The sequence below is a fragment of the Mauremys reevesii genome, linkage group 5 (assembly GCF_016161935.1).
Source record: "Mauremys reevesii isolate NIE-2019 linkage group 5, ASM1616193v1, whole genome shotgun sequence".
Taxonomy (NCBI): Eukaryota; Metazoa; Chordata; order Testudines; family Geoemydidae; genus Mauremys; species Mauremys reevesii.
In genome coordinates this window covers 134697026-135273741 of record NC_052627.1, presented here as the reverse complement: position 1 = coordinate 135273741, position 576716 = coordinate 134697026, and the positions used below count along the sequence as shown (strand labels likewise).

Below are 576716 nucleotides of genomic sequence, written 5' to 3'. Positions count from 1 at the left end.
ATCATCAATTGTTGCATTTAGGATCTATTTTAAGTTATGTCAAGGGTACCTAGAGAATATGGTGAGGTGCCTCTTTCAGCATCATTTTAAATCTGAATTAAATAATTACACAGATCATCATTCCTGGGTGAGTTCCCTGGCTTGTGCTATGCAGGAGGTCAGACAATCATAAGGGTCCCATCTGGTCTTGAAAGTTTATGCACTAGATCTCTTCAACCTCCAAACTATTAGAAGAGACTGGAGGAAAAGTAAAACACACCTTGACACAATGAAAACTAGAAGCAAAAATCTTTTAGGTTCCCTCTAGTCATCTCTGAGCCTGGTCAAATACACGGGTAACCTCAAGTGTTTCCTTATCATCCTTGAATAGGGTAGGAGTATCCAGGCAGACACATTTTGCTGCTTCGTACAGAGCTTATAATGTCCTGACAGTATATCATGCTCTTTCTTCTCTCCTTTGGCAGGTACATACTCACAGCACATCCTCAGTGCTTCTGGCAGCATTGGGATAAAAGGACTTCACCCATGAAACTTGGAAACATCTCCTGGTGATATACCTGCTCTCTCCAATTTACTCCTCAAAGACTGAGAAGGATGAAGGTGACTCAAGACATGGTAAAGGGTTTGTGGTCAATGATTGGCATATTCTGTCTTCCCCCCATCTCTCTGCACAGATCTCCCTCCCTCCCTCCAGGTGACTCCACCAAAACAAACTTCCAGCTGATGACCAATGCAAGACAAAGCACCTGTTTATAACTACATCTCATAGACGATAAGGCCAGAAGGGACCATCATGATCATCCAGTCTGATCCCCTGCACATCGCAGACCACAGAAATTACCCTTGCACATATCTGCAATTCTGCATGGCTATGTAAGTGCTGTTAGTATTTTTGCTATACCTGAAAGACTGTATCAATGGTGATACCAATCCACTCACTTATAGTATAAAATTAGCAAGGAAAATCACCTACTAAGTTACGCAGTCCACTTCCGTGCCCCACAGGCCAGCCCGGGATTGTTCCCTACAGTACATTCTCCAGTTCTCTGTCCAGTTCAATGTGAAATTATTCAAGCAATGGAGCTTCAACTCTTCCCAGAGGTGAATTTCTCTCCTTCCTTAATTTGCAGATTTTAAGGCCAGAAGGTAAACCATTATGATCACTTCATCTGACTTCCTGCATAACACACACCTGAGAATTTTACTCAGTGCTTCCCGCATCGAGCCCATAACTTCTGAATTAGAATGATTTAAAGACTTCAAGTGATGAAGAACCCATTATCTCCCCCATGTAAGTTGTTCTGACGGTTAATTAACCACACTGTTAAAAAATTGCACTTTATTCCTAGCCTAGAATTATCTGGCTTCAGCTTCCAGCCAATGTCTCCCTTTATGTCTTCGTCTGCTAAATTAAAGAGCTCACTATTATCAAAAATCTTCTCCCCGCGTAGGTACCTTGTAGTGGTCCGTCCATCTCAGGCTCAGCGGGAGGCCATTCTGATCACCGTCTGACTCCTTGAGTGGGGCAGCGCAATAAGCACTCTTTAGCCTAAGCTAAGGCAGACAGCAAACACAGTCTAGGGGCTTACAACCTTCTGTCTGGGGCAAGCCACAAACAAGGCACAGACCTTCTGGCCAAGGGTGAGCAGGCTGCCACTCCAGGTTTGAGGTTGGCAGCAGTAGGATAGGGGGACCCGGGCTCAACCTACTCCCTCGGGTTCCAGCACAGAGCCCTAACAGTGGCAGGAAATCCCGCCACTGAGTCAGTGGTGATCCTGCTGAAACACACCGACTCATATGGTGACAGTACAACCTGACTTGTGTCTGGTTCCCCTGGGCTACTTCCTACCCCAGTCCATTGGTGTGGCTCTGTAGCCTGCGGGTTCTCTGTCTCCTTTGGGTAAGTGGTGGATGGCAGTCCCTGCAGCTGTCCTCCACTCTCGGCCTCCTCTGGGGGCAGGGCGTCGCACAGCTCAGGCTCTGGTCTGGAGTTCTGCAGTGATCTAGAGACGTCTGCCTCCTTCGCTGGCTCTGGGCCAGCTGAGCTGAAGGGCCTGTCTCTTATGTCCCTCCCCTTGGTTTCCAGCATGGGGGGCAGAGCTGGCTTGGCTCTACCCTCACGGGGTGAGCCACTCCGCCTCACTACATACCTCCAGACTGTGATCGAGCCTTCTCTTGGATAAGCTAAATAGATTGAATTTGTTAAGTCTCTCATGAAAGGCAGGTTCTCCAGACCTCAAATTTGAATCTTGTAGGGCTTCCAGGAACCCTTTCCAATCCAACAGATCCTTGGGAACTGACTCTCTACTGCCTCGCACCATGTGTTCCAGTCAAGTCAGTGTAAAACATCAGCAGACTATTCATGATGAGGGTTATTGTTTGTGGCAGCACCTGTGATGTGTGAGGTTTGCACTGGCTTGGCTCACCTTTAGTTAACCCAGTGCAACTCGTAATATAAACAAGGCCTAACGATAGACAAAGCCCCCAGGAAAGGGGAACAGCAAACAGGGATTTTTTATACCAGTCAATTCAATCCATGAGGGGGGAGCACAGTTAAGAGGGACTTCTCAATATGGGCAGCAGGGGGCCCCGGGGTTGGGCTCACAGAGGTGGACCATGCACAGCGTAGAGCCGTGAGGATGAATGCAAAGAGGCAAATGTGCAAGGAGCTGACAACGAGACCGGCTTCTTGTTCGACTCAGTCACACCACTGGCAGTGCTTTGCGCCCAACTTTGCAGCAGTGTAAACGATGACACCTGCTGCAGGGCTGGGGAGAAGCAGGCCCTTTATCTGCTTCTTCAAAAGCACTGCAGATTTGTCAGGCCAGGTTCCCCCTTTCGCCAGTCTGAACTGATGTGGCTTTATCCAGTCAACCCCCCCACCACCACCACCACCACTTTCCTCACAGACAGCAGCACATCTCCTCCCCATCCCTGGCACAGCTCTGCCTCAGGAGTCATAGCACCAGATCCTGAGCTGGGATCCCCTTTTCTGCAATGGGGCTGGAATGCAGCCGGTTCTCTCCATCAGGGGATTCTCTCAGCATCCAGGAGTCCAAAGCTGGCACAAAGCCAGGCTGGCCAATTCCTGCATCCCTCCCACAGGAATCATGTCTAGTGTGACAGGCAGGGGCAGAATCAGGCCAAGTGACCCTTTCCAATGTCATGATTCTTTCTTTTTGCCACTTACTGCAGAACTGCCCTGGTCCCGGACCTCTGTCAATCTGTCCCCGGAGGGGTTCACGTCTGCTTTTCTTCAGCCTTTCTAAGCAAGAGATCATACTGGACTAACAAATCAGACTTACTGATACGGCACTTTCCCTGTCTCATGTGCTGCATTCTTCCGCTCTCAGAAAGTGTGTCTACCTCTTGCTTATCCCTGATGACCCACAACCAAAGCAAACAGCAGCAACACCGGCTTCTTCTGGATCCTCTGTGACAGCGCTTAGGGTACAGCTACACAGCAACTAAACACCTGTGGCTGGCCTCGGGCAGCTGACTCAGGCTCATGGGGCTGTCAAATTGCTGTTAGACATTCGGGCTTGGGCTGGAGTCCAAACTCTGAGACCCTGTGATGGGGGAGGGTCCCACAGCCCAGGCTCCAGCCCCTGCCTGAACCCAAACATCCACACAGCATTTTTTAGCCCCACAGCCTGAGCCGCATGAGCCTGAGTCAGCTGATCCAGGCCAGTTGCAGCCATGCTGTGAGTCTTTTATTCCAGTGTAAATGTACCCTTCGAGGCTTTATGGCCTAGTGATCTGACATTCACCTACTTTTCCTTATGTACTCTGGGGTGGAGGGAAACGTGTTCACATTTAGCTTGATCTCTCCCTTTCATTCTCCACCTTCCCCAAAAAACATTTCAGAAATGTGTCAGAATCAGAACTTTTTGACTTCATTGAAAGTAAACATTTCGATTAAACCAGAACAACACTTTTTCAAAAAAAATTATTTGTGGGAAAATTTGAATTTTTATTTTGATTAGGAATGAAAACAAATTTTGAAACTGCAAAATTTCCCACCAGATGGGAATTCCAATTTCCTCACAGTTCTGCCTTTAAATCATGTATGTGTGAGAAGACTGATCTGGGCAGCTCACTCCAGGATTGCTTTGTATGACCCATCTAGCAGCCTGATTACCTGCCTATAGAGATGAGAAGGTTACAACCTGAAGGCTGAAGGACTTGGAAATGCAGTTTTCTCTGGTGGTCACAAATTCCACAGCTGGTCCCTTCAAGCTTGAATACTGGGATCTCTGAGAGGCATTATTTTAGATAGCGCAGTGCTATCTCATTTAGGGCTCTGACAGAGCAAGACCCTTAAATCCTGCTCTGGATTGAGCTGTTAGCCAACAAAGAACCCAGAGTGCTCTTCTACTCTTCTCCCACCGCTTATGTTTCCTTGCAGTATGAGTCTCATCTTCTCGAGACATATTGTCCAGCCACTCGTTCTTCTCCCCTGGACAAACAGCACTGCCCAACTGCCATGTCCCCTTCTCCCTGGCACTTTGCACACACTTCTCCTGCAAGTGGCTGGCAGCCCCAATCCCACTGATGAATCCAGATCCTGTTTCCCCTTCTCCCTTTAATTAACAGCGGCCCCTAACACCAGCAGCTTGCCTGGCTCCTCCTCCTCATTTGCAACTGGTTGTACAAGCCTCCAGACTCCTCTTTGGAATGAAAGGCTTGGAAACCTGCAGAAGCAGCTGGAAACTGTTATGTTCACAGCATACACCCAGGGAGTTAAAACCAAACCATAAATGCTCTTCCTGAAACACTGCAAGGTAACACAACTTTACTTCTAAAAATCCAGAAATCTAACACACAATAACCCAATGCAGTGAGAGAGATAGCCCACTAGTCGCTTAGGCAGACCAGGCACAATGGGTCTTAATCTGAAGCAAGGGAAATTTCAGTTAGATATTAGGTACAATCTTTCTAGCTACAAGGGGATTTAAGCTCTGGAACAGGCTTCCAGGGGAAGTTGTGGAATCCCATAACTGGAGGTTTTTAAGGACAGGCTGGACAAACACTTGCCAGGGATGGTCTAGGTTTACTTGGCCTTGCCTCGGTTCAGGGGGTTGGACTCGATGACCTCTCGATGTCCCTTCCAGCCCCAAAGCTCTATGATTTGTGGATAGTTTAGACACAACAAATCCTGCACCTTGGCAGGGGGTTAGACTAGATGACCCTTGAAGTCTCTTCTAACCCTGTGGTTCTATGATTCTAACTCACCCCACCTTGCTCCAGAGCAGTTCTTATGCAGAGGACACAGATCGCATGCTTCCCTCAGAGCCCCTTTGCCTGCAAGGAGGACCAGGAACCCCTTAAAATGTAAAGTTATAGCTGTAATTTTGACACCGTTTTCCATACACCACAGAAACAAGGAGGAACAGCCAGCCTCACATGACCCAGCAGCCCTTAGTAGAACACAGACGAGTGTTCCGTGGGCCGCGAGCGGACTGTGGACCACAGTTTGGGAACCCCCCCGACCTCACAGGCAGTCTGCTGTATTTGGAACCCTCTTTATTCTGTGGGTGGCCATCTGGGTCAGACAGAGGTAGAATCCCTGTTGCAGCCAAGCAGCCTCAAGGTGACAAAAGCATGTCTGGTTGAAGTCAGAAGCACTGCTGAGAGGGATGAGGCCAGCCTCCTAGCCAGACAAAGCTGAGAAAAGACTTTTCTGACTGGGTACTGCTGCTGCACATCCGTGAGCAGGACCCGAAGGTTTCAAACCACCTTGGCAGTTGGAGGGCAGCTGGGCTTAACAGTTTCTGCGAATCCCTCTAAATGCTGCCCCTGTCCCACAAGCATCATAGAATCATAGAATATCAGGGTTGGGTTCTTGTTCTGTCATCTGCCCTAGGGTAACCAGACAGCAAATGTGAAAAATCGGGACGGGGGTGGGGGTTAATAGGAGCCTACTGTGGCAAATTCAGGCCAATTAACTACCTGGAGAGGGGTAACAATTAGCCAGGAAGGCTTAGCCAGCAAAATAAGGTTCAGCTGGGGCAGGGGTTGGAAAGAAACTAATCAGGTTCAGCTGGCCCCAGTTGCTAGAGACCTTTTTAAACCCTCCCTGACAAGGAAGCCAGGGGGGAAGGAGGACGAGAGAAGCAGGGCAGCTGCCAGCAAGGAGGGACAGCTGAACTCTGAGACTCGCTGCAGGACGGAGGGCATTCTCCCCAGGGGAGGAAAAGAAACTAGAACTAGGAGGCTGGCTGAGAAGGAATCAGCCCGGCCTTGGGAGATTGAGAAGGGTTTTTTTTCCCTTGTGCCTAGCCTGTGCCTCTGAAGCTAGGACGGACTGAGCTAACAAGCAGAGGGGCAGGTATTTTGCCACACGTGGTGTCAGGAGTGGGATCGCCCAGTGAGTGAGGCTCCATGGCAAGCCGTAACTGGGCAGGGTGAAGACCGCAAAAAAAAAAAAAAAAAAAAAAAATTTTTCTTCTTCTAAAATGGAGGATGTGCTGAAGGCACTGATGCAGGCCACTGCGGCCCAACAAGAGGCCACCCGAGTGCAGGTGGCTGCCCAGCGGGAGTCCGTACGGGTGCAACAGGAGACCAACCAGCTGTTGATGAGCCAGGCAGCCCAAGATCGAGCAAACCTGACCGAGGTAGTGAATCAGTTGAAGGCCCTGACCACGATGACGCAGGGGGCCCAGGGGACCCGACCGCTACGGGCAAGCAACTACTTGCAGAAGATGATACCAGAGGACGATGTAGAGGCATATCTCCTCGCGTTCGAGAGGACGGCCGGGCGGGAGGCCTGGCCACAGGACCAGTGGGCCGGTCTGCTGGCTCCATTTCTATGCGGGGAGGCCCAGAAAGCCTACTTTGACATGCCCGCGGAAGCAGCCATGGATTACTCTCGGCTGAAGGCGGAGATCCTGGCGAGGGCAGGCCTGACGCCTGCCATAAGGGCCCAGCGCTTCCACGAGTGGAAGTACCGGGAGGACAAACCCCCGAGGTCCCAGTTATTCGATCTGATACACCTTGCTCGGAAGTGGCTCCGCCCCGAGGCCCATGGTCCGGAGAAGGTATTAGAACTACTGGTATTGGACAGATACATGAGAGGGTTGCCGCCGGACATACGGGGGTGGGTCTGCCAAAACGACCCCTCCTCTTATGATGATCTGGTTGCTCTCGTGGAGAGACACTTGGCAGCCCAAGAACTATCTCAGACCTCCGGGGGAGGGAGGCGCCAATATCAGAGGCCAGCCTCACGCCGAGGCCCCGTTCGCCCTAGCCGGGCCGGAAAATGGAGGGGAGGCAGGAGGTGAAGGAACCACCGGCAGGCCCGGAAAGACTGGAGGACTGGGGAAGAAGGGCTCCGGGAATGCGTCCCGGCAGCCCGAAAAATAGGGGGCTGCCCAAGGGGGGATACCGATGTTATGCCTGTGGTGAACTAGGGCACATTGCTGCCCAATGCCCTAACCTTGGGGAGCCTATGCAGTGCGAACTAGGGGGAATAGGGGACCGTGTGGGCTAATCAGTCTGGTCGGGGACACGATGGTCCCTCATAGATACATTCGGCCCGTTAAGCTGAACGGGATAGGGACCACCGCATTAATAGACTCAGGCAGTGCAATTACGCTGGTCTCTGGGAAGCTGGTCAAGCCGGGCCAACTATCCCAGGCCCCGCGCTCGGGAATATCCTGTGTACATGGGGATGTCGGCTACTACCCGACCGTCCCTGTACGCATTGAGGTGCTCGGAAACCCCACCGAGGTGACGGTAGGAGTCGTTCCGAAACTCCCTTACCCTGTCCTTATCGGACGGGACTTCCCGGGATTTGATGGCCTACTCCCCGGGAAAGAGGAGGAAGGGTGGGAGAACCCTGGGGGCCCAGGGGCGGCCCAGATGGGGGACCCTCTCCCCGCTTTCCACGAGTTTGGCCAGGACGTGTTCTCCCCACCGGGGAAGCCCAGGAAACCTCGGAGGGAACGGAGGGCCGACAAAAGGAGGGGGACGAGGATCCTGACCCGGTACCTGACGCCTACATTGGTGGGGGAAAGAAGGGGCGCAGCTGACAGCGGGGCCAGGCCCGCCGACTCCAGCCCATTTGTTGGGCCGGGTTCCCCGAAGGCTATCTCTGAGGGAGAGGGGGAGGAGGACCCTCCCGAAATGGGGCCCATAGGGGCCGCACGTGGGACTTTTGGTCAGGATCAGGCCAATGATCCCCTATACCATAACATTTTTAAAGAAGTAGTCGAGGTGAACGGGGTCCCGGTGGAGGGAAGAGCTAAGGGACCAGGACCGTATTACATGATTAAAAAGGATTTGCTGTATAGAGTAGTCCGGGTCCAAGAGCGAGTCATCGAACAACTCTTGGTCCCCCGGAAGCATCAAAGGGCGGTAATGGACCTCGCCCACAGTCATCTGTTCGGGGCCCATCTAGGGATGGATAAGACCCTCGACCGTGTTCTACAGAGGTTTTTGGCCTGGCATTTATGCAGCCGTCGGCAGTATTGTTCCTCCTGTCCGAGTGCCAACTACATGGGCCCCGACCATGCTTGCGGGCCCCTGGTCCCTCTACCAATCATTGAGATCCCGTTCGAGCGTATAGCTATGGACATAGTGGGGCCACTAGAAAAGTCAGCCCGGGGCCATCGGTACATCCTAGTAGTATTGGATTATGCCACCCGATACCCCGAGGCCATCCCCCTGCGGAATACCTTGTCCAAGTCCATAGCCAAAGAATTAGTCCAGATATTCTCCAGAGTAGGGATACCTAGGGAGATCCTGACAGACCAAGGGACCCCTTTGTTTCCAAGCTGATGAAGGACTTGTGCGACCTGCTCCACATACGGACCCTCCGAACGCCGGTCTACCACCCCAGACCGATGGCCTCGTGAGCGCTTTAACAAGACGTTGAAAAACATGTTGCGGAAGGTGATCAGCTGCGATGGAAAAGACTGGGACACCATGCTACCATACGTGATGTTTGCCGTCCGGGAAGTACCTCAGGCCTCCACGGATTCTCCCCCTTCGAGCTGTTATATGGTCGGCACCCCAGGGGCATACTGGACCTGGCTAAAGAAGACTGGGAAGAGCAGCCAAACCCGGGGAGAAACATTGTGGAACATGTGCTACAAATGAGAGACCGGATCGCCAGGGTCACCCCCCTAGTACGCGAACACATGGAGAAGGCCCAAGGGGCACAACAGACCTACTACAACCGTCAAGCAAAGGCCCGGAAGTTCCAGGTGGGGGACCGGGTGATGGTGCTCCTACCCACGGCAGAGAGCAAGCTCCTGGCCAGATGGCAGGGACCCTATGAGGTAATTGAGGCGGTAGGGGAAGTTAACTACAAGGTCCGACAGCCAGGTCGCCGGAAGCTGGAGCAGATCTATCACATAAATCTGCTGAAACCCTGGCAGGATAGAGAAACCCTGGTAACGGGGTTGGGGGCGCCACCCCCTAAAGACGATCGGCCCAACCAGGTGGGAATATCCCGGGAGCTGACCCCAGAACAACGATCCGAGGCGGTCAGCCTGGTCGAACGCAACCAAGACGTGTTCTCGGAGAAGCCCGGTCGAACTACGGAAGTTCACCATCACATCTTCACAGAGCCCGGGGTGAAGGTGCACGTCAAGCCATACCGGATCCCGGAGGCCAAAAGAGAGGAAATTCGGAAAGAGGTCAGGAAGATGCTGGCCCTAGGGGTTATTGAAGAGTCTCATAGCCAGTGGTCCAGTCCCGTGGTTCTGGTGCCAAAGCCAGACGGCAGTATGAGATTCTGCAACGACTTCCGCAGGCTGAACGAGGTATCCCGGTTTGACGCCTACCCCTTACCCAGGATCGACGAACTGATCGACAGATTAGGAAAGGCCCGGTTCATGTCTACCCTGGACCTTACCAAGGGCTATTGGCAGATCCCCCTGGCGAAGACCGACAAGGAGAAGACGGCCTTTGCAACCCCGGAAGGACTATATCAATACACCGTTCTTCCCTTTGGATTACATGGGGCCCCCGCTACCTTCCAGCGGCTGATGGATAAGCTGTTACGGACCCATAGGGAGTACGCTGCTGCCTATCTTGATGATGTCATCATATATAGCCCCGACTGGGAGACGCATCTCGGAAAGGTAGAGGCAGTATTAGATACCCTGAGAAGGGCCGGGCTGACCGCGAACCCCTCCAAGTGTTCGATCGGGTTAGCTGAAGCCAAATACCTGGGGTATGTAGTGGGGCGGGGCGTGGTGAGGCCCCAGCTCAACAAGCTAGACGCCATATTGAAGTGGCCCCGGCCACTGCGGAAGAAGCAGGTCCGAGCGTTCCTGGGACTCGTGGGGTACTATAGGCGGTTCATTCCCCACTTCGCCACCAGGGCATGCCCCGTAACGGCCCTGACCAGGGCTCGGGCCCGGACATAGTGAAATGGTCTGCTGCGCCGGCCGCTTTGTGGATCTACGAACGGCCCTCTGCACGGACCCTGTCCTAGTAGCCCCAGACTGGGGCAGGAGTTCGCCCCTACAGACGGACGCCTCGGAAGTAGGCCTGGGGGCAGTGCTTTCCCAAATGGTCGGAGATGACGAACACCCCGTCCTCTACCTCAGTAGAAAGCTCCTGCCTAGAGAACGGAAGTACGCCATCGTGGAGAAGGAATGTCTGGCGGTAAAGTGGGCCGTAGAAAGCCTCCGCTATTATTTACTGGGACGGAGATTTGCCCTAGTCACGGACCATGCCCCGTTGCAATGGATGCACCAGAACAAGGACAAGAACGCGCGGGTGACGAGATGGTTCCTGTCGCTTCAGCCCTTCCACTTCACGGTTCGGCACCGGTCCGGGTCTCAACATGGCAATGCGGATGGCCTGTCAAGGGTACATTGTTTTCCGACCCAAGTGGCCCAACCCCGTAGTGTTGAGCAGGGGGGGGGATATGTGGCAAATTAAGGCCAATTAACTACCTGGAGAGGGGTAACAATTAGCCAGGAAGGCTTAGCCAGCAAAATAAGGTTCAGCTGGGGCAGGGGTTGGAAAGAAACTAATCAGGTTCAGCTGGCCCCAGTTGCTAGAGACCTTTTTAAACCCTCCCTGACAAGGAAGCCAGGGGGGAAGGAGGACGAGAGAAGCAGGGCAGCTGCCAGCAAGGAGGGACAGCTGAACTCTGAGACTCGCTGCAGGACGGAGGGCATTCTCCCAGGAGGAAAAGAAACTAGAACTAGGAGGCTGGCTGAGAAGGAATCAGCCCGGCCTTGGGAGATTGAGAAGGGTTTTTTTTCCCTTGTGCCTAGCCTGTGCCTCTGAAGCTAGGACGGACTGAGCTAACAAGCAGAGGGGCAGGTATTTTGCCACACTACATAAAAAAAAGACCCAAAAATCAGGACTGTCCCTATAAAATTGGGACATCTGGTCACCCTAGCCACCACTGAGAACAGCCGAGCTCCATACTCTTTGGAACCCCCCTTCGGGTAGTTGAAGGCTGCTATCAAATCCACCCTCACTCTTTTCTTTTGCAGGCTAAATAACCCCAATTCCCTCAGCCTCTCCTCGTAAGTTTGTGCCCCAGCCCCCTAATCATTTTTGTTGCCCTCTGCTGGACTCTCTCCAATTTGTCCACATCCCTTCTGTAGTGGGGGCAGGGCTGTCCCCAACTATATGCAAAGTATGCAGATGCGTAGGGCACCAGGAAATTTGGGGCACCACATTTCCTGGTGCCCTGTGCAGCTGCGTGCTGCTCCACCCCAGCCCCTTCCTCACTCCCCTGAGGACTGCAGCAGGGCCGGGCCTGCACTCACTGGCGGCAGGAAGTGCAGCAACCTGGCCCCAGCCGCACCGCCGGTGAGTGCTGGGAGGCAGTTCACTCCCCAAGCCAGCCCCGCCCTGCCTGGAGCCAGCTCCCCTCCACGGAGGCCTGTCCCCCCCATGGGAGGGGGGCTGCATAGGGCCCCAGAATAGCTAGGGATGACCCTGAGTGGGGGGCCCAAAACTGGACACAATATTCCAGGTGTGGCCTTACCAGTGCCGAATATCTTGTGTCTTATCTGATCTGAGATAAAGGCAAATCTCTCTGTCACATCCCTATTCCTTTCAGACCCTGGTTAGCACAGAGGATAGCACAGCCCATGCTAGACCAGCATACTGGGGCCTATGCAAAGCAATGCACATTGGAAAACATAATCCCAATTATCCATATACAATGATGGGACTAAATGAGCTGTTATCACTTAAGAAAGAGATCTTGGAGTCTTTGTGATAGTTCTCTGAAAACATCCACTCAATGTGCAGCGGCAGTCAAAAAAAAGCGAACAGAATGTTGGGAATCATTAAGACAGGGAGAGATAATAGGACAGAAAATGTTATATTGCCTCTATATAAATCCATGATACGCCCACATCTTGAATACTGTGTGCAGATGTGGTCGCCCCATCTCAAAAAAGATATATTGGAATTGGAAAAGGTTCAGAAAAGGGCAACAGAAATTATTAGGGGTATAGAACGGCTTCCGTATGAGAAGAGATTAATAAGATTGGGACTTTTCAGCTTGGAAAAGAGATGACTAAGGGGGGATATGATTGAGGTCTATACAATCATGACTGGTATGGAGAAAGTAGATAAGGAAGTGTTGTTGACTCCTTCTCATAACACAAGAACTAGGGGTCACCAAAGGAAATTAATAGGCAGCAGGTTTAAAACAAACAAAGGGAAGTATTACTTCACATAACAGGAGTCAACCTGTGGAACTCCTTGCCAGAGGCTGTTGTGAAGGCCAAAACTATAACAGAGTTCAAAAAAGAACTAGATAAGTTCATGGAGGATAGGTCCATCAATGGCTATTAGCCAAAATGGACAGGGATGGTGTCCCTAGCCTCTGTTTGCCAGAAGCTGGGAATAGACGACATGGAATGGATCACTTGATGATTCCCTGTTCTGTTCATTCCCTCTGGGGCACCAGGCACTGGCCACTGTCAGAAGACAGGATACAGGGCTAGATGGACCTTTGGTCTGACCCAGTGTGGCAGCTCTTATGTGGCAGTGGAGAGGGCACTACTAGCTCACCCTTAGAGCTGGCCATTCGACAGCAACGTAGGCACAGCCACGGGGGAGGAGTTTTCACAGCTGCTGATGTCCTTCCACCTGCAGGGCAAGAGGGCCATTCCCATCACTATGACCCATTCCACCCTCGGCTGCTCTGCCCAGCCTGTCAACACGAGGCTCCATGTTCATTTCAAAGGGGAAACACCATACAGCTGTCAGATGCGAAGGGCTTCTGGTCTCTATTGGCTAGGCTGATTTCTAAGCAGCAGTCGAGAGGGGGAAGGCTTGATAGCCCATCACCAGTCCCCACCCCTTAACCCCATTGTATACTGTCGGGGTTGACATAAGTGGGAATGCAAACAACCATAGGACACAAACACTTCCCACCTACGTCTACACCACACAAACCACCGCTGGCACTATTTACACACAGCACACACAGTGGGGCCGGGGCCAGGTCCAGTTTCTTGGCCATTTGAGTTGAACTGGGAGGTTTTGCTCCTCCCTTTCATTTCTTTTCCCCCTCGGCAGCGCTGACAAGTTTTTCACCCTGAATTCATTCTGCGGGGGCAAGAGGATGAGGCTGTTAGATGTGGTATCAATAGGTAGGTGGTAGAAAGCCCTTTATTGCCAAGGAACACCACCACTAAGAGCGTGGAACATGTCTTCATGAGCAATTATAGTTTAAAAAAAAAACACTCATTAAAGATGAGAAACATAAAAAAATCATTGGCCTTTTCCTTCCCCCCCACCCTCTCTAGGCCGGGATTAGAAACAGATTGAAGTAGCCTGAGAAAACAGATTCATGTGTCCTAATTCTCCCATTAAACAGTAGGTGGTATGTCTTGCCATGTGTTTGATATCATCAGGGTTTGTTTCCCCATCCCCACCCCCTCTCTTTTGCTGTGTGACTCCCCCCACCCCATATGAACAGAATTCCCCAGTGAACCTTATGCCTGTACTGTACGTGCTTTCTTCCTCCCTCAGGTTTGAAATGGTAGAAAGCTGCCATTAGCGATCTTAGGGTAGCTTTTAGAAGCCCCCAGCTGGAATCAGGGCCGCCCTTGTGCAACGTGCTGTGTACATACTCAGTAAGAGACGGCAGCATTAACCATCCTTGTTCTGCTAGAAAGAGTTGTTGGCTAGTACAGACTATCTGCAAGCATCTTTTATAGCAGGGGGGTGTCCCATGCCTAGCATACTTTAACCGTACAATTTATTTATAATTATAGGCAGTTAAAAGTTTTTGAAGAGAGAGAGAGAGTGTGTGTAAAAATTGCCTTTTCTCAAAATTGTAAGTGTTCATGAAAAATCTTTGGGGGTTTTTCCATTTTTTTCCAGTGTTCCACACAAACTGGAAAATGAAAATTTTAGGGGGGGGTTCAGTGGAAAAAGAAATAAATTGGTCCAAAAGGGTGGAGGTCTGAGGGGGGGCAATAGGAAAATTAAAACAAACAAACAAAATGTTAATCCAAACATTGTCTAAAATGAACATTTTTATAGATGTTTTTTGCAAAACTGTTTGAACACAAATCGTTCCTTTCCAAAACCTACAGAATGAAAATCACCTTAACGTTTTCTAATTTATTTGGTTTTGTTTTTTTACAAAAACTGTTTTCCATTTTTGACCAACTCTATTCACAATAAGAACAGGAGTACTGTGGCACCTTACCATTCTATGCATCCGAAGAAGTGAGCTGTAGCTCACGAAAGCTCATACTGAAATAAATTTGTTAGCCTCTAAGGTGCCACAGTACTCCTGTTCTTTTTGCGGATACAGACTAACACAGCTGCTATTCTGAAATCTATTCACAATATTTTCCATTCATCCCAAAGAACTTTACAACCTACATACAGCCAGTCCTGCCTTCACCCATCCCTCCCTTGTGTTAATCACAGAATCATAGATTAGGCTTGGAAGAGACCTCAGGAGGTATCTAGTCCAATCCCCAGCTCAAAGCAGGACCAACATCAACTAAATAATCCCAGCCAGGGCTTTGTCAAGCCAGGCATCAAAAACCTCTACAAATGGAGAATCCACCACCTCCCTAGGTAACCCATTCCAGGGCTTCACCACCCTTCTAGTGAAATAGGGTTTCCTAATATCCAACCTAGACCTCCTCCACTGCAACTTGAGACCATTGCTCCTTGTTCTGTCATCTGCCACCACTGAGAACAGCCGAGCTCCATTCTCTTTGGAACCCTCCTTCAGGTAGCTGGAGGCTGCTATCAAATCCTCCCTCACTCTTCTCTTCTGCAGACTAAATAAGCCCAGTTCCCTCAGCCTCATCTCATAAGTCATGTATCCCAACCCCCTAATCATTTTCATTGCCCTCCACTGGACTCTCTCCAATTTGTCCACATCCCTTCTGTAGAGGGGGACCAAAACTGGACACAGTACTCCAGATGTGGCCTCACCAGTGCCAAATAGAGGGGAATAATCACTTCTCTTGATCTGCTGGCAGTGCTCCTACTAATACAACCTAATATGCCGTTGGCCTTCTTGGCAACAAGGGCACACTGCTGACTCACATCCAGCTTCTTGTTCACTATAATCCCCAAGTCCTTTTCTGTAGAACTGCTACTTAGCCAGTCGGTTTCCAGCCCATAGCAGTGCATGGGATTCTTCAATCCTAAGTGCAGGACTCTGCACTTGTCCTTGTTGAACCTCATCAGATTTCTTTTGGCCCAATCCTCCAATTTGTCTAGGTCACTCTGGACCCTATCCCTACCCTCCAGCGTATCTACCCGTCCCCCCAGCTTAGTGCAGTCCTGAGGGTGAGTCGGATCTTTCGAGTCGAGGAGTCGCTGATCTGCGCTGGATAGTGACGACCGGACTCGAAGCGGTCGACTCGTCGTACTCCACCACTCCAAACGGCGGTGCGGGAGTGGTGGGGTCGGGGAGCAGCGGAGTTGACCGCGCTGAGCGGGTGAATAGTTGAATAGTTACTAGGGTTCAGCTACGCTATTCATGTAGCTGAATTTGCGTACCCTAATTCGAACCCCCTTTTTAGTGTAGACCAGGCCTTAGTATCATCTGCGAACTTGCTGAGGGTGCAATTCATCCCACCATCCAGATCATTAATAAAGATGTTGAGCAAAACCAGCCCCAGGACTGACCCGTGGCACTCCGCTTGATACTTGCTGCCAACTAGGCACCAAGCCGTTGATCACTAGTCCACAGAGGGTGAGATTTTAAGATTTTAACTCCCCCCACCCCCCCAGGGCAGGCTTGCAGAAGAGCAAAGGGACGTAAGATGTATCACAGGTAGCACTGCAAGGAGGACAGCAGGATCCAAGAGCCTCCACAGGTGGGCAGGTAGTGGGTCTGGTTCCCACAATGCACCAGCCTGCACCACTGAGCTCCCTCAGAGGGAAAAGCAGTGTGTGCCAGATATAGGTCTGATGCCAAATACTTCCCTACTGGAGCAAGGCAGAAACCAGGCACCAGATTGCGAGTCAGCATCACCGCCTAGTTTCTGGTCTACCCCTTGCACAGTTCAGCGACATGCTTCCCTTTGCTCAGGGCTTGTGGGAAAGCCAATTGAACCCCTAGACTGTAGGCTCCTTGGGGCAGCAACCTGCGTTCTCATGTTAATTTATTCATGCAATGAAATGCAGTCACCTCTGGGGTGGAGGGCAGCAGCCAAGCAGGCTTCATGCATTATACCACGTACATGAGTTCACAGGAGGGGAAGTTTTGACCAAAGATATTCGGGTTAACACCCTTCTTTTCTGAAAAACTTCAAGGGAGCCACAAACAGCGGATAAAACCTCAGGCTTACATTTTTTTAAATGGCTAGTGATTTTCTGTGCCCAACTTGAGATGCTTTAGAAAGGGGGCCCGATTCTCAGTAATAGCCAAGCACCCAGCCTCTGAAAATCAGGCCTCTTTAAGGAGTCTGAAGCCGGGCTCCAAAAATCACTAACCTTTTATTAAATTTAGGACACACGTCAGTCTTTAATGTCTCATCTGAAAGATCCCCACAGAGGATGAAGGTCCAGGGGACTGCCCGTGTGATAATTAGACCACTGGGCAATCAAGCCCCTTCCCTGGCATCCAAACAGCTCCCCACGCTCCGTCACGCTGCATTTTAGCTGTGTGCTGGCCGTGACAGCATAGAGCATGTCCACAGCTATGTAATGTTTTGCAAAGCCAACCTGGCATGAGGGGAAGCGGAATCCCCATGGAGCTCATTTAAGCATGACAGAGTCCATCTCTTTAAATCTGATTTGGGAAAGTGGAGTCAAATGAACGGCTCCTCTTCCTGTTCTGGCCAAGCCTGTGGTTTTCCGAGGCACGGGGAGGAGGGGACACATACCTTCGGAATTGTCTTTATGGATGGGAATTCATCGGGATTTATTTTCTCAAGGCTCATGCTTGTCACAAGGCCTTTTAAAGTCATAAGGCTGAGGAGGGTAGGGAGAGAGAGAGTATTTTTGGTGTTATTTTTGTTAACATAAGAAATGTTGAGTTAGTCATTCCTATCTCGTAAGCGAATGATTATAAAGCCACTTGGATGTTCTCATTCGCTGATGTCTGGAACAAGTGTGGTACCGAGGACAGCCTTGACCCATGTCTGTGTGTCCTTGTAGAGCCTGCAGCTCTCTGGAGAACCTGGGTGGTTTTTATAGCATGCCTGCTTCCTGTCCTTTATTCTATGCATGGATCTGATCAGCCACCGCCATCTCTTGGCCCACTTCACCACTGCTCTGCCAGCGTGAAGAGGATGAGACGTCCCCGCTCGTTCTTCCCTGAGGGCAGTGTTTTACACTCGCTCTGCACAGCTGTAAATGGCTGCACAAGGGGCAAAGCAAGGGAGAATCAGGCCCATAAGCCTGCCGTCCAGCCACCCGTGAACATTCAGCTGTCTACATGCCACATTATGGGAGAGAATTTGCCTGCTCTCCAGTGGTATAACAGCACAGAGAGCTGTCTAATAGCTATGTCTCTGGAAAGCATGGCAACATGTTATGGCGTATTGAGGGCTGTGTTGAAATAGCTACCAGTTTAAGAATAGAGTTCCTAGTTCTGATTGCAGGCTCCAGAGTGTGATCTGGGCCCAGCAGCGTTCAGGCTGGAAAGAGCCAGCTTAAAGCAAGATGGGATGCATTGTGCCGCTGTTTTAGGGAGCAGCCTGTTTTCTCGCTCTCTGGTTTTGGGTTCCTGTATGACAATGTTCTGAATTCTAAGAAATAAAGTAGTATTACACTACAGCATTCCAGCAAATGTATTTATGCTTTTATTTAACTTTTCTGTGTGTACGCCGAGAACAAATGTCATTCAGGGTCAAATCCTGCAGCCCTTACTCATGCGAAACTCTCATTGACTTCAATGGGAATTCTAACCAAAAAAGGATCTCCTACTACAAGGTCACAAATAACGTAATGTGATTTCATACCATTCCTTCCACTATAGTGTGACATGGAGCAAAATATAGTACCCCTTGATAGGATGTTACCAATAACATTTGTGGGTAGTATTGTGCTTCCTGAAAGAATAGCATTGTATAATCATAAATATCAAAATAACCACCAATGGTGTTGGAAGGCATATTAACCCTTGAGCGCCAGGTCATAAATCAACATCTAACTATTAGGGGTCAGGAGAAAACCTTTCCTGGGGCAGACTATCCCATAACTGCCTATTACAGGATTTTCTTCTTTGAAGTATCAGGGCCTGTCCACTGTGCGACAGGCTACTAGGCTATATGGGCCAGTATGGCAATTCCCATGCTTCCAATGTTACCACCAATGTCACAGCTCCACATAGTATCACAGCCCCTAGTGTGATGTGAATCGTAATGTGTACTATGAGCCCAATCCTGCACCCACTGAAGATCCTTTCCCACAGAGCTTGAACCAAAGCCCATTGAAGTAAATGGAATAATTCCCATGGACTTAAAAGGGGTTTGGAATAGGACCGTAATGTCTCTGAGTAATACGGTTATTCCTCCTTGTAAGTTGCCCTCTCTATTACAGAGCAACATGGTAGCACCCCTCCTAACAGAGGGCCCAATTCTGCAACCCTTACTGACGTTGCATAGGACATGCTTCTGCAAGCAATCTCGCTTACTTCACCGGAGTGAGCACTCCACCGTGTGAGAGAGGGGTGCAGAATAGGGCCCCGAATGTTACTCTATGGTTATTTGCTTTTGCTCGACATTTTATTTTGGGGGTTTAATTTTTACAGTGTTGTCACAACCCCAAAAAATCAACAGTTCTGAGCCAGTCCCATATCTCCCCTGCTGCCATCGTGAGACTGGCTTAAACGATCGGGAGGGGGGGGTTAAAAAACATTGGGAGTGGAAGGTACTTGGCTTTCTGGGTTTTGAACCTTTAGGGTTCACATTTGCAAGCTTTTCTCCACAACCATGAGGGCGAGAAAAAGTGAAAGCCGAGAGTCTCACAAAACCCCATGACTCCAGCAGGTGGGTGCTTGAAGGAAAACACCAGTATTGTGAGACTCGTGATACATTCAGGAGAGTTGGTGACACCGGTTTTTATCTTTTTTGATCCCTGACTACTTCACAACAGGGCCCCCAGCATTTCTGGGAGCCACCGCAGCTCATGGTGAGGTTATTTTAATTTAGGAAACAGACACTTAAGCTGCTCCCACCATAACATACAAATGGCTAGACTGAGACTCTAGATCTTTGCCCTGAATAAGGAGCAACGGAGTCGCTGTGGCACTCTAGGAACAGCCCTGCAGGTGACTCAGAGAGATACAGTTTCCTCAGTTGTTCCCCTAATTCCTGACGGGGGAATAACTTACTGAAGCACTTCATAGGGTGCAACATTCTTCCCACCTTGTCCCAGCTCAGCTGCGCTGACCAAACCTGAGCCCAACCCTCACCGATCTCCTCTCACCAAGGCATGCTCCTCCCCCCCCACACACATACCCCTCCACCACACACAGAGAGGTGATCTGGGTGGGCTGCATGACAGCAAAGGAAAGTATGACTGTAGTAAGTAAGTAAGACTGTGACTGGCTTGCCAATTACAGAACCAGTTTCTCCTCCCTTGGTTTTCACACCTCAGCTGCTGGAACAGGGCCTCATCCTCCCTGATTGATCTAACCTCGTTATCTCTAGCTTGCTTCTTGCTTGCTTATATATACACCTGCCCCTGGAAATTTCCACTGCTTGCATCCGAAGAAGTGGGTATTCACCCATGAAAGCTCATGCTGCAAAACGTCTGTTAGTCTATAAGGTGCCACAGGATTCTTTGCTGCTTCAGCAAAGGAAAGGCAACTGCCAATGGCATTGCACTTCATTACCCTACCCAACAATATAAGGGACCGTTACAGTCTGGCCTGGAAGAGAGTAGGAGAGGCTACCAAGCTGTGAAGCCCGCAGCTTCCAACTGAGCTTTGACATTGCATCCCAAGGGAGAATGACTCCTACAAGTCAGCTCCTGGTTGGATGCTGCCCAGTGAGTTAACTCACAGTATCCTGACCCCTAACAGGCCACTCAGCACGCTGAGCTACATCTACTATTCACAGCACTGGAGGAGTACAGTTGCCAAAGAGTCTGCAAGGGGTTCAGGGAAGTCCTGCTTCAGTATGTGGTCTGCATGTGGATTAAGGCTCCGGGGTCTGGGCAGGACCCCCCTCTGTCTTGCCACCACGTCATGCTGTCCCAGGCCACTGATGAAATGGACTGCCTGTGTTCCAAGCCAGCCTTTGGTACCAAGTTCTCTATCATCGTGTCTGTAACGGTGGTGAGACTCACCACTGCGGCGCCTCCTGCTGTCGCCCTGGGAATTATCTCTTTCACAGCCTTGGAGCGCTCTCTGCAGGCCCCTGTCTTGCCCTGCCAGGCCCCCGTGTCCCTCCCGGACCCCGGTGCCCCTTTCCACTGGGGTTCTGCCCCTTGCAGTACCCCCGCAGTCTTGGTGGGTCTCCCCTCCCCAGGGAACCCCCATCCCCACTTCACCTCAGTCTTGGCTACTGCCAGTCCCCATCTAGCCCACGCTCACTGGGGCAGACTGCAGTGTATGCCACTCATCACTGGCAAGGAGGCTTTGGGTCTGCTGCCTCTGCCTACCCATGGGCTGCCCTTTGCAACCCCAGTACCTTTTGGCCTTGCACTAGGCCGGTAGCCTGGGGGGTTTCCAGGGCAGAGCTCCCCAGCTCCTCTTGCCTTCCTCCAGCCCTGCTCCACCTTAGGTACCCAGGTACACTCCCCGGCAGCCAGGCCCTTCTCCCTTTAAAAACAGGGAGAATGTCTCAGTGTGCCTGGCTCACAGCCCTTTTATAAGGGCCAGCTGTGTTCTGTCTGGGGCATGGCTCCAGCTGAGGCTGCTTCCCCAATCACAGCCCTCTCCTGGGCTGTTCTAAGCCCTTTAAGGCAAGAGCGGGGTGAGCACCCTGCTACAATGTCCCAGAATCCATCTCCCTGCTAGCATGTGGCAGCAACAGTGTAATCAGAAGCAAAGCACTCAGAGGGCAGAGTACAGGAAGGCTCCTCTGCAGATGGTCCATACATGTTAGCACTTCTCCAGGAACAGAAGGGCTGTCCGTATCCCTGTGTCTCTCACCCATATTGATCAGAGATGAGAAAACCTCAAGGGTCGAATAATCCAATGTCTGGGTGTTTATTTCACCCCTTTGTGTCTGTGAAACTAGGATTTAGGTCTCCCAGCTGTCACCTCTCTGCTGATACTCCCAGTCTTTCCTGCTTCCAGATGAGCCAAAAACACCATCAGGATAAACCTCTCTCATGGCATGCTGGGTTCCCGAGCCTGCTGGGCCCAAGGGAGCAGAAGTAGTGTGAAAATGGAAAATAATGAACAATGTTAAGCCAATTATTTCCTATCTCAGAAATGCTTCAGCTCAGGTTTGGTTTGAGTTTCAGGAGTGAGGGCTAACAGGGAGGTTTTCTTTCAGCCAGCCTGGCTCACTCATCCCGTGTGTGGTGCAGGGGAGAGGGTATGAATAGGAGGAATAGGATGGAGCTAAGAAAGGGAAAATTTAGGGTTTCATAAATTCAGTGATCTTAAGGCCAGAAGAAACTATTAGGATCATTGATTCCACAGCCTTGGGAGGTTGGGTCCCTTCTAACCCCATGATTCTGATCCCCCGGCATAACACAGGCCGCAGAATGTCACCAAGTGATTCCTGCATCAAGCCCCTAACTTTTGGATGAGCTAGAGTATGTCTTTCAGAATGTCTCCAGAACATAATTTAAAAACTTCAAGTTATGGAGGCTCTACCATATCCCCATGCTAACCTGTTTGACAGTGAGAGCTTCATGGGGAAAACAGGCTCCAGAGGAAGACCCATCTCTTAGGAGCTTTAGTAAATGTACCATCCACTGGGAACGTTGGCCAGGAGGTAGATTGGGTGACCTAATAAATCTTTTCCATCTCTTTTCAATGCGCTTATATGTGGCCATCCAAATACCTTTGGAGTCAATGGGACTTCCCATTGATTTGGGTAGGCTTTGGATCAAGTCAACTGATCCCTAATTCTATCGTCCCATCCCCGCCCGGCCCGAAGCCCACTGTTACTCTCAACGCCTGCACCAGTCTGCAGAAGCTTCGTACGGGTCCAGTTGGCTCCTGAAGGCCAAGTCCCTTCTTTAATAGTCCAAAACCACAGGATGCCGACTAATTGCTTCTTGAATGACCCCAGTGTTACAGGCTCAACCACCGTGGCTGGGAGGCCATTCTGTGAATTATGGTGCCTCATGCTTCCTGACATCTGGTTCCAATTTACTCTCGCTTCAGTTTCCATGGAAGCTCAAGTGACCTCTTACCTGTGCTAAGGTATAAATAATACATAGGGTAAATGTTACCCACAGCACTCTGATCAGGGCTGCTGCTTCAACTAAAGCCTTCTCTTGGGGGTCGCTATCACAAGAACCCCTGCTCAGCCTCTTTGCCGATTCAGGTTAGACCATTAGCCACCATGACCAACTCTTTCTAAGGACCCCCATTCTCTCCCTCCACTCTGCTGCCCCCCCTACATAGATAGATTAGGTTCTTTTATGGCACCAATCCCCATAGGATCTGAGTGCTGCACAGTCATTAATGTATTGCTCCTCACAACCTCCCTGTGAGGTAGGGCAGTGCTTTTATCCCCATTGTACAGATGGGGAACTGAAGCACAGAAAGACTAAGGCTGATTTCAATGGGAGGTAGGCACCTCAGTACATTTGAGGATCTGGATTTGCCCAAGAACAAAGAGGAAGTCTGTGTCAGAGCAGGGAATTGAACCCAGGTTTCTGGCTAGCACCCAAACCACTCAGCCATCCTTTTTCTATCCACTCTTTTTGCTGCCATCTTGGTGGCTCTGGTTGGCTGCTTCCCTCAGATCACTGATTCCACATCCCTTTCCGAACCATGACCCCTCACCCACCTGTTGTTTCCTAACCACTGTCAGTGGCCAATTCCCCTCACTGGTGGTTTTTCTTATGGTGCCTCCGGCCTGCCACCTTCAGAATCACCAGGGCTACCTCCTGCAGCACCGCACCGTGCTGAGGTTTTGCTTTAATACCGACTCAGGAACGGGCACCCTCCGTTCAGTCGTCACTTGTGAAACAGGCTTCTCAGGTGTCCACACAAATAACCAATCCTGGGCTCAAAGTCCTTAAGAGCCCTAACAAAATACAGAATGCAAACTTAGCCAATCACCATTGCTTTGCAAGGACAGGCAAAGAGCAAGACTGCTTTCTCATTAGAAAGGGGAGTCTAGTCTAGTGGTTAAGGGGTGGAATCACTACTAAGGGCTTCTGGGCTCCCTTTGTACTAATACGTTGACTTGCAATATAGTATTCAGCCACTAAATATCTCTGTGTGTTGTACAAAGTTCCAGGCAGGGTGTGTGGTCCCTGGTAAACATCAAAGACATGGCTGGAGCTGGAATTGCTCCTGGAAAGATGGTTTGCAATGTTGTTGTAGCCATGTTGATCGCACGATATTAGAGAGACAAGGTGGGTGAGGTAATATCTTCTATTGGACCAACTTCTGTTGGTCACAGAGACAAACGTTCAAGCTTACCCAGAGCCAAAGAACTCAAAGGCATGTGACTCAAACGCTTGTTGCTTTTACCAACAGAAGTTAGTCCAGTAAAAGATATTACCTCACCTGCCTTGTCCCTGGAAAGACTGTCTATTGTTCTGTGCTGCCGTTTTCCTTTCTCAAACGCCTCCTGTGTATGGACAATGGCTCCAGCACACCATTCATGGCTCTGCCATTGACCACTGTGACACCTTGGATAAACTATGTCATCTGATTCAATTTCCCCCCTCTATAAAATAGTGGTAGTAATCATACCCACTTCCCTCCTGGAGGAAATCTGAATCTTGACTAGATAATGCTAGCAGATTGCTTTGAGATGCTCACATTAAAGGCACTATGGAAATGCAAGGAGTTAACATTGTTATTCCTTTCAATAAGTAGATGCAAAATATACATTCTTGGAGAGTTCCCACGCACTTCCCCTTCTATTCTGGATTTCTTTAATATGTTCACAGCCCAATCCATTCTGACATTTTTTGGGGGGAAGAGTCTGGAACCCATCAAATCATATGGTTTCTGGGACCAGTACTGACAAATGCCTTCATAACACAGCTTCGGGTTTCTGGGGCATTATTACTTGAGGTCAAAGACATGGACACAAGTGACTAAATTCACATCTGGAACTGGATCTGATTTAGGATCCAGTGGTCCAGTTTGATCCCCTTACCCCTATGGATCCAGCTGCCTGAGTTTGGTCCGGGCAAGAATGAACATTCGCCTACTCTGCAGAAAGCAGCAAGGGTCGAGAGCCTGAGCTGGCATGCACCAGCATACTGGCACAGAAGTTAGTGGAGAAATGTGGCACCCGCCATCACTGGAGTAAACAGGTTTACATGGGCCGAGGATCTGGCCAAGGAGAGATTGAGAAAGAGAGAGACACCAACATGATCAATTACAGAGAAGAAGCCCAGTCCGCCCACCACCACCAGCGTCCAAAACCAACACTTTCTGTTGCCTGCAATATAGAAAGAAAACAATAACAATTAAACAGAGATGGGGGTTTTGTATGAGAATTCTCCAATTCAGGGCTCTGCACGATGCACCATGCTAGCACTATGTGCATACATATATAGAGATATATGCCTGAAGCCTATATATATAGGCCCCTCCAGGAAAGCCAGCCAAGCACCACTCAGTATTTGTTTGCTTGCAAGCCTCCTTGGACTGGCTCACATTTCTCTGTCCTACGCACTCCCCTGACAGGGGCTGCAGCCAAAATCATCTGTGGCGCTGCCCAGCTCCACGGCTGGCACGTAGTAGCCAGGAGGTGGGGGGAGCGCCCTTTGGCACAGATGGCGCGGTCCATGCTCGGAAAGCGCGGGAGAGGAGTGTTTGCTGGTGATTGTCGCTGACAGTTGGGGCCTTTCGGGCATTTTGGGGCCAGGCAGTCCTTGGTTTAAAAATATTTAGCACCAGGCAGCTGCACGTTCTCCAGGAATGAAAGCGGCGAGCGAGGCCAATGGAGTTTATTGCCTGCTTCAGAGCCGGTTGCTGCAGCCCTGCTTCTGCGACGCGTCTTCTCTCAGCAGCGAGGCCACATCCAGCCTGCAGGGGGCAGCATGAGAGCATGACCAACTAGTGCTCTGATTCCAAAGCGTCTCCACCTCCCCCGGGCCCATGCAGACGTGCAGAGCTGCACTGGGCAGTGCAAAAGACCAGGCAGGCCCAAGCACACAGAGGTGCACGTGCGTACAGATAGGAAATACACACACAAATTCACAGACACCCACCCACAAGGACACTATCCTCCTGTGCAATGGCTCACTCCCTGACAAGGATATGCGGGCCCACATCCGGCTCTCCACAGGTGAAAGCTACAGAGCCAGGCAGTCCAGCTAAGAGACTCGCATCCTCTGTGGACCAGGCAGGGCTGGCCTTAGGGAAAATGGCACCCTGGGTGAACTTGTATTTTGGTACCCCTGGCCCCCATGGGTGCAGCCTGCCCCATTGCCCCTGGCTCCCGTGATTGCCCCTTATTGCCCCCATGGGCTCCCCACTCCCCCTTCACCTCTGACTCCTGCACTCCCCTCCTGTGCCCCAATCCCTGTCCCCTCCTGCACCCCAACCCCTGCACAGTGGTCCCTTTGCCCCAACCCCTACATTCCCCCCTGCATCCCTCTCTGCACCCCCAACTCCTGCACTGTGTCCCCTTCACCCCTAACCCCTGCACCCCCCCTCCAGTGCCCACATGGGGAAACTAACCTGATAGGGTTGCCAACCCTCCCAGTTTCGCCAGGTGCCTCCCGGAATAAGGCTCTATCTCCCGGAGGCTACTGAAGCCAAACGGGGAGATTTTAGGCCGCTAAAAGTCCGGCAGCGCAGCAGGGCTAAGGCAGACTCCCTGCTTGCCCAGGCCCCATGCTGCTCCCAGAAGCAGCCAGCACGATTATACAGTTGACAACCCTATGACCTGGATGCACGAAGCAGCTGGCATTGTTGGTCGCTCCCACCCTCGAACCCTGCTCCTCCATGCACCCCTAGGGGAACGCTGGAGGTGGGGGAGCGAGGAGCGACATCTGGGCTCCCTGCATCCAGGTCACGTTCCCCACCTGGGCAGTGCTGTGAGGCGAGTATCAGGAACGGCTGCTCTCCTGCCCTCCCCTTACGCAGCCCAGGTGGGGAACATGACCTGGATGCAGGGAGCCTGATGTCGCTCCTCGCCCCCCCCACACACACACACAGCCCCATAGGGTTGTGCGGAAGAACACTGTGGGAGCGAACCGTATCTGTGTGTCACCACTCACCTTCCCCACCCTTCCCCCCGTTCCTCTGCCAGGAGGGATCAGAGAGAAATCTGGGCAACCCCCATGTGGCATTCCCCAGGGAACAATTTCTAACACTACACTAGCAGCACGCACCTCTGCACTGCAGCACGGCACCCCCTTGACTACCGGATGCCCTGGGCAACCACCCAGGTGGCCCACCCCAAGGCCGGCCCCGGAACCAGGCAGAGAAGAGAGTCACATACTACACATCAACCAGAGGGTGACATGAGCCACTGTCCATCACACACACACTGAGACAGCCCCAAAGTTCAAAGGCTTCCTGCAGCAACACACTCTCCCCACTGCACCCCACTTGGAGTCCAGGGCGGGTGCAGATTTCTCAGCCTCCTTCCAATCTCCAGCAGCAGTATGGACTCTGACGGGGGAGGGGTCCCCTCTGACTTCCCAATCCATCAGAACACTTAGGCATGTTGCCTTGAAGTCCATGGGGGTTGTGCGATCAATTTCAGTGGGAGCAGGACTAGACCCCATGGGAATACTCATGTGCTTAAAGTTAAGCATGTGCTTAAGTGCCGCCCTGGATCAGGGCCCTAGACTTTTGGGCAGGCAAGGGAGGTAATTTGTCCCAGCCATGTTGAGCACAGTGCCCCCTGCCCCTGCCTCAAGCAAGAAGGAAGGAGGGTAGCTGGAAAAAATTAAACCTAATCTAGAACAGAAGACTTCAAATTAAAGATTTATAACAATCATAATGCTCCCCGCCATCCCCGCCCCCAACAGCTGGGAGTTTGGCTGATTATAAATATCAATCGGCCCACACTTTGATCTACGACTAGTAGGAAGGGTTAGTGGTTTCAGCACCATCTTCCTGAAGCCAAAATGACTGCAGCTGGGTGGCAAAACAAGGTTAAGCAGGTGGCAGGTGCATGAAGACAGCGTGCACCGAGTGCGCTCCACATCTTCTGTTCACAGGAGGCAGGAAGTGATGGAGGGAGAGCAGGGAACTACCTCTGGGCAAAGTGGTTGCCCCCGGAGGTTAAAGTCACAGCCAAATCCTTCCCATTGACTGCTATGGGAATACTGCCCTTAGGCCTGGTCTACACTGGGGGGGGGGTTCGAACTAAGGTACGCAAGTTCAGCTACGCGAATAGCGTAGCTGAACTCGAAGTACCTTAGTTCGAAGTACTTACCCATCCTCACGGCGCGGGATCGAAGTCCGCGGCTCCCCCGTCGACTCCGCCACCGCCGTTCGCGGTGGTGGAGTTCCGGAGTCGACGGGAGCGCGTTCGGAGTTCGATATATCGCGTCTAGATGAGACGCGATATATCGAACTCCGAGAAGTCGATCGCTACCCGCCAACCCGGGCGGGTAGTATGGATGTACCCTTAGAGCAGGTGTTTCTCCACAGATCCTGGCTCTTTGGGGCTTTAAAGCAGATCTTCTTCCTTTCCGTTTTATTGTGGCATCGACTGGACCATCACTGGAGTTTCTCTCTCATCTGGGTGTCAGAGGTGCCCACACACAGGACAAGTGCTTGGGAAGGACCCAGTGTCGCTGCAGATGAGCTGGGAGCGATCCTGGGTCTCAGCCTGTCAGGGCATGTGTGTTCAGCTGCAGGTGGGTAAACACAGCATGCATGCCTGACCACAAGCACAGGGGACCGCCAAGGAGCCTGAACCAATCTCCTGTGCTGTGCATGGACCATGAACGCTGAACTAATAAACGGCTTCCATAGGAAACCAGCCACAGCCCATCTGCCTTTGTAACGTTAAGACGGGGCACAGATTTCAACCCACGCCAGATATGGGTCCCACCATCATATAGCAATGAAAGATCCCAGCTGGCATAGCTGTGTCAATCCATTGGGAACACCCTATGTGCAATTTATTAACAAGCTTTCAACATTTCAAGAGCTATAGAATACTAAGTAAGCTGAGAAAGCAGGCCCAAGTCACCTCAAATTGAGCATGCAAAATTAGTGGATGCTTTTGACTTTACTCTCTCTCTGCCTCTCTTCCCCATATGTAAAAGAGGCATAATACCCCCTCCCCTCACAGGTAAGTTGTGAAGATAAGTTAGTGTTTGTGAAGCACTCGGATATGCCAGAGATAAGCACCATAAAAAAAGCCCATTCAAAGGACTGCCCATCATGGCTACTGTGGGAAAAACTAGGATATGATCATGTAATTAAGCACAGCGGGGCTGAATGACGGTTGCACATGCAACCTTAATTCTTGCTGTTCCCAACTTTTCAATGCTTGACTTTGCAATCTTAATACTGTCCTTTGTCTGTAGTCGTGTGTGTATCATTTCTTAGAATTTTAAAAAGCAAACTAAAAAAAGCTCAAATTCCATCATGTGGCATCGTATTGACAGGGTTGGAACATTTGGCTTCACCGCACAGACCTCTCTGCACTTGAGTGAATGGAGTAACTGACAATAGGGGTAGATTATCATTCTCTGTGTGGACCGGCACTGGAGGAGATGGGACACTTTGCCAGAGGGTTTCACAGATATCGGCTGAGAGCAGAGGAATGGTGAGACTCAGGGATCTTTGGTTCTGTTCCAGGCTCTGGAGGAGAGTGTGCTGTGGTAAACACAGGTTATTCTGCCCATTTTCCCCCAGCATGATCCTGTCTACCCTGTCCCTTCAACCTGGCACTGTCTCTTCCCCACCCCTGGCTCCTTATTTCAATCCCAATCTCCTCCCCTAGCCAGTACCAGCTCCACTCCTTAGGCTTCTCATCCCAGTCTCCTTGTCCAGCCATTCTTAGTTTGCACACTCCAGCTCCTTGTACCCAATGTCCTTAGTCAGCCAGTCTCAGTCCCAGTCCCCCCTCGTTACTCCCCTGGCTCCACATCTGATCTGTCTCTCTCCCTCACAGTGGCCTCCAATTGTGCCCCCCTCATTCACTTTCCCCATCGCCACTGGTTCCCAGTCCCAATCTCCCTCCCCAGGCTCCTCATCCAATCTCCTTGTTCTCCAACCCTGGGCTTCTCATCCCAGTCGCTTTCCCCAACCAGTCCCTGCTCTCCTGTCATAGTCCAGCTCCTCATCATATCTGTCTCCCCTCCCTGCTCACCTGCTTCCTCCTGCCCCCTGTCCTGACTCCCAGCCTCCTTGTTTAATCACTACATAATTCAGCTTTTCACCTGGGCAAGCAGGGACTCTCACAAGCAGCGAGAGCAAGAGTCTCTTGCATGGACCCCTACGTTCATATTTCGTGATGGAAGCTCCAAAGATACTTCATATAGGGCGAGGTGGCACCACTGGGCCCTAGTCATTTACTTCCGAAGACCTGGGTTCAAACTGTAACTGGCTCATAAATGCGAAAGGGGGCAGGGTGGAGGGAGGGGGGGAACAGTGCCTGCTCTTACATGCCATGGAGGTCTGAGGATGAGCCACCTCCTCTGGGATCATGAGAGAAAGACAAAGCCAGGAGAAGACAAAGTAGAAGGAACACCCATAACTTACAGCTGGAAGGGAGGGAGTTGCAGTTTGTGGCAGAATCAGCTCATATGGGCTGCAGCTGGTTGTCTCTCCCAAATTTAAAGGACCAGATGCCAGTGGCATATGCCTGGAAAGGCTCCTATGAAAGGATAAATAGGGGAGTGGTCAGAAAACAAGTCACTCTTCAGGAAAAGGTGTAAGGCACTGTTGTGACTGAGCCATGATGCCCTCTAAGGATTAATGATAGAGCCCATAGGGAAGTGACTCATATTACTACTCTCTCCTCTCCTTTTGCACAAGGGACAGCAGTTAGTGTCTTGGGAGCTGAAGGAAGAGGTTTGAGTCCCAGCTCCCTTGTAAATATGATGCATAAAGCCATTGTATCAGCTGGGTTTATTACTAGGGGGCTGAATTCTCTCTTTTTTCGGGGAGGGTCAGCCTGAGATCTCCAGAATCGGAGATTAGCGTGCTATGTATATGAACTAATCAGGGCTCTCTTTCGTTTCACCATAACATCAAGTGGAGACTTCCTGTTAGTGATACTGCAGTAGCGCCCTACAGGCCCCATATGAAATCAGGGCTCTGTTGGGCTGGGTGCTCTACACAGTGAGAGACAGATACTGCCCCATAGAGCTCACAATCTCAATAGACAAGACAGACAAATAAAGGGTGAGAGGGGAAACTGAGGCAGGGAGCAGTGACACAACTTGCCCGTGATCACAGAGCTAGGAGCAGAACCCAGGTTTCCCATGTCCTAGTTGCCTCTCAATACTGTACAGTAAATAACCAGGGCCTAGTTGCTTCCTCCTCTTGATGTTTACCCTCTGCCACATGACTGGGGAAAGGAGCCTCCACCATTTCAGAGTCCAGGTTCACAATACCAGATGCTTCTTGAGCTACTCAAATCTCTTGAATCTGCAAAAGGTCCTGAAAGTCTCTCAGGATCTGCCTTTCCCATGGCATTTCAGCCGTCTGGCTTCTGGCTGGGAGTGCAGGGGCAGGCACAAGAAAGAAAAACCAAGTGTCTTTGACCCTGGAAAGAGGTGCGTGGTTTGGGTGGAGCTCTGAGTCAGGGTTCACAGAGCGGTGCGAAGGGATACGCTATTGAAGCCAGCCTACTCATCCTAAGTGAAGCAGGATTGCAGCAGACCAAGCCTGTAAGGACAAGCCTACCACTAGTGTCTAAACCTGCAGACAATTCCATCCTGGAGCTTTGAGACACTGGCTGGCACCTAGCTGAGATGAAGCGAAAAAGTTGCCAGCTGTTCATGGTCAGTACAAGAAGCCTGGGGGAGAAGCAAACCTAGGATGTGCCAAGCAGCCCAAGACAGCAGGAATGAATGTGAGCCATCAAGGTTAAGGATCAGCACAGAGATTTCAGGGGATGGCCTGAATAATTCTCCTTGTCCCTTTTATGCCATTGTATAACTTTAGTCTAAAGGTTTAACAAAGTATATCAAAACACATTAATATTAGCACTGGAGCTGAATCCCAAACCCAGATCTGGATTCCCAGTTGGCAGCTTTGACCTGCCCCTACCACAGGACAAACTCAAACATCATGAATGTTAGGAAGCATTGGATTAAGCTCTGGTTTCAAACCCCCTCAAGGGTGGGAGTGCTCAGATCTGGGAAAGAGCAGGGTTGGTTCTGTCTATTAAAGAAATATAGGGCCCAATTTTGGTCTCACTTACACTGTTGTTAATCAGGAGTAACTCCACTTTAGACAAAGGAGTTATACATTTCTAAACATGATGGGCCTGATTCTGCACTTACACTGGTATAAATCGAGAGCAACTACAGTGAAATTAATGGAGTTACACGGGCGGGAAGAAGGAACTGAGGAGCGGACGGGCCGGCTGGGGTATATAACAGGCGCCATAGCGGCGCCACTCCAGGGGGCGCCAGCCGGCCCGCCGGAGTTGCTAGGGTAAAAATGTTCCGGAGAGCCGTGCACGCGCGGCGCGCACACCTACATGGAATGCATAGGAGCAATCACTCGAAGAAGAATCTGCACTTACACTGGTATAAATCGAGAGCAACTACAGTGAAATTAATGGAGTTACACTAATGAAAGTGAGAGGACAATCAGTCTCTGTGTGATTAGATGGCAAGTCTCAGATGTACAACTGGATCTCTTGTGTGTGGATAGTTAGCCTGAATTCGTGAGGTTTCCAGCCTTTCTCCTTCAATTTCAGTGCTTCCTGACTTCATTCAGGCCATAGGTACTGGTACAATGAGAACAGGCTCTCTCACAGTATTTTGGCATTTCCACTTTTGATACCAGTGCCAGCGGTAAATACTATAGGCTGGACTCTGCTCTCACTTACACAGGTATAAATTGGGAGTAACTCTACTGAATGTAGTGGAGTTACACCCCAGTGACAGTTCCTGCTGCCCACCAATGTGATACAGCTGTATCTGGGCTAGAAGGTACCAGCTGTTTGGCACCTCACAGCGAGGGTGACCAGATGTCCCAATAAAATCGGGACTGTCCCGATATTTAACCCTTTGTCCTGATCAATGTACGATCGGGATGCCATTTGTCCCAATATTCGGGTAAGGAGGCGAGTGGGAGGGAGGCGCTGACCCCATGGGTGCTCCGGGGCTGGAGCACCCACAGGGAAAAATTGCAGCCAAGCTCCCCCCTCCTCACCTCCTTCTCCCCCCGTCCCCCCAGCGCTTCCTGACGCCTAACAGCTGTTTGGTGGCACTTAGTGCTTTCCAGGAAGGAAGGGGGAAGAGCGGATACGCGGCACACTCAGGGGAGGAGGCGGAGAAGACGCTGGGCAGGGACTTGGGGGAAGGGGGTGGAATGGGGGCAGAGTGAGGGGGTGGAAGAGCCGGGGGGTGGGTGAGCACCTACCCGGCCTAGGGGAAGTTGGTGAGGGGGCAGGGGGGTGAAGAGGCAAGCGAGTGGGGAGGTGAGGGGTTGGTGGGGGACTGAGGAAGGACTCAGTAAGCCAGCAGCAAGCCAGGGGATGAGGAAGGGTGCAGCGGGGGCGGGGGCAAGCGGGAGGGGGCGGGACCTGGGGCAGAGCAGGGGCGGAGCCAAGGAGGCGTGGGGGTAGACTGTGGGCGGGGCTGATGGCACCCCAGTGTGTCCTGATATTGTAGTGTGGTGATCTGGTCACCCTACTCACAGCAACACTATCATAGTTTAGGACAAGGCACATAAAACGAAAGGAAAGAACCAGAGAAGAGATTTTCACCTTTAAGACTTCCAGTAGTGAGTATATGAAATAATACCATGCTGATAGTGGTTAGACCAGAGGACTTGGGGCCAGGACTCGTGGGTTCTATCCCAGGCTCTGACACTCACTTGCTGTGTGACCATGGGCAAGTCCCTGAACCCCTCTCTAACTTGCTCTCCATCTGTAAATGGGGAAGTGTGTGTTCGGGGGGGCTTGAGTCACTACTGTCTATAAATCACTTTGAGATACTCAAGTTAAAAATCCTCTTTTTGTTATTATTCCTGTCAATGCCACCCCCATAAGCGAGGGCATTTGCCTTTGATCCCTGGGTTACCCAAGGAAGCTGAGCCTTCCATAGCTACTTGTTGTGAGGTAGCTACCGATGTGGTGCTCGATGATGATAACAGTCGGCTGCATGCGTGTTCCCGCTGTGTGCTGCCCCAGCACTGCGCAGACAGCTGACACAGCAGACCCCAAGGGAACCCCCAAAGACCACAGACTTTAGTAAGGTATGAAGGAGCCAGGTTTATTGTCAAATTAAGCACAGTAATAGTTTCCCGTAGACTCTACAAGACATACTACGAATTTGTGCCCCCTGGCAATGGACCGGCTCAGTCAGTGGCGGGACTTTCCACTGCCCCCTAGACCAGACAAAGATGCGCACTCTGTTATACAGTTACAGGACAGATTACTCATCCCTACTGACGTATTGAGGTACAGCCCCTTGGCTATTAGGGTGCTGTCTCCCCCTTTGATCATGTTGTTTCAGACAAACAGACCTATCCATCATGCTGTCCTTTTGACCCTGTCTTTAAGAGGCACCTGCCTGTTCCTTGTTATGTCTATGGAGTTACTTTGTATCGGGCTGTCCAGGTACCATCTTGGCACAAGTTGCTCTTATTAGCACTTACATGTGAATGCACCCGCTTCTAACAACCCTCTTCTCGCCAACCTCTGTGAGTGAGGCCTGCCTCTGGCTCACAGCCCAGTTTTTGCTTAGCAATGCCTGGAAGTACTTTGGTTCAGGCTTCAGGCCTCAGACTGGGCCTCTGACACAAGATTTATGTTTCAGGGCCTTATCTTACTACACTACTGATCTACACAAAGAAAGAAAGAACCCAAATGGCCTCTTCTTTCCAAGTGTGTGGCTCAGCCAGCTAGGGAATATCTCCTGACTAAGACGGCATCGCCAGGAGAGTAAATAATCCACAGACTGCAAACTAAGAAAGTGCCTCGAGTCTTGAAGTCACTCTGGAGGGTTGGACTGGTGCTTTTCTTCCTCCCCTGTCTGAACTGGGCAGCCAGATTTTGACTCACATTTCAGGGTCATTGAGACAAAGTACCACATCCACTTTGTTTAGCTGTCTGAACCAGGGATCTGACTATGTCTAATACTCCACTGCCCTTCTCTTTTAATAGACAAAATAGTATGGAATAAAATGGCCATTTGAACGCTCAGCCCCCAAACTCCCCCTTCTAGGAGGCAGCAATATTAGACACTAAGATCCACCTAGCACAATGGGGTTCTGAACATGATTAAGACCTCCAAATGCTACTGTAATATAAATATTAATGAATAATTATATTATACAGAGTTGTAAGGATTCTCAGGTTTTGATTCAGCCCCTTATAAATATAGGGCCATTTGCAAAATCCAAATCTGGCTGTTTAGATTGGGTCCATCTCCATTTTACAATCAAAGGGCCAAATTCTGCTCTCAGACCAATGTAAATCCAGAGTAATTCAATAAATGTCAGTGGCATCATTCCAGATTTATATGGGGGTAGCTGAGTGCAAGGTTTAGCCCAAATAAATCTGTGTAGTAAAGCTATTCTATTATAATCCATCTTCCTGGTCACTGGGCCCAATCTTCACCTGATATAAAAATCAGGATAGCCTTACCAACATACATGGAACAGTACTGATTTACGCCGGCTGAGGATCCAGCCCTTATATTTATATCTCGCTGAATATGGCTTTGATACAAGGTGTTCTTAACACGAAGTGGGTTCCATTCACGTTTTTTGGCACAAAGGGGCACAAGGTTAACCCCTGCCCTTGCACTGACTGGGCCCAAATGAGAATTCACTCCTGCAGTGCTTATACCATCAACTTCCATGGGATTTCCACTAGGGGAGGGCAGCTTTGCTTTCCAGATAGGCCTCCAACAGAACCTGGCCAACGTAGGCTCCCCTGGCACATATAATCAATCAGTCAATACACCCCTCAGCCACAGTGGCCATATCCCCTTCCCAGGCAATGCCATCTTATTTTATGGATCACCTTTTCCTCCACGCACACAGCCTTTCCCTCAAATATCAGTCTGGCTGTTCCATTCCTCAGGTATGTTGGAACTGACATACTGGCTCAGACCTGTAGGGTCTCAGGCCCAAATCCTCAAAGGTATTTAGGCACCTAACCAAATATCTTTGACAATATGGGCCCCAGATACTACAGGGATGAGCACAGAATAAAAACCTATTCAGAACAGAATAGAATTGCCCATCTCATCCAGTAACCTGTCTCTGACAGTGGCCAGCATCAGCTGCTTCAGAGGAAGGTGCAAGAACCCCACAGAGACATGAAGGTTTCATCCTAATCCCTATCAGAGATTAATTTAAAGACTAAAGAGTGAGATTTTATATTCCTTCAAAAACTTTTCAGCATTAACCATTATAACTCTGGATAGTCTTGTTATCCATAGAAACATACAATCCAACTTTAAATCTTACTAAATTCTTGGCCTCAATCACACCTTGTGGCAATGAGTTCCACAGTCAAATTACAAGTCGAGTGAAAAAGTGTTTCTTTCTGTCTGTTTTGTATTTGCCACCTTCCAGTGTCCCTGCATGTCCCCATGTACTTGTGCTATGGTGGAAGGATTGGAGCATGGAAAATCCCCAGCAGGAGCACAGGGACAGCAAAGGTGTCAGAGGCACATTTTAAAATGCCAGACTCCATTTTTACTAGTGTAACTCCACAGTAGAGTCACACTAACGTAAAAATGGAGTTACAGGATGATGGCTCTAACCCTTTGAATGTGGAAACCCCATTTTTAGAAAATTTTGTACATGGCGACCCCTCAGGTCAGAAGATTTTGTTTACATTCTTGTAACCTATTTAAAAGTTGTCTGTGGGCTCCTCTTAACTCACATAGGTTGAAATTCACCCTCCTGCACAGGGAAAGACTACGTGCAAGGCCTATGCATGGCATAAATTCCTCTTAAATCCTTAAATTAGGTCTTAAGTGGCACGTAGACTCATACTAGCCCTCTGTAACCAAGACCAGAACAGAACATGTCTCTTAAAAAGAGGAAATTAAGAACATTTTAGTATCTGGAAATCCAGGAATTGTATCCTGGGACAGGGATGCTTTGCATTCTCCTGCTGACTTTCTCAAAAGGGGTTAGGGGACTAGACTGGAAACCTGCACTGGATTCCTGTGCGTTGGTCTTTCAATGTATTCTTTTATGGGAAACGATTATGGTAATTAAAATGCAAATTGTAAGTAGGTCAATATAAATAAAAAACCTGTTTACACAGGGATAATTGACCTGCTTTGGAAAGGGTTCAAACCCACTCTTTTCCCCTGCAAATTTTATTAGTTCAAAAGTAGAAACAGAGCCGAGTAGGCCTCATGCACTTTAACTGCATTTGTGGCGGAAACTCAAATTTCAACCAAGCAATTTGGAACTTTGCATGCTAGCAGGGGTAGGGACTTGAATCCGTTTCACACAATGCAAAAAAGTGCTTGATCCTGAGCTGTTGTAACAGTTCCACTGGTAACAACAGTTATATAACATTTTGCCTTTTCCAATGGCTGCAGAATCAGTCCCTAATTAATACCGTGGGAGACAGAGAACTAATATTACACCACAGTACAAAAGGGGAAACTGAGGCACTGAGCTGTTTGGCAGCATGTGGGTGCGTGGGGAACCTGGATGGAGCGAGGGAGGAGGGCGTACCTAGGAAACTGGTGCACAGGGAAAGAGGAAGCTAGGTTTATCTTCAAAACAAGACCCACTTGCAACCTTCCATTGCCAAAGGCCTTGCACATCCATCCCTAAAAGCAACTATTTTTAAAGCTCTATTCAGACCCTGGAGTTTCCTGGTAATCTTTTGCTTTATAATGTACTGGCTGGTGTATACGTACCCATCCCCTTCTGGGTGCCCCACTGCTCCCTGCTGGATGGAATCAGACCCTCTCTCTCTCTCTCTCTCTCTCTCTCTCTGTGTGTGTGTGTGTGTGTGTGTGTGTGTGTGTGTGTGTGTGTGTGTGTGTGTGTGTGTGTGTGTGTGTGTGTGTGTGTGTGTGTGTGTGTGTGTGAACTTGCCCTACTGCCTCCTGCTGGATGGAATTAGACCTGCGCGCGCTCTGTGTGTGCGTGTGAGAGAGAGAGAGAGAAAACTTGCCCTACTGCCCCCTGCTGGATGGAATTAGACCTAGCTAAGTGCTTGTGATTATATTGTTTTTCAGTTGTTGGAGCTTACAAAGAGGATATAAACTCAACTTTCAGTGACCGCTAACGAGAATCCCTTTTATTTCAAGCGGTATGGGAATCTGGAGCAAAAGACTGCCTATTCTATTCTAGTCCACATTCAGCAATATGTAGCTTAAAGCCATAAGCATGGCAACTCCATAGCCACACGGTTACAAACTCATGACACAAAGACGTGATGCAACACAATCAAAAACTACATACAATGTCAGTGGGTCCCCTGCACAGGATGAGAGTCTGTTCTAGCCCCAGCTACAGAAGCTGGCTCTTCAGCTTAAGCACTAGAGCAGAGGTTCTCAAACTTTTTTTTCATAGACCATTTGAAAAATCGCTGAGGGTCTCGGTGGACCACTTCATGATCTTTCCAAATGTTGTTTGTACGATTAGCTAACTATTGTAAAGTGCTTTGGATAAAAGCGCTATATAAAAAAAATAACTATTAATTTTTTTGTTCTACAAATAAAAGAACACAACTCATATTTTAATAACAGTAGTCTCACCTTTCTATTGTGATGGGCTGGGAGGGGGGGGGGGTCTCTCCAGGGCTGGTGCAAGGATATTTTGCAGCCTAGGCAAAACTTCCACCTTGCGCCGCCCTCCGCACATCAATTCATTGAGGAGCAAAACCCGAGCCTTTATAGACCCCAGGGTCCAGCCTGCCCAGGGGCTGCTCCCCAGACCAGGTTCCTCCCTCCCTGCCCCCTGAACTCCCCTGGAGGGTGCACAGCCCCCCCACGAGCCCTCCTCACCCCACCTCAGCGGCCCCCACCCCGAGTCCACTTACTGGCTTTGCCAGGCTTCGGCCGCTGCAGCAGCTCAGCAGGGAGGAGCCGCCTTCTGGAGGCACCAGAGAGCCAGAGTGTCTCGCTTGCGGCGGCGGCGAGCCCCAGCCATGGAGGAGCCGGCGCGGTGCAGGGGGGCAGCAGCCCTGCAAAGGTGGCGGCGCCGCTAGCGGGGAGCAGCCGCGCCCCCACCCCCAGGGCTCCTGCAGGCTGCAGCAGATGCATGCAGGCAGCGGCCCCCATGCGCCCCCCTCGCCTAGGGTTACCATATTTCAACAATCAAAAAAGAGGACGGGGGGAGAGCCCTGCCCCCATCCACTCCCTCCCACTTCCCACCCCAACTGCCCCCCTCAGATCCCCCAACTCCCCCGTTCCTTGTCCCTAACTGCCCCCCAGAAGCCCACCCCGTACCTAAGCCTCCCTGTTCCTTGTCCCCTGACTGCCCGCTCCTGAGACCCCCCCGACCCTAACTGCCCCCCTAAGACCCTACCCCCTATCTGTCCTCTGACTGCCCCTTATCCGCCCCCAGACAGACCCCCGGGACTCCCATGCCCCATCCAACCACTCCCCGCCCCCTGACAGGACCCCCAGAACTCCCGACCCATCCAACCCACCCTGCTCCCTGTCCCCTTACTGCTCCAATCCCTCTCCAAACGCCCGCCCCTGACAGGCCCCCCCCAGAACTCCTGACCCATCCAACCCCCCCATTCTCCCTGACTGCCCCCCGGGACTCCCCTTACCATGCCCATGCCAGTCAGACACTGGCTCCACGTGGAGGCAAAACACGCTGCCCACTGCCACGCGCACAGCCCCTCCCCCGCAGAGTGCTAAGGCAGCGGGAGGGGGGAGCTCCGAGAGGGGCAGCGGCGGCGACATGCCTGGGAGCCGCAGAGCCTGAGCATGGCAAGAGGGGAACCGGGGGGGGGGGCGCACGGGGGCCACCGCCGGCATGCATCTGCTGCAGCCTGCAGGAGTCCAGGGGGGGGGGGTGCCGGGACGCAGCCTGGGCAGGAGAGGCAGGGGGCGCAGTTGCTCCCCGCTAGTGGCGCCGCTGCCTTTGCAGCGCTGCTGCCTCCCTGCACCGCACCAGCTCCCCCATGGCTGGGCCTCGCCGCCTACGCAAGCCAATACTCTGGCTCTCCGGTGCCTCCACTTTTTGGCGCCCCCAACCACTTGGCACCCTAGGCGACCGCCTAGTTCGCCTAGTGGTTGCACCGGCCCTGGGTCTCTCTCTCTCCGCAGCAGCCCCTGAGCTGGGGCTGGGAAGGGGGGGGGTCTCTCCCTCTCTCCCACAATGCAGCAGCCCCCAAGCTGGGGCTGGGAAGGTGAGGAGGGGTCTCTCCCCCACCACAGCAGCCACAGAGCTGAGGCTGGAAAGGAGGGCTGTCTCTCCGTGGCAGCCACAGCCCTGGAGCTGGAGAAAGTCACTCTTCTCTGGCCGCCGTAGCCCTGCACATCCCAAATTCCCTCCTCCCCAGCTTTTCACCCCACTGCCCCCTCCCACCTAGCCCCTATTCTCCCAAGGCCACCACCTCACCTTACATGTGCATCTTCTCCAGGGTCCAGGCACCTAATTCGTGGAGGCCTGCACGGCTCAACTAATTAGGTGGGTGGCCCCCTTCATTGTCTCGTATGGCCGCCCAGGCGTGCACCTTAGAGGGAACTATCAGCGGACCACCTGAATGGAGCTTGCGGACCACTGGTGGTCCACAGCCCACAGTTTGAGAACATCTGTGCTAGAGAATGACAGACGCTCTCAACACCAGAGTTCCCACCTTAATCCCTGGTATTGTCCAAGATGCTGGTTATCTCACAAGTGGCAACTTTAATGGTCATCACAGATTTTATCTTAAATGTTCATCTTAAATTTTGTCTTTCATGCAACCATCCACAATCCACAAAATCAGATCCTTTAATAATTCAAGAGTACCTGAACAGCATTTCTGTTTATCTCCAATTGCTCTATCTAGCCCATCGCCATCGTGTATAAGCACATAAAAATAGTAATCTTTTCCTACTGAGCACAATAATTCCATGCATGCGTAATTAGACAAATATTGTTAGAGGAAAAGCTATGTATGAACGTAGACTAAACATCATTCTTATGCCAGATCATAAAACTGTGTTCATTACGTTGAAAGAGGAACTGCTGATGCCATATCCATCCAACATATTTCAGAACAAATATACTAAATTATCCAGATTTATAAGGCTGAAAGGGCATAAAAGTCTGATCCAGCTTCCAATAAAGGCAGAAGAAAGACTACCATTGTCTTTACAGGAAGCTGGATCAGGCCCTGAAACAGTAACAAACCCAGCGGCACAGTTAAGGTTGTTTGGATGCTGGTCTTTGAGAATGGTCAGCGTGAGTGAACTGAACATTCAGGTTGGTGTCAGAATTGTTTATATAATCTTAGCTTGTAGAGGTCATATTCCTTAATGTTTGTGAGATTCTTTATGGATATGTTCAATGATATCTTACTTGAATTTCACGTTAATTTGTTAATTATGTATAATTTGAGTGATGTCTGTGTGAGCTCAGCGCTCTGTAAACATACCTGCCCCAAGAACTTTGCAGTCTTATTCACACAGACCATGCACGCTGCTATCAGTCATCCTCATGACCGAACACAGTACCTCTTTGCACTGCAGACTTTTTACTGAAAAACCAGTGTCCTAATCACATTTGATCCCAGGCAGAAATGGCAATCAATTCCATTTTTAAATACATTTAGTCTTGGTGAAAGGTACAGGATTAACACTCCTGGTGACTGAAGTTCCCCGTTTATCCACAAAACAGGGTTTGGAGGTTAGTATTAAAACAGGTATTTATCTCCCACTGAAGATAAGAAATAGAAATCCGTTCTGACAGATATAAAGAGTAGTCTTTATCGAGGCTGCTTGACAAAGGCGTGCATACCCTGTAGTACTCTAGCTCTCACAATGATTAATACAGACTTTGCTGCCTAGTGTCACCACATAGGGTCTCTCTATCCCTTGGACTGGATTAAGCAATAATGGCAAGGACGGCTCAATATGAAGCCTGGGTCCAGAGCTAAACCTCCCCGGAGTCCAGGGTTGTCCTGATCAGAGAGTTCTGCTTTGAATCAATCTCTACGTTGATCATATTATGAATGAAGCTTCAGAGAACTTCCCTCTCCTTCCTGTTCTGTTTTTACTCCATAGTGTCTCCCAGCAGTTCTGCACAAGGATCATTTCTGTTGGTTACATCAAAATCCACTGCTGTGGAAATCACTCCCAACAGCTCAAAATGTGCTAATTTGTGAATGGATGGTGGCAGAAAGTTCAAAATAAGCACTGGATATAGAACCAGAAAGGTGGGGTAAATCAAACAGAGTATCTTAAGCTTACTCAGAAAAGTGACTAAAAATGGGGCCCCATTCAACATAGCAAAGAGAAATTTAGAAATATTTTTCTAATGCTGTAATTGTGGAATAGTCTCCCCAGGGAAGTGGTGGAAGTTTTGTCGCTTGGGTCGTTTAAAATAGAACTGGACATAGCGTCAGAGAGTTGCTGCAGGGAACTATCCTGTGTTTGGCCAAGTAGAGGAGGGGTTGAAACAGACGAGATATGATTTCATAGGTCTCTTCCTCCTCTAATAGCTTCAACTCTATATCTGTGCTCAATCTGCCTTCCAGTCATTACAGTTAACCCCGCAGAGCCACCACATCTATGGGAGGATCTGGTCTTGCGCATCTTTAACAGACTCAGTAGCTAAGTTCTGATTGCAAAATTTTTATTACTGAAGCCATCAGTTGCATCTAGGTACTTCAGTCAAGGGTACATTAGATATACTTTAGCTCAGAAAAGATCAGATCACAGCTTAAGTAAACTCTTCAGGGTAGGGACCACCCATCTCTTTGCTCTATGCTGGTATACTGTGTAGTAGAATGGGGCTGGGGCCTCTACATTCTACTACAACACAAATAAAGAATTGCAATTTTCACATCTTTGGTACAGTTTGCAGGGCTGGCAGTTAGAAAAATCATCCTTTGAATTTGATAAATTTGGTAATCTTGCTGAGAAATCATTGAGAGGAAATAAGAATGGAACCTCACTAGGACATTATTTTTTTTAAATCATTATTCAGATATAATTACAATTTGAAAATACTAAAATACATATAAATTGCTTTTAAAAAGAAAGAAAACAAACCCCTTCTACCACAATCCTTTTCATATCCATTCAAAAGTTTATTGATTTTAGGCTGTCATAGAAAACCTGCAAGGCAGAGCTTTTCAATAAGCATGAAAGATGCCATAAATGAGAATCTGACCTGTCAGATGATGACAGGTCAGGTCATAGATGAACATTTTCATTTCTGTCTAGAATCAATAGAAAATCTTTATATTTTGGGGAGGGGAGGGAAAGACCTTCAAAGAAATCAAAATGTTAAGCAAAAATCAATTTGCCACTCAATTGTTATTCAACATTTTTTTCTGTCGTGTTTGGCAATTCTCAGAACTGGGCACTGGACATTTATAGTTATATTAGACATTTACATTTCTTAAAATTGGGATTGGATATTTATATGGCTATCAAGAATATTCAGAGGCATAATTAATTATAACAGAATTGTAGACGAGATACCAGTTCTCATGCTTCCGGGCATAAGCCAATTTCTAAGTATTAGAGACCAGGATGAGATCTAATGTGAAGGGCAGATTATCCCACATCTGCACCTCCTCTGAAGCATCTAGCACTGGCCATTGTCAGAGACAGAATACAGGACTACCATGACCTCAGATGTGCTACAGTCTGGTATTTCCTATGTTCCTAAAAATTGCAAATCTGTACCCACTGAAGTCAATGGAAACAAGAAGATAAAAATGGCCAGAACAATGCTCCATCTAGCCTAGCCCAGTATCCTGTCTTCCTACAGTGGCCAGTGCCAGATACTTCAACAGGAATGACTAGAACAGGGCAATTATCAAGTGATCCATCTCGTTCCCCCCACCCCAGCACCTAGCAGTCAGAGGCTTAGCAACCCCAAAAGCATGGGGTTGCATCCCTTACCATCTTGGCTGAATCTGATAGGCACCCGTGTATCAACTGTCACCTAGGTTCTCAGCAGGGACCCAGTCCAGGACCTGGAGAGCTAACACACAAGTGACTACACATCTTGACTAACTCCTGTAGCTGCCAGCTGTAACAGACTCCTAAACCCTGTGGACCAGAAATGGAGAAGGAAGTGTAACAGATTGAAAGATGCATTACACAAGATGAATAGGCCCTCAACACCTCCTAGGATCATGCAGGGGGATGTCTGAGTGCAAACAAAAACAACCCGAAACTCTTGTTCTAAGATTTATTTTAAAAATAATTCACGAAAATTTTATAGTTCAGTAAAACTTTAAACGTTGGACGCAACTGCTCTGCCACTGTCCCTTTAAATTTGCCCAGTGCAACCACCCCTTGTTAGGAATACTGTGAATACGACCAAAGCCTAAAGCCTACTCTTGACTTGTAAATTAAAGCCATACCTCAGCCAGAACAAGGGGAAGCAAACCTGCTCCTGCAGCCCGTTTCATTTCACAAGCAAGGTCTCTCTAGGGGCCGTGTTCAGAAAATACCCCTTCTACATGCACGCACACACACGAAACCTTTAAAAGGAAACTTTCCAGGAGTTCAGCTAAAGTTAAAACAAAGTGAGTAACGTGAAACTCAGTGCTGGAGCAGAATGGAAAGTACACTTAGTATGAATGACCTGCCCTGCCATATGGAACCCCCCATGAGACCAACCTATAAAGCTCTGTGCTTCTGTTGGAGCGAGGTTAGCCACATCATCTCTCTCTAGGGGTGGTGCAGCTTTTCAATAAAGTCATAAATAAAAAATAAATAAAATGAAGGGGGGAAAAGAAATCCCAGGGAGAAAAGGCCAAAAGGAAATGACCTTCCCCTCTATTAAGTAGGTGACAGATGGGTATTATAAACGCATCATGGGTTGGAAGGGAAAAAGTGCAAGGAGGTGACACACTGGCCCTTTCAACATGGGTAGAGTCTGGGAGTTGGATCTAGCTATGAGTGAGCAAAAGCCTGGGATGGTTTTCTTGGCGACAGACGTAATGGACGCATCGAGTTCATCTCTGGCAGGATGCTTCCATAATAGGCGCCCTTTGCTTAGAAAGGAAGTGGGGACTCAAAGCACCAAATAGGAGGAAATGGAACCTTGGATTATCTGGCGAACTTAAGGGGCACAGTCTTGGGACACATGGTCATATTTTCCAGTGAACCATAAAGGGCTCCATTAATTCCTCAGGAGTTCTCTTTCCCTTGAACGAGACTGTGGCAAAGGGTTTGCAAAGCAGCCCGTTCTCCAGAGCTCCCTTTATAGGCAGAGGCCAGGTTGAAATCCTTTCTGGGGAAGCAAATTACTTTAATAATAGTTTGTGTGTGTGTGTGTGTGTGTGTGTCTCACACACACATTTTCTACTGCATCCAACACCAGTCTCTAGGTGTCAGTAATACTTACCAGTAGCCTTTCCATAGCCCCTTCCACCTGGGCTTCGCTAGCACTAAACTCAGCTCCCCACAACTTTGTGAGGCAGTCTACAGAAGGGCTAAGGCTAACAGTTTTTAAAGCTTGGGTTGGCTCCAATGCAGCCATTCAGACTCAAGTGGGAGCTGGTCATGCAGGGGACATTTAGGGCTGCTAGTTTATCATGCCCATATTGTCTGAGCCTGCAGTGCCTTGAGATGGGGCTGGCGTGAGGCAGGTGCACCCAAACAGAACTGTCAGGAGCTCAAAGAGTTACTCTGGGCCTTCAAAGGCTTGTGATGTCAGCGATGTGACTGAGCAAGGAGCAGCAGCAGCCTGCTATCAGGGCACCCTTGGAGCAGACAATACGCAGAGCCCGACGCTGGCCTCACAGATGTAACTGAGGGCTTATAGGGCTAGAGTAGAAGAGGAACAGGAGAACCAGGATAAGGGCAGGGAAGCAGGAGGTGGAAATCAGCAGATGGAAGCACCACATATGCTGGGGTTTCGAGTGGAGGAGTCCCAGCAGGTTGGAAGATGCAGGGGCAGTACTGGGTTTACAATGGCGCCAGTGGTGCTACGGCGCTGGGCCCATGCTCAGAAGGGGCCCTGGCCAGCTCCACTTGCACTGCACCCCGAGACCCCGCTGGCTCCCCCACCACCACCACTTGTTCCTTTCAGCCTGCCCGCTGGCCAGGCAAGGGCTCCTCTCCACCCCCTGGCCCTACCCATCAGCTTCTCTCTGCCTCCTGGCCTCCAGCTCCGGGCAGCCTCTGCTTCTCCTCCACCTGTGAGGCCCTGCCTGTCTCCCCAGATCTGAGATGCCTGGGACTGGTGTAGAAGCTTGACCAGTCTTGGCCACTTGGGGGGGACACAGTGTGGGGGGCTTGGCTGGGCCCCTCCAGGCAAGTGGGTCCTAAGGGAGCCCGGCTGGGACAGGCTCTGGCCTGGCTGATCGCACCACTCCTGAGGGACTGGAGTGATTCCCTGCCCTGGGACCAGCCCTTGCTGCGCTGCCGGCTCAGCCTAGCAGACATAGTCGCCTCCCAGCAGGGTTGGTGAGTGTGGCTGGGAGGCAGGGTGTGGGGGAGTGGGTCTCTGGAGGGCCTTGTGGGGGATGCTGGGCTGGGAGGGAGAGGAGAAGTTCTGTGTGTGTTGGGGCACTAGGGAGTGGGGGTGATGGGTGGTTGTGGTGGGGCTGTAGGCGGGGGGGCACTGGGCAGTGATAGTGTTGTGCAGGGTGCTGTGCATTTCTGGTAAGGTCTACAGGGGGTGGTGCTGCCATAACAAGTCTGGGGGAGCTCTGGCCATAGGGAGTCGGGGGAGTGTTATGGTGTTGGGGAGGGGGGGCTGTGTGACATGGCATGGACCCACCCGAGGGGAAGGGGCACACTGGAAGTACAGGACAGAGCGAGCCATTGTGTGTCTGGCAACTGCCAGTTTGTAAATAGTGCCCTGACACTGGACTGGGCGGAGCAGCACTAACCCCCCTGCACACACCATGGGGGCCCACAAATATGTTTGGCACCAGGCCCACAAAAGGTTAATCTGGCCCAGGGGGCGGGGACTAAGGTAACAGGGAGTAGGGGTTGGGATGTGGCTAAAAGCAGAGGGGCAGCAGCCCTGATCCCTGTGATTTAGGAAACCAGCCCCCCCTCCCCTCACAACTCCCCTCCGGCCCCGGGGGAAGGGGCAGCAGCAGCACCCCTCCCCCCCAGACCCTCCCCCCTCCGACCCCTGGGGGAGGGGCAGCAGCACCCCTCCCCTCACAACTCCCCTCCGACCCTGGGGGGGCAGCAGCAGCAGCAGCACCCCTCCCCCCACCCCTCCAACCCCTGGGGGGCAGCCGCTTCCCCCCCCACGACCCCGGGGGGGGGGGCCAGCAGCTTCCCCCCCGACCCCTGAGGGGGCGCTGAACGGCGCCCCCCGCCATCCCACCCGTTGGATGCCCTGTGAGGCAGCAGCCTCCGACCCTCGCCCGGCACCCCCCGCCCTTACCCGGAGCGGGGCTCGGGAGGAGCCCGCCCGTCCCTCGACTCGCGCTTAGGGGGCGCTCTAGGCAGCAGCTCCATGGTTCCCGGAGGACCCTCCGCTGCCGGGGCTCCAATCACAGAGCGCAGCCTTCGCCCACGGCCATAGAGACGCGGGGCTCTCGGCGGCACAGAGCGGCGCCACGGGGCCAGGCACGCTGGCCGTATCTCTGTGGCCGCGGGGCGGGGGGGGTGGAGACCCGGGCCCCGCGCGCTCTGTGCACGTTGGGGGCGGGGCAGGCAGCCGCGGGGGGAGTCGCGGGGGCGGGAGGGGGCTGCCAGAGAGGGTGGGGCAGGCACTTGGGGAGATCCCAGAGAGGGAAGGGCAGGGAGTGGGGAGACCGGGGAAGGGGCAGGAAAAGGGGCAGAGACAGACAGCTGGGGGAAGGGCAGGAGGAGGGGGCAGGGGCAGATATCTGGGGACTCCTGGAGGGAAGGGGCAGGAAAAGGGGGCAGAGAAAGACAGCTGGGGGGAAGGGCAGGAGGAGGGGGCAGGGGCAGATATCTGGGGGACTCCAGGAGGGAAGGGGCAAGAAAAGGGGCAGAGACAGACAGCTGAGGGGACTCTGAGGGGAAAGGAGCAGGCAGATATCTGGGGGACCCCAGGAAGAGAGGGCAGAGAAAGACAGCTGGGGGAAGGGCAGGAGGAGGGGGCAGGGGCAGATATCTGGGGGGGACTCCAGGAGGGAAGGGGCAGGAAAAGGGGGCAGAGAAAGACAGCTGAGGGGGACTCTGAGGGGAAAGGAGCAGGCAGCTGGGGGGGACCCCAGGGAAGAGAGGGGCAGAGAAAGACAGCTGGGGGGAAGGGCAGGAGGAGGGGGCAGACACCTGGGGGGGACTGTGCATTTTTGGCAGGGTCTGCAGAGCAGGAAGAGGGGGGCAGAGACAGACAGCTGGGGGGCACTCTGAGGGGAAAGGGGCAGACAGCTGGGAGGGACACCAGGGGAAAAGGGCAGGAAGAGGGAGGCATATGGCTCGGGGGAGACCCAGAGAAGAAGGGGCAGGAAGAGTATGACAGAGACAGACAGCTGGGGGGCAGAGGCAGACAGCTGGGACGGGACACTCGGGGGGAAGGTTCAGGAAGAGAGGGCAGCTGGGCGTGGGGGAGTCCGTCTTACATTTGCAGGATGTGGGAGAGGCAAGTACCGGGGTATGTTCTAAAATTTCTGGTCATTGTGAAACAAGTTGAGGCCAGTTTCGGTGGGGAGGGGAGCGCCCCTGTCATAAGTAAATAATACACATTTCAGTACATAAAATGCAAGGTAATAAATGTAGGAACAAAGACTGTAGTCCATACTTACAGGATGGGATATTCTATCCTGGGAAGTAGTGACTGAAAAGAACTTGGGGATCATGGTGGATAATCTCCTGAATGTGAGGTCCCAGTGTGTTGGAGTGGCCTAAAAGGCTAATGAGATCCTTGGATGTATAAATGCGAATCATGAGTTGAAGTGAAGAGGTTATGTTTTTTCTGTGTCAGTCACTGGCATGACCACTGCTGGAATCCTGCGTCCAGTTCTGGTGTCCACAGTTCAAGAACGATGTTGATAAATTGGAAAGGGTTCAGAGAAGAGCCACAAGAACGATTAAAGGACTAGAAAAACCTGCTTTCTAGTGACAGACTCACACTGAATCTATTTAGTTTAACAAAGAGAAAATTAAGGGGTGACTAGATCACAGTTCATAAGTACCTACATGGGGTACAAAAATTTTATAATAGAGGACTCTTCAATCTAGCGGAGAAAAGTATAGCATGATTCAATGGTTGGTAGATGAAGCAAAACAAATTAACTGAAAAAATGGTGCAAATTTTTAAGAGTAATTAATAATTGGAAGAATTTATAAAAGGTTGTGGTGGATCCCCATCACTGACAATTTTTAAAATCAAGATTGGATGTTTTTCCAAAAGATCTGCTCTATTTCAAACAGGAATTAATTCAGGGAAGTTCTGTGCCCTGTGTTACGTAGAGCAGACTAGGTTATCATAGCGTCCCCTTCCGGCTATGAAAATCCAGCAGAGATGCCAAAGAATGGGTCAGTGGAGACTGAATTGTGTTTTCCTCCCTAGTGGCAGTCCCTCTGGGTAACGGATTGAGACTTAGCGTATATCTACACTTAAAACTCTACAGCAGCATAGCTGCACCTGCACCGTGGTAGTGTACACTCCTACTACAGCAACAGGAGAATCGTAAATCCACCTTCCCGAGAAACGGTAGCTAGGGCGAGAGAGTTCTGTCAACCTAGCACTGTCTACACAGGAATTTAGATTGGCTTAACTATGTCGCTCAGTGTGGATTTTTCACACCCCTGAGTGACGTAGATGGGTCAATCTAATTTTCTAATGTAGACCAGCCCTTATTGGTGGGAGGAGGTGTGTGGAAGAGTTTGCATTAAAGCTTTGTCCTTGTGTGGGTGCTCCAGTGAGGCTCAGTACTAGTACAAGGGGCTAATCACATGGATCTGCTGGTAACAGAGAATGCTTCACAGCGTGGTAATGTAGGAATTGAATTGCCAGACTAGATCGGGCCCATAGGCATCTAGTTCAATATCCAACAGTGGCCAGTACCAGATGTATTACAGATACAAGAAACCCCCTAGAAGGCAGTTTTGAGACAACCAAAATCCTAAATATTGGGAGTAGGATTAAGTCCCCAAATGACTACCGGTTATTTTCTATAACTTCCTAAAGAGGTATCTAGCAGAACTGCAATAAACAGAGAATGTCTGGAGATTCAACTCTTTTATTATGGAAGTCTATAAAATAGCCACATTGATTATTTTTTAAGATCACAAAATACACAACATCCATTTTAATATGTGACACATAATATTATATACACATTAAAAACCACATGACTGAAACACATGTTCACACGGCACCAAATTCATAACCAAAAAATCCCCACAAGTGCTTTTTCTTAAGATTAAAAACAACTGCAATAAAAACATATTAATATTTTTTTCCAGACAAAGTTTACAATAAAGAGAAAAAATTCATATCTTACTAAATAACAAATATTTAACAGCAAAACTTTTATACTAAATATCTATTTTGAATTATAACAAAAATAGTACTTATAATAGTTTATAAAGACAGACCAAAAAAATTTGTGTATAAAATAATATTATAGCGAATTGGACTGTGCTAGGAAAAAAAAATTCTGAGATTCAAAGTGCTTTATTCTGCAAACCCACTGCAGCAACTTTTTTTTTAGTCAAGTTATATTAGTTAGGAATGGTAAATCAAAAGCATGATCTATTTATGTCTAGATAAAATACACACACACACACACACATATAATAGATAGATGTATGCATCTTACATTATCTCTCTCCGGTCATTTATTCATTCAAAAGCGTGTTTGGTTTTTATTTTGTAATGAAATTTTAAAAAATGAAAACCTTTCACTGATCTCCTGAGACTCCAATGCCCTTCTAAAAGTATCTCAGAAAACACTTTGCTAATGATTATTTGACGGGGTTTGATCTGAAGTCAATGGAAAAACTTTAATGGACTTCTGTGGGGCCTTTTATCCCTTCCTACCCTGCTCTTCTCATTACCTGTGGCCTCTCACTTCTCTCCTTCCCTTGTCCTCTGTGTTCCCACCAAATAATGTTTTCAAAAAGATCGTGGGGTTGCAAGTGGCTTTTACAGACATCCTGAAAACAGTATTTATCAAGGCCTGAAAACTGGGTATGACATATAAAAAAAGAGTGGTTCTCTAGCTTTTTTATCCTATGGACCATCTCCACTCTCAACGCCCTCTTCTCCATGATTCTCAAAATTTTTCAGTGGATCACCAGGAAATATGTGGAGACCCACAGACTGACACATTTCTAGCCGGGACAGGAAATGGCAGAAAGTTCACAAGAAAGCCTGATCTTGTGAAGTTTCCATCGAAAGTTAGAGCCGGAGAGTGTGAAGACCCAAACTTGGTTTGCAAAGTTTCTGAGTGTGGGACATGAGCCTGAGCCACACAGGTGTGGAGGATTTAGGTCTGTGTTTTGGTTCAAACAGCCATAAAGATTACGGGCTAGCTGCCAGATCAGAATCTGGATCTGAACTTCAGAGTTCAGAGGCTACAGCGTCTCGGTTCAGGCCAATCCCTGTTAAAATAAAAACCTGCTATGAAATGGCCACAGAGAAATTATAGAGCAGCAAGCCTCAGAAACGACCACATTAACGCTGAGTCTCCCAAGTCACATGCACTCATGGAAGCAGAGCTCATATGTGTGTGTGTTTGTCAGTCTATGCGCTTCTATATGATTTTTGGCAGCATAGTTTAAAGTGATGATTAAATCTTTAGTGTCTCCCCTTCCAGGGAACCGCCAAAGTCTTTATTGATTCTGGACGGATGAACAGCTGGCTAGAGCAGCCTTCAGCATCTTTCACTCAGCACTGCCTTAGAGCCTTCCACTGACTCATCCCAGTTTTCAAAAGCCACACCTGCAAACCCTGCACAGGCCTGGTGGGAAGCTCCCACCCCTCCTTCCTTCAGATTTCAGCTCCTCTGAGTTATCCTGACAAAAAACGAGCCGCCCACCCACCACAGTTTCATTGGCACTCAGGTCGAGGGAGTTCTCAGCTCTGGCTCTTGTGTTTCTCCTTCTCTGCCCGATGAACTGTATGAGGTGCCCCTGTTACAGCAAATATATCCGAGAGAGAGGGTGAGCACACTGAAAGGTCTGTATAAAGTCAGTGCTTGCAGCTCAGATGAACAGCACGCCTGTCTTGGACAATTGCGAGAGAGATTTCTCTTCCCTGAGACTGCCAGTCATTGACCATGGCCGCTACAAAGTGGAAGCGGTACATGTGGTTTGCCTGGTGTCAGCTGCCAAACCTGTGCCCTGCCACTAGTAAAGCAAAAAGAGATGTTGCTCCTGACTCAGGGCAGAAGTGGTGAGTGCCCACCATGCCAGCTGAAGCAGGAATTGGGCACCTCTGAAAAAAAAAAATCAGACTGGTAACTTTTTAAATTTCGAGATGGCCCTGAACCAAAACGCCAGATCCAAACATGTCTGAATGCTGAGAATCCAAATACTACAATACAGGCCTTGCTTTCTTTCAGAAAGGAACACCCCCATTTCGAATGTGACTGGGCAGTATACGAAGTTCCCAGTGTCTCTAAAAAGCCGTTGAATTGATGGCAGTTCACATGCCCTGATAAGCACTCCCAGGACAGCTTCTCACTTCAGCTGGATGCCGCAGAGGGAAGGGTTAGCTCAGAGGGAGCCTTCCACTCATCTCCAATACTCTTTAATGCAAGCACCTCAGTGGTCAGGGGACAGTGGCAGCTGTGGGTGTGACGACCAGTTAATTTTTGGAGGCTTAGTTCTGCAGCGGTTCCATGAACAAAACAACTGCATGCTCCGAGCCACGTTACTTAGCAGCACCCCAGTACAGTTTATGAAGTACATGTGGTTCAGAGTTCAGTGCACACACCGAGGGGCCTGAGAGATCCGGAGAGAAGGCAAAAACAACACAGCTCACTGCAAAACTTGGGGTTTGGGAGGGATCAGACAGGGTGGGGGTAGGGGGAATGGACAGTTACACACATGCCAGGTAGCAGCAGCAGGCAACTTCAAAAACGTACACGTCAGAGACCCCAGTTCTACTCTCTGAACTGAGATCAGCTCACGCTGAAGCGGGTGAGAGATTCCCAGCAGAGGGCAGAATTTGGCCATTACTTTGTCCCACAGTACAGATCAAATGGCTTGTTTGTGAACAAAGCATAGGCAGAATAGAACACCCTGTCCAGCTGACCCTTTAGTGGCCCAGTGGTCCTTGTAGCAACACCAGTAGCCATGCCAGAAGCCAAACTGGTGCCAGGTTCAGTTTCCGTGCCATTACCCAGAATGCACTTCCCAGCATTTGTGGGCAGGGGCCGCAGTCATCTGAACACAGAGTTCTTTTCCCCACATGCTGTGAGAGACAAATCAGAATTGGAAAGTGTTTAGAAGGGTTTAGGGATTGGGAGTGGGGGGGATTTGTTCTTCGTTCTCTCCAAAGAAAGCAAAACAAAACAAACACTGTTATCACCAACTAATTTAACACTGTTCAACAAGATCAAAGGCCACCAGAGGTAGCAGCCTGCCATCAGATCTCGCCAACACCTCCTGGCCTGGTTTCAAGGAGACGAGTGGGGCAGTCAGACCTCTGATCGCTAGCTAATTTCAAAAGCTTTTCCCGCAGCAGGCATCCTCTGCCCTCCTCCTTGCAGCAGAAAGGTTTATATATATATAATATTTATATACTGTGTATGGTCAGGCAGTCCCAGCTCTACTAGTGTTTGAAATTCTTCTTAAAACAAAACAAAAAAACCAAACCAGCCAATCTCCTTGTACTTTCCCCACAGAAATAACAATCGTTTTGGCAGCTTTGCTGTGGGAGAAAGTCTCGACCAGGAGGTTCTGCAAGGTTAGTGTTGTGGAGAAGCTTCTTTTCCTGTTTTCTCCTTTCGTTCTGTCCCTTTTCCCACCCACCCCTATTGGCCCTCCCCCGGTGAAGGAAAAGTCAGCTTACACTGTTGCCCCCAGCATGGCTTCTGTCTCCGTCAGGATCTCGTTCTGATTGGAATCCAGTCCGAAGAATTTGACCTTGAGTCCATCGACAGGGTGGACCACAGGGACCAGCGTGATTCTAGGGAAAGTCCTGGTGGCTAGCTCGAACCGGCTCGTGCTGGCCAGCTCAATGGCTAGCGCCTTGAGGAAAAGCTTGGCCAGGTGCTTGCCGAGACAGGTCCGTACGCCCCCGCCAAAGGGGAGGTAGTGGAACCTGCCGTCTTTGTCTTCGGTACGGTCTTGCCCGAAGCGGTCAGGATCAAAGACGTCCACGTCCTTGAACACCGGGGCGGTGTCGTGTGTGTCCCGGATGCTGTACATGACGCTCCAGCCTTTGGGGATCTGAAAGCCCTACAGAGAGGGAGACGGGGGAGAGAAAAACAAGAATGCGTCAACGGTAACGTAGCCATCCACAGAACGAGACCATGCGAGCTGGGCGAAGCCGCTGCACGGCTGAGCTGAGATGCTGCTGATACTGGGGACTCTGTTTGAGATCCCCAATCATGAATAGAATATACTGACGGCTTATCGTGGAATCACCCTGCCTTGGGATTACAGTAGGACTGTGGGGTTCTCTTTCTGACCTGCTGGGGAATCAATTATCTATTTGTATTGTGGGTACAATCCCCATTATGGGCCAAGACACAGTTGTGCTCAGCACTATGTAAACACAGAACAAAGACACTTAAGAGGACTTCGGTCACTGTGAAAGTCCTTCTGTCTGAAATATTTTTACCTACTAGCGTTACATGTGGTATCCAAGATATCCAGAATTTAATGACAGAACAACTTTATTTTTCCCAGTGTGTTTTCAGTCCGTGTGATCTAGTATGTAGGATGCTGGACTGAAAGTCAAGAAACCTGGGTTCTCTTCCCAGTACTGCAGTTCTCCTGCTGGGTGACCCAGGCAAATCATTTCTTTCTCTGTGCTTCTGTTTCTTCTCTCTTCCTTTATCAGACTTATCTATTTAGACTGCAAGCTCTTTGGGGCAGGAACTCACTGGGTGTCTGTACAGCACCTGGTGTAATGGGGCACTGACCTCGCTGGGACCTGGAGGCACTATCGTAATACAAGCAAATACTAATTTGTACATTAGTGAATGTGAATAGTCAGTTCTGAGGAGTTCTTGGTGGAGTCCAGCTAGGCTCCAATCCAGCAGACACTTCGCCGCCAGTGCAACCTTTTCTCGTGCGTGCAAGTGGTTGCAGGATTAGAATCTCTGCTTCCCTTGGTGTTTGCGTGGGTCTTTCCCAAGAACAGGAGAGTGAATTTGCAAAAGAAAAAAAAGAAGTGTGCCTATAAAAGCACAAGGAACGGCAGAGGGCGGCTGAGGCAACTGTAGAACATAAAATTACTTCTAACTCATTTTTGAAAACTAGCTAGATTTAAATCACTGCCATTCCTTTATCATTGTCCCTCTTTTATTAAATCTGGAGTAACTCCATAAGCTTTAGATTTAACTGGTGAAACAGACATCACCGTCTACCCCACCATATGGCAAAGGGGAAAACTTTTCTCCCATCTCTGCTGTTATCCCTCACATTATTCAGAGCTCCCCAAACCAGTGTCCAGATAAGCTGTATAGTAGTCCACAGCATCACCTATTCACATACACACGTAGTTTCACACACCCATAATGTGTGAGTGAGTGCGTGGGTGTGCTGAGAATGCACTGATGAGGGGAAAAAAGGGTGATTTATCATCCCCTGTTTACTTGAAAAGGTTTCAACCTCAAATCACGCCGTTAGCAGGGTTTACTGTGACTGACAAGTCTCAAGATTTTCTTTTGCTAGCACAAAATTCCATCCATTATGATGAGTAATATCCCTATCATCCAAAAATTTGTAACTGCCCTTTGCCCCTTTCCCCCGTCACACCCCAATCTCTGGCTTCAGAGATCGCCACATGTTTCTCTTTCAGAATATCAAACTTTTCTCCCCCTTGGTTGCCTGAAAGTTCTGGTGCCAAATGATGGGCTAGATTCTGATCTCAGTTCCACCAATGTAAATCCAGAGTAATTGCACTGATCTGCCAGCGGTATGACTTTAATTTGTCCTCTTTGTGGGCCAGATCCTGCCTAAATTGCTAAGTGGCTTGCAAGTCACACCCAAGAGTTGTGCTATTGTGTGCAACCCCTGTAATATCGTGGTGCACAAGTCAGCCCAGGAACGTGCGTGAACGTGTAGACTGGGGTAGGTAACCTATGATCTCAACCCACAACTGACTTTTTTTAAGCTTCCCCAACAGGCAGATTATTCTACAATTGACTATTACAAGGCACCTTTCCTTGACACGTCCGGTACAGGTAGCCTTCTACATGCAAGATTCCCCAGCGACTCTGATGGGAGCTGTACCCAGCACAGCTCATGTGCCTTGCAGAGCATGCTGGGACACCCTCTCATTTAGATTGGATATGACAATGGGAAGAACTAGCTTGGAAGGAGATTTATGGAATCAGTAGAGTAGTTTCTAGGTCCCTTTGTTTGGAAGTTTGAGCGAAATCTGTTCAACCATTTTTGAGTTATGCCTCAACATTCAGACATGTTCACTGATAAGCACGCAAATTGTCAGGTGGATAGTTCTACATCCCTACAGGCCTGGTTGCAAAATAAATACAACATATATATATATATATATATATATATATATATATCAGTTTCCAGCTTTCAGAAGTTTTGTATGTGGTAGAACCTTTCACTTACATTTAAGTTTGTAAGACAGATTATACCTCCTACATATATATATATATATATAGTAATTGATTGTAGCACATGGTACATTGATCAATGGACTGTTCGGATGTTCTTGCAGAGTAAGGGCATTCTACCTGGATGACTCAGCAGCCTCTGTGGGTTAATGTTGCGGATCCACTAGACTGCAACTTCAGCAGCGCAAGAGTGAGATCTGGTCTGATTTCATGAGCTAAGCAGGTCTGAGCCAGAACTGTCATTGGATAAGACACCTCTGAGGGGAAAAAGCCAGGGTGATACAAGCATAGGCGAGTCAGCAGAAAGTGGTCCTTTAATAACAAGAATTTCCGCTATAACCTGGCAGTTCATCAGTTGGAAACGACAGAGGAGGAGAAAGATCTGGGTGTATTAGTCGATCACAGGATGACTATGACTCACCAAGGTGATGAAACACTAAACAAAAAAACCCCCACAGATGTGATCCTAGGATACATCAGGCAAGGTATTTATGCCACTGAACAAGGCACTGGTAAGACACCATCTGAAATATGGTGCACAGTTCTGGTCACCCATCTTCAAGAAAGAGGAATTTGAAGTGGAAGAGGTGCACAGAAGGGCTACTAGGACGATCAGGGGACTGGAGAGCCTGTCTTCCAAGACGAGACTAAAAGAGCTGGGCTTATTTGGGCTGAGAGGGGATCTGATTGCTCTCTCTAAGGACATCAGCAGGGTAAACACCCAGGAGGGTGACGAGCTATTTAAAATAAAGGACGAGGGTGGCACAAGAGCAAAGGAGCATAAACTGGCCAGGAGTAAACTGAGGCTGGAAATGCGAAGAAGGTTTCTAACTATCAGAGGAGGGAGGTTCTGGAACAGCCTTGGAATAAGAACAGGGGCAAGGGGCAAACAACCAAACTTGGTTTGAAGATGGAGCTTGAGAAGTTTAGGAACGGGATGATATGACGGGGTGACCTGCGATGGCAGCGACTGGACTCAGTGATCCAGGAGGTCCCTTCCAGTCTTACGTTCGTTCTGAGTCTGCACTCAGCCCATGCCCCTGTGTAGTGCTGTGCCATTGGAGGGGCGGTCTTGCATTTCTGCTGAAATGTAAACCCAGGCCCTAGTGCTTATGCTCACGTCAAGATCCAGCCAAGCTCCAGTGTCAGAACACTTGGGAGAAATATCCTATTCCCTAACACCCCTTCCCCCGTACTTTAAAATGGATCTGGCACATCTTGCCCCCTTGTCCTACACTTGTGTAACACTGGCCTGCACGGTTATAAAACCTGCCAGGTTCCACCCCAGAGGTGGCTGTATTCCAGTGGGAAGGTGCAGAGATTCCTGCCTGTGTCTCTATAAAATACTCTGAAGCCCCTTTTCGGGGGAGAAGGTGCACGAGACACGTCAAAGCTCCTGGGCTGTTGTACTCACGTCCAGCTCGAAGGTCTGCAGCACCGTCCTGTACCCGCCGGAGATGGGGGTGAAGAGACGTAGCACCTCCTTGATCACGCAGTCCAGGTAGTGGAGACTGCTGATGGTGTCCAGCCGGAGGGAGCCCTCGCAGATGCAGCCGTTGTGCAGGATGCCCCTGCTGCGGAGCTCTTCGCGAAGCTTCTCCAGGACCCCGGGGTGCTTCAGGAGCTGCATGATCAGAGAGGTGCTGGCACTGGCCGTGGTGGCATAGGCAGCAAAGATCAGCTCCAAGGTGCCATCCTGAAGGCCAAAAGGAACCCTGGATTATACACTTGCAAGGTCACAGCCTCAGGTACCCGGCCCCATGCATCACGCTGCTGCAGTACGTGCTTCATATGGGGCACATGCTAAAATGGGTTCATGTCCCAGCCGTCCACTAGCAGAAGCTAGAACCTGGCACAGCTGGAAGGAGTTTGGTTTAGCCTCAGCCTGGTACCCAAAGAGATTTTATTTGCAACATACAATTTGGCACAACAGGAAAGCTTTCCTCAGGGCTGCTGCACGTCAACGGGGTAACCCACGGGAGGTGGCGCAGAGCAGAACTGCGGGGCGTTGGCAGCGCTGTCAGGAGAACTGGTTGGAGGAAGCTCCCGCAGTACTTAGCTTGTACGCCCTTAAGGGCAGGGATCTTCTCTCCAGGGCGCGTGTACGGAGCCTAGCACAGTGGGGCCCAGATCCCTGAGGGGGACCTCAGGGGTTTACCAATAAACCGCAACAAAACTAGCTCTCACTGTGCCTGGCTCAGTCTCCCGCTTCCGTGAACGTTACAATTCATCCTCCCCAGAGGAAGGCCACACAATGGAAAAAAAACCCACCGTCATCAAGACAAGAGGCGGCTGAGGGCCACTGGGAGCTTGTACAGAGCCGCGAGCTGGGGGCAGCAGAGCCTGGATCCCCAGCCCAAGCCGTTAGCGTGGCAGCCAAGCTGAGAGGACGAGGCAGCCAGCAGCAGCCTGGGGCGGATCATTTCTTCCTTCCCCGTCACACGACGTAATGGGCTTGGCTGCGTTTCCAATCCCCCGGTCGAGCAACGTCCCAGCTCCTCCTGCAAGCTGCCACCCCAGCTCGCAAAAGGACCTTCCCCACCCCTCCTGCCAAGACAGGACGACTCGGGAACAGCACGTTCACCAGTCGCTCAGTCCAAGGCTCCTGCTCAAGTCACTTAAGCTTTCAGGGATTCTTTCCCAGCCGCTGACTAAGCCGGAGGGAGACATTCCCTCTCTGCTTTGGAAGGGGACTCGGGCCCAGCCCGGCCTTCTCCCTGATGGAACTTTGCAAAGTCCAGTTTGGAAAAGAAAAACAACAGCTCCTGTCGGGGCTGACGCTGGCTTCCTCCTCCCCCAGCTGCGAGAGAACACAGGCAGCCCCTCCCTGCACAGAGAGCAGTGCAGCTTCAGGGGGGTTTCCTTGGCACTTACCAGCATATGAACACCCCCTTATCTATCTGCCCCCGGAGAAAAAGGAACAAACAACATCCCTCAGGCATGCCTGTCACGCACACAGGGTGCCTGATGCTCATCTCCCTTACGCCAGGGTCAGCCCATTGACTTCACTGGAGCGATTCCTGATTTACACCCATCTACACCATGAATAAGCTCTACACCACGTCTGACCTGCGCCGTGCCACCCCCTGGAGAGCAGCCTGGGTCTCCTAGGCCTGTCTCCTGAGACTGCTAACAAGGGCCTGGGATGGGTTTGCACTGGTGCCCATGGTTTCAAAGCCTCTGCCCCCTTGCGAAGAATTCCAGTCTGTACGCAGCCTTTCCGTGCCAGCTGCAGCCGGACGGTGGGCTGATGGCTCTGGAGGTTTTCAAACAACCACCACCCCTAAAGCACTCCTGTCCAGCATTGTCTTACTTAGGGTTCTTCTTTCTCATGTGGTCTTTAACTCCCTCCCCCACAGATTTAGCATGCACTCAGGGAAAAGGACAGACTTCATGCCAAAGGGAGCAGAGGGTACCCCACTGCCTGGCCAAAAATATCCCCGTTCAGTTCGTTTACGTGTCACGGGAAGCAGAAAGGACCCCCAAGATTCTCCACTGGCATTTCTTTCCTCTCCCTCTCCGCATGGCCCGCCCTGCAATTTATAGCTACTTACTGGTTTTGAGCCAATGTTCAATCCAATAGAAATAAATAGCCACACTGCAGGGCGTTCCTGGGGGTTACCAATGGGCTAGAAGGAGCTGATAGCCTATGATGTAGCTTACGGACCCTGGGCAGCCATTAACTGAGTGTAGGGGGAGGCTAGTGGTCCAAGCACAGGCCTAGGCACCAAGAATGCCCAAGTTCTAATCTTGGGCCAGACACAGACTCTCTTCCCTCTCAGTGCCTCAGTTTCCTCGCCTGTACAATTGAGGATAATAACCCTGATCAGCCTCACAGTGGCACTGTGAGGAGGAATTAATGTTTGATAAATGCTGGAAAAGAAAGCGTGCCACTCTGTAATAATAATATTCCCCAGAAATGATCTTCCCCAAAGCCTGGCCAGGATCTGCACATAAATGTGGCTCTTAGGGAAAAGAATGGTCTGCTGGCACTGGGTTTGATCCACACAGAGTCCAGGCAGGTGCTGTGCAAGTGCTTGCAGATAGCTTTGCTAATACAGCCCTGCTATGCCAGCCCCTGGGGTTCTCACCCCAGCTCTGCCACGGCCCCTCAACCCGGCCCTTCAGCACCCTTCATTAATCCAGCCCTGAGCCTCCACACAGCTCCGCTGCTGCCTTTCCTTCCCTGCCATTCTGCCCCTCGGTGATCCCAGCTGGTGCTGTTCTTGAGCAGAAGCTACCCGCCAATCACATGGAGTGGGTGGGATGGGCACAGCCGTGGGAGACTGGGGAGAGCGAAGGAGGAAACCGACCCAAACCAATGGTGACTTAAGGGAGGAATTGACCCAAGGGGATGCACAAGACCCTGCTCTTACCTTCAGCTCCTGCATGGTCAGCTCTTTGCCATGCTCCTTGCCGCTTTCTATCAGGATGTCTAGGGCATCGGAATAGTCCTTGCCCTGCGTGTTCTGCAGCTTCTCCCGAATGGCTTTCTCCAGCCCCTTCTGCAAAGTCTCCCGTGCTCGGATCCCCTGCAAAACAGCAAGTCGTCAGTCCATGAAATAGCCACTCAGCAGCCAGGGCATCACAATGGTTCCTCGGCTCTGGGGCTCCCCGAGGAGTCGGCGTGAACGCTAAATGAGTGTTTAATTGGCTCACAATTAATCAGTCACCAGAGGGAGAAATATAGATGGCCAGTGGGACAGAAAACCTTTACTGACAAGAATCTGGGAACGGCTGCGCTACTCACCACGGATGGAAGCTGTGTGGGTCATTCCAAACTCATGGGCAGCGGCAGCGCTGGAGACTGGACTATTGGCAGCTGGCCCAGTGGGCTAAAACCAATGCAAACCCAAATGGCTTATCGTGCCCACGTTAGCCAGGCTAACCTGGTCCGAGAACCACTGCCAGGTATGTCCCTGTTCCATGCTAGAACTGAGCTGTAAATCCCGCTGGGGATCTACTGCCAGTGTGGCTTCTGGGAGACTTCTAAAGGCCAACGGTGCGTCGGGACATAGCAAGAGGCGTATATTGGAACCGTTTGTGCTGTTCCACCAGTGACCTATGCGCTAATTCAAGCAGGAATGAATTCATGGAAACCCTATAGCCTGTGCTATGCAAGAGGTCAGAGTAGGTCTATGACTTGTATCCACACTGTTCCTATCTAGGGGCAGGATCTGTTGAAAGAAGGCCTGTATTTGGCATTGGGGTACCCTGTTGCAGACAAGAACTGGGCACGTATGTACCCAGTTCAAACCACTTGTATGCATGGAAACAAACTGCTTTACAAGCATGCTGGAAGGAACAAACAGCTCTTAGAACAATACAATTCTCTATTGCAGACAAGGTTCTGCCAATCAAATCCTTATCCTACCCCCACAAACCAGCCTGAGCTTTGACTGCGCCACATGACACACAAGCTAGCTATTTGGGGAATGCTAGAGAGTCTTAAAAAAATACTGGGACTGTTTCTTTTAACCTCACCTATAAGTGCCTTAGTTATCATGATTCCAATGAAATGTCAGACTTCAATGCCGCAACATCACTAGATAGAGAAAACCTGCCACTTTTGCAGGGCTGGATCTTGCATTTGGGGAGGTGCGGGGAGGAAACATTTCTGAGGAAGGTTAATTTTTTTTTTTTTTTTTTTTAAAGACAACTGTTGGAAGTTGCTTGGGGGGTTGAAATCCTAGAAAAATCAGTCCTGGGCAAAAGTCTCTTTGACGTGAGTGGCAAACTCCAGATTTACCCCAGTGCAGATGAAGGCCCCAAATATGCAAGACACCACAAAAGTCTAATTGGCACCACCGTATGAACGTCGTGTTTTAAAGTGAGAGCCACAACAATTATCCCCAATTTTTGCCCCCCTTCTCTCCCCACTCCTTGTCCCACAAATCTTTAGGAAACTTTACCTCAAAGGAATGTATCCAATTCCTCTGAAGGAGTTCTCTTCCCAAGAACCCAATCGAATTCCCAAACTAGCTCTCTCACTAAAAGAGTCTCAGCTTTGCACTGACACTGTGCTCTTATCTAGTGTTTTGTCTGCAGAGCATCTGAAAAGTGTTTTAAAAGGCAGGTTGACATCTGTATCCCCAACTTTAGGGCAGGTCAGAAAATGAGAAATATTGCAACGAATTTCGAGAGAAATGAAGAATTTTCATTTCTTTCTAATTTTTTGGGGCTTTAGTTTATGAAAACTGATTTTTTTCCCCTTAGTATTTCATTCAAAGACTGGGAAGAAGCTAGAAATTAGGAAAAGGCCGTTCTATCCCCGTTTAATCCCTTTTCCACAGAGGAAAAGGTGGGGCAGAGCGAGGTCAAAGGACATGCACTCGGACAACCAGAAAGCCACCACCTTCTCCTCCTTTATATTGAGCTGTACAGCTCCTAGCACAAGGGAACCTTGATTGGCATTCCTAGGTGCTAGCATAATGTATAGATTAACAAGGAAAGCCAAGCACTGGATCTCAGGCCCCTGTCCACTGGACCTCACTGCCTTCTCCTTCAAGGCCAGAAATTTCTGGTTCCTTCCCACCTCCATCATCTAAGTGTGGCCCTCATCACTGCAGTATCTGAGCACCTCCCAATCATTAATAGATTTTATTCTTGACATCTCTGTGTGACAGGGGGCTGAGGCACACAGAGATGGGGAGCTGAGACACACAGAGATGGGGAACTGAGGCACAGTGACTTGCGTAAGGTCACACAGGAAGCCTGTGGCAGAGTCAGGAATTCAACTCAGGTCTCCTGAGTACCAGTTCAGTGCCAGATCCACTAGATCATCCTTCCAAGCTACGCTCAGTGTCGCTAGCTCAATGTCATGTCCATACGTGGTACTAGAGGACCATCTTACCCTCCTGTAGCCACTGAAGGGCAGATCCACGGGCAGCGAGAAGACGTTTTCCACAAACTGCTGGTAGACCTCGAAGAGACGGGTGAGCTCCTCATCAGAGATGCAGAAGCCCAGCAGGACCCGGATGGCCATGCGGAAGGTGAGCTTCTGCGCCTCGTAATAGACGTTGATAGGCTCTGGGGTGCTGCTCCACATCCGGAGCGTGTCCTGGATCACCAGCTGGATCTTCGGGAGGTAACTCTCCAGGGCTTCATGGCTGAAGATTTTGGAGAATACCTGCAATACAAACCATACATAGATAGAGATGAACCCAAGGTCTTCCAGCCTTCCCTAATAGCCCAGTATTGCTTGCATTAAATGGTGTCTAAGGGCACCAGTGGAGAGCAAGGAGCCCATTATGCTAGTTGCTGTGCAGACAAGCAGGAATACAAGATCCCTGCCCCAGAATGCTCACAGTCTAAATAAGCAAGACGGCAAAGGGTGGGAGGGAAAATGACTTCCCCATGGTCACTGAGTAGATCAGTGGCAGAGCCAGGAAGACAACCCAGTCCAGTGTCCAATTCCAGAGCTTGCCAAAGACCCTCCAACAATAAACCCTCACATGGGCAATCCTACAACCACCAACTAGTATGTCAAGCCCCAGCGCTTAGCAGTGACCCTACAATAACAAAGCAGCATGTGAGCAACCCTACAATAACAAACCAGTGAGAGAAAGAAAGAGAGAGAGAGAGAGGAAAGTCTATGTCAACAGACAGCATTCTTCTAAACTCTGCGATTGAGTCAGCTCTGGAGTGAACAGACCCAGCTCCCCCTTCTGCTACAGGGCCTGTATTATTGTGCGAGGACCCCAGCAATGCAAGGAATGTTCTCTGCTCTCTCCCTGCATCCCTTCCCCTCTGCTATAATCCCAGTTGGCTAACTCCACAGCACACGCTTTCATTCTGACCCCCCCCGCCCTGTAGCCCAGAGTGCATGGGTGGAAAAGCGCTGTTTGTTTACTTTTTATTAACTCTCACCCACGCTGCCACGCTCCGGGCCTCCAGGAACCGAGAAAACAAAATCAAATCAAGCCCCCATAGAGGGAAGCGCGCGCCAAGGTAAAGGTCAGACGAGACGGCGCAACCTCCTCCAGCTCCTGCCGAGGAGATGAGAGGGCTTGCCGGGAGGGAGGGGCGGGTCCCCATTTTATCAAATTAAAAAAAAGAAAACCCCCAGCCAAAGCCCCTCCAAGAACGTAACCTTTCAAGCTGTAAATGTGAGAATTTCCCCCGCAGTCAGCACTGGAAGGGAAAGGTAACATTTTCCTGGCCGTGACCCTGCATTGCTAATGCTCGGCGTCGCTCGCTGGAGTTTGTTTGGTGAAATAACACCCCTGGCCCTTTAAAGCCTGGCCCTGGAGACTCAACAATCGCTGGTTCATAAAGTGCTCCAGTCCCTACACGTACTGACCTTCACGCGGCGCGCTGGGCGACAGGAGGGGCTTTTCCCTAGGAGCAAAGAAAGAAATGAAGGAAGAGCCCCCGGGGCCGGCAGGCTTTGTGGCTGTTAATAAAAAAAATTCTCCAGCCAAGAGCCGGCGGGGGAGGAGGAAAAGCAGAAGGGGGGATGAGAAAGAGCCAAAAAGGGCAAGAGAAATGGATCGATCTTGTCCTGCTTTCTGGAGCGTGGAGCCTGCCTGGCCCATGGCACTTTGGCTTAGTCTATTTTTAAGCCCTGGAAAGAGACGTGTGTGGGTGGGTAAGAGACATTTCTAAAAACCATAGCTAGTAAACCTGACAACACTGCAGCCTCGCCAAGCCCCGTCGCCAAGCTCCCCCTCCCCCACCCCCGAGATCCCCAAATGTCCGGGCTGCACCGAACGAAGACGAGGCCTCCCCCTGTTCATGCTCCTCCAAGATCCACCTGGGCCAGGGCAAGCAGGGAGGAGAAAGAAATAAACAAGCGTAGGCCGGTTCCAGTAGCTGGGAAAGAGACATTTCCCTGGTGGCCGTGACCGGGACATCGGGCTTTGATACGGCGCCAGGTGCAGAAATGTTGGCGGCTCTTAGTGATTGTTGGCACCCAGAGCCCAGGCGCTACTGCGCGGTGGAAACCTCTGCCATCATAACGCAGAAAGGGAAAGAGGGGTGTATTTCTGCCGTCCCCGCCTGGTACCGCAGACAAATTGCTAGAGCTGCCTAAGGAACCCCCAGGGAGAAGAACCAGTGACAAGAGTGGCCAGGCAGATGCCAAAGGTTCAACCCCCAGGCTCCTTCTCTTGAAAGAAGCTCAAGCGATCTTGGCTCTTCGTGATGTTGTGTTGAGGGAGAGGAGATTTGATAAAGCAGGATATGGCCCAGCAGCACAGGCCTGGCCATCAGGAACTCCTGAACCCAAATCTCCAGCTGTTTCATACAAGCAACTCCCCTAGAATCAGGCCCTGGGAGTTCTGGTCCTGGTTCTGACACTGATGCTTTACGAGAGCTTGGACAAAACATTTAACCTTCCCCGTGCCTCAGTTTCCCCCATCTGAGACACGGGACTGATGATACGGCATTGAATGAGCTGGGGTTCAGGCTCCAGACTGGGACTCCAGACACGTGGGTTCAAGTCCCTACTCCACCACAGACTTCTTGTGTGACTTTGGGAAAGTCACTTCATCTCTCTGTGCCTCCGTTCCCCATCTATGAAATGGGGATAATGACACTTCCTTCCTACCACCTTTTTCTCCTGTTTTGCCTATTTAGATTTTAACCTCTTCAAAGCCGGGACCGTCTCTTACCCTGTGCAGCCCCCAGCACAATGGAACCCTGATCTCAGCTGGGGCCTCTAGTTGCTACTGGTGTGCAAGCAATAAACCACAACAGTGTGTGTGTGTGACTGCACACTACTGCCCTTTCCTGGGTGGAATCAGGACTGCTGAGCTGTGTGCCATAGTCCCCTTACTGTGCCTGTGGATGAATGATTCTCCTGCAGGGAGCATGTGCTTTGGATCAGGAGCCCCCAGTTCTACCCCGGGAGCCATCACGAAGCTGCAAGTGATCGTGGTTGTGCAGCACGGTGGGAGGGTTAATGTCCCTTTGAAGGCGAAGATGCCGTCCAGAGCGCTCAGCACTACTGCGGAAGACGGCTATTTGTATAGCTGCCTCCGTCCTACAGTACTTTTCAAACCCTGGCCCCTCAAGGGATCCCTTCTATTTCACCCCCACCGGCAGGCTGGCTAGTGACGCAGAGCGACACCGCTGGGAGTCCTTCCCATGTTCCATTGGTCCGTGGCCAGTGTACCGTAAGATAGGGTGCAGCACAAAACCAAACTGCTCCCCCCGGCAGACTCACTGGTACCTTCGTTAGCCACCCTGGCAACCAGACCAATGGATTAGAGAGACAACTCCCTGCACACCTACAGGGCAGGTTTGAGGCACATTGGTGGGGTAATGGATGAGGGAAGCTACCCCGACCACTGTCCATGCCATACCTGTTCTCTTGCATACACAATACCCCACCCCCACCACCACCAACAGCTACGGTCCTGGCAACTCACTAAGCAGCCAATATGCAAGGCGTTCTCTCCAGTGCCCCAGTGATGTCTGTCTGTATAAGAAGTAAGCTAGGTAGAACTGGATGCCTGGTGCAGGGGAGGGCACCCCCAGACCTGAAAGCACACTGGGCAATAGGGGAGGTGTGAATGCAGGAACATAGGGACGGCCAGACTGGCTCAGCCCCAAGGTCCATCTAGCCTAGTATCCCGTCTCTGTCAGTGGCCAGCGCCAGCTGCTTTAGAGGAAGGTAACCTGGCGAGAGGCAGCTGTGGGATCCTCTGCTCCCAGAGCACAGCCCCAAGTGCCTGGAGAAGAGGGACTGATGTCGTCATTGAGCCCCGAGAGTTGTGCAAATTCCTGGGGCTCTAAAAGCGATTTGTGCCAGAAAATGCAAAAAAAAAAAAACCCACACAAAAATACACCCCGCCCCCGCACGAACACCCCGACACCCATCAGCTGCCAAAGAGATGGGGCGGGTTAGTCTAGAGATCCCTTCCCAACTCTGAGGAGAAGGTAGGTGGCTACTCTGACACTCAGAGAGTTGCTCCATTGTCAGAACTGGAAGCCCACCTCTCCCGCCTACCGCTCTCTTCTTACGTACGTCGCCTCTTTGTCTCCCAGCAGCCAGAGCCAGGATAGACCCACTGAGTCTTGTCTAGCCCGTCTTGCTGCCAACGAGGGTTTGTTCCCTGTTGTACAAGATGGCCCGTACCCAGCACCTCCTAGCTCCAAGGAAGTTTGGCTGGCTGGCCCAGCCGCTCCCTAACTCAGAGTATATCAGGATTCACTTGCACTGAGATTTATCATGGGCTTGCCTCCAATGTGTTTAGACTCAGTATTTACGCCTACACCTCAAACAGCTCCCGCTTAGCCCTCTGTAACCACCCTGGCTCCTTAAAATACTTCATCTCCGTCCCCCCTCAAGCCTCTTCTCTCAAAACTAAATAATCCCACTTGCCAACGTGTTCTTCTGTACATCCCCCTCCCTGGCCTGGCCTGGCCTGGCCCCCCTTCCAGCTCACCAAGAACTCTCCAATGCAACGGAGCAGCTTCCCAGTTGCAAGGGGGATTCAGTCCCAACAGGTCTCTCCTTCGCAAAGGCTTCCCTCCCTGCTTCTAGGCTAAAATCCCTGCGCCCTCTAGTGAACATTTGTCGAATAGCTCTGGTCTTCTAGGCCCGGGAGTCAGGGAGGAAGGGAAGGTTAAAGCACAGACGGGAAAAGGAGGCAAAGGAGCCTCCTTTTTCTCAGATGAATTAACAGCAAAAGCTTCCTGCCAGCAAGAGCTTATTAGGCTGCAGGATGGTCATCCAAGGAAAGGGGAGAAACCCCCTTTGCAGAGTCATGTAAAGCTAGAGTAGACAGGCCCCCGAGGCATGGTCTTAGGGAACAGCCCTGCACTGCCAGGGGAAACCGGACGGGCTGACCTGATCTATAACGATCTATGGCTGATAGGAGAGGGGCCTAATTCCAAACTCACCCAGGCCCTGCCCGATTCTCCACTTAGGGTGACCAGACAGCAAGTGTGAGAAATCGGGACAGGGCGTGGGGGCCAATAGGCGCCTATATAAGACAAAGCCCTGAATATCAGCACACTATCCCCACCTGGAATCCACACCTTAGTCTGGAGGTACGTATGTCACTGGGTTTTAGACCCAGATTTATTCCCCTACCTTGTGCTACACAGGTCTGCTGTGATCCTTGTGGCTTGTTAGTCAAGAGCTGACTCTGGAGTCAGAAGGGATAGAAAAATGCGTACTCCTCAAAGAAATTACTTACCCCCCACACACACATGCACCCTTTCGCCCATGGATCAGAAAGAGAGCCCACCATCCAGAATGCGGATTAACCGACCCTGTCTGGAAACTTCCGATTATGCCTCTTCTTGCAACAAAAACAGGATATTTAAGGATTTACAGTTATCCTAAGGCAGAAAATTCTTGCCCAGTGTCTCAGCTCCCTGGATCCACAGAGCGTTCCAGCTACGCGTGACAATGAGAGGTGCCTCTTCCCTGTCTGATGTGAACCTCACAGACCTATTGCATTTCAGCTGTTCCCTGAGGCACACCAGAGAGGAGAAGCAGCATCCCTTTATACTCGTATACAGCATCCCTTTGGCTCGTACCCACAGTATTTTCATGGACAGTTATCTTGTTTGAAAGAGGTTTGGTTTAGGGGGAGTTTAATGCATGCACAGTTTCTTTTCAGGCCCTGAGAACAAAACCCTCCATTTATCCCGTGACAGTACAGCTTTCATCACACTGCCCACTCCAATGTGCCTCGACCCTGGCCTCTCGGAATGGGTGAGGAGCACAGTCTCCATGGCCCGTTCAGTTCCTGACTTCAGCTATTGCTGATGCCAATGGAGAGTTTGACAACGCAGATGCCTGTCCAGCAGGATCCGGACTGAGATCCATGAGATTGATTTCACATCGGCCACCTGGCAGTCACTGTGTGGGACTCGAACCAGCGACTGAGTGGCAATAGGCTTCCTGATTTCACCACCACTAGGCCCAGAGTTGCTCTCTTCCTGCTGCTCAGCCCCAAAGAGGAGTGAACAAAGACGGTTAATGAAAAGCCCAATAGGAAGAGGACTGGCCTCTGGAACATGGCTGTCCCATGAGTGGTGACTCAGTGCTCCCTAGACATGACCTGAGTCCATCAAACTCGCCCCTGCAATGTTTGGAGCGGGATGCCAGCTAGGACAGGTTCGTATTCCCTGCCTCCCCTGAGTTGTTGGTCCAGCCCTAGAAAATGAATAAGCTAATAACACGCTAACACAACACTCTCTGTTGAGCTCCAAAGGTTACTTTGGCTGCAGTGGTTGTCTCTCAGCGACTTTAATTATCCACCACTGCTCTCAGCATGAGCCCAGGAAACACCAAACAGTTTCTAAACCTTGACACAAGAGGTTTATTCACCTCAGTCAAGGGCCAGACAAGTATTTGCTCCAACCCTGCCTTCCCAATTGTAGCCACATTATAGTGGATGTCCTCCTTCCTCCAAAGCATCTGTTCTTGGCCACAGCTAGAGGCAGGATACCCACTGTGATGGCTCAATGGCCTTGCAAATCTTATGTACCAACATGTTTGGATCTGGCTGCCTGGTTCACGAGCAGGAGGGTTTATGGAATGGAAGGGAAAACAAAGTAAGATGCTGCCAGGCGCTGAGCAGTCACAGACAAGGCCACGAAGCCAAAGGTGTTCAAAAGAAAAATACTTTTTCAGCTGCTATTTTTACACTTGGTAATGTATGTAAATGGGCTTCTTCATTTCACTCGCGCACAGACAGAGCAAAGATCCGAGGCTGATCACTGCCTTTCCCACACTCTAAAAGCCATCTGTGCTGTGCCAGAGATAAAGAGCCTCCGGCCGGAATATCAGTGAACAAGACCGATGCCACGTGCCACATGCAGAAATTGACTAGTAGCTTTTTAGAGTGGCCCTTCCCATCCCCCATTCCCATCTTCCTCAGTGGCATATTGTCATCAATTGGCAAATACATTGTTGGAGGGATTTACGGCCTCTTGAGAGAGCACTGGTAAGGTGGAAGCTAAGAATCTGAACTACATGGAGTTTGCTCATCAAAGCCCAGCATTCTCTAAACTGTGGGGCTGTGCACAACCTGCCTATGGGGTGTGTAATGCAGAAATTTCTCCCGGTGGAGGATGAGAGAGCAGTGAATCCGGTTGCCGTAGAGACCCCAAGTGACAGGTCAAAGCCAAAGAGGTTGCTGTCGGACTCAAAGGACCATTATTGGAAACACGAGTTGGCTGGAAAAATTTTGAGAGAACAGTTTTCCATCGGAAAGTGCAGCGTCATCGGAATGGAAATGGAATGTGTTAGTTGTCATTAAATTTTTGGAGGGAAAAGTTTTAAATGCATCACTCCAACTTTTCCTTATTTCATTTCAATTTGTCTCCATTTATTTTGTTTCCGCTTTGATATTCTATTAAAATTAAAATGTTAATACTATACTAGAGCTATATATTACAAATATATATAAATATTTATATTGTAATATAATGTTTCAACACAACTGCCACAAAACAGTTCAATGTTAATGAAACAAAACGTTTCGGTAGTTTCAAATTGAATTTTTTTCAGAATTTTCATTTTGCGGGAAATTTCGGGGAAGGGGGTGTTCCAATTCAGTATGAAAACAAATGAATAGACATTTCCAATTTCTGATCAGCTGTCCTGAAAACCCACTGCTTCCTTGGTTCTGAAGACTAAAGACTTCCTCCAAAGCCCATTCAAACCAATGGGAGTCTTTCCACTATTTCAGCAAACTGTCGATCAGGCCCTAATAACAGGTAGGTTTTTTTCCAAGCATTCATCAGAAATGGGGACTGGCTGCCTTACGGGGACCAGGATACAAAGCCTTAAACCTACATGGCAGCAGCGACCAAACGCTATTACCCATCCAAAGGGTGTTGATTAGACGCAATGAGGGGAGCTCTCTCATCTCTGTCCAATCCCGGTCTGTCATGTTTTACATCCCAACTTCCCCCTAATCCTCCCCTCTGGCTCAGTGACCATGGGAGACTGAAGTCTCCTGCAAAGCACATTACCGAACCAGCATGTAGCGAGAAGTGCCCCTAACCCTGCCAGTGCTGTGCAAGTGTAGCAAGAGCACCAAGAAATCAAAGCCTTTCCCTACGTCCGATAAGTCACAGTATTACCAGGGCCCTAACCTTGCTCAGCAACATGGGTTCTATTTTAATCCCCTCTTGAACCTTCAACATATATCCTTGGTGGAGTCAGTGACCCGCACTGGTATGGGCCGCTGGGCGATACAGCTGCAGGGACACCTGTGGCCGGAAAAGCTAAATTAGCTCACACACTGATCCCTAGTCGAGAGCTGCTGCTCAGCTAACAAGGAGCCCGGGGCCCCCGGCCTAGACGGATCGTTTGATTTTTTTTCCCATGGTGAGTTTCCGAGACTCCAGGCTAGGCCTGGAGTGGCAGAGAATCCCACTAAGTGTATTTGGGAAGGATAATAGCCAGCGTCCCTCTGTCCATTGCCCTTGTAGTAGGTTAGGAGAATCCAACCCTGGGAAAATAGCTGTTGTGTGATGCAATCTGGCCCGTTCTAAAGGCAGAATAAATGTGCTCTTATGAGTACCAGGCAGGGATGGGTTAGCAGGATTCAAAGATGAGGGTGACTCCATCAGAGAGGGGGACATCATCCCAGCCCTGCCTTCAGCTTTGTTATCTGAATCTTCAAGTGGGAGGGGAAAGTTCCCAAGAGCTACATCCAACACATCCCTGGCCATTACCATATTTATCCCAGTACAATAGGGTGACCAGACAGCAAATATGAAAAACCGGGACAGGAGGTGAGGGGGGTAATAGGAGCCTATATAAGAAAAGGACCCAAAAATTGGGACTATCCCTATAAAATCGAGACAACTGATCACCCTACAGTACAAGGGTGCTTAAACACTCTTCAATTTCCATCAATAATTAAGGTTCCCTTGTTTTCAGTGGGATTCCCTTGGCACTTTGCACAGGTGTAAAGAACAGTGCAAGGTGCAAGGCAGCAGAGAATAATGCAACTAGAAATAACCACATGAAATTAAGAGCAGGAAAATGGAAGCAGAATCACAAGAAAAGCTGCCTAGACAGCAAGATTCTTTAGACTGGAAGAGCACTCAGATACCAGAGCAATGAGTGGGATAATACCACCTGAATAGAATCGGGAGTTGAGACACTTAGAAGTGGAGGATGGATTAGATCACTTAAAGTTGCTACCCAATCTCTGTGATTTGTACATGGCGTTCTGTATTCCCTGCCCTGCTCTGTTGCATCACTGCCATGTTGCACCCCAGAGATGATTGTGTTTCCAGGGTAGGCAAAGAGCATTTGGGGTAAAGCACTACCTTAAATTTCTAGATGTCTCAGAGGACATCTGGCATCTTTGGATGATAGTAATAATAATACCCAGCTCTTGTATAGCGCTTTTCGTTAGCAGACGTCAAAACGCTTTACAAAGGAGATCAGTATCCTTATTCCCATTTTACAGATGGGGAAATGGAGGAACAGAGAAGGGAAGTCACTTGCCCAAGCTGGTTAAACAGGGCTCTAGTGGAAGGTGGAGGAAGGCAAGGTGGCCTGCTTAGAAAAGCCTGTGCTCCCCAGGATATCTGTATGATTGCTGGTGTATGACCAAAGGGATTGCACTGTAAAGCATCCTTAAAGCTTGCAAGGCATTTCAGGATGAAGGTGTTATGAAAATGCAAAATATTATAGGAGGCAGCAGATCCACACTGGTGTTTTTTGATAAAGCCATTGGAGTTACCCTGGATTTTCTCTGAGAGTAAGAAACGGTCTAAACTCAGGGAGCCAGCCTCAGTGACAATCTCTCAGTCAGGACATGACCCTGCACCCTTTGAACTCAACGGGAGTCTTTCCACTGACTCCAATGGGCTTTGCATCAGGCCCTTTGCATGTGAACTAAAACTCATTGGGCCAGATCCCCTAATGGTGCAAGTGGCGTAGCGCCACTGATGTGCCAGCTGAAAAGTCCATGGAGCCCTGCTGATTCACGCCAGCTGAGGATCTGGCCCCATTGGCTCAGGACGCAGGAGATGGTTTCCTTTCCGCCATATGATTTATACTCCATGGCAACACGGGCGAAAAGGTTCAATGGAAACGTAAAATATTTTAAGAACTTGGATCAGGGCTTTCATGATGTGAAAAGGTACCTTCCCGCCCCCCTCCCTTTGCCCCTGCCCACAGCAGCTGGTTTGTATTTGGTTGTAAATTTATGGCCCCTTTTGTGTTCTTAATCCTCTCGCAAACTATATTAAAGCCTCAGACCTTTCTACTTGGTGCTAATAAGCTCAACACTTGTATGCCTCCGAGGCAGAACATTAACTGCGGTGTGTTAATGAATGCTGTAGTTTCAGACACTGGAGCAGTGAAACAAAGCAGGTCACTTGGCTTATGCCACAGTTTGCTTCCTCCAGAACTCCCAGGGTCTGGGACTTGGGGGGAGGGGGAGGGGTTTGAGCCAGCTGTGTCTGTTTTTAGGACTGCCATGCTGGAACAGACCAAGAGTCTATCTAAACTAGGATCCTGTTATCAATACTGAATGTTTCAGAAGAAGGTGTTACTCTTCACCCCATACACACACCATAATGCAACTATCTGTACAATGCTACCCCAGGCAAGAAAAAATTCCTTCCTGACCCCAGTTGGATGACCTGTCTATGCCCTGAAGCATAAGAGCTGAGAGCCTTCGCAATTTTTTTTTTTTTGCTAGCTAAGTTTGGCTGCAGAAACTATTATTATTCATAGAAGCGTGTGATTCATGTTACTTACATTTCCTTATTGGTCATTCACATCTTACAAAGCACAAACCCATTTCCCCTAAACCCCACCACACAGCAGATTTTTCTCCTCATCTCTTACAGGTAAATATGGATTTCAGGTCATATCCTCCCAGGACACAAATCCTTTGCCAACCCTAAAATACATAGGGCCAGATTCTACTTTAGCATATGTGGGTATAAATCCAGAGCAACTGCATTCACTTCAGTGGAGTTGTCCGGGTGTAAATGAGAATAGAATTCAGTCCATAACATTTAACTATTTCAATATATAATAGTGCCCTCTCTGCATGGGACAAAGCATTCAGTTCTGAGTGGTTAGGAACCGCCAATACATTAAGGGGAATTGAGTGAAATGTAACAAAAATGAGCAAGGGGCTGATTTATTAGAAGCCTCGAAACAGAGTGAATGTGAGCAGCGAGGATGACCAAGACTGGGGTATGACATCAGTCTGACAAGTACTTCAGAGACTGAATTGGGGTAACACCAAAGAGGGAGAAGAATTGTTTAGGGGGATCTAAGAAGGGATAGCGCCAGGGGTAAGACTGAGCAAAGGAAAAAGAATAGGCTAAATATCCGGCAGATGTCTTAAAAGTGTGGCACAGTTCAATGGCAGGAACTCCTATCCACTGAGGAGCTGATTTTAAAAAGCGATCAGCACCCGGGATTTCAGTGAGCGAGACAGGTGCTCAACCACTATATAAAATCAGGTCCTTAGACAAATGTATTGTACTGCAGGGCACCATCCTGCACTGGCAGAGGGATGCAAGAGCGGAACCCAGAGCAGCGTGTCTTTGCCTACTATGCAGACAGCGTGTGATTTCGGGAAAGGGGCGTCTCATGCTTGGACTGTCAGCAGTTTAGAGCAGGGGCTGTTCTTTTGTTCTGGGTTTGTCCAGTGCCTAGCACAATGGGGCCTTGGTCCATCACTGCGGCTCTGAGAAGCTACCATAATACAAATAATAAACAACAACATTACAACAGCATCGCCTCGCTGGGTAAACTAGCGCCTGTATTTGTGACAGCTGGAGTGTTTTCTGTGCCCGATCACACACCCTAGCAGGAGGGAGCCTCGGCTGCAGTAGCTATTTTCATTCTCACGCGCTTGATTTGGTTTGAAGTGGCAGGCTGTATATTTACAAGCTCCCTCCATGTAGGTGCATGGGGTTGGTGCTAGTTTGCTGCATAAGCCCAAAGCTTGAAATGTTTTTTTTCAAAGCCAGTTAACGCTCTTCTCTGACTTCAGTGTAAACCCTGTGATCCAACAGCAGTAACAACTGCTAGGTACATATTGACCTGGGGCTTCCAGTGCTTGCAAACGTTCTTATCCCTCGGTTTCATCTTGGGCCAAGGATGAAGCCACCTTTGATGATATCAGCCATAAAGAGAGATGATTGCTTAAGTGTGCAGTCCTAGCAAGGAGACTGCATGCAGCTCCTTTCTCACCTTTCCACCCCAGCCCCTGAGCTGTTTGGTTCTGGAGCAAAGCGGTTCTTTAGCCCCAGATGCACACTCCAATAAAGACTGACGAGTTAATTTCCCAAAGGCGAGCTTTCTCCAGTTTATATTCACTTGGACAACCTCATGCGGAGGAGTTTTAATAAATGGGGGAGGGGAAAGCCGTGAACTGCCATAGCTACAGACTTTTTAATACAGCATAATAGGAATACTTTGTTCTTCTTTAGCACCTTTCATTCCAGGATCTCAAAGCACTCTACAAATGTTAAGAGATTAAATCCTCAAGCACAGAGAAGTCAAGTGATTTGTCCAAGATCACAGGCTGTGGAGAGAACCTAGATCTCTTGATCCAAGAGTCCATGGCAAAGCTAGGGAATAGAAGTACCTAATCGTCCTAGCTCCCAGATCCTGGTTCTAATCCCTACTCCACAGTAGCTCTGCTTCACCTCAAACATTCTCATTGCATGAGACATTTTGACCTGGAATGGACAAAGTGCTGGAGATGAATACTGCAGAGAACAATCATCCTTCATTTCACTCTCCACTGGGGATAGACTAGATGATGTAACACATCATCTTCTCCGGATAAGGCACCAGAGAAACCCTGCCACATAGCCTAGGCTATTAAAGTTGTCCTAAGTATATGGCTTCCACTTCCTCACATGCCCTGAAGCACATTCTTGCTAACACTCCCTTAAACACCAATAAGAGGATGAGAAGAGTTAGAAATTATTAATAATAATAATAATTGCAAAACAAATAGCAGCTTCGGCTCGAGACTGCTTTATCCGAAAGAAGCCTGAGACTACCATCTGTGGCAGGGCACCTGGCCTGATAGGACCTTGGGCTGGTCATCATCTCCTCTACACCAGCCAGAGTACAGAGATACAGCCAAGAACAAAATGATCTTTGTTTTCTTCGTATTTGAAACATGTTTGTCTGATCTCTAAGGGAGTAACTTACTTAGAACTGCCTCCCATCCAGGGCAAGGACATGCTTGTGTGCATGGAAAAGAATGGTTCAAGTGACTGCCAGGTAAATAGTTGTACTTGGGCACACACCTAAGGGCGTGAAACACACCAGATGCTGACAATCAAGAAAACAATCATTGAGAGGAAAGCTGACCAGGGAAGGCAAAGGAACCAGACTAAGCTTTTTCAAAGGAAACTGATCCAGCAAGCTTAATCTATTGGTACAACAGTAGATGTTGCTGAAAGAGAAAACTTAACAGTCACCACAGAAAAATACCTCATTAAAAATGCTTATCATCTAATAATGTCTCTCATTCTCCCTTCCCATCCCCCAGGCTCCTAATCCTTGAAGGTAGTTTGTGTTTATTTATGATGTCAGCCAGAATTCAAATGGAAGGTAGGCGTAGACTAGCTGAGGAACAGTGTATAGGGTTCGGATGACATCAAAATCTTATTTGATTTCAGCTCCGCTCAAGTCAAAATGTTGTGAGCATATTTGGTGTCATGAGGTCTGGCCACATCCTAATTGGAAAATAGGCCCCCAAGTTTTGGATCACACATGGAACCAAACCATGTGGGCTGGGGTTTTCAGATTGGGGAATTTGGATCTTAACATGCCGTCCCTTCCCACACTCACAAAACTTGGCCTGCATCTAGGGGATGTTGTTCCCCCTCGGTAAAAATAAAGTAACTGGTTTAATGTGTTGAGAGAGAGTAAAGGTGTAGGATGGAAAACTCCCCTTATGAAATGCTTATCATTCAAGTTCTGATGTCAGCACCTTGGTGTTCAGTTGAGGTACAAATCATTAGTAAACCTGAAGGGCTCTATAGGCAGGTGTGAAGACCTTTTAAGTGTATTCCCTTTCCATTACCTCATTCCCATAACCTACTCTCTTCCCCCCAACTCCTCTATTTTTTTCCTGAGATCTAAACTTCATGGTTTTATTAAAGCTTCCACCTACTAAGATTTCAACCAAAGGTCCTCAGCTCCCCCTTGTTTGCAATAAAGAAACATCTTTCCTTCCCAGAGGGAAACGAAAAAATATTTACATGGACCTTCGAGTAATTGTTTAACTCTGCCCCCTTCCTCAATAGGAAACTTGAGGGAGCTGAAATTGCAGGGTTCAGCACAGCTCAGTTTCCTTCCTGCAGCCGTCCCAAAGTTGGCATCGCTTTTTTCAGCATTGTATAACCAGGCCTCCTCTCCCTCAAGCATCCCAAGCTACGCCCCCATCATAGAGGGAGCAGGGTCATCTCTTTTGTGTGCAGTATCACACCCAGATCCTGATACTACAATGGGGTGCATTGCTATATACTTATATATACACAACAAATCAAATTTGCAAACTGGAATCTGATACAATGAATTCTATTCAATTCTTTGTAGGTTCTTATACTGTGCTCATCACCGGAGTGTCCAAGCACCTTCCAATAGTGCATTAAGAGATGAGATTAAAATCTCTCATCTTCTTCCCAGGGAGGTAAATGTGCATGGTAGAGTGTTTTGTTTTGGTAGGGTGTCCCCCTGCCCCAACACACACACACAGCCTGCTTTCTGTTTATGTTAGAGAAGGCAAGGTCAATGAACCATTATGGGTCTTCAGTATACAACAGTATCCCATACCTGGGTCCATTCAGCATGCAACAGTATTGTGAGATAATGGTTATAGTCTTATATATTTTGTGTCTCTTATTCTACTGTCCAAATGAAAGAAAGCTCAGAAAAAGCCTATTTTCTGGTGAGAATCAAAGGGTACATGGGGGAACCAATTGCCCCTCTGTAATCTATGAAATCCACAATACAAATCTGCACCACCTTGACGTCAGGCCACCATCTCATGCTAATGCAGTGCATTACGGGCCCGAATGCCAGTGTTTGTCTGCTAATGCCCAGATCTTGCCATGAGCTCTGTGTGGGTGCCTGGGTGCAGAAATTCTGCCTGCAAGGAACACATTGCCAGATTGGTGCCTGGGACTGTAAACTCTAGGGAGGAGCAAATGCTGCGATCCTGGTCTCTGTTACGCCAGAGTAATTCTCCTGAAGGCAATGGTTCCCTACAGTGTATATTCTAATCATTGCCCTTTCCTCTGTGCTTAGATCAGATGTATTATTATGAGGGAGCTGTTAGCATGCTGGGCAACGCACAGGTGGCAGAGGGACAGGTTCTGCTCTCGGATTACCCTGGGGGTTAGGTCTGTGAATCAGAATCTGAAGTCAGTCCTACAGCATCTGATTTCAACCCTTCCTGAGATCAGAATCTAGCCCTAGGAGGTCACCTGCGTTCAGTGCAATGCCCAGCATGCTGATGAAGCTCTATAAGCAGGAGACTGCTTGAAACACACTGTAAGGAACCACTGCATGCATCCGAAGAAGTGGGCTGTAGCTCAGGCTTATGCTACAATACATTTGTTAGCCTCTATGGTGCCACAAGGACTCCTATTATTTTTATAAGGAACCAGTGGCTGCTGGCTGGAGACTCCCTTCTCTGACTCCTGGCTTCAGGGCGGGGAGGCACCGTTCTGCGCCTTTGAAATAACAACGCCATCGATCACTTAATGAGGCTGCCTCTCCCCTTTCATTCACGGGGACAGGGACAGCCTCCCGCGCCCACCACGCCACAGCCCTGGCGTTGCCCTTTTAAGAGGGGAGCTGATGGACAGAACTCGATCGGTTTTCAGGTTACTGCGGTTCAAGTCACACGTGCCACCGGCTGCAGTGGGAGGAGGTGCCGCCCTCTGTCCTCCCCAGTCTCCCCCCGCCCCCGCCAGACCCATAATAAATCCATGGATAAATCCAGAAGCGCTGACGAGCCCGAATTTCCTCCCCATCCCGCGCTCCGCCTCAGAAAGAAGCTGGCGCTGCCGACGCCCCTCCCTGGGCTGAGCTCGACCCGCAGCAGCGCCCTCTTAGCAGTCGAGCTTGGAGCGGGCCCCCCTCCCCCCCGTGTGCTGAGCCCCTCGGTGATCGCCCTCCTCCCGGCGAGGCTGCAGAGCTGCGGGGGAGCCCGGACCAGCCGGCTACCCGCCCCGTCCCCCCACCCCCACTCCCACTCCCACCCGAGCCCGCTCGCGTCTCTCCATCGCCCTTTTAAATTCCTCAAAGGACTCGCGGGGCGGCCGGCAGCGTTCGGCATTTCGAACGCTCGCCCTGCCGCGTTCCATTATCCGAACGCCGGCGACTCTGCTGGGGGCGCCCACGTGCTGGGAGCGGAGCGGCCCGCCCGGCGGGGACCCAGGGTCACAAGTTTGCTGCCTCGCCCAGGAGCCGGGGGTGGGCAGTGCCCGTGCTCCCCTCTCCCCCTGCTGTGGCGGAGCAGGGACCCAACTACCGGGGCGAGGGGGGGGGGCTCTGGGACAGGGGCCCACTCGCCTGGTTGGAGCACCCCGGGGCTTGAGAGTGGGGGAGGCATTAAGCTCGCTGCTCCCTCCAGCCGGGCACCCTAGTCTTCCCACCCCCAGCTGCTCCCTGTAGGTGTGGGGGCGGGGGGGCTCCTTACCTTTCTCTTGTGCCTGTGGATGTCCCCGATGGAGTTGGCCACCGTGTTGGGTCCTAGGAGCATCCTGGTGCTCCGGGGCCACTCCGTGCTCACCAGGTGGTGCTCTCCCATCAGGATCTTCCGCACGTTCTCGGCGCCGGTCACCCGGATCAAGGGGCGTCCCAGCAAGTGAGTCTTAAAGACGTTGCCATATTTCTCCCTCCTGGAGGATTGGAAGCAGGATCCCTAGGACAGACAGACACACACTGAGCCTGGGGACAGACCATCACTTATGGGCCCCGAACAGGCACCGACCTTGATGCCTAAGCACAGGCACCTTCACTGAGATCTCTGCGACTTTTACTTAAAGCCGGGGAGGGGGTCAGCATGTTAGTACATGGGGTGGGGGCAGGGTTCCTCTCTTTTCTCACCGCGTCCCCCCACTTCCCTCAGGCTAGCCCGGCTCCCGCTTGAGGTGGCAGACGGGGGATGCCCTAAAAGGCGCTCCGTGGGATTTCCCAGCGCTGGGATGAGGAGGGGGTCGTGCAGTGCCCTGGCTTTTCCAATATTCGGGCCCAGCCAGGAAAATGTATCCCTGGCGAAACCTCCCTCCCTGTTTAAAGATCCCGGAAAATATTGTGGAGGGGAAAATAGATGAGCCTGCAGTGACACCCACCCCCGTGACCTTTGATTCACCCCCAGTGGGAGGGTGAAGGCTCCTTTAACCCCAATCAAAGAAACTTGTTCCAAGACCATCCATGTACTTTGCAGCCCCTCAAGAACCATGGCCACTAGCCAGTGGCTAATAACAGAAGCCACTGATCCCACAAGCTCTCCCTCGGATTTATGATGAAACGCATTGAAAAGCAGTTTAAAAGAAGAAAAAAAATATGCTACTGTCGTTGCACCGCATAACAAGGAGGAATGCAAACTGGCTGCTGTGCAGGGAGAGACACATAACCAGACAGACGCCAAGCAGGTCTTGGGCGCGGTCTGGAGAGAAATTTGGGGAAAGAAGGTGGACTTGGGGGGAGGGGGCTCCCTTTTCTGGGGCGCCAGACCGGACCGAGGTCCTCGATGTGTGCGAAAGGTCAGCGAGGAGAGACGGCGTCGTTTAGCGGGAGGCAATGGGTCAGCGATGCGGGAAAGTGATGATTTGACAGAGGCTTGGCCGTGGGATGGGTTGAGTAATGTGAAACCAATAGGGCGTGTGATTCTAGCCCAGCAAGACTCAGGGGCAGTTTGGCTGGATTGGGTAATGACTGCCGTTAAGGTACATGTAACCAATGCTAGGGAAATGATCTGGAGCTACAGGCTCTTGGGAAATACCTTGGCTGCTGGGGGGGAAGGAAGTGTGGCCGGGGGGGGGGGGGCGCTAAAGACCGAGACAGCCTGGTGGAATGAACGAATCTATCTAAAGACGGTTTTGCATAGCTGCGTGAAATCAAGTATCCTTAAAACTCATCAGGTTGGACTATCAGGGGTGTTGCCAGTTCCCATCAAGCTTGGAGGAAGAGGTGTTTGTCACCTTGATACACTCAAGTTCCCTGGATCATCAGGCTATTTGGGAGAACTCTCCTGTGGTCCACACCCCGTCACTGAGTGAAGTGCTGGACCCTGGGCGATAGGGAGGCATTGTTCTCTCTGCCTGGCGCCCCAATGAAGTTAGGGGGTCCCCTCCTATTACTAATCTTATCCACTACCTCCCGACAAGAAACGTACTGAGGTCTTGGCGTCGAGTTCCTACCCCCTTGCCATGAACGCACAAACTTTACTTAAAGTACCGTGATGGCGAATAGCACGAACACTGGTTGTAAGTTGCTCGGACCCCAACACAGGTAGATCTGTTTCATGCTATTCTTCTCTGTCTGCGAGGGTGAATTAATGACCAAGTCTTCCAAAGAGGGCGGATTTAATGGACCACGGATTGATCCCATAAAGAACAATTCATTCAGGAAACCAAAACAACTGAACTGCCTCCTTTTAGTTTCATAACAGACCAAAGCTTTAAAACTTTTCATGAAACCTGAATGACTTTTAAAGGGTGTAATTGTCTTGGGCTAAGTCAGTCTGCAGATTCTGGGGTTTTAATAACTTTTCCACATGCGCGGAGGTTCTTTTGTCATAGAAAAGGGGCACAGGGAGCCCCCCCCCCGGAAAAAAAACCCCAGAAAGCTTGTGAGAAACTTTCTATCAAGTTTGCAAAAGGAGCTTCCCCTTTAAATACAATCGCTTGGAAGCAAAAGTTCCAATCTGCGCTTAACCATTGTAGCTACACAAACTGAAGTGATGTGGGGGGGGGGGGTGTTTATTTTTAAACAAAGGGCGGTTGTGAATTTTCGATGTTTCAGGTGACCCTGTTTCTTGATCTGCGTAAATATAATTAAAGTGCTTTTTGTGGCATTAATAAAGAGTTATTTGTACAGCATTTCCACTGCAGCACAAAGGGCACCTTTATGTGGTAGGAGTTTCGAGTGGAGTCCAATTTATACAACATTTTGTATTTTTAGCCCTGGACTCTGTTTGGATGGAGCCTGTGGAAAGGGAGAACCCTTTTCTGGTCCCCCTGTAAAAATCTGATAAATTTCTTTAAAAAATAAAGCACTATTGAGAGCGTGCAGTTAACTCTTTAGCTGCTGCCAGGAGGTTGGAGCGCTCCTCTTTTTTACAAGCCGGCTGGCGTGGAAAGAGAGGCTCTCTGGCTGGGTGTTTTGTTTTGATTCTGTAACTTGTTATGGCTAGAAATGTTGGGGTCCGAGGGGGAGGGAAAGGTGCTACCGGCATGCACACACACCAGCCCGATGTTAGCATCGAGCTGTGCGAGGGAAGGAATCCGCTCAGAAACCAAGACCGTGTAAACCGGTGTAGCCGCCTCTTCCCAAACCAACCAATGAAATCTGACCTTTGCTCGTTAGAGCATCCTTAAAATAATACATTTGCTAATTCCAGGCGGGTTCCCTCCTAAACCAGGCGAAATCTATTTAACCGGAGCGGTGAATGAAAGCGACAGATTTGTGCATCGAACAGCCTGGATATTGAATGTAGATGGTCTGGACACTTCAAAGCGCCCGTTATTGACAACAGATTGTACTGTGTTTTCACGGGGTATTGGGGATTGTTCCTTAATAACCAGCCACGCTTCAGCAGCACCGCTAAAAGTTAGTTCTCGGACCAGCACACACCGTCATCCAGTGGTGACTTTACCCAGGTCCTTCGGTCTGGGGGTGATCAAATTCCACAAAACGCTGTTCAGCCTTTAACAAGGCTAATCCCGGGTTAATCTAACGATTACCTACAAATGCTTCCCACTCCAGTGGATCTGAGTTACACTGTTTATACATCTAATCTAATCTATGGCAACAACTGCAAATCAGAATCACTTCCCTTCTATCGCTCCTGAATCGACAGTCACCGATTTTTAAACAAGCAACCCGGCTGCCAGGGGTCGGGATTCGCTCCAGTGTGTACTCTGACTTTCAGAAATGAGCTGATTTTACCTGGCTGACTAATGTAACTCTGTCCTAGCCTTAAAGGGGCAATGCACCCACTTGGGTCATTTCCACTCCCAGGCCGGCTAAGAGGTACACAGCGGGGCAGAACCATGGTGACCCCAGTCCCTGGCGATGATGGGACCCACAAAATTACAGTAGTGAAAACAGGCATCTTTCTGAAGTCTTAAAAGTTTACAGTTCACCCAGCCATCTGCTTGGGCAAAGGGGATAATTTGTAAAGGAGACTCACTGTTTTTTTAGTGTCCAATAAAAACAATTTCAGCGGTCCAGATTTTTTGCCTCCTCGAGCAGTATATGGTCCCGATTCTTAAATGCACGCTGCTATTGAAATGAATGCAATTCCTGTATGAGACCTGCCTCAGAGCGACCTGCCCAGACAACACTCAGAGGCTCAGAGCAATCCGCTTGCCATGGACATAAAATGTTGCAAATCGACAGGCTTCCATTCAGCTCCTCACTCTGCTTTGAAAATGACCCCCCCACACACACACACACCCCTTCACAGAATAAAAGTGCCTCTGAAATCTTCCCCGTGCTCCTGCGAGAATGCATGATGCAATCCCACTGGAGCAAACCAACTGTCCCAGACCACCTTAAATGAAGGAAGGGGAATCCTTACCTGTAGCAGCCAGTGGAACGTTTCTCCGATTAAGGGGAATCCCATAGACCCTTTAGGGATCGGTAACTTGCAGCTTTTGTCCCGAGTGGCTGCCCAGCGCAGCTGCCACAGCTGTTGGGACACTGCCAAGAGCAGAGTCAATGATACCAGGCATGCAGCAAGGGTAGCCAGCGCAGAAACCAGATCAAAACTTTCGAAAAGCATATTTGGAAGGAGAAGGAGGAGGGAGGGGGGGGAACAACCCAAATCCTCTGAAATGCACCGCACACAGGCACAAAAAGGCAAATAAAAAGTCACCCACTGTAGCGCTTCAGAGAAGGTGAGCTCAGAGCAGGGAAGGGGGAGGAGATCAGAATTTGTGGGGTGGGGTAGGGAGGTGTCTGGTTCTCTTCCCCCCACCACCAGCAGCAAAATAAGATTCCCCTCGCTGAAAACTTTTAAAGTAAACTTTTACAGAGCACACAGCCAAAAAGAAAAAAAAAACAACCCACAAACTCTGTGTGTGCAATCAAATTTTTAAAAAAAGGAAGAAGAAAAAAACCCTATGCAAATACTATAGGTCTCTTTGCTGCCAATGCAAGCCAGAAAAATATAGCATCTATCTATATCGTGAAATAATTCAGCAAAGATCTGGAGAGATGGAGCAGGAATTAAATATATAAAGAGAGAGAGAGAGAGAGAGAGTTATATAGCTATATATAGGCTGGTTATTGTAAGCCCTAGACTTTTCTCCACTGGATTGCTGTAAAGAGGGAGGTTTGGTTGTTAAATCCTCTCTCAATGTGAGTTTGAGTAAAAAAGAAAGTCAATGTGTGTGTTTATATAGAGGCAGGGAGGCTGAGTAATGGGCAAGCAGCCAGCTGCTGGCTGCTCCCCCCCCCCCTTCACTTCAGAGGACTTTTTGGAGGCGGGGTGAACGTCTAGGCAGACCGGGCGCTGGAGCGTGCGAGGTTTGGCTTCAGTCCCAGAAAAGAGACAGCCAGGGAGGGTTGTAGAAGGATCAAACTGAGTTTTTCATTTTCCTGTCTGCTGGAATCCACACCTACAACAAGGAGATAAACAAACAAACGCTCAGCCATGTGGGGGCATCTTTCCCAGCCCTGGGCTTTTGCAGCAGCTTTCACCTGGAAAGGGGCGGGGGGGGGGTGACTGGGGCATCACCCCTGTTTGCAGCCACTTGTGTTTCTCGCTTCACTGATTTTATTTTGGAATGAGATTTTTCTTTCCCCGGTGTCTCATTGACACACACCCTGCCGCAGCAGGAGGCGATCCCAGGAGCGCTACAACTGATTTACACCGGTGTCTCTGGAGATCAGCCCCCCCCCCCCAAAGACTTTAAAATTACCCGACAAAATAATCTCAGGCTCCGATCCGACTTTCTTATTCCGCCTTAGCAGCCCGTGCGCTTTCCCTGGGGCTGGAGGCAAGGTGTGTTTGAAGAGACACCAGTGCATCTTATAGAGAACGGAAGTTTTGCCATCCCAGTTCGAGGGAGGCTGGCAAACTTTCTCTCTCTCCTTTGATTCCTCCTGAGTCTAATAGTTATTGCTATCGAGAGTCTCTCCCGGCCCCACCCCTCACCACACCCAGGGAAAGGTAGTGTCAGGGCTGGGTAGTGACAGGCAGATTGGCAAAGAATGTGCGGCAGATTACAGGAAAAACAACAGTCCATTGACTCTGCCCCCGTCCCCCAGCGGGTTTGAATCCGGTGGCTAGTGGGACACAGAAAGAGGCGGGTGTCGCTCTCTGTCTCAGATTGTCCGGGTGGTTTTGTTTTCTGTGAGCCAAGGGGGGAGTGTGTCAGCGCCTGAAGGGCTGACCCGTTTTCTGCCCTCCATGCACGTCTAGCCCGGAGCACTGGCTGCGAGAGGCGCTCCCCCCTCTCCTCCTCCTCCTCCTCCTCCCTCCCTAGTTCTGCGCTCTGCAGAGCTGAAGCGAAGTCTCTCGGCTCCCACAGCCTGGAGCATCGCGGTTCACTCTCTGCCCTGTAACCCCACCTGGTGGACAGTTTGGATAGTGCACCGCTTCGAACAGCAGGTGAAGGCAGAACAAGAAAAGCGCATCTTTGCGTGCTGCATTCGAAAGGGGTTTCGTTTGAATGCGAAAGGACATAGGAAACCAGGCGATCTCCCCCCACCCTCTTTCCCTCCTGTCCACTTTTCATTTCTATCTGTTCCTGGTGCCTATTCAGCCACTGCTAAAGTATCTCTCGTTTTAAAAAAATGTATCATAATCTGTGCAAACAGCTGGAGATTTGTATCCTCAGGTTCTAAAGGATCAGATGCCTCTACAGTAGGTTGTTGGAGGTAACATTAGACTGTCCCGCAATCTAACCTATCAGTTCTTTGCAGGACCTACTGTCCACATTTAGGGGTCAGAACTAGAACCAGAACCCTGTCTCCCAGTGAAGTTCGCCTCACCCTCGCTGGACACTGTAGGATAGAGGCTGCTCTTTCAACAACTACCCTCTCAGAAGCTCTTTGGGCCAGGATGCGTCTTTACTGCCCCCTCCCCCCAAAAGAGGAAGGGGTTGGCGCTTGCAGAAATGAGACCGAGGCCATCCCAGATTGAATTTCCTGCTAAATAATTCTCTCCTCCAGCTGCTGGGGAGCCTTTCTGCCGTCAAAGGGGTGCTGGGAACTGCTAAACGGCTCTCAGCAAGGCAGGTTCCCAGAGCAGCAGCAGCCCATGCCCTCCTGGAGGGCTGCTTCCTAAGCAGCAAGTTCCCAGGCCTCTTTACCTTCAGCAGGAAACAATGCTGGAGAGTCTGCTCTAAGGCGCAGTCCTGGGGTGGGAGGGACTGGATGTCCTAGTGGTTGTTGAGCTGTCTCTAATGTCCATCTGCCTTTCTGTGCAAGTTCCTTGGTCAAACAGTGGCTCAGCAGGGAGTGGAGTGATCTCCAGGGCCTATGACTAGGGTCAATGGGGACCTGGTGCTCCCTTTTTCACACAGGCACTCATGTCTCCCCTGCATTCCCACCCCTTTGGAGAACAACATAGAGAGACCAGTAGGAGCACCGGGCATCCACTGAACTCAGTCTTGTGCGGTGGTTCTGCTTCTCTGGGCCCAGCCTTTCCCCACCTTCCTTCCAGTGCAGTTGCTGCAGCAGCATCTTCCAGATAAGCCAGCTAGTGCATCCCCCAACATGTGGAGAGATCCATTCCACCCCCCCAAGACCTTTACTACACAGGGCTACTGGGGGGCACTATGGCCAGGAGGGCTACCAGTTAAAGCAGAGAACCGGTGACTTGCTTCTAGCCTTGATTCCATCATTCAGCTGCTGAGTGACCCTGGGCAAGTAACGCAAACACTGTGCCTCAGTTTCCCCAAACATGGCAATAATAATACCTGCCTTTCAGAGGTGCCTTGTGTCCCTCCCACTTTCCAAGCAAAAGCAGGAGGGGCAGGGAGGGTGGAAAGGTGCGAGCAGCTGCTTCCTGGCTTCCTTGTGAACAGAATGCTGGGCATCATTAAGAAAGGGATAGATAATAAGACAGAAAATATCATATTGCCTCTATATAAATCCATGGTAACGCCCACACCTGGAATACTGCATGCAGATGTGGTCGCCCCATCTCAAAAAAAGATATATTAGACTTCAAAAAGGTTCAGAAAAGGGCAACAAAAATGATTAGGGGTGTGGAATGGCTTCCGTATGAGGAGAGATTAATAGGACTGGGACTTTTCAGCTTGGAAAAGAGACGACTAAGTGGGGGGATATGATAGAGGTCTATAAAATCATGTCTGGTGTGGAGAAAGTAAATAAGGAAGTGTTATTTGCTCCTTCTCATAATACAAGAACTAGGGGTCACCGAGTGAAATTAATAGGCAGCAGGTTTAAAACAAACAGAAGGAAGTATTTCTTCACACAACGCACAGTCAACCTGTGGAACTCCTTGCCAGAGGATGTTGTGAAGGCCAAGACTATAACCGGGTTCAAAAAAGAACTAGATAAATTCCTGGAGGACAGGTCCATCAATGGCTATTAGCCAAGCTGGGCAGGGATGGTGTCCCTAGCCTCTGTTTGCCAGAGACTGGGAATGAGCAACAGGGGATGGATCACTTGATAATTACCTGTCCTGTTCATTCCCTCTGGGGCACCTGGCATTGGCCACTGTTGGAAGACAGGATACTGGGCTAGATGGACCTTTGCTCTGACCCAGTATGGCTGTTCTTATGTTCTTGGTACGTGGTTGAAGTCCCTCCCTCCAGCACAGTGGGCCGAGATGCCTCTCTCCACGGTGTGCTCTCCTCAGGCCCTGATGGATTTCCAGTAGGAAATCACTGTGTGAGTCAATGCATCTGCCAAGCAACTTTCATTCTCCCTTCCCATCTTCAATGCCTTCGAGGGAGGGAGGGTGGGCAGAGGCAGTGCCACCGGGAGCAAAGGGGAGACCTGGAGCATCCACCTCGCCACACAGCTGCCCTCGGGATCTGTGGGGTGGAGGGAATGACGTCTGGTACTCAGAGCTCAGGACTAGGAGTCACAACTCCTCGGTTCTATTGTCCAACAGTCCCACCCTTGGCTTGCTGTGTAACCTTGACCACGCTCTGTGACTCAGTTTCCCTGTCCCCAAGCTGGCCTTCTGCCCAGGGGAGAATTTCACCCATAGTGACCTGAGTTATCTAGGCTACATACAACCACCTCCAACTCCACAGGCTCAACACTCCTCCCACGGGTCGAGGCTACTGAAGGTGGTTTTTCTACAGTACAGAACTTGAAGCAATGCACACAGTAAGACTGTCGCTCTCGGGGGCAGGGGCTGCCTGTTTGTTCTGCATTTGTATGAGTCGACTGAGACCTTTGCCCATGACTACAGCTAGGAGGCACTACTGCAACACATGTAATAAAACAACAGTGGGAAGAAAGGCCAGTAGCAGCCAACTCTCTGGCCCGGGGGATGGCTTCTCTATTCTAAGGCTCAGGTTTGAAAGTCCTAGACACCTTGGCTTCAAATCCTCATGGGGAAGTTCTCTGGCCTGCATCATTCAGGAGGTCAGACTAGATGATCACAATGGTTTCTTTCTGGCCTTGGAATCTATGAAAGGATCAAGTTAGTCCATCACCCCTTCTTATGTACGTAATTCGAATACCTTGCAATTTACTGTGTTTGGGTCTTTGGGATGAAGCCTGAGGTTGTCTCTGCTTAGGGTGAGGCATTAAGAATCCCATACGAGCTTGTCCCAGTGTTTTTCGCCAGCATTTTCCCTCCCCCTTCCTGCTTTGGTGGAACAGGCTGGCAAGTGGCCACACTTTGCCCCAGAGGTGGCTGCATTTCAGTGGTGTAGGAAGCATTTTGGGATCCTTCAGGATGGGAAGGAAGTAGGACTGCAGACAACTATAAAATATTGGGGGGTGGGGTATGTCTGGTGGTAAATAGCTTAAATGCCTGGTGGACAAGATCTTGTTACATCCCCTGTCTTCCACCCTGGACAAAGTGCCTCAATACTGAATCTCAACCAGTTCAGAATTCATGCCCCCACCCCTCCTTTCCATGGCCCATGGGCCTGACCACATCTCCCCACCCATTCCCCCACCACCCTGTCCTGTTCCCTGTCTCCCTGCATATTCCCCATTACCAGCACCCAGCCTCCCCTCCTGTTCATCATCACATAGGAACCGACAGCACTTGTTTCCCTGGCAAAGCAACATTAGGAAAGTATTTAATGTCAATGTAATTGGCTTTTAATACAATTTAGCAGTTGGGAGCACGGGGAATCCAGCACCAGGTGATCATCTGGCTTTCCTGAGCCCCTGGCAAATGCTCCACTGAGCACAGCGTTAGAACCGCTGGAGTAGTACTTAAAGTTTCAATCTATCAGCCTCGGTCAGTTAGCAAGTAAGGGGAAGTGAGGCATCCCCAGAGCAGCTGCGATGGCTATTTTAGTTACACCTGTCCTGGCTCAGACTGCAGGGAAATGGGGACAAGGCCTTGACGCAGACCCCACGCACCACCCCCATAAAAAGAAAAAAATAATTAAACTCCCTTAGCACCTGATTGTTAATATTTCTAAGTCTCCTGAAGCCGCCATGTCAATTTCATGCGTGCTGCGTTTAGAGGATTCACATGCAGCCGTGTTTGCACCTGTCATCATTCATGAATTCGGGAGCAGTGCCACATTGACATTACAGACTTCCTGTCAGATGATGGGCCTTTCCCCCAAACCCAGGGAAAATATACAGGCAAGACAGGCTAGCCCCCACCAGTAGTGTCTTGTAATTAGAGCTGGGGGGGTTTCTACCCTGCAAAAAATTTCAAGTTTTTGATTCCCCCCCCCCCATTCTGAATTGGGGGACACAACTTTTTTTTTTTCACAAACCAAAATTCTAACAAATTTGCTTGGCGTAAATAACAATATTTTGTTACTGTTAGTTCAAAAGATTTTGTTTCCATTTCAACCTTTTTTATGTAAAAATAAAATACATTACATTAATTAAACACAAAATGAAACAAAGTTAATTCGAAGCAGAAAACTCAAACTTTTCAGTCCCTGAATGTTGAAAGCCAATGTTTCAACATTTTTTTTATATTTTCCCATTTATTTGAAACAAAATTTTGATGAAATCAAAGGGATTTCACGAAAAAAGAAGTCAGTTTCATTGAAACAGCATTTTCCAATGCAAAACTGTTGCAATGGAAATTTGTTAACATGCGCTACTTGTAATGCCAATCTCCACTGACCAGGCAGATTTCAGGCAAAGCGCTTTAACAAGCTTTCCTTAAATAAGCCTTACAAACCCACTGGGTGGTGAACCAATATCCTCCTCCCCATTAAAACTTACATGAAAATTTTTTGTTGGTTTTTTTTGGCAAAATTTTGGTGAAAAAATTAGTCAGAATGTCCCAATTTGGAATTTTTTGGTCAGAACTAGAGCTGGTCAAACAACAGATGAACGTTTCTGTCAAAAATCCCAACCTGTTTTTTTCACCAAAATTACAAATTTCAGGCATTTTTTGACCAGTTCTAATCCCTGCTTTATGGAGGAGGAACTGACCACAGGACAGGCAAGTGTCCTGCTCTGGATCATGCAGCAAGTCACTGGAAGAGCCAGAAATTTAGAACCCAAAAATTCATAGAATCATAGACTATCAGGGTTGGAAGGGACCTCAGGTGGTCATGTAGTCCACCCCCCTGCTCAAAGCAGGACTAATCCCCAGACAGATTTTTTCCCCAGATCCCTAAATGACCCCCTCAAGGATTGAACTCACAACCGTGGGTTTTGCAGGCCAATACTCAAACCACTGAGTACTGATTCCTAGGGCCCTGCTCTAACCAGTAGACCCCACTCTCTGCCACTTCCTGGGAATTCTTTTTGTGGTTGTGTGAAACCAAAACACCTTTCCTAAGATGACACAGAAACAGGGTGCTGGAGTGAAATAGCCAACCAGAAACAGCTCTGCATTTCGGTTTGGTAGTAACAGTGCATGCGACTAACTCCCAGTGCAATCGTACACTGGTGGCTCTAACGGACACTGACAGTGAATTATTAAATATTTGCATTACAGCAGCACCTAATCCATTTGAGACCAGGGCTCTCTTAGGCTAGGTACTGTATGTACAGCCCTTACAGCTTGCACTCTAAAAAGACTGAACAGGCAAAGATGGGAAACTGAGGCACAAGGAGGGGGAGGCAACTTGCCCATGGTCACCAGGCAGATCAGTGTCAGGAATAGAACCCAGGTCTCCTGAGTGCTAGGCCAGTGCACTACCCACTGCTTGCTTATCTCTAGCTTGCTTCTTGCTTGCTTATATATACCTGCCCCAGGAAATTTCCACCACTTGCATCCGAAGAAGTGGGTATTCATCCACGAAAGCTCATGCTGCAAAACGTCTGTTAGTCTATAAGGTGCCACAGGATTCTTTGCTGCTTTTACCCACTGCTGCCTCTCACCCACTCCCTATTTTTGCCTCTTCAAATGCTGGCCTTGATGTGGAAAGTAATGCCACCTATAGGCCATGCAGCAGAATGGCTCCACATGGAAGCAGGCAGCTGGGCTCTGCCTGGGAATGGAGAAAGCCCGTGCTGAAATATAAATGTTGACTCTTAAGCCCCACGGACAGGAAGGAAAGTGACAGGGGCACGGCTGGAGCCGTTCGTCGTCATTCATTCTCTGCACGGATGTGCCTTAACCCCACCACGACTGTGTGCTGCGTCTCGCCCCCCTGCGGCTCAGTGACCATGCGAGGGGCTGGATTGTGCTTTTGACTTCCATGGCGGTGCGTAGGGGCGTAAGGGGAGGTGCCCACAGGGCTCACTGAAAAGGCAGGGCATGACTGCAGCCTTGCCTTCTTCCCAACAGCAACACACCCACACCAGGGGAGAGCTATGGAGCGCTCAGGGTGTCAGATGTCTGCCTCAAAATAATCCCTGTCCAGAAAAAGCAATTCCCCCTGCCTGACAATTAGAGCATCCCTGCGTTTCCTTCCCTCGTCCAGAGGGGCAGGCCTGTCCCCTGCTGGTATTACCCTGCCAACTGTTCCTCCTTCTGGGGCCACCTGGGTATTAGAAGCTCTCAAGCAGAAGCACTATCCCTGTTGCCCATCCACCCCCCTCCACACACGCCCTTTGTATCTGTCTGCCCAAAGCCCATCCCAATCTGCAGCTCCTGGAGCAACCCCCCACCGCAGTGGTGACCTGGCTGCTGAGTTAATCATTCCCGGGCTCCATTCCCTCCAGCCAGAAAGTTTGAGGTTAATGCACAGGACCACACCGGGCTTCCCACCTATTGGAAAATCCTTCAGGCTGGGAGGTGACTCTGATGTTCCCCTAAGGGAATCCCCAACTGATTGTTCCACCAGGAGGAGGGGTGTCACTCCCTGAGAAGGGGATTTGGAGCCAGCACCTGTAGATGTCGGGGATATATTGGAAGCCAGCCCCCACTGCTTCCCTGCCGATCACCCCACTGCCCTGACAGCACAGCTCCATTGCTGTTAGCATGGCTGTGCTGAACTCTATTGTCCAGCCATATTCACTGGTGCCTGGGTTAAGGGCAAAGTGCTTCTCTCACCTTGCCCGACACATGGAGCCTCAACCCCCCAAAAAATCTGGGAATGGGGGTGGGTAGGAGCTGTGGTGGGGAAAGGGTGCCCCTTCCACACAGATAAAGTGAGAAGCACTCATAGATCCCTGGGGGACGATGCTGTCCCGTGTAACACACCTTACCACCTGGCTTGCTTTTGGATTAATCTTAAGGATTATAGGAAATGCTATGGCAGCTCGGACTAAGGGTCCATCTAGCTGAGTATCCTGTCTCTGACAACTACCAGTGCCAGATATTTCAGAGGAAGATGCAAAAAACCCTCGCGTATTGAGCAACTGTGGAATAACCTGCCCACAGAGAAAGTTTCTTCCTGACCCCTGTCAGTTAGTGATTGCCCTGAAGCATGGGAGTGTATATCCCCTTCCAAGCTTTTTATTTAAAAAAATTCTGTTAAATGTAACTGGATGTTCTCATTGTAGCTGCACAAATGTCCAGTTCTTTTTTGAATCCTGCTAAGCTCTCAGCTTGGAGAGAATGGCAGAGCCCCACAGGTTAATTATGCATTATGTAAAAATCAATCTCTCTCTATACATATATATTTCTTAATTTTTAATTTGCTGCAGCCTTTCATTTCATGCGTGCCCCCTCATTCCTGTATCATGTGAGGGTAAACAGGACAGAGCACCTGATTTACTTTTCTCAACACATCGCTCCCCTATATACATTTTGTGTTCCCTCTTTTAACTACACAAACTCTCCTGCTACACTTTTACATGCCTGGCTATGAACATTAGGCAGGCAAAACTGAATCCACTCCATGCTAAGAGATATATTTTTTCACACGTGCCATGAAACAGTCTTGAAGGGCACTTAGACATTTCTAGGTCCTGTTTACTTTTGAAATGTAGCATTTGCTTCTGAAATTATTTTGTATTTTATCAAGCATTTGTTGCCTTCTGGCTCTTGACATCTTTTTAACATACTGATCTGTTTCTATTAATATTTTAGCCACCATAGTAAAAAATAATAATAATAAAAATAAATAAATAAGGACCGCTATGGATTGGAAACGCACAACTGCTATTTTTGATTCTGGTATGACCATTACAAAAGCCGTCGTATACGTCATATCTAACTACACACAAAAGCATAACGTTTGTATTTGATCTAAAGTCAGTTTTCAGCAAAAATCTGAAACCTTTGGACATATATTCCCCTCTGCTCTACTTTGTTCAAAATGGATTTCATTTTGCTTCTCTTTTTTATTTAGATTATTTGTTTTATTTGTTCTAGGCTTTAGTTTTCTTTCCTTTAACCAGAAGGGTTTTATATTTTTTATCGCATATTTCACATGGGTGGATCTCAAAGCACATTAGACACCTAACTGTCTGTGTAAAATTACAACAAATAAATGTGGATACTTTAATGGAAACCCCACATCCAGCGCAGCCAGACAAACAGAATCTATTAAAGATCTGATTTAATTTAAATAAAATCTCCAATTTCTCTGTAATTTAAGCATCATCCTTGCTGAGTTATTAATTGAAAAAACATGACCCTGCAATTTAATTTCCAGCTGGCTTTCTGGTCACTTTCTTTTTTTTTTAAACCAAAACAATTCTAAAGTGGATGGGCTAGATTCTCAGCTAGTGTACATTGCTGTAACTCCGCTGACTTCAGTGAAGTTACTCCAGCTGGAGATGTTCCTTATAGATCCATTTTCGCCAGCTGGGGATCTGGCCCAGCATTATTAACAATCAGACAACTTACAACCTGCAATGAAATTTACAAGTTGCTGGGTAGCTCAGCCTAATATGAAAAACTTTGACTGAAGCAATTCAGAACAAGAGAAGGATAAGAATGTTTAGAGAGCAACTGGCTCAAATTCCGCAGATCTGGAAACATCAGTCATCTGATGCCAGCCCCAGCTAGCAATATTTTCTACATTCTATAGGCTGGGATCTCAAATAGGTAAAACATTTCACAGTTCAAACAAACAAACAAAAATTTGTAACTTACCAAATACTTAGAGTCCAACTCGACTTGAACAATTTACTGCTCCCCCAACCCCCCTGACCCAAATCTACCTCCTACAGATTGTTCCCCCCTTGAAAGAAGCCAAGAGCATTTTATAGAATAAAAGCTGGTGTGGTATCCGCCCACAGCATGATGTCTGAAAATGAGTATTCATAAGCATTTAAGAGCTGTGGCAAGGTAGGGCCCACCCCCCCCCACACACACACACACCCACCCTGCCGCCCCTCACATGAGTGTGCACATTTCAGATCGCAGATTAAACTTTTTTTTTTTTTTGCTTGTTGTTCTTTTTCTCTCCCCTCCAACCCCCCCCATGAAAACATTTTTTTAAATGTTCAATTGAGATTCTCAAATATCCTCCCCCTCCCCCGCCACACCCCTTCTCCCTGCAGTAACAGTTTTTGAAAAGACTCGGAAACCAGTATGTTTCTGCAAAGAGTTTATCAAATTACATTTGGTGACAAAGAGCTAAAGTGCATTTTCTTGAAGGCTTGACAATTGGGGATCCATCAAGGAAATGAAAAGAATGACAGAAAACCAAGGGCTTTTGTCAAATGTCGAAACAGCCGCGTGAAAGGCAAGGATTTGGGGCCTTTTGGGTGGGTTCGCTTGATTTTTGTTTTGGTGGCATTTGGTTTTATTTCGTTTTAATGTCTCTCCTGCTAGTTAAAGTTCTAACCCCAGGGAAGAAGGCAACTTCGGGGGGCTTAAAATTCATGAGCTCTTCTTGTTTTTAACAAGATGTCAGTGTTCAAAAGGCTGGGGCAGGGGTGTGGGGGGGGAAAAGCCCTTTAGAAATGTGAAGCTTCAGAGATAATGACTGATCGCTTTAAGATTGCATGGGAACAGGTGATATTTTCCCCCTCCTTTCCTTCCTTCCTTTTCTCCCCATCAGTCTTTTGTTTAATAGGATACTAACAAGAGAAAGGAGCAAGATCATTTTGATATTCTTCTTTTTGTGTGTGTGTGTTCTCTTGAGAAGAATGCAGCATGGTAGAATTCCAACCTTTTTTAGAAACCGTGGCGAAAGAGCTACAAAAACCACCCCAAAAAAGGGCAAGGTGTCTCACTTCTTTTCTTACTACGGCGGAACCTGCCCCGAGTGACCAGCTACAATCGGTGGCTTTGCAGAATTAGGCTTTAAACTGAGCTTGAAGAAAATTGTATTGGGGGCCTTGCATTGGGAACAGGGTGACTAATGGAGACTCAGCTGACTGATTCTCATTTCCACTAAGGCCCCTTTACGTAAATGTGTAAGATATGTTATAATATCATTTACATTCACAATAAGGCCTCTTTACACTGCCAAAGAGGTATAAAGGGACCTTAGTGTGTAAACGGGAACCAGATCCTCAGATCCTACTCCCTTTACAGACTTCTGCAAAGCAGGATCCAGGTACTTAGTACAGATTTCATCAATACTTCCCTGGTGCAAATAGAGCATAAGGTTAGAGGGCTAGGGGCACTGGAGATATATATTCAATGAGTCTGCACACTAACAATCTATATATTTGCTCCCATTGCTGCTGCTAGCACCAGAGAAGGATTCCCCTCAAAGGCACAGAGGGACGCCGCCTGTTATGTACACTTTCCGTCCACAGATCTACTTGCTAACGTTCCTCGCTTGAATGGCATTTATCCTCTGCTGCTTCCCTATAGAAACATCCTATGTAAGAAGGAGATCAGCTTGGGACCTGCTCCCTATACAGGACGGCTTCCGAGTCCAGACACTTTTGCACCACTGTTCCTTTCTTGGTTAGTTAGGAACAGTTTGTACGTCTCGTTTCTGTGCGGGAGATGCTGAACACACAAATAGCTCAAGCTTCTTGCTGCTGCAGATGAATAGGGAAAGAATAGTCTCTTGAAATCTTTAACTGAAAGACCAGACATAACTACATATTCTTAATAATCTCAGGTATACAGAGGCTTTAAATACATTTTCCTGGCTTTGAGATTCTGATGGGGGAATTTCCCACCTCCCCCTCAGATTTTGATTCCTTTTGTTCATTTTTCAGAGTTTTCCTCCTTTCTTTTCCATTTTTTATCTTTCCTTTTTGTTTCTCTCTTTTAAAATGTCCCTTTGGAAATTGTCTGGATGCCTTTAAGCCTCCCCCATAAAAAAAAAAGGTATGAATTCTTCCTTTCCTGACACCCTTCACTTTTATTCCACTGCCACAGAAATCTCTCTCGCAAATATCAGCCCCCTTTGCAAACCATCTGGCTTTTCTGCTGCCTAGATCTTCTGCACACAGCAGATAATTACTCGAAAGACGGGGCTGCCTTAGAATTTGTGCATCAGTGTAAGAATGCAACCCCTGTTATTCTGCATGCTAATAATGTTGTAAAAATTTGTAAAATTAAAAAGGCATAAGGAGAAATATCTTATTCTGCTCTGGAGGGAAAATAAATGAGACTGAATTCCCCCGTTCATCTCAAATGAAAATACCAACATAATCCAAGGCAAGAATTGCAGGTAAGGCAAGTAGTACATATATTTTAAAGGGATCATAGCTTGAAGATGTTGCTGCGGAAATTTAAATATTATATTATATCCACACACACCCCAGATCCTTTAATATAAAGCATTGCTGATGGGACAGCTTCAAGGAGATGCAGTCGCGAGGGAACCTGAAGAATTTAAACTTTGCTCGGAAAGTACCCTTTTTAAAGCCAAGTTTGCCTGGGTGCAAATGCTGAGTGCATTTGGCTGTTAGTTCATTTGTGGCTAGGATGTGCTATCCATCCCGGTGTTACCTCACATCGTTTTCCTAGTTTTCACCACTTTGCCCAGCTCTTCGAATCTCCTACTCCCCTCATTACAAGCCTGGAGAGAAGGTTAAAAGCATGACTAGAAAGGGAGCGTTGAAGAGCACTGGCTTTTGCGTTTCAGCCGAAGGGACAGCACGTAATTTTATATTAGCGACAAACAAAGGGCTGCAGACGCCATGCTTTTTAACCCACCAAAAGGGCCTTTTCCTCTGCCCTAAATCATGCCTTGTTTACTTATTAAATTCCTGTCACAAACAAAGGGAAGCTCAATGTGGGATTCATTGTCTCCTTCAATGCTGAAAGGAGGCACTCAAGATGTGTCGGATTCCTCGTGAGCTCCAGGATTGGAACGGGGTCGTTTGCAGCGGGGGTGGGGGCGGATGGTGTGGGCAGGAAACCCCGGTAGATCTCCTCTTGAGAAGCCACTGACCATGCAGCTCAGGCGGCTGCGTTCCCAAAGGCCCCCAACAAAATTTGCTCTTCATTAGTGCTTTTTATGAGCTAGGGACAAGAATCAGCTCCAATCCAGCTTGGATAGTTCAGTAAGAACCAGAGAAAGTGAGATGGGGGCGGAGGGACGACTTCATTACAGGCAGGGAACTTGCCTTCCTCAATCCCATTTCTTCTTCATTTCATCTTTGGCTGGGATCCTGCAGTGGGCAGACCCCTGCTTCCTGCACGGTGCTGCACTTTGAATTCACGAAGACCCTGCTTTCTCCGGCATCAGAGCCCGATGCTGCTAGAACGTCACTTCCGAGCACTGAGCTCATCGCTGCGAGTGGTCCCCATTGACTTCAGCAAGGCCTACACACCAGAGCAAGCCCTGCATTCACTGATCAGCCTTCCGCCCCCAGCCCGTATTCCACACCTGCATAACTTTAAGCATGTGAGTAGTCCTGTGAGACTTAAGCAAGGGTCTGAAGTTAAGCACGTGCTGAAGTGCTTTGCTGAGTATGGCTGTGGACCAGGAATCAAAGGCCTACGTGACGGCAGGGTCAGGCCCCAAATCAGGACCCTTTGGACTGAAGCCTATGGGGCGAGCAGTGTAGGTGGAGCAGAATCAGCCCCCAGGAGAGGTTAGCCCTTCGCAAATGGCTTGTTTTACACAATGACCTTGTCGCAAGGTTAATACCGCTTCTGCGTTCCACACAGAGCGCCAGATCCGGGGCTAGTGTCTAACATGCGTAACGCACCCGCCACTCACAGCACTGAAAGCCACTGATGAGTCAGAAGGGGGAAGAGGTACAATGTGCCGACCCATAAAGGCAAACCAGCAGGCAGCCAGACCCCTCCCCATCTCAGTCACCTACAAAAAACAAGACTGGGGGCTCGCTGATGGGCTCTGCTGGACAAAGCTGAGAAAGGCAAAGACGGAGCACAGCCCCCTCACCAAGCCTGCCCTGCTGTACTAACCTGGGGACCTGAGAGCAGGAGAGTCACAGCTGATCGCAGGGTCAGAGTAAAGGAGAGAGCGGGAGGTGGCTTGGTCCAGAGATACGTTGAGCGGCTTCAGCTCCCTTCGACCTCGGCCCCTCCCAAAATCCGGCCCGTCATTGGAAGAACTGGTTGAAATTCTTTGAAGGAAATAAACAATAAACAGGCTTTTGTCAAAAATGGATCTTTTTGTGAGAAATTTGTGGGGTTTTAAAAACTTTTTCCATTTTTTTGACAAAACCAGAAAATGATATTTTTTAAAATTTTCTTTTCCCCATTTTCAATGCCAAAATTGAATAGTGGTGGGCGGGCGGGCGTGTGAGAGAGAGAGAGAGAGAGAAATTTTTTTAAAAACAATATTGTTGATAAAAAACTGAATAAACTCAAAATTGTTCCCTGTTCAGGGCTGGTGGAATGAAAATTATTTCAAATTTTGTGGATATATTTTTGGGGCAATTCTTCATGATGTTTCAGCCGGAGCTAATCCTTAGTCTCACCCAACCCGGATTTCTCTACTAAGTGTTTATGTTTTAGTGAGTAAAAAAGAGATGGAACAACCCCACTAAACCTGCAGCAGAAGCTCATGTGACACTCACTTACTAGTTAGTTTAACAGACACTAATTATTTCTTCATTTTACCTATTTCTGTGTTTCTGTCCCACATCCTTATTGTTGGTGAGTTATGGAAGTAGGGTGACCAGATAGCAAATGTGAAAAATCGGGACAGCGGGTGGGGATAAATGGATACATTTTCACACCAAAATATTGGCAACTCTCTATCCATGCTGCATGACCAGATTATTATATTCAGTAATATGTCACCCAAGGATCTAAAAGCACTTTACAAACACGAGCCAAATACGGTTCCACATTCAGTACTTCTCTCTCTCTCTCACACGGATGGGTGTGTTTGATTGATAATTGTCCTGCTATCTGTTAACTTCCCTGCCTCCCACCAGGAGGGGTGTGAGGCCTGAATGAATTAATGGTTGCAAAGTGCTTTGAGATCCTTAGATGCAAAGGGCTACAGCAAAGCAAGGCGTTAGGAGTCAGGTTTGAAGAGCAGCATGGATAGGGAGTCTCCCATATTTTGGTATGAAAATGTACCCATTTATCCTTTCAGTCTACGCGGTGCCCTTATCCCTTAGACCCAGACAGGTGAACAATTATATTTAAGAGCACAAGACACCCACATCAAATACTGGCCAATGCCGCAGCTGCCAAAATCCATTCACATTCATTAAGACGAAAACCACATTCATCTCTCTGACCCTAGAATCTGCTTTCCTTCCTCCCAACCCCATCCTCATTTAACTTGCCCGCCTGTTTGAAAGGTGGCTTTCCCCCGCTGAAGCTCAAAGGATGGTCCTTGGCCCACCTAGCTATCAAATGGCAGATACATTAATGAGCTCTGAAAGAGGACGCATCCCAAAGGTCATCGACAGACAATGGGATTTTTAGTAAGCGCCATGGCTGGTGGTGGTTGCAGCATTGTGCACTTCAGTCACTGGGATGTCAGGGCAGCTGCACAGGGAGCAAATGCCTGGAACGGACACGATTTACACTGGGGCAGTGTGATTTACACAGGGGTTTGCACCAGTGCTGGTGGCTAAGACCCCATCCCAGGTGACTTAAACAGCCAAGTAAGGGCTGTAGAGCGAAAAGGCGTCACGGTGAAAAGGAAGGCGAGGGCTTAATGGCCAAGGTTTTTTCCTTGGCTCCACCCTGTAGCAATTCGTTGCTCCCCACTGCAAGCGCAGCAAGACTAGGGAGAGGCGAATGTTGCAGCCAGGAGAATGCTGGAGCCAGGAGGAGATTTTTGGCTCTGTGAGAGGAAATCTTCAGCAATGTTATTTCTATTGAGGTGGTGCCCAAGGACCCCAAACAGGGCCCCACTGTGCTCGGTGCTGTACAAACAAGTGCCCTAAATGGCCGGAGTCTCAAGAAGAGATGGCTACGTCTGCTCATGGCAGAGTGGTCCGGGGGTCAGGACTCTTGGCTGGGACTTGGGAAATGGGAGTTGAATTCCTGACTCCACCACAGCCTGTCTGTGACCCCTTGGGTGCATCTCAGTTCCTCCTCTGTAACATGGGATAATAGCACTGCCTTGCCCGACAGCACTCTTGTGAAGATAGATCCATTCAAGACTGTGAGGTGCTCTGATGCTACGGTAAGAGAGGGCTAAGATATATTATGTGTGAGAGCATCACTCGGAAGTGGAGTTAAACTCCCAGTTTGTGAGAGGAGTCTTTTTCGGTTCTCATTCCCCCCTGAAGGTTCTTGTTAAGTGTTGCCTTTGGTCTCCCATCTTTAAAGAAAATGAGAAAATAAAGACAACTGTCCCCCTTCGCCCACCCGCGGGAGCAGAGCTGGATTTAATTTCTTTTCCTTTTGTCGTTCGAGTTCAAAATTTCACTTTAATGGCTCTGCCTCCCCCATCCTGTCCTTTGCTTCTCTGGGACAGGAAAATTCCCTGTGTGCTTTTTATTTTTCCCTCCTTTGTTCTCCCATCATCCCATTTATGTGATTTATTGAATTATTTTTCTCCTTGTTCCTTTGGGGTTTTTTGGTTTGGTTTTTTTTGGCCTGTCCCCACTCCATTGTGTTTTTGTTTTGTTTTTTGGTTTGGTCATTAACAACATCCCATTTTTGCATGGGAGAGGTTTCAAGAACATTTCTTTTTGCGTTGAGCACCAGGCTGAGTCAGACAGATCCTGCTCAGATTCAAATCCACTCCTGTGCTCGGTATTAAGCACAATCCCACATGGTGCGTGGGGTCCGGGGAACTGGCCAGATTAGAAGTAAATGAGGCACACTCCTGGTTGGTGTAAATCTGTACATCTTGTGTAAATTGGCCTGGCTCCATTGCAGACAACCAGCTGGAAATCTGTCCCATATTATCTTAGCAACCCGGACTGCTTTACAACAGGGTTCTGTGCAGGCCGGTGGATCTGCCTCCATGAAGCCTGGAATGGGTTGAAATTTTTCAGAGGAAAAGGGTTGGGGTATTTTGGGTTAAAAAAAAAAAGGCGCCTTTTCTGAAAATAAAAAAAAAGTTGATTTTTTTCAAAAATTTTCATGACTTTTTGGTCCACCCCATTCGCGAAAGGGTCGTTGAAATGTCTCAGGTATCAACATTCAAGAATGGTTTCAAATTCATTTAAAAAGCAAAACAAAACAAAAAATAAAAACCGGATTGGTTTCAAAGCCAGAGAAACGACGTCAAACATTTCCCAAAAGCTGGTAAGCGCGTCTTGGGCCCAGCTCTAATGGATCCGACTGCAGGAACCGCGGCTCCACTAGCTGGGAGCAGGAGATGCAGTGTGGAAGTGTCCCTCTGCGGGAGGGGAGAAAATGGTGTTTGTGCAGTGCCTGGCATGGGGCCTGCTACACTTTCAGCTGTATGCTGTTCAGGGACGGGGCTAGCAGGGCAAGAGAGAATGTGGCAGGAAATGGCCCCAGGTACACCAAAAAGATAAGCCCCCCCTCACTCCAAACTCGAGGTTCCTGTAAATTTTCTAGGCCCTGAATGGGAGCGAGTAGCTGAATCCCGCTGAGTAGCAGCAGCCTGTTGGAAGCTAGCTGGGTATCTGCCTGGTGCTGCGGTGAGAGCCCTGCTATAAGAAGCAGGTAAGAAGGGCCGCTGACCAAGCTCTCATTCATATGGTAAAACACTCAGGGCTGCCCTGTTGAAGCCAGAGCCCAGCTGAAAAGTGGAGAGTGGGAGGGGACAAGAGTGTGTTTTCAGATTGGTTTTTGATACACAGCCTAGAATAAGGCACAGAGGAGCTTCTTTTAAGAGTGATGGCACTAAAATAGCCCTCTCCATTACACAGACACTAATAGAGGCTCAGTGTATTATTCCTATCAAAGTGCAATTTGCATTTACAAAGGACTCCTGGGAAATGATGGATGGGGAAGGAATGGAGAAAGCCTTGTAAAACTGAACGCGCTCGCCTGAGAGTAAATTTCAAGTACAAGGCGTTTTTTCTTACACCTTCCCCTCGGCAGAAACTCGTGACGTCTGCTTAAATGAACATTCAGCTTCTAGCCTTTCACCCCACAGCCCATCAATAAAAGACAGACGATCCAAGGAGAAGGATCCTCATTTATCTTCATTAGAACTCTGGCCAGCTCCTCTGATCACAACGTCAGAGTAGCCAGGGATAGAACTGCTACTGTTCAACTCGCTGGCTTTCGTACCCACACATACACTGAACTGTGTTTGCAAATATTTACGGGTGGGGAACCTGCTTTTCACATCACAACCACCTGCCCTAAACAGAGGGAGAAAGATAAATTCATCAGCCAAGGAGTCTTCTTGGATTGCAGTCTCCAGGAATTAAAAAAAAAAAGAAAGAAAGAAAAAGCAAACAAAGGTTTATGAGTATGAAACCTCCATCCATCATATCTTCTTGATCTAAAGCCAGATTGCGAGGCGAGGCACCTTATTAACAACACCCATGTGAGGGAACATAAAACCCGCACATGGGCAAGGCAGTAAATTGCATATACAGGAGTTGGGGTGTGGGGAGTTGAGATGTTTTATTGCAGTGGTTCTCAACCTTTCCAGACAACTGTACCCCCCTTCAGGAGTCTGATTTGTCTTACGTACCTCAAGTTTCACCTCACCTAAAAACGACTTGCTTACAAAATCAGACATAAAAATACAAAAGTGTCCCAGCACACTAGTACTGAAAAACCGGCTGACTTTCTCATTTTTACCATACAATTCTAAAATAAATCAACTGGAATATAAATCTTGTACTTGCATTTCAGTGTATCGTACATAGAGCAGTATAAATAAGTCATTGTCTCGATGAAATTTTAGTTTGTTCTGACTTCGTGAGCACTTTTTATGTAGCCTGTTGCAAAACTAGGCAAATATCTAGATGAGCTGATGTACCCCTTGGAAGAGTTCTACGTACCCCTGGTTGAGAACCACTGTTTTACTGGAACTCTCTCTGTGCCTAACTCACAGGATTAAGGGATTAGCCGCAGGTTGAAGGAAAGATTTGGCAACACTTTATTTGCCATCCTTACCCTTTTCATTAATCGTTATATCGCATCAATAATTGATGCTCTCTAGTTCCAACAGGAATTATTTCAGGGGCGTTCTCTAGCCTGTGCTATGCAGGATGCCAGACTGGATGATCGCAATGGACCCTTCTGGCCTTGGAAGCTCTGAACATAGGACTTGCTAGAATGAAGTAGGTCCATGATCCACCTAGGCTAGAATCCTGTCTCCCACAGCTGTGGAGGGACCTACAAGAAACACCACATGCAGGAAGCAGCTGTGGGATAATCTGCGTCCACATTAGGTCTCCTCCTAACCACCGCTAGTTTAAGACTGATTTAAACCCTGAAGCTTAAGGTTTAATATCTCTTCCAAAAAGTGTCAGCATTTACTAAATCAACTCTGGACATTCTAGATACCCGTATAAATATTCGACCCCTCTTTGAATCTTTTGGAAGTCTGAAAAGTCTTCTGAATGTTTTTGGCCTCAGTGACATCCTGTGACAGTGAGTTCCACAGTCTAATGAGGCCCTGTGTGACCATGGATTTCCTTGAATGGGTGGTGAATTTTGCCACCTTTCAATTTCACTGACTGTCCCCTTGTTCTCATATGCTGTGTTGTTGTAACTGGGTTGGTCCCAGGATATGAGAGAGACAAGGTGGGTGAGGTAATATCTTTTATTGGACCAACTTCTGTTTGTGAAAGCTTGTCTCTTTCACCTACAGAGGTTAGTGCAATAAAAGATATTACCTCACCCGCTTTGCCTCCCTTGTTCTTATGCTATGAGACAGGGACAACAGTGGTTTCTGATCTACCTTCTCTAGACCATTCACAGGGCCGGCTCCAGGCACCAGCTCAGCAAGCAGGTGCTTGGGGCGGCCAAGGGGAAGGGGCAGCACATCAGGCTCTTCAGCGGCAATTCGGTGGCGGGTCCCTTGGTCCCTCTCGGAGCGAAGGACCCGCCGCTGAGTTGCCTCCATAGAATGAAGCAGTGGTAGAGCTGCCGCTGAATTGCCACCGATCGCGATCACGGCTTTTTTTTTTTTTTTTCCTGCCACTTGGGGCGGCAAAAACCCTGGAGCCGGCCCTGACCATTCATCATTTTATTTGCTTCTATCAGGTCTCCTTAATTCATCTCCCTTCCAAGGTAACACTCCCACTCTTTCCAATCTCTTTCCTATCAGAGTTTTTCCAGACCCTTGATCATTCTTGTCACCCTTCGCTGAACCCGCTCTAGTTCTGCAATCTCTTTTCTAGGATGGGGTAACCAGTTCTGCACACTGTATCAAGACAATGCCACCCCATTAATTTATATAATGACATCCCAAGTATTCTCCATATTATTCACCATCCCATTTGCACAGCCACTACCTGACGGTGGAACTTTCGTACGGGAGCAAATTTTAACAGATCAGCATTACAGCAATTAAATCATAGGGGCAGAACCTGAACGGCTGTAAATGAACATCACTCCATTGACTTCAATAAAGCGATGATGGTTTACAGCTCACTGAGAATCTAGCCCATACCAAATGTGAGAAATTGAGGTTCACCGCCTTACCTGTGCTGGACTAGTGAAAGATCATTCCTAAAATATATTCTCCAAGGCTCTGTCCTCAGTGATTAGGTTCCCGTGACATCCCTGGGAAAGGAACATTCCGCAGCAAAGCTCACTCTGGGAAAAAAATCTTCCCTCATGTATTTCCCTTGTAATAGCATCCTGTTGCCTCAAGCATCATATCCTGGGCACCTAAAAGACACACCCCTAAACCAGTGGTTTGCAAGCGTTTTAGTTACAATTTTTGGTTGTGCCCTAGACAAAACCAGACACTTGCAAAAGTAAGCCTGACACCCTACTCATAAACCTAATGGAAACCCTGACATAACTTTATTTAAATTAGATACACCCTGGTGTGCACGGGGGTGGGGGAGGGTCGATCTGAGTTACACAACTTCAGCTACGAGAATAGCGTAGCTGAAGTTGACGTACTTAGATCGACTTACTGCAGTGTCTTCACTACGGTGAGTCAACGGCTGCCGCTCCCCCGTCGACTCCGCCTGCGCCTCTCATGGCGGTGGAGTACAGGAGTCGACGGGAGAGTGCTCAGGGATCGATTTATCGCATCGAGATTAGACACGATAAATTGATCCCTGCTGGATCGATTGCTACCTGCTGATCCGGCGGGTAGTATAGACATATCCCCAGATACTTACCCAGGGCACCAGCAAGGCTTCCTCAGCAGTGGGCTGCTTCTACCTTGCCGCCAGGCTGCACCCCGAGGGCAGGGCCAATACCTGCTCCTCTTCCCTCGGGTTTTCAGGGTGGGGGAAGACACGTGTGAAGGTCTCTGGGGGCGGGGCGCAGAGGATGTTAACACTGACCCACAGGCTGGGTGGCCCGTTGCGGTGAGTCAGGGGGTGGAAGTGATGCTCCCTCTCTGTCCCCCCCACTAGGCTGTGCTGCCTGGCATCGCTGCCCCCGAATGTTCCTCCACGCCCGCCTTGGGGGAGGCACGCCCCCCCCCCAGTTTGAAACCCTCCACCCTAAACGGGAGGGAGCACAAAGCGTTCATTCAACTGAGGAGCCAAAGCGAACGTCATCGCTCACCCAACACTAATGAAATGGATGACGAAAAGGGAGGGGGCCTAGCAGAGACGGAGGGTCCTGCAGCTAAGATGCAGGCGCCACCTAGGACTCAGGAGCTCTGTGTTCCTGTCCCAGTTTTACCACTTACTTTCTGTGTGAGAATCTCTTTGTACCCTGTGTGTAAAATGGGCAGAATAATCCTTCCGGTCTCCCACTCATTGTCTAGTTGATTTAGACTATAAACTCTTCAAGGGAGGGGCTCTCTCACCCTGTGTACATACAGTGCCTAGCAACCTGAGGCCTAAATCTCCTGGCATGGTTGTCACACAAATGAGAACTACCTGGCTAAGCAGCAGTTCTGCAGGAAAGGACCTGGGGATTACAGCGGACAAGAAGTTGGATATGAGTTAGCCTTCTTGGCAACAAGGGCACACTGCTAATGGCATATTGGGCTGCATTAATAGGAGCATTTCCAGCAGATCAAGGGAAGTGATTATTCCCCTCTATTTGGCACTAGTGAGGCCACATCTGGAGTATTGCGTCCAGTTTTTGTCCCCCCACCACAGAAGGGATGTGGACAAATTGGAGAGTCCAGCAGAGGGCAACGAAAATGATCAGGGGGCTGTGGCACATGACTTATGAGGAGAGGCTGAGAGAACTGGGCTTGTTTAGTCTGCAGAAGAGAAGAGTGAGGGGGGATTTGATAGCAGCCTTCAACTACCTGAAGGGGGGTTCTAAAGAGGTTGGAGCTCGGTTATTCTCAGTGGTGGCAGATGACAGAACAAGGAGCAATGGTCTCAAGTTGCAGTGAGGGAGGTCTAGGTTGGATATTAGGAAACCCTATTTCACTAGGAGGGTGGTGAAGCACTGGAATGGGTTCCCTAGGGAGGTGGTGGAATCTCCTTCCTTAGAGGTTTTTAAGGTCAGGCTTGACAAAGCCCTGGCTGGGATGATTTAGTTGGGGATTGGCCCTGCTTTGAGCAGGGGGATTGGACTAGATACCTCCTGAGGTCCCTTCCAACCCTGAGATTCTATGATTCTATACCTGGCCGTGCACACCCTGAAGAGGAACAGGGCTTATTTCAGAAGGTCTGAGGAGGGGGAATTATTTCCACTCATGCCCATACCCAGGCTTGGGCGTAAGGCTCTGAATCAACTCCCCCACCCTCTGCCCCCTCTCTCGTGCTCAGCATGAGGTAATAGGAGTTGTCTATCCCTGACGTCTAGGAGGCCATTACTTTGTCACGTCTCTCCTGGCTGCTGATCAGATGTATGTCTGAACAAGGGTTTTCTTTGCAGACAGCACGCAAAACATTGCTCAAGTCTGTCTGACCAAAGGTGACCTTTAGGACCGACTTGCTGGACTTGCCACTGAATCCAAGAATATACCGATCTGCACACAACGTACAACCTCATCATTCTTTTCTGTAGCCACTTGGTAACACTGTCTCCTTTTGCTTTTACTAAATACAGTGGGGGTCATCTAGTTCTGTATCCCAGCTGTGGCATTAACTAGAACCTGAATGCTTCAAGAGTGGGAGGTGAAGGGGAAAAGTCCATAATGCACCTGGCAAGTTGTACAATGTTGTACGTAGGGAGACACAGGGGTGAGCTGGAGCCGGTTTGCACGAACCCGTTGTTAAATTTAGAAGCGGTTTTAGAACCGCTTGTTAACTGGCTTCCCTGCGAGGGAAGCTTTGATAGGCTCTGCCTGGGAAGCCTGTAATTCCTCCTCCCGGCCGCCGGGGGGCGCTGCGCTGCGCTGCGAGAGCCATGAGAGCTGCCTCCTGGCCCTGTTGCTGCTTCTGCTCCTCGGCCCTCTGGCCCTGGGACTCCTGCTGCTGCCTGGTGGGTCCCTGGCTGCTTCCTGCTGCTCGGGCTGCTCCCAGCCCCTCCCCGTGTGAGTATCTGCGCCCCTCCCCCGCTCCCCCCCGCCTTCCCTGCCCCCTGCCACAGCCACCCCCAGCCCCGCCCCCTGCCCCACCCCCTACCCCCAGCCAGCCCCTGCCCCCAGCCAGCCCCCAGCCACCCCCTGCCCCAGCCCCTGCCCCCAGCCAGCCCCTGCCCCAGCCCCTGCCCACAGCCGCCCCCAGCCACCCCCTGCCCCAGCCCCTGCCCCCAGCCGCCCCCTGCCCCACCCCTGCCCACAGCTACCCGCAGCCAGCCCCTGCCCACAGCCAGCCTCTGCCCACAGCCGCCCCTGCCCCACCCCTGCCCACAGCTACCCGCAGCCAGCCCCTGCCCACAGCCAGCCTCTGCCCACAGCCGCCCCTGCCCCACCCCTGCCCCCAGCCAGCCCCTGCCCGCAGCCAGCCCCTGCCCGCCCCTGCCCGCCCCTGCCCCAGCCAGCCCCTGCCTACAGCCAGCCCCTGCCCACAGCCGCCCGCAGCCAGCCTCTGCCCACAGCCGCCCCTGCCCCACCCCTGCCCACAGCTACCTGCAGCCAGCCCCTGCCTACAGCCGCCCTCTGCCCCCCCCCCGGCCCACAGCCACCCACAGCCAGCCCCTGCCCCCAGCCCGCCACAGTCAGCCCCTGCCCGCCCCTGCCCCCAGCCAGCCCCTGCCCCCAGCCAGCCCCTGCCTACAGCCAGCCCCTGCCCACAGCCGCCCGCAGCCAGCCCCTGCCCACAGCCGCCCTCTGCCCGCAGCCAGCCCCTGCCCCCAGCCAGCCCCTGCCCACAGCCAGCCGCAGCCAGCCCCTGCCCACAGCCACCCCCTGCCTGCAGCCCCTGCCACAGCCACCCCCTGCCTGCAGCCAGCCTCTGCCCACAGCCGCCCGTAGCCACCCCCTGCCCACAGCCACCCGCAGCCCGCCCATCTGCATCACCTGCCCACAGCCAGCCCGTGTCACTCCCTGCCTCCAGCTAGCCCTGCCCCACGCCCCTATCTGCAGCCAGCCCCACATCCACTGGTGCCCTGCAATTCCCAGGGCAGTAACCCTGCACACCTGCTTTAATGAGGGGGGGGCAGGGAGCAGCTGGGACCCACACATGTGCACACCCTAGAGTGACCAGACAGCAAGTGTGAAAAATCAGGACGGGGGTGAGGGGTAATAGGAGCCTATATAAGAAAAAGACCCAAAAATTGAGACTGTCCCTGATCACCACCCACACATGTGAAACGGAGCTCATTTCTAGTTCAGCCCCATCTTTTTAAAAAAGAACTTTAGGTAGGGTTAAAATACATCTGTATTTTCCTGGACATGTCAGGCTTTTCGGTTCTTAATCACCTCCTGGGAAAATATGGACGTATGGTAACCCTATTGGTACAAAAAATACATGCTGTCGCACATCCCTTAAATCAGAACTTTTTATAGGGAACCCGTTGTTAAATCAGAACTTTTTATAGGGAACCCGTTGTTAAGATTTTGGCAGCTCATCACTGGGGAGACATTCCTTTCTGACATGATCAGTTTATGCTCTGAAGCACGAGATTAGTAAATGCTTTACCCTGCTTTTAGCATACTATTTTTCACAAAACTATCATCCAGCCTTTTAAAAATCCAACTACAATTCACAAGTCTCTGACTTCCAGGGTTATTGTGAATTCCACAGGCCCATGACACACTGGATGAAGAAGTATCTATTTAGTTTATTGCTGAGAAAGTTGAGAGGACTAGATCGTACACAGGGCGAAGGTATCAGAAGTTAAAGGGCTCTTGAGTTTAATGTAAGATCCTCTGGCTGGATGTGGAAGCTGGACAAATTCAAAGGATAAATAAATCAAATTTTTAACCAGAAGGATAATTCGCCATTGGAACCAACATACCAGGGAAGGTGGTGGTTTCTCCCTCACTTGGAATCTAAGTCAAGACTGGGTGTTTTTCTAAAATATACACTCTAGGTCACGCCGAAGTGATGGGCTTAATGAAGGAAGTGTTGAGTGAACTGTATGGCTTGTGTTACGCAGGTCAAATTAGGTCATCAGAGATGCCAAGGCCAGAAGGGACTAGTCTGACTCCCTGAATAACACTGGCCATTGAGCGACTCCAAAATAATTCCTAGCGCGGAGCTTTGAGCATCTCATTATGGTCCCTTCTGGCTTTCAGATCTGTGGCCTTCCTTGTATTGGTTCTAAATTTGCCTGGCGCCAAAAGGACAGCGTACAGGTGCAAAATCATGGGTCAGAGTCAGTGTATGCCCAGGCGGGGTCAGTCCCACTCACTGCCACAGGGTGTAGACTGTGCACGCCAGGACTCAGCTCTGGTTTGCATGTTAACATTTTTTTTTTTAAGTCCTTAGCTGCCTTTTACTAATGACACCCTAAATGATTTAAACTGGAAGAATTACAAAAATCCTTCAGGAGATGGAGTGGCATGGAAGGAGGGGGGGCAGAAGGGAGTGGGAGAGGGCAAGGCTGAAGGGGACGGGATCAGGGGTACAAAAGCAGGCACCAGAATGAGATCAGGAGAGCAGGATTCAGTCTGAACCGCACAGAGGAGATCAGGCGCCAGAGTTAAATCAAACCACGGAGCTAGCTGATCAAAGAGTCGTGATGATTTAAAGCAGGTGTCACGCTGTCTGGAGGGGCTCACGACTGCGAGCGCCTACCTCAGGGCAGACTGTCAGCAAACAGGGCAGACACCCCAGACTGCTCGTATGTTCTAAAAGATTTCACCAAGCCAGTGACAAATGCGAATTCCTGGATCACTGTACCAGTCTTACCAGGGAGTCACAGACAGTCCCTTTGCACTCTCCAGACTATCTTGCCACCCAGACAAACTGCACTCAGTGATAAAATGGTCACTTCACACCAAAAAATCACATCACATTTAGGCTGCTTCCAGTCCCAAGAGACCAGTCACTTACCCCGGATCAACTGGTACTCCAGATCTTACACCAAAGACAACGCTGGCAGCCAATTGCAAGGTACAGCGACTAAAGGTTTATTGGCTAAGGAAAGGAAATGAGGTTTATTGAGAGGTTAAAGCAGGTAAATAATATATGCATGAGGAGTCACAGTTTGTAATTCCAAATGGTGGCAGTGATGCAATAAACTGCCAGTTTCTCAAAAGTCTTTTCAGGGTACCTGAACTGTCTCTGTGGACCTCTGCTTTGCTGCTGATACACTTCCCTGTCAGAGTCCAAAAGGTCCAGAGACCAGATCTTCTCTTGAATCCATACTTACAGCTTCTTCTCACAGAAAACTTATGGAGGAACCAACCAGGGGTCGTTCTCCTCTTGACCTGCTGCTCACAAACAAGGAAGAATTGGTAGGGGAAGTAGAAGTGGGTGGCAACCTGGGCAGCAGTGACCATGAGATGGTCGAGTTCAGGATCCTGACAAGAGGAAGAAAGGAGAGTAGCAAAATACGGACCCTGGCCTTCAGGAAAGCAGATTTTGACTCCCTCAGGGATCTGATGGGCAGGATCCCCTGGGAGGCTAATATGGAGGGGAGAAGGAGTCCAGGGGAGCTGGCTGTATTTTAAAGAAGCCTTATTGAGGATGCAGGAACAAACCATCCTGATGTGCAGAAAGAATAGCAAACATGGCAGGTGACCAGCTTGGCTTCACAGTGAAATCTTCGGTGAGCTTAAACACAAAAAGGAAGCTTATAAGAAGTGGAAACTTGGACAGATGACTAGGGACGAGTATAAAAATATTGCTCGAGCATGCAGGGGTATAATCAGGAAGTACAAAACACAACTGGAGTTGCAGCTAGCAAGGGATTTGAAGGGTAACAAGAAGGGTTTCTACAGGTATGTTGGCAACAAGAAAAAGGTCAGAGAAAGTGTGGGACCCTTACTGAGTGGGGGAGGCAACCTAGTGACAGATGATGTGAAAAAAGCTGAAGTACTCAATGCTTTTTTTGCCTCGGTCTTCACAGACCAGGTCAGCTCCCACACTGCTGTCCTGGGCAACACAATATGAGGAGGAAGTGAGCAGCCCTCAGTGGTGAAAGAACAGGTTAAGGACTATTTAGAAAAGCTGGACGTGCGCAAGTCCATGGGTCCAGATCTAATGCACCTGAGGGTGCTGAGGGAATTGGCTGATGCCAGTGGTCATTAGCTTTGAAAACTCGTGGCGATCGGGGGCGGTCCTGATTTGAAAAAGGCAAATATAGTGCCCATCTTTAAAAAAGGGAAGAAGGAGAACCCAGGGAACTACAGACCGGTCAGCCTCACCTCAGTCCCTGGAAAAGATTTAGATAAGTTCATGGAGGATAGATCCATCAATGGCTATTACCCAAGATAGTCAGGGATGCAACCCCATGCTCTGGGTGTCCATAGCCTCTGCCTGCCAGACGCTCAGAGTGAATGACAGGGATTGTCTGTTCTGTTCATTCACTCTGAAGCACTTGGCACTGGCCCCTATCAGAAGACAGGATACTGGGCCAGTTGGACCATTGGTCTGACCCAGTCTGCCCATTCTTAGAGTCTTATGTTCTTATGACTGTGTGTCTAGTACGATAGGGCTCAGAGTTTGGTTGACGTGCGTATTAACTGCAATGTTTCTCTTTCCTTCCACAACATTTCAGAGAGGAAAATAGTTGTGCTGACCAACGAAGTGAATTTCCTCAACTTAGCTGCTGTTTTACACAGATACACCAGCGATGCTTCTCCTGTGTGAAATTTCCTTATGAGGGTTGGGAAAGGGAAGGTGGAAGATGGTAAAACACATTTAATCCGGGGACGACCAATCTAGATGTGTCAGATAAAGTACAGCAAGGTATATACTTTAGTAAGTGGCTGATACCAGTCAGCTCTGTGTTCTTGGGAAACCAGGATGCAGTATCCAACCTGACTCATGAAAGACACCCCCACACACATCCCCCCCCAGCCTCTGCTTAAACCAAAACCCATCAGATGAAAAAACTTGCAGAGAGCAGTGAAGGGTGTTGGGAGACACACCTAGACCCCTCCTGACAAGGGTGACAAGATTAAGACATCTCCATTAGCATACAGAATGAAGACCAGAGACAACTCTCCTAGCTTCATCTGCATGAGAGATGGGACAGGGAGACATCTCAATCTGCATACAGAATGGAGAACAGAGAAACTGCACTGAACTCTGGGACCAGAAAAGCAGGGAAGCACTGCATCATAGGAATCTCTGCTCCAGATCTAATGAACCTACGCCTGCCCACACCCAGCTCAGCAGTTATCAGACCAATTCTAGTAAGGAATCCTTGATTGATATCCAAAATACTGAAGCAGCCTAGTTGCATTGTGAGCTCCCTGGAAGAAAGCGTCACCCATGGCCAAGAGTGATCAGCTCCTATTGTCTAGCCTAAAGAAAACCCTTGAGTCACCAGTTTACCCATAAACAAATCTAGTGTTCTGCTTTGGACCATTGTATTTTCTCTACAAAAAATCCCTACTCACCCTCCAGTCAGTGTTCTGATGCTCAGATCCAAACTATGCATCAGTTCCACTGGGACTCCATATTCTCCTGACTGATCATGATGAGGACTCTGTCTGTCTCCTGCCCTCAGGACCCTGAACTACCACCATCACCTGGGAACCCCGACCAGTTCAAGCTTCAGGGAGCAGTGAGATCCCCTTCTTTCTCTCTCTCTCTTTGTTTTCCTTTCTACCTTAGGTATTAACCTTTAATAATGTAGGTTCTGTTGGTTTAGCCTCCTTGTGTAGTTATCACTATTATTCAATAAATATTTTGTATGGTTAAGTTGGTTGCATCTCTGTCTCTTGCTGAACTTTACTTTTTTGTGTTTTTAGCTTCCCCCATTCTCTCTGCAGCAACACTTCTTTTACCTAAGCTAAAGATCCCTGCAGCACCCAAAATACTGTGGGGTTTGCTCATCAAGTAGGTTACTGCCAGTACAATTGTGATGTGAGAGTGGGGATAGGGCTGTGCTGAATCTGGGATGCATAAGGGTAACAGCTTGAAAGTGCTGCTTGACCCAGTCCATGGAGCCCAAGGGCATATAAGGAGAGTCAGCTTGAAAGTGCTGCTTCCTCCAGCCCAGTGAGTCCAGAGACATATAAGGGGTCAGCTTGGCAGTGCTGACTGACCCGGTCCGCTCAGACTTGCTCTGTTAATGTATGTGTGGGGGTGGGGATGTTCATCCGGTTCCGGGGCTGGAAGAACCCAGCCCTGGGGAACCCAGGTCCTGCAGGATAGCTCCATTGGGAGGGGACAGAAGGGAGAAGTAGATCGTGACACAAGCAGTACATTGATAGAATTACAGAACCCCCACTCCCCCCCCAGACGAGTAACCCAAATAAATGAGCATCCCCCAAAGTAAAGGGCAAATCTGGTAACATGGCTCAGGTACCATATGATGGGGTCACAGTGGTGACTACAGGGTTACAGCAATAAGACAGTTTCAATTTTAAACTTGATTAAAAACTTGATTTTAAACTTGATTTTTCACATCTCCTCCTCCTCACCCAACCAACTCTACTTTCCACATAAGGCAGGCGGGAGGGGAGAGGGTCTCCCAAGATGAGGAGGATTGTATGTAATGGAGGGGGACATTGCAGATGGGGAATCAGTCATTTTAGGGTGATGTATGATTGGTTTTCTCCTATTGCATGAGTGCACCAGGAGTGTCCAATTTAAGAGGGGGAAGGGAAGGGACTTTCCCAAGGTTACAAAGCAGGTCAGGGAGGAAGAGATGCTACTGTGTATATCTAGCTATGCATTATACAGGGATTGCTACCTGCCAACAGGCTGGAATGGACTGCTCCTGTCAGGAATTATTATCTCCCAGTTGCATTGCCAGCTATTAGAGCTACGGCCGTAGGCAGTAAGTTACAATGCAGAAGTCAATCATTCCTCCCAGTGGAGTTCATTGTTATGTACCCAGTAACTGTGGGCTTCGATCATCAAGTCATAGAGACTTGAGAGGTAGGTACATAAACTATGAGCTTTGTTGACTGTGTCTGCACTGCAGGAGCCTTCACATTGTCCTCACTAAAGCCCTGGTTCAAGAAAAGCATCCTTCATGCAGGAAAGCACTTAAGGCTTCTAAATCAGGGCCCTTTGGCCTGCTCCAAACCCAGCTGAAGTTAATGGAAAGGCTCCCATTGACTGCAGAGGGCTTTGGACAAGGCCCCAATAATCTCAAAGTCCTACCCCAGTATGCACGGGGCTCAACGTTAAAAACTGTTATGGACTTTCTAGAGACCAGTGACCTCTTTGGCTGTTCCAAAGCCTTAGTCAGGAACCTGAAAGAGATGTCCCCAAAGATATTATCTCTCTCCTTGTACCTGGATAGACCAGCAAAGTCATAGCTTTGCCTGCCTGCTATGAAGATCATTACTACTCATGACATCCGGGTAATCTTAGGTCGAATACAAGATATTATTTCAAAATTCCCTTTGCAATGCCACACATACCCTAGACCTTTTGACGTCAATAGTCTAGTAAGTGACGTCCAACAGTTGATTCAAAATAATCAGTTACCGACATCAGAGTGGCAAGAGATTATTTTATTAGGTTTCCTTTGAATTGCAATCGCTATCATGAGACTGAGAAATAGCAGGGTGTGTATTATTGTGAATGACGGGAGGGCATAGCACACCTTGCCGTCTGATGGCCCTGAGCCAGGCGGACCCACCCACATCACCATGGAACTCCTTTCTTAGGAACTCTTGCTTAAGTGGATTTCTACCCTCATTAGAAAGGTCACCTGTAATAACAATTGTTTCCTGCTCTAACATAAGGGGGGTGGGCACACTTCTGTAATTAGCATGCTTGTCTCCAGGGTCTGCTGCACAGGGCCTCCCGGGTGGGGGCAAGTGGGGCAATTTGCCCCAGGCCCTGGGCCCCACAGGGGCCCCCACAAGAATATAGAATTCTATAGTATTGCAACTTTTTTTTTAATGGAAGGGGCCCCCAAAATTGCTTTGCCCCAGGCCCCCTCAATCCTCTGGGCAGCCTTGCTGCTGTACCAATGGAGGATGCTGTAACTAGGCTTGTCCATGCATGGAAAAATTCTTGTGCAGAAAACTGAAAGCCAAACATTCTTCTCCAGGACAACTGAAAGGAAAGCTGGCTTTATGGTTAAAGGCACTAGGCGAAAGTTCAGGAGACCAGACTCCATGCGTGACCTCAGGCAAGTTGTACAATTTCTTTGTGCCTCAGGGCACCAGCAGTAACATGGGGATAGCGTGGGGTGTCGTGAGGACTCCTCTGCCTGTAAATGCGTAAAGCACTTTGAGAGAAATGAAATGTACTCAGTGCAACTGCTCTTTACCTGGAAAGGAAGACAGACAATAAAATATCCTGATTGGGGGCAAACTCTCAGGGGAATTACACAGCAGGGTCCTCTTGGGTTCTATAACCATTCACTCTAGAGTCCAGCATGGATCTGTTTCCTTACATTTTGAGGGTTTTGTCCAGGCTCCTACCACTCAGACAATAGGACTTCCACAACTTTCCTTGAGAAACTATTCCTCAGTCAACTGGATCTCGCTGTTGTCTCCAGAGATCTCAGATTCTCCCTTCATTAGTGAGGGACGGGGGTGTAATAAAGTAACATGATGAAAGGGAAAGTTAAGCTAAATATAGGAACACATTTAGGAATTACCAGATTAGACCGGCAGTCCATCTAACCCACTGTCCTGTTTCCAATGGTGGCCAGTACTAACTGCTTCAGAGGAAGGTGCAAGATATTCTGCAGATCTGGGATTATTGGCCCCCAGGGAAAGTTTCTTTCTGACCCCAATAGTTAAAGGTTGCCTTAGGCCCTGAAGCAGGCCCTAACCGTGACACCTTCTGAGCTGTGGAAAAATCTCCCTAGGGAAATGGGACACTGAAAGCTGGAATGGCTGAAACATTCGTAAATATTATATCTTGTTGGAGCAGACTCAGAAAGTAATTAAAAAACAGTGACAACAATGATAATAAATAAATAAAAAGATTTAGGGTGTCTGTTCAAAAGCCTCTGGCAGTCCGGATTTGGCCTGCAGTCCGCCTATTGACTATCCCTTAGATAAACCTATAGGGGTTTTCCTATCTTGAATGGTCATGATGTCACCAAACACAAAAAGCAGGTCCCTGCCAGGAACTGTTTCAGGCAGTCACATGGCCCCTAACATAGTCTTCTGCCTTCTCGGGAGTTTAAGAAGAGGTGACTAAAGAATCCAAGCTAGAGCAGTTAGACTAGATCCCACCCCTATGGAGCTTTCACCAGCCAATCAGAACCTTCCTTTTACAACCTATTTGCATGCAGCTGATTTTTAAACCAATGGTGTGGTGACCCAGGGGAACGAAGGTGCCAACCCAAAGCAATAAGCAGTTTCCCACCGATAGCCTCATGAAAGTCCCTCCACAGCAATGATCTAAACGTTGCTACTGGCTGCAGGGTTCTGGCGCAGTTCTGTAGAGCACCCTACCTTAAGAGTTTAAGGCCAGACGGGACCAGCAAATCATCTAGCCTGACCTCCTGTCTATCACAGGCCACCAACACCACCTTCACATTAAACCCAACCACCAAAACGAGACCCAAGTGTTACAGGCCGCAGGAGATGAGGCTGTTCCGTGCCACGGACAGAGAATAGGAGGGATTAAGGGGCACCAATGCCCGAGATCCTCCGCAATAGCGGGGAAATGATTGTTTTTATCCGATGAAGTGCTCGGAGATGGGATCCGTGTAAGTTGGATGGATGGAGAGATTAGACAGATGAGCCCTCAACCCATCCAAACTAGGTAGATGGGAGGTTCAGTGCATTTCCTATCCAGCCTCCGACCAGCCAACACTGACGTCTGTCCTGTATTATCTATAATCCTCAAGTGCCTAGAAGCCCCAATCATGGACCAGGGCTCTATTATGCTTGACGCTGCACAAACAGAACAAAAAAAGATAGATTGTAAGTTCTTTGAGGCAGGGACTAAGAACCAGACAAGAGACAACAGATGGAGACAGAGACACAAGCAAACAATGGGACAACACTGGGCAGTGGTCTCTGCACGCCAGCAGCTGAACCAGGACTTTGGTAGGCTTCTCGGCAAAGGAGGAGGAGGAATTTGAGGAGGAATTTGAAGGACAATGAATTGGCTCTGTGAACAGTTACAGGGACTTCACCCCACACGTGAGGGGCAGCGGAGGAGAAAGATGAAGGTGTTGACTTGAAACTGTAACAAGTGGGAAATGGAGGTTGGCAGCCTGGGCCGATGGGAGGTGGGAGCAGACAGCTCGATAGCGAATGAGAGTTGACAGGTAGGGTGGGGATAGGCCCAGAAGTTCCTTGAACATGAAGACAAGCAGCTTGTGTTTGATGGGATAGAGAACGGGGAGCCAGTGGAGGGATGCAAACAGAGGGGTGAGCTGGTCAAAGCAACAGGCCTTTACAGCAGCCTTCCAGATGGATCTGAGCGGGTCAAGAGAGCATTTGTCAAGGCCCAGAGAGAAGGATGTTGCAGTGATGGAGATGAAAGCTGATGAGAGCCTGGGTGAGAGTTTTAGCTGCGTGGATGGCTAGGAAAGGCTGGGCCTAAGAGACATCATGCAAAAAGAATTGGCAAGATGCTCCAAAGACACCCTAGGCTCGGCTAGTCAAGGGGTTTGTGGAGCAGAGTGAATGTGCATTGGCAAAGCTGCATGTGAGGCCACTGAACTGGAAAGAGGGGGCTCCTTGGGAGAGCTGAATATGGTCCTTTCACTGCACTAAGCCAAAGGCTTTGCACCTTACCACTGAAGTGCTTTGCCAGAGCTGCAGGTGGTAGCAGCAGGAAGAGATTGCATAGCATCTGCTGCACTATACCTGGCGCAAGCCAGCATTGATAGGCTGAGCTCAGGACAGGGACCATACTGAAATAGAAGGGGAGCCCTTCTCCCATTTTCACGCTTCCTCTTCCTTGGAGACACTGGCTGCATCAACTTAGTGGGCTGGTTTAGTAACAGCTTTGTCCAGAGAAAAAAGGAAACACCTTCGCCCATCACCACAATGCAGCCACCTCTGGAGTGGATTGTGGCAGCTGTTTGACAGCAGCACTGCACAGCAGGTAGAGGCGGCGCTGCGGAGTGAGATCAAGCAGGCCACAATGCTCCATCCAGGATCATCAACAGTGGGCGGCAAAGGGAGGGTGCATGCATGCATCTATGTGCGAACCATCCAAGGGCAGGGGAACCTCTCCAGCGTGAGGGCTAACGAATACAAATGAGCACTCCGTGCCCCGCAGCGGGGGACATTAACACTTCGCACGTCTCGGCGGACGTTGAGCGATCGTTTCCTGCGTCGCTGCATACATGGGATTTAATAACCATGCCCCGGCGCCCCCCCTGTCCCACGCTGACCAGCGTGGAGATGAATGGGCACCAAGATGACACGGTCCCATGACAATTTTTCATCCATAGCGTTGCTCAACCTTCCGTGAGCAAATGAAATTTCCCCAGTGCTGGGCCCCACCGTACCTGGAGTAGCTGCAACTGGGTCAGGGAGGGACACCAGTGATTGATGTCGTCTCCTGGCTAATCAGATTCTCAGCAAGGCAGATATTGATGGGCCCTTGCACTTGATGAACGGCTCTCATGAACCTTCATTCAATTACTCCCCCACTTAAGGCAACGAGCAGGGCCGCTAAAGCACTTCCTAAAAGTCACAGCACGTCGCAAAGAGGGAGGGGATGTGGCCAAGGGGAAGGTGCACCAGCCCTGCCTGGGGAGGGGAACATGCATCTAGGGTGTCATGTTCTAGCAAGCTGATGAGAAAGTGACCAGGGGAATGAGGAGGAGGAGGAAACGGGAAACTCTGCAGAACAGAAGCTGGCTTGAGCACGTCTCCCTCTCTTTAGAAGCTAATAGGCCAAACACACACAAAGTGTATTGACATTCTGAAGCCTGCTCTACATCTAAAACTTAGATCGACCAAGCTACATTGCTCGGGGCTGTGGAAATTTCACACCCTGAGCACCATAGGTAGGCGGACCTACCCCCCGGTGTAGACACAGCTAGGTTCATGGAAGGTTGCTTCTGTCAACCTAGCTACTGCCGCTCAGAGGTGAGTGACCTGCAATGACTACAATCACTGCTGTCGGAAATGTCTACACTACAGCGCTGAAGCTGGGCTGCTGTAGCAGCTGTCATGTAGACACAGCCTTACTCGGTGAATCCTTGGGGAACACTGTCTTGGGTTCTCACCTTGGTCTGCTTGGGGCCTGCCTACCTAGAGGGAGTCCCACCAGTGCAGTGCCACCAGCACAAACCCCTCATGTAGACGCACCGTGCTGGCGCAAGACAGATGGGTCATCAGCTCTAGGGATCGAGTGGGGGATCCCTAGGTCTAGTCACATTAACTCTTTAGTGCCTGAGCTCAAAGGCCCAGCTTTGTTCTCTCAAAGGCTGTGGAGACTCATTAACTTCTATGTCAGGGGGTGAGGAACCTAAGGCCCATGGGCCGGATCCATCCCCCCTGCTTAATTTCATCCGGCCCACGGGGCTGGAGCAGCGAGTGCTGGCTCACCCCGCTGCGGGGGGAACTGCATAGGCGTGGGAATTAGGGGTGCTGCAGCACCTCCACGTTTTACGTAGGGTCCTGGCTGCTGGCCCCGTGCCTGGGGTCCCAGCTGCCGGCCCTGTGTCTGCCCCCAGCTGTGATCCCAACATTGGGCCCCTTACCCCTGTCCGGGTCCCCCCTCCCAGAGATACAGCCCTGCTCCTGGCCACAGCTCTGGGGGTGGGAGTGGGGGTGGACAGAGGTAAGGGGGCTGGCTTTCAGCACCCCCACTATTAAAAATGTTCCAGCACCACTGGGGGGGGAAGCCCTGAGCCTCTGCACCCTCCCCCCGCATCCGACGAAGTGGGTATTCACCCACGAAAGCTCATGCTCCAATACGTCTGTTAGTCTATAAGGTGCCACAGGACTCCTTGCTGCTTTTACAGATCCAGACTAACACGGCTCCCCCTCTGATACCCTCCCCCCACACCGGCGGGTGAGTGGCCCATGACTGATTTTTTTCTGAGGGTCAATGGCCTCTGACAGAAAAAAGATTCCTCACCCCGGCTCTATGTGGTCCAGCCACTACAGAAAGTGAGACACCCTGTGTCGGTGAAGGTTCCATGCCCGCGTTGCTTACCAGAAGAAATCTCCCTGGTACAACGTTTGTATTGGTGCAAATTTCCCTAGTGTAGACTGGAGCCCCCCGGATAGCCAGTCGGAGATGGGCAGCAAGGAACCCTTACTGCAATGTCTCATTCAAAACACTGCACACTCCAGCAGGACCCGCCCAAATAGCTAAACTCCTTTCATAGCCAGCAGAAAGCAACGGCTTTCCCGGTTGGTTCACACCAAAATCAAACAGATTTATAGGAGAAAACAAAGGGTGATTTTTAAGGACCCGGGGACCTTTTCCCTTCTTCCAAGTGAAGCATTTTTTCCTTAGACCTTGGCTAGGAATAGACCTTGAGGCGGATAATGTGAATAAGTGGCCCGGTTCATCGCTGCGCCCAGTGCAGCCACTTACAGCAGTGCAAAGTGTCAGAGCGGTAGGATTTCTGCACTCATTTCTGCACTGGGACCAATGACGACACAGGGCAGGACCAATGATTAATTAAGCCCGTGGGGCTTAGGGGCTTTTCAGATCAACTTTCTTTTCTGTCCTTGTTTGGTTTTGCCTATGAAAAATGCTACAGTAGCTCCAAGCCAAGCCAGTTCCCAGCTTAGGGGAAGGTAGCTCTAACTAAAAAAAGCAAAACTCCTGGACCACATTCTGTTGGGACAATTCCTCCGACAAGCTAAGAGATAGCAGAGGCATCATTATGTCACGGTTCCGAAGAGGATGGAGCTCAGCTGTTCTCAGTGGTGGCAGATGACAGAACAAGGAGCAATGGTCTCAAGTTGCAGTGGGGGAGGTCTAGGTTGGATATTAGGAAACACTATTTCACTAGGAGGGTGGTGAAGCACTGGAATGGGTTCCCTAGGGAGGAGGTGGAATCTCCATCCTTAGAGGTTTTTAAGGCCCAGCTTGACAAAGCCCTGGCTGGGATGATTTAGTTGGGATTGGTCCTGCTTTGAGCAGGGGGTTGGACTAGATGATCTCCTGAGGTCTCTTCCAAGCCTAATCTTCTATGATTCTATTCAGATGAAAGGTGGGCCGCAGTCATTTCATCCCATTCCCTGGAGAAACCCTGTCGAGTTCAGAATTACCACCACCACCACCGCAAGGCTTGAACTCCTAGGTGAGAGGGTGCCGGAGGCAGAACAAAGACCAGCGTGGATCACAAGTGACCCACCACCCCTCTGAGTAGGTAAATATGATCTTCCTTTCACAGATGGGGAGAGATGGAGGCACAGAAATAAATGGAGCTGCCCGTGGTCACAGAACTAGAGATAGAGCCCAGGAACCCTGGTGTTCTACGTTGGAACCCTGAAACATGTCTACATACTTACATGGCACTTATCACCATGGTTTCTGAGCACCTCAGTCATTGATGGATTCAATCCTCAGAGCTGCCTGTGAGGGAGGGGCAGGGTTATTGTCCTTCTTTTACAGCTGGGGGAACCAAGGAACAGGGCAGATAAAGTGTCTTGCCCCAGGGAATCTGCGCTGAGCTGGGAACCGAACTAGGTCTCAAGTCCCAGGGCATCCTTCCTCCTTGGGATAATTTCCACCCACAGGTGGGGAGGTCAGTCCTCCGGTATGTCCATGCTACTGCAGCACAACACGACAGCAGCCCAGCGGCCTGCTAAAAACAGTCTGGAAGGAACGTGGGCACTGCAGTAAATTCAGGATCCGCTGCAGGCTAGCAGCTCTGGAGGGGCTGTGAGGGGTGCATGTTGCTTTGAAAGGCACCCCCAGGATGGGTGCCGAAGAAGGAGAAGGCGCAGCCCCTCTCTGGCTGCCTTCTTCCCCTTACAACAAAAGGGACGGTTCCAGATATAGAAAGAGAGCAACCTGCTGGGAAGGAGCCAGGGGAGATTACGAGGCAGACTGCACTATCCGGAGCAGACGGAGCATCTGGAGAGACACGGCCTACAGGCAAGTTTGGACCCACCGCAAGGTAGTGGGAGGACTTAGCCACAAAACAACACGGGATCGAGCTTTGGCACCCGCTCAAATAAAGGCCAGGACTGGCTCCTCGACCACAGACTTCCCTGACATGAGAGCTAGGTCTCCCCAGGGGCCCAGGCTGGGTGAGGCCCCTCTCAGACTCCTGTGGGGCCAGCTGGACAGAGTCCCCAAAAGGAATTCCTCTCAGCAGGGACGGCTCTCCCCTCATATATAAATGGTGCATGAGTGGGTGCATAGAACCCCCCACCCCCCCATATTATAATGTAAATAGCATGGATTACATAGCTACAAACTTAACACATCTGGGCCTTTTCAACCTCAGCTTCTGCACCTGTAAAGTAGCACTGTACCACATAACCACTTCTGGGACCGGGGCAAAGGGATGGGCTGGGGCAGTCGCAGGAATTAATCCAGGAACTTGCTTTGAGATCCTCAGCTGGAAGCACTCCACACCTTCCCCAGTTCCACTCCATGCCGAATTCCAGACCTCTGCCCGGCAGCCCATGGGGCAGTGCGGTGTCCGGCTGGCACAGTAACTGGCTGTGAAATGTGGCTGTCCCTGGCAGGGGACCAGCTGTTGCTGTAGCGTGAAGAAGAATTGAGTGGTTGGGTCTAAAAATCCAACAGGCCAGAGCATCCGATTAGCGGGAGCATCTGCAAACCCCACTGAAGCCAACGGGGGGCAGTTCTCAGAATCGGGTCCCTTCTTCTGTGACTTTGGGGACAAACTGGGTGAGCAGGGAGTTGATTCTCCCCTACCAAGTTACGCACAGTCCTGAACCGGGGCCTTGGAGCATGAGCTCTTCAAGCCAGGGAACGCCATTCCCATGTGCAGGTTTCAGAGTAGCAGCCGTGTTAGTCTGTAGCAGCAAAAAGAATGAGGAGTCCTTGTGGCACCTTAGAGACTAACACATTTATTTGGGCATAAGCTTTCAGTGGAAAATACAGTAGGAAGATATATACTGTGACAAAGTTCCTCCTCTATCTTGGTGGGTCCTGCACTTATTGGCAGATTTGTTTGCCTCAGAGATTCACCATGTGGGTTAGGGAACGGCCCAGAGACCTTCCTCTCTGGTAAAATCCATAGTCCAGGTCAATTCCTCCTGTGTCTGATCAGGAGTTGGGAGGTTTTGGGGGGAACCCGGGTCCGCCCTCTACTCCGGGTTCCAGCCCAGGGCCCTGGGGACTGCAGCTGTCTAGAGTGCCTCCTGGTACAGCTGCATGACAGCTGCATGACAGCTACACCTCCCTGGGCTACTTCCCCACGGCCTCCTCCAAACACCTTCTTTATCCTCACCACAGGGCCTTCCTCCTGGTGTCTGATAACGCTTGTACTCCTCAGTCCTCCAGCAATACGCCTCCCCACTCTCAGCTCCTAGTGCCTCCTGCTCCCAGCTCCTCGCATGCACGCTACAAACTGAAGTGAGGTCCTTTTTAAACTCAGCCTGTCCTAATTGATTCTAGCAGTTTCTTCTCAATTGGCTCCAGGTGTCCTAATTAGCCTGCCTGCCTTAATTAGTTCCAGCAAGTTCCTGATGGTTCTGGAGCTGCCCGTTACCTTACCCAGGCAAAAGGGATCTACTTAATCTGGGATTAATATATCTGCCTTCTAACACTCTCCTGTATCCATCTGGCCTGACCCTGTCACAATACACACAGAGAACATGAAAAAATGATTGTTGCCATACCAACGCTAATGAGACTAATTGATTAAGATGGGCTAATTGATTAAGGTGCATGTATCACACCTGGCCCAATGGGGCTCCAGCTTGGTTGAAACCCCTTAGTGTTATTGATAATAAACAATACGATGGCCCATAGGACAGATGCTACACAAGCCTTCCCTTGCTGTTCTCATGCACGTCTCATTAGGGAAGCTAAAGCATTTCCTCCCAGCCAGTCCTTTTAAGCCTCAGGAATACACACGCGCAGGCAGGAGTCACTCCCCATTAGCTCACTGGGCTTGGGAGTCTGTCTGCTTCTCCGGGGACATAACAGACCGCGCGGCCACTTTAACCCATCCCCACCGCCTTAGGTCATGCAAACCCTTCCAGCCCCCGGAGCAGAAAGTGACAAGAACGATAAATCCAAGCCAGCTGTCAGGCGTCAGCGCCCTGCTTGCTGTCGCCAGCCCAGGGCCACGGAGACATGCAGTAGCTGTTCTCCCATTTCCATGGGAAAAGCTGACAAGCAGCCCTTCCGTTTGTTTTGAGTGTGCATGTGTCAGGCCAGACGCTGTCACTCCACTGCAGGTACCGTTCTGAGAGCTGATTGCCAGGAAAATTAGCCTCAGAACATGCTTGTAAGTCCCTAGGTTGTAACTGAAGGGATATTTATTTGCTTAAAGAAACATGAGGCAGATTATTTCCTACTGGGTGAAAGGAAGCTTCATTAGGGAAGTTTAGCAGATTGAGTGGGCATTTTATCCTACTAGATACGAATATGATGACCTTGTATTACTCATTCAGTGCCATGGATGTGCCTGGTGATTTGTGGACAAATAAAATTGACAGGTCTATAGATTTGTATAGGCCCCTCCCATTCAAGGATAAAATATATGGAGCTATACCTATCTCCTAGAACTGGAAAGGACCCTGAAAGGTCATTGAGTCCAGCCCCCTGCCTTCACTAGCAGGACCAAGTACTGATTTTGCCCCAGATCCCTAAGTGGCCCCCTCAAGGATTGAACTCACAACCCTAGGTTTAACAGGCCAATGCTCAAACCACTGAGCTATCCCTCCCCCCAAACTGGCCAGCCTCTCAAAGCAGTTTATAAACTAATTGTGTATTAAGCCATGCAACATTTGTGGCAAAGGAGGAAAGACTCTTAATGGGGCGGGGGAGGGGGTGTTGAACTGAAGGTTAAACAACATGTTCAACATGGTCACACAGCAAGCGATCAGCATTTTTTTTTTAACCAAAACTAAATTTTTCCATGCAAATGTTTTTGTTTTGGTCGAAACACTAAACCTGTTTTGATCAGAATTCAAAATGATCTTGAAAAAATGGAGAATTGGTCAGAAATCAACAAAATGAAATTCAGTGAAAACAAGTGCACAGTCCTACACCAGGAAAGAAAAAAATCAAATGCGCAACTACAAAATGAGGAATAACTAGCTTGCTGCAAAGGAGCTGGGGGCCACAGAGGATCACAAACTGAATATAAGCCAACAACGTGATGCAGTTGCGAGAAAGGATAATATCATTCTGGGGTGCATTAGTAGAAGTGTCATATGTAAGACCTGGGAGGTAATTGTCCTGGTCTCCTTGGCACTGGTGACGCCTCAGCTGGAGTTTCTGGGTGCCACACATCAGGAAAGATGTGGACAAATTGGAGAAAGTCCAGAGAAGAGCAACAAAAATGAGAAAACGTTAGAAAACCTGACCTAGGAGGAAAGGTAAAAAACTGGGCATGGTTATCTTGAAAAAAAAAAAAAGATTGTGGGGGTGGGGTGGGGTGGGGAACACACCTGTCTTCCTCCAACAATCTTCAGATATGTTAAGGGCTTCTTATCAAGAGGATGGTGATCATTTGTTCTCCATGTCCACTGAAGGTCAAGAAGCAATGGGCTTAATCTGCAGCAAAGGAGATCCAGGTTGCATATTAGGAAAAACTTTATAACTCTTGGGGGAGTTAAACTCTGGAACAGGCTTCCACGGGAGGTCGTGGGATGCCCATCATTGGACCTCCAATGATGAACAGGTTGAACAAACACTGGCCAGGGATGGTCAAGATTTACTTGTCCTGCGTCAATGCATGGAGCGGGACTAGGTGACCTCTCCAAGTCCCTTCCAATCCTACATTTCTATGATTCTAATGCAAATGTAACCTATGCTGGCAGCATGGTGCTTTGTTCCCCTCTAGTGACTGAACCATGGCAAAGAGCCATTATGGTTCTCCTACTGCGTCCAAGCTAAAGGCACCTGGTCCTTAAACTCAAGCAGTCAAGAGGCTCATGTTTTGCAGAACACAGAGTCCACTCCTCCAAAGCTGCGAGCACATGGCACTGTCAGCAACAGACCCAGCACACCGAGGGGGCTGCCCATAGTTAGGCTGGTTTCCTTAGGTCTGACTTTTCCCTGGAAGTGGTGAATCTCCAACCATTCAGGTATCATGAGCAAATGCAACAGCCACCTTTGTGGCTGATGCAGGGATTGAACTGGGTACCTTCAGAGCTAAAAGTGCCTTAGCTGGGGCCGTAACAATGCATATCCCCTCTGGATCATGCAACACACACTCACCAGTGGGTTTGACAAATGCAGCGTTTGGACTGTATCCCAGCTGATTCTCACATGGCCGTGTAGACTCTGGACTTTAAGTTGATACTCCATTTACATTGAAAATCAGTCTCTTGCATCAGGTTTAAGCCTCAAATCCCAGCACACCCTTAGAGTGTTTTTTTTTGTTTTGTTTTTTTAAAAACACCATGACCAACAATTTGTGTAACTAACAAAGCTGGGCCAATTTTTCACTATGCTTGAATGTTCTAGCTCCATCCCCCCACCCGTCATCTACTTGTACCTTTTAGACTATAAACCTTCCAGGGGAGCAGATGGCTCTGTGTATGTAGGGGGCCCTGCACAATGGGGTCTCAATGCCACCACAATACAAATATTTACTATTAGTTGCACTTTTTTTCTACTTATTTCTCTTACTGGTAACAGGTGGGTTGAGGGCGATGCAAGGAGGAGACGCGTATTTTAAAAAATATTCATTGCTTTAGATCATTTCAGATGGTGGTTTTGTGAGTCCGTTAAACTTGCTTAATTTAATCAAGTGCGAGAAGCCAGTTTTGATCCATCATTGACACTTATCTTTGTGATCTCCGGGAGCAGACACATTTTTGGCGTTGACTGATACTTCAGACTCTAAGTAAGTGGATCCGTTTTTTCTTTTCCAGTAAGATACAGTTCTTTACGTCCTTCAGCCATCCAGGCGGGAGAGGGATTCTTACAAAGTAGCAAAGGGTAGGTCAGGAGAAATTCCCAACTGTAAAAGCTTCATCAGTTGGGTCACACAGAATGGACTGGACAAAGCCCTGGAGAATAGATGGTGGGATGGATGGTAGGAGGGATTTTCATGAGCACTCAGCATTGGCCTAACATTGCTCCCATTGAAATGAGTAGTAAAACTCCCACCAATTTCAGTCTCTTTTAGGTAGGTAGGGAGGGAGGGAGGGGTGTGTGTGTGTGTGTCCCTTGTCTTTCTATCAACCTATGCAAGGTACCGATACATCCTCTTAGCTTCACACAGACCACTCATAGATCAGACACTCATAGGCCTGGAAGGGACCTCGAAAGGTCATCTAGTCCAGTTCCCTGCACTCAAGGCAGGACTAAGTATTATCCATTACTCAGAGACCTTCCCTTTTGTAGATACTATCGGGCAGTTTGTTTATATTGTTTCACTCTATCTGCTTTACGTGCCAGTGCAGGCACATTGTAAATACTGTTATCCAGCTTTACTAACCCTGGTCTCTTAAAGGGTGGGGTAAGGGCGGAGTCTCCTCCCAGGGAATTCCCTTTGGTTAGGCCCTACTAGTCTCTATCTCCTGCATCTCCTCCCCTGCATGTCCTTCCTGTGCTCTTTTATCCACCCTCCTTCTTAATGGGCTAATTAGCTACCCAGCCCCAATCTGATCTGGTGATCAGGAACTCCTCTCCTTACTCATGCTATTCCCCAGGGCCCTCGCTGGTTAAACAGTGACCCAAGGGCTGGGCCAATTGCTGATTCCCAGCACTCTGTCACTGGCCCCCCATTACCACAAGCTCTGAGCCCCTCATAGTCTTTAGTGTAATTACACTCATCACCCCCAGGTGAGGCAGGCAGGACCATTACCCCCGTGTACAGAGGGGGAAACCGAGGCTCAGGGAGACTAAGTGACATCCCCAAGGTCACAACAGGGAGTCTGGGGCGGAGCAGGGAATTGAGCCTGGGGCCAGAGGGGACCACTGTGCTCATATAGTCCGGCACCCTGTATAACACAGGCCAGAGAACTTCCCCACAATAATTCCTGGTTGAATTAGAGCATAGAATTTAGAAAGACATCCTATCTAGCTTTAAAAATTCCCAGTGATGGAGAATCCACCAGAAACCTTGGCAAATTGTTCCGATGGTTAATAATCCTGTTAAAATTTGCACCTTATTTCTAGTCTGAATTTGCCTAGCTTCCACTTCCAGCCACCGGACTCTGTAATATCTTTGCTAGAATGAAGAGCCCCTCTATTGTCAAATTTCTGTTCACCAGGTAGATACGTATAGACTAAGATCAAGTCACACCGTAATCTTCTCTGTTAAACTACACAGACTGAGCTCCTTGAGCCTCTCTCTGTAATGCTTGTTTTCCAGTCCTTTAACCATTCTCATGGCTCTTCTCCGCTCTCTCCCCAATTTGAAGCATGGACACCAGAACTGGACACAGTGTTCCAGTCGTGCTTGCACCATTGCCAAACACAGAAGTAATATAACCTCTCTACTCTTACTTGAGATTCCCATGCGTGGATCACATTAGCTCATTTGGCCACAGCGTCTCACTGGGAGCTCACATTGAGCTTTTACCCATCATGAGCCGCAAGTCTTTTTCCGAGTCACCGCTTCCCAGGACAGCGTCCCCATCCTGTCAGTAGGGCCTACATTCTTTGCTTCTAGCTGGTTTACATTCGGCCATATTGAAACACGTATTGTTTGCCTGCACCCAGCCTACTCTGTAGTAGTGACCTGTCCTCTTCATTGTTTACCACTCCCCCAATCTTTGATCATCTGCAAACTTTATCTGTGATGATTTTATATTTTCTACCAGGTCATTAATAAAAACGTTAAATAGCGTAGGGCCAAGAAACTGATACTTGCAGCACCCCCCACTGGAAACACCTGTTTGATGATTTCCCATTTTCATTCTGAGACTTATCAGTTAGCCAGTTTTTAATCTATTTAATACGTGCCAGGTGGACTTTATGCTGTTTAGTTTCTTAATCAAATGCCTTACAGAAATTGAGTATATTACACATACAGTGACAGAACTGGAATACATTTGTGGAATCTTATCTCTTGCTGCAATAAGGCCAGACAAAGATACTAATATAATCACGTTGAAAAGATGATAATACAATGAAGCAAACTGTGCAACACAAAATATCAGCACTGCTCTAACGAGAGGGTAAAACCTCCCCTACAAGGTTAATGCAATTCCCCTTCCCTTGATGAACTGGCTCCCATTATGTCAGCTCTGGCTTCAAAAGCTTATTTCAGGTTCGGTATTGTTCTTCCCATCTGCGATCACAGATTTAGTCACAGACGAGCAGGGCTCAAAACGCAGAGTCCTTGAAGGCAGCCACTTACTTCACCTGAAGAGTTGGATCCAATCATCCTTGTTTAAGGCAGAAAGATAATTAAAAGAACCATTGAATTATTGGTGATTCAAAATCAGGTTTCAACTGACAGTGAAGGAGGGAGCTGGGAGTGGGGTAAAGTAACTCCTTAAAGGGCCATTGCCCCTCGGGACCAGCATTGTGAAACAGCCCATGAAACAATAGGAAGACTAAGCAGTGGAGTGGTTGTTAGATAAAACCTTCATGTGAAGTTTTGAAGGCAGGATTTGCTAATCACCTCCAGTTTAGCAAGAATGTGGCTGGGTGACCAGATGCAACTCCTGTCCCATACCCATGCTCGCTGCTCTCTCACCTTATGTTTCGAATAGCTGCACATCTGAAATGAGCTGGCAGTACAGGATAACTGGGCTTGGTCTGAAATGCGCATTCCAAAGGGGACCGTGTTAACGGGGAGGCTGGGAGGAGAAGTAAAAAATCACTGGGATACAAATGTGGTCAGGTTAGAACCCAGGAGCTGATTTTACACACCCAACAGCATCCCAGCGAGGTGAGTGAGTCACCAAGTGTAGGTCTCACCCCAAAACAGAAACTTTGGAACTGAACCAGAGCAGGGCCTAAGCCCGTATCCTGCCTCTGACAGTGGCCAGTACTAGCTGCTCCGGAGGAAAAACCTCTTGCAATAGACAATTTTGGGATAAGCTGTCTGCAGGGAAAGCTTCCTTCCAGACCCCAGTGGAGATTCTGTCTGGAAGCAGCAAAGAACCCTGTGGCACCTTATAGACTAACAGACGTTTTGGAGCATGAGCTTTCGTGTCTGGAAGCAGGATGGTTTATATCCCTTCCAAAGCTCTTGATTGTTTTCGAAGCGTTACTATAACACCACTGGCTAGACTTGCTATCCATAGAAATGTCTAATCCCGCGTATGAATCCTGATGGGGGCTTTTGGGGGAGGGGTCGGGTTTGGTGGGACAGGTGGAGCCTGGACGTAGATCTGAACATCTGCCAAGCACAGTAGGGCTCAGGCTGGGTGCTTCAGCTTCTCACTGGGCTAGAGCCGGGAAAACAGCCTTGAGGTTAAAAGTACTTGCAAAATATTTTTGAACGATCAGGTCTGTGACCATTTGTGCTTCTTTATGACGGATAAAGACAACCTGAAAGGGGATTCCACCCCCTTCCTTCCTCCTCCCCCCCCCGACAAAAAAAAAGTTCTTCTCTCCTGCTGGCTTTTAACCATAAGAAATATCAGGTCTGGTCTTCCCTGGAGTTCCTGATGGTCCCTGGAGAGAGCTCCATGATGGGCTCTCACACCTTAAAAGAAGGGGTGAAGGTGTCACATTTTTAACAGAGACACCTGCTCTCTCAGATGTTAATTAGGCATTGGAGAGAAATAAATATCTGACCAAATCCTTCCCCTCTTAAGTGCTCAGCTTTCAGCCTCTTGGGATGTCATAATCTCACCAGTTCTTCAGTCTCCATAGAGTCTTCCAGGGTAGACAAAACCTGAATGTCTAAATAAGTAGTTTTTTTAACACACAGAAAACCCATTTATTAGGACATCTTTATCTATCAGAAGCACCAAACGGAAGGGCACTAGCCCCTTTCTCCCGCTTTGCAGGTCTCCTTTAAAGCCCAGTACGGGAGTCAGGAGACCGTAGTTTTATTCCTGGCTCTGTCACAGATTCCCTGTGTGACCTGGCCCTGTGTGACCAGTTAGTCCCTGTGTGACTCTGTGCCTCAGTTCCCCTTCTGTGCCAGGGAGATAACAGCACCTGCCTTGATCGCAGTGGGGCTGAGACGCTGAATCCACTCATACTTGTGAACTGCTTTAAGAACCTGGGCTGGAAGGCACTAGAGAAAAGTCAAACTTTATGTTAAAATTCCACTTGTTAGGCAAAATTTAAAGAGCTCAGGGAGGGAGGAGAAGCTGTGAGTGGGGATAGTATTAGAATAAAGAAAGGTGCAGTGCTAGGTTCAGAAGAGACTATGCACTAAAGTGCATTTGCAGCTGGTACCTGGCCTGCATAACGTCTCATTGGAAGCCCTGTGATGAGAATCCAAGGAAGAGGTCAGAAATCCTAGACAGGGGCGGAGATCCCTTTTTCCATCTCAGCAGAGGAGAGTTCTGGTCTCATATCGGATGGCCCCGAATTACCATCATAACAGCTGCACATCAGATGACAACATCCTGGACTCAGAGCAGAGGTTTTTAGCCAGCCGGGCACAAAGAGGAGGGTAACCCGAACCTAGCAACTAAAGCAAGAGATAAAAGGGCAGATAGGGGAGGCACAAATGCACACAAGTTCCTTGATTCTCTGCTTTCCTCCTCCGCATTAGGCCTCAGGGTCTTTGTTCCACCTGTGAGATTCCCTCCAGTGAATAATACCCATTAGAAATAAATGGGCGATAATGGGATGAGGTGGGGAACAATGCCAGGATTGCTCGAGGAAATCAAACAAAACCCAGAGATTTTAAAGGATCTCCAATACTGGAACTCACCCTCCCCCCACATCCCATTATAGTCTATTAGACACCAACCCAGCAAGGCAGTTAAACACATGCTTAAATGTAAATGTGCTGAAATCCCATTGACTTGAAAGGGACTTCTGCCCGTTCAGAGATAAACACACACTTCAATAATCTGCTGAATAGCACAGGTGCGGGAACTAGGGACTCGCAGGGGGGAGGGGGAGTGCTGAAGCACCCCCTGACTTCAAGTGGTTTTCATTTACAGTTCGGTTCAATGGCTCTCAGCACCCCCACTATCCACATTGTTCCAGCACCTCTGCTGAATAGTGGTGGTTTGTGGACTCTCAGGACATGGAGCAAGGCCCCTTGTCTATCAGGCCCTGGAGAGGAATTTAGGCTGACCAGCTGATGGAGGTTATTTGTTGGACAGCGTGTACATTTCGTCAGTCCAGGGGTAGGTCAGTGCATTCCAAAATATTCACCTGTGGTTTGTACATTGCAGGGGGTTTTAAGAGTCCTAGAGCTGCTGGGATGAGGATCAAACAAAACTAAATCTGAAGACAGAAAAAAATCTCAGAAATTAGGAGGAGAAAATACAGAGCTGGCTCCTGCGGTGAAGAGTGACTGCATAAAGACAGCTGGCCACTTCTTCCTCATCAGACCCTTGGCATGCCTTTGGAGTCACACCTGCTAACTGCAGTGACAAAAAAGGTTTGGGCTTCCTCTCACCCTGTTGACCTTGCAAAGCCCGAAGGATGTTGTTGAGGGTAAGAACTGAGCAAGATTCAAAGACGGATTGGACATTTATACGGCTAACAAGCACATCCAGAGTTCTAATAGTGAATGCTGAGGAGTATGGGAGGGAGACAAAACTTTGTCTATCAGGGCTTAAACCAATCTCTCACTATCAGAGCCCAGGACGAGACATTCATTAGGGCAGATTTCCCCACAAGAGCTACTGCAGGGTTCTTATGCAGCTGGTGCTGGACACTGTCAGCTCCTGCAAACACGTCTCCCTGGCCTCAACTCAGTCTTGTCTAGGGGGAGTTTGAACTCAGAACTGTGTCTTCTGAACAGCAGCCGTAGTTAGTTATTTGGACAGCCAGGAAACAGAGGATAATGAGCAGGCCTGTAATTGCATTTCACCAGCATCCAGGTGATACTGCAAGTCTGATCTCCTTACCGTCTCTCCCAGCAGCCTCCATACACAGTGAAGAGGAGAGACAGAACGGAAGCCATCCCCTAGGTCAAAGTGAGCAATCGCCCATCATCCTGCTTCCAGTCCACCAGCTTTGGCCCCCTCCGTGAAGCACTCTGGATGAAATTCACTCACAATTCATGCAGTCAATTGCTTTGTGATCAAAGTTAACGGACACACAGAATTTCAGCACGTTTAACCGGATTTATATGATGTATTATTTAATAGAAGTTACAATAGGATAAATGTACAGTTGAAATCAACATGCTAATTTCTAATGCATTTTAATCTGTAAACCATGCAGTCCATTTTTAATCAGTAGCTCCGCTAGTGAGTTTTAAGGAAAAAACATGTTCCCTTTAAAGTTAAACCTAATTTACTAAGTATTCCCCTTATTGTGCAACGACTTGTGCAAAAAAAGCTGTTTTCACCACATTAGGTTATAAAATAAACCTCCCCTCCCATCCCCTGCCCATAAAGGCAACACGAGCAGCCAATGGACACTGAGGGGTGCATGGGGGGGGGGGGGAGATATAAAATCAGAGGGACAAGCAAAACTAGAAAGCAATTCAGTGCAGATGTAAATCCTGATTAAGTAGAAGCACTACCTCACTAAGCGCAGAATGGTCTAGACAGAACGGTCTGCAGGGATGTCTCTTTACATTCAGAGCCGTTGGAGGGCAGGCGTAGAGTCACATTGGTATGAATCCCAGTTATGCCAAGGTCCCTTTACACCACACTGGCAGCTTAAAGGGGCCTTATTGTAAACGAGAATCAGGCCCGTGTGTCTAACGAGGGCAAAGGCGGGACCCAGGGGACACCTGGAACAGATGCATCGTCTCAGCTCCTGGTGATTAAACTCAACTGGAACCAGGGTTTAACCCATGACTAGCTAACAGCATGCTGACCACAACCTCTGTCAACCACAGTCACAATCAGCGTCGGGTCAGCTAACTCGACTCTTCGCACCCATGTTATAACCGAACATTTTGTGGTTAGGACCAGGCCTTGGATGGGAGGGATCAGGTAAAAAAAACCAAGCAGCAACAGCAAGTGTCTTCTGCCGTTTAAACCTATGGAACAGGTGTGAGGCGTAGTCTCTGTTGATCCCTTAGTTTAGTGTTCCTTGGGTGAGCACTTCACCCCCTATAGACACAAATGCAGACATCCGCAGAATCATCCCACTTTAAAAAACAAAACCCATGAAAACGGCTCAGAGTTTGCAACATGGAGGGTCTTTTCCACCTTGAATTAGATGGTTTCCCTTTGCCTCCCAAGATTTGGGATAAAACGCAATTTACACCCCATCGCTGGAGGGTGAGCGAGGGCGTTTTGGTATCCCAAGGGCATGTAGAAACTGGTCCTGAAAGGGAGGGGGAGTAAATGAAGCCTTGGAACATGTTCTTCTTTGATGAGGTGTTTGCCTAACAGAACTGGCCCAGCCCATGGGTGGGATAAATGGAAAGTGGTTGTTTCTCCAGTGCATAGTCTCCTTGCAAGTGCTAGTACTGGAACCAACTAGAAAAAGCCGGGCAGTGACTTAAGGGGAATTCCGAAGCTAGGAAAGAAACGATCTAGAGATACAGTAATGGCAAAGTGAAGATACATGTGGCAGAATTGGTCGCTGCTTGAGAAAAGGAGTTGCCCCTCCACCCCTTTAATCAGCAGAGTTTTGGGAGCTGAAAATAACTCCCATTGCCAATTCCCCATTGCTTGCCCATTTTCCCCTCATTTAAGTCTGGTGCTGAGATAAATGATGTTACACTCAGAACGGCTTTGCCTTGGGGCTGGAAATTAAATTCTGATTTGTTGACGACAACTCATTCCAAGTGAACCATCGGAAAGGGAACAGAGAAGTCTTTGAAGGCCAAGATTATTGATCCAAGCTAGCAGACTTTGGATGGGGTACCATGCCCTCCCACCCACACATTCATCCATACATGGAATCTTTGGCAGTACTTGTAATGCCTCCATTTAAGCATCAGCTTTGAATGTGACTCAGTGTCCCACAAACAGTTTTGGAACTGGACAAAAATGTCCCATCTATCAGATCTGACATTTGTTAACGCAGTCATTTTTGTATGTGCGCAGACAGCCTAGCTTTTAGCAAACACCGAACAATGCAACGGAGAACAGGACTGGGGTCAGATTTAAAACAAAGTGCAAAACTGCTAAGAGCTTTTGTGACTTGAACTCCAGCACTAGAGAACCCCAGCCACCCGCCCGCCTCCCTACACACTGGTACAATGTGTCTGTAAGTTAGTGCATTACATACAAAACCTATTCCCAATGCATAGGCTGTCAGAAGCGTGTCACCTAAGTTTACAAAGAAGATGCCTGGGTACGTCTCAGGGAGCGGAACTGTCTTCAACTAGTGCTTAGACATCTTTGCAGGGGGGAAAAATAACCCCGTCTTCTCTAGCATGACTTAAAAAACCGAAGGGCTGTTCATATATGTACATGGGTACATTAATAGCAGCACTGTTTGATTTGGGAGGCACGGGTCTATCGTTAGAGTGGTGGGTTCTGCTCCTGCCCCCGTCTTGTGCATTTATAATAATCTTTCCCTCGTAGGCTCTACCATTCGTATCAGAGGATACAAATCATTTGTAAGCGAGTTAGAGGGGATTTTAAATGTCTTCCAAAGCTTTTTAAGCAATCTGTTTAAAAGATTAATTTTATTTTGAAGGGACGGGACTGCATCTCTTGGAACAAAAAGTTAATTAGGAACAGAGCACCAAAATTCAATTTTTCATCCCCGTGAAGTGACTTGTGGTTAGGAGTTTGACCTCCCGAAATCAGAGACTCTCTGAATCTCCAACTTGGCGGGGGCTGCTTTCCCAGCAGAAACTCTTCAACGCCAGAGCCAGTTCACATGATCCTGGTCCAGGCGTTTTGCATGGCCTGTCCAAGCAGCATTCATTTCCTAGCTTTTTAAACTCTGTGCAGGCCACTGTACTCCTCTTTAAATTAAGCTTGGTGGAGACAGGACAGAGGCCAGCTTCAGGTCACGGAAGGTTCGGTGCTGGCTGGGGTCACGGCTGAAAGGTTTGGCTCAGGGATTCTGTTTACTTTGTTTTTTATATTAATTAGGCACCAAGTGGAATCTTTCAGTGGAAAATGGAGCCTACACCTTGGAATAACTCTGAATTTTAAAGCCTGAAGCATGAGTTTAACAGCTGGCGGCTTTTCTCTGCTAACACCTACTCCAGCATGGTAACCCCTCCCCTAGCTATCAGCCTGAGCTACACATTTGGGGGCGTTTCCCACTCTCCCGTTCCCCCCCTCCCACCCCGCTTCCCATCATTTAACAAGGAGTGGAGAAAAAATAATCACCACCAGCAAAACCTACACCCTGCCCCGCAGCAAAGTCAGTGGCTGACAAACACGACTAAAAATTGTGTTTGACAATCTCTCCTCCTCCTCCTAATAAAAAACTGGAAATGCCAGAGCGCTTTATTTGTCATGCTTGCTGATGCTCATTTATACTGTTGCCAGCAGCTGCAGCAGCATGATTCCAAAGGATTTTAAAGTGCTCGTTACTATTTATGGCCCTTAAGTGCCTTGTGGACTCAAATCTCTCCTATTTTTTTCAGCACGGGGCTGCCATGGGTTTTTGATGTTTTTTTTTTTTTTTTAAAATCTCTATATTTATTTGAATGTGGGAAGTTTCTCTTGCATCTGATGCATGCTTGCGTCTCAGTCATGTCCCCCCCTCCTGCGTCCAAGTAGAATCCCTCTTCACAGCCCTGCAGAATGTGACAGCAGCACAGAAGGGGAAAACCTGCCTTTTCCATTTGTGGGAGGAGTAAATCACATCTTTGTCCCCTTGTGTTTGATACTGATGGGACAGAGCTTTGCAAGAGTACTGGGAACCGTGACTGGCGATGTGTCTGGTGACACTTCCTGGGTTTGCTAAGAAACCAGGCCTTCTGGCCCTTACACTAGATTTTCAAAGCAGATCTGCTTTTTCCCTTTTTCAGTAGCTAAGAGGAGTTTTCACTGTAGGTCGTCTTGTCCCAGAAGCTTGTGAATTCTCCTCTTGCATTGAGCAGCACCCTGAAACCAGAGATGCTGCAGACTCTCCCCTGGATACAGCACTGTCCATCTAGCTGCTGCAACCAATGACTCACAAGACTTTGCAGGCGGGGTGGGTTCAGGACACTCAGACTCTCAACTGTTTTCATCAAGTCAGGTGAACCCAGGGGCTTGAGGAGTCTGCATACAACATCTTCCTGGGTTTGCCAGCTCCACCTTCACAATCTCGTTGGGCACAGTACAAATTTCTAGGTCGAAATATAAAGGAACAGGGCAGAGCATGGAACTCCTTGCTGACAGTTAGGAGCACGACCATATGTAGCATTTTAGAGCTAGCATAGGGTCTGAAGGGGGAACCAGTCCAGTTCACATCTGTGCCCCCCATGTTGAGGAAAGCGGTTGCTCGCAGAGCAGTTCTTTGGCTTGCAGATCCCTCCAGCTTGCTGCTGCAGGTCCCTTTCCACCCATGCCAATTTCCAATTCACCCATGTCACTTTCACCATCCTTCAAAATCTGTGCTTTGGAGGCATTTTTAAGCTATATTCAAAAAGAAAACACAAGGGAAATGCCAATATACAGCCCTCCCAAGTATAAAAAAGACCCCGCATACTTATCCCATCACTTGGATGTAGCCAGTAGCAGAAGTTCGCTGCTTACAAATGTGGCTATTGACATTCAGGCCAAGTAACACGTACCGTTATAAAAAACGCATGGCTGAGGAACATTGGAAAAAATTGTCATTAGGAAAGACAAATAAAAAATAACCTCCTGGTCCACCCTGTGCTTAAATATGTGTTGGACAGTGGCACCAGCACTGGAGCCAGAAAATGCAGAATCAGCACGAGTGGTCGAAAGGAAGAGGGACTGAACGCAGCCTGGAGAGCCAGCCGTCACCTGGCACATTACAGACAATTTGCATTGTGCATCGTATTTAAACAAGTTCCATCACCTGCATGCTATGAAGACTTGATGGAGAAAGAGGTGAACACTAAATCTCTCTCTGAAGGCTAGAAAAAGTGCATTGGCTTTTTCAAAAAATAATTGTGGTGAGAATAAAAACAACCGAACTAATTTAAACCGATGTAAAAAAACCAAACAAACCCTGTACTAAGTTTATGGTAGGTGTTGAAGCAGCGGTACTGATGTGGCTATGTATACGTTAAAGATCTTAATGGTTCCCTGTAATGTTATTAGTTTTAGGCAAATCTGGAGCTTGGCATGCCTACTCCTACAGAAAAGGGACTCTCTATCACTAGAATATTTTTGTATCGGGATTTGATATTAAAGAGGGACCCACTAGATGTGTCCCCCCCCCAGAGTAGTTACAGTCTAGTAGGTAAATACAAGGTAAGGGCAAAAGTCTCCTCTATCAGGCAGAGTGGATTTCTCTGCCCGCATACATTCTGTACATAAGCACTCCCGTTGGCTTCAATGGGAGTCTTATGCAGAGGAGGAGGGAGGAATATGGAACAGATACTTGCTACAGACAAGAGAGGAGAATTTTGCCCTTAGGCACTTTTTACCAAGTGGCTATTTGAGCTTGAATATTCAGCGGAGTGCTCTTGGAGTCCCATGTGACTCAGGAGTGCCCAGGAGTCTGTTCAGATCTCCACCCGTTATGCTAGTAACAGCAGTACCCTGCGTACTGCAAAAGTCTGTTTGCTCAGTGCTCCCCACAACCTAACTAGAGTCACTGGGATGTCCCTCCAAACATTCGGGAAGGGGGAAGACAGGAGACAGTGTCGAACACAGTTGCAGAGAAAGGCAAAATTGTGGCATGATGTCCTCACGCTGTTTGCAGAGCGTTGGCTTTCTTCCCTGCAACGTTAGCATCACAGGACTATGCTGAATCACAACGAAGCGACAGCCCAGTGCAAACTTGGCACCACAAGGTCAGGCCATTGGAGCAGTATTATTCTGTGGCTCTCTCCAATCCCATTTGATGACGATGTAGCTCTCAAGCTCTTTCAGGTAGTGTCTTTGCAAAAGACAACAGCAGCTCTTAAAGAGTTATTCCAGATTACAGCATCCAGGTCCAGTTACAGACCTGATGGATCTGTTTAGTGTCCTTCTCCTGCCAGGAGTCTGCAGACTAAGGATGAAGTTAGCATGCACATCAACAAAACAAAGTGAATGGTTTTGCATTTGTTTGCCCTCCCTTCCTAAATACACCCAAAACACTCATCTGCAATACGAGTTCACAAGCCGCACTCTTTCCATTTGCAAAGGCATAGCCGAGCTACGGGAGTGGAGGAAAAGCATCGGAAACCACAATGCTCCCTACATTTTTTTTTCTGCACTTGAATAACTTAACAAAAGAAAAGTCAAATGGATTCTCTGAATTTGGTTGCAAAATATCATCGGGGCATGAACTTTTATCTCAAGTTTCAGCCTTTACGGTCAAGTTATAAACCCCTGAAAATAGGAGCTTATAGTGGGAAACCATGACCCCACCCTGCACTGCAGCAGTACAAACAATGCCGCAATATCACCATTTGATTATTCGCCTAGCAACATTTTTTCATAAGAGTCGGTTCCATGAATACTATACATGTGAATAAAAAAATACATATATTCTCTTTAAACAGGAATCCCAAATCCAGGCGCATGGAGGCTGCAGTGCAGAGATTAGCACTGTCCTGAAATCCCAAAATCCCATCCCAAGCAGCTGACTACCCTCACAAATGATGGCTGTTGATCAGACTTCGGAGCTGTTTAGCCACAGTGTCTATCAGCTTCTGCTTGTCCCTCTCATTCTTCCGGAACTGCGCAAAGACATTGTTCTTACGGCTGGTGTCTTTCATCCTGTGCAGAGTGGAAACAATCAGTCAGGTTACTTCATCTCATACATCGCTGCTAGGTACCCTACCTAAGAAAAACCTCCTACAGAACAGCAAGCCTGCATTTCCCTAGGCCAGGGGTCAGCAACCTTTCAGCAGTGGCAAAAGGTCCCGTGACACCTTATAGACTAACATGGGCGCCAACTTATATGGGCTCCTGGGGCTTCAGCCCCAGGAATATTCACAGTCAGGGGCTCTGCTCCAGCAATATTTGGAGCTAGGTTTCTCCCCTGCTCTGGGCTGCCGGCAGCCGCCGGGAGCCCAGAGCCTTTTAAATCCCAGCCGTGGCTGAGATTTAAAGGGCTCTGGGCTCCCCGCCGCAGCGGGCAGCCCAGAGCCCTCTGACTCCCGGCCGTGGCTGAGATTTAAAGGGCTCTGGGCTCCCCGTGGTTGCAGGCAGCCCAGAGCCCTCTGACTCCCGGCCGCGGCTGGGATTTAAAGGGCTCTGGGCTCCCCGCGGCTGCAGGCAGCGCAGAGCCCTCTGATTCCCGGCCGCGGCTGGGATTTAAAAGGCTCTGGGCTCCCCGCGGTTGCAGGCAGCCCAGAGCCCTCTGACTCCCGGCCGTGGCTGGGATTTAAAAGGCTCTGGGCTCCCCGCCGCAGCGGGCAGCCCAGAGCCCTCTGATTCCCGGCTGCGGCTGGGATTTAAAGGGCTCTGGGCTCCCCGCGGTTGCAGGCAGCCCAGAGCCCTCTGATTCCCGGCCGCGGCTGGGATTTAAAAGGCTCTAGGCTCCTCGCGGTTGCAGGCAGCCCAGAGCCCTCTGACTCCCGGCCGCGGCTGAGATTTAAAGGGCTCTGGTCTCCCCGCCGCAGCGGGCAGCCCAGAGCCCTTTGAATCCCAGCCCCTGGCCGCTGATTGCCCCCTCCCCAGACCCCTGCCCCAACTGCCACCCAGGACCCCCACTCCCTATCTAAGCACAACTGGTCCTTGTCCCCCGATGACCCCATCCCGAGACCCCGGCCCCAACTGCCCCTTGGGACCTCAGCCCCTATCTAAGCCTCCCTTCTCCTTGGCCCCAACTGCCCCCTCCTGAGACCCCACCCAACTTCCCCAGGACCCTCCTAACCTGTCCCCTGATAAACCTCCTGGACTCCCATGCCTATCCAATTGCTGCCTGTCCCCTGACTGCCCCTCCGAACCTCTGCCCCATCCAATCCCCCCTGCTCCTTGTCCCTTGACTGCCCCCGGAACCCGTACCTCTTCTCCAACCCCAAACTGCTTACTGTGCCACTCAGACCAGCGTGTCTGGCTCCGTGCAGCTCCAGACAGTTGCTGCCATGCTCCCCATGGAGCCCACAGCCCTCTCCCACCCCAGCACCTGCCTTCCAGATTTGAACACCTCAAAATTCAGGAGTGCTCAAGCTTGGTTTGGGCAGCTTTACTTCATTTCTCCCAAATCAGTTTCCCCTGCAAGGTGCCAACTGAAGGTGTTGGAGAACAGAGAGATCGGGTGGCCTGCTAATGCCTGGAAAGAGACAAAGGCCGGAGGAGGGAGTGTCAGTGCCTGTGCGGACTTCTGGGAAGTGCACGGTGTGGAAGGGGATGCTGTGATGCTTTGGAACAACTCCATACAAAGCCAGTCAGGACTCTGGGAGCCTCCTCTCGGAGCATACTGTCTCCAGGGCAAGAAGCTTACACCTTCCTGGGTCTGACCTCAGAGCATTCAGCATGCCCTTCCACATCATGCACTTTCCACAGTGAGTCTGCCCAGGCTGGTCCTGGGGCAACCAGAGGTCCCTGCACCCCAACTCCTCAGTCAGATGTGACTCTCAGCCAGACAGTAAAACAGAAGGTTTATTAGATGACGGGAACACAGTTTAAACAGAGCTTGTTGGTACAGAAAACAGAACCCCTCTGTCAGGTCCATCTTGGTGGGTGGGGAGCCCAGAACCAAGTTCTGGGTCTCTCCCCATTTCCCCAGCCAGCTCCAAACTGACACTCCCTCCTCTGGCCTCTGTGTCTCTTCCGGACAAGGAGGCCACCTGATCTCTTTGTCCCCAACACCTTCAGTTGGCATCTTGCAGGGAAAACTGAGGCACCCGCACAGTATTCAGAGAAAATATTAAGAACATTCCCACTTCATCACAACAGGTGCAACAAAATATAATACTGTATATTGAAGTAGGCAAGTGCTGCTTCTGACTTTCCACTTTTAATTGACCCTTGTAATCTTGTGGCACTGACGCGTTGTAGCTTCATTTTATATCGGCTTACAGGGCGGGAGTGGGGGGGCCACCACCATTTTGGGCCCCACCAAAAATTATACAAACCTGCCGCCTATGTAGACTAACAGACGTATTGGAGCATGAGCTTTCGTGGGTGAATACCCACTTCGTCGGATGCATGCACCCATGAAAGCTCATGCTCCAATACATCTGTTAGTCTATAAGATGCCAGAGGACTCTTTGCTGCTTTTACAGATCCAGACTAACACGGCTACCCCTCTGATACTTTCAGCAGTGGTGTGCCAAGTCTTCATTTATTTACTCTGATCTAAGGTTTTGTGTGCCAGTAATACATTTTAACGATTTTAAAAGGTCTCTTTCTATAAGGTTAAAATATATAACTAAACTATTATTGTATGTAAAGTAAATAAGGTTTTTTAAATGTTTAAGAAGCTTCATTTAAAATTAAATTAAAATGCAGAGCCCCCCGGACCGGTGGCCAGGACCCGGGCAGTGTGAGTGCCACTGAAAATCAGCTCGTGTGCCGCCTTTGGCACGTATGCCATAGGTTACCTACCCTTGCCCTAGGCTTTCAAGGACAGCTGTGTTCATACAGTAGTTTAATATCTGACACATCCACAGTAAGGTGACATTCTTGTACTGCCAGAGAGATAGTAGATGATCTAGAAGGTCTTTCCCATCTCTGGCTTCTACGCTCTGGGTGCAAACAAGGACGTACAAAGCCAGCGCCCAATACCATGCTCAGGCATTCCACTGCACAAAAACGTCTACAGATTTGTTCTCTAAACTGTGCAGTCACAAAAAAGAGCCCATCTCACGGCAGTATGTTAATCTATGTGGTACCTTAATGCCAAACCACTGTCTAGGTTCATGTTCATCTAGTTCCCCTTCCCTTTCTTAGATCTATTTTGCTGTGTCCATGTAAACTCTTATTACGTGATAAATGGCAATACTGCAATGCAACTGCACAAGAGTCAGGAAATTCAGAAATCTGGAATTAAGTGTATGACGTTAACTTTTACAACTTAAAATATACATCACATGTGGCTGAGTTGCACAGCATCTGTGAGCCCACCAAGCTCCTGACTTGTGAGTTTAAAAGATTATGCAATTTTACACACTGGTGGAGTTTCTGTATTGGCTTCCCTGATTTAGGGATATGTTCTTGATGCCTGCATTTTTATTAAAAGTCTAAATATGAAAACAAATCACTTTTATTTGTCTCAGCATCTTCCCTGAGATGCTGGGATCTCCAACTGCGCCAAAGAGAGGGAGAGAGAATAATTGTGGGTCAGAAAGTGAAACAGATGCAGCTACATTTCTTCCAACATGCGGAGGTCCAGATTCATGCATGCTTGTATAGGCACACGTAGGGGGCACTGTGCCTGGCCACGTGGCTATTGGCAGAGCGTATAACATTGGAGGCCAGTGATAGCTAAAGTAGGCAAGCAAGGTTGACAAAAAGTGTCACAACAGCCGCTGGAGATGGCAATGTACTGGATTCAAAGCCGGTAAGGGTACTCTGTGTGTCGAGCTGGAGGTGGAATTTCCAGTGTGAGGAGACATACCTACGCTAGTTCAGACTGAGCTAGTGCGCTAAAAATAGAAGTGTAGCCGCTGCGCGTACAATCCCATCTAAGATTCTAGGTACATATGCAGGGGACTAGACATCTTAACTAACATCCAGCCTGCCGGCCTCAAAAAGCCACCACTGTTTTCTGATAACACCATTGTTTGTAACTTTTTTTCTGTTGTTTTTTAATCAGGCCTGTCAGAGGTAATTATCCTCGGGGAAGGCGCACACATTTTCACACCTGGATATCTAAAATTAGGCAAAAAAGTAATCTGCTTTTCAGAGGTGCTAAGCTCCTATTTAGTTGTCTAAACATGGATTGAGGTGTCTAGTTTTGAGCACCCAAATGGAGAAACAGTGATATTAGTCCCTGGAAAATTTGCAGTTTTCCAAATTAGAGGTTTTTGAGTTATCCAATCAGAAAACAAACCTCTTGAAACACCTCTGACAGATAAAAAAAATCCACTACATTCCATTGCTCCAATCTCACAAAAAGAGTGGAATCTGAAACATTCAAAACACCACAAACCTTGGAACTATTAACAACAACCTTTATCCCAAAGGATAATTATTTGCTAAAGTTATAAATGCCTGAAGACAGGGGCTTACAGTGGGAGTGCTTTTTAACTATATAGCTTGTGACGATTTTACTTAGCAAAACACATGCTTTAGTGCACATCTTAAAAGAAAGCGTGTAATTGCCGGAAGCACCATGACATTAATCAGGGAGTGTGTACACGATGGGAGATGTTGTTAGTGTTGCTAAGTGCTACAGGAGACAATATTTTTAATGCTACAGATTTCATGTTTTGAAGTGTTATTTAAAATAATAATTAGCACTTATATTTTCACCATGCTTCTTCAAAGTGTCCAAGGGGGCTCAGAGTGATTGCAGACAGACAACTTGCATGGCTCCAACTGCGGGATCAGGGCCACAATGAGTAAAATGGATAAAACGCTGATTGAGGCAAAGACAGATAAGCTCGAGCTCTTACATTTGGGGCTGGATCCAAACTTTCTGAAAAGCTGGATGTTACCAGATGGGATTATTTCCCCAAAGATTTCGGTAAACTACAGAAACTGAAGGTGTGTGAAAGCCTTGTATAATCCATGCCCGGGACTGAACAGAGTAACGACAGTGCATTGTTCCAAAGTATGGCAGAATGTAGCCCTCTGGAAGAATATTACTTGAGTTTACTAGCTGACACGGAGTATAAAGAGGTATGCCATAGAAAGAAAACATGCACTTTTGGAGATGGTTGAATTTTTATATTTGATTACTGTTTGATATGATACTACAGGTTTTAATCTTGCCATCAGTACTGGGCCGACAGACCTGTGAGCCTGCGCAGATTCTGACTGATGTCAACTGTAGGATTGGAGTCTTAGATGTCTGGTGTATAATGTAATTAACTCTGATTCCAGCAGCTGTGTAATATTATACTGGGACCTTTGGATGACGTGCATCTATTGCTGATGCAATATGATGCTATTTTGCTTTGCCATGGCAATCGTTACCTAGAAAAGTGACAAAGCAGCATTGTAATGATTTTTTTTAAACATCTGTGCATTCCTTTGGCAGTTTTATCTGTATTCAAAACATTGTGGGCAGTAAAGCTTATTTAAACTGGGCGCCTGTACTACCACTTGTATGTGGCTGGATTTCTTTCCTCTGGACATAGATTTGAATCCATAAATTGAAGCACATGGGCTTGTGTAAACTACGTGATTCATATTAACCCATGCATACAAAGTAATTTCACCTCTATCTGGCTAGAAAAATCTAATCATCTTTTTTTTAAACCTTTCCATAAATTCTAAGGGCCACATTTTGTATTTTAAATGTGTATTCTAGGCTCCCAATCATGCCTGAGGGTTCACACCAGCACTGAGGGCAGAGTTTGGTCATAACTATGCGTTTTCACTCAATCTCATGTGGTTAGGCATCAGTGTTCTGGAGAAATTGCTGAATTCATGGGCCAAGTCCATTTCAACATTAGGCTGCAGAAAATTCCATAGAGAATTTTGGTTGAGCGTTGTACTCTATCATGCAAAAAAGCAAACAGTGCTTCAGGAATTGTAAGCTCTTTGGAATAAGGACTGTTCCTTTCATGATGTGTCTGCTCAGTGCCTAGTACAATGGGGGTTATAGGTACCATCATAATAGAGTTAACAACCAAAACAAAGGGAAGTTAAACTTTGTCCCCATCAGATTGAGTCAACTTTTGTTGAAATGAATCCATAAAAAAGCCACCCGGTAAAAGCTCCTCTTTTAGTCGTATTTAGTGCATTTGAGACGATAATGTTACAGGGGGGAACAGTTTCAAAGAGAGCTTGCATTGAGATCGTTTAGTGCTCCATTTAAATCAAACAATAAAGGATTCATTGCAAGGTGAACGTAAAAGCCCAAACGAGCAGCATACTTACACTCGCGATATCCTACGAAAGAGGTGAGATTAGGAAAAGAAATAATCATGAAAATAAGTTAAAAAGTTAACCAGCAGATCAGACTGTCCTGTTGGCAAAGCTAGTTACGTACAGGTCTGGCCGGAATTCTGGTCTCGATGTCTGGGGGAGGAGAGGAAACGTAGACGCGTGAAGTCAATGACTGGAGTTCAGGATGGAACTCCTCATGGGTCACTGAGACAACACATGCTTTGGAAGCCATTGGGACAGCGGTGCGAGATGAAGTCAGTGCTACGTTATACACAGAGTCCACAAGGTGCCTACAGTGATGGGAGTGTAAATGAGGCTGCGGAACCAAGCACCTGAATGTCAGCATGAACCTTCCAATCACGTAGCTGAGGTATGTGCCAAGCCATTTGATGCACTGAGGTGTGCCTGGCAAACCAACTGGACACGTGACACTCACTTTGACTAGATCAAAAAGAGGCAAGTCCCGTGACACTGGCAGGTGGAATTATTTGTTGTGGCTTTTTGAAATAAATACTCGATATGGAAGACTGATGTTCAAATGCTGCACGGGTGATATGGAGACATGGGTGAGGTGTGTGCCAAGCGTAAGAAGCTCTCCTCCCTCCCATGGGTATCCAGCTAGGCAGACTAATTCCCGACTGACCAGGGAGTGGATTCCTCACTTTCCATCGACTTCAGTCACTTAATTTACACGCACCTTGCAGCTCCCACTTGTCTAGCACTTTTCCTGGGGTAAACTGCATCCTGCTAAAGCACTGCTGTTGCCACAGTGTGAACCAAGCCTTTTATGCAGACGGTTATTACCATGCCATGAATAACACTCAGCATCTATGTACAGTGCTTTACATGTCCAAAGGACTTGACAAATTTTAATTAACCCCCGTTTTACAGATAAACGGCCACAGTATAATTCTGTGCGGAATTAGCTACTCCCACCCATATGATGTCAGGATGCATATTTTTAGAGGCTTGCTGGTGAGCAGTTGAAGGGCCGTGCGAAGCAAGATGCAGAAATAATACAGCCTTCGAACACGCTGGGGGTATTACGAAAATAACACTAAGGCATCGAAGGTGAATGTGAAACCTAACGTTAGTAACCAGCAATTTTCAACACTTAGGCTGGGATTTTTAAAGGTACCTAAGGGCAGTGGGGTGCCAGCATTACTGGCTCTAGCCACTTGACCAGATGTGCTACCTACAACTGATGAACAAGGGAAGCAAAAGGTGCTTTCTCTTCATGCTGCCCTAGATCTTTGGAAGTATCGTGCTAAAGACAAACCTCAAGGCATAGCCACTTGGGAGCTCTGTCCTGCTCCCATAACTGAGCTCTTCGGATCCCTAGTATGAAACTGTCTAGTCTTCTGTAGCAGGGTGCTGGTGCAAAGGCACCTAATTAGCCCTGCTCCGCCAGCCCCAATCAGGGGAAATAGATTGGGGCTGGGGAGAAGCCTGGTGCCTGGCCCTTAGAACTGGCTGCACCTGCGGGCCTGAGGGTTCAAGGGCTATAAAGGCTGGTTGGCCAGAAGAGGGGGGAATGGCCAGGGGAAGGTCAGTCTCCAGGCTGAGGGCAGACTCTGTTTAGGAGAGGAGATTATCAGGCCTGTAAGCTCTGTACATAACACTGGTAGTGGGAGAACGTTGTGTAAATAAAGCCCTGGGTGCTGCAGAAGGAGAAGCCTCTCTGAGCTTTATTGGGGCAACCAGTGGGCCCCAGGAAGAGGGGCGGGCAGAGGACTTGTCACATCTTCCCTCCACGGTCATTGCAGTAGACTACTTTTGGTGGCCACATCAGACACACACGTATACAGGGGAAGCTACTTATAGTGAACTATGAGGAAACTCTGCTCAGAGTAAAGCAGAATGTGCGTCCCAATTTAAAAATATATCGGTATAAAATAGAAATTGCTTCAAGGCATGGTGATACGTAGAATGCAGCTCCAGTTAGTGTGAAATAGAGGGACTGGCTACCACAGGGACTCTTCCACTGTACACACCAGATTGACCCTTTGGACGTAGGCATGAGCTACCAAGCAATTTTCCGCTTACCTGAGACCAGCACAGAGTAGGCAGTGTGAATAATGAAATGCATTGCTGGAAACACCCTTGCTTGTTAAAGCAAGTACAGCAGTTGAAACCATCAAAAGAATGTCTTGAGGCATACTCACTTTTCCAGCAGGATAAGGGCTGTCGTTGGGTTCACACGAAGATATTTGCATGTGGGTTGCCCGTAGTCAGCCAAATACGTTGACCAGTCCCACTGGATGAACAGATCTAGAAGCTGCAACAAACAAACAAAACCGCCATGTGATGAATACATTTTTTTTTTTAAAGATCAGAGGGTCCACCTAAAAGCTACCAAAGGCTCAGGCTAGCAGGATCGCCTGGAGAAGAATTTAAAAATACTTTGCAAACGAGTTAATTTAGCTTCACAGCACCCCTAGCAAGTTTGGTAAACACTCCCTCCATTTTACAGAGGGGAAACTGAGGCACGCAACGGTTAACTGACTTGCTCAGACTCACAAAGCAAGCCAGTGCCAGAGCCAGGAATAGAAACCTGGTGTCCTGTTACCATAATCACAAGACCATCCATATACAGATGTTACAGTCATATTAAGTTCCTCCCTTCTTCAACTACATTACCTGATACTTCATTTGAACTGTGCCAAGGAAGATATTTCCAGCCACACACATTACAGAGTAGAGCTAGGTGAATAACTGGTTTTTCAGTTCATCCAGGAAACCGAAAAATCAGGGAAAATATTTGGTTCTGAAATGTTTGGAATTTGTCCGCAAATTGGTAGGGCCAGCAAATAGGGTGACCAGGCAGCAAGTGTGAAAAATCAGGACAGAGGGTGGGGGGGTAATAGAAGACTATATAAAAAAAGCCCCCAAAATTGGGACTGTCCCTATAAAATCGGGACATCTGGTCACCCTACCAGCAAACCACTGTGTGCGTGTGTGTGTCCGTCCGTCTGTCACAACCTTCAGCCCAGTGATTAGGGCACTCACCTGCAATGTGAGTCTCAGGTTTGAACCCTCACTCTGGATCAGGCACTTAAACTCAGCTCTCCCCATTCCCAGGTGAGTGTGCTAACCCACAAGGTTATCGTGCGGTGCATTGCTCTCTCTCGCGCGCTCAGTGGGTCAGAGAAAGAGAGAGAATGGCTCTGTAGCCTTAACATAAGACCGGCCATACTGGGTCAGACCAAAGGTCCGTCCAGACACTCATCGGCGGGGTAGGAAGAAGATATGGGTTCAAATCTTTGCTCTCGGATTCAAAGGAGGAATTTGAATCCACATCTCCTACTGCCCAGCTGAGTGGCTTAATCACCAGGCTGTAGAGAGACAAGGTGGGGGAAGAAGTACCTCGGCCTTGTGGCTGACGGGTGAAAACATTTTCTACTGGACTTCTGTTGGCGAAAGAAACAGCTCTCAAGCTCACACAGAGCTGCTCTTCACGCTAGAGAGTCATTTTCGCTCTCCTCTCTCTTTGGCCCAGTGAACATTTAAGTATTTATACAAAGTGGAACAGCGTCAATAGGAAAACTGAATCCCCTGGGTTTCCCACGTCCCAGGCAAGCGCCCAATCAATGGACTGAAAGTTATCCGGGGGACAGATGGGCATGCACACAGCCAGGTTGCTGACCCTCAAAAAAATAACCACTCACCCCAGCAGAAACCATTGGGTCAAGTTTGCAAATCGTTTCAGTTCCATCAAACCTGCATTTTTCAGCGAAAAAACAATTTGTCCAAAAAACAACGCTCAGCTCTATTACCGAGTACTGGAAGCATTCCAAGAGCTTTGCAAAGGTCTCCACTACTGTGGAGTGGCGGGGAGGTAGGAGCCCAAACGTTCAGACATTATTCAAGCATAATGTGTCTGCAAACCTGGACTGGTTTGCGCAGGTGCTTTCCAGCCATTCCGTTTCTGGGTGGAATGTCCTGGCAGTTCCGACTGGAGGCCGGAAGGGAAGACAGATGGTTTCACAGATGTGTGAAAATCTTGGTTCTGAAGCACTGGACAAAGGTGCGGGGTGGTACATTCTTATTTAAACCATTTCACAAAGCCATAAAATCAACAGATGCATGTGCCATGCACACACTCTCACTGAGCCAGGTGTTCCCTCTAAACCCTGATGGCTGCCCACTGTCAACAAAGACCCTGCTAACCTTGATCCTGGGTGAGGAAATAATCATGCTAATGGAATAGTTTTCTCAGGAGCCTCTTTCAAACCTGGGATTCAAAGGAACACATTCAAACTCTCCTCCCTGAACTCCAAAGACCAGTGACTAATCAAAGACATCTGGGATCTTTCACCCTCCCACCTCGGAGACGTATGCTGCATTGTTCAAATATTTGACATTCAAGTTCACCTACTTGACATTCAGTTCCACATCTTTCGTGGACCTAATTTGATCATCTTTTGCAGTCATACTTGACAACACTGTTTATCCTCTATGAATGTCAAGGCTTTTGGATGGCGTCTGGCTCCCGCCTCAGACACAGAGATGCTTAAGCTTCTCTTCTCCATGCTGCACTTTTAAACTTTGAGATCTTGGCTGCAGTGAGGGTGTTAATTAAGCGGAACTATGATCAGACGTGCCTTTTACACCCCAACTTCAATCAAAATGACAATCAGAATGACAGTGCATCCAACAATACGCTTATGCACATTGCAAGGCCACATAACACAAGCCGGCTGGAGAAACGGCAACAAGCATTTTTTCCAAATGAATTTGGTATAATGAATTTAAAATATAGAAGAAAAATTCATTTTTGGATAAGCAGCTGCATTTCAGTGATCCTTCATGACCGACATTTCATGCCACACTTTGGGATCCTGAGAGACAAAAGCCTGTGTGCTGTATATGTATAAAGGATTTTATTAAATTAACTGCCCTGATGAATGGAACTGTATGTCGGGGGAAACCATGTTCCAGCAGGGGAAATTTACTCAAGATTTTTAAGACCAACCCCTACTTTCCCTTGTGTTGTCTTATTTCACAGGACACTGGATTATCCTACTGAAGTGATTCTCAATCTTTTTTCATGTTAGGACCCTCTTTTCCATACGGGGAGCTTTCCTTTCATTTAGCGGAGAACCAGAAAGGACTTTTTCACAATATGGAAAGAGCAGAGTGCTCACGACCCCCAGGTTGAGAACCCTTCTCCTAGAGAAAGGCATTATCGTTATCCTACTTATATGAAAGTTAAGGTGCTGGCTAAATAGGAAAATTATGATGCATAATTTCTCCTTCCTCTTTTTACCTTTTAGCCTCACTTTTTTTTTTTGAGGAGAGATTGCAAACATCACACCCACTCGCCTTCCCCTGGTCTCAACACCCTTATAGCCACTGCAGATCCCACGAGAAGAACAGCCCAGCTATTTTATCTAGCAGTTAACGTCCTGAAGTAAATTGGGACCATAGAGTGCCCATTGTGCCTGCGTCTCCATGGTTTTCCTCCGGGCTCTAGTGCTGTTTAACAACACAGCCCACCACACAAAAAAAGGGATTTGGCTCCATGAGGACCTCAAGGTACAAAACAAAAATGTGCAACAAGATTCTTTTTTACTATGTAGGTCACAGCAAAGAAAACAGACTGTGGGGAACAATCCCGCGCTGGCGGGGGGAGGGATGGATTAGACGGGACCTTATAGGTCTTTTCCATCTCTCAGTTCTATACACCATTGTACAGTGGGTCAGCTCCAGCTCATTGTGTTAACGGCAAACTGAAGTTCAACATCAACTGCAGGAGTTTTTCCAAACAGAAACATTCAAAAGCCTTAAAAAGACAAATGCTTAAATATGATTTCATGTTCTCGTTTCACACATTTGCAGAATAATGGGGTCAGAACCTTCTCTTCAGATTTGTTGAGTCTGCCAGGAAATCATATATATACTGGACCATAATATCTACTGACAGCTCAGGATTCAGCGACACAGGAATGCACTACATTGCCAGGGAGCACAGTGACACAAAACAGCACAGCCCTGCTTCCCTACAAATTGGTGTCTCCGGACCCTCCACCCGGCCAGGCAGTGACATGCATGGAGTTGAACTAAAATCCCAAAGCGGAGGGAGAGAAATACAGAGAGGCACAGACGAGGCTTTCAAAAGAGATTTGAAGAAAGCTGGAGAGCGATGAGGCGGAAGGATGCAGGGAGCTCTTCCAAATGGCATGTTCTGCAGTGGAGGCAGCGCTCATGCAAGAGGGTGTGAATGGAAAGAGATCGACACCCAGGCTACGTCTACACTACCCGCCGTATCGGCGGGTAGCGATCGATCGATATATCGCGTCTCATCTAGACGCGATATATCGATCCCCGAACGCGCTTCTATCGATTCCGGAACTCCACCGCCGCGAACGGCGGTGGCGGCGTCGACATGGAGAGCCCCGGACATCGATCCCGCGCCGTGAGGACGGGTAAGTTATCGATATAAGATACTTCGACTTCAGCTACGTTATTCACGTAGCTGAAGTTGCGTATCTTATATCGATTTTTCCCCTTAGTGTAGACCAGCCCACAGATCTTGACCTTGGTGACGCTGGTGTAAATCCAAAGTAACTCCACTGAAGTCACCAGAAGAGAACAGTACCTGGCCCGAGGTGCGTATGGTATGTTACAGCAAGCGCATGGATAGGTGTTAAAATCAAGGGGGATATTTTTCATCTAGATGTTGTAATGCTGGGCAGACAGTGGAGCTGTCTGAAGGTGGAGGTGATATGAGCATAAGCAGCAGTAGTATTCAGCACACACTGGGCTTGGGAGAGCTTGCGCTTGGCTAGACACTCAGAAAAGGGAGTTTCATAGGCACAGTGTGTTCTTTTAAACAGCACATTGGTTAGGAGACTCATTTTTAAATGCAGGGGAAGCAAGGAGGGGGAAAGGAGTTGAACGGAAGTTGAAAAGGCGGAGTTGGGCTTCCAAGACATGGCTGGTTGAAGCTGGAGCCTCCTGAAGGGAACGTATTTAGTCTGGAAAGGAACACGTCTGGAACACGTAGTTAGTCTTCATCCTTTTCCAAGATGAAGTGCGGTATCTGCTTTCCCAGTGTCTTCCCGTGCCTGGGACCTGGATGAGGGCTGGTTGGCTAAGGCCCAGTCCTGGCAAGACAGAGGTGATGATGGCTAGCTGGGGGAAATGTCTTGAGGAGACAAGCGGGATACCTGCCCCTTGCTTTTTGTTAAGGTGTATGTGGATGGGTGCCATTCCAGAGTGCCCCCTGCTGGCCTGGGATGGCCCTGCAGGTACTTCCTCGGTTCCCTCTTGCGTTCTTTGCAATAACTGACTCTAAGACCGGAATCCTTATAATAAGATTCCCCCTTGTGGGATCTTATTCATTCAGTTACTGACTACAGACCCATTGCCCCCTCCCTGCCCCGCTCAGGAGTCCAGCAGCCCTCCTTCTTGGGGGGTCTGTGTGATAATCCAAGCAAAATCCTACTCCCTGCCACACAGCTCCTTCCTGGGGCCTGGCAGCTTTCAGCCCTTCCCAGGCTCTGTTCAGTCTCTCCTCCCATAGCCTCTCCTGGGCTCCACTCCCTGCTCTCCAGTGAGCAGCAACACTCAGGGCTCACTTCCTTCTCTGGCATCTTTCCTGCTCTCCCCTCCAACCCAGGCCTCGTTCTTATTTACCCCAGAGGTCTTACTGGGTCACATGACCCACTTTCTCCAGTGGGGGAGGCAAGTTAACCTCTGAGACCATCTCCTCTTAAAGGGCCAGCCACCTGGTGACAGCGAACAAGCCAAGGGTGCTATTTTCACCTAAGCCTGGTGAAGAGTTTCCTTTTCGAGGGCTGGACCTTGCTTCATCCGTGGGCATTTCTGCAGTGCTCTCTGCATGTGGCTGCAAAAGTGAAGACTGTTCTCATCTTCAGTTGCTAGCTGCTTACTTGGTGGCATGTCTTGCAGGGGGTGTATGACATGGCAGGTAATTTGCACTAGCCACTACTTCAACTCAGAATGTAATTCAAGGTGCTGGCGTGGATTAGATCCTCCCGTTTGAGTCCTGGATACCTTACACCCCCTCCCCCCCGCCCCACACACCATATTGAGATCATCCCAGGCACTCATGCTAACAGCTGCCAGATTCAAACAGTGAGCATTTTCAGGGGAAGGTACCTTCCTCCCACTGGGGTGAGAGGGTTTGAATTTGTTGACCTTCCAGACACTTTGCAAGGCCGATCTGCTTATGGCTTTTGCTTGAAGATTTAGCAGAGTGAATTCGGATGATATAGCAGGGAGAGGAGTTTCGTTTTTTTAGTCCAATCTGTTGTGTAATTTAGACATCTCCAGTTCCATGTATTGCTTAGGGACCACGACCAGCGGATTTTAAAAGAATAAAATAAATAAATACCATCCTATATGCATGAAAATGCCATTCCTAGGTCTGGGTCTTCCCTCAGCGATCGAGACTGCCAAGAGCCAAAATGCGACAGTGACGGATAGTCTGTGTATTTTACAGCTGTTTACCCACGTCCATCTCATGAGATCGGCAGGCCTGGGGGTACATGGGCTGGGCGGGCTTACACCTCTGGACTCTGGCTTCTTTATATGGCACAGTTTGAAGGCATCTGCAGTGTTTGTACAGTGGCACAGCTCTGCTGTAAAGTGGAGTGTTTTGTATTCCTTAGCAGATGAGAGAGGGAGGGAGGCCCTGAAGTAGGAAGTCTTACAGCTACGGGCGAGCTGTCTCGAGACGATTTATCTGTCACATAAATGTAGTTTTATTGGTTTTACTGTTTAAACTTTTCACCTCTGCAGCTAAATCTGAAAGTTAAAGGGGTGGGGGAGAAGAAAGGTTTGTGCACAGACATTCATGCAGCCCCGCTGCTCGCAGAGTTCAGTATGTGCCTTCTGGGGGAAATTCCAAAATAAAATATGCAAATACCATTAATTCTTTAAACCAAAGAGTCTACTTTTCAAGTCCATAAATCAAACTCGACAGCACACACACTGGGGAGAAAAAAAAAAAGGGAAAAGAAAGAGGAGTATTTCCCATTATGCTACTAAACTGCACTACCTGCACTCAGAGCACAGCAGACATCTCCCGGGCTACGTGCAAGATGATCAGTGACTGCTAACCTGAGGCACATCAGCAATAGCACACCATGGACATAAAGAAGTACACACGCTCTCTCTCTCTCTGGAGAATTGCTATACTTGGAAGGGGAGAGCAATTTAAATCCTCCTTGAAAGTTAGGGCCTGAAAAAGGATCAGGTCCTTTTTATACCCATAGGCAGCACAGCTGCAGCGGGAACTTGCTCATTCTGTCTCGCTAGTGACTCTGACCTGCATGGATTCCACCCAACTCATACCAGCCTCGGGGCACTGTACAACCTCTCCAGCCACACTAAAGAGGATGAAACTGGTTCTGATGGCCCAGAGAGAAGTAGCCACATTGGAAAGAGAATAGAAAAATGGGCCAAAGGGGCTGGGGATTTGGGATGTGGCGGAAAACCATGAGGTCTAAGGTGAAAACTGATCTGCACTGAAAGGCCCTGCACCATCTACAGAGAGTCTCCACGGGATGTGCCCAGGGACGGCGTTCCAGAGATGGGATCCCTGAGCCACAAAGGCCCTTCCTCCACTGGATGAAACTGAAAGTGAGAGATATACCTCACCTCTGGGTTTGCTGCATGGCAGAATGGGCAATGAAATATAAATAAACAAACAGAAATCAGCCAGTGAATTTCAGCCACCCAAATCACACTCAGACTCCTCCCTCAGATTCCAGTTTCCCTGGGACTTTTTGGAAATATATTTCTTGTCTGAACTGGCACAGTTTTGACAAACAGCACCCAAAGACAACGCTACCTTGGATCCACAACAAGGCTTTTGACTTTCCATAGCCTTCCGCCTAAGAATCTTATAGTGCTCTGTGAATGTGAGCAAATTCATGTTCACCCCCCACCCCCATCCTGAGAGGGACGTATTCCTATTCCCATTTTACAGATGGGGAAACAAAGGGGCACAAGTGAAAGGCCTGCTCCCCTTGACTAGCAGGCAAAACTCCATTAATTTTAACCTGAGTAGGAGCAGGCCCTAAGTGAGATGCATATGGTCACACAGGAAATCTGCATCAGGGACAGATTTCTTGACTCCTGACCACCATTCCCCTTCTAAGGAGAGAGTTATGCAGTAGGGCTGTGCATTTGTGTTCTGTAAAACCAGATTACATGTAATTATCTCAGTACTTGCCCATTGCCATAGCACAGAGGTGCCAAAACCTGGCGGCCGCCTCATGGATTTTTCAATTACAGGATGGTAGAAAAAAATACCCCTGAAGACGACATCTCACTTTCTTTCAGCTCCACAAGAGTCATCCTGAGCCTCTTAAAAGATTAAAAACAAACATACAAAACTACAAATAAACTAATGCTAGAAACACGCACAGCCCCACCGTGCAAAGATTATTTCTTTTTGGACTAAGCAGCAAGACCAGTGAGACGACTGGAAAAGAAGCTCCTTTGCCAACACAGATGCAAAGTTTAAATGTGTCAACCACTCATTGGGAGAGGAAATGGATAATAAAGCAGGAAATAAACTTCCCCTTCAATAAAGTCCAAATTAGGGAAAATTCTAGTTTTCACACTCCTACTGCCCTTCCAGTCATTGTACAGTAGGAGATACAGGCTTAATCTCTATTAAGAGTTTGTTGATTTTCCATAATGCTCAGGAATCGTGTATCATAGTGAAGCCAGTCTGCGAGGTGTCCCCAGAAACATTATTCCCTGACAAGCGTCTCTCAGGGGCGCACTAACCACTATTCAAACAAACATACACACAATTAGCAAAAAATAGGCTGCAAAGGTAAAGATGAATAAAGTCTGTTAACTGGCAAATCCTTTAACCTGTTTAAACAAATTTAAACACAATGATCCTGGATTTCTTCCACCAAGTTGAACTAAAGTAATTATAGTTAACTCGATGCATCTTCAAGCAAGAGACAGTGAGGTACCTGGAAGAGGGGAGAGGGATAGCTCAGTGGTTTGAGCACTGGCCTGCTAAACCCAGGGTTGTGAGTTCAATCCTTGAGGGGGCCACTTAGTGATCTGGGGCAAAAATCTGTCTGGGGGTTGGTCCTGCTTTGAGCAGCAGGTTGGACTAGATAATCTCCTGAGGTCCTTTCCAACCCTGAGATTCTATGACAGAGTCAGACCTGGATCTAGGCAGTGCCAACAACAGGTCCCTGCAATCTTGCCTCATAAGGAGGTTTTATTGGGTGGTGGATTCAGTAAGTGAATGGACAAGCAAGAAGGAACAGCTGTGCTAGAAGGGTATGTTAGCCAAGGCTTTCCTGAATAGCATCAAGGTCTTCCACTTACGTGGCATGCCAGGGCTCAGATCAGCTTAACACCCTCCCACTATCATCTGGTGCACAAGTCTAACACTAATGCTTTGGCTCTTAAACCTAAAATAGGGTCATTTTCCCAGCCCTGCCCTTGGTCTTCAAGATAGAGGCTAGTAAACAGAAGTCTTCTCTCTACACTAGGGATCTACATGTGCAGTTTGAAATTGGACCCAGCTCTAAAAAGCTGCAGCATCTCTTCTTCCCCAACCCTTTCCAGTCGGGTAACCCACCACACATGCCTTTGGCCATGGGCTGTCAGGTGTCTCCACTTTATTCTGTCTGCTCCCATCAAGGAGGATGAGCAGCCTTTTGCTTGCTGCCTTCTGTGTACCAGTAGTTTTTTTGGCTTCATGCTGCCCAAAGACCTTCTTAAGTTAGGCTATTTAACACTGAGCTTTTCTTAAAATTTCCCACCCTTGCTATCCACTGCGCAGCTCCACTGGTGACAGCAACAGTGCGGACTCCAGTATAAATGAAGAACTTACCTTCTTACCACCGTGCCATCGAACCCCGCCCAAAGCAAGGTCAGGACACTTTCAAATGGCGCCTTAGAGCGACCACGTAAGGCAGGGGTGGGCAAACTTTTTGCCCTGAGAGCCACATTGGGGTTGCAAACCTGTATGGAGGGCTGGGTAGGGAAGGCTGTGCCTCCCCAAACAGCCTGGCCCCTGCCCCCTGCACGACTCCTCCCATTTCCCACCCCGACTGCCCCCCTCAGAACTCCCGACCCATCCTTGCTCCTTGTCCCCTAACCGCCCCCTCCTGGGGCCCCCGGCTAACTATCCCTGGGACCCCACCCCCTATCCAACCTCCCTGCTCCCAGTCCCCTGACTGCTCTGACCCCTATTCACACCCCCGCCCCTTGACAGGCCCCCCCAGGACCCCACACCTATCCAACCACCTCTGTTCCCCGTTCCCTGACCCCTATCCACACCCCCACTCCCTGACAGGCTCCCTGGGACTCCCACTCTTATCCAACCCGTCCCGTCCTCCATCTGCCCCACAGAACCTCAGCCCCATCCAACCACCCCCTGCTCCCTGCCTGCCCCTTGGGACTCCCCATCCTTTATCCACGCCCCCCGGCCTCCCTCCCCAGCTGCTCAGAGCAGCATGTCTGGGAGCTGCGCCGCTCGGCCGGAGCCAGCCACGCTGCTCAGCAGGAGCGTGCAACCCTGCCGCCAGAGCGCTGCCCATGCGGCGGCGTGCATGCGGGGGAGGGGCCAGGAGCTCAAGGGCCGGGCAGGACGGTCCCGCGGCCTGGATGTGGCCTGCAGGCCGTAGTTTGCCCACCTCTGACGTAAGGCCTTGTCTACATTAAAAAGAAACATCCTTGCTTGCCAATAGATGATAGCAACAAATACAGCTGCATCAGTGCTGACCATGGTTTTTGTCCTTGTCTACGCTTGCAGCTAAACTATGTGCCTCATCGGTTCCAGCTCCACCCGTTGTCAGCAACATAGAATTCTGTAATGTAGAAAAGCCCTAAGAGTCCAAGATCAGCAGCAAATTCAAATAATTGATTTTGGTGACGTTTCAATTATTCCTACTGGGAAAATAATATTTAGAGATAAAGAAAAACTCCTTTATTGCAGGAGTGACTGAGAGTTTGGACAAAGTTAGCACTAAGAAGAAAAGGCGCCAGGAATTTGGAGTTCGTTCATTTACTTGTGAAAAAGAAAAGAGTGAAATTCTGGTTTCATTGAAGGCAAAGAGAGTTTTATCACTGACTTCAGTCCGGCTAGGATTCCACCCAAACTCTTTTATGAACCCTATTACCACAGTATCTAAGTGTCTCAAAATCTTCAGTGCATTTAACTTCACAACCCCCTGCGAGGTAAGGAAGTTCTATTATCCCCATTTTACAAATGGAAAATCCAGGCACAGAGAGAAAGTAAATTGTACCTATGCTAGAAAGTCAGGATGCTAATTTAATACTCTGAATTTTCCTGTCTTCTTTTAAGTTCTTTAAATGAAACAATTCTTGGAAGCAACAAGAGAAAAATCTGGAAGGGTTACACGGAAGGGCCAGAATTTAATGGAGCAAAATTTGAGACTGACCACACCCTATTCTGTCCAGTCTGGATTATTTTTGGACTCATTATTGCCTGTTTATAAGATTCTGTATTTCTTAAATTGGGTTTCCAGTGGAAGGACTCCAGAAACATTTTCGTCTGCACATTGTATATAAAGGTTTTCTGTTTTTCCATCTGTAAATGTTCATAACTTATTGGGATGAATATCCCTGAATTTCCATTTACTTTGAAGTTATAGTGAAATTACAGTGTGAGATCTTTTGTTTTCTTCAGAGGTTTATTACAAGATTCTTGTTAAAATCTTAGACATGCTGCTATTTATATGGTTTATTGTGTGCTTTTGGTTGTAAATCTCCTCTGTTTTTCTGAGAAGGTAACATTTGGTTTCTTGGTTAATAAATATTAATTTATTAATTTCTGGAGTCTTTAAAGCGCGTCTGTGGATAAGAAATGGCATTCCAGTAGCCTGTGTGACTAAACTGAAGAACTGGAGGTGAGAACTATAACTCTGGTCAGAATTCAAAAAGTCTGACGGCAGAGCAATATGAGCTCACGGGCAGGAATTAATGTGTCAGATTCTGGTGATAATCTTGAAGATTTTTGGCAATTCCCTTAGGGATGGATCCTATCCCCCTTGAAGTCCATAGCAAAGCTCTCAGCGACTTCAATGGACAGGATCAAGGCCTCAGTCACTAAGTAACCGGACTGGTGCCTGCAGGGAACGGTAAAGCAAATTCGAGGGAAATCTCAAGGTTCCAGAGCCATTATCAAGCGACATCTAGCGCTGGTTGAAAAAGGATGAAAATTTTTCATGAGAAACTTATTGAAAATTGGAATTTCGAAGTTAAAAAAAATCCGAGTTAGCGCTAGTGACAACTGATTGGCTAGGGACTATTCGGAAAGGGCAATTAACAAGAGTTCACAGCGCTGGATTTATTAGTCAATTTGCATTCTGAGAAATGGTCACGCCCATCAAATTCTTTATGTGGCACCATCTTTCCAGGTAAAGAAGAAGGCAAAGTTCCTGCCCTTAGGATTCTACAATCTAAATAAAACCAATAGACAATATGGGGAGTGGACAACAGAAAAGGAGATAAGAAATACTGCTCTTGGGGGAATGCTATTGAATAATATGTTGCACTTCTACAGCACCTTCTATCCAAGGGTCACTCTGTGCTTTGTAAACGTTAAATGTAGCTTCCAAACACCCCTGCAGAGTAGATAAATATTATCTCTATTTTACACATGAGAGAACTGAGTCGCACTAGAGTTTAGTGGCAGAATTGGGAAGATAATCCAGTGCTCCTGACTCCCAGTGCTACTGTAATCCCAACAAACTCCCCCACCACCGTGTTCAGATATTGCGTTGCGCTTCAAATTCTGCTTGCTTTTCTCTCCCAATACAATTATGGTGAGAGAGGAAGTGTGTTGTGCCACAGTGCAGCTTAGCAGCGAAAGTGCCAGAAAAAAGGAGGGATTTGCCAGGAAGGGAGAGGCGGGGAAACACCAAGGAAAACATCTTTAGGAGTTAGACTGTCAGGGCTGGAAGGGACCTCAGGAGGTCATCTAGTCCAACCCCCTGCTCAACGCAGGAGCGACCCCCAACTAAATCCCCAAATGGCCCCCTCAAGGGTTGAACTCTCAACCCTGGGTTTAGCAGGCCAATGCTCAAACCACTGAGCTATCCTGCGTTATTTTTCCTTCTCATTCTTTAGGAGCCAAGGAGTTCTTAAAGTCTGTCACTGGCTTCTGCAGACTGGCACATGCAGTTATCAGCCAGCCCTGAACTCTGCATGAGAGTTCTCCATCTCAGCTGCTGGCTGCCTTTCCAGACCAATTTCTATAGAAACAGAGTTCACATCAGGGAAAAAATGGTAAGGATTGGAAATACTGACAGCTCTTAAAACCAAAAACTCTCCTGTACCTTGTTTGCATCACCCGATCCCCATTTTTACAACAGACCTGAGAAGGGCACCAGCAGCTGGCAAGGCGAGAGCTCACCCTTGAATGTTTCTGCTGCCAACTAGAGCCCTTTAATTTGGAAGAAGAAGAAAAAGTTTAAAATTCATTTTTTTAAAGTAAATTACAAAAAAAAAAAAAAGCCCTTATATACCAAAGAGATTTTCAGAAGGGCAATAGAATGGTCAGAGGACAGGAAATGGGATCTGCAGTCTTTGACCTCTGGTGCAGGTCAGTAGTGACCAAAATTTAACAGAACAAATACTACTCTTTAGCACTTATATAGTGTCTCCATCTAAGCATCCCCCAGGTGGGTTACAAGCAATGAAAGCCCCACAGCAAATCCTCTGATGTAGGTTTTACTATTCCCGCAGTACAGGTTGGGAAAGTGAGACACACAGAGGATACATGATTTGCCCATAGCCACACATCAAGTCATTGGCAGAGTTCAGAACCGAAGTACTGATTCCAGTTCCCATGTTCTCTCTATAGCCATACAAAGCTACTCTCTGGTCTTGTTTGTTTATTTGCACTTGGAAATGGTCCTTTTTTGTAAAAAACAAAACAAAACAAAAAAACACTTTTACAAATACAGGCAGAGATGACCTGTACCTGCTGATAGCGGGGAAGGGGGAAAAGAGTGAGGGCAGCAGTTTAAGCAGATGTTACTAACATGCTCACTCAGTGTGACCATGCTCAGTACAAACCAAGCAGCAAATCTGGGTGGCATGTAACCCTGCATAGAATATTAGAGTTGGAAGAGTCCATCTAGTCCAATCCCCTGCTCAAAGCAGGACCAACACCAACTAAATCATCCCAGCCAGAGTTTTGTCAAGCCGGGCATTATAAACCTCTAAGGATGGAGATTCCATCACCTCCCTAGGTAACCCATTTCAGTGCTTCACCACCCTCCTAGTGAAGTAGGGTTTCCTAATATCCGACCTAGACCTCCCCCACTGCAACTTGAGACCACTACTCCTTGTTCTGTCATCTGCCACCTCTGAGAACAGCCGAGCTCCATCCTCTTTGGAACCCACCCTTCAGGTAGTTGAAGGCTGCTATCAAATCCCCCCTCACTCTTCTCTTCTGCAGACTAAATAACTCCAGTTCCCTCAGCCTCTCCTCATAAGTCATGTGCCTCAGCCCCCTAATCATTTTTGTTGCCCTCCGCTGAACTCTCTCCAATTTGTCCACATCCCTTCTGTAGTGGGGGGGACCAAAACTGGACACAATACTCCAGGTGTGGCCTCACCAGTGCTGAATAGAGGGGGATAATCACTTCCCTCGATCTGCTGGCAATGCTCCTACTAATACAGCCCAATATGCCATTAGTCTTCTTGGCAACAAGGGCACACTGCTGACTCATATCCAGCTTCTTATCCACTGAAATTGCCCTGCATGCCAACTCCCACATGTCACTTCAATATAGGCAACTTTTCTGAGCAAAAATAGGCTCCTTATGCGAGCTAGAGACCACTTACTGCACAACCACTTACATGTACATTTATCTACACGCTCACACAATTTATTTACTAACAACATTCCAGATGACTCGAAATGCAGAAGCTCTCTCGCCTTCATTCTACTAGTCAAGTTATGTTGCTCACAAAGCAGCAATCCTACAACAATCTAGCGCGTGACACCCAGCCCTCACAGGTAACCCTAAAATAACAGAAAGGGGAAAAATAGCTTTAAGTATCCAGTTTCTAGTGGAGGATATGCTGGATCAACCCACAGTGCCTGGATACTCGTAGCAAGCATGTTTTTGGTTTAGAGGCTGATAAAAACGATTTTACCATGTTGTAACATTTCAGCAGTAAATCTAAGATACAGGCCTATATAGCAGTCAAGTTTTGTATACACATTTTTGGAGATGGGCTGAGCTTCTTGGAAGACTTTAATGTCCCCCATTAAAATTTCAACATCTACTGGACAAGTGCAGCCATGATGTAGTGCCTAGATACTTAGGCAAATGGGATTCCGGAATGCCTAAGGGACAAATCCCAGCACCCTTATTCACATGGCATAATATTGTAGTATGGTGAATGGTCCCATTGGTTTAAATGGGATTATTCAATGAGGAAGGCACTACTCGAGGTAAGGGCGAGGTAATTGGACCATCCAGCAGGTATGATCCTCCGTTCCCATGCTTGGGAAACTCATGACTTGATGACAGACTTGAATAAAACCCAAAAGATGCTGCTTATCAATTTTCTATCCAGGAGCACTCTAACTGGTGGGTGACAGCAACTGCAGGATTCCACACTGTGCTTTCAGTTCATCATGCCACAATTATTTTTCTTGTTGTTAGAACTATGCCAAGTTCATTGCAAGTAGCATTTTTCTTTTGTTTACATATTAAAGGGAAAAAATAGGTAACCTCTCGCTAACCCCAGCCCGTCTGTGAGAAGCTGCTGCTGCCTTCACCTCTGAATGAACTTTCGGATTATTTTAGACAAGATTCACCTTGCATTGAACTTGTACACTGCTTTGAAGCACACAGGCACGTAGCATTGATTAAACATTACAGTGCAACGTGGCTATAAATTTAAGGAGCATTTATTGGTGCATTTCTGGTTCATTCTTGGAGAGAGAGAAATTGACCAACGTGAAGTGGTTTCACAAAGGGGAAATTTGTGGAATCAGTCCTTTCATGGTCATAGACTGTAGAATAAACCAGTAGAGGTGCAAAGAAAAGGTGCAGCACATTACAAGGCTAAAACCTTTGCAAAGCCAGATGCTGGGCCTCTCCACTCCCTTCATGACACTCTGCCTATGCAAAGAGCTGAGTAAGCTGGCTACTTGTCGCGGGGAACACAGAGCCATTTTAGGGGTTTCCTACACACCACCGCTAGCAGCCCTCAACACAGGGAGTGTGTCATGGGTGTGGCTGAAAATGCTGCTGCCCAGTTTGCTCTCAAGGGCCATCACGCCAGCCCATTTCGTCACCACTAAACCCACAGGAAGATCATATCCTATGTGACTAGAAGAGAAGTTCTAAGCTAACCAAGCCAAGTAGAATCACCCAACAGCCCCAACACAGCTATGGAAACATTTTGATTGGAACACTGTATTTTAAAAAATATCAGGCGAGGTGGCTTAGGGAAAAACAGCCAACTGGTGCCAACCCCACGACTGATGGCACAGGAAAATGAAACAGAGTGACATTCTAAAAGCAGCTATGACCATTGAGAAGTCCCTGGCACAACGTTTCTGCTCCCTAGCTAGGGTTTAGCTTGTCCTCACTCACATATGCACCCAGCCCAGCCGTGGCCTTTCACTGCATTTCCTGACCTAAACTCTGATCACCCCGATAAAACGGCTGAATCTGAACATGAGGCCTGTGTGGACAAGAGGGTTACCGATTAAAGCAAGTCCTGTCTGGAAATAAAAATACAGCGAGAGGAACAGAAATATCTTTTGTCCAGAGAGATTACTTTGACAAACAGATGAATAATGAAATGTACAAAAGCCAACACAAGGAGGATTTATGTGGTTTTACACTGTGAAGACTGAGGAGGGGAGACAGAAACAATGCCACAGAAAAAAAACAGGCTTTGCAATAGCTATGGCAATTGGTATTGTAGCCAGGAAAGTACTGAGAAAGGGTGTGCATGATAATTGATAACCCAGAAGGAAGTCCTTTTCATACCATGTCCAACTAAACTCTGGATGGCCTTCTATGTACAATGCTTCACTGTACACCAATTTTTAGATATATATGGGGGGGTGGGAGAGAGAGAGGCAGCTTCCTTTTATTCTTACGGCTGACACACAACTAAAAGACAGCAAAAACACTGCAAGCCTAGCATGCATTCTGCCAAAAAGAGTCATTCAGCAAAGGTCATTTCACAGTTAAACAGGATAGCATCTGGGCAGTGAAATAGATATGTCTGGAATCTCTGTGCAAGTTCAAGTGCCTGAAATACCTTTTTATTTCTTAACATACACCCAGAGCTAAAGTATCTGCTGCCTTGTGGGGTAACTTCCTCTTTCTTGTGCTGTTAGTTTTTGTTGATTAAGAAGAATTACATCTATTGTTCTCTAACTAGCCTTGCCTTGGGGTCCAGTTTGATTTCATTCTCATTTCTCCCTATGTAACTAATCTGATGCTTATTTCCTTTAATTATATTTTTTTAAACATTAAGTGTACCACAGCATCCCTGCTGGCAGTCAGGATCAAACCTGGGACCTCGAGATCTCTATTTCTGAGCTAAAAGACTCAGGTCTGTTAGCTCAAAAGCTGTAAGAGACCCATGAACCTCTCTCTGGGCCAGTCACAAGTGCGGGACAATGAGATCTAGTGGTTTAGAGAAGGAAACTGTGGGAGGCAGAACTCCTGGGTTCTATCTCCCGCTCTGTTGCTGATTTGCTGAGTGACCTTCAACAAGTGACCTTCCTGTGATAAATTCCCCGTCTGTAAAACTGGGATGCTACTGCCGACAAGGAAGTGATTTGGGATCCTAAAAAGAAAAGACGCTGTGTGTATCACTAGCTTCACTTGATTGAAGTCTCCCGTGCCCCAGTGCATTATAATGGAGATTTAGTGGCGTGAACCTACTGCTTGTTGGGGGTGGAAGTTTTTTGTCGGCAGGAAAGCTCTCTCCAGGTGCTGGAGAAGCTACCCTGTGTGCCTTTAGTAGCATGGCTGCACGGCACAGCTGTGTGGCTAAAAGGTAGCCTAAGTCAATAAGACACAAAACTCTAGCAATACAGAGGTTACAAGAGAAGTTAAGTATCATGCTGAATCAGGGCCGAAGCGCGTGTTTTACTTTAAGCACAGGAATGACAAGTCTTTACATTACAATTGGTTGTCTTTCTAAAAGATATGCTCTAGCTCAAACAGATGTTATGGACATGATGCAGGAGTCACTTGGTGAACTTCTATGGCCTGTGTTATGCAGGAGATCAGTCTAGATGGTCATAATGCCCCCTTCTGGCTTTAAAATGTATGACTCTGTGGGCCCTGGACTGGGAGCCCTGAAGGAAGGCAAGGCAGGAAACAGTGCCTGCCTTCTCCTGGGGGTGAATTTTGCTGAGGTGCAGTGAGACTTGCTCATGCTGGAAGGTGAAATTTGAATACTAGCCTCAATGCTCATTTTTCTGCTTCCTTACAATTGTCTTCATGCCTTCTTCCTTGCTGTCCTTTACACACATGCCACCTTCCTTGACGTGACTGAGGAGACCACTAACCTAGGGTATGCCTCCACTGCAGTCGGTGGTGTAATTGGAGACATACCTGGGCTAGCTTTAATCTAGCTAGTTTGGGTACCAATAGCAGTGAAGCCACAACATGGACCTCAGCGCAGTCTAGCCACTCGAGTAATTATCCAGGGTCTCAGGCGGCCTTGTACAGCCCATGCTGAAGCCCGTGCTACTGTCACACCTCCAACTTCAGTGTAGACGTATCTTTGACTTCAAATTGCTCTCAAGACCCGCTTCTGCTGTGCTGATGACAAGACGTGAGTCAGTTCATATCTAGCAGGATGAGGGGCACCTGGGAAGTGCGGATGTCCATTTATAAAGATGTATATATTTTCATTGTTATGCTTTAACCTTCTCTTGAACCGCTGGTGTACTGCTTGCCTTAGAGAGTGAGCTCTCTAGGGCATGGCCTGTGTCCTCAAATGGGCATGGACGGTGCCTTGCACACTGTAGGTGCTAAGGGAATACAAGTAACAACTGAACCTCCTTGTGTCAGCAGCGGAGAATTTGGTGCAGAGTTTCACTGTATCCCTGTTTATTATAACCAGGATGTGTTCTCCTGGATGAGGAGGATTTAGGTCCAGGCCATATCATCAATGACCCCTCTATGCATCCACCAGTATTTACATATACTAAGCTTCTTGATCATAGAATCTCAGGGTTGGAAGGGACCTCAGGAAGTCATCTAGTCCAACCCCCTGCTCAAAGCAGGACCAAACCCAACTAAATCATCCCAGCCAGGGCTTTGTCAAGCCTGACCTTAAAAACCTCTAAGGAAGGAGATTGCACCACCTCCCTAGGTAACCCATTCCAGTTCTTCATCACCCTACTAGTGAAAAAGTTTTTCCTAATGTCCAACCTAAACCTCCCCCTCTGCAACTTGAGACCATTACTCCTTGTTCTGTCATCTTCTACCACTGAGAACAGTCTAGATCCATCCTCTTTGGAACCCCCTTTCAGGTAGTTGAAAGCAGCTATCAAATCCCCCCTCATTCTTCTCTTCTGCAGACTAAACAATCCCAGTTCCCTCAGCCTCTCCTCATAAGTCATGTGCTCCAGCCCCCTAATCATTTTTGTTGCCCTCCGCTGGACTCTCTCCAATTTATCCACATCCTTCTTGTAGTGTGGGGCCCAAAACTGGACACAGTACTCCAAATGAGGCCTTACCAGTGCTGAATAGAGGGGAATGATCACATCCCTCGATCTGCTGGAAATGCCCCAACTTATACAACCCAAAATGCTATTAGCCTTCTTGGCAACAAGGGCACACTGTTGACTCATATTCAGCTTTTCGTCCACCATAACCCCTAGGTCCTTTTCTGCAGAACTGCTGCCCAGCCATTCGGTCCCTAGTCTGTAGCAGTGCATGGGATTCTTCCGTCCTAAGTGCAGGACTCTGCACTTGTCCTTGTTGAACCTCATCATATTTCTTTTGGCCCAATCCTCTAATTTGTCTAGGTCCCTCTGTATCCTATCCCTACCCTCCAGCGTATCAACCACTCCTCCCAGTTTAGTGTCATCTGCAAACTTGCTAAGGGTGCAGTCCACACCATCCTCCAGATCGTTAATGAAGATATTGAACAAAACCGGCCCCAGCACCGACCCTTGGGGCACTCCACTTGATACCGGCTGCCAACTAGACATGGAACCATTGATCACTACCCATTGAGCCCGACCATCTAGCCAGTTTTCTATCCACCTTACCGTCCATTCATCCAGCCCAGACTTCTTTAACTTGCTGGCAAGAATACTGTGGGAGACTGTATCAAAAGCTTTGCTAAAGTCCAGAAATAGCACATCCACTGCTTTCCCCTCATCCACAGAGCCGGTTATCTCATCATAGAAGGCAATTAGGTTCCTCGCCTTAACGTGCCAGGGGAAAGGGAAAATCCAAAGGCGTCCTCCCTCTGCATGGCTGCTGAGAGAGTCAACCAACTGTTCAGTGAAGAAGGAACAGCAATCAGCTGCAGGGATTCTCATGGAGGAATCCCCCAGTCAAGCACTTGTCAGTACATGTCAAAGCAAGCAACAGAGGATGGGGAAAAAAGAAAGAACATGTAGCCAAGAAAAAGACAGCAATAGGTCTTGACTGACACGTGAATCCTCGCAGTGAAAGGGGTGTGAATACCGGGAAGGGTGAGCAAAGGAGCTGCTCTTGTGATAGGCTGTTAATAGCAAGTGGCGTTTATCTATGCCAGGCATTATTGTTCTTTGTGAGTTACTGATTAAGAAGAAGGGAAGACTGGCCTGGCGGCCCATGCAGTGACTCAAGAGTCAAGAGATCCGGATGCTCTTCCTAGCTCCGTTACTCACTCACTGCGTGATTTTGGGTAAGCAATAACTAGAGCGGGGCCACATTACCAAAAATTCAAAAGAACGTTTCCCCCCCCGCAAAAATTTAATAAATTTGTAGAAAGAAGTCACCATTTTTCAGCCAGAGTCACAACTTCTGTGCCTCAGTTTCCCCACCTGTAATATGAGGATAATATTTACCAAGGTGTTAGCTTCTGCCAGCCTGCACAGAGAATGCAGATGTCATTTGTCTACACATGAAAATTAATCCAGAATAAGGTAGAGTGTGAATTTAAAGATGATTAACTATTCCTAATCAACTCCACATGGGAAAGCTCTTATTCTTGAACAGAGTGCTATCTAGTGGGTTAAATGATTCTGGAATAATTCTCCACACAGGCCAGCCCTTAGTTTTGCTGACACACCATTCCAGGCTGATTCTCTGAACTTCACCCCCAGAGTATAAATTGGTCTGAGGGTATGTCTACACTGCAAGCGGAAGCAAGCTAAAAATAGCAGTGTGGATGTTGTAGCACTAGCTTCGGCGTGGGCTCACCAGCCAGGCTCAGATCCAGGGGGTCAGGCAGGCTTGGACCCTAGCAACTAGCCCCAGCCATCACCCAGTCCTCATCATCCACACCACTGTTTTTAGTGCACTAGCTGGAGCTGAACTAGCACAAGTCTGTCTCCATGGGCCGGGAGCCACACTCCCAGCTGCAGTGTAGACACCCCTGGAGTGTGTCTATTGGAGGCAAAGAGAGGGAAGAGGAGGGAGGTGTGTGAGATGTGATGAGAGATGGGTGAGGACGCTGCCTGTTCACACTTACCTATCTCAAAGAGCCCTTGTCAGGCCTAATTAATGCTTTGAAAGCACTTTGAGTTCCATGGATGAAAGGTGCTAGTGAGCGGCAAAGTGGCATTCTTCTGTTTAACTACCTTATCTGTAAAGCTCATTGGGTGTGTGAAATAACTTTAAGATTAGGGTGGTTTATTACCACTATTTTTATAAGGCTGTGGGATACAAATTTCCAGAGCTAAAAATATCATTTGGAAAACAGCAAGCGCCATTTAGAACCATTCTAAAGACAAGTTCATGAGCAAAATGGATATTTAAAACAGCTGTGAAGACAAGACTGCAAAGAAGCATTTGGCTAAAAGCAAACGTGGAAATAAAGTAACTTTGCAGAATAGGGAGAGAAGGTTAAAAATCAGGGAATTTGGTAACAGGCCCTTTTTAAAAGAAAATGCTTCAGTTTTTAAGCTTTCCAGAGACTAATAAATTATAAAAAAAATGTAAACTCCTCTACTGGGTCCAGATTAACACCCATCACTTCAAGTTTTACTTTCCAGCCCACCGTAAAAGCTCTAGTGTATTTTTCACTTCATTTATGCAGTCTACTATTGGTCTCAAATTTTTTTGCCTTTATAAAACTAAAATATTTCATGTTCGGATGTAATGAATTCTGGGCAATCATCAAATGAAGAGGATCTCTATTTAAAAGCCCTTGATGGAAGTAACTAAGAAATCAAGCAGTTAAATGGGTGCGACTGGATTTCCCCATGGGAATGTTCTCCCATTCCCTTTGGAATCTGCAGGGCAAATCAATGCGAGCAGGGTAATGCCACTATGCATGGAAAGATGAGAGGCTAAACATGAAGAACATCTTCGCTTCTTTCTAGCCTGGCTAGCAATAGCTGAGATTTGCATGGGGCATTATGCACAGAGATCTTACAAAGCCCCTATTTCATGCTATGTTTGTGGTAGGAGAAACAGCCATATCTCATTATCTCCATCGCTTCAAAACACTGCCACTCACTCAGCTCAGTTTCTCTTACCCCTACCCAAACTTGGTTTGAATTTGATGCTGGATTAGCAGCTTTGGAGGCTGGAATTCTCTAGTTATCCACAGAACAGGTATAGCATAAGCGGCAGAAGGGTATTCTTCTTCCACAATGCCACGTCTCAACCCTGACCCTGGCAACCATCTCTAAGGGAGTTCAGTCCGTATGGCCATTCAGTCCTTGGCCTCCCTGCTCAGACTGCCAGCAAGGGGCCAATTAGTGCTTATTGTGGTGGTTTTGTGATGTGGACACTGGTCCAATAGGATCTCAACAGAGGGACTATCAAATTGTTGTGTCAGTTACTGGAACAGCCGTCAGCTGTGCACTGGGCTGGATTAAAACCACTCCCTGGCGAAAGGCTCTGCGTCTCCCAGTACCCTTTTCCTGAGCCAATATGCTAAAGCAAAAACGTTTTTAAAGGCTATGCAATATCAGCAAAATGAGCATTGTACAACACACCTTCAAAGTAATTTAAAAGCAACATTTCACCTTACATTGAAACTTCTCCTTCCACCAAAACAGCGGTGACAGCCTTTCTAATGGCTCAGTTATTAGCAACGTACTGGGCGCAATCTGGTCCTGGGGAGCCTAGCAGCACTGTGAGGGCTGCAGTCTCTGCCACTCCTTGGCACTCTGTGCAGCTGGCTACAAAGCAGCACTGGGATGACTTTCAACCGTCCAAGCTGTAGCTTCAGGGCTTTGATGCAGTTGTTGCAGACTCCAGTGTGGGAGTGAGCATCAAATATGACAACTCTCAAATGAGAGCTCAGACCTTAAGCGCTTCCTTTTATAGGAAGCTAAGAGATCCCTTTGCAAACAGCCTAGACGGAGATGTTGGGCAAGAAAAACACTGTATATTGAGAAGCACAGGCCTCTTTGCTGAAAACGGTTTTTAATAATAGTTGCTTATTTCAAAGATAGTCTAGCAACACAGGATTTTCTATGCCCGGCCATCCCATTTAGTTTGGTATCTTGCCTGCAGTGACTGCCACTAAGTGATGCTCTGGAAGCTTGTAAAGTCACGTGGTAGAGAATGGCCAGGTAGATCGGAAAGTTTGAAAAACTGAAAAATTTGAAAATTATTGATTGCGTTCACAAGCCAAGTTTATTTCTCAATCTTTTTTTTTAAAAGAAAAAGATATTTCAAGAAAATATTGAGCTTATTTAAATCACACCCCATGTTGGCATGCACAAGCCCTTTATGGCCGGGTTAAATAAACTGGCCTCTAATGTACGGAGGAAGGAGAGCCTTCCCACCTGGGAAGATTGTAGACCACTTGGTTTTGGCATCCTGAAAATACCCAAAGTAACTGGCAGGGCAACTCAAAATGAAGCAAGCCAAAAACCTTGCCAAACGTGCTTTATCATAACTTAAAACAACTTCGCTCCCGGGACCAGCATCAGGGTGCAGGGGATGCGGAGGGGGGATTACAGGTAAAGTAGTGCAAGCTATGGTAAAGCATTTAATCCTGATATTGTATCTACTTAGCTTGTTGCTGCAATAGGCAGCAGCGTGTCACCCTTGGCACTAATAACAGGATTTATGACTATTTGTTGCGGATTAAAAAAAATTACAGCAGGAATTTGAAAACAAAGCGAGAACCTTTTCCTTATGTCATGTCACACTAACCTCTGGATGGCCTCATATTTATTGTCATATCCTTGGAATGGCATAAACAAAGTCCGATTTCAGATGCCAAGAACAGGATCAGGCTGGCCAAGGAGTGGGAGGGGATCCTATGTGCGAATGGTCGTAATTCCAGAAGAAACCACCTTCCCAATGACATGTATTGTCTAAAACTTATCTCCATCTCAGTTTATAGTGTGCACACAAAGTTACCTGCACAGTAGAAAGCAATTTACAGTGAAAGAGGTGACAAACAGGGATGCCCATAAACTTTCATGTCAGGAAGGAATCGTGACACCTGTCCAGTTTCCCTTTGAAATAAGCCTGGCTCAGAAGGGAGTGGATGCACGCTGCAATGACAATGCAATGTGCTATTGTAAAATATCCAGTGTAAATGGTTTTTAAATGACAAGCTGCTCAGATCACATGCCCGTGGCTACTCAAATTCCGAGGAAAGAAAAGACTGGGGAGTGGGAGGGGGCAAGGAGCATGTTGATAATTTGGAGATGGTTTAGAGAAGATTCACAAGAAGGATCAAAGGATTAGAAAACCTGTTTTACAGAGATAGACTCAAGGAGCTCAACCTATTTAGCTTAACAAAGAGAAGGTTAAGGGATGACTTGATCACAGTCTACAAGTACCAGAAGGGGAACAAATATTTGATAATGGGCTCTTCAATCTAGCAGAGAAAGACACAGGAAATCGAAGCGAGACAAATTTAGACTGGAGATAAGGTGTCAATTTTTAACAGCGAGGGTGATTAATCATTGGGACAATTTACCATGGGTTGTGGTGGATTCTCCATCACTCGCAATCTTGAAATCAAGATTGGATGTTATTCTGAAAGTTAGGCTCTCAGAATTATTTTGGGGAAGTTCTCTGGCCTGTGTGATACCGGAGGGCAAACTAGGTGATCGCAATGGTCCCTTCTGGCGTTAGAACCATAAATCTATGAAAGACTAAAACTTCTCATGATAGCTCTGTAGCCTAGGAGTAAGTGCTCTGCACTATCCTATGGATGACCCATGTTTGATTATTAGCAAACCTCAGGCTGGTACGTGACTGGCAATGGTCTGAAAGTGTGTTGCTCATCAGCGATCACTCCAGGGGATTAAGGAGCACTACAAGGCACCAGCCTCACTAAGGACGGGTGTCAGGCATGTTTAGAAAAGCTACCTCTCCACCCCAGATTTAGTTTTTGTAAAACTTAATAGTCTCAAACTATGCAAACTATTTCTTTTTAAAATGCTTTGGTAGATGAATCACACAAAATACAAGTTTTCAAAATCAGTTTGGGCTGAGTATAAGCAGAAATTTTTGAGGAAGGATCATTTTAGAAGTTTCCAGGGTACAGAAAAGGAGACATGGACTCCAACTGACCCTGAAATCTAAACCATTTCCTATTTGTGGAAGTGCTGTTCAGAATCAACCCCCTGGATCTGAACCTACTCCCTATTCTTCTGGCTCTGATACTAAACTGCCAGGGCCTCTTATCCAGTTTTAGTTCTGATGCAGCTTAATATGAAGACCGTTTTCAGCTGACCCCTTGAGAATTTAGCCAGTGAACAAGACTGTGGTGCCATCGAACCTGAACGAAACTCAGCTCAGCTTCAAATTCCAAGAATAAACCTCAATCCTGATTTGAATCTGAGCATCAACTCTTGGGTCAGCCTCTGCTAAAACAGATGCTTAGAATCAAGGGGACTCTCCAGCCATATGGTGCTACAATTCAATACGGCATTGCATAATTTCCTTCTATTCAGTGCATTTATTTTTCTCGAGGTTCCTTAGACGTCAGGCTTTGCACATAGGTACCTATACACATTTCCTCCAACTTTCTGCTGCCTCATTCACTTATTTCCGTAGCATTATCCTGCATAGGCCCAGACAACCAAGCTGGGCCACAGCTGTTTGCTTTCTGCTTCCTACAGTTGAGTGGAAGTGTTTGGGGAAGACTACAAACAAAACTATGTCACTCTATTTACACCAAGTTGTTTACTTTCTTCTTTTATTGTTTGGTATGAACATAAAGCAGAACCCCAAATGATCAGGCAATGGATATTCTGAATCAGGGGACTTCTTGCAAATTTCCTTTTGTTGTTGTTGTTATAAACCTTTTGGGGTTGTGAACTCTTTAAACAAAACAGCTGAGGTAATTGTTAGTAAAAAAAAAAAAGAGACGAACGTAAAAGTCACAGTTGAAGCTGCATGGCCTTTGGAGAGAGGGAAACCAAGAGCGGCACAATGAAATCTCTTCTAAGAGCACGACTACTGAAATACCTGATTAATCATAAGAAATCAAGGCACTTGCAAGCAGGGAACAACTAACTACATGTATCCAGCTTGCGTCCATCAAACCCTTCTTTCCCACCTTCTTTTCAGTTTAATCACATGGAAAATGTATTTAATCACATGGAAAATGCGAATGTCTAATGACGATATTCTGTGCTTATACAATGAACAGATCTGAACTGGGACACCAGACCCCAGTGCTCTCAAACTGTGGGGAAGTTTGACTCCAGATCCAAACATTCAACTCTCATATGCCAATGATGTCGACCCCCCTTCTACTTTGCCAGTGAGGCCAGCCTTCATCACCCACTTGTTACATTTTCAAAACACACACTTTTGTGCTTTCTCCCAAGCTGCTCCTCAGACATAAGAGGTGCTACCCATAAACATAGAATCACAGGGTTAGAAGCAGGGGTGGCTCTATGTATTTTGCCGCCCCAAGCACGGCAGTCAGGCGGCTTTTGGTGGCACATCTGCGGGCGGTCCGCTGGTAACGTGGATTCAGCGGCACGCCTGCGGGAGGTCCGCCAGTCCCGCGCCTTTGGTGTACCCACCACTGAATTGCCGCTGAAACCGCGGGACCAGCACAACTCCCGCAGAAACGCTGCTGAAAACCACCTGCCTGCCGCCCTCACAGCAACCGGCAGGCTGCCCCCCACGGCTTGCCACCCCAGGCACGCACTTGGTATGCTGTTGCCTGAAGCCGCCCCTGGTTAGAAGGGACTGCAAGAGTCATCCCGTCTAACCGCCTGCCAAGATGCAGGCTTTGTTGTGTCTAACCCATCCCAGACAGAGGGCTCCAGCCTCCTTTTGAAAACCTCCAGTGAAGAAGCTTCCCCAACCTTCAGAGGCAGTCGGTTCCATTGTCCTACTGTTTCTCTGCAACAAACTTGGCAGCGGCGCACAGTGCTTTTGGTATACAAATCTGTAAATAATTTAAACTCAGTCTGTCTGAACATGACTGAGGCTCCGAGGCACTTCCTCAATACAAATAAATAAATACTAATAATAATCATCTCTCTTTATGGCTCAAACCCATTTCTAGGAAAAGGGCAAACAGGAACTGTCCTAGGTCACACCTAGTCAATCAGGGCTGGTATACACTAAAGCTGTACGTTGACCTAAGTTACGCTACTTCAGTTACATAAATTACAATTACATAAGTGATGTCAATGCAACTTAGGTCGATTTACAGCAGTGTCTACACTGCGCTGTGTTGACGGGGGGTGCTCTCCTGCTGACTTACCTTCCACCTCTCGGGGAGGTGGAATACACGAGTCGATGGGAGAGCGCTCTGCCATCGACTTAGCTTGTCTTCATCAGACCCACTAAATCAACAGCACTGCATTGATTGCAGCAGTGCCAATTTAGCCAGAAGTATAGACAAGCCATAAGAGAACTAAGAATAGAAACTGGAATCCTGAAGTCCAGCTCCCCTGCTCAAATCATAAGATTCAAGTTCTTATGGCCCAAAACCGAAAGCCTCTGATTGCCTAGTAAAGTAATTAAAGTAATTACAGACTTTCCAACCTAGCAGCGCAGCCAATCAGAGAAACAGAAACCCAAACAGACAACACATCTCCACAAACTGAAACAGATGAAGAGTTTTAACCTCATTCAGGAAGAGCCCCCCGAGGCACAATATGGGAGAAGCACATTCTAACAATGCAAGAACTTTGGCAAAAACTGAGCTGCCCTCGCATTCTCTTGAGATTATACTCTGGGACGATCATTCCAACCCTGGCAGTCTCAGGGCAATGACAAGAGGCGGGGCAGCAGACGGTTCTTCAGACAGGCTGCGTTTAAATTATTTACAGATTTGTATACCAAAAGTTAGACATTGAAGCACCGTGCACTGCTGCCAAGTTTGTTGCAGAGAAACATATTGCCAACGTATAGATCAGTGTCTCCATTCCGGGTGAGACGTTAGAGGGAATCAAAAGAAATTCCTTAAAAAAGTGACTGAGAAAATTCATCCCTTCTTCTATCTAGATGTGAAGAACTGAGCTATCCTCAGCTTGACCTATATTGTCCTAGTGAGAAAAAGACAGAGCTGTAGAGAGCTGAATGACTTTACTGAGATTTGAAGCAGCAGCTCAAACTGGGGTGATGGATCTACCTATCTGTGTTGGGGTTCTGTCCTGCCACCCTTCACTCTAGTATCTGAGTACCTTCCACATGAAACAAATTAGCAGTGGTGAAGCTCCCAGTGGACTTCATGAAGTCTTTGGCTCTTCTCCAGGGTATAGAAAGCTCTGGTTGGGGCAGGATTTGTTGTTTTGCGATGGGGGAAGTGAGAGAGAGGCAGCTGATGCTCTGAATATTGTTCTGCTTACAGTGGGAAAAACCTAATCAAAGAAGAAGATTTTGCAGCATTTCCTAAAGCTGCTCAGATGATGTGGATATACACTCCCTAGAAGGATATCCAAATTAAGGATCAAAATTCCAGCCTCAGATGGAGATTTTAATAATTCCTATGACTCCCTTTGCTTCCTGATAGGAGGAAAACTCAGACACGGCAGTATAACTTAATGCAATGGTTCTCAAACTTCAGTAACCCAAGGACACCCATTTTGATTTAAAAATTTTCCACGGACCCCCAAGTCCCCCGCTCGGCCCCAGGCCCTGCCCCAACTCCACCCCTTCCCCCAAGCTCCCAGCCCTGCCCCACCTCCTCCTGTCCCTGCTCCTCCTCTTCCCACACTCTCCCCTGAGCACCTCTGTCCCTCCTCCTCCCCCCAGCGCCTCCTGCATGCCTGTGCCCCGGCGTGCAGGAGCCACTGGGAGGGAGGGAGGGGGAGGAGTTGATCAGAGGCCCCCCCAGACCCGCTGGAGTATCTTCATGGACCCCCAGGAGGCTGCGGATCCCAGTTTGAGAAACGCTGGCCTAGTGGATTGACCACTGGACTGGAACTCAGGAGACCTGGGTTTTATTGCTGGCTCTGCCACTGCCCTGCTGGGTGACCTTGGACAGGTCACATCATCTCCCCATGCCTCTGTTTCCCCATCTGTAAAATGGGGATAAGGATATTAACCTCCTTAATAAAGGACTTTGAGATCTAAAGTGGTAAGGGCTAGGTATTATTTTACCCAACACTGAAATTGAGTCCACTATTTGGTGGAACTCTTAAGCTATTTAACACTAGACATTAACAGCTGAGGAGAGAAAGAAAGTGAAGAATAGCTGCAGGGGGAATTTAGATACCGTGACTATGGGCAGAGTGTCATTTCTCAATAAGTCATTCATACAGGGCACAGCTAAACCAAAAGAAAAGGATGCCTGAGAGACAGTAAAAGAAAATATTTGAAATCAACTAACCAACAAAAAAAAATAAAATAAATGGAAAAACCAAAAGGACATTGACAGATGACAACATGGTTGAGCCTCCCACTCCAACCTGCTGCTACAGTTACAGACTCGGGCAGACAGATTTTCCTCTACCCATCCTATTATGTAATCTCTTGATCCATGTGGGATAGAATTACTCGCAAACCCCCAGAAGCAATTGTAGGCAAGATTTCATTTCAAATTGCCAGCGATACTACAATTTCCACTCAGCAGGATTGCTCTCACCCTTTGGTGAACTCGCTTAGTATTTTTGGAGACCCAGTCCAGAGTCTGCAGCCACTTTGTTCCCAGGCACCTTCGGTGCATCACATGTGAACAGCATGAACAAGCAAGGGATGACTGATTCCTACCTTAAACTAGTTCTAACAAAGTTTACCAGGAGCAACAGCTAAGATACAGCTGGGTGAGAGAGGTAAAACAAGTGACACATCATCTCCTTTCCTCCTTGGAATGCACTTTTCATTGCATCCACCAACCTTCTATTTAGACTGTAAGCTCTGTAGAACAGGGACCTTGCATGCTGCTGGTGCTATTTGCATAACAATAACGATGACCTATTTACCCTCTAATTAGGCTTGGAAGGATTGGATTTTTTCTGGTAAATGTTAGTAAACGCTGATTTCACTGAACATGCAAAAAGCAATGAAAAAATATTTCCATCCATGGTAATCAAAATGTACAGACTGGCAAAGAAAGAGAGATGCTGCTTGAGACCTTATGAGAGTTTGATTTAAGGATATTGACTTTGTATATTTTGACATTTGTGTTTTAGTGGTTATAAAGCTCTAACTTTTAATCTCACCGTCTACTATCATAAAATAATTATTGTCTGACCCTGGCAGTGTGGTGAAAATGTAAATAGATCAAAATCTAAACGAATGTTTAAAAGCCATAATTTTGCTCAGCTGTAAAATTCAAATGGATACAAATAAACCCCCCACTAAAAATAACCCCTGTCATTGCTATTGTCTGTCAAAATTATAAAAAAATAAAAATTGATTTCTGCCAGGGCTACTCATAATACAAGAAAGAGCAAAACCTAACTTAAAGAGGTCACACACCTTAAACGTGTAAGAAGAAAATGCTTTTTTATTCAGTCTCCAGTTAGCCTGTGGGATTACTGAATTTCAGAAGATTAACAAGGGACTAGGCATTTATAAGAAAAAGCAGTAGTATTTATAGAGATACAGTAGCTAAGACTGAAATCATACAGGTTATTAAATCTGTATGCATCAGGGCCTAATCTAATGCCTAAAACAGAAGCGAAAAGCAGCCACCATAGGTATGTCTACACAGAAAGTTCATCACCCATGGCTGGCCTGCATCAGATGACTCAAGCTTGTGGGGGTGGGGCTGCCCTTTCACAGGGGCTCAGACTCCAGCCTGAGCCTGAATGTCTACCCCACAATTTTACAGCCCCGCAGCCCGAGTCAGCTGACGCGCGCCAGCCACACGTGTTTTATTGCAGCGAGACATGCTCTACGTGTTATAGGAAAAACAATGCTTTTAGTCGCCCTGGGAATTAAAGGCATTAGATATTCTATATATAACAGACAGGACATGTCTCACTATATATTTTAAAATGTCTCCCTATACATCAGTTCATTCTGAAAGCCCTTCTAGGAGTTGATCACCAACTGGGGTCAGGAAGAAACACCAACTCAAGAGATGGAAAAGACCCATTAGATTATGCAGTACCATCATCCTCTCAGTGCAGGATAGGTCTCTATTGTAAAATTACCAGTGTTCGCTCTAATACAGTTTGAAATGCCAAATGATGAGGCTTCTACTAACTTCCCTACGGAGATAATTCCACAGACGAGTGGATCCCATTGCTAGGTTTAGTATTGCACAGTTAGGTAAGCTACAGGGATTGTGCTCCTGCCTCTGAAGCATCTGGCATTGGCCACTGTCAGAGACAGAATATCCAGCTGCGTGGACCACTGGCGTCTGTCACTATGGCAATTCCTACTCTGTGTCAGAAGACAAATGCTGTAGCTCTAAATGATCTGATTCCTGATGCCATATGTGTTAAAGATAAATTGCAAATTTTAATTAATTATGGTAACAAGCTGCTACAACTGCCCCAACAGAGTGGAGACCTGGTGCTGTCTGTTCTCTAAATTATTCATTCTGCTTTAGTCACTGACGATCAATAAACTGCAGCTAAAAGTGACAGCTCTCAGTTGAACATATTTATCTGTCTGCAGTCTAGCTCTAGATTCTGAAGCAAGCTGTTCAGGCTGTCAATGCCGCACTTGGGAACGGAGAGCGCTGGGGGAAGAATCAAGGCAGGGTTGCCACAATTATAAAGGAGCAATGGGTAACTGTGACGTAGTGACAATAATAATACTTTGCACTTTGACTGTAGCTTTCATTTGAGGATCTCAAAGTGTTGCACAGTTAATTAAGCCTCAAAACGCCCTGTGAGGTAAAGATGGGGAAACTGAGGCACATATTAACCGACTGGTTTTTCAGAGACACTAAGCACCTGCAGCTCCTATTGAAATATCAAACCATCAATGACTTGCCCAAAGTCATACATTGAACTGGTGGCACCCAAAAAGACCAATTTTATTTGATATAGGATCTTTCACACAAACATATCAAAAAAGGCTTCACAGTACAGAGTAAAATAAGAAGTAATAGCAGAGGGTGAGAGAAATTAAGAGGTGTAGACAAGAGAGATTTTCAGCTAAGACTTGAAAAGGCATGGAGAGGTGGAAATACAGAGGATGTTCCAGAAGATAGGTGCTGCAGAGGAGAAGACTCACATGACCAGAGTAAGGGATACCCAAAGTGTGAAGGGACTAGACAGGTGCAAATTAGAGAGAGGCAAATCCATGGAGGATTTTGAAGTTTTTCCAAACTTATCACACACTGAGTGCTGAAACAGAAAGCACTCTGATGAACTTGGAACTGCTGACAGAGTCCCCCAGTCATGAAACACAGAGACTCTGAGTAAGTTCAGTGGAGGTGAATTTATTGTAATAATGAACATTAATTAGCAGATTTTGGAGCAGAAAAGGGATCAATGCTCCCGGCCAATTTTTTGTAGCTGGAGAGGAATTAGATATTTGGAAAATGCAATGGAAAAAAAAAAGATCAAATCCCCCCATTCATTTTAAGCCTGTCTACTAAAATCATTTAACTCTGGGAAAGTGTGCAAACCCTGAGTTATGAGCATAATTTAAAAATGATAAAGATCTGACCCATCCTTTGTGGTTTATAGATTATGAAACAATCTAGTCTCCCCCGGCTTGCATTCCATGTGAATGTTCATCGCAGAGAGGGTAAAAGAAAGGGTTAGCGTCTCCAATTACTCCCCCCTCCCCCCTTAATTTCTCTCTTTTAGGCATCGGTGTATAGTTTACAATTTAATTTTCTGCCTTTGTAATCTGTAGCCCTTGTGTATAAAACGTCTAATGAAAAGGGCCTTTTTAAAATTAACGTGGTATTTGGGGAAAAAACATGTGGTTCTATTTCATTATTGAGCTCCATTTATAAAAGAATAAAACGCTCAGACTCAGGGTGATCAGGTTCAGCTAGCAGGAAGCCGGAACATTTGAAGAATACAGCTACGTTAATGTCAACACCCACATGCTACCAAGCAGGCTTGGGGTACACGAGCCTATTCTTGCTGAAGTAACGGCCAAGCTCCTTTATTAGGCAGGGTTTGGCACAGGGAATTCTGGTGTGTGCATCAGACTTTGGCTTTCCCTTCTGAATGCCTCAAGTAGAGGGACTTTTCTGTTCTCCTCCTGGCTCTCTGTGGTGTGCAATGATGTGCCCAGATTTTAGTTTTTAAACAGGGCAAGTGAAACAGCCTGACATCAACCCCAGGCAAAATAATGGAAAAGCTGATACAGGATTCAAATGAGAAAGAATTAAAGGATAGGAAGATAATTTATTCCAGTCAATATGTTTTTTTGTGAAAAAAGACCTTGTCAAACAAATCTGACTTAATTCTTTATTGAGATTACAAGTTTGGCTGATGAAGATAACTGCGTAAATGTCATATACTTAGACTTTTGTAAGGCATTTGACTTAGTACATTCTGATTAAAATTTAGCGCTATACTGTATCCATAGAGCACACATTCAATGGATTTAGAAGGGGCTGACAGACCTCAAAAAGTAGTTGTCTATGGGGAATCATCATCAAATGGGAGAGGTGGGCTCTAAATGGGGTTCTCACATGGTTCGGTTCTAGGCCTGGAATTATTCAATATTTACATCAATGATCTGGAAATAAATATAAAATCACGACTGATAAAATCTGCGTGTGACACAAAGATTGGCAAAGTGGCAAATGAGGAGGAGGACAGGACACACAAAGCAACCTCAATTGCTCGGTAAACTAAGCCCATTCACAGAAAATGTGTCTTAATACAGCCAAATGCAAAGTTATACGCTTAGGAGCCATACACAGAATGGGGGACTGTATAATGGAAAGCAGTGACCGAAAAGGTTTTAGATCTCAAGCAAGTCAACACTGGCTCCCCAGTGCGATGCTGTGGGGAAAAGGGCTAATGTGAACCTTGGACAGATAAACAGGGGATTAATGAGTAGGAGCAGAACACTCTATCCATTTCAGTTGTCCATATTTTAAAAAGGATGTTGAGAAATTGGAGAGGGTGCAGGAAAAGAACCACAAAAATTATCTGAGGAATAGAGAAAATGCCTCACAGTGATAGATTTAAGCAGCTCGGTCTGTTTAGCATATCAAAACGAAGATTGAGAGGTGACCTGATTACAATGTATCTTCAAGGGAAGAAAATAGAAGGCACTGAAGGGCTCTAACCTAGCAGACACATGCAGAACAAGAACCAATGGCTGGAAGCAGAAGCCAAATTCAAATTAGAAACAAGGCACACATTTTAAACATTGAGTGTGATAAGCCAAGGGAACAGACTACCAAGTGAAGTGGAGGTTTCTCCATCAATTGATATCTTCAAATCAAGACCTGATGCCTTGCTAGAAGATATGCTTCAGTCAAACACAAATTATTGGTCTCAATACAGGGGTAACTAGGTTACATTTAATGGCCTTGAAGAGATCAGACTAGATGATCAAATGATTCCTTCAGGCCTTAAAACTTTTTGAATTTATGTTAGAGTACAGGACAGATTGAGCAAAGCAAAATCTGTCTCCCTGCCCGCCTTCTAAGTCTTCCAGTTTTGTATTCAGGAAGTTGTTACCCCATCTGCTGAAGTGGAATTCTAATCTTAACAGCCACCTATCACCACAGAAGGCTCTCAGATGCTCTGTGAATCCAACAACTCCCCTCTATACTATTCTCTGAACAGCCATTGCTTTAGATCCAGTATAGACTTCTCCTTTCTTCACTAGCCCTTGCCACAGGAAGGACACTCATGTTCATCTGCATTGCTCCCTTTTGCAGATCCCACCTTGAGTTCTCTTCCCAGGTCCCTGAAGTTACCCTTGATTTTAGTTACTCGATGGGTGTCATTTGTTCCCACATGGATTTCAATTAGAGGGAATTCCCCAGAACTCAGGAATCCTTCACCTTTATCATTTCATCCTAACACCTGGGAGGGTGCAAACTATTCTGTTTTCCTTATTCATGTCGCAGGTCCATGGCATTAACTGTAACACAGACTTCCAAGAACGCGACACTTGTTTGTTTAAAAACTGAACATATGTTTCAATGCATTTCACCGTAATACAGCCACCACTAAGCAAAGTCTTTTTAGCTTTGCAGACATTGTATGGATGCAAATGTTTTTCCCTATCTCAGAATTGTTTTGATACGCTCAGTCACTGGTGACAAACAGTGAACAGCGTTACTCCACAGCCAGAGTGGTTGAATCTTTTGTGACTGCTAAGTTCCTTGGAAGGATAAATCAACTCTCTTGCCCCATTCCTGACCTAAGCAGTCTCTACAGAGTTCCAAGTGACACTGTCAACTGCAACAAAAATCTCTGCTATCTGAATTTTGATTTACCTGTTGCTAGAAACTGCTTTGGAGAATGAAGCTTAGGTTTAAGAATTCTCTGTTTTTTCAGAATGTTCACTTTACACATTTGACAGCGCTGGTATAGTTTCACCGTTTTCCCTGGCGTGTCAGTTTGCCCTATTTGTGTGGCTCTTTCACACAGCCATGGGAGAGGGAGGGGAGAAGAACATCTAAACAAACAGGAAAGTGTGATGGTAAAACCACAAACACTGGCAATGGGCATGACTTGAAATTAATTTTAACTCATTTCTTAAGACTTTAGGCCAGGGGTAGGCAACCTATGGCATGGGTGCCGAAGGCGGCACGCAAGCTGGTTTTCAGTGGCACTCACACTGCCTGGGTCCTGACCACTGGTCCGGGGGGCTCTGCATTTAATTTAATTTTAAATGAAGCTTCTTAAACATTTTTAAAACCTTATTTACTTTACATACAACAATAGTTTAGTTATATAGTATAAACTTATAGAAAGAGACCTTCTAAAAATGTTAAAATGTATTACTGGCACACGAAACCTTAAATTAGAGTGAATGAATGAAGACTCGGCACACCACTGCTGAAAGGTTGCCAACCCCTGCTCTAGGCACACTGTCTATGTCTGGAAAATACCCAACACAAATCTTAATAATAATAACCATTTTTTCCTAATTGACTTTATTACAAGTCACTGGTGTCCCTTTAAGCAGGCAATTTCATTACTGACACTCTACAATGTAATTATATCACATTTATTACACAGATGAATAAGGAATCTTGTTATACCAAATAAATAATAACTATATTAAACAAATTATTTTATAGTATCTAGAGATGGAAAACTCCCCTTAGGTTTTCTCATCCAATTTCTTTCACCAGTGCAGGATTTTTTTTTACTATTGTGCACCTAGTAGTATTTTGTCCAGCCTAATTCTACATGTGTTAAGTGATGAGATTACCCTATCTGTTAATAAAATCTCAGTCAGAAAATTCCAGTCTAAATTGCCCATGTCCTAATCTTATCCCATTACTCTGAGTTACTCCCCTCAGCCCCTTTCATTATACTAAATAATTCCTTTTCCTTGGTGTGTTTACTCCCTTCCAGTACCTCTGGTCAGGCTGTGGGGACAGCAGACAGGTGCTGAAGAGCACTCAGGTTGGACAGATAAATCAGCTAGGGATGTCAGTGACATGAAAGGCAACTCTATGTCCCACAAAGGGTAGGGAAGAAACCACAGCTGAAATGGAGGAGGGGCAGGTTGAGGCCACATAAGTAATTTCTGAAAAGTAACAGGATGTTACATAGAAATGGACTCTGCCAAAAATGAAGACTATAAATATGTACAAGTATCGAAGTGATAAATGTAAAGGGGAAAAACAGGTGAACAAGAATGTCTAGCAATGGTATAGGGACCCTGACCTAACAAGCATAACTGAGGATATAACTTGGCTATAAACTATACTGGTTAGGAGAAGGAGGTAAAGCAATTGCAGTATACCTGCAGTAACAGGAAACTTGGAAACTTCCCACAGTATTCTTGCCATCAAGTTAAAGAAGTATGGGCTGGATGATTGGACTATAAGGTGGATAGAAAGCTGGCTAGATCGTCGGGCTCAACGGGTAGTGATCAACGGCTCCATGTCTAGCTGGCAGCCCGTTTCAAGTGGAGTGCCCCAAGGGTCGGTCCTGGGGCCGGTTTTGTTCAATATCTTCATAAACGATCTGGAGGATGGCGTGAACTGCACTCTCAGCAAGTTTGCAGATGTCACTAAACTTGGAGGAGCGGTAGATACCCTGGAGGGTAGGGATAGGCTACAGAGGGACCTAGACAAATTAGAGGACTGGGCCAAAAGAAACTTGATGAGGTTCAACAAGGACAAGTGCAGAGTCCTGCACTTAGGACGGAAAAATCCCATTCACTGTTACAAACTAAGGAACGAATGGCTAGGAAGCAGTTCTGCAGAAAAAGACCTAAGGGTTATAGTGGACGAGAAGCTGGATATGAGTCAGCAGTGTGCCCTTGTTGCCAAGAAGGCTAACGGCATTTTGGGCTGTATAAGTAGGGGCATTGCCAGCAGATCGAGGGACGTGATCATTCCCCTCTATTCGACATTGGTGAGGCCTCATCTGGAGTACTGTGTCCAGTTTTGGGCCCCACACTACAAGAAGGATGTGGAAAAATTTGGAAAGAGTCCAGCGGAGGGCAACAAAAATGATTAGAAGGCTGGAGCACATGACTTATGAGGAGAGGCTGAGGGAACTGGGATTGTTTAGACTGCAGAAGAGAAGAATGAGGGGGGATTTGATAGCTGCTTTCAACTACCTGAAAAGGGGTTCCAAAGAGGATGGATCTAGACTGTTCTCAGTGGTACCTGATGACAGAACAAGGAGTAATGGTCTCAAATTGCAGTGGGGGAGGTTTACGTTGAATATTAGGAAAAACTTTTTCACTCAGTGGTGAAGCACTGGAATGGGTTACCTAGGGAGGTGGTGCAATCTCCTTCCTTAGAGGTTTTTAAGGTCAGGCTTGACAAAGCCCTGGCTGGGATGATTTAGTTGGGAATTGGTCCTGCTTTGAGCAGGGGGTTGGACTAGATGACCTCCTGAGGTCCCTTCCAACCTTGATATTCTATGATTCTATGAAATGGCAGAGATGCTTTATGACTTTTTTGTTTTGGTCTTCACTGAGAAGTCTGAAGGAATGCCTAACATAGTGAATGCTAATGGGAAGGGGGCAGGTTTAGAAGATAAAATAAAAAAAAGAACAAGTTAAAAATCACTTAGAAAAGTTAGATGCCTGCAAGTCACCAGGGCCTGATGAAATGCATCCTAGAATACTCAAGAAGCTAATAGAGAAGGTATCTAAACCTCTAGCTATTATTTTTGGAAAATCATGGGAGACAGGAGAGATTCCAGAAGACTGGAAAAAGGCAAATATAGAGCCCATATATAAAAAGGGAAATAAAAACAACCCAGGAAACTACAGACCAGTTAGTTTAACTTCTGTGCCAGGGAAGATATTGGAGCAAGTAATTAAGGAAATCATCTGCAAACACTTGGAAGGTGGTAAGGTGATAGGGAATAGCCAGCATGGATTTGTAAAGAACAAATCATGTCAAACCAATCTGATAGCTTTCTTTGATAGGATAACAAGTCTTGTGGATAAAGGAGAAGCGGTGGATGTGCTATACCTAGACTTTAGTAAGGCTTTTGATACGGTCTTGCATAATATTCTTGTCAATAAACTAGGCAAATACAATTTAGATGGGGCTACTATAAGGTGGGTGCATAACTGGCTGGATAACCGTACTCAGAGAGTAGTTATTAATGGTTCTCAATCCTGCTGGAAAGGTATAACAAGTGGGGTTCTGCAGGGGTCTGTTTTGAGACCGGCTCTGTTCAATATCTTCATCAACGACTTAGATATTGGCATAGAAAGTACGCTTATTAAGTTTGCAGATGATACCAAACTGGGAGGGATTGCAACTGCTTTGGAGGACAGGGTCATAATTCAAAATGATCTGGACAAATTGGAGAAATGGCCTGAGGTAAACAGGATGAAGTTTAACAAAGACAAATGCAAAGTGCTCCACTTAGGAAGGAACAATCAGTTTCACACATACAGAATGGGAAGAGACTGTCTAGGAAGGAGTATGGCAGAAAGGGATCTAGGGGTTATAGTGGACCACAAACTAAATGTGAGTCAAAAGTGCGATGCTGTTGCAAAAAAAAGCAAACATGATTCTGGGAATGCATTAACAGGTGTGTTGTGAGCAAGACATGAGAAGTCATTCTTCCGCTCTACTCTGCGCTGGTTAGGCCTCAACTGGAGTATTATGTCCAGTTCTGGGCACCACATTTCAAGAAAGATGTGGAGAAATTGGAGAGGGTCCAGAGAAGAACAACAAGAATGATTAAAGGTCTAGAGAACATGACCTACGAAGGAAGGCTGAAAGAATTGGGTTTGTTTAGTTTGGAAAAGAGAAGACTGAGAGGGGACATGATAGCAGTTTTCAGGTATCTAAAATGCATGTCATAAGGAGGAGGGAGAAAACTTGTTCACCTTAGCCTCTAAGGATAGAACAAGAAGCAATGGGCTTAAACTGCAGCAAGGGAGGTTTATGTTGGACATTAGGAAAAAGTTCCTAACTGTCAGGGTGGTTAAACACTGGAATAAATTGCCTTGGGAGGTTGTGGAATCTCCATCTCTGGAGATATTTAAGAGTAGGTTAGATAAATGTCTATCCGGGATGGTCTAGACAGTATTTGGTCCTGCCATGAGGGCAGGGGAGTGGACTTGATGACCTCTCGAGGTCCCTTCCAGTCCTAGAATCTATGAATCTATGAAAGTAAAATGTAAGCTCTTTGGAGGAGGGACCATGATATTGTGAACAACTGCAGAAATCTTATATACAGTCAAATTTGCTGTTGCATACAAAAAAAAAAAAAAACCAAAAAACCATGCAATATCTAGATTAACTCCTCTGGTTTGTTATCTCTAGAATGTTCTATCAATAAACATGAAAAAAGAAAAATCTAAGACATGTGTAAGGACCAAAATATTGAGTATGAAATCATGGCAAAATCTGTTTGAGGGAGGCCATTAAATGAGATTAGTTTTTATAAACACACACACATAATAATGTTTTGAAATGCTTTGTTAGACTCTACATAAATAAAATGCTTAAATTCATTTACATGATGAGGGGAATCATTAAGTAAAGCTGCATCCACGTGTCTTGGGACATGTCACAGTGCTCTCCCTGTGCTTGAGCCTGGAACAAGTTGAAATTCATATTAAATCACCCGTAAAAATGAGGAGCTGAACCACTGACTTGGCAGTTGTCACAAGAAAGTCTTGTGAGGTTCTAACCAAGCAGCACTGCTTTGCATTCATGTTCTTCTGGAAATCATGCATGTGTGTGTGTGGGGGGGGTGAAGGCAGGCAGGTTTCTGCTCCTTACTCATAAGCAGCAATAATAATAATAATAAGGGTGGCCTTTTATTTACTTGTTTTATTGATCTGTGTCACATCATCATATCCCCTAGGCATCCAACAATACCCTTACTTGATGTGAAAAGCCCTGGATTGCTCCTCAGCAGTTTGGATTCTCCAGTTTGATAATCTTCAGAGAGATTCATCTGTAGAAATTCCATAATCTTATGTAATCAAAAAGATTTGAGATTACATTATCCATAACACTAGTCGCGTGCTTCAAAGCATGTGCTGAACTCAGGTCAGCTCCCTCACATTGACGAGCATGACATATTCCCATTTGCTAAATGCCCAAAGTTCAACACTGGGAGAATAAGCACACAAGAATAAAAAGGGTAACCTTCCCCCCAAACCCACACTTCTGGGGAACTCCATGATGTTAAGAAGACTGAGGGTATGCCTATACTATCCGCCAGATCGATGGGTAGTGTTTGATGTATTGGGGATCGATTTATCACGTCTCGTCTGGACGCGATAAATCAATCCCCGAATCGACACCCGTACTCCACCTCGGCAGGAGGAGTAAGTGGAGTCGTTGGGGGAGCCACGGCAGTCGACTTGCCACCATGAAGACAGCCAGGTAAGTGGAACTAAGATACTTTGACTTCAGGTACGTGAATAGCGTAGCTGAAGTTGCATATCTTAGTTCAAACCCCCGCCCCGCTAGTGTAGCCCAGGCCTGAGAAGCAAAGCTTACAAGAAATACAACCATGGAGCAAAGGATTCCTGTCTAAATTATGAATGCAAACAGCGATAGTTACAAATGATGGTCTCTATAAACAAACATTTTGCTGGCTATATTATTTTTCCTCCCCAAATGGCAAGGATTTGAAAGCTGTTCAGAGGTTTTGAAAGTAAGTTCTTCAGAGCACGGATATTTCTTTTACTTCTCGGTAAAGTGCCATGCACATTTCTGGCACTGTAGACGTAAGTGGCCTCAGTGCAGGAAGGAGGGACTTGTGGTTAAGACACATGACTGGGACTCAAGCATTTTTAAAAAAACAAAATCTGATGTAAAATCTGAACTTCTGACCACCTCATGCCTTTATAATGAAGGACCCAGAGTGATTCAATAACCTGCGGGTCCTGAATTTTCTATGTGGCTGCCAGGTTTTGAATGGATTACATGGTTTTCACTCACCATACCTTCTTTTTCCTGAAAGGCTCAGTCATAAAACGTACATTCGCATAAGAAACGCAAGCTAGACCATTAAAATTAGATAACTCTGAATAAACTGCTGCTGAAACACTACCTAGCTGAATGAAAACCTAAGATCAATTTTAGTGGTGATAACTGTCATTTAATCGATAACATGTGCAGCCTATTATTCTGACGTTTGACATAAGCTCTCAAGTGGTGTGTTAACAAGGCCTAACACGGGGACCTTGTATTACACAGGTTTGTCTGCTACGGGGAATACTTATAAGATACAATCTGTTAAGACTGTAAAGTTAGGATGACATTTTTGATGATCAATGAAACGGGGAAGTGTTTCATTTAGAGCATTTTCTACTAACAGCAATAAGAAGGTCTGATTGATAAATTACACTGCACCATCTTATTTCTGGGGATTGTTTTTGCCTTTGCTGTGTAATAGCACAACAGAGTCTTTAGGATGTTCTTAGCTATGTTATTTATTTAGTACATACTAAGACACCAGTAGAGACTGTTCTGCCAGCATAATGTCGCCAACTTGCCTAAGAGGCAGTTCCCCTACCCCCCAGAAATATTCAAAGGAGCAGCAGCACTTAACTTAAACAAAAAGACAAACTAAATGGATAAAGAAATGAGAACAGGAGCTGCATTAATTCTATAAAGAGCAGTGTGCTTTCTAAAGGGAATTCATATAAGGAGAATTTGCTTATGCACATCTAAGGGCAGCAAGAGTTCACTTCTTTTCTGGGGGATTAGAAGTGCTGTGGCAGCTCCGAGGGGGTTGAGCAGAGAGCCTTATCACAGAGAAGGATTGGGAAGATTAGAGCAACTGGGAGAGGATCAAGTGAATAGTAACACCACACAAAAAAAAACCCCATGCCTACTGATGGCAACAAGCTGTCTCATGCATAATTTAAAAAAACTGGCATTGCTTTTTAATATGTGATTATTTGAATACAGGGAAGTTTGCAGCAGACCTGTGGAATAGAGGCAGCCAAAATGGATTTTTAAAACATTGTCATTAATTCTTTTAATAGTGCCCCGCAGCCTTATCTACAGTAAGGCACATGCTCAGAACCTTTTTAACCTCCTAGCACATTTGAATTGCACTTTGAGTCCACACACAATTTTTTTCCCAAATGCCTTACCAGCTGTGCCATGCAGACTAGGATTTTTCACAGGTGTTAGTTCAGTTAGAACTATTTCAGGCTGACCATTTCAGTGCCAGTGTGGATGAATGGCCACCAGCTGAAATGGTTTGACCAGTCTCCCACTATTATCCTGGTGGTTTTAGGAAATCCCCCAGAACGCACTCCTTCTGAGAGCTGAGCCAGGAACAGTGGGAAAGATACCCAGCCGGCATTACAACTGACACCATTTAAATCAGCACTAGTTAAACCTCAGGGCAATCCTGGGCAATGGCCCTTAAACTGGTTCAGCCAGGCAGGGGCGGACTCATTGAACCACTTGTGCTTAAACTAGTTCAGTTACAATCAGTTCAATTCTCTAGTGTAGACCAGGCCAAAACATGCTAGTTGCCTCACAATGCAAACAGAGGATAATCTGATCAATTAATTCCTTGCATAATGTGATATCATGAAGAGAAACAGAAGAGTAGGAAGGGGACCGGGGAGGAAGGACAGGGACTACGACAAGAAGATTATGCGGTTACTCAGCAAAGGCTAGTGCACAGCCTGGTGTAACGCTTTTTTTTTTTTTTTAAAGGCATAAACAAATATAAATCAACACCTGGCAAATGTTTTGCAGGTGTCCTGGTACAAATGGGAGGAGGAGAGATTGGTGGCTTTATGGGCCCGTATAACATGCAAGAAATCATGGAAACACTCCATACCAAAGCGGGAAGTAGGGCTGCCATCACTGGCAAAGGGTAGGGGCAATGTATGTGGTAAAAGAGAGAAACTAAAGAGGGACGGATTTATGCAGGGCCTTGAAGGCAAAGACACGTTTAAATCTGATGCGGTGTAGAAGGTGGAAGCTAGTCGATGGATTCTTGAGGTGGGGTGGGATGACATGGTCAGATCAAACAGACCAGTAAGATGGTCCTGGTGGCTATACTTTGTGTGGATTACAGGGGAGGCATTTGCATGTCATGGAGGCCACAGAGGAGGTCAATCTTGTTTCCTCTGCACAGCCTGTCATCGACAAGCTGAAGAAAATAAAAGTGCTATTATGAGATTGTACCTACAAACTGGGCAATCTGTGTCTCTGATCCTAGATCAGACTGATCTCCTTGACAGAAAGGATTGCATCTCCTCTAGTCTGGCACAACATCTAGCACACAGTAAGCACTCTATAAAAAATATTTGTGTGTTTACTTGCATCTATTCCCAGAGGAAGCCTTCTCCTATAGAAAATATTCATCATTACATTGTAACAATAACTGTATTTATCAGAGACCTATTCCAAATTTGAAAAAACATCTTGTAATACAGTTTCATCCAAGGATTTTAATGACATACCTCAAGAGCCAAACCTCAGCAGTTTATCATTAAAACTCTAAAATTAAATTTATAGGATTTGAATTACACCACTGAATGTTTCTTTACTTTTATAGAATATTTTCTAATATAAAAGTTATGCCATTTCAGTGGGAATCTTTTTTGAACATTCCATATTCCAAGCAAATGTTCCCATTCTGGAAAGCACTATGATTGTCCAGCTCATATTCCCACTAATGTAACATTAAGCACTCAATATTTTCTACATGCTGCGCAAACCACAGACGGGCGAGAGTTATTGTACGCTACATAGGATAAATGTTTTTTTAGAAGGGTTATTAAATCCACCTGCTTCAGGGCATGAACCAACCTCTAAGAATAGGGGGTTAAATTCCATAGCTGTGCATTATGGAGCTTCTTACAATTACTTCTAAAGCAGCTGACTGATCAATGTCAGATATTGGACACTGGATTAGATGGACCACCGATCTGTTCCAAGATGCCAATTCCTATACGCCTCTGAGATGTAAAATTCAGATCCAAATTTCTAACTATCCCCATCTCCCCTTAAACTCTCTTTCTCTCAGCACTTTGGTTTGGGGCCATATCCAGTACAAACATTAGCACCTTATTTTGGTTAATTTAGTGTATGAGATGCCCAACTTTACACACCCACAACCTGATTTTCAGGAGGTAACGAGCACCTCATCTGCACGTTCGTCTCTGGAAATCAGGCCCTGTGTGCCTAACGCTGGGCACCCACAAATGAGCAGCCACTTTTGAAAATTTAGGCCTACAAAACTTGCCCAAGGTCATACTAAATCAACAGCGGAAGCTTGGCCTGAGGCAGAACAAATGACCCTGTTCTCTCCTGCAGTAGCACACACACGTGGCAAATACATTGGTATAAACTGAATTTTAAAACTACACCTGCAACGCTCAGCACACAGTGACCTACATTTGGTCTCAACAGCCAAACTCAGTAGCAAGGCAAAGGGCGGGGGAGGAAGCTGAAAGTTACTGGCAGGTTTCCCTCCCGACTTGGTTTACTGCCAAGGTCATTTAAGGGTCAGGCAGAGTTCTTGGTTTGGCCTTTTGTGTTTTCTTTTCTCCCTCCCTTATGTACACACTGATATGGTTTACAACCAAACCTCAACAGCGTTATCACATGGGGTTTTATCATCCTGGAGTTCACGGAAAGCAGGAAAAGAGGTCAGGTGCAGGTCAGGGTGTGGTGTAGCCCCACTTGTGTTATCAGCAGCTGAAGAAAGTGAATCCACCTGGCTTGTTTCTGGCTGTTAAGTGCAGCAAGGTCAGCCAGCATGCGAGAGGGTCACTCAGAGTTCACTTTTATCTAGGCCCCAGCTATCTACAGGATTTTAGTTCATCAACTTTTCCAACTTGCAAAGACCAATTTCCTGCTCCGGTTTTCCCTCCCTGTAATCTAAACAGACAAGCCTAGAGTTCAGCCCCAGTTCCAGCCTTTAGCATTATTTACCCCGTTACAATGGTCACTCCCCCTTCTGCCTTAAATAGTACTTGTAATAGAGAGCCATTGAGAAAAACTTAAATTAGTCCAAAGAATCTCTTTAAAGTAATCTGTACTGTGCGAGGCATGCCTTGAAAGACAATATTATTATTCAAAATCACATAATATGGCACTATAAACTTGTGCTTTTCTAACTTTGGACAGTTCAAACAAATCCCAGTTGAGAAGCCATTTTATTGTATTATTATTACAGCAGCAAAAGACCTATTCGCACTGCAGGGTCTGGAATGCCAGAGTCTATAACAGGCGGAGAACCGGGCCCTAAACTGCTGAAGGTTAATCTATTTAGTGTCTGTCTTTTGTATATCTAACTCCTGTTGGTCAGTGGTGACAAGTCTCACAAAGAACAATGCCAGCGGGAATAATAGCCCGCCCGTCTCTCTGCTGAAGACTAAAAGTCTGTTGCCGTTGACAATCAGCCCTGCTTAAGCTAGATAAAGTACTGAACATGCTTTGGAATGAGCAACAGCAGAACTGCCCAAGAAGCCATCACCCTACGTTGGGCTAAGAATGGTTGATTTGCCCATGTATATTAACACAAACAGAAGGAGTTGTACTGAAATAAATTCTTCCCACTAGCCAGAGCTCAGACCACATGGAATTAGCATGTTTCTATATATTGACATTATGGAAGTTCAGGCCCGAGGCTTAGGGGTGCTGAGCACACACATTGGCTTTAACTAGAATTGTGTCAGTCCCCTAATCAAACACTGGTTGACCAAATGTGAAGATGCAGTAATGAAAGCAGAAGGTACAAAACACTTGATGTGGTGTGCCTATGCCATGTCACATGCTATTTCTGCAAGGAACTGTTCTCTTGTCTTCTTGAGGGAATAGTTAGGGACACTTGTCAACAGGAGAAGAAGGTTAATACACAGACTGGGTGAGTGAGGGATTTTTTTGTGGGTGGGACAAGACAGAGTAGGGGGAAACTTCCCCAATCCCAGAAAGCAAAAGGCTATTTCACAAAGTGTTTGGCCATGAAACGTACCGTAAGCCTCTGGACTTAATAGAAAATGTATTAATGAGATCACACTGATCCTACTAACTGGATAATTCCGGCCAGTTAAACCCATCAAAGGCAGTCACTTTATTTATTAATCCCCCCAAAGCAGAAGATTCAGCCAGCCTGTCAAAAGACCAGAGTGAAAAGTCAGTTTGTTTAGTCTAATTAGGAGCGGGCCAAGCCGAAACAGAAGAGAAACGAAACAGATCGTTGTGCTGTTTAATGTGCTGCTCCCAAAGTCACCACATAACACTGCATTTGGGAGGCTGGCGGGACTGTCCAGTACTTACCAATAGGTCACGCTAACTACAAGCTTCAAGCTGTGATAGTTAGGGGAGCGTGGCACATAGTCTTCCCCAAATGGTAGCCATTATTTAGTTTTGTGCAATCTGCAAGGTGAAGGCTATCTCAAGTTCAAAACATTTCACATGCGTCAGCCAGTTAAAAGTTCCATGGTCAAACCCAATTATTCCACCACTTTGATGACCCTGCACATTCAGCTTTTTGCCATTACAACACAAAGTTTCTCCTACTGGGATTTCACCTGCCTGGTTTTGTACCATTCAATAAAGTAAGTTCAACCAGTGTGTCAACAGGCCATGTGGAGTTCAGGCAACACCTTGCTGCGCTCAGCTAGTAATTACAACTTCTTCCAAAACACACAGATGAAATGCTATTTTCAGCTCTCAGCAACCTTACGAGGCCAGGGTAACACATTTTACCTCCTCCCACTTCTACTTCAGGAATCAATTCACTTTAAGTGGTCAAGTGGAGTAATTTTCCCTGCAGCTTTAACAAATTGTTATGCCTCATGCTGCAGCGGAGAGCAAAGACTCATTTGTATTTTCTGATTAACGCTGCTTAATTAATCCCATTCCCTAGCACCAAAAAATAATCTGCTTTTAAAGAGCTGTAATCTTCTTTCTAAAAGTAAAATTGGCCCTGGATTTAACCATGATTTTCACCTGTTTGGGGTCTTGCAGTGTTCAATAAAGGCAAGTTCAGCCAGCGTACCAAGGGACTATGCAGAGGTCAGGCTAACACCTGAGCCATCAGCAGGTTAATTATAATTTCATTTACACACACACACACACACACACACACACACTTGCTTGTTTCAACTCTAAATGACCTCACCTGCTTAATTTTTTTTTTTTTTTTGTCTATGTGGAGTAAATTTCTGTCACCAAAGCTGGAAGGCCAAGCAGAGTTCATGGTAACAATTCACATTTTTTAACAGGTTTCCCAGAACTAAATCCTAACCTTAAACACCAAACATTCCTTAGAATATACAGGAGCTTTAAGAGACGAAAAATATAAATCCATACCACCTTCCCCTAGCATTGAAAATAATAGTGCATCTATACAATGCCTCTTGGGCTGATTTCTACAGTTGTAAATCAGTCAGCTTGGAGCACCTCATCTGTTGGATATTTATCTCTTGCTTTATTGCAAGAACAATACACCTGATGTATGCTGCTTTTTGAAATCATTATAATGGTGGTTCTTGGCATCATAATTACACCTGTACTTTCTATAGGGCAAAGCAATGTGTGAATCTTAAATTTCATTCTGGCATTCTACTTTCACAAGGATTTACTTCTGTTGTGGTGCTGAATACTGCCAATATGATATGTCACCTTCCTTTGTTGTTGTCCTTGGGAGTCTGCATTCAGCATCCAAGGTTCCTCTGTATAAAGGTTTTGGAGGAAGGACGATAGAAATGAGCATTCAAATACCACCTGATTTGGTTCTGACAGAAAGTAGTTAAGAAGGTTAGGACTATAACAGGGTTTAAAAGAGAGCTGGATAAATTCATGGAGGTTAAGTCCATTAATGGCTATTAGCCAGGATGGGTAAGGAATGGTGTCCCTAGCCTCTGTTTGTCAGAGGGTGGAGGTGGATGGCAGGAGAGAGATCGCTTGATCATTACATGTTAGGTTCACTCCCTCTAGGGCACCTGGCATTGGCCACTGTCAGTAGACAGGATACTGGGCTGGATGGACCTTTGGTCTGACCCAGTACGGCCATTCTTATGTACATCTATTGGCCATTTAATGGCTCATATGAAATAAGCTGGGGTCTCAGGCCAGTTCCTCGCAGACAGGAATGCAAAAACCTCCTGTATAATTTCCATCATGCTCGGAGTTTTAGAGCAAAGGGATCATGGAAACGGAACTACCTTCTCACTCTGGCCCTGATCCAAATCTCTCAAGTCAATGGTGAGGCTCCCGCTGACTGCAATGGGGTTTGGATCAGGCATTTTTGAGGGGCTCCCTTCATAGCACGGTGGTGACTGTCTAGAGTTAAACTTGCATGGTCACTGTTCATGCTATACTTGTTCTTTATACAGAGGATTTTGGTCTCTAGGACAGTCAATAAAGACATGAAAATGACTTAAAAACACAATTTAAGCCAAAATATTGTCCTCTGCAAACAGAGATACAGTCATGATCTTGCTATCTGTAAATTCAAGTGACTAAGACTTATTTATATAAGAAATTATTAATCAGTAGTTACACAAAGACTTGTATTAAAAATGTCGGCTCAAAGATCTTCTCACAAGCAGCAGTGAATGAACATGTGAAAAATTCCTACTTCCTCATTCCCACATTGTGCCAACTTTCTTCCATTTCTGTCCAATCACCTTTGACAATTTGACATTACAGATTCCACAGTATTTATTTATTTCCTCTTCAGAGAATTCTTCTGAGTGGAGATGGAGGATGGTGCGGTGACCCTTTTAACTTTCAAACAGCAACCGCAGGATCATGCCTGTGGCTCGTCAGTACGCTGCCAAGTCACATAACGTTTTTGGGTTATGTAATACTATGAGGTGATTCTCGCAATATTCTTCTAAATGGGAGAACTAACAGGCATGAAAAATGAATGCACAATTGCTGTCTTGTATAAAGGAGTTTGATCTAATGATTAGAATAGGGGATTGGGAATCAGGCCTTCTGGGTATCATTCTTGGCTCTGCCACCGGTTCATTATGTGATCTAGAGCAATTCACTTACATTTTCTGTGCATCAGCCTACCCCTCTGCAAAATGGGTAGGCTAATACAGTACTTATTTATCTGAAAAGAGTTTTGTGATGCTTAATATTTGTACAGCATTACAGAAAGTACAAGGGATTATTACTATTGTAATCTATGGTGGTAAGCATATAACAAGCCAAGCTTTTAAACAGGCTAAATAGCTGTTACACAACCAAGTTATAAATCTTCCAAAATGAATTAAAAATATTCAATATATAACTCTCTAGGCCAAAAAGCAAATTGCCTGTACTAAATTACACAGAATCAACTCCATCAAGGAATTCCAATGTCATCTCAAACTATGAGAACACCAGAATAACCCTACTGAATAATTTCCATGCAAGACAGGCAGGACATCCATTATTCCCTATATTGTACATGTGCACTGCCAGCATCATAATTTAACAATTTGCAGGATTCATTACTCTTTTGAATTACCAAGGCATTTTACAAATATATAGACTGTAATGTCATTGAAAATTGGTAAATAATGTACTTTCTACAAAGCTCAAAAATAGTAGCTCAAAATATACTGTCATCCACTGTAGTGTTAAACTGTCTCCCAGTGTTTTCTGTGGGTTTCAGCGTGGGGTGGTAGGTGACAAGGGGTGTGCAATTGGGGTGTGGGGGGGTTATTCTGTATTGAAGCAGGTTCTCTTGGGATAGCTGGATGGCCCATTCCATGATGCAATCTACTTCTCTGGTGGAGTGTCTTGTTTGGCGAACAAGATTTTAAGTGTGTTAGGTGTGTATCCCAGACTTTTTCCTCAGCACATATTCTGTGATATCTGAGTCCCTGGGCTATAGATTTGTTCTCGCCCACAATTATTTCACAAGTCAGTACTGCTGATTTGTGAAATATTTCATTATTTCACAAGTCAGCAGCACTGCTATGGGTACCTGCGTGGCCCTACAGTATGCCAACATTTTTATGGCTGACTTGGAACAACAACTTCCTCAGCTCTCGTCCCCTAGCGCCCCTCCTCTACCTGCGCTACATTGAGGACATCATCATCTGGACCCATGGGAAGGAGGCCTTGAGGAATTCCACCATGATTTCAACAATTTCCATCCCACCATCAACCTCAGCCTGGACCAGTCCACACAAGAGCTCCACTTCCTGGACACTGCAGTGCTAATAAGTGATGGTCACATAACCACCACCCTATAATGGAAAACTACTGACTGCTATACTCACCTACATGCCTCCAGATTTCATCCAGACCACATCACACGATTCATTGTCTACAGCCAAGCTCTAGGATACAACTGCATTTGCTCCAACCCCTCAAAGAGAGACAAACTCCTACAAGATCTCTATCAAGCATTCTTAAAACTACAATACCCACCCGCTGAAGTGAAAAAACAGATTGACTGAGCCAGAAGAATACCCAGATGTCACCTACTCCAGGACAGGCCCAACAAAGAAAGTAACAGAACGTCACTAGCCGTCACTTTCAGCCCCCAACTAAAACCTCTCCAGCGCATCATCAAGGATCTACAACCTATCCTGAAGGACGATCCCTCACTCTCACAGATCTTGGGACACAGGGAAGTCCTCGGTTACAGACACCCCCCCAACCTGAAGCAAATACTCTCCAGCAACCAAACACGACACAACAAAAACACTAACCCAGGAACCTATCCTTGCAACAAAGCCCATTGCCAACTCTGTCCACACATCTATTCAAGGGACACTATCATAGGACCTAATCGCATCAGCCGCATCATCAGAGGCTCGTTCACCTGCACATCTACCAATGTGATATATGCCATCATGTGCCAGCAATGCCTCTCTGCAATGTACATTGGCCAAACTGGACAGTCTCTACGCAAAAGAATAAATGGACACAAATCAGATGTCAAGAATTATAACATTCAAAAACCAGTCGGAGAACACTTCAACCTCCCTCGTCAATCAATTCCAGACTTAAAAGTCTCAATTCTCCAACAAAAAAACTTCAAAAAACAGACTCCAACGAGAAACTGAAGAATTGGAATTAATTTGCAAATTGGACACCATTAAATTAGGCTTGAATAAAGATTGGGAGTGGATGGGTCATTGCACAAAGTAAAAACTATTTCCCCATGCTAATTTTTCCCCTACTATTACCCATGCCTTCTTGTCAACGGTTGGAAATGGGCCATCCTGATTATCACCTCAAAAGTTTTTTTCTCTTGCTGATAATAGCCCACCTTCATTGATTAGTCTCGTTATAGTAGGTATGGCAACACTCATTTTTTCATGTTCTCTGTATATATATCTTCCTACTGTATTTTCCACGGCATGCACCCGATGAAGTGGGTTTTAGCCCATGAAAGCTTATGCCCAAATAAATTTGTTAGTCTCTAAGGTGCCACAAGTACTCTTAGTTCTTTTTGCTGATACAGACTAACACAGCTACCACTCTGAGATTTTTTGGTGTGTCTGAGGTGGCTACTGGTGGGGTATCAAACAGTTATAACCCATACTTGATGGGGACACATCCGGAAAGAAATCTTTCCTGAACTCCCTCTTCTGGCCTTCAAACAATACTCCCATCCTCATCAACAGAAGCAAGCTCTCCACAGCCCAGGACCCACCAACTCAAAGTGGCATCAGACCCTGCCAGAACAGATGCAAAACTTGCAGACATATCTCCACCACCACGATGATCAGTACCCCCCACAACATACCTTTCAAGATCCACAGGTCCTACAAATGCCTATTGCATGTGGTGTATCTCATCCAGTGCATCCAATGCCCCAACAAAAACTATGTGGGTGAAACCAGACAATCACTAGGCTCTCAAACCAACTCACACAGAAAAATGATAAAAGCCACTCTGTTACCCATGGGCCAATACTCTTCACAAAGTGATCACTCCATATCTGACCTCTCAGTCCCCTTCCTTATAGTAAAACTGCACAGTACCTTCAAAAGACAAGCCTGAAAACTTAAATTCATAACTCTGCTAGACACTAAAAATCATGGTTTTAACAGACACACTTTTTTTGGCTCACTATAACAATTTGTAACCTACTAACTATCCTTTGTCTTACCACTGCAAAGGTGTCAATTGCAGTCACTTTCAGAGGTCTCCTGGAATGTGTCAACCCCTTATGCTTAACAAACTGTCCTACAGAGTAGCTATGACACCCCCATTATCTTTTCCAGATCTGAAGAATACCTCTGTGAAGCTTGCAAGCTTATCTCTTTAACCAATAGAAGTTGATCCAATAAAAGATATTACCTCACTCACTTTGTCTTGCCCATATGTTCTTATTGGAACATCTCTATGGAAGGAATAAGTGCTGTTCCTGGATAAACTTTTTTTTTTTAATTGTTGTAAATGTAAAAACAATTTACAATACAGAAATTTACTTTTTCAAAAAATGATGCAGGCGAAAAAAACAAACCTCCCATCTGATTCAGATACTACTCTGTAAATGCTTTTCTCTCTCTTCCTCATAAACACACACTTCAGTTCTTTACTTGCAAATGCAATTAGATACAGAGTGAAGCAGAAAAACAGACTTCTAAGGCCTGGAGCCATGAACCCCTTTCATCTGTTTTAACCTGAAATCTCTGCAACGCCTCAATTTAAAACTGATACTAGTTTTTGTGAGGCACTTTGAGAGACTGACAATTATGTATGATATATAATTGTGAAGCACCAGTAAAAAAGTACCATATGAGGCAAAATACAGACAGTCTCTGCCCCAGTGTCTTTACAGTCTAGAAAACAATCATGGAAAGTGAAGATGTCCTGGAAGGCCCAAGGGAAGACAGTAAATATGATAAATATATATGTAATCGGATAACTGAGAATGTATGGCATTGCAGAAAAGTTTAAATGGAAAGTTAAGTGTCAGAGGGGTAGCCGTGTTAGTCTGGATCTGTAAAATCTGGAAAGTTATTCAGTTAAGTACATACCTGTCATTCACAGATTTTAACGTCAGAAGGATTGTTAGATCATTTAATCTGACATCCTGTATAATACAGGCCATAAAATGCCATTCAGTTATTCCTGTACTGAGCCCACTAACTCGTGTTTGACTAAAGCGTATCTTTCAGAAACACGTCCAGTTTGGACTTGAAGACTTCAAGAAATGGAGCATCTACCAATACTAACAGCCACAATTATAGAAGTGTTTTTCATTCATAAATCTCAAAGGACTTTACACGTTATCCCCATTCTATAGCTGTGGAAACTGAAGCAAATATATATGAACAATGTTAGACTCATATGTATGTTTATTCGTATATACATTCTTAATTATTTTTAAACACAACACTTCCTCAGTTCTGTGAACGTCACGAGGAACAACGAATACTGCTTCAAGAAACAGAGAGATAACTAAGGCTCCAAGTCTGCAATAGAGTCTGCCTATTAAGCCAACTGGACTCCATGCAGGTGCAAGATCTGGCTGTCCATGCAGATCTGACTGCAGAACCAGGGTCTCAGCTTTTACTATAACACAACTCTGCACCTTTGCAACACTTCTTGTCTAAGGCTCTCCAAACTCACCTAGATAGCACTTCTTGCTTGTCAATCTGATTTTGGCTCCTAAATACCTATATCTCTTTGGAAAATGAGCCATAGGTTCCTAAATCAGTTATGAGTTGCAATTCTGAGCACAGCAATGCCTACATACCTTTAAAACCTGGGTCTAAGCCTTAAAATCTTTGTCATTGACAGGGGATGGATCACTTGATGATTGTCTGTTCTGTTCATTCCCTCTGAAGCACCTGGCATTGACCACTATCGGAAGACAGGTTACTGGGTTAGATGGACCATTGGTCTGACCCTGTATGGCCATTCTTATGTCATAGCTAATTAAGTATTTTATTCATTTTACAGATGGGCAAACGGACAGAGATTTTGTCTACCACTCTTGCTAGCAACAGCAGAAACTGTTGTATACGCTGGCTGCTGGTGTTAACACGAGTGGCTTGCCCGCCCCTGAACTAAATCACTGACTGAGCTAATATGAAGTTATTTAAAGTTATTTTTATCCCTTTCAATACCTTTGCATTATCTTGAACTAGAAACAAACAGATGATGTGATATGACTAGATTCTAAACCATTATTAGCAATCATTCTAAGCACGACCTCAAATAGTCAGGTCTCGAAATGCACTACATCATGCAAGTTTTACTAGTTCCTGTTCATCTCCATCTTTCATTATCTTACTTTTTCACTGACAGACTCATGGTTTCCAAATCACACCTACACACAAGTAAGATAATAGCTGGGTTATGTGCTATGTCCAGCGATGTCTGAGCCGACATCTTAAATCAATGAAGTATCATTTATCAAAATTAGATGATTCATTGCAAAGCTCTTCAACTGAAGCTATCTAATGATGATGCCAGGAACCCATGAAACAACAGTTCAGGTTGTGGAAAGCCTTAATGAAATCTGCTGAATAACTGAGCAATTCACAATCTGAGTAAAAGGGTGTTATGTTGAGTTTTTTTAAACTCGAAAATATAGTTCATTCAGAAGTGTACCAGAAAGAACCAAGCCTTCTAGTGAGTGTGAAAAACACTGGATCACACTCCACAGCTATACCCCGACGATTTAAATTTACAAACAGCTCAATGCTGTTGATGGTACGTTTACTGTATTAATTATAACAACGCCAACAGACTTACTAGTTAATACGTTTTAGAAACATCACATACTATTTCTTCCATGCTTGTGTTATCCCCTTCTTGGCTTTTCTCTGTCTTCTCTCTCATTTCTTTTGTCACATAGATCATGATTATCTTCTGTGCTGTTTTCAGTCAGTTCCCTCTTTTCCTACATGGTACGTTTTCTCTCTCTTCCCCTCTATTTTATGTCACTTTCATTCTCCCCGCCAAAAATTTGCCTCAATTCTTTAATGCTTGTTTTCTAATTTCAACCGCTCCCTGTTTCTCCAGACTATTTGCTCCCATCTGCTCCCTTCACCACTCAGTCCTCCCCCATCTTGCTAGCAAACAGCCGCCACTTCAGCTGCTCTGCTTCCTAACTCCTAAGGAAAGAGTAGCTCTGTTTGGGCCACTGGGCTCCCGGCTCGTTCCTGTTTTCATTGAAGGGGGCCAAAGGACACCCAGCCGGCTCTACCGCTCCACCTGTACACTCCCCCTGCCAGTATTATTTTCTAACCCATTCTTTATACATTCTAACTTTTTCTTTGCTTTCTGAGCATTCCCACATAATGATCAGAGGACTGTTTTGTACTGTCAAAAATGGTGCCCAGATCTTTTTCCTGAGTTGTCATGACCGCTATCACCATCTCACAACATTTTACAGATAGGGAAACGGAGGCACAAGCAAGGTTGCCTGACTCTTCTCAGGACACAGAGAATGTCAGTGGAACACCCTGGATTAGAAGCCTGCAGGGTCTGCCACCCCGTGTAGTGCTCAGACCACTAGATCATATCACTGAACGGTGGAAACCATCTTGGCGGAGATTTTACTTCTGAAAGCTGAAAACAATGTAACAATATTACCGGATGGTGGAAACCACAACTCAGAAACAATGGCAACAGGTGCTATGTGAAAACTGAAGACAAACACACTCTTCAGTTTCACTTTATGTACTACTCTAAAGGGATCTCCAGCAAACTGCTTGTTGCACAGGAATAAAACTAAAAGCCAACCCTGTGTGTTCCTGGCAATGGGTTACTGTCCACAGGCAGTACTTAGGAGATATTCCTCTGTGTATAGTGCTCCTACTCTAACTTACTGTTGCCATCCACAAATTGCACCAAGCTCACTGAATTACATGTGAGGCACAGCAATTCTGCTGTGAAGGTGGAGAAAGCGTGACTATTTTTAGCCAAGTATTTATTTGGATTATTTCAGTGGCTGTTTTAAAGGCCTTGAAAATGCCAGAATTTCTATCACCTTCCCAGGCAGGTGCGCACCTCGTCTTCCCTTTAAGGCATTCTAACAGATTAGCACTGGGGATAACCTGTGGAATATTTGGTTTCCACTCACATCAGATAAGTAACTGAACGGGTCCTGTTCAGAGTTTTGGCATTGGGAGCGAAGACGACTGTAGCTTGGCATCAATCCTAACAGTCGGAGATACCTTCAAGGCAGAATTTCTTGTTTTGAAATGGGGACTCTTTGGCCTTTTCCTTTCCTTTGTCTGAATGTGTCATTTGGCAGGGCCGTGGTTTTCTGATCATATTAGTCTTACTCCAAAATGACAACATGAAAAACATGCTTCCGAGTATCGCCTTCGGCTTTACATCTTTACTAACCAATGACTGTGAATGAGGATAGAACGCTTTGCTTTTACACTGCACAGGCCACCGGAGGATCTCAAAGAGCTTAAGTCAGTCCTGCAAAAGTCTACTTGGCCACTTGTCTGGAGCGCGTAATTCTTTTTATCAGGAGGGTAAAGCAGTGTTCATTATAGCACCAACGTGGGTATGGGAAGGGTAGGTAAACAGTTTGTGTATGGCTGGTAAATAGGACAGTTTTGCAATGCTGGATTAATTAAAGCTCATGACCACCTTGCAAGATGGGTAAACAGCCAGAGAAAAGGTTAAATGACGTTCCCAATGGAACACTGCCAGTCAGTGGTTAAGTCCAAACAGGCTATGCTATTAACACTATTCTGGAAGTGGGAATGGGGGCTTGATATTCCTACCTGAAAAAGTTTAAAACCTCAGATCTATTTTATATTATATGACAGTTCTTGCAGACAAAGGGACTGTCAATGCAGTGTTGGCACAGCCTCTCCACCCCAATAAACGGAGATGAGGGGAAAGCGGTGCAATTTGACCCTTCCCCAGCCCACTCCTACCACAACACTGGGGTATAGAGATGCAGTGACAGAAGTCGTTATTAATATTTGTATATTTTTCACAAAACTCTTGATTTCAAAGCGCTTTGAGTTCCTGGAATGAAAGGATTTCTAGAAGAGTATCTGTAAAATAGTAAGACCATTTAGTTTTCCTTGCTTGGCTGCAGAACAGAGGATGATATTTGGTGTGATACAGAATGACTCGCATTCCTGGATGTTATATGACGTGAGCTCTCTCTGTTCAAATGGCCAGTCATTTTCGAAAGTGTATTAGGGAAGTCTGTGGCTCTTATTCTAAGAAACTCATGCTACAGCGAACCAGTCCACTGAAAGTGGGCTGAATGTTGTAATATCTGAAATGTTTGGTCCTTGGGTGAAGATGGCTACCATCTTGTCTTACAGAATTGTGGTACTTTGTGGCTAGGGTGAATATTCCTCTGACTGGGAGAAGGATGATTAAGATAATTTTTCTGATTGCCAGGAACAGCAAGTGGCTAATATCAGGAAACTAGGATTGAAAACAAAAATAATCAAGAATGACCTGACCAGCAGGGAAATACGATGACATACTGACTGGAGAATTTTCTTCCTTCTCTTAGTACCTGCCCCAAAAATAACAATGGAATACAAAGTCTGTTGATGGCATGGAGAAGGAATGCAGCTGAAACTCAATTGCTGCGATTGGTGCATTAGACATGCAGAGATAAAATGTGCTAAAAAATAACATTTAACTGTCTTGCTCTAGAAAGCTGATGCAAAACTTCTTGCTGTGAATTAGTCAGATAACTGTGACAGAATTCTGCTGATTTAACAGGCACTTGGAAAACTAAATTTCTGAGGAAGTTTCCATCCTATAAACACTGAGTTCCATCAAGAAATAGAATTCCTCTGCTTGCTGTTATAACTTATTTCTCGTTTTCATGCCAACTTGCATAACCAAGGAAGAGTGGTCCTGCAGTTCAAGCAGGGAGCAGAGAAGTCAAGATGCCTGGGTTCTGTTTCTAATTTAATCACTGACTCGGTTGAGTGAGAAAATCACAACCTTTCTGTGCCTCAGTTTACCATCTGTACCACAGAGTCAGTGATGCAGTACCTCTCTCAATGAGAGAGAGGGTGTTGCAAGACTTAACTAATGAAAGTGTTTTGAAATCTTCCGTTAAAGGTGCTAATAATGTTTGTTATCATTCGAACACAAGTAAAATAGGGGTCACAAAGAAGTAGGTGAGAGACATTGTTGAAAACGAGCATTTAAACTTTTGACTCCTGAAATTTGATTTGGTCACTCAGATGGATAAAAACTGTCTGCGCCTTGGAACCCAGAGACTGGAACTTGACAGCCACAGCACATGTGATGACTGGGGATCCAGAATGGCGCCAAGCAGAGGCTGTGAGAAAGCAGACCAGATGTCTGCTCTGACACTGTCACCCATCCAAGAGAGGCTCTGCTGAGTGGCGTGGAAGGCAGCCAGGTGAAGAAACAAAGGATGCCTGCTTGTTTTTTTGTTATTTAATATGTGGGCTTAGCATTCACCCTCTATTTGTTCCTTTTCTCTTCACTGATAGCTACCTCATGTCCCTCCCATCTCCCTTAATAGGGACACACACTGTGCTCCGCAATACACACAACAAGAGTTTGGAAATTAAGTTCCTCAGCCATTAATGCAATGCACCATCATTGCATCAGTGTGGGACTGAATTCCTTACGAGGACATCCTATTCCAAAATACAATGGCCCTTAAATTCGCCAGATGAGAGCATGTTAAGGGGTTGATCTTTTGAAACTCTCCCGTTCCCCTCATAATTTATTGATGAAAGGATTCCTCACTGGTTAGGTAATATCCCTCCAGATGAAAGCCTGGCTAAGTTTCTCTTCTTTCTACCATCTTCAGTAACATACACCTCCTCTCTAATAGCCCCCTGATGAAAAATTCACTACTCCATAGGCTGCAATGCCAGTAATGCTGCCAGGGGATTATATTACTTTTTACCTGTTCAGATTAATCAGGTTACAGCTCAAACCTACCAACAAAGCATGGCCTCACGCCTCAACTCCAGGACCTCAACCCACTCTGAACATACAACTTCTGCAAACGCAGCACAGTTATGGGGATGCCTAGAACAAAGCCTGAGCCACAGCACCCTGGGATGAGTACAAGGCAAAGCTTCAGGTTAAAGGGACACCTTTGTTTTCCCCGCATTGACACAATGCACAAATCATATTTGCGCGTTGAAATCGAGCCTTTTTTTTTTTAACAAAACAGGATAGATTTGGCGAATGCTTGGAGCAGAGGAGTGGAAGTTAGGACTGTAGAGTTCTAGTCCTTGCTCTGCCCTGAACAAGACACAGCTGTCTAGTTGGTAAAATCGGAATATTACTTATCTCTTCACCAGCCAGGAGGAGGCGTTTATATTTGCAATGTTGTATGAGAATCTTGCATGGTACAGACGTGTTATTAATTAGTTAGTACATTTCATACCCATCCAGCCAGAGTTTATTCACCGCTGAGTGAAATTTGCCTTCTGCAGGGAACCCCAGTCCTATGACACCACCTGAGTCCTAAAACCATGTCTGAAGTGATGCATAGGACTTGTGCCATCCCTCTGAATGGGGGTAAATTTTAGCCCTCTTTGAAGAAACTGCATTTGAGAGAGTACTTTTTAATAACAGTTAAAGAGAACATTCAACATGCATCTCATTACTCAGTTTCAGTTTTGACTATGTGGCGTGCAACAAATCTGTCTGCAACATGATACATTTTCTTAAGAAGTATTTAAAAAAAAGACTGAAAATATACATTGTCTATTAATATTAACTGAAGGAACCAGTGTAGCCACTCTACTTAAGAATGCAAGTAACGTGGACTGATGGTGCAGAATGTGTGCCATACACCCAATGATGCCATTTATCCTAAAAGTGTACTCGAGGTTACAAAGTATGTTAATCCTGAATTTGGAACCTGTAGTCCATCTGATTACATGAGTTAAATGATTCACCTGCATTAGTTTTCATATTTTGCTAGCTCTGTCAGCTGTTTTCTGTCCTTGTTGATGTTGTGATTGGTAGCCCCGATGCTTTGCTCTTCGTTTTCCCTAACCAAGTGACCAATGCAGGTTAAATTTTCTAAATCCTGATCTGTGGAAACGCTGATAACTCCTGGAGCCAAATTTATCCCTGATGTAACTCCACTGTAAAGCCCATTGTAAAGTCAAAAAGAATATTAACTATCAAAAGGAACCTTTGTGGACTGCATAATCAGCTAACTGGGAGAAGATCTGAAGGCAAAATTCCAAAGGCTGAGATCTTGACACCTCTGCAAATTGCCTTTGTTGTGAAGAAGGTGCTGAAATGCTCCATAATTCATACTCCAGACCAACCAAGGAAAAGATGACAGACAAGACAGACTTGCTGAATATGACTGCAGGGATTCTGAAACGATTATTAGTAAACCAATGTTTCTCAACTTTTTCAGTTTGGTGTCCCCTTTACTCAAAGCCCAAAATTTTCATGACACTCTTACATTTACTGTAAAAGTAAGAGTAAAAAAATATCAATGATAAGCCTATATAATTTGTGCCTGTATGTTTCTGTTTCAAGCAGTTGACAGAGAACACTTGACCTTGATGGGTAAGAGTATAACAGGTAGCAGGAGAGTGAGACAGTCTTCACTTTAGATTGTAATACAATATTTAATGCCTGATGACTCCCTGAATGCCCTTCCATGATCACCAGGGGATTGTGACCCACCAGGTTAGAAACTCTGGAACAAACCACACATTTATTCCTTTTACATTATTATTAGCATTGCATTCCATTGCATAAAGTTTTGCATTTCATCCAAGAACCACAAAGCACTTTCCAAATTTGAATTAAGTCTCACCCTCTTGTAAGGTCGGGTAAGCCCATTTTACAGCTGGGAAAAATAAGGAACAGAGAGGTTAAGTGAGTTGACCAAGGATATCGTGATTCTGTGGCAGACCAGAACACTCCTGACTTCCAGAGCCTTCCTTGATAATTGTTGAATTTTCTGTCACCCCAACATACACATCAGTGGCATGCTTCAAAAGTAGGTTCAAGAAGTTCATCTTCCTCCATGGTGTCTTACACTGTTCATATGTGCTTTATGGGTTTGTGCTGCTGGAGGTCTCCAGGCTGTTTCTGCTGTCGCAGTTAATCAGGTATGTTGTCTACTTATTGTAAATCACATATTTAGTTAATTTCTGTTAAAATGCCCAGAGGTGATTAATAATAACGATCAGGATTCCCCGCAGAAGGCGACATTCTCAGAAAAATAAAGTGCTACAGAAATGTGAGGAATGCTGCATATGGACCAAGTGGTGAAGAAGTAATGACTTAAATGAAGGAATCACATCTGGCTTAGTTTAGCCTAAAGCCATAACCAAACCACAGTCTCCTCAACAGTACTGGCACTGCTTTTGTGAAAAATCACACAATTATGAGACGACAGTTCAGAGTCCTGGCGGCAAGGAGTGAATATCACTTGATTAGGTGTCAAGCAAAACCTTCCTTACTGAAACAAATCTGATGATGATAACTCTGATCCCGGAGGAATGTGGTCATATCATGTAACTGGATGGCTTAAGTAGGGACGCATTTATTTAATGTGCCCCTGGAGAAACAGGCTAAGATGCACTGGCAGAGCGCCACAGTGAATCTACAGCATGCCTATAGTCTGGTGATGGAAGGGATCATGCTCTGTACCCCACCGTTCTCAACAAGTATGGCAAAGCATTCTCACAGCCACTATCCCTTTAGAGTTAGCAATAAGTAGCATGCGGAATCTGCAACTATTGGGCCCGATGCAGAGATGAGCTGAGTGCCCACAACTCCCATCGGCTTCAGTTCATTCACTCACACATGGTTGAATCAGCGCTTGATTCTATGGCACTGAAGCCAATGGAAGCTACAGGTACCCAGGTCCAGCATTGGAATAAAGATGATAAACACCATCCAATTTTTATTTAAAGAACAAAAGCAGTGACTTGAAAGATCAGACCGAGTCAGCTGAGGGATACATGTTAATGACGCTATTCAAGACACTTGGCAGCAATGTCTTTTATGCTTCACTGACACCTCTTCCAAGAGAAACTGCTTTCTGTTACCACCAGCCTTGCTTTGTAGGGATGCTGTTCATCATTGCACAGGGGCAACACGCAAGACAAAACAGTATTTAATCTGTTCTTGACAAATTTTATGTGAATAAAATAACTACAAAATAGACCAAATATGGTATTAAAGGCTACAGTCAATATAAGTATATTTCTTAAATTGGAGAAAATCTGCCTCACTGCTGGAATTATAAAACGATGAAAAAGAAATAGGTGGGGTGGAAATTTAACTTCAAAATAATTGCACAAAACTTATCTTTCATTCATTTATGAACATATGAATGGCCTTACTGGGTCAGACCAATGGTCCATCTAGTCCAGTATCATGTCTCTGGCAATGGCCAGTACCAAAGCTTCAGGGGGAGTGTATAAAACAGGGCAGTTTGTGTGATCTACCGCTGTCTTCCCCTCCAGTCTTCTGGCAGTCAGTGGTTTAGGGTCACCCCGAGCATGGGGTTGCGTCCCTGGCCATCTTGGCTAATAGCCATTGATGGACCTATTCTCTGTGAACTGCGCTAGTTCTTTTTTGAACGCTGTTCAAAATGAAATTTCAAAGATCATTCATTCCCCCGGAACAGAGCCCAGTTAAGTTGCCTGTTACTTTAAAAAAAAAAACCACACTAATGTGAGGTTTCTTATTTCATTTTAAAACCAGTACGTGAGGAAAACTCAACATTTACTTTATTTTTTAATACTAAATTCCACATGGGAATTTTGAAGGCACTGAGCTCCCTCAACTCTTCATGAAGTCAAGTCCTTGTTAGTAATTTTGATTCATTCTCACAGGTGTTCAGCTCATCACCAGGTTGGACCATGAGCAGCAAATACTGCCCCATCCTTTCTAAGCACAGGGCCTCCGCTTGGAGTGGAGCTGGGGTGGTCCTGCTGCAAAAGGATGACGGCAAGATTTGGAGAATCAACCAGGGCTCCCTGTGCACTGGAACATATCCAACGGGTTACGGGTATGCTAGGCACTGATCCGGTTCCCAGTGATGTGAATGAGAACCCTTCTACGGACTTCAGGTGAGCCTTGGGATGAGGCTGTAGACGGGAAGGGGCAGTAAATCTGGCACTACACAGATCCACTATCTGCCCTTCCCCACCAAACCTCTTTGTATAGGGGAAAGCAAGCAGTCCAGTGGGTACTCCAAGCCCAGGCATTAAGTAGTGGCAGCAGGGTAGCTCTCCAATTCATGTCCTGGCTGCATGGCCTGTGCTTGGGGAAGGATTTAGGCCTCTGTTTGTGAAAAGGGGTTGCCAGATTAACAGCGCTATCTGTAAAGGGTGACGGGTCAGCTCACTCTACAGATCCTTTCAGCTGGCCACCCTGATGAGATTCTCAACAAAAGGGCCAAGTAGCAGCCATTGCAATGATGGCTTTTATGCAGGGCTTAATTTGTTCTGGGGCTGAGCCGGCACCTCTCGGCTTGGCAGTTCATAGTCCCGGCACTTCTGGGCTTGCCGCATCAGTTCTTTCATGTGTGTAAGAGATTCAAACCACTCTCACATCACTCAGCTGCCAGAGGAATATCCCTGGAGTGCTGCGCTGCTGCTTGCGGGTGACGTTTGAGCCCCGCTGCCCTGGCATCTCTTGCTTGAGCCTCGCACCACTTTCATCACAAATTAGGCACTGCTTTTATGGTGAGGACCATGACCTCTAGAACTAGGCTCTGACTACTAAGCAGGACACTGGACAAGCATCAGATGGTAATTCTCAATCTCTACTGACTGAAGCCAGATTTGGAACGCAGTGCTAGAGCTGGGTTGCCAGAGCTGGTGGACATGCCAAAGAGCTGAATGCAGCCTCGTCCTTTGTAGCATAATGTTCTTTTATTAAAAAATAATAATCTCACTTGTACAAAGTAAATAGCCTATTACCCTTTGTAGTCTGCAACATTTGTACATGGAGCCTTTGTGGGTTTTGCAAACAGTGAGCGTCAGTTCTGTTCGGTGTTATAACCAGTTTATGTGCTGCTGTGTGCGGCTGACTCAGTTACAAAACCGGCCACAAATCTTTTCAATAACTCCCACAAAGTAGTTTTCAAACATACAGTGGAAAACATACAAAAACAGTTCACATGAAGATGGTGGAATTAACAAAATCAGTGCTGAATTTCAATGCTCACTTCACTTACTGTCACACCCCATCATCCATATGATGTCTGACCCATCATCTGTATGTTTTCTATTTAAACTGTAAACTCTCCCAGGCAGCGATCGCATCGCGTATTTTTTAGCTCTGTGAAGCACCTAGCAAACTTTCGGTGCAAGGATAGTTGTTGACAGTATTCAACTACCACCACCAATTAATCACACCTTAATCAAACCAGGAAGGTAAATCAGAAATATAGTTTAAAAAGAGTCGATGGACATCCTATTAAAGGTCACAGTGAAGAGAATTTCCTCACTTCTAATATAGGGAGGAAGGGTGTTCTTTTCATAAATAGTTAACTCTTCCTTAACACTAATCATCCATAGAGTTCAAAGCTTTTTACCAAAGAGGGAGTGTATCATTATTCCCATTTTATAGATAGGGAAACAAAGGTGCAGAGAAATAAAGTAGCTTGCTCAAGATCACACGGCAAGTGGTGGCTGAGCTAGGAACAGAATTCAGGTCTTCTGACTCTGTCCACTCCGCTAGTCCATGCTGACTGAAAAAAGAACAAAGAACTGGGAAACCTGGATTCTATCCCCAGCCTGTCAAAGATTCTGGGCCAACATTTTACTCATGAGAATAATCCCAGTTACAGAAATCTCTGTATCTGTAAAATGGAAACACTGCTACTTATCTACCTCACAGGGCTGCCAGGAGGTTGCATTACTATTTGTAAAGCATTCAGAGATTCTCAGACAGAAGATGCTACAGAAGAGAGACAATATCAATGGTCATGGTTTTAATAGGACAATTGTCCAAACGCTGCTTTATTTAAAGACAATCCCATGCCCTGAGTGGCGTAGGGAGGTTCATTCTGTAACAGACGTGGGCAAACTACAACCCGCGGGACTGTCCTGCCAGGCCCCCCTGAGCTCCCGGCCAGGGAGCCTAGTCCCCGGCCCCTCCCCTGCTGTCTCCCCTTCCCCAAAGCCACGCCACTGCGTGGGCCATGCTCTGGTCTGCGGCTCCTGCTGGGCAGCATGGGGAGTGCAGCTGGCTCTGGCCAGGTTTCGCAGCTGCGAGCTCCTGCTGCTGGTGGGGGGATTGGGTAAGGGGGTGTGGGGTCCTGGGAGGCAGTCAAGGAGGAGGGGCAGTTGGATGGGGCGGAGGCTCTGGGGGGGGCGATCAGGGGATGGGGAACAGGGAGGGTTAGGAGTGGGAGTCCCGGGGGCCTGTCAGGGGGCGGGGATGTGGATAAGGGTCGGGAGGGTAGTCAGGGAGCAGGGGGGTTGGATGGGTTGGAGGTTCTGAGGGGGGCAGTCAGAGGGTGGGAACTGGGAGGGGACTGATAGGGGGTGGGGGCCAGGCTGTTTGGGGAGGCACATTCTTCCCTACCCGGCCCTCCATGCAGTTGTGCAACCCCGATGTAGCCCTCGGGCCAAAAAGTTTACCCACCTCTGTTCTATGCCCACCCCTGTTCTGTAACAAGGAAATACCTCACCCAATTGATAAACTTGACGGTCACTGCTAGATATGGTCAATTTTTTTGTCTAAACCTTTTTTTTTTTTTTTTACATCAAATGAAGACTTTGATTAAACACATTTTCTTGTGAAAGCTTCTCTGTCTCTCTCTAAAAGGTTTATGGAAAGTAAAATACATTTTTTGACTAACTCGACTCACTTCCTTTCAAATTAAAAGTTCAGTTTTGTAATCGCCAATACTGCACATCTGGTACCTATATGCTAAATGCTCTGTAAACTTGATAATACTTTCTAAATAAATAGTTATTTGAAAAAAAGTTGCTTTTCACTGTCTTAGAACAACTCAAACAACTCAAAGCGAAATTTGTTCCCTTACTCTTATTAACTGTATTTCAGTAGTCCTTCGAGTCCCCCATCAGGGATCACTAATGGGGAACAGAGTGCCTGTGAGGAATTCAGAATTGCTGCAGGGAAGGAAATGCAGAACGAAGAACAGGGGAGTCACAAAGCCAGGGACGTGGGAGAGAGGAGGATGGGGAAAGAAGAGAAACAATGAGAGAAACACTGGTGGTCCTAAAAGGGGGTAGATTTTCCCACCGAGTGAGGCTGAATATAGCCAATAAGGTACCCAACCAAACAAATAATGATCACAACCGAAAGTTTAGTTTCTATATAAAGGCCAGATTCTGCCCATGACCTTTGCGTAAACCTCAGACTGGCTTCTTCTGAATCACACCTAACTGGTCTATCTTTAAAGAAAGCAATCTAATAATAGAGGCCATAACGTCCACCACCACCAATCTCACTCCTGATTACTACCTATGCAGATTTCCTCACGACACTGAAAGAATACACACCACAGTCCTACATTTATGCATAGTTCACAGACTATAGTTAGAATTGGAATTTGGCCCTCTCCACCCAATGAGTTTGACATCCCTGTTGCAGGGTTTCTTTTGAGTGCTCCACTGCTGGAGGAGATTTTTGTTTTGATTAGATTAAGAGAACATTTAATTACTTATGTAAGAGAAAAAAAACACCAAATTATGTAAACACTGCAAAGAGATACAGTGTTTAAGGGGGAAAAAAAAAAGCCTTCCAACCTTGGCCATGTGTTGACACATTCTTGGGAATGTAGATTTGGTTGTGTAAATACTTTGCATAAATCCCTCAAAGTAACATTTATTGGGACATCAGCAGCCCCAACAGCTTTAATTCAAAACTTGCATTTTGCATTAACTGAAATGCATGAGTTTTGAATCTGGAACCTGAGCTCTTCCGTCGGGATGCCAAATTGGATGACCCGCTTTGACGTTTAGTTCTTTAACAGAACTCCACGTTCTCTCTGCTACTCACTGTTCCCACAGCACCTGCTGCTCGTTGAAGAACTAACCTAAATACTGGGTCCAAAGTGGAAGGAAGCAGAATTGCACAAATAAAGGACTGAAAACAACAACCACCACCACCACCCCAACACATTTCTCTCTCATGTTGACCAAGCCTGCACAGTGCAGTGGATTATGGGCCAGGAGCAAATGCAATGAAATCTCAGGGAAGGAAAACATTATTTTAATCAAAATTATTCCCTTAAATTTTACAACTGCTGGGCTTGCTATCTGTATTCTTGCTGCACAGAAGAATGATTGAGAGATTTAGCTCTCAGGCTTAAGTGAACCTAATTCTGAATCAGTGACTATCCAGAACATGCAAAATGGGTCAGTAGGTACCAACGCACTGCATCTGTAAAATATGATGCCCTTTAATAACTATAATAAGTTACTGATTGACTTGCACTTTTATCAAGCAAATCATGCAAGAATTTCTAAGCATTTTACAAAGGGAGGTAAGTATCTTCCTTTTGCACCTGGTGACACTGAGGCACAGGCTGGTTGCATTTCTGATGCCGAATTGCTAAGTGAATAGTTGGCAACGCCTGTATACTGAAATCCTGACACCGAGGCTCCTGCTCTAACTGCTAAACCATACTGCCTCTTTAAGAAGCCAGTCTCCTGTTTGTGAACTGAGAGTTACCTGGGGGAGTAGCAAGCAAAACATTACAGAGCGTTGCAGGAAGAGCAACTTGAGAACTATACTCCACTAGCTGATGAGAAGGAGCCATGTAAGGGACTCATTAAAAACGGTTTATCCCTCTCCTTTATGTACTAAAAAAATGGGAACTGGGGAGAAGGGCGAGTTTCAGCTAAAATATAAAGTAATATTTTGCATTTACCATATATAGCATTTTTTCACTACAGAGAATCCCCAAGTGCTTTGCAAGCTGTACCCATCCAGCAACAGAGAAATGCAGCCACCTCTGGGGTCGGGAAGATGAAAAACCCAGTATGCTGCACGTCAGTAGGGATGGAAATTTTGAAAGAGGAAAGAAAGTCAAACCCTGCTCTTCCATGAAGTGCTGTGGGTGGCTGATGCTTGGCTCTTATAAGCACTTTTCCTTTGAAGACCATAAGATGCTTCACAAAGGAGGGTAGAGTGCCATATCCACACAGAACAAATGGGACCTGAATTGTCAAGGTCTCTCCTGAAGGCCTCAGTGCAGTAAACTACACTGCATCATCATCAACCGCAGAAAAGTGAAGAGCTGCCAGGATCTGAGCCTGTGGCTCCAAGGAGACTGCTGATGCCAAACCTGATGTTTATTCCCTTAAACCAGCCCCTCCGGAATAGATTTTTAAACACAGACTTTTAAAAACTCAAACAAAGTAGTTTCTGAAAATAGCAGATTTCACTAGTCTGGGCTATTTTTTAATTCAACACTTTGGAGCAGAATATCCCTCCTCCCCCTATCCGCCTGAGACCTATCATGCTCACCTTGGCCAGCATTCCACACAGTCTAAGTCAGGAACTTGGTCTGGTGTACAAAGTGCCGTGAATGTCTGACAGGCACAGGCAGGACAGATCAGCCGTATCAGTGGCATGGATATAGCAGTAATGCTTCTGGATCAATTCATCAAAAAGCAACGGAACAGTAAGTGTCCTCAGGAGCCTCTGTAGTCACAGTCTATGCTACCGAGCTTGGACTACTTCATTCCAGTTCATTTTGCCTTTTCCTACGCAAACTGCTTCAAGTACTTCAAATGCGGAGCTATCAACCGAAAAAGGTTACTACTATTACCTGATTTCTCCTTATCAAAGGAAAAACTTTCCTGTGAATCTTGTCACATAGATTCAATAGAAACGTACAGAACATGGTCTCATGTCAAAGATCTCATACATAGGACCTTTGGTTTTGTGTATTATCTGAACAATGGCATTTGTAGCAGCACTAGGTCCCTTAAACATGGTCCTGAAGCAATGCTTTAGCACTAACGCAGAGGCAGAAGAGTGCCAACTACTGGAAGACCAATTCTGTGCATTTCAATCTTCTTTGGTAGTCTCCCATCCCCATGACTGACCAGCAGGACTCAATTGCCCTGAAGAGGACACAGCACACAGTGGCATGACAGGGAAAGCATTTGTACAACGCAGCAGTGCTGAAGTTCAGTTCCATAGAGTACCACTACAATACAGTACATTATAGTGTACCATACTCCTTCCAACACTTCCCATCCCCAGCCTGTGAAGTGATTTCTAAACTACTGCCATTTTTTTTTTTTTTTGGTCATGCCTAAGGAACTGCTGAATCTACTCGACACCTCCAAGCCATGACAGATGGCTCCACATGCTGCTGCTAATGCGCTGGAAACAGCCAAAGGATGCAGTTCTCTGCCTCGGCGTTGTGCATAAGCAATGTGCGAGCTTTAATGAAGTGGTTTACATTTCAATGGTTTTGTGCCTTTTTCTACTATTTATATCACAAGTGTGGTCAGATGAGTGAGGGAATAAAAAAGGGGAATGTTATTTCCACAGTCCATTACATCACCCTCTCCTCCTGGAACAACAAAATACATAAACAAACTCTTGATATTAAACTAAAACATTTCTGCCGTAAACACGGAGGACATAAGGTACGTGAAACACATGCGTCCCATGAGGAATACCGAACGGCACATGACAAATTTCCCGTCTCACAAAAAGATATTAGGGGATTCTCTGCTCACTGGGTATGCAGACTACAGCTTGTGCCTCTCCAGAGCTCCCTTTCTGGCTAGCAGGTATTAGCTTTTCAACATAAAGTGTCATTAAATATCATATTGAAAGGGGCAGCAAATGTTTTCAATATCTTCAAATCAAAACCTTACCATATACAAAAGCATATGAGGAAAACCACAACATTGTCAGAAACCAATCACTAGTGATGCATTCTTTAGGCATATTCCCATTCTTTAACCCAATAGGTGAACATTATGAGTGACTGCAAACAGAACGAAGAAGTGGTGTTTTACCCATGAAGGCTTATTTATGCCCAAATAAATCTGTTAGTCTTTAAGGTGCCACCAGACTCCTTGTTGTTTCTGTGGATACAGACTAACATGGCTACCCCCTGATACTTGCAAACAGAATAGGAATTGTTATGTAACCTGCAGTGGTTGATGTTCCTGCTATAATTAGCATTTGTATAAAACTCAGCAGTGCAGGTGTTCAAGGCAGTGAACATGTCTCATTCTAAGGACCAAATACTGCACCCATTACTACCTCTGAAATCAATGGGACTTAAGTTAAGCGGGCAGAATTTTGCTACAGGTTTGGAAATTACATGTACATTTATTATGCTTTCCAAGTTTGGGGCCTAAGTCATTTTTAATTGAATTGAACTTTAATAATAGTAATAATACCTCTAACACTGGAGAGAAGACAGTCAAGCAAATTATGTGCTCTCAGTCTGACCTTAAAGAAATCCCCCAACCTAAAAATATAAAAAAAACTTTTCCACGATATAAACCCACCCTCAATAAAAGTGCCAAACTTGTGTCAAACTAACCTCAAACATGACGCAAATTTCAATCTGCTATTTTCCTCTGACATCCCAGAATGTGACTCTCAAGGACAGAACTGGATGTTTGATTAGCTCCTAGTCCTACAGAAGCAATTGTTTTCAAAGAGTTTTGAAAAATAATTTTGTATGGGGTGTGCATTCCAGGAAGAAATCCCATTTACAAAAGGTCTTTTTTCTTTTTCTCTCTCTGCCTCATATTTTAAACATTAAGAACAGAACAGAAACAGATTTCATACAAGTTTGTTCACAGGTACTGGATAAAGATGTGTTAGTTTTTACGGTACATGGTAATCAAAACAACAGCGTCACGCTACTTTTTTTGTTGGAACTTTCCGAGTCCATCAGCATGTTTACATCCGAATAAGTCAATTCATGCACAATGAGAATCTGTTTTAATTAGCGGATCTTTACTCTGGGTACAAATTCTATTTCAGTTTACACGACACGTAACTGGTCTATCTGTCCATGTTCTCTTAAACTTTAAACAAAGCAATGACGTCTACTATAATTCTCATTCCTGATTACCACATCATTTCTACATCAGGCATGGTATCTCAGCAACCAAATTAAGCTATTAAACTCTGGAACATTTAACGTGATTAGATTTCAGAAACGTTTACTCTTCCATTTGGATAGATGTGATTTCTGTGGACAGGAAATGGTAGTGTGCCAAATAACGCTCAGCTTGATATACACCCATTGTTCTTTCCCTTATTGGCTGACTGACACCATATAATGGAAAAGCTGAAGGAGGTTTTGCCGGAAACATACTCCACCAGCGCATCTTGGGGAATCTTCGGCTCCATCGAGTGTCCAAAATGAGCTAGAATAAAACTAAACTCAAACACATACTTTCACCCTAGAAACCAATTCTAAGAATTTCATTCACCCCATCAGGAGTTGCCAGACTGGATTAGACCTGAGGTCCATCTAGTGCAATATCCTGTAACCCTCCCACATAATATGGGATATTCTGCATAAGATCTCTGCCTGATCTCTAACAGAATCCGGGTTTAGACCCTGAATCATGAGGTTTCATATCCTTTCCAAATGTACATCATATAGCAGAAACCTTGTGACCTTTGTGTCCAATTCAAACCAACTAACACAGCTCAAACATAAGACTACGAAATTATCACAGAAGACTGATCATAAATGTTAAGAAAAACTAAAGATTATTTGTTAAAAGCATTCAGCAAATGGTCAATTAATTCAAGAAAGTGAAGGTCTGTTCACAGATAGCTAAATTAATTAAATTATTCACAACTAATTATTTGTTCAGTTGTATTGAGAACAGGGCTTCTACATGACACACATAATGTAACCATCTCTTTTCCAACAGATTATTCATTCATTACATGTCAGTCCAAAAATATCTGCCATGTCATCTGAGATCTAGTGTAGGCGAGAAGGCAAAAAGGAATTCTATACTAGAATTGGTCTAAATTTCTTGAAATTTTCATGGCCATTTTTCACTGAAGTTTCAAATTTCAGCAGAATCATAAATAAAACTTCTTGAAATTTGTTCAGGTTGTTCACCCAGGAGACTGGCTGTATATACCATGGATCTGTGGGGCCCTCGCTACGCTCCCCCCACGGCTCTTCCACCGGAGGGCCTCTGGAGTGTAAGCCCTGCAATCTTCTGGGAGAGTGAAAAGGCCTGTTCTTGTGGATCCCCTCCAAGATGCCGCTAACCCGAAGGCTGGATTTGGCCTCTCCAAAGCTACAGAATTAATAAAGTGTAATACAACCTGACTGCAAAAAACCAACAAAGTTTAACAGTGCCTTCTACTGGATCGAATCAAAACTGCAAGTCAGAGAGAGAGAGAGAGAGAGAGACCTATATTGCTGACAGTATTTCCCCTTTAGTCCATATGGTAGAGGGTTTGTAATTTTGGAATGGGAAGACTTAAGTTTTGTCTCCGCTGTCACCATGAAGTTCTTAATAGTCACAGCGTGCAACATCATGACAACCGTGTTTTCCTACGTGGCCACAGCTCTGTTTCAATATTAAGGATAAAAAGGGGCCCAGTTTGTCACTTAATTCTGGTATTTGAGATCACGCAATGAATGGTGCAAGCATCTATGACCCAGAGTTAAAATCAATTCAGTTCTAGTTATCCTGGAGCAGGACTTTCCAATTAAGGGAAAGTTTATTTTTTCAGTGGTTTCTTTGTAATGATATAAAAGGATGATGCAGCTCCCTGAAGCAGTCTTTAATGGATCAATTCAAGCAACAGTCTCTCTCTGCAATTAACGTGCCTCTCCTCCGTCCAACTAATGTGCTTGTTTACACTATCTGGCAAAGTGCAGATCAAGTGTCCATTTCATCACCGGGCTTCTTTTGCCTAAGCCAAGACTAACAGACTATGGTGGTAACTTAAACACTGAAAAACATGCACAATATCGATCCAAGAGACTTGAAGCCAGTTAACTGCTACACTAAAATATATCCTCGAAGGGTTGTGCCTTCAGTGGGGACTGATAGAAGGAAAGAACTGAATGAATGGGAAGATCGCTAGAGAGATTAATATGTATGACACATGACTTGAATAAGGTTGCATTTTACTTGGCTTATTACATGTAGCCATGAGTTAAATTTGTTAGAAAGGGCAGAAGGGATTACGTGGGAGAAGAATGTGAAACATACGCCACAAAATGATCATGGTTCTCTAAAGCAAATACTTATCTGGTATATCAGGACTGCTTCCAAATGATGCAGATGTGGTGCCTAGAAATGCTTAATAGCATCCAGTAATAACATGCACTAAATGAACAGATTACAGTTAGAGAAAACAAACCATGTATGAAGCTATTATAAGAACATAAGAACGTCCGTACTGGGTCAGACCAAAAGTCCATCTAGCCCAGTATCCTGTCTACCGACAGTAGCCAATGCCAGGTGCTCCAGAGGGAGGGAACCTAACAGGCAATGATCAAGTGATCTCTCTCCTGCCATCCATCTCCATCCTCTGACGAACAGAGGCTAGGGACACCATTCCTTACTCATCCTGGCTAATAGCCATTTATGGACTTAACCACCATGAATTTATCCAGTTCCCTTTTAAACGCTGTTATAGTCCTAGCCTTCACAACCTCCTCAGGTAAGGAGTTCCACAAGTTGACTGTGCGCTGCGTGAAGAAGAACTTCCTTTTATTTGTTTTAAACCTACTGCCTATTAAATTTCATTTGGTGACCCATAGTTCTTGTATTATGAGACTAAGTAAATAACTTTTCCTTATCCACTTTCTCCACATCACTCATGATTTTATAGACCTCTATCATATCCCCCCTTAGTCTCCTCTTTTCCAAGCTGAAGAGTCCTGGCCTCTTTAATCTTTCCTCATATGGGACCCTCTCCAAACCCCTAATCATTTTAGTTGCCCTTTTCTGAACCTTTTCTAGTGCCAGTATATCTTTTTTGAGGTGAGGAGAACACATCTGTACACAGTATTCGAGATGTGGGTGTACCATGGATTTATATAAAGGCAATAATATATTTTCAGTCTTATTCTCAATCCCCTTTTTAATGATTCCTACCATCCTGTTTGCTTTTTTGACGGCCTCTGCACACTGCATGGACGTCTTCAGAGAACTATTCACGATGACTCCAAGATCTTTTTCCTGACTTCTTTACCTAACTTCCATGAGATTTACCTGTCCGAAAGAGGAAAGGGTCTGGGACATTGTGTAAATTGTGCACTAGTTCACCATTGCCCCTGAAGGAGGCGTCTAATTCTTTGAAAAGTGACTCTGTAAAAGTGGTGTCACAGAGGATCAGTGGCACCTCTGCCCCCTTGTGGTTTCTCTGACAGCACCCCTGGAAGTATTAGACCTCTTGCTCTTACCTGTCTTGGGGCGGAAACTGGCAACACTTCCACTCTCAAGACTTGAACCTGGGTACATTACCCCTTGAATACCAACTGCTTAATGCAATGCAGGCTCATCTCAGTCTGGGCACATGCTCAATCCTCCCTTTGGGAACCTGTGACTGGGGATACTAACAGCCTTCTTCAAACAGAGTTTCTTTATTTAGCAGTTGGAACAAAGTATCAGAGCAAAAAGGATTTTAAAACAACACACAGCTACATGCATAGTTAGCTTGTAGTGAATGGTTAGGTTAGAGAAGACTAAGTTGGCAAGCTAGCCTCTTCAGACCCAGAGCAGAACCAACTCATTCTCTTAGAACATAAAAGGTCTCCCGTGACCCACCGTGGTCACAACAGACAGCATGTCCTGCTGCTCTCGCTCACCTCCCTTGTCTGTGAGAATCAGTGTTAAGTAGAAGACAGGCCCTCCAAGTCCAGAAGAAATCTATTACCGTACTGCTGACTTTTTTCTTTTCTTTTGCTGGTTACAGAGCCCAGGAGTGAAGTCTCCTAGTAACTCAGACTAGTTTCACCAGGTCAGCCAGAGCATCCAGTGGGACCTATCCAAGATTCTTGGGCCACAAAGCCACTGTGATAAGCTAGCTTGACCTCCTGTATAACACAAGCCAGAGACCTTCCCCAAAATAATTCCTACAGTAGAAATTTTAGAGAAACGCCAGATCCTGACTGAAAAATTTTCATTGATGGAGAATCTACCACAACCCTTCGTAAATTGTTCCAAATGGTTAATTAGTCTCATCATTAAAAATCTATGCCTTCTTTTTAGTTTGAATTTGCCTAGCTTCAACTTCTAGCCATTGGAATGTGTTATACTTCTCTGTGCCAGACTGAAGAGCCCATTATCAAATACATTTTCCCTATGTAGGCACTTGTAGATGGTGATCAAGACACCCCTTCACCTTCCGTTTGTTAAGCTAAATAAATTGAGCTTCCTGAGTCTATCATTATAAGGTGGATTATTTTATGATTCTTTCATCATTCTCATGGCTCTTCTCTGAACCCACTCCAATTTATTCACATCCTTCCTGAACTGTGGGCACACAACTGCACACAGTATTCCAGTAAAATAACCTCTCCACTCCTAATCGAGATCCCCCTGTATATGCGTCCCAGGATTGCATTAGCTCTTTTGGCCACAGAACGACACCGGGAGCTCATGTTCAGATGATTATCCTCCATGATCCCCAAATCTTTTTCACAGTCACCAATTCCCAGGAGAATGTCCCCCATCCTGTAAGTAAGGCCTACGTTCTTTGCTCCTAGATGTACATATTTACACTTAGCTACATCAACACACACATTGTTTGCTTGTGCCCAGTTTACCAAGTGATCTAAATCATTCTGTATCAGTGACCAATGCTCTTCGTTATTTACCACTTCCCCAATTTTGTGTCATCTGCAAACTTTATTAGTCATGATTCTAGGTATTCTTCCAGGTCATTGATAAAAATGGTAAATATCACAGGGCCAAGAATTGACCCCTAAAACAAACAAACCCCAAGTTAGTTTGACAGGATCTATTTTCCACAAACCCATGTTGATTTGACTTAATGACATCACCCTTGTTTAGTTCTTTGTTAACTGTATCATCTGCTTCATTATCTTGTCAGGCAGAAAGGTCTGTAATCAGCGGGGTCATCCCATTAACTCTCTTTAAAAACTGGCACTACATTAGCTTTCTTCTAGACTTCTGGAATTTTCCCAGTGCTCCAAGATTTACTGAAAAGCAACATTAACAGTCCATCAAGCTCCTCGGCCAGCTCTTTTCAAACTCTGGGATGCAAAAAGGATGCCCTGGCCATGGCTGCTCTGCTGTTTGCACGGTTAGACCAACTTGATCACAGCGTACTGTAATCACTGGCCTAATGGCCATCTCCATTGGCTGCAGGTGGGGGTACTAAAAACTGTCTGATTATATGGGGATCTCTCATCCCCCTTTGTTAGTCTAACATACTATCTTAGAAGTCAAGCACGCAAATTATTTATCAAAATATGCAACTAATGCAGAAACACATGCTACTATTTTGTCAAAAATGGCATCAAAAATGGGTTTCCAACATTTACTGTATTTCAATATTTCTGGATCAAACTTGTTATGTTTCCAAGTCAATCTGGGATATTTCTGATGTTTCACCAGTTTGTGTCCCATAACCCACATGTGGAGGTTATGCTTCGCCCTCAACTACTCTCTCTTCATGGGGGGTGCACAGGTGTAGCTGAGGATTTGGAACTGAGTTAACACCAGCAACTAGAAACTCAGTAATTCTCTTAATATATGAGCTAGAATAGATTCCACCTCACTCTCTCATTATTCCTGTTGGCACCCCAGAGCCATCACCTCAAAAACTTACTGTCACTAAAGCAAGTAGATACGGCTCTAAAAAGAAGCTGCCATTTTACATGTATTGTTTTAGAGCAGTACCACACTTTTCACAGCTAAACAACTGATGTTGAGTAAAGGCATGAATTTCCCAACTGTAATGAAACCAACTTCTAAACAAAATAATACAAATGGTGAGAGAATTGCTTATCTGACCTATTAAATAACTAACTCATCCAGATTTCTAACAGCTACATTTATTCCTTTATTGGTTAAAAAACTATGATTAACTGAAGTTTTGTGAGATGCAAACCAGATATATCAAAATGCAAATTATTATAAAGAATGTATACTATTATTGAATGGGAGGTGGGGAAAAGGGCAACCATAGGGTAGGACAACGTTACAGAAATTAAAATACATTTTGCTGTAAAGTTTGCTGTTGTATAGTGCCACCTTGCTGTCAATTCGTCAATAGAGGGCTGACATCAATAAAGTGGAATGTCTGTCTTTCTAAAAAGGTATGCTGTAGCACAACCACAAGTTATTGTGTTTGATGCAGGAATCACTGGAGGGAAATTATATGGCCTGTGTTGTCCATGAGTTGTCAGAGTAGAAGATCACAAAGGTACACGCTCCTCTTAAAATCTGAGAGCACTTTAGTTAGGATAAGAAGATATCTACTGCAGATCTGATTTTTAATGCTTCATAACATTCATCTGCATCACTTTGTATTGCATGCTTCCTGGCAATGTAATATTAGAATAACAGAATCATAGAATCATATAATATCAGGTTGGAAGGGAACTCAGGACGTCACCTAGTCCAACCCCCTGCTCAAAGCAGGACCAATCCCCAACTAAATTGTTCCAGCCAGGGCTTTGTCAAGCCTGACCTTAAAAACCTCTAAGGAAGGAGATTCCACCACCTCCCTAGGTAACCCATTCTAGTGCTTCACCACCCTCCTAATGAAAAAGGTTTTCCTAATATCCAACCTAAACCTCTCCCACTGCAACTTGAGACCATTACTCCTTGTTCTGTCATCTTCTACCACTGAGAACAGTCTAGATCCATCCTCTTTGGAACCCCCTTTCAGGTAGTTGAAAGCAGCTATCAAATCCCCCCTCATTCTTCTCTTCTGCAGACTAAATAATCCCAGTTTCCTCAGGCTCTCCTCATAAATTATGTGCTCCAGCCCCCTAATCATTTTTGGTGCTCTCTGCTGGACTCTTTCAAATTTTTCCACATCCTTCTTGTAGTGTGGGGCCCAAAACTGAACACAGTACTCCAGAAGAGGCCTCACCAATGCTGAATAGAGGGGAATGATCACGTCCCTTGATCGGTTAGCAATGCCCCTACTTATACAGTCCAAAATGCCATTAGCCTTCTTGACAACAAGGGCACACTCTTGACTCATATCCAGCTTCTCATCCACTGTAACCCCTAGGTCCTTTTCTGCGGAACTGCTGCCTAGCCATTTGGTGCCTAGTCTGTAGAAGTGCATGAGATTCTTCTGTCCTAAGTGCAAGACTCTGCACTTGCCCTTGTTGAACCTCATCAGATTTCTTTTGGCCCAATCTTCTAATTTGTCTAGGTCTCTCTGTATCCTATCCCTACCCTCCAGTGTATCTACCACTCCTCCCAGTTTAGTGTCATCTGCAAGCTTGCTGAGAGTTCAATCCATGCCATCCTCCTGATCATTAATGAAGATGTTGAATAAAACCGGCCCCAGGTCTGAGCCTTGGGGCACTCCGCCAGATACCAGCTGTCAACTAGACATGGAGCCATTGATGAACCCGATGATCTAGCCAGCTTTCTGTACACCTTATAGTCCATTACATTAGCTTAAACACAATCCTGAAATCTCAGTCCTTGATTTGTTTGGCAAATATACCGTCTTTCCTTTGGCGTCCTCTCATGCCACTCCCATCTTGTTGTCACTTTCCCAAAATCTTTCACTGGCTTTCTGTCTTGAACACATCAAATTTAAGCTCCTCCTCCTCACCTTTGCCCCTATTTCACATAGCCCCTCCATTTCAAACAGTCTGTCACTTCTTGTCCACCAAGGATGCTCTCTCCCTAAATCTCATCTCTTCCATAAATGAATCTTCCACTTGTCTCCTCACCAACAGTCTCTCCACACTTTGTCCTGAACAGGCATCCTGCATTTTGTCTTGTCCATGTTAGTCTGTAAGCGCTTTAGGGCAGGAATCAAATCTTATTCTACAACTTGTAAAGTGCCATGCACCATTATGACACTATCGAAATGGTTAATGATAAGGATACTCTTTAGATCAAGTGCTATACAGTGAAGAGTCAGGAAAACTGAAGTGTTTTTCTTGAACAATTTTCTTCAAAATTCTTAAGAGACCATGATAGTTGCATGGCTGGGACAAATGACCCATCGTTAAGTCAGTAGCTTTCATGGAAAAACAGGAAAAGGACTGCAGCGATCTGGAGCACATACTCCTCACACAATCCTTAATATTGTTAGATTTTGTACCATCGTTTTGTGTATTTCAGCTTTTTACCTATTCATAACATAACTAAAATGAGAAATGATCTGAAAGACTATAGATTCCTTGCCTGGCAGAACTCTGATAGCCCTTTCCCAACAAAAAGCAGAATGACAACACATCAAACCATGATCACTCTGAAAAGGAGAAGGTTCTTTGAAAAAAAAATAATTGGGGGTATCACCACCATACTGCCTCTTTGGGGATAAAGGATTGTGCTACAGAACTGACTTAATTACCCAGTGGGTCCCAAATAATCGAAGCTAAAACATTCCTAAAATACACCTCGGCTGAATTCTCACTTTCGCAAGCAGCAAAATGAGCAGATTTTTGTAAATCTACAACATGAAGGGAAGCTATCAAGAAAGGCAGCTCACTGAAGGTTCCTTTATGGACGCCAACTCCATTCAGCATGCATAGCTTTCCTAGCCAGCTGAAGAGTGACAGCTTCCAAGCATGCAGAGATTATTGGAGTGTATTCAGTTTCACAGGCAGGGATCTTGAGGTTAAGGGCATCCACCTCTGGCCTTCTTCATCCCCCATCAATCCTGCCTCAATCAACAGGTTAAAGGTGAAAGTGGGCCTTATCACTCAACTGGTGTCCGTTTCCCTGATCAGATGACTGCCTCACAATCTCCTGCAATTAGAGGGCATCTGCTGTCAGGGTGGGGAGGAGAGGTTTGTTGCTACCAACAAGCTGGCTAACACCATCTAGCTACGACTGTTTATAATCACTCTCCATTACATGGCAGATATTTCAAAGTGACAGTTGTAGGGAACTGATGACACATCCAAAGGGGCTTATTATCCCTAAGGATGACAATGAGAGTTGAGCGAGCTCAGCAAAAAGCAGGATCAAGACCCCAAATTTTAACAAATAACTAAAATGTGCTCCCAGTCTAGATGCAACTTTTCCGATTCACCGAGGTTTTGGGTGGAAATGGAGTTTTATCTGATTGAATATATTGTTTGTTCCACCACTGAAGGAAAAACAGACTAGCAAAGACATCCACATAAAATGAGTGCTCATACATTTCCTTGCACAGTTGTTACGATTCAACCTCTCACGGCGTTGGGGGCGAAATTACATGATTCTCACAATAAGCTTCCAGTCTACTCCTTACTTAGATAGGACCATAACGTTACTTCGTAGATTCTCTGACCCTGGAGAGTTTACAGCGGAAGGGTCCAATCTTTTTGACAATTAATATCGAACCCCCTGCTACACTGACTCCCAACAATATCCACAGGAGTACACTATAATGAAAGAAACCCGGGCAGAATTTTTCTAGACTAACTGAAGCACTACCAGTATATGTTTGCACTCCCGATTTTTTGTTTGAAGGCTCTGGGGAGTATCTAGGCTGGCTAAATCCCCAGCATGCCAATACATCCTTTCTGGATCAAGGGTGATGGGTTTTGATGGAGTCTGAGCAGCTGAATGAACTAGGGGTTTGTGTGAGCTTAATATAATTGAACTGCAAAAAGCCATGTTTAAAGTACCATTAAGACTAGCTTAAACCCACCAAAGCAAGGAAATTCAGAGTTAAGGCTCTAAATCCGCTCTGAACTCATGCTTTTGTGCCTTTTATTTTTTTTTTTTTTAAACTTCTTGCAGAGCAGTGTTAGCTGAAGACCATGTCAGCCTGGATATCAGCACAAACTCTGATTCATCTTTCCTTTGTGAATCAGACATTTAGCATTAGGTAATTTATTGACTTTGAAGAAAGGTGCCTTTTTCAAAATACTTTTATTTTTTACTGCCCCCAAAACACATTCTGAGCCTAACAAGCCAGCAAAACATTAGCCTGGATTCTGGAATCTGCTGCTAGCTCTTTTAGAATGGTTTAGTTGCTCCACAGAGAATTCCTCCATCATGTTTTCAGGAGCTGCAGGGTTGAGAGAGTCATCCTATGCGACACCCACCCGGACTATGGCTAGCTCCAAGGGTGGGAAGGGGCATATTCAGAATCAGAAGGAGTGTATGTGGTTGGAGTGCTCTGCTCCGGACAAATGGAGTAACCCATTAGGGGGCCATTCAAAGCCACCAGGAATATGGGCAGCCCTTGGCAGTCCAGACCCACAATCCAGGAGGAAAAAGGTGACTCAAAGCCACCTTGCCTCTTCCTATACTCATCAAAATGATCTCTCTTGAGAAGTGCAGTTCAGATTCAGTGTGATAGTTCCTTCCAAGAAGGGTGCACTGTCTTGATTTGACGTGGCACTACCATAAGGAGTCAGAAAAATAAGAAGGGGATGGGGGCAGGAGGACTAGGTGACAATAAAAAGATTTTGATGACAGGACGACGTGGCCATCTTGAGGATTTTTTTTCCCATTATTTGTTGTCACCTTTCTGCTCCTTCACTTCTCCCAGGTTATTGGTGGAAATGAGTTTTTAGGGACACTTCAGTGTCACAGCCAATAGATTTGAAGAGGGCATTCTAAGCGCAAGGAATGGCATGGAACTTAGGCCTAGCACCCCCGTGTGACTGTGTCAGACAGAGCAGCTTCATGGTTAGAGCACAGGAAGTCGCCATTAGAACACTCCGGGTTCCACTCCTGGCCCTCCCACAGACCTGTTGCATCTTCTCTGACATAAAGCTCTTGGTAATTCAGTTTGCTCACAGATGAAATGAGTGTTATACTTACTTGCCTGTCTCAGAGGGGTGTTGAGAGGTTTGCCCTAGTGTTCCTAAAGCACTTGGAGATCCTCACTTGGAGAGCATTATCAAAACCCAAGGTATAACTACTCACAAATCTCCCACAGGACTAAGCTTATTAATGCAAGGGTCATCAATGAAACAGTTGTTTAAATGGGGCATAATGAACCCATGACTTTGCATATGACGTATTGCTTTCCAACAAGGCATTATGGTAAATATTTTCAAAAACAGGCAACTAAATTTAAATATGGATTTAGAAGGCTAACTTTAGGCACCGGTTTTTGAACATATTGACCTATAAAAGTTAATTTTATGCCTCTCTAGGCTAAGCTAAAAGACCCAGCTCTGTTAGCTCAAAGAGTGGTCCAGCGAGTTACACTGCATTAGCGAAGGATGCACAAGTAGCGACCAAAATCTATGAAATGAGGGGACTGAGTGGGGATACAACGCAGAGGGAGAATTAGGAGTACTGTAATTGGGATGAAATGAAGGAAAGGAAAATGTATGCCGAATATCAGGAAAGATATCCAGACGGTACAAAGCTATAGTACATTCGCCTCCCAGGGAAGAGGTGGAAGCCTCATTGCTTGGGGGGATTAAACACTAAATAGGAAAGAAAACACATCTAGGCATATGGCAGTAGGGCAACACTTTACAAGCTGTAGCTCATTGACATCAACAATCCAGGAAGCCCATCTCCTGCTGCATCAGCAGACTGGAACTTTTAGGCTACTTCTACCCTGCACCTGAGAGTGCACTCCCCAGAGTGGGTAGACAGACAGGCGCTAGCTCTGCTCCAGCTAACACACTAAAATGAGCAAGTGGCTTGGGAGGTGATTAGGCTAGCCACCTGCGTGAATACCGTGGAAGTCGGTGGACTTGTAGTTGGGAGGGTCGGCTGACCCGGGGCCTGTGCCACTGCAGCCACATTTCTCACGCTAGCTTGATCAGATCTAGCACTTGACTGTCTACCCTTACTAGGAAGCAGGCTCCCAGCTGCTCCAGGCCTACCCGTAGCACGCCAGGCTGAGAGAGATGGGGAATATTGCATGAGGAGCTGGTCTCTCCCTGACAAAGCGGTCTACAGAAGGATTTAGTTAGAGAGCTACTGCAATAAGGAATACTCCTGCCCTGGCTGGGAGCTGAACTGGATGGAACCCAATGGGACATTTTGTCATGTCTACCTTCTAGGATTCCGAGATTAACGCCGTGATTAGCCACGTTTTGCAAGGTCTTCTCTTTCAACTGAAAAATGGGCTTCAAATATGCAAGTGCGTGTGTGGACCAAAGACATGTCAGAGGGTTTGCCACTATCTTAGCTTCCGCTTCAGGGAAATATTCAGTTTAACTGACTTAATCTTTCTCTCATGGTTTGCACATTGCAGTGTGTATTTCATCAAAGCATGAAACAAGCCATTTTTGACATCTTTTAACAAGTATTTCTACATATTGCTGCACACTCAGTGGGACGGGCAGTCCCCGTCCAGGTGTGGCCCAGGACTAAATCTAAGCACTCAGTGTCAGGCTCATGCAATTGCCTGTTTTCAACCTGCCTCTAGTTTATGAAACAAGCCCTACGCAGAGAATAGAAACACATTTTCTTGGACAAAATGGGAGAATCTGTGCTTACTGTCAAGCTGTCATGACCCGTTCTGGGGGCATGCTTTCATGCTGCTGGGTGGCGAGCGTAGCCTTGAACGCAATAACTTCCTAGCATGAAACTGACAAGAGCGACACGAAGCAGACTGCAAGGACGGTGCAGACAGCATCGCAGTACGAAAGGTGTCCGTTGGCATGGGGCTAAACACGCAAATCTTTCATTTCAGCCAACTTTTACCACCAAGTTCTGATTAAAAGATGAGCTGGAGATCCACATTAAAGAAATAAATGTATTTCACCAAATAACCTTCCAATTAACTTTACCATGTCTATGAATGACCAATGAATTGTTTTTTAAAAAATACGGCTTTTCACTTTTTATTTCATGCTACTCATAAAACAAGGAAGGCTACCTATGATTATACAGGTAACGTGGGAAGCTAGGGAATATGGCGGGAGAGGGCGAGGAAAGTGTATATCTGAGCAGGGGCGGCTCTAGCCATTTCGTCGCCCCAAGCACGGCGGCACGCCGCAGGGGGCGCTCTGCCGGTCGCTGGTCCTGCAGCTCCGGTGGACCTCCCGCAGGCGTGCCTGCAGATGCTCCACCGAAGCCGCGGGACCAGCAGACCCTCCGCAGGCACGCCTGCGGGAGGTCCACCGGAGCTGCCTGCCGCCCTTCTGGCGACCGGCAGAGCGCCCCCCGCGGCATGCTGCCTCAAGCACGCACTTGGCGTGCTGGTGCCTGGAGCCGCCCCTGTATTTGAGGGAAACATCCTTTGATTGTCATTCAACGTAAACCCACAACCACAACTGGCTTTGGGACACAGTAAAATGTTTGCTGTTTGACAAGTGGTAAGCAAAACAGCTGTTATAAACTCAAAGACAGCAGTTGTCTAAGTCTTACCCCACTGAAGTGGTTTGAAGAGGTGACTTTCAAATTTAGCTCTGTCAAGTTCCTACCGTTTCACATGATAGAACAGTGACAGAGCAAAAGTGTCTGTGGAACACCCCAAACACACATTTATAGAAAAACAAGGGTTCAGGTTTTTTCAAATTGCCTGTGGTGAGAAAGTCAGCACGGCTCCATGTATGTGCAGGGGGTGCAGAAAATTCCTTGCAGGATTAGTGAAAATCTGTGCAGACAGGGAATTTATATTTATGTAAAATGTCATGCACTGCCCTGTATGAACAAATGATATCTGTACTTCCCAGAGGTTTTAGAATGACACAGAATGGTCAATTACCATGTGCTACCTGAGCAATACCCTACTTGTATCAAGACAGTATCACTCCGACACTCAAAGATACGGCGTTGCCTGTCCTGAACTGCAGATTCCACTAGGCAGGCTAGGTGAGTCAGGTCTTTACTGTACCCCAGCACAGATTACATCTTCGGCAAGTTACCAAAAATGCTGAAGACCAGTTAGTGGAAGAGAAAGAACAGAATACACTTAGTAGCAGGAAACTTACAAACAAATACAATTAGAGAAAACTTGTGTAGAGGAGAGTATTTGACAGAGGAGCAGAAATACTAGAAAGGAAACAACAAGCGGACCATCGTATAGCTGTATCCTGGCTCATGTTGAATTCACTTGGGTGCATACTGCCCTTATAAATCATATTAACACTACATGTACACTGGCCTACCAGTTAATACACTGCTTCATGTAAGTTAAACATCTGAGAAGCATTTTTACGGCATGTAATTCTTTAGAAAAAAACCACAGCGTTCCTCTTCAAAATCCCTGCATTCACCGGCGTCTCTTTGGAGAAGAACCAACACCCCTATATTACCTAAAACACAAGGTCATGTGTGCTTTACTGACAACTCCGCATGTGGTGTTGAAACACTTATGTATGCAAAAGCATGAGATTCGGAAATGACAACTCATTTCTTTCCTGTGAGGCATTTAAGACAATATTGCAAATGAACCATACATGTAACCGAATGGACAGGTTTGATATGGAAACAAACCATGCAGAACTGAATTTCCAAATGTAAGTGGGTGTGTGGAGACTCATTATTATCATCATCAAACTTTAATGTAGCTTTGCAGAAGTGTCATTGGATGACAGATTACAATGCACATCAATTGGATTCGGAGAGGGTTCGCAATCTATTACGGGTTAAAAGCTGTTCCGGCATGAATCAGAGTCACAGTGGTGAGGAGATCATCGATACAAGGGATTATGCAGATTAAAGAAATACCCTGTGCATCTGAAAGTTTTCAGAATGCAAACTATGTCAACCCTGAAAACAAGAGGCACTGCATCATTATGGCAGGAGAGACAAAGCAGGGGGGGTTTAACAGACAAAAAAGATTGTTTTAATAGGAGAGAAACATCAGTCATCGAGTCTTACTTCATTCAGACTTTCTATCCAACCCCATCCATCTTCAGTGCCAAGAGATGACAGGGCCCTGCTCCCTTCTTCCCCCCGCCTGGTATATCAATAATGCCCATTTCTACCATAACAAATGACTCGCTAGAATGGCCCTTTTCCCTAAACTGGCTTGCCAAGCTCTAGGGATGCCTTAGTACCTGCTATGGTCAACATGGCTATAATGGGATCCCTTGTGAGGTAGGCATCAATGGGCGGAGCCTTTTGTACCCATCTTCATAAACAGCCACTTTGTCATTCATGGCTGGGGAATGTCTGCAAAAGAGGGAGCTGGGGGGGGGGGGGGGAAAGACACACACACACACACACACCCTACACAACCCAGAATGCAAATTCCTTCGCCCTCCTGAAACGCTTCTCCGGGCATTATCTGCGAACAAAAGTGCTCCATGCAGGCGGTCTCTGCATCACTGCTCTCTCTGTTAGCAACACCTGCTTAGTGTCAGCACAGAGAGTTTCAGAGTTATCTTTTTGCCATGTCTGCAGAAGCCAACCAGAGCACAATGGGCCCAGTGCTTGGGGTCACTTATGTCTTTCTCCCTTTCCCCTACACCACCAACTCGTTCACCTCGGCCACTCCTAGGACCCTGGATAGCTAAATAAGTTGGCGGTCTTGAGTACTGGGGAGAAAGGGAGAGAATATAGGTCTCTGGCCTGAATCACCAATGCCGCTTCCCCTCCCCTCCCTTTTCCTTAAGACCTGATGGTCTTCAGTCACACATCTTAAAAGAAAAACAAAAAACAAAAACACAAAGACTTACTTGTCTCAAGTCGATGAAGGCCAACTGCAGTGTGTCCCCTTGGAACCCAGGCACTGGCCCGGATCTGGCAAACTCTGTGGGAAAGAAAAGAGGATAAAAAGCGCCTTTAACTAACCATGGACAGGGAGATTGGCAGACGGATGACAGGGAAGACAAGAGAGACTGGGGGAGAGGAGGACTGCACTTCTAAGGAGTCATGTCTCCCTCCCTTCAGCTTCTTTGTTTGCCCTTCAAAATTTGTGTCATCAAAACACCATTAATTCCACCGTCCTGACAGCAAGGAAACTGTACTAATTCGACCTGAAATTTATTCCCATGAGCCGCACTGGGCTTCAGAGTATTTGTTTTGTGAATGAACAAACAACTTGCAAAGAAGAAAGGGGAGGTGGGGGTGGAAAACTTTTTCCTCTCAACACAATAAAATCTTCAGCTGTGAAACTCTTTTCAGTTCCGAAAGCTATTTATATTTTAGGGCACTGAAGGTATTTTCTAATTTCACGCCTGTCACAGGGTTCCATAAGCATTCATCAAAAAAATATGCCCAGCAGCACCATTAATTATTCTGTAGCAGATTATCTGCATTTTCTGGTATGAAACATTATTGCCCGTATACAAGCACCCAAAACGGGAAGAACTGCCCCCACTGTGTGGCCTATTCCTTTATTTTGGAAGTGGACTTTTGACATCTGAATAACGTTGGTTTATATAGCAAAGAACACTTCCAAAGTCACGTCTGCCCCTTTCTGGTGTAATCCGGCCCCAATTCTACACTCTGGTGGTTTATTTTTCTTCTAATGTATTGGTTAAACTTAGTCTAAAACTAATACGGGGGACCATACATTATGATTTCAGGTTAGAGGATCATTTCACAGCTCTTGGTTGACAATTCTCACAAAGAGGCTGATAACCGTATTTCTCCTTGCTGAGCACTTGCGTTGAAGGCCTGTTTCAGGCCATCTGATCTTGCCCAAGTTTACTAAACCAACCATTAGAACGACTCTTCATACAAAACCAGGACCTCACTTAGATACAAGGATCATGGCTGAATCTCCAACTTCACTTTACTCCCTCATGTCTAAGTGCACGTGGTTTGTGAAGTCACCTAGGAATATCATACGCCAATGGTATGTCCTATGCTTTTGCCTGGCTGAATGTTGTTGCTTTTGTGGAATTACAGTATCTCAACCTGGGACAGTTTGCAGGAGACACTGTTTACTTTGTGCCACGGCTGTACAGAAGAAGAAAAAATGCTCCAAGCTACAGTTTTTAAATAAAATGATCCCAACACCCATGATTTAGCACCTATTTCAGCACAGTTATTCATCATGTCAGGACTTTTTAAGGTAGGGGAGCAGCCCTCAGCCTAGCATGAAGCCTGCACAGAGCAAGAAGGGTGTAAAGGAGGCTAAAACCAAGGTTTTACTTCCTATCTTCATGCCCAGGGATAATATATGGTTACTCACAAAGCCCTAAATGGTGCCACCTCACTCCATATATTCCCTTCACTGGAGGCCTGCTTCCATTATTTTTCTCACTTTGAAGTAATACCAAGAAGGAAAAATACATTTAAGAACCACATTTTTACAGCCCTGATCCTGCAGCCCAGTCACTTGAGCAGTCCCATTGGCTTTAATGAGCCACACAGAATTTGTCCTATTTCCAAATTCTCATGCAATTAAGATCATTTGTCCCCCCTCCACCGCAATCTTTTCGTTCAACTGTCGGAGGAGGCACAACCTGCAATTTGGAGATTGGCTGCCAGGTCCTTTTTAAAGTGACAATTTTCAAATGTCCGTAGTTTTACTTTTTAATATTTTAAAATACCAAAACAGTCTAAACTGGCATTCTGACTAACCTCTCAACCAGGCATTTCCAAAGGGACTCTCACTGTAGTACAATAAAGGAATAGAATATTTGGAAAATTGCAGCAAGGTGGTTTTTGTTACAGAACTCAGAGGCAGTCAGATTAATAAACAGGTTTTCAAAACCAAAATTCCACACCTGTGCTACTAACAGAAACTTAATTTAACAAAGAATTAAAAAAAAAATCTAATTTAAATTTCACCATTCAAGATGTTTGGCAAAGAAAGGTCCATCTCTGATGGTCCCTAAATATGGGCACAAGGCCTAAATTTAGGCCTGTATGTTTGACAAGTTTGGTTTTGATTTGCATTTGCACATCATGGAGATTGTACAGCTAAACTAGGCTGCTCAGTTTCGAGTCAATTCTCCAGGTATAGCACACTGGGCTGCAATGTCCGGGCTGCAAACAGTCCAGGGGAAAGTTGAAATTTAAAGTGACAAACTATTTTCATCGAATTAGTTTTAAATTTCATTAAACCATTTATATTCATTTTACTGTGCATTTTGTATAAACTTATTTAACAGACTCAATTTCACCCATGTGCTCACGGGACAGTCCACGCCCTAAGAGGGACTTCGGTAATTTAGAGGTCTCATGCCGGTGCTCTGCAAGAGGCAATTTTCTGTCACATGCCCATCCCTAAAGCATCTGGGCACGTTCACATAATACAAAAACCCAATATTAAGCCTTTAACTTTGAGCATATACTATCTGAACACCACACACATTTTAAATGCAGGAAAAAGCCTTCTGGCTTCCCAAGAATGCACGAAAAATATTATCACTGAGATGGTGTATTTAAGGGGCCTGTCTATAGGTTTACTGCACTGGGGCACTGTGTTGTAACAAAGGAGTGTTTTGAGAGGGCCAGGAGTAGATTCTTGCTTCTATGGATGTGGCCAAATCCTGTTATATCTATAGCCGAGTGAACATTGGGAGAAATATCAGAAATAATTATTTTTTTTTTTGAAAAAAGCCAGTTTGTAAATTCAAGTGTCTAACAGCTGCTAGAAACTAATTTAGAATTCTAAACTCAACTGTAAGATTCCCAATTTGTGCAAATTCGGCTTTCAAATATTCATGACAATTTGTTTGCAAAAGATCTGCTGATGATATTCTTGAATGTCTCCAGATAAGCAATATATTCCCAAATCTTGTGATCTGTTTAGGGACAATTCAAGGTAAAATCCATCCCATTCATTACATGTGTCTAGTTATTAGCTCTGCTCTAGTTATGTTGAGGAACCATGTTACAACCCTGTCTGTAGTGGGGTGTCGCACACTTTAATAAACAGCTGTAATAAAGTATGGTCCATCCTGTGCAGGGAAGAGTAACCCATGTTACAGCACCTCTGTATTAAACATACACTAACTCAGCAAATTCTGTAGTGCAGAGTGGCTCAAACGGTAACTCCTCAAAAAACTGGTGGAGGCATGTACTGCATGAATAATACATCCAAGGAGTGAAACAGGCGATGAGATCATTATTATATTACATGTATTACAGTACAAATGAGATCACAGATCTTGCTTATACGATGCAATGTGCACACTGACTTCAAGGGATTGGAACAGGAATGAATGGGGTGTTTCACCACATTATTATTACAAAGTACTGCAGCACTCTCTGTACTCATAGTTCACGTTTTACATACCAATGCCACAAACTTATCTGGGGAAAGGAAATGGACAAAGTCCTTTTAAAAAGGAACAGAGCTTTCAAGGAGAGACACAGCCAGTTCTTGGTTTTAATCTCCTCAATCAGGTTTCAGTACAGTTTTCTCAGAACGACCCAGCACAGTGGTGGCCTCGGCACTGTCAGATTCGTTTATTGTACTTTCTTCACTACCAAGGCGAGCGGCGAGATAGAGCAAGCCACCTACCACACGGCCCCTTGAGCAGAAAATCACAAGAGAATAGAGCAGATCTGTATGCGGCTGTTTGTACAAAGCATTTAGCCAGGCTAAAGGTTTGAGCGGCTTGTGTTCAGGCCAAAGAAGTAATGTCTTTGCAAGGGCTACAGCTAGGGCCAGCCAGGGCAGGTTACAGAGGGACTCCAGCCTCTTTTCCAAAAGGCTTCTCCAATGAAAGAATCAAGGAACTGCTAAGCAATGAACAAAGAATAAAGAGTTCAAACACACAAGGAAAAAAGGCACCCATTGTAAATTAATGATACAGAATTTCGGAATCTCTTTTCATTTACTGTACACAGCTATACATGCAAGTATACAAGTACAGAGAGATTCTAATACATTGTGTGTAGTTAGGAGTAAACACAGCTGGCTTCTTTATTCCCAAATTCACTAATTTAGGGACAAGGTTTTTGCATGATACGTGTCCCATCTTCAGAATGATGGTGTGGACAGGTGGTACAAAGATTTTGTTAGCACTCATTTACTGTAATCTGCATAATTTGCACATGGTTTCACTACTTGTGAATAATGCAGTTATCCCAAACTCGTGCCAATTAAACGTTTATTCCAAACCATCAAGTTCTGGTTTTTACACACACACACACACTCTCTCTCTGCCTCTTTTGTCACTGTAGTAGCTGAATTTTATATACACACACTATCTATATACACACACATTTTTTCTGATATTATATCATGTGTATTATGTATTTTACACACACACACACGCAAAATCCTACCTTCCCACTTGCCCATGCTCTGCAATATTTTTGCCCCATGTCAAGATGATAATTATAGAAGCACATTTTCTGCATGGGCTCGTAAATGCTCAGAAGAGTTTTGCAAAGCTGACACATATACTTTATTACTCTTCTATACACAGACATTGTTGGTAGGACTAGTGGAGGAGGTGGGTTTGCAGCAGACCTTTGGAGAGAGAGAGAGGGGGGCTTGGACTATAACAGCTGAGAGTCTGTTGCAGGCAAAGGGGTGGCATCAAGGTAGGTTTTGAACTGTGGCTGCCTGAGGCCTCCCCCCCACACCCTATTATGGGATTATGAAACTTCATACAGAGAAGATTTAATCCTAGATGCTACAATGAGTCTGGACCAAATAATGGTAGAAGGGGACAAGGGTTTTTAAATCAATTTGATATTATGAAAGTCACTGAACAGTAAGGAAACAGAAAGAGCAGGAAAAAGACTCGGTAGGGAGGAGTTGGAAGAAACAAATTAGGGAAATCTTGGGTGGCAGGAGAGAAACAAGCTCCTCCTATCTATCTGGGGAAAGAGCAGGAGGGGAGGGCTAGCTTGGTAGGTGTTAACAATATGTGAGAGGACATTAGGATAATCGGCACATCTGGAAATGAGGGACGAATAAAAATTAGACATTGCAGCCCGGACGGCAACCCTGTAAAGTATCTAATGAGAGCCCCAGACTTCACAGTGCTCCAGAGCTGGGATGTATAACAGCGATTGAGTCTGAGAGTTGTAACAGTGGTGGAGCATAGCTGAACAGCAGAAAGGGTGGAACTTGAGATATAGGAAAGAGAACACGGGAGTGAAGGGCAAACGGAGAGAACTAAGATGCAGGTGTGCTCAAATGTATGTATACAGAGGTGGGTGACAGTGAGATTTTGAACAGAATTGGGAAGAGGAGTTGAGTGAAGAGAGCAAATACACAGCCATAAGTTCATAGAATCATAGAACTTAAGATCAGAAGGGACCATTATGATCATCTAGTCTGACCTCCCGCAAGATGCAGGCCACAAAAGCTGACCCACCCACTCCTGAAATAATTCTCTCCCTTGACTCAGCTGTTGAAGTCCCCAAATCCTGATTTAAAGACTTCAAGTAGCAGATAATCCTCCAGCAAGTGACCCCTGCCCCATGCTGCGGAGGAAGGCGAAAAACCTCCAGGGCCACTGCCAATCTACCCTGGAGGAAAATTCCTTCCCGACCCCAAATATGGCGATCAGCTGAACCCCGAGCATGCGGGCAAGACTCTCCAGCCAGACACTCAGGAAAAAGACTTTCAATATCCCAACATTGACCCTCGGTACTAATTACCAGTGGTCGCACGTTATTGACCTATTGACTAAATCACGTTATCCTATCAAATCACGTTATCCTATCCTCCATAAACTTATCAAGCTTAATCTTAAAGCCAGAGAGGTCCTTCGCCCCCACTGTTTCCCTCGGTAGGCTGTTCCAGAATTTCACTCCCCTGATGGTTAGAAACCTTCGTCTAATTTCAAGCCTAAACTTCCCGACTGCCAATTTATATCCATTTGTTCTCGTGTCCACATTAGTACTGAGCTGAAATAATTCCTCTCTCTCCCTGGTATTGATCCCTCTGATATATTTAAAGAGAGCAATCATATCTCCTCTCAACCTTCTTTTGGTTAAGGAAAACAAACCGAGCTCCTCAAGTCTCCTTTCATAGGACAGGCTTTCCATTCCTCGGATCATTCTAGTGGCCCTTCTTTGTACCCGTTCCAGTTTGAATTCATCCTTCTTAAACATGGGAGACCAAAACTGCACACAGTACTCCAAATGAGGTCTCACCAACGCCTTGTATAACGGGACTAGCACCTCCTTATCTCTACTAGAAATACCTCGCCTAATGCATCCCAAGACCGCATTAGCTTTTTTAACGGCCACATCACATTGCCAACTCATAGTCATCCTGCGATCAACCAGGACTCCGAGGTCCTTCTCCTCTTCTGTTACTTCCAACTGGTGCGTCCCCAGCTTATAACTAAACTTCCTGTTAGTCATCCCTAAATGCATGACCTTAGACTTCTCACTATTGAATTTCATCTTATTACTAATACTCCAGTTTACAAGGTCATCCAATCTCCCTGGAGGATATCCTGATCCTTCTCCGAATTGGCAATACCTCCCAACTTCGTGTCATCCGTAAAATTTATCAGCCCACTCCTACTTTTGGTTCCAAGGTCAGTGATAAATAGATTGAATAAGATCGGACCCAAAACCGAACCTTGAGGAACTCCACTGGTAACCTCCTCCAACCCGACAGATCACCCTTTCAATACGACCGCTGCAGTCTCCCCTTTAACCAGTTCCTTATCCACCTCTGGATTTTCATTTCGATCCCCATCTTTTCCAATTTAACCAGTAATTCTTCATGCGGTACCGTATCAAACGCCTTACTGAAATCAAGATATATTAGATCCACCGCATTTCCCTTGTCTAAAAAATCTGTTACTTTCTCAAAGAAGGAGATCAGGTTGGTTTGGCACGATCTACCTTTCGTAAAACCATGTTGTAATTTGTCCCAATTGCCATTGACCTCAAGGTCCATAACTACTCTCTCCTTTAATATTTTTTCCATGACTTTACATACTACAGATGTTAAACTAACAGGCCTGTAGTTACCGGGTCACTTATTTCCCCTTCTTGAAAATAGGAACTATATTAGCTAATCTCCAGTCAAACGGTACAACCCCCGAGTTTAGAGATTCGTTAAAAATTATCGCTAACGGGCTTGCAATTTCACTCGCCAATTCCTTTAATATTCTAGGATGAAGATTATCTGGGCCGCCCGATTTACTACCGTTAAGCTGTTCAAGTTTGGCTTCTACCTCGGATACTGTAATTTCCAACCCCGCACCTTCATTCCCATCAGTCACTCTGCCACTATTCCTAAGCCCTTCATTAGCCTCATTAAAGACCGAGGCAAAATATTTGTTTAGATACTGTGCCATGCCTAGATTATCCTTAATCTCCACTCCGTTTACAGTTTTAAGCGGTCCCACTTCTTCTTTCTTGGTTTTCTTCCTATTTATATGGCTAAAAAACCTTTTACTATTGGTTTTAATTCCCTTCGCAAGGTCCATCTCTACCCGACTTTTGGCCTTTCTCACAGCATCCCTACACCCTCTGACCTCAATAAGGTAGGTTTCTTTGCTGATCCCTCCCATCTTCCACTCCTTGTACGCTTTCTGTTTTTTCTTAATCACCCCTCTGAGACGCTTGCTCATCCAGCTTGGTCTAAAACTGCTACCTAAGGACCGTTTTCCCTTTCTCGGGATACAGGCCTCTGACAGCTCCTGCAACTTCAACCTGAAATAATCCCAGGCGTCTTCCGCCTTTAGATCCCTAAATATGTTAGTCCAATCCACTTCCCTAACTAGTCGCCTTAATTTAGTAAAGTTAGCCTTTTTGAAATCGTAAACCTTAGTCTCAGATGCAATTTTGTTTATCCTTCCATTTATTTTGAACCGCATTAGCTCATGATCACTTGAGCCAAGGTTGTCCCCTACAACCATTTCCTCAACAAGGTCCTCACTACTCACCAAAACCAAATCTAAAATGGCATCCCCCCTCGTTGGTTCAGCTACTACTTGATGAAGGAATTCATCAGCTATCACGTCTAGGAAAAGCTGAGCCCTATTATTATTACTAGCATTTGTTCCCCAATCTATATCCGGGAAGTTAAAGTCTCCCCTGATCATACAGTTCCTATTAGTATTTACCTCCTTAAAATCATTAAAGAGTTCTCTATCCATATCCAGGCTAGATCCCGGTGGTCTATAGCACACCCCAATCACTATCCCAGGGGAGGCTCTAGTAGTTTTCTTCCCTAATGTGAGCATTGCCCAAACAGACTCCGTATTATCCATTCCATTACTAGTTATTTCATTACAGTTTACCTCATTATTGACATACAATGCTACTCCCCCAAGGGAGTTCCATCAAGGGAAACGCCAGACTGAGTAAGAAGACTAAAGGACTTGGGGATGGATAGGAATTTGAAGGACAGATGGTGACAGGGCTCATCTGCATACAGAACGAAGACCCCAGGGAGGATAGGAAAAGGAGATCAAGATGTATGAAGGAACAGTTTCCACCAGCAAGAAAGTTGCGTGCTATGGAGTTATTCTCAGCTTCCATAGTGCTGAAAAGGTCTATGGCTTTCTCTACAAGATCCTGGGCAAGGAATGGATTTCCACTGGTGAGCAGTGTCAAGCATAGGATGAACATGTATATTGTATCTATTTATGTACAAAGGGCTAATTCAGCAGGAGATGCATATTGTGGATGGCTCAACATGAATAAGAATCAGATTGGGATACTTCCAGAAAGGGATGGGGGCAAAAATTTACACAGAAAAAAGGAACACACGCATAATCGATACACATTTTGGACACCTACATACACGATATGCCTTAGTGTGTACCATACACTTACACACATTCATCAAAAAAATCGAGATGTGCATGTAACCTAAAATAATCATGTGCACTAACTTTCCTCTCTCTCTAATCCCACCGCATTGTTACTAGCACTCGCTGCCCTCTTATGTGTGTGAGACAAACATCTCCCACTTTGGGTGCAGTAGAATACATTTATTAGTGATGATGATGATGATGATTAGGGTTAGGGTGGAAAGAACTCTTAGGGGGTCAAGTTAAGGTGAATGAGTTTGGAGGAGAAAAGTTCACTGGAGAGGAGTCTTGAAGGAGCAGTAAAGAGGAGGATGAGGAGCACTGCAGGTGGTGTGGAGGTCTGCAATGCGTTTCGAGAGAATAAATAACAAATCAAGCAAAGCTTCATATCTTTTGGTTGCCTGAGATTCTGCAGGAAGGTGCTGGGATACGAGGATGTATGCGCAAAGAAAAAGAACAGGGATTAACTACATGGCCTAAATACAGTGGATTAGAACATATAAAACAAAGCACAGTTTAGTTGCTAGAAGCTAAAAGCAGGAATCAGCTGGAGGTAAATGCCACACACAGCAAAACTGGTTGATAGAGAGCATCCTCGGTAGAATCCAGTGTTAGCAAAGGAATTGGTGACAGGTAAGAACACAGAGGTCCAGAAGTGCTGAAGACAGTTATTTGGGCCATGCTGAAAAATGGAGTGATATTGGGAACGAATAAAGTTTCTTGCCACACAGGGGAGGCTCCTGTTTCAGCTAGTTCATAGAAAGTCAAATATCAGAGGGGTAGCCATGTTAATCTATAAGGTGCCACTTTTACAGATCCAGACTAACAAACGTATTGGAGCATGAGCTTTCGTGGGTGAATGCATCCAACAAAGTGGGTATTCCTCCACGAAAGCTCATGCTCCAATACGTTTGTTAGTCTATAAGGTGCCACGGAACTCTTTGCTGCTTTCACAGAAAGTGTGCTCCCGCCAAATGGCTAATAGGACACCATTAGAGTACAGTTTTTCCTCATCAGGTCCCTAAACACAGCCATGCTGCTGAAAAGTACCAAGCATCCCATTCATTTCAATGGATGTCAAAGAAACCTGCATAGTCACCTCCATTTTTTGTGGTCATCATTGTATGTGTGTTTATCTGTACCGGTGAACCGATAGACATTTCACACAAGACGCACTGTTGTATTAATTTTGATGGACTATATGGGTCCAAAGTGTCAGAGGTGTTAACATGACCATGCCGCTGTCCAATATTTAACAGTGTTAAACAAGGTTCTCGGTTTGGTATACAGAGACCTCAGCCTGCTTAGCAACCAGGGCAAACACGCCATTAAAAATCTTTTAAACCATTTGTTAAAGATATGGAAAAAGAAGTAAAACATCTAAAAAAGCACAAAGAATCCTGTGGCACCTTATTTCAGAAAAGAAGAGCAAAGCATCTGAAGAAAAGCTCATGCTGCAGAACGTCTGTTAGTCTATAAGAAGTAAAACTAGTTCAAGTAAAGTATTAAATAAGGCTTTTCTTTTAACCACAAGACTTATTCCCTTTTCCTTTAGCTGTAGAGGGATTTTATAAGGAAAACCCATTTGTTGGACAGTCCCTTAGATGGTATTAACTGCCCTTTTTGGGAGAAAGAGAAGTGAGTTGAGATGGGCTGTAGATATTGTTAAAGTCTAATCCCGTTTCCTAGAACACAAGTCAAGACAAACACGCACAAAAGGGGAGAACAGCAAAGACAGAAAACACAACTTCTGTCTTTGGTGTTGACTTTCACTTCCACCCTCAGTGCTGGAAAAACACAGTCCCACAGTACATGGTTTTATCAGCCATTCCGAGACCTGGCAAACTTGTCCCAGCATCAGGCTGTGTGGGGCATTGCTTTTAGCTGGCTCTTGTGTCACCTGCTCACACCAGTGTTGCAGAAGATACAGCATTGGCCAGCTAGGCCAGACTCTTATTAGACAGCAAGAAAAAGGAGATGGATAGGAAAGAGAAGAAATAAGGAGAAGAAGGAAAAGGACACATTGTGGGGGGGAGGAGGAAGGGGAGAAATTCTCACATCTCAGGTGGTGTTTGGGATTCAGCTGGAGCCAGTGGAGGAGGTGATGTCATCTGGATTGCTCTCTTGGCCTGGTCTGGTCAGGATGTCTCTCAGGATCAGGATGTCAAAGGCCCAGTGGTGTCAGAGTGGATGCCAGGGTCCCATGGTGGGGCTAGCAGCCATGAAGGTGAACCTCATTCCTTTCCCTTCTTTCAGTCAGTAATTTTTGTGCTTGTTCTCCAGTTCCCCCAAAAAGTCTCCCCAAAAGGAAGTGATGGGCTGAATAGCTCATCCTTTCATTATTTTGTCCACCAGTTAGGCCTAATTTCAGTTAATTGATTTTCAGTCCCACATTTTTCTTATTGATCTTAACACAGTCCTTGAGTTATATCAGGAGGCCATTTTATTCACAATAATTCAGTCCGTCTCCCTCTCACACCTTTTCCTATCAACATTTATATGTGATTGGAACATTTATCCACTTCCTCACAATTAGGGTAAACTTGTAGGCACAATTATAACACTACCACCTCCTTTCTCATTTCCCTCCTTCCCCACTACTAACACGTTTGAGCATCCAATGAGAAGTTAAATTATATGGCACACTTGTAATTCCTCAAAGGATGGCTAACTATTAATGAGTGTCGTCTGTTTGCACATGCAGGAATTACAGGCAGTTTTAGTTCATCGTAGAATCCTCTCAGTTGCTCTAAGTGACAATGAAATCACTCTCATCCCTAATGTTGGTACATCTGTTGGTGTTAACACAAATACTGGTCTCTCATTCTCCTCCAAAAGACTGACATTTGCCCCAAGGATAAAGATTAAAAGATGGATGCAGCGACAAATGGAGCCCTGAGTATAGTTTTGGTGCTTCTGAATTCAGGATCTGACTCTGGCGTAAAAGATCTGGCTGGTGAGAAAGCAGTATTAGAAGGCGCATTGATAGGGCTAGCACAGGGGTAGGCAAACATTTTGGCCTGAGGGCCACACCAAAGTTCCGAAACTATGTAGGGCTGGTGTAGTGTATGAAATTGCTCCCCGTAGGAATGTGTTACTTACAGGGTACTACTTACGGCAGCCAGTCCTGGTGCTCCGCAAGTAGCACATTCCTATGGGGAGCAATTTAATACACGACACCTGGTGGCTCTCGCAGCCCCACCGCCCAGAGCTCTGGCGGCACGGCAAACTCAGGCTGCGGTGGAGTGGCTGGGGGCTAGCCTCCCCGGCTGGGAGCTCAAGGGCCGGGCAGGACGGTCCTGCGGCTAGATGTGGCCCGTGGGTCATAGTTTGCCCACCTCTGGGCTAGTGACTCCTAAAACCAAGGATTACTCAGCCAAAAGGAAACTCTAATTATGGAGTCAAGTATCAGAGGGGTAGCTGTGTTAGTCTGGATCTGTAAAAAGCAACAAAGAGTCCTGTGGCACCTTATAGACTAACAGATGTATAAGCTTTCGTGGGTGAATACCCACTTTGTCAGATGTCTCTTTCCTTCTTGATATTTTAGAGTAGTGGTTCTCAACCCTTCCAGATGACTGTACCCCTTTCAGGAGTCTGATTTATCTTGTGTACCTCAAGTTTCACCTCATTTAAAAACTACTTGCTTACAAAATCAGACATAAAAGTACAAAAGTATCACGGCTTGCTATTTCTGAAAAATCGCTTATTTTCTTATTTTGTCTGTAGGAAATTTTAGTTTGTACTGACTTCGCCAGAGCTTTTTATGTAGCCTGTTGTAAAACTAGGCAAATATCTAGATGAGTGATGTACCCCCCTCGAAGACCTCTGTATACCCCCAGGGGTACGTGTACCTGTATAACACAGGCCATAGAACTCCCCCCCCCAGCAACATTCCTAGAATATATCCTGTAGAAAAACATCCAATCTTGATTTAAAAATCATCAGTGATGCGCCATCACAACCCTTTGTAAATTGTTGCAATGGTTAATTACCCTCACTGCTAAAAATATATGCCTTATTTCCAGTCTCAATTTGTCTAGCTTCAACTTCCAGATATTGGATTGTGTTAATCATAGAATCATGGAAGATTAGGATTGGAAGAGACCTCAGGAGGTCATCCAGTCCTACCCCCTGCTTAAAGAAGGACCAACACCAACTTTCTTAGCTAGACTGAAGAGCCCATTATTGAATATTTTTCCCCATATAGATACTTTTAGACTGTAAACAAGTCACCCTTTAACCTCTTTGTTAAACTAAATAGATTGAGCTCTGAGTCTGTCACTATAAGACATGTTTTCTAAACCTTTAATCGTTCTCATGGGTCTTCTCTGAACCCTCTCCAACTTATCAACCTCTTTCTTGAATTGTGGGCACCAGAACTGGACACAGGATTCCAGAAATGGTTACAGATGTGAAGTGGGCATGTTTTTTGGGAAAATATGACACCTAGCTGCAATTCTCAGGGAACTGAATGGTGTGTGCCATTCTTTAATGCTTTCTCTTTTGAATGAGCTATGATTAGGATATTGTTTAAGATGTGTAAAGATCATCTGTAGGGATATTAATACTTTGTAAAATACTTGAGTACTATGTGAGACCAAAATGCAAAGCCTTATTCTGTAGTTGGAGATCCTTACAAGAGGAGAAAGGTAAGAAATTATGATGGGAAGGCCGAACAGCGGCATAGCAAGTAGGCTTCTGGAACTTTGGCCAAAGTTTCAATAACCCATTTCACAATTTCCATATTGAACTTGAATTTCCTCAATGACTTTCAAACCCAACACTGTTTGTTGAATTTCCCTTTTAACAGCCAAATTATCAAGGTAGTGAGAATTTCAGAGAATGACCCTCCATCCCCCAAGTTATCAAATTGAACCAAACTGAATCAAATTCAATAAAAACATCCATTCCTCTAATGCTCTGGACAAAGAAGAGCCCGGAATTCCATTTACTTCTTCAAGAGGCAGAACAAATCTGACAGATGTTTCAAGGGGGTGGGCCTGAGCCTTCAGATGCTGACAGGTCTGAGCTGCATCCCCAACAACAGAGAACAACAACTCACTGCTGGATTGCCAGACATTTTAAAGTACAAGAAAGTAAAAGTTTTCAGATGAAATTGGAAGTCTTGTGACAGGAAGGCTGGTATCTGTCAATAAGTAATAGGTAATGTTGGGCATATGTATAGGAAGAACTGAGTTATGGATGTCTAAAAGTTACTTTTCCAAACCCAGACAAAGACATGGAATGGAAAGAGCGGATGATAAGCTCTCTGCTGAATTAAGATGTTTAATATTTGGAAGGGGTGAATTAGCAGCTCTAATGATCATTTTTTCCCCTGAAGGGGAGGTTGAAAAGGTTTACAAACACCAATTGTGTGGTTCTGTATTTCAAAGGACTACTTGGGGAAAAACTGGGACACAGATGGAGGACTGCCTGGAATGAACTCTGGAAGCCCTTTAACAGCAAAGGATTTGACATAGGCTTAGGAGCTTTAAAAGGCAGGAACCAGGAAAGATCTTTGGGACACAGAAGGGAAAGGTGGTGTCAGGAGCGGTCAGAAGTGAATGATTGATAGAGATGTACGGTTTTCTTTTAGTTTTACTGTAATTAAGCTGAGAATACCTTATTATATGGTTTAACTTATGAGACATTCACATGTAGGGATGTTATGCAGATTGTTTCTCTTTGTTTTACTATCATGATCTTGCTGTTTTTAAGAAAACTACTTTTGTACGGGTAATTTCACGCAGACAGCCCATAACCACTCAAGGTCTCAGGAAAAGGCACGTGAGAACTGGTATCCTCTCCTAGTGTGTTGCACAGGGCCATGAGCAGATAAACACAAAGGAAAGCCCAGTAACCAAGGAGAAGATGCAAGTACGGAGGGGTACATGTGACACGTTGAGAAGAAGTCAATGAGGTGTAAGCTATAGAGGGTGGCTGTGACTGATGGCAGGAGCGGTAGAGAAAATAAGAAGAGATGAAGGCATGGATGAGGATTTGAACAGAGGTGAAATTAAGGTAGTGGTACATATGTGCAACACTGCAGAGGTAGATTTACAAATGTAGGAGATGGAAGGGGAGGAGAAGAGCTCATACGAGTAAATAGAAAGGCTAAATCGGTGAAGGAGCTAGAAAATGGTTCCAGGACAGATGGAATGAGGAGTGTACAAGGTTAAGAATCAAATGAGGGTTGCACATAGTGGAGACAAGAGGTCTTGGGTGAGGAAGGAAATGAAACTGCTAAAGAGAAGCCCATCTATCTTTAACAGTCTGCAAAGCTTCCAAGATTTGCTTGAGCAAGGTCTGAAAGGGTTTGTATTTTGACTTGCAATTTTTACATATACCAATACACCACTGAACCATTTCATTATCATTGTAGCATTTTTTAATCCTTTAAGAAAGGTCCCATGAGGAAAATGCAAGTGGAAGAAGGTGGCATTGCCTCTACTGACCAGGGATTCTACTTGTGTTCCCTTTGTGACTCCACACACACCAGTAATTTCACACTAGTGCTGAAGAAAGCAAAATTATTTCAGTGACATGTGAAGCCAAAGGTATGGTTCCTCAATGGTTGAGGTTGGGAGGGAAGGGACTTGCTCCTGTTTTGTCTTCGTAGCATAACATTCGCTGAGAATGTTATTCTCTCTCTCATAACATAACTTGTTATGTATTGTCATAATCCAAATTGTAAGCGCTCTGGGGCTCTGTTTTCTTTACTACATGTTGGGGCCTCAACCAGCACAACCTTGGTGAGGGCTGTTAGCCACTACTTTAACAAAGATTAAATTCCAGCCCCCTTTTCTGGAGTTAAACAATCAGAACGACCTCACCAAAATGCTGTAGGATCTATCATATGCAGAGAGGATGGGATCAGTTAAGGGGGGATTTGTCTGTAGAGATGTTTGGGTCAAATCTTTATATCACTTTCTTGATGTTGGAAGCAAAGAGCTTCCCCCAGCAAAACACAGGGTTTATTAAATTCTCCATGATCGTGTTCTTTGCCAGGAAGGAAGATGTGAGTATAGCACACAGCAACTAGAACACCAACTCTTAAGAGCAAGGAATTTGTCTTCATTTGTTCTGCGAAATGCTCTGCTCATAAGAATGTAAGAGCTGGGTCACACCATGGAACATCTTGCCCAATATCCTGTCTCTGACAGTGGCCCATACCAGAGCTTCAGGGGGAGCATACAGAACAGGGCATTAGAAGTGATTTGTCCCTTTCTTTTACTCCCAGCTTCTGGTAGTCAGAGGTTTAGGGGCACCCCAAGCACGGGGTTGCATCCCTGACCATCTTGGCTAATAGCCATTGATGGACCTATCCTCTGTGAACTTATCCAGTTCTCAACTTATTTATACTTTGGACCTATCACGCTATCCCATGGAAATGAGTTCCACAAGTTAGTTGTGTGAAAAAGTACTTTCCTCATGTTTGTATTAAACCTGATGCCTATTAATTTCATCACAGGACCCTGGTTTTGTATTGTGTGAAAGGGTAAATAATTCCACTGTCTTATTTTCTATCACTTTCCTAACAGTTCCTAACATACTGTTAGCCTTTTTGACTGCTGCTGTGCACGGAGCAGACATTTTCAGAGAACTACTGATGGTGACTTCAAGATCTCTTTCTTGGATGTAACAGCTAACTTATAACCCATCATTGGATATGTATAGTTGGGGTTATTTTTCCAGTGTGAATTACTTTGTGCTTATCAACACTGAAGTTCATCTGCCATTTTGCTACGCAGACATCCAGTTTTATGAGACCCCTCTGTAACTCTTCACAATCTGCTCTGGACTTACTATCTTGAATAATTTTGTATCATCTGCAAACTTTGCCACTTCACTGTTCATCCCTCTTCCAGATCATTAATGCCTATCACCTACACATAAGAATGGCCCTACTAAGGGTCCACATAGCCCAATATCCTGACTTCTGACAATGGCCAGTGCCAGGTGCCCCAGCGGGAATGAACAGAACAGGTCATCATCAAGTGATCCATCCCCTGTCACCCATTCCCAGTTGCCAGTAAACAGAGGCTAGGGACACCACTAATAGTAATATGATACATCGAAGATTAAAAGAACATCAGGCAACTGTTAGCTTTGCATGTTACTAACCTTGGCAGTCTGCACATGAGCGAGGGGAGAGGGCACATAATATTTTGGGCGAAGGCTGTAGTGCTAAATGAATAACAAGGTTTCCACATGAGAAAATCAATGGAGCCAGCGAATATAGTGAAGAACGAGGTGATGAACAGTTGCACTGGGATCAATATAGGCACATTCTGGCATGCTTACTTATTGGGCTGCAGGGTTCTTCAAGCTGGCTGGTACATCTGTGTTTCTTATTGACTATACCCAGGAGTGGTTTGAATGAAAAATTGGAGTTTAATGAAATTTAAAATATAATTTTACTGCCCTTTTAATTTCTCATAAATCAGCAGTTAAAGGACTTTAGAGATTATGGAATTGTTTATTTTATGATCTAAGTATTGTAAAAAACAATCTGGTTTAACAAGCACCGGACTGTGTTACACTGGTGAAAAACACTTTTGTAAGAAAAACAACAGCCTTCTTTTCTCTTTTTGTCGCAATGTCCAAATTTGGGTCATTTGTGGTTCCAACTACCTCAGATATGCAAGGTTTGGAAAAATATCAAAAAGCAGGGGGTCCTAAAACATAAAAAAGAATAGTGTGCATAGAAGTAGGTTAAAAGCCACATATCAAACTCATTGTAAAATTATAGGTTATAAGAACGTCCTTGAAGACAGCACATAGAGCCCTTTGCAAAAACAACAAAAAAATGACTTTTCTATAACAGTGGGCATTTCCTCTTCTATTTGTGGGTCCACAGCTTTTTTGTTTGTTTGTTTTTGCTTATAAAAAAAAAGAGAGGGGGAAAAAAAACCCCAGACTGGAACTGGACCCCTGGGTTTAATTCTGACTACTACAGCACTTGTCTGTGTCCTTGAGCAACTCATTTAACTTCTCGGTGGCTCAATTTACAATATGTAGATAAGAACAGTCATACTGGGTCAGACCAAAAGTCCATCTAGCCCAGTGTCCTGTCTTCTGACAGTGGCCAATGCCAGGTGCCCCTGAGGGAATGAACAGAACAGGGAATCATCAAGTGATCCATCCCCTGTCGCCCATTCCCAGCTTCTGGAAAACAGAGGTTAGGGACACCATCCCTGCCCATCCTGGCTAATAGCCATTGATGGACCTATCCTCCACGAACTTATCTAGTTCTTTTTTGAACCCTGTTATAGTCTTGGCCTTCACAACATCCTCTGGCAAAGAGTTCCACAGGTTGACTGTGTGTTGTGAAGAAATACTTTCTTTTGTTTGTTTTAAATCTGCTGCCTATTAATTTCATTTGGTGACCCTAGTTCCTGTGGTATGAGAAGGAGTAAAGTACTTCCTTGTACTATTTGTGAAGGCTTTTTATGTCTTCATATAAAAGGTGCTAACAATGCAATGTAGTAGTAGTATCATTACTAGTAATAATTGGAAAACATTTCAAAGTGACTGGTGACCTTCTGCAAACTGCAGACATGTCACCTATACCTGCAGACATGTCACTGGTAAAGCTGAACAAAGAACTTCAAACTCTTCAGCAATTAGTACATCTTGGGAAACAGCTTTGCAACTGGGGGAAAAAAAATCAATGTACCTTTATGTGTAGGTCTGGTTCCTTATAAAATTTTCTTCAGTGCTTTGTCCAACCTAATTTTAGAAGTCTGAAGCAATGTGGTTCCCATCACTTCCTTTGAGGGACAATTCACAGGATGACAGATCTCATGATTCACGGGTTTCGCTCCAATCGCTAGCCTAACGTCAATTAGAACCTTGCAGCTCAATTCCTGCTTACCTTGCTCACACCAGAAATTCTGCTGACATATATTGGACTACTCACATGAGTAAGGTGGCAGGATTTGGCCTTTCATGTTTACTAAAATGTATTTAAAGCCCTGAGAATGCTTCCTCTGCCACGGTTTTTAAATAAATAAAAGGTATATTCAGTGCTTTGAACATTCAAAGCACTATCCAAAGAACGCTAAGTACGTTGCTTCTCAGGAGGAATTTGTAGTACAGACTGGGAATCCCACGATGATCATGTCTGGGTTTGCTGGTGCAGTGCTTGGCCCTAGACACCTGCCTGATTATTGGTTCTAGGTAGGTGGGTGATATCTTTTACTGGACTAACTTCTGTTGGAGGAAGGGTCCAGTTTTTGAACTACACAGAGCTCTTCTCCAGGTCCGGGGAAAGACCTGAAGAACTCCTCCCTCTTCTTCTTCCTTCTCCAGACCTGAAGATTTTTTTCAGTACAGTACCTAATCATTATGCGATGACACACACACACTAGGCATTTTTTAAAAATGTGACCATGGACGAAAACTCAAGATCCCATACCACTGAATCCAAAGGGAGCGATGTGTGCTTTGCATATCTGTAAAACCAGCCTTTAATTAAATACCGAGGGTAAGTAATACTTCAGGTGTGGAGGGACAGGAACAAGGCAAACTGCATCACTATTGGAGATGATAAAGCTGAGCTTTGCACCTAAACTGACAAGTAGACAGAATTCTCGCAAACAAATTTATTTTCTTAGTACATTGGCTATCCAGTGGATTGATTTTTGTTTGTTTTTTAGCGTTGCATTAAAATCGTGACAGGCTGCTCCTCAGAGGAGGATTCAAATTATTCACGCTGTCAGCAAAAGCACCAGACAAACAAACAGGAGAGAGGGCTTTTGGTCTTCGAAAAGGAAGAATGACCTACGTCTGCGTTTACCATTCTCAGTGGCAAACAGCAGGGTTGACAGTGATGAATAGGAAGGTCAGGGCAACAGCATCTGTCTCAATTTTCCTGACTGAGATGGCATCTCAGGCCTTGGTTGGGCGGAGCAGGTCGCCTGCCCCTGCTGCTCAGGTTGGCGGCACCTGCTATTGAATGTCTGAGTGCTCCTGATTTTGTCTCGCAGAACAATTGCCTCCAGATCTCGTGGAATTTAAGGAATCGTGCTTTTAAAACCTATATTAAATGTCATCCATTTTCCTTAGTGTTTGGGGGTTTTAAAAGGGAAAAAAAAGCTGCCGCTTAGTGACCCATGTTAACAAATGGGAAGAAAATTCGACAGGGTTACGAAGTCCATTTTCAGCCAAGCAAAAGGAAGCTAAACTATTATTAATGACAGACGCTTCCCATTATTTTCAGCAGCGTAGATTGGCCCTCCACGAACCCAGATGTTGATAATTTGGGACTGAAGACAACTTTTTCAGGGCCATAACCGTTACTAGATTTTTACATGTGGAACTGTTGCAAAATTCAGATACGGTTCACACTGCTTGGGGCCAGATCCTTCCTCAAAGCGGATTCAAGTAAGAATGTTGAGAATTAGGAAAACGTTAAGGATCAGGCCCTCAGACAGAAGAAACTTAACTGGGTAACCAGCCAGGGAACTTATTTAACCTTGATAGTGAATGTCAATGGTTGCTGATTAATTGAAACAGTCTTAGCAACATTTGTGTTTAACGGGAACATTTGGACAGTATCAAATGGTACTCACTTAAAGAGAAGTGACATTTCAAGTTCTGATTTCTTTATATAAGGGTGTTACCAAATAAAGATTATAATAAACAAGCATGAAATGCAATCAACATTTTCTCAGGACCTGGTACTACTCGCACTGAAGTCAATGGCAGTTTTGCCACTGAGTTTAACGCGAGCAACATTGGACTGACAGAATGTCCCAATTCAGAGGGCTCTGCTGTAATGGGATTGTGCCACAGAACTTTTCCAAGACACGTTCCCAATCCTAACATCAACCTTCTGGCTTTCAGGGTCGCAAGAGAGCCACAGGGGTGGGTATTTTGAATTTTCACTTGTGGCATTTTCAAACCCAAGTTGTGTTTTTTGTTTCTGAAGTTAATTTCAAAAAACCAACAACTATTTATCAGCCCATGCAGAGGAAATTTACATTTGCATCAAGCAGTGTATCTGCTGCAGAGGTGGATCATTTGATATTTTCACAAATGCCCAGGGATGTAATGACAGATACATTACATGGCATGGAGCTGAAAGTTGGCATATAAATGATCACTCTCAGGCAGTAATTTTCTCCTAAAAAACCCTAGTGGCTTTGTTAAAACATCTTTCCGCTGCAGTTGCAGAAAATCTGGGATGAGGTTTCAGGTCTTGTGTTTGGATCCTCTGACTGAACAATTGCTTGATTTTATAATACGAAATTTCACAGAAAATTAGTCTGTACTGCGAAATGGTGACTTTGTATATTCGTAAATAATTTGAAAATATCCTTATAATTTAACTTGGAAAAAATGTCAATGGAGCATGTGCACAGTATTTTACCTCTGCTATGAAGGAAACAAAATGGTTCCATCGGTTCTGCACTGCATTTTACTAACCCCTGTGTACACCAAGATAAGGAATTACTTGGAGAAGGCTTTGGGCCTAATGCAATGTTTACACCCACTTTTTAGCCAGGCAAACTGAACTGGTCTTTACAGGAAGTTTTCCTGAGTAAGAGTTCAGTAAGGACATCAGGATTCAGTCTATGATGTATATAGATTCACACGCATTCACGTGACACCTGGACATTCACATTGTGTCTGTTTCACTGACACTGCACTGCATGCCAAGAAACCCTAAGCTTGATATAGTGGCAAATTCTGCTCTCTGTGTAAATCCTCAACCTTAAATTAATCTGCACAGGCGTCACTGAAGTCAATAGGGTTGCACAGGGCATAATCTGGTCTGGAAAAAGCCCATTACTGTAGGGATGATGCATGAGAAGGAAAGAACAGAGATGGAGCATCACAGCCCAAGTTGAATTTGTGGGGCTGGCAGTTAGAGAAATCTTACTTTGCTAACTGAACAAACTATACACTGAAATCAGTGGGACACAGTGATTACTTAATCCTGCAATGTCATTTTCACCAAGTCACTTTTTTAGGGTAGAGGTGCATTTTAAGTCAAAGATCTAAGGCTTTTTACAGGGTATGTGCAGAATTATGCTGCGTACCATCAATATAGTCTAGGTCTACTCCTATCTAGTCTCCTCACTGCGAAATCAAATCATTACAGAGAATAATTAGGCAAAGCATCATAATCGCTTAATGAGGAGAATGATTAAACTATTATCCATGCCTGCAAATCCTTGGTGTGTGCTTTACATCACCTACTGCTATACCACCCAGTACATTTTTTAAAATGTTCACAACTTATTCTGAATGCAAATGTCATGGATTCAAACAGTCTAGGAAGAAGAAAGACCTATCAGGTAACCAGCCCATCTCCTTGCCAATGCAGGATTAGTCCCTTCAGCATCATGTCTAGTGTTTTGCCTAGTCTTGTTTTAAACACTCCAAGCAATTGGCCTTCCACAGCTTGTCCACCTAAGGAGTGGGTGGATCGGCTTATGTGGCCTGCATCTTGCAGGAGGTCAGACTAGATGATCATAATGGTCCCTTCTGATCTTGAATTCTATGATTCTATGATTCAGAGAATTTTTTGCCCTGCCAGGTGAATGCCATTGAATAACAGTGAGATACTGTTATTCAAAGGACAAATAGGAAATTAAATGCAAATTGTTAGCCAAATATCTACCTATTAGGCATAGCACACACCACATTATTATTGTAGTACATACAGCATACGGGCAGTTATGTTCACAGAAGATATTACTCCTTTCCCACAATGTTGTTCACTTCCATTCATGTAAAAAGTAATACCCATGTAACCCTTTGCACAGCTGAAGTCAGCAGTGGCACGGACAGATACAAAACCCTGTGAAAGGCAAGATGCCTGAATGGTGTGTCCTAGTACAGGTTGGGATGTACCTCTGTGGCCTAACTGGTACTTGGAAGGCAGTATTTAAAAACAGAGATAAGGAAGAAACTGGGTGGATACAAGAAAACAAAACAAAAAGCTGGTTGGTGGTTTAAGTCTTGGGTGCAGAGTTCTATCTAAACCTCCAAACAACCCTACTATAGATATAGCAAATTTAAAGGCATATTTTTTGAAGCACACTTTCTGTTTCAGGCGAACTGAACACCGTGAGAATTGCTTCCCAGAAGGAATGGTAAAGTAGGAACTCGCTCCGTTCTGTACTGTACCGCTTTGTCTTTGATGATAACATTTGGCATTTCAGTTATTTGTTCTCTTACACATTCTTAACGACAAACCAGAAGTGTAGTCAAGCAACTGGCTATACTCTAGACAACAAAATAGAAAGGGACACTGTGGAAAATGAAGACTGTAAAGGTCAGGCCAAGAAGCGTGTTTGTAAAGTGGGGAACCCCAGTACGGAAGTTGCCTCAATAGTATATTTTCAGTCGATGCCTATCATCACCCTGATCACATTTTACATCCCCTCTCCTCTCCATTTTTAAATGTATGCTCCTACGAGGCAGGGACGGTGTCTTCCTCTGGGGCTGGAAAGTGCTACTGCAAAACAAAGAGTTGCTTCCTTTCAGTAGACCTTCAAGATCAACCCAAGAACCACCACTGTCCTAGCAGCAAGCCCCAGTGCCCAATGACTAAACACGGTACAACAGGATAAATGGAATGATTTTGTGCCTTACGTTCACACTCCTCTACATCCAGGTTGAACTGCTGTAAGGCCCCCAATGTAAGCTGCCTCACTTCAGCTTCTAGCAGCAGCTGCATCAGTGAAGTGGATAAGTGTTTGCATGCAGACATACATGCAGTCTGAGCCACCTTACCCTGGAAAATAAAAGGGAAATCATTAAGGAAATGATGCATAGGATCCAAATGGGACCAACCTGTTTAATCAAAAAGTACTGTACATTCCACCCACCTTAAAGAGTCCCCTCTGGTACTTGGCATTGATATGGTTCCCAGACATATGAAACCTTATTGTAATGATCCTCATTAAAAGAATTCCTTTTTGATAACTTTAAAGAAGCTACAGCAGGGCTAGATCCTGCATGATAGAAAAAGCCGCCTAAGAGCAGCTCAGAGCCCTCAATGCTGAAGACCATTGTGTTTAGTGCATTCAGCGCCTCTTTATATCAGTCATGGATCAGCGTTCATGTCGCACTCCCCATCGGTACTCAGCCTGGGCCCAGGCAGCTAACGATCCAACCAGCGGACCAAATTCGATGAGGAATCCTGGTCACGTGCCATCTAAGGCATGCTGCGCATACGCTAAGAAGAATACCTAAGCAATGCCCAACAGCTAATGGGTACAAGTTACAACATAAGCTTATTTTGCACATCATCTTTCTTGAAAACTGCATGCTTTAGAGAATTTACTTAGTTCCTAGGCCAAAAACAATAGCACTAACTGTATTCATAAGTACTGCAAACTCAAATCAACAAATGAACCAGTATCTGAAGATATGCAGAGTGGGATTTTTAAAAATGTTTAGTAATGGCCTAACTCCGCTCACATTAAAATCAACGGGAGTTTTACTATTGACTTCAGTGGGAGAGGAGCTAGGCCTAGTGCCCAGATAACACATGGAATCTATATTATGCTGCGGCTCTGGCACCATTCTCAGGCACCAGTTTGGATGAGAAGCATAGCGGAGGTAAGCCCGTGGCCCGCTGCAGGGTGCGCACACTCCTACTGTCTATAGCTGTAAATGCAAAGTCCATACTAAAGACTGGCTCTAGCAAGCTTAGTGCTCTTCAACCTTCTTCTGATGCTATCTAGGTTCCTTGCAGACACAAACAAGGCGCGAGCTGAAGGAAATGTCATCGAAGGAACAAGGTAATTGAAATAGCTGTGGTTATCCTGATAGAATCACTCCCCGGGGGGGAATCCGAGGCAGTTGGCTGCACCTCCTGTCTTGTCCCACACTAGGGAATGTAATTATCAACATTCTGCTCCCCTTAAACCATGTCTAATTCACCAGTGATTAATTAACTGGTGATGCCTACAGGGAGGAAAAGTAACTCAGCCATTATTACGTGAGGGCAGCAGAGACTGCTGCTGTGCACTAAAGCAAAGCCAAGTGCTCGTTGCAGATATTTTAAAACCTGTGCGGACAGTAACTTCTTTAGCTCCAGCATGAAAAACATAAATGACAGCAAGTACAAGTGGCCAAGACCGCGCCGATAAAGATCCAATCCTGCCTCTACTCACAGGCATTAGGATTTTCTCACATTAGTTAGGAATCATTCCTCTTGCACGTGTACACAATTTAAACTAAAAAACATAAAATGTGACCCATTTCCTGGGCTTTCAGTTTAGCCACAACTCCCCCCCAGTTTCAGGGCTCTCTGCATGGGGAAATTTACTGGTCTAATTATATCAGTAGAGATGTGCCAGTGTAAGTCCCCATGGGGATGCTCTCTTTCGGGATTCAGAATGCCTTTTTTGGTTCCACTTAAACCATTTCCTGAGAGACAAACTAAACTGAAAAGGGAACTCTAGATCATGAAAGAGAGATGTCCACACAGGGAGATATACTGCCATAGCTTTACTGGTATCACTGCTTAAAGCACAGTATAATTATATTGGTATAGCTATCCCAGTAAACTTTCTTGTGTAGAAAAGCCCTAAACCTCGAGTCCCGTTTCTTGGTGGAATGAAGGAGGATTCAATAAGAAACAGGATCAGAGTTTTAGGGCTTTTACACACATGGAAATTTACAAGTAAAATTGCTTATAGCACAGTATAAATACACTGGTACCTCGACGTATATAAACTTCCTCATGTAGAAAAGCCCTAAAACTCTGATCTTGTTTCTTATTTAATCCTCTTTCACGCCACCAGCTACGCCACATATACTGTCCACCGCGTTACCTTCAGCTCCCTTGTGCCTGTGCCAACATTTGTAAAATAGGAATGACGCTTATCTTTTGTAGAAAGGCAATTTGAAAATTATGGATGAAAAACCCTCTATGAAAGCTAAGTACGATTATTTGTGCAACAGGATTCAGGGACGGTCACACTGACTGTTCTGTTGCACTTCTTTTTACTGCTCAGTTTAATAGTTTGTAAAAGTTGTAGGTAATTTTTTACCAACTACTTAAACCTCTTGAGATTTGTTAGTATATTATTAAAAACTTAAATTGCTATTAGCTTCAGCTGCTACAGGAACTAAAGAGAAAATTCTTATTAAATCTTTAACTATTATTTCCAACACGTACTTTCTTTAGGCCTTGCCAATTAAAATTCATTCTTGAAGAACAGTTGAGATCTCAACACAGGAAAGATAGTGCCAGGTACAACTGCCTGGAAAGGTCAGATAGGTGATACTGGCAGTAAAATCGTATGCTGTGGTGCTGTAGCAGTGCTGCTCCCAGGATTTTAGAGACCAGGTGGGTGAGGTAACATCTTTTATTGGACCAACTTCTGCTGGTCAGAGATATAAGTTTTCAAGCTCTTCTTCGGGTCTGGGAAACGTACTCACGGGGTCACAGCTAAATATAAACTGGAACAGATTGCTAGCCTACGTAACAGAGTCCTGTGGCATCTTTAAGACTAACAGATGTATTGGAGCATAAGCTTTCATGGGTGAAAGCTCATGCTCCAATACATCTGTTAGTCTTAAAGGTGCCACAGGACTCTCTCTTGCTTTTTAAAGATCCAGACTAACAGGGCTACCTCTCTGATGCTTAGCCTAAGTAGTTAACACATATTTTAAGGGACCATTCAAGGTGAAGTGGCCAGTTAACACCCCCCTGCAGTGAGTAATCTGGGCAAAGCCAAGCACAAAGTACTAAAATGCCTGCATACTAATGTAAGGAGCCAGGGGAACAAAAGGGAGGAACTAGAACTATTGGTGGTGCAGGAAGTAAACCAGATATTATGGGGATAAGGGAAACATGGTAGAATAATAGTCATGACTGGAATACATGACTGGAATAGTCATGACAGGCATTGAAGGGTAAGGAAAGACAGAAAAAAACGTAAACGTCGTGGAGCAGCACTATATATTCAAGATGAGGTAGACAGTAAAGAAATTAGAAGTGATTAAATGGATGAAATGGAATCTGTGGTCAAAATCACTGAGGAAAAAAGGTAACAGAGGCTGCACTGGGATAGTGCTTGGGGTGTCCTACAGACTCCCAGGATTCAATTTCGATATGGACTGAGACCTCTTAAATATTTTTAATGAAATAAATGCTACTGGGAATTGTGTGGTTATGGGAGACTTTAATTTCCTAGATATAGATTGGAGGACAAGTGCTACTAATAATGGTAGGGCCCAGATATTCCTGGATGTGACAGCTGAAAGATTTCTTCACCAAATAGTCACCAGATTAACACCAACAGTCACCAGATCAATGGCAGAGATGATGTCATTTTAGATCCATTATTGGTAAGTAGCGAGGACAGCAACAGCAAGGATTTGTAATGAACCTATAAACTCAGAGGTTGTACCCTGTAACGGGAGAATTGAAACTATAGTACCTATACTTAAGAAAAAAAGTGATCCAGGAAACTACAGGACTGTAAATTTTACCTCAATTGTATGCAAAATCTGAGAACAAATTTTGAAATGGAGAGTAATTACAGGCATAGAGGTAACCAATAATTGGGATAAAATACAATATGGTTTTGCAAAAGGTTGATCGTGCCAGACCAACCTGATTTCTCTCTCTGAGAAGATATCTAATTTTCTAGACAAAGGAAATGCAGTAGATCTAATCTATCTGGATTTCAATAAAGCATCTGATATAGTTCCACATGGGAAATGAGTTAAAATTGGAGAAGAGAAGGATTGATATGAGAATTCAAAAGGAACTGGGTAAAGGGGAGATTACATTGGGTCATGCTGAAAGGTGAATTGTAAGGCTGGAGGGAGGTTACTAGTGGACCATAAGAACAGCCACACTAGGTCAGACCAATAGTCCATTTTTCCCAGTATCTGGTTTTCAGGCAGTGGCCAATGCCAGGTGCTTCAGAGGAAATGAACAAAACAGGGCAAATATTGAGTGACCCATCCCCGGCTGTCCACTCCTAGCTGTTGATAGTTAGAGGATAGGGACACCCAGAGCATGAGGTTGTATCCCTGATCATCTTGCATTGATGGACCTACTCTCCACAAAAGTTCCTCAAAGGTCAGTCTTCGGACCAATCTTATTTACCATTTTCATTAAACGACCGGGACACAAAAAATGGGAATGTGCTAATAAAATGTGAAGAAGACACAAAGTTGGGGGTATTGCCAATACAGAGGAGGACTGGAATATACAAGATCTGGATGACCATGAAAACAGGATGAAATTTAATAGTGCAAAGGACAAGGTCATGGCACTTAGGGACTACCAACAAGAATTTTTGCTCTAAACTGGGGACTCATCAATTGGAAGTGATAGATTAGGAGAAAGACTTCGGGTGTATTGGTCAATCACAGGATGGCTATGAGCCATCAACATGATGTGGTCACAAAAGAGGCTAATGAAATCCTAGTAAGCCTCAGGCAACATCTTATCAGTAGAGATCGGGAAGTGTTAGTACCATTATACAAGGCACTGGTGAGACTTCATCTGGAATCCTGTGTGCAGTTCTGGTCTCCCAGAAAGATGAATCCAAACTGGAACAGATGCAGAGAAGGGCTACTAGGATGATCAGGAATGGAGAACCTACCTCATGAGAGGAGATTTAGGAGCTCAGCTTATTTAGCCTAACAAAACAAAGTCTGAGTGAAGATACGATTGCACTCCACAAATACATCAGAGGGATAAACACCAGGAAGAGAAGAGAAAGGAATTATGTAAGTTCATGGCCAATGCTGGCACAAGAACAAATAGACTTAAACTGGCTATCAATAAGTTTAGGCTTGAAATTAGATGAAGGTTTCTAAACGTCAGAGGCATGAAGTTCTGGAACAACCTTTCAAGGGGATGAGTAGAGGGCAAAACACCTAATTCGTTTCATGACTGAGTGATACATTTATGGAGGGGATGGTATGAGGAGGTTGCCTGCAGTGGCATATGCCCCATCCACAAGTGCCATTAGCAAATATCTCCAATGGTCTGAGATGGGACGCTGGATGCAGATAATTCTTTCCGAGGTGTCTGGCTGGTGGGTCTAACTGATTGCTCTATTTGGGGTTGAGAAGTAATTTTCCTCTGGGTCAGATAGGCAGAGACCCTGGGGTTTTGTTCATCTTTCTCTGCAGGGCAGAACATGTGTCACTTGCCGGTTTGAACTAGAGTAAATAGAGGATTCTCTAACTTGAAGTTTTAAAATCAAGATTTGGGGACTTCAGTAACTCAGTCAGAGCTATGAGTCTGGTTTTCTAAACCTTTTATCATTTTTGTCGGTCTCCGCTGGACTCTCTCCAATTTGTACACAACTTTGATGTGTGGCACTCAGAACTGGACACAGCACTCCAACTGAGGCCTCACCAGTGCTGAGTAGAGCAGGACAATTACCTCCCATGTTACCATACCCTAAATATTAGCCTTTTTTGTAACAGTATCACATTGTTGACTCATTACATTTGCAACCCCTCCAGCTTGGTGGCATCCACAAATGTTATAAGCCAGGGGTCGGCAACCTTTCAGAAGTGCTGTGCCGAGTCTTCATTTATTCAAACTAATTTAAGGTTTCGCATGCCAGTAATACATTTTAACATTTTTAGGTCTCTTTCTATAAGTCTATAATATTTAACTAAACTATTCTTGTTTGTAAAGTAAATAAGGTTTTAAAAAAGTTTAAGAAGCTTCATTTAAAATTAAAATGCAGAGCCCCCCGGACCAGTGGCCAGGACCCTAGCAGTGTGAGTGCCACTGAAAATTAGCTCGCATGCCGCCTTCGACACATGTGCCATAGGTTGCCTACCCCTGTTATAAGCATACACTCCACTCCTTTATCTAAGTCATCAATGAAAATATTGATGAATAATCTTGGACCCAGGACAGACACCTGCAGAACCTCACTTGATACATTCCCCCCATGCCAGTCTGACAGCAAAGCATTGATAACTACTCTTTTAGTATGGTCTTTCGATCAGTTTTGCACTCATTTTATGGTAATTTCATCTAGACTACTATTTCCTAGTTTGCTTATGAGAATGCCATCTGGGACTGTGTCAAAAGCCTTACTAAAATCAAGACATATCACATCTATCCAACTACAGCTTTTGCACTTATCCATCAGGCCAGTAACACTGTCAAAGAAGGAAACTAGAATGGTTTAGCAAGAAATGTCCTTGACAAATCCATGTTGGCTGTTACTTATTATTCATCTTCTAGGTGCTTACAGACTGATGGTTTAATAATTTGTTCAATTAATTGTTTAATAATTTGACAAGATTTGAATAAGCCATCTTGTTCAGAGTGGCATTGTTTTTAATTTTTTTCAGTGTAAATAATAATCAGAGCTAAAACATTAAAATATTGAATACTATAATTTACAATACTGTTCTCCTCTTGAAAAATGGCTATCACGTATGTAAAATTGGCATCTTCCTCAACCAACAGATAGGCTCTTCATGGGCATTTTCAGGCATAGCTGCTCATACTTTCCTTAACAAAAAAACCCAACCACAAAATTCTTCTAGTCAACACAGCTGTGAGACTGAGCTTGACTCTTCTCAGTCTAATGCATTAGCCAAATCATGACTGGTGTACATCTCTACAACCCCACTGATGTCAATGGAGTTGCAGTGGTGTAACTGACAACATAATTTAGCCTGCAGAATCCCAAAAGATGAAAACAGACATGATGTGGGAGCAAGATAGAATCACAGACTCATAGGGTTGAAAGGGACCACAAGGGTCATCTAGTCTAACCTCCTGCCAAAATGCAGGATTTGTTGTGTCTAAACCATCCAAGACACATGCTATCCAGCCTCTTTTTGAAAACCTCCAATGAAGGAGCTTCCACAATCCCTCATGGCAGTCTGCTCCATTCTCCTACAGTTCTTACAGTTAAGGAAGTTTTTCCTGAGATTTAATCTAAATCTGCAATGAATCATAGAATCATAGAATATCAGGATTGGAAGGGACCTCAGGAGGTATCTAGTCCAACCCCCTGCTCAAAGCAGGCCCAATCCCCAACTAAATCACCCCAGCCAGGGCTTTGTCAAGCCTGGCCTTAAAAACCCATTGCTTCTTGTCCTACCATCTGTGGCAAGAGAACAATTTTTCTCCATCTTTTTCAAGTATTTGAAGACCGTTATGTCCCCCACCTTAATCTCCTCTTTCCCAAACGAAGCATACCCAGTTACTTCAGCCTTTGTTCTCAGGTTCTCCAGCTACTCTTCAACTCCCATGATATGAAAGGGGTTTGTTCTTTCAATAGGAAAACCAGGGATCTGTTTGTCAGAGTTTGAATTCCATCTGCTTCTGAAGAATTATGATGGAAATTATGAAGGAAAATAATGGTAAGGAAATGGTCTGATAGTTCATTTTTTCTTCAGCCTCTCACAGAAATTTAGGGAGGGGCTGAACAACCAAGCTTTCCTTACGGAATATGGTCAAGGACATGCAGGATATTGGGACCTGGATCCCATTCATCTGGCTGAAATACCAGCTAACAGGAAAGCTACCACTAGAATAGAGAAAATACTATAAGCAACCCACCTGAGGCTTTTAGAAAAGGGAGCACTGAAAGCCTTCCTTGAGGCTTTACTAAGATCCTAAGGCTGAGAAGGACATTGCACCAGAAGATAGATGTGGATAGGGTGTTTTGATGGGCAAACAGATTTCCCCACCCACTAGAGGGCAATGCTAACCGCTAAGCAGACTTCCAAGGATGCCAGCTTCTACAGACCAAAGCAACAAGGTGGGGCAAGTAAGTTTCCTTTCCCTGAACATTTATCATACCCCATAGTCACAATCTAATGCATTTTTTCTTGACGTGCTTTCTTTAATAATCTAACCAGTTTTGCTTGCCTGGTTTGTTCTCAGGTTCCAGCTATTTTTCGGCTCCCAGCAGCAAAACTTCCACTTAATTTTAATTGGAGCAGAGTTGGTTTTTAGAGGTTTTTTGTATCAATTGAAGATTCACTGCCACTCTACATTTCAAACCTTCTCTGGCTAAGAAAAGCTAGACGAAGCTCTCTTTAGAGCCTGTCAAGTCACTCCTTTGGTCACAGGAGTCCTAGAGAAGTGATATGGGGTGACTTCAGTCCCATTGCTGCCCCACAGTATTCTGTTCAGATTCTTCTACAGTCTTTATCACCACGGTAGTCGAGTGCCTGCCAGAAATGTCCTATACAACTTGACTAATATCTGTTACATAGCTTTTTTCTTCTCCCTTCCTCTCGCTATAAGAAAACTGTGTGGATATTTAAAAAATATATACATACATATACACACATACACACACACACACACCCTGTGCTATTAACAAAAGGCTGATCAAAGAAGTGCACCTTGCACTTGGAGTGAACAGTGGTGAGGTTGGTGGTGGTTCTCGATCCTGAGGTCCTTCATTCCAGAGAGTTGGACCAACACCTAAGAAAGCTGTCATTGCACAGAAAAGCTTAACCTTTGTGGTAGTCAGTTCCACTCTGCATGAGGAGTCGAGCTGACTATTGTCCTCATCCTAGAGCTTCAGGTGACTTTTTAAGCTGTCCTTGGGCCAGAACATGCCTGAAGATAAGACCTAATGCCTTGAGTTTGGCAGTATATCTCTGAGATGCTAGCGTAGAGTGGATGATAGCTCTAATATACTTGCACAGGCCTGTGTTGCTGAGGAACTATGCTGCCATGTTCTGAAGTAGCTGGAATTCCCCAAAGGCTGATGGTTTCATGCTCAGGCAGATAACATTGCTGTCGTATAGCTGAGAAATGAAAAAGGCACGTATTACTGTGTATGATGGAGTATTTTAGCAAATCTCAGTATGATTGAGAAGCCGCCAAAGAAACAAAATCTGATCTTGTGAGGTCAATGCGTAGACCTAATTAATGTTTTAAATACCGTTATCTATGTATACAAACTATTTTACAACTATGAGGTTTGTTAATCCATAGAAACTAATATTTTGCTCTCATACTAGCTTGTGCTTAAATTGCAGAACTCACAGATTAAGCAGGTTCAAGATGTTAAAGGAAATGGTATTAGCAATTCAACAGGTAGCACTCGACCTTGTGATTCAGAATTGAACAAATGCCTCAGCACAGTAATGAGTTCTGTGCTGCTGGAGGGGCACATTTCAAATATTTCAATTTATGGTCATTAAAGACCTTGTGACACTTTTTTTTCCTACCTGGATACCTCCATCAATTTCAGCTGCATGCAACATTTTGCTTCGTTTCCTGCCCTAAACTGGTTTGTAGTACTGCTATATAGTGTTCAAACGCTGCTGTATTTGACTCTACAGGTGGCTGAAGTTCTTCTATATAAAAGTTCTCCAAATTTGTGTAGTTTTTAGATACAATTTTAGATGACTGGACAATGAAATCATCTAAGCATTATCATCATCAATCAACGGTTAACAAATGCAGGAGCAAGAACATGAAATACACACGTTTTAATAAAACAAGGGACATACTTACAGAACAGCTAGTTTTTATGGCAGCTTTCCAAAATTCTATTCACCTTCCCAAATGGGGAGAGAATTTGGGTTTTTCTGATGGTTGAGCAAAATATCATGAGTTATTTTCCTCACTGTAGTCAGGACAGGCAAGTAGATTTTAATGCCTGTGCTAGTAAGTTTTCCTGACTGTTTTAGAATAATCTGTTTTTAAAATTAATCAGTATAATCTTAATATATCTTGCAAGCGACAACCATTGGTTGGGTTTCATTAATCTTCTGCAGGGGGATTTTCCTTCTGGTAAGATGTTGGTCTATCCGTTATGGAGGAAATATGCTATATATATGTCTCCTATTGTTTATTGCTGTTCCCAATGCCCATGAACATTCATTACTCACCTCAAAACAAACAGCTTTATTAAAATTAACATGAAACACGGGAACTGTTATGTCAGGTACTGCCAAAGCCTTTTACATTTTATCATGTATTTGTATCATTTTGACACAGTCGGTGATTTAAAGATGACTTGTGCCAATTTCTCATTTCCAAACATAGTGGTAATCGCAAAACTATTTCAGTGCTATTTTTCTTCATTATTGAGAACAGTCACTTGGGTTTTATTATGCACTGGCAACTCAGCTCTATTTGTTCACAATTTCATTCTAGCTTTAATTGACAGATATAAACAAAGCTGTCAGAAAGGACAGACAGCGGTAAGTTGTACATTGGGGCCAACTTTTTGAAACATGAGATCATTTAAAAAATGTAATGTGCTCTCTCGCTCTGTTTTACAAGGAAATCAGGTGTTAAGAGCATTATTCTTTAATGAGAAATACAAATAATAATACTTTGTACCTGTCAGGCCAGATCCAACTGCCATTGAAGTCAGCAGGGCAAGACTGAGCCCTTATAGAACTTTCCACATGTAAGTCTCAAAGTTCTTTACAGAGGAGGGGAAGAGCGGTCATCTACATTTTACACATGGTGTAACTGAAGAACACAGAAGCTGAGAAACTTGCCTAAAGCTACATAGTGAGAGTTGCAGGCAGAGCTGGGAACAGAACCTAGGTGTCCTGAATCCCAGAACCATTTAAAGTCCATTAGATGACAAGTGCTCTTCTGTTCTGGATGCTACAAAAGATAACCTTCGAATGTTTGAAAGCCATTTTTGAAGTTTTCTTTCTCTATGTAGACTGAAGGTGGTGATCTGAACTGCCCTAGGACATTCATCAGGTATTTTGCCATGAAGCTCATCTTGTCAGCTATACCATAGCCATACCACCATCTTCTGTTTTCTTATCACCTGCGGTTCTTTAGGAGGCACAGTGGTGGCAGTTCAGTATGTGGTGCTCTTCTTTGTGAGTTGGCATTGAATCCATGCTCCAAGTGTCACGAGAGGCCTGGACCCGAAATGACCTGCAGCCATCTTCTGTATGGACTTAGCATAACCCGCAGACATTTTATACGTTCAGCCACCATACGTTGGAAATAAAAACTATAGTCGGGAAAATTCAGCCTTGGTTTAGGTAGACAGACAATACCAGTTGAAGCATTACTAACAGGGAGAGATGCAGTAAAGTCACAGATTTGTGAGACTGGAAGAGAATATGGACAAGCTAACCTTAAGTTTCTGCAAGTTTCTTACTCGATGTCTGAGTTTCTTGTTAAAAGTTGCTTTTGCTGATAAGTAGAAACTACGAGGTTTTGCTGTTGCTAGAGAAATTGTTTTAGTCCATTAGGGGTTATGATTGGTTAGATTTATTGCATAGTCATGTTTTAAGTATAGGGGTTCTCAACACATTTTTTGGTGGCCTCAGAGTGCAGCCACTAACTCTTGCTGGTGGCCACTCTGACATTTTTTCCTAAAATACTTAATTAACTTTAGGAAAAACAAATAAATATGCACATATACATGTCCAAATCATTGAAATTTATTTATGTAAGGTTTTTTTTGAAGACTCAGTAATAAAAATAATGTGCAGTTGTCTCTATTTACTGGATCAAAACAGAACAGAAACACAAAGAAGGTGCTTTGCATGTTTTGCTTTTTTGGTTGATTTTTTTTAAAGACTTACTAGCTAGTAAGTCTGCTACTGTGAAAAGTGGTATTTGTTACTATTACTTTTTACAGCAGACTTACTCAGCCCCAGCAAGCTGGGTGACAAATTAAGCCCTGGATAGGGAGGTGGGGAGACCAGGGGCGATGTGAGGGCTGGAGGCAGCAGCAGGGCTTGGAGTGATGGGGGCAGGGGTGAGCCCAGAGCTGGAGCCTGGGGTTCTGCTGCATGGCTGGGGACCAGAGGAGGCAGCAGGGGCCAGGGGTGACATGCAGGGGGTGAGTCTGGGACTGGATCCCTGGGGCCAGAGCCCGAAGCCCTGTGGCTGCGGGCCAGAAACTGCCACCGTCTGGCCAGAGCCTGCCACCCACTATGCCAGGGCTTCAGCACTGCCCCAGGGAAGACAGGGAACTCACGCTGGTCGCCTGCTTCTACAGTGTTTGTGGCTCCAGAAGGGGACATGCACCAGCTGATGGCCCTGGGGGACGGGCCACTACCCCTCCCCCAATCACTACCCAGGAGGCTGTGGCCACACAGAAGATTAGGGTTAGAAGGGACCTCAGAAGGTCATCTAGTCCAACCCTCTGCTCAAAGCAGGACCAATATCCATGCTGACATGAAAAGCCCCTGGTGGCTGCATTTGAGAAACACTGGATGAAGGACTCATTTTAACTATATAATGAGGGTCAAAAGAGAAGCTTGTTGGAACCGAACGCCAGGAGACAGCTCATGACCAAAAGCTGCCAGAACGCTTATACCCTGCATGACCATACCATGCAGCAGCCGGAGCCCCAGGCAAAATCCAATCCTGACTGGCCATCAGGAGATGGCCACCTGCTTTATTGGGAGTGGCGAGCATTAGATGCTTGGAGTGTGTATTCTGTTGATTAATTGATAATAAACATACATTAAGGATATTTACTGTGTAAAGGCTCTTCAACTGGGAAAAGGTCCCATTAACCTGTCGAGGGTCACTGCACCCAGAAGGGGAGGAAAGGACTCTAAACTTGTGTGGATAACACAAGCTGGCATTAAGGGGCACTTGTGGTGCTGCTATCTTTCACTTAAGATGTAAAATAGAAAATCTTGGCCACTCCTGGACGAAGATCCTACCACACTTTTCACAAGAGTGCTGCCCTGACGTGAAATCTTAGTAACGTAAATTCCAATTCCAGCAACTGGACACACTATGGACAAAATCAAGGGAATAAAACTAGCAAATACTATGAAAGTGTAAGGAAACCCAGAAATCCCCTTTAGAGAATTCTTGGCTGTCTTTTGAATGGTATTGGCTCGGAATACCCACTCCATATGAGCCTAAAAACCATACAAGCAAACTGAACTGAGAAGGAGCATGAATGGCTTCTAGGTATTTAGGACAATTGCTGCCAACATGCCCTACCATGTTGTACATGTTCTTTTGGCCAGCAGGGCTTACATAATGAAGAGTGGGTGACATGATGTTGCTCTGAGACAAAAGAGCAAAATCTTGTGCTCAGGTGTCTAGTCAATAAGCGGAGTGCAACGAATTAAGGAGGGAAAGGTAATTTTATTATTACAGCTTGATAGCACAACAGTTTCGTTACTGAACCTTCCAACAAAGATTTTTTTGCTGCCCCAAGAAATTTTCTAGTACCATTTCATTTCACAGACACTAACTGAAATCTGAAGAAGAAATAAATTCAATAGTCACTTCCAGCAAATGCTCCCTGGCCACTCATTTTTCATGCAGGGGATGCTTGGGGCCAAACACACTGCGGGGGTCAGTGGGCACAACCTCCCTAGCCGAGAATAAGGCCTTTGGTTTCCACAGCCCTGACATATAAAGATTTATCATTTAAATAAGATTAAATTCCAGATGTAAAAGAGAGCTCACAGTCTTAAAAGGATTTGAAAACATATACAAAGTCAGGTAATTTAGATCCAACATTTTTTGGCTTTGTAAAAATGTAACTATAAATATTTTCTAAATAAAAAAATCAATTAGCCCAGTTATAAACAACCTGAGCTTTAGTGGCTGTTGGACAAAAGATTCCATCTCTCCTCCTCCTCCCCTTTACCCTGGGGAGGATGCAACTATTGAGCTATAGGGATATAGGAATGACCACACTGGATCAGAGCAGCACCCAGTTTTCTCCAGTGTCCTGTCTCTGACAGTGCCCAGTATCAGCATCAGAGGAAGGTGCAAGAAAACCTTGCAGTTACGGGATAATCTGACCAGAATTAGAAGTTTTTTTCCTAACCCCAATTTAATTAGACACTGATGAATTATGCCCTGAAGTATGGAGGTTAATATCCCTTCCAAAATACTTGGGTTTTTTAAAATCTGATTATAAAGCTAAAAATTTATCTTAGCCACATATATGCCCAAAGTAAATGATACAGGATGCTCATGCTTGTGTTTGGAATGCATTCAGTTTAACGTTGTTGGGCATTAGCTGCACTAAATGTGTCTTTACCCTAGAAACTTCTGATGCTGTTTTTCTGCCTCTATGACACCACTTAACACAGGTAGTTCCTTTCACAGATTTTCTAGGGGCTCAGAGTAATGCACAAATAGTATATTTAGCCCGGGGGGAGCAAAGTCTCCCTTGTTCCTCTCTCAAGGCTCCCAGCCAGGCATGGGATCAGCAGGCATATGCCATATACTCAATAGCATGTTTCAATTTCTAGAGGGGAAACCGTTACATTGACTGCCATGTTCTTCACCAGTCCTCCGATGAGCACTCTGCTAGCCTTCAGTAACTGCACATGCTGCATTAACGATGACAGCGTCCGTGCAATGGTGTAAGTGCTTTGGAAGAGTATAGGACACTTCAAATGGGATGCCTCTGGTCAGGCAGAATAGCTACAAACATCTCTGCCTCTAGCTAACTCACCAGTGGTGCTGCTAGATTTCAGAGGAAGCCACAATACGCCTCCATATCCAGAAGGGCAGGGCAGACCAAAGTTTAATTTTTGCATGTAGGCATCCCAGTAGGTGAACTCACAGGCATCTTCCCTGGCGGCCAGGCAGTTGCATGGGTTTAAACAACGGCAGGCTCTCATCCCCATTATCCTCTCCAGGGCAGTTGTCCAATCAGCTTCAGTGTTGGCATATAGGAAATGCTTTCACAACGGAGCCCTTCCAAGCTCGCCAACACTTCCAGGCCAAGAACAATCTTTTTTTAAGTGACGAGAGGGGCGTGCAGGCGGGGGAGATTAAGTATAACCAAGGACATGAGCTCTTTGAATGAAGGATACAGAAAAACTTTGTCTAGATCAAAGTTACCAATAAGTTATTCAATGACTTGACAGAAAGCTGAGGGGACTAATATATTAATAAAGTCTTCCAGGAAACCCTCTGTTGTATCAATTGTTTATTCAAACCTTTACAAACTTCATAAAAAATTAACTGAATTTGGGACAGGGAACCAGAGCCATAGGCGAAAGTTTACAAAATACAATCCTTGAGACGCCTGAATGTCTGCCGGCTTGCCCCTTTTGATTTCAGAGCTCGGCATTACTCAGTTACTAAGTGGTTAGTACTCTAAATAAAGCGCTGGTCCTCCTCCCAAATACATCAGTGGAGTGGGGTTCATGGGTATTGGGTTTTAAACTCCAGTAATTCTGGAGTTTTACTCTTATTTTACAATGAATCGCTCAGTTCATGTCCTTCAGTGCACTCTATTTCAATGCATGTTTCATAACCATTGTTTCACCTCTGTGGTCTAGATCTACATGACATCTTTGCAAGAGGAAACTCTTGCCCTTTACAGATCTCCCTCCTATCCATGGATGTCACACCCAGTATGGCCAACTGGAAGTCTGCCCGTGGATCAGGTGCAAGAACAGAATTCCTCCAGCAGCTGCGCACCACAGAGCCTTCCAATGGGGTTAACGTGAGACCAGGCAAACCTTCAAGAGTGAAGTTCACAGGCTACCTCCTACATAGCCCGCAAATCCCTGCTGAGTCAATCATGTTTCAGGAAATCAGGCATGAAATCATCTAATTTCATTTGTATTTTATCCTTGGGCGGTAGATTAAACCCTTAAGAACCCAAGGGGCAGAATAACCACCATGGGGAAGGTCAGCACGGTAACTGCAGAACGTTGGTATTATTCACGGTAGCATATTTGTTTGAAAATAGCAAATATGTTAACAATTAGAGAAGGGGAAAGCTGAAAGGCTGCCTTGTTAATTAAGGAACTTGCTATCAAAGGACTCATTAAAAGCTACTGAAACTGAATGGCTGTTAAAATAAATACCCATTAATCTTAACATGCAATCAAGGAGCATGCTGCCACTACCTACATCACTGCAGGGGAAGGGAAGGGGTTCCTCTGATGCACACCTAACTCTGTTAACAAGCATAAAAAATTCTGTGTCAATCATGTAACCTAAAGGCAACACGCCATGGATTTGAAATGCGAGGGAAGAGAGTTCCATAGGTTGTGTTAAGACTTCTACAATCACAGAGGTTCAAAACTAAGTGTTCCTGACCGGCTAGTAATTTAGCCAAGAAAAGGGGTCGTATAAAATGCTTGTTTATTTTCAGAGTAAAGACTTGGAAGATTTCTCAGAACTGAAAGGCAGCCCAGTAACCAAATGTGCAACAATGAAGACGGAGACAAGGACTTGAAGTGACCTCAGACTTGCCAGTTCGGTCGCTGCCCAACACCCGAATTTCATTAATTTGTAACAAAATGTTAGGGGTGGGACACGATTAAAGTGGGGTTTGGTTATATATGTCTATACATTAGAGTGCCTTTACTTCCTTAAAGGGGCAAGGGAGTGTTTGTTGTACCAGACAGCAGAAGGAGGGTGGATGCCAGGATAAGCAGCCTGAATTTGCACATAGGTGAGTGCTGCGTGACTGCACCTGGGACACAGCTGAGTCTACAGCAGGCTGGCTGCAGGGCACCAATGCAACACCGAGTCTTGTCTGTCTAGTATAACAGAGTCTACCACAGCACCAGTCCCTGCCTGGCAGAGAGCAGCACTGCCTGAAGTAAGTGTTCAAAACCCGTGTGGTTTGTTTTCAATCTGAAATGCAAACAAAACTCTTTCCCAATGTACGCATCACTCTGCCCCCATCCAACCACCATGGCTACATCACAAGCAACATTGTGTTCTCAGCAGCACAGGAAACTCACCGGGAAATATCCTGAGCTGTTAATGGTTGATGCAGTGCTTCCTGTTTGCTAGCAGGAAAGAGCTGCTTCTTACCTGACTCTGCAATCTGCCTCTTCCCCTGCCACAACAATCACTTCTATTATTCATGAATTTTATGAATATAGGACCAAGTATATCTAGACCATTCCTGACAGGGGTTTGTCTAACATGTTCCTAGAAACCTCTAATGACAGGAATTCTCCAACCTCCCTAGGTAACCTCTTCCAGTGCTTAATTATCCTTATAGTTAGAAAGTTTTTCCATAATATCGAGCCGAAATCTTCCTTGCTGCCAACTAAGCCCATTGCATCTCATCCTACCTTGGGTGGACATGGAGAACAACTGATCACCAACTTTTTTATAACACCTTTTACATATTTGAAGATTTAAGTCCCCCCCTCACCCCCGCCTTTTCTTCTCTAGACTAAACATGTCCAGTTCTTTTAACCTTTCCTCATAGGTCACCTTTTCCCAACCTCTTACCTATTTTGTTGCTCTCCTCTATATTCTCTCCAAGTTGTCCACTTCTTTCCTAAAGTGTGGTGCCCAGAATACAACACAGTACTCCGACTGAGACCTCAGAAGTGCTGAGTCGTGCAGGAAAATTATTTCCCACGTCTTACATACGACACTCCTGTCATTCTGGGATGTATTAACATTTGCCGCTTTCTGCAACAGCATCAGGCTGCTAGCTCATATTCAATTTGTGATTCACTATAACTCTGAGATCCTCTTCGCCACCACTACTGCCTAGCCAGTTATTTCCCATGTTGTATGTGTGTATTTGTATAAAGTGCTCTGGGAATTTTAATAATGAATTTCCTGATTTTTGCACAGCTAAATTCTAGATCTTAACACAGTGATACTCAGACTGCGGTTCTTGAGTCACAAGTGGCTCTTTAATAGGACTCCTGTGGCTCTTTGCAGCATGTGATATTATAACACTGTGTGATTTAACTATTAACCAATCAGGATGCTTTTACTATGTTATTAACCAATTCAGTTATCAACTTGCACTACGTTATTAACTCATTTGCTGTGAAAGTAAAAAAAAACACACTAAATATTTCCCCCGTCATTCACACTGCTGTGGCTCTTCTGGGTAATGTTGATCACTACCTTGGCTCCTGAACCAAGGAGGTCTGAGTATCACTATCCTAACATAACATTGACTGAATATTTTGTGTTAAATTTCCATTTTTTGCTTTAAGAGTGAGTGATCACATGGAGAAATAAAGGCAGTTTAAAAAAAAGCGGGCGGGGGAAGGGGAAGCGGGGGACCAAAAGAAAGAGAGAAGCTGGTGCATTTATGTCCCTGGACTAGACAGTCAGATACAAATCTGAAGGTGGTAGCCACTGACTGCAAAGTCTAATCAAACTTTGTAAATGTTGGGACTCCAAGAATCAGAGTGAAATGCACCTGTGGAATGCTCCGCAGCAGTGGTATTTGCCAGGGTGACAGACAGCAGCAGAAAGGCTGCCACAGCAGCTGAATTCATTCCAACGCAATCTGTTAAAGGGATGAGTATGTGGGTATGTCTACACTACCAGATTAGTTCGATTTAACTTAATTCGAATTTGTGGAATCGACCTCACAAAGTCGAATGTGTGTGTCCACACTAAGGACACTAATTCGACTTTGTGAGTCCACACTAACGGGGCAAGCGTCGACATTGGAAGCGGTGCACTGTGGGAAGCTATCCCACAGTTCCCACAGTCCCCGCTGCCCATTTGAATTCTGGGATTTCCCCACAATGCATGCTGGGGGGAAAAATGTGTCGAGGGTGGTCTTGGGTAACTGTCATCATTCAACGTGCTTTCGGACGTCTCAAGGGGAGATGGAGGAGCTTACTGACTCGCTCGGATCTCAGCGAAACCAATATCCCCATTGTTATTGCAGCTTGCTGTGTGCTCCACAATCTCTGTGAGAGCAAGGGGGAGACCTTTATGGCGGGATGGGAGGTTGAGGCAAATCGCCTGGCTGCTGATTACGCTCAGCCAGACAGCCGTGCAATTAGAAGAGCCCAGCGGGAAGCGCTGTGCATCCGGGAGGCTTTGAAAGCTAGGTTCCTCAGGGAGCAGGGTAACCTGTGACTGTTCAGTTTCTTTACAGAGAAGCTGAACCTGCCCCTGCTTCAGTTACTGTTGACTTTCTTCTGTGGTTACATATCCCGTTCACCACGTTTCCCCCCTTCCAACACACGTTTAAAAATAAAGTTAATGGAACATTGTTAATTAACAACGTTTTCTTTATTAATGAATTCGCGTTAAAGGGTTGAAACAGGGACGCAGACTGTGGTGGGTAGGGTGTGCAGTGATGTTAACACCGCTTCTACACTCGAGGAATGACAGGCTCCTGCTCCTAGAGCGGTCTGCAGTGCCGGACTGGTTGTTTCAACGGAGCCTGCCATCCCTCCTTTTCGGGACTCTGTGTGCGGGGGCTACGTGACCTTGTGGCGGGGGAGGATGGTTACAGATTCCCCTGCTGCGTGGCTCTGTGGTCCGGGACAAGGACCGCTGCATAAGTTCTGTAACCGCCCTCCCATGCCACAAAGTCACGTACCCCCCCACCCACACAGAACATGGAAAACACCTCCCAGACCGACCAGGGTGCCTACTGACTGCACTGTGTGTGTGACCTGCTGTTGATCCTGCCTCTGTGTCTGTACCCTGGTAAAGGTGACTGTCCTATGCAATTAACAACCCCCTCCCCCCCCTTCACAGACAGTCTTCTGTAGAAAAACTTGACGGAAATAGTAATTAACAGCAAACTACTTTTAATAATCAACTAGACAGTTAGGGGATGAAACTGGGATTGGGGCTTCGGTGAGCCAGGAAGGGAAGGACTTCTCAACATTTAGGGAATGAGAGCCTTCTTGTATTTGTGCACTCTGCAGGGGTGCAGTGACAGTTTTCACGGCCCCTGTCGCCCCTCCTTCTTGTTACTTTGGGTGAGGGGGGTTTGGGACTTTATGGTGGGGGAGGGCGGTTGCAGATACAGTGCAGGGGGGCTCTGTTCTCCTGCCTGCGGTCCTGCAGAACATCCACAAGGCGCCGGAGCGTGTCAAATTTTCCCTGGGCATTTCCTGTGTGGCTGGTCAGAACATCCAAGCTCGGACTGCTGTCCAGAGCGTAAACAGAGTGGTGCACTGTGGGATAGCTCCCGGAGCTACTAAGATCCATTTCCGTCCACACATAGCCTAATTCGACATAGCCATGTCGAATTTAGCGCTACTCCCCTCGTCGGGGAGGAGTACAGAATTCGAACTAAAGAGCCCTCTAGGTTGAACTAATTAGCTTCCTGGTGTGGACGGGTGCACGGTTAAGTCGAATTAACACTGCTAAATTCGACATAAACTCCTAGTGTAGACCAGGCCTGTGTGTCTAATTCTGATGGGGTGGAAGACAAAAGCTAACTCCTCTGATCTTTAAAGGTGGCTCTGGAAGGGCCTAGCAGGTCTCATGACTAAGTGCTGGAGCTCCTAATGACAGTTTCAAATTTTCCATGTTCTGTCAAATGAAATCTATCCTGGGACATTCCACCAGATTTAAAGTTTAATTGAACAAGTTCTATAACAGAACGTTGTAAGATCCATTGTTCTTCAGCCTCAACTGTGAGGGGAAAGAAGGTCTAAGTAAGCCAGGAGAAAGATGGGACTGTTTTGCCAGACTGGTCCATCACAACTAGTTTTTCTTTGCCTATAAACATGAAGAGAGCTCAAGGTATCATCTGTTACTTTGCTCCTCACTGGTGCTAAAAGTTGCATGGCACAGATTGTTCTGAACATGCAGTTTTCTAATCCTTATAAACTGGCAATTGTTAAACCACATTTTTAATAGGTCAATAGCAGCTGTGCTAAAAGATGGCTAAGGGCAAGGACAACTGAATTCAATGGGAGCTTTGTCATTAACTCAATAGGTGCAGAACAAGGCCCTAAGTTCAAAGAAAGTTTGAATTTTTAATTCTTCCCATGTGCAAAGTCTTTGGGGAAGGAATTTCCCCATGAAAGAAACAACCAAGTCCTTTGCTTAGGTATGCCATGGTTGTGTCAACCTTATGGCTTGTGAAAAGAAACTCCTTTGGTTCCAGGACCCTGCAGAATTTCAGGACCTGATGACTAAGTCTCTTTCCCTTCTCAGGGGTTTTGCTCTATTCTCTAAAAGCTTGTTTGAAGGCAGAATGAATGTGGATGACACATTCTGTTTTGTTTGTGGATGGGTGATATTTGCCATTGGATTTAGCCCACTCACCCTTTTTTAATAGTTGGATTTCAGTGATGGCCACAACGTTCCTCCAAATGATTTCAAACCTACCTAGAAAAATAGAACCAAGCCTGCTTCTCTGGCTCAGATTTATTGGGATCCCTTTTTGGGAGTGGAGAGGCAAAAGGGATCTTGAGCCTCCATGCCCCTCGTCATCCTACATCTAACTGGAAAGGAAGTGGCAGGGAGACCGCCTCCTGGGAAGGACGACAGACAGGATGCCACTCCTTGCCAAGTAGCAAAGGGGTAGCCGTGTTAGTCTATAAGGTGCCACAGAACTCTGACACTCCTTGCAAAGTTACTTGATTTCTCACCTAAAAACCTGGATAAGACTCTGGACCTTTTCCCTTTAGAGAGAGAGAGGGGGACAATTTTTGGACTTAGCCCTGAAGAGTCGTTGATGGCTAAGGACAGTCTGGTTTGCTAACTCCCAAGACCTGGAAAGGACAGTAGATGCCCTGGTGGAGGTATCTCCAGAGGAGTTTTAGCTAGTCTGAGAAGAAGCAAAGAACAACAACAACAAAAACCCCTGTGCATGCTCTCAGTCTCTTCTCCTGAGGATCGGGGGTCTGCAGGCAGAGAGTAGTTGTGGCAGAGCACCCTTTAGGTGTTCCTGAGAAAAGGTCTCCTTGCAGATGGAGGAAGATTCGCTTCTTGACTATGACTTGCTTTCTTCACTCTACTGTGCCAAGGTGGGGAAGCAAGAAGGCAACGGAGAGATGGAACGGCGCTCTGTTCTGGCAATAAAGCCTCACACACTTTTATCCGCTAAAGGACAGTAGAGTTGCAAAAGGGGTGATGGGGAAATTTTGCTCCTTGCTACCTCAAAACCAGCTTTAAAATTTTAAGTAATGTGTAAATAATGACAACATTGAAAAGGGCTTTCTGGACAATTAGCAATTGGTATGTTACGACAGGTGTGCTCAATCTCTGCTCTCTTTATGTCACTGGAGGCAGAGAACCTGGTGCAAGCCCCAAAGGGGAACGGTTGAGCCCCTGGGTCCAATGGACAAATATGAGCTGCGTTTGCAGGAAGAGAGGTTCAGCCCAAAAGGCTCAGATTAGGGGAACAGGTTAGGACAAAGAAAAGTGGTTACAATCTTCACGTTAGTCTTCTCTGAAGAAGGGCTTCCTGTCCCTCTCTGCTCCATCCCAATACTCCTCTACATTTCCGATAGCAGCTTGAAAATTATTTTTTTAAAATCCCTCAGTTATTCTTGACTCACTGAAGATTGCAGGAACAGTGAGGGGACAAGGATCAAGATACCTCCTTCAAGTCGCCTCTGCCTCCGATACCCAGGGTTAGGCTCCAAGAACCCACCTCTCTCGGTCTGGAAGATAGGTCTGTGACCGTGAGTTTACTCATCTCAGTGCTGAATGAACTGGTCACACCATGGCACAGCAGAGTGATGCACCGATCAGGGAGCTTAACAGAAGACAACTATTAAAACTAAACATATCTAAACCTGCAGGACCAGATGACTTGCACCCAAGAATATTAAGAGAATTGGCTAAGGAGCTTCCTGAACCATTACTGAGAATTTTAAATAAACCTTGGAACACGAGGGAAGTTTCAGAGGAAAGGCAAAAAACTAATGTGCCAATATTTAAAAAGGTTAAAAGGGATGACCTGGACAGGGAGCCTGATGCTGACCCCCAGGCAAAATCATGGAAAAGTCAATATGGGAAGTGAGCAGCAAAGAATTAATTGGCATAATTAATGCCAATCAATGTGGTTTTGTGAAGAAGAGTTCATGAACCTGATATTTTTAGTGAGATTATAAATTTTGTTGCTAAAAGGTAACTGTGTGATATATCATCCTTTGACTTCTGTAAGGCATATGCCTTAATCCTGCAGGATATTCTGATAAAAAATTAGCACTACATAAAAATCAATGTAGACTATATTACATATATTTAAAAGTGGCTAATCATTAGATCTTAATGAGTAATTGTAAATATGGCATCATTAGCCAGTGAGGATGTTTCCAGATAAATGTTAGAGTGATCGGTTCTTTGCCCAGTGCTATTCCATATCTTTATCAATGATTCGGAAGAAAAACTGAAATCATTACTAGTAAAATTTGCACGTGATCCAAAGATTAGTGGAGTCGGTTGTACAGACTGATATGGATCACTTGGTAAGATGGCCTCATGTGAGCCACGTGTGTGTTAATACAGTCAAATGCATGGTCATACATCTAGGAACAGAAAACAGAGATCACATTTACAAGATGGGAGACATGGAAAGGACTTTGTTGACAAATTGGAAATGGTAGAGAAAAGAGCTACAAGAATGACATGAGGACTGGAAAACATGCCCTATAGTGCACTCTTCCTCTTAGCAAATACTGATTTCCCCACTCCCTCTATGCACTCCCTCCTCCGGTGCTTTTGTCTACTACTCTATATAGATTCATAGATGCTAAGGTCAGAAGGGACCATTGTAAGGATGAAGCAATGACTAGAGCACAAGGCTTGGAGTTCTTGGTTCTAGTCTAGGTTTTGCTACACATAACAGGCAAGCTCCTTAATCGGTTTGCTTCACTTTTGCCATCTGTGTATTGAAGAGTATCACAGATATTAAGATCCTAATGTATCAAAAGTTAGGACTCATTCTTTGAAATGCATTTTTTCCCCCACAGACTATCCCAAACAGACAAAAGTGGAGAATTAAGCTTTCTATTTATCTATCAATCAATTCCAGTGTAAGCTTTCTCCCACTAACCTGGCAATAAATCTCAGATGTAATCTCAGGTCTGAAACATATGCAATTCCTCCCCACCCCCATTATAAGTGGGGGCAACCTATCTGGAGACCTACCCAGTATGATGTGGGCTTAAACTAAAAAATGTCTTTAGCAGAAATGACTTTCAATCATTATCAACTTAGGCTCAGTAAAAACCAGTGACCTACAGGCAAACAAACACCTATAAAAGTAAACTACTTGACTATGGTCTCTAATTCCATCTAAAAAACATTAGAGGGATGATTTTTTAAAACAAACATCAGGCATGTAAATTGTGCACCTAATGTGTGTATATCTTCCTACTGTATTTTCCATTGCATGCATCCGATGAAGTGGGTTTTAGCCCATGAAAGCTTATGCCCAAATAAATAAGGTGCCACAAGTACTCCTCGTTCTTTTGACTATATCTTGGGAGCGATAAAACTAGGGACTTTAGTTTCATTGTTTCAGTAGATGAGGATGGATTTAAAATTTAAGATACGGAGCCCATTTTCTCAGGTAAGTGTTGTTCTCCTGACTATAAGACATGGGACCTGGAAGCATTTACATCACAACTGGCACTGACTGACACTCTCAATGCAAGTCTCAGCAGAGATGCTAAGGACTCAGCAAGCCATGGCAATGGAACTCCCTTCTCACCTTCTCAAGTGGTGCCTCCAGAACAGGGTTGACACACGCTGCCATGGCAGCATGAAGGAAACTCGCATTGCCTATTCTCCATGCTGTCAACTGGACTGTGGAGAAATAAGGGATTTCTATCTCATGAGCTGTCAATGACACTTTTCCACAGCACTAAATTCTTACACAAACAAAACTTAAGGAAGGAAGGTTTTGAGGATAAGGCTCCTGTCTCAGACTCAGGAGACAGGAATTCTATTCCTGGCTCCACCACAGACTCACTACATAGCCTCTATGTGCATCATCTTGCTCACTCGTATTACAGAGGGGACACTTACCCTGCCCCACTAAGGAGACTAAATTCATTCATGTCTGTCAAGTGCTTTGAGATTTTTGGATGAAGGTGCCAGGGAATTATTGGAGAAACACGAAGGTCCAACCGTTGGGGTCTCCAGTCACCTATGACTGAAAAGCATTTCAAATAAAAAAGACTGCATTTAATGAGTCTGTTTACATATGGAAAGTCTGAGGCCATCAACAATTCTTCTCAATCCCATTTACACTATGGAAAATATTTAGGAGAGTGAAGTCTTCCACTGTTCAACTAGACTCCCTCTTGTTTTCTAACTGGGTGAGACTTTCCAAATGGTTTGAAACAAATCAGACCCATACAAACATTACAAGGCCAGAAGGGACCATTGTGATCTAGTCCAACTCCTGTATCACAAAGGCCAGAGAACTTAGGCAAATTAATTCCTAGAGCAGATCTTTCAGAAAAACATCCAATCTTGATTTAAACATTGTCAGCGATGGAAAATCTACCACGACCCGTGGTAAATTGTTCCAATGGTTAATTACTCTCACTGTGAAAAATGTACATCTTATTTCCAGACTGAATTTGTTTTGCTCTATTGTCCAATCATTGGATCATGTTATACCTTTTTCAACCAGATAGAAGAGTCCTCTATTATCAATTTTTTGTTCCCCATGTAGGTACTTATGAACTCTAATCAAATCTTCCCTTTACCTTTTCTTTCTTAAGCTAAACAGATTGAACTCCTGAGTTTACCACTATTAGGAAAGTTTTCTAATCCTTTAATCATTCTCGTGGTTCTTCTCTGAACCCTTTCCAATTTATCCACATCCTTCTTCAACTGTGGAAACCAGAACTGGACACAGGATTCCAGCAGTGGTCACACCAATGCCGAATACAGAGGTAAAATAATCTCTCTACTCCTACTTGAGATTCCCCTGTTTATACATTCAAGGACTGCATTTGCCCTTCTGGCCACAGTGTTGCACTGGGAGCACTTGTTCAGCTGATTATCCAGCATGGCCCCCAAATCTTTTTCTGAGTCACTGCTTCCCAGGAGACAATTCTCCACTCTGTAAGTATGACCTAAATTCTTTGTTCCTAGATGTTGACATTTGCATTTAGATAGAAACACCCCCACTGCCCAATCATCATCAGTGAGCACCATTCCAAAACTAGAACCAGAAAAATAGATGACATTTTCATGATGCTCTTTTGTGACTTTTATTTTGTTCTGTATTTGCTTTGGGAGTAGTATTCTTTCCATTCGAAAAAGGCAGATTTTCCATTAAATACGAAGCAGCTGCCATATTGGAAATAAAATTGATGAAGTGGATTTTTTTCCCTAATGTATACTCAGAGAGCTCAAAACCATGTTTATTTTTTAAAAAGTAACCTTTATTACCTTAACTGGCAGACATTTTGCCCCAACAAACCAGCAGGAATATATTATAAAAAAACCGCAACAACTTTACGAAATGATCTTAAACTAAGTATTATGTGAAAGATTGACAGTACTCGATAATGGCGTTCTGTGTCCACCCACACAGCAGCTACTTTACGTGAAGTGGCACAAGCTTTGCCACACATTACCCCTGTCAATGTGACTAGTTCAGTCTCCATGTGTATTTAGACTTCTGACTATTTGCTGCGAATATTAGAAAGTGGGCAACATGGTTTTGTGATGAACACGTGTCTATTAGGAATGGGACTGAGACCTGACTTACGTCACTGATGGAGGCCAGACTCAAACTAGTGACTAGCACAGTATCCCATTTCCAATCCTGTGAGCCATCAACTCCCACTTGACAGAATTTCCTTTCTGAGCAGGGTTAGGACAGCTGGTTATAAAGGATCAGTGAACAATACGACCGGCACATAACATTTAGACTCATGTTACATTTTTATAAGAAACAAGTATGTCAATTCAAACACAGTTTAAAACATGTAAAAGTTACACTGGTAAGTGTGGAGGCGAAGGTATTTGGCTTGGAATTTAGCTTGATTCACTCCACTTATTACCACTCGCAAAATAAAATGGCAAAGGTCCTTCTGAGTTTGAGAATCAAGCTAAAACCATGTAAGCACCTTGCTTGCCCTCTATTGTATCTAATCTGGACTGTAAGGTCTCTTAAGAATAGACTTTTAAATTAAAAAAGCTAAGCACACTTACAGTGCTCCATAAATAATAATTAATCAGTCATTTCTATAGTGCTGACTATTACAGTATTTGATCACACAGATTGTTGTTGAAAAGAAGAAATTAAAATAGCACAAACTAATAACTCTTAGTGCAATTTCTGCGACAATACTGTGAAAAGGGATTCCAGAAACACCAACGAGAAATCTATTACATTTGAAGATCATGCTCCTTCCTCTAAGGCAGATTGGGCTGCTCCTGTGGTTACATGTAGCAAGATAGCTACGGCTTTTGAAGCAGATGTGGTGTTAATCAGCATTCCTTTTCACATGCACAAGGGCAGTCTTATGAGATTTAATGTGGCCAGTGCATGAAATAAGAGAAAAGCGTATAATTGCAAAGTCTATTGTTTCACTTAAATTTGAGCCTAAAGGGAAAACACTTCAACTCCCATTGAGGCTTTTGGAAGCTGTGCACTGGAAATCTGGTGCAGGAAACAACAAGCATGTTTGACTCCCTTACCTCTGGAGATCGGTTTTCTATTGCTAATTTCGATGTTTCATATGCCTGGTTTTTCTATTGCAAAACTTTAAGTATAACACAGTAATTTTTAAAAACCAAGTCTGTGAAGTGAACCCAAAGCCAAACATAGCCAGTGTAACTAAACAAGTGACAGCTAGGTGAATATGAACATGCTCGTTTAAAGGATTTATGGCACAGGGTATTTTGGCTTCAATTACTGTTCAAAGTACTGAGCGCACACAAGAAACCATGTAATTATAAGATAACTCTTTTTACCCAGCCTCTAGTTAACCAGCATTCCCCAGGTTAACCAAAGGTCAGTCTTGTCCCTGGATAACAACATACACCAAACATTACTGCCTTTCTTATACTCATTCTTCTAAAGGTTTTGGATTTCAAAACCCCTTTATAAGGACAGTAAAGTACCGGTAACACATGCACATCAAAGCAAAACAGGTGAAGCAGCCCAGCAGGGCACAACCATGTAAGTGATCCTGTTCCAGTCCACAATCTCCATCTCCCACGTCTGGTGGGCTTCAGGGGCAGTATGTCCAAACTCATGGGAGGTTTAGTCCTGCACCCATTCAACCCAATGACCGTTTTCGCATTGACTGGAACAGGAAAAGAATCAAGCCGGGGGAGGGAGACACACAGAAAAGAGTAGCCTGAAGACTGCATGGATGGTATTTCAGAAACTTTGCATTGTCTCACCTTCACTACAATATAGCCATGTTTGTCTTTGTGTCCCAGCCAAGTTACATAGAACCTCTAATTTTCATCTTTTTTTCTGTCCACACAAACATGCTCTAGCCATGTTATGGAAACCATGGCGTAAACCTAGCTGGTACCTAGATTAAAACATGGTTTCTCTCTGTCTATCGAGACGGACAAGAGGAAACCTTGTTATCTGGGACGACTATTGTCCACAGACACCTTTAAACCCGGTTTCAGGATTTCTGAAATGCTGTAACATTGCGCTATCAGATTTTATTTTAAAATAAATAATTTAAAAAATGCACACTGGGATTAGTGATCTGCTCGATCTATTAGTTCAAACTACCTACAGAACAAAAAATTAGAGGGTTACAGGGGAAAAAAAAATCGGTGACAGTTAAAAACAAATCAACTAAAAACAGTTTAGTAAAGCCCCACCATATGAAGGCATTCCTTCACTCCTCACACTTTGCAGGGGACTTACAAAGCTTATTTTTCACCGATTTAGCTTAATGACACTAATGCGCCCCTCTCCACAGGAAGCTGACTCCATAGCGGTCTAAGCACTGGATTACATTTAAAGAAAAAAATACATCTGGTTTCTGAATAGTGGAAGTCCTGAAAAGCCAGAAGCTGGACTTCTTGTCCCTTTAAGCGCACTGAGGATAACCCCAGGCTGGATCAAAAACAAGACAATAACCAGCACTGCTTCTTTAAATCTCATAGGAAGGGAGAGAGTCCTGTCATCACAGAGGTACCCCTCTGCTGCAGAGGCAGAGTATGCAGTGGCCATAGCACTCAGAGTCCCTGCTGATGCAAAGGATGAAGGACTGGGATCAGGAATTGAGCCATCGCTTTGATGGAATCTAGTCTCAAACTGCTTTAACAAACCACTTTCTTTTCAGAAGCTGGCCTTGATTTGAAACCTACGCACTGACTTAGGAACCCCCAGGTGTCTGAAGGCTGAAAGCACTCGAGACATAGCTATGCTCAGTTTCCAGGAAAGAGGGTATGTGCACCCAACTGCATCATGAAATGTCAATACAGGCAGCTTTAATAAAGAGCATGGGTTAAATGCAGAAGCTTACAGTTGGGGTAAATACTACAGCTTAATGTGCACTATCTTACACCAGAGAACCCGAGTAGGGCAGAATTGTGTCTACAGTAATGAGGTGCACTTGTTAACACGTGCCTTGGCTTGCAAACGTTGGAACAGAAAAAAACAAGGCAGCTAGAATGTATTTTGTTTGTGATCTATCCATGAAAATGTCTTAGTTTTTCTACTGAACATGAAAACAAGCATAAATGACAACAATTAGAGGCATCCATTGAACCAGAATGCAGGTCCTGGAGGTCTGCTTTGCTTTCTTTGTGCTAACTGCCCTAATCCAAAAAAGTGTGATCGTAACATCAAGAGCCTACACTACTCACTGAGAAAATATTCCAGAATTATAACCAGAGGGGAAGGTTTAGTAGTCTACAGCATCAGGTTGGGAATATCTAGACTCTGTGGAACCATAGGTTCAAAACCCAGCAGGGTCAACTCTGCCGGTCAGCTGTATAAGGTAAATATATACTGAGAAACATGCAGATTACAGTGTATGTGGGAGAGGATTTTTCAAATAAGATATTAAAAACAAAGGCCAAGTCTGCTAAGTGGCGATTAAAGACCCCATGGTACTTTTCGTCACAGGAATTTGCCCCAGTTTCTTTGGCTAAATGACCCCTCTCCCCATTATTGAGAAGGGGTAGCAGGCAATAAGTGTACCCCAGAGGTGACTGCATTTCAACAGCACTATGTATATATATATATAGAGAGAGAGAGATAAGTTTATGGAGGGGATGGCATGATGGGATAGCCTAATTTTGGCAATTAATTCATCTTTGACTATTAGCGGTAAATATGCCCAATGGCCTGTGATGGGATCTTAGATGGGTTGGGATCTGAGTTACTACAGATAATTATTTCCTGGGTGTCTGGCTGGTGAGTCTTGCCTACATGCTCAGGGTTTAGCTGATCGCCATATTTGGGGTCGGGAAGGAATTTTCCTCCAGGGCAGATTGGCAGAGGCCCTGGGGGTTTTTCACCTTCCTCTGCAGGGTGGGGCACAGGTCACTTGCTGGAAGATTCTCTGCACCTTGAAGTCTTTAAACCACAATTTGAGGACTTTGATAGCTCAGACACAGGTTAGGGGGTTGATACAGGAGTGGGTGGGTGAGATTCTGTGGCCTGCGTTGTGCAGGAGGTCAGACTAGACGATTATAACAGTCCCTTCTGACCTTTACATCTATGAGTCTATGATATTATTTACAATGTACTGGAACAAAAGGCAGCATTTAAATGTAGATCTTCATTAGTTCAGCAATTTGAAACGTGTTCATCTTTCGTAAGGTTGCTTCAACCCTGCCACTTGGTGCCAATATACTGCACTGCCTCAGCCTGTCATACTGGGATATCGGCCCAGGACAAAAAGCTTGGTCCTTGCTCTCTGAGCAGTGCTAGTGGGCTTTGGAGGAAGTCCTAGGTAGTCCTCCATGGCTAGAAGGCTGCTGCGGCCTTTGAAGCAGGTAAGGGATCCTGGCAGATTGGGTTTATGTGATAGCTCACTGCAGAGTATTCTTTCTGAAAGATGAAAGGGGGGAGGGATAGCTCAGTGGTTTGAGCGTTGGCCTGCTAAACTCAGGGTTGTGAGCTCAATCCTTGAGGGGGCCACTTAGGGATCTGGAGCAAAAATTGGTCCTGCTAGTGAAGGCAGGGGGCTGGACTCCATGACCTTTCAAGGTCCCTTCCAGTTCTAGGAGATTGGTATATCTCCAGTTATTACCTTATTATGCTGTGTCAATGCTATACTTACTGAACCGAGAGCGCCTTGTAGGTCAGGAAACCTGTTTCTTCACTGTGCTCCTACACGCTCTATTTATTCACTTTCTGTTGATAAATGGAGGAAAATGCGTACATTCTGGCAGCAGCGAAAGGGTTAAACTTCTACTCTGAAACACTAAGATTTAGGTTGCTTTTCTAGTTATCTTCACCCCTCCCAGAATACAGACCTTTTCTGGTTCAAATAACCCTCTAATATTTGAACTGCGAGCAGAACATACTGAATGCAAACAACACACAGTCATACTCACCGACATTGTAGAATGGACATCTACATCCCCCTACAGAGGACAACACAGGGAGTTTAAATCAAATGCATAAGAGAGCAAAGTAACAGCGTGAATGATAGTGAGGTGGGAGCAGTTCAGGAGTACCGTGATCATCTCCTACAACAAAGCTTACTCTTTAAACAAGACTCTCACTAAAGCGGTCACTTCAAGAACTTGACAGCATATTAAAGAACTGCACACACATTTAAATTGACACCCTTATCTCAGTATCTCACTATTATCTCAGTAATAAGCTATAACATAATGAAGTTTTTAGTGCTCATATTCTGTTTTCATGCCAGATATTTTCCACCGGGACAACATAAGATGAGCATCTTTCTTGACCAAAGCAGTCAAGGCTATGCTTACAATAAAACTCAGATTTGTCCTGTATTTACTTCCATGCACTGTTTTCCTTCTTTCAATATGTTATGCGGGAAATGTTTCATCTACTAAAGCAACATAGGAAACCATTTTCTTTACAAGAAAAATGTACCTCTCTTTTAAAGTTCTCTCTACAAAACATGTGAACTGCCAGGATCACTGAGTTTATTTGCAACAGCAAAGAGATGTCGATACAGCTAATGGGGCACTGGACAAAGCCTCCCAAGCAAAGAATCCAGAGAGTTTACACAGTTACAGCTGAAATCTGTGTTCACCATCTGGCAAAAATAAACACACAGGAAAAGACTCCCTGTGCAAAGAGTTCATGCTGAATTGCTTGAGACTGGAAAGGTTACAGTTGTACGATTGCTGAAAGATTACTTCCCTTTCCCAGGTCACTGTCACCTCTTGGCCTCAGCCGATTACCTTCCAAAGGAGGTTATCAAGATACAAGACTAACAGAGGATTAAAGGAAACTTAAAATAAAAACAAAACACACCCCTTTCCCCAACTCCCCTCCCCGCCCCCCAGCAAAAAAACATCCTTGCTTTGTTAACCTGACAGCTCATTGTAGGTGTTGACACAACTCTCCATCTTTGAAAGGCTTAAAGTCAACAAATCAGTGTGTTTGGAGTAGCCTTGTCAATGCGATTTACATTAGCTTGTCTAACAAGAAATAAAAACAACCATCAGCCATCTTGGACAAAAGGCTTTTTCATTCATTCTTTTTAAAGTGTTTTGCACAAAATATTAATCTATTTAAACTGTGGCCCTGGGCTCTCTAAAGAGCAGGGAAGCCACCTTTTTCTTTTAGCAAAGCATTTTATTTAAACTTTTACAGAAGGCGAGTACACTACCTTACCAACAGTGAGGCAGGCAGCATATCGTAAGTAACTTGCACTTGCTAATTCAGAAAGGAAAGGCCTCAGGGCCAAATGTTAGCTGTGCTTTTATTTCCAATAACGTATTATTTGTTTTGAGCTGTTTAGTGCACTTAGCAGACCATTTTTAAATTGTGGCTCTAAACCACCATGAAAGTTCTGTGCTGTGGTGTTATGTGCCAGAGTCTCGATGGCTTAACCATGAACTCTTCACCCTGCAACATGTGCTAGAGACATGCTCGTGGGTCCTGGCTCCAATTTGCAGCCCTGCATTTGCCATCTTCCCTAACTAGCAGAATGTTAGGAAGAAATGCAAATATGTCCTTCCCTAAGCAGCTCTGTCCGTGCTAGCCATCAATACACTAATCGATACTACAGAAATCTACATCTAAAGCCAAAATGCTGTCAAGGATGAGAGCAAAAAACCAGAATCCAGGGAATTCAGAATTTAAGGAAATTGCCATTTTCCTGAGAAATACCTGCTACTGTTTCGCTCTCACCCAATCATGAGAGATGATGACTCAGTAGAAACTACAATAGACACTTCCCTCCCATCATCCCCTGTGAAGTCCAAGCTGACACTGTAGAGTTGAAACTGCAAAATACAACTGCCATTTGAATGTATGAGAACAAAGGAGACTTTCAAAGTTCTTTTTAAATTCTACTAACTTGTAATACTTTGGTTCAATATTAAAATTTCACCTTACAACTATCGTGAAAGTTTAGGGTCTCTTGTGGATTCAAATCAGAATTGCATGACCAAAGCCCAGCTCTCAGACCAAAATTTACCCTGCGTACTGTTCAGAGTTACCATTTAAATTTTTTCAGCAGAAATGTTGACTTGAGGTACCCGGGTTCTGCAAGTAAATCTGATCTGCTGGATGCTTAGAGCCCTGACTCTGCAGGGACTTCTATACACAGGAACAGTCCCATTTAAGACAACGGAACTACTCACATGCATGCTGTTAAGCAAGTAAATAGGTCTTTGCAGGACCAGGGCTTTGTCTCGAGGTTATACTTCAGGTCTGGTCCTTTTTGTGTAACTTTTGTGTCGCCTTGGCAAAATTCTGTATGCCCAGGGTGAGTTTCTTTGATCAGCAAGCAAAACATTACAGACTTTTATTTAGGATCATCATGATGAAAGGCAGGCAAGTTGCTTTTGAGTGTGGGCTGGTAAATTTTCATGGCAATTTTCAAGGCGACTTTAATGCTTACCATTTAACCTGTCGCTTGCTATTAGTCATTTCCAGAGACTGATGTTGATTTTTCTTCTAGTGAATTTGAAAAGTTAAAAAAAATTAGTGGAGAATATTTGTGATGTTTTTAATCGTGTGAAGTCAGTAACTGTGAAAGGTGCTTGATTGACAACTCTGGGAAACAAAGGAACCACAGAAAAGGAGCAAGATGGCCAGGGAAAGGGGGCTCTTCCCTCAACATGTCTCAACCCTGTTTTGCAGGGCCATCTCTAGCAGTAAGAGGATAGTTCACTCTCCATGGACCACTCAATCTTTTACCTCTCTTATTAAACCGCTAACAGCGTGCAGCCATGGTGGTAATTCGGGGGGACAAAATTGAGACTGCAAACTCTCTTCACACAATGCACCAACACTCATCCCATGCAGGGCCGGCTCCAGGCACCCGCGCAGCAAGCAGGTGCTTGGGGTGGCCAACGGAAAGAGGCAGCACGCCCAGCTCTTTGGCGGCGGGTCCCTCCGTCTCTCTCGGAGGGAAGGACCTGCCGCCGAATTGCCACCGAAGAATGAAGCAGTGGTGGTAGAGCTGCCGCCGAAGCGCCGCCAATCGCGGCTTTTTTTTTTTTTTTTAATGCCGCTTAAGGCGGCAAAAATGCTGGAGCTGGCCCTGATCCCGTGGTAGTAATACTCGGTCATTAATGACTTGGACTGGATTCAAAGCAACAAGCTAGAGGTGAAAGGCTCTATTATTCCTTTACAAATACTCTCATATATACCTACCATTCATCTTTTTTATTTAGTTGCTTTCTCTTTCATCCATATTCTTCTACAAAGTACATACTGCTTTTGTGTTGCTTCTACATACTGCTTTTATATTGTTAGACTTGGGATTTCTTTCGTGCATAACGGTTGACGTTTTATTTGAAAACAATAAAAAATACACTTAGAAACAAAGCAAAATTATGGGATCAATCAAGAAAACCCAACAAGAATGGGACAGAAAAGAGACCAAGGCTAACAATGGAGTCAATATACTTTAAAGATTTAAAAAAAAAAAAACAAACCAGGATGTATACAATGTCACAATTCTCCCTGTCTTTAACATTGGCTACAAGTCACAGAGGAACCCTCGAGCAATTTAGAATGAGTGCACATTCACACTGTTCTTGTAAAGAACATAGCTTTGAAATATTAAAAATTCCACACCCACCTCCCCCTACAAACTATTTAAGCCAGATCTGCAGCATTACAAATCACACTTTTAGATCTGATTAACTATCTCCCATACTTCCTTAAGGCAGTTGTGAGGATTCGTTTTTGTATGATGCTTTGAGGATAAGGTGCTATATATGTGCTGGCTCAATGCTGTTAGCTTGTTGCCTGGCATCATCACTATTAGGAAAGGCAGCGTCACTTTTTAAGCAGTTGGGTAGTTTTACATCTCTTAGATTGATAGAGAGGCTGCTTCTACCCTCCTCAATCTTTTTTTGGAGTAAGCAGATGCCCTCCCTATTCCCAAAACAATTTTGATTAATTTGAAAAGGAAACAATGTTTTAAGAAAGATAAATCACCATAGGTCTATCTCATAAATCACTGCGGGCACGTCTTTCCTTCTTCACAGCCCCACGTTAGCCATGCTTAATGCTTCGGTGAAAAGATACCTTGTCAATCAGGTCTACAGCAAGACAACACAGAAGCTGAAGATGAACAAAGAGGGAGTTTCTCCCCTTATTGGAGGGGGCGTGTGTGAAAGGGTTGAAGGGGAAGGAATATGTTGCAATGATTTTGTGGGCACTTAAGTATTTAATTTCCCAAATTCCTACAAAAACATGCCTCTTCTTTCACCCCAGGAGCTCATGTATTAAAAACACCAATAAAGCATCCAGAATAAACTGAGAATGTATGAGTTCTGCTTACTTTTTACTGTACCATCTCTACCTAGCAAAAACTTACTATTGCTACCAGCTAACTAAATTACTCCACTAGTTCAAGCAGTAGAGGTGTGCGCTATGGAGCTGAAGGTCCAGATTCAAAACCTGATGACAACCCATGGTAGAGGTCACTGTACTTATAGGAGACATCTAGTAGTTAAAGAAACCAAATGGGAGCCAGCAATCCCCAAATTCTAAGCCTGGTTTGACACAAGTCCCTGTCTGGCCACGGACACGCCACTTCCCTATCTGCGCTGCAATATGGGATGGAAACATAGGTGACCCAAAAGGAAGAGATGGGTGAAAACTCTCCAGTCTCTCTCCACCACAGCCCAAACTCTCCCTCCAAAGTTAGTTGTGATGCTTAAACTTCCCACCTCATTCACAGTGGTGTCTTCAAATCTGATTAACTGGAACAAATCCTTCTCACCATGCCGCTGGCTGTTTCTCCATCCCTAGGAATCAGAACTAATTCCTTCCCAGCTGTCAAATCTTCTAGACACCACAACAAGGACCCTTATGGGAGCCAAGATGCCGTAGGCACAGGATTTCAAAAAGGTACCACTAAGGCTTTGGCTTTAATATTGGCTAAATGACACTGACGAGTGGTCTAAAACCTTTGTAGTAGATCAGTCAGAGGGATGAACAAGCAGGATGAAGTTAAGACAGAGAGAACTACAAATGCTTGAGTCAGCCTTTTTAGTCTATATCACAGCTGATGAAATTTAACAAACTATGTGCCCAGATGCCACTGAGTTGGGCAGCTACCAGAGTGAATAAGTAGTAAAATGAAAGAGTGAAAAGAAGGAGATGGAGAAATTGAAATGAGGGTTAAAGATAAAGGTAAGGGAGGAAGTAGGGATAGGAAGAAGCAGTCTAGTGCTATTAGGCGATATGCAACAAAAAAAGCTAAATATAAGTTCTATCAACAATTGTATAATAAGGATAGAAGGAGATTAGCGAATCTCCTGTAATAGAAATAGGTTTTTCAATGGTTTCGACGTTTCAAAGTTCTACTGATGGAAAATATTAACAGGGACAAATCCATAGGACCCAAAATAAATTTTAACAAGAAAGGAGTTCTTTGCGGATAAGTGAAAATGCCTGATTATTAAGTTTACTTTATTATATAGGATATTATACTCTAGCAGGTCAATAACAGAATTCAATGGATAACGGGATGATGTCTCTAGAAATAAGTAAATGTAGGTGTACTGTAAACAGAGAAAAAGCTACTCTCTTCTATTTGATGCAGAGCTGTATTTTGAAGAGGGGGCATTATAAGCACATTGTTATAAAATATGAAAGGCAAAATATATTCTCAAACATGGTACCTTTTTTTAAATAGTCACTTAACACTGATTAAAATAAAACTATAACCCAGTTACTTAAAATCAAATTTAAACTGAGTACCTCGTTAATTATATCCCTTACCGTATTTTTTAAATCAACAGCTCTGTATGTTTCTCTCAGTCTTTAAGGAGCGGGTTTGAGATCTCCCTGAGGGATCCTGACTTCTGATAACACTTGAAATGCCTTATTTGAAAAATCAGTTCTGTTCATGACAACAGCACAATGTATCATTTACACTACACTTCCGAGGTAAAGTTCTACAGTAGCATCAGAACCCCCAGGCACTCCCAGTTTTCAAAGAAAGAGACCACTGTCACTTACAGGTAGGTGTGTGAACACAGCAAAGGTGCTGCGCAGGAAAGCAATGAGATCTACCAGGTAATCGCTGGCTTTGCTGCCCGGGTCAGCGGCCATCCAGTCATAATCTGCCAGCTGCAAAAACTGGTCTATCTTCTGGTTCAGATGAGTGTAAATCTCTTCCTCTGCAGCATGGCGGGCATCCTGGGAAACAAGAGAAGACTCCTTAAAATGGGATGGGAATGAAATTGGCCCACTTAGTGTACAGCGCATGCAGTACTATGCCCCGGTTCAATTCACTCTACATTAGTAAGGTAACAAGATGTGGTGTCACAGTCATGGTTTGTTCCTCATTGGCTTCCCTTTCTAGTCCTACATGCTGTGTAGGAGATCTTCCTTTTTTCTGCCAGTCTAGCTGATAATGCTTTTGCATTCTCCCATTAGTGGCTCTGTTCCCTTTTCTAACTGGGTAACAATGCTATTTACTTGCAAGTCAAAGCAGGAATGTGGGCTTGATTTCAGTCTCTTACGTTCACAGAAAAATAGTAATTTCTGAATGCACCACATAGTCCTTCCAGTTATTACCTGCACCTAGCAAGAGGTTTCCATCCACAAGGAAATATTATTCTGGAATAGCCATGTAGAGAAATGCATTAGCAGAACCTATGCTCAGTACTTATACCTAGGTTATTTATATTGAACGTTGGTCTGGATGAGAACTGGTTAAAAGTTAAGCTCTGGGACAGGCTTCCAAGGGAGGTTGTGGAACCCCCATCATTGGAGGTTTCTAAGAACAGGTTGGATAAACACCTAATAGAGGGGGCTGGACTCGATGACTTCCCAGGGTCCCTTTCGGTCTGACATTTCTATGATTTCTATTATGGTTATAGTCTTCTTATAGCTTAAAAATTACAACTGTGAAAACGTATGGCAAAGAGAACTGTGAAGCAAATAACTGCTCTCAAGAATAAATGCAGAAAGCTGTGATCTAAGAGAATGTTGGCTTGAAATTTGGTGGACATGGTCAAATTAGCTCAGCTGCGTCCATGGCTGATGTACTGTAGGAAAGCCAAACCCAGCAGTGTCCTCCAGACTGCTGCTGCTGCTTTACCATATAAATGAAAAAAAACGGCAGTGATGTTTTTCCAGCATCCTGCATGTTGTCTTCCCTGTACTACTACCCTATTGATACTAGTTCATCATTTCACAGAGAAAGCCCAGGCCTGGGTAGCTTTGCTCTTTGGGGAAAAGTCACTTATCTGTAATTTGTGTTCTCAAAAGCTAACCCATCCATATATTTTTGGTGCGGTAGTATACGTCCCACTATTTGCTTGTATGAGGGACTATTCGCTAGGGACACTAGGGGCTGATAAAATGCCTCAGTAGTGGCAAACACTTGTTGATGATTTAGTTTGGCAGCTTTAGAATGCTACGGCAAAAAGGCATTTGTGTCGGTCACATGCACAAACTAGGAAAAACTCTACCCTACCTTTTGGAACGTTACATATGTGACTAATCTGGAAGTGACTCATTTGTTATTGTTTTTCTTGCTGCTTTGTTACTGTAGGGTTGATGATAAACACTAAATTGCTGATGACGGGTTTTTTTGTTTTTAAAGAAAGCCGTATTAAAATAATTTGAAAAACGACACACTGAAAGGATTGCACAGACTTTATAAAATGATTAAGAAGATTAGTGTGGACGTTTCCAAACACATTTCACAGCACAAGATTATTTGTGGAGCATGCACAACTCACAAATGGTGTATCTACAGTCAGACATAATGCACAAAACACTCCTAGGTTACTATGATTTTCTCACCTTGAAGGTGGTAGTGCCATAGAGTTTGGTAGTATGGACAGTCTCTGGGAGTACGTTGGTGATATTGGTTATGAATTCTTCTAGGAACTTGCAGGATTTCTCCAAATGAGTCGTATTTATAATAATCTGCACAAGCTGTGAAGGCAAGGAGATGTGTCAGGTGTGGTTGTGTTTTTAAAGTAAGGGGTATGTCGGATTAATGGATGTCAAACCAGGGTGATCTGTTAGCATGCCGACACTGCACAAACATACTGTACACCCCACGAAAGGCTACAAAAATATTGTCCTGTTTTAACATATGAAATTTAAATAACAGCTCACACTTGAGAAAGTAATTTCCCATGACTTTTGCTAATACCACAAAAGACGATAAATAATTTTATAAACTCATTGTTCATTTTAGTACCGTTCAAATACTATTAAAATACAAAGGGTTACAGAAGATAACATATTTCTGGTCTGACATGGTATCTGTTAATAAACCCTAAATACCCTATATTCTTGAGCGACAGCTCACAAAAATCACACAGTGGCATTTAGAAATGAAGCCGGAGATGGTTTGGTGATAACTATGAACTGATAAAATGCCTTAGCAAAAGACCAGCTGAAGTTCATGCAGCTCAAGCATTGCAAGTTTAGGGCAAAATGACCTTGCTTTTGCCTCTGATTCATTCACAGATAATTATTTAACTTTGAAAATAACTTATTTAGTTCCTCATTCACATTCACTGCTCAAGCAGGAGCCCGGTCTTCTTGCAAATTGCCTCACATATTTCAGATGCGATATAAGCAATAATGGAAAGGTTCCAAGAACTTGCCATTTAACCCCGATATCACACTAAAATATCTTCTGGGCCATTTGTGCTATTTTGCTGGAACATTAGAATTCTAAAGTGACATATTAGAGACAAAAGGAAGTGGATTTAGGACACCTGGAGAGAGTGCGCGCACTTTACTAAAGTTAGAACATTGACCTGTAAGTATTCAAGATCATTTGCTTTCAAGCGCTAACAATTCAGAAATAGGCAAAGTCATATTTGATAGGGTGCTACTCCCTCTCTCCCTTTGCCCACACAATACTTCTTAATTAGGTTATAATTGATTTTTACAATTCAAATCACACAAACCTTCACACCAAGTTTCAGTAATACCAACTAGGCTGAATAGATGTGCAAAAATGAGCAATTCCAATTCCTCTTGTTTATTACCCAGGCGTCTCGCATTGGTGTATAGGCAGGTAAATAACTTCTCATCACACCCCTTGATGACAACTAATTTTACTCTCATCAACTTGATTTTATTCTAAGTGAGTTCACGTTTGTTCCCCCTTTTTATCTTCCCATTTTGTTGTTAGTTTAACACCTTCTTGATTAGTCTAGCCAGCCTGTGCCCTAGAAGATTGATTCCCCTTTTACAGGGATGGAAGAGGGCATCCAAACTGTAGAACTCATTCTCCCCACAGAAAAGTGGACCAACGTTCCACAAAATCAGACCCCCTCTAATTTTACACCACTTATCTAGCCAGCAGTTCACATCCAGAATCTTCTGCCTTGTGTCTTCCTTTGTTCATGGGACAGGAAGGATCTCAGAGAAGAGCTCTTGGACAGTCTTCTCCTTCCGCATCCTTCTGAGTTCTTGGACGTCATCTACTATCTGTGAGGTATCTTGCCATGTAGCGTCATTAGTGCCGATATTCACCATCGTCTTCAGAAGCTTACCCAATTTTAGTCACATCCCAGGTCTTGGCTCCGGGAAGACAGTACACCATCCCATTGTCCAGCTGGGTCTTGCAGAAAACATTCTTTTCATTCTTAGTACAGAATCCCAAACAAGGATTGTCTGTCTTCACTGGACGGTTGGAGATATTTGTGGGCAAGTTTGATTGTCTTGTGGGTTGGGCTGAGCAGCCATACTCAGGTACATCTCATTTGCTTTCCATTCCATTCAGCCAGCTGGATCTTCAGAGATATTCTGTACAGATTCCACACGGAGGACCTGCTAATGATTGGATTCTTCTAGCTATGCAGAATTCCTCCTAGTCCTTTTCCCTCTGGTAATCACAATCTGCGCCCATCCTCATCTGCTTCCAGACATGCAGAATGCTCCCTGTGTCTCTTGCCTCGAGTGCTTATGAAGTGGCAAGCTTACTCTCCAGTTTCCACACACACTGGGTCCTTGATAGTCAATTCCTTTCTTCCGTGAATCTGTAGGGGTGAGGCTTTTCAAATCTGGTTGTCCAAATTAAACAAATGATAGCTCTTTTCTCCCCCTCTTGTAATCCCTTGTGTTCCTTCTATGCATTTGCTTAATCCTGCTCTTTACTGCTAATGGCTGCCCCATGGTCCTTTGGTCTCTTGGTGGGAGATCAAAGCACATATGGTTTTAATCGATGCTGCACAAATCAACAAGGTGGGGGGGGTTCACTGTCTCCAATGCAGTCTGGTTAGTATTGCATCCGACGAAGTGGGCATTCACCCACGAAAGCTCATGCTGCAAAACATCTGTTAGTCTATAAGGTGCCACAGGATTCTTTGCAGTATTTATATGGTATATCAAAGTGATGAGACATCTCAATTTACCAGGCTCAGTCCCACAGGCCTCCACCATGTTCCTACAAAAACCACTTCTATAAACTGACCTGGTACTTACCGTACATTAACTGTGGTCCTTTGAGATATTTGGTCAGTGTGGATCCCTCTTATGGTGCACATGCACTCCAGGCATGCAAGATCAGAATCTTTTGAGCAGCACTGTCCACTGGGGCTGTGATTGTGTCCTGCATGTCCTCGTGCCCCCTCACCCAAGGGCATGTAAGTAGAGTGGCCCTGATTCATTGCTAATTCAAAATCCCAGAGAGCTGGATAATGAAGGCGATGGGATGGAGAGTGGCTGTGGAATCCACATGGGTGAAACGCCTTGGAGATCTACAGTTACCATTATGTAAATGACCTTTCCTTTTTGAGTCTTCGTCTATGTGGATCTTACTTGTGACAACTAGTTAGCTGTTCCTAGATTAAAAGGACACAGGTCTGAGGAGTCTTACTGCAGCTAACTAAATAAGGATTGCAGAACTGCTCTCCTGAATTTAGCATCTGATCTAGTTGCTAAATCCAGGGCGCAATGCTTGGTAAAGGTGTGGACTAAGTTGTATGTGAGCCCTGCAGAACTCTGATACAGAACATTTATTAGGCACATAGAGGAGATTGTATGGCCTCTAGCTGAGTGGACCCTGATGCTGCCTGAGGAGAGGGGCATATCTGTTAGTTGGTAATGAATTGTGATGCACCGAGTGATCCACTTGGTTAATATCTGGGAAGAGATGGCTTGACCTTTCACAGCCTTTTCCAATGCCACAAATAAATGGGATAATTTCCTGAATGGCATGGTCCTGTCTAACTGATAAAGAAGGGCTCTGGAAACATCTGAAGTATGGAGCTTGATTTTTCGCAGGTGTGAATGTGGTTTGGGGAAAGAAAACAGTGAAGCTGGTGGTTTGCTTTAAATGAAAATCAGACACCATTTTGGTAAGAAAGTTCTGATGACGTCTCCGCACACCTTATCTCTAAGGAAAAGAGTGGAAGGGGTATCTGCTACTGATGTTTCCTCTGCAGTATGGGGCACCGTTCATTTGAAGGTTTAAACTAGGGTAAATGGTGAAATCTCTGCAAATTGAAGTCTTTAAACCATGATCTGAGGACTTCAGTAACTCAGCCAGAGGTTATGGGACTATTACAGGGGTGGGTGGGTGGGTGAGGCTCTGTGGGCTGCAACATGCAGGAGGCCAGACTAGATGATCATGATGGTCCCTTCTGGCCTGAAAGTCTATAAGGCTATGGCTACACTTAAACTTCAAAGCGCTGCCGCGGCAGCGCTGGCCGCGGCAGCGCTTTGAAGCGCTAAGTGTAGTCAAAGCGCCAGCGCTGGGAGAAAACTCTCCCAGCGCTGTCCGTACTCCAGCTCCCTGTGGGGAATAACGGACAGCGCTGGGAGCGCGGCTCCCAGCGCTGGGGCTTTGATTACACTGGCGCTTTGTAGCGCCGCAATTTGCAGCGCTGCAGAGGGTGTGTTTTCACACCCTGCTGCAGCGCTGCAAATTTGTAAGTGTAGCCAAGCCCTAAGATGTTTAAATCTTGCTATCTCTTCTGGCTGAGGGGACAGCCATCACAAAAGTGGTTCTGAGAATGAAATGGTGTAAGGAGTACTTGGATAAGAGTTCACTGGGGAGTTCCAGGAGGCCCATAAGAACTACATTAAAGTCCCAGGAAGAAGTGGACTCTCAAACCAGCAGAACTGTATCCACATGGACCCTGACAGAATTAATGGGGAGGTCCGATAGCTTAAGAAGATGTAGTCCAAAATCCTGGGAATAGGAATTAAAAGGATGAGACCATGTCATGAAGCTCAGATGGAAAAACCTTTCCACTTTGAACTGTAGATTGATCTGGTTTCAAAAGGGCTTCCTGCTCTACATTAGAATTTTCTTGGACCTCTACAGAGCAATCCCTGTCTGTAGTGCTCAGTCACCAAACCTCCAACCCATCGGATGTAAAAATGTTGGGTTTGGATGGATAATTTGTCCTTGATTCTGAGAGTGTACATCTAGGAGATCGGTGAGAGATCTCAATAGCTATGTGGACATATGCAGTAGGTCTGTGAACCAATACTATCTGGACCAATAAGGGGCTCTGAGTACTACTGTGACCACATCCTACCTGATTTTCCTTATGATCCTGGGTATCAAGGAAATGGGAGCAAAGGCACAGAGAAGATTGAGACTAAGGGGTTCAGAAGGCATCCTGGAAGAAGCCTGCACTGGTGCCTGCTCTGGAACAGAATAGTGGACGTTTGTTCTTGGTGGTGGTGAACAGATAAATTCTGGGGGAGCCCCATCTGTGGAATACAGGTTTGAGCATGGAGTCTTTCAGTGACTGAGTCCTCATGAATGGTTGAGATGAATGGCTGAGTACTGCCTGCTCTGGAAATCCACCAAATTGTTGTTTGCTCCTAGTAGGTGAAGAGCCATGTAAGTTTTCCCATGAAGATAGCTTGATTGGTTGACAGAAGGAATGGAAAGGGCACCCCCTTACCTGTTAATATAAAACATTGTGGAGGGGTTGTCTGTCAGGATCTGCACCACTATGGTTCATTTCAGAAGCAGTAGAAACGCTCCACAGGCTAGTTCAAATCACCCAGAATTCCAGATGGGACTCTGAGCCATTCATCTCAACCGGGGAGGTGGGGGGAGGAGACTTTCTAGAACCATATGCTTTGAATCTAGGTGTTTTAGCTGGGTCCCCCAATCTGCTATAGAGACATCTGTAATCAGGGTCACTGTGGGAGACCACCATTTTGGGGCCTTGTCCAACAGTCCAGAAAAGCTTGTGGAGTAGTCCGTACCACGAGATAAGTGGGCTTATGATGTTTAGTTGATTGCAAAACAGACCTCAGGCAGCTCCTGAGAAGGCAGAGGCAAAGTCTGGCAAAAGTGCAGGATGCCATGTGACCTAATAGTTTGATGTTTGCACTGTAGGTCTCTGTGGAAGCTCGAAAGCTTGTCTCTTTCACCAACACAAGTTGGCCCAATAAAAGATATTACCTCATTCACCTTGTCTCTCAGAGATTCTTGCTGCTGTTGTAGGGTTTCCCCCGAGGTAGGACATTAGGGATGTGATGATCTGAAACCTGTCTAGATGGAGATATGCCTCCAGCTTGGAATCAAGAAGAGCCCCTATACATTCTATGGACAGAAGTAAGGGATGACCCAAATAGCCCGAGATAACTTGCTTTAATATGGAAATATAACCCCTTCTGACTGCACACCCCTAGTTGTCACCTACCACCCCACACTGGAACCCATATGGGGTATCATTAAACAATTACAACCCACTCTCGACTGGGAAATAAATCTTTTCTGGATCTCTTCTTCTGGCCTTCAAACAACCCCTCAACTTCTCCAAGTTCACCATCAGAAGCAAGCTCCCCAAAGACCAGGATACGCCAATTCAAAGCAGCACCAGACCCTGCCAGAACAGATGCAAAACCTGCAGACATATCACCACTGCTTCAATGATCAACAGTCCCCCTACAACTCACCTTTCAAGATCCACAGATTCCACACATTCCTATCACAACACACGGTGTACCTCAACCAGTGCACAAAATGCCTACAACTCACCTTTCAAGATCCACAGATTCCACACATTCCTATCACAACACACGGTGTACCTCAACCAGTGCACAAAATGCCCTATCACCTGTGGTTGAACACTTTTCACAAGGCAAACACTCTATATCTGACCTCATCAGTCCTCATCCTCCAAGGAAACCTGCACAACACCTTCAAAAGACAAGCCTGGGAGTTTAAATTTATAACTTTGCTAGACACTAAACATCAGGGCCTGAACAGAGACACTGGATTTATGGCTTATTATAACAATCAATAACCCACTAAATTCCCCCCAAGCTGCCTTTTCCCCCTCTTTACTTCCTTTCCCCCCCATAACTGGAGGGGTGTTAATGGGCCACTTCACCTTGAATGGCCCCTAGAAATGTGTTAACTACTTATGCTAAACAATCTGCTCCACCTTATATTTAGCTGTGACACTGAGTAGGTTTCACAGATCTGAAGAAGAGCTCTGTGTAAGCTCGAAAGCTTGTCTATCTCACAAACAGAAGTTGGTCCATTCTCACTCAGTCCTAAAAATGGAATATGCTGAGGAGTGTGGACAGGGCACTGGATACACCCTATGGGGATTTCTCTCTCAGAAGCCAGTTGTCCAAGAATGGGTACATGGGTATGCCTTGCTGTCTCAGACAGACTTCCACTACTGCCACCAAACATTTTGTGAACACTCTTGGGACTGCAGAAAGGCTGAAAGGTATTGGTGGCGGTTGTGTCCCATTGTAAACTGGAGATATTTTCTGTGGACTGGATGAATTGCTATATGAAAATAAGCAACCTGATGGTCAAGAGACACAAACCAATGCTGAATTCCTAGAGAGGGGACAATGGAAGCTAGCTAGTATCACTATTCTGACAGTCTGCGCATGAATTTGCTCAGTTGCCTTAGGTCCAGGACACGATGCATCCCTGCTTTTTTTGGGGGGGCGGGAATATGAAAGTAGAAAGAATAGAAACTCTCCCCTCTGCGCTCCTGAGGTACTGCTTCTATTACTCCTAGTTGAAATAAGTAAGATGGGTCTCTGAAGAGCAAAAGGGAATGGGATGGGTGAGGGGACAAGAACAAGAAGCAATGGTCTCAAGCTGCAGTGTGAGAGGTCTAGGTTGGATATTAGGAAACACTATTTCACTAGGAGGGTGGTGAAGCACTGGAATGGGTTACCTAGGGAGGTGGTGGAATCTCCTTCCTTAGAGGTTTTTAAGGTCAGGCTTGACAAAGCCCTGGCTGGGACGATTTAGTTGGGGTTGGTCCTGCTTTGAGCAGGGGGTTGGACTAGATGACCTCCTGAGGTCTCTTCCAACCCTAATCTTCTATGATTCTAGAGGCAAGGGCTGGAATTATATAGAGTTGACTTTCGTAACAAATGCCCATTGGTCTGAAGTAATTCAAGCCCATCCTGAGGAAAACGATAAAGGCAACAATGAAAAACAGAGTAAGGAAGGTCCTCAGGTGGCACCGGTACATGGCTCTCTCCAGGAATGTCAAACACGCTGTCTGGAAGATGATGCAGTGGTGGGTCTTAATAGGCGAGGAGGTGGCTGTCTTATGGAAAGAACTAGAGATTTACTCTTAAAATGGGACTTGGCTCCTAAGTGACCTGGGAGCTTTTTGGAAATTTTACTCAATCTGTGTGTCCCTCAGACACATTTTGAGAAACAGTGTAAAGGCTCTGAGATCCCCAGATGAAAAATGCAATGCACTATATCATTTTATAAACACCGGCCAATATTTGTCCTACATAAGAATAAGCGTCAGGGTGAAGAACAGAGAAATAGTTTTGAGACAGAGCTAATGTCTTTTCCTCCTTTATCCTGACCAGGATGGGGCGGGGGAAGTTACCCATTTAGACCAGAGTAGAAAAAAGGGGAAAACTGTCCCTTGATAAGTGGTATGGAGCAGGAGGGTGACGCCAGCCTTAATATGAAAAGAGCGCCAAAGCAAAACACCGTAGGCAGGCAGCTCCTGCCAAATTAGACCTTTATTTTAAATTGGAGTCATTAAGTCTGAACTGTCGTGACCTGTAGGCATTTCCTGTGGAATCCCACTTCAGCTTCCAGAGAAGCAGTGCCAAGGCAGCTGAACAAACCCTCCACCACAGCACTCTCTCAACCCCATTATTTTCTTCTCCTGGCATCACCTTTCCTATGGAACACACACCATATGTCAAGCTCTTCTCTAAGCGGGGGGTAAGCAGCCTGGAGGGACTCCTGTGGTAAGTTAACCAGTCAGCTATTAAGCGCTGTTCACAAAGTCACACGAATCAAATTGCTGTTTAAAAATATACTCGCAACAGCGGATGATTTTTTCCGATGCATAAGGTAGGGCATAGCTCTACATTCCTCATTCCCCAGGACACCCTGGGGGGTAGGAGAGGAGGAATATGCCCCCAAAGATCAGAGACACTCCCCTGTGCTGGAGGGCAAGGGTGAATCCCAGTTGTAAAACTGAGCGCACATACAGGGATAAACCAGTTCTGATGTGATGAAATTCCCCTAGATGCATCCCCATCTTGGATGTATAATTGTTCCCAAAACACAAGAAAGGTTTTCACAGCAAAGTCAGCTGCGGATTTCTTAGAGTAAATGAGTGTTAGTCAGGTCTCATGTCACAATTCAAGTACAGTTACGTCAATTAAATACAGCTATATTTTATTTAATATTCCTTGGATAGCGGAACCCAGAGGCCTCACTAGGATTCATTAGCCTAGGCACAGTCCAAAGACTTGTACGTGTCTCAATTAGTTTATCATCTACTCACATTAAACTGATTTAAAATTTGGACCCACATTTATAGAAATGTCAGACACTAATCACGTGTACACAAGCATAAAGTCGCTGGCTCACAAACATTTTGTAACTGCCATAAACCTCAGCTTTCCTACAGTTTGGGAAGTTCTTTCTAAGCATCTGGAAAGAAACATGCTCTAAGGGCAGAGACTGCCTTTTATACTCCATGTTTGTATGGCATTTAGCGCAATGCTGCCCAATTCACTCACTGGAGTTCTGACTTGCGGCTGTAATACAAATAATAGTCATTTGTTTTACCTTATTTACATTTTTCATTCCTATAACAAGGAATACAATAGCCAGCATATAAATGTGTTCTAGAATTATAAATATTCAAGGGATACAAGCCATCAAATGATAGACAATGACAACTGAGAAAGCAGCAGAGAAATTCCTCTCTGAGCATAAAGCACTTACTAATTATTACAGCAATGCTAAGCAGCTCCCCATTGTTCCTAAAGAACCTAACATTACGATAATGGTCCCGTTGCTATGTTTTAAAGACACGCCCTAGAAAGGTGAAATGGAACCACAAACATTAGATGATGGGACACATTCTACTGCCATGACTAGCTGTTCTCAGGGGACTGAACTCTTTACCTCTGTCAGCCCTGTGTTTCTCCTCTTAATAACAGTCTGCAAACAGTTGCTCAGCATTCGAGTCAGCAGCAAGTTGGTTGATTTTCGAATCATGTCGTCGACCTCCGTGGAGCTGAAAAACAAAGTTCAAAAATTAATTTGCAGAATGCTTTGAAGCAGGGGGAAAATCCAAGGCCCCCAGCGCCACAGCATCCGAGCACCTCACAATCTTTACCCTCACAACACCCCCTGTGAGGTAGAGAAGTGCTGTTATCACCATTGTACAGGTGAGGCAGACACAGATTAAGAGACTTGTCCAGTGTCACATCGGGAGTCTGTGAAAGAGTGGGGAATTTAACTCAAGTCTCCTGAATCCCAGGCTAGCACTCTCTTGCCTAGACTGACCATCCTCACACTTCAGCACCTAATTGGCAAGGGTGCTGATTACCCCCAGTGGATACTTAGCACTCCCTGGTACCCATGCCCACCCCTTCAATAGTGCCGTGTGTGTGTGTGTGTGTGTGTGTGTGTATATATATATTTATATTATAGGTATGTTCTGTGAAGCTTCTTAATATCTGGATAAGTATTAATATAAATAAAAACAGATTTTTTTCCCAATGCTTTCTGCTGTCCTTGTTTTTCATGCAATCATGTCATACAATGACAACATGCCACCACAGTGCATTTCCACAGGTGCTTAGGAGAATGTCCCTAGAACTGGTTCTCCTCCTGTTGGGGTCAATGATTCCTTTCCACGCCCAAGTAAAGCAGGGTAGAGTAAACCTACCGAGAAAGCTGCAGGTGAAAGGGAGACCGTGGCTAAGCAGAAATGCTTCCCCCTGCCCAAGACTGCGATCTGAGGAGAAGCTGTGGAGAGTTAACATTGCTGGAGGCAATATTACCTACCCTTTGTGTACTATGTAGAGCCAGGAAGCACAGCAGGTGACAGCAATTGACAGAACAGTTGCTGATTGTGCCATGGTGGGAAAAGGAGGAGTCCAGGAGAGTTGGGAGCTAGAGTCCCTCCACCCAGCTACTCACCCTGAACAGAGCTTGTTGCTGGGATCCCCAACAATCCCCACCCTCCACTGTCTTCTTGAGCCCTGACAGTCCCATAGACAGAGGGGGCAATGAGGGAATATGTGCTGCCTCCATTGCTCCAACAGAGCTGCAGAAATCTTTCCATTTCTTTAACCCACTCATTAGAGAGACATCCAGCCTCCATGCTGCAGCAGCCTTTCAATCAGGGGCGGCTCTAGGAATTTGGCCGCCCCAAGCAGGGTGGCACGCCGCAGGGGGCGCGCTGCCAGTCCCGCGGCTCCGGGGGACCTCTTGCAGACGCGCCTGCGGAGGGTGCGCTGGGAGGGCGGCAGGCGGCTCCGGTGGACCTTCCGCAGTCATGACTGCGGAAGGTCCACCGGAGCCGCCTGCCGCCCTGCCGGCAAAATGCTGCCCCAAGCACGCGCTTGGCGCGCTGGGGTCTGGAGCTGGCCCTGCTTTCAATATCTGCTCTTTTATTTGCAGTGCATGCAGTTCTCCATTATTCCCAATATCTGCATTTTACCTAACCTTGCACCAAAGCAATCAATGCCAGGTCTGTGCTGGACAGAAGTATGTTTGTTTCTAAAATGACGGACTTTGTAATGGGTCAAGAAACAGAGCGATAGGGCCCAGTTTTCAAAGCTGGCCATGTACAAACCCCACACACAGAGTTGGGTGTGCCTAAACTTACATGTACTAATATCTGATATGCTTGTGCAAGTCAGGTCTATCACACACACACACTTACACTTTATTTGCAAGCATAACAGGGTATATATGTAATGCACTGGCAAAGTGCATGGTGCACCCACCTGCAGTGGCTGGCCTCTAGAAGAGAACAGGCTATTACTGCTAACTGGCTGTTCTCTATCCTTTAGTTCAAGTGATAGAGGTCTTTGGTGCTGTAGGTCCCCTGTTCAAACCTTGCTGATTATCTATGATGGGATTGATTGGAAGGGTCTTTATACACATACACACAATGCTTACCTTGAAAAATCTGGCCCATATATTTTTCCTGAACTAGACCCACTTATAATTAATGCAACCCCATTGTAACTCATAACATTGACGAAGCCCATTCACTTTAATGGTGTCAGAATGCTTTGGGCTTTATTTTTAAATGGGTGTTTTCAGTATACTAGAGGGATATGAAGGCCATTAAAAATATCCCCACTTTGCAGGTCACTTGAACTGCTGCTGGGAAGCTTCCCCCTCCTCCCCCCAAAGAAGTCCTGTTCTCCCTCCCTCCCACCACACTCCAGTTAAGTGTAATCTTTTCTTTTTGAAGTAGGTTTTGGAAAGTGACTGAAATGTTGGCTCCTTTGATCTATCATCGGCATCACATTAGGCCTGAAACAACATGGCCTTTATCTCGGAGAGCAGGAAGACAGGCAGCTGCTGGTGAAGAAAATCTCAAACTGGAAGGTTCAGAAACATTAATAACTTTAGGGCTCCTGGTAAACCAACCCTGTGACCTTTGGCTCCTTACCCTGTTTAACCTGACAAATGGAGAGATTACAAAGGAGAAAATGACATGGTAAACAAAAGAAAGCCTTCAAGTTATCTCTGTCCACTTGTGCGCTAGGTAGCCTTGCTCTGTACTCTGCTATCCAGCATGTCAGCTCACTGAAACCTGTGCTGGCAGCAGAAGCTAATGGGGCCAGCAGGCCTCTTCCCATCCCAGAACTCCCAATCCAAGTGATGTAATTTTTGTGCACAGCTGCTCTTATTTCAGTGAGATAAAGGAGACTCTGTTCTTATTTATCTTCCCCAAGGAAGAAAGAAAGCTAGCGTAAGTACCTATGCTCACAGTAGCCACTCTCCAATACCTGTACCCACCAACAAGCTGCCTTGTCACTGCAGGTTGATCTCCTCTGCACCAGTAACCATTGCATCTCTTCTGGTTAATGCCGATTAGGATCTGCTCTTTTGGGCACTGATCCTGCCAGGTGCTACGCACCTTTATCTGCTACTGACTTCTACAGGAGCACAGAACAGTCAGTACCTTACAGGATTTGACTCTTGATGACAGTTGCTAAGTTCCATTTTAAACTAAACACTACTAGCTGAAGCCTCACCACGTGTCCCTGCCTGGTGCACTCCCTCTGATTCCTCAACTCCTTCTAGCCTTATTTGATTTGTATTATGTTGTACTTTGGGTTTGTTAGAGACGGAACAGAACCAAAACCCTAGGGACATTTGGGTCCAGACACCAACTTCTTGCTTCAGGTCCATCTCTATCTCTGATTCTCTGTAGTGTGGTTGAATCCACTGTCACGGACGTACATTTTATTTATAAAGTGCTCCCCATCTCCTCCCATCGAAAGCTACTTGTGGTTCTGTACACCACACAATATAAAGATTAAGCAATCGTCATATGAGCCACCTCAGGGAAAATTCACAACTGGTAAAAGCAAAGAGGTTAAATAAAGCCACTGCACTACACAATATAAAGCTAACTGTTGGTACAGAGGATCACCAGCTTTCTTTATCATGATGTCCCATGTTAATAAGAACGGCCATACTGGGTCAGAGCAAAGGTCCATCCAGCCCAGTGTCCTGTCTTCTGACAGTGGCCAGTGCCAGGTGCCCCAGGAGGAATGGATAGAACAGGTCATCATCAAGTGATCCATCTCTTGTCACCCATTCCCAGCTTCTGGCAAACAGAGGCTAGGGACACCATCCCTGCCCATCTCGTTACCACAGCACAGCTGATCATCAGTGTCAGAACAGACCGGGAGGGACCCTACGCGTGGAGAAGGGCTTGCAGAGATTGGGGAGAGAGAGGTGAAAAGCCACACTGATAAGAGAGTAGCACATACAGCCTGAAGGTGACACAAAACCATCTCATTTGGATCACTGAAGTTAGGTCGCTTCTTGTTGGTTCCAGCGTTCATTTCTCCTATTTTTTAATCACTGAATGGAAGCTGAGGGTAGTGGTGGGTGGCAAGCTGGTAGAAATGAAATTTTAGAGAAGGCTTCTTGCCCGTGAGCTCCCATTAGAGTCACATGGCTGAATCCCTGCAAACAAGGGGCCATGTTATGACTCGACAAATGGACACTGGAAATAAGGCACAATTTTTTTTTAACAGTGAAGGTAATTAATCAATGGAACAATTTACCAAGGGCTCTGGTGCATTCTCCAGCACTGGCAATTTTTAAATCAAAACTGGATGTTTTTTATAAAGATATGCTCTGTTCAAAAAATATTTTGGGGAAGTTCTCTGGCCTGTTATGCAGGAGGTCAGACTAGAGGATCACAAGGGTCCCTTCTGGCCTTGGGATCTTTGAATCTATGATCCTGGCAGCACATTCACAATGCTTTGGCACGGATGATACTTTCTGCAAGAGGGTTGTTGCACCACTTTCCTCAAGCTAGCTGGAATAGGACAAAATGCTTTGAAAATTGATGGTTTAGTATCATCACTAACTTCACCCTTAAAGCCAGCAATGACATTTCAACAAAAGCCTTTAGTACATAAACAGGTAATTCTCAATACTAATGCTTAGCACTTACATGGTGCTTTACATCTTCAAAGCATTTCAAAACTAGCCGCTCTTTCTTTTTCAGTCCCCTAATATTATGCTGTCTGGCTCCAGTTCCTCCTTTGATGCATGAATACATCAATTTGTGACACAAATAAGGTAAGTGATGGGTTGTTAGTATGGAATATGGTACCATTTCCAAACTCTCTCTAATGGTCATTTAGATAGCTGGCAACATTGCCTGTTCAAATACTTCAGTTTTCGTTATATTTTGGATAAGGCTGCTGGAAGACCTTTGGGTTTTGAGCCCCACAGAAATAATAGTCGATTATTAGTAATAACACTATTCAAATATTCCACATGCTATACAAGATCCATTTACATGACTCCCTTGTGGGTAAACTCCAGATTCAAGTTGGGTTTCTATTCTATTCAGGCTCTTACACTGCACCTACCATAGTGGTATCTCAGAGTGGCTCAGTTGCAGAACAGCATCTGGAGGCATCAAAATGAAGGACTTTACACACACACACACACCGACCGTTCATTTTTAGGGTGGGTAAGTGCTAAGTGACCCTGGCTAATAGGGACATTCAGCATATTTTCCTTTTATTTCTGAGCCATTGCAGTGTTGGTGAAAGCTGCTGTGCTGATAACCCTGGAGGCCTCTGTTTATCCCCAGAGCAAGTAAATCCAGGCACAGACAGTAAGCAGAAAGGCGGCAGTACAGGATTTTCCATACTGCCCCACCAACAGGGTTCCCTCCTGACCAGCAATGCCCAGCCCTACTTATCTAGGAATGAGACAATTGTTCGAATCACCGGGAATGGAAAATTTGCCCTCTTTTTCTTTATATCTAAACTCCTCAGGGCAAGGTCTCTGTATTTGTAATATTTATATACTGGTGTTTTAGGGTTTTTTTTTTAAGTTTGGTCTCAGCTGAGTTCCAGCTACAGAACATCTTAGGTTTTTATATTAGTGCCCACCATGGTGGTATCTGTGCTCTTTTTCTCCCTTTTCCTACAGTACCATGTGTTCACGTATTAAAAATGTACATGGAAACAGACTTATAGACTGAAATAATATGATGGACTCCTCAGCTAGATGCAATGGTATAAAATGGATTATTTCTCGTATTGTTCTCCATATAGGTCAGATCCTACAAGCACTTCAGCACATGAGTAACACTGATTTCAGTGGGGTTACACACATGAGTAAAGTTACACCGCTGCGTAAGAATGGGATTTTCAAAAGAGACTAGGGGCTTGTTGTCACTACTGTGCTAAATTGGCACTGCTGATGCAGCAATGCTGATTTAGCATGCCTGGTGAAGACGCATTCAATCGATGGGAGAGCGTTCTCCCGTTGACGTGACGTAATTATTGCACCTCAATGAGAGGTGGGAGCTATGTCAATGGGAGAGCGTCTCCTGCCGACACAGTGCAGTGTAGACACGGGTTTAAGTCGATGTAAGTTATGTTGCTCAGTGAGATGGTTTTTTCACACCCCTGAGTGACATAACTTACATCGATTTAGGCGGTAGTGTAGACAAGCCCTACATGATGTAGAAGCTCAAGCCCCATGACAGCAATGTGATTTGAGCTCCTAAATCACTTGGGTACTTTAAAAATTGCCCCTACGTGTCTGCAGAGATTGGGCCCTATGTCTGTACAATCAAAGTCCTGTTAGATAACAAGTTGACACATTTAAAGGTTTCCACCTGTCTGAAAAATTCTGTTAGTTCCAAAGATAAGGAACATCTTTAAAATGAGAAATTCCAATAGAACTGGTGACATCTTTTGAACCAGTGGAAGTGTTTAAGACAACTTACTAGAGAAGAATCTCTAAAATATGCCTCAGGCTTATCCCAATGAAGAAATATTTTAAAACAAAGTTTTAAATTGAAATAATAAAGCAAAACAAAAAGTGTGCATGTGTGCACACCCATGAAAGCTGTTAAAAAGAAGACAGGTCTTTAAATATTTTAAACATCTTTCATAATCACCTCATTATAAAGGAGAATATTTCTGTCCAACAAATACAAGGAGCTGGCTTAGAATAATAATTAAAAATATATGACATGTTTTCTGCTGCAGGGTTTATTCTTCAGGAAAAGACTATAGAGTACTTAAGAGAACTGTCTATGTTAATGATAGCTGATGTCCCATATCCCATAACAGTAGCCATGACCTTCATGCCTGCTGTGATTGACAGCCTGACCCCAATCACTCCAGGGTGCAAAGTAAATGACAACCAAGGAAGAAAAAGAAAAAGAAAGAAAGAAAACTTGCTGCTGGCTTTGCAGCCAAACTTCCTAATAAAAACTCATTCAAACTGTCAGAGTGAAATGAAGAAAGTGTCAACAGGGGTTTTCAGAGAAATATTCAGAATGTTTGGATGGAAAAACACACCAGCTCCACTCCTTTCCCCTTGCCCAAAAGCACCCCTCAAAAAAAAAAAATGAAATCTCCTAAGCTGAAAGGAATTTTAATAACTTGTCCATGGGGAGCCCCTGAGGTGGTACCCAGGAGACCACTTTTCTTCCATTCTCTGACAAACCTAATCATCTCAGTAATGGTTAAGAGCACAAAGCGCTTAGCTGCACTCCTCCGAGGCAAGCACCACTGGAGGAGTTAAATGAATCCGATAGCTCTGTGAAACGGGACCATTTTGCAACAAGAGCAGAGGGCAAACTAGCTTCAGAAGCCTAAATATTTAATGGCAACCCACGGGTTAGCACCTGTCAGGCCCACCAATAACAGCATTCTGCCATGAGATGATTAAACTCTGGGACTGACAGTGAGAAGGCAGCCACTAGATCTCAGCTTCCATAGCAGGACACAGAGAGACTGGGGATTTCTCCAGGAACTGAAGCCCAGACCCAACAAGACAGCTATTCCATCCCTACAGAGCATTCTCCAGACTCTGGAAAAGCTTAGCCTGCAGGCATCCCCAATAGCACTGTTGTAAAAGATTGGGCCATTGGTGTGATATCCAGCCTCCAGCAGTGCCCAGTACTTGAAGCGGCAAAGGATCAGGAACATCCACATACCGCACAACACCTAGCTACCTGTGCATTGTACACAGGCAGTAGGGAAGAAGGAACCCTTTCTTGCCCTTCCAGTGAGAATTCACCATTTATTTATGCACCTTCTGCAAGTTAAATATATTACTGTGAGTAAGCATGGCCCAACTTATAATTACTAGGTTGTATAATTGTTCTCCAGGCTTCCACAGACACAAAAACATTTGTGTAAATAGCATCAGGGCACCTGGGCAGGGAGGAAGGATAGTAAACAAAGAAATTTTGTAGGATATTTAAAAAATAGATTCAAATTTCATTTGTTTATTTATAAAATCCCATGGAAAAAAACTGACACACAACTTGTTTGGGAGAAGTCAAGCCTTCCAAAACCACAGAGCTCACGGAAAACATGTCCTGAAGGCATCTGAGTATTCAGCTCAGAGTGCATGTGATCCAGTAGTTAGATCAGAGAACTATGGGGGGGAACTCCTGAGTTTTATTCCTGGCTCTGGAACTTGTGACCCTAGGCAAGTTTCTTGATCATTCTGGGCTTAGTTTAGAATTGGCATAAATACTACTTACCTTCCTCACTGGGGTGCTGTGAGGCTTGAATGGGAAACTTCTCCTATTTGATCTTTTTTTTTTTCATTCACTAAGAACTTTCTGCAAATCTAGACTCTTGGGTATAGCTCCTCCCTCCAGAAGGTGGAGAATTTTGAATATTTTTGGTGATGTCAGACACTATGTATAAGGTGCTTGTTGGCTCACCAAAGCCAGGTGAAATGCTGAAAGTTCTTCTCTAAGAGAGCTTCATGTAATTCCTATGAGTTAACTCCAGTTACCAGCTAGAGAAGTTTCTCCGTTAGCTCACGTGATAGAGACCCAAGCTTTTAGCTTTGGAGTCCTGGACTCAGACTCCATGATGGCTGTCTATAAAAGCACTGCCCTACTGAACAGGCTGAGTAGCTAGGTGCCTGGAGAGTGATACCTAATGTTTCCGAGGCACGCTTTAGAGCAGACTCTCTTTGCTGAGTGGATCTATTGGCAGGTACCTTTTCCAAACTGGAAACGGGAGGGGAGGAGAGGCTGCTGGATGTACAACTTAATGAAGGGAAGAGGAACGGCTGAGCATGGACATATACTTGTACTAAGGGGAGGGCATTAAGTGACGCTGATGGGCGGGAAAGGGGGTGGAGGACTTGCTGCTATTCTCGAATTGTGCACCCGTGCTGCTGGACCAAGATGGTGACACACATTTCTGGTCTCGATGGCACAGAGCTTGTCGCCATAAGCTTCTTTGGAGATCATGGAGGGTGAGTGGTGGAAACAAAAAGAAGGGAAACGAGTTGTTGGAGGAGGAAGCTAGTTGGTGAACTCCGTAGGTATGGGAGGGTGTCCCCTGGAGGAGGGTAAGCGAGAGCCTTGGGAAGGCAGAGTTTTCAGGAGGTAGGTCCTTGTGTTGTGACATGACCTTGGGCCCAAGAACACTGGGTGGACGCAGAGGGGTGGTACCTAGCTTATCCTTGAGTTCCTGGAGCAGGGGAAGAGACCTGTTGGAGGCCACATACTGCCTACACTGCCTACCACTGTAGTAATCTCGGAAGGTGGATCCCTTAACAGTTAGCACTTGACAAGAGCTGTTCCAGAACCTTCTCTGGAAGTGTTCCAGGGAGCCCTATGTGAGACTGCCATGCTGTGCCCACACTATGAAGTCCCACCAGCCATTGGTCTGGTGGGCTAAAGACCATCATTACCATTGTCAGGGATGGCTGGGCTCAGCTGTGCTGTATGAACTCTTCAGAGGAATCACAGAGGGAACAGACCCTAGAGTCCTCTGACTTTTTATGCAGCTGGCAACATACTGTGCGCTCCACCAACTGGAAACAGCCACAGCTGTTCTTCAAGAGCTGGCAAGCCCGTTATATGCATGGGATATTACACGACTAAAAAGGAGTGCACCATCTCTGTCCTCTGGCAAGAAGGAACTACCCCCAAATATTAGTACTGGCATGGAGGATTAAGGAGAAAATGAATGTTTATAAAGTGTTTTGACATCCTGCAGTGAAAGGAGCTATATACATTGCAAAGTTATCATATTTACATGAACAATCATCAGTATCTCATACTGTACCTCAGGTGAAGATCTTCTGAGAACTTTAGACAGGCATAGATGAATTCTTTAATCTGATTGTAAACCTTAGGCACAAACTCAGAAAAGGGGAACTTCTTTGGAAACGGTTGCTGTAAAATGCAGGAAAGAATTAAAATAAGGACAAAAGCAGAAATTTAACAGGGAAAAGCACCACTCCCAGCAAAAGCTAGAGTGTGGTAGCTGCTTTCCAGTTCCATGCTTTCAAATTAATTCTAATATTCAGCCAGGTTATGCAATGAAACAACAAGCCAGCGTTTACTGTATGTTATACAACGGTTTCAGCCAAGTGAAGAACCAGATAATCACTCACAAATGGCACTGTACTGGGCCTGGAGAGAAATCTGCAGCTAGAAGGGAATAGTCAGAGGAACACCCCACCCATACCCATTACCAGTTCCCTTATTCATAAAAAGAAAATACTGGAAGACTCCTCAATGTTGATTTACCACCGCGCATGGCACAAACAGTTTGTTCTCTGTCACCTCTTACTGTTTCTGCCTAAGGCAGGCACTGGCTTACAACAGCACTAGCAGGGAGGAAGCAGAGATCATGTCCTTCAAATCAGCCTCTTACTAGCTTGGATTCAACCATAGCCTAGACAGGGCCCAAGGGTCCAGAGCACAATGGTGAAGAAACTAGATGCCAAACAGATGGGGAATGGGAAGGGGGGTAATTAATGCCCAAACACCTAACTCGGATTGAACTCCTTCCCCCCGCAACCCCGTTTGTAATTACACTCACCAGGCCGGGAGCATACATTTGCCTGAGGCTGAGCACAAGCCAAGCATAGTTTAAAGGGACACTGACACTGTTCAGGTCAAATCTGGCCCTACTTTTAGAGTTTTGTGAAGCCCAAGCTTTTACAAAACCGAAGGTATCGTTATATTTTAAAATTCTGCAGTAATTAAAATAAACCAAGTCAATAGAAACACTTCCATAAAATCAAAATGAAGTTCCAATGGAAACAGACTGTAAAATAAAAAAAAATTCCCATGTATTGCAAGCATTGCAGAACTGTGCTGATCCAAAAGTGAAACTGACTAGATACTGACAAGTCTGCTGTCTTCCTCTAAACCCAGACAATGTAAACCATGAAAAATACACATGATTTTTTAAAAATTATTTCCATTTTAATAATCTTTAGTGTTGGTAGGAACTAGTTTCTTAATGGTATCCCAACAGGGTCCCTTTGAGAGGCTTCCTTACCTTTTCCAGCTCTGGATCCTGGAATGGGAACTGTCCTATTATCTTCTTATAAAGTTCTTCATTAGCTACGGGTATAGGACTGTAATTATCTGAATCAAGTATATTTCTGTAAAATAAGAGAACAGCTACAGTAACCCTTCTTGTGCAGAGAAATAGTGTTACCACCAGGAGCACATCTGTCCAGAAGCCGAGCAGAACAGCCAATATCAAAGGTTACCGGCATTCACAAAGGCCTAGCAGAATGAGTTACAGCAGTACAGAGCATTTCAAGGTGAGAAATAGGGGACATGTGGCTCTAACCTAAAATGGCTAGGAGTGCTGCTCTTACCCAGGTGTTGCCTCTAACCCCAATCCTTTCCCTACACAAAGACCTCTGATCCGAATTAGTAGTGCTTTCAGTCTGGGTCATCTGCGGTTTTCACTTGGGTGAGTAACCTGCCTACTTTACAATGAGGACGCAGGCTAAATCACTCGAGCGCTGATGATCCTCCAACGCCTTCCCACAATTCCCCCTACGAGCCAGGAAGGACAGATACCTTTTCCCAGAATTCACTGATAAAAAGGCCATAGTGCAGCTCAGCTCACTGCAGCACAAAGAACCAGGGGATGTGCCTCCAGAAGCCCTGACATCACAGAGGTGAGTGCAGCACTAGTGAAGACACAGCAGCTCGGGTCTGGCTTTGAAGTGTGGCCAGCTCACACCCAGCTTAGACTACCCCAATGTTCAGGCCTGAGTGCCGATCACCCAAGTTAACTCTGCAATGAAGACATACCTTGTATTTTAGGTGGTCAAAGAAGTAGCACAAGTGAATGTATCACATGGATATCACTTGTGATGAGCGCTCTGAGGCTGACGAGTCATTTGAGATAATTACTTGCAAGGCCCAACCAAACCACAAGCAAGGATCTAACCAGGTGACCATCAGGCAGGTATATAGGCTCCCAATGAAAGCAGTCACTCCAGTCTGCTCCATGTCTCTACTTTGTTGGTAGTTCTGACAGACTGCTCCTATGCCAGCCTGTTCCTGCCCCTGCTTCAACCTGTGCCTACCTCCACTCCTGCTCCAGCCGTCATCTATTCCTGCTCAAGCCATGGCAGGTCGCCCAGCTGTGCTGACCATTTGAGCAAACTTCTCCCCGAAGTGCTCACCTCTGGTGACCGAAATGGAACCCCCCTGGAGGTTGGTCCTCAACCTCCAGGGTCAGCTTGCCCAGTTGCAACAGGAGAACAAGTCCCTCTGCTCCCAAATCCCGGCAGATCCAGTACTGCCAGCAACAGTCCCTCTGGAACATGGCCCAAAGGTCAGAAAGATTTGATGGCAGCTGCCAGAAGTTCTGTGGTTTAATGCTGCTTTTTGTTCTGGATGCATCCTGGAATGTATCCTGATGACCAGACCAAGATGGGTCTTCTCAGTTTATTGATCGGTGAAGCCCTAGAATGGGCCTCACCACTTCTGGAACAGGCAAGCCTGGTCCTTACTAATTTGAATAAATTAATCTCATACCCTTTCGTTCCTATTTGATAATCTGAATAGCACTCGTATTGCTGAAGCTGCCTTGCAGTTTCTCAAAGAAGGCCATTGGCCTGTCCTGCCATATGCCGCCTACTTTCAGGGTCTGGTTGCCGATACATGAAGGAACAAGGCAGGCCAGATCTACCATTTCTGCCAGGGTCTGAATGATGATGTAAAAGATGAACTGGCCTAGGTCAAGCCCCCACTATTCGGAACTCATATTGAATTTTGCATTGGATCAAGAGTCATCTGAGTGACTCCAAGAAAAGAAGACATGCCTGTAACCTCAGCCAAGCCCTGCTCCATTGTGGCCATCCTCACGGACTGCTCCAAAGCTAGAGCCTTTGTAGATCCATGCAACATGAAGGCACTTCATGGGTGAAACAGCCTTAGCCTATACTGTGGTGGACAAAGCTTCTTTGCCACTGAGTCCCCCCCAGTAATTCCACGCCCTTGACGAATCTGGGAAATGACCAAATCCAGACCCATTAGAGGGGTCACAGCCGCACATAACCATGGAATCGAGTTCTCCACACAAGCCCTCTCTTCTGCCATCACATATCTTAGCAGCCGCAAACTGTCACTTTTCACATCTGCAGGTCTTGTGCCGTCTCTGTATCCAGACTACACCTTAGCATGAGCTGGGTGCAGCTCACCTCGTGAATTCCAGGGCTTCTAGTAACTTTATGGATGCAGGGTTGGCCAGTGTGGAAGAATCCCAGTGTGGCAGTACCACCCCAGACCAAGTGGAGTCAACTAATGGTAGCATACTGTTCTCAGGTCCAATCACCCATCAAACCGCACTCCTCCAGCTCAAAATCCAAAACCATATGGAAATTCTGCAGTTCAATTTAATCATCTCACCGCACTTTTCTATTGTGCTCTGCATTCCCTGGCTCTCAGTGCATGATCCAAAGATCTCTTGCAAGACACAAAAGATACGATTTGAGTCAAGCTACTGCCAGCAATTGTGCCCAGTCAAGTTGGGTGCCCAGAAAAGAAAAAAGGGTCATGGAAAAGGCCATGGCCTTCTGTGTTCAACAGATTCAAGGAAGCAAAATACCAAGATTTTATTGATGTTATTTGACAAAAGAAATGCTGACATCTTACCCTGCACAGACTCTGTGACCTAGCCGGGGTCAGGATTCCGTTTGGATGGATTTTACCCTTACTGGAACCAGAACTCAGGGCCTTATGAGAATACCTGGATGAGAATCTAGCAAAAAAAAATGTAATTTGTCCTTCCATGCCTCCTGCTGGAACCTCCGTTTTGTTCATTTAAAAATGAGGACAGCTCCTTGCGTCTTTGTGTAGACTATCTGCACTGAACAGAATCACGATCAAGAACAAGGTACCCTTGCCTTTGAATAATGTGTTGTTGGAAAGGGTCGATTCTGTTGAGGGCATTTACCAAGCTTGACTTCATGCCACTTGCAATCTAGTCCCCATTCAGGAGGGCAACAAATGGAAAATTGCATTTCACACCATATGGTCATTTTGAGTACCTAGTTTTGCCTTTCCATCTCTCCAGTGCCCCAGTCACGTTCCAGCACTTTGTCAATGACATTTTTAGAAGTGTTGTAAGATCAATTTGTGGTGATCTACCTGGATGACATCCTCATCTTCTCAGAAAAACCAAACCTGCCATGACCATCATATTCTCCTGGTACTTGTGCACCTCTGAGCAAACAGCTGTAAGGGAAACCTGAGAACTGAGTTTGACCACCATTCTGTTGACTTCTTAGGCTACATACCACTTCCCCCGACAGAATAGGTATGGATCCTCAAAGACTGTCCAGTTGTGATGAAGTGGGAATTTTCTGTAATATTTTTATGAATGCTGTGTGTTCCTCAGTTTCCCCTATATGCTGCATTGTTACCCAGTGGGTGGACAAGGGTTGTTTGCTATCAGAGCAGGTTAAGAGACATCGGTATGAATGTTGTCTAGCTTTCTATGCCTTAGTCCCTATATGAATGGAGCATCTGAGAAGACAAAGGCAAATCCAATCACTAGGACATTGACACCTAGCAACCGACAACCTGGAGGGATATTGATTTCCCCCACTCTCCTCAGGGAAGCCGAGCATAAGCCCCCAGCTAGCGAACAAAGGACTGGAAAGGTTTAAGAAGGGGAATAAAGAGTTGGCTGATGGAAGGAGTTGCGGTTTTCACGTGGGAACTGACCAAGGCGGTCAAACAGAGACCCACAGAGCTTGAACACTACAGCTTGGCTGGGCTAAGGGCTAACCAGAATAGCCTATGCTTTGACCTTCATTTCTCTATGCTAACCTCAGGACTTCCCATGCACTGTTTCAGTTGACTAATACGCTGGAAAAGGTTAACAAAACATTAACAAGTCACTGGGACCAGATAGCATTCACCCAAGAGTTCTGAAAGAACTCAAATGTGAAGTTGCGGAACTATTAACTAAGATTTGTAACCTGTCCTTTAAATCAGCTTCGGTACCCAATGACTGGAAGTTAGCTAATGTAACGCCAATATTTAAAAAGGGCTCTAGAGGTGATCCCGCAATTACAGACCAGTAAGTCTAACGTCAGTACTGGGCAAATCAGTCGAAACGATAGTTAAGAATAAAATTGTCAGACACACAGAAAAACAAACTGTTGAGCAATAGTCAACATGGTTTCTGTAAAGGGAAATTGTGTCTTACTAATCTATTAGAGTTCTTTGAAGGGGTCAACAAACATGTGGACAAGGGGGATCCAGTGGACATAGTATACTTAGATTTCCAGAAAGCCTTTGACAAGGTCCCTCACCAAAGGCTGTTACGTAAATTAAGCTGTCATGAGATAAAAGGGAAGGTCCTTTCATGGATTGAGAACTGGTTAAAAGACAGGGAACAAAGGGTAGGAATTAATGGTAAATTCTCAGAATGGAGAGGGGTAACTAGTGGTGTTCCCCAAGGGTCAGTGTTAGGACCAATCCTATTCAATTTATTCATAAATGATCTGGAGAAAGGGGTAAACAGTGAGGTGGCAAAGTTTGCAGATCATACTAAACTGCTCAAGATAGTTAAGACCAAAGCAGACTGTGATGAACTTCAAAAATATCTCACAAAACTAAATCACTGGGCAACAAAATGGCAAATGAAATTTAATGTGGATAAATGTAAAGTAATGCACATTGGAAAAAATAACCCCAACTATACATACAATATGATGGGGGCTAATTTAGCTACCACGAGTCAGGAAAAAGATCTTGGAGTCATCGTGGACAGTTCTCTGAAGATGTCCATGCAGTGTGCAGAGGCGGTCAAAAAAGCAAACAGGATGGTAGGAATCATTAAAAAGGGGATAGAAAATAAGACTGAGAATATATTATTGCCTTTATATAAATCCATGGTATGCCCACATCTCGAATACTGTGTACAGATGTGGTCTCCTCACCTCAAAAAAGATATACTGGCACTAGAAAAGGTTCAGAAAAGGGCAACTAAAATGATTAGGGGTTTGGAGAGGGTCCCATACGAGGAAAGATTAAAGAGGCTAGGACTCTTCAGCTTGGAAAAGAGGAGACTAAGGGGGGATATGATAGAGGTATATGAAATCATGAGTGATGTGGAAAAAGTGGATAAGGAAAAGTTATTTACTTATTCCCATAATACAAGAACTAGAGGTCACCAAATGAAATTAATAGGCAGCAGGTTTAAAACAAATAAAAGGAAGTTCTTCTTCACGCAGCGCACAGTCAACTTGTGGAACTCCTTACCCATGGAGGTTGTGAAGGCTAGGACTATAACAGCGTTTAAAAGAGAACTGGATAAATTCATGGTGGTTAAGTCCATAAATGGCTATTAGCCAGGATGGGTAAGGAATGGTGTCCCTAGCCTCTGTTTGTCAGAGGATGGAGATGGATGGCAAGAGAGATCACTTCATCATTGCCTGTTAAGTTCACTCCCTCTGGGGCACCTGGCATTGGCCACTGTCGGTAGACAGATACTGGGCTAGATGGACCTTTGGTCTGACCCGGTATGGCTGTTCTTATGTTCTAAGCCCTCCTGCGTTCACAGTGCTTGCTGAGGTGCAATAACCCCTGAAGAGTGTACAAGTCTCTACCAGGACTCTATCTCAGCAGCACTCACTGAACAGAGCTCACAGTGTGAAGCAGGAATGCTGAAGGCCCAGAGGTCCAGTCTACAGAGGCAGTGAAGCAGCGTGGCTGACCCTGGAGGAAGAGTGAGACCTCGAGGGGGTATGGAACACTGAACGGATTCTTCCTAGAGACTGTTCCAAAGCTGAGGGCATAGCACTGATCCTGTGGTTCCATGACACCATGATCATGGATTGAGCAGCCCCAAGAAATGTCCATGACATCTAGTGTTTCCTAGGGTTTGCCAACTTCTACTGGAGATTCATCAAGGGGTTTTCGAAGGTGGTGACCCCAATTACTCAACTGCTCTGGAAAAATACTATATTTGCTTGGACAATGGAAGCCCAGTCTGCCTTTGATCAATTAAAGGAAGAGTGTACATCAGCACACATTTTTCTACATCCAAACCTGGCAAAACCCTTTGATGTTGAAGTAGATGCCTCCAATTATGCAATCAAGGTAGTTTTGTCACAACGGCATGGGCCCCTGGGTGTGCTTCTTTCTTGTGTATTCTATTCCCAGAAATTGATGCCCATGGATCAAAACTATAAGAATCATAGAATGTCAGGGTTGGAAGGGACCTCAGGAAGTCATCTAGTCCAACCCTCTGCTCAAAGCAGCAGCAAACCCCAGACAGATTTTTGCCTCAGATCCCTAAATGGCCCCCTCAAGGATTGAACTCACAACCCTGGGTTTAGTAGGCCAATGCTCAAACCACTGAGCTATCCCTCCCCCCAGTGATCAGATCAGTGACAAAGAACAGCTGGCTTTTGAAGAATGGCATCATCATCTGGAAGGCGCATGTTTTCCAGCCTAAGTATGTATGATCTAGAATTCCTGTGAACTGTGAAAGCTCTCAATCAACACCAGAGCCACTGGTTCCCCACCCCCTTTTCTTCCTGGTTCAACTTCACCTTGACCTATCACCTGGGTGCCAGGAATGATAAACCCAAAGCACGGTTTCATACGAGGCCGTACTGGGAAAAAGGAGATGGGGATCCAGAACCTGCCACTATCTTGAAACCCTGCCATTTTGCCAATGTAGCGATGACAACAGCTTGCCGTCTCTCATGAGGTCCCTTCTATCCCTCCAATCCATTTGCAGCAAAACTTATGTTGACTGATACAGGCCTAGCTTCTGACTCTAAATTCTCAGTCAACAATGGGATCCTCTTGTATAAAGACTGGATGTATATCCCTGAAGATCAACTATGCCCAGCAATACTCTGGCTATGTCGGGATTCACCCCAACTGACAACTTCAGTCACTGGAAAATGATGAGGCTGGTGTCTTGAAATTTCTGTGGCCAAAACTGCATTCGTTCATCAAGCCCTACATCATCAACTCCTGTGACGCGTGTGCTAAAACAAAGACTCCCTGGGGCAAACCCCTAGGCACGCTATTGCCTTGCCAACTCCACCTCAACCCTGGTCTTCCATATATAAGGATTTTAACACTGATCTTCCCAGTTCCTAGAACCACACAACTGTGTTGGTCATTGTCAACCTGCTTATAAAAAGTCACATTTTGTGCCATACCTTCAAATCCTCACTGCAGAGGTAACACCCCAACTGTTTTACAACCATATGTTGAAACTCCATGGTCTACCACAGGGGTCGGCAACCTTTCAGAAGTGGGGTGCCATGTCTTCATTTATTCACTCTAATTTAAGGTTTCGCGTGCCAGTAATACATTTTAACGTTTTTAGAAGGTCTCTTTCTATAAGTCTATAATATATAACTAAACTATTGTTGAATGTAAAATAAATAAGGTTTTTAAAATGTTTACGAAGCTTCATTTAAAATTAAATTAAAATGCAGAGACCCCCCAGACCGGTGGCCAGGACCCGGGCAGCAAGAGTGCCACTGAAAATCAGCTCATGTGCCGCCTTCGGCACACGTGCCATAGGTTGCCTACCCCTGGTCTACCATGTAACTTTACATCTGATCAAAGACTGAAGTTCATTTCACATTTCTGGTGAGAGCTGTTTGAGCTCCTGGATGTGGATTAGCATGTCTCCTTGGCTTATCACTCCCAGACCAATGGACGGATGGAATGAGTGAACCAAATACTTGAACAATACCACCATTGCTTTAACAGTTACCACCAGGATGACTGGGTTTTGCTTCTTCCTTTTGCTGAATTCGCTTTCAACAACTCTGACCACAGATCAACCCACCAGAGTCATTTTTACACCAACTATGGTTTCCACCAACCAATGTATCCATCCATGCCACAAGTCACGCAGTCTCCAACTAGTTGGACACTTTCACTGCATCCAGTCAGAGCTGAAAGCCCACCTAGAATCAGCCAAAAAGGATTACAAACATTACACTGACCTCTGTAGGCAGGCAACCCCTCAATCATGGTTGGGGATGAAGTATGGCTCTCCACACAGCACTCCACCTTCATGAGAAGTGGATTACTGATACCTTGGCCCACCTTGGGTCATCCAGCAGATCAAACCTGTACTCTTTGAACTCCAATTGCCTCAAAATATGAAAAGACACCCGGTATTCCACATCTCCTGGCTGAAAAAGCATATTGACAACACCTTTCCTGGACGAGTTCAACTGCCTCTCCATCCAATATGGTCCAGGGACATGAGGAGTAACTTGTGAAGATCTTGGACTCCAAAGTTCACCAAGGGAATCTCACTTACTTTGTTGATTGGGAGGATTATGATCCAGCTCCTGGGAGCTGGCCAATAACATACATGCATCTGCCCTACTTCGAGAAGTCCCTCAGTCACACACCAATAAACCAGGCCTGAGGATGCCTGATAGGCATCTTTTTTAGGGGTTGAGAGGGAGGTTGGAAGGTACTGTGACGAACGTTCTGAGCTTGATGAGTCGTCCCTGAGCCTGAGTGTTTTGAGCCTGATGAGTCATTTGAGACAATTACCTGCAAGGCCGAAGGGCCCAGTCAATCCATAAGCAGAAGTCTGACCAGGTAACCCCAAGGCAAATGAAAGCAGCCACTCCAGTTTCCTCAACATCACTACCTTCTTGGGAATGCTCCCTGGTAGTAGTTAGTTCTGACAGACTGCTCCTGCTCCAGCCTCTGCCATGCCCCAGCCCTGGTCTCGGCCTGTGCCCTGCTTCAAACCCTCCTCTAGCCAAGGTTGGTTGCCCAGCTTTGTTTGCAGCTATGTTGCTATTTCCTCTCCCTCGCCCAAGGTGGATAGGCTGCACCAAGTTATAGCAAGTTTAACATAGGACGAATTTTAGACATAAGCACGCTGTTAAAAATAAATAAATAAAATATAAATAAAAATAAAATAATAATAAATAAATAAAATAAAAATAAAAAAAAACATTTTAGCCTGTACATAAAATCTCTGCAAGTAAAGTCTTGTCACTGTGTATAAAAAGCTTCTTACCTGAAAACTCCTGACCATTTCTTTAGCAGAGTCTCACTATATTGGTCTCTGATTTCCAGTAGCATGTCAAACAGCTGGTTTACAGGGAAGCCATACCCCTGCATTGAGAAACGCAAGCACCTTCATTCAATAAGAAATGCTAACACTGGGATTTACCGAAAAAGGAGTCAATTCTACACTTCCATGACAGTCATCAAATTTAATCTGATGCGAGGACTGCATGGCTCAGGGATTTAGTACCTGTGTACTAAACGCTAGGCAGCCCATTCTAATCCAGACTAGATCAGTAATGATTGAATGTTATTGGCTTTTTCACAGGCCTGGCTCCTGGGACAGGTGTGGACATCCCAAAAAGCCCTGTCATGTTCAACTCCCTTGTAGACAGTCTCAGCAGAAAGGCCAAGGGCCTACTCTGAACCCTAGAGGTGGTCTCTCTGGGTCCAGGTGGACCAATCACGTGGGTAAGGCAGCGTGGGCCACTGCCCACAGATTAACTGCCCTGTGCAAACAGTGTGTCTGCCTCCTGGGCTATCAGTCTGGTCCCTGAATTCACGCACCACAAAATAAAGAAACGGGCACCGCTTCACCATGTCATGTCTATCAGCCGGTTTAAATGGCGGACACCTTTCACGAGCACTACAGATGTTTAACAAGATGTACATCAGCATCTGACAGTCACATACCTGGAGTGTATCTGCAAACAGAACTATGAGGTTCTTCAAGTCTAATACCAGATTTGGGTCAGAACAGTAAGACTAAAAAGAAAAAAGGGGGAGGAGTTGAAAAAAAGTTTTAATCGTTACAAATAGAAAAAACATCCACACATACCCTTCTGTAATCCTTCATTTTCTGTAATATATAGACACTTGATACAACCTTATTATTGGTAGGCTTTTAATAGCCTTTTACTATACAGCGTGTTCGGTCACATCATGATACACTGTCACAGAATACAGAAATACTGAAACATCATCCCATTCCAGAACATGTTGCAATCAAAAGCTCTACAGGACACACAAGGTTTTCAGTTGCTGTGTAGATACCCCAGCAAGATGTCTTTAAAAGTACCGAGAAGTTACTGTATTTATCAGGAGACTGAGAAGGGAAAAGATGCAAAAAGCAGTGCACTGACAGACCAAAGACACCGAGTGTTATCTACTGCTGAAAAAAATTGTTAATTACATTATGTCTAATGTTAGCCAGGTCTTGCAAAACAGAAAATATCCCCAAAATTCTGTATATTAAGAAGATTTCATTTTTAACTAGAGGGTTCTGGCAACATGAGGAAAAAACATTGCATGTCTAGGTGTCAGCAATATTAACGTCCATATGATGATATAAACAATTACTACAGCTCAAGACACTAGTCAGAAAGATACACAGCCTACTGGGAACAGCTGATGAAAATCACAAATTAGATCATACATCCTCTTTGCACATAATCTTTATCTTAGCAGACTACCCTACAAAAGAGAAATATGCAAAATTTCAAACAGACTCTTACCAAATATATAATCAGTGATCCTAAACTGGAAAAAAGAAACAGAGATTTCAAGTCCATTGGGAAACTCAAGAAGCAATGACTCTGTTAATCAATGTGACAAAGAAACATTTCCCAATTCACTGCCCAAAAAACAAAGTAGGAAAGAAAGATAGTTCCCTACTACTCTCAGAAATGATAGAAGATCTCCCACTCAAAAGTAAAGAAGAAAACCCAAGCATAATCCTGGCCGAAAGGACAGAGACGAAACAGGCTCACTAATGTAACAGCCTCCCACCAAATCAGAGATGAATGATAATACAGGGTGGACATGCGGGGTAGTTATGCTGTTGCCAAAATAACTGTTTGGTGCCAAGATAATTTGATGATGACCATAATATAAATGCTGAATGACTACGTAAAACTGCATGATTGTTGTAAAACCTATTCCTATCATACACTTCATGTAATAAATTGAGCAACAATTGTCATGTTAATAAAGTTATTGAAATTTAAAAAAACTGAAGTGTTTTAATTTGTTTTGCTCTCGTTGTTTACACTGTGCCGCCAGAAATCCCTGATTAAACAGAGTTCAGCTTTGTGATAGACAGGTTTGGGTCTATTTTTCTCTCTACATATCATAGAATCATAGAATCATAGAATATCCCCTTCCTTAAGGCACAAACAGAGTCAACCAGCAAAGTGTATCTCCAGTTAACAAAGCTGCCATGCTATGGAAAACCAGAGCCATGGGAAACATGGGAAGGGGGTAGGTTTAGAAGATAAAATAAAAAAAGAACAAGTTAAAAATCACTTAGAAAAGTTAGATGCCTGCAAGTCACCAGGGCCTGATGAAATGCATCCTAGAATACTCAAGGAGCTAATAGAGGAGGTATCTGAGCCTCTAGCTATTATCTTTGGAAAATCATGGGAGATGGGAGAGATTCCAGAAGACTGGAAAAGGGCAAATATAGTGCCCATCTATAAAAAGGGAAATAAAAACAACCCAGGAAACTACAGACCCAGTTAGTTTAACTTCTGTGCCAGGGAAGATATTGGAGCAAGTTATTAAGGAAATCATCTGCAAACACTTGGAAGGTGGTAAGGTGATAGGGAATAGCCAGCATGGATTTGTAAAGAACAAATCGTGTCAAACCAATCTGATAGCTTTCTTTGATAGGATAACGAGTCTTGTGGATAAGGGAGAAGCGGTGGATGTGCCATACCTAGACTTTAGTAAGGCATTTGATACGGTCTTGCATGATATTCTTATCGATAAACTAGGCAAATACAATTGAGATGGGGCTACTATAAGGTGGGTGCATAACTGGCTGGATAACCGTACTCAGAGAGTAGTTATTAATGGTTCCCAATCCTGCTGGAAAGGTATAATAAGTGGGGTTCCGCAGAGGTCTGTTTTGGGACCGGCTCTGTTCAATATCTTCATCAACTACTTAGATATTGGCATAGAAAGTACGCTTATTAAGTTTGCAGATGATACCAAACTGGGAGGGATTGCAGCTGCTTTGGAGGATAGGGTCATAATTCAAAATGATCTGGACAAATTGGAGAAATGGCCTGAGGTAAACCGGATGAAGTTTAACAAAGACAAATGCAAAGTGCTCCACTTAGGAAGGAACAATCAGTTTCACACATACAGAATGGGAAGAGACTGTCTAGGAAGGAGTACGGCAGAAAGGGATCTAGGGGTTATAGTGGACCACAAGCTAAATATGAGTCAACAGTGTGATGCTGTTGCAAAAAAAGCAAACTTGATTCTGGGATGCATTAACAGGTGTGTTGTGAGCAAGACATGAGAAGTCATTCTTCCGCTCTACTCTGAGCTGGTTAGGCCTCAGCTGGAGTATTGTGTCCAGTTCTGGGCACCGCATTTCAAGAAAGATGTGGAGAAATTGGAGAGGGTCCAGAGAAGAGCAACAAGAATGATTAAAGGTCTTGAGAACATGACCTACGAAGGAAGGCTGAAAGAATTGGGTTTGTTTAGTTTGGAAAAGAGAAGACAGAGGGGACATGATAGCAGTTTTCAGGTATCTAAAAGGGTGTCATCAGGAGGAGGGAGAAAACTTGTTCACCTTAGCCTCTAAGGATAGAACAAGAAGCAATGGGCTTAAACTGCAGCAAGGGAGGTTTAGGTTGGACATTAGGAAAAAGTTCCTAACTGTCAGGGTGATTAAACACTGGAATAAATTGCCTAGGGAGGTTGTGGAATCTCCATCTCTGGAGATATTTAAGAGTAGATTAGATAAATGTCTATCAGGGATGGTCTAGACAATATTTGGTCCTGCCATGAGGGCAGGGGACTGGACTCGATGACCTCTCGAGGTCCCTTCCAGTCCTAGAGTCTATGAATCTATGAATCTGCAGATGCTCATCTATTTGGGTATATCTGAACACCAGGTTTGTAGCATGGATTCCCTTAACATGTTCATAACATGAATTAGTCCCATCTACACTGGTAAAACCAACCCCCCCATTCTGTAACATCGTTTGTGCACAGCCACATTACAACTGTATGTCCAAAGAGCTGTAATTATAAAGTAGATGAATGTAAATCTGAACATGATTTGAAAGGAAATAGCATATTGTGTCTCCACATTGCACAATTTTTAGGCTTTCCTATGAGCAGGTTACAGAACTGTGTTGGAACCAGCTAGAACAAGGTCTCAGATATGGTTCCAGCTGACTGCGGTTCCCAGAATAGCAGTATGGAAATGTTAGCATGGGGCTGAAGGCAGTTTCAATGAACAGAGTTAAATTGTAGTGGCGCTATAACTTTATAAACCTGTTCAGTAATCTGCTAGTGTGAACAGGCAGCAATGATAATGCACTACATGATGCAGTACCCAAAAGCAATTTGCAGCTGTCTGAACCTTCTCAAAACCCACATTAAGGATGACAATAGCCAGTGGAGATTCTTCAAGGAAGGCAGGGTACAATGTGCCTACCTCAGGTAGCTAGATACAGTAGAATGTGTACCTGCCATAAGTCGAATTGGAAACAACTTGGTGTGTCAATTTCATTTCCCTCTTTTCAGCTATCACCAGCCTTCACTGAGGGTGGAGTGGCCACGTTTTATTGTTGTTGTTCCCCCCAAAGAGACATTTCTAACTTTCAACTGTTTTTTAAAAGGACATAAAAAGTATAGTGCTAGTGCATGAGAACCTGAAAATAAAACTGACCAGTTTATTTTATTATGATTATGATTATTTTACCAAGCTGAGAGAAATGCCAAAAATAAACAAGTCACTTAAGTGGTGAAAATAATTTTTTTAAAAAATACTTTCAGTTTTACTCATCCAAGACATTGTAACATAGGGAAGAAAATCTACTACTTTGTCTTTAAAATGTATGATATTTAACCATATAGTGTGTCTTTCACTGGCATTTACTTCAATGGAATACCAAAATGTCCATGTTTCAGTTTAAAATACAGTACTCCATACAAAATGCATTAATCCAGTGACGGAGAATAAGTAAACTCCCCCTACTGGTGCATTCCAAAAATGGTCGACCAAATAATGGAGAAATGGAGATGTGAAGCAGTATTTATTATTTCCAGTCCCGCAAACAGAGGAGAGCTCAGTGCAGGATGATTTGGACTATCCAGAGCTATGAGTGCTGAATAAACCCTTATCAGTATATAGGTATATATTCAGTATATTATTAAAAAACAAACAGACGAACAAAAAACACAGATAAGAAACAACAAAATAAAAATCTAACTCCCAAAGACTCAGATTGTTGAACTGTTGCTGCAAATATAATGAATCGGTGGCTTTTACTTACTGAATGTGTTCTTAGTGCGGCAATAGTTTTTGACAGAGCCATTTCCCACAGTTCATCGATATAGGCTCTATTGACCAAGCCCTGGGTCGTATGTAAGATGTGATCTTCAACTACAAAAAAGCTAACAGAGGAGAAGGCACAGCTGTCAGATGGTACAGTCCCTATGACATCAACATGGTTTTACAAACATCACATGCAACTGACACATGCAAAACTAGCAAAAATCTCATCCACTCCTCCTCCTGCCCAAGAAAACCAATCTGCTGCCCAATTCTGTCTACGTATACAGAAATAAACACCAGGCGATAGACAGATATAAAACTCCACTGAATATTTCAACTGATGTTTTGAAACAAAGCTTTAATTTGTTGCTAGCAGCAAGTAAGCTGGTAAACATCATATTTAAAGTATGTGTCAAGGAGACAGGTTTAAATAATGTCACCAAAATGCAACACACACCCCACAACACAGTTGTCAGAGGGCAAACGCTTCCTATAATTTTTCCTACTGACCAATGGTTGCCTTGTGATCACTTATGCTGCAGCGGAGGAAAGAGAATTTGGGAAGATGCCCTGTCCTGCATGAAAGGAAAGGGAAGGACAGTGGGATTATTGGAGTGGAGGGAACTAATCAGCAGTGACTTGCCTTCTTGGTCATTTTCCTGCATTTATAAACTCAATCCATGCATTTGTTTAGTCTCTGGCTTTCAGGTCTGTGCCAACTTCCCTGCTCCAAAATTACCAGAGTTTTTTTGTAAAGCGGTAGCTAAATAAAGTAAACCGGGTCTCAACATATGGAACAAGAATCAGGTATTTTCTGTACATGGGATATTTCCAATTGTAGGAATTTTTAATCACAGAAGCATAAGAGTTAGACCTAGAAGTGACCTGCTACATCACCCAACCATATCTCTTGGCCCATGTAGGACTGTGCTCTATAGCACATTTATAAGTGTCTTGTCCAGTCTGCTTTTAAATGCTGCAAGCGTGGAGATCTCCACCCAGTCCCGTGAGAAGATAAGAGATCTCATATTGTCAGGAAGTTTTCCTGCCTTTTAGCTTATGTTAGACTTTCCTTCATTTTTTATTATTACCCCAGTGTTTCACCCCAAATATTTCTTCTCCTTCTCTGGTGTTTATACTTTTCACATGTGGAGGCACTGCTTAGTTAATTTAGAATTTCATATTTTTATAAGACAATTATTCTAGCTCCATGACAGAAGATGGGGCATTGTTCCCAAGAAATGGATTCCCTAAACAAGTCACACAGAAGAGTCCATATATTTAAACCAGAAGTAAAGCTAGCATCTTCAGCTTTAACCTGTTCAAACTGCTCCAGGCACGCTGTCCATCAGCCACTGAAGTCAACAGGACTATACATATCCTTAAAATTAAGTATGTTTTAGTACTTTTTTTGACTGAGGCTAGAGTGCACAGCACCTTGCAGGATCAGACCCCAGATGGTTATATAAACACGTGGCATTATTCATGTTGCTACATTAAAGTCAGTCAATATCTTCATTTTAAATCCCTGTTTATCTGGTTTATAACCACCATAAAGTATTGTTCTTGGCTAAAATAAGGATAGTCTTACAACACTTTGAAATCCTATGATGAAAGGATATGTACAGATACAAAATATCTTTTTTATTATGAATATGCAGGCATAATTCCTAGCCACATTACTATATCAGTAGGTTTTCCCCCTAATTTGAATTATCTATCCCTCCAGAGGGCAATCAATCCACTCCAATCTCTAGTTACCAAATATTTTTGCCAGATCAGAACAAGGAGTAATAAGTGATGTGCAGTCCATTAAAAAAGCTCAATACAGAAAACCTAGATTATATAAAAATATCTGCTCAGTGGAGGAAGCCCATTAAGGTACAGTAACTCCTCACGTAATGTTGTAGTTATGTTCCTGAAAAATGTGACTTTAAGCGAAATGATGTTAAGCGAATCCAATTTCCCCATAAGAATTAATGTAAATAGGGGGGTTAGGTTCCAGGGAAATTTTTTTTTACTAGACAAAAAATCTATCTATCTATCTATCTATCCACACACACACACACACACACACACACAGAGAGTACAAGTTTTAAACAAACAATTTAATACTGTACACAGCAATGCTGATAGTGAAGCTTGGTTGAGGTGGTGGAGTCAGAGGGTGGGATATTTCCCAGGGAATGCTTTACTGCTAAATGATGAACTAGCATTCGGCTGAGCCCTCAAGGGTTAACACATTGTTGTTAATGCAGTCTCACACTCTACGAGGCAGCACAAATGGAGGTTGGGGAGACAGCATGGCAGACAGAGACATGTGTGTGTGTGAGAGAGAGAGAGCTGCGCACTGCCCCTTTAAGTACGCTGACCCCGCTCTAAGTACATGGCCTTTAAAAAAAATCAGGAAGTTGAGACAGCAGCTACGGCCAGCAAGCTCTCTCGGTCCTGAGCCCTATCCTGTCCCCACCCTGCTCTATATGGAGAAGGGGTAAGCAGGGGGCAGGAGTAGTGGGGAGGGGGATACCCTGAAATTAGCCCCCCCTCTTCCCCCCTCCCTTGCACAGCAAGCAGGAGGCTCCCAGGAGCAGATCCAAGGCAGAGGGCAGGAGCAGTACATGGCAGTGGAGGGAGGGACAGCTGAACTGCCGGCAATTGATAGCCTGGTGGGCGGCTGCTGCACAGGGAACTTAGGGGAGCGGGGAGCTGATAGGGGGGTTGCTGGTCCACCCTGGTTCCAAGCCCCAAACAGCTAGCTGCAATGGGCTGCTCTTCCTGCAAGCAGTGGACAAAGCAGGCAGCTGCCAAACAATGTTATAAGGGAGCATTGCACTTTAAACAAGTATGTTCCCTAATTCAACAGCAACGGAACGACGAAACAATGTTAACCGGGAAGACTTTAAGTGAGGAGTTACTCTATTAGAAATCAGTGTCAGAATGCTATCAGTGTACATTTTACTAATGATTGCCGCTCAGATGGATATAAATGCATGCTGCGATTTACATGCAACCTTGGTTGATGAAATTTCTCCAGCATATTCCATCTTTTCAGGGGCAGCAGCCTTATCTTCTCTTCACTCCAATTCGGGCCATTTTTTGGAAGACTATTACTAGACTGTAGTTTGTAGTAGTAACAAACTCGTTTTTTAAGCCACAGGAATAGAGGCTGAATGATCACACCAACAATCATCCTTTCCTGAGCGAGGCACGGAGTGGGATATCAAAGAACTATAATCAAGAGGATTACAACATCTGCATAATTCAATCAGAACTGGCCTGTTCATCTCATTATAGCAGCAAGTTGACATGCACAGTGCACAAAACATGTTTACTCTCTTGAACTCACTGCTTGCGAAATTTGCAAGCAGTGCACAATAACGGTTCAATCTTTAGAATGCCTGCACTAGTGACACAGCAAGGTTTATGGGTGCAGTAAAATACGACTCTCCTCTTAAATGCTTAGGAAGCACAAACCACACTTTTCCTGTTTTGGCTCCTAAAAAGAATTGTCAGAAAGATCAACATTTCCTTTTTTTTGTGTGCCACTCAATAACACAGCGCACACATATTTCGAGAATGTGTATATAAAAAGAATACCTACCCTACAATTTGATTAAAATACTTCCTGTAGCCGTCTAAAGTTTCGTGCTGCAACAAAGAAAAGTGAGCAAAGTTTAAAACAAAGAAGGGCAGTAAAATTGGAAACAAATAAGAGACCACACACATGCAACAATATGTGCAGAGATAATGTGCTGCTCCTTTATTAGGCAAAGCATCTTTGATCACAAAAGCTATTAGACAGTCATACCATATTTGAGGGGGGCTGAAGCACCAGTCTAGCCTGTTTTCTTCTCTGTTTCCTGTAGTAGTTCTCAAAGGTTTCTCTGGCACCCTGAAAAACAGATCAAATGAGGTCAAGTTCCTGGCCTTAGAGTTAACCCCAATCATCTCCACATAAAACTGCTGCTTTTACATGTTAAAAGTTGATTTACACCATTTTTTTCCGACCTCAGTGCCAACATTCCTTTAAAAAGCTTGACCCAAATACCAGTTTGTCCTGGATATTTATATAGGTAACTATTTTGGCACAAGTATTTCTGAAGAATCCTGCTATGTTCACAGACACACGGACTTCCAACACTACTGTGCAGCATTTCTGTATGCACTGCACACTTACTGTACTGCAGTGCAAATCACAGAATCTCAGGGTTGGAAGGGACCTCAGGAGGTATCTAGTCCAATCCCCTGCTCAAAGCAGGGCCAATCCCCAGATTTTTACCCCAGTTCCTTAAATGGCCCCCTCAAGGATTGAACTCACAACCCGGGGTTTAGCAGGCCAAAACCACTGAGCTATCCCTCCCCACAATAGTTCTATCAGATTTTACACTTAAAAAAAACCTAGGTATGGTGGAAAATGAAACCATTTCAAGAGAGAACAAGCAAACATTTTGTGAGAAGGAACAAACAATGCTGGGGAAAGGTTACAGAAATTTCTTTAGACACTTAAGGCCCCCACCACCATTATATCTGAGCACCCGCAGTAAAACCCAGACCTACAAATAAATCTAGGGCTAGAGCTCTGGTCCTACAGTTCTATAAACACAGGCCTCTCCCACCTAACACAAAGGAAGCTACCCTCAGTTAAGCTACTCAGGGTGAGTGGTTTCCCCTTCACTAGGGAACTTAAGGCGTTTCTATTTTTTATCATTTGGTGACTGCTTCATCTTGGGCACCTTGTCCACATCCAGGAGTTGGCAATCCAGTCAGCACAATAAAAACTTCTGAGCACTCTCAGAATCCACCTTATTGAGGCATCAAGACATCCAAATTCTGCCCAGGTTATGTGGCTACGACGGTACCTTATTGTTTTATCCCTTAGCATTCCTACCTTACTGTTACCACTCTCCCCTCCCCTCTCCTTTCCACTCCACCCCACCCCACCTTACCCTCTTACTGTTTCACATCCGAAATTTGATTATAAAATCTTTAGGCCAGGGACAGTGTCTTTATTTGCACTTTAAAGACCAAACATTTTTTTAGATGCTGCACAAAACAAATGAAAACGACTCCTAAATATGTTTAGTCTGCTCCATGCACAACAAGAGACTTGGATTTTTTTTGTTTAAATGGAGAAAGTTAATTAAAAAGCCCAACAATTGTTGCTATACTTCCCACACATAAACCTCCTCCCCATATTATTGTACAAACATAGGCTGAGTTAACAGCTCCTTTATTAAAAGGTTCTCAGGAAATATCTGCCATTAATATTTCTAGCAGTGCGGTCACACATACTCCCCTCCTTTGTATGTAGATTATGGAGCTCCAGCTGTTTAGGTAAAATGTATCCACGTTGATTTCATTGAGTGGCCCCTCCAGATATAGTCACCCATGTGCTCTGTGTACCTAGATCTTGGAACACAGTTTTTCACGTTTGTAACATTGGCTCTCTATTTGTTAGAACATATGTAATGCCTTTGTCCTTACTGAAGGTCAAAAGGCAAATTCAGACTTGGTATAAGCTAATTCAGACCTGGCTTAAAGCTATGGCAAATCCCCTGAAGTCAATCAAGTTGTTCCACTTTGTACCAGGGATAAAATTGATTTTAAGTCAACAGCAAGTCTGACATTTTAAAAAGAAGCATTAGGAGCCAGAAGCTGTTTAGGAGAATAGCCTTTCCCCACGTTCCTCCCTATCTCTCTTCTGACATTACTGCCATCTGACCCCTCATGCTGTCCTTGCATCGTATCAGCTGGTGTGGGATAACAGGATTGCAAGTCAGGGATTCACAGATTTTGAGGCCAGAGGGGGCCATCATCATCATCTAGTGTCTGACCTTTTGCATAATACAAGCCAGAGAATTTAACCAAGTGGCTTCTGCCTGCATCAAGTTGGCAGCTTCTGGTTGAACTTTTAGAAAGACACCCTTAACACCCAGCTCCTTCCTGCAACCTCAGGTCTCAGACCGCCCCTTCCACCTCAGCCTAGCTCCTTTGTGAGGATCAAAGCCATTTCTCTGCAGGCAGACTCCCAGTTTGATGATTCCTGCTTGTTATGTCATCAGTGTTAGAAACACCAGCTTCATATTCGCAAGCGGAAAGAAACTAAGTCAGGAAAACTCCAAAACTCGGTGTAAAATTGAGCAACTTTTTTACAATGGAATTTTCCTTTTGAAAGGCACCATCTGGGGATTTCATAGTACTAGCCTCCTTCTTAGGAACTGCAAATGGTGCCCCAACCTACAGCGCTAAAAATCTTCAGACCTTTTAGCCCCCAGACTTGCATAATAAATACATCAACATTTGTCAGGTGATTGTTGCTATCCACTTCCTCTGACCTCCTGGTGACTGAGATGATAGTATTGAGACCAAGATTCTTGTCCCAGCTCCGCCGCTGATTTGCCCCGCCACTTTAGGCATGTCGTTTAACTTTTCTATGTCTCAGTTTCCACAATCTCTATCAGTGGCATAATAATGTTTAACTGCCTTGCAAGGGGTGTTTGTGATGTGAAAAAGTTTGAGACCCTTGACAAGTGCAAATTATGGTATTCTAAATGAAGAATCTTTGAAACAATTGCTACACATCTCTGCATTTCCCCTATGCCATGCAGCAATTCAATGGCTATTATTCAAGCACTTTTCCAGACCAAACCTCTCAACTGTACCTTCATTATGGCCAGAGTTAGGTTCCTTTCTGCTCCCCACAAATATGGTGCTTGTCTTTTTTTTTTTTTCCTCCCAATTTTCTGTTGAATTTAGGGCCGCTGAAAGGTGCAGGACTCATCTTTGAGACTGATGCTCCCAACTAACCCACATGAGGTTGTCTAACCCATTCATCCCTTGGCTACTTTGCTGACACTGCCAACATGGGTGCAAATTAATACCTGATGTAGCAGTGGCTTATATGATGAGGATTTTGTTGACTAGGAACTGGCTTGAAATGACCAACCCAGCTGGCCAAACTTAAATTTATTCATTCCAATAATAATTCATTCCAATTGGCCAAACTTAAATTTTTAAAAAAAGCTGTCATTACCAACATGGTCTGGATTTGAACTTATGGACAGGAGTAGTAGTTAAAGGCTCTGTATCCCATTCCATTTCTATGACCCATTCTAGTCCCTTCACTTTTATTCTTATACATTCCTTAGGTCAGAAATGCAGAATCATGATCCTCAGATTACAATGTTCATTAGAACAAAATTTATTCCAGCTCATTTTATGTTTCCTTTGCTAACCTCTCAACAGTTGTCTTGTATCATCAGTCTTGTTGTCTTGTATCACAGTCAATGCCATTTTACATCTCTGCCTCATATATGGGCCTTGCCAGGCTCAATTCTTTTAACAGAAGGCCCAGAATTGGCACAATGGGTGGTACAGACTCAGCTACACGACCGCATCAATCATCCTCAGACCACTGCAAGACGAAGGCCCCCTTCAGTAAGGTAATTGTCTATCTTGCTAAATAGTTAGTCAGGAACTTTTCCACAAACACCCAAAACAGGTTGTTGGCAAGAGAAAGTCTGTCTCTCTACTGACTACCTCCAAGGGTGAACCTACCAAAATTCACCTCTGAGAGCATCATTCAGATTCTTGATTAAAACCACTCAGACTAATATGGAGCAGTCTCCTGTTAACACTGAATTCACAGAACAAGCTCACACTAAATTCTAGTTTTTCCTTCCCAGAAAAAAATGTTTAGAAAAGCAACCTCAACTGACTGGGTGAGTTCCAGCAGTGTAGAGCACCCTCTGGGAAGTGCAAACAGATGAGGCTAGGTGCAATCTTCAATGCGGAAGGGAGCACCCGGGATTCCTTCAGTCACTGAAACCAGCCACTGCGATAGCTTTATACAGAATCTTCTGAGAGTCAATTGGTGGTTAATTTCCAATTATTTCCTGTACACAGAGGTTGCCATCTCACCAAACAATGTAGGTGTGATTTTGAGGTGACCTCCAGGGCTTACTGGAGTCTTCAAATGCAAGTCACTAGAAGCACAACAGCAATTTGAAACTGGTCAAACGTTTTAATGAGTAACTAAAAGAAGAACTTAATCCACGATGAAGTTTCTGCTAGGAATAGCCCCCAACCATTCAGTTAAAATAAGGCACACTTTTACTCATCCCTCAAGATGCACAGGTAAGAACTCTCCTTTTCCATACATTCCAAGGGAAAAGATGAGGAAGAGTCCCAGATATTGTCCTTATCCTCTCCTACCATTCCCCCAGCCACCTGTTCAAGTGCGCGTCTTCCATCTTCCTGGCATCCCATGCCCCTTTTTGCTCAAGTCACCTACATTCACCACAGTCACCTACAAGGTCGCACTCTCATTGTGTGTACTCTAGGGCATGTAATGCATCTTGGGGCATTACCCTTTGAACATGCTACCTAGGCAAAGGGGCTTTGCACAGAAGGTGCCTTTGGTGTTGAACCTCACTGCAGGAGAGCACTAAGGAAAGCCTGCCGCACTCAAAAGCCACCAGTGCAACCAAGCATCTGACTTTCTCCAACCCACTGTTTGAAAGCTAAATTACCAACTTTGTTTTTTTTAATGTTTTCTATTTGTCTTTCATAAATCTTCTGCCCATCAGCAATTATTTTATAAAATAAAATAAGGGGGGAGGGAAGAGCTGTTTGTTGAAAATTAAATATTTGAGGCAGCTTTACAATGTTCCCTCCCTTTCTTTCTAAAGTAAGCAGAGCTTAAGACTGAGAAACACTTTCCTTTGGGAATCACTCCAGAGAGACTATGTGTAGAAGTGTTATTCCTTGACTTTAAAACTGAGTATTGAGACTTGGGACTATATCATAAACTAGCCTCTCTATCTTTGAATGAACCTCTTTATCCCCCGCAAACTTCTATACTTAGGATACTTCAGAAAGCAAATGCCTCAATCTATCAAATGGCTTGAGTCCTAGATTTGAAAGGGCTGGAGGGGGGGAAACAACGTATTTGGAAGATATTAAATTTGAACAGAGATCCTAGAGATCAGAGACAGACAAGACATGCTGGTTCATCCCACTGATCTCACAGTCAATGCCAAATTGTTCCCTACAGAACCTCATCCAGTCTATTTTTAAATGCCCCCAAGTAATGTGAACTAAGAGATTATTCCAAAGCATAAACCCAGCTCTCTCAGGAAGTCTTTCCTGATATTCCTGATATGAGTCAGAAGTGTGCCCTTGTTGCCAAGAAGGCTAATGGCATATTGGGCTGCATTAGTAGGAGCGTTGCCAGCAGATCAAGAGAAGTGATTATTCCCTTCTATTCAGCACTGGTGAGGCCACATCTGGAGTACTGAGTCTAGTTTTGGGCCCCCCACTACAGAAGGGATGTGGACAAATTGGAGAGAGTCCAGCGGAGGACAACAAAAATGATTAGGGGGCTGGAGCACCTGACTTACAAGGAGAGGCTGAGGGAACTGGGCTTATTTAGTCTGCAGAAGAGAAGGGGGGGGGATTTGATAGCAGCTTTCAACTACCTGAAAGGGGGGTTCCAAAGAGGATGGAGCTCGGCTGTTCTCAGTGGTGGCAGATGACAGAACAAGGAGCAATGGTCTCAAGTTGCAGTGGGGGAGGTCTAGGTTGAATATTAGGAAAAATTATTTCACTAGAAGGGTGGTGGAGCACTGGAATGGGTTCCCTAGGGACGTGGTGGAATCTCCTTCCTTAGAGGTTTTTAAGGTCAGGCTTGACAAAGCCCTGGCTGGGATGATTTAGTTGGAGTTGGTCCTGCTTTGAGAAGGGGGTTGGACTAGATGACCTGAAGTCTTTTCCAACCCTAATCTTCTATGATTCCACCAACATTTTTCCCCTTTCTTAAGTTCATCCCATCCTGTTAATAATATTCCCCTGTACATGCCTAAACAGTTTCTCATTCCTTTTTTCGTTCTGCACTCCCCAAATATTAGGAAGTGTGTTTTTCCTGGGTTGTTGCTTTGCTAACCTATACTTATTTTCACTCTTGATCTATCCTCAGTCTAGTCAGCCCTCCAAAAGTTGTATTTCTTTCTCTTCTGTGAACTTCCTCTATTAGAGAGGTGGCCAACCTGAGCTGGGGAAGGAGCCAGAATTTACCAGTGTACACTGCCAAAGAGCCACAGTAATATGTCAGCAGCCCCCCATCAACCTCCCCGCCCCTGTGCCTCCTGCCCACCGGCAGCCCTGCCAATCAGCACCTCCCCCTCTCTCCCCACACCTCCTGATTAGCTGTTTCATGGCATGCAGGAGGCTCTGGGGGGAAAGAAGGAGCGAGGGCACGGCAGGCTCAGGGGAGGGGGTGGAGTGGGGGCAGGGCCTGTGGCAGAGCCAGGCTTGAGCAGTGAGCACCCCCCGGCCCATTGGAAAGTTGACACCTGTAGCTCCAGCCCTGGAGTCGGTGCCTATACAAGGAGCCGCATATTAACTTCTGAAGAGCCACATGTGGCTCCAGAGCCACCGGTTGGCCACCCCTGCTCTAATACATCAGAATCGTTCTGGTAATAAGGTGAGCAGAAGTGAATATTCTCTTCGATTGAGTTTCTTGAGGTGATCATTTGTAAGGCTTGTTTCTAATCCTTTAATCATTCTCATGGTTCTTCTCTGAACCCTCTCTAATTTATCAACATCCCTTCTGAATTGTGGCCATCATAACGGGACATAGTATTTCAGCAGTGGTCACACCAATGCCAAATACAGAGGTAAAATAACCTCTCTACTCCTGCTTGAGATTACCCCATTTGTGCATCCTGGGATCGCAGTAGCCCTTTCAGCCACAGCGATGCACTGGGAGCTCATGTTCAGCTGATTATCCACTACGGCCCCCAAATCTTTGCCAGAGTTACAGTTTCCCAGGACAGAATCCCCCATCCTGTAAGTATGATCCACATTCTTTGTTCCTAGATATATACATTTACATTTAGCTATATTAAAACGCACACTGCTTGTGCCCAGCTTACCAAGCAATTCAGATTGCTCTGTATCAGCGACCTGTCTTCTTCATTGCTTACCCTGCCTGCAAATGTTTCTAAAAGCAGCTGTTTCACTCTGCATAAATTCAGTACTCAATAACTAGTACATTAGGCATATCTGTAAAATCTATTCATCTCTTTTTTTAAAAATAGAAAAAGACAAATATTAGTGGCCTAACAAAACAGAAGTCACATTGAAAATATTATCTTCACACCCGAAACATCTTGAATCAACTAGCAGCTACAACTGGACAGAGAGAGAGTGAGGTTTCCAAGTTATGTTTCAGAGGATCTGCAACTCACTATGAAAACTTTCCTCCAAAGCAGACTATTGTCTGTGCAAATGGTTTTTTATATCTCAGTGCCTGTCTCTGGGGTAGAAAGTCCCCAGAAAAGGGAAAAAAACCACACGTGCTTGCTCATTTATTTAGATTTATTTGATTGGAACAGATTTCTCTCCCTCTCTGCCCCCCCACCATTCAAGCAGGCAGCCAAAGATTCAAAATTACAGTCACAAACTGCACATTTATTCTAATCACCGGTCCAGGAAAAGCCATCAATAACACCATATGTTTTATAAAATTACTGGGCAGAACTTTATTTTTCAAATTAGCTTTGGAGCATCCAGTTCACAAACTTGGCAACGAGCGCCAGATAATTAAACTTGTTGATGATCACCACATCGGCTGCCATAAGGGAAAATGAAATATAATCACACAAAGGCAGATGCAAGATTTAAGGAACCAAAAAAAGCTATAGCTAAGAGGTAGCAGAGGTGAAAGTGCATCCAGTTATGAATTACATGAGGATAGTTACAGTAAGTTTCCTGTTTTTACTTTAATAAATATTTGCATCTAATTTATTTTTCCTGCCATTTCAAATAATTAATGCACTGCTCTAATTTCTAAGAAGGTTCACAACTACATGCCTAGCAAAGTGTATTGTGGATCCAAAACATGCTGAACATGTCATGTCTCACTAGGCTAACCAAGAGGTTTAAGTGGTGTTAACCCCGAAACACAAAACCGTCCAATGTACAGAATGTACTAATCATTTAAGAGCTGCGTAAAACATAGTAGTGATAACACTTTGCATGGATGCAGTGATTGTCAGCGGAGACACTCCAAGCATTTTACAAGTATTTTTTTAATCCTCATATCACCTTTAATGTCTGCAGAGACCAGGTAGGACTTCTGTAAGATCTCACGCAAAAGAGGCAAAGTAAACGGCAGAGTTTGCCATTTATCCACCTCAGAAAGTGGGAGGGCTGGGTTAGTCATACTGGGATTTGAACCCAGAGTTACGAGGAGTCCAGGTATTTCAAACTAAAAGATTTAGCACAGACTTCCTACCTACTATAGTCAATTAGTGCTTGATTCTGTAGTTGCTCCCCAAGCATAACTGCTATAAACATCAATAAGAATTGTATCTCTGGAGTGGCTACAGAATTAGCCGTCTAGTCATTTGGAATAACCTAGGTTTCCAATCCAAAGGAGCACCGTTAATTTATAGCACTGGGAATCCTCTATCCACAGCTCATCTCATTTTAAATACTGCAGCTTTGGTTTAAAGTAAACAGGTTAACAATCAACTTGATCTTCCACTCGTCAGTGACAATCCTGAGTTAAAGCATGCTCCCATCTGGATTTATGGGTGTATTAGTATTGCTACCGTTTGACCCAGCCTTTTCTTAAATTTACTTTTGGCATTCACTGGCTTTTTAATCCTTGTTAGACTTTGTTCCATGGTGATTTTCAGTTACACAGAGACTTTCCCCCTCCATTTTCTCTGAGAGACTTACACAGCATCTCAACAAAAACAGAAGTGAGATCAGCTCCATCGTTACAAAACCCACTCTGGGCTTTACAAAAACTGTTAACAAAGTAAGTAGATAAGGGGATTTTTGTACCTATGGAGACCTGCCTTCAAATTGCCTAAAGTCACAGGTAGAAATTAACTGGGTGATCTGAAGTTGAGGAACATTCTTGCAAACTCTCTGTGCACAAGGCTAACACCAAAGACCATAGCAGTTCCACGAACAACAAACTTGCAGGACTGGGATCAAATGCTCTGATCATTTTTAGTCATTTATGATCCCAGAGCAGTCTTTGTGAGTTGGTGATGCCAGGTCCTTGGCCAAACTCCAGTGCTGGAGATTATATTCGGCCAACCTAAACTCCACCAGTTTTAACTAGATACAGTATACACTTCCTTCGCTACCCCATTGAATAGTGCTGCTGTGCATTATTAACTATCACCTTCGCCTGGCTGAAAATACTGTAGTTTGTATCTTATTTTAATTCATGTGTTTGAGAGCCAGTGGTGCATTTGGCACCATATAAATGTTAAATCCGGGAAATTGCAGACCAGTCTGCTTAACTTCAGCACCCGGAAAGATAATGGAGCAAGTAACAGTGCATATCAATTAGCAAACACCTAGCAGATAATGTGATAAGTAACAGTGAGCATGGATTTTGCAAGAACAAATCATGTCAAACCAACCTATTAACTTTCTTTGACAGGACAACAAGCCTTGTGAATGCGGGGGAAGGGGGAGTGGTAGATGTAGGAAGGCTTTGGATACTGCCTCACAAGACTGTCTCATAAACAAAATAGGGAAACACAACCTAGATGGAGGTACTATAAGGTGGGTGTATAACTGGTTGGAAAACCATTCCCAGAGAGCAGTTATCAGTAGGTCACAGTCAAGCTGGAAGGGCATATCAAGTGAGGTCCTGCAGGGACCAGTTCTGGTTCTGGTTCTGTTCAATATCTTCATCAATGATTTAGATAATGGCATAGAAAGTACACTTATCAAATTTGCAGACAATACCAATCTGGGCTGGGTTGCAAATACTTTGGAGGATAGGATTAAAATTCAATTCAAAATGATGTGAAAAAAGTGGAGAAATGGTCTGAAGAAAACAGGTTGCAATTCAATAAGGACAAATGCACAGTACTCCACTTAGGAAGCAACAATCTGTTGCACACATACCAAATGGGAAATGACTGCCTAGGAAGGAGCACTGCAGAAAGGGATCTGGGGGTCATAGTGGATCACAAGCTAAATATGAGTCAACAGTGTAACGCTGTTGCAAAAAAAGCAAACATCATTCTGAGATGTATTAGCAGGAGTGTTGTAAGCAAGACACGAGAAGTAATTCTTCCGTTCTACTCCGCGCTGATTAGATCTCAACTGGAGTATTATGTCCAGTTCTGGGTGCCACACTTTGGGAAAGATGTGGACAAATTGGAGAAAGTCCAGAGAAGAGCAACAAAAATGGTCTGGGTGTTCCATTCTATGCATCCGAAGAAGTGAGCTGTAGGTCACGAAAGCTCATGCTGAAATAAATTTGTCAGTCTCTAAGGTGCAACAAGTACTCCTGTTCTTTTTGCAAAAACGGTTAAAGGTCTAGAAAACACGACCTATAAGGGAAGGCTGAAAAAATTGGGTTTGTTTAGTCTGGAAAAGAGAAGACTAAGAGGGAACATGATAACAGTTTTCAAGTACATAAAAGGTGGTTAGAAGGAGGAGAGAGAAAAATTATTCTCCCTAACCTCTGAGGACAGGAGAAGCAGCAATGGGCTTAAATTGCAGCAAGGGTGGTTTAGATTGGACATTAGGAAAAACTTCCTGTCAGGGTGCTTAAGCACTAGAATAAATTGCCCAGGGAGGTTGTGGAATCTACATCATTAGAGATTTTTAAGAGCAGGTTGGAGAAACACCAGAAAATGCAAACACCAACCCCAAAAGACTTTGTCGAGCATGGTGTGTTTTAAGGAAAGGTTTGAAAGAAGTGATGGTCATTTGGCACATAAGAAGAGGAAAACTGCTAGAAGTGTAAGGGGAACCATGAAATAAACTGCAAAGAAGTTGGTAAGGTGGTTGGAGACCCCTCAAGACTGGAATAAATCATTAGTGACTGGGGAACACAAGGAAATAAGGCTCCAATCCAGCAGAGCATTTAAGCACACATTGCCTAACCTTAAATACAAATATTCCCAATTAATTCAATAGGATTATGTGTGTGCTTAAAATTAAGCATATGATTAAGTGCTTTGCTGGACTGGAGCTCCAAAGAAGGCTTCTGCCCAGCCAGATAGCAGCACAGTATGGGTTCATTTCTTTACATTAAAGAACGAGCATCATTTTGATGGTGACAACAAAAGGTAAAGCAAAGAGGGGGGGAAAAAATACAGTGGCTATTGTTTCTGAGGTGAACCATCCGCTTTGACATTTACAGAACTACATACACTCACAAGTGGCTGTACTAATTTCTTCATGCCTGGCACAACTGAAAACCAGGTACTGATGACAAGAGCAGAGGATTGTCACATTTCCATTCTCCCATCACACTCTTGTCCCGAGCCCTTCAGTCTAAAGAGAGCCAGTCTCCTTGGTCACACAGCTGACAATGTTTTGTGCAAGTTGGTTTGTTGAGGTTTTATTTAATTCCTCTCTTCTTTCAGAAGGTCCCTATTCGGGGCAGCTCCAGGCCCCAGCACGCCAAGCGCGTGCTTGGGGCGGCATGCCGCGGGGGGCGCTCTGCCGGTTGCCCTCCGGTGGACCTCCCAGAGGGTCCGCTGGTCCCGGGACTCCGGTGGTCCACCAAAGCCACTGGACCAGCAGACCCTCCGCAGGCACGCCTGCGGGAGGTCCACCGGAGCTGCCTGCCCATGGGCGCCAAGTTTGTATAATTTTTGGTGGTGCCCAGAACGGGACTAAGCAGAGCCGCCCCATCCATAGGATGGACCGGGGCAACCGGCCAGGACCCCGCACTCTGGGGGCCCCGCGCTTCAGGGGGACGCAAGATTCAGGGCAGCCTGCGGGGGGGGCCTGGTGCCGGCAGCAGTAAGCAACCCAGCCCCAGCCGGCCCCGATCCGCCCTGCTAGCTCGTAGCGTCACTCGGGGGAGGGGGCGGAAGCTGGAAAGAGGCAGGGTGAGGGCTTGGGGGAGGGGTGGAAGGTGGCGGGAAGGGGCAGGGTGGAGGCCTAGCAGGGGCCGGAAGAGGCAGGTTGGAAGCTTGACAGAAGGGGTGGAGTGAGGGCATAGCAGGGGAGGGAGGAGGCGGAGTGAGGCGGGCTGGGGCCGGGATGCTCGCTGCTCCTGGTGCCAGACCCCCTGTTATCGCCCCAGGCTGCCTTGAACCCCGCATCCCCCTGAAGCACGGAGCCCCCCAAAGTGCGTGGCCCAGGATGGTTGCCCCGGTCCATCCTATGGATGGGACGGCTCTGAAAATATAAGCCCAAACATTGGTGGAGCCGGTCCCACCTTCCTGAATATTGGTGGAGCATGGGCACCATAGGCCCATATAACTTGCCACCTATGCGCCTGCCGCCCTCCCAGCAACCGGCAGAGCGCCCCCCGCAGCATGCCGCCCTGCTTGGGGCGGCGAAATGTCTAGAGCCGCCCCTGTCCATATTGTGCACTGGACATTGTATAGGTAAACATCTCCTCCTGCTTGTAGCTCTTTCTATATATACTCAATACTTGTTCAATTATTTCCTCTTGTCCCTCACCAACTCAATGTCGCACAAGCCAGACTAGATAGTATCCACTGTCAGATCCTAACAACCCAGGCCAGATTTAAACAGATGACCTAGTGGGGAAGAATGCTGTATCCCATTTCCAGTCCCCTGTATCAGTCACTTCCCACCCATTTCAACTCCTTGACTTTATTTTGTTTTTTTAACTAGTTTTAAGGAAGGTACAGATTGAAGTACGTCCCCTGGAATCTGGCCTCTATGGTCAAAGGCAACACATGACAGTGCTAATCAGGAGAGCAGCAGGTAGCAGTTAAACACTCAGCTTGTTGCTGCCAGTCAGCTGGAGGTGGTCTGAGTTGATTGGCCTTCCTCTCCTGGAAGGAAGATCCAGTACTTTGAAGAGAAGCTTCTTCCCATCCCTCTCCAGATGGGGCTGCAAAGCTCTGGTAGACCTGGAAAAGCTTTAATTGACCTCTGGTTTCAAGCATACGCTTGTGCATGTTGGGGTGGGGTGCATGTGTTAGACTGAATTTACAGCGGCTTTTCTACAAAGAGATGAAGATGCACAAGAAGTTTCTCTTGTCTTGAAGGAGGTCAGCCTAACAGCAACTATTCACAGTAGGAAAGTGGATCTCCTTGGGCTCGATGGTGGTCTCTCTCATAACTATTGTATGACTCACCAGTTTTCTCACCTCAGCTGCTGATTTGCTTCCAACCACTCTGAGGATACAGCCAAGAACAGGTTAACTATACAGGATGGTTTCTTACAAATAAATAAATAAAAATTCCCCCTTTGGGATGGTTTCACAGCAGCCACTCTCTAAAAGGGACCTGTGTTCCCTCCTCTCAGAAAATAGGGGCATTATCCCTTCTTATTGATTGGGATGGCAGTGGAGCATTGTTCTCTCAGTTCAGTCTATAGGAAGGAATATCTATTTTCCATTTAGACGGGGTAAAGCCTTTAATTTCACCATCCTGGCTGCAGCTGGAGTTCCCTTTTAACTGCCTGGCCATGGGAGTGAAGACAGTTTTATATGGAGGAAAATGCTGAAAAGGCCACTTTAATATTCTTGCATGTGAAAAGGGGAGCGCTTTTCATAGTGCTCTGTAATGAGGGTCAGCGGGATATTACACTTCACCATATGGCTAATTTGCACAGCAGGTCAAATGCTCTATTTGCTTTTTAAAGACGGCCCTATAGATCAAGTGGCACTAAAACAAAACAAAAAAAAGCATGAGTAAAAGATGCCCCCTACTGTTCAAGTCTGGAAATTGCCAGGCAGCAGACAAAAAGGCCACTGCATGGCATTCCAGTCACACAGACGAGTGCTACTTCATCACATCTTTACCTTTTTAAAAGAGCAAAAAAGTCGTAGTGCGGAAGATGCGTTAGTACAGAGCTCCAGCAAACAAGGCAGCAGGCAGAAAAGGAAAGCTGCTTTAGGGAATCCCAGTTGTATCAATATTTTAATATCCCCACACAGAAACACTTGCCAAACTCCACAGACTACTCAAAACGAGCTTTCACTCCATTTGCTTGCAATATGAACCTGTGCTAACTGCTGTCACTGTTCCAAGCCGTTGACTAGCTGCCTGACCTTCTGACTAACGAGTGCTCTGTTTATTAGCGTGATGGCCCTTGTAACCTATGTTTGTCTTGGCACTTCCTCCTTGCCGTGTCCCAGGCCTGACCCAATGAAGAACTTCCCCTGCAGGGGCCAGATGCAGTCTGCAGTACTAGAAAAAAAAAATCTGATCACTAAAGATTATGGAGCCATGGGGCCTGGACTTTTGAAGAGAGTAAACATTATGATTAACAAGCCTGGCCTTTGTAATCGGCTTCCACCCCTCCCCTCCAGATCAGAGTGTTAATTTATTAAATATTTTAACAAAGGGCCTTTATTATTGGCCTCAGCGTGGCTGGCTCCTTTCATAGCATTACCACCTACATCTAATAAAGCTTTAATTGACTACTGCTTTTCATAACCTCTGACCTAGGATGATAAACAGTTGGGCCAGGTAGCAAAAGGGTAAACCCCAAAGGAGTTTGCATCCTGCTCACGCTTAGCAACCCCCCAGGATAAAATGGATTTGCTTGAACAGAACAAAAATCTGTGCGTCACTTGCACTGATATTTAACTCTTGAAAAGCACTTTTCATCTGCAATGTTATTCCTAAAGATTAACTAATTTATCCTCACAACATCCTTTTTAGTAGATAATTGTTCCCATTTTACAAAGAGGTAAACAAGACTGAATGTCTTGGCAAGAGACTTGCTGTAGCTCAATCCAAGATCATGAGCTTGATGCAGGAATCACTGGGCGAAATTCTGTGGTCTGTATAATAATAATAATAATAATTGGAGATATACCAATCTCTTAGAACTGGAAGGGACCTTGAAAGGTCATTGAGTCCAGCCCCCTGCCTTCACTAGCAGGACCAATTTTTGCCCCAGATCCCTAAGTGGCCCTCTCAAGGATTGAGGTCAGATTAGATCACCAGGCTTTTTCTGCCTTAAAAAAAAAAAAATCTATGAATCTATGAGCTGAGGTTTCAATGACTTGTCCAAGCCCACGTAGAAAGTCTGTATCAAAGCTAGTATTAAAACCCAGAAGTTACTGGCTCCCCATCCTGTGCGCAGACCATTCATTCTTAATTAAAATTAGTTGTTTCAGTAAAAAACTTGCCACTTTATTCTTTTTATAGGCACTAGCCTGGAAGATGAAGGAAAGCAGCGAGTTACAATAGGCAGAAAGACTGGGTTCCAATCCAACAACTCTTCCTCCAGGATTATCACAGGAGCTCATCTTCTGCAAATATTAAACACAGCCAAAGGGGGACCAAATTCTCTGGAGCTGGGGCAAGGTGCCACCATTCACAAACTGCTGGATGTCCAGGATCTGCACTAATTTGTTTAAAACTGGGCAAATCACCACCACACTGACAATGCATGTGCAACTAGAAATCCCAGCATGCAATATTTCATCTTGATAAAAGCATCCAGTCCACCACAGGCTATACCTCCAGGATTTTCCCAGGAGTCAAGCACAAAAATTATGAGATTGGGGGGAAAACCACACACATTTGGTTTCCCCCCCAAAAAATCTGTTCATCTGCCTCCTGTTTTCTGAGTCTTTAGAGTGCACTGAGGTCACATTTTTAAGCTTTTCTCCACCAGCATGAGGGCTAGAAATGCTCTCTTTAAAAAAAAGGCTGAGATACTCATATAAATCGTTTCTGTGAGAGCTGGAGCTTTAAGTAAAGCACAGAATGCTGCAAGACTCATGATAATATCATGAGGAATACTGTGCCAATCTAACACCTTTGTTTATTGCCATGACAGACAGGGCCAGCTCCAGGCACCAGCCCAGCAAGCAGCTTCTTGGGGCAGCCAACGGTGAGGGGTGGGACGTCCAGGTCTTCGGCAGCAATTTGGTGGCGGGTCCCTCACTCCCTCTCGGAGCGAAGGACCAGCTGCCGAATTGCCGCCAAAGACTGAGGCGGCGGCAGTAGAGCTGCAGATCGTGATTGCGTTTTTTCCCCCCTCCCTTCCCTTTTTTTGCTGCTTGGGGCGGCAAAAACCCTGGAGCCGGCCCTGATGACAGACTCCTTAAGCCACTATGTTTAGTATAGAGACGTCTGAATGGGGTAAATTCCAAACGTTTTGCCCAACCGCTCTTAAGCAATGCCTACACGGCAATCAGTGTGACTGCAGCTTGGACAGGCATGCTCACACTCGGTTTAGTCTAGCTAGCACAGCTAAAAACAGCAGTGAAGATGCAGCAGCACAGGCGGTACAAGCCTGTTCAGCACCCTGGGTGCCTAGCTAGCCGCTGCTGCTTCACAGCTATTCTTAGCCACGCTAGCTAGATTAAAGCTAGTGCTGCTGTGCCTACCCAAGCTGCAATCAGTAAGGACATACCTTTAGTAGTCAAGGTCTGAGAGGTTCTGTGTGAATCAGGTTTTTAGGAAATCTGCATGCTTAATTTTGTCTTAAATTCTGCAAAAACTAATCTATATGAGCCCCATTTGGGACAGTTAAAGTATAAGAGGCAAATCTTGCATTTCTGGAAAGTACATCCACTGTTCACTTGGCAATTTTCTCTATGAAGCTGTGATCAGGCCACGTATCAGGTGTTTCAATGTCACTGTTCTATATTCTCAGTCAATCTTAAATTCCCCATTTACACCTTTCAGGTTATGCTGAGCTGCTCCATTGTTATAATCCCTCACAGGGGTATTTACTCAAACATACTCTGGGCATGTCTACACTTACCAGTAGATCAGCACTGCTGCAATCGATGCAGCAAGTGTCAATTAACGTATCTGGTGAAGACATGCTAAATCAATGGGAGAGCACTCTCCCATCAATTTGGGTACTCCACCTGCCCGAGAAGTGTAAGGGAAGTCGACGGGAGATGTCCTCCCATTGACACAGTGCAGTGTAGCCGCCACGGTAAGTGGATCTAACTACATCGACTTCAGTTACGTTATTCACATAACTGAAGTTGCGTAAGTTAGATCGATTTACTGTGGTAGTGTAGACCAGCCCTCAGAGTGTATAATTCTCTCATTAAGTGTCCTTTGTATGTTTTCCAAATCCATTCATCATCATATTTCTTGCTTTGGATAAACAGTTTCGGGTTCATGCCTTTCCAATAGCCGTTACACAACTTTAAGAAGTTATTCTGAAGATACATCCAACACAAAAGTTGTATCACAGCTTGCAATAACATCTCTACCTGTCAAGGGTCATCAGATCTTTGATCTAACCTTAGAAATATGCTAGCATATTTATTTTCCTGTCTGGAGAAGTCAAGCTGAATATAGCAAAGGGCTCATATTTTAATTCTCAATTTTTTCCTACACTACCTCAAATATGAATCAACAGATGAGAATGATCATACAGTCTTGCCAACTCTCGCCATTTGATCATGGGTCTTGTGGTATCTGGTGTTGTTCTTAAAGTCCCAGCCTTTGGAATCAAGAGACTGCATGAGAATCTAAGATTTCGTTTATTTTTAAAAAGCCCGCTCAGTTGCAAAGAAAAACTTTTAAAATGTGGAGTGTACTTTCATGGCTCAGAAACCAGGAAATAAATAAAAAAATCAACATTTATTCTTTTTTAAGTCTCATGATTAGAGCCCTGCACGGATACAAAATTTTTTATCGGCATCAGATCCTCAATCCGCAGAAACGGTTCGTGGATGTGAATACAGATATGCGCAGATAGAAAGCAGATATCCGCAGATTTGCAGGGTTTTAGATACAAAATTTGTATCTGCATCCAATCCACAATCTGCAAAAACCGGCCGTGGATATAAAGCAGATATCCACGGCTTTGCAGGGCTTTAATCATGATTTCTTCAGGCCTTACTTGTGATTTCTGGTTTGGGTTGGCAATTATTATAACCAGCAATTTTCAGAATTTACAAAACAGCATCCTCATCTCTAAATTCTTTACCTTGAATAGTGACTGGATTTTGAAAATAATAAAAAGGTATCGTTTCCTATGACAGGGGTCGGCAACCTTCGGCATGCAGCCCATCAGGGTAATCTGCTGGCAGGTTGCAAGACATTTTGTTTACATTAACCATCTGCAGGCACAGCCCCCGCAGCTCCCAGTGGCCACGGTTCGGCGTTCCCGGCCAACAGGAGCTGCGGGAAGCAGCACAGGCAGCGGGGATGTGCTAGCCGCTGCTTCCTGAAGCTCCCAATGGCTGGGAACGGCAAACCACGGCCACTGGGAGCTGCGGGGGGCCGTGCCGGTGGACGGTCAACATAAACAAAATGTCTCGCAGCCCGCCAGCGGATTACCCAGATGGGCTGCGCACCGAAGGTTGCCGACTCCTGGCCTATGACCCTGCCAAGCAATGAGAGGTAGTGCTGGCAAGCTGTTAGGAGACAGACACTAATTGCTGTGAGAACTGGGCTGAAGTGGTCCAAAATGTACAGGAGAGCAGCGGAGAAGATGGACAGTAAAGGCATCTAAATAAACTCCTAGTTTTAATTTCCAGGATCAACCAAAAACACCTAAGCACATTTATGGAATGACATCAGCAAATGGGACACTGGAGGTAAGAGCAGAATGAACTGAAAACTTTTATAAATCAAAAATTGAGTAAGAGTGTTTGTAGTCTGTAATATGCCTTTTAAAAATTCACCTGTGTAATCTGACTGACTGACCTGACTAATCCTGCTGTCTGCGCTTGAAAGAGTGGGCATGAAGCCATCAGCCCCTAGAAAAGGCCAATCAGTAGAGAACGCTGCAGTATGTCTCCTCAGTGACACTGGCTACCAGACCACATCAGACCTGTCCTCTGCTCTCTATGGCTTCCCAAAGAATATCAATTCAAGTTCAAGGTCTCAGACCTTATCTTCAAGCCCTCTTTCTATTACAGGATAAAATTCATTTGTGCAGCAGACAGAGCTTTCCCGGGGACTGGTCTGCGACTATAAAACAAACCGTCAAGGGAACTAAAGGAGCGTCACAAACCACACCACCCTGCACTCCTCCGACCAGCCTCTTCTAACACACACAACATGTACATTTAAAAAAAACCAAAACAAAACACTACTAAAACAAAACATACACAACTCTCTGCCTGGGGAAAGATAAGAGAGAACAACAATAAATGATGGATGCTAGTCACGTCTCTTACTGCACAACGGGAAGGTACCCAGCTATTATAGTGATGAGGGTGATAAATGAATATATCATAGAATACCAAATAGGCACAACTGGCCTCCTCAGGGAAAATTAGATCACTGCTTTCATCAAAGCACTTTATAAAGCAAAATTTACAAAGACTTCAGAGATGGGAGTAGTAATACTGATAATTTACCTTTACCCTTCACGGGCCATTTTACCTTTTCTTGGTCTTTGCAGGGTTCAACCACAGCTGCAATATTGTGACCTGTGGGATAAAAGGTAGGATTCCCCACTTTGAATTCTATTTGGTTGTTTAGAATCTAGATCCTTGAAAACTTGAAACCAATGGCTAGTTTCTTAAGAGAAAGGGTGTTTGAATCCATATGTTCAGGGTTTGGTTGGTTACAGGGTTGTGCTTTCTTTTTAAATAAGAAGGAAAGCCCATGTAGCAGTCAACGCAGAGGACTAGGAGACGAGATCTGGGTTCTCTTCTCAGCCCTGCCACTGACCTTGTGTATTTCAGTCCTGCCTGCTGTAGAATATGGCTAGCACTGCTCACCTTGTACAGGTGCAGTGAGGCTTAATTAGCATTTGTAAATAGCTTTGACAGCCTCAGATGAAAGGTGCTAGAGGAGTTCAATGTAATACAGAAGAAAGGGCATTCTGAAGTACTTTTTGCACTTTACACTGAGCAACAAAAAGACGTATGAATTTTATGTATGGACAAGCAAAAAAGATGAAATTTTGGATCTGCCAACTCTGACGTCCTTTTAAATAAACTATTAGTGCTCAAGTGAATTTTAATCTTTATTTGCTATAATTAAAGATTGCAGAAATATCAACGCCTCCTGTGATGCTGTCAGATCCCACAAGCTACACAAGGGAGCTGGGCAAGTACTTTGATGAAAGACCTCCAAAGAATGGTGCACAAAATGGTATTAGCTGCTCAGTGAGGAACACTGTACTTTCCCCTCTAGTTCGGTTCTCGATAAACCTGCTAGTGAGGCATTAGGAGCTACTATCTTTTGGGTGTTACATAAAACCACGGACTTGACCACTTCAGTAAATAAGGATTCCAAGGAACATTTTGGATGGTAGCCCCAGTGTGCTAGCTAAATTCCAGCTCAGATCAAATCCATTTTACCTAAAATCCCCTGTACTTTCAATTGGATTAGAGTCTTAACTTCTAGTCCTAAACTGTTGTGTACTGTCGTGCCCCTTTAAACAGTTATTACATTACTCCCCAAAGGTGGATTTTAAGGTTAGAAGAGCCTATTGTCATCATCTAGTTTGACCTCAAGCATAATACGGGCAATAAAATTTCACCTTGCATACCTCAGCTGCAAAGAAAGTGGTACTTGTGTACAGTTTTATAGTGTTGTCGTAGCCGTGTTGGTCCCAGGATATTAGAGACACAAAATGGGTGAGGTAATCTCTTATATTGGACCAACTTCTGTTGGTAAGAGAGACAAGCTTTCGAGCTCACACAGAGCTCTTCTTCAGGTTTTATAAACAGGTGTAAAGCACACTTGGATATTCAGGGTGAAACAGGCTCTCTTAGTATGATGCAGCCACAATTCTTCTTGAAAAGCAATCTATATCTCAGACCATCACTCAATAGGTTTACATGTTAACCTGAAATGTGTCTTCCTTCAAATTTAACAGTAGTTGATGAATTTGGTGCAAGTGTTTGCTACTCCTTCTGTCATTCAGAGATGTCAGAGTTTATTCAGCTATGGTATGAAAACCCCTAGCGTATTAGATTTGCAGCTTCTCCAATCCAAGTTTTGTCCACCTTACATCATGCTTGGTAACGTATGCGGGTTATAATGTTTACTCAAAATAGGTAAAATATAACAGAACACAGATGATAATCTTCCCAATTGTGAAGCCCTTTTTAGCACATAACTCACAAAGCTCCCACTGAATTCCCTATGTACAAGTACTGCTGGATTAGTCTTTCAAAATTAAATTTCTGGTATTTAAAAATAAATAAATAGTTTGCATATTTAAAATAGGTTTAATTTTCACACAGAATTAAATGATTTACAGGTTTTGTACTCTTATGGCTGGTAAGCCAACGCATGCATATTCTCCTATCCGTCTGTTCTGAGGTCTGATCCATTCTTGTCCTGTGATCAAAGCCACGGATGGACACATGCAAGATGCAGTCTCTATCATCAATTTTTTAAAACCCATTTTAAATCAACAATTGATTATTTTAAAGCATTCTTCTCCTAGAACTACCAAGATGTGCACATGCCTAACTGGAGTGATCTGGTGCTGTAACTATCCTTCCTCACCCCATTCTCCTTCCTAAAACCAGTTACCCCATGAATTGCAACATATCCAAGTTAGGTTGTAAAGCTCTTTGTCGCAGGGATCATGTCTTGCCGTTTTTTAAAAATTATTATTTATAAAGCATCCAGAACACGTTAGGGACCTACAGGGGTAAAATACAGCCCTGTTTTCTAAGCTGGTGGAATTTTCTGGAAGGGGGACATTGATTTGGGGATAGAGAAAGGTATTTGAAAGGTGTTTTTATGGACTAACTGGCCTTAACAGCGCTAACAGTAAAATTAAAAGCTAGTATACATGTCCACATTGCTTTTCAACCTCAAAAGCTTTACAAACATACCGAACATAAGCTATATGCAGAAATCACTTCAGCATCTCTGTGAAATGCAGCCATCTCTGGGGAACAGTGTGACAGCTCTTTGAGAATACAAAGCAATACTATTCAATTGTTTAGGGCACAAAGGGTAGAAGAATTGGAGGGGAAGCATGATCCCAAGGCTAGGGTGCTAGCCTCAGACTTAGGAGACCTGAGTGGCTCTGCCACTGACTTCTTGTGTGACTTTGAGAAATTTGTTAGTCTCTCTGTGCCTCAGATCACCAAATCTGTAAAATGAAGATAATAGCATGACCCTACCTCACAGAGGTGTTGTGATGATAGAGACATTAAAAGAGTCTGAGCTGCTCAGAGAGGCCATAAAAGTATCTAAGATAGATAAGGCAGAACATTCTGTTCTGTTGACAATGCAAGGAAGACTTGTAGGAAGGCGAAATATGATTAACCAAATCACTAATGGGCTAACGTTAACACAACAGCCAAATAAATTTCTCTTGAAGATGTACACTAGGGCCACTCAGTAAATCTTTATCCAGCATGGGAGAAAATGCCACTTCTAACATACCTGACAGCACAAAGAGAGCACATGCCAACGTGATATGCATATTCAAGTCCCTATACTTTAACAGCTAAGGAGGAATCCAAATCTATTTTGCAGTGAACACTTCTGCTCGATATCCTATAGAAGGAAGCGGATGTTTTAAGTTTTGACTGACGAGACCTTTACGCAGTGACATGCTGCAGGCTAAAAGAAAGAAGCCAACCTCAGACCAGAACTGTGTAACATTTTAAAGAAATTACTGCATGCTCAAACAATGGAATATTTGTCAAAGTACAACTTGATCACCAGAATTCATCTGTTTTTCATAACTACACTTGACCTAAACTACATTGACTGAACAAGGTAGCCTGTGTTTTTCAGTCTGGAAAATATGGCTTTTCAACTTTAATTTTTTTTTTTTTTTTTTAAAGACCACACTAAAGAAACACTAATTACAAAATGACTGTGGCCCAGAAGACTGAAGTGCATTAGGATTTAGCCAAAGATGACGAAGAATGATTTTTCCTTGTTACAACAGCAAACAGCTAGTCATCTTCAGGTCATATTTTTGACAGTCTCCCCTTGTTTCAGCTACCCTCCAAGGTTAAGCCCAGGAATGTCTGCCTTACTTGTATGCTGGTTTCCATTCTTTCCTCTATTTCCAGTCTTCCTTTCCTTTTCTAAGGTTACCCCAGCCTCCTGAGGTCATGATGAATGGATACAATAGTGTGGGGTTTACGGTTAGATGCTGTTTCATAAACATGTTTTAAATTCTTCATTAAACTTTAATAGTGAGTTGGCATGAAAATACTTCAGTTCTCAAGAGATTACCACTCTTCCCACCAGAAGAACCAGATGCAAGGACTTCATGTCAGGAAGAGAGACAATTATTTCTCCAGTATAAGCTGTGCACACTGTAAGGAGGTTGGGCTAGTCTACTTCAGGAAAAGTCCGTTCCAAGAATTAGCACAGAAAGATTCATTCATATGAGTAGTATATAGTTCCTCTGATTTCAAAGAGAAAACTCACTGAGTAAGGTAATAATCATGGTCAGAGTTGCAGAATCAGCTTCTAGGTACGATGGACAACAAAACTATAGGGCGTAGTGGGGACAAGGAAACAGGAAGACCACAGAAAAGGACAAAAGCAGACAATGTTTTTAGGAGAGAATTAGCTGCAAAGAATTCAGGTAATTAATTTTGTTCCTGTTTTGCATTTTGCCTTTTTAATAGCTACCTCTTGTCACAGAACTAGTAATTTCTGACAAACTCTGCATTCATTGCCTGGAAAAGGACACAGGGAAATATGCTACTAAATGGGATACCTTTGCACTAGGAAAAAAAGTGTTATGCCATTAAATTAAAGATGATTTTATTTTAAGGTCTCTTTAGTAAAGAAGAGGCTTCTCTTTCTATCAATTCAATTGCAGGCTCAGAAATTAACAAAACCATCCCTTGCACATATTGTCTTAGTTTCAAGTGAAAGAACATTTACTCATGTTTAAGACTGATGTGCGACATTTTAAGCTTGGGAAATCATTTGTTAAACTCACACATTTGTTTTGATCTCTTAACCAGGAGCTCTAGGGAAAAAAAGATCTTGCTGCAAAAGTGAGAAGTTTATTTTATTTTAGCAAGCATACTGCAGACTATTCTCTGCACAGAACAGAAGGCAGTTGTATAAACTCATCCAACGTGATCAAACCCCACTGTTGGGATGAGAGGGGAGTTCAGTCTCTATGACACATTAAGTCCTTAGCCTCTCTGCTGAGGCTCGCAACAAGTGGGGCTAGTTAGTTCCAGTTACTATGATGGCTCTTACATGCACAGGAGAGAGACAGACTCACCCCCTTCAGTCTTTTGGCTAAGATCACATACAGTATCAATGTAGTATTGGATACCTCCTCTGTCAGAGGAAGGACTTGGTGATCTAGTAGCTGTTTTCCATCTCTATGACTTAACCACCAGACGGTTACTCCGTTCAGTCACTATCGAAATATGCTGAATTCAGACAGGCAATCTAGACACTTCATAGCCCACTGCTGACCAAAAATGGACCTGAAGTGCAGTAGTTCTCTGAAAGATGGCACCTCCTACTCGACCAATGTTCTCCTGCACGCATTCACGGTCAGATCTGCTTCCTTTACCAACTTACCTAAAAGCATGCGCTTTTTATAAACCCTGTTAACACTGCAGAACCAACACAGGAGTGAGGGGGTGGATTTATTAAAAACAATGCTGAGAGAAATTTTAACAACGTTAACACATTGCAATAAAAGACAAAGGGCTCTAAGAAACAAGTGAGACAAGAGAAAGTGCACTAAAAAAACAAACACGAAAGGGTTAAAAACACACACACACACACAAATTCTTACACACACAGAAACATGGCATTCAATAGTGAGGGCTTGCGTGCCTCCATCCACCTACTAGTCAGCAGCATTTGTAGGTATCTCAGGATACCAGCCCCCTCCTTTTGCGCCCCACATGGGGATGGGAGTGATTATGGGTTTGCAGATGACAGTCGGGTCAGGCACTCACAATGACTAGGCAGAGGAATAGCTGGGGATAGGTATTACATATACACACAAGCGCGTCTCAGGCCACTTAGCTTGTATGATGGAGTCCTTGACTCTACCCTTTGTCGTTTTAGGCTGTAAGCTCTTTGGGAAAGGGACAGTGCTTCCCCGTTGGCATACCGTCACATTTTCCCATTCCACAGCATAAACAACTATGCACTACAGCATCAGGATTGCCCTGGGAAGCATGCTTAGGAGTCCCGTGAGCACCCAAGATAAAATTTTTTTCCCCGTTATTCACACATTAAAATGAAGAGGTGGTAAAATAAAATGGTATTGGATTTTTTTCAAGCAGCTGTTGTGCAAGACGCACAGCCCTTGGGCTACAATACCTTTACCGCGATGTCCCCAGTCTGTAATTTTCAGCATTATAGTCACCATCAGAAACATATAACCTTTGATTAAAATTTGCAGCTATTATTCAAAAGAACAGGTGCTACTTTTATACAGCATTACACACACACACACACACACACACAGAGCTTTTCATCCTGAAGGATCCCAAAGCACTTTAAACTATGTACTACAGCAACACTGAAAATACAACCACTTCTGGGGTGAGAGGGCATTAGAAAAGCTGGATTCAGTATGTCATGCAACAAGAAGATGTGGTTTAACAGCACAAGGTAAATCCCTAATCTCATAACAATTTCTGTAGAATCCTAAGTGTCCATGTGTAGCACATAAGACCTCTGATTTTTAAGGTTTCACCCCACAGATCCACAAACAGTATGCCACTTAGAACTCAAATTATTAACTTCAGAAGAATAAAGGGATGAGTCATTTGTGCCAAATTTTAAACCTGTGATTCCAGGGAGTCCAGGTTTTGCAAAACTGAGTCAGCCTCGAAGCTATATGCAAATTTATTAAACATACTGCAAAACACATTACTGCATACATATGGCTTATCAGATCAGATCTTAGAATCTTTGCTCTTGCCTCATGTCATCCATAAAACATGACCAAAGTAGACCACCAGTTGCAGTTTGAAGAGGCACTGGTATTCAGAACATTACTCAATGTGTTTCTCTTATCTCTCCATCATTAAAACATCGCCATCCCATCAGATAGCAAGCCGCTGTGGTACCACACTCTTGGAATGCAAGGGCATCGTTTGTTCATTGTACATGCTGTGCCTTATTTCCACATTCTCCTGAACAAAGGCATGTGCCCCTGAACTAGCGGGTGTATGCGTCATAAGTCTGTCCTGCTCATTGCTCACCCCTTCCTGAATAAGTATTTGTAAACAGACGGAGAATTAACATTCAGCCAACTCGAGCGCCTTCATAAAAAAGGGACTGTATTCAAAACAGGATGACAATCATTTCCCAACTAATGTACACAGGTATTTAAACTAAAACTATATACGTAGCAGGGAAAGAGCAAAACCACAGCTATGCACTAAGCAATTCTATGTGATTCACAGAAACATGGTGGCTACTTATTTCACAGTCCTCTTTAAGAATGGGAGTTTCTGGTAAACACTTGACAATTCTCAGGAACTACACTGGGAGAAAATACGTTGTTTTAGTGATGCAGATAGTTGGACTGTACTACACAAATTCGCATTCATAACTTTCTTTACAAGCAACATTTTAAAGGTTCACACTTTCCACTTACTCTATTGAATAAAAACACAGTCACAACTGGTATCGCTTGCTAAAAAAAAGAGAGGGGAAATGAATTCAGTATGCAGAATGTCAGGCTAAGAGCACGGTCTGACAGTCTAGTGGCAAGACTCTGCACTTCCATGAGACAATACAATCCAGGCACAACTCCAAAGGAATCTGGCCCATGAGCTTTATTACTGGTCTTTCACCCTCAGAGGCATGAAGCACCATCAAGGTAGGGGCAGTAGATCATATTCAGTCCCAGAAGGTAGTCTCCTACTGTTCAACTGCAACACCACTTACAGCTGTTTACGGAATATTTTTGACCCTGCTGCAGAAAGAACAGCAGCTCCAAAGTACAAATCTGAGGGTGAGAGGCGAGGTTTAAAATGGGAAGATCTGCTAGGCAGGAAAAGAGAACCTTTTCCCCTCCAGTTTAACCAAGTTTTGCCTAGGAAAACAAACTTAATGGAGGCTGGCCTTGTTCTCACTCTAATCCAATACGCTTTCAGAAAACTCTTTTCAGATCAGTGTTCCTTTTCAGCACTGGCTCCATCACTGGGGTGTTCCTCCTGAGAGGTCACTGCATCTTGACACCACCACAGAAGATCTTCACCATAATGTCAGAGCGTTCCCCAAACTCAGAATGTTTTTGTGACCCCTCTGGCTCTCACAAGCTCAGCAAAGTCAGGTTTGGTCAGGATTTGACCAACACAAGAAGTAGTTCTGGGGATACTGAAAACTCAAACCACTCCATGCTCTGGACCATTTGAGATGAATAATCTCTCATGACAAACTGTCCTCTGAGTCCTGACCACATTCCTTCCCCGGGAGAACTAAGACTGCTGGTTAACCCTTATTTTAGCAACTGGGATAACAACTGATGTGACTGAATCCAGAGAAAACCTTAAGTTATGCTTTAAAGTTTAAATTTATCTGCAATTTGTTAGTCTACATATACAGTGCAACAGACAGGTAAGGCTCATCTAGTTTTGTAAATAAATAAAAAATGGTGATCACCGTGAAAGGGACTTGAAGCCCTGGATTAATCATGCTCTGCAACCCCTACCGTCAGGTGACAAGGATCCTGCATTTGGGTTATTATACATTGCCACTATATTTAGGAGGAATTATATGTTTTTTCCCCTAACACAGCTGTTTTCCAAACCGAGTACTTGGAGAGCCAACGCTGTCTGTGATCATATCTAGCCAGCTTAGCACGAACACTGATTTCTCTGCTTCTTCTTTGATCCAAGTTAAGTTGTATCCCCATGGGTAATAAGGTCACAAGGTTAAAAGAGCAATATGACAATTACAAAAAGTTAAATCTATGGCCACTACAGATAGACACACTATCGAGGGTCCATTAGCACGTAGTACAGAGCAGTTATCTCAGGTCACTGACACCAGTTCACTCTAATGGCTTTTCCTGTGTCCTTATCAATCCAGTGCACAAAGTATCTCACCCTAGCCTTTCCCTATGATCTCAGTACCATGTTTACAGCTATCTAACTCCACCAGGCACCGGTGAGTCAGCCAACTCAGCAGACAGTGAGATACGCCAGAACAGAATGATGGGACAATCTGAAAAGCAACTGAGATGAACTAGGAGTTAGATATTTCTCGAAGGAAAAATTTCCACTAAACAAAAAATCTCAAGAGAAAAGGTGAAACTTTTTAATAGCTTTCCATTCCCAAGGACACAGTGGAAACAAACTTCACAGCCCTGATCTAGAAAGAATTAACAACAGACCCTCCACATTATACTTCACCTTTCAGTATCAGTGAATGAAATAAATATGTATTTCAAAGAGGAAAGGCAGCAGCTCTTTTAGTAGGAAAAAAGTCTGGGAGCTACATTTCTTGAACAATAATTTCAAGAATAAGAGAGATGCTCAGCTCTTAAAAGAGAAACTACTTCAATCCCTTTTACTAAAGCATGAGCAGATGAGATTTTCATCTATACTGTAACACCTCTTGTCTTGCAGATTGGGCAAGGAGCGAAAAGTACCAGTCACAATAATCAATATTTCCAACTGGCAGTCACCAGTGCAAATGAAATATTAGAGCACAAAAAGTCAGAAAGAAGAGGGTCATGAATACATCAGAGTAGGAACTATTAGGAGGGGGAAAAGTTCTAGGACAAATAAATAACGACATTTAAGTTGTGATTCTGGAAAGTGACTCATGATGTTCCATATTTATGGTCTCTTGAGAACTCTAGATTTAATCTGCTCAGTTGAACCTAAAATGATGTTATTTCTAACTGCCAGTCCCAAAAATTCAGCCTGGAATCTGAAAGTCAAGCTGGGTTCCCTTGAGTCTCGTGAATCACTAACTGTATAAATTCTGCAATCAACACTTGAGTAACAATTCTATGGACAGCTCCCATTCCCACAGCTGTGCTGGCTCTGAAGGGCAAACCGAAGTACAGAGTAGTAAAAACTTGTTGCAGTCACTGTAGTAAACAAATGGCTGAATACATCCAGAGAGAACACCTGAGTAAGTGAGGAGTAGGAAAGCGCACATTTTACATAGCTCTGAGAGTTGAACCCCACCTTTAAGGGCAGGTCAACAATGGGAGAAGCCCTCTTGTCAGCCTAGCGCTGTCTATACTGGGAGATAGGTCAGTGTAACTGCATCGCTCAGGGGTCTGTATTTTTTACACCATGAGCAACAGGGGGGAGGGATAGTTCAGTGGTTTGAGCATTGGCCTGCTAAACCCAGGGTTGTGGGTTCAATCCTTGAGGGGGCCACTTAAGGATCTGGGGCAAAATCAGTACTTGGTCCTGCTAGTGAAGGCAGGGGGCTGGACTCGATGACCTTTCAGGGTCTCTTACAGTTCTATGAGATAGGTATATCTCCATATATTAGTTATACTGATGTAAGTTTATAGTATGTACTTGGCCTAAGACAAAGAAATGACTGATGAAAGGGGATGAGATGAAAACAGGAGCAGAGCTGCCAAAAAAAAAAAAAAAATCTAGAGAAGACCAATCCTAAATGAACACTGATAGGGTGGTAGGTCTACACAGCCCTCAGATATGAGCCTCCCAGCCTGGGTCAACAGACTCGGCTTAGCAGGGCTTGCACTAGCTGTGTAGACAGCAGTGTACAGCTGCAGCTCAGGTCAGAGAACAACTTCAAAGCACTGTCTACACAGCTATTTTTAGAGCACTAGTGTGAGCCCTGCTAGCTCAAGTCTATTGACCGGGGCCAGGAGGCTCACTTCTGCAGGCTGTGTAGACCTACCTAGACAACAATATTCACTGCCTGGACTAGCAACTTTGTTCTCCCTTTAACATTTCTGTACACCAAAGCCAAAGGTGTTAAACTGCATCTACACTAAGCACTCAGAAGTGTTTCAAATGAGTTTTAAAAAACTAAAATCTTTTCCCTCCAGTCTCCTTTATCCAGAATCACAGTGTCCTATGCCAGCTCCATGCAGATTCCTCTGCAACCGTAGCCCAAAACTGCACTGGATTTTGTTTTTGACTGTCTCACAGCTGCTAAGTTCCCGATTTGCAATAAGTTCCCCTCCCTATACCCTTCAGTTTATGGGAAACATCACACAATGACCAATTTTCATTTTATATCATGTAATGCAAAGCAACTCCATCTCTTGGGTTCGAAATCCAAGACTGCCAACAGCTATACAGATGCCATAAGAGATAAACAAACCATCTAACCCAAACCCCATCTGTCCCAGTTTACTTTGGATATTGATCAAAACAGCTTTTGTGCTAGTTACATTTGGGTGAGGGAAGACCTAGTATATAATAAATATCAGTGGCAGAACCACTTCACCCAAATACGGTATCAAGTATCAGAGGGGTAGCCGTGTTAGTCTGGTTCTGTAAAAGCAGCAAAGAATCCTGTGGCACCTTATAGACTAACAGACGTTTTGCAGCATGAGCTTTCGTGGGTGAATACCCACTTCTTCGGATGCAAGCAGTGGAAATTTCCAGGGGCAGGTGTATATATAAGCAAGCAAATACGGTAGTTTCATCTCAGCTTTGTACAGTGATCCGTTAACCAATTCTGCACACTGCTCCATTACCTCTGGGTATATATAGGACATGAAAAAAACCAATAATGTAACTAAGTTGTAGATTTACAGACTAAATGTAAGTAAATGTCTTTACATATATTGCTGCTAAACAGAAAGTGGGTATGTTCTGTTATTTGTGTGAATCTGACTGGGGGTTAACCTTGGTCCATTGGTTAGAACAGAGGAGAGGCGGGGTTTTGTTCTAGGCTCTCTCCCTGACTCCCTGTGCTACCTAAAGGCAAGTTGCTTAGCCTCACTGTGTCTCAGCGATGATGCATTTGTTCTCTCAACTCTCTAGTTCATTTTTTGCATGCAATTCCAGGATTTAAAATATTAACGTCTGTGGTATCCAGAGATCCCAAGGCAGAATTAGGGCCCCATTATGCTAGGCACTGTACAAGTATATTAGAAGAACATGTCAGTGTATGTTGTTTGGGACAGGGACACAATTAGCCGTTAAAAGAGGAGAAGGGTACACTACATACACACAGTTTTTAATGTGCATTTGTCGTTTTTTCTTTTGATTGTAAATATTTAAAGTAGCATCTATCTCCACCTGGCCCCCCAGCCATTATTTGTCGGCTGATTTCTCAGAGTAAAGGATTGCTCACAAATAGTCCCATAAAGCATCCCTATCAGAGTCTGTCTCCCCTAGCTCTGTTACCAAGTCAAGGACCAATTCTCAATTAACCACAGCCTGACCCTTGTTCACTTTCTTTCCCTCTCCACTGCCCTTCCTGCAAAAGTTCAGCGCTTCCTGGAAAAGTCTCCCTGCCTGTTTGATATTGTACTTCGCTTTAGTTGCTGAAGGAAGGATTTACAGGTGCCTGGCCCCGTCTGCAAGACCATGACCGAAAGCTGACCTCATGTTACAATATGTGAACTCCTGCCCTGCTGATAAGGCTGGCAGATATGAGTAGGATTTTTCAAATAATCCTTTGGGAATTTATAAGCAGCACAGCCATAAAACCGAGGTGACTGGAAGGTCGATTTCACTAAAAATAATAAATATTGCAATGTTTATTCAAAGTAGGCCTTTGTAACTGCAGGCCAGCACTTAGATAACACTATTGTAAATGACAAATATTAGGAGGTTTTGGTAACTATTATATTATGAGCCTTCCGTCTGACACTGATGTGACCATTTCCCTTGGGGCTTGTCCAATCTTTGATATTGTTCAACACTAGCTGGGCCTAGAAAACCAGTTCAGGACTCAACCACAGGTCAGGAAAAGGGTAATTTTCCTTTATGGTTGCTTGCCTTCCTTCCCTGCTTGTCTTCTTGAAAATTCTGCCTTATAGTTTCTCTTTTTCTTGTTTCTTCTAGGCCTTTTGGCTGAGATTCTGTATTGTAGGGGTCTGGTCTAGTGGGCTCAGCAGAGGACTGGGGAGAAGACCTCCTAAATTCTAACCCCAGCACTGTCATCAACTCCTTCTGTCACCTCACGGCCTCAGTTTTTTCCATCTGTCAATTGGGAATAATACCTACCTACCTATTCCACGGGGATGTAGGGACGGTTAATGTTTACAATGCATTTTGAAGATGGAAAATGCTTTATTAGTGCTAAGTATTAATATCTGACCGAACAATTTTAGTATTTCAGAGAGCTTTACGAACATTGAGGCACCACACCTACGTGAGGCAGGCAGGAATAATAATTTAATCACTCAGACACGTATCCATTGGGGGACTATATTCTATCCCCAAACGAGGGAAGGACTCCATCTAACATGACTTTTCTCATCTCAAGTTACTTTTTGAGCACATCAAAGAGGCTCCAGGTGCACTCTCTCCAAGAGCATATTGGCTGGCTAATGGTTTACTTCCAGCTGCAGCAGAAAGCAATCAAACAGCAGCTTGGAGCATTAGCCTGGAATCTGTTTCTAGAAGTAGCATTTCTCTAGCATACAATAGGGGAATACACAGCCACGTTCTATATATGACAAAGGGTGAACAGTAAAAGCACCATTACATAAACCAGAATATAATGTCAGTCTAGAAATAAATATGTACTACAAACTACAATACTCTGAACATCCACTGATGCAAAAAACTAATGTCCTGTTTTCACCCTTTACATAATAGCATTATATATACCCTTCTATTAAACAACTATATGCAAAGCTATGACTACAGAGCCTCAGATTTTGCTTTAAATTAAATATACATGTACACCTATGTACAACTGAAGTTTTTCCCAAATCAAATGACACTTTGAAATCTACCAAGGGCTTCAGACCATTGTAATTTTCTCCTAGCACACTCCCTGAAGCAGGCTTCCAACATCTAGTATTTTGTCTTTGTCCAAGACAGAGTCCACTCAAAATATAACATTCTGGGTAGGTTAACTTTTTAATGCCAATAAAGTATCATGGAATTGTAGCCAAAGCTATATAATTACCAACAGATGAAGACATAAAAAGGTTATATATGCATTTTTATGATGATTCCTTTCCTTTAGCAAATTCATTTGTAGGTATTGCTGGAGGGAGTGGGGAGAGGCACTGGCTTTAGGTCTACCATAAATGAAATAACTCTTAGTTCAGGCTCCAGAGCAGCACGGGAGGCAAAGCTGCCGGATTACATGCAGAAACCATGCACTGTTCTTATGTACTGGCTTGGCTTTAGAGGGTTCTCCTGTGGCCGAGAGAGCTGAAGAGCTTTCTTCAGCACCTGTGGGTTACTGTCATTAAAGAACAGCTGCAGACTAATAGGGACCCTTTGGGTCTGTGGATTTCCAGTTTGGAAGGCTCAGATGAATTACTGCAGGAGTCTAAAAATTTTGAGTATCTGGCACAAGGGAGTAAAGGCTGAAGTGTCACCATAGGGGTGAGGGATGGCTCAGTGGTTTGAGCATTGGCCTGCTAAACCCAGGGCTGTGAATTCAATCCTTGAGAGGGCCATTTGGGGAGCTGGGGTAAAAATCTGTTTGGGGATTGGTCCTGCTTTGAGCCAGGGGTTGGACTAGATGATCTCCTGAGGTCCCTTCCAACCTTATGATTCTATGAAGGTCATTTTCTCCACTCGTATTAAAGGGAGTAACTTTTTATCAATATAGCGGAAGGTCTGAAAACCACATTTTGTCTAGCAACCTACCAAAACTAGAGGTGAATTTTATTGGATTTTAAGTGGACCCACCTTTCTAAACAGAGCAAGTATTTGGAATTCTAGATCCATCATCTTCTCAAATGTGGACAGAAAATTAACTGGATCTAAAGTTGCTGATGAATTATCTATCTTGGGGTTTTATACTGCCAAACATCACCTCAGTATCTCAGTGCCTTCCAAGTAAAGATGATAGCAAATTCCCTAGTGGACGTCACAAAGTCTCTGGCTCGTCTCCCTTTTCAGAATCAAATGCTCTTGGTTTTGTTGGCTGGTTGACTGATTTGTTAGTTACAAGTTTTTTATCTTTGTATATTTGGTGGGGGGGGGGGGGAGGAAATGTTTCAGTAAGTAGGAGTGCCAATGTGGTGGGTATCATTTTTGCTATTGTGGGAAGGTTTCCACCATTGTGTGTAACTGATGATCGGGGCACACGATTATTTTTCTCTTAACATACAACAGTGATCAAGAACTGACTAAAATGCAGCAGAAAATGGTCTTATCACTTACACAGCCATGTAAACATATCTTGATGTTTTTCAGGGCAGTCTGAAGTCTGACTGGACTGAAAGCTGGAGCCAAGACAGTAAAACTGTGGATTTAGTTACATACCATATGATTTTAATGATGGGAAATTCTCCAGTCTTCAAAAGAAGAGAAGTGCAATAAACAACAACCACCACCTAAAACTGCTGTCTTTCTTGATTACTCAATACATTACTTTGCACTGACAGAACACTTATTTTGATTAAAGAAGAATTATTTTAGGGAAATATATTTAAGCTAGAAAAATGTATTTCGCTCCCAATAAACCCAAAAGCTTTCGTGGCAGAATAAAATGGTTTATATATCTTTGCAGTGTGCAAATACAAAATAGCTGTTTGGTTTTTACTCAAAGCCCTTCCTCTACTTTCGGCTCCCAATGCTGCTCTTGCTTCCCTTTGTCACATGCTGCTGAGGTTCTAATTTGACTAGATACTGCATTTTCTCGAGGTGAACGTAAGCACACACTTATACTTGTTATGCAACAGCTTCTTTCCAAGAGTGTCTACATAGACATAAGGAGCTGCACCTAATTTTGCCATTCAAAATCTGGGCAAACTTCAGTGCCATTTGTACAAACTGTGCAGTGAAAACACCATTGCAGACCTACTTACCAGTACAGAATAGATGTGCAAGCATCGGTACACGGGCGAGAAATCCACCAAATCCTGGGCACCAGGCACCTACAAAAACATGAAATGGAAAACAAGAGGATCAACATATAATGTACAAAGCACCTGGCTACAAATAAAGTACATAGTGTGTGGGAATATACAGACACACTATAGATTGGATACTGAAGATTTCAGTTATAATGAATTTCAATAGCTAGTAAGTACTGTTCAATTTGAGGGTTTATAAAGCAGGTACGAGTGGATCAAAGCAGCAAAATTCAACTTATGCTGTACGCACCATTCTGAGCATCTACCTCTCTACAAAACACATACCGTATTCGTACCCTTTGTTAGTCATCTAAGCTGAGGGGCAAAAGATATGACCAACCATGGTTGCTAAATGAGCTAGTGGTCCTAGATAAGAGTTGAGGCATGTTGGCAGAAGCTGTCACTGACTCGATCTGTGCCACACCTGTGCTGTGGGAAGGTACTTCTCCAGGACTGCTAATTTGGCATCAACACTTAATTCACTTAAAGGACAAACTGAGCCATTTTTTAAAAACTGCTTACTGAGAAAGCTGAGAAAGCACACAAGGGCGAGGCAGAAAGTAAGAGACCGTAAAAAACTGTGCATGAATGTGAGGTTCAGCATCCACAAGCTTCACACTATGGATCTACTCAGGACAGCAGCGTACAATCACAGGCAACGGGCAGTCGAGCGGGATTACGGATATCAGTAGCTTGCTCCGATCTTTTAAAACCAAAACTAAATGTACCAATTGTACACACACAAGGAGCGAAGTAAAGGTGTGCTCCTATCACTCTTACCCTCCCGCCCCCTTATCTCCATTTCTTACCTCTGAGTGTTGTGTCTTGTCTTAACTAGATTTCAAGTGTAGACACAGGGCTTGTTTACATTACAGGGGTTACAGCAGCAGAGATACGGGTTCATAGCTATGCCACTGGAACCCCGGCGTGTAGATGCACACCACTGGGACAGGAGAAGGGGTTGACCCACCACTGTAGTAACTCCACCTCCCTGAGCGATGTCAAAAGACACTTTCTTCTACCAGCCTAGCCACATCTCCAGCAGGCGTTTAGGTCAGCATAGCGGTGGATTTTTCATACCCGAGTACCGTAGCTATGTTGACCAAAGTTTTAAAAAACCACACATCATCCATTCACAACATACAACCACCACCAAATTAACTAATGATTGCCCATGAATTAGAATTTAACAACAATTACTCTTTTCAGATGGTTAGCAGTGATCATTAGCGGTCCTTGGAACCAAGGCCGGTGGTCCACAAATTAAATGTTTTGCTATCGAAGAGGTGTAGGTTCGGAGGAATCAGGAGAGGAGTTGATCCACCAGAGGAGTTCTCTTACAAGACCAGTCCACAATTTTTAAAAAAAATCTCTGTATTTCCTTAAAAATATTAAAGCCCAAACATAGACAATATAATAGCTATTGCTCTAGAACAACTTCAGACCCCGATCAAGAGCTTATATTAAGATGGTCCTGCTAGTGAAGGCAGGGGGCTGGACTTGATGACCTTTCAAGGTCCCTTCCAGTTCTAGGAGACTGGTATATCTCCAATTATTACCTATTACCTATCTGTATCTAAAGCATTTTCAGACAGTCATGCAGAAATTCTATAGAATATCTGTTTTAAAAACACACACATCCTTGTGGAAGTGCTCAAATCCTTTACCCTCTTGCGCAGGGTGTTAACCTGAGATTGACTTAATATGAGGAAAAGAACAGACTGTTCCCTCCACACAGAGCTCCAACCCTAAGAGTGAATGAAATAACACACCTAGCCTTTTGAACTCTTTTCAGACTCAGTCCACTGTATGCTTTTGCACGTACAAAGTATTCGAAACAAACTACTGTGGCAAATTTAAAACACTGCCCAACAATCTGTATTGTTTCCTACTGCACTGGAACAATACATTTATTGCTCTCCCAGCAGTCGTTAGCTTCCCTGGGTAGTTTCTTGCGTAACTTTCACCACCACCCGTCACAAAAAGACTCTGGTCATTAGTTTTGTACACAAACCCTACCGGAATTATGGCAGGTCGGCAAGAGACGCCCTAGAGACTGATGTCTGTACTACTTCATGTTGCTTACGAACTTGCCGCTGTGACAATACTTACTGCAATACAAAAGCAAAGCTCAGCACGTATAGTTTGTGATGGAATGCCACATACTGGCAGGAAAAGGAAATGAATTATCATTGAAAATAACCCCTGAATAGCTAGATGAAGAGTATTTTAGACACTGAGTAACGAACAATGCCACAACCAACAAACCTCTGATTAAGGTGTGGAATCTCTCTTTGTAGCACTTTGTTTTACTCTCATAGATAAGCTTGTGTTTCTGAGGTTTGAGGAGCAGCAGAGCTATTTCTAAGCTTGCAGTGAAAAGTACCTAAAGCCCCCTTTTAATAAAAAGGGCACTAGACTCTGCCACCAGCACCTCAGTCTCATCTCCTTTCTCCATGTTCATGAAAAGAAAGTGTATCCTATCAAACTGAAATTTCCTTTCTTCAAACAGCAAAGCCCACAGACTAACTTTGGGTCTTCAGCACATTTGCAGTATGGGAGAGGGAGACAGAGCCATCAGTCCCTGTAAGCAGCCCAAACCTCTCCGCCTGAAGAATACCACTGCTTGGGTTAGCTTCAATGACTGAGGATTCTAGCTGGCTTAACCTTTATAACAAATTCTTAGCTCTGAAACAGGCATACACTGACTTAAGTGACAGCTAAGGAATGTTCTGCTTTTTAGTTTTGGCCCCAAGCTTGTCCAGAATGGGCTGTATCTGTGGATACTGCTACTTGCAGATAGAAAGTTTTCATGGAAGTATGGATACACTTTTCTGTACCTCAGCAAGAAAAGAGCCACTGATCTTTTACACTGGAGTTTATAGGAAAGGCTTTATGAGAACTTTTGAGGGGGAGCCCATTACTTCTTTTTTCACAACCTTCTATTATAGCTATGCAGTACATCTCTTCAAAGTCCACATCCACTGAGGGTTAAATTTAATTTTCAATATTTAGCAAACTCATAGGCAGCCATCCTACATCTCTCTGCATACAGCAAGTAGATTTTCTTGGCCCAGAATGAGTTCACTAACCTTAAAGACGAAGCTCCGATTGCTAATAGAGGTAACTCCACTCCTTGCTTTGAACATCTGCGACATGCATCATCTAATCCAGGTGGATTTGATGGCTTTGAGGCTTTTAACCCCATGCTGAGGGTAGTACACAATGAATCATGCTGCAGATTTACTACATCATCATGTGTGGTCTAGGTGTACTTCAGTTGCCCTATGAACACCTAGACCAGGTCAATAAGGGCTGGATCTATTCTAAGCACCATCTTATCTGCATGAATAGTGCAATGCTAGAGCTCAACGAAGAGTCCTTCAAACTCAGACATTGTTCCAGCTGAGGTTATGGTGACAGCAAGACTACTTTGATTGGCTGGAAGTAAGAGAGATCTCTCACAAAAAATTAACATAGCTTTTGCTTCGATGATTTAGTTGGGTTGGGTCCTGCTTTGAGCAGGGGGTTGGACTAGATGACCTCCTGAGGTCCCTTCCAACCCTGAGATTCTATGATTTGCATAATTATTGATGGAGACAAATAAAAAAAAAAAGAGTGGTGCTCTCTGGATCACACACAGCTGATTGAGAAGTCTTCCATGAGGAACTATTAATGTTCAGATGCATGGATATATTTTTCAGTCTGCCTGCTCGAAAAATACTGAATAGAGCTGACATTTATTTGGAGCATTGTATTTTTTATTGCCATAGCCAGGCATGCTGGGTACGAGCAGAATAATCCCTTGGGCCAACCAATGCAGCATTTGGATTCCTTCTTCTGAAAGTTCTCTGACACTAGGGTGATAGGCACCAGTACAACATCTGAAGTTCAGGTTTTCTTGCCACCTTGCTATCATCCTTAGATGCAAAGTCATCCCTGGGCAAATTTAAATGCTCAAGTTCTACGACTCTAGGATAAAGACGCCATTCTCCCTGGTCTAACCCACATCTGCTCAGCCAGTCTGCCCTGATATTGAGCTTCCCATTGGCATGCGGGGAGGAAACATACCAGATTTGTTCCTCTATTAAAGGATCTGGGATCTCATCTTTCCTCTCTTTTTGGCCACCAGGTCCTTTGAATAGAGCCAGGGAGGACAGGACAGGACATGTCTTCAATCTGGAGAAAGCCAATTCACCGTGAGGGTGTGTGAGGTCTTTGCCCCTTTTGAATATGGTCTACAGAGCTTGCTCTCTCTCGCTTATCTAACTGAAGAAAGGAGAGTAAACACCAATCTATACTGGGACACATCTGATCACTGAAGGGAGGCTCTTGTGCACTAACTTCTCTCTCTGCCATTAGTTCACATTTTGCTGGGGAGGGGAGGTATGTGCTCTATTTGGACTGAGCACCCCAAGTGGGTGAAGAGTCAGAATAATCCTTGGGAGCAGAAAGGGCCTACCCTGAATGAGAAGGGTGAAGAATACTCAATCTAGCCCAGACTGAGTAATTCACAGAGGGTCTTGAAGCACGACATTAGGAGTCAGCTGCATGGGACATTTCTGAGGAATAAATCACCAACACAATATGTCCTGGCCACCAGACCTACTTCCCTGGGAAGGGAGATCCTCACTGAGGAAAGCCCAAGGGGAAACGCCCCTGTTTAATTGTGAAGACAGATGGATGAATGGCTGGAGATGAGTCCTGAGGCCTCTCACTGTCCTTCTCCAGGCTGTATCAGTGTCTGCCAGGTTGGTCTCTTTTCAAAGAGTAGCTAGAGGTCCTGGATTGGCTTTTGTGCTGAACCAGGGCTGCTGCTACAGAGGGTATCAATGGCCTTTAGTCTATCTGCCCTTACCCTACTGTTCCCTGCATGGGAAAGGGCTGTCTGACACTTCTCCTGGCTTCTTTGTCAGTGGCGCTCTGTTTTTCCTTGGGAGAGGTAAGCCTAAAACAGTCTCTCTGGGGAGAAAGTGATATGGTGCAGAAGATGCAGAGCTCCCCCTATGCACTCCACAGGGTGGAGGAAGAGAAGTGCAAGAGGAGAAAATCTTCCTTTAAGCCTATTTCCTTGGCTGCCTGTCGGCCATGGTTCCTTCTTTTTAAGGAAGCAAGGTGGCGACAACCCATCAGAGTGCATCAGGAGATGGTGGCTTCATACAAAACAAGCCAGGATTGTTTATTCACCCTTGGGGCTTTTATCCCTAAAAACAGCCAATTAGTTTGACCTGAATTTGGAAAATCCAATCCGGAATCCTGAATACCCTAAACTCAGCAGCAGGTGGTCTGATTTCCACCTGCCTGTGAGCGTGGAGACAAGAAAAACTTAGAGGGCTCTACAAGAGGAGAGGCTTTCAATGACTAACAAGTGTGACTGTCTCCAAAGCTGCAAGCAGGCTGAGGAGCCAATGTTAAGGCCTTACTGAAGAACATGGTACTAATATTTTACTCATGTACAATTCCCTAGAACATTTAATGGTTTCATTTCACTGTGCTCCCTTCCAGATGAAAACAGCGGTATCTGCACTAATAAACTATTGTTTCCTTTCCAAAGAGCCTTTTTTCCCCCCAAGTGGAAGAAATCTGATTAAGACAGTTAAAAACACTTCCTTTGCCTGCCCCTAAGGAACTGCTCTCTCCAAGGAGCTAGTGAGGAAACAACAAACAGGAGCTGCATTTTATATTCATGCTTTTTGACTCTAAGCAAACTGAATAAACTTTATTTCTTCACTTGCTTCTGACAAGGCGCCAGCTCCTGTCATTTTCATTAGCACTACCTCTGGACACACGTCTGTTTCACTACTGATTTCATCACCAAGGACAGCAACTACTCATTTCTGCTCTGCATCTTGTTTCTGCAAAGACATTAGTCCTGTTGCCAATTTAAACCAACTACCTTCCAAAAGGTATCATTAAACCAGGAACGAAAGCTTATTTACTAAGAATCTGGAAATGAAAGATCTCTTCAGTCATCCATCATTCAGCCAATGCAAGACTATTCCCTACTGTAGGTTTACTAGTGTTCTGCCAGTCTAGCATTTAATGTGCCAAGAAATGGAGCTGCCACCACTTCCTCTGAGAGGCTATTCAACTACATAATAAATCGAACTGTTGGGAAGTTTCTAAGTTCAGCCTAAATTTTCCTTTTCCTTAATTTCATCCCTGTCTCCTGATACTATAATACTAGCTTTGCTTTCCTAAGTAATTCCTCTCCCTCCTTGATATTTACAATTTGCAGATATTTGTAGGCTGCACAGGTCCTGTGCCCATTGTGGCACATTAGTCTCAAATTCTTCAGCAATATCAACCATTTTCTATAGGGCGCTGGTGTCTTATTCTGCAGCCAACTGAACATTCCACAGCAGCATGGAATGCAGACAACTATTCAAGAACATGAAGGCTGGGGGAAATCAAATATCATGTGTACATTTACAGGTTTGTGTTCATTTCCTAAAAATGCACCTTCCCTATTCATTCTCCCTATGTTTAACTTCTGCCCAATTTCTAATTTGCAGCGGGATCGAGTATTGGTGCAACATAAAAAAACCCGAGGGCCTTCCCACAGCTTTGAAGATCAGTGTATTTACCCTACCTTCTCACTGCTATGAAAGGGCTATGGCTCGGTTCTCCTTCCTGGCTGCTGCCATGCAAGATATGATGCTTGCTGATATTTATACAGAAGGGTGAGTAGGCCCAAAAAATTATCTCCTAAAAGCAAGCTTCAAATAGTCAAGCAAGACCCGGTAAAATATGAGTAAAGTGAAGTGAGACAATTCAAAAGCAAGCTGGAGATAAGTTAGGGCATAACCCCAGGTCATGTTGTAAACGTGTTTTGGTCCTATCTGGTTTATACAAGTGTTTGAGTCGAAGTGTTAATATTTTGGAAAATGCTATCTAGATTGATAGCTATTGGTATGGTATTTACGCAGATACTAATTAAGATTATGTTTAAATAGCCAATGAGAAAGAAAATATTTAATTATGATAACAGAAATATAGATATGGTAAAAGGTGGATTCAGCGTTAACTAATTAAGGGGCAATATTGTAATTAATTATAAAAAGAGTAGCAGGGTAACTTTAGATTAGGCATGCCCATCCACTGTCAAGGTCCCTTAGAGAAAGGATTATACCCATTCTCCTCATTTAGGGATCGATCATCCCTAAACACATCATTTCATCTCAGAATGTGAGTACCAGTGCAGTGTATGGTTAGTTTGTAATGCCTGTTTGCTTAACTACCTATTTTATAGTAAACAGAGTTTTTAATTTTATTACTTACTGTGTCATTCACAGTCCTCCACTAAATTATCTGTAACCAGGGACTTAGGGGTGGGGAGGCAACAGGAGATTATGCATTCCAGGAGCAAGGGCCAGAAAGATTGTATATTACGCAATACATTTTACAGTTTCTACTGGCAATAACTATTAAACTTCAATGGAGCTACACCAGCAGAGAATTTGGCTCCTAATAGGTAGAAAGAAGCAGCAAGAGATTCCAAAACATTGAAAATTCTACTATGTGGCTCAAGTTTTTAATGAACCAGAACTTTTATAATCAAGTTATTTAAGCCTCTGATCACAGAAAATGTGTTTTCATTGTCAGCCAATATATACATCAGAGCACAATTCCACAAAGGCCAAAGTATCTGTTTAATGGACTTTTTTCCTTCTTTCAAATTAAATGGCCATGGAAGACATCAGACTATGACTCCTAATAAGTGAAGGACTGGAGGAATCATCTCTAGTACAGAAAAGGGTAGTTCACTCTGTTCTCATTTAATTTTTGTCCTCTCCGCTGGATTGCCAACTGGGATGTGGTCCATAGCTCACTATGAACCATACTGAGAACCAACTACTCATTTCATATAGTCCACTAAACATTCTTCCATGATAAAAACCAATGTAGGGCAAATATGAGCGGGCAAACTGGATGTGAAATGTCCCATTTACAATCCCCTGAGCCATTCAATCTCCTGGCTTTTATATTATACACGTACCTCTTCATCGTCATCCTCATCTTCAACATCCAGGATCCCCGAATCCTGTTCAGACATGGGGCTAGTGTTTTTCACCTCCAGATCTGAGCTTGCACAGACATCTTTCTTATATTTCTTTCCACCACCTATCCTGGGATGCTGAGATACAATATTATCCAGGTTTCTTTGCTGCTGGGCCTAGAACAAAAGCAGATTTAAAAGTTACTGATGACATACATGATTTATTAGTTTGGCTCAAAAGATGTAATTGTTCAGAAAATGCTACAAATTAGACAAAAACCAAAAAAACCCCCCCCCCCCCCCACACACACACTTGATGGAACTGACAATTTATTTAACATATTTTCTAACCTAGATATTCCAAATAAGCAGAAGACTCATTTCAAAACCGCAGGTGATTATGTAATAATGCAAACAATATCATGACCGTTCACAAATCACAATTCCAAACCCATCATGCTGCCATATTGATCTATTTATAACACTGATGGAGAGATATTAGACCACAGGCCATGTGGTGACTGTCACAGGATAAATTAAAGGGCTGACTTAACTGTTGGATATGTTCCTCTATTCAACCCATGTTAACAGAAAGCCCTCCACATCTGGACCCCAGAGATTCCTGAAAGCATTTTTGTGGTACCCCAGGAGAATGTAATTGTGCACTGTTCATTTACATGATCTGTAAAGGTACTCAACCGAAATTCTCTCAGTGAGATGATAACCAGGATTCAGGACTGGAATGGATGACCCAGTAGAGATCCCTTCACAGGAAAATTGCTATATGGGTCTATGATCTTGATCCGTAGGCAGTGTTACAACCAAAGGTTTGTTTCTAGGGAACGATGTTATGCCAAAAAAGCACACATCTACTAACCTGAAACTGGGTATGGATTTTCTTTTTATTAGTGAGCGTAATATCTGTGAGAGACAGGTAAACTGCTTAGCCCCAAAGGCCAAAGTGTGTTGGAAGAGGGTTTAAATTTGAAATTCAAACCTGGGATTTTACATAGGTGTTACACTGTCCTATACACAACTGCAAAGCCTTGTTTAATCTGTCCCCCAAAAACCCCTGCCTTGCAGTAGAAGAGCTGATGCTATAGATGTGGACTGATATCTTGCTACAAGTAGAAGTATATCAAGTATTGCCTAAACATGAAAAACATGTTGAGATATACTGGACTCTCCAGAATGTCTTTCCAAAAAGCTTTTGTCCCCCCACACCCCCTTTAAAGTGCAGGTTTTCCCCCTTTCAGAAACAGATTCACCTCATATCTGCACTGACTCCCTGTGCCACCTTTAATTTCAACTGATACCTAAGTATTTAACTGCTTCTCTGAACCAGTAAAAATCCCATTGGCAACACATCACGAATGGGTAAGAAGCAAACAGAGCACTCTTATTTATTCTGAGTAACTCAATACACTGAAACTCTGGAGACAGAGGACCACAGAACCAAGGTTTCAATTGCTAGTGACAGCAAGAGTGATATGCACTCTACATTAATGCAAGAGCCATTGGAAGGGAAAGGAGACATTTAGATTATTTTTGTTTCTGGAAGGAGAGAACAGAAGGTTTCCAAAATCCAAATCTGAAGGCATATACTTTAATGAATGCATTTTGTGAAAGAGTGCATGGATGTAAACTTTCTATTGCACTGTTTCAACACCGAGCATTGCAGCAATGTGATACTGGGAGAAACAGGAAAGTGAACATGATTAGAAACCAAAAGATTAATTTAATCTATTGCCATTGCCCAAACGGAAAGAAAAATCAGGCAGCAAACAAACTATGTAAATAGTGAAAAGTAAATTAGGGGTTTAAATGTTTTGCTTTTAAACATCTAAGGTGTCAATATCACAAGTAAGAAATTTGTTTTTAAAGTATGATTTTTATTTTGACAGCATCTCTTTAATGTAAGCTCCTTTTTAACGCCTGGTTGTGCAGAAATTTTCCACAATCAGAAATAGGGTTATTTATCCATATTAGAGAGATAAGAATCTTTAAAGCCCATATAGTCACATGCTACATTACTTTATATTTGATGCACAAAATACACCAAGATCTGCTTTATGTCACAAGACTGACATACTTTTATGATGTACATATATGTAACACAATCTACTCATTCTTAATAGATAAATACAACCATTCAAATCAAAGGATTTAAAAAAAATAATCACCGTTGGCACTAAACATCATTGCGTACGAAAGTAGAATGATGGAGTTTAATGCTAAATGCCTGGGATCTACTTATTGTACTGTGCAGTAGCACAATCTTGACCTCTAGTGGTTGGAAAGCAGCAGAAAAAAATAATTAGGTTAAGCTTCAATGAGAAGAGAAAATAATGACTGGGCTGAGATGAGCAACAAACAGCAGAGAGACTCTTCTAAAGAGACCTAAGAATGAGGCTCAATGACATATTTTAGCAAGACTGTCCCAGGCAAAAAGTCTGTTCATTAGCATTGCACAAGAGAAATCTTCCCGGTCGTTGTGACACTTCAAACATGATGAACAACTGGGAAACAGAGTGGCAAATTCTGCACCAGAGTCTCTAACTCCAGAAGCTCCATTCCATATAAACCTATTGCAACATCCTATACCAAGGATTAGGACTCAAAAAGGGAAAAAGCTTTTGTTCTTTCCAGCGTTCAAGCAAGAAAGATCCTGGACTTGTTTCTGCTCTCAGATACGCCGATTCAGGCCAAAGCAACTCGTCTGAAGTGAACGAAGTTATAAAGTGAACACAACGTAAATGATACCAAATTCAAGCCTAAGGTGTCTATGAAAATCTCCCAGGTTTATAGAATCATTTTTCCTCTTGCCCTTTCTAAAAAGAGTATAAGCAAAATGTTCTCCCAATACAAAGAAACATTAGTCTTTAAAAGATCCTAAAATGGGTGGTTCAAAGAAAAATTGTATAGGAAATAAAGTAGTAACATTGGCCATGGGAGAGAGGGAAAAATAACTCAATGGAGTGAGCATGCTGGAGGTAAACGAGTTTGTACTTTCACCCTCTAAGCTTTAAAAGTATTCAATAGGTTTTAGCATGTGAAGCTGAAATACAGAATTAATGGCAAGAGAGAGCATATTACTCAAAATCTCTCTGAACAGAGATAATGTGATATTCCCTCCCACGGTGCACCACTTGGAGGTGAATTTTATTTTTATTTGGACAGAGTGCAGGTATTGATTATTTTTGTTTCTGTGCAAAGCATATTTGTTAATTAGTGAATCCTAGACAGGTCTGAACCAAAATCCCACAGCCAAACATTGTGTCTCTAACAACAGCCGCCAAACACCACAGACCTGATTATTGCTAAACCTGGGAGTTCTGAATCCAGATCTGAACTCTAGCTTTCCTGAAGTTCAGGTTGTTTGGGTTCGGCCTACTAGAGAAAAAGGAATTTTAGCAATAAATTCAAATCCAAACCCAGCTCTGAGGTTCCTAATGTGGTTTTAGTTCAGGCCAATCTTTAATAAAGAGTATTTCTCCTTGTATTCTCTGTTCTACCACTGCAGATCCATGAAAGGCAGTTAGAGGGATTCCCATGACGACTATGAGCATCTCGTCATGTAAGAAGGTGCTGTATGCTTTTATGAATTACACACAAGTCTCCGATAATAAAAAGAAAAAGCTATCCCGTGCTACATTTCCTAAAGGACTAACTCTTATGTCCCTCACTTACACCAAGAAAACAAAAATCACCACATACAAAAGTTTGAGAACCACTGGTGTAGTGTACTGGTGACCCCTTTCACATAGCAAGCCTCTGAATGCGACCCCCCTTATAAATTAAAAACACTTTTTTGTATATTTAACACCATTATAATTGCTGGAGGCAAAGCAGGGTTTGGGGTGGAGGCTGGCAGCTCGTGACCCTCCATGTAATAACCTCATAACCCCTAAGGGGTCCTGACCCCCAGTTTGAGACCCCCTACATTACACCTAATGAAAGCAACACAGCCATAGCTGATCACTATGAAGTACATTCCCTGTATTGCTATAGCGCTTGGTCTTGCTAAAACACTGATCTGATGCTATGTTAGCTTGCATTTCAGCTATGTTAAAGGCATTCTTACAGAAATGCTAAAATGAAGTTGAGAATTAGTTCACAATGCTCAGATCCTAAAAAACAGATTCTCTTAGGTCTTGTAATCTAGATGTTACACTTGAGCTCAGAAAAAAAAATTTGCTTTGTGTGTCTGTGGGGTTTTTTTTATCTTGGCAAGACACAAATTGGACTGAAGTGACCTGTAAGTGAGAAATATCAAATTTTCTCTAACTTCTGCAAACTTGAGTGAAGTCACCAAGGTTTCAGTTTCACCTTGCGTGAGAGAAAACCAGGGAGAGGCCCAGAGGAAGCTGCTATGGAGGAGTGTGAGCTTAACTGCCAAGGAACTCCGCTGCTGCCCACACCTTATACACACATGCACACACGTGAGCACATACCCTTCCTGGGCTCTGGCAGGGAGAAAGCTGTACAATATGTTTGACACTGCACATAAAGGAAGAAAAATGACCTGCATCAGAGGCACATTTGGATTTTAATGCTCTGTTTCACATAAAGGCATCTGTAGGGAGCCCAATGAAGAGGCACACGTTAGAAACCACATCAAAGCATAAGCGACACTCCAGCATGACCTCTGAAAATTGGCCTAGGGCCAAGGCGGGGGGGCCCCTCAAAAAAACCCCTTACCTTTTGGTGTGGTTTACATGAAAGCAAGTGCGTTTTTCTATTATTCTGTAAAACTGCCTCTATTACACAGAACTATCAATCTCTGTACTCTCTGCTTAATGTGACAATAAAAGAGAGGGAGGTTAAGAAACAAATGTCTGTTCACAACGCACATTAAATTTAACAATCCACGTAGTTTAAATTCCCTTTAAGCACAGTCATTTTCATCTGCTCGCAAGGCTAGTGCAGGGGCAGGCCAATTTCATTTGTGCTTACCAACAGCTGTGCAACTGACCTGATCAGGCAAACCCCAGTCCTTCTAAAAAGAGCACCTGTTGGGGGAGATGGGAACTGGATGGCTCGGGTAATGGGATACAGAGCCTACCGCCCCTAGGTAGCAGGATCAAATCTAGGTCACTAATGACCTAAATGTGTTAACCATCAGATGGCTAGTCACTGGTCTATGGTCTGAAACAGGTTGGAGGTTTCTGTTCAGTTCCACAGTTGGCAAGTGTCCAGCTAACTAAAAAACACTCACAGAACTGACACTAACAGTCCTCCTTGTTGGTAGGTTGAGAGAGACCACAGATTGAAAAGACAAGGAAAATAAGCTCTCTTCCTATTCTTAGTGCTTGTCTACACTGGGAAGCTATTGCCAAATAAGCTCGGATGTGAATTTAAAGCACAAAGCACTATTCCTCACTAAATCCCAATATGGACACACTCATTCCGCACTGATTTCCTTTTCGCAGCTTGGCTTAAATCTCTTCCAAAGTGGTCAGCTATTCTGCAATTGCCATTCTTGGCTATTTCTCCACGTCCACAAATATTTACAGGTGACATCTCCCAGCCAGAGTAGAGCAGTGTCGGGTAGTGCTAAATTCTCAATGAAGCTGTAAAAGGAAAAGGATAGTCCCCCCCCCCCCCCAAACACACACACACACACAGATCACCCTTAACTAACAGTTCATATACAAGTCTTCACATTCTGGAGTCCAGCCTTGTACTTTTAGTTTCCAGATCAAACTCCCATGAAGAGTAAGACTGCAGGTAAGTGTAACTACCTGGGAGATTTACAACGAACCAATGGGTAGGGACACGCTACGTGCCAGGCCATGCATTCCTTTATTCTTTGCCTGACAAGGCCCTAGAACATTTTCCTTTTCAAATATATCAGCAACTTTAGGAACTAACCGTTTTAAACAGCAACACACATTTTTTTTTTGATTTGCCAGCGCTGAGGGCAACGCATGTGCCTCATCTTCACTCCCATTGCTTCCACCCATCAATGAAACTGACAATGTTTACTTTAAAATAAAGAATCTAATTAGCTCTTTCCTGAGGAGATAGTAGATATGGCCCAGCAAAGAATGATTTATTATTTAAACATGGCTGAAGTATTGTTGTGGTTAGCTTTAGTGGTTTTGATTAGTTACTGAACATTTGCTGCTGTGATTGTTTTATAGACTGCTCTAATGGACTGAGATGTAGAACTTTAAAGAATATCTCTAGGAATGGAATACATATTCCTTAAAACAATATTAAAAAAGCAGACTAGCTACAGGGGAAGAAAAAAGAAAGTTAATAAAAAATGACAATGTGGCTGGCTCTCTGCCAAAGAACCATTTGAAAGTTATAAAATCACTCTCAGATCAGATCAAAGCGTGTATTATTACTGCAAGGTGTAAACTCAACACAACTTCTGTTAAGTTTCAACCAAAATCCAGTCACTTGTCAGGACGCTAAGAGTTTTTGCTTATCTGCTTTCTCAGTGCTAACTGGTTATCATGGAGCGTAATTTGTCCAAAGTAAATCTGACAAAGTTCACCGTCAGTGCAGGAAATGGGGCCCAAGAACGTGATTTTTACTTGATGCTTGGTCTTAAGAAAAAGTCTGAAAACCCTAAACCTCTGAAGAGAGAACACGCTCCAATATTTCAATGTTAACACCAAGGACAGAGTCTCCTGCAAGTTCCCACTCTCCTCTCCCCAGTAACGTGACCACCACACCCTCACCCACCCCCATTGCTGAAATCGAGATTGTGACGCTGATTCAAGTATGGTGTAATAAATGTGCACTCTTCGTGTGATAACGTAGACTGTCAGTTTCATGCTTGATCCAGTAAATCAGGAATTCTTGAGTTCTTTTCATAGCTCTGTTACTTACATCCTTCGTACCCTTGGGCAAGTGTTTTAATCTCGCTCTGCCTCATCTTACCCAGGTATAAAATATGGTTACTACTACATATATCCTCATAGGGTGTTAGAAGGATTAACTAGTTTAAGTTAGTCAGGGTTATGAACATTTAAAGCTCTTTATAACCACTGAATACAGCTAACCTGTTTTCTGGGACGCCTACTATAGTACAGTAAGTGGAGAGAATGATTCTAATAAAGATTCACTCAATTACTAGCTGTAGTCCACAGAGAATATATCCTATACTAAAATGATAAACGCTCAGCCAGGAGAAGCAATCAAGTACTATAGGTCAATATAGAATGGGGCTTAAAGAAAAACAGGTTTTTAAAAATGAGTCCTTTCTCATAGCAGCAATGGAGATTTATACCCACTGCTGATCTAACCCCAAGAACGAGCCGCCTGAATGTGTGTATCAGAAGTAACCAGGCTAATATTATGTATGTTTATCATATATACGCAGAAGGAATAGAGGAGCGGAGAATTAGAATTAGTTTTCTGCATAAATGAGCAGACCCAAAACAGTAGTGGATGCAATGCTTTATCAGGTTTCTCAGACATACGATTTAACAGGAATAGAATTTGGTTGCTCGAGAAAATTTCCTGACAATGTCAATATTCATATCTTTGATTTTTTTTTTAATCCCCAAACCTCTCATCGTTTCCTTATTACCCAAAGCAAAATAGCAGAGTGCTCAGTCAAATAACTAGGAACGTTAATCACCACTAACAATTTCGAAGTTCATAATCCAAGATGTTTCTGAGCATAAACAGCTGATGAAGTCTCCTGCTCCCTGCAATACCGTTTACTCTGCAGCAATTGTTAGTACTGTCTTTTCATAGAACACAGAGCATGCAAAAATGCACATCTTTGCTGAGATTTAATTATGGCTCAAGACATATGTGAACACGTTTTTCCTGTATCTCAGTCCCAGTTAAATTCATCAGAAGGATCAATACATAAAAATAATAAGAGCAACTAGATAATCTCAGCAAAAAAATGGTAACCAGCTCAATTATTCCTTTCACATAAAAAATGGTTAACTTGTGCCAGAATAGGGGCATGGAACAGCTTCTGAATTAGGAGAGATTAATAAAACTGGGACTTTTCAGCTTAGAAAAGAGACGACTGAGGGGGGATATGATAGAGGTCTATAAAATCATGACTGGTGTGGAGAAAGTAAATAAGGAGGTGTTATTTACTCCTCATAACACAAGATTTAGGAGTCACCAAATGCAATTAAAAGGCAGCAGGTCTAAAACAAACAAAAGGAAGTATTTCTTCACACAATTCACAGTCAACCTGTGGAACTCTTTGCCAGAGGATGTTGTGAAGGCTAAAACTATAACAAGGTTCAAAAAAGAACTAATTAAATTCATGGAGGATAGGTCCATCAATGGCTGTGAGCCAGGATGGGCAGGGATGGTGTCCCTAGCCTCTGTTTGCCAGAAGCTGGGATTGGGCGACAGGGGATGGATCACTTGATGATTCCCTGTTCTATTCATTCCCTCTGGGGCACCTGGCATTGGCCACTGGTGGAAAACAGAATACTAGGCCAGATGGACCATTGGTCTGACCAATTATGGCCGTTCTTATGTTTTTACGTAGAGATAGAGAAGCAAGGATGGGTTAAGCGCTTTCTTCTCCATAAGGAGCTATCAACAGCCTTGTAAGTATTTCTGTGTTTAAATGTGCTCCTGATGGGAGCAATGTAAAAGCCTTTTTTATTAGAACTGTTAAAAAGAAAAGCTCCAGACAGGAGGTCTGTTCTTCAGAGACTGAGGGCAATACAGTAAAATCTAAATTCAAAGGCTGAAACTCTCCCTTTAAAAGGCTACTGAGGAAACACACTGCCTCCCTTCTACAATCCTTAAGTCTTGCTGTGGTCTAAACACTCATATTATACGGTGACTACACCTAGACACTGAAACTTAGCAGCAGGCAGCCAAAGTATGACCAAGGCAATTTATTTCTCCAAAGTTAGTATTAGAAGAGAATCCCAACTCTTGGAGCAGTGCTCTTGAGACTGAAATCCTTAAACCTCAACATTCAGAGTCTTTAGGCAGTTCCACTGGAAATGGTATGTGCCAGCCCACACTGGTAAGAATTACTCCTGCCTCAATCATCTTTCTTTAGGATTGTTAGTACAACTTATGGGTTTTCCATTAAAGTTACCACTATTTAGCAATTGTAAACTTTTGAAAGAACAACCATAAGATTTTGTTCAGAGTTATGAACAACCTACATTCCCAAAGTGTTCGTAACGCTGAGTTTCTACTGTACTCTGTGTAGATATCTCCACTTGCAAATTGGGTGTATGAAGGCACAGAGGTTGAGTGACTCATCCAAGGGCCCAAAGCAAGTCTGTGACAAAGCCAGATTTAGAACTCAGCAGTTCCCAGGCCTTTGCTCTGTGGTTATTTCGATAAACTACTCCAGCCCTCAAAAAATGTTTTGCTATTTGTTAAGTTTTTCTCATATCTTGGCCACTACTGGTTTTGCTGGTTTTTTTTTTTTTTAAAGCTGCCTTTTCTCTGAGATCTTCAAAACTGCTATGCTTCGAACACCCTCTGTGTGCCTTGTCTAGGACTTCACAGATAAGTTTCCTTTCAAGATCCTGTTTTTGTTTCCATGTGTCAGTCTGGGTTTTGTTCTTTCTTTTAAAAAAAAAAGTCTGAGAAACTGGCTGAAGTCAATATTTTGCACGCCTCTCTTGGACAGTCCTGATTATCCTGGGGCAGAGAAAGATATGTCTGGATATGAGAACTATTCAAGGATGATGCCTTGAGAAGTAAAGTCATGCACAAAATGCATGAGATATTGTCTGGCCTTTCCCCAAGGCAGTCTACAAGTTTGATAAGTGAGCACGGAAGTTCTGGGAGGGAGACGTTCTTCACCATAGTTAAGTAAAAGTTCCCACAGACTCTAGATTTTGTGTCGGAGATCTTATGTGATGATCTGAGAACAGGTTCCATAGCTGGTTTTCAGATGCATCAAAGCAATCTGCAAGCTACTATGAAATTTAGCCAAAAGGATGGATAATGATCTCTTCTGGCCTCACACCATGAGAATTCAAACTTTCGCAGGATACATACTCACTAATGGCTCCTGGTATAACCTTGTTAACGTCTTTCCCTCACCTCGGCATTAGTGGTTCACCAGCTCCATGAATTGCCCAGCTGAGGCACTTTCCCAGTGTCAAGCCCATTAACAGCTCCTAGTGCCCTATTTGCACTGAATCTTAGAATCATAGGACTGGAAGGGACCTCGAGAGGTCATCTAGCCCAGTCTCCTGCACTCATGGCAGGACTAAGTATTATCTAGACCACCCCCGACAGGTGTTGGTCTAACCTGCTCTTAAAAATCTCCAGTGATGGAGATTCCACAACCTCCCTGGGCAATTTATTCCAGTGCTTAACCACCCTTGCTGCAATTTAAGCCCATTGCATCTTGTCCTATCCTCAGAGGTAAGGAGAATAATTTTTCTTCCTCCTCCTTGTAACAACCTTTTACAAGTATTTGAGAACTGTTATATCCCCTCTAAGTCTGCACTTCAGACTGTTTATGCATATTCTTTTGCTAATTGGACTCATTCTCAGTGCTTTCAGCCTCAAATCATATAATGTCAAAAGCAAGCTTCAGCTGTGTGTCAATCCACTTTTTACTGTCTTCACATCAAAAATGGATGTCTTTCTGGAAGATAAATGTTAGCCAAACAAGTTACTGGGGGCTCAAGGGGTAACTAGGTGAAACAATGGCCTGTGTTATGCAGGAGGTCATACTCAATTATCTAATAGTCCCTTCTGGCCTTCAACTCTATGAATCTACGGAAGAGGTTTATAACTCAGATTTTGTATTACGCTTATCTGAGGTGAAAAAAATATTGTATACAAAGGAGATGACAACCAGAGTAATAATAAATCGCGCACTTCTCTTTAGGCATGACAAACTTTTGGTTACAATAACTATTCCCTAATTGCTACAATAGCCATAAATTGGAAAAAATGAATTAAAAATACAGAGGAAGAAAAATAATGAGGGAAATAAGGAGCAGGCTGACTACAAGGGATGTTGAGTGGCATATTATGTTTTTTCATTTAAAAAAATTTTCACGTAGAAGCAGCTATATGAAGCTATCTGAGAGCATTTATTTTTTGTTTGGCTCATTTCTTTTCACTTAAAATCCACTAAGATTTTTAAATGAAAGGTAAAATATCCTGTTAGACACCTATTTTCTAAGCAATCATTCTGAAAGTTTAAATAATTGGGCTTTCTGAGAAGGAACACTGGGAGGAAAAATGGCAGAGCATTCGCAATGATTACTGCATTACACAGCACAAACCCATGCTCTCTCCAAACTATCCAGTCATTTAAACTTTCAAAAAACAGTCTCTTCAAGAACGTATTTGTACACTCAACATTCTGGACAACTGTCTGTCATATCAAAGGATGTTTCTAAGAGAAACTTTTTCTCTAAGTTTGTTATTGAGTATATCATTTGTACTTCAAATATTAAGGTATTTTTAATTATGCAATATTGTGAATACTCGTGGATAACTCAAGACTTGAAATTAACTCAAACTGCCCTTGTAAATTAACTTCAAATTTATCATAATTTCTCCTCATTCAAAACTTTTAACACTTGTTGAAGAATTAACCGGAGCTATTCACATTAAAAATATATGTACAGTTCACCCTCTATCCACAAGTTTCAACAATTCTCATTAAGAATTACAAAATGTAAATGCCAGAGTTATTTACTGAACATGCTCTGCCCTCTACAGGCTAATTTGGAAACAGTCTAGAGAATTATATTTAATTATTTCGACAATGCCATAAGTGTGCCTAGGTCTTCATAAATATAAGACAACATAATTCCTGTCCTGAAAAGTTAACTCTTTAATCCTGAAGAGATTTTAAAGGCTATTATATATCTGATTTATTTTCTTGTCTAGATGAGTAGTTACTTTCCTTTTCAAGTCACAAACATTTCATTAAAATATTAGAACTTGTACCATCAACAATGTGACTGAAATCTTCTACCAAAACACCTCAGCATGAAAAGTTTCTACTCATCTGGATTGAAAGCCTGGCTCCACTGAAGCCAGTGGGAATTTTGCCATTAATTTCAATGGAGCCAGGATTTCACTCCTGATGTTTAGTTTTGCGGAGTATTAAAATATGAGAGAAATATACAAAATATAAACCAGATCAGATCAGAGGCTGGGCCGAATCCAATCTATTTTACAATTCTACAGTGTCAAGTTAAATACCCTTCTTGTCCCACCTCAAATAATCCAGACTGTCATGAGAATAGTACAATTGCAAATGCAGTATACACTGATAGCAAACTGATAGAATTAAAATACTGTACTGCGATCCAAACAATGAGTAAGATCCTATCTCACAAGTATTCTAGCTACTGATCTTGCCAATACCTCCATTTTGGCTAAAACAAGAAATCAGTCCCAGCCCAAAAACATGATGTTACATTTGGCCATTTTTTACTTGTGCTAGGACTATAACAGGGTTTAAAAAGTACTTCAAAAAAGCATTACATGCAGCCATTTCAATCATTGGTATTACCTCTAACTCTTCTAAATTTAGGCATCTAAATAAAATAGCCTGATTTTCAAGTCTCCTGAGTACTTTCAGATCCCACATGACTTCCATGGTATTTGTGAGCGCTCTGTACTTTTGAAAGCTAAGGGGCCTTAATAGGAATTAAGAAACGCCATTTTGCGGCACTGAGGCATAATGTGTTTTAGCTATTTTGGTTGTCTCAGTCAAACTTGGCTGTTTCCTGCTAGTGCTATTTAAAAGATAAAAAAAGAATAATACAGTCTGAACAAAGTATTATATGCATTTCTAGTTCATAAAAACAGCTTAAAACTCATGAGAACATGACTATGCATAAAAGAAATAATCTCTACAGATTAAACACATATTGCATTCACTAACTACAAGATATTACCATATCACTTACTGCGTTTTTTTTTAAATGTAGTTATTATTCATTACCTGTACAGGACTAATGGTGAAGTAGGATTTGGGTTAAGCTGTGACAGCCCAAGATTGAGTATTTAGAACTTGGTATAGTCAGTCTTCATAGCAAAGAGCAGTGCTAGCTTGGATGTGTTGCACCCTCCCAGTTTGTGACCAATGTGTACAATAAAGCTATAGAATTTTTCTAATGCCAATAGTGTGCTAGGTCCTTTATAGGTGAACACACACATTTTCAAACCAGTGTATCTAGCCATTTTCCTAACTCATCTTTCAGCACGTAAATAAAAGTAGCCTGTTTTTCAAATCTCCTGAGTGCTTTTAGCCTCTGAATAGCTTCAGTGCTATTTGTGAGTGGCACCATGTTTTAAACATACAAAAGCAAGTACTTCTTCACAAAACATACAGTCAGCCTGTGGAACTCATTGCCAGGGGATGTTGTGAAGGCCAAAAGTATAACCGGGTTCAAAAAAGAATTAGATAATTTCATGGAGGATAGGTCCAGTAATGTCTACTAGCCCAGAAAAACAACCCAGGAAACTACAGACCAGTTAGTTTAACTTCTGTGCCAGGGAAGATAATGGAACAAGTAATTAAGGAAATCATCTGCAAACACTTGGAAGGTGGTAAGGTGATAGGGAATAGCCAGCATGGATTTGTAAGGAACAAATCGTGTCAAACCAATCTGATAGCTTTCTTTGATAGGATAACGAGTCTTGTGGATAAGGGAGAAGCGGTGGATGTGCTATACCTAGACTTTAGTAAGGCATTTGAAACTGTCTCGCATGATATTCTTATCGATACACTAGGCAAATACAACTTAGATGGGGCTACTATAAGGTGGGTGCATAACTGGCTGGATAACCATACTCAGTAGTTATTAATGGTTCCCAATCCTGCTGGAAAGGTATAATAAGTGGGGTTCCGCAGGGGTCTGTTTTGGGACCGGCTCTATTCAACATCTTCATCAACGACTTAGATGTTGGCATAGAAAGTACGCTTATTAAGTTTGCAGATGATACCAAACTGGGAGGGATTGCAACTGCTTTGGAGGACAGAGTCATAATTCAAAATGATCTGGACAAATTGGAGAAATGGTCTGAGGTAAACTGGATGAAGTTTAATAAAGACAAATGCAAAGTGCTCCACTTAGGAAGGAACAATCAGTTTCACACATACAGAATGGGAAGAGACTGTCTAGGAAGGAGTACGGCAGCAAGGGATCTAGGGGTTATAGTGGACCACAAGCTAAATATGAGTCAACAGTGTGATGCTGTTGCAAAAAAAGCAAACGTGATTCTGAGATGCATTAACAGGTGTGTTGTGAGCAAGACACGAGAAGTCATTCTTCCGCTCTACTCTGCGCTGGTTAGGCCTCAACTGGAGTATTGTGTCCAGTTCTGGGCACCGCATTTCAAGAAAGATGTGGAGAAATTGGAGAGGGTCCAGAGAAGAGCAACAAGAGTGATTAAAGGTCTTGAGAACATGACCTACGAAGGAAGGCTGAAAGAATTGGGTTTGTTTAGTTTGGAAAAGAGAAGACTGAGAGGGGACATGATAGCAGTTTTCAGGTATCTAAAAGGGTGTCCTCAGGAGGAGGGAGAAAACTTGTTCACCTTAGCCTCTAATGATAGAACAAGAAGCAATGGGCTTAAACTGCAGCAAGGGAGATTTAGGTTGGACATTAGGAAAAAGTTTCTAACTGTCAGGGTGGTTAAACACTGGAATAAATTGCCTAGGGAGGTTGTGGAATCTCCATCTCTGGAGATATTTAAGAGTAGGTTAGATAAATGTCTATCAGGGATGGTCTAGACAGTATTTGGTCCTGCCATGAGGGCAGGGGACTGAACTCGATGACCTCTCGAGGTCCCTTCCAGTCCTAGAGACTATGAATCTATAAGATGGTCGGGGACGCAACCCCATCCTCTGGGTGTCCCTAGCCTCTGACTGCCAGAAGCTGGGAGTGGGTGAAAGGGGATGCATCACTTGATAGTTGTCCTGTTCTGTTCATTCCCTCTGATGCTCCTGGCATTGGCCACTGTCAGAAGACAGGATACTGGTCTGACCCAGTATGGCCATTCTTATTTTGAGTGCTCAGCACTTCTGAAAGTCCGGCTGTTTATATTAGGGATTCAGAAACATCATTCTGGGACACTGGTTTTGAAAATGTTGGCTGATGTGTATGCCCCAAAAAGGGTTCAAGTCACTCATTCACTATGGTTTTGACTGGTTGACGTACTGCAGTAGCCTAACTGACTGCGGACACCATGTAACCATCTGAACCCAGTGGAGACTGGTTTTCTGTTGAATTTCACTTGAATTCAACGACATCATCATAAAGCATTTATAAATTAGCAGTACAATCCCTTCATGGTAGAATATGGCATAGAGGGCAGGAACTCAGCCTGGAAGCATTTTTCAAAACTTACATTTCACAAGAAAAAAGATCTGCATTAAAAAAAATTATATAAAAGAGGGGAAAAAAGACAATTCGTTTCAGATGTGGTGTGGTTTTTCGTTTTGTTTTTCACATTTGTAAAGCTCAGACAATGGTTTAGATTTAAAGAATTAAATTTAAAACCTAATTTGATCATCAAAACAGTTTCATGTTTGATGCTATTGAAGAAAATCTTCAGTGGACAATATATGAAACAAGAAAAGTAAGTTTTGGTTTTTTTGTACCCCTTGCATGCACACTTCCAAGATTAACTCAAATGGCTCAGAATCTTACACTGCCCCCTCAGGATGCTGGAACAATTTATATAGTGGGGGTGCTGACAGCCATTCAACCAAACAGTAAACCCTGTATATAATGGAAACCACTTCAAGCCAGGGGGTGCAGTCTCACCACCAGCACCTCTAGTTCCAGCACCTATGTACCCCCTTTGCACAGAACGCACAGGCTTTAGTCTCCCAAAAACTAAACCTTCCTTCCTTAAAAGCCATATTCAGAAAGCCTTCCAATATACTGATCCCTCAACGATCACTACACCATCTCACACTGAACTGCTCATCTTGTTTATCATGCTTGCCTGAGTTAGACTAAGTTCCTCAAGAAGACCCTGTCTTTCAGTGTCCTTTATAAGTGGCAGACACCTCATGTGCTGTATAATCACGCTATAGTTAATAATACTTGGCATTTACATAGTACCTTTCACCCAAGAATCTCAAACTTATGCTGGTGAAAGACACAAGCTTCCGAGCTACACAGAGCTTGTCTCTCTCACCAACAGAAGTTGGGACAAAAAAGATATTGCTTCACCCGCCTTGTCTCTATCATTAATTTTAGTCTAAATTTGACTTTAACTTCCAAATCTATAGTTTTAAATATAAATTGGCATTACTTAGTGAGATGGACGGCCATGTTACCTAGTGGTCAGCAAAGGGACTGGAGTTTCGGAGATGAGGGGTCTATTTCCCACTATATCGCTGGCTCATTCGGACATCTGAGGGAACTGGGGTTATTTAGTCTGCAGAAGAGAAGAGTGAGGGGGGATTTGATAGCAGCCTTCAACTACCTCAAAGGGGGGTTCCAAAGAGCATGGAGCTAGGCTGTTCTCAGTGGTGACAGATGACAGAACAAGAAGCAATGGTATCAAGTTGCAGTGGGGAGGTCTAGGTTGGATATTAGAAAAAACTATTTCACTAGAAGCGTGGTGAAGCACTGGAATGGGTTTACCCAGGAAGATGGTGGAATCTCCATCCTTAGAGGTTTTTAAGGCCTGGCTTGACAAAGCCTTGGCTGAGATGATTTAGTTGGTGTTGGACCTGCTTTGAGAAGGGGATTAGACTAGATGACCTCCTGAGGTCTCTTCCAACCCTAATATTCTATGATCTTAGGCCAATCATTCAGCACCTATGTGTTTTTGTCTTCATGGATGAAATCCTGGCCCTACTGAAGTCAATGGGAGTATTTCTTCAGAAGAACTCTGTATCGCTCAAAAGCTGGTCTCTCTCACCAACAGAAGTTGGTCCAAGAAAAGGTATTACCTCTCCCGCCTTGTCTCTCTGATATCCTGGGACCACCACAGATATAACACCACTGTAGCCAAAATCAACAACAGCTTTCACAGAAAATGCAACTTTAAAATTAGCATCTCCTTGGACTTCTCTATAGTAAAAATTTTATAACCCTTCTACATGTGGTACTCAGCTATAAAACACGTTAGTGGGAATAATGCCCTTAACTACATTTCATTGTATATAGTAATGTTTCATGATTGGCAAAGATACCATGGTTCCTATTACTAACTTTTTTCCATTTCAAATTTACTAGCTAATTTTATGGAAACAAATAAAGGAACCTGCATATTATAGATGCAATAATGACAAAAGCATAACTCTAAAAGAACCACAAGACAAATCTCTCACCCTTTTTCCTCCCCCCCTTCCAATTTTAATTTATATACTATAAAAACCAGTGTCTTTCAGCTGTGCTGTGGACCCTCCCTTAGTCCCCTCCAGTAGCTCCCCTTCTAGCAACTGGCACATGTGCAGCCCAGCTGTACACGTCTAACACGCAGGTGCTGGATTCTATACTGCTGGATAGTATTTTGAAAGGTAGTGGGGGCATTTACTCTCAATTCTTTCACAGGCAAGTCCACCAGTGTTGATAAATAAGAAAACAAAACAAAAAAAAATTAAAAAAAATAAGTCAAAGCATCACAACACAGTGTTAACAGGGGAAGTTGGAAGGTCACATTTAGACATGGTTTAAGCAGTTGCACCTGTAACTGACATTAATGGCTTGCACCTGCTTTTCTCAAGGTGTGAATTTGGCCTAGAGAAAGCTTTGGTGATCCATTTTGTTATTGTATCAGAACAAAAACCGGGGAGGGATGCTGAAAGGACAATACCATATCACCACCGTCTTTTTGGAATGAGGAGAAAAATGAGTTCTTGCTAGACATCAACCCACCATAAAGGCCTTTCCCAATACCTATGAACATTCTTTACATCAGTAAAAATGGTAGATTGAGTTTGCCTAGTTAGTCATGCTTTATTTCAGGATAACATAGAAATCCCAAGTCCATCTATGTACTTCAGAGCACTCAGAAGTGGAACAGGTTCACCAACATTTTAAAACTGAGGACAATTTGGCTGTTACTTTACTGCTGAACTCTTTTGCACTCCATGAAGTTCCAGGAAAACATTCCTGTTCACAAAATTAATCTGGTCCGCACATGGGATCTGGATAAAATGAGGTGGTGGTAGAAGACAAAAACACGACCGTCAGCATGTTGTTTATAGGAACATCTTCAGTGATGTAAGTCTACATGGGGGGTGGGGGAAGTGTGTTGTCAATTCTAACCCTGGGACATGAATCAAGACAACATGTTGTCAATACGTTCGTTTTTCAAATGTTCCACTTACTCTGGAGTCTCAGGACTGCTACGTAACTATGTTTTAAGTGACTCCTGCACCAATTTCTTTGCTTTTCACTTCATCTTGTTTTCCCGGGAGAGGCATAGATGGCAAGCTATAGGAACAGTTATGTCAGTTCATCTTTCTTATTTGCCCATTATTTTCCTTGAACCTCTATTTGTCTCACATGTACTTTTCCAACAGTCATTCTCAGGCACCTAACCTTCTTCAATTCACACTTCTCTGGAAGCCAACACACGAGTTGTCATATTTCTTTGATCAGTAAAGAAATAAAAATACATATGAATTTGAAAAGCTGAGGGGCAGGGTTAAGTGTCCTTGGTCAGCCCAGGAGGCAGACATCCTGTGAATAGATACACTATGAGCAGTGGTATTGCCTAAAGACTTGTGTGAAGGGACCATCAATTTTCATGACCAGTCATTCACAGTTTTATTTCCTGCTGAGACTGACAAAAAAGGATGCTAATTAGTACCGATTCAACTTGTGAATTTTGTGATATGAATACCTAGGATTTAGACACCAATAGCTAGCTAAGCAAAGTGACAGTACATAAATTGTATGTCGCATCTTTCATACCAAAGCTAGCCCATTGCACTTTAGAATAGATTGCTAGCAGGAATACAATGATTGCATACATGACCACGGCAACTAATATTAAGCAACAGATCACATGACTGAAATTGACCTTTTCTGGAGACTTTGAGCTGTGTTAACTGATTTTGAGACTTGCAGTTTTATAAGTTTTCAGTGGGAGATTCTTCAATGGGGTAATTTCAGAATCAGGTTTCTAAACCACTACCAACTTTTCTTCTTCCTGCTAGCCTGGGTGACAGTGCATTCACAACTACTGCCCTTAACTCTGGGGTGCCTCTGGCTGATTCTGTACAAATTGCAGAATATTTTGTTACTAGAAAACCTCGGAGTGAGTATCAAGTCTTTACCGTCTGTATGTGTGCCATTTATTAGTCCATAAAATAAGGACTAAAGAGAAAGAATATCAAAATATCAGTCTTTTCCTATCATGGTGGTAGAAAATGAAGCTGCCTTGTGATGTTCAGTGAAATGATTTTTTCCTCAGGCTGGTAACTCACAACAGGTTGGGTCTGCAGACAGTGTACTTTAAATGGATGATGGCCCAGTGACACTAAATATGCAACCATCAGCAATAGCAATAAACTGTTCTCTGTCAATAAACCAACCAAAAACTCCAGAGCCTATTAAAATGGGACTCTCAAGAGATCAGAGAAGAGGGGTTGTTTTGTAACTAACTGGCCTTAAACTAAAAGTCAGTACCCGGGATCTTTCTTGTTCTGCACGGAGCTCCTCTTGGACCTTGGGCAAACCCCAAACTGTGTCTTCCTTCATTCTCCATTGGTAAAATGGAGAGTAATGAGAGACATAACTCACTGATGTTCGCAAAGTGCTATGAAATCCTCTGATGGAAGGCACTCGAGACGTATTAAATATGATTTAATTTCAACATCTGGCAGGTCTTTGAGTGCCTGACATATCTGCTCTCTACGTGTCTGAGTCACATCTTATGAAAAGCAAGTTGCAGCTTTGGTATCATGAACAAAGAATCTCATTAATGTTAACTTGATGGGCTCTGCATGGTTGTGGAAGAGCAGGCTGGATTGTAACTGCCTCATGCATTGACAGCGTCCACCTGCAGAATCTGTATCACTGGTGACTGGCAGGATGGAGAAAGAACACAGCTTGATTTGCAGCTCCTAGGGGGAATTTACAGCCCTGACACAGGCACAAAGCATGCCCTATGGAAGTTTGCTGTGCAAATCACTGAAAGCGCAAAATATGGAAATCCTAGTAATTTTTTCCAGGGTAGAAACACACTTTGAGGATTTGTATTGACTCCGTAGAACTACTGCAGCTAGTTATAAATGATTAAGTGAAACAATCACATTCCATCCAACACACAGAGCATGCAGACAATGATTTCAATCACGGCTTTGCTAATTGCTGCTCTATTCAACCCAGACTCAACTTAGTGTGTGGCTAGTAAAATGTTGACTTGATCTTTTCCTTCTTCTGGTGTTATTTTTAAAATACCCTACAAATGCTAGCATCGTGCTTGGGAAGTATGTCTAGAATCAATTGTAGGTGGGTGGTTTGGGGGGGTTGTGTTTTTGGTAAATAATTGGAACGGTTTGCCCTGGGCAGATTTTCAGATGCAAGTTAATTAAGAAACAAACAAGCAAAAAATATAGCTTTCCAAGTCTACTTTGGTGGCCAAGCTGGCAATCTTGCTTTGCTCCCAGACTGTCAGGAGCTGGGAGCACTGCAGAGAAAGCCCATTTATCTTCTCAGGGAGGAATGACACCTAAAGGCCAAGGTTTGGCTACATGTCAGAGACAGGTCAAAAATCCAGGTTGTCCATGACCATCCTGAGATACAAGAAATAGTTTCCACTTGTCTCTGTGCTTTTCTCAGCCTCCCAGAGGAAAGGTGTCAACAAGGTTGTTATCCCAATGAACAGAGAACACAAATAGTTCTACTGTTAATGGATCTCTACTTACTGTAGAATAGAGGCACCACAGATGTGATAAATGAATACACCTCTACGCCGATATAACACGACCCGATACAACACAAATTTGGATATAATGCGGTAAAGCAGCGCGGGGGGGCTCCACGCTCTGGCGGATCAAAGCAAGTTCGATATAACGCGGTTTCACCTATAACACGGTAAGATTTTTTGGCTCCCAAGGACAATGTTATATTGGGATAGAGGTGTATATTACGTTACCCACATTCTGATAAATGACCTAAATACTTGTTGATTGAAGTGCCATTTCCTATCATATACTGGAACAGCAGAGTCAAACTGCCTAGGTAAACCAACACAACATAATCCAAACATGCTAGGACTATGTCTACACTACACATCAGTGTCAGCAACGTGCAGGGTATGTGTAGCTATACACCACAGTGAAAAGCAAGCTTTGTCCATACTGTGGTACGATCTACACGTCAGTGAAAGGCTCCAGCATCCAGGGAAGGCTTCGGCATTTCTTCCTTGCCAGAGCCGTTCCCCACTACCAGAGTCTTTCCCTGCAGTGGGGGAAGGACCCAGCAGCAGGACATTACACAGCTAAAAACAGAAGTGTAGACAAGGCATTACGGCTTGAGTGAGCATAGAGCCGCATGGGGTATAGGCTTCATGCAAGTTTTTACTAACCTAAGTCATTCCTCACCGTCTACACTGCTATTTATACCTGTACTGGGGGAGCGAGAAGGGACGTGTGCAATGTCTGTACTCTCTTTGCCCCTGAAAGAAGCATTCAGTGATGACGCACCTTAGGACTAGGGATTGTGTATAGTCTGAGGCTTGAATAGAAGAAATACAGGGTGAATTGCTTTCCTTTTCAGTCTGTTGAAGTGAAAATGTTTCAGGTTCCTTGACATCTTGCCCTGCAAATATACTGGTTTATATGGGACCTCATCCAAAGAGACTGCTGTCTGTTGTTACAGGGTCTATATGGGATCCGACAGCAGACCTCACTCAAGAAAGTGACCAAGCTGGATCCACGAGACCTGAGATTTCCTGAGATTCACCAAAAAGTTTCTTCTCAAGTCAGGGCAGGTGCCCTGGCTAAGCTCTTTCTTGTGGCCTTCCATCAAGCCGCTGTAACAGACCCAAATTACGTGGTCTGAGGCTTGCTGGGTCTAGGTAGTCTAGGGCTGTCTCTGGGCCTCCAGCCACAGCTTCAGGGTGCAGCTCCCCTATCTAGAACCCTTTCCTAAGATATATGAGCCTAAATCCCACTGCTCTAGAACAATGAGATTTAGACTTAAGTGTTTAAGTCCCTGTGGAAAATGAGACTTGGACACCTAAATGAGTTAGGGATTGCAATGCTGAGTGCAGCAACACCTAAATACCTTTAAAAATCTGGACCTTAGTCCACAAGAGAACGGACTTGTCTGGTGAACAAAAGGGCTTAATACAGTACTGAAAGATGTAGATATCACTGATACTACACTGATAAGCATGGTATAAAAACCCCATATAGACAGAGTAGATGAGAAAATCTTAAAATGCATGAAAACAACTAAATATTGTAATAAGAATTTAAATATAACTTCATAATATCAACACTTTTCCAACTGTATTAAGTAGATGCTTGGAGTGAGAAAAAGCCATTTAGAGAGATACCCAAATAACTTATTTTGGGTGGGGAAGATTTGGAGTTAGATCAGTTCCAGAAAGGAAAATCAGGTAATAAATTATCCATTCTATTTTCAACTTTAGCATTTCTTGACTTTGTGTGATTCTTTCTGTGTAGCTATAAAGCTTTTTTTTTTTTAAGCAATTAGGTTAACATTATGCACATACAGAAATATCTCATAGTAAACATCAAAGTTATAGTCTTCAGTTGTGTAATATTTGCTAAATATTGAAGATTTTAAAGATTTGTTAGTTCAATCTCCTTAAAGAAAAGATTGTCAAAGGATCTTGCAACATCAGGTGATGGTTTACTTGCTCTCTAATCTGTACTTTATTCCTCTTTATGCTTAGTGATTCAAGGTCACAACCCATACCCTGATTTTCTGCTCCCCTGAACTCCATCCACAATCTCATATGTGAAGGTTCATGCCATGTGGTTGCTGAAACATTTCTCTTAATGAGCCTCCTCTCTCCTCTTTGCTACTGGGACTGTGTTAAAAATAACTAGGACCTGCCAGTCATACATTACAGGTTGTCAGCTGAAGTTTAGTTGCCTTTTTCTCTTAGGGTATGTCTACACTACCCACCGGATCGGCAGGCAGCGATCGATCCAGTGGGGATCGATTTATCGTGTCTAGTCTAGACACGATAAATCGACCCTAGTGCTCTCCCATCGACTCCTGAACTCCACTGCTGCAAGAGGCGCAGGCAGAGTCAATGGAGGAGCGGCAGCAGTCTACTCACCGCAGTGAAGACATCGTGGTGAGTAGGTCTAAGTACATCGACTTCAGCTATGTTAGTCACGTAGCTGAAGTTGCGTAACTTAGATCGATCCACCCTCCCCCAGTGAAGACCAGGCCTTAGAAATATTTTCTTCCTCATGGCTACCTACTAGAAATCCTCCAGACATTTCCTTTATTCCTTGGCAAAGGCAAGAGTACATTCATTATAGCACATTTCAGTGATTTAGAGGGTTGTAGTAGGATGTCTTGGTTTAGACATTTAACATATTGAGGATGAGGAAGACTTTTCTAGTGAGAAGTCCTGGTTACAGGCACGAGACTTATTTTTTAAAGGGTGGGTGGGAGGTATCTGTGCTTGTTCTTTCCTGCGTGGTCTAAATTTTCAGCCTTCTGCAGTGTTCTCTCTCGTGTCAGAAAGGCCCATTTTCTTCACAGTTTTAGGACATCCAATCAGCAAACTTCTAGCAAACCACTCAAATGTCTCATTTGGTTCAGCCCATAAGATATTAACATGGAGAATTGGGAAACATTTTTATTATTTTTACAACTATTGTATGCCTCTAGTGCATCTGTGTGATATGACCCCACCTAAATACATAGTTAGCTCAGAAGGGTTGCTAAAGAAACTGGACAGGAAAGGGATAACAATGACATAGGTAAGGAGCATCCCCTCAAACACAACAACCAGGTTTATAACTATGCAGAGGACTTCTCAGCCCAACAGGGATGCTTCCAAGGCTGAGAATCTGAAGGTCAAAAGAGACGGGTCTGTTGAAGGATCTGCTCTACAGAAAGGGAGGGGGGAAGCGGTCAGCAGCTGCAGGCTGTCAGACACCAGGAGGCAAGGGTCTGTAGCAAGAAGGCTGTAATATGGTGCCCCGGGGGAAGAGAAGCCACTAGGGCTAAGTCAGGCCTATCATCCCAAGGCTCAAGGGGAATGTCAAGCATTGGTATGACAATATGCATGTCGGGCTCGTTTTAAATCCCCTTATGGCAAAATAAACCACACTTTGTTTTAAAGAAGCTGCTTCTGTGTCACTGAATACTATTACCGTGCACAGGCACCCAAAGGAAAACTCATTGGGCCTGTTAAGTAACAACTAGCAACCAGAAGGGGTATAACACCTGGAGACACCGTCAGAATGGTTGGCTTGCAGGATCCCACTCTGAAGAGAAGTGGGCGCCAAGGCCTGCCACTTGAAAGGGCTGCACTTGAGGGACTGGAAAAGGGTCAGAAGACTGGCCAGAGACTACAACAACCAGGGGTTAGAAAAATTTCGTATTTACAATCATCCTACATTTGTTTCCCACAAAACAGGGTAAGTTCAATTTTTTACCAAAGACAGTACAGAAATATATTCCCTTAAATACACCTCAGCTAAAAATAAATAAATAAATAAAAATAAAGCCTAAATGCTGTAATTCCCCTTTAATCAATGGGATTTTGTGAATGAGGAGTAAAAAGAAAACCACTGAGGTCTAGCTCTCAACGGATTCTGAAGACTGCTCAGAAACATCTACACTTGCAACTGAGATACCTGTGCAAAGTTCTCTATAACGGCATACATGTATAGAGTATACATAATATGTAAACAAATGCATAACATACTGGCAGAGCCTTTGTACAATCCTTCTGAATTGGGAAGTCAGTAACAATCAAAAACAGAAGTTCCCATGATAAACCAAATGGCAGAAATATTCAGACACCCCTGCAAAAATATTCTTGCACTAAGATATACAGTAGGTTTTAATTATATTGTAATAAAGAGCTAAATGCATTGTACATTTTTTTTTATTTACTCTATCACTTCTTTTAATTATAAGCTAAGCTGTGTTTTAAAAATTCTTTTTTTAAAACAATAAAAATAGAAACAGCACTGTGGCAAACATTTGGAAAATTTTCGGAGTCAATTGTTTATTGGGACTATAGCTGATTTTAATGAAAAATATGGTTACAATTTGAAAAAAAACAGCGCTTTTATGTTTTGCATAAGGAAAGTCCCTACATTGCAACCTCCAGGGCACTTTTTAAAAAATCCTGAAATGGTCACAGGATTCTCTGGCCAAAAGCCCTAATCGAGAAGCAAAAGATGTGGGTTGCAAACTATTCCAAGTATCCACAACAAGTGAAACTGGATGTAGAGAAATATGTTCTCAACATTTACTTCTGTTTATGATGAAAATGGAAACATATGACCCATAACAACATATTGTGTGAACTGGTAATTAACCATCTACAGATGGAGCACAATTGCTGATCATTTCCATTCGGCTCAAAGAAAAGGTCAGCTAACGGGTAATCAAGTACCCTCATCCTAACAAGAGACCATCTCTAATGTGCTACCACTTACTGGAGATGGTCTGCCTGCTCTGCTCAATACTGGTTTTAAAAAAGAGATAACCACCTGCTTTGAGAAATCTGTCCAAGTATTGCGGGATGTAGTTCAAGTTTCAGTAAGAATACTCATGGTCAATAGAGCCCTTTTAATGAGTATCAAAATTATCAAAGGAAAATAAAATCAGATTTGACTCCAAAGTCTGTTGACAGCACTTGGCAGATGGTTGGCTGATGAGGCTCCCCCAATGATTCAGGGAGGACCTATCTCTTCTGTATAATTCTCTCCCCCCTATATAATACTTAAAAACTTTATTCCCCTTAGCCCCACCCCCACCCAAAGCCTTCACAAACTACTCCTGATGCTCTCTTCCTTGCAAGCTTTAACTGTCATGCATGTTCGGTTTCACCTCGCATTTTCCAGTAAAAGAATCTTTACCTTCCGAACTCTCGGCAGTGCCTAATTAAGGCATATTGGTGGCTTCTTACTAATTGCATTGGTCTCTTTCCTAAAAATTGTGCTTTGCACCTTAATTATGGCCTTGCTTAGAATGTTCCAGCCTTCCCCACTGTACCATGCTAACTAGATTTCCTAGGGTTCAATCATAAGAGATACTGAGCACCATCAGGGCATTGTTTTGAACCTATTCTGTATACTGTGATTTTTCCTACTCCAATTGGAAATGTGTCAGAATCACCTGCTTGAACAAAGGCATCTCTAAAGCCACAATGAAAGCAGTTATCTTGCATTTGGATCTTTTAAAATGTTAGTATTAAGTAAAGACCATCACCTCCAACAAGTGGTTTGCACATTATAGTGCAAATTCAATGGCAGTAAAGGGATATCAGGACATCACAGAAGCAGGTCCTAAATGAGGAGGAAGACCTAGGAAATTATGGGAGCTAGCTAAAGAAGTTACTTTACTATTGGTAATCATGTAGGCAATGGTGATCCAGTGGGCAGGTCTCCTAGTTCATAGTCCAGTGTCCCATTTTCTAGTTTAAATTCTGCCACTGGTATGATGTCTGATTTTAGACAAGTCATTTAAGCTCTCTACCTCATTCGCCCACATCCCCAATTAAAAAAGGGGGGGAATAATGGTACAGACCCACCTTTGTAAAGTGCTTTGAGACAGAGGTCAGCAAAGTGTTTGTGGTAATTTTTAAAAAAACTGAATGAATGACATAACCACTCCTGCTCCCCATGTCCACCACTAAGTACGGTAATTTTGTCAACTGTCCACCACACAACTTAGTGGTACCAACCCCTGCTTTGAGATCTATGAATGAGAAGTGCTGTATACATGCAAAGATATTAATTGGGAGGTTGCAGAGGACTGAAGAAAGCATTGCATCAGTTTTTACAAAGAGTGATTCTGGAAATTGCAATCCACTGAATGTAACTGCCAACCTTAGAAACATACAGGAACAAACAGTGACGGAGGAAAAACTTTAACCACAGAAGATAAAAGGAATAGATAAGCAGCATAAGTTAGTAAAAGAGAAATCATATCATGCAAACTTATGAAACCTGTGAGAGCAATGGTGGATGCAGTGGAGGAAAGATATCAATGAAGCATTTGATAGAGTGCCTCAGAAAATCTTCGTCACCAAATTCATTCAAACGGGCGTGGATACAACTTTGACAGCCACCATCTTTGTCAGCATCAAGGAATGAACTGGGAATCTCCAAAGCTGAAAGTATGGGTCTCTACAGCTTGAACAAAACAGCCTGGCTTGCAAAGATGAATAGAGCCCTGCACGGATACAAAATTTGTATCTGCATCCAATCCGCGATCTCCAAAAGATGTCTGCGGATATAAAGTGGATATTCACAGATTTGCAGGGCTCTAAAGATGAAAGTCGTAAGAAATCTGTACCCTGTGAATCTCAGTAAACATAATACACACTGACCAGTGGGTTACATAAGCACTATCATAGACTCATAGAACATTAGGGTTGGAAGAGACCTCAGGAGGTCATCAAGTCCAACCCCCTGCTCAAAGGAGAACCAACAGCAAATAAATCATCCCAGTCAGGGCTTTGGCAAGCCAGGTCTTAAAAACCTCTAAAGATGGAGATTCCACCACCTCCCTAGGTAACCCATTCCAGTGCTTCACCACCCTCCTAGTGAAATAGGGTTTCCTAATATCTAACCTAGACCTCCCCCACCGCAACTTGAGACCATTGCTCCTTGTTCTGTCATCTGCCACCACTGAGAACAGCCGAGCTCTATCCTCTTTGGAATCCCTCTTCGGGTAGTTGAAGGTTGCTATCAAATCCCCCCTCACTCTTCTCTTCTGCAGACTAAATAAGCCCAGTTCCCTAAGCCTCACCTCATAAATCATGTGCCCCAGACCCCTAATCATTTCCGTTGCCCTCTGCTGGACTCTCTCCAATTTGTCCACATCCTTTTTGTAGTGGGGGCCCCAAAACAGGACGCAATGCTCCAGATATGGCCTCACCAGTGCCAAATAGAGGGGAATAATCACTTCCCTTGATCTGCTGGCAGTGCTCCTACTAATGCAGCCCAATATGCCATTAGCCTTCTTGGCAACCAGAGCACACTGTTGACTCATATCCAGCTTCTGATCCACTGTCATCCCCAGGTCCTTTTCTGCAGAACTGTCGCTTAGCCAGTCAGTCCCCAGCCTGTAGCTGTGCCTGGGATTCTTCTGTCCTAAGTGCAGGACTCTGCACTTGTCCTTGTTGAACCTCATCAGATTTCTTCTGGCCCAATCCTCCAATTTGTCTAAGTCAGACTGGACCCTATCCCCACCCTCCAGCATGTCTACTTCTTCCCCCAGCTTAGTGTCATCCATGAACTTGCTGAGGGTGCAATCTATCCCATCGTCCAGATAATTAATAAAGATGTTCAACAAAATTGGCCCCAGAACCAACTACTGGGGCACTCCGCTTGATACTGGCTGCCAACGAGACACTGAGCTGTTGATCACTGCCTGTTGAGCCCAACAATCTAGCCAGCTTTCTATCCACTTTATAGTCCATTCATCCAATTCATACTACTTTAACTTGCTGGCAAGAATACTGTGGGAGGCAATATCAAAAGCTTTGCTAAAGTCAAGATATATCTCATCCTCTGCTTTCCCCATATCCACAGAGCTAGTTATCTCATCATAGAAGGCAATCAGGTTGGTCAGGCATGACTTGCCCTTGGTGAATCCATGTTGACTGTTTCTGATCACCTTCCTCTCCTGCAATTGCTTCAAAATGGTTTCCTTAAGGACCTGCTCCACTATCATATAGATTGAAAATTGATTTAAGAGCCATAAACCAAGATTCATGATGAATTTGGGAGGTGTTTAGTAGGATTTGATAGAAATAAGCACAAGACGGTTTCATTTAACCACTATATTAAATGGACAGTAAATTAGAAGGTGCTGCTAACAGCAGTGAGGACACAAATACAAAAGTGATCTAGAGAACTTGAAACCTGAACAGAAACTAAAATCAGAATCAGATAGGAAAAAAAATCTTCATATGTCTGTAACAATGAGAGAAAAATACATGTAAAAACATGGCATCCAAAAGAGACCATGGGGGCCACAATGGACCAGAAAGTAAGGTATCCACCAGCAATTTAATATGGCAGCAAAGACAGCCAAAGTCATTTGGGATTCCTTACTCAGAAGAATCACACCATGGAGTAGGACACAGCAGTTCATTTCTACCTGGCACTGGCAAGATCTCAGTTTGGACACAATAAACCACAAGGATGTTGACAAACTGAAAAGACATCAGAGGACAAAAAATAATTAAGGGGGTTGGCGAGATCGGTTTGTGAGGGAAGGTTAGGAGAAGTTAAATGTATGTTTGCCGGCTATGCATACAATAAGGAGATACAATAAATACCTGTCTACAAGTGTGTGAAGGGTGTACACAGTGAAAAGGAAAAGAGAAAAAGAAAAAAAAGAGTTTACTGTGGCCCAAAGATAAACAATTAGTTGTAACATGTATGCAATAAATTAACGTATATATTTAACAAGGGAAAAAAAGATTAAGAAGTGCCACACATGTGCAGTGTGGGTTTAACATGTGAAACAGTGGCAAGCTAAAGTTGCAGTCAAATCCTTATTTTGAAATGTCTTGGATTTAATAACTTAATGCTACTTTTTGCACTCAGTGTCTTTAGACAGCGCCAGGAAACCAGAGTTATGTTTTGTTCCAAGGGAAAGAGAGATGCTGTTAGATGTCTTTAGTAATACCTCCAAGTTACCTTTGTAATTGCAGACTCCCAAATGTATTAATCTAGATGCTCAGATACCACAATGATGGGCACAGTACAAAAACCTGAACAGAAAATAATATAACCCACTCTAGGTAAACATAAAATCACAGAAATATAGGGTTGGAAGGGGACTTTGAGACGTCATCTAATCCATCTTCCTGCACTGAAGCAGGACCAAATATACCTAGACCATCCCTGACAGGTCTTTGTCTAACCTGTTCTTAAAAACCTCCAGTGATGAGGATTCCACAACTTGCCTTGGAAGCCTGTTCCAGTACTTAACTACCCTCATAGTTAAAAAGTTTTTCCTAATATCTAACCTAAATCTCCCTGGCTGCAGATTAAGCCTATTAATTCTTGTCCTAACTTCAGTGGACATGGAGAACAGTTGATCATCATCCTCTGTATAGCAGCCTTAACATATTTGACAACCAGCTATCAGGTCCTCCTTCAGTCTTTTTTCAAAACTAAATATCCCCAGTTTTTTTAATCTTTCCTCAGAGGTCAGGTTTTGTAAACTATTATCATTTTTGTAGCTCCCTTCTGGAGTCTCTCCAATTTGTCCATATCTTTCCTAAAAAGTGTGGCTTTACCACAGCCAAGTAGGACAATTATCTCCCATATCTTACATAAGTTTATACATCCCAGAATGATATTAGCCTTTTTTGCAACTGCATCACAATGCTGGCACATGCAATTTGAGATTCACTGTAACCCCCAGATCATTTTCAGTACTACCACCTAGCCAGTTATTCCCAATTTTGTAGCTGTTCATTTGATTTTTCCTTCCTAAGTGAAGTACTTTGCATGTGTCTTCATTGAATTTCACTTTGTTGATTTTAGATCAATTCTTCAAGGTTGTTTTGCATTCTAATCCTGTTCTCCAATGTGCTTGTAACCCCTCCTAGCATGGTATCATCTGCCAATTGTAGAAACATACTCCCCATTCCAGTATACAAATCATTAATGAAAATACTGAACCGGACCCAGAACAAACCCCCTGCAGGACCCCACTAGATACATCCTCCCAGGTTGACAGTGAACCACTCATAACTACTCGACCAGATATGCATCCACCACACAGCAATTTCACCTAAACCACATGTCCCAAGTTTCAGTATCAGAATGTCATGTGGGAATGTGTCAGAAGCCTTATGAAAATCCCCCTTGTCCACCAGGCAAATAATCCTGTCAAAGAAGAAAATTAGGTTGGTTAGGCATGATTTGCTCTTGACATATCCATGCTGGCTCTTCCTTATAATCCTGTTAGCCCTTACAAATCAATTGTTTAATAATTAGTTCCAGTATCTTTCCAGGTATTGAAGTTAGGCTGACTGGTCTATAACTCCCTGGGTCCTCTTTGTTCCTCTTTTTTTAAAGACAGGATGTTCTGTTTGTCCTTCTCCAGTGCTCTCGGATCTCACCCATCCTTTAGTTCTCAAAGATAATTGCTAGCAGCAACAAGATTGCTTCAACTAGTTCCTTAAGTACCCTAGACTGAATTCTGTCAGTCCTGACAACTTGAATACATCTAACTTATCTAAATATTCTTCAACCAATTATTTCCCTATTCGAGTTTGTGATCCTTCTCCCTTATTGTTAATATTAATTGTGTTGAATCTCTGATCACCATTAACCTTTATAATGAAAAATGAAGCAAAATAGGCATTAAAAACCTCAGCCTTCTTGACATCATCTGCTGTTAGCTCTCTTTCCCCATCTAATAGTGGACCTACTTTCTTTCATCTTTCTCTTGCTCCTACGGTATTTATAGAACCTCTTCTTATTGCTTTTTACCTCCCTTGCTAAGTATAACTCATTTGGTCCCTTAGCCTTTCTGATTGTCTCTACATGTTTGTGGTATTCTTTTGTACTCATCCTTAACAATTTGTCCATGTTTCCACTTTTTGTCAGATTCCTTTTTGATTTTCAGGTCATTAAAAAGCTCCTGATGGAACCATAACGCATCAGAAAATACAGAATTCTAACCTTCATGTACAAAAATAGCAAATATTAATGTTCATAAGTTTAACAGGACCAGGGGTGGCTCTCTGTTTTTTGCCGCCCCAAGCACAGCAGTCAGGCGGCCTTTCGCTGGTCACACAGATTTGGCAGCATTTCTGTGGGTGATCTGCCAGTCCCGTGCCTTTGGCGTACCCGCCGCTGAATTGCCGCCGAAGCCGCAGGACTGGTGGACCTCCTGCAGGCACACCGCTGAAGGCTGCCTGACTGCCTCCCTCATGGCGACCGGCACGCCGCCCCCGGCACACGCTTGCTGCGCTGGTGCCTGGAGCCGCCCCTGAACAGGACTCTTCAAACAACTTGTTTTTCTATCTTTAATGAATATAAAACTAGCTTTAGTTTCAGCTGTTTCTGAATTACACAAGCATTACAATTTAAATTGAAGCCTGTATAGAAAGGGCTGGGGGGAGGGTGTCGTGCTTATATAACTCAAAATAATTGAACTGATGTTGTTTAAATTTCCCAAACAAATTCACTTTTGGGATGAACATAAATGTAAGCCTAGAAATATTTTGTTTGAGAAAGTAGTAAGAAGCAAAAATGGGGGAGAGGGAGAAGGGGACCAAACCCACATCTCGCTCTTAACTAATGTTTGCTACTGGGGAATAATGTAATAATACAACAATAAATATATGCCAAAGACAATCAAGGAAATACTTTCTAAGTAATCAAAACTCTGGTATGTTTGATTTTTTTCCCCCCCAAAGGTCAGTCATCCTCAACTGAATCAGACTTTTGTTCATTTTCCCGTAACACAGCAAATTTAACTATCCAAGAATTTTCTAGTGTCATCAAAATCCATAAACACATTTTATTCTGTCCAGAAGAACATTGAACTTGGCGGGATAAAAGTACCACAGCAGTGGCCCCAATTCAAGAAAAATCCTCTCAAAGAATCGAAATGTTTCCTAGGAATGAAATGAACGAGGTCTGGAAAATGTGTGTCTAATTCTCTTTTTGTATAATAATAATACATATAAAACATTTTGTCTTTGACTTACTTTATATTAACTAACCTTCACATAATTCAGTGAAATAGCCAAATTATCTGCATTTTACAGACAGACCCACTGAGGCACAAAGAGGCTCCATAACCTGCCCACGGCCACACAACGAGTCTGTTCAGAGCCAAGATCACACAATGGAATTTCTGGCTCCCAAGTGGTCTTCAGACCTCATGTTATTTTTTCTAACATTGACAGAACTTGGTTCTTACCACAAAATGAGGAAAACACCATGATTAATAGATTCATTGATAGGTTTTAAGGCCATGGAGTCACAGACTGCAAGATCAGAAGGGACCACTGTGATCAATCTCGTCTGATCTCCTGCATTACACAGGCTTTAGAAAGTCCATGAATTAATTCATTCCTGTTTGAATTTGAGCACATCCTCCATTATCAAATTTCTGTTCTCCATATACGTAGTTAGATTGATCAAGTCACACAAACCTTTTCTTTGATAAGTTAAATAGATTGAGTTCCTTGAGCCCATCACAACAAGGCATGTTTTCCAAACCTTGCATCATTCTTGTTCAAGATCAAAGTTTAAATTTTCCAATCTTTGTAGGGCAGTTTCATCGGTCAATCTAGAAACATTTATTCAACCTCAGAGAAGGCCAAGTTTTCTACATAAGAGAATAATGTTAAGGAGGTATTGTGTTGCTGAACTGCCTTTCAGATGAGAAACTAAGAGCTTAACTGCTTGTGATTATTGAATATCTCATGATCACTTTCCATAAAGGTGGAAGGTGAGGGATAGCTGAACTCTGGTGTCTCTGTCAAATTACAATTTAGGCAACAAAGCTCTGATTTTCTCACAACTGTGTAGTGGTTTGGGGTGTAGAAGAAGCATTACACCTCTGAAAGTTAGGACAGTCACACTCAGTTTCTCTCTCTCACTGGTCCTCACTTCGCATCCAGCTCTCACCTGTTGCTCCAAGTAGCTGCTAGTATGCAGAAATGTCCACATCCCAGGACACTGCTTTGACTGGCAGACTAAATTAAGTAGCAGATAGCTATGAGGGAAAATGCCTAGCCCCAGCATAGTAACTCTGCTTTGACAGACCTGGTGGAGGAAACTTCTTAATGGTGGAAAGGCACTGCAACAATGTATTATGGAATATGTAAGCTTGCGAAGGCACAAAAGCCATCAGTGGCTATAAACTGCAGCTACTGAAGTCCCAGTCTTTGCAACCTTTCATGCTATCAGTCTTTGACTTCAGCAGCCGAGAGAGTGAGATTGCCCCCGTGCAACAATCTTCTCACTTAAAAAAACCTCACGCACAGGCATTCGTGCATCATTAACAAAGTCCCATGGCAATGGGGGAGTGGAGAACTGAGATGGAGTAAATGAACACTGCATGCAAGTGAGCTGGGACGTTGGTCGCTCAGCTTTAAATCCCGGGCAGCAAGGATGTTCAGTAACACCCCCAGTGCCTAAAGAGCACTTTTTCAGGACAGCACTCTTCACTCTAGTAAGGAAAGGGGCTAGAAAAGATTGCCTAACCAACTTTAATGTGGCCAGTTCACTGAAAGTGGTGGAACATCCACCCAGCAGTCATTCTATAAATAAAATAAGAGTTGTCACTGTGACAACACAGAACATACAGACCTTAATGGACATAGGTAACACATCAAGACTTGAAAGACATATAGCATTAATTGCAAGGGAATTTGCTAGATACAGCATCCATATAGCTGCCCTCAGCAAAACCAGACTTGCACACAAAGGCTCCGGAAAGGAACTAAGAGGTGACTATGCCTTCTTTTGGAAAAGGAAACCAGCAAAAGACGACAGAATTTATGGCATTGGTTTTGCCATTAAAAGTAACGTTCTGAAATCACTAAAAGACTTGGGCAAAAATAAATGCCTAATGACCCTATGACTTCCCTTTGGAAATTCACACTTTGAAATGCTTCTCAGTGCTTATGCTCCAACCATGAACAGCACTGAAGAAATAAAAGAACAGTTCTATTCTGATTTGGATGACAATCAAATCTACATCTAGTAAAGAAAAACTCATACTTCTGGGGGAAACTATAATGCCAGAGCTGGAAAGGAGCATGGCTCGGAGTGGTGTAATAAAGAACAATGGAGTCAGAAAAATGAACAGCGATGGTCTGCTCCTACTCAACAAGAGCGTCGAGTGTGAGTTCATCATTACCAACCCCATCTTCAGGCAAGCCAACGAATATAAAACTTTGTGAATACATTCAAGATCAAAGCACTGGCACTTCTTTAACTATGTCACTGTACAACAAAAGAGCCATCAGGGATATTAAGATCACCAGAGCAAAGCGAGGAGCCAGCTGCTGGACTGACCACAGGATGATCAGAACCATTTTCAGTTACATGCTCTACCCTTTCGACAAACCAATGCTGAACAGATTGAATTGAAATTGAATAAAACACAGTGGAGACACCCATTTAATCGAGAAAACCTTAGAGGAAAAATCTGATAGCAGTAAATCACCACCCAATAACTCACTCAAAAAATGGAATGTATTCAAGTCAGCCATCTTTCAATCCTCAGAAGAAACTCTAAGCAAGAAATCAAAGACAGCACCAGGATTGGTTTGATGAAAATGATGATGAAATCAAAAAGATCCTTGAAGAAAAGAATAATGTGCTTATGTCTTGGCAAAACAACAAAGAATTATCATAAAAGTAGGACAAATTCAGGTATCTGCAACCAAGGCTCAAAGATGGCTTCATGTTCTGCAAGATAACTGGTGGGAAAAGAAATAAGAAAAAGAAATACAGCATTACATCAATACTTAAAGTTGCCATTTATTGCTCATCAAAATCAGGACCAGCTCTACTAAAGAGCTCAGATGGATCTACCTTAATCAAAGACAACAAAGACACCTCTGAAAGATGGCTGCAGCACTTTACTGAGCTTCTCAACCACCCTTCTGCTGTCAATCCACAGGTAGTAGAGGAATTAACCCGGCAATCCATACATGTGTTGGGATTCCCTCCGAGATTCCTTCCATTTGGCTTCCACAAGTCAGACCTACAACATGAAGAAACCCTCAGTTGCCTACCGCTGAGGAAGTACAGAAAATTATCAAACAAATGAAGCCAGACAAATCACCAGGCAAAGACAGCATGAAATCTTTAAACTTGCAGACCCCAAAACTGCTCTATATTAATAAGGATATCTGAAATCCTGAGAAATTATCTCTATTTCCCAAAGATACAATCCTAGCTACACTACACAAAAATAAAAGCAACAAATCTTACTATGGAATCTCTATGCTATTTCCATAGGTTATAAAATCCTCATTATGAAACAGTATCAGAGAAGCTTCTTCCGGAGACTCAAGATGGAGTTATCTCAGGTTGGAGCTAACAGACCATTTTCTTTGTGAGATAGGCTCAGGAAAAATGCATTGAACTAAACATGGAACTGTATGCCGTCTTCACTGCGCTAAAAAAAAAGTGTTTGACACTGGAAGCAGAAATGGCTTCTGAAAAATTCTAGAAAAATTTGGCTGCCCCACCAATTGCCTTCACTTGTCAATTCCATGAAGACATGACTGGTCAAGTACTCTCAGAGTGTGACCTTTGTAAAGCATTCACCGTGTTTAATGGGGTGAAACAAGGCTGCATGTTGGCACCAGTCTTCTTTGGTCTCTTTCTTGCAGCTGTTCTGAATTATGCAGCTGACAACCTTCCAAAGGGCATGTACGTTAGATACAGAACTGATGCAAATCTCCAAAGACTTATTGCAAAGACTACAAGTCCTTGGGAAGCTCATATGTGAAGCCCTTTTTGCAGATGACTGTAGTCTACTTAGTCACAGTGAAAGTGACCTAAAGCCTATCCTTGACAGGTTCTCAGAGGCAACTAAACCCTGTGGACTCACCAACAGCCTGGAAAAAAAATGAAGTCCTCTTTCAACCATCCCATCAACCACTAACTGAACATCACCGTCAATGGTACAAAACTAAAGAATATCAATCACTTTACATAACTAGGCAGTACAATCTCAACTGACAGATCCCTGGATCAAGAAATATCAAACAGAATAGGAAAGGCAAGCCAGGCTTTTGGAAGACACAGGACAATACCATCAAAATGTTAACAAAACTGGTGATATACAATAGCAGCGACAAAATCCCTTTTATAAGGGTGCAAAACAGGGACAGTTTATCACAGACACATCAAGCAACTAGAAAAGTTTCACATGTGCTGTCTCGCTCTGTTCTGAAGATCCACTGGCAAGACAAAGTCTCAAACATTAACATCAAGGCAAAGATCATCAAAGCTCAGCTTAGATGAGCAAGTCACATTGTCACAATAGGTGATGATAGACTCTCCCCAAAAGTCCTCTATAGTGAGTTGAAACTTGGAAAGCGCAGGACAGGCAGTCAACATAAATGCTTTAAAAGACACCCATAAGCAGAATCTCAACTCATGTGGCACAAATATTGATAACTTGGAAGACAAAGCCAAGAACAGACCTGATGGAGAGCAAATATCAGTAAAGGCTGTCAACACTTTGAGACAGAAACTGATTTAAAAAAGGGCCAACTGTCATGCCAATTTTTCAGTGGAAGCTTCAATATTTCTATGTAACATCTGCTTGTGACCTTGCACCTCATAGATCAGACTACAGAGTCACAAGAGAACATATAAGATACCGTGATGTTGTCGTCAGGTAGGACAGATACACGCAGTAGTCTACTTCAAAGCTGTAAAGAAGTGGCAGTGCTTTGAGAGGGGAAACTATGTTAAAAAAAGAGAAAATTAAGTGCAAGTCACATTTCCCAAGGGAAGCATCCCAAGCACTCCCCTTGCCACAAGGAAAAATTAGGTCCATCTCTTCCCATGTGATTTTGGCAAAAGGTAAACACGCTGATTCGGGACATCCCTAGGGCCATTGAAATAGAGTCCATGGCAATCAGAGCTTTGAATTCATGAACCATTGAGGCACTATTTGTATTGGGCAGTCTCTCTAGTTCAAAGGATCTAGGATAGTATTTCTCAGATTGTAGCATTCTGGGGTTTTTTTTAAACACATAATCAGATCTACAACAGTAGTCCATTGTAATCCTGTTGACATGCCATTTTATCAATTTATTCACCACATTTTTTCCATGCTGATTGGGAAACTTATACCAGGCTAAAAGAAAATGACTTAACATTCCAGAGCAGAGCTGTCCAGGACTTACAACATCAAGCACTTTATCAACAACTAGCTACAGGCCCAAATAGCACGTGAAATTGGCATAAAAAATTTTTACGACTTGCAAACACCCACAATATTTTTTTGCACACCTATCTTCCTTGGTAATGGAATAAAAATGGCCAGTCCCAGAGTACATAAACAGTAAACACAAAAAGTTGATCAGTTGTGCTCTCACTCTGCATACAAAGGAGCCAAAGGATGCAGTTGAACGTAGGGCCTAATCTATTTGCACCCTGTATTACAGGAGAATGAATTAATCTTATTTCACAGTTCTTTCTTTACTAATAATGAGACAATATAAACTGCACCAATCGCTCATTTAACTAGAGGCAGGCAGCTTTACCTGAACAACCTCTGACTATCATGTAGGAGATATTTGAAAAACTGGATTGTTGTTCATAGAACAAGAATGAATACATCACTCCAAACCAAAATCCAGACAAAAGAGGAAACAAAATATTTTTTTCATTATTCATCTTCTGGAGAGGTTCCAGACTGATTTCAATCTGCTTTGTCCACATTTCTACCTTCAATAACAGAAAAGCGTAAGTTCAAAAAGTGTGACGGTCATGATGGCTTTAAACAATTTTCAGTATGCAACATCCCCACGCCCCAAGGTATACGTGTAGACAGAGGGAAAGGGGGAGCATGCACAAAGTTGTATAAGCAATCAAATAGCTTTTATCTTCCCTGTAGCTTCCCTTCCAAATCCTCAAGAGAAATTTCCTCCCCTCTCTGGCTACCCCATGTAACATCTCATATACAAATGTTTTCCAAAATCCCTAGTATGCCCCAAGAAAATGTTCCATGGATCATGAATTATATCTATCTTCCTGCAATATCAAGATACAAAAATGTCAACACTAGGCTTACAATAAACTGGATTTTAGGATCATCTGTACGATTTATTCATCCCATTCCATTACAAAACCACCACAGGATGACTTCCAGAGATCTACCTCCCTGAATGCAATGACCTGACCCATGGTTCACAGTTGGTGAGCAATTTTGATAAACAATAATGGTTTCCAATTGGTTTTATTGTCGTTTCCAACTGAAATATAATTTTCCATTCTTCAAAGAAACTAAACCTCCTTTGCGTTATGGCTATCCTTCAAGTTTTCACTAAATCCCACTTCTACAGTAGCCCTTCTGTTACCACATCAGTCCTCCTGCTGCAGCAAAAAAATACTTTCCACTGCTATTTTTATCAAGCCCTGGAAACAGAATACAATGTAATTGTAAATAGAGAAACAGTATCTCTCTATTGGGGCCCCATAGGGATTAGTTCTTGGCCCTCTGCTATTTAACATTTTTATCAATGAGTTGGAAGAAAATAAAATCATCACTGAAAGTTTGCAGACAATGCAAAGATTGGAGAATAATAAATAATTAAGAGGACAGGTCACTGATAAAGAGTGACCTGAATCGCTTGGTAAACTGGGCATAAGCAAACAATACCATTTTTAATATGGGTAAATATAAATGTATGCATCTAGGAACAAAGAATGCAGACCACACTTAGAGGATGGGTGACTCTATCCTGGGAAGCAGTGACTCTGAAAAAAAGTAGGAGGTGGTGGTGGATAATTAGCTGAACATGAGCTCCCAAATGAGATGCTGTGGCCACAATCTTTGGATGCATAAACAGAGGAATCTCAGGTAGTAGAGAAGTTATTTTACCTCTGTATTTGGTACTGGTGCAATGGCGGGAATACTGCATCCAGTTCTTGTGTCCAGATTTCAAGAAAAATATTGACAAATTGGAGAGTGTTCAGAGAAGAGCCAGAAGAATTAAAGGATTAGAAAACATGCCTTATGATTGATTCAAGGAGCTCAGTCTTTTCAGTTTAACAAAAAGAAGGTTAGTTGATTACAGAGAAATGAATATTTGATAAGGGCTCTGCAACCTAGGAGAGAAAGGTATAACATGATTCAACAGCTGGAAGTTGTAGCTAGACAAAAATCAGACTAGAAATAGGATGTACATTTTTAATAGTAAGGGTAATTAACCACTGGTACAATTTCCCAAAGTGTTTTGTAGAGTTTTTGGCCTGGTCTACACTGGGGGGGAGGGGTCAATCTAAGATACGCAACTTCAGCTACGAGAATAGCGTAGCTGAAGTTGACGTATCTTAGATCAACTTACCTCCCGTCCTCATGGCGCGGGATCAATGGCCGCAGCTCCCCTGTCGACTCTGCTTCTGCCTCTCGCCCTGGTAGAGTTCCAGAGTAGATGGGGAGCGTGTTCGGGGATCGATTTATCACGTCTAGCTGAGACGCGGTAAATCGATTCCCGATAGATCGATCGCTACCCGCCGATCCTGCAGGTAGTGTGGATGTACCCTTTATTACTGATAGCTTCTAAATCAAGATTCAATGTTTTTCTAAACGATAATCTCCAGAAATTATTTTGGGAAAATTCTCTGTCTTGTGTTATATAGGAAGTCAGACTAGATCATCACAATGGCCCCTTACAGCCTTCTAATCTATGAATCTATACTACAAACTAAAAGTGAAAATACATCTTTATCATACAGGAAGGACAAAATGTTAGGTAACATACCGAAGGCTTAAATCAATCAGCCTTGCAAAAACAGTTATGATAATTTACCAACCAAGGAAAAATACTTCCTATTCTACGCATGATGATGAAATAATGTATTTTCACTGGGCTTTTGGAGGGGGAAAAAAAGGTTTGCCCCAGCAGAGTGAACAAATAGAACACTGCAAAACTGCATCAAAAGCCTTCATATTTCACACCAGCATTTCTCAAATTACAGTTTGGGAAGCCCTTCCTTGCAGTCCACAAAACCACGATAACAGACAGAGAAAATCATAGGGAAATAGAGGATTGGGTAAAGGCCCAACAGATTCTCTCTCTCTCTTCCAAAGAGATTCACAGAATGAAAAGATTAAAAAACAAAAAATAAAACAAAAAACCCTAGTTCTCACCCCTGCAATTACAGTAGAAAAAAATCACATTAGAAGCACAATAACCCTGCCTTTTGACAACATCTAGCAGAATGAGAAACTAGGGCTGTTGATTAATTGCCGTTAACTCACACGATTAACTCAAAAAAAGTAATCATGATTTAAAAAATTAATCGTGATTAATCACAGTTTTAATCACACTGTTAAACAATAGAATGACAATTGAAATTTATTAAATATTTTGGATGTTTTCCTACATTTTCATATATATTGTATTGTGTTGATTGAAATCAAAGCATATATTATTTTTAAAAATGATAAACAAAAATAGTATTTTTTCAATTCACCTTATTATACAAGTACTACAGTGCAATTTCTTTGTCTTGAAAGTGCAACTTGCAAATGTAGATTTTTTTTTGTTGCATGACTGCGCTCAAAACCAAAATGATGTAAAACTTCAGAGATTACAAGTCCACTCAGTCCTATTTCTTGTTCAGCCAATCACTAAGACAAACAAGTCTGTTTGCATTTACAGGAGATAATGCTGCCGTCTTATTTACAATGTCACCAGAAAGTGAGAACAGGCATTTGCATGGCACATTTGTAGCCAGCATTGCAAGGTATTTACATGCCAGATACGCTAAACGTGCCCTTTATACTTCGGCCACCCTTCTAGAGGACATGCTTCCATACCGATGACGCTCCTTAAAAAAATAATGCATTAATTACATTTGTGACTGAACTCCTTGGGGGAGAACTGTATGTCCCCTGCTCTGTTTTACCCGCATTCTGCCATATATTTCAAGTTATAGCAGTCTCAGATGATGACCCAGCACATGTTGTTCATGTTAAGAACACTTTCACTGAAGATTTAACTAAATGCAAAAAAAAGTACCAATGTGAGATTTCTAAACATAGCTACAGCACTCGACCCGAGGTTTAAGAATCTGAAGTCCCTTCCACAATCTGAGAGGGACGAGGTGTGGAACATGCTTTCAGAAGTCTTAAAAAATCAACACTCTGATGCGGAAACTACGGAACCTGAACCACCAAAAAAGAAAATCAACCTTCTGTTTACGACATCCGACTCAGGTAATGAAAATGAATATGAGTCAGGCTACGCTGTTTTGGATTGTTATTGAGCAGAACCCATCATCAACATGGACGCAAGTCCCCTGGAATGGTGGTTGAAGCATGAAGGGACATATGAATCTTCAACGCATCTGGCATGTAAATATCTTGCGATGCCTGCTACAACAGTGTCATGAGGACACCTGTTCTCACTTTCAGGTGACATTGTGAACAAGAAGCAGGTGGTATTATCTCCTGCAAATATAAACAAACGTGTTTGTCTGAGCGATTGGCTGAACAAGAAGTAGGACTGAGTGGACTTGCAAGCTCTAAAATTTTACATTGTTTTATTTTTAAATGTGGGGGGGTTGTACATAATTCTACATTTGTAAGTTCAACTTTCATGATAAAGAAATTGCATTACAGTACTTGTATTGGGTAAATTGAAAAATACTATTTCTTTTGGTTTTTTTACAGTGCAAATACTTGTAATAAAAAATAAATAGAAAGTGAGCACTGTAAACTTTGTATTCTGTGTAGTAACTGAAATCAATACATTTGTAAACGTAAAAAACATCAAAAATATTTAAATAAATGGTCTTCTATTATTTAACAATGTGATTAATCACGATTTTCTTAATCACTTAACAGCCCTATGAGGAACTTGTCGGTATTAGTGTAGTACAGTGAATAAATCATGCATCTTACTAGCTCAGAAGAACACAGATTATCTGAAACAAATACAGCAGCAGAAGCAGCTCTGTAGTAGAAGGGAAATTTTACATCCAGGATTTAGCAACTCACCTGCTCTCTAAGTCACCAGAAATACATTATCTCAGTTTGCTTCTGGATTCCCATTGAACTGGCTCCCCAATGAACAGAGCCCAGCTCATGCTGCCTTTCAAAAGTCTGCGTGGGATTGGCCCAAGCTATCCAAGAGGCCCCTCTCCTTCTTTGACAACTACTTCATGGTGCAGATTAGCTCCACTGGTAAAATAGCGCTGCCAGCAAGACTTGTATCTTTACAAGTGTACCGGTGCCAGTGTGGTGCTCTGCTGTCTCCTTGTTGATATCACTCGGCTGCGTGTGTGAGTCCCTCTGTGTGCTGCCCCAGCTCTGCAGAAGCTGACACAGCAGACCCGACGAGAATCCCCAATGACCACAGAGTCCAGTAAGATGCAAAGCCACATTGGGCTAGGTTGACACAATTGCAGTTCCTGTAGGTTTCTTAGCCTAATTCAGGGCATACAAGTGCCTCTTGGCAAGGACCCGGCTTAGTGGCGGGACTTTCCACAAAGACACCTCCCAGGGATGCATTCTTATACACCGATACAAACAAGTTACACATCACACCTGTTCTACCTTGTACATGTTGGTTCGAACAAAACAACTCTATCCATCATTTTACCCTTGTCATTGGGATGGGTCGGCCTGTCCTTTTATTATCTATGGAATGTTTCAGTATAGTGTGTTCTAGTGCTGTGTTTATGCTAGGTGAATGCAGCATCAGCCCTTTCCGTGCCAGCTTCTGTGAGCAGGGCCTACCTCTGGCTCACAGCTTAACTTTGCTTTATGTTAGCAAAGTCTTGACCATTACTTTAGTTCAGGCCTCAGGCCTCATACTGGGCCTTTATCAGGGCCTGCACTTACTACACATGCCAGATATGCCACAGGAGACGGAACCTTTCACAGACGTGAGACCAAAATTATGGAACTCAACACCAGACAAAATAAAAACCACCACCATTCAAAACCAAATGCAAAACCCTACTCTTCAACTTAGTGTGTCTGCAATAACCCACTCAAACAGATAAGTATTGACATTTTATATACAGGGTTTTTTTGAAAATGTCTCAAAAATAGATTTAAACTAGTTCCTGCCAGCTGAGGTGGAAGAGAGAGATTTTTATATATTTTTGTGCTTATGTCTCATGCAAGATACTAAGATACCATAGGGATGGGGGACCATACAGAAAACCTCTAGGTAAGACAGGGGATATTTTCTGTCCATATGTGCAAGGATTTGGAAGTTGATTTTAAAGATGCATGATTGCAACCACAAACAAGGCCCATTGCTTTGCAAATGACAAGGAGATACACAGTTTATGTTAAAGTTTCACTTTCTTGTCAACCAATTAGCCAGTTTAATAATAATGGGGATCCTCCAGATGGTATATTCAGATGACAGAATAATCATCACAATGCCTGTTTCCTCAAATCTGAAATACCACACACAACTTCAATAGTATCTCTAAATGAAAAGGCACAAGGAACTAACATACCGCCACAAAAAGCTGAATGAAGTGTATGTCTACACGACTACTGGGACAGCACGTGTTGCCATATCCGAGCTAGCTCCCTAAAAACAGCAGTGTAGTTGCGATGGTATTAGTGGCAGCACAGGTAAGCTGCCCAAGTATGTACCTAGCCACCCAAGCATGTATGGGTGGGACTGTACTTGGAAGGCTAGCTTGTGTTGCTGCAGCCACACTCCTATTTTTAGCAAGCTACCTCAAATCACAGCTAGCTCAGGTATGTCTACACAAGCTGCAATCACGTTACCCAACTGTTGTGTAGACAGACCCTCTGAATTCAGTGATACAAACTACATTTACAGGGGCAACAAGGAACAAGGATTTCTTGAGTACTATTCCTGCATCTGCCACTGACTGATTATGTGGGCCTTGGACTGAAAATGCAGATAAAACTTCCCGTCCTAGTATAGCCCAGGGATGTAGAGAAGGAACTAGGTAAATTCTTGCTTAGTGCTTTAAAGTGCTACATAAACAAGTACTATGACTAGACTCTATTTAAAAGAAAAGACAATTTCCCCCATCCCTCCACTTTCTGGGATGGGATGGTCCAAAGAAGTTGTTTATTCTTAGTGCCACTGTATATACAGGAAGATTTATATTAAAAACCTAACTTATGGGAGGAATCCTTAGTCACTGACTGGCCCACGTGAAGGAAAGGCAAGGGAAGAGGTGGGCATTCAAATAGGTAAATCCTCATAATAAAATAAATTTAACAATCACATGCAGAAAGTTTTGAGACAGTGTTGGTATCGTGGACCATGAACAAGACAGGTGATTCTAATCATTGCTCTCCTACCCTGAAGAAAGTAAAACCTACATTTTACATAAGAAGGACAGGTCATTAACAGATACACAATGGCCACGGAGGGAAAGGACAAGAGTAACAATAAAGATCATCCAACAAAGTGGGTATTCACCCACGAAAGCTCATGCTCCAATACGTCTGTTAGTCTATAAGGTGCCACAGGACTCTCTGCTGCTAATAAAGATCAATAAGGCACATATACATCAACAGTTCCACTATTTTATTTCGGTAAGATGACAAAAGGAAGTTTTTAGGAGGGATCTGAATGATGCGAGAGAGAAGGGTTGACATAAAGGTTTACAGACGGTGTTCCATAAAGGAGGGACATCAACAAGGTTATTCAATGGAGTTAGTGTGGGGAGATGAAAGCCTGGTGGAGAGAAGAGCTTGGAGGAATTTGAAAGGACTGAGTGTTTATAAAGTGTATGGAGATGGTTAGATGAAAGACGCTGCAGATATACAAGGTATTTTACTACTTGCCTCTCTCACTAGGGTGTAGAGAAGAGATGTGTTTAGAAAGTGAAAAGTACTATAACAAAGCTAAGTAATATTACTCCTTGGTTTAGTAATTTTAAATATACGCAATGCACTCCCACTAGAAAATATATTCAAACATCCATCTTCTAGGCAATGCTACACCAGTGACAGAGCAAGTTTGATGTCTTACAAAGCACTAAGAGCTAGGTGTTGTTAGCTGTGCATAGCAATTTACTAGAACAACATAATTAGCACTCACGTTGCAAATCAATTTTTCAAACACTTTACAAACATTCATTAATACTCCCTGTGAGCTAAGCAGGGGCGGCAATAAGCTTTTTTGCCACCCCAAGCACGGCAGGCAGGCTGCCTTCGGCGGCATGCCTCCGGGAGGTCTGCGAGTCCCGCGGATTCGGCGTATCCAGCGCCGAATCCGCGGACCTCCTGCAGGCACACCGCCGAAGGCAGCCTGACTGCAGCCCTCGCAGGGACCAGCAGGGCGCCCCCGCAGCTTGCCGCCCCAGGCATGCGCTTGGAGTGCTGGTGTGTGGAGCCGCTGCTGGAGCTAGGGATTGGACACATTTTCAAGTTGGGACAGCTGAGGCAGAGTGAAAGAGAAGTTTTGTGCAAGACTACACAATAGTTTCCTGGTCTATAGCGCCATTCCCCAACCTCCAGGCTCCACTGATGATCTGCAGCTTCAAATTACAGCCAAAAAATTAACTTTTGAGTCGCAGTATTAGAGATTTACAAAGAGATCCATGCTTTATAGGGTAAGTCAGCCCTCTCCAAGAAGTTCTTCAATCTTTAAAATGCATCTGTTCTGTTAACATATCATCAGCTGTCTCAGAAGTCTGCTAAGCTTGGTTTGATTGCTGAAAACTTCTACGCTACAAACTGCAAGTTATTACATAATCAGGCAGGATCCTTTGATGTGGCATCAGCAAAGGGGGCCCCATCTAACGTGAAGAGCATTTAAAGCATTTTAGGTTTTCAGGGTCTTGAAATCAAATACAGAAAGAATTTGTGTTTTCAGTTTACCCCGAACTCTCAGCAACCTGAGAAGACAATTTCCCACATGGAGAGATGGGCAACTTTATATGCTTGGCAGCTGAAGAAAATGTGATCTGTAGAAACACTTATGTCTTTTATAAAGGTTCTGGGCAGTGAATGAATTTTCTCCTTTTTTCCTTTACTTCTGGAGGAACATGTAAGCAACAGACAAACTCACTATTCAAAACTAAAAAAACCACCATGTTTCTCCTGTGCTTGCTGTTGCTTCCACTTATGCCTCAATTCCCTCCTCTTCTCTTTCCCTATAAAGCAAAGATCTTTTTGTAAATTTCTAATACTCTCCTAAAACATAGGGGGGTTGGATCTAGAGGTTCATCTCTAGACAGTTTTGCTACAGGGAAAGAGAGGAAAAGATGACAGGCTTGGATGAAAAAACTTTGCTCGTAATTAACACTGTGAATTGCCACTGTTCATACATACACGGGTGCACGTTGACTATGTGAATGGATGTATATTCCAATTAACACACCTATGTATTTGTAAATATAGGAAACGTGAAAACTGTATATTTGATTTAAATGTGGTTTTAAACAGAACAGGAATTGTGTCTAGCAGAATGGAGTCCTTAGCCTTACAGCAGTACAAAAAAAAAACCATAGCATTTTACATACATCAAAAAATTAAACCTCACTCTGTGCCTGTGAAACAGGTAAATATTAGCCCCCTTTTACAGGTGAGGAAATCGTGGCAAGGAGAGGGATTATGTGGCTTCCAAAGCTGCCCATTAAGTCAGCGTTAGAGCTGGGACTACAACGCACAAGCACTGGAATATACAGCTTTCCTTTCAAGTATAGGGTTAAACATTAGGGAGGAAACCTATTAGAGGTAATTTTATCCAAGCCCTTTTCCTTCCCTCAAAAGAAAGTCTCTAAAGGATTGCTCCGAACAGTATATTTTACAGTGGTGTAATTGACTACCACCATCCTATAAGGATAGTGGGTTACTTGTAAAATGCTATACAGGCTGAGGACACACAGTACATCAGCAATGTTGGTACAAAAAAAAAAAAGACTTTCGCTGCAGGCTCATCTCACATACGACAGTGGCCCGCAGGCAAATGTAGTCTAGTAGATAGCGCACTGGACTAGACCTGGGCTCTAGTCCCTGCTCTGTTACTAACTTGTGAGAGCTGGGGGAAGTCACTTCAACTGGCTGAGAATGTTACTTCTCTCCTAGTCTTTATCTTTCTATTTAGACTGTAAACAGTTTGGGGCAGGGACAAGCAATCTCAGCAGGTGTTTGTCCATTATCTAGCACGGTGAGATTCTGATCGGGGTCTCTTGGCACAGTTGTAACATAAATAAGCCATGATATTTGGAACACGTGATATTTAGAACACATGTAGAACACTACTCTACACATGTAGCATTGTGCTGACTGTGTCAATTACCACCAGTAACTAAATTAATAAGCCACGACCCACAAAGGTAAAAAGAACACTGGGGTTTGTGGAATCACGCTTACCAGCACCTTCAACACCCCACGCAGCTGGTTGGTGGGAAGTTCACCAGGAGTTTAAAAAAAAGGGCGGGGGGGAAGGGAGGGACGCACCTCTTTCGCTCATGGCCACCGGCAGAAAGTTAAATGGCTTTGCAATTCCATCAGATGGAACAATTTACATGGGGCTTTAAAAAAAAAAAGGGGCCCATAGCCATCAAACCAGCACAGAGAAATGCAACCACCCCAATCAGACCTGCAGCTCTTCATCACTCCTTTCCCCAAAGACATGCTCAGGTTTCAGGCTTCAGGGCTGGCCCGGAGAGAAGTCACGGTTCCTGACTGGACCTACAGCCAGTAATCTGATGACCAAGCAAACTGGTCAACAGCAAGGCAGAGGGTTTTACAGTGTTATTGACCAACCCACTAAGTTATATGCAAGGGTTTCATGACAGAACCAGCCTGTGCACAACCTCACGTCCTTAACCTTCCTGCTATCTGTTATGTTCTCTTATTACTGCTCTGTCCACCTCAACCTTTATTCAATTTTTGCTGTTACTGTATATGGTTTCTCATTCTCTCTCTGTTGGAGGGACCCCAGGACTGAATCTGATCTCTGTTGGAGCCAGTATGTAGTTTCTCATAGTTTTCTGCCCCTAATTCGGCCCTCCACTATGGATTTGCCCCACAAGCAGGTTCTGCTTTCTTCCGCGACACTGCACACCTACATAGCCACTTTTCGTTATTACATCCAAATAGATAGTCTCTTACCAAAAATCCATGATCCAAAGGAAGAACTAACACATGAGTTGCCACATCAGCATACACATGCTGAGAGGGATTAACGCATACTGGTGCTGAAAGGGGAAGGCTTCACTCATCTTTTGCAACTCATTTATTATTTTTGCATTCTGGCAGCACACAGACCCAATTTACTAGCCCTCCCGATTGTAGGAGCATGTGTAACGACTGCCAGTGTGGCACCTCACAAGTGGACACAGGCACCTAGGGCTGACCCCCACTAAAGAGGGCACAAAGACAGCACCCAGGTTCCCACCACAGTATGAGTTACCAGCACATGAGAGTTTGCATCAAGTTCTGCCAAAACTTCCTGCCCAGTTTAGCTTTGCAGCTGGGGCCACGTAGAACCCCCATACCACATGCATCTTTATTTACATCCCGGCATTTGGCAAAGGCCAAAAATACTTCCTAGCAATTAAAACATCTCCTGGACATCCCTACAGGCCTAATTCCCAGCACACCGAAATCCAAAAACCCAAATTGGAAAAAATAAAGAAAAAGAAATATACTGATTACCTGCCAGTAACCTCAAGAGTGGGAAAGCCAAGCCATTCAGAATCTGTGTTACCATCTGGCTACCACATAGTATCTGGGAAAATATTATTGTTCTAACTGAGTTTGATTTACTTGTCAAGTTAATTGTTTCAGTATTAATTAAATGTGCTGCTCTGCAGCTGCAGAGAAAGCTCACATGGATAATGTACCGATCACATAGTATACACCTCCTTTCAACCACCAGAACCGGGGTCATGTTATCCCCTGGGTAGTTTAGAAATATTTAATTTTAACGTTTAAAAAATTTGATACCTCTGCAGTACCCATTTACTCTAGGGTGAATTAGGCACAGGACACACATTCAAAATAAATACACGTTTCAAGAAGCATAAGCATTTCCTCACTAAAAATTCAGTGCAAGAGTCACTATTGCAGACCTGGTTCAGTTATATCCAAGTACAACATTCACGGACAACACCACTTGACACTCACAGTGCTTTTCATCTGTAGATCTCAAAGCACTTTACAAAGTCACTGCCCCAGAGGGAAATTTTCTTCCAGAACTGAGGAAAGCAGCATATTTTCCGAGAGGCACAGACTCCACACTCACTCTGTGTGTGTGTGTGTGTGTGTGTGTGTGTGTACACACACACACACACACACACAGAGACAGACAGACAGACAGACAGAGTGTAAAGCAATTCCTTCCTCTGGGTCGCCCAATCTGTTCTGGCTTTGCCTTCTAGACTTTTAAGCTCTATGGCACATTAAATAGCAACCAGAAGAAGCCCATTGAGGTTTTTTTCTGAAATATTAACACAAACTAAAAATACTGAAGACACTCAAGAAAGCTACAAAAGAATTTACAAAATCATACACATGCTATGTGATTCACTTCATAATTAGTTGTTAGTTTATTTAACTAATTTACTACTTTATTTATATACAGTATTTTTCAATTCACCTCACGCAAGCACTATAGTGGAATCTCTTTATTGTGAAAATGCAATTTATAAACGTAGATTTTTTTTTTACATAACTGCACGCAAACAAAACAATGCAAATCTTTAGAGTCTACAAGTCGAAGCACAAAGGGGCATATGAACGTTTTTAGCATATCTGGCACATAAACACACCTCTACCTCAATATAACGCTGTCCTTGGGAGCTAAAAAATCTTACCACATTATAGGTGAAACCGTGTTATATTGAACTTGCTTTGATCCACCAGAGTGCGCAGCACTCCCCCCCCCCGGAGCACTGCTTTACCACATTATATCCAAATTAGTGTTATATCAGGTGGCGTTATATCGAGGTAGCGGTGTATCTCGCAATGCCGCTACAACAGTGCCATGTCAATGCTTGTTCTCACTTTCAGGTGACATTGTAAACAAGAAGCAAGCAGCATTATCTCCTGCAAATGTAAACAAACTTCGTTGCCTGAGTGATTGCCTGAACAAGAAGTAGGACTAAGTGGACTTAGAATCATAAAATATTAGAGTTGGAAGAGACCTCAGGAGGTCATCTAGTCCCATCCCCTGCTCAAAGCAGGACCACCACCGACTTGTATGAGGTGAACTGAAAAATACTATTTCTTTTATCTTTTTTACAGTGCAAATATTTATAATAAAAAATATCAAAATGAGCACTGTACACTGTATTCTGTGTTGTAATTTAAATCAATATATTTGAAAATGTAGAAAAACATCCAAAAATATGTATACTAAGTTTAAATTGGTATTCTATTATTGTTTAACAGTGTGATTAAATTTGCAATTAATTGTGACTTTTTAAAATCTAGTTAATTTTTTTTGCATTTATCGCATGCATTAACTGCAATTAATTGACAGTAATTAATACATACACATATATTCATACAGTAGTATGTGGATATAGACTAATTTATTTGCTTTCTTCAAGCTCCTACCCTATTATGAAATTTCAACCAGCCAATCTGAATGTCCTTAGAACACACTATTCTGATGTTCGGGTCTTTTAAAAACTGACCAAATCATTTTGATACAACAAACTGACAACCTCTTTCACAAAGATAAATTTGGTGTAGAAGTTTAAAATCCTCAATTTTAAATACTAGAAATGATGGAACAAAATCAAGACTATGCTCCCTCAGCCACATTTCACCCTCTTTCTTTTGTTCTGTATTCAATTTATGACTATGTATTTGGATTAGAATAACCTGTGTTGTTAAGTAATGGAAAGGGTTCACAGCTCCTTGGAACTGCTTTTGATCTTTTCCTTGCCTGGTTCTACTTCTTTGTTCTTAATTATATCAAGCCAGTTTTCCATTGGCACTACAGGGTGATTACATTACCATTTCAATACCTAAGTATCTCCACAACCTGTAAGTTTACTGACTTTTCATAAAGTCCCATGCTATGTAAGTTTGCACTGTGTTTTGATCAAAGTCATCCTCATGCTCAGAGCAAATTTCAACACTTATGGAAGTTGGACACTCTTACCAAACTCAAATCTTTGCCTTTCATCACTAACTGCTCTTTGGAAATTTTTGGGTTTGATCAGACGCTGCTCCTAAGTAAATCTGATGTTACAAAGCTGCTTGAATGCCTGGGACAGACACTTATAATCATCGCAAATGTGTTTAACTATGACACTGAAAATGTCTCAGTTGGAGATCAAACTCAATGTTTTGTTCTAACACTCAAATAGACAGATTCGATCTTGAAGAATCTAAAGAAGCAAATTTACCGCAATTTTTCAGATAAGCATGAATTCTATTTTACCAATTAAAAACTTTTGACAGTGTTTGTATTTTACTTAAGAAGAATTATCTATTTTCATTACTTTAGTCCACTCAATTTTTTCTCTCATTTCTTTAAACTTCAGGCATGCTGAGCTAGATAAATTCACACAATGAAATTCAGTAATCACTCAGCAGTAATCATAGCCTTTCAGTATTGATCAAAGGTTTCAAATTTACTATGATTAGCATAAGAAACAACCACTTAGTGAATTCAGCACTGTAAAGACTGAAAAATAAAATGAGCTAGCCAGCTTTATAAAGAGACACTTTACCTGCTCAAACTTCTAAAAGTTTCTGAATTCTAACAAACTAGACCTGGTAGTTACTGGCAGCAGGGGAAGATGCTGCCTTCTAAAGTTCCTTCGTTGAAACACCCTCCGCAATCAGGATACCTCAATTTTCTGTTCTTTTAATTACAGGTTGTGTTAAATACACTTGGAGAAAACAGCACACAGATTTACCCTACTGTAGAGCATGGGGAATTCCGCCTAATGAAACACACACATCTTTGGATGTCGATTTCCCGCTCTGTTCTGGCTCATCCTTTTGTCTTCAGAGTGGGCTGGATCTCCAGACCGCATTATTTGAAGAAAGGACATTTTCAGGTAAGCAAAAATAATTTTTTTCTATTCATTGTGCTGCAGCCCACAGATCCATTATGTGAAAGTCAAGATATGAGCCAATGTAACATAACACCTAGGCTTTAGGTTATGGTCCTGCTTGTTTCCATGCAGAAAGATGTTGAGCTGTTTATTAGCTTGTATGTGGTAGAGATGGAAGCAGATGGAAATTGTCTTTTTGGTATTAGGTTTAAGTCTCCATTACAGTAGAGGGACATCTCTTTCGTATCTGCCTCTAGGATTTCTTCTAGGTCATAGGCTCCAACTTTCTCCGGCGCCGGTGGGGGCCCGCACCCCCCATCCCTTTCCCCACCCCATCCCTGCCCCTAGCCCCACCTCCATTCAACTCCATCCCCAAAGTCCCCACCTAACTCCATCCCCTCCCTGCCCCATTGGATCCCTTCCCCAAATCCCTGCCCTGGCCCTGCCTCTTCCCCCAGTGCGCTGAGTTCCCCCTTCTCCCCCTCCCTTCCTGCCCCGCAAATCAGCTGTTTCACGGCGCAAGCGCTTGGAGGGAGGGGAGAGAAGCAGGACACGGCGGTGAGCTTGTGGAGGAGGCAGAGGAAAGCTGAAGCAGAGGGGCCGGGCCATGGGGAGCTGCCAATGGGTGCTGAGCACCCACCAATTTTTTTCCCATGGGTGCTCCAGCCCCGAAGCACCCACCGAGTCGGCGCCTATGTTCTAGGTGATTGAAATCCCTGTCCTGAACTGCCAGACAAATGTTATTTGTATTGATAAATGCCTGGCAGTGGTGCTGGGAAGGTAATTTGTGAATAGGTTAAAAAGTGTTGGTACTACAACTGAGCCCTGGCATAGGCCATTATTTTACCACTTTCAGAGGCTTTTTTGTTTGTCAAGTAAAACTTAGAAACTGAGGCCTCTCAGCAACAGTTCTACAATCCTGACATCCCACTTCAGTAGGATCAATGACAGTCTGTATAGTAGGCCTGTACATCAGATTGTGTCATATGTGGCAGTAAGATGTAGGAATAGTGGCATGTGTTCTGTGTGGCGTGGAAGTCGCTCGATGCAGATGGTGAGTGCCAGCACTGAACACAGATATTGTGGTTTATTCTGAACCTTGCATCATGTACGCACAGGATAGCACTGACTGTGGAGGCAATTCTTTCCAGGTAAGCCTTTCAAGTAATTTGCAAAGTGACGGGGTGGTAACTTGGTGCAAGTCAGTGGCCCCTCTCAGGTTTTGGTAGGGCTATTACTTTTGTTCTGTTCAACAGGTTAGGTATTTTATTCTCCTAAATGACTCAAGATAGAAAGATGGCTAGCCACTGTCTGTTAGTTTTTCCAGGTTCTTTAAGAATTTGGGGAACATGTTAGCAAGCCCATAGGCTTTACCTGGACACTAAGGCATAGAGAAGACTTCTACAAATAAATGGCACTGGCTAAAAGCTGGATGACCAATACGTAACATTTGGTGAATTTATATAAAGATGACCGGGTAGCTGCCTAGGAGATTCCCCTAAGGAGAGGGTGACTTCTCTGCCCTGAGATTATCCATGCTCCTAAGAACTGGATTTGATGCATAACAGAAGGAAGACTATTTCTTGACTGTACTTTGGAAATCAATGCTACGACAGCTGTAAGGATTACTTGTCAATTAAAAGTACAATACCGGGTCTCATCAGAGAAAGCACCCATCCTCAAAACCTTGTCTAATTGGAGATGGTAACCATCAGGAGGTCTCTTTTAATGCACAGGAAGTATAATGACCCCTCCTGCAGGAGTTATATTCTGAGTTCAATCTGGGTAGTGCTGAAAGGAGCAAAAAAACAATTTCCAGATGGTAATCTCTGTCCTTGTGCTGCAGAAATAAGGGTTGCAGAGGTAAGGAAGCATTTAATGTTGGGATTGGTACATAACTTCTTTTTCTTGAACACAGAATCATAGAAATGGAGGGCTGGAAGGGACCTTGAGAAGTTATCAAGTCCAGCACCGTGTATTGTGGCAGGACCAAACTGATCACAAACTACAGAGACTTGACCTTCTTGCTTGACACTCTTATACACCCACATTAAGGCCCTCCTGGAGTAACTCTGTTGTTTAGCATGGTAGTTAAGATACACTAGCCAGTAGAATAAATTCTTTTTTGTCAACTTCTATTTTAGGGTCCTTGAGATGATAATCACTTCGTCCAAATATCCATTTTGAATGTGTCTGGCCCTGGATGTTTTTTTTGCAATAGCAGACCTCCTCTGTGAGACAGAGACATCAGAAGGTCTGATGATGATCAGGCCTGAGAACCACAGCTGCTATTACCAGAAAGGTATAAATAGTATAACTGCAGCTTTTTCCTTCCTTTTACCTATACCTATCTATCTATCTAATAGAACTGGAAGGGACCTGACAGGTCATCGAGTCCAACCCCCTGCCTTCACTAGCAGGACCAAGTTCTGATTTTACCCCAGATCCTTAGGTGGCCCCCTCAAGGATTGAACTCACAACCCTGGGTTTAGCAGGCCAATGCTCAAACCACTGAGCTATCCCTCCCCTCATTTTGTATGGGCCTAGGGAGCAGTGAAAAAGCTGAGAAGGCATACAGCATCAACACTGCCAAACTTCGAGAGAGGTCATTCACCACCTCAAATCCTGGGTACTGAGAAAATGGAAGCCACAGGGCACTCGGATTCAGAGGTCAATGTCCAACCCACCATATTGATTTATAATGAGTGAGGATATTTTTGGATATTTCCACTCTGCCTAATCCAGCTTCAGCCATGTAAGCCGTGGTGTTCATCTACCCCTCAGTAGGCAGAACACAGAGATAGGAAACTTTGCTCTGCCCAATACAGAGGCTGAGTTTCTCTGCAGTAGGGCTGATTGTGTTCTTTCTAGTTTGTCTATATTTATGAAAACCCTATCAATTTGCAAGAACCAGAACAAGTTTTATCTATGGAAGGAACACTGCAGTGGGACTTCAATGAACTGTGTTCCAGCCAGTGGATGCTGTGTTCTCTCTCTTTATGGTACCCATTCCCTGGATTGCACTGGAACCTGAATGGGACCCCTCCATTATCCAAGCTGACATTTGACAAAAATCATTCTGCCTGGTTCGCTACTGGGTGGAACCCTTCAAATAATCTGATTTTCTGCATTCATGCTGCCAATGGAAGCAATAGGGTGAGATGCAGACAGGAATAACAGGAATTATTGGTTAGGTCTCATAGGAACTCTGGGTCATTATAGCTAATCTTGGCAGAATTATTTTTTCTCAACTTCAACAATTAATATCGATTTTTAACTATTTCAATTTGTAACTATTTATTTTTACAGTTGCTAGAAATTAAGAGCAGGATAGGCTTGGGGTTTGGGCAGTGCTGATAGCAGGGCTACAGAGAATTCCCAGCACTGGCAGCAGGGCTGAAGAGGTTTCCCTGCATGGCCAAGAGTCCAAGGCATCTAGGTGAAGGCATGGAGGAAGCTGCAGTCCTAACCCAGCAGAGCAGAGACCCCTCCAGCCAGGACTGGAAGGAGGAGGATGAGCGCCAGGCCACTGCTGAACAATTCCTGCCCTGGGACGGCCTAAACATTCCTGGCTGGTGAGTGAGCGAGCGGGGCCATGACAGTGGAGCTGCAGAGAACTCCCTGCAAGGCTGCAGGGTGGCGATACCAGATTCTTGCAGGCACAAGGTGCAGGGACGGCTGTGGTCCAGGCAAAGCAGAGCAGACCCCCTCCTACCAGGACAGCAAGGAGAATGACAACAAGTCCCCAGTCACAGGGGAGGCCACTTCACTACTGAATGGCTCAACCACCAGGTGGGAGTCATTCAACTGAGGGTGGATCCTCCTGCTCAACACTGTCCTTTTCACAGTGCTGGCCTGGGGCTCTCTGCTCTGCCAGCCATAACCACAGCCTTCCCCTCACCTTGCGCCTGCCGAAATTCACCATCCCTGGCCTCGCGGGCATGCAGGAAGCCCTCTGCAGGCCCCCCGTCACGGCCCCACTCACTCACTCTGTACGCGGCCGCAGGACCAGAGACACCCGATCCCTGCAGGCACCAGGTGCGGTGGGGGAAGCTTCACTCACACAGTTACCTATGGATATTTTTTTGTTGATTTCTGTGTGTCCGCTGAAACAGATGTTATCCAAAATTTATCGATTTAAATCGAACCTTTCCCACGCCTAATTATAGTGTCTGTGGATGAGTTCAGCATTGACAATAGGCTCCAACCAGCAGATTGTTTCTGTGACATCACTTTTTTTTTATAGCCCTCTTTATCTTTGTTAACAGTCTGCTGAGACAAGACTCTGTAACCCTAGTATTCATCCTAAGCCCAGGCCTATGACCGAACTTGCCTAGCACCATATGTCTGTGTCTGTCTGTCATGAATCCAAGATACTCCAGAAACTGTTTTACCTCTCTCTCTGTACAAAGCACTGGTCAGAAAAATTGTCCAGGAAGAGATGAAAGTGAAAGAGACAAAAGTGAACTTAGGAACTCATTCATATAGAGCTCAGTTCTGTTTGTTCGCGAATCCCTGAGGTTAGGAACAAGATGGGGAATGGGTTGTATCGTTCCATTCTGATGATAGATGGCTTCATTTATATCCTGGCATGTCCACAGGTCACCTGAGAGTGCGAATGGGACAAAGCTCTTCCAGTGCCTCTTGCGCAATTCCAGACAGGAGCTCAACCATGGACAATGTTCAGTAAACTCATTTTGACTAGAGCTGTTTGCTCCCAAACTGAAGGAGCCTAGCACCACCAACTGGGGGGTCTAACTCCAGAAAGGGCTAGTTGGGAGTCGCACAGATTGCTCTGAGACAACCGAGGACAGCTACTGACCTCCCTTCAGTACTGTGCGCTTGTTCTGGCTACTGCTCACAAAGTAGTCTGGTCTTCTGTTGAACCAAAGAGACTGCTTCAATTCGCCACATGACCTGCATTCCCTTCTAGTGTGTCTGGCAAGAGCCAGGATTGTCAATAGACTTTTCCAATGACTGTGAATTGCATCAGGTCTCTATAAATTTCCCATTGTATTACTAAACGGGGAAATGATTTGCCTGAGCGACTGATCTCATTATACATTTGTGTTAAACAGATTTGTATCCCACTATCGTTTCCAGGGAGAAGCCCATAGGCCATGGGACCTTCAGGTTGAGACAGACCATGCTTGCAATACTGTCCACGCATGTTAGCTCTGCTGCTGAAAGCAAGCAGAGGCCCTGGGGGTTTCATATGAAACTTTTTTTTCGCTGGGTTGGTCTGATGCCGCCTGAAGTTTTTCATGCATAAGAGAGGGAGATAAGGTGCTAAAGGCCTGTGAAGCAAGGAGGCCAGTCTTTCAGGTAACAATCCCTACCAGTCAAACACCACGTCCCTGGCCACCAGGGAAAATCGCCACATTAACCTTCAGTAGAGACACCAAGTTGAATTCAGATCAGTACACAGTTTTGACTAGCAAACACTGAGGAACTTTCTGGCCTTACAAAACAGAAGTATGAAGGGCAAGAAAGCAGAAATGGTGGGCCGAGGAGCCCCTTCCTGTCTGCTTGTTCTTCTGCATTTGGACTACTGCCCCGCTCATCACTCCATAACTAGCTGCTGTGGAGAGGAGGTGGAGGTTATGCTGAAGCCTGGCAAGCTGCAGCAGAAGGTTGGAACAATAACCTGAACATTAGGGCATGGTGACCCATAGCAGCAGTGGGGAATGACATCTCAATACTTTCCCAGTCTTTTCAGGGTGGAAGGAAATCCCATCTCTATTACGTCTGCCCAGGGCCCATGAAGAGAAATATACAGCTATAGCTTCTTTAAGGCAGCTGCAGATATCCTAAGCACCGTAGTCAGAACTCTGCCTGAAGCAGCCCATTCACTGTTTTCATTTGGGGGTGGGGGTGTGATGTTACTGGCATAACCTGTGACCGTATAGACCATTGTTGCAACCATTGTTATATATTTGCAGCAAATATTGTACAAAGGTTGTCATGTAAGGTGTCTATGGAAAGGTTATGATTTGCTGGTTATGATTATGCTATCTGTATGTGTGTATCGTTTTTGTAGTTGAAGTTATGAATATTGGTTATGTAGTTGTATATCAATGTGTTTTGAGTCTAAGTAGCCTCAGTGAAGCATTTGGTCAGCTTCTTGAGAAGGGACTATTCTCAGTAAGTGCCCAGTCAAGAAACACTTAGCTGACAATGAACTTTGGAGACGCTAATCCACATCTGAGCTTTCCTGGGAATGTTCAAACTAACATGTAAACAATGGCGTCAGCCTGTAAAGAACTGAGTCATGCATGGACATGTGACTTGCCCACGTGACTCCAAACTCCATCTTGCTGTGATCTTGCACAGGAGAACCAACGGGTTTCCACCCACAAGAGAAAGCCTATAAAAGGCTGCTGCATCTCCTCCATCTTGTCTTCAGTCCTGCTTCTTGCCTCTGGAGGAACTTTGCTACAAACTGAAGCTCTGAACAAAAGACTGAATGACCCACCAGCTGTGGATGAACTCCAGAGACTTGATTTGAACCTGCAGTTTATTCCATCACTGCTACAAGCCTGAACCAAGAACTTTGCCATTACTGTATTTAATTGATTCTATTTAACCAATTTTAGCTTTCATCCAGATTTCTTTCTTTTTATGAATAAACCTTTAGGTTTTAGGTTCTAAAGGACTGGAAACAGCGTGATTTATGGGTAAAATTTAATTTGTATATTGACCTGGGTCTGGGGCTTGGTCCTTTGGGATTGGGAGAACCTTTTTTCTTTTACTGGGGTATTGGTTTTCATAACCATTCTTCCCCATAACAAGTGGCACTGGTGGTGATATTGGGAAACTGAAGTATCTAAGGGAATAGCTTGTATGACTTATGGTTAGCCAGTGGGGTAAAACCAAAGTCTTCTCTGTTTGGCTGGTTTGGTTTGCCTTGGTGTGCAAAGGAACCCCAGCCTTGGGCTGTAATTGCAATTTGTCCTGAATTGGTAATCTCATAAGCGTCGCACCAAAGGCCACATCATTACAGGGGGAGTTGTTTGTTTTTAATACGTATAATTTGATTCTCTAACTACACTTTGCAAAGCTGACCTTCTGCCCATAAGAAGAAAACTCCCTTTATTTGTGTGCACACAACCAGAGAAACTGGCACTTCTGTGGCCTGGTCTTTTCTTTACTGATCCGCCATGCAGCACTCCATGAAGATGAGCTGGGGAAACAGCTGTGACTATTTATTTCCTCTTTGGGAGTTTGCCCCTATGATCCTGCTTCAGAGGGACAGCAAAATCGGATTCAGATATTGCTCCAAAAGCATTTCTAGTGGCTAGCAATCTTCTCTGCCCTCAAAGGGATTCATCTTATTGTCTCCTCTTCCTCATGTGGGTCCCTTCTGGGTCTCAAGGAAGGGATTGGCTTGGGGTTCAAAAAAGGACTTCCCAGAAACACTGCCCCACCCTCTTCTGCCTGGGGTGTACATGGGCCAGATGGATCTCTGTTTCCCTTGAAGTCCCCAGCCTGGCACATCAGTGGGGATTTCCCTGGAAGGCCTGTTGTAGACGTGGTAGCAGAGGAGGAAGCTGGACCATCAGAGAGGAAGGAGAAGGAGGTAGCAGCAGCTGGGCTCTCCAGGCAAGAGTGGGGCACAATCTTCTACTGGGCGATCCTTCCTTCTAGAGTGGCTCCCCTCATTGTGATGGGTGAGGGTGAGCTGCTTGCTCCTCAAGTGATGGTTTTCAACATGGGGTCCACAGACTGTCTAAGCTGCGGTCCATGAAAGGCAGGCTCCTCCCTGCCTGTCCTGGCTCCGCACTGCTCCCAGAAGCAGCCAGCATGTTTGGCCCCTATGCAGAGGCACAGCCAGGTGGCTCTGCGTGGTGCCCACACCCACAGGTGCTGCCCCCGCAGCTCCCACTGACCACGGTTCCCAGCCAATGGAAGCTGCAGAGCCAGCGCTGGGGATGGGGTCAGCACGTGGAGCTTCCCTGATCACCTCTGCACCCAGAGGCCAGACATGCCAGCCACTTCTGGGGAGCTACCTAGAGCCAGGGCAGGCAGGGAGCCTGCCTTAGCCCCACTGCGCCACCAACTGGACTTTTAATGGCCCAATCAGCAGTGCTGACAGGGTCCCCTTTCGAGCAGGCATGCGGTTAAAAAACTGGACATCTGACAACCTAGTAGGGGCACCAGCCACTGCAAACACCTCAGAAGGGGAAGCAGATCTGAGGAGACAATGTCCCCAGAAGGTAAATGCAGCCCTGAAACGTGGCTGGGAAATGAGATGGGCACATTACAGAGACAAACTGTTCGAGTTTTAAGTTTGGACTTTCCCTCAGAAAAGCTCAGCAGCAAGGAGTGCTGGGTGAGCTGCCAGCAATTGGTGAAGCAGAAGAAATGGAGGGAACTTCAGGGGGCAAAGAACTAGTTTTGCCTCCAGGCTGCAGGAAGACTGAAGTGCCCAATCTAACAAACCTGGGGACCTTACCATAATGAAAAACAGTTGATGCCATCTGTTGATGCCAAACAGTTGATGCCACCATACCTCCTGCTCCAATTACCAAGGACTCCACCCGACCCCTTCAGGGTGCTCCACAGTTCTACAATGTTATTTCCCAATAGACCTAACAAGAAACTCGAGGCTCTCAGCACTTCTCTGAACTTCTGACAATACAGTTTTCATTCACAGATTGAATTAGAGCCTTAAATCTTTCAAATGCTATTATTGTGTAATACTTCAAAATGGCACAGAAGTTCAAACAAAATGAAAAACTAGGGAAAAAAAAATCTCAAATACCTGGTAGGATCTTCTTCTCTAACATTAAAAGCAGAGCAAGGAGTTGCATTCCCCATAGCGTGTTAAATATCACTGATATCCGTTTCCCAGAGGAAAACTGACCATGAATTTGGACTTGAGTAGTTAAGTAAAAGGGAGCAAATTATTTAATGCTTTGTTTTAAAATGTATTTGTAGTTGTAAGGGACCATTTAAAAATTATGCATTGTAAATAATACTAACCACACTCAGATTATTAAAACTGAGGATTTTAACAATCCAACTGACTTAGTAATATTTGTGGGCTTTTTGCATTTTTTTTTTTTAAACCTGGAACATGAAAAACAACTAAGTCAATATTACATATTTGTAGGATTTCCAGGTTCGCAAAGCTATGTGTTGGGGGGTTTATTAGTTGCAAACAATGCAGTAAAATGTTCTGGTTTTAAACAGTAGTTTCCACCTGAATTTAAATAATTATGGAAACATTTCTGGTGGTTCTAATGTTTTAGCAAACATTGCTTTCTGAAACAAAATCTAAACTCAGGGCCAAATCTGAACTATTTTCCAACACTACACAACAGATTATAAGACCTTGGATTCCAATTCCGCAAAGCATTTAAGAATGTGGTTAGCTTTAAGCATGTGCTTAAATTTTATTAATGTGAATGAGACATAAGGACATGTTTAAGTGCTTTGCTAAATAGAGAGAGGTATTGCTGTAGCAGGAGCTTGAGCAGTTGTATTTCAGAACTTTACGTTCCCTTTTTAATAGTGACTTATTAGGGTTTCTCTTCTAACTGAAAATGAAAAATTAATATGGAAGCAATGGTATTTTTCTTGGTAACTGGCATGTTTTTCCAATTCTATGCATGTTATTGCACTCCATTTTACATATAAGCATTATTTATTCAGCTGAACTATTTCCAGTTTATCCTGTATGATTCAAACATTAATTTGATTTTTGGACAACGGTGACTCCTTTCAGAAATCAGTAGGGATTTATGTACAATACGCCAGATATTTTTACTGCAGAAGTATGCTTTGTAAGAGTTACATTGATCTCAGATTAAAAATCAAATTTAAATCTGTTTTTATACCAGACCATCACCATAATATCTGAGCCACTGCACACTGCAAGAGGTTTAGAAAAATAAAATCTCTATTAAAGCCTCTTAGGAACACTGAAAATAGAAACTTAAAAGGCACTGTGTCAAATCCTGACCTCAGAGCTGCAAGACCAGCCCTAATTAACTTCAATGGGAATTGTTCTGCATGTGTATCTAAGGCCAAATTCTGCCCTAACAGCTGTAGGATATGAACCTAGTACAATCACTTGATGCTATTTAAGCCTATCAAAATGAAGGCAACATATTAAAAGTGTTTTCCAGTCTATAATATTTCTAAATCATATCAAGATAAAAAGGGACATAGTGAACTTGAGTTCTGGTCAATTTCTAAAAGAGTTGGAAGTGAGTCTGGTAAAAATGGTTTTGCTTCCCTCTTACTTTGCAAAAGACCTATGCAAAGAGTGAAACCACCTGTACACAAAATGGTTTTGAATGCACAAGGTAAATACACTGAAGTAAAACAAATACATGGTTTTCTCACTCTAAGCTGGTTCCATTACGGTCATCTTTGTGTTGTTCTGTTACAAGAGGATATAACATTTTCAGACAGATGTATGTTTTTTAAATTGATAGTGCCGCTTTAAGATTGCAAATATAAATGGTACAGTCATCCACTGATACTTTGCATTTCTATAGCATTCTCCATCTAAGGCTATGTCTACACTGCAATAAAAAACCCACAGCACTGAGTCTTGGAGCTTGTACCCACTAGCGCTTACTTCGGTATAAGTCACTCGGAGGGATGAAAAAGTCATCCAGCTGAGCGACGTAAGATACACCGACCTAAGCACCGGTATGGACAGCGCTATGTTGGCAGGAGACGCTCTCCCGTCCACATAGCTACCGCCGCTCGAGGAGGTAGAGAAATTATGCTGACGGGAGAGCTCGCTCCTGTCGGCACAGAGCATCTGCAGCTATAGCGGTACAGCTGCACCGTTGTAGTGATTCCAGTGTAGACTGACCTTTAGTGTCCAGGTCAACTGATTCAGGCTTGCAGGGCTAAAAATTGCAGCACAGATGTTCAAGCTCAGGTTACATCCCAAGCTTTAAGACCCATCCCCCTTGATGGGTTTCAGAGCCCAGGTTCCAGCCCAAGCCCAAACGTCTACACTGCAATTTTTAGCCCCCACAGTCCCAGTCCGAGTCAGCTGACCCAGGCTAGCCACAGCCATGCTGCGGGCCTTTTACTGACGCGTAGACAGACTCTCAGTGAATAAGCACTTGACAAATTAATTCTCAACACTTGGCATAAGGAGCCAACCACGTAAGGAAAAGGGAAGTAATATACTCATCACGTGGCAGAGATCAGAATAGAATAGAAACAGAAATTCAGCACTGACCAGGCACTCAGGAAACATGTAGTCTAGTCTCTGCCCTGCCACTGACCAGTGTAATCTTGGGCAAGTCACTTCCCCTCTCTGTGCCTCTCTTTCTCCTCCCATCCTTTCTTTGTCTTGTCTGTGTAGATTGGTGCAAGCACATGCATGTGTTTGGTGCCTAGAACAGTGGGCCCTCCAAATCTCAGTTGGGGCTTCCAGGTGCAATTGTCATACAAATATTTGATAAAATCTCTTTCCCCCGTCCTGTGCTTTAATCTCAAGATTACCCCTTTCTCTTATGAAATTCGCTGATATTCTTTCCTCTAATTATATAATCCAGGCTAAATTCAACCTCCTTATCCCAATATGTATGCATGATGGACTGACTAGTGGCAAGAGAAAATAATTCTATTAAGGTACAGACTGTACTCTGCAAGGAATAGGTTAAATTCACCTGCATTAGAGGTCCCCAAAGTGAAGTCTTCACACCACTGGTGGTCTGCGGAGAGCTGGCAAGACTCATGACACCAGTTCTTCCCCATGTCCAGCTACTGCTACATTAGCATTATGCAACAGCTGAGAGACTGAACCACTTTCCTAACGTTACTTTGTCACATAAGCAATTACTGTAGATGTCATGGGGGTGTTGCAGGATCCCTAAAGGGGCATGTCGTGATCCACATGATCACAAAGTGGAGGGCAGGAGTTCCATGAAACTACATCAGTATTAAAATGTGGTCCAAGCTATGACGGGGCTTGGGAACCCTGGACCTAGATGCAGCAGCTCCCAAACGTTATTGGTTCATATACTACTGTCTTTAAAAAAATATTGTGAGGTCAATGGATAGAACATCAACCTCACGGACAACTGTTTGGGACCCTTAACCTAGAGCATTCGCTAACATTTCTGAAGGCTTATATGCCTGCAGCAAGGAACACAAACTCAATCGTTTTTCCACAGCTGTGTCACTCTGCAGAGTACTCTTAAAAATAGCACCTCTGCAGAGAACTCCGTATATTCCCTAATGGTAAGACACACGTCTAAAACCAAAGTTAATTTGTTAATTATGCTCTTGGTTAGGATTAGCTAGGTTAACCTAGCAGAAACCCTAAGGAAATTGCCCAGAATTACCTTTTTTGAACGGGGGGAGGGGTGCGGAAGGGGGAGAATAAGGGGTTGAGTTGAGGAGACTTCTATCCTGCCATGTGGAGTCTACGTCTGGTTCTACGCTGTTGGTTTTGGCTCTTCAAAAGGAAGGAAATTAAATGAACAAGTTCTTTTTTATCCTTTCTGAATACGAGAACGTTTAGATGCAGAGCAAGGGGGGGAGGGGTTGCCTTCTCTTTGACCACACAATTTTTTGTCAAAGCTCCTTTTAAATTGAGACGTCCCTCAAACATAATCCCTGCAGCTGTTATCACCCACACGCCAGGTCTCCGATCAACATTCAAGCCACAAATCTCCCTTAGCAAGATTAGTGGGTCATAGGATATTACAGGTTAGCAACTAAGGAGAAGATAGGCTACCATAAAAAGAACAGCCTGACAGCACCTGAAGCCCCAATCCTGCAAGTGGACCTGCAAAGGCAGCCCCCCTTCTACGGTGCTTTACCCATGTGAATCAGTTTTCAGGATCTCAGCCCAAGTGTCCAGTCCCAAGTATTCCTGCACAATTTACAATTCCTGACTCTAGGGAGGGCATTGAGTGCCAACAGCACGTCCAAAGCTCTGCAATCACAGATTGAGATGCAGTCCCTGCTCCAAGGAGCTGACAGCTTACTTCAGACAAAAACCAGTTCAGTCGCCTACAGGTCTGCAGTAAGGATACACGGGTATAAGATGTAACAGTACGGCTCAAAGACTAATGGGGATCAAAGAAGGCAGAGGATGGTGACACGTATAGGAAAATGTGAGATGTAATAGCACGCTCATAGCCCTGGATAAAGATTTAGGCTATTGCAGATGGAGAAGAGCTCTTGGTAGTTTAACACAGAAGATATGGTAGCTTACCTCTCTTGGGGTGTCTTCAAGGAAAATAAAATGGAAGTGTAAATGTATTTGGATTATAAAAATATGCACACACACCCCGGTAGGTACGCAAAAGATACACACACTATAGCTTGGCACCAGCTTCCTATCAATAAGACATATTCCTGTTCTCTCGTATTTTACACCATTTATTTCTTCTTTCTGGCCTCACTTCTCCAATCTTTCCTTAACCTTCCCCTGTGTAAATATACACTCCCCTTACTCCCCACTCTACCATCTCCCCTTCTGTCCCATTGGTAACTTATATTAGGAAAAACAGAAACAGAGGTTTAAAGGCCATACAGAAACAGGGAGCGGTTTAAAGATATGAAAGAGAAAAGCAGTGTGTTTATTAAAAATAGAGACAGACCTTGGCTCCTAAAAAAGAAAAGAATTTAGGACAATCAGGTTGTGCCCACTATTAGACATGTAAGGGCAAAAGCTTATTTTTATAGAATATCAGGGTTGGAAAGGTCCTCAGGAGATCATCTAGTCCAACCCCCTGCTCAAAACAGGACTAAACCCCAGAAAATTTTTACCCCACTTCCCTAAGTGGCCCCCTCAAGGATTGAACTCACAGCCCTGGGTTTAGCAGGCCAATGCTCAAACCACTGAGCTATCTCTCCCTGCTCCTCCCCCTCACTGTTTGGTACACTCACTTGCTGAGTCTTCTCTTAAACTAGATCACAAACCCCTTGGCTGCATTTGTACAGCTCCAGCCTGATGAGGCCCTGACCTGAGCCTGTGGGTGCTACTGTACTCAATATTTCCAAGATGCCCCTTTTTCACATCAGCACCTACCTTCTCGCCCCCTGCAGCACAACCTACAACAATCCAGACTACACTTTCCCAAGGTCTAGAAATAGTTTCTGGGTCACAACCTGACAAACACAAAACAACATTACAGGCACAGACCACAGCCACACAGCCCAGCTCACACACCACCCAACCAAACTGGGGTGGGGGTGGGGAAAGAGTACTCTTGTTTCATAAATACCAGAGAAGTCTCCTCAAATCGTTTCAGCTACTTTAACACCAACTTCTACCTCAAAATTGGGACATGAATCGCTTTCCACGAAACGATGGTTTGCATCAGCCCGATTCTGCCCCCCAATTAAAGAGTTAAAGGTAGCAGCATTCAAAGGCTAAATGTCCTCAATATTTCTGCAGGCAGAGATTAGAAGCAGCATTTTCAGTAGCCGCTGCTGTGGTGAGCAAATATCACTGTTCTAAGATATGCATTTCAAGAGATAAAGTTGGAAATAAGTGGTGAAGCATATCAATAAAGCAAAGACTGGCTCTCTTATTTCTCCCACAAAGGGTGTAGGAGGAGCAGGCTGTGAAAGACAGAAATTAAAGAGCCCGATGAGTAGTAGAAATGACAAGATTAATAAAATTAATCAGCTGGAAAAGGCAGAAGTAAACGGGGGGCACAGAGATAGGGCAGCTCACTGTACATTAGACAAGTCAAAGTAGCTTCTCCTTACCCCCTCACAATACAAAAACAAGGGATGTATTCAACAACACTGAAAGGCTTCAAATGTATAGCTAATAAAATATTTTCTAAACTAGGGTTGCCAATTTTGGTTGGACGTATTCCTGGAGGTTTCATCACGAGATAATCTTTAATTAAAAGATTAATCTTTAATTCCTGGAGACCCTAGGACAATCCTAGAAGGTTGGCAACTCTATTTTAAACACATCATGTGACAGAATCTGTAGAACTTGTTACCACTAAATGTCACGGGGACTAAGAACAAAAAAGGATTTGACATGTGCCTGGCCGACTATAACACCCAGTTACATTTCAGAGGATTTGAATAAAGTCTAAAGAATATAAACTTTAAAACTTCAGGGTTTAAGCCAACCTCAGGGTGGTTAGTAAAATTATTCCATAATTGTCCATTCTGGGGATTTCTGCACCTTCCTCTGAAGCATTTGGTATTGGCCACCATCTGAATAACTATACTGGTATGATCTGCTACGGCAATTCCGACAAGCACCACAAACAATTTCCTGATTTTTCTTGGTTGATGGACAATTTTATGCTGTTACTTGAATAAAAGTTGTGCATGTTTTCACAGTGACAAGCGATGGTTAAGATCCAGTTGTGATCAGATAACATTTCAAGGCACAGAAGTACAGGCAAGAGAAAATATTTCTGAATTCAAAAAACACTCTTTGGTGTATAAAAATAATCTTCTAAGAAACCTTCACAACACTCATTCCTCCAAGATTTAGAGAATTTTTTCACCTTTGTGTGCTGCTGCCTCTGTTTACCCTTTGGAGAGTTTCATAGTTTCCATATATTCATCTGGTACTAATGTGTTTGTAATTATGGATTCTAATACACAACACTGTATGATACCACATTTTCTTTAAACGACGACAGTAAGCTCACGAAGCATTAACAACAAAACTATTATTCTTTAGTACTGGAAGGACTCCAAGACACTGCTCAAATGGGTGGAAACTACTCAAGTCATTCTGTTTGTATGACCAACGGTTTGAGAGATTGTTCTCCCAAAAGAATCTGATTGATTCCTTCTGGAATATCTGAAAATAGCCTTGTAAACAAGTTCATTAAATTAGATCTTATGAGCAAACAAATAAATTGTTGGCATCCGACATAATTGCAGTCTTACAGAATTTATAACAAATCCAGGGCCACCTAGAACTTCTCACTGACCACAATGTTGCTCACCATGACTCAATTTCACATGGCAGCAGGGATAGAAATATGTTCCTTCTGCTCCAGAAGTATAAGCCTGGTACCACTTGAACAAGAGAAGAATCCCCGTTAGCTATGAACGATACAGGGACTTTAGGCACACTCTTGAGCAGCACTGAAACTATCCAGGAGAGGGCACTGCCATGCACACAAAACCCAGTTTGCTACAATCTAAAAATGTTCAGCATCCTTTTTATATAACATTTTCCTGTTCATATGTCTGTTTTATAAAAAAAAATGCCAAAAATTTTTAAATTACAAGAAAATAATTCTAGAAAAAAGAGACACAAGACCTAAAGACCAACAATGGTATCTCATGTAGGAGTTAAGCTAAATGGAACTGTTTGCTACTGAGGTTGTTTTTGGAGTCACTTTATTACTAATCAGCGTTAAAAATCTGTCTGAGTTATTGAAATGCCACTCCATCGATGCTGAACAATGTGGAATATAGACAGAAGCACAGTAAGAAGTAGCAGGTTCCATTTCTGAATACCTATTGATTAATGAATGACTTTCTGGGAGGGAGGGGCAGGAGCGGGGAAGCTGTAATTGCTAGATAACATGGTCTTCCTTGATATTACTCTTGTATAGTCAATGAAGTGTGATGTGTGAGCCTGAGATTGGAAAACCCATTTTTGCCTATTTCCCTCCCCCCAAGTCCTAAGCGCCTCCATTACAGCAGCTTTTATTGCCTTTTGAAACCTAAGAATGTAACTCATTTGTATGGGTGTTTACCTGCTTTAACTTTGTAAATAACTCATTTCTTCTTCTTAGTTAATAAATCTTTCATTTATTTATCGTAGGAGTGGCTGCAAGTGATGTCTTTGGCACAGGATTTAAGGTGCAACTGACCTGGGGTAAGTGACTGGGTCTATTGGGACTGGCAATAACCTGAATATTGTTATGATTTTTGGTGTAAGGGACCATCTATCACAAAGGCAGGCTTGCCTGGGTGGCAAGATAGACCAGAGTACCCAAGGGGACTATCTGTGATTCCATGTTAAGACTGTTATAGCGCCTGAGCTCACACTCGACACTTGGTTGGTAAAATCCAAGTACAGTACAGGACTCACAACCAGTTTGGGGTTTGTGCCCTGCTTCTTAACCGTCTGCTCTGAAGTTGGTACTCACGCTCCTGAGCCACTCCAGACAGCTTGAAACTAGGGTAGAGGAAGTTTGAACTCCTGTGATCCCTAAATCATTGTGAAACTTTCCCCTATGACAGTGTTAACAGGACACTTCACCTTGAACGGTCCCTTGAAATGTGTGTTAACTACTTATGCTAAACAATCTGTTTCACCTTGTACTTAGCTGTGCTACTAAGTATGTTTCCCTAACCCGAAGAACAGCTCTGTGTAAGCTCGAAAGCTTGTGTCTCTCACCACCAGAAGTTGGTCTAATAAAAGATATTACCTCCCCCACCTGGTCTCTCTAATATCTTGGCACCGACACAGCTGCAATACCACTGCATATAACAAAAACAAATTTACTTGCGTCTTTATAAATGGCTAAGAAGAGCATTTGCCTATTGTACCTAAAAGCTGCTGAATCTTTCCAGTTTTTTATCAACATCTTTGGAGATCCGCACATGAGAAGTGCTATGGAAGAGTGAACTATTTATGCTGCTGTCGGAAAAAGGAAAAAGTTGAAATCTTTCACTTTTGTGCACATGTATAAAACTCAAAATGTCAACAGTGGCCATTCTGGATGCTGACCTCTCCTCCAATCCAACACATTTGGGTTACTCCTCTCTTCTTGCACATACCTGAAGTGGTTCAGACTTGTAAGTGGTGCCATGAGATCTGGTCACCCCCCATCCATCTGGGGCAAGATTCTCTGACTTTGGCAATGCAAAGTGTGCACACACACCCCTTGTACATTGTAATCCTGGGGCTTTTACTGCCAGACTCTTTTACATGGTACGTGCTAGATGTGAGATTAGTGCTGCAGACTCTTTCCTGAACCAGTCAGTTTGGCAAAGGTGTATTTTCATGTGTTTCTTTCCATCCTACACACCTGGGCCCAAGACCATCCCTCCCTCCATTGCTAGATGGTTTGAGCGCTGCGCCGCTGAGACACACTCAGTCACAAATAAAACAGGTTTCAGAGCCCACTCAATCCATTCCATGGTGATTTACTTGGAGGAAAGGGCATTCTGGCACCACCAAGCAGGTTTGTCAAGCTGCCACCTGTTACTCATCAACACTTATAAAAGCGCTATGGGCTCAACCTTCATTCCTTTGAGAAAGCATCCCTTGGCAGGAAGGTGCTCCAAGAGGTGAACCCAAAATACATTAATGCTGCTAGTTTCAGGGAAGGGAGAACATTCCTCTTCTGAGCAATCTCTCCCTCCCTCCAGACTAAATTTTCACTACTGGTCACTGTCAGAAATCTCTCTTGGGGAAACAGGTCAGCAGCCAGAATGGAAAATTGGTTACCTGATTATTTCCTTCCAGAGACTGACTTCCTTCCTAATCCATCCTGCCTGAGGAAGGTCTTTGGGTGTCTTTTTGTACAGAGTGCCTGTATGTAATACGGCTGAATAAGCCACGAAAACATCTCAAAACTGCAAATCGAGGCAAATTATGTGCTGTAAGACAATTAACTAATGACAACGCACACTTCAGAAAATAAAGGAGAGATGCAACAACTGCATTCTCTGGCTGGGAAGTGACTGAACTTTTAGTGCCAAGAAATATATTTGATGGAGATAAGCAGGAATGGAAGGGGTAGCCACCCCATGGCAAACAGATCACTGCTGCTATCACCCAACCGCCCCCTAAGGCCCATGCCAAGCCCTACCAATGTATTCCCTGCAGACCCTACACTTCCCGTCAGCACATCAGTGTCAATGATTCTTCTGTTTATCCAGCTAGTTTGAGGTTCTTGCTCACTTCCCAATACCTTACCCGTGAGAAAGGGAGTGAGAGAAACCCGTCCACAACTGCATTTCATTTGAGTACCCCACAAGCCTCCGTGACGTTCTTTATCTTGTTATTCTAATGCAAACAGACTTCTGTGATTTTTTTTCACATCCAAAATTTCACCATTGCAGTAACCGCAATCCTGGCAGGCTCTCCCCAGCCTGGAAAGGGAACAAACTCTCAAATCATTTAGAAATAACCATTTCAAGAGCACAGCTTTTCTTCTTTCAGCCCACAAAAGGCAGAAATTTCGCTCAGAACCGCAAGCTGTCAGCTTCCCAGCAAACCCAAAATCCCACTTAACTCTCTATTGTAAACAGTGTAGTATTGAGCTACCACATCAATAAATAAAATTCTTGAAGGAATTATTTTTGTGTTTGATTCACATTTGTTCTGCATATGCCACTGAACCCAAGGTATTCGTAACATTCAACTCCTAAAAGCCTCAGCCTTTCCAAAGGACCACGCAAAAGGGAGAAGAAATAGCCTTTCCCAATGCTGTCACTTTAGCTTGCTCCAAAAACCGACCAGCACGCAGTCAGATATGAGGTTGATTTTACACCTTCCCCCCCGACACACACACACTTTTTTCAAGCTGGTTGAAACCTGTCTTTGGATTGAGATGTAGGGAATTCAAATGCTCAGTCAAACTCTACACCATCACCATGCAACCTGGGTGGGCACAATCATGTGATTACTCTCGATCCTCCAATCCGGAGGCCCTCGGTTTAAACTCTGGCATCACCACCACTTCACATTTGCTTTCTGACACCTGGTGGTAAGTTTACAGTTCCTCACCTTTTCAGAGAGACAGAGGTTGCTCTGGGAAAGGAAAGCAACAAGAAAAAAATAACTCATGAAGCTTTTACTGTCTAAAGGCCAAATGAATCATCACCCAGCATCACCCACTCTCGTTGGGCTACTGTATTCTATTGAACAGCTACCTAGTTTCTCTGCATTGCATTTCATCAATGAGTGAAGTGATTCCCAAGCAGCTTTTAAAGAGCTTTGGACGCCTGCAGAATTTAAGGTGATAACAAAAGATATTATTGGGAGAGGGTTGTACTCTAGTTACTTGAGCAAAGACCTAGGAATCAAGAACCACTCAGACAGCCTTGCTTCAGGGCACATTAGGAAGGCTCTCTCTGCAGACTCAAGCCGACGGCTCCACACGAGGAAGGCTCTCTTCTGCAAGCTCAGACAGGTAGCACTACCCAAGTCATGCTGGGAAGGCTCTCTCTCTCTTGTGTAAGGACTAGTTTAGGTTCTGCAGAAACCAGTGGAAGTGGTCCTGCTACTTACACACCAGGGAAAGCTTCTCAAGCAGAACTGGTGCCTGGACAAGTCATCCTTAGGAAAATTAACATCGGTTAAGTACTTCAAAATGAAAAATCCCCAAAGCAAAATGCTTAATATCAACCACCACAGTAAGCAGCTCAGAGTTCAGCAGCAGGAGAGAGATTTAGGTTGACCATTTCAACTTTCCACAGTGGGCGTCTGTCTCATTGAAGTAATAAAGAATTCCTCAGGAAGATTTCGGAAACAGAAGGATTATTTAGCCACCCACACACTGACAAAATTAACCAGTCATGGAAATTCAAGATAATAAATGCCATAATTTTGCCTTTAACTTCGTGACTTTTTTCTTTCAAAAGTGAATGTTTCTAATTTATTGAGAGAGAAAATCTTTCATGAGTTTGTTTTTCCATGGGTCAGAACTCCCAAAAATATAAGAAATTAACACACTAATGTAAACACACCACTAGCGTCTGGTCACTGATCAGCCCTGCGTTTGTGTTCCTGGAACAGAGTTATACAGACACCAAAATTGGACTCTCCACACCATTTAGTAACCTCAAGCCGAAGTTTAAAAAGACTCTTTTTACCCATGCAAGTATTTTATAAAATAATTCTATACATTTTTATAGCCTCCACAGAGCGAGTCATCATTTAATACTAGGTGCTTCAAAGCACTAAGCTCCAGTATTCAGTGCCCTAAACCAAAACCACCACCAAAGACTTTAGCATGCATTGCCAGGACTTCAGTGAAGCATTGCAGGAGAGTGCGAAAAGCCACTGAATCATAATTATTAGGGCCAATTTCACAAAGCTGAAAATAATTATGAGCCAAGTCAAATGAGAGGAAGAATTTAACCAGAAAAATTTGAATGATAATTGGAAATCATTTAAGAGCACCCTACTAGGTGCCCAAAAAGACAACCCCACAATCAAGAAAGAAGGCAGAACTGTTTGGAGGGGGGAAAAAAAAAAGGACTTGGTTTAGAGGGGAAACAAAGGCAGCTATAAAAATAATATAGAACAAATAGAAGAAAGGGGAAGTCGATAGTAATTAATATCAATCAGAAGTTAGGAATTGCAGGAAATGGATCAGGGAAGCCAAGAGACACAAGGAGAAATTTATGTCCAGTAGAGTTAAGGACAATGAGGAGTTTTTAAAAGTAGGAACAGAAAGAATCCTAACAGGTATTCGTCCATTACTAGATGGAATTGGTGGAATTATCAATAATAGTGGAGAAAAGGCAGAAGTGTTCAATAAATATTTCTGTTCTGTATTGGGGGAAGCAAATATAGTCTCATCCTAACATTCTTCCCATTGCACTCATATCTCTGGAGGATGTTAAACAAACTAATAAAGTTAGACATTTTTAAATCAGCAGGTCCAGCTAACTTGCATCCAGGAATTTTAAAAGAGCTGACTGAGGAGCTTGACCATTAGTTTTGATTAATAATGTAGAACAATATAGAATTAACATGACATGCATTTAGTGGATTGAAAACGAGCTAAATAAGTCTCAAAATGTAATTGTAAGTGGGGAATCATCAAGCGAATGTGTTTCCCGTGGGGTCCCGGAGGGAATGATTCTTGACCCTAAGCTATTTAACATTTTTATAAAAGCCCTAGGAAAAAAAAACTATCATCACTGAAAGTTTGCAGATGCCAGAAAAATTGTGGGAGTGGTAAATAATGAAGAGGACAGGTCACTGACTTAGCGATGTGGATTGCTTGGTAAACTGGGTGCAAGCTAACAATGTGTGTTTTAGTTCAGCTACATGTAAATATATAAAGCAGGCAAGAAAGAATGCAGGCCACACTTATAGGATGGGGAACTTTGTCCTCGGAAGCAGTGAATCTGAAAAAGACTTGGGGATCATCTGAACATGAGCTCCCAATATGATATTATGGCCAAAAATAGCTAATGAGCTCTTGGGATGCATAAACAGGGGAAACTCGAATAGGAGTAGAGAGGTTAGTTTACCTCTGTATTTCTCACTGGTGCAAATGCTGCTGGACTACAATGTCCAGTTCTGGTGCCCACAATTCAAGAAACATGTTGATAAATTGGAGAGAGTTCAGAGAAGAGCCATGAGAATGATTAAAGGATAAAAAAACATGCCTTATGGTGATAAAATCAACAGACTGAGCTCCTTGAGTCTAACAAAGAGGTTAACGGGTGAGGTTATTAGAATGTGTAAGTACTTACGTGGGAAATAAATATTTAATAACAGGGTCTTCAATCTGGCAGAAAAAGATATAACAACATGATCCAATGGTTGGAAGATGAAGCTGAACAAATTCAGACTGGAAATAAGAAGTAAATTCTTAACAGTGAAATTAATTAACCATTGGAATAATTTACCAAGGTTCATGGTGGATTCTCCATCACTGACAATTTTTAAATCAAGATTAGATGTTTTTCTAAGAGAACTACTTTAGGAATTATTTTGGGGAAGTTCTCTGACCTGTGTTATACAGGAGATCAGAATAGATTAACACCGTGGTCTTTTCTGGCCTTGGAGTCTATGAGTAACTTCATATGCAAAATACAATAACTGGATTTTCAGTTTTGCACTAACAATTAAGATCATCATGCTTCTCTCTAGTCATATTTCAGGTTGACAAACCCAAAATTCTGATTTGTGTCTCTTCTACTTACAAGTCCACATGACTCTTTCAGTTTGATTGTCACCTGGTGCAGAGGGGTCATGCAATGCCCAACAGACCACATAAACCAGCAGTCGTGTTGTGATGGGGGAGCTCTGGAAAAAGTGGTGGAGCAGGATGAGTTCCATGTGCCATCTCCAAATGCTCTTGCAGAAACCGGATGGGGTGGATCAGAATAAGGGCTAAAGGGTTTGTAACTACATGGATCCAATGGCCCAAAACCCTGGGCAGGAGACTTAGGGAACCTACAGTCAGTCACTATTCCAACCTATGTTTTTCCATACACAAAGGTCAACCATGTCCTTGTGACCACAATGAGTTATTTTATGTTGGGGGGGAGGGAGAGAGAACAGGAAAGAACAGAATTAGAGCCTCAGTGAAAGTGCACAGAGTTGTGTTTGCATGCCCAGCAATCTCCTCTGAAGCAGTTGCCTCTGAAAATGAAATAACTGCTGTACAGAACAAACCTGCACTGGCAGAGGCAGATGGATGTGACCATGATGGCAAAGACCAATTTTTTTAAATGAATGAGCCTCATACTGTATGGAAGTGAAATAGTGATTAGGTGAACTTACTTCATGTCAGATGGTAAGGGCCTACGTGTATTGAATGGATCATGTGTTAGCTAGTAATATACAGTGCATGTGTAAGCAATATATAAGCAATATAATTGTTGGTCTTATTTAAAAGTAGTCAATAAGAACTCTGAATAACCCTTTTGGGAAGGAGTGCAAACAAAGCCTTCACAGCTTCCTAAATATCCTGTTATTCACTTTTTGGAATGTCCCTAAATGTCCCTGACTTGGGTATAGAACAAAGAAGAAGTTATGATGACCTACTAAAAACGATCAGGGTAAACAAGGGAAGTCCCTGTCAAACAATAAGATTAACAGTTTTGTTACTGTTAATAAGCAGATCAACATGTTATTTTATCTAGCGTGTAATGCAGAATTTCATACTTGATCATAAATATTAAATTATTATTATTATTACATAAATCAGAGGGTGTTGATAGAAGTAGGATGTCATCTTGGGTACAAGAGTATACGGAGACTTCAATCTTTGCCTTTGTTTGTATACAGCCTTTGTTCGTGTACATGCACCCAATTCATTGCCCTGTTACACACTAACTGATCACTGGGGTGTGGTATTCTATACCTATACTGAAATAAACCTGTTCCTTAGATCTGAACAAGGAGTTAGCAGCAGTTTTTGTCTGCTACAGTAAGCAGCGGTTGTCTGCTTTGCGAGCTTCATAAGGTAACCTGTGGTCCTGGTTGGTGGCCCTGAAATGTCCTTATACCTACCGCCCCTCCATTGGGACCTTCTCCAACTTGCCAACATTTCAATCCTTCACGTACTTCATAGGATGCATGCTTCAACTGTATTTTCTGGGTCTAATTTAAGATTCTTGGGACAGGACTGTGTTTTCCTCTAAGTACTATACTGAGGAGATCAGTAGTGCTCTAATAATTTTTAGTTTTGATTTTTTTAAAAAGATTTCTGGTTCAATTTTAAACAGCATGTGGCACTTTTCTGGGTGGAAAGTTTGTAGCAAAGAAATTCTGGCTTCTCAGAAATCAAAAATGTAATCTCAGTTGTAAATTCCTCTTCTATTCTAATCCTTATTTCCTCCATATCTCTCCCACTACAGTAACCTGAAGGAAAATATTATAATCAACAAAATACTCAAGAAAAAGAAAGACCACAGTTCTGTGTGAATCTTTTTTAACCTGTTGCTAGAGTACAGACAAAGCAGATGGGGTACTTCTATTCATCATAATAAGGGCCCTATCAAATTCAGGGGCCATTTTGGTCAATTTCACAGTCACGGGACTTTAAAAACACCAAATCAAAGACTTTTGGAAAGAATATAAACTCAGCAACTGCACAGATTAAGTGCCTAATTCTAATGAGGGTTAGGAATAAACTTTCCTGTTATCAGGAGTTCCTATAATCGTTTACTGCAGGATTTCCGAGAGGCAGTCTGGTTCAGCAGACAGGACTCTGGGCTGAGATTCCAGACACCTGGGTTCTAGTCCCAAATCCACTAATGACCTGCTTTGTGACCTTGAGCAAGTCATTCACATGTATGTACCTCAAGTTTGATTCCATTTGTAAAGTCAGCCCTCGGTTTTTGGTGAAATGGTACATAAGGGATTGATTGCTCAAGTCTGAGAGTTACTTGGTTGGGCCTCTACTTAGATAAGCTTTATGACTCACAGGATCCATTGAAGTGGTTTCCAATAGCTAAATCCTCAGATCATGCTGTCAAACTTCAGGACTAGTGAACTCAGAGCACAAGAAGCAAAAATGCTGAGTGCAACTCTGCCTTCAACAAATACAGCGAGCACAAAAATATTAATAATACACAGTGGCACAATCATGCATTCTGCTTTTATGCAACCCTTGCCATAGGAAAGTCTCAACTGCAGAATTTCATTAAACTCACTTCTCTTACAGTAAAATTCCTTTTCATACAAAAATTTTGCTGTGAAATGAAATTTCACACACACTAAGCCATGAATGTATTTAATAAGGAACCCAAACATTTGCAACAGTCACCAAACTCATGAACCAAGTGTTTCCTATAGCCTAGCAGGGATCAAAGGGGATTATTTATGCAGGGCCAGAAAAACAAAAACCCAACAACAGAACACAAGACGACAACATCCCTGACCCCAAAGACTTTACAAAGCATCTCAGACAAGTACATACACAGGGAGAGAGATGTATCACAAAAATGGGGGCATTTCAGAAGGGACACAAAGGCGTTGAGGGAGAAGCACTTGACACACAGGGAGTACAAAGCTGACACAAGCATAGGAGGGAGCACTAGGGTGACTGAAGAGGCCTTGTGACCGGGAATGTAGGAGGCAGCAAAGGCAGAAATGTAGGCAACAGTGGATTTGTGAAGAACCTTTTAAAAAGTGGTTCAGCAAACGGGAAGGTTCTCTGTATGGCACTTGCTTCAATCTGATGTTAGAGGCAAAACTAGATTTTTCACCCAAATTCATGGTAGGAAGAAGCAAACCATTCATTTTTAGTATATTATTACTCATTCTGATCCTTTCTTAAGACTATTCTGGCATCCATGAACCCTGAATGTACCTTCAAATAGACATTAAAAGGATGGCTCCAACACTACAAAGTATTTCCTTTAGAGAGATGCACTTTAAATACTTATTCGAGTGCAACCCACTGCATCAAAATGTCAGAGAAATATTGTAAGCACTATCCCCTGCATACCAGAGAACAATTTCAACTTACAACACTTCACATTTGTTTCAACAGTGGTTTGTTCTTTTGTCTGGAAAAGTAATTTTTCAAATGAATGGTTCAATTCTTTATCCCTCAGTACAGCACACTGAAAAAACATCTTTCTTGCACAAGTACAGTACACAATAGGCTTTGTCTTGTTAAACAAAAGAGCATGGACTTTCTTTCAATTATTTCCAGCTGTTTGATCGACATCTTATGGGATCAGAAGTCAACAGCAATCGGCATCTGGCTACCTGCACAAAATGCACACAGAGAATCTGAAGAATTCAGTAAGATTAACTAATCTAATTCATAGATTTGAAAGCCAGAAGGGACCGTTATGATCATCCAGTTTGATCTCCTGTATAGCACAGGCCATAGAATGTCCACAAAATAATTCCTAGAGCAGATTTTTAGAAAAACTCCCAATCCTGATATAAAAATTATCACTGCTGGAAAATCCACCATGACACTTGGTAAATGGTTAATTAATCTCACCATTAAAAATGTATGCATTATTTCCAGTCCACCTTTGTCCACCTTCAACTTCCAGCCACTGGATCATGTTATATTTTTCACTGCTAGATTGAAGAGCCATTATTAAATATTTGTTCCTTGTGTATACGTACTTATGAACTAACCATGTCACCCCTTAACCTTCTCTTTGTTGAGCTAAATAGATTGAGCTCTTTGAGTCTATCACTATAAGGCAGGTTTTTGAATCCTTTAATCATTCTTGTGGCTCTTCTCTAGACCCTCTCTAATTTATCAACGTTCTTCTTGGGCACCAGAACTGGACATAGTATTCCAGCAGTGGTTGCAACAGTGCCAAATAGAGAAGTAAAATAACCTCTCTGCTCCTATTCAAGATTCCCGTTTACGCATCCCAGGATCACATTAGCTCTTTTGGCCACAGAGTCATACTGGGAGCTCATGTTCAGCTGATTATTCATCGCAAAACCCAAAATTATCACTCCAAAGAAAAACCTACACCAAATACTTTCTCCATAACAGAAGCTATTGCCATCTGTCTAGTAGACATAGCAACCAATTCATCATATGATCAGATGAACTTCCTCAGGTTTTTTGTAACTCCTAGATCCATGTATGTTTACGTTAGAATCACATGCAGGAAGTTCTCCAGTGGAAGGATTCCAAGGTAGATATACAGACATTTCCAGGAGGCAAGAATGCCAGTGTTTATTGGGCTATTAGTACTGGATTGGATTTAGATCTTGAACTTCTTAACTACTATGCCAAGGAGGGATGGGAAAGGATCCCTGAAGGAGAATGCATCTGACACATAAAAGGCTACAAATCCAGACTAACAAACAGCTGTGTCATCCCTGCCCTGCAACCTTGAGTGCCTTACAATGCTTTGATTAAAACAGCTCCCACCTGGGCCACTCACAAACAGCCTTCCAGCATGCAAGCTCCACACTGCTCAGCATTTGTGTGAAACTATAGCCTGCCAGTCACATCTGGATTACATTTTGGCTCTCACCAACCTGATTATATGGCAGGGTGACCCCAACACACCCCTAGTCCTAGATTTTCCTCCAGAAACATATGTCCCATGCTGTCCAGCCCTCTCCTGGACAATACAAGTTATATAACGTCTGTTATTTCTTTAATAGCAATAACATGCACACAATGTGCCACCGCAAATGAAGTTTCCCAGGCACTTCAATTTAAACACACTAGATTAGATAAAAATACAGCAAGTTTATTAACTACAAAGAGATTTTAAGGGAGTACAAGTTATGGGGCATAAAAGTCAGAAATGGCTACAAGAAAAATAAAAATAAAATACAAATGGTTTCTAACAAACTGTGTTAAATTCCAAGCAAAATTTTCTCACCACAGGCTTTCAGCAGTCTTACTGGCCAAATTTATTAGGTTTGGACTCCTTCTCCAATCTAATGATTGGTTACTTTGTCCCTTCAGATGCAGCGAATCGATGGGAGAGAAAGAGAGAAGGGTGTCTGGGGGTGTTTGTCCTTCCTTTTTATAGCATTGGTCTCCCTCCTGAAAGACATTTCCAGCTGAGATTCAGGAGACAAAAAGTCCTTGTGGAAGGATATTCCCTGCTGTTTTTTTCCCCATTTGAACTTCATCTCCCCTTCCTCCTTGATGATTTGTTTATGGCTTAAATGCAAATTAAGCAGAGCATACATTCCTTTGTTTAGGACAGATCTTCTGCCAACTTCTGCTTGGGTAGAGCTATGGTTTGGAACATGTGTAAATATCATACGGAGGCTGTTATAACGTCACAGGCAACGTTGCCGCACGTATTTTAGCAGGACAATACTGACCAGCAAATTATGAGTTTTCAAATGATACCTTGCAAGACATGCCTTGTACAAACATTATTACAATAGTGGGTAGGCTGTGAACACAACAGTACAGTCTGTCACAATATCTTTAAGTAGTTTTGCTCTAGTGAACGGGCTCTCAAACTTTATTACTCATGACCCCTTTCACATAGCAAGTCTCTGAGTGCAACCCTCCCTTATAAATTAAAAACACTTTTTTAATATATTTAACACCATTATAAATGCTAGAGGCAAAGCATGGTTTGGAGTGGAGGTTGACAGCTTGTGACCCCCCCCCCCCAAGTAATAACCTCGTGACCCTCTGAGGGGTCCCCACCCCCAGTTTGAGAACCCCTGCGCTAGATTTGCCTTCAGCAAAGTTTCCTGTTGTTGCTCAAAACAAATAAGTCGATGAGAAGTTCCTCATTTCTGGAAGATCTCATTTAGGGATCCCTCAGTTTCACATTCTCCCACTGACTCAGTCTGGTGCTAAGACAAGGAGTTAATCCTGGAATCTCATCCTCCCGGTCAGGACACCATGTATATAAAAAATGTAATTTCTACATAAAGTTATCAACTTTTACATTAAAAACTTCCAAAGACCCCCAAATTCCAAACACAAGATTAACCCAACCTCCTCACTAAAGTTACTATTGAACTATTTCACATAATTTAACCTCCATCTCAGATATAACTCTATACTCCCGTCTTTCCCCAGCCCCAAAAAACCAAACCTCTCCTTCTGTATACAGTACAGTGACCACCAGTGAAAAAGGTTACTTTGGAATATTTCCCTTCTCACATTTGGAGGAAGGATCACTGCACTCACCGTGGAAAGTTATTGTCATGGAGCATGGTAAAAACAAATACCACCACATGTTAAATGTTCAATTATTAATGACATCCACTGCACCTCCCATAACAAATGGTAACATCACCCTAAGAAAATTACTGCAAAAAGCTGATCTGTACTCAAAAGCGTTAGACCTACTTTTATAACTTGCATCCGAAGAAGTGGGTATTCACCCACGAAAGCTCATGCTGCAAAACGTCTGTTAGTCTATAAGGTGCCACAGGATTCTTTGTTGCTTTTACAGATCCAGACTAACACGGCTACCCCTCTCCTACTTTTATAACGTAACTACTTATATTCAAGAAGACTTGAGAGATTAATTTTACATATAATATTTATATATGATCTCTCAAGATACTACGGCAGGGGTTGGCAACCTTTCAGAAGTGGTGTGCCGAGTCTTCATTTATTCACCCTAATTTAAGGTTTTGCGTGCCAGTAATACATTTTAACGTTTTTAGAAGGTCTCTTTCTATAAGTCTATAATATATAACTAAACTACTGTATGTAAAGTAAATAAGGTTTTTAAAATGTTTAAGAAGCTTCATTTAAAATTAAATTAAAATGCAGAGCCCCCTGGACCGGTGGCCAGGACCAGGGCAGTGTGAGTGCCACTGAAAATGAGCTTGTGTGCCACCTTCTGCAAGCATGCCATAGGTTGCCTACCCCTGTACTACGGTAATGACGTCTGTGTAAGTATCTGAGCACGTCACAATCTTTATTGTATTTAACCTCAACACCCCTGAGAGGTAAGGCAGTGCTACTATCTCCACTGTCTCTGCCTCAGCTCCCCGTAGGAAGAGACCAAATGACATGCCAAAGGTCACATTCCAAGTCTGTGGCAGAACACGGAACTGAATCTGGATCCCGCAAGCTCCAGGCTAGCTCCTTAATCACTGGACCACTCCTCTCCGAATGACTGTCAGGGTTCCACATAGGGAACCAAATACTATCTTTACTATCATGGCAAATCCCGAAGAGACGTGGACTCCTAGCAAGTCAAGTGCCACTGCGACGGGGTGAACTCACCCCACACTGGACAGCGAAGGGCAGGAAGCCATGCCCCCACGTGGTAGTCTGGCTACCCTATTGACTCTGGTCACTAGGCCATACAGCCACGCCCAGAAGGTGACTCTGTTAGCTCCAGCTGCTAGGCCATACAGCCCCGTTTGGAGGGGGTATCTCCACTGACTTGGGCTGCTAGACCTGGCTGCCGGCGAGCCCAGTGGATCATTAATGACTCTGTCCTCTAGGCCTTACTGCCCTGTAGACCCAGGGTATCTCTATTGACTTTAGCCATCAGGCCTTACTGCCTTGCAAACCCCGGGGTACCCCTGTGGATTCTGGCCGCTAGGCCTCACTGCCCAGCAGAGAAGAGCTACCCCCGGATGTGGGTCACGTGACCCTATTGCCCTGTGGAACAAGGCGATTCCATAGACTCCAGACAGTGGGTCTTAAAGCCCTGTGGATCAAGGCATCTCTATGGACTCCTGCCCTTAAGTCTCGCGGCCTGGAGACTGCAGGCAGCTGGAAAGACGGGGTGAACTCACCCTGCACTGGATGGGGTCCTCCCACACCCTGTCACAGCCATCCAGATCAATCTCTGACAAGGTGCTTAAGGTAGTCTGATTGTTTATTCTGTTTATATCTATCACTGGCAATCCTGTCACGAACCAATGCCTATGACACCCATGTGATCACCGGCTGTATAGCAGCATTCCTTGGTACACACACTTCAGAATTCGCCAGTCTTTCATTCTGATAATAAGTCCATACCAAGAAACCCATAGACACCAAACCTGTGCTGGTGGAGGCAGCTGTTGGGTTTGACTTTGAATATCTTCGTTTCTGATCTTGTCCTGCCACTTGGTGGAGAGCAACTGATGGAGCCAATTACTATTAGCAAGAACATGATCAATAATGGTCCTGGTGAAACCAGCAGACTGTACCACGTCTGCTTGTGAGTCTTTGGATGACAGAAAAGCAAGTCAGCAATCATCATGTCATCAGCAGTCACTGCCCAGTCCTATTCTGCCCGAGACTAAAATTCCCAAGAGTATTTGCCCAGATATCACTTTCCTTTCCTACCCACGCATTAAAGTCACCCAGAATCACAATGACATCTCTTCTTGGAACTTCATTAAAAAAATTAACTGAAATTGCTGGTCAAAATTATCTACAGCAGCATCGTTGGCTTTGGTGTTGGTGGAACCATACATAACAAGGATTATTAACTTGGGTGTCTACTGTTAGTTGACACCTTTACTGAGGGCACAGTGCTGACCTCGAATCCACAGAATCTTCTCTCTATTTTTTAAAGAACCCTGTTATTCTATTGGTTCTTTTGGAGGCCGGACGAAGGTGCATGGAGAAATGAATACCCATTGGAAGCAAGGACTATATGTACTTTACAAAAGTTATATATACATGAAAACCTGGTGCCCTCTCAAGTAAAAGAAACACAATGAACATGTTTTGAAGATATACAGTTTATAATGAACCCTTCATCAGTCTCTCTACAGCAAAGACTCCCGGAATAGATGTGCAGATAAATTGTTTTGGGAAGTTAACATGACTAAAAAAATGCAATTAAAATAGATCATCAGTGTTTTCCCTTTCCCAGCTCTTACTCTGCTCCCTGGAGCATCCAGAGCCATTAGGTCAAATATGAAACCCAAGGTCACAGCTGCTAATATTTTACCTGAAAAATCCTTTGAAAATTCATATGCATTAGCAGCTGTTCACACTTTCTAGCTCTCTTGTCATGAAACCCGAGTTGACGAACATCTGCAACTCAGTTGCCAGCTACTAATCGGAGGAGCCAATATCTTTGCCACCACTTACCTACAGTCTGATTTCACTGCACAGCCTATCTTGAGTCATGCAAAAGAGCTGGTGATCAGGTACTAATGGAAAGTGACAGAAAGGAAGCAATATTGTTTTACATGTGGTCAGGCCAGCTCTCAACTCTTTCAACTATTTCTATGTAGTGTATGATGTCCAGTAAATACCAGGGAAATCAGATAAGGGAGGAGGAAAAGTGTTAGTGACAAAGAAGAGAAGCTGCTAAGAGGTAAATATTTAGTGATTTCACATTTGGCCCCATGGCATAAAAAGTGTAACTGACCCAGGAAATCTCCATGAGGTGAACAAAAAGCCTCCTACTGAAAATATTACAGCCTAAACCTTCACATCTGTACAACCCCAGTAACTTCTTTTGCAAGAGATACACATGCATTTTCCAGAAGCCTCTCTTAACAGTGGGGGAGATGGAGAATCATAAAGGATTACGGAGTCCAATAGCTAAGGAGAACTTTGCTCCAGAAGAGGATTTTAGTGGGCTGTAGGGGAGAGGTTATATAGATATTGGGTGATGTTTTGTAACAAGACACATGCATAAAAACTAAGTAAACACAAGGCCTCATCATTGTTACCCTTGTTGGCACAATCTACTGTATTCCCCCAGCTATCATTAAATTAGAAATAAATAGCAGAGCCTGGAAAATGAATTAGTACCGTACACTGCAGTGACGGAGGATTAAACAACATCTTGAGTGTTAGCCTACTCTAGAGGAAGGATCAAAAGTTTGGGAGTCAAGAGCGAATTCCAGAGTTGAGAATGCCTTATTAGGAATAGACCATATCGGGTCAGACCAATGGTCCATCTAGACCAGTATCCTGATTTCCAACAGTGGCCAATGCCAGATGCTTCAGAGGGAATGAACAGAACAGATAATCATCAAGTGATCCATCCTATGTCATCCACTCCCAGATTCTGGCAGTCAGAAGCTAGGGATATCCAGAGCATGGATGACTCCTGCACAATGACGCCAAGATCTCTTTCTTGAGTGGTAACAGCTAATTTAGAGCCCATCATTTTGTATGTTTAGGCCTGAGTTAATTGTGTCTAATTTGCATATTAATTCAAGTTCAGCAGTCTCTCTTTGGAGTCTGTTTTTGAAGTTTTTTTGTTGCAAAATTGCCACCTTCAAGTCTGTCACTGAGTGGTTAGAGAGGTTGAAGTGTTCTCCCACTGGTTTTTGAATGTTATGATTCCTGATGTCAGATTTGTGTCCATTTATTCTTTTGCGTAGAGACTGTCCAGTTTGGCCAATGTACATGGCAGAGGGGCATTGCTGGCACATGATGGCATATATCACATTGGTAGATGTGCAGGTGAGCGAGCCCCTGATGGCATGGCTGATGTGATTAGGTCCTATGATAGTGTCACTTGAATAGATATGTGGACAGAGCTGGCCTAAACAGAGACTGGGAATGGTTGGGTCATTACACTAATTGAATCTATTTCCCTATGTTAAGTTCTCCTCACACCTTCTATGGGTTATCTTAATTAATCACTTCAAAAGTTTTTTTTCTCCTGCTGATGATAGCTCATCTCAATTGATTAGACTCTTCCTGTTGGCATGCATACTTCCACCTTTTCATGTTCTCTGTATGTATAAATATCTCCTGTCTGTGTGTTCCATTCCATGCATCCGAAGAAGTGAGCTGTAGTTCACGAAAGCTCATGCTGAAATAAATTTGTTAGTCTCTAAGGTGTCACAAGTACTCCTGTTGTTTTTGCGGATACAGACTAACACGGCTGCTACTCTGAAACCTTACTTTGCTAGTTGCTCTTCAAATTCTTTTTTGGCCTGCCTAATTATACTTTGACTGGATTTGCCAGAGTTTATGCTCCTCTCTATTTTCCTCAGTAGGATTTAACGTCCCATTTTTAAAGGATGCCTTTTTGCCTCTAACCGCTTTTTTTACTTTGTTGTTTAACCACAGTAGAACTTTTTTGGGCCTCTTACTGTGTTGTTTTTAATTGGGGATATATATTTAATTTGAACCTCTATTACGGTGTTTTTAAAAAGTGTTCATCCAGCTTGCAGGCATTTCAGTTTTGTGACTGTACCTTTTAATTTCCATTTAACTAGCTTCCTCATTTTTGTCTAGTTCTCCTTTCTGAAGTTAAAAGCTACTGTGGTGGGCTTCTTTGGTATTTTCCTGCTCACAAGGATGTTAAATTTTATTATGTTATAGTCGCTATTACCAAACGGTTGAGCTATATTCAGCTCTTGGACTGCATCCTGTGCTCCACTTAGGACTAAATCAAGAATTGCCTCTCCTCTTGCAGGTTCCAGGACTAGCTGCTCCAAGAAGCCGTCATTTATGATGTCTAGAAACTCTCTCTACATCCCATTCTGAGATGACATATACTCAGTCAATATGGGGATAGCTGAAATCCCCCATTATTACTGAGTATTCTGTTTTTACGGTTTCTCTAATCTGAAAACACCATGCCTACAGCCCCCTGCTACTTAAACTTGGAGACCCAGAGGGAGTTCTTATCTGCACCATCTCAACTGATCTCAGCAGCCACATTACCATACAAGGTAGAGGTGTTTTTCCAAGGTAGCCAGAAACCAACCTCAATTCTAAAATTCTGTAGATTGCTAGTCTCACTGAAAGATGAAGAGGCCATGAAGTTGGATCTCCTCCCTCACCACCAGAAGTGGTCCCTCCACGCTTGAACATCAGCAGCCTTGCCACTTCCTATTTCCAGCTGTGCACAAAAGTATTCAGACTTCAAGGTCAGCATTCTAGAAAATTTCAGCCACAATGAATTCACGTTAAGAGGCAGAGACACACCCACGTCTTCCAACATTTTATTCTGCCTTTTCCTGCAAAAGGAATAAGCAGCATCCTCCAACACAGTGGCTGGAAATCTTTCCAGACTACTGTACCCCTTTCAGGAGTCTGATTTGTCTTGTGTACCCCAAGTTACACCTCACTTTAAAACGACTTACTTACAAAATCAGACATAAAAATACAAAAAAGTGTCACAGCACGCTAGTACTGAAAAATTGCTGACTTTCTCATTTTTACCACATAATTATAAAATAAATCAATTGGAATATAAATATTGTACTTACATTTCAGTGGATAGTATAGACACCAGTATAAACAATTCATTGTATGAAATTTTAGTTTGTTCTGACTTCGCTAGTGCTTTTTATGTAGCCTGTTGTAAAACGAGGCAAATATCTAGATGAGTTGATGTGCCCTCCTGGAAGAGCTCTGCATACCCACAGCAGTATACGTGTGCCCCTGGTTCAGAACCACTGCTCTAATACCCCACAACTTTGTGTCCTAGCTTGAGAGATTTACAGAAAGTCAAAGATATTAAAATACTTTCCTTTCAGAGAGAAAGTGAGAACATAGACCTATAAACAATGTCGTCAGGGCATTTCAGCAGCTTAATCCACACAGGGCATGGAGTTTTTTTAAGTCAATCTAAGACTGGTGGGTCTATGAAGCCATAAATGACACAAATTTGGCTTAAGAGGGAGGAAAACAAATATGTTAATGGAAATCGCTTAACATTTCAAAGACTTATTTGTTTGTGATAAAGAATGCAAGGCTCAGCTGTTATACAAGCAATCCAGCCCATACACAGACTACTGACATTTTATTGCAATGGTACCCCAGACTACCAAGCAAGGAGGGCAATCAACATTTCCATCAGCAACAACTGTTCAGAGTTTTAGAAAGCAGAACAACAAACTTTCTCCAGGCTGGTTGAAGCTTAGCATTCAAGGTCTCTGCCTAGGAGGGGATTATTAGTATTTTTAAAACCACGTCATACGCAGAGAGTGGTTTTGGTTTTGCTCCGGGGATAGGAGGGAGAGAGAAAGTGACACCCAACTTTGTAGAACTGTAGGAGTGCAAATTCAAAGACTAAGTTGTGTAGAATGCATTGAAACTAACAAATTTGGGCTCTGACAAACCAAGGTAGGGTGCAAGATGCCAGGTCTAGGATCACCAGTTAACAACCACCAGACAACAGGGCCTTCTCTTTCAAACAAAGGGACTGACTGTTTCAGTGCCACTTTATACTGATTGCAACTGTGGTCATATCACCCAGAGACACAGACAACCGCAAACCAGTGAGAGCTTTATAAAGATCAAAATCAGCTCACTGAACTCGACCCAGACATTAATCTGAACCTAGTGCAGATCCTGGAGCATAGGCATAACGTTCTACATGTGAAGCGTTGCTCAATAAGCGGGCAGCCACATTCTTCTTTGACTTAAGAAGCAACTAAATTTACTTCTTACACAAGATATTTATGAGGAGACTGGCCAAACCACTGGATAATATACTATGGGACACAATCCTGCAATGAGTTATGGGAATAGACTCTGTGCCCTACAAACGTGGGTGGATTTCCCTCATTCCTAAATGTTAACGAGCCTACAATATAGACAAGCAAGGGATTATGTCCCAAATTTCACACTGAGGTCAAAACTCTGGTCACATACATATGAACTACCATTTACGGAGAAATCATTGGGCATGCACATTCAAGCACAGATTTGGATCCAACGTGTTGAGAAAGTTCACCAACGAGACAAAATATAAGATTAAGAACGCAAGAGCCTCCATAATGGATCAGACCCTCTTGCCCAGTGCCCTGTCCTGGTTTAGGGTTGCCCCAAGCATTGCACTCCTGACCATCCTGGCTAATAGCAATTGATGGACGTACCCTTCATGAACTTATCCTTTTGAACCGAGATATACTTTTGGCCATCACACATCCCATGTCAATGAGTTCTGTAGGTTAGCTGTGTGTTGCGTGAAAAAGTACTTCCTCTTGTTTGTATTAAACCTGCTCCCTATTAATCTCATCTGGTTTTTGTATTGGGTGAAAAGACAAATAACACTTCTCTATTCACTTTTTCGAAATTTCAAAGCTGTATTAAGTCAATGTTCAGTTGTAAACTTTTGAAAGAATCACCATAACGTTTTGTTCTGCATTACAAACATTCCAGAGTTATGAACAACCTCCATTCCCAAGGTGTCTGTAACTCTCAGGTTGTACTATAAGTAATATCTAGCTCTTATGTGGAGTCATTATGTGTTTTATAATTAGGGCTCCGTATCTGTCACAGAGGTTGCGGAAGTCATGGATTCCGTGACTTTCCGCAACCTCCCTGACTTCTGCAGCTGCCAGTATGGCTGACCCCAGGGCCACCCAAGCAGCTAGCTCTGAGGCCAGCTACTCAGGTGGTCCCAGGGCCGCTGCTGGAGCAGGTCTGCAGCCAGCCACACCGGCCGTTGCTTGGGTAGCCCCAAGGACCATCTGAGCAGCCGCCAGTGCGGCTGACCCTGGGGATCACATGAGCCCCCGCCAGCCCCAGCTCCCCAAGATTTTTAGTGTAAGTCATGGATAGGTCACGGGCATGAATTTTTCTTTATAGTCTGTGAACTGTCCATGACTTTTACTAAAAATACCCATGACTAAATCAGAGCCTTAGTTATAATCGCTTAAATGTGTATCGTATAGTGTATACTGGTTAGCAAAAAAAGTACTACATTTAGTGTAAAGGCTATATTTGACTTCAAATTAACATATTTCACTGGTTATAGCCACCAAGGAGAATGACTTTCTTTAGGAAAATAACTAAAAAATATAAATGCTAAACAAGATTAAAATCAATTATTTAATTGAAGGTTTACTGCTTGCTGATGTAAATCATATTTAAAATCAGTGATTTAAATCAAGCCACCCAGCACTGATGTGATCTTGTAGCAGCCAGTAGCTAGTCAATGGCTCTGATAGCTATTAACTAGCTAAGAAGGCAGCAGTGGCAACCAAATATTTCCTCTGCTGGGGGGGAAACTCAACAGAAGGGTCCCTTCCATGAGTCAGGCACTATAGCCCCATGTAAATCAGTGTATTCCGCCATCTCCTGTTCTACTCATTTGATTTGAAATTGCATTTTATTCAGTGATTTTTGTTTTAAACACGCAATAGGGTGAGGAAACAAGGATTCTAGGTTAACAGTTAAGTGCTGTTTCTAAAATGTCATATGTTTTCAACCATCCGGGCTCACATTCAGTCTCCGAAACTCCGATGGTGAGTGGATATGCATCACAAATGCCATACCGTGTTCAGCTTTTACTCTTGGACACACTTAACAGGGAGACTTACAAATGTTGTGTGTGTACGTAGTGCAAGCACATACAAACTTAACTCTGCAGTAGCTACAAAAACAAGCTATCAAAAGTGCAGCTGCAACAACACTGCTCTCAAAAGACGCTTCAGTAACATCTGATACATTCAATTTTTTAAAAGTCAGATTTTATAAGGCCAATGTCCCTATTTAAAAATAAAACATGCACTGGTGGCTAATAAAACCGGGTTTTAACAGCCATGCTTGCAAAAGAAATGTTTTTAGAGTTAGCAAAGCTCATAGCCTTTTAATCGCACGTCAAACACCGCGCTCTCAAGAACAAAGCCAGGGTTTTGTTTTTTTGTAGTCTCTGCCAAGTGCTCCTAGATATTAGATCTCTGGCATCCATGCAAACCCCTCAGAACTGAAGGGGTTAATGCAGCCTCTAAAAGTCCACCAAAAACTTACTAGCTTCAAGGCAATGCCACCAACTCTGAAATAAGATAAAATGGAAAACAATTGTGTTTGCCAACTTGGCTTCAAATAAAAAAGCTTATTAAAAACATTCACATTTACTGCTAATGGAAACAGTGCAAGTAAAATACATACAAGAACTGTTTTCACTTGTTATTATATAAAATTTATAATATACAACAAATTTATTTGATCCACAGAATCCAAATTCCTTTTCCTACAAATCTGTTCATTAATATTTTCAGCGACCCACTGTTATAGAATTGCACTTGCCAGGAATTTTATGATGAAAATACTGAGGGCAACAAAAAGCATTTACATTTTGTAACTAATTCCTGGTATCTTCACAGCAGGAAGCAACAGCAGCATGCTTTACCACACAGCGATCCCATTCCGGGACCTCAAATTGCTTTCCAAACGTCAATTAATTATGCCTCCATACCCCAGTGGTATAACATGGGTGGCATTCCCGTTTCACGGAAAGGAAATGATGTCACAGAACTGTTAAGTGACTTGTCCAAAGTCACACAGCAAGGATCTGAGCTGGGAATACAAGTCAAGAGTCTTAATTCCCAGTAACCTGCAGATCAGACCTAGGTTGCTTCTGCAAAGCCAGACAACTGGAAAAGTAATCTAGTGTCAATGTCAGAGGCACATGCCCTATCACAGCATCGAGGGGCCGAATACAAGATCAGGGCCCACACTGCGTGCTGTCTGATATACAGGCAGTAAAAAACAATGACAGGCCCTGTCCCAAACAGCTCACAATCAAGGTAATGATTTGTCTGCCCCTCAAAAAATTCCTTGGAACCTAACCCCCCGCATTTACATTAAATCTTATGGGAAAATTGGATTCGTTTAACATTGTTTCACTTAAAGTTGCATTTTTCAGGAACATAACTACAACGTTAAGTGAGGAGTTACTGTACCTGTTAGCCCAGAGGAACAGCAGGAGCCGACTGGAAGGGCTGAGGAGGTAGCTGTGAAATGGTAGGAGAGAGAAGAATTTCTCTAGGAATAAGTATGGCCCAGCAGATATATCCCTCCAGCTCCGATTTGTGCTGATTTATACACATCTCATCCGTTTTAAACTGTAGGAGGAGCTGAAACTTTGCTAATTGATCTGTGGTGACAAACCTGATGTATTTTGTGTTCTGAGGGTTTTCTCAACTTTTTTATTCTATCAAGATCCTGGAAGGAGACACACAAAGTAGTTTAAATAAAGCACAGTTGAAAACATCATAGCCCTCACTCAATACAAATAGCCAAAGAGAGGGCCCTGGGCATGCCGGCAATCACACACAAGAAAAGAGGACACAGCACGCCCCACACTTGCTCTTGACAAAACCTGAATGGAAACACTGAAGCCTGAAGACAAAGGTTGGGGATCCTCAAGAAACTCTAGGAACCTCAAGAACAGAAGCCAAACCAAAAACAGCCAGAGGGGGAGGGGTGGTTTGGGCTCTTTTTAATGAGCTTAGAGAAAAGGAGGATTTTTGCTTATGAAAACAGGCCACAAAAAACTTTACATGGATGACCCAACACTTCCTGTATGTTTACAGGAACTGGCAAGTTAAGGAAACTCACTTTAAGCCTGCTTTAAATACCACCTTAGAAATATAAAACTGAAGACTAATTGGCCTCTCCAGTTTTGCAGCTTGTTACTAATAAAAGACATTGTACATACAGCCTGGTACTTGCTGTTCACCTGCGGCAGTGGGCGGAAAGCATCATGCCAACGTCCTGGTCTGGAAATCTACATGTGCTGTTTTCCATTCACTGTCTAAAGGGTTAATATGACATAGGTAAAGAGCTGCTGAATACTCAGGAATCGAAGTATATGCACAAGTGATGTACTTATGCTCATACGTGCTGTCTTTTGTAAAAAAATAATAATAATAATAGGAGATATACCAATCTCCTAGAACTGGAAGGGACCTTGAAAGGTCATTGAGTCCAGCCCCCTGCCTTCACAAACAGGACCAATTTTTTCCCCAGATCCCTAAGTGGCCCCCTCAAGGATTGAACTCACAAGCCTGGGTTTAGCAGCCCAATGCTCAAACCACGGAGCTATCCCTCCCCCAACACAATCATCCACTCTATCTCCCCAGCAACACATTTCCCAGTGCTTTCTCCAATTTGCCACTTTCTTCTGATATTTTCCTAAATTTCCCACTGTCCCTAGTGGTACTTGCTGTGCCCAAGAACCCAGACTTTGCCATCCTCCAAATACTACACCCCACATGTCCCCAGAGCACCACAATCCCATTTCCCTATAGGCCACACACACAGCCTATTCTAGCCCATTGGCCCCTGAAAAAGACCACAAATTGGCCCCTTAACCTCCCTTAGCCATACTTCAATACGTTTTGCTACAAATCATTGTGGACTGGGCACCTACTTCGGTGAGATGTTGCTTCAGATTTCCAACAATAGTTGCTGTTGTAGTGCAATTAGATAAAAGTACTGAGCACGAGTAGTGATTAGAGGTGGAAACTGGATGTCAGGACTCAAGTTCCACTCTCAGTTCTGCCACTGAGACATGGTGAAACCTGGTCCAAACAATGCAACCCTCTGCATTTCAGCTTCATCATCTATAAAATGGAAATACTCATCTTCACCCGCTTTCCAGAGACCTTGTGAAAGTGAAGCTCAACTGTTTGCAAGGCACTTTGAGACCCTTATTTTTTTAAAAAAAGAACTCACTGAAGAATATAAAGCACTCAGCCACTTAATCTCTTAAGGATTTGCAATCAGCCTGCACCTGTCAGGACCAGATCTCCTGTAATGACTGATTGCATACAAGGTCTGTTACTATCCTGAAAGATAAGTTTTGTTCCATCTCATCAGTGGCTCTAACCAGGGTTTACAGTACTTGTGTTCATTTAATCTCTCACTTTTTTACATCTGCTCAGTGGGAACACAAAGTTGAAGGACATGATAAAAAACCCTATTATTTCCATATGGGTTTCCAAATAAATGGCTTTCAATTGAAATACCATATGCGCAGAAGGACTCACGCAGGACGTGTACGTACTGCTGTGTACATAGTACACATTCATGGTGTCCAGTCACTTTTCCCTCTTTGGTGTTTGATTCTGCTAAAACAAATACTTTAGCCCCGATCTTGTAGCAAGACATTTCTTTGCATGTCATTTGGCAGATGCAATTGTGGGGCCCTGCCAATTCACCCTGAAGCCCTCCGTTTTAATCAGTATCACATAAAGTTTAACACATGCTTTGAAATATGCACCAGATTCAAAGCTTCGCCTCAAGGGGGTCCTGCTGAATAACACATACCATCCCAGCCGCTGCTCCTCTAGCAATTATCTTTCAACTTTGGCCGAACCATTCGAACTGTCAACGCCAGCACACTGCCAACCAGAGGAAAGGTTGTGGGGTCAGAACTGAAAACAAGACTCCTAAAGGCTGCAGCGTACCGAGGACACTGTGGGGTGTTTGTTTATACTGCTGTCTGCTTATAAGGAGAACCCCCAGGGCACTTGTTTCATGGGTTAGCAGAACTATAAACAGCGTTAAGAGGGGTGGAAAAAGGTTAGCGATGACAGAAGTGTCACCATCTGCTAAGCCCCTCCTTCAGAAGTTTGAAAAGTCCAGGATGTTTGCACATCATAACAGGCAGCCTTCTCTGGTGATCAGAGCATAGGATGAGCCAGGAACTTCCAAATTCTAACCCCAGTTCTATCACTGATTCCCTTTGTGGCCTTCGTTAAATGAGGAACCCTCCCGATAGCTCAGAACTCATCACCTGTAAATAGCCGATAATGCACACCTGTTTCACCCTGCATTGTGAGGACTCCTGTTTGTAAAGTGCTAAGAGGACAGACAGCACTAGGTGCTGTTATGATTATTGTGGGATTAGGGGATTTAACAGAGTCGGAAGCGAGAGCAAAAACAGTGATTAAACAGCCTGAGCTTCCATCTACGGAGTGTTGGATTGTTAGTAGCTTGATTAGAAAAATCCTCATGCAATTCTTATTAGAGACTAACAAGGCAACCCTGCCCTCTCAACCGCAACTAGGAAGGTGGTGACATGGACTATTGTCTACCATACAGAACTTGCTTCATTTCAGTCAATCCTCTTTCTTCCTCCCACGACATTCGTTAGTTGCATCCACCGGTCACATCTTGCCATACGACAATATTGCAAATTTTTTGAGGCAGGGCCTGTCTTTTTGTCTTCGTGACAATGCCCAGCACAAAGGGGCCTCAATCTCTGATTCTATTTGTAACACAAACGGTAAATAATAGTTTTGAGTCACAATTCTGTTGCTCCTCACAGTGCAGCTTTGTCAATTTGTTTACATGCCCACCTCGTGCTAAAACAAAAATCTTCTCTCTCCACCGTCTTGTGCCCTACAATCTCAGTCATCAATATGATCATATGATGCAGCTGTTCTTGCTTATTTTTATTCAATTTAAAAATTAAGACTGGGATTTTTCAGAAATGCTCTTTGTTGGCCTACCAGCTCCCACTCACGTCCATGCCACCACCCTCACTGAATTCAATGCGAGCAGAATTAGGTCAATGCTGAGTGCTCCTGGAAATCCCATGCCAAGTATTAAAAAAAATAAAAATAAAGAGAGATCTCCATAAATGATTATACTTTAGAGATTGGGAAGTTAAAACAAACCCTGCAAACAGAGAGGGAGGGGAGCAGTTTTTGCTATATAAACCTAATTGCTAAGCCAAGGAATTAATTCATCAGCCCTTCAAACAAACTTCTTTTACTGTAAAAAGAACAGGAGTTCTTGTGGCACCTTGGAGACTAACACATTTATTTGAGCATAAGCTTTCGTGGGCTACAGCCCACTTCATCAGATGCATAGAATGGAACATATAGTAAGAAGATATATATACATACAGAGAACATGAAAAGGTGGGAGTTGCCATACCAACTCTAAGAGGCTAATTAATTAAGATGAGCTATTATCCGTAGGAGAAAAAAAAACTTTTGTAGTGCTAATCAAGATGGCCCATTTCAGATAGTTGACAAGAAGGTGTGAGGATACTTAATATGGGGAAATAGATTCAACTTGTGTAATGACCCAGCCACTCCCAGTCTCTAGTCAAGCCCAAGTAAATGGTATCTAGTTTGCAAATTAATTCCAGTTCAGCAGTTTCTCATTGGAGTCTGTTTTTGAAGCTTTTCTGTTGCAAAATTGCCACCTTTAAGTGAAGTGTTCTCCTACTGGGTTTTGAATGTTATGATTCCTGATGTCAGATTTGTGTCCATTTATTCTTTTGCGTAGAGACTGTCCGGTTTGGCCAATGTACATGGCAGAGGGGCATTGCTGGCACATGATGGCATATAATTTTGCTGTGGATTTCCTACTGCAAATTCCCACTGACAATAGAAATGGCAGGCAAAATAGCCCTCATCAGTATAAAGCCAGAGTCACAGTGAATTCAGGAAAACATCAGCTGCAGTATGGGGGTGGCCACAGAGGCTTCTGTTAAACAGCAAGTTGTAAAACATAAAATCAGATTTGTAAAAATTGCAGCTGTGCCTGCCAGCAGTGAATTAATTGGTGCTGCAAGCTGTACCCTCTTTTCAGATGAAACAAAGAATCCCGGATTAGTGTCACTGGAAAAATGACTGAAGTGAGCAACTGAGTGAAGTAGCCAAATTGTCTCACGTTGCTTCCTATCCATTAGTCCACAAGCATCAGAGAAGCTTGACCAGTAACTACCAGGAGTAACATTATCAAATGTGCCTAAGTGACTTAAATGCCTAAATCCCAGTCCCAACAGTGATTTAGGCATTTAAGAGCCTAAATCTCACTGGAAGTTAATAGGATTTAGGCACTTATGTCACTGCGGCATTTTTCAAAACTTTTCCCCTTCTTACTTTTCTTCTCTACCACAGAAAAGATGCTTCCTTCAGTCTTATCATACGAAAGAGCTAAAATCTGAGGGGGGGAGCCAACTAAGAAAAAATTCACCAGGACTGGTGGCAGGGGGTTCCTAGATTAAGGCCACAAGGCCCCACTGTGATAAACTAGTCTCACGTCCTACATAACAGGCCACAGAACTTCCCCAAAATAACTCCTGTTTGAACTAGAACAGATCTTTTAGAAAAACATCCAATCTTCATTTTAAAATTGCCCGTGATGGAGAATCCACCACAACCATTGTAAATTGTTCCAGTGGTTAAGCAGCAGTTTAGTGACAGTTCCATAGTAGCTTTTCCCCTGTTGTGATAAAAGAAGAGGGGGGTAGCTCCCTTTTACAGGCACCCAGCCAGCCAGTTAGTCCCTCTTGGTGGCTGTTCTCCACTTGCTTTACCTGTAAAGGGTTAGCAAAGTCCCCCAGGTAAAGGGAAGGGAGTGGGCACCTGACCAAAAGAGTCAATGGGAAGGCTAGAAGTTTTTAAAAATAGGGGGAGGAGCTTTCCCTTTGTCTCTCGGTTGTTCTCTCTTGGCTGAAGAGACAGGGGCAGCAGGAATGTTGTGTAAAGTTTGAACCGGGTATGAAAAATTATCTTCCGTACCGAGAAGGATTCATTGGGACAGGGAATGTTCAGATAGATGCAATCAGGTTTATTTCTTTATTTTGGCTTGTGGGTTTCCTCTGTGCTAAGCTCAGGTATTTTTGTTTTCTTCTGTAATGTTAAGCTGGACCCCAGGGAGCCATTCCTGGTGTTTAACCCCTTTTCAGTTGCTTTATAAAATCTAGCAATAGCCTGATTTTCCAGATGTGTTTCCTTTCTTTTTATAATAAAATTTCCCTTTTTAAAAAAAAAGCTGATTGGTTGTGTGTCTTAAAAGGTCTGAGCACATGTTGTTTAATTAGCTGGTGGCAACAGCTGATTTCCTTTGTTTTCTTTCTCAGCTCTTCCCCAGGGGGGCGGGGGGGAGGGGAGAGCTTGAGGGTACCCCACAGGAATGAATTCCCAAGTGCACCTTCCTGGGTTCCAAAAAGGGTTTTTGCATTTGGGTGGAGGCAGCGTTTACCAAGCCACGGTCAGAAAAAAGCTGTAACCTTGGGAGTTTAATACCAGCCTGGAGTGGCCCCCACCTTCTGCACTCGAAGTGCCAGAGTGGGGAATCAGTCTTGACACCTGTAAAGACAAGCTCTAACCCTGTTAAATTGTCATCCTCCTTGTCCATTTGTGCATACTGTAGATTCAACATAACAGGCAGTCTAAATTCAAGCAAGGCACAGAACTAATAGCAGGCTGCTTATAAGTCATGATAGATATCACACAGTGCAGAACCGTGCAGGAAAGCTTGTGCTGTGACTGGTAACTCAATGCCTGGCTTTAGTCATCTCTAGTCATTCCTTGTTTTCACAACAGCTAAATTCATGCACAAAAACGTAAAAAAACCAAAACCATAAACAGAACACTAAGGCTTTCTCGCCACTGACCCCTCTTGCTTGTTACTGAGTATCAAATGGACACTAAGCCACAACCAAAAAATTAACTGACACAGAGAAAAGAGAGACCCCCCTCAAAATCTTCCTTATTACATAAAAACTTTAAAAAGCTCATGGGTGATGCAGAACTCAAACTTGAGGTTACATATGAAATCATGTTACTACCACATGATTTCTGGACCTAAATTCACTTCCCAATTTAAGAACAGAGGTTTGGGAGTGAGTTATATGTATTCTTCCTACTCATACAGTATTTACAAAAGGTCATGCAAAAAGGGCTACCTCTAGCAAGGAACAGATCTATCCATTGCACTGCACTACACTTTTTGGGGAGACCTGTACAAAGCAGGACCTCACTGCAGCGCTGGAAAGAGCCATTGTTTGTGTACACAAGGTTCTGGAAAAACATATCGCTTGTGACAAAGACACCAGAAGAACCACCACCACCACACGACCTACAGGTTAGATCCTCAGCTAGTATAAACTCAGGTAGCTCCTCAATTTCAATAACTCTATATGCCAATGGCCCTACTCTTGGGTTTGGAAGGATGTTTCCATTGACATAAATCAAAATTTACAGTTAGGCAAAGAAAATTCTACTTGGGAACTTAGAGCCTGATTTAAGGCTATTGATGTTGGATATTTTGACATATGATGTTGACACTGTGTTTACTGGTCAGAAAGCTTTAATTTTTTGAATCTCAACCTCTATTGTTAAAGAATTATTGTCTGACCTCTCAATTTCCCACAACTATGAAAATTCAAATCATTACAAACCAAAAAAAATGCTTAAAAATAAATGGATATTATCCATAAAGATTGTATAAATAAACGTGAATTCTGCCACGCCTACCTACACTTAATTCCCTAAGGCTTGTTACCTTGAAATACCCTTTTATTGCTGTGTTCTGTGGATTCATCCTCTTTATGCTTCTGATCAATGGCACAGTACTTTCCCATTTTCGACCAGTTCCTGTATAAGAGCAATCAGGTTGTCTTTTGCTGTAACCCTCACTCTCCTCACCTCTTCCCCACCTTTCAGTTAAATTAAAAACCCTAAAAAACTTAGTTTGCTGAAACATTTCACTTTGTTTTGGTCACACACACCCATTTGTAATTTGTCATATAAAGTGTGCTCTGGGAGTTAGAGGCTATGGAGATCTTAATCAGTAAGATCCACTGTAAAGTGTAATAGTCCCTTAATATGTTCTATTATAACTCATTAGCACACCAGAGTCCAGAATTTCCCAATGAGCTGAAATGCGCTTATGCTGAGTGTTAGAGGGCGCACCTTTCCATATTACCTGTCATCTGCTCAGATCTCACTAACTGAAAAGGGCTGGCCCAGGTCAGTAATCAAGAACACCTCTAAAAGTCGCCTGGCAATGATGGTGCCCCAGGGTGGTGTTACGTACCGTGGACAACATGCAGCCAGAGGAGCTATCTTTCAGATGAATCATAAAACGTAAGTCTTGCCCACTGGTGGTCATTATAGATCCAATGCCCAGACCAAACTCCAACATATAGTCTCTAAAACAAACCTCTGCAGTTTTACGTTTATACAAAATTCTAGGCACATCTGGGATCTATCCCTGACATTGTGAAAGACTTGCTGCGTGATCTCAGACAAGTCACTTAACCAGTCTGTACTCAGCTTCCCCCATTTGCAAGTGAAATTAATGGTCATCCATCTTTGTAAATTGTTAACTTCTGCAGGTGAGGAGTTCCATATTCATGCACAGTACTACATATTCTGCTGCCCTACTATGTTAACATGGGCTCCCAGAACCTTATCCACTTTACTTGTAATATCTACTGTCCGCCTTGGTACAGTGACTAGAATATCCACCAGCTACAGACAGTAAAGGGAAGTTACAACATACACACAATACAAGCACCTAACACTGAAAACTTTTAAAGGGACTTTTAAAAATAATTCAAGGTTGATTAATTTGGGAAACTCTTAAACGTTATTACGTTAACACCTAGAGAGCCCAACCAAGCCTGGGGCCCTACTGTGCTAAGCGATGAGATAGCGTCCCAGCAGTAAAGTGATGTACGTAAACTGAACGGTCCCCCTTAGCTCACTTCAGTGTGGTATTCCAGAATATCTCCTATAGCTACAGTTCTCTGGCACCACAAGTAGGCACGACCTAAGTTAAAAATGGCTGGTTTCAATTTGATATTTCTTGGCTTTTGTTAGACTTTTTCAGTGTAGCTTGAATGTTATGACAGTTGGAGGATGAAAGATTTATTTTGAGAAAGATCCCTGGGTTTCGGGAGTTTAAAATGACCTAAAAAGCAACTAGAGGAGAAGCTGGTCCAGCACAGGGCTGCCCTATAATTAAACTTTTGAGTTTACTTATGAATGATGTAGACACGTCAACGGACAGTTCCATAGAGCAGCCTGGTATGCTACAGGAATACTATAGTCCCTGCGGCCATTAGTCACAGATACACTGAAACAAATAAACTCTGTGATTTAGCTGTTTAATTTTTGAGGTCATAAAAAATTAAGAAGAATCCTCATTAGTTAATAAAATTTCTATAAAGTATAAATGTTAAACACAGACTTAAAGGCACAGAGTTCCTCTTAAATAAACAGGAAAACATTCCACGGAAAGCCAGGAAACATTAGAATAAAAGTTCTTTTAGGATAATAAGCACATTTGTGCTCAAATCTTGTGATGTGGGAAAAAGCACAGGAAAGCATAAAGACCTCAAACACCACGCATCATGGGAACAGAAACGTGCTTATGTCAGCAGATGTACCTATCACCACCTCCACAGCATGGCCCACGTGTGCCACTGGCCTCCACCTCCACTGAAATCCTCATCCATGCCTTCATCTCCTTCCTCCTTGGCTGTTAGCTTCCCCAAGTCCCAGTTCACCAGACTCCAAGCCTGGTCAGAATGCTGATGCCTACCTCCTCACACGTACAAGGAAGCCCTCCCACATCACATCACATCTACCTTTGGCCAACTCCATTGGCTCTTCCATTCGTTTCAGGATCCACTTTTAAATCATTCTTACAATCTTTCCTTTAGTTATTCCAGCTCTTTCTGCTTATGTCCCTGTGCCATCTATTCTTGTAGCACTGGTCTCCTGTCTGGTTCTCCACACAATCCCCCTATTGTCAATGCAAGAGTCTTCTCCTCTGCATCTCCTGCTATCCTGAAAAGCCTTTTTACATCTTCCTACTTCATCTCTTTTTCAATCTCAACTCTAAACAGATATTTCCCCATCTCAGCTATTTGTGTAAGCTCTAAAGCATCTTGGGTACAATTTGTATGAAAAATCCCAGTCTTTGGAAGGTATTACACCAATATTTTTGCCTCTGTTTTGGATGAAAATAATGCTCATGAGAGAGATATACAGACAGACAGGCTAGTATCAACACTCTAGCTCACCAGGGCTCACACTTCCCCTACTTGCACAGCTTAGCCAATGTACCTGTCCTAATTTGCAATAGCATCCAATCCTTTACTGTCTGTGACCTCCTAATGCAGAGATGGCCAGCCACAAGAGTGCAATTAATCACTGGAACATACCAGGGATGTGGTGGATTCTCAAACACCTGTAGTCTTGAAAGAAAAGATATTTAGAACCCAGAGAGCATTTTTCAACAGTTTCTAACCATTATAAAGAGGAACTGTAAACCTTTGAAGATCTCACCCTGACCATACAGAATGTGTAGATTTAAGTTACAAATACAGTATTTGGAGGAAGACACTTTACTGAATCTCTCCTAGGAAATTTTCTGATTAATTATATAGTGAATGGCCAGTGCTAAGTGATCAACTCAGTCAGTCGTAAAATAGTCAGAATACAATTTTACATGTCAAATCTTAATGAGGTAGCAGCCTCAGATTAGAAGGAAAAATTAAAGATGAAATAAAAATGAATATTTCTTTTTACACAGGCATTTTGTACTGAAATAAAATGGAAAGCCTGTTTATTTTCTCAAGCTATTTCTAATAGGGTTGGGCTGATAGCAGAAAGTGGGTTGGCAAGAGGAGATTTTATGATGGCTTGACAGTTTAATGAATATTAATCCATTCAATTAGTCTCTCTCTGTCTGCACACATATGCATTACATGGTTAACTAAAACATTTTAAGTCTTCTCAAACTAGTCCGTATTAAAATGGCATCTTTTGATTAAACAGCTGTTAATAGTAAAATAATCTACTACAGAAAGACCTCATGCTGTTTCACTGCTTCCTTGTCAAACTCCTTCCTATTTGTCTGCTTCATGCACCTGCTGCCTCTTGTCACAAGCCTAGACTGCAGCAGGGACTGTCTTCATAGCATTTGTTTGAAAAGCAGCTGGCACAGGGGGGTCCCCGAAGACATCAGTTTAATACAAATAACAACAACAGCATCCAAACTAAGTTTCTGTTGCAGTTATAGTATTTCAGAAAATCAGTTCCACGTTACCAAACTAACCAGGCGGGGAAAAAACAAGAGTGAAATTAGAATAGCGAAACAAAGTAGATAGTCTGACATTGCGCCATCACTAGGTGACCTGGCTGGTCCTTTTAACAGGGTTTTTCCCCTTTAAAGTTACCTTGCTTTTGTCAGACTCAACATTATTTTAATTTACTGTCGTTTTTTTGCTTGTTAAAGAAAACATCTGGCCTGGGACAAGATTAAAGCATTCAGTGGAAGCTCTGAAACCTGAGGAATACTTGATCAGTGCTCGGCCATGTCTGTAAAACAGGGTTCCATAGTAATAAGCACGACACAGGGATCTTACAAGCACATTAAGAACTAACCTCAAACTTGGCATTGGTGTACGCAGCCCACGTGGCAGGAGATCCTAAGACTGAAACAAGGCAAGCACGAAAGGCAAAGCACAAGAAACGACCTTTGGAATAGATCTGCTCTTGCCAAGAGTCTGACACACAGTAGAGCGGGGACATTCTCCGCACAATGCATTCAGAGAAGTACAGTTAAATCTAATTTACTATAAAATATACATACAAAGAAAAAACAACTTCCATATGTGTTACAGAAGATTATACAAAGTTTAAAAATCTTGGGGATGATGATAATTAAAAACACTGCACAAAATGCATTTCTTAACATTTTTCCCGGGCCATCGAAAGGCCAGCAATCAGCATCTGGAGTTCTAGCAGCAGTCTGAGAAAATGTCATTCTATCCCTCTTTCCAGAGAGGAATTGCTTTGCTCATTTGGCTCAGGATGGTGTGCATGTGTTTACATTTAAAACGAAGCACAGGGACATAGCAGGATTTCCCAATAATACTGAAATTGCCACATGCCACGTCTCTACTTATCACCATCAATTCAAATAAATTAACTGACAAGAACGTCCTCAGATGTTTGGAAATATGTCAGCCATTGTGAAAGCAACCTGAAACAGAAAGCCGAATAGATTCACACTAGGTCCCAACCAGCCTCAGATCAGGGTTCTGGAAGCCAGCTAACCCTTTACTAAGCCAGTGGTTCTCAACCTATTTACCACTGTGGGCCACATATGCGGCCCATACTGTGTTATGTGGGATGCATCCAATACTACCTGTATGGCCCTGAGGATGTCACATGGGTCACAGCTTATGCTAATTGTGCCACAAGTGGCCCACGGGCTGCAGGTTGAGAACCACTGATTAGTAGCACCCTATACAACAAGTCGTCCTCTTGGCTTCAGTGGAATCACACACGTTAGGTACTATTCAACCTAAGGGCATCACAGTGTCAACAATGTTTGTACCTCAAAACTAAGCATTATAAATCCAGGGAATTCAGAGTTCAGAGGAAATTTAAAAGAAATCCAAACATACTAGGGTATGGAAATGCAATGTTTGAATGCCGTAACAACCTTAACTTCACCCCGTAATGATACCACAAATAACTATACAATTATAATTAATGCATATTAGCAATTATGGTCTCAGATTAAAAGAAGTTAGAAAAATATGAAAGAAATCTGACATCTGTGCTGACATTTCCTTTTAAATAGTAAGTGTAGCATTATGATAGCAGCATATATGCAGATATACTTTAGTGATCTTTGTCCAAACCTTAGCAAGCAATGAGGTGCTGTATTATATCTAAAAAAGTATGAAGCCTAGTACATAGCAATTTCAGAAAAAGATGCAGTCAGGAGATCTGTATTCTATTCTAAGATCTGCAAATGATACTTGCCCAGTGTCACACAGTGTAATTTAATCTTTATCAGTTTCTCCCTCGGTAGGATACTTGCTTTTCCCACAGGGCTGTTACAAGGCAGTGTTTGTAAGTGCCTTGTGTTCCTCAGATGAATGACATCAAGGAAGTGCAAAGTATTGTGTGAAAAGACATTGCACGCCTATCTAACACAGATTAAAATTGATGAGGTTCGTATATCTCAACAGATTTTCATTCATTTGGATGGCTGATACGTTTTACCACTTTCTAGGAATACATACCCCCAAGTCACACTTTACACTACCTGAAAGATGTCAAAAAATGTTATGGGTCTATATTTTCACCGTACAATTGTTATATCTGGCTTGAAACAACAGGATCTGTGGCTAAAACAATTAAATATCACCTTTAAAAAAATGACAAGAATACCAGCACATTTAGACTCGTAACAAGAGATCACTACCTACTCAACATAAACTGGGACAATTCATCCTACAGATGCTATGAAAAATATGCCTGTTTCCATCTGTCTCTTTGAAAAGCAGGCTGGATGTTTGTGGCCATCCAGACAAACTTTATCCGATAATGACTTTTGGATTGGTTATTTTTGGCCCCCCTGTCAAAACGCTCCCAGTGCTCACACTGGATACTTAGCATGCAGCACCATTTTAAGCAACCTCTTTCACACGCCTGAAGTATTTCAGATGTTAAGCTACAGAATACAAATACATACTGGATATCATCAAGTGTTAATGAGATGTAATTCAGTCCCAACAACCCTATAACTCAGATTTAAAAAAAAAACAGGTTCACAGGGCCAAAGTCTAAAGCAAGTTCAACACTGAGACTCTTTCATCTGCCTGAGTGCTGTATATTTAGTAACAATATTTGGGGCAGCAGAGATTCCCAGGGGATAATAGGTAATAAGGTTCAGAGTTAAAACACACACACACGCGTCAAAGGAATGCAAAAACAGTTTCTCGATGGAGCAACACAAAAGTCTCCTGGTTCCTTCGTAAGACTGACCCCAGGAACTATGACTTGACTTCACCCCCCACTGTCAGTTTCCTGTCCAACAGAGGGAGCCAAACAACTCCCAGCATCTTTGAATGCCCGCCAGAGACACAGCTACAGCTTCCTGTGCTCCAAGACAGATCATTGAGAGTATCACAAAATGAAATGTTCAGCTCTTGTCATCATTGGCCTCAGATTCGTAATGCTACAAAAACATCATTTCCTTCATATCAAACTCTTTCTGCTCCCCACTGGCAAAATCAGAGCGTGGAACAGAATGTAGGCTATGCTCATTTAAGCCGAATGCATAGGCCCTATCGCAGCCCACTAGAACTGCCAATTGCTGTTCAACACTCTCCCAGGCCAGATATTATTACGGAGTGACTATCAACCAGAACCCAAACAGATTAAGCAAAAGATACAGTGATGCAAGAAGTGGTGTTGTAAGGCAGCAGGGGGAGCTCTTTCCTTCAGTTCCATCAATATAATATGAAGGGACACTGTTGCTGGCAACACAAAATTTAGGTCCCTGGTCATTTTTGATCATTAAAGATCTTTTGCCAGAGTAAACCCAATGAACTGGTCAAATTCCAACTTCCCAGGCAGTTTCAATTGGAAGTGGCATTCTTTGCATCATTTCCTAAGCTGCTATTTAGTGCCGTTGTGCATTTAAAAAACAAACAGCAGGCCCCAACCCAGGGACAGATGCACTTCAGCAGTGGACGAAGCAATCCCTGTTTTACAGTTTGCATCTCAGTTTAATAAGCCCGCAGAAATCTTTGGGATCCTTTTGTACAAAAGGTGCTCTTAGAAATGGAAGCTAGCAGTAGAGCATACTCAAGATTTCTAAATATTTGCTCCTTCGTGAGTCAGGCTGTCACATCTCCTCGGTCCAATAGTCTGTCTCACTTAGCATTTTATTAGCTTCTGCCTAGAAGGAAAAAAAATTCCTTCTTAAACTTTTCCCCCCAAGTAACCAAAAGATACTCAACAGATCCTGTGCAGCCTAAAAAGGGTCACTGGAAAAAAAACCCTGTAATCCAAAGTGATGCAATTCAGAAGCCTTTAAGACCAAAGGGGGGGTGGACGAACAGGAAGGCAGCATGAGATCAAGCACTACTGAAGCATATGAGGCAGGGATCAGAGAGAAGATTTTCAAAGGGGGCAAAAGAGACAGCAGTGCTTAGTGAAGCCCAGATGCAGGGAGTGACCGTAACAGTAGCCAAGAGACTTTAACTAGGGCTGAAGATCAAATCAGAGAGCTACGGGTGAAGAAGCCAGAGGCAACAGGGTTGCATGGGTCTGTGACAGCTCCAGTGAGGAGCACCCCCGTCTTGGGCACTCTTCACATCGCTGGGAGGGGATCCAGCCACAGAATCCCTGGGGGATTTAAGCCTCTGGAGTCTAAACGAAGCCCAAGTGCTGCCCCTAGATATAGTCTCAAAGCACAAACGCTCTGTCTAGTATGCTCCTTGTGAGAGCTGCAACCTTACTACACACAGCCCAGTCCATGGAACAAGTACTGACTCCTCAGGTTCACCACACAGCTCAGCCACACCCTCCCCCAGAATCCCAGCCCAGTGGATGTTCTGGGCCTACAGTTCACCTGTTCAAGGGCACGTGAATAGACTTTGCAGAGGGTTCTAACACCATTGCTCTTTACTTAATTATATGAGAAATACACAGCTCTATACTAAAAAAATAAACCCCATATGCATTTCCCTGCCTTCGTTTCCTTACCACTCCAGAGCATTCTTTGGGATGGGGAGAGGGTCCACAGGAGCCATCCAGGTTCCTTCTGTTGTGGTGCACAGCTTGTGTTCTGAAACATGGAGCCTTCTCCCCCCAGCACACTCTCTCTGCCCTTGCTGGTCCATCCCCATCTTCTCTCCTGCCCCATGTTTCCAGTGTGGCTTACCCTGTCTCTCCCCCACTCACCTCAAGAGACCCTTTTAAAACTCCAGCTTTGTCACCTTTGTCTCTCTCTGGTTTGGGAATTTTCCACTCTCTCCTCTCCCCTCCCCCGAAACAAGTTGGAGGAAGTAGCTTTGCCCAGCTTCAGCCAACCTATTGTCATTCAAGTGTTTCCACCTGTTGACATCAAATGACACATCATTATTAAAGCTGCATGTCTGTTATGGAGGTGACCGATTCCGTGACTTTCTGTGACCTCCATGACTTTTGCAGCGGATGGCGCTGCTGGCTTCAGGGGAACCACAGTAGTTTGGGTGGGGGAGAGGGCTCAAGGCTGGGGAGGGAGTTGGGGTGCAGGGTGGCACTTACCTAGGGGGTCTCGCCAGAAGCAGCTGGCATGTCCCTGCAGGTCCTAGGCGGAGGGGCCAGTGGGCTCTGCGCATGGCCCCTGCCTGCAGTTCCCAGCCAATGGGAGCTGCAGAGCCAGCACTCGTGGCAGAAGCAGAGCCCCCCAGCCTTCCCTCCCACTAGGAATTGCAAAGATATACCTGCAGCTTCCGGGGAGCTGCAAAGAGCTGGGTAGGGAGCCTGCCAGCCCCTCCAACCTTCCCCACCCCAGCACGAGCAGGGGTCCCAGGCCCCACACACTCCCAGCGCCCCCAGACCCCCCCTTCCTCCCCCCGAGCCCCAGGCAAGTTTTAGTCAGGAATATATAGTACAAGTCATGGACAGGTCACGGGCTGGGCAGCAAACAAAAATTCACAGCCCGTGACCTGTCCATGACTTTTACTAATAATACCCACGACTAAAACGTAGCCTTAATCATTATCCCTGGCCTGGCAGGGATGTGACACAGCCCTGTCAGCAAGGGTGGAATCTACATACATACAGGGGCATCCCATGATACAGCAATTTCATAACAACTTCATCATATCAATCAAAACTCCTAAGCTGTACAGGCAGATTCCCCAAGTCATCACGGGGTCATCAACATACAAGTTGAAGGAACCAAGGCTGAGGAAGGAACAAAAAGTGACACACATCTAAATCATAGAAGAAAGAGGAAGGTGATGGATAATAACTACCTGGAGGGGAAGAGGATTGGGAAAAAGAGAGACCGATTATGTGTAGTTTGAACAGACTGAAGATGGAAGAAGGAAGCGTTGGAAGTGACAGGAGGGACGGCGTGTGAGAGAGACGAGGAGACCTCACCATGAGAAAGGCTGTACTAGATGGAATGAGCCAGGTTTCAGTGAGTGCAAGGCGATGGAGGGACATGAGACACAGATCAGAAGCTGCAACGTATGTGTTTGAGGTGGCCCAGTCACTCCATTGCGAGTAGCAGAAAATGAAAGGGGAGGTGGTGAGGATGAGACTAGTCTATGTATGAGAGTAGAGAGGGTGCAGGTGAAGGCTAGGGCAGAGTGTCCTCGCCAGAGATGGAGAGACAGCAGAGGATGAAGCAATGTGGGATGTAGATATGTGAGGATGAAGAGATGGATTCATCGGACTCTTACGCTGCCTCCCCATCCCACGGCGGATGTGTGCACCTCTCCCATGTCACCTCTGCCCACAAGACACCAACGCATACTGCTATGAGCTTTCAATATGCATTAACTAGCCTCACCCCTGCCCCCAATGTCACCACAATGACAACACTGGAAACTAAAAACTAAAACAATCAGACAGAACATCTGCAAGCCCTTATGTTCCAACAATTAGTAAGCCTCCTTAGCTAGCCATGGAGCATATCTGAAGAACAGCACATTCCCTTCATTAGTTGGACCCCAAAAAAATGACTGAAAACTATTACTCCTTTCCACGCACACGGCAAAGAATGACCTTTCACGAAACTGGGTTCGCTTTCATGGCCAGAGGAAAGAAAAAAGTCTTTCCATAAACAATTAGTCTTCTAGTAACTGTTATTAACTGTTCTGAATTTACCTGATGCTAAGACCAATTTAAATGCCAGGAGACAAAAAAAACACTTTCCAGACATTGTTACTATGTGTGCCTGAGTCTCTGACAGGATGAGATGATCAGAGCCATTTTCTTTGCAGATTCAGAGATGCTAACTTGACTTAACGCAAGTACTAGGTAGAATGGAAAAAAAGTTTGCTCAGAGTAGAAAGCCTATTCTATATTATGTTGCAGGAGGGTTTTTGAAGAAGGACAATAACACAGCAGACACAACATGAAGGAAACCAATTAATGGAAAAGATTGTAGAAAGAATGGCATTTAGAAGATAAAGAAAAAATCATTGAGAAGTTTTAAAGAATAGTGAGAAAAATCGTATTTCCTGGCTGTAAATAGTTTTGGGGTTTTTTTAAATACACATTTATGTACAATGAACCAGGGATCGCTTTCAAAGTCAATGCAAGGAAAGCATAGTGCATGCTAATGTTTTACACTGACCATGGGAAATTGACACTGGCTCTTTCAGCTCTGTAATTTTTCACTATGCACAGCACAGCAGCACAAACGCCAGGTTACGCTGCTAAATGGGAGATCTGGATTATACAACGCACCTCGGCCTCCTAGACTTTGGGCTACTAGACGTCATGGGCAAAGTACAGAAAAACATGTCAGCACTTTGCAGCTGCATCAGAAACAGAAAACAGACTCTCCTAGCAGCAGTAAAGGATCATTCAGTTTCATATAGCAATACTTACTTAACAGTTAAAGCAGTTTTGAAACACTGAACTACAATCGTTAGATACCCTAGCATAGAAAAGGACAGTTAAAACTGAACAGGCATGCTAAGCTTATCAGTAGAATGCAACACTAGACCCTACCTGTTTCATTGCCGTCTCTCCAATCTTGTCAGAGTGCTTACGAATACTCTCCAGGAAGTCTTTGAGGTCTGACATGGAAACGTCTTTTATCTCTTCACGCAGTTTAGGGATATTATCCACCATGATCTTGCAGAAGCGGTAGTGGCTCACCTGTGGCAAGTACGTATGCTCAAGGTGCTCTAATGTCTTCAATGCAGGGTAATGTCTGGGAAGAGTGTAAATCAGATTCAGAAGTATACAAGACTATTCTGCTGTTCCATTTGATGATGGCAATAAATTAGCACTTCTGTACAGTGTTTTGAGATCTGGGGATATATAGAAGCACACACACCTCAATGCTCATGTACAATATAGGGGAGAATTATTCTCACATTTGCAGATAGATAAACTGAGGTTTAGCAGGGTTAAAGTGTGGACATACTCTGAGAAGTGACTGTGTAAAAATGGCTCTGCTTTACTAAGGAGATGTCTGTCTTGTGCATACTGAGAGTTGGATCTGGCTACCTGTCTAATTCTGTCAATATTGCCGAGCACTGTTAAAAGCTAGAAGTGGCTGCATTTAAGTGACGGATCAAGTAATTCCTATATATATCCCTCACCTACCTCACAGGGGTGCCATAAGACAGTGTTTGAAATGTACTTTGAAATCCCTGGCTAAAAGGCATCATAGGAATGCAAACTGTTATTCGTATCCAGCTTTTTCATTTATTTATTTCACTATGGTGCCCCGAGAATCCAGACTAGGTGCTGCTCAGGATACAATGGCCATCGTTGGCCCAAAGAGTTTTGCTCTGATGCTGTTACTTCCATTCCTTTGTACTTCATATTTGATCGTAAACTCACATTTACATAGCACTCACCTTCCATCCAAAAGGACTAAGCTACGCTAACTAATTGTGAACATAACATAGATCTGATGAAGGGAAAACCATCAGAACATTGGCCCATCTAGCCCAGTATCCTGCCTCCAACAGTGACTGACGCCAGATGCTTCAGAGGAAATGAACAGACCACAGCAATTTATCGACTGATCCATCCAGTCATCCAGTCCCAGCACATAAACCTTAACTATGGAGCTGTTAGCAATATCTCTGAAAATTTATTTTGATCAGCACAAACATGTCTCTAGGGTGAAATAAGGCAACCATAACAGGACACAGTTTTGGAGAGGTAATACAGAATACCATGTCCAAAGGGAAAAGCCGGGGAGGTGAAAATTTAAGTAGGAACACAGCAGAGATTAAATTTGGCCAGGAGAATGTGAGTAAAAAAACCCAACTCAAGCAAAATACATGCGTAGGCATAAGATATGCACTACCATATCACTTTAAAAACATAACACTCAAATCTCTTTTCAAAACAATTGTTAGGTAAACATACAGTCAAGTCAGGGGAAATTATTTTAACTAAAAATTGAAAGGACCATTAAGGGCAGCAGAAGTCACATAGTTTAATCTTGTAACATGGGGCACTATTTATATTACAGTGGGGTACAAAAAGCTATTTGCAATAAAATGTAATCCCCTCTGGAGAGAGAAACTTAAGAGTGGACAGAAAGCCAGAGCTTAAACTGGAGGAATAAACACACATTGGGGTTTTGTTATATTTTAGGATATTGTTTATTGAAGTAGAAGAAGATGCTAAAATTTGGCCTGCAGGGACAGTGTGTGTTCACTGATGAGGTCTACGACTGCCTGCCGAAAACAAAGTCTAAAATATCTGGAGCAGGGAGTAAGTGCAGAGGCCAGTGGTTTTTATTAATGAAGTAATGCAGCTTTAGCCCCACAGTCCCTGGTGAGTTCTTAGCACAAGCAAGGCTTCCAACTGTGTTCTGCTCTCTCGGACAAGAACAGCGGCGCCTCAACCCACTACAGAAAACTGATATTTTTATATCTAACATCATCTTACATTAGGTTATCTTTCACCCCAAACGATCCCAAAGTGCCTAACAAGCTACACGCACAGAGGGATCATTTCACCAATGAAACGCACATGCTTTGGAGGTGAAAGGATAGCAGCCAGGTACACAGATGGGCAAGAAGGCAATTTTGGCCAAGAATATCTGGGGCCTACTCTTATGAATATTGCCCTGGTAATCTTTCATGTACAAACAGAGCAGAAAGGATCACATACCTTACTGTCTTGTCTAACTGGCCACATATAATTTAGTGAGACTTTATTGGCATAAAAAACTATGCAAGTGTTACCAAAAAGGACATCCCTCAGCTGTCAGCCAGTGGTTGGAAAAATCCCCTTAGATCCACACACTTCTTTGGGGGTTTGTCAACAGTCTATTTGTCAGCAGCGTTCAATCCTAATGCGGTGACAGGTTCGTGTATTGAGCAATATCTCCACCATCTCTCTTTCTCCCAGGCTCAAGTACAGTTTTTCCTCATCACTTTATGAGAATAATGAGTCCTGTTCATCTGAGGAAATCTCTCACTTCCTTGAAATTTGGAGAAGGAAGTGTTGGGTCTCAATCTCTCCTATACTCTGGGTTGTACAGTCAATGCTCTCTGGGTTTAGACTGTACGTTGCTCTTCATTTCCAGCACATCACGCACAGTGAACCAACTGAGACTGGGTATTCAAACCTGAAGCTTAGACTACCAACCCATCCCCTACGGGGAGACAGATGCAAAAAGGGTTTAATTTGTTTTGCTGCTTTAGTAAATAGAGCCATCAAATCCAGACAAAAACTAAGTGTTCAGACTTTACTTAAATATGCCCTCAGTAAGAATTTCTATACAAGTCAAAATGAATCAACCAAAAGAAAAATTAAAGTGGTTCCCAGAATCAGTTCATGGAAACACTATCTAGAATGAGGGAATCATATGGCATATGAATTCCTTTCAGTTCACGCCACTGTGATCAGATCCAGCTCCCCCCACAAACACACTACCAAAGGCTACAAATCCCAGCTACAATTAACATTTTAATGAACTCATCGGTCAACAGACAAGCCCCTCGCCGATGCTATACACAGTCAAAAATGGACAAACTAGTAGGCTACTTTATACCATGCTCAGACATACTAATGGGAGAAACCTCTTCTTGAACAGCTAAATAATGCTCTAACTTCGCCCCTCTAGTCTGACTTTCAGGAGCAAGGCATATCAATTTACCCAAGGCTTTGAGGGATCCAGAAGCACATAGTATTTGTTGGGTAAAGGAATGAGGGGGGAGGTGTTTCATATCTGGTTAGCTATTTCTAGTTTGGAGCAGCTGCTAGTTCAATGTTTTTTATGTAACTGAATGGTGAGCCTAGGATAGGAGTGTGTGCGCATGTGTGTGTAAAATTTAAATACATAAATAAAAATGTAAGTTGCTATGAACCTATTCACTAGAAAAACCTGGTAGATGAGGAAAAATTATACATTGTTACAACGACTATTCTAATCTGCACCTGCATTTGGATTAGATTGAAGAGAGAGTGAGCAGAAGAGTGGTTTGAGAGCTACTAATGAGAAATTAGATAGTTTAGAACCTGAGCAAACTGCACTATAGATCTCTCAACTCCTGAGAATATCTTTCTTTGCTGAGTCTAACTTAGGCCTCCAGATTGATGCATATTGAAGAATCACAAAGCACCCATCTGTAAAATTTACCTTTTAGATGTCATTTGCTCTCTCAGTTTGCTGTACATCTCCAGAACTGGGGAGAAAAGAAAAAACATACATACATTAAGACAAAATATATGAAATTAAATATAGATGAAACTGTACAAGTAGCAATGATCAATTTCAGATTCCTCACCAGGAAGACACAATGTTAGTTTATCGACGGTAGCAGAAATATTTCTCTGTTGTAGTCGACATTGTTTCAGCTCCTCCATTGCTACTATCAACTTAAAGAAAAGAAAAGAAAATTAAATTATGCCAATAGCGGTAAAAAACAGCTTGTATGTATATGTCTCCATGGTGTACTCATCTCTCACCAAGTTCCCAACAGTAGGTCTACAACAATGCCTGCTAAGAGAGTTAAGGAACTCATTATTCACTCATGGAGTACAGAAGAATTTCAAACCCGCAGGAAGTTACTGAGCAAAGTTCTATGTCTATGTAGTGCAGTAGGTTAGACCAGCTCATTGTTTCCAGGAGGGATCACAATCTATGAACTGTACTCCACTCTACATATGCAAAACAGTATGGTCCCCGACCTTGCATAAGGAAAGCAAGACTTTATGGATGCACAGGAGCCTGTAAACAGAGCTGTAAACAGGGGAACTTGAGTGGGACTTCTATTAGAGGAGCAGAGAGGACGCAAGCCCCTGGTTCTTAAGGGCAGTGAGGTTTTTTGTGGGTATGGTGTGTTTTTTCTGTTTTGTGCATTTTTGTTTTTTTTTCCTTGTTCAGTTTGTAGAGGCTGGTAGGGGGCAGTGTGCTGTGAGAGAAGCAGAGCCCTGATAAGGGGTGGGGCTTCCCTGATGAGGGGGCGTATAAAAGCAGCCAAACAGTCAGCCAGTGGCAGAGGTGCAGCAGCACAGGAGCCAGCGAACACAGGTTTAAACAAACAAGAGACTGAGTGGGAGTTTGAAAGGAGCGTGGGGGGTTTTCTGGTTTTGTTTTGGTGTTTGTTTGGAGTTCTGGTTGTTTTCCTTTTGGGGTTCTTGGGGATTTTTGGTTTCCTGATTGATTTGTTTGTTTTATGGAAGTGGTTTGAGTTTGTTTTTCCCCTAAGATTTGTCAGCTCTCATCTCTGTTAGAAGCATCAGTTCCATCCCCCTCAGCCAGAGACAGATTATCTCTCCACACACTTTGCTAGTGGTTGTCAAATTTTAAATGGCCTAAGTATCACTGCCTCCACCACTTCCCTTGGGAGACTAGTCCTCACTCCAATAGGTCTTTTTCTTTTCCATTCTACGTAGGTTCTTATACTGCATTCATCCATTGTTTATCTTAGCACCTTGATACATAAGAAGAAAGGAAAAAATCGGGTCAGAGTCAGACCAAGGTCCATATAGTCTCTGTCTAGTGGCACCCCAATGCCAGGTGCTGGAGGAGTGAGAGAGCCAGTGAAGGCAAATGATCTCTCCTGCTCTCCATCTCCTCCCTCCCCATCCATCAGGCTACAGAGGCCAGGAGACATTCCACCCCATCTAATAGCCATTTATGGACTTAATTTTTATGACTTAGATTTATCTTTTCCCCTTTAAACATTTTTATAGTCCTTATAACCCTAACCTTCTCAGAGTTCCACAAGTTGAGTGTTGACTGTGTGAAGAAAGAAGAAGAACCTTTTTTTTTTTTGTTTTAAACCCTGCTGCCTATTATTCATTTTTTGCCCCTAGTTCTTGTATATGTGAAATAAATAAAACTTTTCCTTATCCACTTTCTCAACATCACTCATGATTTTATATACCTCTATCATGTCCCCCCTTAGTCTTCTCTTTTCCAAACTGAAGAGTCCTAGCCTCTTTAATCTTTCCTCATATGGGACCTTCTCTAAACCCCTAATCTAAACCTTTCAGTAGTACATCAAGAAACGGAACTAACGTGCCCAAGGAGAGAAGTGTGTGCAGGGGAGTGTTTTGCTTCTGGTTGTTTTTTTTAAACGCACACACGCACGTGCGCACACACACACACACACACACACACACTCAGTTATACATTTATGTTAGAGTAGATGAGGGCAAAGAAATGCACCTTGCACTTAGCTCCTGAGGGAGTTCATTTCACAGTCTTGGGCTGACACCCAAGAGAAGCTCTGTCTCTCGCATAAAAGAGATTTACCCTTATTCTAGTGAGTTCCATTGTGCCTGAAGAGCAGAGCTGTTGGCCATGGTCTTCCTCCCATAGGCAGAGCCTCTTTCTTTCCTGATATTGAGTCTGACTTTTCCTTTTCTTAATCATAGCCCTTTATTCTGATAGCTATGCCCCCTGGATCAGCCTAAATAATCTCCTCCATTCCTTGGTACACCTCTACCTCGATATAACGCGACCCAATATAACACAAATTCGGATATAATGTGGTAAAGCAGCGCTCCGGGGGGGGGGGGAGGGAGGGGGCTGTGCACTCCGGTGGATCTACGCAAGTTCAATATAACGCGGTAAGATTTTTTGGCTCCCAAGGACAGCATTATATCAGGGTAGAGGTGTATTTACCCCATTCAGACTCTTGTACACTGATGTCCTCTCAGCCGTCACAAAGTTATTACTTGGCTCTCTCAATCTCTTTCAGAGCCAGTCCTCGGGATGTATGAACAGTGCACTCGCCAGCAGCACACTGTTGGGGTCACCGTTTTTCAAAACACTGATATTTACCACAGGGAACTGTCCAACATCGGCAGGAAGATGGAATAGGTCTTTTCCACCTCTGAAGCCCATAAGCCAAAGTACTGACAATAAAGTGAATTTCTTTGTGAACTAGGAAGATGGAAGAGGTTCCATTGAAATAAGGAGCAAGTGGTGAGAGTCCTTCCAGGAGGACAAGAAGAGTTGCAGGAATCGGCGTTTCTAGACACTTCTCATATATTATATGTATGCACACAACTGGCACTGATCTTTCTTCATATATCAGTGCCTCTAGCTCACTAACTGTGTTGCTATCCAACAATTTCCCTTCAATTTGTCAATATCCCTTTAGTTTTAAGATGTAGAAGACTGAACGCAGTTAAAGGGGAAACCACACCCAAAACATACAGAGCTTCACTTGCTCCATGGTTCGATGACTCCACATAGGCAGCTGAAGACCACATTGTCTTTTCCTGCTGCTGTATTGCTCTGCAAACGGGGAGCCTGATCCTTCAGTGTTTATTGACACTAGTAAGGGGTGGAGGATCGAGCCCACTGTTTGCCCATTATCACTTCAAAGTCTTCATGCTTTCCAGGTTTCCCCCTCCATTGAGTTTTAATCCACAAATTACGGAAAGGGATGGTCGCTTCATACACATCCCCATTGCATTTAATGAAAATTAGGTACAGGTATCACAAGTATTATACAGATTTAACACTGTAGTCCCACAAGTGATCAATAGTATTGCCCACACAGCTGTGGACTTCTGAAACAAGAAGTCTGTGCATTCTAACAGTATTATAATACATTAAAATATTCAAAGTTAATAGATCATATAAGGGAGGCTTTTAAAAATACAGGGCTTACTTCCTTCCCTTCACTCTGCAGTTTTCTATTCGTGTCTGTCACTTGATGCTGTGGGAGGAAAAGAAAAAACAAATTAATTTTAAAATTTACATGTAATCAAGAGGGTTTTTTGGTTGCTTGCACAAGAGCCTTTACTATGGGTTTCACCAGCTTCCATGCAATTTCTTACAATTTTCTTCTGCGCCCCCTAAAATAGATGTGGTTGATTTGGCTTTTTGTTCATCAAAAGGCATCCAGTGGATTTTCTGACATAAGGAAAGATCCTAAGAGCAGCACTGATGATTTGAAGGTGGCCATACAAGAGTTTCTTGCCAGTTACTAAACACCAGTGGAAAACAGCAAGGGGTAACACGGCGAGATGCCACCTTTGAAAAGCTGTGCCCCATAGCACAATATTCTGCCATTGTTATTCATGCAAAGTTGTAACTCACTACTTGAATTCTATTCTATATGAGTAAAGGAGGCATAATCTGGTCCCTGAGTCAAGTGCACTTTTTGTCAGCAAGTGAATGGCTTCTTATAAACTGAATATCAGTTAGCTCACATGCTGTTTCATATGGCAGTTTATATGAACCGTACAAACTAGTTAACATGGATTCATCCACTTCTCCCTTTCCCCGTCAATGTGGTACCTGTTCTTGAAACAGTGATGTTCAATCCTGCAAAGTCTAAATTCTCTGGATCAACAGTTATTAAGTTATATAATGTTTATAGTTATAAAGGGCACTGTGCTTGCTCCTGTACAACACACAAAAATTAAGATAGTTCCTGCCCCAAAGACCTTCCAAACTAAGGGGTTTACATATTGTAACAGGGACGGCTGCCGCACATGCATGCCCGTTTAGTACAGAGTCAAACTACAGGCAGCCTGCCTCAGTTTCCCCTCTTGGATTGTTCAAATAAATTTCATTTCAGGCTGTTTTGGTTTTTTTTGTTTTTTGGTTGTCAAAAATTACCCTTCGTTGGGGACTGAGCTCATTAATATAAAATAAACTGCAAATACAATTCAAACGCCAAAACAAAGTCCATTCATAAGTCCACACAAAAAAAGGTTTCTCTTCCTCCTCCCAGAACTTACTGCCTGGAACCTTTGACATCCTTCCCTGGCTTGGTCAGGTTTTCTCCCAGGCCTCTCTGCCACAGAGCGCCTCTCCCTCCCTCTCTCTCTCTGTAGACACTATCACAGCTTCCCCAGCTTCCATCTTCATTGCAGCCACTTACTGCCCTTTATATGGTATTACCCAATTCACTCCAGGTGGAAATTGTATGGTGGGCCATGAATGCTCATGAAACTGGGGGCTGGGCTGTGGACTCTGGGGTGAGGCCAGAAATGAGGAGTTCAGGGTGCGGGAGGGGGCTCCGGGCTGGGACAAAGGGTTGGGGTGAGGGGGGTAAGGGCTCCGGCTGGGGGTGCAGGCTCTGGGGTGGGGCTGGGGATGAGGGGTTGGGGGTGCAGGAGGGTGCTCTGGGCTGGGACTGAGTGTTGGAGTGCAGGAGGGGGTCGGGGTGCAGGCTCTGGGTGATGCTTACCTCAAGCAGCTCTCAGAAGCAGCGGCATGTCCCCCCTCTGGCTCCTACACGGGGGCGCGGCCAGGTGGCTCTGCACACTGCCCTGTCCGCAGGTGCCGCCCCTGCAGCTCCCATTGGCCACAGTTCCTGGCCAATGGGAGCTGTGGGGGCAGTGCTTGGAGTAGGGGCAGCGTGTAGAGCCCCTTAGCTGCCCCTACATGTTGGAGCCAGAGGTGGGGACATGCCACTGCTTCTGGGAGCCACGCAGAGTGGGGAAAGCCTCCGACCCTGCTCCCCAGCTGGAGCAGGGCAAGCGCCAGACCCCGCTCCCCAGCAGGAGCTCAAGGGCCAGATTAAAACGTTTGGTGGGCCGGATGCAGCCCCCCAGGCCTAGTTTGCCCACCCGTGGCTTATACTCAACTCTTCACCCTGTCATGATTCCCTTATATGAAACCATTACTCACTACAAACACTGGTGTCTTGACCAATTGCTACGGCTGCCATAGCAATGATCTGCTGCTGCAGCCATGCTGAGGAAAGAGCAGCAACCAAGATTTCTGAATGAATTAGTATTAGTGAAACATGTCAGACTGACACCCTAGAAATGAGGTCCTCTGCTTATCCACAACATGTATGGCAGTGAAAACTTCCCCTATATTGCCCCATAATGTACCTCAAACGTGACCTGGAATGCTCTAATTCTAGAGGTGGGAGGATCATTCAGTCTCCATAAGCCATTCAATCCTGTACAGCTCTCACAAGAACGCCAACAAGACAGTTATGATGTTGTGTGGAGGATCTGTGATATAAAGAGGACCAAGACGCAACTCATTCCACAGTGGCCACTGACTGGCCAACAGATGGCAATGATTTTTGGCCACTTCCAACTTGAGTCAGATTTAAACTGGTGACCTAGCAGTGAAAGGCTTTAAAACAGCCGCCCCAATACCAGTTGCCTGAACTGTCCAGCCCCCATGACTGACAGACTTTAACTGCTTGTGCTTGTTACCATAAACTTATTGCATTGCACACAAGAAGGATTCGCCTCATGACTTAACTTTTGACAACTTCACCCAAGTGGTCGCATAGCAGCGCTCCCCCCACCTCCTGCAGGAGGTTCAGTTCTCCTGGCTGACTGCCCTACACAAAAACTGCTCATTTCCTTTATGATGTACTGAGATATTTCAAGTAGGAGCATGGTATCTCCCCTGAAGATTATTTTATTTTCTTATACCCCAAAAAATCCTACTAGGAAAAAGAATTCACGTAGGCTAATTTAAACCTGCTCCAAAAATTATGCCAAGTCTATACAAGTCTTCTGTTAAAATTACATCTCAATCCCAGCTAAAGCAAAAACGAACAGGAATATGTTCCGCCCTTGTACATTTTCAGGTTTTTAGCGCCACAGACACACACAGAAGAACAGATGATTATTTACATAGGAGTTCCATAGACACACACACAGAGCTTTTCAGACAAAGAGATTTGGAGATTTTATAATCTAAGACAGACAAGCACAGCAAGGGGTAACAAACAGCAGGTGGGGACATGGGAAGGATGAGGATATGGTAGTGAAGGATCATGAGAGGGGCTTACTTAGTTCATTCTTCTCTATATGGAACATGTGGTACCAAGCATTTGTTTAAATTAATTATAACATAGGGACAATCAGATGGAGGGCAGGAGAAGAGCAATGAAAGGGCAACTGAAAGGAGTTATGAGCAGGAATATGAAGGAGAAGAGAGCACAGTGCATGGTACCGAGGACATTCATGGTACAATATTTTACAAGCCAAATAAGCAAAAGGTTCGTTAAAAAAAGTAAAACTAGGAGATTAAATGTAAAAATGTGACTTAGTGTAACCTTAAGGCTGCACAGTTATAATCAAAGAGTAAGCAGAAGTTTAAATGTTGCTATGATTAGAAATGTGTCCAGGTAAAAGTGACACCTTTTTGAAGATCTGTTCCTGTGACTATTTAGTTACATCTGGGTTACTTTTCTGGCAAAATGTAAGTTGCTACTACTGTTAGTACAGCAGAGCCTACACAGCTAAGGTAGGGAGACCATAATGAACCAGTGTCCCAGTGGAGAGCTGCATTGTTGGGAGATATCTTCTGGATGAGTTGTACAAAAAAAGCAGCAAAGAATCCTGTGGCACCTTATAGACTAACAGACGTTTTGCAGCATGAGCTTTCGTGGGTGAATACCCACTTCTTTGGATGCAAGTGGGTATTCCCACAAGTATACTCACTTCTTCTTGCATCCGAAGAAGTGGGTATTCACCCACGAAAGCTCATGCTGCAAAACGTCTGTTAGTCTATAAGGTGCCACAGGATTCTTTGCTGCTTCTACAGAACCAGACTAACACGGCTACCCCTCTGATACTGTACAAAAAAAAGAGTTCCTGACTCTGTGTCAGCCTTAATAAGCACACAGTATTGCCTGAAAAAGTTAGAGGACTTCCCCTGATGTTCTGATGCAAATTTCAACTTGAATTCTGACACCTAAAATGGACACAGCATTCTTCTTCACTTCGTATTGTAAACAGTGTTGTGACACGTTTCGCCCCAGCGGTGTTTGCACTTCAGAGGCTTGCGCGGGGATGGGGTTGAGTCCTGCTATTTAGAGTGCCTGAAAGGCAATATTGTAAATATAAGATTACACAGGGCTCCAGAAACTTAAAGAAAAGCATATATAAATGCTGTAGGTGAAATACTGAAGATGTAGATTTAATGCATATGCTATGGAACTATGTAAGGCTAAAACTATTGAGGAAAAAACCAAACACAAATACTGTAGAGAATGAATAGTTGGAACATAATGAACACTCTCCACTGGATCCATGGATGGGTCTCCAGGGAAACCCTCATGAGAAGGATTCCACTACTTTTCACAAACAGATTTCTGCATATTCTTCTCTTGGGGCATTTTATAAATCAGATGGCTATGATAAATCGAGGGATCCCTAAGGGTACATGAATGGACTTCACAGTGTGCCACCAATAAAGAAGTGATTTGTAGATTGAGAAACCACAACAAGTCTTTTCAAAGAATGTTGTATTCTTGGCTAGAAACAATGGTATAAGAATAAGCTATTCCTTTCATATGTTCTTTGGCCTAAATCCTGCAATCGGTGTTGCCTGTCAATGGGCCTCTGGGCGAGACCTGGAGTTTCCCTGCATGCATAACATACAGGCACACCATCCTGCAGAGTAAAACCCGAAGTCCTGGTAGGATATGCCTTACACATGCACTGCGATAAAGAAATGTAGTGTTACTTTTAAAACCTCAGCATATTAGAAGATGAAACTTTTCTTTACTCTCCAAAGAATTTTTCTGGGAAATTTTTAGTATTCTCCCCTGCCACATCTTCTGCACTTAGACTTCCATACAACCACCCAAAGGTCCCACCTCAGGCTGCCCCATCCTTCCAAGTGAGAAAGACTAGCTGTGTTACACTCCGGAGACAATCAAGGTGTCTTTGGGGGCGGGGGGTGTCATTGTCACTAAAGAGCCAGCCAATTCACTGTTCTTGGATGGTTTCTGTTAAACTATCGGTGACTCCTTGCTGTTGAAGCCTGTAATGAAACTAGGCCTCAAGAATACACACCTCCACATCAATCATGCCCTACACCACCCTCAAGAAAATACCACAAGAAAATGAGGCAGCTTCCCCAATTCCGGAAACTCAGAAGAGGGAGGGTTTGTTCTGATGTTACATTTTTTAGAACTGACAAAATTGTTCATTCCTCACATTTTAGGATCAGGGCCGGCTCCAGGGTTTTTGCCTCCCCAAGCGGAAAAAAAGCAGCCACGATCGTGATTGGCGGCAGCTCCACCGCGCCACTTTCTTCTTTGGGGGCAATTCGGTGGCAGGTCCTTCCCTCTGAGAGAGACCAAGGGACCCGCCACCGAATTGCCGCTGAAGAGCCTGACGTGCCGCCCCTTCCCCTTGGCCGCCCCAAGCACCTGCTTGCTGAGCGGGTGCCTGGAGCCGGCCCTGTTTATGATACTGTGTCTGAGAGACAGTTCCGAGGTCACCTGTCACTCCACCTCCCCCCAATACCTAGAACAGACTCTGTCATCATCTGGGTTCTCCCTTTCCCCTCAGAGCTCATCTCTAGGTTGCTTGCCACTGCTGATCTGCACTTAAAGCTTATTTCACTCAGGGAACTGGTATAAGCCATACTGGCAAAAGTGCAGTCTTTTGCTGGTATAAAGTGTGTCTATACTAGAAGCGTTTGCTAGTATAGCTATAGTGGTGTAAATGACCAGCAAAGCTTTTCTAGTTTAGACAAGGCCTTGGTCCTTCTGACATTACTCACAATCCTCCATGTTTCCACTAGCCAAAATAATTTAGTATCATTGTCAAACGTCAACTCACAGCCTAGCTCAAATGAGAGCAGAGTTACAAGGTATGGCTACACTATACTGAGGGGGCAGGGAGCGATTGCAAAACATGAAGGCATAACCGAGCTAGCTTTAATCTAGCCAGCTAGGGTATCAATAGCAATGAAGCCGCAGCAGCGCACAGTGCATACATATAACCCATGCGACCCAGGTTATATACTCAAGGGGCTAGATTGCACTGAAGTCCATGCTGTCGCAGACTCACCACTACTAGTATCAAAGCTAGCTCACGTATGTCTACACGTGCTGCAATCACACTTCCAACTGCAATGTAGACCTACCCAGAGCGACCACACTGCAAAACACTCGAACCACACAGCGTGAATGAATTAGCAGCGGATCAGCTGTAACATGAGCTACTGCAACACCAGCTTGAAGCTTCAACCCATCCCCCCGATGGACCAGCTAGCTCAAGGTTAAATCACCCCTTAACTCAAGCTAGATTTCTGTGGGGGACGGGAGTCATGTTAGGAGCAAAACTCAAGCTACACCTCAAGCTAACAGTGCAGTGAAGACAAGCCCTAAGTCAGTAATGAAAATATCTCACTGTGCCACAATATTACCCTTTGATAACAAAGATATGTCTTTGCTAAATTTCTGTCTTACCTTAAGCTTCTGGGCTTCTCCCCTAACTTTCAGGAGCTCCGTGATAGAATCTACAAAGCCCTGGTAATGGAAGTTGCACATTTTTTCAATCTCTCGGTCGTGGTTTCGAATTCGGGCTTCCAGCTTTTCCATGAAACGACCGTGCTCTTCGCCATCATAGACAGACCTAAGAAAGCGAGTTTCCACAGAGGTTAGAAGTGTGTCACCTGTTTATATAATTACTTAGAATAAATTCACAAAATGCTAGTCGTTAAACCATAACCAATAGCCTCTGGACCAAGTGGCGGGATGGAGGGGGGGGGCGCATGTAAAGTGGCACTTTACTTCTGGTTTTAACTCATGTTTGAGAATATTCTTGTCTCACACTCATGTTTTCCTCTTTTCCATTCAACAAACGTTTGCTTTCATTCCTGTTTCGCTCACAGACCGAAATGTGTCTATTCAGAGCACTGGTAACTGGACACAGAACCTTCCACCTCTATTTAGGTCAGCAGTTCAAATTCAGCTAGACCAGGAGAGACCAAAACGGGCTGCTATTGGACGGGTGATTGGTGGCCTTTATGAAGTGACTCTGTGGGCTTCAGACAGCTCCCAGAAGACAAGTCACATGAGAAAAGCACAGTCTCTGCTGACACAAATTGCCCCCTTGTTAGCACAGTCAGCAGAGCTGCTGGAATAAGTGGGACATGGGACTAAACTCCCCACCTCACCTCCCAAGTGGTCCTTCATTGTCAGAGGTAATGAACAAAGGCAGGAAGGCCTGGGGGAAGTTTGCATTCATCTTCCATGCTGGGGACAAATAAATAATCTCAAGTAGGGTCAATCCAACAACATCCATATGCACTAAATTCACAAACACGGAAGTCATTCAACAGGACTTCTTGGGCTCCCATATTTATTCAAACAGAGAACTCCCATATAAGATTTGATTACTCCCTGCATGGAAAGCTCAGATTGACACCTAAAAACAAACAAAATCAAACAATGTTCTTTTTGCTCCGTACATCAGAGACAGAAAACACTGTAACAGCATCATCACCGACAATTCTATGAGGCAGACTAGATTACAACTCATCCATCGGCAGATACATTGCCTCTGTAAGCCTAGCAAACTGGGTCTTGGCAGCAAAATAAGCAGTTGTTATTCCAGAAAGATAAAAGAGTGATGTAAAGTATGAAAGGTATTTTTTTCTGATCATAAGCACATTAATTTTCCAGCATGAGCGGAAAGGTTTTAAATACAGGCTTACAATCCACAAGAAAACCCTGAAGACTGTGACAATTTTAAGACATCTAATTCTGAATTTAGCCTTCTTGACTGACTCACTGATTCTCCTGCAAACCCCAAAGTTTACAGCAAGTGTGTTAAAAAGTGATGTTATGTAGTTTCAGAGACCGACTACCTTAATTCACTACTGCTGTCCAGTGATTTGAAAGGTTGGGGGTGAAAAGAAACTAAAGAAATACAAAAAAAAACAACTCAACAGATGTATCAAGTAACCCTTTAGAGGAGGTGGTCAACTAGATGGCTCCTAGTGAACATTTTAAGTAATGCTGGGGGAGAAAAGTACCTAAGTGATTTAGGAACAGGTCTGGCTTTCAGTGGCATTTGTGCTCCTAAATCACTTGAAAATTTCACTCTCTGAACCCAAGATAGCATCCCTCTGTGTCTACAGTAAAAATCAAAATGGGACTAAGCACTGAGGGGGAAAATGTTGAATAATTATCCTTCTGATGTATTCTTACAACTTGAGTTATGCACTTTCAGTCTCCCATTCTCAGAAGAGTCATAATAGGGCAGAAACCCTGCATATTTAGGGTCTTTACTTATTCTGCATTGATTGCAAAAGAAAGCTTTTAAATAAGCCCAATTCTACGCACATTTCATGGTCATTGACAAAAACCAGAGTAAAAAGGCATGCAATTCTTTGAAGTTCACAACACAGCCTTCTTCAGTGCTATCCAATTTCTGCCTTTGGAACAAGCATCTGAAGAGACAGCGACCTGACATTCACGAAAGCTAGGGTGTTGCCACAGTATTGATTATGGTCGTTTTTATTGCACTGTAATCAGGTAGAGAGTTTTGCCAAGAAATGACTATTAAGAACTTAGAGGGAGACTGCCATCTAGTGATGGTCTATTTATTTGCAATGCTCCTTACGTATATCCTAAATCAACACTGCACATCCTTTCTAATTACCTGCATCTTCGCTACAAAATCCAAAAATGCAAATATAATAGCATATGTATTATTCAGCTATATAACTCCTTGGTGGACGTCACTATAAATTTAAAAGAAAATGGAAACACTAATTGAAAAAGTTCCAAGCTGACATAATGCAGTCCCACCAAGGGAAAAATACTGTTTTGCATTTATATAACACCTATTATCCAAGAGTCTCGATATGATATATGAACATTAGGCAAGCCTCACATCTCCCTAATTTTACAGATGGCAAAACAGTCCAGTGACTTATTCAAGGCCAAAGAATGAGTCAGTGACAGGAAGCAACAAATCCTAGGAGTCCTAGATATCAATCAACTTAAACTTAACACAGCTAAACCCAAATCCCTTGTCTTCCCTTCCAAACTCTCCCCTTTATTGATCACTGTCTACACCACCACCATGCTTGCTTGCCACTATGGCCCATAAGACAGGCATCTTCTTCAACAACACTTGGATCTCCAAGACCCAAACACGCAGACCACATCTAAACCTTGCAGTTTCTTTCTCCGTAGCATCTCAAAATTCCCACCAGACTGACACCATACACGTTTGTAGCCCAAAGTCCTGGCCCTACAAATGAACTCATTGTAGGCAGACTATCGTGCCTGTGGGGTGACTCACTGACTTCAACAGGACTACAAATGGGTGAAGGGACCCATATCGGCTCACTGCAGGATCGGGGCTCAAATCTTATTTAGGATCTTAAAAATCAAGACTTCTTGAATAAAGGGGAAAGCTTCTTTTTCCAGTGACAGCCTTTTAAACCAATGAGGGCCATTTTATTTCATTCTGACAATACATCTGCCCCATTTTAATTGATGAGTCACTAACCTGTCACCATCATATCATCTTGAGTATCTGCAGCCGCTTCTAGTTTTTAACAACAAAGAACCGTTATGATCATCTAGTCTGACCTCTTGCTTACGCAGGCCATAGAACCTCACCCAGTAATTAATGCATCAAGCCTATAACTAGAGCATACCTTTTAGAAACACACCAAAGTCTTAACTTCATATTCTCTAAACTCACTGCTGTCATATTTGCCTAGCGATCACCAATTCTGACTCAATGCCAGTTCCAACACTCAGCTGTTCTTCTCAATTAAATACTCCCATTAACTCATTCTTGCCATTTAAAATTACTGCAAATTATGAAAGACAAGATGGGGGAGGTAATATCTTTTACTGGACCAATTTCTGTTGGTGAGAGAGACTTGTAGAAGAGCTCTGTGGAGCTTGAAATCTTGTCTCTCTCACCAACAGAAGTTGGTAAAAGATGTTACTTCATTCACCCTGTCTCTCTAATATCCTGGGACCAATACGGCTACAACAGTGCAGATTATTAGGTATTTTGGCCACACTACACTCTGCTGTTCGATCACCTTTCTCCCCCTACTATTTGCATTACTCCTGCATACTCTGACTTACTCTCTTACTTGCCTACTTATGCCTGTAGGCATCCATCACCTAGTCTACATCCATTTTATCCGATTCATAGATTCATAGACTTAAGGTCAGAAGGGATCGTTATGGTCATCTAGTCTGACCTCCTGCACAATGCAGGCCTCAGAATCTCACCCATCCACTTCAATAACAAACCCCTAACCTATGTCTGAGTTACTGATGTCCTCAAATCGTGGTTTAAGACCTCAAGGTGCAGAGAATCCTCCAGCAAGTGACCCGTGCCCCATGCTGCAGAGGAAGGCAAAAAACCTCCAGGGCCGCTGCCAATCTGCGCCGGAGGAAAATTCCTTCCCGACCCCAAATATGGCGATCAGCTAAACCCTGAGCATGTGGGCAAGACTCACCAGCCAGATACCCAGGAAAGAATTATCTGTAGTAACTCAGATCCCACCCCATCTAACATCCCATCACAGACCATTGGGAATATTTATCTGCTAATAATCAAAGATGAATTAATTGCCAAAATTAGGCTATCCCATCATATCATCCCCTCCATAAACTTATCAAGCTTAATCTTGATGCCAGATATGTCTTTTGCCCCCACTACTCCCCTTGGAAGGCTGTTCCAGAACTTCACTCCTCTGATGGTTAGAAACCTTCGTCTAATTTCAAGTCTAAACTTCCTAGTGTCCAGTTTATATCCATTTGTTCTTGTGTCCACATTGGTACTAAGCTTAAATAATTCTTCTCCTTCCCTAATATTAATCCCTCTGATATATTTATAAAAAGCAATCATATCTCCCCTCAGCCTTCTTTTGGTTAGGCTAAACAAGCCAAGCTCTTTCAGTCTCCTTTCATAAGACAGGTTTTCCATTCCTCGGATCATCCTAGTAGCCCTTCTCTGTAACTGTTCCATGTTTAAGAAGGATGAATTCAAACTGGGAGTCCAGAACTGCACACAGTATTCCAGATGAGATCTCACCAGTGCCTTGTATAACGGTACTAACACCTCCTTATCTTTGCTGGAAATACCTCACCTGATGCATCCCAAAACCGCATTAGCTTTTTTAACGAACATATCACATTGGTGGCTCATAGTCATCCTGTGATCAACCAATACTCCGAGGTCCTTCTCCTCCTCTGTTACTTCCAACTGATGTGTCCCCAATTTATAACCAAAATTCTTGTTATTAATCCCTAAATCCATGACCTTGCACTTTTTACTATTAAATTTCATCCTGTAACTATTACTCCAGTTTACAAGGTCATCCAGATCTTCCTGTGTGATATCCCAGTCCTTCTCTGTATTGGCAATACCTCCCAGCTGTGTGTCATCCGCAAACTTTATTAGCACATTCCCACTTTTTGTGCCAAGGTCAGTAATAAAAAGATTAAAGAAGATTGGTCCCCAAACCGATCCCTGAGGAACTCCACTAGTAACCTCCTTCCAGCCTGACAGTTCACCTTTCAGTATGACCCGTTGTCGTCTCCCCTTTAACCAGTTCCTTATCCACCTTGCAATTTTCATTTCGATCCCCATCTTTTCCAATTTAACTAATAATTCCCCATGTGGAACCATATCAAATGCCTTACTGAAATCGAGGTAAATTAGTTCCACTGCGTTTCCTTTGTCTAAAAAATCTGTTACCTTCTCAAAGAAGATCAGGTTGGTTTGGCACAATCTATCTTTTGTAAACCCATGTTGTATTTTGTCCCAATTACCATTGGCCTCAATGTCCTTAACTACTTTCTCCTTCAAAAATTTTTTCCAAGACCTTGCATACTACAGATGTCAAACTAACAGGCCTATAGTTACCCGGATCACTAACAGGCCACACTACACTCTGCTGTTCGATCACCTTTCTCCCCCTACTATTTGCATTACTCCTACATACTCTGACTTACTCTCTTACTTGCCTACTTATGCCTGTAGGCATCCATCACCTAGTCTACGTCTATTTTATCCAATTATTCCTGTTGCCCTCACTTCTAACCCCCTCTGGGACTCTATCCCATTTGCATCCAGGCTGAAACCTTGTAAAGCCCTTGGAAATGTTCCGACAGAAGTTCTGTAAAAGTGTCCTTCTTTTGTCTGCCCATTGGAGTTTTTGTTTACTGAGCACATAAAAAAAGCAACTTAAAAACAAAAAATGTAAGACTCAACATGACCTTGGATTGTGTCACTGTGTTTCATAATGCCCATGTTCATTAAAACAAGCTTTGGTTTTGCAAAAGGTCAACTGGAAAAAGCTTTCCAGGAAAGTTATAAAAGGCAAATGATGTACCAGAGGCATAGCAGTTTCTGTCTGACAGTCTTGTTTTTAACAAAGTTTATCCCATACAGCAAGGCAGCCAAACTTCACGCATCAGAGGCCCATACTGTCAATCATCAGGGCCCTCAGGGCCCCATCCAAGTGACATGAATTGGAGCACTATGAAGCCACCTGTATCTTTAACATGGTGGTGGGGATCTTTGCGACAGACCTACACTGCACTGCGCCATCTTGATCCACTGCGCCTTGTCGTCTCTAAGCCACATCCTCATTCTAAAACCTGGATGGCTATGGCCTGCATGCGGCCCTTGGGATTCATTTTGACCACTCCTTGCCATACGTCTTAGTAACTCATTAAAATGCATTTAGACACAGGCTGGGTGAGAGGGGGGAGGAGGGGAAATGGTTTTGTGGCTACCGCACAAGACAAGCCTGGAAAATAGGAGTCGAGGGTTCTGTTCCAAGCTCTGCCACAAGCTTCCCGCATGGCCGCGCTAGTCACCGAGGGAAAGGGCATAGAAAAGCTGTGTGTAAAATAGGGATAATGCTTCCCAATCTCACAGGGGGGCTTTGAGAGTTCATTAGTTAATATTTGCAAGTCTTTGAGATCCCCAGATGGAAAGTGCTATGGAAGTTCAAAGACGACTTATGCAACCACAGCAGAATACTAATGCAACACTACAAGAAACACTTTCCAAGCCAGTATTCAGCCTGAGTAGGAACTTCTATAGGTTTGTTCTGCATTCTGAAAAGAGTGGGTCCAATGAATGTGGTTACCAGCACTCTAATCCGTTTCAAATAACGACAGATTAGGAGCCTGACCCTGCAACCTTTACTCCTAATGGGAGTTTTGCCTGCTTTATGACTGCAGGATTGGATCTCCTACAGAAAAAAAAATAAATTGAACAAATTACAGGAGGAGGAATGTGGAGGGAGGCAGGAAATATCTCCCAAGGAATCTCTGGGGACAAAATGAAAAAAAAAGAATCTGGAACAGTGCAAGGACATTCTGGGGACAATGAACAGAAGTGTCTTGCTTTTTGTTTTCAATTAATATGTGGAAAAAGTTCTTGGGTCTGGTTCCGGACTTCAATTTTTATTTTTATTTTTTTTTTCCTTCTTAATCTTCTGTAGTGGTTTTAAGGCCTCGGAAACATTTCTTCTCATTCGGCTACATAAAAGCACTAGCATTTTGTTTATTCTGAAAGTTAAAAATGAGATGAAAAAAATTAATTACTGCATAATATAAAAAAAAAAAGATTAATGCAACATGCCCGTGGAAGGGGTCAAACAAAGTTTGACAGGCTCAGATCTGTTTAGTACACAATGTGAAACACCAAAATCATTGAGTTCCTCTGTTCATATTCTTGCGGTTTGCAAAATGTCTGTGTCGCAAAGGGACACCAGCAGATTACACTTAAAAAAAACCACCCAGTTCTCTTACTCGTGTTACTAATACGTGACATTTTTTCAAATGAAAATCTTAAGTATGGAATTTCCTTTTCATCTTGTATGCTACTTTTATTTGTGCACTTCACTAAGTTTTTGCAGTGATGATCGATCAGTCAATCCACTTTCAGGTTTTCCTGAACCAGGAGAGTGTTCTGACATTTGGGTTACAAACACTGCCAGGAAACATTAAAGCCACACCACTCTTGCATACTTTTAATTAAAAATATGTTTGTAATCACGAAAAATTTTGTATTAACAGTCTAGAAAATGGTTCCTTTATTTGTATAAACTCAAAACTTGTATTTTCAACTTACATTGACAGAATCCCTTTAAACAACTGTAAACATTAGCAAACTACTAGGGGAAGTGGTGTATGTTGTCATTAGATTCTATACTAGAAAGCAGTTCCTGAAAATAAATCCTGCTCTTTGCAGGCTCTAACATGGCTGAGCAGCAGTTAAAATATGGTTTGACCCTGCCCTTACAAGCAAGTCCTAACCATATTATAAGGAGGTCAAGAAGCTATCCCATTGTAACCCCAATCCCCACAATCATTTTGTTTGTGTAGCTAGGATGCTAATCTTTGAATCTAACCAGCACAACATTAGGTGGCACCGATTAACACCTTTCATGAAAGATGGATTTTCTCAGCGCCTGCCTTCACCACTTACAGCAAGATATGCTGTGACTGCCAACTCTGTCATAGATGATGGTTCCTGCATGGCTTTGCTGGAATAGGAAATTTAGGGAAATAGGAAGTAGATACAGGGCCTTTAACGTTCCAAGGGCGTCATTTAAGAAACAACAGGACACAGGCCAACCAAAGCAAGATAATGCAAAATTCAGGCAAGCTACGACTCTTCCCACCCTTGTCTAGGTGTTACACATAGTTCACAGGTAAATACTGTACAGGCGAGTCTCATTTTACGCGGGGGTTCTGTTCCACGGTTAGCGCGTAAAGCGAAAACCGCATATAGTCAAAATTACATTGAATTGAATGGCAGGCGGAATCGCCCGCACTACAGGTACAGTATTAAAATTGTTATTTTTCTCTCTTTTGTGTGTGTGTGTGTGTGTGTGTGTGTGTGTGTGTGTGTGTATTTTTGCCGACCACCTAAAGCTGAAATCGCGCATGTTAAATGCACGTAAGATGCGACAGACCTGTAATATCACACCACGACCAGGAACATCTCAAACACTAAGGCATACCTTAGTGATAATAGCCTTGGGGCAAGGGGAAGACTGTAAAGAAGACAACAGTATGTGGTGTGAATGCGTGTGCTTTTTTATTCAGAAAAACTGATTTTACTAATTTGTTATGGCTCTTTATTAATATGCTAAACTTCAGTAGCACTCTTCGTTTAAGAATCTCAAAGCACCTTAAAGCCATGAATTATGTCTCAACACCCTATTAAGAAAGAAAGCGAGACATACAGATCACTTCCCCCGCACAGAAGTGGGGCCACTTCTGGAGTGAATACAGCAGCTGCTTAATAAAATTACTACATAAGTTTAAGACAGGAAATTAAGAAATTGTAGGGAAAAATTTAGGGAGTCTGAACAATTATCCGAGCAGGGATTTGGCCAAGAAACTACAGTTAATATCCCTTGTCATAAACAGATAGTTAAGGGTTAAAGTCTCTTTTACCTGTAAAGGGTTAACAAGCTCAGTAACCTGAGGAACACCTGACCAGAAGACCAATCAAGGGACAGGATAATTTCAAATCTCTGTGGAGGGAAGGCTTTGTCTGTGTTCCTTGTTTGCTCTGTGTGCTCTCTTTGGATCTAAGAGAGGCCAGACATGTCTCCAAGTTCTCCTGGAGTATTTCCTACTATCCAGTATAGTGAGTATTAGTTAAAAAGACAGATTAGTCTTTTGAGTTGCTTTCTATATTTGCAATTGTGTGTTTGCTGGAAGAATTCTTTATTTCTGTTGCTGTTACTGATTATTCTGAGGAGGAGGAAGTCTCTCTAGTTTTTATAAGTTAGACCCTGTATTTTTGCATCCCGGTAATACAGAGAGAGTGTACTTTTTTTCCTTTCTTTAATAAAATCTTTTCTTTTTTAGAACTTGATTGATTTCTTCCCTTGGATTTTCAGGGGAAGGGGAGGGGGAAAAAGTGAATCCCTCTTTGGTTGATTCAAGGAGTTTGAATCAGGTATTTCTCCTAAGCACTAGGAGAGGGGAGGGGGGAAATGGTTTGTTTCCCTTTGTGTTGAGATTCAGGTTTGAATCTGTGTTCCCCAGGGAAAGTTTTGGGGGAAGAGGGAGTGTGTCAGACACTTAAAAACTGACTGGTGGCAGCGAAAACCAGATCTAAACTAGGATTTTAGTTTAGAGGAGTCCATGCAGGTCCCCATCTTGGAACCCAAAAGCTCCAAGTGGGGGAGAAGACCTATGACATCCCTACTCTAAGAAAAGTGCTATGGGCCTGCTAATTACCATAAAAAGACAGAATCTCAATATTTACTTGACCCCTTCGGACCTATCTATACTAAAAAAATTTCTAAAATTCCTTCCCTTTACTATCACTGGGTCAAGCTCTACCAGTGGGTGCTGGCAGCAAATTAGAGCTTGGCTGTACAAATTATTCTGGAATAACTTGAGGTGTGAAATCTTTTATTCCAGAATAAAAGTACTTTTTTCCCAAATTAGCTTAACGGATTTTAGAAGTAGATTCTGGAATAAGTATCCACACATGAAGTTGTTCTGAAACAGCGATTCCACTTTAAATTCCCACCCTACGTTATTCCAGAATATCTCGTGTAGACTAGCCCTTAACCACCCTATTGTGGTTCCCTGTTCCGAACAGGGTTAGAAAGCACAGAGTCTAAAATACTAGCGTCCACTGTCCCTGTCTCAGCTAGCTCCCTCACTGTTAAAGTAAGCAGGAAGGCTAGTGCAGCAACAACAACTATAGCTTCTCAGAGTCACACTGCCAAAGCAGTACACTTCGATCAGTTTTGGATCTCGTTAGCATGCAGACACGTAACAGGATACTGCAATTAATCTCATTGCTGTCAGTTAAAATAATAATAAAAACAATAATGGGAGATATGCCAATCTCCTAGAACTGGAAGGGACCTCGAAAGGTCATTGAGTCCAGCCCCCTGCCTTCACTAGCAGGACCAAGTACTGATTTTTGCCCCAGATCACTAAGTGGCCCCCTCAAGAATTGAACTCACAACCCTGGACTTAGCAGGTCAATGCTCAAACCACTGAGCTATCCCTCCCTCACTGTGTCAAGAATTTACCAAGGCCTTGTCTACAGACAAACTGTCCTTGGATTAACTAGAGGTGTGTTTTAAAACCAATTTAGTAAAATTTGTGCAAGTTTAAATTTAGACACTTATCTTGGTTCGTGTGGCTCACCTTAGTCTTATAAAAAAAGAAAGTCAGAAGCCTCTTTGTTGACAGATCATGGACATAAGCCATCTCAAACCGGTTGCCACTCACGTGTGCCACAAGTGCAGATTCTACAGAGACAATGCAAATGCCACTCCTTACTAACAGGGCTTTGGAGCTGTGCTCCAGCTCCAGGCAAAAACCTGCAGCTCCACTGCTCCAGAGTTGCTCCACGCTCCAGCTCCAGGCTCCGCTCCAAAGCCCTGCTTACTAACGTAAGCCCTGCATTCCTAAACGTATCACGCTGTGGCAAGACCTATGGAATTACTTCACACAACAATGAATTAAGGGCAGAGGATCAAATTTCCTGGCATTTTGTCACTGTTTTATTTCCTCACTATTTTGTATTTAATCGGGCCCCAATCCTCCTATCTTGTTTTTATTTCATTTTTCACAAGGGGACCCGCCCAAGCTCTGGCCACTGTGTAATCATAGAATCATAGGACAGGAGGGACCTTGAGAGGACCCCTGCACTCATCATGATAAAACATACAATGACTAGTGATCCACAGCAGATTATCTCAAAGCAATTTTTCACAACACTCATTTGAGGCAGGGAGTGGGTCAGTACCAGAGCCAAGAACATAAGTTAGACAGAGATTCTGGGTTCTACTTGGGCACCTAAATGAATTAAGTGCATTTTTATTCTGGTATTTCTAGATGCTGGAAAATAATTCAACCAGCCTTATGAGTTAACAGTGTGCTCTTGTTGCCAAGAAGGCTAATGGCATTTTGGGTTGTATAAGTAGGGGCATTTCCAGCAGATCGAGGGATGTGATCATTCCCCTCTACTCAGCACTGGTGAGGCCTCATTTGGAGTACTGTGTCCAGTTTTGGGCCCCACACTACAAGAAGGATGTGGATAAATTGGAGAGAGTCCAGCGGAGGGCAACAAAAATGATTAGGGGGCTGGAGCACATGACTTATGAAGAGAGGCTGAGGGAACTGGGATTGTTTAGTCTGCAGAAGAGAAGAATGAGGGGGGATTTGATAGCTGCTTTCAACTACCTGAAAGGGGGTTCCAAAGAGGATGGATCTAGACTGTTCTCAGTGGTAGAAGATGACAGAACAAGGAGTAATGGTCTCAAGTTGCAGAGGGGGAGGTTTAGGTTGGACATTAGGAAAAACTTTTTCATTAGTAGGGTGGTGAGGCACTGGAATGGGTTACCTAGGGAGGTAGTGGAATCTCCTTCCTTAGAGGTTTTTAAGGTCAGGCTTGACAAAGCCCTGGCTGGAATGATTTAGTTGGGTTTGGTCCTGCTTTGAGCAGGGGGTTGGACTAGATGACCTCCTGAGGTCCCTTCCAACCCTGAGATTCTATGATTCTATGATTCAGCTGGTTGAACTGCTTCATGGATTTTGGTTTGGAGATTTCTGAGACTCTGTATAGTACCTCAGAGGCTCTTTTTTTGTTGTGAATAGTCAACGAGCAGTTTTTCCCGACCAGTTTTTCATGCCCTCTCTACTGAACCACTGACAATTCTCTTACAAAATCCAGAATGAAGATTTTCAAATCAGGGAAACTGTCCTAAGTCTCATTTACATTTGTTTTGGAAGAAAATGTGGTCTCTCTCTCTCTCTCTCTCTCTCTCTCTGATGCAGACCACAAAGACCACCAGTGGAGCTGAGCCTAGAGGGCACGCCTCAGCGTCTGTGATACTGTTCTTCTCCTTTCCTGCCAGTCATTGATATGAAAGCAGACACCCAGGCAGGAATTTTTCCTCTTTCTCTCTTGAAGGAGGAACCCAGGGAGCAAGATGCAGCCCCAGGAAATGAAGTGCAGCCTCTCATCTCCTTTGCTTGCTGCAAAGAAGACTACCTGCTCCCCAGACACATCCTCTCTGGCATGAAGCAGGTCTTGTACCTTCCTGTGAACCTCCTGGTAGAATCTGCATGCCTGCGGCCAAGTAGCTTGATGCATGGATGCCCCCATGTCAACTGCCCCGACCACCATTTCACCTGAGTCAAAGGATATCCATATCTGGTACTGAGCTAGTCCTGCACTCTTTAAGCTCCTACCATTTTTTTTGTGGGGAGGGAATCAACCAGAATGGAGGTTTCTTTCCATAGCTCCATCCTTTAGCTATGCAAGCCTGGTATCCACAATGCAAAGAGCTTCAGAGACCACTAAAAGCAACAAAGAATCCTGTGGCACCTTATAGACTAACAGATGTTTTGCAGCATGAGCTTTCGTGGGTGAATACCCACTTCTTCAGATGCAAGTGGTGGAAATTTCCAGGGGCAGGTTTATATATGCAAGCAAGAAGCAAGCTAGAGATAACGAGGTTAGTTCAATCAGGGAGGATGAGGCCCTGTTCTAGCAGTTGAGGTGTGAAAACCAAGGGAGGAGAAACTGGTTCTGTAATTGGCAAGCCATTCACAGTCTTTGTTTAATCCTGAGCTGATGGTGTCAAATTTGCAGATGAACTGGAGCTCAGCAGTTTCTCTTTGAAGTCTGGTCCTGAAGTTTTTTTGCTGCAGGATGGCCACCTTAAGATCTGCTATTGTGTGGCCAGGGAGGTTGAAGTGTTCTCCTACAGGTTTTTGTATATTGCCATTAGATATCTAATTTTGTATATTGCCATTCCTAATATCTGATTTGTGTCCATTTATCCTTTTCCTTAGAGACTGTCCAGTTTGGCCGATGTACATAGCAGAGGGGCATTGCTGGCATATGATGGCATATATTACATTGGTGGACGTGCAGGTGAATGAACCGGTGATGGTGTGGCTGATCTGGTTAGGTCCTGTGATGGTGTTACTGGTGTAGATATGTAGGCAGAGTTGGCATCGAGGTTTGTTGCATGGATTGGTTCCTGAGCTAGAGTTACTATGGTGCGGTGTGCAGTTACTGGTGAGAATATGCTTCAGGTTGGCAGGTTGTCTGTGGGCGAGGACTGGCCTGCCACCCAAGGCCTGTGAAAGTGTGGGATCATTCTCCAGGATGGGTTGTAGATCCCTGATGATGCGCTGGAGGGGTTTTAGCTGGGGACTGTATGTGATGGCCAGTGGAGTCCTGTTGGTTTCTTTCTTGGGTTTTCTTGAGTTTTCTTGGGTTTTCTTGAGACCACTAAATTCTTCCTCCAAATGAATCCCAGCACTATAGCTCAGGATCCTGGAATGCAGCACCACAGGTGAAGCTCATCTTCCCGCTAGCTATAGCTACCTCTGCTGCCAAGGTCTTGTGGAGCTTGTGGGAGATAAAGCCAGCAACATCCTTGGTGAGGGTGTACTTTTATGCTCAGTGGTGTTGACATGCACAACAGCCAGTAGAGGGTCTGAATAGCATTCTCCCCTGCTACCTCTGCCCTCAAGGGCCAAAGACTAGTTGAATTCCACAGGTGTCACACTAAGAAGCTAAGACCTAGGAGTGCAAATATGCACAGATTTTTTTTTTAAAGCAAACAGCCTAATACGTGAGCTATGTAGGGCCCAATTCTCTTTCCACTAAAGTCAACATCAACCCTCCCATTGGCTTCAGAGGTGTAGGATTGGGCCCTCTGTTAATATTTATTAAGTGCTCTGAAGCACCACTCAGTTGCTTATTTACAAGAGCAAAGCAATTTAAAGAATGTAATGCAGAGATCCCTCGGCCACATCTGGGGTGGAACACAGGAGCTGCTGTGTGCCAGCAAGTCCAAACAAGTCTTTAAGAAGAGGATGTCAAGAATAATTACTCAAACTTAAATTAAGTTTGAACAGTTTGGTTACAATCTTCCCATTAGGAAACAGGCCTTTTATCATCTGCAACTAGGAGGGAGAGCTTGAAAAAAGTTCACATGCGGTGTTGCAATGCGCCAGGAAATGTAGGGAGCTACCCAAAGCCAGGCAGCCAACAAGAATCCCCCCAACTGAGGCAAATATGAAGAGAACTGGCCATGAGCAAAGCTTTTAATTTCCCTCCTTTTAGAGAACACAGTGGAAACAATTCCCCAAGAACAAAAGCGATGCGTCAGTGGGCCCTACTGTCTCAAGCTCTTTCAAGTTGGAAGGACAGTTGATTTGCACCATGTGTAGGATAGGAATGCTAGCTAGAACCAAGCGAGATCAATTCAGCCCCTCCAAGCTGGTTAATATTAAAACCGAAATGAATCATCTTTACAATAATGGTAAACAAAAACACCGGTTTACAATGGAAGAGATTTAGCAATGTGCCCCAGTCACACTTCCTTTGTTGGGAGTCTCAGAGTTCATATCTCATGTACTATTGTTGGCAAAAGTGTTGAAATATGGGTCAGTCACATGAATAAATGCCAGAGGACACGGTATTAAAGACACCACAATGTCCTCAACTCACCTCTGCTTGGCCTACCATGGTGTTCCAGCACATTCAGTTCTTTATTAAAGATCAAGCAAAGGGGAACATAGGATGGCTTGGATGCATAGTGTATGTGCTACAACACAGAGAAAAAGCTGAATTACAGATATCAATGTTCCTGTTCTGGTGGGCATAGCTCTGTCCTTTAATAAAACTACTACATAAAAACTACATTTTTAAAATGAAAGTAGCTATAAATTAACTGGAATGCAATTCAGCGCTCTCTCACTCCTCAAGGGCAGAAAGCGTAGGGAGGTGATTTTACCTCTGCATATTGCATTGGTGAGACCGATACTGGAATCTTGCACCCAGTTCTGGCATCCACATTTTAAAAAGGGTTGAAAATTTTGGAGAGGCTGCAGAAAAGACCCACAAAAATTATTTGAGAACTGAGAAAATTCCTTACAGTGAGAGACCTAAAAAGCTACATCTGTTTAACTTATCAAAAAGATCAATAAGTGACTTGTTTACAATATAAATTACCTTTTTGGGGAGAAAATACCAGGTATTAGTGGGCTCTTTTTCCTAGTGGAGAAAGGCATATCAAGAATTAAAGGCTGGAAGCTGAAGCCAGATAAATACAAATTAGGAATAAGGTACTAATTTTAATAGTGAAGGTGATTATCCAATCAAACAAAACTACCAAGGGAAGTGGTGGATTCTCCATATCTTGGTGTCTTCAGATGAAGACCGAATTTCTTTCTGGAAAATATGTGTTAGCCAAAAAAGTTATTGGTCTCAATACAGGGGTGAAATGTCATGCTCTGAGATATACAGGCAGATATCTAATGGTCCCTTCTGGCCTTAAACTCCATGAATCTATGAAATGCAGGCATTTTTAGAAGATCAGCCTTCCTGTACCTGTACCTCACTGAATCTGTCTCATTTTCAAGTCTCAGATAAACACCTATTTCCCACTTGCCTTTATGTCTTAATTTCACTCTCCTTTATTAACTGTATAACTGTATTTGAAATAGAGATTGTATCCAAGATGCCACTAATTCAAGGGCCGAACAAACTGTATGGCCACCAAAATGCGTGGTCTGGTCTTAAAAAAATAAATCGGACACACTACCACCTGAAGGAAAATCTTCACTAGATATAGTAGCATTTGGGATTCTGTTCAGGTAACGCTGGCAATGGTGCACAAATGCAATCCAATATGTAGCAACACGGTGCAAAATAGTTGCATTACAGTGAATTTATAGTTGTGGCTAATTCTCCACTGTTCACACCACACTATTAGAGGATTCAAAATGACATCCCTGATTCCTGTCCTTGGAGAAGTTGCCCCTTTTGCTCCCACCCAACAAGCTATCTTTGTTTCCTCCATTGCCTACAGAAATGATTTACTTGCTCACATCAGCAATAACTAGCTCAACCCTTTTCATGCGGTTAAGGGTAACCTGAGCTCCTCTTTCAGCTGGCTCTTCGGCAGCTAAGGACAAATATAGTGCGTTCTATACAAACCATTGTTCTTGCCTGCAGAGAGTTGGAAAGGAAAATGGGATTATTTTATATACAATAAGGTAGAGTACAATTCCCATTTGATAATAGTTAAAGGTGACAATAGAGATTAAGACCCTAAAATCCAACCTACCATATCTCAAGATTTACAACCTACTATAGAAAGTCTTGCAGCAATCATTGTTGGCAAAGAAAAACTATTCTCAAAGCAGTGATCAGTCACTGACGCTGGGGCGTAAACACTTACACTTCAGCAGAGTCAGATGCCCTATTAACTGTTGAAAATGCTATGCAAACAAAGCTTCCAATTTCAGCTGCATATAGAAAAAACTGGAGCAAACAGTATGCAAAAATATGCTCTTGGTTCAGAATATTAACAACAGAATAAAAAATATTTTCAAACTTTTGAAGTGTTAATATTGTAGTCACTACACCAGTGTTTCTCAAACTGGGGTCACCGCTTGTGCAGGGAAAGCCCCTGGCGGGCCGGGCCAGTTTGTTTACCTGCCCCATCTGCAGGTCCGGACGATCGTGGCTCCCACTGGCCGCGGTTCACTGCTGCAGGCCAATGGGGGCTGCTGGAAGTGGCAGCCAGTAAGTCCCTCGGCCCGTGCCGCTTCCAGCGGCTCCCATTGGCTGTCTTCCCATAACAACTGGAAAGTCCCCTACTTCAAACATGCCCTAGGTTGCAAGAGCCCCATTCCCCGTGTCCTGGACCAAGTTCTTGGAAGAATCTGTACAGTGGCAATTCTCACTTACAGAGACACCACCACCAAAGATAGTTATCAGAGATTGAGAAATAGCGAAAAGTAAAAAAACAGTGCAGCTTTCCTTTAAGCACCAAAAAAAAAGCTACAATTTGAAATATAGCTGCCAATGAAATTATTCCAGCTCTATAAATAATTTGTAATACCTGCAAGGCACAGATTGATGGAATGGATCCAGTTTGCTTCCAATCTACACATTCATAACAATCATAACATCCTCTCCCTTCGACATTTAAGATTGCCTAATTTTTAAAAACATTTACCATGCAATTCATCTTTTAGCAACAGACTATTATTTATTATTTGTAATATGGTACCACCTAGTGGCCCCAATCACAGAACAGGGCCCCTGTTATGCTAGGCTCTATATAAACATAACAAAAAGACAGTCCCTGTCCTGTCTCTCTCTTCCCCAGTAACTAGATCCAGAGCTGCTTTCACAGTAGTTCTAAACTCAGTAACTATTTCATGCATTTAAGGCTCAGCTTTGCTTACATATAAAAAGGACTAGCCAGCAGCAAGATCAATAACAGGTGAGACATCTAGAGAGGCTTTTGAATGCAGTAGCTAGAACTTCTGCTGTAATGCCTTCCAGAATCTAGGGTCAGACCCTGTGTGAGGTAAAAAGGACCATGAAACTAGTCATTGTCAGAATTCCTTCATCAGGTTAGGATTTCTCAATTTCCTCCGCCACACACACACACCCCGGAAATTAATCAGGTTATGCCACCTTCATGCCAGGAAGGGATGGACTGGTATTGTTATTTCTATTACTGAATAGGCACAACGGATGGGAGTAATGGAGTAAGATGTAGTCCTGGGCACAGTGAGAACACTGGCCACTCTGCATATAATTGTTTCATGCCTCAAACATCACACATTAGCACAATAAAGTTCAAAAAGCATCCAGACATTGGGAAATGTCTCACTCCACTGACAGCAGCTTTGCATTAATGGTGATTAGTTACTGAAGATGTAACTTATTTGTAAGTATATGTCTATCTAAGGCATACCTTTAATCCCCATTACCACAGTAGGGAGAGGGGGCTCACAATCATTAGGGTATTTATCTCACCATGCCCGGGAGGTAGGAAAGTACAATTACTCCCAACAATCTTTTTATTTATTTATATATATTTTAACCTACAACAAGGAAACTGAGGCAATAGAATATGCAACTTGCCCAGGGTAAAACAGGAATGCAGCACAGGGGACCGTACTGGGGTCTCCGAGTCCCAGGCTAGCACCACTGGATGACAAAGTTGACTTACTGTGTGGCCTTCTTTGGGTAAATCACTTAATTTTTGTGCCTCAGTTTCCCCATTTGCAAATTGATGATATATTTGATGATGATATATTTACATTAAGAAAGCACCCAGAGGCTCTAACTGGGATCAGTGAGTCCTGGAGAAACACAAGTTAAAGTCCTTGCCCAAAACAGTTTACAATCTAACTTAAGACAAGGCATAACAAGTGGGTATAATACACTAGAAGGGAAAGGAAGAGATCGGTGGCAGAAATAAGAATGTGTGCTAACCCCGGGGTCCCAGGACCCTGCAGGGTCCAAGTTCGAGTCAAGCCAGGACCTAGAGGTCCACGCCCTATTGCTTTGCAAGGTAGCCACAGTCCTGCTTGACACAGGTCCAGGGAGTCATCCAGAAGCATCCCACAATTCCATGGGGTGGCTATGCACAGGACTTGACATTTCTGAAATGAAAAGTATTTTGTGGTTGTTTTTTTTAATTGGGTAAATACCACTGGCCCTCTCCCCAGCTATAGCCAGTTGGCAGCTTCCAGCAGCCATCAAAGTAGAGGCAAGTCATGGGGAATGATCTGACGGAGAAGGTTGTGGTTTTTCATACTAATTTAGGAATGGTGTTTCATGAGTAAGGGGCAGCATGGAAGAGAGTGACACTTGTGGGAGAAGTGGACACATGCTGACAGAGCAGTAACTCAATAAAACAGAGACACTGAGAACCTGGTTTGCTCCTTAATCTGAGTAAACTAGATCATCCCATTCTTCAACCAGACATTTTCAGTGACACCACCACCTAGTGTTGTAAATTCTAAATTGCATTTAGTTTAGGCTAACTCTTCTTCAGGCAGAAAAGAAAAAGCACCTTATAGACTAACTAACTTTTTTTGCAGCATGAGCTTTTGTGGGTGATACCCACTCTTCGGGATGCAAGTGGTCTGATACTTGTCTTCAAGCAGAGTCACTGTGCCAAACAACATGCAGCTTGATTTCGGTGTGAAGGTGACAAACGTAAGTCCAGACTGATTACCTGGAATGCCCCAAGTTGAACTTCAAGTACAGAGCAGCTGAAGCCAGGTACTTCAGCTGATGAGCAATCCAGACTCCAATTGCAGTAGATTTCATAAGAGTTTAAGCCAGACACAGAATCAACAAAGAGGAAAGTTCTCAGAAAACAAACCCAAACAGCAGTTACCAAAAGCAATTTGGAAATATCGTAACACCTTCTCCCTGAATAATCTACTATGGTCATAATTTCACAAAGGTTATACTGTATTGAAAAGTAGGGCAGGAGCCTGCAAACTTTACTCCTGAGGGAATTCAGTGGCAAAAAATTAAAAATTCTGTGCCCAAAAAATTAAAATTCTACACACAATATTTTAAAATTCTGCACATTTTAATTTGTCAAACCAATGTGGAGGCTCCAGCATGGCAGTGGGGAGGACAGGCCACTGGCTGCACGGAGGTGGGAGATCACTCTGCAGCTCGCCCCAAGGACATGGACTCAGCGATGAGGCTGCATCCAACACTGACACAGCACAAGGACGGGGCCTGCCCCTCCATCGCAGGTGTGGGCAGGCAGGATCCAAGTGTGGGGGAAGCCAGGTGTGGGGTGAGAGAGTTCTGTATGGGGCAAGCTGGGTGTGCGAGGCTGAGTGGGGGATCCAGGTGCAGGGGAGAATCTGGATGCACAGGTACTTGCTGGGGGGTTCCAAGTGCAGGGACAATAGTACTCTGCAGCACTTCATCAGATGCCTGCAGTGGAAAATACAGTAGGAAGATATATACACACAGAGAGAACATGAAAAGATGGGGGTTGTGGTGTTCTGTTACTTTCCTTGTTGGGCCTGTCCTGTAGTAGGTGACTTCTGGGTACTCTTCTGGCTCTATCAATCTGTTTCTTCACTTCAGCAGGTGGGTATCCTGATCATCACTACAAAAGTTTCTTTTCTCCTGCTGATAACAGCCCACCTTAATTGATTTGTCTCGTTAGAGTTGGTATGGCAACCCCCATCTTTTCATGGTGTGTGTGTGTCTGTGTCTCTTCCTACTGTATTTTCCAATCAATGCATCTGATGAAGTGGGTTTTTGCCCATGAAAGCTTATGCCCAAATAAATTTGTTAGTCTCTAAGGTGCCACAAGTACTCCTCGTTCTTTTTGCTGATACAGACTAACACGGCTACCACTCTAAAGTTAATTTAGAGCTGGAAATGGAATACCTGCCTTAAAAAAAATGTAGTAATGGTTACATCTAACAATTATAATTACATACTTCGCTATAAATGTAGAGTTTCCTCCTTTGTATTTTCAAAGTTAAAATATAGTAGTTGAAATCTCACAGCATAAAGTCTATTAATTAAAGACACAGCCTGATAAGCTATTGCATATAACACATGTCCTGCTCTATTGAGTACTGGTGAGGCCTCCGAACACTGGGTCCAGTTCTGGGGGACACACTTTAGGAAAGATGTGGACAAACTGGAGAGGCTCCAGAGGAGATCTACAACAACATTTAGAAAACCAGACCTATGAGGAAAGGTTTAAAACAATTGGGCATGTTTAGTCTTGTGAAAAGACAAGTGAGGAGGGAATCTGATAGCAGTCTTCAACTATGTTAAGGTCTGTTATAAAGAGGATGGCAATCAAGTATTCTCCATGTCCACTGAAGGTAGGACAAGAAGTAACAGACTTCTTCTGCACCAAAGGAGATTCAGGTTAGATATTAGGAAAAACTTTCCAAGCACAATTATACATAAGGATAGTTAAGCACTGGAATAGGCGTCCAAAGTGTTTAAGGAACAGGTTAAACAAAACACCTACCAAGGATGATGTAGGTATACCTACTTGGTCCTGCCTCAGCTCAGGGGGCTGGGCTAGATGACCTCTCGAGGCCCTTTCCAGACCTGCATTTCTATTATTCTATGTTTAAACCAAGAAAAAAAAAATCAACAGCCCGCAGTCGCACAGCACTATTCCTCTGCAATGCTTCACTGGATGTAATTTTAAACATTTGATTCCAGGACACAGCTTTTTGCTTCCTGGGATTGCCAGAGAGGTAGTGTGCTGGAATAGGAAGCAGTTACTGGGATGACCGGGAATGCAGTTGGTAATGTTCATTGGCACTTCTGGCACATTTACAAATAAAAGCAAAAATTAGGTGATCAGCGTAACCACTGATAGTCGATTTGGCTGGGGATCTATATCTGCCACCCTACAAGCATGCCAGCAAGGGGCGCCTTCAGTTACCAAAAAAAACAAAAAAAAACACCTACCTCCACGCCAATGTGTTGCACAGAAATACACATAAGGATAAATTCAGAGCAATGGACCCACTACAAGAGAAGCCAAGAATGACCTTGTCTGTATCTGAGAGTTGATTAACATACGGAAGGAGGAATTTAGTTGTAATTGTATTTAAAAAGTACACCTGCATTCACAAAGACTAGTAGTAGCACGGTTTCAAAGCTGGTGTTACACCAGGGGTCACTCAGTTCTATTCATCTGTGCCACTAACACACAGTTTAACCTTTGGCAAGTCTTCACCACCACTTTCCCCATTTATAAAATTGTTAGAGGCTATAATTTCAAGTTTCCACTAGTCTGGGGTGCCTCAGAATCTGGGTTTTCAACGTTAGACATCTAGGGTAGGGGTTCTCAAACTGAGGGCTGCGAGGTTATTACGGGGAGGGGGTGTCACGAGCTGTCAGCGTCCACCCCCAGTTCCCACTTCGCCTCCAGCATTTAGAATGGTGTTAAATATTTTAAAATGTGTTTTTAATTGCAGTGTGAAAGGGGTCACCAATACAAAAGTTTTGAGAACCACTGATCTAGGGTCTAACTGACATCAAATGGAGCCGTGGGCACTCCGCTCCTTTAGAAGTCACAACCAAGGTTACTAGGGGGAACCAAGCACTGAAGCATCCCAAACTGAGGCCTCGTAAACCCTTACCATAAGAATTAAGCCATCTCACACAGCTGCAAGGACTCATTACTTAGGGCTTGAATATTACCATACCTTTCATCAGAGGATCTTAATGGCCTGCACAGCCTTAGCATGCTAGATACTGATTGTCCTGATAAGTCTTTTAAATGGCTCTAAAGCATTTATTCACATCTGCTACATAAACTTGTTTAATCCCTCTAATTACCCAATCAATGGGAACAGCTCCAAAGGGAGTTGTTATACCACCACCTTGGAGGAAAGCATTTCAAGTTACAAGGATAGGCACAGGAAGCATGAGAATCCTGCACCTTTACCCAATGCTCAAGCTATTGGTTTCTCACTGATAGAAGCCAAGAAAATACATGAAATTAAAAAATAAAAATAAACCTAAACATTTCAAAATACTCTAACAGGGTCACTATTTGCATCCAAAATATTACAATTTAATAAGTGGAGCAGAATTTGCTAATACTCAAACTTAGCACTTATATACATTGCATCTTCACAGGGCTCTACAACATGAACTAAGCCTCAACACCCATGGGCGGCAGTACCCCATGCTGTAACAACAGGGAAACTAGGTACAGACAGGTTAAGTATCTTACCCAAGGGAACAGACAAAGTCAGTAGCAAAGACCTCAGCAGTTTCTGGTTCCCAGCTATGTACCTGAATCTAGTAGACGACCCTATCTCTTTGAAGCTACTGGGAGTAGACTGGTAGGGGTGGTGCAGATAAATGTTTTACTCCACCAACACTGATTTCCATCACTTTAGCACACTGGACAGTAGAGGTCAGAAAGCTACCTGCCACTGGAAATCCATTGCTTGTCAGTATGGGACAATGAAAAAGCAAAAAAAAGTATCAATCAGTTTCTCTATAACAGAGCTGGTGGCCTAGCAGGGTGAAACTGAAGTGTTGTCAGTTTCAGTTTGGTATCACTCTGCGGGGTGATACTGGGGATGAAAAGGAGAGAGGCAGGACACATAAAATGGGAGGGAACAATCGGCCACCAGAAGTAATCCTAGCCAAGGAGCAAGATGGGTAGAGATCCAAAGGAAAAATACAGGTGATAACTTAAGTTGTATGGGAAAAGGATGAGGGAGAATGGGCTGTGTGCTTGGGCTTCTTTCACATACCAACCAGGGACAATTAACCAGCATGGCAACCAAGAGAAATTTAGAAATAAAACTGCTCGCTTCAGAACTTAGAATCTTCCCATTTGAATGTATTTTTGGTGGGAGGGAAGGAAATGTACATACATCAAAAGCAACATAATTTTCTTGTTAGTTAAATGTACGGACTGCAAACTTTGAAAGGGCTGTTTTCACTTATGCATGAAACTTCAGTTTGGTGGTGGGTTTCAAGATTACAAACCCAATTAAATGTTTAGAGTGCCTTTAAAATCAAGTACAACTTGTTATTCAGTTTTATCAAAATACGTCAAGTTGGAGCACTGGCCTGCTAAACCCAGGGTTGTGAGTTCAATCCCTGAGGGGGCCATTTAAGGATATGGGGCAAATGGAGTCCTGTGTGCTGTTATAGAGTGGGTACTGGGCGATTGCTTTGACATATAGGTGCTTTTTGGTTAGCAGAACATACTACTAAGGAGAACTAAATTTGAACTCTTACAGGATCAAGCGACACTCCATTACAAGACATTTGCTTTCAGAAAAGAATCAAATTTAATAGCCTTCTTTTGTTTTGGCAATAGCTGATCAACCTCAAAGTGACTGAGAGCATTTACCCGATCATTTAAACTGAAGTGTGGTAATTTTAAGACACTCGGCCAAGTTCATTCCTGATGTAAAACTTCATTAATTTCAACAGAGTTATGCCAGGGACAAATTTGTCATATTAAGCGTAGAATGTCTTGATCGGATATAAAAACCAACAGGGTTTGTAATTAATATATATATAAACTACTCTTCAGATATAAACCTTTACTCAGAAAAGGAAAAATAATTGCTCAGCTTTCATGAGGAAGAATAGAAAGGCAATTAAGCATAACACTAGGAAGTCAGGAGACCTGGGTTCCATGCCTATTTGTGCTACCGACTTCCTTCTTTGTGACCTTGGGGAAGGCACTAAGGTATTATAATTCAGTTTCCCAACTTGTAAAATGAAAGGTTTTTTTAAATCTGTACTGCATTAGTGCCCATAGACCCCAATAAGCTACACTTGCTTTGTGTAAAAGAATTAATTCCTTAACTGTTGCAATGCACTTTGAGATCTTTGGAGGAAAAGTGTTACAGAGATGCAAAGTATTACTATGTTTTTACACCAGAATTAAGGTTTTGCCCTCTTTGCATTCTCCAACCAAGGTCCTGCAGTATTTGCACTTTTGCAACTTCTTTTTCTGGGTTTGTCACCCAGACTTTTTAAAAAGACTATCTAAGCTTAAATTGAACAATAAACATTTTGACCTGTTGAAAACAGGGAACCAATCAATAAAATACCATGTGGAGAACAAAATACTGTAGTCTTTATAGAATTACACCAGACTTTTCGTGCTGATCGATTTACAACCAAGCAATATAGCAACCTAGCAGAAGCAAAACAATCAGGATAGCTAGTACACAGTACTGTCACCAGATGGCAGCAAAGTACAAGATTTCTCTTCAGAAATCCAGAGCAGAAGAAAGAGCTCAAGATTTGTGTGCGAGGACAGGAGTCAGGCTGGGGCAAAATACAAGTTATACCTGAAGTTAACAATGCAGTGAAGACAAAGTCTTTTAATCTGAATTTCTGACAGCACAATTCAAGTTTCCCAACACTGGTGAGCACACTGGCGTGGACAAGTCACCAGCATTTAAGCCATCATACCATCTAACCTAGAGGTTCTCACAACACATTTTTGGTGGCCTCAGAGTGACCTCAACTCTTACTGGTAGCTGCACTGACACTTTTTCCTAAAATACTTAATTAACTTTAGGAAAAACAAATAAATATGTCCCTATACACGTCCAAATCATTGTAATTTATTTATGGGGGGGGTTGGTTGTTTTTGCAGACAATAAAAATAATGCTGTGAAAAGTGAGATTTGTATGTTCGTTTATATCACCTTTCACAGCACACTTAGTAGCTGGCTGGGAGGCTGTGATCAGTGATATTAACAAACCTACAAGTATCACTGATTGCAGCCTCCCAGCCAGCCACTAAGTCTGCTGTGAAAAGTGATACTTGCATGTTCGTTAATATCACTTTTCCCAGCAAGAAGGGCCAGGGGTCAGCCGGGGAGAGGAAGGCCAGGGGTCAGCAGCCACCACTGCACAGTCAGAGCTGGGGGCGGCACGGCTAAAGCCAGGGCTCGGAGCCCATTGCTGCGTGGCCGGGACTAGGGATCAGCACCCAGGGTTGGCTCCCGCTGTCACACAGCCAGAGCCGGGGGCCAGAGCCCACAGCCAAGGCCACGTGGCCAGAGCCAAGGGCTGGCGCCCAAAGCCCCGCACCCAGGCTCCCAAAGTCCCACCACCAACCCAGGGCTGAAGCCCAAGTTGCACTGCCCCCCTGCCAGCCAAGATGGGTTGAGAACTCACCTTACTCCTGCAGGGTTGAGCCTCACCTGTCTCCAGAGGCGGTGCAGGGAAGTGCATCCAGGAGCAACAGGGAGGGAGGGGAGAAGGCCGATGCTTTGTCCCCCCATCACCATCCAGGAGACTGTCATGGCCGCACAAAAAGCCCCTGGTGGCTGCACATGGCCATGGTGGCCGCATTTGAGAATCACTGATCTAACCCCACTCAAAGCAGTCCTAGATAATACAGGCTTGTTTAGACTAGGGAACTGGAAGTTAACACATGCTAAACTATACAGTTCTAAAAGAACTGTTCTAGGAAATATTTTGGGGAAGCTTCTGGCCTGTGTTATACAGGAGGTCAGATTAGATTATCACAGTGATCCCTTCTGGCCTTGGAACCTAAAGAAATATTTCTAGTTTTGTCCGAAAACTGAAAATACTTGGGGGGGGGGGGGGGGTTGGGCAACCGGTTTTTCAACAGAAATGTTTCCTCCAGAAAGCAGGCACATTTCATGAAAATTTTGTTTTGTTGAAAACCCAGTTTTCCACTGAAAAAGCAATTTGATGGAAAAACTTCAACCAGCCCTATTTGACCAGTTTAACACACATGAAAGGCACACTGCCTTCTCTAGACTAGGTTAACAACCTGTGTTGGGTAGTATCTTCCAATTCCGAGTCTAGACAAAGCAATGCTGGTCAAAACTCTAGCAACCTGTCTAGACTTGCACACCCACCGCTGGGGGGGAGGAGGGGAGGAGAGGGGGAGAGATTAAAAATGCCAGTGTAGACAAGTTTTATGAATTACATGGGGAAAAATCCCAACTATATAGCTGAATAGTTAACGAGTGGATCAAAATTAGGCTACTGATTAAGTTACTTCTACTAGCACCAAAATCAAGTGTTATCCTTAGGCAGTTTTCATCCCTTAACATTTAACTGCAAAGTGTGTAAAGTATAATGGAAGGCCCTCACAAAACTCCATTGCTCTGTTTTCAGGTATATTTGAAATGGCTTATGTTATGAGGCTACATAGCTAAAACAAAGTTCTGTCCCCCTGAGAATGATGAAAGTAACCCACAGCCATGTCATTCATTATTTGTACTTCAATAGCAGTAAAAGTCCCACTCACAGATGAGGAGCACCCCTTGTGCTAGGCACTGTACAAACACAAAACAAAGAGTCCCCCCCCCCCCCCCAAAGAGCCTACAATTTAAGTATAAGAAAAGAGACAGCAGATGGAGACAGGCAGACAGATAAGGGAACACAAAAACTACGAGACAATATTGGTCAACATGACAGTGGTCTCAGCACACCAGCTTTATCATTGTTAAGTTTTTGCAGGTATCATAGTGAAGGAAAATTTGTAGAAGGAATTGAAAGGACAATGCAGTAGCTTTGCAGAACATATCTGTTGATAGATCAGTGGAAATGTTAGGTAATAGGTAAAGGTAATAATTGGAGATATACCAATCTCCTAGAACTGGAAGGGACCTTTAAAGGTCATTGAGTCCAGCCCCCTGCCTTCACTAGCAGGACCAATTTTTGCCCCAGATCCCTAAGCGGCCTCCTCAAGAATTGAACTCACAACCCTGGGTTTAGCAGGTGAATGCTCAAACCACTGAGTTGTACAAAGTCTTGAGAAACCCTTTATACAGTCTGTAAAGCACATTAGGATCCGGCAATATAAAATAGCTATTATAGTAATGAGCTGTTGCATCACTGGGAACAAATAGTTTCAAATTTATATAGAAATGTACATTACAAAAGCAATATGCTTATTTTATATCACATCCACTTGGACTCTTTAAAGCAAATGTAGTTAGATTTCAAAAAGTGTTCTGTATGGTACAATCCATGTTGAACTACTTTGAGGTTGCTAAAAGAATGGCAGATCTAGTCATTGAGATACTGGATTTTTTTTTTTTAAATGATCTACGATATGTTCACCCAGTTTCTATTTTTAGTTCCTGGTGCTCCCTATAAGAGGTAAAAGATGTGTCCTCCAGCTTTAAATAGATGCAACCCCTTCTGTTTGATCAAGGAGTCGAAAGTCCTGAATAATCTTCAAGTTATTAGAATTTATACAGAGGAAAGTTGACCATTCTTATTAATTAAATTAAGTTTGGTCATGGCAGAATAGCACCCTGTTACCTATCTATAGGCCCACCTGTTTAGTGTGTCATTCAGCAATACACTGATTGTAGGACACTTAGACCCTGTTGCTTAAGGACTCAAGTGTTTAAGTTTAGGCACTCACTTGAAAATCTTGGCCGGAGTTGTTCTGATTAAGCACTTGAACCCTGCCTAAAGAATGCCTAATCAGCATATATGCAAGAACCCGCACCCAGAACCAACCCACTACACACACACACACACACACCCCTAATGCTTATGGCACCACCGTCTACCAAGAACTATGCAATTTGTGACTGAACCATACAAACAGGTCCCTGTATCAGGAGGATTTACCCCCAAGATTTCAGTGTTGACATAATCAAGGTGAGCACTCCAGGTTTCTAGAGTGATTTTAAGGGAGCTTGAAAAGAAATTTGTCATATGGAACACTAATGGTTAAGCATTCCCATAACAAAAATTAACATAAAGGAAAACATTTCTACTTATTAGGGAGACTCCAGCTGCAACTATGTTACTCAGGTTGAACTGAGTTTTGCACTCAGCACAGGGATTGAAGCTTTTTGGTATGTATGAAACATACAGCATTTACTCTGCGTGTAGAATGAATTTTCAAGTTAATTTGTCTGGGAGTTACAACGAAAGGTGAGTATTTTAAGAACTGCAGCATCGCTGTTATGTATTTTGCCCTACATTACTGAAACATATTCTCAACCTTAACTCCATCTTGATGCCTTCTGTGTCCAGGAATTTATTTTGCCAGAGCACCTAGAGGTCAGGTCAGGGCCCGCTACTGCACTAAGTGCTGTCCAAGTGTATAGAAAATGACAATCCCTGCCCCAAGGGCTGTATGCTAGCTAGCCTTACATGGCCCAGTTCCACGGGGGGGAAGTCAGGGGCTTAGGAGTGTTTCCTCTGAATTCTTTATTGCTCAGCACCAGTTTCATTCTCTCCACCAACTGACAAAATAACATGAAGCTCTTCAATACCTTCCTCACTTACTATGCTATATGCTATCACACAGTAACATCTGCACGTACAGTCAGTTCTTTAGAGGCATATCAAGCATAAATTGTTAAATCTACTTGAAACATGCATTTGCTAATCAATCTGCTGGCATACAGGGCTGGTTCCTCTGTTTGTTGAAAACTGTGCTCAAAGTATATTTTATTTAAAATGAAAATAATAAGGAGAATTTTGCTAAAAATAAAGTCATGCCGAAAGTGAACATAAATGATAGACTATCACCCTGAAACTATGGCTTTGCAATCAGAGTAGCAGCTTTGTATTATGAAGTACTTTGCTTTATTTCTTTATTAGAAGCAACCACACCATATTTTGAAAAGTTTCCTGTACTTTTATTAAATCAGTGGCAAATACACCAGGCAAAGCCTGCCTCTCATCTTGCCCCCGACCCCGCAACCACACACACACCCTATACATGAAGGGGCCTAGCTCCAGGTTCTGATGGGTCTTGTAGTACAAGTACATGCAGGATGGAGCCAAAGAATCACAATTACAGGAACCAAAGACTGTTCCCCACCCTCTCCCTTCCATCTAAGTTCTCATTCTCCATCCATCATCATAGTATCTTGTCAACTCCCGATCTACCTTTTTGGAAAATTTACTACAAGCATTTCAGTCTCAGAGGCTTGTTTTGGAGGGATGGGGGGGTTTGGCTCTGGTGGCTAGAACCATTTGAGATAGAAGTGCTTGAAGCTGTGTACCAGATAAATCAGAAATGGAAAAAAGTCAGTTAGATCATGTAGTCTATCCACTAGCCAGTGCAAAACGTGTTCCTGATCTGTAAGTGCTTTGTCCAGGCCTGTTTTCAGTGCCCCAAGTAGGCTCACTTCACCATTAGAAAGTTCTGAGACTGATTTTTCTTTTGCTTACTTGCACCCCATTACTCCTAGTAACATCCTCAATTTCAAGCAACAATACTGAGTTTTGCCACTTGAGGGCACCAAAACAATTGCTAAATTCTCAAAAAGGAAGGCAGCAAAATCCCCCATTTATGAGGCTTTGCTGAGACCGAATGCTTTAAAACCCCAAAAGGGGACAACTTGTGGAGAACATATTTTACAGAGAATGTGTTGTAACAAATAATCTATTTTCCTTAATTATAATTACAGCATCCAACACACTAACAATTATCCGACTGTCTGCATTCTCAGCTGATGGACCCAGTTTCACAAGGGTTTATAGCTCATTTGCACTTGTGACCAAAACTAGCAATTGAACCCAGTCATCCATGCCAATATACTGACAGTAACTTCATGAGGAAGCATCATGGAAAATGCTTTCGAAGAGAATTGTCACAAAGCAAAGGTTTAAGGAAAACAGACACGTATTTTGCACTTTTAGCATTAACACCTTCAGCGGTTACAGGTCACCAGGCTCATTTTTGTTCTTCATGAAAACAACGTGGTATCTTTAAAGACAACTCTTGTTTTCAATGCACACTGTAAGAGGGTAAGCAGTATTTATAGTAACAGGCCTTACGTTTATATAGGAATCAATTAAAGGTAGTTCTGTGGCCGGTGTTATTTATACAGGAGGTCAGACTAGTCAGTTACAATGCTCCCTTCTGCCCTTGGTAGCACCTTTCTTCCCAGAGTATCCCAAGTCACTTCAACTGCCTCATCACTGAAATGTATTAATCCGTAGGTGGAACACAACCATTTAGGACAGGAAGTAAATACCTTATGTATAACTACAAGGTGGACAAGCATTAATCAGGGGAACAGGGGGTATGTTAGGATGAAGTGCCAGGGTACCAGGTGGTTTAAACATTCTTAATTCAGCATACAGGATGCCTTGAGCTTTTTGATCTGTTCCAATGTTAATACTTAAGGATTGATACTGCAGTCCTTCCTTGGGCAAAACCTTCCATTCAGTTTGGCAAAGGACGGACTGCATGATCAGGCCCAATTGCGGGGAAGGAAATTTACTGAGAATGCTTTATAAAACCTGGTTGTCCTCCAGTTATGCAAGTTCCTAGTGGGTACATATAAATGAATTAGTGTCTCATTTGCATCCTAGTCCATGGAGAGAACTAGCACCCCAAACACTCATTAGATGCCCTACGCGGGATGTATCTGTAATAAGTACCCTTGGGGAACCACATAACTGTACATTACAGTACTCAGAGCTCCTCTAAATACACAATCAGTAGGGAAATCTTGCCTGAATAGGTTACAATGGAAGAATAAAACAGGTTTGAGTTTATTTTTTAAACATATGTAAGAATTACTCTGAAATATGGTCACTTCCTACCTATGTCAGGTACCCAAGAACCACACACCCACCATGCTAACTTTTGCTAGTTGTTTTTTCTATGGTGCATCTGGATAGTCTCAAAGGCAAACTAACTGCACTTGCATTTTACTTTTTAAGTTATATCACTTATTGCTGTACTGGATTTTCTTCAAAGGGAATCATTTTTTAATTACATGGGGTTTAATTAAAAAAGTATATTTAAGTCAAGGTTATAAATGAATGTGAGTTTGATGGCCTCAATCCAGTTCCCAGGAGACAGCAGTAGACTGCTGGTACAGACACAAAAAATGGTGGAGTGATAGATAACAAGGATGAGTTATTTCTATAGAGTGATCTAGATCACACAGTAAATGGATTCATTTGAACAGCATGAACTTTAATACAGTTGAATGCAAAGCTATATCTAGGAACCATGAACGTAGGTCACATGTATAAGATTGGGGACTGTATTTTGGAAAAACTCAGAAAAAAGATGTCAGGGTCACGCTGGATAAGCAACTGAACATGAGCTCACAGTGCAATATGGTGTCTGAGAGCAAAGGCTATCCGTGGATGTATAAGCAGGAGAATAATGAGAAGAAATAGAGGTGTTACTACCATTGTATATGAAGTTAGTGAAACCATCATTGGAATACTGTGTCCAGTTCTGGTGTCAAACTTGGAAAGGGTTCAGAAAACAGTTACAAGAATGATTTGAGGTCTGGATAGCCTGCCTTACAGCGAAAGACTGAAGAAGCTCAACCTATTTATGTTTAAGAAAAAGATAGGAGGTGGATATGATCATGGTCTATAGGTATCTCCATAGAGAGAAGATTAGAGGACTCTTTAGAATAATAGACAAGGAGATGGAAGCTGAAGCTAGACAAATTTCAGGCTACAAATAAGGCACACATTTTTAATAGTGAGGGTAATTAACCACTGAATAACCTAACTGGGGATGTGGTGGATTTTGTATCACTAATTCTTTTAGAAAGATATCCAGTCTGATTTAAAAAGAAATGCTCTAGCTCAACCAGAAGTCATACACTGAATGCAGGGATTTCTTGGTGAAATTCTATGGCCTGCCTTATGCATGAGATCTCGACAGTTTAGTGAAAGTGTCGTTACTTTAGCTCCCCTCGGTACTTTAACACTAGCTGCCTCAGCAATCTGACCTCCTTGTTCCTAATTTCAGTAGGTCAGTCCAGAATCGTCTCATGTCAGAACTGCTGAGAAATCCTGACTCATTAACCTTCAATAGGGTGTGAGTAATATGTGACAGAAGACCATTTATTTTGTTGTTTCAAATAAAGAGGCCAGGGTAGGTGCAGGATGGAAAGCAAGCAACTAAAGCAGGCATCCGTTGTACACACAACTAGACTGCAGATCCACCTATTAAACAAGTCCTTTTTCCAGGACTTCGGCTACGTGAATACCTGGCTGTGAGGACAGTGGCGAGTCGACCACTGCTGCTCCCCCATCGACTCTGCAATCAGAATTTAAAAGAGCAGCTTGTCATCTTGCACCAGATCATTAAATCAACCCAAGCCACCCAAAAAGCACAGGAGGAAAAAAGGAAACTAAAGCTACTGCTCTGTACTAGAGTTAAGCAGCAAGGCAGCCTCTCCCATATCAAGCACATGTCATGCCGTTTATGAAAACTGGTGCTAGTGTAAATCACTTGGAAACTGTCAGCCCAGTGAGAAGTATTTAACACCTGCCCTAAGATCCACAATCCACCTAGAAAAAACAAACTCGTCCAATATTCCCTTACAGAAGGAAGTGTGTAAAGATCAACCTGAAGGCTAACTGGGGGAGGGCAAGCAAACAAATCATGAAGACCATGTGCAAACAGAGGAAGAATTAACACTGACTACACTTGTCAACACCACAAAGATCAGAGGTAAAAAACCAAGGAAGTGTGAAGCCTAGATCTGAGATGTCACTTATGAACCGCCTTACCCCTTTGGTGGCAGTGGGATTTACCCAACACTTCTGACGCTGGAGGTGAACTGAAAAGGGTTTATTTACATTTCTCCCCTCCTTAAAAAAAAATAGAAGTGTACTAAAAATGTTTCCTTCCATTTTTTTCCCCCTTGATCAACCAGTTTTTCCCCACTCACCTGAGGTCACTAAGGGTATGTCTACATTACAAAATTAGGTCAATTTAATATAAGTCGGTTTTTTTAGAAATTGATTTGATACAGTCAATTGTGTGTCTCCCCAATTAAGACCATTAAGTCGGCGGAGTGCGTCCACAGTACCAAGGCCAGCGTTGACTTTCGGAGCGTTGCACTGTGGGTAGCTATCCCACAGTTCCCGCAGTCTCCGCCACCCATTGGAATTCTGGGTTGAGCTCCCAATGCTTGATGGGGCAAACACATTGTTGCGGGGGGTTCTGGGTACATGTCGTCAGCCCCCTCCCTCCCCCCCCCCACCGTGAAAGCAACAGCAAAAAATTGTTTCTCGTCTTTTTTCCTGGGTTACCCGTGCAGACGACATACCACGGCAAGCATGGAGCCTGCTCAGCTCAGTCACCATACATCTCCTGGGTGCTGCTGGCAGACACGGTACTGCAGTGCTACACAGCAGCAGCTCCTTGCCTTTGCAAGTTAGCAAAGACGGTTAGCAGCCATATTGTACCATCTGCTGCTGTCTCCTCGTTCCTCCTGGCCGGCCTTGGTGCGGTTGGTCGGGGGCACCTGGACATAAATGGGAGTGACTCCAGGTCATTCCCTTCTTTAAGTTTCGTCTAATGGAGATTCAGTCCTGCCTGGAATATCCGCCCCCCCCCCAGAGTCCCAACCACCTTCACCTGGACACCGCCTCCGCCCCCGCTCAGTCCCATTGCCCCTGCACCTGGAACCCCCCCACACACACCGAGCCCTGTGCACTAGATCCCCCACACACCCAGACCCCCCACTGAGCCACACATCCCCAGACTGCCCCACACAGAACCTTCTCACCTCACACCTGGATGGCCCCACACTAAGCCCTTCCACACTTGGCTCCTGCTGTGCTGCCCACACTCGATGCACCTGACGCAGAGAGGCAGGGCCCCATGGTGTCTCTGGGGCAGGCCCAGCCCTCGTGATGGGTCAGGATTGGGTGCAGCCTCACTGCCAAGTCTGGGTCCCGGGGTGGTGGAGATAGGGAGGGGGAGAGCTGCAGGGTGATCTCCCACCTCCGTGCAGCCAGAGGCTTGTGCTCCCCACTGCCATGCTAGAGCCTCCACGTTTATTTATTGACAAATAAAATCCACAGAATTTTAAAACACTGTGTGCAGAATTTTTTGGCACAGAATTCCCTCGGGAGTATAAGGTATATACTGGTTTGTATACAGAGCTACTGCAGGGGAACCTGGATGCATTAGATACAACAGGATGCATTAGAAATGCTGGATAATATAGATACAAATCTAGCAGCCCCATACCTCAAGTTGCCCAGGATTTTTAAAGATCTTGTGTGACAAGTGAGGCAGATTTTTATCCCATATAAATTGTATGATAAGCATATTTATTTGAGCAAAAAGCAAGAAAGAGACCTTGAAAAACAACAGGCTAATGATAAAAGTTAATCTTGGGCAGATATTCATTGTGTCTATTTCTATTCTCCCCAGTAAAGACAGAGGGAGGAGATACTGCCCCTCTATCTTGTTGGACATTTCTTCTAATATATAGTCCATATTTATAGAAACAATTTTGGGAAGATTAGAACAAAATTTTAACATCTAAATACGTTATTTCCTTGCATATTTGAAATAGAAAACACTGAAATTGAGAAAGATCTGGTCTTTTGGATATATCCATAGCTTATGATTTATTCCAGTTAAGGTGAAACCCAGAGATCTTTCCAAAAATATCCACTATATTGAATAATGACGGGACTGATGAGGATGGATTCCTCAATAGTACAAAAACGTCAGCAGGATATAAACTGATTTTATATTTTTTCCTGTTTATAGTCACACCTTCAATGGCTGAATGCTGACACATGTACATTGCCAGTGGTTCAAGAGAGACATTAAGAAGGAGGGGCGAGAGGGGACAGCCCAGGCACGTCCCTCTTTCTAGTTGAAATGAGGAAGAAATAATTCCATTAGTTCAGAGTGAAGCAAGGGGAGAGTTGTATAATACACAGACCCAATTCAGGAATATTGGTCCAATTCTGAATATTTTTAGGACAGCCATTAGATAAGGCCATTCAACCCTATCAAAAGCTTTCTCTGATTCTAGATATAAACCTATGGAATGAACAGCTGACATCTGAGCGATTTTTCTTAAGTTATCAGCAGCCAATCTTTCTTTAATAAAACCAACCTGATCTGTATAACTGATGGGATGATGGTGTTCAATTGTAATGTTTGTAATCTGTATTCAATAGAGCTATAGCGCAGAAGTCACCACATTTGGAACCATCCGTGTTCTTTAACAGTAACTAAAGCAGTTCTCATGTCCCGAGACATGGTGCCTTTTTCGAATGTTTCAGCGAAGATCTTTGAAATAATAGAAGATACTACAAAACCAGTTTCTCCTCCCTTGGTTATCACACCTCAGCTGCTAGAAGAGGGCCTCATCCTCCCTGATTGAACTAACCTCGTTATCTCTAGCCTGCTTCTTGCTTGCATATATATACCTGCCCCTGGAAATTTCCACTACATGCATCTGACCAAGTGGGTATTCACCCACGAAAGCTCATGCTCCAAAACGTCTGTTAGTCTATAAGGTGCCACAGGACTCTTTGCTGCTTTTACAGATCTAGACTAACACGGCTACCCCTCTGATACTAGAAGATAGCTGATTACAAAACATTTTGTAGAAATCTGCCAGAAAGCCATTCATCCCAGGGGCCTTGCCGGATCTCATTTTTTATAGCCTGTTCAACTTCTTGTGTTGTGATAGCTTTGTCCATAAACACCACTTGTCCTGAAGTGAGGATATTAAAAGGCAGGCCTTCAACAAAATGATCAAATTTATTAGAGTCAAATTAGTTGTCTGATTTATATAAAGCTGGACAGAATCGCTTAAACTGATTATTTATATCTATTGGTTGACGATTAGCACTCCCTTTCTCTTGCAAGAAGAAGGAAGTGGCCAACAATAATATTTCTATCTTAAGTTTTCTGGCAAGTAGTTTACCTGCTTTATCACCCCATTCATAATATCTTCGTTTGACCCTGTTAAGTGCAAATTCAACTTGGCTGGATAAGCATTCATTATATTTAGATATGGAGTTAATTAGAAAATGTAAGAGGTTTTCATTATTTGGGTCACTCTTGTGTGTTCTCTGCAACTCATCTATATTCATGTCCAGAAAGTCTAGTAACTGGAGTCGCGCTCTCTGACCTTTTGGGAGACATGCTTTATGCATTCACCTTTTACAATAGCTTTCTGAGCTCCCCAAAAGATGAATCTGAGATAACGGAGTGCTTATTTTCTTGTATGAAGTTAAGATGACTGAATCAACTGTGGAACAAAACTTTCCATCTTTTAGCAGCAAAACCTTCCAACTAGAAGATTTCAATGATGTGTAACCAGCATCCATGGTAAGTATAACTGGAGCATGATCTGAAATTAAAATATTATCAATAACTACTTCTAGGTATGCTGAAATCAGTTCTGAAGACAAGAAAAAAAGTCAATTTGGAGTAAGATGAATATACACTAGAGAAATATGTTCCTTGGGGAGTCTCTGTTTCCATATATCTTTTAATTCAAGTTCATTCATTAACAATGAGGGTTGGCCTACTGTGCTTTGAGAGCTGGGTCTCATGTAATTGGATTTGTCCAGATGTCTATCTAGCACAGTATTCCAGTCGCTTCCCAGTATTATAGGAATGTTGGTTGTATTAAAAAGAATGTCTGCAATGTCTTTGAAAAATTCAGAATTACCTCCATTTGGATTGTAAATGCATCCTAGAGTTAACATTTTTGAGCTGAAACAGCCTTCAAGAAGAACGTATCTTCCTTAAGGCTCAGATCAAGACTGTACACATTGAAAAGTTATACTTTTATGAATTAACACAGATGTGCCTCTGCTCTCAGGATTCAATGATGAATGATACTCAACACCTACCCACATCTTCTTGATTCTATCAGCATCTATTTCTGCTAGATGAGTTTCCTGCAATAAAGCTACTTTAAGATATATAACCTTATTCCCCCACTGATACTGTAAAACCACATCTCTAGGATATGATCTGTATTTATATATAGTATATTAGATACTGGTTAGTTTCTAATGAATGTATGTCTTCAATTGAGCCTCTAAGAGGGGTCAGATATACAAAAAGAGCTATAGTTTACTATCATGCATCTTCCAAAGTATATTTGTAACAGAAAACAGAACAAAAAAAATTTAACAGACTTAAAACAAGACAGCGTGGGCATGTTCAGATTCCAGATGGCTTCAGTGCCATCTGCTCCTCCCCTCCCTATATTAGCTAACAATAGTCTAAATCTCTCTAAATGAAAATATATTTTAAGTCAAGTATTACCCTGTAAATATCATTGGGTATTCTAGAACATGTACACTATATTCCTACCTAAAGAAGTTTTTATGTATATACACACACATGTATATATGTATATACATACAGACAGACTCATCACATGTAAATTTACAATTGGCTTGGTAAATCAAATCTAAATTAGTACAAAAACTAAATATAAAAAAAATCATATTCGTGGTATGTCAAATAACCAGTGCTGTTTAAGTTTTAGGTTATAGTCTAATTTACATCTCAGAGTACTCACTGTTCCAACGGACTTGTCAACATAAGCCATCAGAGAAATCAGTGAAGAAATTCTGTCTAGCAGTGCAAGTTGTGATGATTAGTGCAGATAATACTTCAGTCAGTAGACAGTATTATAAACCCAACCTTAGCACCAAACTGTTACTTACGCACTGAAGTGCTATACAGTTGTTATTATTGCTTAATTCCAATGGAGATCAACAGAAGAGTTGAGCCTAGCTGGTTATCTGCTAGGAGTGGGACTGAGGGGTTTGGAGGGCAGGAGGGGGATCAGGGCTGGGGCAGGGGTTGGGGTGCGGGGGGAGTGAGGGCTCGGGCTGGGGGCGTGGGCTCTGGGGTGGGGCTGGGGATGAGGGGTTTGGGGTGCAGGAGGGTGCTCCGGGCTGGGATTGAGGGGTTCAGAGGGGGATCAGGGCTGGGGCAGGGGTGCAGGGTGGATCCTGGGGGTGCAGGCTCCAGGTGGTGCTTACCTGAAGCAGCTCCCAGAAGCAGTGGCACACGTCCTCCCTCCAGCTCCTACACGGAGGAACGGCCAGGAGGCTCTGCGCACTGCCCCATCTGAAGGCACTGCCCCCGCAGCTCCCATTGGCCAATGGGAGCGGCAGTGGTGGCGCTTGGGGCAGGGGCAGCATGCAGAGCCCCCTGGCTGCCCCTAAGTGTAGGAGCCGGAGAGGGGACATGCCGGCTGCTTCCCGGAAGCACGTGGTGTGGAGGCTAGCAGGGAGCCTGCCAGCCCCACTGCGTGGTGCCGCGAACCAAACAGTTAACAGCCCAGTCAGTGGTGCTGACCAGAGCCGCCAGGATCCCTTTTCCACCAGGTGTTCCGGTCGGAAACCAGACACCTTGTCACCCTACCAGTAACTCCTGAAGTGGAGGGAATTATTCTTGAATACTATGTAAGTGAACAGTTATCAAGCCCAACAGCATGTGGTGCCATATATGGATTTTTTTCAGTGGTACTCAAACATCCTGTCTTGTAATTTCACCATTTATCACCTAGAGGTGAGAGACGTTTCCACCCAGTCTTCTGGAACTTTTTACTTTCAAAACATTCTGAAGGTGATTTTTGCCCATCGTTCAGAGTAAACTGACAATGCGTGAGCATAAAACAGCTCCCCCAGAGATTTAGAAAACTCTTTTCCGTATCTCCCTCCTCCACACCACATGTAGCTTAAAACGCTAAACTCAAAACAACCTGGGAGATGGAGGAGGACGAGGTGTAAATGTAAGCATGTCATTCAACAGAAGTTTAGAATTTTGCCTTGAGAGGAAAAAATAAAGTCCTATCTCTCTTCCTGTATGGAACCATACAAGGAAAAAAATAGCAGTACACGGCTTCAATAAAAAACACAGGATGTGTAAAAATAGGGCTCCCGATTACAACAGGACAGTCAACTATTTATGAGTTCCACTTCATATAAGGTTACTTATCTGTCTCTCCCCCATTCCCAGCAGCTACCAAGGCTTCTCTCTACACAAAGGTCTTGAACATTTACAATTCAAAGTGAAACAGAAATCAGGCTTTGTCCGCCCACAAATTTGCACTAAAGTGCTTTTAAATGTATTTATTTAAACCACTGCAGATCCCCGTGTGGACACCCTTTAATTGGTTTAAACGTGGTATATGCAGATTTAGCCCAATGCAGATTCTAACTGCATTAAACTAAATCAACATAAATTGGGTTTAAACCAATGTAAAGGTGCTCTGCCCATCCCGGGATTAGCAGCAGTTTAACTAAATCAATTTGAGACTCATGCAAGTTAAGCTAGTACAAATTTGCACATAGAGCTACATTACCTGTGGTTTTAATTAGGAACCAGAGACAAGGCGAGCATAACTTGACTTTAGGAAAGCTTTTGATATGGTCTCCCACAGTATTCTTGCCAGCAAGTTAAAAATGTATGGGCTGGATGAATGGACTATAAGGTGGACAGAAAGCTGGCTAGATCGTTGGGCTCAACGGATAGTGATCACCTGCTCCATGTCTAGTTGGCAGCCAGTATCCAGCGTAGTGCCCTAGGGGGCTGTCCTGGGGCCAGTTTTGTTCAACATCTTCATTAATGATCTGGATGATGGGATGGATAACACCCTCGGCAAGTTTGCAGATGACACTAAGCTGGGGGGAGAGGTGGATACACTGGAGGGTAGGAACAGGATGCAGTGACCTAGACAAATTGGAGGATTGGGTCAAAATAAATCTGATGAGGTTCAATAAAGACAAGTGCCAAGTCCTGCACTTAGGACGGAAGAATCCCATTCACTGTTACAGACTGGGGACCAACTGGCTAGGCAGCAGTTCTGCAGAAAAGGACCTGGGGATTACAGTGGATGAGAAGCTGGATATGAGTCAACAGTGTGCCCTTGTTGCCAAGAAGGCCAACGGCATATTGGGCTGCATTAGTAGGAGCATTGCCAGCAGATCAAGGGAAGTGATTATTCCCCTCTATTCAGCACTGGTGAGGCCACATCTGGAGTATTGCATCCAGTTTTGGGCCCCCCACTCCGGAAAGGATGTGGACAAATTGGAAAGTCTCCAGCAAAGGGCAATGAAAATGATCGGGGGCTGGGGCACATGACTTATGAGGAGAGGCTGAAGGAAGTGGACTTATTTAGTCTGCAGAAGAGAAGAGTGAGGGGGGATTTGATAGCTGCCTTCAACTACCTGAAGGGGGGTTCCAAAAAGGATGGAGCTCGGCTGTTCTCAGTGATACAGATGACAGAACAAGGAGCAAAGGTCTCAAGTTGCAGTGAGGGAAGTCTAGGTTGGATATTAGAAAACCCTATTTCACTAGGAGGGTGGTGAAGCACTGGAATGGGTTACCTAGGGAGATGGTGGAATCTCCATCCTTAGAGATTTTAAGTCACAGCTTAACAAAGCCCTGGCTGGGATAATTTAGGTGGGGTTGGTCCTGCTTTGAGTAGGGGTTTGGACTAGATGACCTCCTGATGACCCTAATCTTCTATGATTCTTCTATGTCTAGTGGTCAGAGAAAGGGAATGAGCACCATTAGAGCTGGGATCTATTCCTCACTGCTACTTATTTGCTGTGTGACCTCAGGTAAGTGTCTGTGTGCCTCAGTTTCCCCCTCTATAAAAATAATATTAACCCACCTTTGTAAAGTTCTTCTAAACCATGGCTTAGAAATGCAAATTAACAGTGAAAAAGGTAGAACAGAGTCCCAGCTGAGCCCAGTGAGAAATCCCACCAAAATCATGCTGTTTATAGCAGTAGAATCCATTTCTCTATGGGGACAGCTACATTTCGATATTGGTCAAGCATCAGTGCAGTTCTGATAGAGCTGGCAATGGTGGAAACATTAGCATATCCTGAGATAGACAACCTAGTGGTTAAGATGTCTTCACCAGCACTTACACCATTGTTAGCACCAGTGGTAGCTAAACAGACAGAATCTGAAGTCTTTAAATACCAACTCCCTCCATGGACTTGAGACCTCCCTTTGTCTGGTTCCCTATACCCACTTTACAGATATATGCCTCAGAAAAATGTCCCCAGATCATTTTGTGTTTATAACGCACTGTGAATCATTATCCTCCAGGATATATAACCTGCACCTATTTCCCTGCACTTATCAATACCTGTCAATAGGCCATTTTGTAAGGGGCTAGCTACACACAACACCTTTGGAGAGTCTCTATTGTCAGACAGTTCAGGCTCTGAAGCACTCTCAGCAGAGGAATGATCATGGTATTGCTGCATCTGTTCAAGCATGAGCTGCTCTAAAAATACAAGCCACGTTACGGAGATTCAAAAAGCATGCCAAGAGCTCATTAAAAAGCGACAAAGTCTGCCTAAGAGAGCCTTCCGGCTACATTTCAGAAGCTTGAAAACAAAGGAGGGGAAGGGTAAGGACTTGTGAGAAAAAACAAGGCTGCTAAAATTTCATATGTAAAAGCATACCCCAAAAATCAACAAGCAGGCCTCAATATCTGTCGTGTCTATGGCAGTGGTGGGCACCCTGCGGACCGCAGGCCGCATGTGGCCGGTCAGGGTAATCCGCTGGCGGGCCGTGAGAGTTTGTTTACATTGACCATCCGCAGGCAGGCCACCCACAGCTCCCAGTGGCCACGGTTCACCGTTCCCGGCCAATGGAAGCTGCAGGAAGCAGCAGCCAATGTAAACAAACTGTCTCGCGGCCTGCCAGCGGATTACCCTGATGGGCCGTGTGCAGCCTGCGGGTTGCCCACCACTGGTCTACGATATGAGTGGCAAATCATCCAATGCTAAACAATCACCAAACACTCTGTTAATGTCTACGCACAAGACACTATAGTCACATCTAGCAGCTGGAAACAACAAAGCCTAGTCACGAATTACAGTTACACACACACACATACTCCTACAAGCATATACAGCTCTTTCTGAAAAGAAATTTTAAAGCATGAAAGGAAATAACCTGCAGCTCGTAGGAATCACCATAATGGATGAGGCCTGTAATCCATCTAGTCCAGCATACTGTCTCTGAAAGAGGCTACAACGAGATGCTTCAGAGGAATATGCAAAAATCCATGCAGTAGGCAGATGTGGGATAATCAGTCCCCAGGGAAGATCTCATCTTAATCCCTGATAGAGAAGGGTTTAAAATGTGAAGCAGGAGGTTCTAGCAAAATTCTATATTCTAGCAAAAATTGTTACCATTAACTATTATAGTAACTCTAGATATTCTTGTTGTCAATATAAGTGTTCAGCTCAGAATAAATAAAACCTTAGAAATAAACCTCAGAAATCCCTGATAACTGGAGACTCCAAACAACTTTGGTATGATTGGTAATTATCCTATAAAATCACCTGGTGCTCAAATTGGCAGCCAATTTGACACCCTGTAAGCAACAGTTATAAGTAACTGAAACCTCTCACTGCCAGAAGCTGGGACTGGATGACAGTGGATAGATCACTCAATAAATTGCCTGTTCTGTTCATTCCCTCAAGCATCTGGCACCGGCCACTGTCAGAAGACAGGATACTGAGCTAGTTGGACCATTGGTGTGATCCAGTATGGTCATTCCTATGTTCTAAGTAGGAAATTTTCTTTTCTTTGCAATAGTCCCCATATACTGGCTGGAAGTCTATGGAACTGGTATAGGTTTCTTTTCTCTCTGGACTGAGAGTAAGTGGGTACTAAATCATTAATCTTACATTTGTATTAAAATGCAAAATTAACTAGTTTAATACAACACGAATGTGCAGGCCTCTGAGAAGTGATTACGTAAAAATGGCACCTTCTCTGTATATCGCTTGTCCCTGGTGAGCATTCAGTCATACACCCAACTAAAATAAGTTCACTGCATTTCACCACTCCTTTTACTGCAAGATCACGACAGCTATTGGAGATGGAGCTGGATTCCATTCCTTTTCATTCATCATCAGAATTGTTAGTGAAGAGTTCCAATTGCAGGGTGAAATTATGCCCTTGTTTATACTTGTGCAACACATTCGAAGACATGCTTGTGCAACCCCGGTGAATGTTATAATCAGTTTAAATGGAGTCAAGTATCAGAGGGGTAGCTGTGTTAGTCTGGATCTGTAAAAAGCGACAGAGTCCTGTGGCGCCTTACAGACTAACTGACGTATTGGAGCATAAGCTTTTGTGGATGAATACCCACTTCGTCAGACACATGTGTCTGACGAAGTGGGTATTCACCCACAAAAGCTCATGCTCCAATACGTCGGTTAGTCTATAAGGTGCCACAGGACTCTTTGTAGCAGTTTAAATGGAGGAAAACTGCATAACCCTGGATCTAAACCTGATTGCTAGAGAGCCTCAGGCACACTATTTATCATCTGGTATTCAACTCTGCTAGTACCTAAAGGCCCTAATCAGGATCAGGGCCCTGTTGTATTAGCTCTTGTATAGATAGGTAACAATACCATCCCTGCCACAAAGAACCTACAATCAGTTTGAAACAAGATATGATACGTGAGTGTCAAACAAGAGGATGAGGGTAACAGCAAAAAGACTTCAAGGTTACAAAGGTTAACCCTGGAGACAACCTATGAATCCCTTACAAAAAAATATCATCCCCTATGGTACACTATCCTGACTGTCCCTTATCACAGGTAATTTTGTAACGCTCAGCTTTGCCCCCTATGCTTAATCAAAGAAAGGATTGTCTAAAGATCTGACACTTTAACAATTTCACACTAGTGAATTTTGGTATTGATCACAATGCATTTTGACAACACTGATGAATTCTGACAACGATTAGAGGAGAAAACTTCCATTCACACAAATATCTCGGCAATCAGCAATTAAGGGGAACAAAATACTGGAAAACTGCACCACCTCAAAAGGATTTTGATAAAAAAATCACAGAACTGTAGGACTAGAAGGGACCTCGAGAGGTCATCTAGTCCAACCCCCAGCACTCATGGCAGGACTAAGTGTTAATGTTACACTGTGCGGTGACAAAATGGCTCAGACAACCAGTAATGGGACAGATATTTTCCTGTAGGTTGCCAAATGAAACCAAGCTCAAATTAGTAATGCATGAAAGTTGTTACTTATAAGTTGATGGATCTTAGCCCAGTCCACAGACCACTGACACAAATGGCACTAATTGCCCCCTTAGCTGACAATCTCCACAGAGACCAGTGGAGACTAGGTTGCTCTCTCATCCCTAGAGGTGCTCTTAGGCTGAGGAACACTGATGTGGCAGGGTGGGGATGCTTGCATTGTTTCTGGCCCTGCTATTCCTGTCCTGTAGATAACAGGATTTTAGTCAGCAGGGCTGTCAGCCTGGCACCTTTCACCAGCACTAAATTCACACACAAGATTGAAAAAAAGGAAACCATTATCCAGTATTTTAAAGTCTGCCTGAATACAATAGTGGCTCTTGAAATACACTTAGGTCGTTCTCTTCCTAAAAAGGGTAGAGATGAGGATGTTCGTGTGTTGTTACTTGCAGAGTTAAAAGCCAATTTACTCAGCAAAGCCACAGTTCCACGTTCCGCAGCAGGAGCCTTGTTTACATGTCACCCAGGAGACTGACTCAGACATTAGACTTGGAAAAAGCCCTATTAGATCGCCCCTTATTGCTGCTCTGAACTGATTTATGAAGGGTCACAAGCCATAAATTTTAAACCTAGCCTGTTCCACTGGCAGTGCTGGACTGTTCCTTACAGCAAAACTCCTATTGCTTAAACTAAGCGCAAGTTAGCATTTTCACCTATACTTGTTATGTGACTGACAAGGCTGCTACACTCCGCTATAAGAGGGCTCAGACCTTTTTACAAAGCTATTCTGTTGACTGAATTCATACATATAGACTTTAAGGTCAGAAGGGACCATCGTGATCTAATCCGACCTCCTGCACATTGCAGGCCACAGAGCCTCACCCACCCACTCCTGTAATAGAGTGTAACTCTGCATCCTTGAAAATTATGATGTGGCTGATTCAATAGGCGTGCTAGTGTGAGTATACTTTTGCAGTATCATACTCAGCGTTTTTCCATTGCTTTTGAAGTGCTTTATTAAGAGCCTCAGCTGAGTTTCCTCTCTCATCCCTGCCCCGCTTTTCACCCTTACTAGGAGCATGGCTGTGGAGCTCCGAGCAAGTATCTTCTTGTACACAATTTCAAAGTATAGGTGAACTGAAAATTTTTAAAAGTGCAAGTTGGCTGAATTTCTTTAGTAACTTAAGTTTAATTTTTATTAAGATTAGTTGGTGAAAAGACATAAATGCAGTCTCCATCTTAAAATAAATGGATGGTTTCTTTGCTCTGGATCGCTTCTCTATTTAAAAAAAAAATCAGAAAGTTTGTCCCACCTTTTCTAGAATTTCTCTCTCCCCTCCACCTCCTCCTTTCCTCTGGGTTGGCGTTGCTGCTCCTGCATACAATAGCATGAGCAGCACCAAAATCAAACAGACAGCCATATAGTTAATTTCACCTTCAGCCTCTAGGCAGGTAGAGTGCAGTTGATAGGAGCCTAATCTATGTCACTGTTTCTGCTCAAAGGCCTAGGTGTGAGAGAGTGAAACCAACTAGGTTGCCATCAATTTCACGCTAGAGCTACAGCCCTGCAGAAATCCTCCCAAGCAGGGCTGTCCTGAAAAATAATTCTTTTTAACTGACTCTGTAAGTGGCTGAAAGAAAATACTGGATACCTAAACCCTGCAAACCATTGGGAGGAGCAGGTTTTATTTATCAAGCAAGCTGGACTTAATTAGTACAAACTTAAAAGACTGGCATAACAGCACTGGTTGTAATGTTGTCTGCTGAAGCAGAGAATCACCGCCTCTCTGCTCTGACATGCTGCTTCACTGTGTTAGAAATATACTGGGGTATCCCCACACAGAGAAATAAGCAGTGTGGCCCAGTGGAGGGGGACTACACTGAGAGGCAGGACACATGGGTTATATTCCTGGCCTGCTGAGTGACCAAGGGCAAGTCTTCCCCATTTGTAAACTGTGCTTTTGTATGTGCTTGGAAATTTACTGGTTAAAAGAGATAGGTATTTTTGCTGCTGTCATATACCGTCCAAAAATCAAAAAGGCCTTTATCTACTGCAATACCACATTGCAATCTCATATGTTATTTGCTATCTGCTCTGGGGACTCATTAACGCTTTTCAAGTATCTTCTTCCCAATAAGCATCTGCATTTTTTATTATTTTAGGTGAAGGTGCTCTCTCTATTTTTGTGTGCAGCGCCAAGTAAATTACTGACATCAAAATTATTTCTCAAACTATAACCACTTGAACTGGGCCATGCTGAATCTCATTTCATTATTTCATGTTCATATTTCTAGCCTCTTTGTCCATCTTGTATTATTTTTCTCTCCTCACTGTTCTCGCCTCCATTCTTTGCAATTTAGTATTATCTGCCAATGTAATTAACATGGTTTTTAACACCTCTTCCAGATTAAAGATGTGAAATAAAAGCAGGCCCACACCAATCACTGCAGCACCCTCTTCAGGATTCCTCTGACCCTCCAATTCATTCAATACACTATCATTTATCATAACTCTTTCTTTATGATCCTCCAGCCAGTTTTCAATCCCAGTGACAGCATTCATACTCAAACCAATCTGGATTCATGTATGTAGCAAGTTTTCTGAGCCACAGAGCCAAATCGAGACTTGGTGTAAGCAAGCATCCCTCCTTTGACTTCAGATGCACCCGAGTATAGCAAGTCTGAATTTGGGTAACTGTATCAAGTCAGACTCAAAAAGGAGTTGTACAACTAGACAGGAAGCAACACAGGCCCTGTTACTGCCATCTACTCCATGTGGCTGAATCCGTGTGCTTACACAGAGCCCCACTGATTTCAAACGGGCTGTGCACGAAGCAACTCACAGGCCTTACAATCCAAAGGTTATCAAGTGTACACTAGCCATTATTTGAATGATTCTGCCAGTGTTTAGGGACTTGTTTTGGTCTATTTTTAAGAGACAACATTTTGATCTTTTTCCTAGAAGATTCTATTTCTGTCATTTTCCCTTTAAAATTGTTATTCTAAGCTTATTTGGGATTGGTTTCTTCTGGGAGGGAAGGGAGTGCAGTTCAAGGATGAGTTTGTTTTGTTCTTGCTCCCCATACTTCCTCCCTTTTTAAAAAAAAAATTAGGTCAAGCAGGTTAACAGATGAAAGAGCAAGTTAATTTGTGTTTTCAGAAGCCCAACTAAAACACAGCAAGCATGTTTCAGTTTTTAAATGATCTTTTGTCTTGTTTTTGACTATTACAGTTATTTTGGGGATGTGCTAACTTTCTCCCTGGGAGTGCAACAGCAACTTTATTTTCTTTCATTTAAAAAAAAAAATCTTCAAAGATTTTACTGAAATCCACCTACCACATTCCTGTTGCACAGCAATTTTGTAATTCTATCCCCACCACTAAAAAAAACAAATGTATATTTGTTTGGCATGCAACAATTCAGAGCACACCACCACTGAGACAAGTGCATTCTTTCAAAGTGGCTACTTCCAAACCAGGAAGGAAACCCACAGGACTGATGCTGTGTGATGCATGTGGTGAAGAAACAAAATAAAGGGTTGGGGGTTATTTTAGTAGACTAATGCGACTGACAGTTCTTGGATACACCTCCTGATCCACGGTTCTACGTGATCCAAGCAGGTCACAAAACTGATTCCTGGAGAGTTCATATGAAAACTAATTTGGTAGAAAGACATTTAACACTTACAACAATTTAGAGCCTCTTACACATCATAGCTTGATTTCCTAGATTGCAAGCTGCTGGGGCAAGAACACTGTCTATGTCTAAGTCTGTTCTTTCATTATGTTTGTAAAGTACATAGCACAACAGGGTCCTGATCATGGCCTATAGGCACTCTGATAATATAAATAATATCTGCCTTGTGCAAGTGCTGCCCAAAGGATGCATTTCATTCAGAATCCAGTTTCTGTTCTGCAGCACCAGAGGATGATCATGACTTAAAAGAGGCCTAAGGGCCTGGAATACGCTTTACTTGAACCTGCCATGAATCTTTTAGAAAAACATCCGAGCTTGGTTTTAAATTGTAAGTGATGGAGAATCCACCACAAACCGCGGTAAATTGTTCCAATGGTTAATCACTCGGACTGTTAAAAATGTACACCTTATTTTCCGTCTGAATTGGTCTAGCTTCAATTTCCAGCCATTGCATGTGTTATACCTTTTTCTGCTAGATTGTTCCCCATGCAGGTACTTGTGTCTTTTCTGCATTATTATTGATAATTCTACCATTTCCATCTAGCAATGGACCAATACCATTGTCAGAATTCTTTTTGTTCCTAATATATTTTAAAAACTCCTCCTTATTGTCCTTCACTTTGCTGGCCATAGATTTCGCCTTGTGTCCTTTGGCTTCCCTTACCAATTTTCTAGAGTTTTGAACATCTGGATTTATATTGCTTACTATCAACTTCCCCTTTCTTCCATTTGTTTTTTATTTGTTAATTATTATTATTATTAACAACTGCCTTCACATCCCCTCTAAACTAGGTCAGTTTTTGAACCAGCACAGCTTTCTTCCTCGATTGTGGGTTTTGGGGGGCATCTAAGGGCTCTCTTAAATGATTCCCAATTGTCATTCACATTTTTCTGATTAAGTTCTTCCTCCCAGCTGATTTAGCTCATTGTTATAAAAAATAAATATATGGAGATATACCTATATCCCATAGACCTGGAAGGGACCCCAAATGGTCATCGAGTCCAGCCCCCTGCCTTCACTAGCAGGACCAGGTACTGATTTTTGCCCCAGATCCCTAAGTGGCCCCCTCAAGGACTGAACTCACAACCCTGGGTTTAGCAGGCCAATGCTCAAACCACTGAGCTATCCCAATTGTGAAATTGGCTTTATTAAAGTACCATGTATATATAAATATTACTAGTCTGGACTTTATTCTGCTTGCACAATATAAATGTGATCAAGTCATGATCATCTGTACCTAAGCTACCATTAAGTTTTAGTTCTGTGATCAGTTCCTCTTTATCTGCTAGGATAAGGTCTAATACAGAATTCCCCTGTGTGGTTGCAACACTTTTTGAGACAGGAAATTGTCATCTATTATATTTAGAAATTCCAAGGATATTTTACTACTAGCAGCATGAGACCACCAGCATGTGTCACTCAAATTCAAGTCTCCCATGATCTTGCAGCTTTCTTCCTATACATTAAAGATAGGTGCATACGGGAGAGGTCATCCTGTTCGCTAGCGTGATTAGGTGGTCTGCAGGAGACACCAATTAGTGCCCTATCTTGTGCTTTATCTGTTAGGATATGAATCCATAAGCATTCAAGATCATTTTATTCCAAGTTATCAGTGACTCGGAAACAGGTAATGCCACTTTTCACATAGCGTTCCAGTCCCCCTTCCCTTTTACCCACTCAATTCTTCCTAAATAGATTAAAAGCAATGATTATAACATTTACATTATGCAAATCATCCCACCAGTTTTCAGTAATACCAACTAGCTCAAACTTATGCTCATAAATGAGCAATTCCAATTCCTCTTATTACCCACACTCCTAGCATTGGTTTATAGGCAATGAAAAACTTATCATCCTCATGTCCTTCGGTTCCTTGATTAATTTTGTTCTCAGCATCTCAATTTTGTGCTGAGTGATCATATCTTCCCTCTTTTTACCCTTCCCTTTTGCTACTAGTTTAATCCTCTCTTAAGTACTCTAGCCTGCCTATTCCTAAGGAGATTGGTTCCCCTTCTATTGAGGTGGAGACCATCCAAACTATGCAGCCCCCTCTCCCCACAGAAGATAGACCAATGTTCCATAAAACCAAAACCCTCCACCCTATACCACTCACCTAGTAAGCAATTCACTTCCAGAATCTTCTGCCTTCCTTTGCTGGAGGAACAGGAAGGATCTCAGAAAAGATGCTTTGGACAGTCGTCTTTTTCAGCACACTTCCAAGTGCCCTGAAGTTATATCTCTGTGTGATATCCCATGACACAGTATCATTTGTGCCAATCGAACCCTGACCATCACCAACAGATCCTTGCCCATAGACTTCAGAAGCATATCCAGTCGTAGAGTGACATCTCGTGTCTTGGCTCTGGGAAGGCAACACACTTTCCTGTTGTCTGCCTGTTCCTTACAGAATGTTTATTCAATTTTTCTGAGTACTGAACAAGGATAGTCTGTCTACCTTGGATGGCTGAAGAACACTTTGCAGGTAAGCCTGATTTTCTTAGAGGTTGGGCCAAGATGCCATCTACACGTGTCTCCCATATGTCGGTTTCCTTGGACCAGCTGGATCTTGAGAGGTTTCTTCCACAGATTCCATATTGAGGACCTGGTATCCATTTGAAACTTCTAGCTGTGGGAATTCCTCCTGCTTCTCTTCTCCCTTGTGGCCAGGGTCTGGCTATTCTCATCTGTCTCCAACCATGTGGAATGCTGCTTTGATCTCGTCTCTGGTGGTTACGAATGACTAGGCCTCCCCTCTGACTTCCTCTGTAACCGATTCCTTCGTGGCCAGCTCCATTCTTCCTTGAGCATGAGATACTGGTGGTTTGTCAACCTGGTTGTCTTAAGAACTCTTCAGCTTCTCCGATTCTTAGTAGCATCTCAATTTGCCCCTCCAATACAAGAATCTTTTCCTCCAGTACAGGCACAAACTTGCACTTCAGGCACAGGAAATCCCTTCTGGCTTCAGGCAGGAAAGAGAATATGACACACCCACTGCAACTCCCTGGAGAAACTGAGCAGAGGGTTTTGTTCTTACCCAAAACTCCATATGTTATTCATGCAGGGAAAGCTGTGCATGAGGTTTGGTTCTCACCTGAGGCTGTGTGTTTAGTCTATGCTGTTACTCAGGCAGAACTTAACAAGTCCAAGACTCTCCTCCTTCATTTCAGTCCTGACAATCAAATTGCTCATCTATAGCCTGATCACCTCACACACTGTTTATTGCCACCACCATCCCCTCTCTCACCTTCTAGATACCAATTCTTGCTCCTGCTCCAGTCCATCCAAAGTCATCTTATTTGTGTGATCATGTCACCCCTTCTATAAATCTTTCCATGGCTCTCCACCGCTCATCAAGTCTGAACTCTTTGTCCTTGGCATTCAAAGACCTACAAACCTCCCTCTGACTTTGTCTTCACTTACATTCCATTCTATCAGTAATATCAATCTTCATGTCCCCTTTGCTCCCCGCCCTCCTCCTCTGTCTCTCCTGCCATGCTGCTCTCTGCGTGTGAAATGTCTTCCATAAACTTGTTTGCCAAGCCACCCCTGTACCTCATTGAAATCAGCCCTAAAAAAGCTCTATTCTCCCATCTCACCTACAAGGAGTGAGGCAGGAAATAAAAGAGAAGCAAGGAGAGTTAAATTAATGGAGCATCAAGATACATACATACCTTACTACGTAGCTGTGTGATAGTACCACCCTTGTCCTTCCCACTGTTTTTTGTCTGTTTATGACCCTGGCTTATTGTGTTATACTTATGTTAGATTTATACTCTTCAGAGCAGGAACCACCTTTGTACTTGTCTTTGAGAAGCTCCTAACACATTTTGAGGTAATAAAGTTAGGAATCATGCCATGAAATAAATACAGAGAAAATTTAAGGTTGAATCATAGAGAGAACATCCCAAGAGTGAAATCTATTATTCTGTGAAATAATCTCCAAAGAGAAGGAGTGGAAGCCCCATCTTTAACAGATTTAGACTAGGATAAAGTACTAAAAATATACTGGAGAGAACAATCCTGCACTAGCCAGACCAGTGAGGGATGTATTAGATGAGCTGTTAAGTCTTTCTAGCTCAAATTTCTAAGATCTACAGTTAAAATACAAAGGAAGTGAAGTTTAGATTAATTCAGTTCTTCCCCATACACACAATTTCCTTGGCTAGGGTTTGAAAAACATCTATCCAAACACCTTCTACCAGAAGATTAAACCTCCAAGCCAGAGGCCCATACTCAAAATGGAGCTAATCTCTCCAGCAGGGTGTCACAGTTTCAGGATGACAGCATCTGTTTCCCCCACTTCCATGGTCCACTCCAGGAGTTGCCAGTCAGGTCTCAGGTCTCCAACCATCACCTGTCTCTGGGCAAGAACCCTTGTTCCATTTCCTTCAGACTGGGGGTTTTAAGACTGCACAGCTCCCTGCCTTACACTGTGATATCCCCAGCAGGCCAGTCTGCCTAAAGGCCAGCGCCTGTGCATTGCTTTCGCTCTGACGGCTATGAACAGCATATTGCCAGCAGTCACAAGTTACCACACAGCTCTTTCTAAACAAGCACATTTATTCTTGAGGTAAAAGCACTGCAGAGAAAACGTAATAAAAAAATCAACAGATTTAAAACATACAGGAGTCACCCATCAGTTTTATGGGACCCTAGCAGGCCAAAATCTTTCCAACCTTTACAGAAGGGTAGGGATCCCTCTTGGACAGAAGGTCCTGTCTGTTTGCTGGATCAGAAAGAAGGCCTTGTGTCAATTCAAACTCATCCTTTCATACTAAAAGCTCTTTCTTTGTTTAGTCTCAGTGACTCACCTTAATCAGCCCCCACTGTAGGTAGCTTCTGTAGGAGCTGTGGTAACCCCTCCTGATGGGAGTAGAACACAATCATACATAAAGCATCCATACATTTAATAGAATGGCACCCAAAGATATTGCATGGGGTTGCAATATCTGTCACACAGGGTTCAAGGCAGTACCTAAGAACTCCTCCCTCACCTTGATACTCGAAGTGCAGCCTTACCCTTGGACACCACCAAAGCTTCCTCAATCTTCCCTATCAGCCTTTGGTTAATAAAAGGAGGGAGGGAGAAAGAACACTGAGCATTGATCGTTCCCAGCTATTCTAGCTGAAAGGGAGGGGCACAATATTCTGCCCCACTCTCATCCCTCCATGGGAGACCTGGTGGATCTCTTTCCCTGAGTGCTGTTCACCTGTGGAGTGGAGAGTCTGTTCATCTGCAGTCATTTCTCTGCCTTAAGCACAAAAGCAGATCAGGGAGCAAAGTACCAATCACAGGAGCACTCTCTGCTCAGCTGCATCCTCAGCGCATGTGCTTCTTCCAACTTAGCAGAAAGAACACTGACCTGGAAGATAGGCCCATGCAGAGGTTTTTTTAGCTTTACTTAGGGCAAAAAGAGGTCTATCGGGAATTATTTTGAATTGCAAGTAATATTTGAAAATGCAAATGAGGTATCACCACATGGGATTTCAGGAGATACCCGAAGTGAACCTTGCTATGGAGACTGAAGCACCCTCACCCTGAATCAAATTTGGTGTCTCTCTGTACCCAGAAGAAAGTGCAACATTGATCACCAGCACAAGAAATATCTTTAACTCTATTAATCCTGTGCTATGCTTTAAGAAATGAAAGCACCTCAAGCGCTCCTTGTGCAGTTGTTTGGATAAATTCTCAACGATTTACACAGCTGAGTGCAGCTTCCATTGGGCTTCTTCACAGCATAGTAAGGGCATGAAAGGACATGTGCTGATTAGAGGCCATCAACTGTGCGATACATGTCACCACACCCTGCGTGGGTGGACCAATGGGCAAAAGTACCATTGGGAAAGTCCCGTTCAGCTGCAATGGAATAGGGCATTCAAACCTCACAATAAATAGTTTGCCTACTCAGATAATCCTTTGAGAGAGGTGTCCTTGTAAGCAACCTTCATCTGCACAATACTGCCTTACTTAATTTCAATTCTCTCCAGCCCCACCGATTACTGCATGAAGCACATTTGCCCTCTAATGAAGGCCCACACTAGGAACATTCACTCATACAACAGCCTGGGACAAGCAAAACTTCACTTAGGACAAGTGATATTTAATCCCTTATTGCCTTACAGTCACAATGCTGACCTGAACGTTAACCTCCCGAGTGCACTATCTGACCAGCCTCGATGACCTGAGGTTGAAAAATGCAAACTAGTCACCTGCCTCAGTCTTCCAGTAGATGCCACTGAGCAGCAGGAGAAAATTGCTCATCTGGCTAAATCTGCTATAGTCAATTGGCACGGCTCAGCCACTTGTGCACCTGCTGCACATCCGGAAGAGAGCACAAGCGTAGTTTTGGATCCATCTCCACCCCTCCCAACCAAAAGTGTGATACTGGAGGTCACTGCTAGTTGGTGACAAAGAAAATGCTCATACAGGTGAGTTCCACAAAGGAATAGCCTTCTAAGAAGTCATCCTGACTTAGTCAGGAGAGCTGGTCACCAGTGGACTGATTTGAAAAACCAAAGCCAATTTTGACACTTAAAGATGAGTTTCCAAAGGGCTTATGGCACATCCAGACTGTCTGAAGAAAAGTGGAAGACGACAAATTAAATAAGATGTTCCTTATGCCCTGAAATGAGAACAGGAAAGTGTCTCTGGTTAAGTATCTCCTTATTCTCAGCTGATACAGTACAGTAACTTCTTAAAGCAATACTCCCCAGCGAACCATAAACAGATGTGTCTGCTACAGCAACAGTACTAAGACTCACCTCCTTCCCCTCTCCTCAAGCAGTCACAAAAAAAAACCCAAATCAAAGCTGAATAATATTCCTTAGCACCCTTCATCTCCTCACAATGACCCTTTGGAAAGGTAAGTGCTCTCATCAACATTTTATAGATAAGGAAGTTGAGGCGCAGGCAGGTGTCATGACTTGCCCACGATCACCCAGCAAGTCCGTGGCTGAGCCAGGACTAAAACTCAGCACTATTAGCTCCCAGTCCTGCGTTTCATTTATTCTGATTCATAATCAGAAAATCTAATAACTCAAACACAAGTAGAAACTGTCCATGAAAAACAATAATCACCAAAAAATAACCCCCATAGACCCTCTGACACATAATTCCCACCCCAAAACTCTCAACTCACCCAGACCTTCCCTGGACATCCAGGACTAAAGAGGGACAATAGCCTGCAGTTATGACCAGGGTGGATTTGATTCAAATCACTAGTCAGGAAGATTCTTTAATCATGGTTTTCTACACAGAAGTGCATTCTTGTTGGTTATTATAACCTTAATACATATTCTTCACAATTAAGAGATAGATATAGATTTCATTTTTAGAAGGTACACACAATACATTTTTAAGTGATTTATTTTGAAAACTTTTCAGATTAGTTTTACAGCTATATCAGAAAATGAATGATTGTTTGGTTATTTCATTTACCAAAGGTAACTGAAGCAGATATTTATGAAGTCATTGGGAGGTAAACTATCTCCAATTCAACAGGTTAATCCTTTTCTTGCCATAATGTATTAGGAGGAGAACACCACCAGACAGACATTTAAATTGTTTTATTTAACTAAAACAACAACGTTAAGTATTCTGGATTTTTTTCCTTCAACAGCAAACATATAATATTTTAACAAAACAAGCAAATGTCCCTCACTTCTCACAATTACCTCCAGACTTCTTCTCCTTGTCCAGATCTATTCCACCCGCAACAATCTTCTATTCATTGAACTTTTTGAAACTTTGCACTTTTACAGAGAGGTAAGGGACTGACTCTGTGTACACAAATTTGCACAGGGACAATAGAGTTGAGGTCTGTTATTTCTCACCTCTATACATTAGCAAAAATGTTTTTAAATAAATGTTAACAAGCATGTTACCTCAGGAGACACAAATTCATGGTTTGAGAACTGCAAAACTAAGCATCTCTGATGGTATCTTCTAGACTGAGCAATGAGTCGATTGGGTAGATAGAAAGATTAACCTAAATAATCTATAGAGAAGCCCCTGAAACCCCAGAAGATTGGGTCCCTAATCCATGAACTATTGGAACTCATTTACAAAACTTTTCTTAAACATTATATGAATATGTTGTCTCATACTAGAATTTATAATCCCTATTCCATGATGAGATCTTTGAGCCATAATGTATCTTAATTAAAACTATATTTAAGATATGCTTTTTGAGGAAAAAACCTTTTATCAAAAAAATCCAATTTAAATTTAAAAAAATCATTATGCCACTCAGTTCTGCAACAGGAGTGCATCCCTTAAAGTAGTGCTAACTTGTAATATACTACTACCACTTATTTCATAATAAGCAACAAGACTCACCGAGAGGCTAACACAAAAGTGAAAATAAAAAAAATCCAATGAGTTGCTGGGGGGGAGAAAACACTCTCCTAGAATGGCCCAGACCATTTCAGGCCTCACTAAATAGGAGCAGGTAGCAGGTTCATAACTTTTGCAAGTGAATTTAATTCTAGAAAGGAAGCTATTTTCCACGAGATTGATGAGGAAGTTAATACTCTCTATAAACTACTCTGTGCAGACTGTAAGGGTTCACCAAGATGGAGCTGCTTATAGCAGGGGCTCTTAACCTTTTTCTTTCTGATCCCCCCCTCAACCCACTATAAAAGTTCCACAGCCCATCTGTGCCACAAAAACTGTTTTTCTGCGTATAGAAGCCAGGACCAGCGTTAGGAGGTAGCAAGCAGGGCAACTGCCCAGGGCCCCACCAGGGCCGGCTGCAGCGTTTTTGCCACCCCCGCGCCCCCCCCCCCCCCAAAGCCACGATCAGCTCATCTGCCGCTGCTTAATTCTTCAGCAGCAATTCGGTGGCAGGTCTTTCCCTCCGGGAGGGACTGAGGGGCCCGCCGCCGAATTGCCGCCTAAGACCCAGACACGTTGCCCCTTCCCATTGGCCGCCCCTGGCACCTGCTTGCTGCACCGGTGCCTGGAGCCGGACCCAGGCCCCACACCACAGGGGGCCCTGTGAAGCTAAGTTGCTCAGGCTTCAGCCCCAGGCAGTGGGGCTTCAGCTTTCTGACCTGGGCCCCAGCAAGGCTAATGCTGGACATGCTTGGCGGACCCCCTGAAGCCTGATCGCAGCCCCCCAGTGGCCCCAGGACACTGGCTTACAGGATCAGGGCCTAACATTATAAAAGGAAAGGTAAACATAAAACTGAAAAAACCACATCTTAGTCGCACGGCACAGAAGCTGTGTCAGATTAGAACTGACTAGTCAGTTATTTAATAGTGTATGTAAATTTCCCCCATAGACGGAAGGAAAGTAACGCAGGTACCAGAATTAATGCAATTGTTGATGTTTTTCCTGTTAGGGAGTTTTGAGCTGGACAGCATCAGGCTGATGATGTGGAATATTAACATAATTCAGGTAATAATGCTTTAAGCTGTCTTTTAATAGATAATTACGGGCATACGAACAGGGCACATCTACTGGAGCAGTTCAATTCTCACTGCGTTATGTTCTCCCATCTGGGAGGGGCTGAGGTGCACTGAAAATGCTCCAAATAATCCTATTCAGCTTCTAGTAGCAACTGACTGTGGTTAAAACAAGCTTCCTGAGCAAGCTCAGTGAACAGAAGAAGTTAGCATCTAATCGGTCAGGCCTGTATCTTCATGACACATTCCTCTAGAGGCCGTTTGCATTTTTGTACAGTAATTCATAAGATATGGGACTGATTCAGCCAGTTCAGAATGTCACATGAGAAATATTACTCCTAAGGATGGAAAATAAGAGGTAAAAAGACTTATTACACAGGGATACAAATTTTAAACATGCAGACGGTAATAATAAATCTACACAGCATTCATCTTCAAAGCATCTTACAAACAATAGGCCACATTCTTGGCTGCCTTCAGGCCTCTTTGCACTGCTCAGGCAGGGCGGGGAGAGGGGGTTTTCCTCAGCTGGTGCGGTGCAGAGCAGAGTAGACGTAGCTGCCCCAGTCACTCTTCCCAGCTGAGCCCCGAGTGCAGAGAACATGTCAGTACAGAGAGACAGTAAGAGCAGAGTGCACTGCTCCCCCAGCAATGCTGAGCTAGAGAATGGATCTTTAGGAACCATAACCAGCTGTCACAGATCTAAGCAGCCCCAATGCTGGGCTCATGGTGATACAGATTCCAGAGAGTCATAACAGCAGAAGCCATTAACCAGTGCTCAAAAAATTCCTGCAATAGAGCTATCTCCATTTTATAGACTGAGGCAGACAGCCAACATTTTCATCCTCCTATTTGGGGTTCCTCCATTTCTGAGCACCCAACCCAAGATACCTAGGGCCTGATTTCCAGAAGCACTGAGCACTCACAGCTCCCACTGACTTGAGTTGTGTGTGCTCAGAACTTGTGAAAAATCAGGGCCAAGAGGTCTCAAGTTGGGCGTCCTAAAACTGAGACACTGAAGAGCAGTGGCCACCTTGGACATTTTTGGACTAAACATCTGGCTCAAAGACACAAAAACACAAAGTAGAAAACCTCCCCTCCCAGGCACTGGTAGTGGCAAAGCAGAGAATCAGTATCTTGGACATCTATTATTCTTTTACTGCAGTAGTACCCTTCAGGAATCAGGCCCCACTGTGCTAAGCATCATGCAGACAAACAAAAAGACAGTCCTTGCACCTGGAGAACTTACAATCTAAGTCTATGAAGAGTGTAAATGGTGAATTATCTTGAAGTCTTTAAACCATGATTTGAGGACTTCAATAATTCAGCCAGAGGTTAGGGGTCTATGACAGGAGTGGGTGGGTGCAGTTCTGCGGCCTGCAATGTGCAGGAGGTCAGACTAGATGATCACGATGGTCTCTTCTGACCTTAAAGTCTATGAGAGACGATGGAGAAGCACAAGAATGAAATGATTATCAACAGCTTGATAAGTAGAATTATTGCACACCAGCAGCCTGCCCATCCAAGAGTATTTTGCAGGCATTATCACAGAGAGGAGTTTAATGAAGGATTTTGACGTTTTACAGCACTTTTATAAACAACAAATTTTGTAAGACAAACTTCATTACTATTTTTGGATACAAGTACAAATATAATGGATGAAAGGACTGAGACAGATGTAATATGTTTGGATTTTATGTGATACAGTGCCTCTCAGAACCCTGGCTTGAAAAGTTATTCCAGGTCATAAGAGAAACACTCAGGAAGACTTAAAATGAGTGTCACAAAAAGGAAATGATGTAGAACAACGTACTGACTTACGAAAAGATGTTTGGTGGGAAGGGGAAGGTTAACCACTTCTTTTAGGACCAACTCTAATTGATAAGGGAAGCTAAAGATATAAGAGAAAAAATCCATTGTGGATTGGGCTAAAGACAATAAGGATGGGGAAGGAAGTGTGTGTTAATTATAATAGGAACAAAAAGTAATCCTAGCAATGGTATACACCTGTTACTAGATGAAGATGGTAAAGTTGTTAGTAATAATAAGGCAGAAAAGGCCAAAGCGTTAATACATTTTTCTTCTGTATTTGAAAAGCAGCAGGATGGTGTACTTATAGCTTGATGAAGTACTTTATAGTCTATTAGTACTGAAGGAGGATGTTAGACAGTGTCTACTAGAGATAAACAGTTTTAGATCATTAACTTGTATGCAAGAGTTATAGAAGAGTTGGCTGAGTAGATCTCTGGACCGCTGGATATTAATTTTTTAATAAATCTTGAAATACTGGGTAAATTGCAGAAGATGGTAAGAGTGTTATCATTGTGCAAAAGTGATAGGTGGAATAATCCCAGGAAACTCTCTGGGTTATGCAAAAATCAATCCCAGGCAAAATAATGGACAAGCTAATATGGGATTCAATTGATAAAGAATTAAAGGATAGGAATATAAGCAACGCCAGTCAACATGGTTACAGAAAAAAAGTCTTGTCAAACAAACATGATTTCATTGTCTGATGAAATGGATGTTTGGTTGATAAAGGTAACCACATAGTTGTCATATACTTAGACTTTTAGAAGGCATTTGACTTAGTACTGCATGACATTTGATGAAAAAATTAGCACTACATAATATCAATAAAGAACATATTAAATAGATTAAGAAGCGGTTAACTGACAATGGGGATTGTAGTTGGCAATGGGGAATCATCATCAAAAAAGGGTGTTTCTTTGGTAGGGTTCCGCGGGGATCAATACTAGGCTTGACGCTATTCAACATTTTCATCAGTGACCTGGAAATAAATATAAAAAATATCACTGCTGATAACATTTACAGATGACACAAAGACTGGCTTAGTGGTAAATAATGAGGACTGGGCAGCCTTACAGAGCAATCTGAAGCTGGGCCCATTCACACAAAATGCATTTTAATACAGTCAAATGAAAATTATACATCTTGGAACAAGTAATGCAAGCCAGACCTACAGATTGGGGGACATTATTCTGGAAAGCAGTGACTCTGAAAAGGATTGGGGGTCATAATGGACAAATAACTCAACAAACTCCCAATGCAATGTTGTGACAAAAAGTGCTAAGGTAATCCTTGGATGCATAAACAGGAGTAGTAGGAAAAAGGAGTTTACCTCTCTATATATTGCATTGGTGACACCTACATACAGCTCTGGTGTCCACCCTTTTTAAAGGATGTTGAAAAATTGGAGAGAATGCAGAAGAGAGCTGCAAAAATGATCTGAGGTCTGGAGAAAATGCCTTACAGGGCAAGAGACTTAAGAGCTCAATCTGTTTAATTTAGCAAAAAGATTGAGAGGTGACTTGATTCCAGTGTCAAAGTACGTTCACATGGAGAAAATACCAGGTATTAAAAGGGCTCTTTAATCTAGTGGCAAAAGGCAGAACAAGAAACAATGGCTAGAAGTCAAAGCCTGACAAATTCAAATTAGAAATAAGGCACAAATTTTCACCAGTGAGAGCGATTAAGCATTAGAACAAACTACTAAGGGAAGTGAAGGACTCTCCCGCCATCTCTTGATGTCTTCAAATAAAGACTGGGTTCTTTTCTGGAAGATGTGTTTTAGCCAGACAAGTTACTGGGCTCATTACAGGGGTAAGCTGGTTAAATGTAATGGCCTGTTTTGTAACGGAAGGTTATACTAGATGATCTAAGGGTCATTTCTGGCTTTAAACTCTATGGATCCATAAGTCATTTATTAGGAATCTAGACGAGCAAGTAAACCATACATTAAAGGAAATACACATGATGATAAATTGGAAGGAGGTGCAAATGCTAGTGAGGGCAGAGAAATAATACAAAGGGATGTGAAATTTTTTTTAAAAGAGGCAGAAAGTAATTCAGCAAAAAAAAAGTCAGATAATATATCTATGCAAAAAAATGATCCATCACATACATTTATTGGGAGGAGACATTTGGAAAGGAGTAATGCTGAAAGATCCAGAAATTTAGATATGAGCTTGCAACTTTTTTTTTTTTTTTTTTTTTTTAAAGGATGTGATTCGGTCACGCAGAGACATCCAGTCACAAAACTGTCCTCTATACTGTTCAGCTGTGATTTCACACAGAGTATTACCTTCCCCACATCACCAGGAAGCTAGACAAACTGGAGGGAGTTCAGTGAAGAGCAACAAACATGATCAATGAATTGATTACGGGGAAGACTGAGAAACCGAAGTGCTAGAACTTAGGTGGAGATGATTTATGGGCAGGAAGGCATCATTCTTCCTCAAGGGTGATTAGATATCACAATGATGGTATAAAAATCTGGATGGATAGGAGAGACAGGAAAATTATCTACAAATAACTAAATAATGTAAACACAAAGGGAACGAGAGGAACCATTTAGGGTGGTACAATGGACTATAACTAGGAGTGACTGGATATCATTAGTAAAGGAAGTGTTTGCACTGAAAAGCAGGAAAGACATCCTGACATTCATTATTTATATTAAAGCGGCATTCAAAGGTCCTAACCAGATTCCTGCTCCAAAGAGTTTATAAACTAATTTGAAACAAGACATGACAAGTTAATTTAACAAACAATAGCCCAGGAGAGGGAGGCCAAGTTAACAGTAAGATAGCATGGTTACGATAATAGCTATTGTATAACTCAATAGTTCTAAAGCACCTGAAAAGGTCCTCTTAAAAGTAAATACTCCAACTGTTCTGACAGGAAGGGATCTATTAGCCAGGAAATCAGTTCCCTTTGGGGAAACTGGGAAACCCCATGTTTAAACTAGACTAGACAAGACACTAGTAAATGTACTTCAGGAACTCTTATCTTTGGTTTTTCTATAATGCTCAGCAGAGATACGATGAAGCAGAGGCACGTTAGACCTGTATGAGAGCATCCACAGCGCATGCACTTCATTTGTTAAACAGAAGTGAGTCAGCAACCACCTACTCCTCCCAAAGGGGTTTTTCTTCCCAAATATTTACAGAAGGAGCCACACCATCCAGGGCTCATTCACCTGCACATCCACCAATGTGATATGTGCCAGCAATGCCCCTCTGCCATGTACACTGGCCAAACCATACAGTCTCTATACAAAAGAATAAATGGACACAAATCTGACATCAGGAATCATAACATTCAAAAACCAGTAGAACACTTCAACCTCCCTGGTCACTCAATAACAGACCTCAAAGTGGCAATTCTTCAACAAAAAAACTTCAAAAACAGACTCCAACATGAAGCTGCAGAACTGGAATTAATTTGCAAACTAGATACCATCAGATTAGGCCTGAATAAAGACTGGGAGTGGCGGGGTCATTACAAAGCCTAAACTTAATTTCCCCAATACTAATTTCTCCCTACTATTACTCTCACCTTTTTGTGAACTGTCTGTAATGGGCCACTCTCTTACCACTTCAAAAGTTATTTTTCCTCTCTTGTGGCACCTTGCATCCGACGAAGTGGGTATTCATCCACGAAAGCTCATGCTGCAAAACGTCTGTTAGTCTATTAAGGTGCCACAGGATTCTTTGCTGCTTTTACAGAACCAGACTAACACGGCTACCTCTCTGATACTTTTCCTCTCTTGGTATCCTGCTGTTAATTGATTTATCTCATTAGACTGGCCTAACACTTAGTAAAGCACCCCCATCCTTTTATGTATTTATATCTGCTCCTGTATTTTTTACTTCATATATCTGATTAATTGGGTTCTAGCCCACGAAAGCTTATGCCCAAATACATTTGTTAGTCTCTAAGGTGCCACAAGGACCCCTCATTTCCCCCCCCCACCCCATGAAAATAAGTGACTTCAATGAAAGACACTGTCCGCACAGGAATCAGAACTCCATAGCAATGACAATTTAAATACAACTGGAGCTGGTCTACATACAGTCTTTATTACAAATATAATCAACATAGAAACTGATTAAAGTGGTGCAACACCACAGTGTGGACACAGTTATAGGGATATGAACATTATATCAGTGACGTTTATTCCAGGAAAGCACTTTTATACTATTGTAATAGCATCCACACTAGGAGATGTTATCCCTTTTAACTACGTTGAAATAAAAACTAGCATAGCTAAGCAAGGCAAAAACCTGTGAACAGAGAAGCCCAAGTTGCTAGCAGTATTCCAGCACCATTTCCCTATACCATGGGCAGAGATTGTGTGTCTGCATCATGTTATGAAACTGTGCTGTTCCTCAAAGGAAGCCTAGCCTGTCTCCTGAAGACTCACTTCTTCCATGATGCCCACAAGTAGTGAGTCATTTAGGGGGAAGAAAAAAAAAGTTACATCTACTTCTCTGGCACACAGCATGTCTACTCTGTGTCTGTCTAGCGTAGACTGAAAGTTCTTTGGAACTGGGACTGTTAGTGCTTGTCATTAATAACACCTCTCAGTAAAATAAAAACAAATCCCTCTCCATCCAGATTAGAAAAGCCATTCTAGAATCACTCCTGTAACAACCATGTTTATACAGTTGATGCTAGCAGAATCCTGAGGCCCCCACCCCCAACCCTTCAGACAGATACATAGATCTGTGGTATAAAAGTCTGAAGACATATGAGATCTGAAACCTCATTTGATCTCTGCTGAATATGCCAAGAATAGGAGACTTAAAACCTACTGCTGTAATTTTTACACAATATGAAAAACCCGGACTTTTAAGTATGGCTCTTAAGTATTTTGACTTTTTTTTTTTTTATTAATAAACCAGATCAGTCTTCAGCATGTCCTTCCAATAACATCACATGGCCTCTCCCTACAAAGTTACAGTTACGTCCCTACTTCTGCTGGGAGAATATTTAAAAGAAAATTTCAAAAATGAGTCAAGAGCTGACCAAATTGTAATCTTATAATATCGCAAAACAAGAGTTTCCTGCCACTACACAAATGCAGACACAGATCCTGTGACCATATTCAAAGACCATTGTTATCAGTCAGAAAGTTTATACATATTTGCTCATTTGAAGGGACACAGGCAGGTAGATTAATTCCAGAAGTTATGGTTTTGTAAAAATGGGAAGGTTTTACATAAACCTGATATTAACATAAATGTTTTCCTTTTCTTAAAAAAAAGAAAAAACACAGTTCTGTTTGGATTTAAATATTCCTCATTACCACTGCAATTCTAAGCTCCACAGTCAGTGCACAAAAAACAAAACCTGACTACAAACAAAGGTGAAACTGAACACCGTTTTCATTTCAAAGGGAGAATGAAATTGAAAAAAAGAAATAGTGAAAAGTAGAAATACCAGTTTTAATCTCAGTTTTTGGAAACATGAGGAAATTAATGGGTTTTTAAAGGAAACATTTTTAAAACAACAGTTCTACCCTTTAACATGAGGGATCTGGGTATAGTGGACTGTATAGTTGTTTGTTTGTTTTTTTCGGGGGAGTGTAAAAATAAAACTGGGTCCCATCAGGCCAGGGTTGTGAATAGTGTGCAGTCTGGATAGCTGAAACAGATTCCAAAGGGGTATAATTTATTTATCTAAACATTACAAAACCACACATATCATCAGGTGATTTCTTATGGGAAACAGGCCACGGCTACATGGACAGATATCAGGTCTTCCAGATTAACAATGCAGCAGAAATCACTGCTGAGAAATTGTAAACTGCATCACAAAGGAAAAACAAAAGAATGAAACACTGACTCCAGAACTTCATAAACTACCACAGAGAGTGAACGAAAAGCAGAAGTGATAGCGTTAACAGCCATGCAACCTCTTTCATTTACATCCTTGGGACAGAGAAAAAAAAAATCAGTAGCTTCACAGAGTAGGCAAAGAGTTTTTCCAGTTGAAAGGTACCACAAGAACCACAAAAAGAGGATGTTTAATAAGGGAACAAAGGAGCCACTAACCAAACAGAAGCATTAACCTATATCATCATCGGGATGGTAACTGTACCCATACCCCATGGCTTTGCAATTAGTCATACTTTTTCTGAAACAGATAAAAATAAAAATCCATAAAACAATGGTTAGGAAAATAACATTCAGACAGAGTCTGGGGTTTGCAATGAAATCTGCACATTCTCCCTGTATGTACATATTGTCAAACAGGCATCCCCACATCTAATGTGACAGTTTGCTACAGTTACCAAAGAACAAACACTCCATACAAACACTTCTTGGAGAGGTTGAGGAAATCAGACCCAGAAGTGCAAGTGTAAAAATAATCAGTAGAATATGGAACATTCTTTCACATTGACAGCCCCTTAAAGCAAGGCAGAACACACACACACAAAGAAGAAAACAATCAGATCATAGTGAAGCCAAATTACGAGTCTAAACAACTACAGGCAAGGCCTTGGGGAATGGGCCACAGTTTCAGATTACAACATTTTATCTTCAACTTCTTGATGCATTTCACCCCTGGCCTGATGAGAAATGCTTCAGCTCCTGCCAGAACTATGACGTGAGGATGGTATCTGGGTATAATGGAGAGGGAGGGTGTGGGAAGGAACAAGAGGATTTCATACTCTTCTCCAGCCCAGAGATGAATTGTGCAGAAAACATTTAAATGCACACAACCAAGGACAGGTTTTTCATAGTTATAAAACAGAGATTCAGAGTGGGAGGTTAGTTACCTAAATTTCAAGAGGGTGTCTAATTATTAGACGCTTATACCACTCAACCATCAATGCTCTGCCCAAAATTCACTATAAAGGGGGCACCAGTTCCCAAATGCTGAAGGCTTGAAGAAAGCCAGTCCCAAGGCAATACTAGTACCTTACAGCGGCAACCCTCCCTATCACCCTTAGTATCATCTTTTGCTCCACCATCCCCCAAATTCAAGGACTTGCTGATCCCAACTTTTTTCAAGTCCCTGTCTAAAATCCATTCTACCCTCTCCAGCACAACAGTTAGAACCCTGGTCTGTACCTTGGTCACCTCAATCCTCCGAGTCTATTCAAAACATTGATTCAAAAAAAAAAAAATAGTCTTCCCATCCCACTGCTCCAACTGTTACCCCACGCTCCTTCCTCAAATCCCTTCACTTGCCTTCCTGCTGAATTATTAACCACCATCATTTTATCCAGTGCCATAAACGTACACAGCACTTCACAAACTGAAAGAGACGAGGCACAGAACAACAGTTTCAAAAAATCAAAAGCATGGAGAGGGAGGAGAACAAACTAGGAGAATTCCTGGCAGGAGATGGTTTTAAAGCAGCATTTGGAGAAGAGAGAAGACCCCTGGTAAAGCAGGAAGAAATGAGTGCAGAGATTCAGAGGGCTGCAGCTGTTTGGGCTCAGGACAGCAGCTGGGGCTGGGGAGGATGACAATGACCGTCTGCCTGGCAGCCTATTCCATGGAACTGTCAGTCAGACCAGGTGGAGTATCAGGGTGCATATCTGGTTAAGGAGGCATGGAGAAGCCCCCACCTTTTAGTAATCTGGTATATTCGCAGAGTGCAAGAGCATCTTTCTTTGTTTAATTTGGGGGTTTAGAGGGTCTATCAGCAAGGCCACAGAGTGGCAATTTGGAGGGATAACCTAGTTTGGTGGAGTTAGAGGGCTCTCCATGTCTGAACAGGGAGTGGGGGGGGGACTCCCTACTTAGGGGGGAAGTGAGGCAGGAGCTGGGGTTTCCCAACTTAGGGGAGCCAGGAGTCTCTAGGTTGAGTGGTGCTGAGGACTCCCTGTTTAGAGTCTGGGGGTGTGTGGGGGGGTGATAGGAATGTTGAGGGTTCCCTGCTCAGTGGGGAAGTGATGGGGGCTGGGGGATTCCCTGTTCAGGGAAAAGGGGGATTCCCTGCTCAGGGGAAGGGGCGGGGGCCGGAGGGTCCCTGCTCAGGGGAAGGGACGAGGGGTCCCTGCTCAGGGGAAGGGACAGGGGGCCCTGCTCAGGGGAAGGGACAGGGGCCCTGCTCAGGGGAAGGGACGGGGGGCCCTGCTCAGGGGAAGGGACAGGGGCCCTGCTCAGGGGAAGGGACAGGGGGCCCTGCTCAGGGGAAGGACAGGGGCCCTGCTCGGGGGGGAAGTGATGGGGGGCTGGAGGGGTCCCTGCTCAGGGGGGAAGGGATGGGGGGGTCCCTGCTCAGGGGGAGATGATGGGGGGCTGGAGGGTCCCTGCTCGGGGGGGAAGTGACGGGGGTTGGGGGGTCCCCGCTCAGGACTGTGGCGGGGGGCCCTGGCCCGGCTGTACCTGAGCGTGGGGCCGATGCAGGCCGTGTCCGTGCTCTCGATCTCCCGCAGGATCCGCTCGTGCTCCGCCGCCGTCTCCAGGCTCTCCAGCTCCGCCATCTTCCCCCGCTCCATGGGCTCCGGGCCCGGCTGGGACACAGCGAGCCTCGCCCACCCCCAGCGCCGGAGCCGCTCAGCCCCAGCCCAGCCCCAGGCTCGCCTGCCGCGCCCCCTCACCGCACCGCGTCTCCGCCTCCTGCCGCGCCGGCATGCCGGGAAATGTAGTCCTGGGGAAAGGGGGTGTAGCCTGCAGCCCGGGCCCAGAGAGAGACTCCCAGCGCCCCTCACTGGGGGACCCCCACCCCGTCAGACCTGCCCCCGCGCCCCTCATTGGGGGGACCCCCACCCCCGTCAGACCTGCCCCCGCGCCCCTCAATGGGGGACCCCCACCCCCGTCAGACCTGCCCTCGCGCCCCTCACTGGGGGACCCCCACCCCGTCAGACCTGCCCTCGCGCCCCTCAATGGGGGAACCCCCCCCCCGTCAGACCTGCCCCAGCGCCCCTCATTGGGGGAATCCCACCCCGTCAGACCTGCCCTAGTGCCCCTCAATGGGGGCCCCACCCCCGTCAGACCTGCCCCTGCGCCCCTCAATGGGGACCCCACCCCGTCAGACCTGCCCTCGCGCCCCTCAATGGGGGACCCCCACCCCATCAGACCTGCCCCCGCGACCCTCATTGGGGACCCCAACCCCGTCAGACCTGCCCCCACGCCCCTTGTTGGGGACCCCCCACCCCGTCAGACCTGCCCTAGTGCCTCTCATTGCAGGGACTCCCCACCCCTGTCAGACCTTCCCCCAGACACCTCACTGGGGGGACTCCCCACTTTTGTTATAACTGCCCCAGTGTCCCTCATTGTGGGGAGACATGCCACCCCTTTCAGACTTGACCTGGGTGTCTCTCCTTGGGAGAGATTACCATCAGACCTGCCCCAAGAGGGTGACCACCTTTGTTGGCTAGAAGTAGGGAAAAAACACATGAAAAATATGGGAAAACGCTTAATTTTAAGGGACATTTTAGGGAAACACCATTTTCCTCAGCATAGCGTGTATTTTTCTCTGAAGTGTACATTCATACTGCCTTGAAGTATACAATGCAATTATCATAAGCTTCAATGTAATGTTTTAAATGGTCAAGGGATGTTCCTTAAAATCAAGTCAAGGGATTTCCCTGAAAAGGGACAAATCAATGAAATAAGGACCAGTCCCTTAAAATAAGGGGATGGATGGTCACCCTAAACCCCAGTTGCCCTCAGTGGAGGAATACGTATACACCCCCGTCAGATGCACTCTCAGTGCCTGTCAGTAGGGAACACACATACACACCATCTGACCTGTTATCACAGTCTCTTCCTGGGGAGTCTCCAACAGTCAGAACTGTCCCCACTGCCTCTCTTTGGGGGAAGAGGTCCCAGTCAGAAGTGCTTTAACTGGGGGGAGAGACTTCACTCAGCCAAACTTAGCCCTTGAGCCCATCCCAACATGGGGCACTGGGAGTAGGTCTGATTGAGGTGGTGTTTCCCCCAAATGAAAACATCCCATTGACTTCAAACTGCCTTTCATCTTGAAGGATTCTCTGATATCAAGGTCTCATAGGTTTGGTTCTCAACATTTATCTCTGATGACTACATGACTCCTTCTTCTTCTTGTTATTTATTATCATTACAGCTGCACTCAGGTTCTTCCATTACTAGGATGACAACATTGGGTGTTGTATAAAAACATAGGAAAAGCCTGTCCCTGCCCCCAAAGAATTTACATTATAAAACAAACTGCAGCAAGTAGGTGGAACAAACAAATGGAATGCGAGAAAGAAGGGCAAGGGTAACAATGGTAGGAACACGGGGTTACTTAGACTATCTACGTCCACTATTTCCTTGTTTTTGAGTCAAAGATTTTTGTTATTTCAAGTTTTAAGTTATAAATAAACAAGAAAGACCCTACTGGTCACCTTCTTATTTGACTAATAAAAGATTGAATGCTACTGATCTGGATATAGCTTTCTCTTAGAATATCACCAGATTCAATGAAAAGGTGATAGAAGGAGTGTCCAAACCACTACATGTGTCCTGAATGTACTGGTACAGGGAAGGGCAGGGGAAGCTCTAAAAAAAAATGTTAGATCGTGTTAGTGCAATAACTCTCTTAGATCATGTTTACAGTTGCCAAATGTGGTGTCTTATGGG

General features: G+C 44.2%; 2 protein-coding genes and 2 long non-coding RNA genes across 7 annotated transcripts; 1 reads left to right on the top strand and 3 right to left on the bottom strand.

The window, feature by feature from the left end:
* Window positions 1-21376: 21376 nt before the first annotated feature.
* LOC120405604 lies at window positions 21377-47272 on the bottom strand. Of its 2 annotated transcripts, none has more exons than XR_005598717.1 (4): window positions 47156-47272; window positions 43696-43845; window positions 30209-30323; window positions 21377-21730 (listed from the first exon to the last, which is right to left on the bottom strand). It is a non-coding gene; the product is annotated as an uncharacterized LOC120405604 (long non-coding RNA). The 2 variants fall into 2 exon arrangements; XR_005598716.1 differs by lacking the exon at window positions 21377-21730 and adding an exon at window positions 25038-25555.
* A 2685-nt stretch (window positions 47273-49957) lies between these two features.
* Window positions 49958-95276, bottom strand: LOC120407119 (cytochrome P450 26B1). Of its 2 annotated transcripts, none has more exons than XM_039542458.1 (7): window positions 95204-95276; window positions 84200-85241; window positions 80090-80314; window positions 63310-63585; window positions 60833-60988; window positions 57871-58152; window positions 49958-54099 (listed from the first exon to the last, which is right to left on the bottom strand). In XM_039542458.1, the coding sequence occupies exons 2-7, from the start codon at window positions 84401-84403 to the stop codon at window positions 53707-53709; spliced, it is 1536 nt and encodes a 511-aa protein (XP_039398392.1). In that variant the 5' UTR covers window positions 84404-85241; window positions 95204-95276; the 3' UTR covers window positions 49958-53706. The 2 variants fall into 2 exon arrangements, with proteins under 2 accessions (XP_039398392.1, XP_039398393.1); XM_039542459.1 differs by lacking the exon at window positions 95204-95276 and adding an exon at window positions 85545-85643.
* Window positions 95277-123021: 27745 nt separating this feature from the next.
* LOC120406149 lies at window positions 123022-135200 on the top strand. Its single transcript, XR_005599113.1, has 3 exons — window positions 123022-123184; window positions 128673-128821; window positions 134940-135200. It is a non-coding gene; the product is annotated as an uncharacterized LOC120406149 (long non-coding RNA).
* A 3381-nt stretch (window positions 135201-138581) lies between these two features.
* On the bottom strand, window positions 138582-574698 carry EXOC6B (exocyst complex component 6B). Of its 2 annotated transcripts, XM_039540501.1 has the most exons (22): window positions 574497-574698; window positions 506589-506754; window positions 500064-500111; window positions 496719-496809; window positions 496571-496616; window positions 492964-493168; window positions 382193-382369; window positions 374146-374214; window positions 339193-339276; window positions 338986-339032; window positions 335383-335503; window positions 330779-330850; window positions 330096-330193; window positions 321090-321195; window positions 319863-319972; window positions 310198-310309; window positions 300630-300764; window positions 298833-299012; window positions 261259-261400; window positions 237679-237752; window positions 150182-150294; window positions 138582-141785 (listed from the first exon to the last, which is right to left on the bottom strand). In XM_039540501.1, the coding sequence occupies exons 1-22, from the start codon at window positions 574607-574609 to the stop codon at window positions 141659-141661; spliced, it is 2436 nt and encodes an 811-aa protein (XP_039396435.1). In that variant the 5' UTR covers window positions 574610-574698; the 3' UTR covers window positions 138582-141658. The 2 variants fall into 2 exon arrangements, with proteins under 2 accessions (XP_039396435.1, XP_039396436.1); XM_039540502.1 differs by lacking the exons at window positions 138582-141785; window positions 150182-150294 and adding an exon at window positions 236590-236767.
* Between the last annotated feature and the right edge of the window lie 2018 nt (window positions 574699-576716).

Coding starts and splice junctions, on each gene's coding strand:
- LOC120407119 (XM_039542458.1), bottom strand. CDS start 84,403: ATGCTTTTCGAAAGTTTTGATCTGGTTTCTGCGCTGGCTACCCTTGCT. Junction 63,586..80,089: donor TCCACAGGCACAAGAGAAAG/GTAAGGAGCCCC, acceptor TTTGTATTGCAG/GTATTCTCCAAAATCTTCAG. Junction 58,153..60,832: donor TGACCATGCAGGAGCTGAAG/GTAAGAGCAGGG, acceptor TTTGGCCTTCAG/GATGGCACCTTGGAGCTGAT.
- EXOC6B (XM_039540501.1), bottom strand. CDS start 574,609: ATGGAGCGGGGGAAGATGGCGGAGCTGGAGAGCCTGGAGACGGCGGCG. Junction 335,504..338,985: donor TATTTTAATCAAATTGTAGG/GTAGGTATTCTT, acceptor CTCCTCTGTTAG/CTTTTTTGTAGTTGAAGATC. Junction 299,013..300,629: donor ATGGCACTACCACCTTCAAG/GTGAGAAAATCA, acceptor CTTGTTTCCCAG/GATGCCCGCCATGCTGCAGA.